The sequence below is a fragment of the Lemur catta genome, chromosome 2, assembly GCF_020740605.2.
Source record: "Lemur catta isolate mLemCat1 chromosome 2, mLemCat1.pri, whole genome shotgun sequence".
Taxonomy (NCBI): domain Eukaryota; kingdom Metazoa; phylum Chordata; class Mammalia; order Primates; family Lemuridae; genus Lemur; species Lemur catta.
In genome coordinates, this window is record NC_059129.1 from 51,962,273 (window position 1) to 52,528,739 (window position 566,467).

Sequence of the window (566,467 nt, forward strand, 5' to 3'; positions counted from 1 at the left end):
GATCAGCAATTTTACATTATCTTTGAGGCACAGGAGGGGGAATAGAATTCTGGGACAGAGATTAGAAAATATGAGGACTGAGTTCCCTGATTCCCAACAGCACCTTTAGCAAGAACCTGATTGTCCTAGATGAGCTTAGTTCCCAGAAGATCCTAGAGAAAGTCAACACAAGGGTATATAAAAAGCTTCACAACAGGAAGATGCCAATACCCGACCAGCTGCCTACTCACTACCTGTCCAGGTAGCGCTGGGGCATAGACTATATAATCTAACATTCTGGCATGAAGGAAGCAGCTCTAAACAAGTGAAGAAAGAATGGTTGGGGGTGTGGACAGACAATAAGGCAGCAGGGGTTAATTGTTCTAGTTTTCCTTTGGAGTTCAAATGTGTGTGGTTCCAAAACAAAAATCCAGAAAGAAACATGAGATTAATGCATTTATTCCAGGTAATTAACACATTAAAAATAAAGTTAAACTTGTCCAAGTCAACTCATAAATTCTTTAATCTTTTTAACAAAATGTACAACCCAAAACATCACACTGGTGGAAATAACTTGGGAAAGGAGGAGGTAGAGGAAAGGACACATATGGGTTTGTGGAGCAGGGAATGAGTCCGATCCCAAGACAAGTTTCAGATCTTCTACCTCTTCAGAACAGAAATAGCTGCTAAACAATTTAATACAATTTAATACAAAGTGTTACTGGATCACAATACAATGAACAAAGACCATTTCAAAAATAAAAGTGATCCCCAAAAGTGTATCTGCTCCTGGCACTGAGCCATGAATAAGCTCTCCTGGCACTGAGCCATGAATAAGCCTTACCGATCTGTTGTCTTCCAAAAGTGAGCCTGCCAGGTTTTCTTCCATGTTTACTAAGGCCATTTCCAAACAGGTCTGTGGATTAGCAAGACCATCTCAAAGACAACAGAGTAAGGGAAGTACAGGAGTTGACATGCTAATAAGGGAAGTAACCAGTAAACAAAAATACTAATGGTGCATTTCAAACAATGTTAAGGCATCCAAATGAAAGCCTAAAAGATGAACAATTCTTCCTCCAAGTTTTCCATTTCAGCAAGCTTTCTGGTGTTTCTCCCAGAGATCCATCAGCTGCCCAGGAAATTGGGTAGGAATACAACACAACAATTGGAGAAGTCAGCTCTGTCTTCCCTCCTCCCCCACATTCCAGAAATGGCAGAGTCAAAGCCAAAATACAATCAAAGCACACTATGAGGTGAGCCAGATAGACATTTGGTTTTAATGACAAGTAGGAGAAAATAAATTGGCCAAAAAACAAATTAACAGAAAATACTTTTTTACAGATATGTATAGAAGTTATGACTAATTTGTCTGGTATTTTAAAGGGAAAAAAAAAAGGAGGTAAATTTTTTAGCTTCCACAAACATTTACTGTAAGATGCTGATTGCATCTCTTGGTGTAGGTTCCAGATGAAATAGCAAACTAGTCCTGGATCTCTTCTGGGCATCTGATTTCTAGAAGCCAATTTGATTCATCCGCAAGTAGCTCTGGGTATTTATTCTTGGTTGTGAACACTGAATTCTCTGTGGTCCTGAATGGCATCAACTGTAGCTTCTTGTTCAAGCATTTCCTGAAGGACCATATTGCCTCCAACTACCTGCTCCCTTGAAGGGGACCGTGAAGCTGGAGTTTTTACCAAATTCAAAGGGTTGCCATTGTCCTTATCTACTTGAGGAATTGCTACCTCTGTGATTGATGCATTCGGTATTTCTAGCTGTAGTGGGCCCATCTCCAGGGAACTACATGTAGAAGGGTCACCTGGCTCAGGGAGTAGAGAACATGGTTTCTCTTTCTGAACTCCAGAAGTCCGTGTTACGAAGTCTACAAGGTCTGGAAGGCAAGGAGATGGCCCAAGGCCTGCAGGATTAATTGTTTCTGATTCCAATCTGAGTGACTCTTGTTTCTCTAATTGGCAAGTTTCTTCTACTTCCTCAGGCATCATTCCTCCTGCTAACAGGTCAAGGGCCTGGTGTGTTCCCTCCAGGCCTCCCAAGCCACGGTCAACATTTTCTACAGGAAATTCAGTTTTCAAAATGTTAGGAGAAGTGATCCTCACACTTATGGGATTAGGTGAGTTTTGTTTACTCTCTGTCTCAAAGTTAAGCACCAAAGTTTTGGGAGAATCTAACGGAAACCCAGAAAAAGATGGGATTGGTTCAAAGTCAGTGGGAGCGGGGGGGTTACACCCTAGAGGTGATATACAACTTTCTTCACATACTTTCTGAGACAGCATAGTTGGAGATCTACGTCCTGGGTCTACCCGAGTGTTGCAGAAATTAACCCGCATATCCCCCAGATTCCCCAGGGTAGCAAGCTCGTCTACCTTTAAGTCTGTAGCTTCAAAGTCTTCTAAGGTCTTGTTTTCTATTGTCACTGTTAATTCTGGATGGACATCTCGTAGCTCCAGAGCTTCCACTTCTGGTTTTTCCAGGCTTTCCCAGGTCTCTGGCTTCTTCTTGTTCTCATTCCAAACAGCCAGCTCATAGATCTTTTGACCTTGAAAGTCTTTTGAAAATTTTTCTCTCTTGAGTTGGAGGCTCCTGTACCTAGAAGTCCTGGATGCTGATTCTGGAGCTGAATTTTCCAGCCAATCCTCACTACCAGCTGAAACTCCTTGCTCCTGTGTACTATCTGTTAAACACATAGCTGATCTGACTGGGGTTTGAAGATGCAATTCCGGGGCAGAAATTTTCCCAGGTGTATCTTGTGGGTTCTGGAGTAAAGACCTGGCTTCTGCAGGAAATGAGTCTATTTTTGCCTTTGTGGAAGAGAGAGCCTGTGCACTCAATTCAATCACTACTTTACTGGGAGTTTCACTTCCTGCCATCGATTTCTTGGACTGTTCAGCCTCTTTGTCAATCATTAGCAACTTAGGCTGTTCTAATTCCCCCTCCCACATGAACCTGTTCCCATGATTTAAATTAGAATCTTCTATGCTGTGGGGCCCAATGTTGGGCCCTGCTCCCTCTTCAACTACCCCCTCAGAGAGCTTTGCTACCCTTCTTTTTAGTTCAGTGTTTGTCTCTACCTCACTTTCTCCACAATCCTCAGAATGGTGGAGCTCTTGACTTTCTTTATTCTGGTTACCAGATTCTATGAGGTGGATTTCTACCAACTTCTGAGATTCCTTGGTATAGCAGTGTATATCTAAGAGCTGAGGGGCTGGTTCTACACCAGGTGGCCCTGGCTCTCCCAGGTCAAGCTCAGTTTTCTCCTCTGGAGATATATCCCTATTAGTGTCATTCTGGAAAGAACTAGAAGTCCACATGGCCAAAGTGTCTGTCTTTGGGGTAAGAGTTTCATAAGGCCTGCTTTGACACAACCTTGCCAGAGGCTGTAAGAAGCCATAGCTGCTCCCTCTGCTTTTTGGATCTATGTGTTCTACAACTGACCACTTCCCTAAGGACACCAGAGTTTTTGCAATGGGGTTTTCAGAGTTGTTGACTACAGTATCTTGAGACTTCTCTTGGGATGCACTGTTGCTCAAAGTAGAAGTGGAAGAGGTGTCTGAACTTTCAGCTCTAGAGAGGTTGTTGCTATTTTCCCCATTGGCTAATGGACCCCCACTCAGCTTAGTCTCAGGGGCCCCCTTTCCACCACTACTGTAGAATATGTCATACAGGTCCTTAGCATTGGCTGTGGCTAAGCATGAATTTCGTTTCTCCAATTTTTTGGCTTGTTCACTGAACACACTTGAGAGGGGTGGTGGAGGACGTACTAACACAGAGAACAGGGTCTGGTCCCGGTCACTCTCACTCACCCCAGGAGCTGTCTCATCAGAAGGAATAGCACCTGGCTGTGCTGAGGCCACGATGGCTACAGGCAATACTGGGTTCAAAATGTTAGGACCCAGGAAGCCAGGGCTGAGAGTCTGAGATACAACTGGGTTTGACTTTACTGGAGCCAAGACAACATTTGCTTGCGCAGCGGACGGGGCAGCTGGATGAGGTATTGCTGGGGGTGGCGGAGGGGGTGGGGGTGGGGGTGGTGGAGGAGGTGGTAACATTTGCTCCGGTATATGGGATGGCTCATTCTTTTCAGTCAGCACCATTTTTTCCTCAGGAGACCCTTTTAGAATCACCTCTTCCCCTCCAAATGCTTTGGAGATGATGTCTGGAGGCAAGAGGAGATCAGCTGAAGACTCTTTAACCACTGGCAGAGGTTTAGCAGTGGTTCCAGAGGATTTGATGGACAGAAAGGTGTTAAGAGGAGCTGGTTTGCTCACTGTGGCTGAACCTGACTTGCGGAGTACTGTGGATGGAATAGGCAGATTGGGTCGGATCTTAGTTGGCGTTGAAGTTGTCACAACAGGCATCCAAGGGCTAGTATGTGCAACAACGGTTTTCCCAGAGAGCTTGATTTTGATGGGCTTTGCCTTTCCAGCGTCAGTTTTGCCATCCTCTTTGTCCTTACTGCTTTCCACGATTTCTTCTTTAGAGATACTTGGGGCAACCACTGAACTTTTTTCCTCCTCTTTTTCTGGCTTCTTCCAGCTGAATTTCCCAAAAGAAGATGATATTGGTGAATCCTTCTTTACCTCTTCTTTTAATTGGAGTTTGATGCTGGTGTTCCTTTTATTTTCAGCTTTTTCAAGGGAGTTCCTACCCTCAGAGAGTTGGTCTTCTAATTCCTCAGAGACTGTGTCATCATCCTTTACTTCTTTCATGATCTTTGCCTTTTTTTCTTTCTTCTCCTCCTTTGGTTTCTCACTAAGTTTGCGCTTTAGCTCACTCTGCCGTCGCCGTTCTGTCTCTAGGACCACAGCTAAGCCAGCTTGGCGGTCCAGATTCCGCCGCTCCTCATACAATGGGTTTTCGTCCACATATTTCTGGGAAGAGAAAAGATAAAGGTTCAACAACTGGTCAAAATACTACAAAAGAGAAAATCTTGGACCCACCACTATTAGAATTCATTTAGTAGAAATCCCTAGCATAATCTTCTTCAAGGACATAGATGGTTCTACCGGTTCAGCATCTCTCACTAGGATTGAGGAGAACTTCCTAGTGGTTATATGAAATTTGAAGTGCCAATGACTTTTTCTGGCTCTGAAGTTGTTTGATAAAGTGAAAAGGATTTACTAAAGAAAGTTGGAAACTCCATAGGCTACTACAAAGACCAACCTTGTACTTCTCATTATGTTGGTGACCCTTCACATGTTGCTCCCCAGAAATTGGATCCCCCAAAAATTCCTCACAGAGCTGGCAGTAAAATCCAGTGATGGGAATCAGAAACTCAGAGCCTAGAAGAAGTAAAAAAAAAAAAAAAAAGTCAAAAGAATAAGTTGTTTCCACCTATAATGACAGTAACCAAAGGAAATCCCATCACCCCGCTGCAGTAAAATGGTTATAGTATAGAGGACCTTACCTACTTTGAAGTCAGAAGTAGCATTTAGGTGAATCCCAATGGCATAGGCTTCCCAACCTAAGGCTTGAACTCTAAACCTCTATTCTTTCTACCTCTTGGGAATACTAACTGGTTAATTCAGGAGTTTTCTGTGTCACACCTATTCCTGTTGCTGATTCTCCTCAAACTCTAATTAGTACAAAGCATCTTAGGAGATTTAAAAATTATACTCCCAAACAGCCCACTACCATTTATATAAGGATCTCTCATATTGGTAATTAATTACTCAAGAACTCTATCTTCTATAGATCTAGAAGACATAGTAGCAGCACTGGCTACCTGTGAAGGTAAGAACTTGAAAAGTTTAAAGACAAAGAAACTTTCTACTTCTCAACTGTTTAAATGGAAATCACCCCTTAATAACAATGACTCAAAATATTTTATAGTTCTTAGTTGAAAAGGCAGTTAAATTACTGTATCTCTTAGTGTCTTTTTTTTACCTAGATTTCCAGTAAGAAAGATTTGGTGCTTAAGCCAATGATAATGACAGTTCTGCTATATTTTAAGTGTATATGTTTAATATCTGTTTTATTTTTAGCCATATGGGTAGAGATCATTGTCTTATAGATCTCTTTCTAGCTTCAGGACCCAGTATACTGTTTTGCACACAGAAGGCATTGTTATATCTTGGGTAAAAGGAATGGCTGTCTCATGCTATGCTGCTTCCTAGCACCTTAGTTCAGGGACACCTCTTCCTTGGCTGAACATAAGGAAATCACAAAGGAGGCAGAGAGGAAACATACCTTTTGCTGGAACAGTTATCTTGTCAGTGCGCTTTACAGCATCTTGCTTGGCCTCACTGTGGGTCTTTGAAGCCCAAGGTCTGTTGTAGGGATCCAGTGTCTATTTGTAAGAGGCAGAGGTGCTCACATAACAGCACTAAAAACTCAATGACCCATTTTTCTCTCTTTTCTTTCCCCCACACATAAGACCAGGGGACCAGAAGCCCCCCATTACCCACCCCCACCCCCTCTGCCAACTGTTTAAACGGAAATCACCTGTGGAAAAGGTAAACATATGTTAGAGCAAGTACTAGAAATAGATAAAATGAAACAAAAAATCAGGTACTCAAGGAATCAAAAGAGGCAGAAGCCTCACTTACACTTGTCATGGTGTTTAGTTACAGGCAGGTCCCCTGGACTGAGCCCTGGGGATGGTGTCTCCTTTGTTGGTATTTCTTGGCTCTTCAGATTGGGGCTCCTGCCCATATGAGAATATTTCATTTTCCAGCTTTGTAATGCAGATAGGGATATAGAGGTTTGTGGGAAGTGAGGGTAAGAGTGGAAATAACAGAGGGCAGGATACCTACCTGTGTGTGCTTCTTATTGTGCATATGGGTGAAGAAGTCAAACATGGTCCCACAGATGGTGTTGCAGTCTTTGCACCAGTGATTGCCAGCATCATAATACTCATAAACAGCAGTCAGCTGATCAGATTGCTTAGTAGCTGGCTGGGGGCTTTCGGCAGGCTTGGGGCTCTTAGTATGGGACTTCTCATTGTTTACCTTTGACTCCTAAAGGGGAAAAATCTGCACTTACAAGGAACTCAAGGCAATCTAGATCTGTCTTCTCTGAAAAAGAGTGGCCATAATAATAGAAATATGGCCACATGACCATATTTCCAAAGCCTAAAGCTGCACAAACTGGGGGAACCCCAAGAGAAACCTGTCTCTAAGGCTCAGACTCCATAGTGCCATCACATCATGGAGAGTAAGTCATAATGGCAAATATATTTACTTACATATCCTAAAATATCTCTGGAAGAATACCCAAGATTGTAGAAACACTGGCTTTCTCTGGAGAGGGGAAGTGAAGAATAAAAGGTGGACAGGAGTCTTTTCACTGTATACCCTCTGGTAGATGTTGAATGTGTTACCTACGCAACTAAAATATGTTAGTTACATTTGATCATAATGGCAACTAGGGAGGGAAGAAAAACCAAAACGGAAAAGATAACTGACAGGTTAAACAAAGCAAATGCAGAAAATAGGCTGACAGTGAATTCACTTATCACATGCATCCTGGTATGGAAAACTGGAAAGTAGAGTTGGTGTACATACAGATAAAGCAGACAGTCATCTATGTGGGATGACTTAAAAGAATCTGGGTAAAATATTCCTAACTGCCTAAAATATCACTGTTAAAATTTAATACCTTTGTGTTAATTTGAATCCTCTTTTAAAACATATCAACTCCCTAACATTAAATTATCAATAATAAATACTTTAATATGAATCAATTTGTTACCAAGCTGGGAACAAGCACTCAGGAAATGAGAATTTTGGTTAATGTTGGGGAGTAAGGCACAGAAAAAAAGATAATTTCGCAACACAGAGGGTTAAGTATGATTGAGGTTCTATAGTAGACAAGATGAGGGAACTGGGCACCTGGAACATTAGCTAGGTGGGAGAAGAAGATACGACAGAGAAGGGGAAACAATTAGGGCTTCAAAGATACTCTTTCCCTACCAAAGGCCTATTTAAGAGTCACTAAAAAGATCACACCCAACAGGTAGGGGATGGGAGAGTTCATATACTGCTGGTAGGAACATTAACTGGCACCATCTTCTGGAATATAATCTAGGAATACATATTACATATATCAAAATTTTGTATACCCTTTGACACAGCAATTCCACTCCTTGACTTTTATTCTAAGAAAATTATTATGTCAAACAACAGGTGGTTTGAATGGTTAAATAAATTTTGCTATCCATACAACAAAAACAACAAAAATCAAGGTGGTTAAAAATGATATTATACAAATATACTTACTGACATGGAAAGATGTTCATGATAGACTGAGAAAAGTAACAAAATATACTTGAATAATCAGTAAAGATATGTAAATAAAGGTAGAATGTTAAATGTCACTTTATCCAAAAGACCTTCCCTAACCACTTGATATCCCTTTTATCCTGTTTTCTTTTTTTAGGTACTCATCATTATCTAATATGTACTTATTTATTTACTGTCTGTCTTCTAGTCCATGAAAATATGAACCTTGTCTATACTGTTCCCTGGAATACTTCCCATATCTAGACTAGTACCTGATGCTTTCTTGGTGATCAATTAATATTTGTTAAATGAATTAATCAGTGTTTGAAATAATATACACCAAAGTATTAATAGTTATTTCTAGATAGATGGAATTGTGCATTTTGCATATTTTTCTGAAATGAATAGAGAGATAAAGAAAATGTCAAATCAACTATAAGTTGTAAAGAGAGGCAAAGAAAGAAGAAACACCAAGGACAGGTAGAAAAGAAGGGTTGTAGACACATCATTCACTACTGCTGAGATGAAAACCAAAGGCATATCCCTGGTTAGCTTCAGAGAACATGAAGACTCACCCCAATCAAGATTAGAGGTTATCATGGGGTGGGTATATAAACAGAACCCCAATGTATAAGTTGACTACAAAGGGCCAGAGCTTTTAAGCTCTTCTCCCATCAAAGGTGCTGGACTCAAGACCCAGGTATAAAAAGACTACAATCCTGCCTGGTTGAAAAAGAGCACTCTCCTAGGAAGACAAGGAGAAATTAGAGCTTGGGTGATAGATAATACAGAATACATCCTCTTAACTATCCTCCAACATTACCTGAACATGTACTATGAGACAGACATACTGCATGTCATGGAAAATACAAAGATAAATAAGCTATACTCTTTCATCCTTTAGAAGCTCTCATTTAGTGGAGGAGACAGACCTGAGAACAGTCTTTAAGTACAACAGAATGAAATAAATCTTACAAGCAAACAATACTATATTATGTGAGTGTTACAGAAGAGTGGAATTCTGGGAATTCTTCATGGAGGAGGCAGTATTCAATTTGGGCCTTCACGGATGAGTGGGGTTGAGAGAAAGATTATTCCAGGCTTAGAGGATTATTAATGCAAAATCAGAGAGGTATAATAGCATTTTGCATATCTGGAAAACTATAAGGATTTTGAGGTGGGAGGAGTATAATATGTAGTGTAATGTTTCTTGAGCAGTAGTTATTACTATGTGCCAGGCACTGAGCTACGTACCAGGAACTATTAATATATTGGAGAATAAGACAGATATGGCCCCTGACCTTTTGAACCTTAAAATCTAGGCCAGGCATGGTGGCTCATGCCTGTAATCCCAGCACTTTGGAAGGCCAAAGAAGAAGGATCACTTGAGGCCAAGAGTTTGGGACCAGCCTGAGCAACATAGTGAGACCCTGTTCCTACAAAAAGCCAGAAAAATCAGCTGGGCACAGCGGCACATTCCTATGGTCCCAGCTACTTGGGAGGCTGAGGTAGAAGATCACTTGAGCCCAGCCCAGGAATTTTAGGTTAGAGTGAGCTATGGGTGACACCAATGCACTCTAGCCTGGGCAACAGAGTGAGACCCTGTCTCAAAAAATAAAAAGAAATCTAATTGGGGGAACACATGTAATTATATAATTACAACTGTCATAATAAATGCTTAGAAGGAAAATTACAAGGGATCATGAAAGTGTACATCAGGCAAATATAACAGTCTGGGGAATCAGAAAAGAGAGTAAGGAAAGTCATTTAAACTGAGATCTGAAGGATGAATATGAGTTAGTTGGAAGAGGGGATAAGGAAAGAGTTGGGTTTGCCTAGTAAAGAAAGGGAACAGAGGGGATGACACATTTAAGGAATGAAAAGGCTAATAATGAAACTATAGTGGGCAAGGCAGAAAAAGAGATGTAAAATGAGGCTGAAGAGGTAGCGATAAGTATCAGTATCACTGGCTGTATATGGGGAAAGGATTAAAAATGTAGCAATACAAACAAGAATTGATGTGGCTTGGACTTGGATGGCAACAGAGATGGTAAACTGGATGGAATTTGGAGGGGGAGGTGACAGAATTTGTACCTGATTGGATGTGAAACACTTAAGAAGAGGCAAGCATTAAGAATGCTTTTTAGGGTTGGTCTGAGTGCAATGCTGTTTACAACTAATTGATCACAACCAGTTACAGTTTCCTTTGTTTGTTCACTCCCACTGCTTCACTTGACCAGCCTTAAAAAATAAATAACTAAATGAAAAAGAATGCTTTTAGATTATTGGCATGAAAACTGCTGGATAGTGGTACTATTCACTGAGAATGGGTAACACTAGAGGAAGAAAAAGTTGGAGGGAGGTTGAGCACAATCATTAATTTAGTTTAGGACACCATGAATTTGGAATGCCTATGAGACAATGAAGTGGAAATGGTAAGTAGGTTGTTAGACACTCACAAGATGCATTTTAGCTAGAATATACACTTGAAGTCATCACATGGTCTTTTAGAATAGAATGGGATAAAATGGCCTAGGGAGAAAGAGAATTCTGGCAAACTGGGCTAGGATTGAGCCCTAAGAAACTCAAATATTTAAAGATCATGTACCAGAGGATAAGACAGCAAAGGAGACTAAGCAGCAAGAGCCAGTATACCAAGAGGAAAAGAAATGTGACAGAAACCAAGGGAAGAAAGCATTTGTAGGAAAAAGTAGTTCTCTGCATCAAATGCTGCTGACTGAATTGTATCCATTGGCTTTAGCAACATGGTGGTGACCTAAACATGAACCTGGTTGCTAAACATGAAACCCTAAACTGGTATATACAAGTTGTGAGATGATTAGAAGCCAGACTGGAGTGGCCACACTAGAAAAAAAATTTTTTCTTTGGGGCCACAATGTTTTATTACAAAAATAGAATAAAAACTTTGAAAACAAAATGATCCTTTCTAGTTTAATGAAAAATTTGTTATTTTTTTTATCGTTTTGTGTGTCTGAGTTATATGCAACTTGAAAAATAGTGTACACAGCTCCCAAGGTAAAGAGACATGTGAGTTACATATGCTTCATGAGGCCTCGGGCTCAAAACTAGTGTGAGTTAAATACAACTCACATGGCAGTTAATGTGTTAAGGAGTAAATGCTAGAACAAGAACATGGAAGGCCCTGAATACTGAGGATTTTGGTTTCTACTTTGTGAGCAACAAGGAACTGCTGAAAGTCTGAAGGAGAGTACCATGATCCGATCTATACTTTAAGAAAATTACTAACAAGAGTAAGAACAGGTTGGAAAACTAACCTAAGAAAATGGCTGGAAAGCTTCTATAGGAGTCCATCGGGAGAAAGACATAAGATAATAGAAATGGAAAATTTGAGTTGTTACCTTGTTGTTGGAGGAGGAGTTTGAGGATGATGACACTTTTTCTGGGCTCCTAGATTTTTCTGCTTTCCCAGGCCTCTCTGTAGGCTCCTTACTATCATTTGAAGACTTCTGGGATTTATCAAAGATGTTAATTCCCAAGATCTGAGCCACTTTGTCCAGTTCGGATTGCTTCTTTTCTGCCTCTTCTGCCTCTTGTCGTAGCTCTGCAATGTCCTTCATAATGTTATCCTGAAGCCGACTCACCTCCACCAGGAGTGGGTCTTTGTGGCCATCCTTCTCCCTTCGTTTCTTGCGCAGCATTTCTCCTGATTAGTCAGATGTTGTCAAAAAGAAACACAGGGAAAATAAGATGAATCATTTTTCATTTATAAGTAGTAATCTATCAGGGCTTATGGTTACCAATTTTTTTCTCACCAAAATTTCTAAGAGCAAGTAAGACTCTTCTTTTGCATGGGCTGGTGTAGGTGATGAAGGTACAGAACGAGTGACTGTATTATCTTTTGCGTAAGGGTTGTTAGCTTAGGATCTATAGACAGGTTTCAGGGACTCCATGAACTTCCATAACAGTAAATACAAGTTTGTGTGTGTGTCCCCCAAAAAGTTAATTCATGCTATAACTATGAGTCCAGCAGCTATCTTCTTTTCAGAGAACCAAACAATTATTCAGAGGATAAAAACATTCAAAGTTACATATTTGACTTTATCTGATTTAAGCGCACTTTAACAATTTCTTCATTGAGTTTTAGGCTTTGCCTCAGGCTCACCCAATGTTACCTTCCATTCTAAACTGCAGGTCCTCATTTTAATTATCACAGGATAACTAACTAAATTTCTCATCTATAAACAGTCAAAATCCATATATTTTAACTAAATTTCTCATCCTTAAACTGTCCAAACCTAGACAGAAGCAATTATATCTTCTTCTACTCTCTGTTCTTTCATACTATCACCAAGCTACAGTATTTAGAAGCCTTGTCAGGTACTTTCCTGTGGACACGAATTCCTAAAAGCATAAATGTAGAGATGGAATAAAACGTGAGGCATCATAAAACATCTTTTTGTGCCAAAAAGTAGAGAGATACTAAAAAAAAAAAAATGATGGGGAAATATCAAAAGGACACAGGAGACTGGGCGTGGTGGCTCACGCCTGTAATCCTAGCGCTCTGGGAGGCTGAGGCGGGAGGATCGCTCGAGGTCAGGAGTTCGAGACCAGTCTGAGCAAGAATGAGACCCTGTCTCTACTAAAAAAATAGAAAGAAATTAGCTGGACAACTAAAAATATTAGCCAGGCATAGTGGCGCATGCCTGTAGTCCCAGCTACTTGGGAGGCTGAGGCCGAAGGATTGCGTGAGCCCGGGAGTTTGAGGTTGTTGTGAGCTAGGCTAACGCCATGGCACTCTAGCCTGGGCAACAGAGTGAGACTCTGTCTCCAAAAAAAAAAAACAAACAAAAAAGGACACAGGAGCCAACTCAAAGGGGCTCCTACTGGCCAAATTCGGAACAATTTGAGCATGAAATAAATAATGATAATAAAAAATTTTAACTTATTGAATGAGGAATTCATGAATTCACACTGATATAAATGAATAAACAAATGGGAGTAGGGGTTGGGAAGTTCCTCCTTACCACAGAAAGCCAACATTAGTAGAAGGAATGATGAAATTAGAAAATCACTATTCAATAACCATCATAATATTAACTGATTCAGGCCAGAATCACCAATGAATGCTAAAACTAGTGGGTGGAAGCTTGAGGAGAATTGAATATTTACATAGCCTCAAAGTATTCCCCCTGTAAGAAACTTACTAATTAAAAAGGATAAAATAGTTAAGTTTACAGTAGAGAAACCTGGCAGACACCATCTTAACAAAATGATTAAAGTTAACATCACCAGTAATGGGACAAATCAACATACGATATGAAGTCAGTATCACTTCTATAATATTCCTGCCAAAAATAAATAATCTGAATTCAATCATAAGGAAACATAAGACAAATCAAAATTAAGAGACACTACAAGATATGTGACCTCTTCTCTTCTAGAATGTCAATGTTATGAAATAAAAAGACTCAGGAACTGTTATAGATTAGAGAAGACTAAAAGAACATGACAGCTGAATGTGATGAATTACCTTGTACTTTCATTTGGTATAAAGAGCATTATTGGGACAACTAACTGGTAAAATAGGAATAAGATTGGTAGACTGGGTAATAGTATTACTTTTAATTTCCTAATGTTGATAAATGTATTACAGTTATGAATGTAGAATCTTTGTTAGGAAATACACCCTTAAGAATTCAGAAGTAAAAGAGCATATCTACAACTTTAAATCTAAAGGAGTTCAGGAAAAATCACACACACACACACACACACACACACACACACAAGATTGAGAGAGAGAAATAAAAGGATAGAGCAAATGTAGTAAAATGTTAGTAATCTGGGAGAAGAGTACCTGAGAATTCTTTGCACTATTATTGCAACCTTTCTGTAAGTCTAATATGTCAAAAAATTTTTTAAAAAGTGAGGCTTCAGGTCACTGAACCCATCTGAGAGTACCAAAACCTCTCCATTTGGGTCTCCTATTCCTGTTACTACAAAAAGGCAGTCATGCAAAGGAGCTGTCTGGTACCTTGTTGTTTATGAAGCCGCTCCAATTCGGTCCTGAGATAGTACATCTTCTTCTGGCGGGCTTCCCGGTCACTCTTTAGTTTTTCCCTCTCTTCAATAACCTGCAAAGTACAAAATGGCAAGAGAGTCCTTCATCCTCCAACATCCTCCCTTTTCTGTTTCTCTCTTCCAGAAACCCTTGTGCTAGACATTATCTGAATGTAGGGCTCCAAATACCTGCACACAGCAGCTCTGACTTTATAGTCAAAGTGATATTTCATTCCCATCTAAGTTCCAGAATACAATCATCTCTTATCTTTCTTTTCAGAATTACATTGCCCAGAAAGTACTGATTTCATGTAGGAAGCACCTAAGGCCACTAACAGCAACTATTAGACAGTGGTTCTGAGCCCCTAAGGGAATCATGGAGAAGGGAACTAATATGTGTTATGGGTGAGGCACAGTATTAGTTACATTTTATATTTCACATTATTTAATCCTACAACCTTTTCCCTATTTTACAGAGGGAAAACTGAAGTTGTACATGATTAAGTAACTCATCCAAAGTTACATCTACTCTTACCCAGATACCCAGGTGTATCTGCCCTAAAGCTCATGACCTTTCAATTATATTACTATCACCTAATGGAAAGAAGCAAATTTGACTTGTCTATAATAGCCAATGTATAATAACAGGTCTATGTATTATCAGCCCTGACATGGGTGTGCTAGGCTTTTAAAGGGAAAGTAAAGAGAAAGTCCTCAATCTCCGAACGCTGTCTCTGAGGTCTTAAGTTTTATCTTTATTGAACCTATTCTCCTTTTCCCCAAAAGATTTCAATAAAACTAAAGACAAGTTCAGGGAAACTGAATACCACAGAAAATTAAGAGGAAGTATTTTTTGTCTTTCCAAGGATTGGCTAAATTTTTTTTAACTGGGAAAAAATAAGATTGTCCTTCCAATTTTTCCTTTCCTTTTTTTTCTCCTCAGGTCTTAATTTTTTTACGAGCTAATCAAATTTATATACATTTTTACGTTCCTAAATAAAGTAACTTATTATCTAAAGACCTTTAATAACAGCATGCATTAATTTTTCCATTCAAAATTCTTCTATTCTGTATTCCTCATCCCTGTATAATTTTCACTTACTGCTCTAAATTACCAGAATTATTAAATATTAGGGAAACCGTTGCTCCCTTCCCACAGCCTGGAAACCCAAGGAACCTTAATATAAAAACTGCTTTTTTTTTTTTTTTGAGACAGAGTGTCACTTTGTTGCCCTGGCTAGAGTGAGTGCCGTGGCGTCAGCCTAGCTCACAGCAACCTCAAACTCCTGGGCTTAAGCAATCCTACTGCCTCAGCCTCCCGAGTAGCTGGGACTATAGGCATGTGCCCAGCCAATTTTTTCTCTATATATTTTTTAGTTGGCCAGCTAATTTGTTTCTATTTTTAGTAGAGACGGGGTCTCACTCTTGCTCAGGCTGGTCTCGAACTCCTGACCTCGAGCGATCCACCCGCCTTGGCCTCCCAGAGTGCTAGGATTACAAGCGTGAGCCACCGCGCCCAGCTAAAAACTGCTTTTTAAGAAGTGTCATAAAAATATGCTATTATTATTCCTGGCCTCTAAGATAAACCAGAACCAGCAAAATTTACTTCTTGATTTGCTTTACTTATCAAGCAACAAGTAATTTATTTGCTTTTAACTCCCATAATCATTACTGGAGAATGATCTAGAACTCACTGGGATAAAATGAGTTTACTGATTCTCCTTCATCCAACCCAATTTTGGTTCCCCACTCCACGAGGAGGTCATATTGAAGACCTGAAGCCTCCTAACTCCTACCCAGTGTTTTAAGACAATATGGATAGAGAAATAAACTAAAAAAAATCCCAGCAATCACAGTAGGACCTAGGGCCAGACTTTTGTTTAGTTCTACAGATAAAACATGTGAGAAGAACAGAAGAGCTATATACATTTCTTTGGGTGATGACAGCAGCCTCCAAAGTGAAAGGGCCTTACAAATTTCCAGCCCCTCCTAAAAGGCAAATACAAATTTATGGTAAAGTAGACAACTCAGGCACAGGATATGCAAAGCTAATACTCACCTTCTGCTTCTGGGAAGCACGGTTCTTCTCATCAGAGATTTTCTCTGGATTGTATCTTATGAGAGACGGGATGGAAACCTGGACAGGCACTTGGGCCACAGGAATTGGGCCTAGCACTGACTCCTCCTGCTTGGGCTCATCAGGAGTCACAGTAGGGATCACACGGAGATTAGGACGGCTACGAGTAGCTTGTTTGGTTACTGGCATTATCCTGTGTGGTTCCGGTAAAGAGTGGTTTGATGGTTGAGAGGTGGGGTACATAGGCCATCTTGAGGCTGCGTATGCCATGTAGTGCCTATAGGCATCAAAGGAGGCAGGTGGAATGGCAGGTCCCTGGTAGTTTGGAGGTATCCGAGCTGCAGCAAACTGAGAGGCCCTTGGCATATGAAACTGAGATAAAGAAGCAGAATGTGGAAGTCTAATTGGGGCAGATGGGGCTGATGGCAACATGCACCTGACCGCAACAGATGACTGAAACCCACTGCCAACCACCTCTGGTCCTGAAATATGACCCATTGGATGGTCAGATTTTAGGAATGGGGGGCTGTTTTTTGTGAGTAGGTAAGGATCCACAGGGGAGGCTGGGTGTGGATGGGACACCTCCGGGGAGAGAGTATTGCTATGGTGTGCATCCCTGCTCTCCAGTCTGTGGGGATCTGAGGAGCGTCGATCAGCTGAGAAATGGTGGTCAACTGAGGAACAACGGTCAGCTGAAAGATGCCGATCAACTGAGGAACAGCGGTCAGCTGAGGAGCGTGATGATGGCTTCTTGCCATGAAGTCGTTCCTGGGTGCGCGCAGCCAGTTTACTAATCTCTGCTACTCCAATATCCAGCCCTATGGTCTTGAGCAAGTCATGAATCTTGGCATATTCAGGATTGGTCTCTTCTAGAGATTCTAGCTTCACAGCTGGAGCTGAAGAGGGCAGGGAGCTTGCCTTTTGCCTCATAACTTCACTTTCAGAGCCCCCAAGGGGCTTTGGTAGGGATTCTGCCTTTGAGTCCTCTTCTTCATCCCCATAGAGAAATTTCTCCTCATCTTCAATGTCAGGGAAGCTACGTCGCCTTTTTTCCTGTGTATTGGTAGAATCAGCCAACATGCTCAGAATGCGGGAAAAACCACTGCCATCCTGGCTAGCTTTCTCATGGGGCAGTAAGAAGTCTGTGTTTCGCTCAGGTCCCTCAGCCTTCATATCCAACTTCTCCTTGCGGCACAGAAAACCTCCAAATTTTTCTCTGAGAGGACTATTGTCTTTGGGCATCCCAGGGAGGGGACCCCATTGGTAGAGGTTGCCCTGAGGTTCCTTCAGGGAAGTCTCTACCATAGTCCCCTTGTTTTCAATCTCTGAGGCAAAGGCAGCAATAGCACCACTTAGTGGAAGAGATGGGTGTCCAGAGTAGAGGGGGTGATCCTGGCTGGAGCTGGTACTGCTGGGAAAACTCTCCAGCTGCAAAGACAAAAACAACTGATTTAGCCCTTATGCAGAATCTTAGAACCCTAGTAATTGAGATAAATATTAATACTTAAATACTTTGTTTTTCCTCACTTAATAGGGGAGATATAAGTATGGATAAAAGAGAGGTAAAGTATCCCCAGCCAGGTTTAAGATATGGGTCCTCATGTCTCTAAATGTCTCTGCTATAGCAAGGAGAAATAGGAAAAGAGGCAGATTAAATGAAATCCTCACCTTTTCCAATTTGTTATAGACTTTATCAAAGAATCTGAATTCCAAAGGATTTTAAAGATCCCATAGCTTGTTTGTTTTCTTCTCTATGGATCCGGAAAAGAAAAAACACACAAAAGTGGAGCTGCTTTGGCTGAAGTGGAGACAGGAAACTCTGGAATCCTAACTGATCAGCCTTGCCTTGCTTCTCTACCTGCCCTTAGGCACTTCCTCAGAAGACTTAAGCTCTTGAGAGGACAGCTAAAAACTAGTGGTCTTGCCTAACCATACTTTCACAGGTGAGGGAAAAAATATCAAGGCCCAGAATGGTGAGGTGACTTGTCTAAAAATCACACAGTAAGTTGGTGGCAGAGGTGAGTCTAAAATCAGAATCACCTGATTTCTTATCTAGTGTCCTACAACTCATACATTTTGTCTTCTCTCTAAAGAGAGAGAAGGAAATTGAGATCACCTCCTCCCCTTGCCCTTCAAGTTTCCTTTTCAAGAAACCCATATTCAAAGATTCCTACAGGGCTGTCGATTTAAGGAAAAAACTTACAACGGTTACTCTCTAAAACATCTGTTTAGAAAGCCTATTATATGGTAACAGAAACTCTGTACTGATGCATAATGAGGCCTACAGTTTCATTGGAGAGTCCTGGAAAGTATAGCCCATAGGCATAACAACATTGGTCCAGCATATATTACAAACATACCCTTAGAGACACAGCCCCCAGAGAAGTAACCAGGCTTTAAGATAGCAGAGGGACTAACAAGAGACCCTAGAAGATATGCAGCAGAGACCTGCATGGAAGGCTCCATGTCCACCTCAATCCGCTTCTTCAGAATGGACTTCTTGGGCATCACAGATACTTCTTCAGGCCGATGCAAAGAATATCCTGGCTCCGATGCTGTTAGGACACCTGATAATCCAGGGATGGAACAACTACCGCCACCACCATCAACTTCCACCAGCTCCTGACTCAAGCTCCTACTTCGTTCTTCCTCTTCCTCTCGCTTTCGCCTGGCAAGATCCAGCTCTCGAAACTCAGGGTCTAGAAACCTAGGGCTTGGGCTTCGTCTACGCTGTCGATAGTTGCGAGTCCCTGATGTAAAACTTGGGTGATCCCCTCCCATGCTGTGTATCTTCTCTGTGTCATCATAACGGGGTCTTTTGGCTTCCCGACTCCTCTCCTCAAATCGTACAGAGTAGGAGCCTTTGAGTTTTTCTCTATTTCGTTCTGTTCCCCGCAACAGATCATCATGAACACTGATATGGGGACTATAATCAGATCGATGCAGGAAAGTTTCTCTTGCTCGGTAGTCCTCATCAAGTTGTCCCAAGAAGGGACTGAGAGGCTCCTCCTCCTGGGAAATATATCTCTCAAGACCCCGAGAGCATTGTTGGGAGCTTTGAGTGAAGACAGAGTCATCAGTCAGATCATCCCTGAAGAAAGAGACAAGCATCACTGAATATAATGGACTTGAAAACAGCAAGAGTAGACAAAGCTAAGAGACCACCATTTGGGCACGGAGGCTGTACAGTGCTTGGGGCAAAAGACTATAATCATGAAGTCCAAAAACAGATCTACGTATAGTATGTAGAACATTTCCTCTTCCTTTCCCCAGAGGTGCAAGCAGCTTCAGCCCCTAACCAATGGGTAATATTACCAATATATTTATTAGTAGATAGAACCTTTAAGCTAATTTCTTTGACTAGACTTTGGGGACGCAGAGTATTATGCACGTTACACAACTCCACCTTAGCTAAATTCTAGCTCTTTGCTGGTAAAAGTGTGGCATGGACCAGCAACATTAGCATTACCTGGGAACGTTTTAGAAATACAGATTCTTAGGCTCCATCCCAGGCCTACTGAACCAGACTCTGCATTGTAACAAGATCTCCAGGTATGTGTTTGCACTTAAAGTTTGAGAAACATTAGTCCAGATCGGTGGTTTTTAAGCTGTGTTCCACAGAGATTCTAGAGTTCTCAGGAGGTGTTAAAAGGAAGGAGGTGCTGGAAAAGCAGAACTGGCAGCACTCTGGCCCTTCTAATCTCATTTAAATCACACTGGCCCCAACCTTATATCTGCATAATATTTCATCTGGAAAAAAAGGTGTTTCACTGTGGGGAAAATCTTTTTTTAACAACTGATCTATCTAATTAGCATGATTTTTTCATACATTTTAGAAGGTTCTTCAATGCTTTGTCTTGCTGGCTCACATATTAAAACCACAAAACTCCCTCACAGCCTGTTTTGTCACCCTCTTTCCTTTCTTGCCTGGTTATTGACAAGCACTCTGCTAATCTTGGGCCCAGGAAAGAGTAAGCAATGGTTTACTTCACTACACAGTTTTATTTCATAGAAATAACAAAGGTCTTAGATCTTCATGGCATGAAGGGAAAAACACAGAATGGGACATCTGTCCTTTCAGCTCAGAGCTCTACACCATACACAACAGTACAAATCTTTGGGGGCACTATGGCCACAGAGCTTCTATAGTAGATAGTATTTTAGCAATGGAGTGACTCAACTCATGAACATTCCTAACTGGAAATAGGTATTGTTTTCAGCTAATATACAGATTAGAATTTTCTACTCCAGTTATGTTTGATTTTAGAAATCATCCTCGGTTTATTCCCCTATTCCTTCCTATTTCACACTACATTGAAATCTTAAAATTCCCCAGATTCTTGGGAAGGAGATGGGTAACAGGAACATGGATTCTCACAGGTGGGAAGATTCTGATTTAAATCATAGATAGAAATAAAGATCCTCTAGCACTTTAAGTATGTAATTTTAAAGTAATCTAAATGAAAAATAAAAGTGCTTACATGTCACTAACATTCCAAAGTGAATTATAATCTAGAGGATGGTAATTATTGGTGTTTTCTACAGTTTCTAGTAGCTTCTTTTGTTCTTTGTGAGTTTCTAGAAATGACTTTCCCTTGTTTTTTAATAGTTGCCTTCCTATCTCTGGGACTACATTAGCAGAACATCAAAAAGTAGCCTTTTCTCATTCACTAGCCCTGCCTCTGCTCAAAGTTGTATACCTGGACAACAGCTATAAATAAAGTGATGAAAGGCTATCAAGGATAAACTTTACCTAGCACTCTGGGAGGTTGAGCCAGGTGGATTGCTTGAGCTCAGGAGTTCGAGACCAGCCTAGGCAAGAGCAAGACCCTGTCTCTACTAAAAATAGAAAGAAATTATACGGACAACTAAACATATACAGAAAAAATTAGCCAGGCATGGTGGCGCATGCCTGTAGTCCCTGCTACTGGGGAGGCTGAGGCAGGAGGATTGCTTGAGCCCAGGAGTTTGAGGTCGTTGTGAGCTAGGCTGACACCATGGCACTCTAGCCTGGGCAACTGAGTGAGACTCTGTCTAAAAAAAAAAAAAAAAAAAAAAAAAAGATAAACTTTATCACATCCTCTATACCAAGAATGCCACATGTGGGAATCCAGGTTCCTATTACCATCCTCCTCCTCAAGAATCTGGGGAATTTTAAGATTTCAATGTAGTATGAAATAGGAAGGAATGGGAATAAACCAAAGGTGATTTTTGAAATCAAACACAACTGGAGTAAAAAATTCTCCTCTGTAGGTTAGCTGAAAATAACACCTATTTCCAGTGAGGAATGTTCATGAGTTGAGTCACTCCATTGATAAAACACTATCTACCAAAGTCTCTGATCATATTAGTGTAGGGGAAAAAAACACAGGCTCCATGGGTAGTGGCAAGTTCATCTACATTGCCATGTTCAGCTCCCTGCTAGAACCATCACATATCACAATCAAATGGCATACCAGCCCAAGATCTAACCCAGCACTAAATATTAAGAAGCTAGAAATAGGCCAGGCGTGGTGGCTCATGCCTATAATCCTGGCACTCTGGGAGGCCAAGGCAGGCAGATCGTTTGAGCTCAGGAGTTCGAGACCAGCCTGAGCAAAAGCGAGACCCCCGTTTCTACTAAAAAAAATAGAAAGAAATTAGCTGGACAACTAAAAATATATACAAAAAAAGTTAGCCAGGCATGGTGGCGCATGCCTGTAGTCCCAGCTACTGGGGAGGCTGAGGCAGTAGGATTGCTTGAGCCCTAGAGTTTGAGGTTGCTGTGAGCTAGGCTGATGCCACGGCACTCTAGCCTGGGCAACAGAGTGAGACTCTGTCTCAAAAAAAAAAAAAAAAAAAAGCTAGAAATAATAAGATGGCTCTCAGAAAGCCTGACTTGAAATCTCCAGCAAGAGGAGGCATAGAACGATGAAAGAAGGCATAAAAACATTTAAAAAAAAAAGAGCTATCATGTAAATATAGGCAAAAATTAGGTTGCTTATTAGAAGTTCATGTTCTCCTTCCCCTAGACTCCCAAAGAATAAGAGAGAGAACTGGCTGCAGTAAGAATGAGCCCTAAAAAGGGCCTCATCTCCCATAGTCTGAAATAGTCCAGTGATGGATACTCTCTGAAAGCCTTGGTTAAGTCCAACTATTTTCTAAAATAAGGTCTATTTAAAAAATTGTTGAATGTGGGTGATGGGTACATGGGAGTTCTCTCTACTTTTCTGTGTTTACAAATTTCCCTTAACAAGATAAAAAATATACATGTCCACATAAAAGCTTATACACAAATATTCACAGCCACATTACTCATAATAGCCAAAAAGTGAAAATAACCCAAATGTTATCCATTCATTCACCATTGAACAGACAAAACAAAATGTGGTATATCCAAACAATGAAATGTTATCAGCAATAAAAACGCTACAAGCATGGATGAACCTTAAAAACATTATGCTAAGTAAAAGAAGCCAGTCACAAAGGATATGATTCTATTTATATGAAATGTCCAAAATACGCAAATCTAGAGATAGAAAGTAGATTAGTGACTACCTAGGGCTGGGGATAGGAAGGAGGGAGTAATGGCTAAAAGGTACATGGTTTCTTTCTGGAGTAATAAAAATGTTCTAAAATTGATTGCAGGGTAAATGTACAACTCTGCGAATATACGGAAAGTCACTGAACTGTACACTTTCAATGGGTGAATTGTACTATATATGAATTATATTTCAATAAAGCTATTAAAAATTGTGTATGGGCTGGGCACAGCAGCTCAGGTCTGTAATCCCAGCACTTTGGGAGGCTGAGGCAGGAGGAACACTTGAGCTCAGGAGTTTGAAGCTGCAGTGAGCTATGATCATGCCACTGCACTCCAGCCTGGGCAACAGAGTGAGACCTTGTCTCTAAAAAAAAACACACGTATATGATTTTTTTTAAAAAGTCCTCCAGAGCCCAAACTCTCCATTCTTTTCCTTTGATGAATCCCCAAAATGCCCACAGAAAGGTGTTTGCTTCTGTCTAGTCCCCAAGGTAAATCAGAAGGGGGGAAAAAACTCCTACTCCTTCAACCTATGTCAGTTAGGGCATGGAGAAGGAATTAGGAGATAAGAATTCCATGCGTGGAACACTTAATGTGCAAAGTACTTTGATGAACAAGAGAAAAAGACCTCACATCCATAAGTCTTTAAAAGCTAAGTGTCTCATCAATATTTTTCACACAACCTGTTCAAGTTTTCCTTTCAGAATAAGTTACAATTCTACATACAGGGCTGCTCAATGAGGATACTAACAACCCTGGGAACTTGGCTGTCACCCAAGCCTGATATAAAACTTAACAGACTTAATAAAGGAAAAGAAAGAACAGCAGGGTCTCAGGAAAAAAAAATAAAACATTTACATACAGAGGATGTAAATGGCTTATTTCACTGGCTGAAGACTAGATTCACTGTGAGAAGTCATCCTGAGTATGCCAATGGTCCTGTGGATTGATTTTAGTGCACAATAATTATCCACACAAACCATACTGAATAAGAGGAAAGGAACACAAAGGTATAGGGAGCAAAAGTATAAACAATGACCTTGCACCTCCATCTAGAACCTTAATCTCACTTTTCCTAAAGTATACTTGTCTCTCTGAAATACATGACTCTACAAGATTACTGTCCCAAACTCTCTAAAATTTTAATTTTTATAATTTAAAAATACAATTGGTTATCTAAAGCACATAAGCACAAGAAAGTTTATGCGAAGAGGAGGTGACACTCTAGGCCTAACAAGAGGAAATGCTGAAGTTAACTCAAAACCTCAGCAAGTAAGGAAGACAATCATACCACACACCACCTACCCAGACTGCCTACTCAATCATCTCCCAAAATAGAAGTAGCCGGAAAGGCAAGAGCTATTGCCTCAATTAAGTGATATAGTCACATACATTGAAGCCCTATCCTCAGAAATTTCAGTGTTGTATGACCTAAGACTGTCCTGCCTTGTTACACTGCCTCCACAGCCACTGGAGCTTTGAAGTATATACTACCAATGGCAGCACTGGTCCTCAGACTTCCTGCCCAGCTGTCCCCCACCTGCCTGGCTATGCTCTGTGCACAGTCATTACACTGATTTACTGCTACTGCTAATCATTTATGAAAACTCCCAATGTGTGAGCAGAGACCTAACAGTCTCAACTCTGAGAAAGTGCTTTCCTGCATTCCCATCCTTTTTTACTTTTGTGAGGTGAAAAACACCCAGTGTGATTATTTACATCCTGTATATAGTTAAGTTCCTAGTAACTAAGGTCTATATGCAACACTCTGTGGGGTGTAGTTGCCCTTCCTCAGCACTTAATGTCATAAAGTAATAACATTTTTAAAGATCTCTAACTTTCTATTAATGTTTTATATACTTTATATACATACCTATATTAGACATGAATTTATTTTAACACTTTCTGAATTTATATTTCAGCCTGGACAAGCTAAAAAAAAGATTTCCTACTTTTTCCAGAACTTACCTTTAAACAAGGGACCCCCTCAAAGTTTCAGTATTTTAGAATCTACTCCATCTTAACTGTTTTTGATTTTGTTCTGATTATGTCTTCTCTGTCTCTTCTTTGTAGTCAGACTAGGATAACCTTTTTGTTTTTTCTTCTATACAATTCATTTAGCAAGAGTCTACATCAATAAACTCTCTCCACTCAGGGCCTTTTTCTAATGTCATACTTGATACTGGAAACATGGACACGGGAATAACTTTAGTGCCTGATACAATCCTTCAAATAGATCATTCAGAAAACAGCAACATTTTTGCCTTCAAGTACGAGTATAGTGCATCCTGCCTTAGCTAAAACCTACCTGTCCATGTCCTCCAGATTATCCACTGGTGATCCCAGTCGATCACTAAGCCGTCGCCGTTCTGGTGTGGTAACACAAAAGTGATCATTGCCAACAGTGATCCTTAAGCTCTGTTCCAAAGAAGAGTCAGAACGCAGACCAGGAGAGTGTCTCTGTAAAAGATAATATGGTTAGTCAATACGGCCAAGACATCCCTATCCCCAAAACATTCTCCTTCCTAGTCACAATGCTGACACTGTGGTCCAACAAGGTGAGAAACAGTTATGGTAAGATACTACTCCAAAAATAAAGTGCTTTTAAAAAAATTATCATTTGCTTAGAGAAAAAAGCCCATACTGCTAGTCCTCCCAAATAGTGACCTCTCATTCTTACTGGATGTGGGAACAGAGAAGTCAATAAAGTCCCTGATCTCAGAACCTATACATTTTAAGTGAAGGAGGCAAGCCAAAAATAGGTTTTAAAAAGTACTTCTGATAGCCATAAATGCTATACAGTCATTAAAACATGATAGCATGAATGAGACTGGGGAAGAGGAGTTACTGCAGATAGGATGGTTAGAAAAGGCTCTTCTGAGGTGAAAAGCTGAGGCCTGAATGATGAGATGTCAGCCTTGTAAAGAACAGGCAGAAGCATGTTTCAGGCAAAGGGAAGAATCACCTCAGTAATGAGCTTGGCATGTTTTAAGTAACAGAAAGACAACCAATGTGGCTGCAGCAAATGATGACAGAAGAGGAAAAGACAGGCAGAAATCAGTTAGGAAATCTGGAGTGTATTCTTAGTGTAATAAAAACCACAGGACAGTTTTAAGTAGGGGAGTGAGATCTGACTACGTTTTTCCTCCAGATGCTTGTATTGTTCACATCCTCACCTCCTGCAGGTCTTTATTTAAAAGTCATCTTCTCAGGAGGCCTTCCCTGGCTACCCTACCAAAAATTGTTGCACTCCTTTCTCTATTTCCTTCCTAATACTTATTCACCTTTAACATGCCATGGCATTTCTGACTTAACCAACTCTCTCTGCTGGAATAACTCTAGGCGGGTAGGAGTTTTTGTCTGGTTTGTTTACCGTTGTAGCCCCAGGTCCCAGAACAGTACCTACTACACAGACATTCAATAAATACTTGCCAAATGTATAAAGTATAGGTTTAAAAAATTATTTTGATTGCTATGTACAGAATAAACTAGAGCATAGCAAGAGCGGGGAGTAAAGGAGCCAAATGCAACAATCCAGGCAAGAGGTAATAGGATTTAGATCAGGCAGCAGTGATGGCAGGAGCACAGTTTGGAGTATGTATTTTGGAGGTAGAGGTAACAGGTTAGACAGATGAGGTTAATTTGACAGATTAGATGTTGGAAGAAGGAAAATGGTAACTGTTGCTGACTTAAGTAGTGGATGATGCCATTTACTGAGACAGAGAAGACTGGAGCAAATAAATTGTGCATTGGAGAAGAAAAGGGAAGTTGTGGAAACAAGCATTCTATTCTCCTTGCTTCCTCTGTAGTGCCTGACACTCACACTGACATTGCTCAGCTTTGAAAATCTTAACATAGGGACAATTCCATTCACCTAGGACCAGAGTGCCCAGAGTACTTGGATACATGTTAGAGAGCAACTCAGCAAAACACAAACTTTGTCACTAGGTTGAAAAACAGATTGATGAAATGCAAATAAAAACAAATTCCAAAACACCAAATCCTGCCCGGAAGCTCTACTAGAATGGTGATGTTGAGAGGTCAATGTTATCTCTAAGATAAACTTCTTAATCTCATGCTCTAGCAGTGAAATATAAGGTTAAAAATCATAGGTTTGGGGAATCAGATCTAAATTCAATCACAGCTCCACCACTTCTTAGCTGTGAAACCTTAAGTAGAGTTACACAGAACCTCTCCGGGTTGGTTCCTCAGCTGTACAACATGGCATAACATTGACTGCCTCACCTCAAAGGGTTGAGGGGGTTAAAAGACTGTGTAACGTGAAGGGCCAAGTATAATCCCGGCCATATAACTCAGTAAGTGGTAATGACTACTACAATGACTGTGGTTATGCACACTTCATTTCGGAGAAGCAGCTCCAACTCAGATAAGGTAAGTTTACACTTCAGACGCCTAGTCTAGTTAGCCGCACTAGGTTAGCTTCCCAAACTCGCCACAAAGACAGACATTTCAATTTCTTTTCTAGGATCCAGGGGGGGGGAAGCTCAGGCTTAAGGGAATAAACATCACGCAACCCTGAGGGAATGTCAACTCTTTAAAGTACCACATCCAGTGCGGCACCTCTTTAAAAAAAAAAAAAAAAAAGTACCAGACACACGGTATGGACGAAATTCCCCTCGCCCTGGCAAACTTTTCCACACCTCATCCAGAGTGGAAACATCCTGAGAAATGGAGCACGCACTCCCGACCTGGCGCGCCCAAGCGCCCGAGTCCGTTATTGTGTAAACGAAGCTCCCCGGGCCGGCAGGGAGGCTCCGGGCTCCGGCATCACTGCCGACGGGGCTGGGGGAAGGCTTCGAGTTTAAGACCCTGGCCTGGAGGCCTCAGGGCGGCTGAGTTACAAGCGTTTCTGGAAACGGCAATCGCGAGCGAAGGGGCTGGGGTATGGAGGGTCCTGGATGAGGGGTGGGATTACCCGGCTGCCGCTGTCGCCTGGATGATCTCCGCGGCCGTCCCGGGAGAAGTCGGCGCGGGACTCCCCCCGGCTGCTGCCTCGGAAGCCAGCGGGGCCCGGCGGGAAGAGTCGTCGGCCCCGCGGTGGCGACGGGGAGCCACGACGGGCCCGCGGCGGGGACGGAGAGCCGCGGCGACCCCGTGGCGGGGACGGCGAGGCCCGGCGGCCGCGGTGCCCTGAGGGCGAGCGGGGTCGCCGAGCCGGGGTCCGCGACGAAGAGGAACCGGAGGGCGGCGGCGAGGTGCGGCGAGCCGGGCCTGAGGAGGAGCCGGAGCTGCGGCCGGTGCGCGAGCCGCCACCGCCGCCGTCTTTAGGCCGGTGGGAAGAGACGGAGGAGCGGGCGCCGCTGCGGTACATGGTTCTGGAAGCAGCGGCCGCGGCTGCAGCTCCAACCCGGGGGCGCCCTAGACGCGGGCCCCGAGCGCGCCGCCGCAGCTGCAGCCGCCGCCACCACAGCCGTCGCACGCCACCAGAGCAGCCCCCTCCCCTCTGCCCAGCGCCACAGCCAGAGGTTCGGCCGAGCGCGTCCCCGCGGCCGCGGCCGGCGGTTGGAGGGCGCGAGCACGCGTCCGACACACCCCCCCGCCTCCGGGGCTCCCGGCTCCTCCACTCAGGGAGCGGCCACAGGAGCCAGGATGACTGGGGAGGAGCGCTGAAGCCGGCGCGAGGCTGACGAGGGGAGGGGAACGAAGCGCGCGCCCTGAGCTCGGCACGCTCCGCCTCCAAACCCTTAAGATGGCGGCCGCTGAGCCACCCATTCCCCCCCCCACGGCGGCCACGTGACCCTGAGGGCCTCTACGAGAGGTGGGCGGGGCGGAAGGGAGGGATTGGCGGGAGAAGAGTCTGGTCTTCCGGAGAAACCCGAGGCCTCTGGACTTGGCGGGTTTGGAGACCCGGGAGCAGCTTTGGCCTTTCCCTGTGCCCCGGAACGTAAATGACCCTTCAAAACGTCAGCTATGTCGGAGGTTATGCACCTTGGCAACAACGCCTGCCGACGTCCTGGCCCCCACGGAAGCAGCACGACAACTGGAAAGTCAGTTTACTTCGCAGTTTGATTTATAGGGGTTGAAATTGAAGATGGGAAAGTGCAAGTTAGGGGTGAGAATCAAACACAAAACAGACATCAGTAAGTTTTCGAGAGGTCTTTCTCTGACCAAGTATTTGTGGTCATGGTGAAGGTCACTCACTACCAGGGGTTGATATCATGACAAACAGGCGAGTTTTTTTGTGAGAGATTCTGATACCACCACCGTCCCCCAACCCTATGACTAGAATTTCCCTAGATCCCAGTTATAAAAGTCAAGAAGAAAAAGCAACACAAAAGAACACAATGGTCAAAACATGAAAAAAAAATGTGAACTGTAAACAATGGCTTAATATTTTTCATCTATCAACTAGAAGTATAATACAAAACCTGAAATTCGCTGAAAAAAAAAAAATCAGGGCCAGTCTTAGTGGCTCTGGCCTGTAATCCTAGCACTTTGGGAAGCTGAGGGGACCATGGCTTGAGATCAGGAGTTGGTGACCAACCTGAGCAACATTGGAATAACTGGTCTCTACAAAAAGTAGAAAAATTAGCTGGGGGCGTGGTGGTGCTTGCCTGTAGTTCCAGCCACTCGGGAAGCTGATGCAAGAGGATTGCTTGATCCCAGGAGTTTGAGATTTCAGTGGGCTATGTTGACCTTCACGGTACTCTAGCCCAAGCAACAGAGGGAGACCCTATCTCAAAAAAAATCAGGTTTCTGGCCAGGTGTGGTGGCTCACACCTGTAATCCTAACAGTCTTGGAGGCCAAGACAGGAAGATCACTTGAGGTCAGGAGTTTGAGACCAGCCTGACCAAGAGCAGAGCAGACCCCGACCATTGCATTCTACCTGGGCAACAGAGCGACACACTGTCTCAAAAAAAAAAAAAAAAAAAAAAAATCAGGTTTCTGATTTCAAAGCCAAGGCAGAACAAAGAAAAATTTAATTATAAAAGGTTTCCATTTTCTAATTTAAGTTTTGTGAGCTAAAATAAAATCTTAAGCCTCCCCTAACTGATTGAATAGACCCCCTCTCGGCCAAAGAAGACAGCCCCCCCAAAAAACCCTGTAACACTGAGTTGCCAGCCATGAGGAGAAGGGAGGTCAGACACCTAGCTATACCTTGTCTTTTTTGGAGTTATTTTTGTAACAATAATATACAAAATCATTAGCATCCCTAAGGTCATGTGAGACAAAACTTAAACCGCACCTAGAGGTCAATTTACTTAACAGATCACTTGAGTCTCAGTATATATCCAATATATGTCCAGTGACTTCCTGAACTTAAAATGTTCCAAGCCTTTGGACAAAACTTCATTTCTTTAACCAATGACAAATCAGAGAATCTTTAAACCCACCTATAACCTGTAAACCCCCACTTAGGAGATGTCCTGCCTTTTCGGGCAGACCAGTGTGCACCTTCCATGTATTGATTTTGACTTTATGTGTAATTCCTGTCTCCCTAAAATGTATAAAACCAAACTGTAACCCAACCATGGCAAGACCACTTGCTCAAGCCTTCTTGGAAGTGGCTCTCTGGGCCATACTTGTACATATTTGGCTCAAAATGAACCTCTTTAAATTATTTTACAGAATTTGGGTTTTTTTTCTATTGACAATTTTTGTATTAAATTTAAAATATATTCAATTCCACACGTTTGTATAATGGCATATGCTCACATCATAGCTCATTAAAAGTAAAGTATAAAATTTTTACAAGTTGATTTTTCTTACACTCAGCTTCCTTCACTCTTTATATAATTTATATAAAATAAAAATACATAAAAGTTATTTTAAAGAAAAAATAATAAAAATCTGCCAGAGGTGTATGCCCTGTCTTTATTAGCCTAGATACTGCTTTTGGTTTCCCACACTTTTGGTAAGATCTAAGTAAATGTGAAGAAAATGTGAATCAGTGTGTACAAACGCTTAAAGTCAATACATTTTAAATCAGGCTTCATTGCACTCTGTGTCAATTTTTCCTCCTCAATCCTTTTCTAATACTGAATAAGTATTTTTATCAAAGGAGCTGGCCTCCATGATATATAATCACAAAACTTTCCTGCTTCCTTTTCACACCTGCCGTATGTATAATTCTTTCTGTGTCCTACATGAAATTTTTGCAGATCCCTTCAGTTTTCAAGTATTTTTCAGTCACATGAGTAGCCTTATTGCAGTAGTGAAAATATTTAGTCCAAGCCAGGGGAATAATTAAAACTTTAACGCTTCAGGCTGGTGCAGTGGCTCACACCTGTAATCCCAGCACTTTTGGAGGCCAAGGCAGAAGGATCACTAGAGGCCAGAAGTTCGAGATCAGCCTGAGTAACATTGTGAGACCCCCTTCTCTACAAAAATAAAAAAATTAGTGGTCATAGTGGCATGCGCCTGTAGTCTCCAGGACTCAGGAGGCTGAGGAAAGAGGATCCCTGAGCCCAGGAGTTTGGGGTTACAGTGAGCTATGATCACACCGCTATGCTCCAGCCTGGGTGACAGAGTGAGATCTTGTTTCAAAACCAAAACAAAATAAAAGTTTAGGCTAAAGGTTCTCCCCTAACTCTTCCCTGCTTCAAATTTGAAGCTTGTTGTGGTGAAGGGAGGATGTGGTAGTCCTTTCCACATCCCTGCTTTTACTCCTCAGAGTTTACTCCTCCTTTCCCATTGGCTAGCTGCTATTTCTGACACCACCGCCTACCCCCATTTGGGGAAACAGGAGAAGGGATTAGAGGGAAAGAACATAGACTTTCCTGGTTGGTGCAGGAGGCTGCTATCTTTCAAAATGTGTTCCCTATGGGTATAGAGCACTCAAAAGTGTTGGCTCTTCTCTCTTATATCACCTTTGTGGGCTTTTCTAGGACTCTTGTGCTGGGAACTAGGTGATGCTCCTCCTCTGGTTGACTGTCTATGACTCTCCTCCCTCACCCCATGTAAAACTCACTCCCCTGGGAGTCCCTTTACTCTCTGGGCATCCCTCATGGGAAAGATCCTTTTTAAATGACTCCAAGCTTCTAGATATACTTGGCTCTGAGCAGCATAACTCATGCATCTTTCCCCCAATGGCGAGGGCAGTGAAGCTCACTCTGCATGCCACCACCTGATTTGCTATCCCAGCACAGTGAGTTAGCCAGTATCTTGCTTTTGGACTTCTCCCCAGGTAGGAATTAAGACATCAGTCCCTGTGGACCTCCAAACCCCAGGAGGCACAAGCCAAACATTCTAAGAGGTTCTAGTGAAAGCTTGTATCTCACATGGCCTCAGGCAAAGAGAAAGACCTCTCCCCCTTCCCCAGAGTGCCAGAAGAGGAAGTATTAATATAGAGCCCATACATCACTTTCTAACACAACCCTCATTCTCTTATATAGACTGAATGTTGATGATTAGTAATGCTGGCAGACTAGTTCACAATTCCTTAGCATCTCCCTATAAGACGTGGGAAGGGGAGTACCTGGCATCTACTGTGTTGCTTTCCAACTTTGAGGCCTTTGCTGAGACTCAAAAGACAATAGGCAGAATCTAATTAACATATTGTCACAACTATTGTCCCTCATCAATTCAAGAATTTTTTATTAGACTTGTGATGAAAATGGTGAAATGTGTTAAGGCTTTCACATACATATACACAAACACACACCCTTCTCATAGTAGACATATAGCAATGACAGATTAAACTTGAAATGACAAATGTAAAGAGATCTAGGCTCTATGTTATGGACTGAATTTTGTTCCCCTCAAAATTCATACATTAAAGCCTTAACCCCCAATGTGATGGTCTTTGGAGATGAGGCCTTTGGGAGATAGTTAGGGTTAGATGAGGTCTTGAGGGTGGGGCCCTCATGATGGGATTAGGCCCCTTATAAGGAAAGGAAAAGACACTAGAGCTTTCTCTCTCTGCTATGTGAGGATGCAGCTAGAAGGTAAGAAGGTGGTTCTGCAAGCCAGGAAAAGAGCCCCCAAGACTGAATTGACTGGCTGGCACCTTAGTCTTGGACATCCCAGCCTCTAGAATGATGAGAAATAAACATCTGTTGTTTAAGCCACCCAATCTATGGTATTTTGTTACAGCAGCCCAAGCAGACTGGTGCTGGGCTAAAGGTAGTGAGTTATCTCACTTGATTGTTTATTGTCAGTTATAGATTGAACTTTGTTCTACTACTTTCCCCCTTTCTTACTGCTACACTTGACTAGTCTTAAAAAAAAGAAGAAGAAAAGAAAAGAAATAAAAAGAAATTTAAAAAATACCCTCTAAAATGGGATAACCCCCCCTATGAATATGGTGAAGACACAGACCTCCTGGGCTTTGAAGTGAGTCTAGAAGCAAGGGTAAGAATCAGAGATTTGGCCCCTGTGAGGTAATGGAGATATATAAGTGCTTCCCAGGAGGAAGAGCCCAGGCCAGGTTTTTAGCTTACAGCCAAGGACACCCTTGCCCCTACATGCAAGCTGAACAAAACGATTGCCACCCTTCTTCTTGGGGCTACAGATGTATGGGAAGCTATGTGCCAACTGGATGGGCAGATAAAAACATTGACAGTCTTTAGATAAGAACTGAGCCTAGGCATTCCCTGCTTGGTGACTAATGGCAATACTCTGATATTACCAGTGTTCCTATACACCAGTAATAACCAGTTAGAAAATATGATTTTCTACCAGCAAAGTGGCATGTGCCTATAATCCCAGCTACTCAGGAGCCTGACGCTGGAGTGATTGTTTGAGCCCAGGCATTTGAGGCTAGTCTGGGCAAAACAGTGAGATCCCATCTCTGAAAAAAATAAAAAAGATTTTCTATAAACATGATGGATTCAGTCGCACATTTATCACTATTAAGTCACTAACCTCCACTAATATGACAGAGAGGAGTTTTGTTTGTCTGTTTTTTAAGTTATAAACTCATATATGCAACTTGGAAGTGGAAAGGAGATAATGTCCCATAGGACGGAATTTTGATCAATGAGAGGCAGAAGCCAATATGAATAATTTTCCCCCATTTCTTCCCCATCTCACTTGTCCCAGGATGGTCTTGAGATGCAGTTTGTCCATTGAGGGCACAGTTCCCAAATTGAACAATCAGTTTGATTTAGTGTGTCCAGGGCGATGAAACATCCTCATGTTGGCTCTCTTTGTCCCTCCCACCTGCTCCCTAGACTCCCTAATAGTAAAATCAGGCTCTGGTTTATGAGCAACCCAGGCTAACACAACTAACAAGGAAAAAAATTTATATATGTGACTTCATTAAAATTAAGAACCTCTGGCCAGGTGCAGTGGCTCATGCCTGTAATCCTAGCACTCTGGGAGGCCAAGGTGGGAGGATCGCTCGAGGTCAGGAGTTTGAGACCAGCCTGAGCAAGAGTGAGACCCCATCTCTACTAAAAATAGAAAGAAATGATGTGGACAGCTAAAAATATATATAGAAAAAATTAGCCGGGCATGATGGCACATACCTGTAGTCCCAACTACTCGGGAGGCTGAGGCAGAAGGATTGCTTGAGCCCAGGAGTTTGAGGTTGCTGTGAGCTAGGCTGATGTCACGGCACCCTAGTCCGGGCAACAGAGCGAGACTCTGTCTCAAAAAAAAAAAAAAAAAAAAAAATTAAGAACCTCTTTATCAAAAAACACCATTAAGCGATTGGAGTGGGGAAAGATATATGCCACACACAAAAGGACTCATATCACAATATACAAACAATAGCTATAAAACAATGAGAAAAAGACAGATACCTCCACAGAAATACAGACCAAATACTTGAGTAAGTGCTCAAAATAGGAAATTCAAATGGTTACTGAACATATTAAACCTCACAGGTGATCATGAAAATGCAAATTAAAACCATAGTGAAATACCACTGCACACTCATCAACATGGCTAAAATCCCAGCTGTTGGTGAGAATATAGAACAAGGGACATTCTCATACACTGTATGTGGGAGTATAAATCACTACCACCACTTTGGAAAACAGTTTGGCATTTCTACTAAAGTTGAAAATGACTACACAATTGTATTCCTAGGTATATATATCCTGCAGAAATGCACGCGCAGGTACACCAGGAAATAGGTACAAGAACGTTCACAGCAGCTTTATTTGTAATTGCCAAATATTGAAAACAGCCCCCATATTATTCAATAATAAAGTGAATAAATTTTGGTCTGTTTATACAATGGCATCTTAGACAGCATTGAACATTAACAAACCGCTTCACTCAATGTAAATGAATCTGAAGAACGTAATATTGAGTCAGAGAAAAGAGGCACAAAACAACACATACTGCATGATTCCCTTTATATAGGATGTTTAAATTGTCAAAACTAAACTACAGTGAATAGGAATGCATTCTTAGGTGGTAAACTACTTTAAGAAAATCACACTGAAAACCATAAAATCAGCACGCTTGCTCATCACCATGAAGATGGGAGGAAGGGAATTTGGACAGGAGAATGGGAGGGGCTTCTGGGGAATTGGCAGTGTTCTGTATCTTAACCTGGGTAATTGTTTTTTCACAGATACGAGGTTTTTAATAATTCAATAAGCTGCACATTTATGTTTTACACACTTTTATGGATATGTGTTATTTTTCACAATAAAAAGAGCTAAAGAGAGAAAGAAGACAAACCTGTATCCTAAGAAATTTTAAGCGTAAGTAGTAGTATTTGTGTGCTAACAAGCAATTTGTGTATCTAAGATTTGGTAGTCAGCCTCTAAGATGGCTTCCTGTGACCCTGTCTCCTAGCATTCACACTCTGGCACTGTCCCCTCCCATATTGTTCAAGGGTTGGTCTGTGTGACCAATGGAATATGACAGATGTGATGTTTATCAAGTCCAAGATTAGGTTATAAAAGCCATTGAGGCTTCTATTTTGAGCACATTTTCTCTCTTCTCCCTTCGATCATTTGCTTTCAGCTGCCACGTTGAGCAACCCTACGGAAGACCCATGTAATGAGAGACTGAGGTTTCCTGACAATAGCCAGCAAGGAATCGAGGCCTCCAGCCAATAGCCATGTGAGTGAGTCATCTTACAAGCAGATCCTCAAGCATATCAAACCTTCAGATGACTGCAGGCCCACTCAACATCTTGACGGCACCTTCATGAAAGACCCTGAGCCAGAACCACCTAGCAAGTCACTCCAATATTCCTGATCCTCAGAAATTGTCAGATAATAAATGCATGTTGTTTTATGCTGCCAACTTGGGTATAATTTGCTATGCAGTAATAGATAGCTCACATACCAGCATAGAGAATAGAATTTGTTTTTGGTATAGCTGTCTCCTCTTTATTCTAGAAGACACTAATAATCCCTTTTAACCTGCATTTAGAGAAACCCTGAAGGCAGGCAATTAATTCATATGTGGATGCTTCACATCCAAATATATACTCAATTTGGTAACGTGAATAATTATAAGCATATTCATCATAATCACACAAAACATAAATGTATAGTTTACTAAGTTGCTAAAAATGAATACTAACAATATTATTAGCTATGACAATATTTTTATTATGTTTAAGCATTTTGATAATCACTGTACATGAAATAACTAACATTTACAGCACTGTGCCCCAAAGTGTAATACACATACCTGGAGTAATTCTAGAGATTTACCAGAGATTTATGTAAAATAAATATGAAGTTTTATGCTTTAATGGTTACAAATTCTCTTAAATGTATAAAAAAAGACTTGCACAGCAAATTTATATTTTCACAAATATTGCTAAATTTGAGGTGAATTTTCAAAAGAATCTATTTGAAGTTGATTTTTTTTTTTTTTTTTTTTTTAGACAGAGTCTAGCTCTGTTGCCCTGGGTAGAGTGCAGTGGCATCATCATAGCTCACTGCAATCTCAAACTCCTGGGCTCAAGTGATCCTTCTGCCTCAGCCTCCCAAGTACTTTGGACTACAGGTACACACCATGATGCATGGCTAATTTTTCTATTTTTAGTAGAGACAGGGTCTCACTCTTGCTCAGGCTGGTCTTGAACTCCAGAGCTCAAGCAATCCTCCTACCTCAGCCTCCCAGAGTGCTAGGATTATAGGCGTGAGCCTCCGCACCCAGCCTGAGGTTGATTTTTAATATTAAGGAAACAATACTACTAGTGGTATTGTTATGGCAAAAATCATGAAGGTGGGATTCAAAAAAGTGAGGATTGGGAAACACCAATTTATAGTCATTGTGCTAGATTCAGGGAATAAAATGGTAAGCAAAAACTGTCATGGACAAAAACTTCAAAAGAGAAGAATATACAAAAAATTATTAGAATACATAAATGATTTTATCAAAGCCAATGAATATAAGATTAATCTACAAAAATCAATTTTATTTATACATATCTACAAAAAGAAAATGAAACTTGAAAAACAGGACCATTTATAATAACCTCAAAAAATATCAAATATCTCAGAAAAAATCTAATAAATGAAGTGCAAAATAGGTACACAGAAAATTATAAAATGTTAATAAAAAAATTAAAGAAGGTCTAAATAATTAGAGGAATATATCAGATATACCATATTATGAATAGACTTAATTTGAAAAATGTCAAGCCTCCCCAAGTTGATCTACAGATTAAATGTAATCTCAATAGATTTTTTTTTGGTAGGAATTGGCAAATTGTGTATAGAAACACAAAAGTCTAAGAATAGCAAAGGCAGGCTGGGTGTGGTGGCTCATGCCTGTAATCCCAGCACTTTGTGAGGCTAAGGAGGCAAGACTGCTTGAGGCCAAGAGTTCAAAACCAGCCTGGGCAACATAGCGAGACCCCATCTCTACAAAAAATTAAAAAATTAGCCAGACATGGTGGCATGCAGTCCTAGCTAAATTGAGAGGCTGAGGCAGGAGGATGACATGAGCCCAAGATTTCGAGGTTACAGTGTGTATGATCATGTCACTGTACTCCAGCCTGGGTGACAGTGAAACTCTGTCTTTTAAAAATAAAACCCCATGAGTTGAGCGCATAAATATTAAGAATTGTTAATTCTTCTTGTTGGATCTTCCCTTTCACCATTATATAGTGGCCATCTTTGTCCTTTCTTACTTTTGCTATTTTAAAGCTTATGTTATCCGAAATAAGTATAGCTACCCCTCCTTTCTTTTGACTTCCATTTGCCTGGAGGATTGTTTTCCATCCCTTGACCTTGAACCTGAAAGTGTCTTTGTGGGTTAGATGCATTTCCTGTAGACAGCACATAGTAGGCTTGTGGATTTTTATCCACTCTGCCAGTCCACATCTCTTCAGGGGGCAATTCAAGCCATTCACATTTATTGAGAGGATTGATATTTGAGGTAGATTTCCGTTCATATTGTTGGGTGAATTCCCACTGTTTTGTTTTATTCCTTGAGCCATCGTGGAGTCCAGGTTCTAGACTTTAACTCTTGAGTGATTTTACTTTGGAGAGTGTCTAATACAGTGTTCAGTGTGTAATGCAGGTCTGAGTACTTCCTGTAGGGCTAGTCTGGTCTTCCCAAATTCCATCAGTGATTGCTTGTCTGGGAAGGTCTTATTTCTCCCTCATAGATGAAGCTTAATTTTGCCAGGTAGAGAATTGTAGGTTGGCCATTATATAAAGCAAACCCTGTCTGATCTAAATAGCATGATAAACAATAATGCCAGGCCAGGCGCGGTGGCTCATGCCTGTAATCCTAGCACTCTGGGAAGCCAAGGCGGGTGGATTGCTCGAGGTCAGGAGTTCAAGACCAGCCTCAGCAAGAGCGAGACCCCGTCTCTACTAAAAATAGAAAGAAATTATCTGGCCAACTAAATATATATATAGAAAAAAAATTAGCTGGGCATGGTGGCGCATGCCTGTAATCCCAGCTACTGGGGAGGCTGAGGCAGTAGGATCACTTAAGCCCAGGAGTTTGAGGTTGCTGTGAGCTAGGCTGACGTCATGGCACTCACTCTAGCCCGGGCAACACAACGAAACTCTGTCTCAAAAAAAAAAAAAACAAACCAATAATGCCATAGTAGCCGGGGACTTCAACACCCCACTAAATGAACTGGACAGATCTTCCAAACAGAAAATAAGCAAAGAAATAATGGACTTAAACAGAGCTCTAGAACAAAAAAGTCTGACCTCTACAGAACATTCCACCCAAATAAAGCTGAATATACATTCTTTTCATCAGCTCATGGCACTTTCTCCAAAATTGATCACATACTAGGCCACAAATCAGACCTCAACAAGTTAAAAAAAATAGAAATTATACCATGTATTGTCTCAGATCATAGTGGTATAAAATTAGAGTTCAATTCCAACAGAAATACTCACCACTTCACAAAGTCATGGAAATTAAACAACCTATTGTTGAATAACTATTGGGTCAAGGAGAAAATACAGAGAGAAATCAAAACATTCTTCAAACTAAATGATAATGGGGACACAAGTTATCAAAATCTGTGGAATACAGCAAAAGCATTCCTGAGAGGAAAACTAATAGTATTAAATGCTCACATCCAAAAAACAGAAAGCTGAAAAATCAAGAATCTAATAAACAGTCTCAGGGAACTGGAAAAGGAAGAGCAAATTAATTCTAAAACTAGCAGAAGAAAAGAAATGACTAAGATCAAAGCAGAACTAAATGAAATTGAGAATAAAAGAACTATATAGAAGATCAACAAAACCAAAAGCTGGTTTTTCAAAAAGAAACAAAATTGACAGTCCTCTTGCCAGATTAACAAGAACTCAAAGGGAAAGAACTCTGATAAACTCAATTAGAAATGAAAAAGGAGAGGTCACAACAGACACCACGGAAATACAAAATATTATCTTTGAATACTATAATAACCTATATGCCCCAAAACTGCATAGTGTGGAGGAAATAGACAAATTCCTGGAAACAAACAACCTCCCTAAGTTCACCCAGGAGGAAATACAATTCCTGAACAGACCAATATCAAGCAAAGAAATTGGTTGGTTAAATTTGGAAGGTTAAAAACCTCCCAAAAAGGAAAAGTCCCAGACCAGATGGCTACACTTCTGAGTTCTACCAAACATACAAAGAAGAACTCATACCTATACTACAGAAATTATTCCACAACATTGAGGAAGATGGTATAGTCCCTAAATCATTCTATGAAGCCAATATCACCTTGATACCAAAGCCAGGAAAGGACACAACAAAAAAAGAAAACTATAGACCAATATCCCTCATGAATATAGATGCAAATATACTCAATAAAATTTTAGCAAATTGAATCAAACAGCATATCAAAAAATAATTCACCATGACCAGGTGAGCTTTATACCAGAGAGGCAATACTGGTTCAACATACACAAATCTATAAATGCAATTCACCTCATAAATAAAAGTAAGAACAAAGACCATATCATTCTCTCAATAGAAGCAGAAAAAGCATTTGACAAAGTCCAGCACACTTTTTTGATAAAAACTCTTAGCAAAATAAGCAAGGATGAGACATACTTTAAAATCATCAAGGCCATATACAATAAACCCACAGCCAATATCATACTGAATGGGGAAAAATTGAAACCATTCCTACTTAGAACTGGAACCAGACAAGGTTGCCCACTATCCCCACTTCTATTCAACATAGTACTGGAAGTCCTTGCTAGAGCAATTAGACAAGAGAGGGGAATTAAGGGCGTCCAAATGGGGACAGAAGAGATCAAATTCTCACTGTTTGTTGATGATATGATATTATATCTAGAAAACCCCAAAGATTCAACCAAGAGACTCCTGGAATTGATAAATGAATTCAGTAAAGTCTCAAAATACAAAATCAATACACACAAATCAGAGGCATTCTTATATGCCAATAAAAGTCAAGCCGAAATCCAAATAAAAAATGCAGTACCTTTTATAATAGCCTCAAAGAAAATTAAATATATAGGGATATATTTAATGAAAGAGGTGAGAGACATACACAGGAAGAACTATGAAACACTAAGAAAAGAAACTGTAGAAGATGTAAACAGATGGAAAAATCCACCTTGTTCATGGATTGGTAGAATCAACATTTTTTTTTTTTTTTGAGACAGAGTCTCACTCTGTTGCCTGAGCTAGAGTGCCCTGGCGTCTGCCTAGCTCACAGCAACCTCAAACTCCTGGGCTCAAGCGATCCTACTGCCTCAGCCTCCCAAGTAGCTGGGACTACAGGCATGCACCACCATGCCTGGCTAATTTTTTCTATATATATATATATTTTTTAGCTGTCCAAATCATTTCTTTCTATTTTTAGTAGAGACAGGGTCTCGCTCTTGCTCAGGCTGGTCTCAAACTCCTGACCTCGAACGATCCTTCTGCCTTGGCCTCCCAGAGTGCTAGGATTACAGGCGTGAGCCACCGTGCCCAGCCCTCAACATTATTAAAGTGTCCATACTACCTAAAGTGATCTACAGAATTAATGAAAGCCCTATCAAAGTACCATCATCATTCTTTATAGATCTAGAAAAAAATAATTCTACGCTTTGTATGGAGCAAGAGAAGACACTGTATAGCCAAAACAATCTTAAGCAAAAAGAACAAACTGAGAGGTTATCAGTCTACCAGACTTCAAGCTGTACTACAAGGCTATAGTAACTAAAACAGCATGGTACTGGCACAAGAATAGAGACATATGCCTTTGGAACAGGACTGAGAATCCAGAGATGAAACCATCCGCATATTGTCATCTAATCTTTGACAAAACAGACAAAAATATACACTGGGGAAAAGAATCTTTTTTCAATAAATGGTGCTGGGAAAACTGGATAACTACATGCAGAAGATTGAAACTGGATCCCCACCTCTCACCTCTTACAAAAACCAATTCACAATGGATCACAGACTTAAACCTAAGGCATGAAACCTTAAGAATTCTAGAAGAAGATGTTGGGAAGACCCTTTCAGACATCGGCCTAGGCAAAGAATTTATGAAGAAAACCCCCAAAGCAATCACAGCAGCGATAAAAATAAATCAATGGGACCTGATCAAATTAAAAAGCTTTTGCACGGCCAAGGAAATCTATCATTAGAGTGAACAGACAGCCTACAGAATGGGAGAAAATATTTGCTCTCTACACATTCAATAAAGGGCTGATAACAAGAATCTATCTAGAACTCAAAAAAATCAACAAGAAAAAAATCAAACAATCCCATCAATAAATGGGCAAAGGACATGAACAGAAACTTTTCAAAATAAGACAGAATAATGGCCAGGAAACATATAAAAAATGCTTAACATCTCTAATCATTAGGGAAATGCAAATCAAAACCACAATGAGATATCACCTAACCCCAGTGAGATTGGCCTTTATCGAAAAATCCCAAAGCAACAAATGCCGGTGAGGATGTGGAGAGATAGGAACACTCTTACACTGCTGGTGGGACTGCAAATTAGTGCAACCTCTGTGGAAAAGAATCTGTAGATATCTCAAAGAGCTAAAAATATAAATACCATTTGATCCAGCAATAGCACTATTAAGCATCTACCCAAAGGAACAAAAGTCATTCTACAATAAAGACATCTGCACTTGAATGTTTATGGTAGCACAATTCACTATTGCAAGGATGTGGGAACAACCCAAGTGCCCGTCAATCTATGAGTAGATTATTAAAATATGGTATATGTATACAATGGAATACTACTCAATTATAAAAAGGAACGGTGATCTAGCACTTCTTATATTTTCCTGGATAGAGCTTGAGCTCATCCTCCGAAGTGAGGTATCACAAGAATGGAAGAATAGGCGCTACACGTACTTGACATCAAACTGGCACTGACTGATCAACACTAAGGTGCTCACACAGTAGTAATATTTGGGGGGGGTTGTGGGATGGGGGGTGGGTAAACTCACAACTAATGGATGTGGTGAGCGTTGTGGGGGGAAAGGGCAAGCCTCAAATCATGGTTTGGGTGTGGCAAAGTCGTAACATGTAACCAAAATGTTTATACCCCCATAATATCCTGAAATAAAAAAAGATGTGATTATGAGCAAATAAAAATGTTTTAATTATAAAAAATAATAAATTAAAAAAATAAAAATAAAACCCCAAACAAGTAGTGCAAAGACAACAGCTGGCTGGTGAAGCAGTCAGAATGCACACAACATTTATTAAGTTCAATAAATGGGTGTGGTTTTGGAGCCTCAAAATAGTTACAATAGTAACATCAAAGACCACTGATCACAGGTCACCATAACAGATATAATGATAATGAAAAAACTGAAATATTGCAAAAATTACCAAAATGCAATGCAGAGACATGAAGTGAGCATACACTTTTGGAAAAATGGCAACAACAGACTTGCTCAAGGCAGGGATACTACAACTCTTCAATTCATAAAAAAATGCAGTATCTGTGAAGATCAATAAAGTGAAGCACAATAAAATGAAGTATGCCTGTAAATGTTATATATGTTTTATCACAATAAAAGAAGACGTACAAAAATATTCTTATGGCATTATATATCTAAGTCAAAATTTCAACTGTAGAATGAATATGCTGTAGTATATTCATACAATGGAATACAAGTAGCAATGAAAAAGACTAGAGTAGAGCTACATGCAATAACATATATGAATTTCAAAGATACAATATTGCACCAAAGAAGCCAGATGCAGAAAAATACAAGTTGTATGATTATATTGACAGCAAGTTCAAAAACATGGCTAATCCATGGTGTGTGGAGTCCAGACAGTGGTTACCTCTGGGCAGGAGGGGATGGTGGGGTGGGGGGCATCTGGGATCCTGGTAACGTTCTATTTCTTGATCTAGGCATGTACACTTTGTGATAATTCATCAAGCTACACTTTTCTTTCTTTTTTTTTTTTTTTTGAGACAGAGTGTCACTTTGTTGCCCGGGCTAGAGTGAGTGCCGTGGCATCAGCCTTGCTCACAGCAACCTCAAACTCCTGGGCTTAAGCGATCCTACTGCCTCAGCCTCCCGAGTAGCTGGGACTACAGGCATGTGCCACCATGCCTGGCTAATTTTTTCTATATATATTTTTAGTTATCCAGATAGTTTTTATTTCTATTTTTAGTAGAGACGGGGTCTCGCTCAGGCTGGTCTCGAACTCCTGACCTCGAGCGATCCACCCACCTCGGCCTCCCAGAGGGCTAGGATTACAGGCGTGAGCCACCGCGCCCGGCTACACTTTTCTATGTTAGGTTTCAATTTTAAAAGTTTGTAAAAATTAGGAGGAAGAGGAGATGACATAGTCTCTGCTCTCACAGAACTTAAGGTCAAGCTGAGGAAACGTAAATAAATGTAAAATTACAACTGTGATGAGTACTATGAAGGAAAGGTCCTGGCTGGTCTGAGACATATAGTAAGGAGGTCTGCAAAGAGGTTAAGGGAGGCTTCTCTGAGAAGTAACGTTTGAGCTGAGCTCTCAAGATGAGTAGGAGGTAGAGGTAGAAGGTATAGCCCTGGAGGCAGAGGCAACACCTTATCCAGTGCTTCTTAACAGTTACCTTTTTCACTGCCCTCAGCTCTGTTCACTCCAGCCACCTACCTAGCCCCTACCCATCCTCTCCCCAGAGTTGAGAGGAATCATTTCTTGACATACCTGTGACCCATTCCTGGTATAAGGTTTGGAAAGCTCAGCTGAATGCAAAGGCCCCATGGTAGGAGAAACCATGGTGATTGGGGGGACTGCACAGAAGGTCAATGTGAACATAGGGCAGACAGCCAGAAGGGGAATAGTGAGAAATGGAGCCAAAGAGGAAGGCAGAGGTTGACCATGTCCAGTATGTTATTAGTAAATATTTTTAGCATTAATCTGTGTTCATGCTTGTGTACATACTATACTTTATCAAATGGTTTAATTCTGTTATATATTTTTTAAGTCCAAGATTGATGAGGTGCAACTGGCTCAGATGATGTGATCACTGGTGCATATCCAAACAAATTTATATGTCCAATGACTCCAGCCTAGTGGACATAACATTTGGCCAGAAGAGGAACAGAGGAACAGAGTGCCCAATAAAATATTGCTTTTTTTTTTTTTTTTTTGGAGACAGAGTCTTGCTCTGTTGCCTGGGCTAAAGTGCAGTGGCATCATCATAGCTCACTGCAACCTCAAACTCCTGGGATCAAGCAATCCTCCTGTCTCAGCCTCCCAAGTGACTGGGACAACAGGTGCATGCCACCATGCCTGGCTAATTTTTCTATTTTTTGTAAATATGGGGGTCTCACTACATTGCTCAGGCAGGTCTCGAACTCCTGGACTCAAGTGATGCTCCCACGTTAGCCTCCCAAAGTCCTAGGCTTACAGGCGTGAGCCACCACGTCTAGCAAAAATACTGCATTTTTATTCAGTAAATCTAGCAAACCCACCCATTAGGACTTTGGAAACCTGCTCCTCTTCTGTCTACGAAATTATTACTGATCTATTTGCTGTGCTTCCTGCTTGTGCTGACATCCTCTGTATCCTTTAAATAAGTAAACTTCAGTTGGATTTACTAAGTAGTGATTGCATCTGCTTTTTTTAACAACACAAGCCTACTATTGCAGTGGTTATGTAAAAATCATTAATAAAATAAACTGATAGATCAAACAAGAAATGATAGTGAAAATTAATAACCACTTAGAACTGAATGATAATGCGTATACTATATATTGAAACTCACAGGATGACACAAACTCATCAATAATACATCATTAAATGTTCTATTGTGTATTGTGCAATATTTGTGTATTTTGGTATAGTTAAAATCTACCTTAAATATAACTATAAATATTGAAATCCAGGTAATGATATGCATGCTGAAGTGTTTAAGAGCTAAGTGTTCTGATGTCTGTAACTTCCTTTGAAATGCATAAAAAGTAAGGTGCTTGATGAATGAATAGAAAGAAAGATGGATAGACAGAAACTTACATGATAAAGCAAATACAGTAAAATCTTAACTGTAGAAATTAGGTGCCGGGCATATAAATGTCACTCCACAAGACTTTCAACTTTTATATGTAAATGTTTTCAGAATTTAAAAAATATACTTCATGAGATACAGATAAAGTGATTGATAAAGAGAAATATATAGTCAAATGCTTATATTAGAAAAGAAAAGTAAAAAATTAGTAAGCTAAGCTTCCAATTCAAAAACTTAGGAATAAAACTCAATATGATAACCTTAAGAAAAGAAAAAGAAGGGCAGTAATAAAAGATGACAGCAGAAATTAATTGAATATGAGACAAAGATACAATAGATGGTTGAAAGACTAAAGATGATCCTTTGAAATAAACTAATAGGCAAAACTTTGTCAATATTGATCGAGAAAAGAAGAGAGAGGCCCTAAATGAGCAATCTTAGAATGAAAAGGGGGATATGGATAAGTTATAGTCAGGCCACCGCTGGCCGTCACAGTGCCTTTGTGTGTTAGGAAAAGGTGCCCCCTTCAGGTGGTTGCAGCCCTAAGCCAGGCAGGGTTCATTACTAGGAAAACCGAGTACAAACTGCTCCCAATCATTCCTTGTTCAAATAAGCTTGTGTGGTAAACAACCTGCACAACTACATTAGCAACCCTGTAGCAGCATAGTTTAAAAAGTTATGAGTTACTATGAACAGCGTCGTACCCATTAATTTGAAAACTTCAACAAATGGTCAATTTACTTGAAAATTATAATTTACCCAACTATATGAAAGATTAATAGATGGCCTGAATAAATTGATAACCATTAAAGAAATCAAATCAGTAGTTATAAAAGCAGTTTATAAAAAGTGTGGAGTTTCTTAATTTTTCCCCCTGTGGTCTAGAGTGATTAAATACCGTTGGAATCATCTGTTTGCTAAAAGATAGACATTACACAGCTGCAAAACCATCTGGTTCTGGTGCCTTCTGAGAGGCTAAATCTATAATCATCTTCCTGATCCTTTTTGTAATAACTGGTCTTTTCAAGTTTTCTATTTCTTCGTAAGTCAATTTTGGTAATTTTTTTTCTTGGAGACCATCCATTTCCTCTAGTTTTTCAAATGTGTTGCAATAGAATTGTACGTAATTCTTTCAACCTCTTTTGTGTCTATAGATATATCTCCTTTCTCATTCCTAACCTTGATATTTTTGCTCACTTTTAACCTAACCAGGTTCATGAGATATTGATCTATTTTACCAGTCTCTATTGCTCTTTTTGAAGAATTAGCTTTTGATTTTATTTTTTTCTTTCTATTATTCTTTTTATTCTCTAATTCATTATTTTTAGTTTTTATCTATATCATTTCTCTCTAGTTTGGGTTTATTTTGTCATTCTTTTCCTAGTTTAAAATGGGCAATAAATTGTTTTTTGAAAAATTCTTCTTTCACAATAATAGCATTTAAGGCTACACAATACCTTTTGCTATATGCTTTAGGATTTTAAATACAATGCTTTCCTTTTTCATTGCTTTCTAGATAGCTTATCATCTCAGAGTTTTAAACTTTATGAATAAAATTATCATTAAATTAGAGAGAATCAAATATCTTAACTCTAAGTTATAAAACGGTCCTCAACCTTTTTGACACCAGGGACCAGTTTCATGGAAGACAATTTTTCCATGGATGTGGGGGTGGGCCATGGAGACTGGAGCTCAGGCGGTGATGCCAGCGATGAGGAGCGGGTGTAAACACTCTCACTCGCCCACAGCTCACCTCCTGCTGTGCACCCCCCCCTTCCCTAAGTTTTATGAAAGACAGTTTTTCCACGGACGAGGTGGTGGGAGGTTGAGTGGGGAGGGGTGGAGGAGCTCTGCTGCCAGGACATAGGGGGTCCACGGCCTGGGGGTTGGGGACCGCAGATTACACTCTAGACCTAATTTCATTTCAAAACAAGACAAACTGATCACTCATAATTTTAGAGCTTCCCCCAAAGTAATTAATTTGACTTACATATATACACATCTATAGACCTAAGTTTATCTTCTCAATAACACCTCAGACACCTTGATTTATTAGAAAATATAAGTGAAATAAGCCTGGCACAGAAAAATACGAAATGACCCCACTCATATGTAGAATCCAAAAAAGTTGTTCTCACAGAAGTAGAGAGTAGAATAGCGGTTGCCAGAGGCTGGGGAGGTGGGGTGAGGGGTTAATGGCGAGAGGTTGGTCAACAGGTATAAAATTATAGTTAGATAGGAAGAATAAGTTCTCATGTTCTATTACAGAGTAGGATGACTATAGCTAATAATAATGTATTTATATTTCAAGGTAACCAGAAAAGAGGATCTTGAATATTATTATGTCACCACAAAAAATGATGAATATTTGAGGTGATGGATATGCTGATTGCCCTGATTTGATCATTAGGAAATGTATACATATATTGAAACATCACACTATACCTCATAAACATGTGCAATTATGTGTCAATTATACACAAAATAAAACTTTAAAAGCACCATAAAAACAACTGTATAAATGGAGAAATGGGCCTCACAATAATAACAAAGAGTTTTCCCATAAAAATTCCAGTGTAAAAGTCAGGGTTGCAGTGGCACATGCCTGTAGTCCCAGCTACTTGGGAGCCTGAGGCAGAAGAATCACTTGAGCCTAGGCATTGAGACCAGCCTGGGCAACATACCCAGACCTAATCTCCAAAAAAAAAAAATCCAATAAAAATTTTCATTCTGTGATTTAAATAAATCTTATTTTAAAGCAATAAATTGTAAAGATTACTGAAGTAATCTTAGCACACTTGGTATCTAGCCTAATAATAGCGAGGTGTTGCCTAAGGCTAACCCTGTTTCCTATTAATCATCACTTCAATTCTGATTTTCTCTTGGTCCAAAGACAATTCAGGGCTACGCTCTTTTCATTTTTTCTTCTGTATGTTTGTTTTACATAGTTTTATTTTGAAAAGCTGCAAGTTGTATAAATTGTAGAACATTTTTTGTTGTTGTCGAAAGGTTTGAGAGTAAATTACTACCTTGCTCTGAGTATTTTAGTAGATATTTCTCAAAACAAGAACCTTCTGTTATATAACCCCAATATAACTCAAACTAACAGTGACACATAATTACCATTTAATACTCCATTCAAGAGTCTGCAGTTGTCCTTGGCTGGGCACGCTGGCTTACGCCTGTAATCCTAGCATTCTGGGAGATCGAGGTGGGCAGATCGTTTGAGCTCAGGAGTTCGAGACCAGCCTGAGCAAGAGCAAGACCCCATCTCTACTAAAAAAATAGAAAGAAATTAGCTGGACAACTAAAAATATATAGAAAAAAATTAGCTGGGCACGGTGCTACATGCCTGTAGTCCCAGCTACTCGGGAGGCTGAGGCAGAAGGATCACATGAGCCCAGGAGTTTGAGGTTGCTGTGAGCTAGGCTGATGCCACGGCATTCTAGCCTGGGCAAGAGAGTGAGACTCTGTCTCAAAAAAAAAAAAAAAAAAGAGTCTCCAGTTGTCTGATGTGGCAGATGTTGTTAGTTCCCACCTAATGTTTGTGCCTCCTTTATGGGTTGAATTGTGTCCCCAGAAAAAGCTATGCTGGAGTCCTAACCCCTAGTACCTCATAATGTGAGGCTTATGTGGAGATAGAAATTTACTAAATGCCACCAGGTGTTCACTTTAAAATGGTTAATTTTATTTTATACAAATCTTCCCTCAATTTAAAAAGAAAAAAAGACAAAAAGGGAATTTTAAAAGGCACAAATACACAGGAAAGATAAGAGCAAACAGGAGATGATGACAAAATGTTGGAAGCCAGAAAGTGGACAGTGATGGGTAACTGACTTGGCAAAGCAGCAAAAGTGGAAACTTAGGCATGGAGGCAGGCAGCCCGGAAAAAAACAAATATTTCATACACAGAACTCTGACCATCTTAGAGACTTCAGGGACCTTTGCAGGTGGAGTTGGGGGTGGTGCTGAAACAGAATTGGGTTGAAATTTGGCATAAAGAGCAGTTGGATCCCTCAATCTCTTTGTCTAACCCATGGAGTCAGATGACTGCCCCCTTTTTCCCCTGGTGGAAGAACAGATTTCACTTTTAATTTAAGCTAGCTCAACTCAGTAATGTTACTTGCAAAAAGAAAAAAAAAAACCTTAAATATCTCTGAATTGTTTAAAACCCTAATAATAATAGCTGCCAGGCACTCTGTTAGATTCCAGTCCATAAAGATGAGTAAAACATGGTCTCTATCTTTGAGAAGCTCACATGGTTTGGGGTTGTTTTGTTTTGTTTTTTCCTGTAGCAGTTCAAGACATCAATAAAAACAAAAACTATCTATCATGAGGCAGTGACTCATTATGTCCAATTGTTGTAGACTGGCGTTCTGTGTACAGAGACCTCTTTGAGGACTGGGGTGGCCAAAGAAGGCTACACTCCTTTGTCCTGAGGAAAGGTTGCATGACACTCTTGGTGATTCCCAAGGGAGTGAGGAGCCAATTTGGCTTGAATGCTAGCTTTGGGAAGGGAGTAGGCAAAGACACATTTGGAAAGGCAATTTGGCATCAGCCTGGTGAGAACCTTGGATGTCAGGGCGAGGAGTCTGGACTTTACTGTGCCATTAGTGGGAAAGCCTGTGGAGGCTGTTGCATGGGATGACACAATGAAGTGATCCACCCTTTCTGTGTTTTGCAATAGGAAGAAGAAACTGACAGGTGTGAAGAGAGACAGGAAAGGGTAAGACAGCCAGGGACCCTATATCAGTCAGGCTTTTTTGGCTGTAATCAAGAAAAATTGACTGTGGCTAATTTAAGCAGAAAATAAACAGATTGAAAGTAAATTATTCAGTTCACTGTATTGATGGGAAATCTAAAGAACAGGGCTCAGAAAGTTCCTCCTGCTACCTCTTATCCATATACATTCTTCTTCCCATACTTATTCTTCCAAAAAAAATTCTCCTATCCAACACACTTTAGACATCCCTTATATTAATAAAATGAAAACTACTCCCTGCCTCCCTCAAAATAAACAGCCTCAGATTTCGACAGTCGCTGCATCCTGCTCCAAGCCCAGAGGTTCCGTTTATGCCCACTCCTAGTCCTGCCTCGTCTTGTCTTGATATCTTTGTAAATGCTAGCTTGTAAAGTTATCAGTTGCCAACATATCTCTTATTTTTTAAAAAATGAGAAAGGAGGGAGGGAAAGTAGTTTAGACAGATGAATATATTTAGGAATAATCAGGGAAGGAAATATGCATACAGGCTGCAATGCTCATTTCCACAACTGACCATAAGGCTGAAGGTATTTATGTCTTCTGCCTGCTCTACCTGGCCCATGTGCTCTTTGCCTGTAGGCAGAACCTCAGCTGGTCAGCACTTTCCACTCAGTGTGTGACCCAAACTTCACTTCTTTTTTTTTTTTTTTTGAGACAGAGTTTTGCTTTGTTGCCCAGGCTAGAGTGAGTGCCGTGTAGTCAGCCTAGCTCACAGCAACCTCAAACTCCTGGGTTCAAGCAATTCTCCTGCCTCAGCCTCCCAAGTAGCTGGGACTACAGGCATGCGCCACCATGTCTGGCTAATATTTTCTATATATTTTAGTTGTTTGGCTAATTTCTTTCTATTTTTAGTAGAGACGGGGGTCTTGCTCTTGCTCAGGCTGGTCTCAAACTCCTGATCTTGAGCAATCCTCCCCCCATGGCCTCCCAGAGTGCTAGGATTACAGGTGTGAGCCATCACGCCCGGCCCCAAACCTCCCTTCTGAGAGATCCAAGCCTCTGGTGTTCCTGCCTCTACAAGGAGTTGAAGAAGTCTTTCATTAACTTTTATTATAATTCTGGACATGGGTGATAAGGATGCACTCCAGGGGGCCCCTTGTGTCCCAATATGCCTCTTGACCCCAGTGTGTAACCACAATCTTATTTCTCCTTGAAAATTAGGGTTAATAATGCTTGTCAATACCAGAGCTTCTTTTTTCCCTGTTGATCCATTGCAATGAGGAGCCCAAAATGGCCCAGTGGCCATCTTGTCCTAAATTGTTTTTCCTAGTGGTGGAATTTTTCCACTAGCAGAGCTCAGAGTTGATGGATGATACAGTGAGCATAATAATGGTCCCCAAAGATGTCCACATATTAATCCCTCAAACCTGTGAATATGTTACATGGCAAGAGGGAATTAAGGTTGCAGATGGCATTAAGATTGCTAATCAGCTGACCTGAAGATCGGAAAATTACAAGTGGGCCCGATGTAATCACAAGTGGTTACTTTATAAAAGAAAGAAAGAGGTGGGGCAGTCAGTATCAGAGTGATGCAGCATTAGAAAGATGCGATCAGCTATTGCTAGCTTTGAAAAGGGGGACACTAGCCAAGAAATGTGAGCAACCTCTAGAAGTTGGAAAAGGCAAGGGAACAGATTTGCCACTAGAGACTCCAGACATAACGTAGCCCTGATGACACCATGATTTTATCCCAGTTAGACCCATTTTGGACTTCTGACCTCCAGAACTGTAATATAATAAATATGCATTGTTTTAGCCACCAACTTTGTAGTAATTTATTACAGATACAAGTGTAATTTTAAGTGGTACCACCTCACTTATATTAATACATCTCACTCCTGGACTTGTGTATTTTTGGTATGAGAAAAATAGCTCCATATAGTTGGACACTGGTTCAGAGTATATGCCACATTCTGTAGGATACCATCTAATCTTACAAGATGTTGTCTCCAGTTGGCAAAATAACTAAGACCTCAATAGGGCTATTCTAAAGGCCAGCTGGAATACACAATAAAACTAGGGAATCCCATGAGGGTTGAATTGTGTATCCCAATTGCCTTACTTCTTTCACTGTAAAAGTATTCCCTTTGTCAAATGCATTGTTGCATGATCTATCATCTTGAATGCCTTATAAGGCATTCAGTAACTCTCTGAATGGTGGTGCTGGCAAAAATATGGCAAGCAGGAAAAATATTCAGAAATCTAAAATAAATTTCTTCTACAATGAGGACAAATTGCTGCCTCATCCTTGATGGAAGGAGTCCAAGACGGCAGTAGCCAGGTCACTCTCAGTGTGAGAAAGTCCATGTTGCAGGCCAGGTGTGGTGGCTCACGCCTGTAATCCTAGCACTCTGGGAGGCCGAGGCAGGAGGATTGCTTGAGGTCAGGAATTCAAGACCAGCCTGAGCAAGAGTGAGACCCTGTCTCTACTAAAAATAGAAAACATTAGCCGGGCATGATGGTGCATGCCTGTAGGCCCAGCTACTCGGGAGGCTGAGGCAGAAGGATCGCTTGAGCCCAGGACTTTGAGGTTGCTGTGAGCTAGGCTGATGCACTCTACTCTGGGCAAGAGAGAGAGAGATTCTGTCTCAAAAAAAAAAAAAAAAAAGAAAGTCCATGTTGTTGAGCCTGTGCATGGTTCAACATGCATCACCCCCATCAATGGCCCCATGGTCACTATGTTCATGAGCTCATGGAGCAAGCTCTGATGTAACTGGGGTAAAGGACTGACATCATCCACAGAGCAGGTCATCTTATCTATCTGATTGTTATGAGTCTCTTCTATTCTTGTGACAGAAATATTCTCAGTATAGTAGATTGGTTTACTCAACATATATTCTAAACTCTTTCTCGTGTGCCTTTGTATACTTTAGAGCCTAGAAAGATAAAAACTATGTGTTTCAGATCCTATTGCAGTTGTGGTTCCAGATGTCATTGAGATTTTGCCAATCAAGTGCTCTTACATGAGACTTGAATGTGAAACGGAATTAACTGAGTGAAGTGGACAGAGAGGCAGGATGTATTCACCGTATTGCTGTGGATTGTGACAGAGGATGTGTGGTTCTGTGGTTACCAGTTTGCTGATTTGCTGGTTTCCTGCAGTGGCAGCCAGAGCTTACCCAACCACAGCGGAATCAGTGAGATTCTGGGGGCAGAGAGTGCTCCTGCAAGCTCCACCTAAAGTTTCTTCCTTTAGCCCTTCCAAATATTGTATAAGCCACCTAACCCCTGGCAATAACTCCCTTTTCCCTTAAACTAGACAGACTGGTATCTGCAGTCTGCAACTGAATCATGACAGATATTGTCACATATGGGACCCATTTTGACCACATTATGCTTCTCCAAATTTCCTTTCAATTTTACTTCCAATTCCCTAATCATCTAGCCAAGTCATTAACCTCTGACTAAGAATCAGTGTAGATTCCTACCTCGGGCACTTTCTCCTTCTGAGAAACTACACAGTTAGATGTATTTCTTGAAGTCCTGCCTATTCCCAGTGTTCTCCAGGGTCACCCTTGATTGAGGGCCATAATATCACAGTGGTCCTTTCTTTGTCATGTCAGCATATCAGGTAAAGACAGCTGTAAACTAATCACGTCTCTTTTCCAGCACAGTCTGGTAACAGAGCTCATCTCTTCGGGCCACGGTGGTGGAAGAAATAGCAATGCAGCACAAGTAGAGTGTGGGTACTGGAGACACCATGTCTTCAGGATCTGCTCTAGCCTCATTTTGTATACATCATTTCTACTTGATAATGGATCCACATCTAGCTTCATACCTAGGAAGCCCAGATAATAGCCAGCTCACGAGAACAAATTGTGTTCCATGATCATGCTGTGTCTGGGCCCACAGCAAGCCAAAAGCTAATTCTCAAAGGGAGAATATTTATCTGCCAATGGCCATGGTCAAAAGGGCCACTGCTGTGATTCTCCTGTCAGGACTTACCTCAGTCTCTATAAAATATTTTAATCTGCCTCAAACACTTTGAACATCACAAGGATCATAAGCACTAGGTTGCACTGCAGACTGGGCCAGCTGGAGAACCTTCTCTTCCTCTGAATTTCACTCAAATGTGGCTTCATTTTAGGTAACCAGGTAAGGAGGTCAGAGGAGTAACCCAAGCATGGTAAAAACTGCCTCTAAACTGATATGACTTTTTTTTGTTCATTTAGGGGTAGGTAGCATAAGTAAAGCAACTTGTCCTTCATTTTGGAGGAGACACCTGTATGCAAGATCACTAAATACCAAAAAACATCAACGAGGTGAAAGGCCTTTGTACTTGGGTCTCCCTACCCTCTGGTATACATGTATTTCCTAAAGCATGTAAGGTACTTGTTGTTTTATACTGTACGTGTCCTATGAGCTCAATGTCATAAGTTCAGTGGACCAGCAAGATGTCTTACGGAATAGGTTACATCTCCAAGCTCCCTATGTACCGAATTGTGGCAGAGTCAGAAAATTCATGTAACCATGAGACAGTGTGTAGAGTAGGACTAAAACAATAGTTTAGTTTGTTTGATGGTGACTTGTTTTTTTTGCTCTTAGCTAACAGCCAAATTCCGCTTCTGTACACAAAGCTTGCTTGCTTATTGCTTGATTACGATAAAGAGCTAAAACCATGCTCAAATGCAGTTAAAAAGAAAAAAAAGAAAAAAACCGCACCGCAGGTGGCTTCCTGATAGGGAGGCGGCTGTGCAGGGCGAGTGTCCTTGGGGAGAGAATCTCCTGGGAGGGAATCTCTTGGGAAAGAGTCTCTTATCAGAAATAACTAGCAACAGACTCCAGCAAAAAAAAAAAAGTATAAAAGCTTTGTTTTTACCCCAGGGCGGGGTCCTGGTTCGTAAAGAGACCACTGCGTTGGTGCTCTGGGACCTGGACCCTAGCTCGAGCTAGTGAAAATAAAACTCCTTTGCCTTTGCAGCCTCAGTGACTCTGTCTTTCTGTTCCCGGGGCCGAGGGGAACCGGCTCTAACAAGTGTAATAAATGTATATTACTATATATTGTATCTGTTGTTTTCTACTAAGCTGAAGAAAAAGACTTCATGGGATCAAAGGCTTCTTTTTGTCCCTTCCTTTTAATAACAGTCCCTTAAAATAGATGTAATCACTGTCCTGACTTCTAATATCCTTGATTAGTTTTTCCTATTTTTGAACTTCATATAGCAGCAGTGTATGACATTAAAGTTGTTCCACATCCTTGCCAAATATTGGTATTGGTATCAGTTTCTTCTTTCTTTCTTTTTTTTTTTTTTTGAGACAGAGTTTCACTCTGTTGCCCGGGCTAGAGTGCCATGGCATCTGCCTAACTCACAGCAACCTCAAACTCCTGGGCTCAAGCAATCCTTCTGCCTCAGCCTCCGAGTGGCTGGGACTACAGCCATGCACCACCACGTCCAGCTAATTTTTTCTACATATATTTTTAGTTGTCCAGCTAATTTCTTTCTATTTCTTTAGTAGAGATGGGGTCTCGCTCTTGCTCAGGCTGGTCTCGAACTCCTGAGCTCAAATGATCTGCCCGCCTCGGCCTCCCAGAGTGCTAGATTAGGCATGAGCCACTACCTTTTTTTTATTTTTTTGAGACAAGTTCTCACTCTGTTGCCTGGGCTGGAGTGCAGTGGCACAATCATAGCTCACTGCAATCTCAAACTCCTAGGCTCAAGCAATCCTCTTGCCTCAGCCTCCCTAGTATCTGGGACAACAGCAAGTACCTTACATTCCCCTAATTTTTTTATTCATAGAGATGGGGTCTTGCTATGTTGCCTAGGGTGGTCTCGCACTTCTGGCCTCAAGCAATCCTCCCATCTCAGTCTCCCAAAGTGCTAGGATGACAGGCATGAACCACCACGCCCAGCTGGGGTTGTGTTTTTATAATAATTACAGAGACAAAGGGAAACATCTTTAATATTTGAGAGACAAATTTCTCCATGTCTTTACACTCATTTTCTCCATAATTCTCTATGATTGTCTTCTACCTCCACACTCAACTAAAATTGCTGTTAGTTAGGTGAGGGCACAGAGCACCCCTTTCTATCTCCAAATACAAAGACTACATCTACTCTCCCTAGAACTCTCCAAACCACTTCACACCTTACCTTTCCCTCCTCACACTTTCCTCCCAGGCTTCCTCGAGGTTCTTTCCACTACCCTAGACCACTCCTTGATCTCTCCAGTGACTCTTCCCTTCCTTTTTCTGTCCTCTAGCTTTGGCTAACTGTAGGTGGCCATTTCGTTTTTGCGAGGTGGCGGTGAAGGCTGCTCAGCACCTGAGAATTTCCTACTTTATGGATCTTATATGAAGCAGACCCCACTTCTCACCACAGAAGCTGTAAATGCCAGATACATGCTTTCCCAGCCTCCTTTGCAGCCAGATGCTGGCACTATCCTAGGCTGGGTCAATCAGATGCAGCTATCCCAGACTTTGGCTCTGGAGTTATTAATGGAAAGAAGCAGAGTCAAGCGAAGAGTGCTCCTGGTGGCAGCAACTTCTAGTTTCCATGCAGCTGTGGCAGTAGTGCCAAGCTCAGGGCCCTGGCCTGATGGCGACAGTGATATGAGACGTGGCATCTAGTGGACAGCAGTATCCTCTCACCAAGCACTGTTTATGGAGTGGTTTGGGCTATGGTTATAGCTGTTTAAGCTCTGAGCCTGGTTCTCCAGCTTTCTCAGAATTGAGAGCTACGCAATAGCTTAACTTACTCAGAATCTATTTCCATTGCTTGCAACTGGGAATTCTGACAAATATAGCATTTTAGAAAGCTGTCCTCAGTTCTCTCTTTCCCTATACCACCTAAGATTACACTAACCTCTATATTTTCTAAACTGCTATTGCATTATTAAAGAATCCATGCAATTTGGCACATTATTTACTATCTTATACTTTAATTTTTCATTTTCATATCTTTATTTATAGGCCCTGCTATGCCTGCAAATTATGCCTCTCCAACAATACCATGAATCATAAGAGCAATTAAAATGTCGTATCAAATACATACTTTGTGGTATCACGGTATTTAATATTTATTTTTTCCTTCATCAATTTATTCAGTATTTTGAATGCCCATTGAATGTCAAGCACTGCAAAAATGATGAGGATAGAGGTGAACAAGACATCTCTCTGATTTCTAGGAACTTTGCTCTGGAGGAGATGAACATGGACAGACACATCACTGAGCACCAGGAGCTGGGCACTTGGAGGAGGAACCAAAGTGCTGTGGGAACCCGCTGGAGATTTCTGGGTGTATCACTGTCAAGGGAAGCAAGTTTCAGCTTGGTCCTTCAGGACGAGCACTCAAGCATGGAAATGGCATGGGCCTAGGACAGGTGGTAGACCTGGGTTCAAATCCTGCCTCAACTACTTATTAGCTTTGTGACCATGAGAAAGTTACTCACTGAGGTTCTGAGTCCCAGTTTCCTCAACTGGGAAATGGAGATAATAACATCTACATACATCACTGGTTGTTGTGAATATTAAATAAGATGGGAGGATTTCTTGAGGCCAGGAGTTTGAGACCAGCCTGAGCAAGAGCAAGACCCTGCCTCTATAAAAAATAGAAAAATTAGCTGGGCATGGTGGTGCACACCTGTAGTCTCAGCTATTCGGGAGGCTGGGGCAGGAGGATCACTTGAGCCCAGGAGTTTGAGGTTGCAGTGAGCTACAATGACGCCACTGCACTCTAGCCCAGGCATTGGAGACCCTGTCTCAACAACAAAAAAACAAAAACCAAAAAAGTACTGTACTCCGGTGATGGATATTCTAAATACCCTGACTTCATCACAACACATTATATATATGTAATAAAATTTCTCATGTACTCCATAAATTTGTACAAATTTTTAAAAAAGAACCAGGCCTTCCATGAAGAGTAATTATTATTATTACCATCATCATCATTATTATTGTTACTACTATTATCGTTCCAGGTCCCATCCTCCAAGAAGCCTTTCCTGGCTGCCCTCCGTGATCTCTCCCTCCTCTGAATTCCAGTAAATGCGATTGTGCTACTCACTTGGCTTTATTACGTGCTGCTTTGCACTATTGATATTGTGGGCTTGAATCTCAATGCATAAACTTAGACATGCACCAAATAACTCATGTCTTCATATTCCATAAGTAAAATTAACTTCAACCTTTAGTCTCTATCCCACCAAAACAATCAATTCAAACTAGGGGAACTTCCCTGGATTAAGCCCATATTCTGAGACCCCTGTGGTGTTATGGCAGTAGGGGACCCTCCTGGTCTACTGTTCATCGAGGTTACCACTGAATACATCAGCCCTGGTCTCCTTGGTTCATGGCTCTGCTGCATCCCCTGCCATACCCAGGGAATCTTTGAGGCTGGGAGAACCAGGCCAAGGATACAGCATCTCTAGGGTCCTATGTAGCCATTCACCCTAGAGTCCAGCCATATCATCAGTGTACAATTAAAGAATAGAGAAGAGGGTCCAGGTCTCCATAGCTCTTAGCCCCCTGCAGATAGCCCTATCCTCCTTCCATTCTGAATCTCTTTCTAGCTTTATGATCTCTCTTTCTCCCCCTTTCTCTCTCTTTCTCTCTCTCTGTGTCTCTCTCTCTCCCTCCATACACTCTTCCATTTAAGGTGATGTTCACAAACATGGGCTCTCCTAATTCCTAAGCCACCTTGGTCTCAGCAAGGCCACATCCTGATCCGGAGGGAGAGAGCAGTAGCAGGATCTCAAGGCCCCCAGACATCTCTGTCTCAGGGATTTCTGCTCCTGGAAAGCCAGTCTCTGCACAGCGCAGTGTTATGGGCTGCTCAATCAATGTTTGTTGTTTGTGGCAACCATGTTTCCCAACTCTGCTGGAGTAAACATTTCTTATTGACTTCAAGGAAGAGCTAACAAGATGGAAAAAGCGTCTTCAAAGAAAGAACAAAGTTTTTCAGCAGAGGGGAAAATCATTATTAGACATTGTACAAAACATATGCTCTGAGGTCATGCTGAATCCTTGCTTAGTCCTTCATCAGATACCTGTGTGACTATGAACAAGTCATTTAACCTCTCTGCAAGTAGGTTTCTTCATCTGCAAAACTGCAGCATCTTGGAAATTCAAAGAAAAAAATGCATACAGTAAAAATAATAACTATTATTAAACAACTATTTTATCTCAGGCAGTTTGCTAGATGTTTTGCACACATTATTGTATTTAATCTTCCTACCAACTCTGTGAAAGAGACTCTATTATTAACCACATTTATAGATAAGCAAAATGAGACTCTTCAAGCTCAAAAAAATTGCTCAAGATCACATATTTAGGGAGTAGCAGATTCCAGTGCTTGTCTCAAAAACCTCCTTGGTTAACCATCATGCCCCATAGCCATTTTGCAAGGTGGTTCTAAAGATTAGAGATAATGGGTGAAAGTGCCAAGAATAGTATTGGGCACATAATGGGCACTCAATCAGGTGCAGATATTGTTGTTATTTTTCAAGAGTGATACTTCTTCTAGCTGCTGCTGTGGGCTTGCCCAGTTCCCCATGCTGCTGCTGTTGGGAGAGTAGGTGGGAGGAGGGAGGCCTTTTGTAGTTTGGCTCAGTTTTCCCTATTAATGAGTCCATTCATTTATTCACTCATTCATTCAGCAAATAATTTATTGAGTACTTCCCACATGTCAGGCACTGTTCTAAGCACTGGGCATATGGCATTGAGAAACAATAATAAAATCCCTACTCTTATGGAACATATAGCCTAGTGGAGGATGGGACAGAAAATAAACAAATAAAAACAAATAGACAATATCTTAAATTATAACATATATTTTGGAAAAATAGTTAAGGGGATAGATAGTGATAGATATAGATATTTCTCTAAGGAAGATATAAACAAATAGCTCATAAGTTCATGAAAAAATGCTAAACATCATTAGCCATCAGGGAAATGCAAATCAAAACCACAATGAGATGCCACTTCATATCCTAGGATGGCCAGAATAAAAAAGTCAAATAATAAGTGCTGACAAAGATGTGGAGACATTGGAACCCTCATACACTGCTGGTGGGAATGTAAAATGCTTTGGAAAACAGTCTGGCAGTTCCTAAAACAATTAAACATGGAGTTACCACACAATCTAACAATTCAACTCTTAGGAATATACCCAAGAAAACTGAAAACTACGTCCACACGAAGACTTGTACATGAGTGTTTATAACAGCATTATTCACAATAGCTAAAATATGGGAACAACTCAAATGTCCCTCAACGGAGGAATGGGTAAACTAAATGTTTATCCATCCATAACCATCCATAAACAAATGTTTGCCCATAAAATGGAATATTATTCAGCAAGAAAAAGGAAGGAAATTCTGACACATGCTACAACATGGATGAACACTGAGGACATTATGTTAATTGAAATAAGCCAGTCACAAAAGTACAAATATTCTGTGATTCTTCTTATATGCGGTACCTAAGTAGTCAAATTCAGAGACAGAAAGTGGAATAACAGTTGCCCAGAGCTGAAGAGAAGGCAAACAGGGGAGTTATCATTTAATGGGCACAGAGTTTGAGTTTGGAAAGACAAAAAAAGTACTGGAGATGGCTGACGGTAATGGCTGCACAACAATGTGAATGTACTTAGTGCTACAGAGCTGTACACTTAAATGGCTAAAATGGTAAATTTTATGTTAGGAATGCTTTACCACACACATGCAAAAGGAATGAAGTACTGATACATGCTACAAATTGGATTAACCTTGAAAACATGCTAAGTGAAAGAATACAGTCACAAAAGTCCACATATTACACGATTCCATTTACATGGAAATCTAGAATTAGGAAATCTATGAGACAGATAGTAGATTAGGGCAAGGGACAGGGTGGGGGGCGATGGGGGAAGAGGGGGCTGAGAACTAAAGGGTACAAAATTTCTTTTTGAGGTGATAAAAATGTCCTAAAATTGACTATGGTGAAAACCAAACATATCCATGAATATACTAAAAACTATTGAATTGTACACTTTAAATGGGAGAATTCTTTGGTAAATATATTTTATCTCAGTAGAACTGTTTTTGAAAAAAGGAACGAACTACTGATACATGCTACAACATTGGTGGACCTCAAAAACGGTGTGTTAAGTGAAGGAAGCCAAAGGCAAAGACGCCATATCGTATGACTCCATTGATATGAAATGTCATCTTAGGAAGGAGGAACACATGACATGTGATCTGGGCAGGCCTAGTTCCTGGTTCCCTTCCCAGCCTTAAGACTAGCATCATTCCAAGTGACCTCTCATATGGTGACCTGGCAGGAAGATGTGGGTGCAATGAACACTTGGGCCTGGCAGTGGATTTGTCCAGACTCAGCCCTAGCTACACTTGTCCCCTTGCGCTCCAGCAAATCAGCTTGCTGATAGCTATGGAGCAAAGTATAGGCAGAAAGGAGAAAGTCAGCCAAGAGGGGACCTGGAAGACAAAAGCTACTTCCTTGGAAAGCCATCGTGCTGAGAGAACTCTCCTTCATTCCTCAGAGGTACCTCTCCCTCCCTCCCTTTCCTCCCACCCACTCCTGGGCACGCCACCCTCTCTGTGGGCCTCTGGGCAGCCATGCTCAGTTCACATCAAATCTGGGTGTAATGAGTCTGAAGTCAGTTTTCAAAGTTGTAGAATCTTCCCTTGGCCATCCAGGTTTCAAAGAATTTGGCCATCCTTTCACTTTAGGGATTGTGAATTATCTAGTGACCAATGATTTCCTCCTCTCCTTTACCTTCTCTTCCCACCCAGCTATTACTCCACTTACCATCCATTCCCCAAAGTGGAAGGAGGGAGACAAACCCGTACCTTTGGCCTCATTTTTCAGAAACCATGGTGTAAAAGTCTCTGGGAAACTGGATGAAACTAAGGGGTCAAATGATACTGGGTGGAAGAATTATTTGTCTCAAATTATCTTTCCTCCTCTATGTCTTGGGAAAATACAAATTAGTTGGTTATTTGTGACCAGCAGAAAGGATCCTACTGATGGTATGACTCCTCTGCCAAACTTCTTATCAAAAATAAGAACACTGGGACGTTATGAAAATGAGGGGACCACATCCTCCACCACCTACTTCAGATGGTCAGAGGGAACCAGGGCCCTCCCAGAATGCCTGAGCACCACATTGGCCATGGGTTCGGATGGATGGCAGAAAGGGAGGAAGAGAAATCTTTAACAGAAGCATTATCTCCTTTCAGAAGTGGTGTCTCAGGTCCCCTTGTCCTCTGGCTCTTAGATCTCCCACACTTCACTTCACGTCATCCTGCTTGTATACCTGCAATGAAACACACTTTAGCACAGGCCTCTGTGTAGGATGGTATATTTGTGTGCAGTGGCTAATAGCTGCTTACCCAGTCAGCCAGGTAGTCATGATTTTTAATCACTAAGAAGAGAAATGTTAAGTTTTTCTTATTGTCTTGGGTTAAACTAGAGCTCTTAAAATTAACCTGCCTGCCTATGAACCTTTCCATGAGTGATTATATAACCTACAAGTCTTATGAAGGACCTGAAGTTCCCAACATGCTCTGAAGCCTGGAAAATTAGATGGTGGGGAGGGGGAAGATGGAACTTGACACAGAGAGAAAAAAGCTTTTAGCATGTGTGCTGGGCTCAAAAAAATATGAGTATGAATGTGAGACTGTGAGTTACATCAGGAGCACATCTGCATATATGCATTTGATGTCTGTGCAGTTGTAGTGGCCAAGTGGGTATCTCTGAGTGGGAAGACATGTCCAAAGATTTAGTGATAATAATAATAATGATTTTGGATCCAGCTGCCCTGCTCTCAGTGCCAGGAGGAATGGTAGGCACAGGACTCACTGTAGGGGCAGGTGGTGAAAGCAGTCAGAAAGTAACGGGTTGTCAGGAGCACCCTTGAATGTCTCCTCCACCAATTGCTTAAAATTTAGCAGTTGGCTAACTGTGCCTCCAGGGGGTTAAAATTTTTCTTTATACTTTTCTATATTTCCACATTTTCTACAGGGTATTACATTTATAATAAAAAGGTTATTAAAGTAAAAAAATCTATTTCAGTCTTTGACAACAGTTCAAATGTAAAGTCTTAAGGGAGGGAGGTTCCTGATCCAATTTGGACCGTGAGACCTTGCCTTAAGCGGTGTGATTCGGATATCACGATCCTGGTCTAGAGTATGGGCTGTGCTACGTACTAGTTCTATTATACAATCTTCAACGAGGCTCCTGACAGCTGCGGGGCTTGAACCTGCCCAACACAGACCATAGGCTCCTCTCCCAGACATTCTCATTTAGCAGGTCCAGAGTAGACCTTGGACTCTGCATTTTAATAAGCAATATTTCACAATATTTCAAACTTTTTCATTATCATATATTTGTTCTGGTGATCTGTCATCAGTGATCTTTGATGTTACTATTGTAATTGTTTTGAGGCACCAAAAACTACATCTGTAGTTAATCACACATTGTGTGTGTTCTGACTGCTCCATCAACCAGCTGTTCCCCTATCTCTCTCCCTCTCCTCAGGCCTCCCTATTCTGTGAGCCATGACAATATTGCAGTTAAGTCAATTAAAAACCCTACAATGTCCTCTAAGTGTTCAAGTTAAAGGAAGAGTCGCATGTCTCTCACTTTAAATCAAAAGCTAGAAATGATCACGTTGAGTGAGGAAGACATGTCGAAAGCTGAAATCGGCCAAATGGTAGGCCTCTTGCACCAGTTAGTCAAGTTGTGAATGCAAAGGAAAAGTTCTTGAAGGAAATTAAAAGTGTTACTCCAGTGAACACAAGAATGATAAGAAAGCAAAACAGCCTTATTGCTGATATGGGGAAAGATTTAGTGATTTGGATAGAAGATCAAACCAGCCATGACATTTGCTTAAGCCAAAACCTAATCCAGAGTAAGGGCCTAATTCTCATCAATTCTATGAAGGCTGAGAGAGGTAAGGAAGCTACAAATGAAAAGTTTGAAGCTAGCAGAGGTTGGCTCATGAGGTTTAAGAAAAGACGCCATCTCCACAACATAAAAATGTAAAGTGAAGCAGCAAGTGCTGATGGAGAAGCTGTAGTGAGTCATCTAGAAGATCTAGCTAAGATAATGGAACGAAGGTGGCTACACTAAACAACAGGTTTTCAATATAGACAAAAACAGTCTTCTATTGAAATATGTCATCTAGGAGTTTCATAGAGAGAAAGGAGAAGTCAATGCCTGGCTTCAAAGCTTCCAAGGACAGGATGACTCTCTTGTAAGGGGCTAATGCAGCTGGTGCCTTTAAGTTGAAGCCAGTGCTGACTTATCACTCTGAAAATCCTAGGGCCCTTAAGAATTAGGCTAAATCTATTCTGTCTGTGCTCTATCAATGGAATGCCAAAGCCTGGATGACAGCACATCTGTTTACAGCCTGGTTTACTGAGTATTTTAAGCCCACTGTTGAGACCTACTGCTCAGAAAAAAAATATTCCTTTCAAAATAATATTGCTCATTGACAATGCACCTGGTCAGCCAATGAAGATGTACAGGAGATGGATGTTGTTTTCATGCTTTCAAAATACATGTATTCCTTAGCCCATGGATCAAGGAGTAATTTCAAATTTCAAGTCTTATTATTTAAGAACTACATTTCAGGCTGGGCGCAGTGGCTCATGCATCTAATCCTAGCACTCTGGGAAGCTGAAGCGGGAGGATCGCTCAAGGTCAGGAGTTCGAGACCAGCCTGAGCAAGAGCGAGACCCCATCTCTACTAAAAATAGAAAGAAATTATTTGGACAGCTAAAAATATATATAGAAAAAAATTAGCTAGGCATGGTGGCACATGCCTGTAGTCCCAGCTACTTGGAAGGCTGAGGCAGAAGGACTGCTTAAGCCCAGGAGTTTGAGGTTGCTGTGAGCTAGGCTGACGCCATGGCACTCCAGCCCAAGCAACAGAGTGAGACTCTGTCTCACAAAAAAAATTAAAAAAAGGAAAAATAAAAAGAAAAAAGAACTACATTTCATAAGGCTATAGCTACCATAGATAGTGATTCCTCTAATTGATCTGGGCAAAGAAAATTAAAAACCTTCTGGAAAGGATTCACCATTCTAGATGCCAGTAAGAACATTTGTGATTCATGAGAGGAAGTCAAAATCTCCACATTAACAGGAGTTTGGAAGAAGTTGATTCCAACTCTCATGGATGACTTTGAGGGGTTCAAGACTTCAGTGAAGGAAGGAGCTGCAAATGTGGTGGAAATAGCAAAAGAACCATTAGAAGTGGAGCCTTCTTAAGATGTGACTGAATTGCTGCAATCTTACGATAAAACTTGAAAGGATGAGGAGTTGCTTCTTATAGATGAACAAAGAAAGTGGTTTCTTGAGATAGAATCGACTCCTGGTAAAGATGTTATGAACATTGTTGAAATGATGACAAAAGATTTGGAATATTACATAAACGTAGTTCATAAAGCAGTGGGAAGGTTTCAGAGGATTAACTCCAATTTCAAAAGACATTCTACTGTGTGTAAAATGCTATCAAACAGCATCTCATGCTATACAGAAATCTTTTGTGAAAGGAAGAATTGATGCAGCAAACCTTATTGTTAACTTATTTTAAAGAAATTGCCACAGCCACCCCAACCTTTAGCAAAAACCATCCTGTTCAGTCAGCACCATCAACATTGAGATAAGACCCTCCACCAGCAAACAGATAATGACTCGCTGAAGGCTCAGATGATTGTTAGGGTTTTTTAGCAATAAAGTATTTTTAAATTAAGGTATGTACTTTTTTTTAGACATAATGCTATTGCACACTTAATAGACTACAGTATAGTGTAAACATAACCTTTATATGCACTGGGAAACCAAAAATTCGTGTTACTCACTTTATTGCAATACTCACTTTCTTGTGGTGGTGAGTAACCAAAACCACAATATCTCTGAGGTATGCCTGTACAAAAGTAGAGAGAATAATATATTAATAATTTATTCCCATGTATCCATCACCCAACTTCAACAATCACCAACTGAGGCCACTCTTGTTTCAACTATATTCCCACTCACTTCCCCAATCCCAGATTATTTTGAAGCAAATCCCTGACATCATATAATTTTATCTATAAGCATTTCAATAAGTAGGTCAAAGGGATAAAGCCTTTAAAAAGTGAACAACCAGAATACCATTTTCACACTTAAAAATTTTAACGTTAAATCTTAAAATCATGCACTATCTAGAGTGTGTTAAAACATCTCTGATCATCTCATCACTTTTCAAAAATAATTTGTCCAAATCAGAGCACAAATAAGATCTATATATTACAATTGGTTAGCATGTCTTTTAAGCTACTTCTAATTTATAGGTTTCCCTCTCCATTTTTTTTTTCCATTTGTGTTTCTCTTGTTAAAGAAGTTGGGTCATTTGTTCTATACAGCTTTTCATAATCTGGATATTAGTAGCTGCATCCTTGTAATATTGTTTAACTGTTTCCTATAATATTCTTATATTCCTATAATAGATAATTAGATCTAATAGCTTGATCAGATTCAGGTTAAATTTTTTGGCAAGAATATTTTATTATTCATTAAGAGGGATGCACTGTCTGGTTGTGTCTTTTTGTAAGTTAGCAGTCACTGATGATTATTGCCTGGATGATTCATTAATTATTAAATTTTGTGAAATGCAAACCTACTTTTCTTAATTTTTAAAAGTAGGCAAATTAATTCCTGACATTGAGAGGTACCAAGCTTCTTACTGAGATTAAATGGGATAATCATAGTTGTCATTTGTTGAGCTTCTTTCCTTTAAGCGCTGTACACACTCAGGTAAAGCAGATACTAATATCATGCCTGACACACAGATAATAAAACTAAGATGCAGAAGTAACTTGACCAACTTCACACTGCATTCAAACCCAGGTCCATATACCTACAAAGCTTCTATTCTTCCCACTACTTCCTTAAAAGATTTATTTATTGGAGGACTACTCTAATCAAAGACTTCCCCTAGGAGTGGTAAATTATTAATTGCTAAAATAATTATTCAACTCTTTCAACAGTACTTTGGTATTGGTATTGTCCCCGTTGAACAGATAAAGAAACTGAGGCTCAAAGAGGTTAGGTAATTTCCCCAAGGTCATACAGCCCTAGAATAAGGAAGGAAATGGTTTGTAAGTGTCCGTAGTGGCATTATTTGTCCATGTAGCAGGTATGTCTGGCTTCCCAGCTCTTTAAGCGTTAAGAATTACAGCGTGCAATGTACGTGCCAACTGGTAAGCAGCAGATAGATGGGAGCGAATACTCCACATAGGAAGGTATAAATTATGTTGCACTAAAACGGCGGTATGCAAAGGAGATGACACAAGCGTGCCGTAACACAACGGCGCGACGACGGCAGCACGCCTGCGTACACAAGCCATCCGGAGCAGAGAGATGCGCACGCGCGAAGAAGCCCTGCGTACGGGGGTGGGGGCGGGGCGAACAGCGCCTGCTAGGTCTTCCAGCCTCTAGGCGGCGCCCGCCAAGACTAGCCCAGCCCCCGGGCTCCGCAGCACGTTCTTTTGCATCCACCAGTATTCAGGATACGAGAATCCGGCGCAGAGCAACTTCTTCAGGTTTGAGGTTCCGGATCCCTGGGGGCGGGGAAACGGGAAGGGAAAGAAAGCTGGTAGAGTGGCCAAGCAGAATCCAGAAACCCGCCATCTCCGGGGAGCGAAACCTCCTCCCTTTCTACCCTTGGAGCTACCGCGAGAATGGGCAGGGTCTGGCTTCGGGACGGAAGCGAGGGGAGGTCCCGGTTCGGGGGCGGGGCTAGAGGCGGGGCGACCCGGCTGGGACTCGCCGGCAAAGCCGGCTGACACTCTCCACTTCTTTCACCCGCGGCTTTCTGCTCAGGTGAGGCGTCCATGGAGCGGCTCCTGGCCCAGCTGTGCGGCACCAGCGCAGCGTGGCCTCTCCCGCTGTGGGAGGGAGGCACCACAGGCCATTGCTTCACCCAGCTGGTGCTCAGCGCCCTGCCCCACGCGGTCCTCGCCGTGCTCAGTGCTTGCCACTTGGGCACCCCGAGGTGGGTAGAGACGGGAGCAGGACTTCTGTCCGTGTGGGCCTGCAGACCTCACCCGCAACCAACATTTCCCCCTCAATGTCACCAGAATAGCGAGGTCTTGGAGTAGGGCAGAAGTGGAATAAAATCTGAGCATTACCACTTAGCAGCAGTGTGGCTGTTTGGGGGCAGGTTACCTACCTTCTCTGGGTCTCATAGCATTGTTGGAAGGTTTAAATGAGATAATGCATTTAAGCATATAGTGCAGTGCCTGACAGGTTTTTAAAGGCCCAATGCATGTTAGAAATCATCACTATTGTAGATTTTCAGATGCCCAAACACAGCTGTCATGAATTGCAGGCAAAATTGGATGAACAGTGTTTTTAGCCAAAAAGGATGACTTGTGTTTAAGTTATAGAGCCAGTTTTTCACCACATCCATGAAACCTCAATGTTCCTAGGTTAAGAAAAGCGTAGGTAGGTCGGGCGCGGTGGCTCACGCCTGTAATCTTAGCACTCCTGGAGGCCGAGGTGGGAGGATCCCGTGAGCTGAGTAATTGGAGTCCAGCCTGAGCAAGAGCGAGACCCTGTCTCTACAAAAAATAGAAAAAATTAGCCAGGCATGGTGGCACACCCCCGTAGTCCCAGCTATTTGGGAGGGTGAAGCAGGGGATTGCTTGAGCCCAGGAGTTTGAGGTTGCTGTGAGCTAGACTGACGCCATGGCACTCTACTCAGGGCAACAGAGAGAGACTCTGTCTCAAAAAAACAAAAACAAAACAAAAAGAGCATAGGTAGATTCAACTGGAGAGGAAGCAGTAGTTAGAAGAGAAGAGCAAACTTAAGCCTTCCTCAGTTTAGGGCTATAAGGTGTGGGTGCTAAAGTAACCTTGATTTTGTACTTAGTTCTTGAATGGCTGGAGATAATTAAAGTTAGTCTCATTCTGGCTGCTGAGAAGGCAAGAGGGTGATATGGTCTCTGCCTTTGAGAGTTCTTAGTCTTTTGGTGTAAAGTGTCCCTATTCAAGAGGAATTAGGGGGCTAATGAATCCCTTCCTTGTGTAGAAGCTGCAGATCTGCTTGGTCTGGGAGGAATGCTGGGTTGTCTCTTACATAGAATGAGACAAAAGTCTAGAAGGGGTCAGTCAGTTACCAATGACATCCAGAGCCTGCTCAGAGGAGTAGCTATTAAAAATTGGCACAGTCCTTTGGGAACTCAGGGTCTAATGAGAAGGCAAGAAAGACCATCATGTAATCAATAGAAATTGTGGCTATCTCACTTCACTTATCAGGCTTTTGTGTGTTGCTCATAAGGGTTAGAAGGATCCAGAATCTCAGACAGGAAAGGACCTGAGAGGTCTTTGGGTCTAGACTCTTCATTTCTCACTGTACTGTTGAGGAAAGTAAGATAGAGAAAGGGAAAGAGACTTGCTCAAGGTTATAAGCCTGGTTGATGGCTAACTTGGGGCCAGTACACCAGCCTCTGAGGGCCCAGTGTTCTTTCTTCTGTCCTTCTGTCCCCATATCTTAGAAAATAGAATTTTTTTTTTTTTTTTTTTTGTGACAGGATCTCACTCTGTCACCCAAGCTGGAGTGCAGTGGCGCTATCATAGCTCACTGCAGCCTCAAACTCCTGGGCTCACACAATCATCCCGCCTAAGCCTCCCAAGTAGCTAGGACTACAGGCATGCACCACCACACCCAGCTAATTTTTAAATTTTTTGTAGAGACTGGTCCTCACTATGTTGCCCAGGCTGGTCTTAAACTCCTGGCCTCAAGTGATCCTCCTGCCTCAGCCTCCCAAAGCATTGGGATTACAGGCATGAGCCACTACTCCTGGTCTGGAAATAGAATCCTTTAAGGTTGATTTTTATTCCAATCTAAACCCCTTCATATAATTGCCATCAGATTGACTTTTAAGAAAACTCAAAGAACTGTAGTTTACAACTAAACTTTTTCAGTAACCCATCCCTGCCAACAAAGGATGTAACAGATTTAGTCCTCTTTTTATGTGAACCTTCAAGGCATTCTGATATTCACTGTTGCAGATGAGTTTTCCCATATTTGATTCTTCATGCAGACAAATCACCTTTTGTTTTACTAAACACATTTTTTATATGCCAAGAAGATATAGACAAAAGGACAAAGATTTTTCTTCAGCTAAAGGAGTCACAAAAGTGATCCACACCACCTTCTACTATCAGTGGAAAGACAGAAAGAATATTCTGAGGCTTTATAAAATTTAGGCTATAGTATTAGAATATAGAAGCTGTATGTAAGTCAAATTTTTATTCATCTAATAGTACTTCAGGTGAATTAAGGGTAACCTTAGGTGGATCCTTTTATTAAAATTAATATGCATCCCTTAGAGTTTATATGTGTTAAGACTTTTGATTTTTTTTTCTAATTAGAGTTCATGTTAAGTACAACCTTAACTCAAAATTGTTAATGCCTATGGTGAAAGAATAAATCAGAAATGATATGTTGGCCGGGCATGGTGGCTCATGCCTATAATCCTAGCACTCTGGGAGGCCGAGGCAGAAGGATAGCTTGAGGTCAGGAGTTTGAGACCAGCCTGAGCTAGAGTGAGACCTGGTCTCTACTAAAAATAGAAAAAATTAGCCAGGCATGGTGGCACGCCCCTGTAGTTCCAGCTCCTCAGGAGGCTGAGGCAGGAGGATCGTTTGAGCCCAGGAGTTTGAGGTTGCTGTGAGCTAGGCTGATGCCGTGGCACTCTACCCTGGGCAACAGAGCGAGACTTTGTCTCAAAAAAAAAACCATCAAAAAGCAAAACAAACAAAAAAAAGAAATGGTGTGGGTAGGTTAGAAAATTGATTGGGTCAATATGGGAAGACTTCCTGGAAGAAAAGGACCTGGGTTCCAAGGTAAAGTGGGGGTAGGGATAGATGTGCAAGGCAGGAGGGGAGTTGATTCCTTAGGTAAGTGAATTGCTGAAGGTGAGGGGTATGTCTGGGCCCTGAGTCAGCCGTGATGTGCCTCCTTTTCTTTCTTCCCCCTTGTCCCCAGGAGTCCAGATAGCATCCTACTTTGCCGTCCTGGCTGGCGCCTCCGACTTGCAGCTTCCTTCCTGCTGTCCATCTTCCCGCTGCTAGACCTCCTTCCAGTTGCTGTACCACCAGGGGCAGGCCCAGGTCCTGTAGGGCTAGAGGTGCTGGCAGGGTGTGTGGCAGCTGTGGCCTGGATCACCCACGGCCTGGCCCTGTGGACGTTGGCCCATTCCCCTCATGGCCACTCCCGGGGGCCCTTGGCCTTGGCTCTGGCAGCCATCCTGCCAGCTCCAGCCCTAGTGCTAACGCTGTTATGGCATTGCCAGCAAGGCACACTTCTGCCCCCACTTCTCCCAGGGCCCCTAGTCCGCCTATGCCTTCTCATCCTGCAGCTGGCTGCACTGTTGGCTTATATACTAGGATGGGCAGCCCCTGGGGGGCCACGAGGACGCTGGGCTCCAGAGCCCCTCCTGCCTGAGGGTCAAGAACCCGAGGTGGCTGAGGATGGGGAGAGTTGGCTGTCACGCTTTTCCTATGCCTGGCTGGCACCCTTGCTGGCCCGTGGGGCCCGTGGAGAGCTTCGGCAGCCCCAGGACACTTGCCACCTCCCCCACAGGCTGCATCCAACCTACCTAGCCCGTGCCTTCCAGGCACATTGGCAGGAGGGGGCCCAGCTGTGGAGGGCCTTGTATGGGGCCTTTGGACGGTGCTATCTGGCACTTGGACTGCTGAAGCTGATGGGGACCATGCTGGGATTCTCAGGGCCTCTGCTGCTCTCCCTACTGGTGAGCTTCCTGGAGGAGGGACAGGAGCCACTAAGCCATGGCCTGCTCTATGCCCTTGGGCTAGCTGGCGGGGCTGTGCTGGGCGCTGTGCTGCAGAATCAGTATGGGTATGAGGTGCGTAAAGTGACACTTCAGGCACGAGGAGCCGTGCTAAACATCCTGTACCTCAAGGCTTTACAGCTGGGGCCCAGCCGCCCTCCTGCAGGGGAGGTCCTGAACCTACTAGGCACCGACTCTGAGCGGCTGCTTAACTTTGCTGGGAGCTTCCATGAGGCCTGGGGCCTGCCCCTGCAGCTGGCCATCACCCTCTACCTGCTGTACCAGCAGGTGGGTGTGGCCTTTGTGGGGGGGCTGATCTTGGCACTGCTGCTGGTTCCTGTCAACAAAGTGATCGCTACCCGCATCATGGCCAGCAACCAGGAGATGCTACAGCACAAGGATGCACGGGTTAAGGTAAGGGGCTACGTGGGGTCCATCAGCTATCTAGAGACCTCACCCAGCCAGGGTCCGTAGGTCCTCCCCTGCACTCTGCCTGAGGGACTGAGCATGAGTTAGAAGTTAAGAGCTCAGACTGGAGAAAAACAGACCTGGGTTCAAATCTACCCTTACTAACTAGTTCAGTCACCTCAGACAAGTCACTTAACCTCTTTGGGCCTCCACTTCCTCATGTGTAAACTGAGGATAATAATAGCTTGCCTCACAGGGTTGTGGTGAGGATCATATAAGATAATGCTTAGTGTAGTGCGTGTCATAAAGTGAGCTCTAAATAACTGTGGCCCTTTGGTAATATAGCAGCATTAGCTCATGTGGCCCTAGGCAGCATACCTAGGAGGTAGGAAGTAAGTAATCTCCCTGGGACCAAATGGGTTTTTAGTGACAGAGCTGGGACGCAAGTCTCCCACCTCCTTGTTGAGGGCACAGACCACCCCATGGCTGCATGGGGAGAGGCCTAGGAGAACCCCAGCTACCTCTTAGGAGTGGGCTGTGGAGGAGGAAATAGGTCACTCTCTTGCCTGTGCCAACTCTAGATATTGAGGGTCTGGCTGAATCAGTTCCGGGTTCTGCAGTGACTGTGGGTACCTTTACAAAGTGGGTAGCAGTCCTGGGGGTCCATACAACATAGCTATCAACCTTACTGGAACAGCTCAGTGCTAGTGGGGAGAAAAAGGGGTTGGTAGGAGGTTAAGGCCTGAGGCCTTTTCCCATACCTGTGACAACTACAGACTAGGTCTCTAAGGAGTTCCTGGCCCTTACCCATCTTGCCTGGGCTCATTGGTCTGTTTGACCCTGGCTGTGGTGTGGCCTCTTATGCCTGTGTACTCCTCTAGGAATACTTTCTCTATCACCCAAGCCATGGGCCAGAACTGGTGGCTGTCCCCCAAAGCCCACATCTTTTGGCTTTGGGAAATAATCCTCAGTCCCTCATCTGGTGGAAAAAGAAGTGCTTTTACTGCAGTGTGATGACTGCCTGCACCTTCCACCACTTCATCTCCCAGAAAGATGGGGAATTCTGGCTCCAACCTGTCCCCAGCTGGAGCAAATGGAGAAGTAAAAGAGACACTGGAAAGGGAAGCAACCCAGGGCTGAGAAGGATTTGAGGGGCAGGATTTCCAGAAAGGACTGAGGTGAGGAAGAAAACCAAAGCTAGGGAAGTACAGAGTATCTGGGAGCTCAGAGTACTTGACATTCTCTGCCAGGAGCCTGGGGAAGACTCCACCTCACACTGCTGTCTTGTCTCCATCCCTAGCTCATGGCGGAGCTGCTGAGTGGCATTCGGGTCATCAAGTTCTGCGGGTGGGAGCAAGCACTGGGGGCCCGGGTAGAGGCCTACCGGGCTCGAGAGCTGGGGCGACTCTGTGTCATCAAATACCTGGATGCAGCCTGTGTATACCTGTGGGCTGCCCTGCCGGTTGTCATCTCCATCATCATCTTCATCACTTATGTCCTCATGGGGCACCAGCTCACGGCCACCAAGGTGAGGACCAGGAAGGGAGGGCATAGCTCTAGGAAGGCATGAGAGGGTGCTAGCATCGAGGAGACTGCAGTGGAGTGGAGAGGTGCGCTCAGGCCCTCCGTGCTGGCTGGTGAGGAGGGAAGGATCCCTGACTGCCTCATCTTTTCCCAACCAAAGGGAAACTCTGAAGGGATCTTCTTCTGGGGCCTTGGATATATAACCCTCCTCTCTTAGGAGGAATTCCTTTCCTTCCTCTCCTCTTCCTTCCACTCCATCTTCCAGTCAGGTCCAGGCCTGGGATTAGGTCCCTTTTTCTTCATTAAGATGGCTTTGGGAAAAATCTGTGATCCAATGCCGGGTCTGGCCAAGGCCAGGTGATGTTGCTACTTAGAAATTCTGAGGAAGTCTCAAAATGAGCTAGGCCTATGTACTTATCAAGATGCAACCTTCATCCCTGGAGGAACATTGGGATTTCTAGGATTCTGGGAGTAGCCACCTCTGCCACCTCCAATCCCAGGATCGTCTGGCGGTCCCTCAGTTCTGCTGCTACCCTGTTCTTCCCTCCACAGACCTGTTCACAGGGCCACCTGTAGAGCAGGCCCTTGGATGGCTCTTCTACTCCACCCCTCTTCCACTCCACTTAGGTGTTCACGGCCCTGGCACTGGTACGCATGCTCATTCTCCCCCTCAACAACTTCCCTTGGGTGATCAATGGCCTCCTGGAAGCCAAAGTGTCCTTGGACCGGATCCAGCGTTTCCTTGATCTTCCAAACCACAACCCCCAGGCCTACTACAGCACAGGTAATGGGAAGCTAGAGGGCAGAACCTGGCACAGGGTGAGGAGGGGAATGTAGCCACTTGGCATTGTGGATACACACTGCCAAGAGGAGTCAGAGGCAGCAGCATGCAGGCAGAGCAGACCAAGACCGAGACTGAATTAGCCCTGGGCATGTAGATGTGGGGGAGGCAAGTGAACAACATGCCCTTGATTTACCCTCCCCAAGCAGGTTAGTGGTAGATTAGGAGCCCAAGCTCAGTGGCTTCTTCCCTGTTCAGATCCCCCCACAGAGCCATCTACAGTATTGGAGCTGCATGGAGCCCTGTTCTCCTGGGACCCAGTTGGAACCAGCCAAGAAACGTTCATCAGTCACCTCGAAGTGAAAAAGGTTTGTTGGACAGATACCCTGGGAGAGTCCCCAGACTAAAGAGAGAGATGGACACTCAGTGACAGATAAGCAAAGACTGAGCCAATCATAGCTGGGTGGCTCTGCAGCTCTAACTACTGAGGGGTACAGGGGAGGGGTTTGATGAGCAGGTTCCATTCTGATAGGAGACGATACCTCATATATGAATCTCATTCTGCCACACCCAGCTTTTTTAGAGTAGTCACACCTCTCCTTGGTCTTCAGGCAGCTCATATTCACCCAGTTCAGACCAACAGGTGTGTTTGTCTCTCCATGTTCCTCAGAGGCCACAGAGTTCAGAACAGGCTCCAGGGCTTATCCAGCATCTCCCCCAGGCTGGGGACTTAGGGGAGAGGCCCAGCAACCCCTTACGAGAAATATTTTGCGAATGGGATAGATGATCCTCTATTTAGCCTGGTGAAAAGCAGTCACACCCTCTGACTCACACTGCAGCATACACAGTCAAAGAACTTAAAACATGAACATTCCTGGCAGAGGGCGACTCCTGTTCACCCCCAGTCCTGAGTTTTCACTCTCTCCTGACCTTTGTCCAACCCCATGCCCCACAGTTCAACTCAGCATGCTCCGGTGGTGGCTGAATCGCCTCCACCACATTTGGCTCACGTTTCTGGCTTGGGCTGTATGTTTTGTTTTTCCTGTGAGTTCAGGCAAGACAAGGCTGGAATTTTTCAAAGGAATTTTGCTAATGTGTGTGTTAGGGCTTTTTTGGTTATGTCATAGAAACCCACTGGAGCTAGCTTAAGCAAACAAAAAGATATAATAGGGATATAGAGATAAATTGGAGAATCCAAAGGCAAAAATGCAACTGGATCTTAGAAACAGCCCAGAACCAGGCCTCAACTTGCACAGCTCTCTGCCTTCCGTGTGTTTCTCTGTCTTTATTTGCCAGGTTCTTCCCTCTCCGTGGACCCACTCTCCATTGAGCAAAAGGTGTGACTGCAGAGAGCTCTCCCATTTATAGCTGCAGCCAACAAGAGGGAGAAGCTCCCTCTGGGTCCTGATCCCACATTCCCAGGGAAAGGTCTCAGATTAGTCTGGTGCCCACCTGTAGATGGTTCAACCCTGGCTGGCAGGATGGGGGCATCACAAACAGCTTCTGAGCGCCCAGCCCCTTTCTAGAGAAGGAAATAGGAATCTGGTTTTTGTTTGTTTGTTTGTTTGTTTTTTGGAGCAGGAGATAGCTCCATGAACATAAGTTACAACTAAGAAACTAAGAACAGAAAGTTTTAAACTACAAATCACAGAAATGGACACCTGTGCAAAGCACTGAGATATCAGAAGTCTAGCCACAAGCTGACTTAGCCAGCCCAGCATTCAGGCCCCAAGGCCTGGAGTCCTTCCCTCCCCTCTCCCCATCCTGGGATGCATGTCTCAGAGCTTACCTTGGAAGTTCTTGGGCACTTTCCTCCCATCCCCTCTGACATGCTTCTTCCCTTCAGAGGCTCCTCACATACACAGTGAAACTGACAGCAACTCTGAGTGGAGAATAAAACACACTCCTTCCCTAGATCCAACAGATCAGCCTGTGAATTGGAGGATTCTTTCCCTACACACTAATTGGGGCCTAGAGAGAAGTCTCAGTGGGAGATTGACAGCCCAGTGCCTCAAGAGGGAGATAACTGCCCCCTCTGTCCCTTTCCCTGCAAAGAGCAGACGTGCTTGTGTGGTTTCCTTGCAGGGTATGCTGGTGGGCATCGTGGGGAAGGTGGGCTGTGGGAAGAGCTCACTGCTGGCCGCCATCGCTGGGGAGCTCCACAGGTAACCAACCTTCAGCACACCCCTGTTCTTGCTCAGCCCTTTAACAAACACTTACTGAGCCCCTGCTACCTTCCAGACAGCTTTATAGGGGCCAGAGTACCAAGAATAGGTCCCTTTACTGGGAGAGCTTGCAATCTGGAAAGGAGGAGGCAGTCAGGAAAATGAACCATCATAATCATTATGCCAGAGTGTTATAAGTGCTATAATAGTGAGTGAAGAAAAGAAATGGAAGCATCCAGTGTCAGCTGTTCTTTCAAAAATGTGGTTGTGCAGGGAAGGGATCCAGAGATGAACACAAGTTTGAGGGAAGGCCTCTTTGTTTTTAGGTGACAATGAGTAATGTGGTGGCCACACTCTCTACTGAGCTCCTGAGAACATCTAGATATGACAGCTGCTTGGCTGTAGCCAAAGAGCAGTTTTTTCTCTTCCCCATCTAGAATGAGCCCACAGCCTCATTGGGACCCCTTGACTCAGTGTCTGCCAAGGCAGAGAGTCATGTGACACGAAGGGTGACCCTGTGTAGAAGACAGTAGCGTGGGAAGGCTTCTGGGAGGCAGGGGCTGGACATGGAGGGACCCAGTGGGGAGCTGGTCCCCATGCTGCTGGCCTGGCTCTCTGCAGGCTGCGTGGGCAGGTGGCAGTGTGGGGGCTGTCCAAGGGCTTTGGCCTGGCCACCCAAGAACCCTGGATCCAATTTGCCACCATCCGAGACAACATCCTCTTTGGGAAGACATTTGACGCCCAGCTGTACAGGGAGGTGCTAGAGGCCTGCGCCCTCATCGACGACCTCAGCGTGAGTGCCTGGCCGTGAAACCTCTTGGCCGCCTGCTTCCTCGTGTATCCCTGACACCTCAGACTAGAGACTTGCTTCTCTGGAAAGGGCTTGCTTCTACTCGGGCATCTCTTTTTTTTTTTTTTTTTTTTGAGACAGAGTCTCACTCTGTTGCCCGGGCTAGACTGCTGTGGCGTCAGCCTTGCTCACAGCAACCTCAGACTCCTGGGCTCAGGCAATCCTCCTGCCTCAGCCTCCCGAGTAGCTGGGACTACAGGCATGAGCCACCATGCCTGGCTAATTTTTCTATATATATTTTTAGCTGTCCGTATAATTTCTTTCTATGTTTAGTAGAGACAGGGTCTCGCTCTTGCTCAGGCTGGTCTCGAACTCCCGAGCTCAAATGATCTGCCTGCCTCGGCCTCCCAGAGTGCTAGGATTACAGGCGTGAGCCACCGTGCCCAGCCTACTGGGGCATCTCTTATCTAGGACTGGCCATCATACTTCGGTCCTGTCAGAGCTGCTTGGTTCCCCCTTCCCCACAGGGCCTAGAGGGGTGATGGTCACTGGGTGTTCCACGTAGCCCCTGGGAGAGCCCTGAGGCCTCTGGGGCCAGGGAGGGTTCCCTGTGAGGCTTAGCTCTGTGTAAGTCTGGCTACTGGTTCTGACTCAGGAGGCCCTCCCCCACCTCCCTCTGAGAAGGCTTGGAAGAGTCAAGGTCTCGTTTGGTTGCAAGTTACCCTAGGGAAACCTGCCAAGCCCATCATATTTCCCATCGCCCCCAATTCAGAGTACTAAATTTACTGGAGAAAAGATTCCAGATTTCTCCCATGACTTCTCGCCCAACCCCAATGTCCCCTCCAGGACTGTCATCACCACTACCCTACCCAGGTAAATGTGGAACTTCCTATAAAGGAAGGCCTTTGACTTTGACATGGGGCATCCTGTGTCCATTTATCACTTGTTTCTGCATCAAGCTTTCCCCACACGTCTGCTAGGCCTGGATACTGTTCTAGGCACTAAGAAAATAGATGAATAAAAGGTTTTCCTAGGCTACGTACACGGGACTAGTTCCTTGTTCTTCCGCCTAGGGGAAAGTCCCCGGACCTCGGGCAGAGAGTGCCGCGTGCACGCGCACGTAGACATCCCTCCGCTTCCCACTGTAAAGTCCGTCAAGAAGCGAATCCCGCTGAGCCGCTTGGGGGGGCGTGGAGCGTCGACCGTGAGCTCCACTCGTTACGCAGGCAGTGCGTCTTCGCGCACCAACCACACGAGGCTCATTCTCAGCGCGGCTGCCTTAAAAAATGATAATAATAATTTAAAAAAATATAATGAAACAAAGGTTTTCCTTCAGTAAACTCAGCGTCTAGTGGATCACGGGTGCTTCCTCTGGGTTTGGGGACTTCTTAGCTTAGCAGACCATTCCTGAGGTCACCAGGAAGGCTCAGGGTACATTGCTTCTCTAAAAACCTGTGAAAACTTTCACATTAAATTTGCCCAGCGTCATTCTTTGCCTGTTAAAAAGGTGGGGTGGCGGCCGGGCATGGTAGCTCACGCCTGTAATCCTAGCACTCTGGGAGGCGAAGGTGGGAGGATTGCTTGAGGTCAGAAGTTTGAGACTAGCCTGAGCGAGAGTAAGACCCCATCTCTACTAAAAATAGAAAAATTAGCCAGGCGTGGTGGTGTGCGCCTGTAGTCCCAGCTACTCCGAGGCTGAGGCGGGAGGATTGCTTGAGCCCAGGAGTTTGAGGTTGCTGTGAGCTAGGGTGACGCCACGGCACTCTAGCCTGGGCAACAGAGCAAGACTCTGTCTCAAAAAAAAAAAGGCAGGGTGGCAAATGTGGCAGAGTGGTTAAGAATCTGAATTTGTGTCCTACCCCTTACTAGCTATGGGCAAGGTAGTTAATCTGTCTGAGCTTTGGTCTCACCTGTGAAAAGGAAATAATACCAGCTTTGTAAGGTTGTCATGGGATTCCCATGAGATAATGCCTGTAAAATGCTAAGCACATAGTAAGTGTTCAATAAGTGCTAGATGTTGTTGGAATTGTGTCTTGTCTCCTCTGACTAGCTCACCCCAAACTTAAGTCTAATCTCAAGCTGCCTACGTCTCTTGGTCCCCACCATCTATCTTCTGCAAAGGGATAGGAAATGAGCCAGAAGATATTGGGGAGCTCATTGACCCACTGTGGTACCTTTTCCATCAGATCCTGCCGGCTGGAGACCAGACAGAGGTGGGGGAAAAGGGTGTGACCCTCAGTGGGGGACAGCGGGCTCGGATCGCTCTTGCTCGTGCTGTCTACCAGGTAAGTTGGTGTGGGGGCAGCAAGGGTAATGAGATGGGGGGAGTCCAGACCCTTGGGAGCTTGGCTGAGTTGAGGGAATCGGGATATTTTCCTCAGCACATGGTTTCTTCCCTCCCCCATTCCATGTTCCTGAAGTGTTGGTCATCCTATCCCCCTTTTGCAGATTGAAGGCAGAAATAAAAGGCCCTTTAAAAAGCATTATATGGTCTGAGCACTGGCCATGGAATGCTGGCCTTGCCTGACTGGGGGGAAGTTCACCCTCAGGTCTCCCCGTCTCTACTGTTGTGGGGGTAACTCCCGTAGTTCTTCTCAGCTGTCTTCTCTGACTTCCTTGGGATATTTCAAGGAGAGGATCTGGGTTCTGGCCAGAAGACTGGGGCCCTGGTGCCTATGGTGCCTCCACTTCTCCTAGGAGAAGGAACTCTATCTCCTCGATGACCCTCTGGCTGCTGTGGATGCGGATGTGGCCACCCACCTGCTGCACAGGTGCATCCTGGGAGTGCTGAGCCACACCACTCGGCTGCTGTGCACCCACCGCACCGAGTACCTGGAGAGGGCTGATGTGGTGCTGCTGATGGAGGCCGGGCGCCTCATCCAGGCCGGTAATGTGGGGCAGGAGCCCGGCCGTGTGAGGGGACACCTGCCCAGGTGTGGCAGGGAAGAGAGACAGGCGGATTGTCAAGTGCAGATTCTGCCACCCCTCCATGTGTGGCCTCAGCATGGTCATCGCCTCCTCCTGCCTTCGTGGAACTGGTGTGAGGAAACCGGAGAACAGGAGGGAGCAGGCGCACAGCAGCCAGCATGTTTGGGACTCGTGGGCTTTGCGACTGAGTGTTCTTGGGAACTTAGAGGCCCAGGATCTCTGAGAACAATCTGATGTCCTCAGAGAAGAGAAAGCAGTGAGATTTAGAACAATCCTTTTGTAAAAAAACAAAAACTCTGAAGACAATTATAATGCAGAGGGACATGACCACCTGCTAGTTCGCTGGGAGAGAAATAGGAGGAAATGAGGCTCAACTAGATGTTAGGAAATGAGTGAAGCGTGAGAAAAAGCTCTGCAGTAATGACAGGTGACCCTGGACAGGTGCTCACTCATGGCTGTGGCTGTCCTCTTAGGGGTGGATGTTTGTCCTTCTCTGCTGCTTGAAATCCATGTGCAGAGGGATGGACTTTATGAGTCCTGCTCAGAGTCTGGGGGATCCAGGGCAGGACCCTACTAGGGTGGGTTTGAGAGGAGGGCCAGCGAGAATGGGGAGGTGGGATCTGCACACACATTTAGAAAGCCATGGTATAGATGCAGAACAGCCCCCTCCGAGTCCCCCCTCTACCTTCCAGGGCCTCCCTCTGAGATTCTGCCACTGGTACAAGCAGTCCCCAAAGCCTGGGCTGATGATGAACAAGAGTCTGACTCAGGTATGTCCCACAGTTGGGAAGAAAGGGCTTGCTTTTCATTGTCACACTATAAATGTTTTTTTTTTTTTTTAAACAAAGCTTGCCTGCTCCTCTGAAACTGATTCTTTTAACTGGCATCCTGCAAGCTAATTCCTCCATCCCCTCCCTGACTCTTACAGCCATAACCCAGTCAGTACAGAATCCAGAGAAAACAAAGGAGGGGTTCGAGGTGGAGCAGAGCACATCTGGTCGCCTGCTGCAGGAAGAAAGCAAGAAGGAGGGTGCCGTGAAATTGCACGTGTACCGAGCATACTGGAGGGCCGTGGGCCAGAGCCTGGCCCTAGCCATCCTCTTCTCTCTGCTCCTCATGCAAGGTAAGAATATACCCTGGAGTCCCTCAGGGTTGTCCAGGTGCCCATCACCTTGTACTAATCATTACAAAACCCAGAGACTCACCAAGTATGGGTAACAGCTGGGACAAAAGGCATGCCCCACACCCCCCGCCCCCAGCCCCATGGCCAGGTGCAGTGGCTCATGCCTGTAATCCTAGCATTCTGGGAGGTTGAGGTGGGAGGATCACTTGGGGTCAGGAGTTAGAGACCAGCCTCAGCAAGAGTGAGACCGCTGTCTCTACTAAAAATAGAAAGAAATTAGCCAGGCAACTAAAAATGGAAAAAATTAGCCGGGAATGGTGGCGCATGCCTGTAGGCCCAGCTACTTGGGAGGCTGAGGCAGGAGGATCGCTTGAGCCCAGGAGTTTGAGGTTGCTGTGAGCTAGACTGACCCCATGGCACTCTAGCCCAGGTAACAGAGCGAGACACTGTCTCAAAAAAAGAAAAATGAAAAAAGGCATGCCCCCAATTCTGAGAGAGGCCCAGGGGCGAGAGGGGTGCACTCTATAGGTATCTTCTGTTCTTCCCCTCAGGTTAGCTCTCATTCTGCAAAATTGAGGTCATGCTCTCCCCAGAGTCGAAGGGTGAGGGCCTAGGAAAGAAGTGCATGCTAGGGAGGATGTGGGATGGTGCACGGTGGGGAGGCCAGGAGGATGAAGAAAGGTAGGAACCAGAGTCAAGGGCAGAGAAAGGGTGTTTGAATAGAACAAAGGACAGTGTCTCACAGCTTTTTCCTTCCTGTCCATCCTCAGCCACGCGGAACGCTGCCGACTGGTGGCTCTCCCACTGGATCTCTGAGCTGAAGGCAGCCAAGAATAGCTCCCAGGAGGCCCCAGCCTCCACCAGCCCAGCTTCCACAGGGTTCTTCTCTCCACAGCTGCTCCTCTTCTCCCCTGGAAGCCTCTAGTGAGTGGCTGGGGCTGGGAGTAGGCCTAGTGCTCTGTGTGGTCACCAGGCAGGGAGTGAGGGTTGGGGCTGGTGTTCCAGGGGCTATGTCTCCTGGAGAGTGGGCAGAGGTGGAAGGGGGAGGAGAAGGGACTCCCCGAGTGGCTCTACTTTTGGTTACCCACAGCCCCCTCCCCACCACCCAGCGCCCCAGTGTTCCCACTGTCCAAAGCTGCCCCCAATGGCTCCTCAGACATCCATTTCTACCTCACCGTATATGCAACCATTGCTGGTGTCAACTCCCTCTGCACCCTACTCCGGGCAGTGCTCTTTGCAGCAGGTATCCTCCAAGCAGCCGCCAACCTGCATCGCCGCCTGCTGCATCGAGTTCTTACGGTGAGGGGATGGTGGGGTGGGGTGGGGTGGGGGAGCCCAACCCTAGCCCTGTGGAGTATCCTCCCAGTACATGGGCTCCTTTGGGGGTCCCATCCTACATCCCTCGTCCTCAGGATGGGTGCAGCACGTGACAACCTCTGAGAGCCCGAGTGGCTGCAGAGCAGAGTGGCTGCCTGGGTTCAAACCTGCTTACTTAAGCCTATAGTTTCCTCACCTGTAAAATGGGACAATAAGAGAATCTACCTCAAAGTTACTTCAGTTTTGAACTTCAGGTGCAGAAGATTGACCCCTTACTTCATACAAGTCCCCTTTTCTGTTTTATTTCTTTATCCATCCCCATTCATCTCCATACCCTATTTCCATTTCCCCATCCTTCCTTGATAAGCAACCATTCTAAGTGTGTTTAATATGTATCTTTTTGCAAAATGCCTATTTTTAATTTATGTAAATGATACTGTGCTAGATCTCACATTCTGTTTCTTGCAGTTTTTATTTAGGACTGTCCCTGTTGCTCTGTATATATGTAGTCTGTTGCTTGCCCCACATACTTATGAGGATTAAACTAATTAGCACATGGAAAGTGCTTAGGTTAGTGCCTGGCACACACTAAGTGCTCACTTAGCAATTGTTATTAATGTTGTTACTATTACAAAGCCTTTTTGTGTTGCTTTTCTTGTTAGGGCCTCACAATAACCCTGTGAGGTAGGTTCTGTTATCCCCACTTTACAGATGAGGAAACTGAGGTGCTGGAGGTGAAGTGACCCGGCCAAGGCTAGTTCTGTGGAGAGCCAGTCCGTGAACCCAGCACCATGTGGTTCTTTCCACTGCCTGTCAGGAGCAGCTGCCCACCATTCTGCCTCTCCTCCAGCAGCCAAGGAGGAGACATCTCCATGCTGTGAACGAATTAAATTTCTCATAAGCTGGCATTAGGAGCTGCTTCAGAAAGCCATTGGACCTAGTCCCCTGCTTGCTTACTTGGTTCTCAAAGTAAAGGTAGAGATGAAGGTCAGGGAAGCAGGAGAAGAGAAAGGGCCATCTTTGAGACTGTACCTCCAAATAGTAGTCCCAGTAGCTAGCAATTATTGAGCACTTACGTCATGCCAGGCAGACTCTGCTAAGCACTAGACTGCCATATATATGGCGTTTAATCCTACTAACAGCTCTGTGAGGTGCAGTTCCATTGTTGTCTCCATTTTCCAGATGAGAAACAGGGGACTTTGCCCCTTGCCTGGGGTCTCACATGCACTAAGTAGCAAAGCTGGAATTCAAATTGCAGTCTGACCCCAGAGCCTGAGCCCTTAACCATGAGATAATACTGACTTTGGCCGATAATGTTCCCCACTCTGTCCAGCCGCAATCAGAATGTTCCTCTTGACATCTAACTAAATCTCACTCACTGGCCAGAAGTCCCCATCTTCTGGAGAGAGATTAGCTCCCTGCCCTTGAAAGGGCAGTGGGCATGTCTAGCCCAGAGGGAGAGGGACGGCCGGCATAGCTTTTGGGGTTGCCACTGGCAAGAGGGATGAGAGAGTCTCTATAGACTTTTCCACCCTGGGATATTCTTCCTCCAAGCTCTGCCAGCCCCTTCTCTCTGCCCCAAAACTCTGGGGGTACTTTACTCCTTTCCTGTTTTCTACCTTGGGCTGCCCACCCCCCAGGGCTGCCCACCACCCCTTTTCTGCCAGACCCTGCCCTTGCCCAACCATCCCCTCCTCTCCCAGACACCAGTGACTTTCTTCGATGCCACACCCACGGGCCGGGTCCTAAACCGCTTCTCCTCTGACGTGGCCTGTGTGGATGACAGCCTGCCCTTCATCCTCAACATCCTCCTGGCCAACATGGCAGGCCTGCTGGGCCTCCTGGCTGTGCTGGGCTCTGGCCTGCCCTGGCTGCTGCTGTTGCTGCCGCCTTTGAGCATCATCTACTATCGCGTGCAGCGCCACTACAGGGCCTCCTCTCGGGAGCTGCGGCGCCTGAGCAGCCTCACCCTGTCTCCACTCTACACCCACTTGGCTGACACCCTGGCCGGCCTCCCTGTGCTCCGGGCCACTGGGGCCACCTACAGGTGTGTGAAGTCTGCCCCTCCCAACCAGAGCCCAGGGGGATGAGGTGCTGGCAGGAGCGGAGAAGAGGGCCCCCTGAGAAGAAGGGCATGTGGGGTACAGGGTTCAAGCCTCCAGGGGGAGAAGGGCAGAGTGGGTGAGGGCCCTAGGGGAAAGAGGAGAAAAACAGAAGAAAGAGATAGTGAGGCAGAGCAGACCCTCTTCGAAAGAGCACGCTGGCATCTCTGTATCCCTGAGTGAGGCCTGTGGGTGTATAGATCAGCTCCCAAGAAGGAGGCATTCTTTGGGGAAGGAGTCTGGGTGGAGCAGCCTCACCTCCCTCCTGGCCTCTCCCAGGTTTGAGGAAGAAAACCAGCGACTCCTGGGGCTAAACCAGAGGTGCCAGTTTGCTGCCAGTGCTGCAATACAGTGGCTGGACATTCGGCTACAGCTCATTGGGGCGGCAGTGGTCAGTGCCATTGCGGGCATCGCCCTGGTGCAGCACCAGCAGGGCCTCGCCAACCCAGGTGCCACCCCGGGACCCTTCACCCCTACCTCAGGAGCGAGTTATTACAACCCCTGCCCCCGACCTCTCCGTGTACTGTTTCCCCAACATTTCCACCTCCCACCCAGGTTCCCTCCGAGGATATATCATAATAACCGTCATCACCTTCAGTTTAGGGTGAGGGAGAGTCTCCAGGAGTGACTTGCCAGCTGGTGGTGGCTCTGGGACCAGAATGAGCCATCTGAGCTTCTGGTCTCAGTCCCTTCCCTGCTCCCACCACCCTGCCCGGACCCACCTCAGTCCTGCACCTGGCCTCCCTCCGAGCTTCTCCAGGCCCGCTCTACCGCCTTGCATCAGCCTCCTGCGCTCCTGGCCTAGGTCCTGTCACCTTCCTGCTTCTCCACTGCCTCCTTTAAACGCCCACAGTCCACAGCTTGGGACTTTCCTGTCCTGCCCCTACCTCCCACGCATGTCCCAGCATCCAGGCTCCCCCAACAGCTGGTGCTCCTCTCCCCAGGACTGGTGGGCCTGTCGCTGTCTTACGCCCTGTCCCTGACAGGCCTGCTCTCAGGCCTGGTGAGCAGCTTCACGCAGACGGAAGCCATGCTGGTGAGCGTTGAGCGGCTGGAGGAGTACTCCTGCGACCTGCCCCAGGAGCCCCGGGGCCAGCCGCTGCAGGTGGGCCTACACCCCGAGCCCGGGCCAGAACCCTGAAGGGCCCTCCTGAAGGCCCCAATCTCTCCCAGTTCCTTTCTTTTTGCTTCTCACTCATCTTTCTCAGCTCCTTTAGCCTCCCTGTATGGTCCCCACCATTCTGCACCGTGCCCCTTCCTCCCTGTCTCTCCTCATTCCCCCACCTTTCCTCCCACACTGTCCATTTCTCATTCTCCCCCGTCACCATCACTCCTCATCTCACTCATCTCCCTCTGTCTTCCATCCGTGGACCCCACCAGCTGGGCACTGGCTGGCTGACGCAGGGGAGCGTGGAGTTCCAGGACGTGGTGTTGGTATACCGGCCAGGCCTGCCCAATGCCCTGGACGGGGTGACCTTCCGCGTGCAGCCTGGAGAGAAGTTGGGTATCGTGGGCCGCACGGGTTCTGGCAAGTCTTCCCTGCTGTTGGTGCTCTTCCGGCTGCTGGAGCCCAGTTCGGGGCGAGTGCTGCTGGATGGCGTGGACACCAGCCAGCTGGAGCTGGCGGAGCTCAGGTCTGGGGGAAGAAGTTGGGGGTGAGGGAAGAGGGGAACCAGAACTACCCACACGTGGAGGAGGGGACAGCTAGGAGGCTTTATATAGACTCAGGGCAGCCAGGGCTGACCAGCAGCTGAGATGGGAGATAGGACGAGCAGGTGAGGACAGAAAACTCCTAGTGCTGAGGTCCAGGGTCTCAGCTGGTGATCTCAACGTCTTCCTCACCCTGACCCAGACCACCTTTCCGGCTTCATCTTGTACTTCCCGGTGTACACCCTCCACTCTAGAGCACTAGTCGCTGCCTTCCAAATCAGAGTCTCTCAGGTACTGTGCCTCTAGATACTGATCCCCTCAGCCCTCGGGCTCAGCAGGCAGTGCTGGGGATAGCTTGAGGCCAGGCCAGTTGCCCCTGGCCACAAGTGGCCTCATCTGGGGCTATACATCCCCCACTCCTACCCCCAGGTTACCCTAGTATCATTTTCTCTGAGTTCCGTGACATGGAAAAGGTAGGAAAGCTGTGTCCTAAAGCCCTGGGCACATGACTGACCCCAAGGCCTGACCCTGCCTCATCTGCCTTTTCTTCTAAGCTCTGGTGGCCTTACTTTACAGCTTGACCATATAGCTCCTCAGGACCCAATTCCAGGGCCATTCCAACCTTGAAGTGTCCCATACCCATTCAGCCATCCAGTCATTCCCTGCTCAGCCCCTGCTGTCCCTGGAGTCAGTGCCACACAGTTTAGCCCTTTTGTTTTTGCTGGTGTTTTGTACTTCAACAAGATGTAGGCTACTTAAGGATAGAGGTAGGCCCTTGGTTTCTTTGGTATTGCTCATAGCACCAGCCCAGTTCTAGGTACACAGATGACTGCTTGGTCATGTGGGGATGGGGTGGGGAGCAGAGGGGGTTATGTTCAGGTCTTACTCCTAGGCTGTCCTGGAGGTGCTAGTCCTATAGCTAAAAAAATGTACTAGGAGTAGAAGTGGCCACATCTCCGGCCTGAACCCCATGTCATTGTCCCCCAGATCCCAGCTGGCTATCATCCCCCAGGAGCCCTTCCTGTTCAGTGGGACTGTTCGGGAAAACCTGGACCCCCAGGGCCTACATGAGGACAGGGCCTTGTGGCAGGCCCTGGAGCAGTGCCACCTGAGTGAGGTGATTGTATCCATGGGTGAGTGCTGGGCCCTGACCCTAGAGCAGGGAGGGAGCAGGGAGAAGCCTGGACCGTGCAGTGAAGATGCTGTCCTTGCAGGTGGTCTGGATGCTGAGCTAGGCGAGGGGGGCCGGAGCTTGTCCCTGGGGCAGAGGCAGCTGCTGTGTCTGGCCAGGGCTCTCCTCACAGATGCCAAGGTGAGAAGAGAGGAAGGGACATTCAAGAGGGCTAGGAAGGAGGCAGGAGACCTGTCAGGATTAGACGGTGGGTTGGGAGAGGTTTCAGGGGACCAAGCTGGTTTTCCTTTGAAAGCTTGAGGTGGGGAGCTATAGGGGAGCCTGGTGTTTGGGCCCAGCCCGTCCTACAGCCTCTCCTTCTCACTCTTCCCCTACACCCTTCCCTCCTTCCAGATCCTGTGTATTGATGAGGCCACGGCAAGTGTGGACCAGAAGACAGACCAGCTGCTCCAGCAGACCATCTGCAAACGCTTTGCCAACAAGACAGTGCTGACCATTGCCCACAGGTGTGCAGGCCTCCAGAGTGACCGTCTAATGAGGGACTGTGATGGCATAGACCCAGAGCCTCAGTTCCTTTCAGGGACCTGGGGAGTCAGGGCCCTAGAGATCACCCCACAACAAACCTCAGCTCCTCCTCCCCCAGGCACCACCCTGGCCCTTTATAGCACATCGTCTGAGGGAAGCTGCACTCCTTCCCCCAGCCCGGAGCCAGGGGCTAAAGCCTGTGGGACAGACCTGTGCTGTCCTGGGGGGAGAGGAGGGAAAGCAGGTCAGCATTCTCCCTTAGGGCATTGTCCCCCATGCCCCCACACTGACCATCTTCTCCCACACAGGCTCAACACGATCCTGAACTCAGACCGTGTGCTGGTGCTGCAAATGGGGAGGGTGGTGGAGCTGGGCTCCCCTGCCGCGCTGTGCAACCAGCCCCACTCACTGTTCCAGCAGCTGCTGCAGAGCAGCCAGCAGGGAGCCCGCTCCTCGCCCTGAGGGCCTGAACCTGATCCCCCCCACCCTTGAGGGTCCCCTCCACCGCTGGCTGGGCAGAGGTGCTGGCTGCTCATGTACATTCTCTGTGGTTCTCCCTCACTTTCCTGGGTTACTCTTGGGAAACATCCTTGGTGGGCAGAGTCCCAAGGCTTCCGCAGAACAGGCCTCTGCTCGGGCCTTCTTGCAACTGGGACTCCAGGTGGGTTTTTCTGACATAGGAGCCCACTTGCATTTTTATAGTTTTATTTGATAAAATTCCCATCTTACATTCTGTATATTAAAAAAATAGTATTTCTGGCGTGAGGCTGAGGTCCCCTCAGTGTGTGTACCCAAGCTGAGGGGTGATAAGAAAGGACCACTCCAGTTTGAGGGGTGGGGAGGTGAGGAAGGGGGTGGGAAAGCCCCCACCTCCATCACAGTGCTGTGGTCTTCCCAGGCTCAGGTGGCAGGTCAGGTGGCAGGGGGAGCCCTGCTGGCAGCATGCTAACCTGACACTCCTGGTCCTGGCACGCCGGGGCATAGTGTGGGGCAGGGTAGCAACAGAGTCCAGGGGGGCAGACACCCCGGCGCCAGGCCCTCAGGGTCAGCAACATGGTGGCCAGGACCAGGGCAGCAGTGAGGGCCCCAAACACCACCAGGGCCACCAGGCTAGGCTCACCCAGCCCGGCTTCTTGCCTCCGCACCACCTCCTTCACTGAGATCCGCAGCAGACCAGCCCCTGCGCTGTGGGGGGCTGGCTTTGTGGCAGGTGCCACCACAGCTGAAGTGGGCCCTAAGGGGATGTTCAGTGTGGTGGCAGGATCTGGGACGGGTAAGACAAGCTCACAAGTCTTGCCACCATAGCCACTGGGGCAGAGACAGTCAAAGTCATGGACACGGTCCCGACAGCGGGCGCCTCTCTGGCATGGGCGGCTGGCACAGTCATCCAGGTTGATGGTGCAGAAGCGTCCAGCAAAGCCCTCCGGGCAGAGGCAGGAGAAGCGGTTTATGCCATCGAGGCAGGTGGCACCATTAGCGCAAGGCCGCATCAGGCAGTCATCTACATTCACCTGACAGCGGGCACCCACAAAGCCTGCCAGGCAGCGGCACGTGAAGTTGAGGGCAAAGCCCTGGTCATCCTGGCACTGCCCGCCATTCCGGCATGGGGAGCTGGGGTGGGGGCAGGAAAGGACATTGATACAAAGTTAATGACATCTGCAGGGTAGCCCAGGTCAGCATCCTGACCACTGCCCCTCTGCTCTTCTAGCTATGTCACCTTGGGCCACTGTCTGAGCCTCAAATACTTCATTTCAAAGATGAAAATAAAAATAGTACCCAGCTTCCCAAATTGTGTGGGTTAAATGAGATAATCCAATGTCAAGCAATTACACAGGGCCTGGCCCAAAGGCGGGCTCAGGATAAGTGTGCTATTATTATCCTCACAGGCCCGCAGGCCTGAAGCGGAAATGAGGACAAGTCCAGCCCTGCAGGGCCGTTTCCTCATCCATATCATGAGGCATAAGGCTTCTGTGTGGAACATCTTTAGGGGTCCATGCCAGTATTGGGGGGAGGATGAGGGGAGTCCTAGGCCCCTCAATCTCCTCACACCCACCCTCCCCAACCAGAGCAAACATTCGAGTAACTCCTATAGATTATTGTTGTTGAAGAAATGGTTCAGAAAGTACAAAAAAAGTTGAGAAACCGCAAACTAGGGTACCCCCACGTGGGTCTGACCGTCACTCCTCCCCCTTCTCAACAGTCCTGCCTCTCTCCTCATGCAGTCACTAGGTTCTGGTCTAGCCTCCCCTCACCCCACCGGCCCAGCACTCACCCCGCCTGTTCACAGGGCCCGGCCTTGCGCTCGCAGTCATGCCCGTGGAAGCCTGGTAGGCACACACAGTGGTACTCACCACCCCCATCATATATGCACTGGCCTCCATTCCGGCAGGGGGACTGCGTGGTACAGATGTGCTCATCTGGAGATAAGACAGGGAAAGCTCCCTCACATCTGGTCCCCAGACCTTCCAGACCCAAGGCTCTGTGGGTGTGGCTTGTACCACAAACACCGCGGGCTGGAATGGTTGGGGCACAGAAGACAACAACACTGAATTTGGAGTCAGGAGACTCCTGGCCCTGCCCCTGTCAGTCTATCTCAGACTGACTTTGGGCAAGTTGTAGCTCCTCTGTGGGACTCAGTTTCCTCATCCTTAAAATGAGTACAGTTTTTAGTAGCTGTCTTTCCTACCTCACGGGGTTATGTTAAGGCAGCGGTCCCCAACCTTTTTGGCATCAGGGACTGGTTTCATGGAAGACAATTTGTCCACAGGCCGGGGTAGGTGGAGCTCAGGCAGTGATGTGAACGATGGGGAACAGCTGTAAATACACCACTCACCCGCTCACCTCCTGCTGTGTGCCCTTGCCCCCACCCCAATGTTCCTAAGTTTCATAGAAGACAGTTTTTCTACAGATGGGGACTGGGGGGTGGCAGAGCTCTATGGCCCAGTCCATAACAGGCCACGGACGGATACTGGTCCAAGGCCCGGGGGTTGGGAACCGCAGTGTTAAGGATCAATTCAGACGACAGGTATAAAATCAAAAAGGAGGCCAGGCACAGTGGCTCATGCCTGTAATCCCAGCACTCTGGGAGGCTAAGGTAGAAGGATTGTTTGAGGCCAGGAGTTCAAGACCAGCCTGGACAACATAGTGAGACCCTATCTCTACAGAAAATTTTAAAAATTAGCCAAGTATAGTAGTGTGTGCCTGTAGTCTCAGTTGCTCGGGAGACTGAGGAGGGAAGATGGCTTGAGCCCAGGAGTTTGAGGCTGCAGTGAGCTATGATCATGTCACTGTACTCCAACCTGGGCAACAGAGCAAGACTCTATCTCTAAATGAAAATAAATTAAATAATAAATAATGATAAAACACCATGCATTTGAGGGTTTGACCCGGATACAATGGGCCCTCAATAAATACTGATGGATGGTCTCTCAAGATACATGGGGACCCCAGCCAACAGCTACCCCTTCTCCTCATTACCTTTGTCACAGAACTTTCCAGCCCAACCGCTGTGGCAGATGCACTGCCAGGGCTGGTGGCAGGTACCATGCTGGCAGCCAGGCATCCTCACACAGCGCTCACAGTGCAGGCCCTCCCAGCCTGGGTCACACCTGGTAGAAAGAAGCACAGGGTCAGGGCTCTGGGTAGGACAATGTGAGAAAATAGAGGCAGCAGGATCAGGGCTTCTAGAAACCAGGAGGACATATGACAGCCCCCAAGGGAAAACAGACCTGCCCTAGGTAGGTGTAGGGCTGTTCAGGGTCATAGGACACATAGATGGAATCAGACCATCAGACCCTATCCCTTGAGTCTTGGTTCTGTGCTTTGTCTAACCTTTCTGAGCCTCAAATTTCTCATCTGTAAATTGCCGATACCCCTCACAGGGGTGTGCTGAGGAGGAAATAAGATAATGTCTGCAAATGCCTCCAATACCACTCCTGGCATGTATGAGGTGCTCATAAACATTTTAAAAAGAATGACCTTGAAAGGTTATCAGGACTATTCCAGGGCAAACACCTGACCATTTTTTAAAAGCCCTCCAAGGTTACGTCAAAACAAAATTTTAAAGAGTGTAAAAGAGAAAAATAAAGCCTTCCAAGGATACAGAGTCTCAAAGACCCCCCAGCCAGTTGAGCAACCGGCCCTGTCAGCTCATTTCCTTATGTCCGGACACTTTGCTCCTGCTATAGAATTTGCCCAACCTCCACCCCAGTAAGTCAGTTACTCAAATTCATAAGAAAGATCCTCTTTCATCATGAGTGCTTCTCTCCAGCAACTTTCCCTGCAGCGTTTTTTCTCCAGGCTAAGCTAAACCATTTCTTTTCTTTATCTCCTTCCTTTCTCTCCCCCTTTCCTCAGGGTGCCCAATCTCCAAACTCTCAAGCTTTAGGTCTCTCCCCTGGTATCTGGAGGGGCTATCTCTCACAATCCCTGAATCAGACTTGGGAGAGTAAAGGAGTGGGGAGATATAAGCTAGAAGAAGCAAGAGGCCAGGTCAAGGGGAATGGGGGTTGGGGGGCATGCAGGGAGGTGGGGGAGGCTGGCCCATCTGCCATGGGGTGATAGAGCATGAACAGTAGGGTCTTAAGCCCCTGACACTCTGTTCTGGGGCTTGACCTGGTTGTGGGTGTGAAGGGCTGGGAAATGGGGAGCAAAGGGTTTGGGGGCACGTGGTCAGGATAGGTACCTGCAGGAGCCATCAGGTGCACAGCAGCCGTGGGCCAGGTCACAGTGGGAGCTGCAGTCATCGGCTGCAATAGATTGATGTGGGAGGGCTGAGTCTGGGTCAGGGTACGGCTCCCTGGGATGTGGGACTCGAGAGAGGACTGGGGTTCCAGTAATTGGGTGGACCCAGCTCTGAGGCAGGGCAAGATAGAACAGACACATCCCATTCCAAAGGGCGACCTGGGTCTTGCCAGCCCCGCGGTCGGAGCGACTGCAGTGCCGTCTCTGGCCGGCAGAGGTCAACGTGCAAGCGATGACTGCCGGACAGGGCCGCGACTGGAGCCCGGGGGCGCGCTCACCTCGGACACGCTGACCGGGTGCCCCCAGGATGCACAACAGGCACACGAGATGTAGGCAGCGGCAGCCGCTGGGCATGGTCAGCGCCGGCCCCAGGAGGGACGGACAGATGCACAGCCAGACGTGTGGGCACCTGTGGGACAGCACAGGCGGGGAGGCGGCCAGGAGCGGAGATAGCGGCACGGATATGGGTTCCAAATGACAGGAGCCGACGAGGGAGAGGGGCGCTGGGACGCAAGAAGCGGGTGGGGGCAGCGAGAGGGCAGGGGCGGGGAAGGGTAGAGCAAGCGGGGAGACTGCAGATAGGAACCGGGGAGCGGGGTCTGCGACAAGGGGGCGAAGGATGGGCAGAGGAAAGCGAGGCCAGGGCGCGGGAATGGCTGGGGTGGATCGCAGTCGGGACAGAGGGGTCAGCGGGGATGGGGACAGCGCAGAGAGGAGGCCTCGAGCACCGAGGGGACGCGGGGGCCGGAGGGAGGGACGGTTCCAGGCAGCGAGCAGTCTCCGCCCCCCACCTTCGACACCCCCCTCGCTCCCACGTCCCCTTTCTATCTCTGCCGCATTCAGCCCAGCGGCGGCACAGGGCCTGGAATCCCCACGGTGCCCCCAGCCCCCCGTGCCCCTGTCCTCCCGGTCCTCACCCCCGGCTGGGAGGCGGCGCGCCCGGGCGCGCAGAACGAGGCCGGATCCGACGGGCTCCGCCGAGGGGCCGGGCGGGGGCGCGGGGCCGCCCCTAGCTGGCCGCGGGGCTGGGCGCCGAGGCGGCTGCCATGCGAGCCGAGCGCTCGGGAATCTGGGGCTCCAGGCGACCCCGAGCGGCTGCGGCGGCTCCTCGCGCGCGTTCCGGCCCCCTGCCAGGGGCGGCGTGTGCGGGCGGAGCCCGCGCCTCCCCCCCCCCCCCGCCGCCGGCCCGCCCCCCGCCCGCCCGCGCCAGGCGCCCACCCCACCCCCTGCGACGCACGGCGCACACCTAGCGCCGTGGCACCTAACCTCCCGGGACCGAGCTTTCGTCAATGAAAGAAGGAAATTGTGGGAGTCTAAATGGGAGCAAACTACAAAGTGCCGGCCAAAGATGCTCGGTCCTGTTATTCTCCCAGCTCACATCCCGGCTTTCCGGACCCGAGCCCCTCGCCCCACGCTCCACCTCCGCTCTCACCAGTCCGCCGCCCATCACGCTTCTCATCTATATCCCTTGCACACTCAGGGCACACTTGCTCCCCGCCCTCCTCTTGTCACCAGCCCACGCCTACCCCGCTTGTAAAGCCTTCATCACCTGCTTCATTTGTCTGCTCTTCTCAGCCTCCTGGCCCTCCGCTTCTTTCTCTCCTCATCACCTGTATCTGCAGCCTTCCAGGATCGACCCCTCCCTATCCAAACGCCAACCCAGGCCACCCCCAATCCTTCCCTCTTTCTGGCCTCAGTCTTGGTGACCACTTCTGGGAGGTCTCCCTGGACTGGGAATGCCCCTGACTCTCCAAGGGTGCCCCCCAAGCTCCCTTCTCTGTACACCCTCACATCCGTTCTTGTCCTCAGGCTAATCTTCAACTGCCCAAACCCCGAGCTCAGATTGAGAGTTATATGGAGGGCTGAGGGGAGACTGCCCCTCTAAGCCACTTTGCTTTTCCTGGCTAATGGCTCAGAGACACTTGTGCAAGACAGGGACCTGAAACATAGTTTCTAGTTTTCGCAGGGCAAGAGGCCAGTGGTCAGGAACGCTAGTGCCCATCTCTAGTCCTTCAGATAAGATTTCACCATCTTTAAATTCAAAACATTGGAAAAAATCCCTAGTCCATGCAGAGCAGCTTCTCGCAGACACCTCCACAGGGACTGAGCCCCTGAACTAATTTCTCCGACAGTATCCATTGGGCATAACACCCACACCCACCCCAGCTCTCTAGCTGCCTTCCTCTCAACTCCGATCTTACCTGAAGAGCGTTCTGAATTTGAGTAATGACATGACTCTACCATTTATTTTGCTTAAAATTTTTTTGAGTGAAAAATTGCAAACAACCTATAATGTCAAAAATTACTGTAGGCAAATAGATTATGCTATGTCAACATTGTGTTAAAAGTCACTTTTTTGAAGTCTAAAGATGTCCAAAAAAAAGCTAAGAATATGTTAAGTAAAGGGAAAAAGCAAGAAACAAAGCAGAACCTACTTCAATATGGGCAATGGTTTTCTCTGGATAATGGAATCATAGGTTTTTTTTCCTTATTGATACTTTTCAGCATTTCCACTTTTTCCACAATAAACATGTACAACTTTTTAAAGAATAATGTAAAAAGAAAAAAATCACCCATGATCCCACTTGCTTGGTAAAACTACTCTTATTATTTTCGACCCCTTTTCCTATCCAGATATTTTTGCACAGGCATAATCATAATGTGCATACAATGTCGTTTCCTGCTTTTTTTATTCCATGTCGTATGTTGATAGTTCTCAAAAGCATAATTTTCAATGATTACGTGATATTCCATTAAATAGATATACTACAATTCATTTAACCTAGTCTTGATTATTGACTACTTAGGTTGTGTTTACTTTTTTTTTGTTTTGAGACAGAGTCTCGCTCTGTTCCCCAGGCTAGAGTGCCATGGCGTCAGCCCAGTTCATAGCAACCTCAAACTCCTGGGCTGAAGCAGTCCTTCTGCCTCAGCCTCCCCAGTAGTTGGGACTACAGGCATGCACGACCATGCCCGGCTAATTTTTTTATATATATTTTTAGCTGTGCAAATCATTTCTTTCTATTTTTTAGTAGAGATGGGGGTCTCACTCTTGCTCAGGCTGGTCTCGAACTCCTGACCTCAAGCGATCCTCCCACCTCGGCCTCCCAGAGTGCTAGGTGTTTACTTTTTGTCCTTATAAATTCATTCAACAAATATTTATCGAGCACGTATGTGCTACTACTAGATGCCAGACATCATCCTAGGCACTGGGGATATGACTCCCCGATAAATAGTAATGGCACAAATTTTCACACATTTAGTTTTTTCCATGTTTTAGGCTCCTTCCTTAGTATAGAGTCTGAACTGATGAGTGAGTGAGTCAAAGAAGCTGTGAAAAATGAAAAACTTTTTATTGATGAACTGTATTGAAATTCACTAATGAAACAGTAAAGATATTTGAAGCTTTTGAAATTGATAACATCAGATGATATCACTTATGACCTCCTCATGCTTTGAAGATTTTAGCATCTGGCTTGTCAATCTCTTCACTCCCACTTCTGTCAAATTCTTGGTGATTCTTGATGATTCAGTATGACATAGATAATTCTTCCAATAAACGTGATAGATTGCTTGCAAAGATGGCCACTACACTTCTTCCTGTCCCACATGACCCTTGGCAATAGTTTTGCTGTTCCTCTCAGCAAGAAGTAGAGTCTATTTCTCAATACCTTGTAACTGGGCTGGCCTTATGACTTGCTTTGACTAATAGAATGTGGTAGAAATGACATTGTGTGAACTCCTAGAGTCTAGGTCTCAAGGGACTTGCAGCTTGCTCCTTTGCCCTCTAAGAACACTTCAGACATCATGTAAAGAAGTCCAGTCTAGGCTGCTGGAAGATGAAAAGCCCCATGGAGGAAAACTAAGGCACTCTGGCTAACAACCACCAGACATGTCAAACTTCCAGATCACTGCAGCCACATGAATGAACCTAAGCAAGACTAACAGAAGAACTGCTCAGCAGAGCCCAGCCCATATTGCCAAACTATAACCAGATAAATGGTGGTTGTTTTAAGCCACAGAATTTTGGGATGGCTTATTAATATGGCAATAGATACCTGATAAAATCAGCTTCCTGCTTCCTTGATTTCTTCTTCTCCAATGAGAAGGACAGTCCCACCCTAGACCTTGTTGCTACCAATAGCTTCACATACTCTCTAATCTCAGTTTTAAGTATTGTACTTTTCTATTACCAACTCCTATCTTTTCAGCTATGCCCTCTAGTGACTTGGCGCAAACGATTCTACTACTCCACTGGGATCTCTCATAAGGGCCACATTACAACTTTCATGGACCCTAAACACTTCACTTTCACGGGCCTCTTCCTTTATAAGAGAACATTAAAAATTATATTGTATGACTCCATTGTCATAAAGACTAATATAATTCAGGCTGGATTCATTATTATATACTCATTTTTTCTTCTGATTATTTGTTTATTTACTTACTTACTTATTTTGAGACAGAGTCTCACTCTGTTGCCCGGGCTAGAGTGCCATGGCATCAGCCTAGCTCACACCAACCTCAAACTCCTGGGCTCAAGTGATTCTCCTGCCTCAGCCTCAGCCCAGCCAAGTAGCTGGGACTACAGGCATGCATCACCACATCCAGCTAATTTTTTCTATCTTTAGTAGAGGCAGGGTCTCACTCTTGCTCAGGCTGGTCTCAAACTCCCGACCTCAAGTGATCCTCCTGCCTCGGGTCCCCCTTTCTTCCTTATCTGGCTTTGATTCCATGATCCATCATTATAATCAGTCCCTTGCATATACATTGAACTCCCTGGCCCCTCTCTCCTATCATATTCATCTGGCAAAATCCCACTGCTATGACTTCTCCAGCCTTCACCCAAGCAGCTGAATATGGCTGGAGAAAACACACCTCCAGGCTGCCTGGTCTCACTTAAATTCATGACCCTCAAATGCTATTTGTGTTGGCCACCAATACTGTTGCATTTCCTTGGTTCTGTACACTGTCCCACCCACCCTGACAACTATTTTATTCTCTTCTCTCTTCCAACCTCCACCACCTCCTCCTTTTTTTGCTCATTCTGTTGATGGTCTTGCTTTCAACTTCATGGAGAAAATAGAAACAATTTGGGAGAATTTCCACATGCCTGCCCTGCCTACATACACGTGTCTCTATATATTCTTTCATGCCCCTGTTACTATAGATGAGCCTATGTTCTTCCCTAGGTGAACCCCTCCACCTGGGCACTAGTTCCACTAGTTCCCATCCCTTCTCACCTATGCAACTGCAGGGCTCTGCCAGTTCTCCCTGTCTCTTCTGCTTCATCAATTTGCTTGTCTCTATGGGATCATTGTCATCAACCTCTCTCCCATCTTAAAATAAAGAAATAACTTCTCTCAACCCCATATTCTCTTCTAACTACATTTTTCTTCTCCTCTTTGATGAAAACTCTTCAAAAATACTAGTCTATCCTTGATGTAATCTCCTCTCATTTTCTCTTGAACCCACTCTCACCCCAGCACTCCAGAATTACTCTTATAAACCTCACCAATGCCCTCACCATTGACAAATCCATCAATTAGTTCTCAGTCCTCATCCCGTTGGCTCTGCTAACTGACCTTTCCACAGTTCTTTACTGGGCTTCTGGGCTCACCCTCAGTGGCCTCTCTACCTACTGCAATGGCCACCCCTCTTCAGTCTCCTTTGCTTCCTCCTTGTCTTCCCAACTTCTTCCACCGTCCCAAGGCTCAATCCTCAGACCTCTTCTCTTTTCCACCTTCATTCACTTTCTTTGTGATCTCATCCAGCATAATGGCTTTGAATACTAGTTATAAGCTAATGACTCCCAAGTTTATATTTCCAACCAGCGCCAGGCTTTTTTCCTGAAATCCAGACTCATGTGTCTGAGGATGTACAATAGGCAACTCCAACTTAGCATGTCCACATGTAAACTCCTGATTTCCAGCCTCCCTTGCCAGTCCCACCCATCCCAGTCAATAGCTGTTCTGTCTGTCTAGTTGTTTAGGCCAAAATCCTTGGAGTCCTGCTTGACTCCTCTCCTTCTCTTACAATCCAACCCTACAAATGCTGTTAGCTCTGCCTTCAAATTCTTCCAGAATTTGACCACTTTTCACAATCTCACCTTTAACACCCTATCTAGTCCAAGCCACCACTATCTTTTGCCTGGACTACTGTGACAGCTTCCTAATTGGTCTTCTGTTATTACGCAGCAGCCAAGGTGATCCTGATAAAATAGAAGCCAGCTAAATGTGAAGTGCTATCTCAAATTGAATCCTGAAACAGAAAAACCCATTAGTGAAAAAACTGGCAAAGTCTGAATAAAGTCTTTAGTTTACACTAAGGTATAAGCATTGGTTTCTTAGTTTTGACCAAGGTACTATGATAATGAATAATGTTAACACTAAGGGAAATTGGGCAAATGTTATATGGGAACTCTCTTTACTACTTTTGCAACTTTTCAATAAATCCAAAATTATTCAAAAATAAAAAACTTTATTTAAAAAATTGAAGTCAGACTGTCATATCTCTTCCCCAAACCCTCTACTGGCTCCTACTTGACCTTCTCTCCTGCACTCTCCCACCTTGCTCCGGCCTCAGTGCTGATCCTTGAACACATAAGGATCATGTTCCCTGCCTCAGGACCTTTGCATTAGCTATTCCCTCTGCTTGAAATGCTCTAACCCAGATATGTTCATAGCTTACTCCCATATTTCATTAAGCTCTCTGTTCAGATTTCCTGTTAGTAAAGAGGCCATCACTGATCACCCTATATAATAACCCCACCTCCACTACTGGCACATTCCCTACCCTACTTTAATTTTCTCCACAGCACTTTTCATCAGCAGTGATATATATATTAAATATATATTCATACACACATAGTTTAGCATATTTATGTATTGACTGGCTACTACTAGATTATAAGCTTCCCTTACTAGATTATAAACTCCACGAGGGCAGGAACTTTGTTTTGTTTCCTTCTGTAACCCAGCTCTTTTTTCGCATCATATCCTTGTGCTGTTTAGCACTTAATTTGCTCCGTTATTTGTCTTAGTTTCTCTGTCTTTATTGAGACTTGGGTCTGTTTCATGAGCAGGGTGAGGGATTTAGGATGATGGATGATGTATTCACTGCTTTTTACAAACTGGAAGGGGAATAAAACTGATTTTTTTGTGGTCTGGGTCCTTCTACTTAACCCTCACCACAACCCTGCCAGACAGGCATTATTATGATTCCAGTTTTATAGATGAGGAAGGAGAGGATAACAGGAGTTAAGTGACTTTCCCAAGGTCACAGAGCTTGTGAATATCAAAGCCAGGGTTCAGATGGAGACTTGTCTTTCCCCTGGGAGTGCTATTGATCCAGGTAATTGTTCGAGGGTGTAGCAGATTATATTTTCCAAAAACGGCAGCCACAAAAATCTCCCATTCCACATGTTCCTCTTATAATGTGACTTTGACACATTGAGAGGTGGGGGTCTACATTCACTTCTCTTGACTTTAGGCAGCCTTGTGACTATAATGGAAGTGATGCTATGCAACTTCTGAGGGTAGATGACAAAAGATGATACAGGTTTCACGTTATTCTCTTGGGACACTTGCCTTTGGAGAGCTGAGCTGCCATATAATCAGTCTGATTGCCCTGAGGTCACCATGCTACGAGAAAGCCCAAACTATCCCCAGTCCAGAAGCCGCATGGAGAGGACCTGAGATTACAGGAATAAAGAGAATGCTTAGCTGGGCACAATGGCTCACGCCTGTAATCCTAGCACTCTGGGAGGCTGAGGCAGGTGGATTGCTTGAGCTCAGGAGTTCGAGACCAGCCTGAGCAAGAGCAAGACCCCATCTCTACTAAAAATAGAAAAAAATTAGCCGGGCAACTAAAAATAGAAACAAAAAATTAGCTGGGCATGGTGGCTCATGCCTGTAGTCCCAGCTACTCGAGAGGCTGAGGCAGGAGGATCGCTTGAGCCCAGGAGTTTGAGGTTGCTGTGAGCTAGACTGATGGCACGGCACCTGCCCAGGCAACAGAGTGAAACTCTGTCTCAAAAAAAAAAAAAAAAAGGAGAGAGATGCCCAGACAGTCCCCAGCTGCTCCAGCCCCTGCTGTTTCAGCTCCAGGTACTTACTGACTGCAGCTGCATGAAAGATAAAGTCAGAACTGCCCAACTGAGCCCTGCCTGAATCACTGACCCACAGATAATAAAATGATTGTTTTCTTAAGCCACTAAGTTTTGAGGTGATTTGTTATATGCAGCAACAGATAAGCAGAACAAAGGCAGTGGCATGATGTCAGTGGTATTCTGTGGGTCAAGTCCCTTCTTTATGGACCTAAGTTTCCCTTGCAAACAGAGGGAGTTAACTGAATGGTCTCTAAGGGTGTTCCAGCCTTGATGTTTGGTGCTTATCCATGATGTTGCTACATCCATCACTGTCTGTTTTCACTGCCTCCTTAATGCCCCATCATTATCCCACCATTCCATTACTCCCAAAGAGAAAACTAATGCCCTTGGACACCAAGGGATGTCTATGGATCCGCTGAGGAAAAGGAGGTAGGTGCTTCTCACTCCAATCTGCTTGAGCTCTCTTGAAGTGGAAATGTGGTATAATGAAGTAAAATGAATAGGGTTTGGAATCTGGTCACTGATTGGCATTGGCTGTGTGACCCTGAGAAGGTCTTGTAACTGTCTCAGGCCTCAGTTTCTCCATTTGTAAGATGGGGAGAAGAGCACCAGTCCGCAACAGGGTCACTGGGAGGATAGAATGAGAAAGTGAGGCGTGTGCATAGGAGGTGGGAGGGTGGGGCAGACATGGGTGGTTGCTGGGCACTGGGGGATCCCTGGTAAAGTCAGTTTCCTTCCCCACAGTAGGGGAGGGGTTGGCAATAGGAGCAATGATGGGAGGTTGGGCTGGGCTGTTCTGGGCTGTGCTGGGGCTTGCCTCTTAGCAACTGTGTCTGTTCCAGTATCTTTGGAAATCCATCCACTACTAGCCCCTTTACATAAAAGGCATCATTTAGTCCAGGCTTTTGTCTCTGCAAAAATTTTTCTAACACACTCCCCCCCCCATACAAAAATCAGGAATTAGAGCTTGTCTCACTGCTTGGATTTCAAAAAAACAAAACAAAACAAATAAGAACCCTCACAATCGCCTGTCTTTGGCAGAGGCCCCACTATTCTCTGGGTAACCAATGTCAATGGAAAAGAAGACAAATTCTGTAAAATAATTTAGGGAAGTTTATTCTGAGCCAAATTTGAGGACCACAGCCCAGAGTCATGCCCAAGAAGCCTTGAGCAAGTGGACTTGCTGTGGCTGGGTTACAGTTTGGTTTTATACATTTTGGGGAGACAGAAATTACAGTTAAAGTCATAAATTAATACATGGAAGGCATACATTGGTTTGGCCCAAAAAGGTGGGACACCTCAAAGCAGGGACTTACAAGTCATAGGTGGGTTTAGGGATTAAGGCAAGACAATTGGCTGAAAGAGTTAGGCTTTGTCCAAAAGAGGAGGACTCAGCAGAAAGGAATGCTTGAGTTAAGATAAGGGTCTGCTATCTTTTATGTGATGCTATACCAGAATCAGGTTGGGAAGTAAACCACATCATAAAAATGTGTTTACTGAGATTTTATCATTTGTAGGTGTGACTCACCAGGCCCCCTCAGAAAGGAATTTTTTGGGCAAAGGAAAAGATCAGAGTTCAGTCCTCACTGAGGCTTACAACCTTAAGGCCATCCTTGACTCCTCTATCTCCTCTATGCCCTTATTCCACCTGGCCACCAAATTTTGTGGGGTCCTCCGTCTCCCATGGCCCTGGGTCCGTTCTATCCCACTGCCTCAGCCCTTGTCAGCATTGGCCTCACCACACCAGACTCATGACAAGCATTTCTTACCTGTCTCCCTGCCTCCAGGCCCACCCCATTCCATCAGGCACCCATTCTGCAGTGTGCCTGGAGGTCGAACATTCTGGGACACCACTGTTACCATCTGACTCCCCAGATCAGCAGCCTTCAGGCTGTGTGATGTCAAGGCAAGAGCATTAGAAGCTGCTTCAAGTCCTGGCTCTATCGTCTGCAGCTGGATGATCTTCTGGAGTGAGCTCATGTCTCTGAGTCTCAAAGTCCTTGTTGGCAAAATAGATGTACATCCTATGTACTGGGCCCTGGCCTAAGCACTTACATCTGACCCTCAGGATGACCCTGTGAGGTAGGTGCTGTGCCTAACCCCTATTTACAGATGTGAAAACTGAGATACAGAGAATTTCAGTCATTTGCCCAGGTTCACACAGTTTGTGAAGTGACAGAGCTGGGATATGAACCCCGGCCTTCTGCTTCAGAGACCTCGCTCTTACCTGCTGTCCTATCCTGGGAAAAGTGATGGGCACAGTCCCTGGCTGATGCTCATCAACTCTTGGCTCCACTTTCAGCTTCACAGCATGCAACATAGTGGCTGTTCTTTGGAGGATTTTGGAACAGATTGAGCTGGCAGCCCGATGACTGTAGGACCTTCTTAAGCCTGCCTTAATAGTGGCCTCGTTTTTGGGGTGGTCACTAGGTCTCGAACTCCTGACCTCAAGCAATTCTCCTCCCTCAGCCTCCCAGAGTGCTAGGATTACAGGCATGTGAGCCACCGCACCTGGCCTTGTTTCTGGGTGGACCCCAGACCTGAACCATAACTGTACTGCTCTAGAACAACCCAATACCCTAACCCTCAGGATTCCCACTTTGCTGAGCATTTCCTTTCTGAGTACTTGTCGATAAACCCCTCCTCCAGGGCCCCCAGCTACACAGATTTGTCTCTCTTGTCCTCGGGACTCCTCACCTGGGGAGTGAATTCTTAAGTTCCCCTCCTCCCTCCTTAGCCCCCTTTTCACACTAAAAGCTTTGTGCATTACCTAATGAGGGCACAGAGACGAGTGAACAGGGAACAAGGGGAGCCATGCAGTCACTGACCCACCCACAGATATTTCTCCTCTGTTGTCAGAGCCTAGCATGACAGTGAGCACCGTGGGCAGGAGCAGGGAGGGGACCCCAGCTCAGTGCCAGACACTCAGTAAGTATTAGCTGAATAAGTGGATGAATTAATACGAATAAAAAAAGTGCTGGGCCCTGACCTCAAGCAGCTTACAGTCTAGTCGGGTGGACAGACCCACTCACCCCACATACACCCCAATAGACAGGGTCGGCAGACGCACCTGTGGGCCCTGGACCTGATGGAGACCTACGGACATGCAGACTTGGGCCTTGTCCTCAGCAGGTAAGGGGCAATCATCTGCCTGCTTGTGTTGGTCTGTTACTGCCTCTTCAGGCCAGTACGGCCAGTCCAACAAGTGAGGCCCCACTGTGGGAGCTGAGTGAGGCTTATCCAAGTAGTCTACCCTTTGTGGGGCCTTCTGCCAGCGCAGGGGCCTTTGTGTCCTGAAACAAATGTTCTCTCTCTGTGGTTGTTTCCATCCTCCACCCCCATCCCTACCTCACAGCAGGAGTGGGAGCCAGCTGCTCAAGGGCTGAAATCCAAATCCTGCCATTGTTCCCCACCTCTTGGCTACTTGACGCTGTGTGTGTATGTGTGTTGGCAGGACCTATTGTTCGCCTCAGGGGCTACTGTGCCAAGTCTCAGGCCCTGGATGCCATGCTTGGGTAGCTAGAAATACCTGCTCAGGGAAAGGGAGGAAGCTGGGCAGGGGCGGATACTGACTGTGGGCTTTGGGGTGAGTCGAGAGGGGGCAGAGGAGGAAGCTTTGCATGCTGAGTGTGCAGTCACACAGCTCCTGTCCAAAATGTCGAGAGAAGGAACATGTCCGCTATAACCATTAGAGTGTGCAGACACACGTACAGAGGCCTGGGACGACAAGAGGTTCATTCATACCCAGAAGCATGAGTGCAAAGCACAGAGGTACCATGTGCTCACACATGCGTGAGCCCCGCCCAGCCCAAACTACCCTGATGAGGTGGTGGGTGAGGCATCAAAATCAGATGGGCCATGTTCCAGCCCCTCTAGTTGCTAAAGAGTCATCCCTGGAGGTTTACTAGAAGTTTCTGGAACCTGGGCCTCCTCTTTTAGCCTTTCATGTATAGACAATTGCTTAGTCTATGGGACAGCGTATACTTTCAAGGCCAAGTTTCAGGTGTTGACCTCGGAGGGAGGGAAGACTTCCTAATTCAACAAAGAGACTGGAGACTGTAGAACTACCCAGCCCCCACCCAGTCAGGGCAAAGCAGGGCTGAACAAAAAGGCCCCAGTGCAGTCCGGAAGAGAGGGGTAAAGCCACCCCTTCTGCACTTTCTGAGCTTCTGTAGGACTCAAATCACAGGGGAGGCACAGGCTCTCGCCTCAGGGTGCCCAAACTCTGCCCTCAGAGAGTGGGACTTCACCAGAAGCCAGAAAACAAAACTTGGTATCATATAAACATGTATGGAATGTATATTTTAAGGATTTTTTTTTACTGGAAATATTTTTTATTGTGGTAAAATTCATATAACATGACATTTATCATTTTAATCATTTTTAAGTGTACAGTTCAGTGGCATTAAGTACATTTACATTGTTGTGCAACCATCACACTGTCTAGCTACAGAACTTTTTCATCTTCCCAGACAGAAATTCTGTGCCATTAAACACTAATTCCCTATTCTCTTCCTCCCAGGCCTTGGCAACCGCCCTTCTATTTTCTATCTCTGTGAATTTGACTACTCTTAATACCTAAAATAAGTGGACTCACGCAATATTTGTCTTTTTGTGACTGGCTTATTTCACTTTGTCCTTAGGGTTCCTCCATGTTGTAGCATGAACCAGAATTCTTTCTTTTTAAGCCTGAATAATATCCCATTGTATGTATATACTGCATTTTGCTTATCCATTCACCCATTGATGGACATTGGAGTTGTTTCCACCTTTTGGCTATTATAAAATAATGCTGCTATGAACACAGGTGTACAAATATTTATTTGAGTTCGTGCTCTCATTAAGTATCCTTTAAGAGATAAATGGTTCATGTTCTCACTTATAAGTGGGAGTTAAATGATGTGTCCACATGGAAGCAGAGTGTGGAATGATGGACAATGGAGACTTGGAAGGGTGTGGGGGTGGGAAGGGAGTGGATGGTGGGAGGTTGTGTAGTGGGAACCATGTGTGTTGTTGCTGCAGTGAGGAATGCACTGAAGGCCCTGACTTTACCACAATGTAATATATAAATGTAGTAACATAGCACTCGTGCCCCATAAATATACACAAATAAAATTGTTTTTAAAAAAGAGATAAATGGTTTTAAGAATATGAAAAAATGCAAGATCCCACCAAGTTTCATGGTCTTTAAAATTACATTTCTTAGGCTTCCATCAAATTTAACATCCCAAGTTAGGAAAAAGACATTACACATAATAAAAGCTTATCCATCAGGGTGGCAGCTGTGGACTTCTATTAACAGAAGAATTAGGAAATGTGTATAACTTAAATTTAGGGCAGTAGACTAAGTTATCACCTTTTGAAATTTTGAAATCATTGTTATAACAACCATGTATACAGGGTTCAGCATTTCCAATCAGGTCACAAATAAGAATATAGGCAGCCTCTTGTCTTCACACTATTAGTAGACAAAGTCATTTGCAACCAAAAGACTCTATATGGCCCAAGGCCCTTCTACCTGTCACAATGAACAGGTCCAAGGACGTGGGGGCTAGGCCCAGTATGGTTTCAACTCCTTTTCCCCAGCAGTTTCCTCCAATACTTGGAGCTCAAATTGCTATCTTTGTCTAAGACTCACTTCTATTCCAAGGCCGCTTTCTGCCTACATAGAGTCTGTCAGACCAAACACACCAAACACATCCACTCCAGTGGGGAGACTGGTCTACGTAAATGAAATCAGCAGAAAGAACTGCCTTGAACCTAGGTGGATTGTGCCTTGGGATATGCTTGACCCCACATGTGCAAGTGGGCCCGGCCTCACCTGCAGGCCTGTGGACTCCAAGGCACAACCATGTGAAAACCACCATCAAAAGAAAGTGAGCCTGACTCTTCTGCCAATTGGAGCTACTTCTTAAGACCCTGAAAGCTAGAAGAGATCCCTAATTTTCCCCACCTTCCTCATGGTTCTCTCACAGTGATAATGGACAATTATTTAATTGTGGCTTAATGAATATTTAGTTATACAAGTGCGTTTGTACATCCGCAAAGGAGGGAATGATGAGGTAAACCAGCTTCCCCATAGTGAAAAGAACTTTATCTCTCACATCTGAAAAGTTAAAAACTCTAGAGGACTGTGACTTTTTTCTTTTCAAAGATATGTTTATGTTTACTGATAATTCCCTTGCTTTCAAAACATCAACTTGAATCACTTTTCAAATTTATAAACCATAAGTTTGTTTACAAAGGCCGGGCATGGTGGCTCACACCTGTAATCCTAGCACTCCAGGAGTCTGAAGCAAGAGGATTGCTTGAGCTCAAGAGTTAGAGACCAGCCTGAGCAAGAGCAAGACTCCTATCTCTACTAAAAATAGAAAAATTAGCCAGGTGTCGTGGTGTGAGCCTGTAGTCCCAGGTACTTGGGAGGCTGAGGCAGGAGGATCGCTTGAGCCCAGGAATTTGAGGTTGCAGGGAGCTACAATGATGCCACTGCACTCTAGCCAGGGTGACAGAGCATGACTGTCTCAAACAAAAAAAAAAAAAAGAAAGTACAAAGGCCACTCTCCCCCCGTGGACGCCAAAACAATTTCTGGAAAGGTAGAGATGATATCTGGGGGTTGTACCTATTTAGAAAAGAAAACCAGCTTCCCATTTTTCTTCTTTCAGGCAGATTCCTTTAAGTAAACAGCAAAAGCCATTTTTCAAAAAATCTGAGTATGTGGTCTTATATCACAACAAATGTCATATTTTGAAAATGCCGTATGGGCAGTTTAAGAGGGACCATATGGAGATGTATAATGATTGCGAGCCTTTATTTTAAGCTCTGCAAATCCTGTATGATTGATTTATTTAGTACAATTTTATTAAGTTAATTTTTTAAAAAGACATATGGGATAGAAAAGCATAGAGGGGATGGGAAATAAAGATGGCTGACCCCTTTGTCTGGGGATCTGGGAACCTCTGCTGAGGTTTTATTTGTGTGTGTTGATGGGGATGGGTCCTTGAGACCAGTGTCACCAAGGGACAGAGCCAGCTCCCATCTCTAGGCCCAGGGAAATGTGATACCTCTGTGCTCTGAAATGTTGATGAGCTATGGAGGGGAGAGGGACAGGGGAGCAGATGGAATTCCTGGACAATTGTTCCGGCTGTCACCAGAGAGGACAGGCAGGAGGGAGCCCTGGATAATTTATGGAGAGACAGATGCTAAGTCTTCTCCGGAACCATCTGGCCAAGAGAGGCCTGGGCTCAGGGTGGATGTTGTCTTTAGGTCTGAGTAAACTCCTCCGCCTGCAGCCTGACCCATTTCCTCTGCCTGGCCTGCTTGCTATCCTGGGACTTTCCCAGGAGGGCTGTGCTCCCTGAGGACCCAGCTCCAGAATTCCACCTGGTTCTCATCTCACTGTATCCTCTGCTGAGTCTGGGCCTAGCTTTGCTACTATTCTTGATAAGGATAAGTGGGCTCCTGGGGGCATGTAACTTCTTTTTTTTTTTTTTTTTTGGAGACAGAGTCTCACTCTGTTGCCCAGGCTAGAGTGCTGTGGTGTCAGCCTAGCTCACAGCAACCTCAAACTTCTGGGCTAAAGCGATCCTTCTGCCTCAGCCTCCCAAGTAGCTGGGACTACAGGCACGTGCCACCACGCCTGGCTAGTTTTTTCTTTTTTAGTAGAGGCAGGGTCTCACTCTTGCTCAGGCTGGTCTCGAACTCCTGAGCTCAAGCGATTCTCCCACCTCAGCCTCCTGGAGTGCTAGGATTATAGGGGTGAGCCACTGCGCCTGGCCTAGATGGATGTAACCTTCATCTATGTATTTCCTTATTTTATAGTATTTTCAACCCTTCCTCCTCACCACTATATTCCATAATCTGTCATTCATCTCCATGCCATTTATTCATTCAGTAAATATTTATTGAGTATATTGAGTACCCACTATGTCAGACATTGTTTTAGACACCAGGGATACAGTGATGAATGAGAAAAAGTCCCAGACCTCTGGAGTTTGCATTGTGTGAGCAGATAGTCAATAAACAAACAAATATTCAATATTAATGTAATGTCAGATAATGATAAGTGCTATGAAAGAAAACATTAAAGCAGGGTAAGGAAGAATAACTGGGGATGCTGATTTAGATTAAGTGTCCAAGGGATGCTTCTCTGAGGTGGTGATATTTGAGCAGAGACACAAATGGGAGTGAATATCTAAAAAAAGAACAGGGAACAGCAAACGTAAAGACCCAGAGGTAGAAATATGTTTAGTGCATTGGAAGAAACCATGCTTATTAAGCATTTATTTTGTGCCAGGCACCTGCTGGGGAATAGGAAGATGCAATTAGACATAGTTTTTGCCCTGAAGGAGCAGCAGGGCAAAAGTGATACAACATGTAAATAATTTTGGCATGGGATAGCTACAATAACATTATGTGCAAGTTGCTAGAGATGCCCAACAAAAGGAGTACCAAAGGAAGGCTTTCCGGAGGAGATGCATTTGAACTGGGGGTTGAATGAAGGATGAGTAGGAATTGATCACGCAAGGGAGAAGAGAGGCTGGATATCTTAAGGCTGATGGCCTGAAAACACAGGACAATTTGGGAAACTGAAGTCCCAGGGAGGGGTGGAAAATGAGGCTACTGAAGGTGGAAGAGCCTAGGTCATGCGGATCTCCACGTCCCAAGCCGAAAAACTGATTTTATTCTTTGGAAGATAGGGAACCAGTAGCACAACCCTCTTTCCCACTATATTTTTCAGCTGTGTTCCTCTAATCTTGTTTTGTGTGTGTGTGTGTACAAGTCTTTTCCCCCTTCCCGCCATTGCCCTACCCTGACATCTCCCTCCTCCTCCTCCTGTGGCCAGGCCTTCAACCCCTTGCACTCGATAATCCCCATCTTTTCCCATCACCTGGTGCCCCGGTTTCCCAACTCGAGGCCCCGCCCTCGCGGCCCCGCCCCCGATGACGCGCGGCGCCGAGTGCGTGGGGATTCCCGCGGCCCGGGCCGCTACCCGGCCTGCCCCGCGGCAAGATGGCGGTCTGAAGGCGGCTGGCGGCGGCGGAAAGTTTGTTGTGGGATTGGAGTAGTCGGGCGGGAAGGCTAGAGTTGGGGAGAATCTCGGGGACCCTAGCATGCAGTAGGGACGGAGGGGAGACTAGCTCCGGGGTTGAGAAGAGGAGATGGAATGGAGGAAGGTCGGAGGCGGAGAGAAATAAAGGAGATGGGGCGGAGGGGAGGGGGCCTAGGATCCTGTGGCAATCCTAGGGGAGGGAATCTGGGGCGAGAGAACCCCCACGGAGGTGTTGTACAGGCCCTGGAGGAGCAGAGTCACGAATTGGAGGAGCATTTCTTAGCCGAGAGTAAAGAAGCCTGGAGCGTGGGACAGAGGCCTGACTGTACCAGGCCGGTGGGAGGGGAAAGGGATTTTTCTAGTACAGGGGGATCGTGAGAAAGGATGCTGGGCAGATCTACTAAGGTAGGAACTAAAGCCAGTCAAATGACCCTCTTCCAGGCTTAGATCAGGCTTTCCACAGCTCCTATAGCAGCATCTGCCCCAATTTCAGCTGAAGACTCAGGGGCCCCGGGGACTGGAAGAAATCACAGTGCCTACTTGGAAAGAAGAAGAGGTAGCGACTTGCCCCAGCCCACCCCAGAGCGGGTAAGGTGGCCTCCAATGACAGATTTCTGGCTGGCATGCTCCCTGAGAGCAGGATGCATGGGCTTAGAGTGATGCTGAGAATCATTTCATCTGAGAAGGGTGCTCTTGTATAGAGATTGTCTTTTGCCTGTGGTCCCTAAATTAGCGTTTTGCTTAGATTGCAGGCTGAGATTTGAGAACTGGTGTAGAATTGAGCCTGTGTGCCTTCACCTCTGCAAGCCAAATTGGACAAGGGCCTGGAGATTAGGCTGAAAGTATTTTAACGCATCCCTGTCACAAGCAGTTTCCTACGTGATCACTGTTTCTTCAATATCCTCGTCACATCTTCAGTTTGGCATTCTGCCTGGCAGTGGAGATTTGTGGGTGACAGATGTTGGAGAGTCATGAGAAAATAAGTTTCTGATGGTGTTCACTGACCATTTAGGTACCTGCTGCTACTAACTCCTGAATTCATTTTTGCTGCCTGTCTACTTTTGCTCTTTTGGTAAGAAGGGCTCATTAGTGTTCCTCTGGGGATGTGGATTTTGGGGCTTGGGGATATCAGAGGTAAGGGGTATCAAAGGCAGATTGGGATTAGGAAAAAGAAACCCAGATCAGGCTGGGCATGGTGGCTCATGCCTGTAATCCTAGCACTTTGGGAGGCTGAGGTGGGAGGATTGCTTGAGACCAACGTGCTCTAGAGACCCTGTCTCTATAAAAAAAAAAAAATTAGTCAGGTGTCATATCGCACGCCTGTAGTCCTAGCCACTTGGGAGGCTGAGGCAGGAGGATCCCTTTATCCCAGGAGTTTGAGGCTGCAGTGAGCTATGAAGGCACCACTGCACTCTAGCCTGGGCAACAGAGCAAGACTCTGTCTTAAAAAAGAAAAGACCAAGATCAGCTTATGGTAAGAAGTCAAGCTGACTGGTATAAAGCTCTGTGCATGTTTATTACCTCACTCCCTGTCCCTGAGAACCCTGATATTTGAGGGCTGCTTTACAGTTGGACTGTGTGGTGACGGAAGGAAAGGATTATGGGACTTGCCCTTTTATTTTCTGTAGCTTTCTTCCTTTGTATTCTCCTCACCAAAGCACTTAAAAAGAAATCAATTTCACTAGCCAAACTAAACTAAGCATGGCCTGAGTGGTAGTGGACTTGGTATTAGAGAGAAGGGAAGGGGACTGGAACCAGAGAGAACAGTGAATGTGGTCCTCACTTCCTTTAGTGCCCTGTGGTTATTATGCCCAAGCCAGAGTTGGGAGCAGGCTTCTTATTGAAGCCTGTTTCAGGACCAGCATCTGCTTCATGATTGGACTGGGAGGTCTGGTTGTTTGATCTAGAACTCATTAACTATCTGCTCCCTGCCTCCTCCCCACCCTCTAAAAGGCTTACTCCAGATAGAACAACCCAAATCACTGTTACTAGGCTAGCTTCATTACCTTCAGGCAGCTGAAGAACTGATGACATTTATTTAGTGGTGACTCCAATTCTAGAAGGTTGAGCACCTTTTTCTAAGGACAGTTTGTGCCTCCTTGGAAATTGTAATTATAATCACCCAAGGATAGTATGGTGAGCACACGTAGTGGTTAAGAGTACTAACTCTGAAACCAGGCTGCCTATTTCAAATCCTGACTTTGCCGTTTGTAGCTCTGTGACCTTTATTAATTGCATAGCTCTCTATGCCTCAGCTTTCTCATCGATCAAATGGGATGGTGAGAATACCTATTGCAAAGGGTTGTTGTGAGGCTAAATTAGTTAATACACTAATGTGGTTACTTAGTGCCTCACACTCAGTAAGTATCAGTTGTTACATTAATCAGATATCAGCACTAATTTCTGCTTTATAGTTGAACTTGCTGTCTTTTTATGGGGAATCTGTAGTGGTTTGGGCTGCTAGCCTGATGCTAGGAAGATGAAGCACACCCTTAGGATAGTATAGATTTTGTATATAGTGAGCATATCCTCATTAAGCTCTTTAAAGCCATATTAAAATACCAGTGACTTCCTATTTGAAGCTGTGAGGCTGTAGAATTATCTTCTCTGCAGTTGAGTGATGATGATAATAATAATGATGATGATGGTTATTGTGCACATTCTATGTGCCTGGCACTGTTGTAAGCGCTTTACAAATATTAAGTAATTTTTGTAACAGCCATATGAAATAGACACTGTTATTATCCCTATTTTACAGGTGAGAAAATGGAGGCAGAGTGGTTAAGTAATTTGCTAAAGGTCATTCCACTAGTAAATGGCAGAGCTGGGATTTGAACCCAGGCAATCTGGTTTTAGAGATTGAACTTTTTTTTTTTCCTTTTCTTTTTTTGGGATTGTTATGTAGTTAACTTTCAAATATGCCTAGTCCAGTTTGTATCTCTTATTTGTTTGTCATGATGGTTAGATATATACCCATATTATAGTAAATTTTTTTTTAGTTATTTTGAAAATTTTTCGGAGGCTGAGCTCTTTCTTCATCATAGTCTTCTCCTTCCTCTCAGAAATAGTAACTGGTGCAGAGACTGTGGAAAGGGAGCCTGTTGTGCCGTGTTAGGCAAATCTGGGCTTTCTTCGTGATTCAACTTGGTGACATGATTCAACCTTGGGCCTGGGTTGGGTGGACAGATTGACATTGGGATCCACTCTGAGCATACCTTAAAGGGGTGTGTGTGTGTTCTTTAATGTAGGTGTAAATATAAGGCTCATTTCTGACTTTGATCACTGACATGAGCTGTCGAGTAGTATTACATTCATAGACAAACTGGATGTAATCTTTTTAAAATAGCAAACAACACAGAAAAAAAAATAGGTGGCATTTAAAATAGCTCCCGCCCCTCAGCTTGAGGGGAAAATGGAAAACAAATGTGCTGCTAGAGCCTGTGTTGTCTGAAGAAGGCCCTGGCACTGTGCTCAGTTCTGTCTTTAGCCAAGGCAGGAGGCCCAGTGCAGCCTTGGGGCAGAGGTGTGCCCAGAGTTTGATTGACTGGCTTTCCTTTGCCCTGTATTTAAGACTCACTCTTCCCCTCCTTCTGAGTCATGTCCTGTCTATTTAACATACCCTCAGGGCCCATCTTTTTCTTCTGTAAATGACTCTCTACCTTGCCTTCAGTGTAGGCACACGCCTGTGTCTACTGAGATTTTCAGGGAGTTGGGGGCTCAAGACTTTGGGCTTTCCCTAGGAACTCTGACCTGGCCCTGTGATGAACCTTCCTATTTTTTATGGTTTTGAAAGGTAAACAGCATCTGTCAGTTACTCCCCTCCTCCATCAACTTAGGAGCTGTGTATCTCAGGATAGTGTACTTTGTCTTGGTTTGTGTTGCAGTCAGCATGCTAAAACGTGTTATCTCTGTAGAGTAAACCTTTGTGCTTTGGTAGAAGTCCTGAGATTTCTGGATTCAGGTCACATTTTAGGAAATGATTGAATTGCAAGGTGAAAACTGACAGATTTTGAACTAGTTCTTCTCCTTTACCTTTTTCTTTTTGTTGTTTAAATCAATTTCTCCTCATAATGCCCATTATTCAGGTATTATCTTTGAATTCAATCCCTTCACTTCCTTGTCACCACCATATTTAGGGTGCCAAGGACGTCTAGGTAAATGGAGCCTTCATTTCTCACCTGGATTAAGCCTCTTTTTTTTTTTTTTTTTTTTTTTTTGAGACAGAGTCTCGCTTTGTCTCCCTGGGTAGAGTGCAATGGTGTCTTCATAGCTCACTGCAACCTCAAACTCCTGGGCGCTGGGCTCAAGCCATCCTCCTGCCTTACCCTCTCAAGTAGCCGGGACTACAGGCATATGCCATGACACCTGGCTAATTTTTGTATTTTTAGTAGAGATGGGGGGTCCTGCTCTTGCTCAGGCTGGTCTCAAACTCCTGAGCTCAAGCAGTTCTCCCACCTCAGCCTCCCAGAGTGCTAGGATTACAGGGGTGAGCCACAGCGCTCAGCCTAGATTCAGTTTCTTAATAGTTCTCTGAATGTATTCTTTCTAGTCTCTGAGCCTTTGCCCACTTTGGTGCTACTGTCTGGAATGCATTTCCTGACCTTTCCTCCCTCCACTCTTTACCTTTTTGTCCTTCAGGTCTCAGTTTAAATGTCACTTCCTTTAGGACCCCACATTCCTTTAGTGCCCCCCTTCTGAGCATCTGTCTAACACTTATCATGTTGTATCATAATTGCCTATTTACTCATCTGACTCTCACAAGACTAAGGGCCCTGAGAACAGAAACTATGTCTTATATTCACTATTGTATTTCTAGAGTAGTGCTAGGTACACAACAGGTGCTTTATAATGCTGTGGTGCCCGCAGAATGAATGAAAGGTGGTGGACAGTTTCCCCCCACTCCAATCTGTCTCCCATACTGCTGTCAAAATTGTTTTCCCATGAAAGATTCTCCCCTTAGAAATGCCATGGGTTCTTCTTTATTTAAGTTAAAGTCTACACTCTAGCTTGGCATGCAAAAGGCTCCTTATACTGTGGCCCAAACCCAACCCTTTAGCCTGAGTTGTTGCCATTACACCTCATTGATCCGGTGCTTCATTGCTCCTAGATTTCCCACTGCTCCCAAACCTGTTACGGCTATCCACTTATTTTGTTTTTCTTTGCCTATGCACTTCACTTGGTCCATAATGCTCACCTCTGTCTCTGAAACTGCTTGTCCCCTAAGACCCAGCTCCTTTGTCACCTCCAGTGAGAAGCCTCCTCTGCTTTCCGTTCCTCCTCTTGGCCCCCACAGCACTTTGTTTGAACCTCTGTTCTGGCACTTGCCATGTAGTGTGGTGAGGTCTCTGTTTACTTGTCTCCTTTCACTGGGCTGCTGTCCTGTGGAGGAGGGACCCTCCCTGATCATGAGGTGGAGGGGTGTTGGTGGGGATGGTGGTGAGCAATGTGAAAAGAGTCTGATTTTGGAGCTAGGCAGAATTACTCTAAATCCTGACTCTGCCATTTACTACCTGTGCAATTTTGGGCAAGTTTCTTAACCGGTGGGATTCTTGATCTCATTCTCTCTAAAATGAGGGTGACGTTTTTTTTGCAGGAATATTGAGCATTAGTGATAATGAGTTCACAGCACGTAGCATAGTGCCTGCTATAAAGGACACTTGGCAAATATTTGTTGAATGAATGAATCCCGTTTTGGAAAACTCTGTGAATAAGAAAAGGCTTTGTTTTGTTCAGGCTAGAATACACCTTTTGATTTCTGCCAGGTAGCCAGGAGCATTTTTTTTTTTTTTGAGACAGAGTCTCACTTTGTTGCCCGGGCTAGAGTGCCGTGGCGTCAGCCTAGCTCACAGCAACCTCAAACTCCTGGGCTCAAGCAATCCTTCTGCCTCAGCCTCCCGAGCAGCTGGTACTACAGGCATGCACCACCATGCCTGGCTAATTTTTTTTTTCTACATATTTTTAGTTGTCCAGCTAATTTCTTTCTATTTTTTAGTAGAGACGGGGTCTCGCTCTTGCTCAGGCTGGTCTCCAACTCCTGAGCTCAAACCATCTCCCCCCCCCCCCCCCCCTGCCTCGGCCTCCCAGAGTGCTAGGATTACAGGCGTGAGCCACCACACCCGGTTGCCAGGAGCATTTTTGAGGTGGGAGTAAGATTGAGAGTCTCCTTTCTCATCATGAAGCAATAAAAAAGATGAGATTGGGAACATCAGTGAGCAACCTGTGTGCAAAGATTGTTGATGCTTCTCCCCATCTTTTGTGTTGTGGTGACTCCTTTGATGGATTATGATATGCTGGCCTTCTCTAGTCCTGATGAGGTTGGTGGTGACCTTGTGGATACAGTCAGGGGCGGCTAGATGGTGGCTTTGTAATATAATTAAAGCTGGGATAGACAGAAGGCTACATGCAGTGGATGACTGGATGGAGAGTTTCAGGATCTGTGTTCTCCAGTTTTTTAGGACTGAAAAATGTTGAGTGAAACTGATGGAACATCCAGGTATTGAGGAAGCCAGACTTCTTGGCCCGCATTTTCTTAGGGCTTTGATGGTCTTCTTGTGCCACAGAATAGTTTTAACTTGGATGTTCCCCAGAAATAGTGCTGGAAGCTGAGAGTCATGATCCATTCTTTACCTTTGTGTTTCTGGTGTAGTTGATGGGGGGTACTGGTCCTTAGGGTATCAGTTTCCAACAAACACCAAAGGAACTTCTTTCCAGAAGTTTAGACCTCGTAAGTGTATAATGCCAGGTGGTACTCCAGTGTGAACTTACGGTCAGATGAGGAAGATATGTCTGAGTTCTCTGGAGGGCAGCCTTGTCTGTTCCTTAAACCCTTGTCCCAGCCAGGTACCTTTCTGTGTCTCAGAGCACGCACCATGCTGTAGTTTAAGTGGCAGTTAACCTTACTAGGAGTTACTCCTTACTAGGAGTAAGATCTTCTATCTCTGAAGCTTCATAGGGGCAAGATCTTTTACTGAAGGGTAAACATTTAGGCCCTACATAGTAAGTGCTGAACAATCCTGGCTACTATGTGATCCATCCTGGTTCTTCCTCAGTGAGATTAAAGCACATGGAATCTATCTGGCAAAACCTTTTGAGCTCTTAGGAAGAAAGGTCCTGCATAAACAAAAGGTGCTAGTGTTAACAATAACATTACTAATTATTTTCTAGGGTTGAATTCATGTGGTTAAATGATCCTCCAGGTGCTTGGCTTCAGCTGTCTCCCTTTTAGCCTTTGTATATTTTAATAACACTTCCCTAAGCCAGCAGGAAGGGGTTAAAAGAGGAGGTAAAGTACACAACAGTAGCTTTTTTTGCTTAATTAGCATCTCCTAAAAAGTCTTTGGCTGCTGGGATCTTCTTTGTAATTCTTTAAGCTCCTTCCAATGCCCACTACAACCTGCTTGCTTTTCTGGTTATACTGCTAATCCCATCTAGGTGTGCTCTGTGCTCACAGCCAAGACTTACTACAACCTTGTTAATGCCCAGATAAATCAAAAGGATGAAACCAATAGCTAAACATGGAATGAAGGAGTTTTCCCTCGACTCTCCCCCTTATTCCATGGTGTGGGAGTGTGCATTGCATTGTGGCATATCTTTACCGATGGCATCTTGGTGGGAGTGATACACTGCATTGTATGTTAAGCAGGTTTGAGAACAGGTTGGGTGAGCCAGCTGGACTGGATTGTTTGTATACCTTAGCCTTCAAAGGGACTGAGTCTCCTGGACTGGCCATGAGTAGAAGGACGGGACCTCTTCTTTGTTAGTTGATATCTTGTAGGTGCCAACCAACGGTCTGGTAGGTGACAGAATCTATAAAGGGCTGGGTGTGGTGGCTCGTGCCTTCAATCTCAGCTACTCAGGAGGCTGAGGAAGAAGATCACTTGAGACCAGGCGTTTGAGACCAACCTGGGCAACAACATAGTGAGACCCCATCTCTAAAAATAAATGAAAGAAATTAGCCAGGTGTGGTGGTGCGCACCTGTAGTTCTGCTTGATCCCGGGAATTCAAGGCCACAGTGAGCTATGATCATGCCACTGCACTGCAGCGTGGGTGACAGAGCAAGATCCTGCCTCTAAAAAAAAAAAAAGAGAGAGAAAGAGAGTGAGAGAATCTATAAAGGACATGGCCCCCTCTTTGTGTAAGAAGCTTCTATGTGGTGGCAGGGAACTTCGCACCCTGAGGTGAGGGTCTACCTACTGGGAAGTCAGCCTAGACCCAAAAGCCCTGGACTTCCATTCAGCTAACTCATAGGATAGAACTCTGTGTTTATCATTTTGGGTACTGAGCAGTGGCCTCTTTACACCTTCACGGAGAAGCCAAGTAGGGAATTCAATCTCAGAAGTCTTTGAGGGTCTTGATGTCAGGGCAGAATTGTCCTGGTTTTCCTATGGCTCCCTGGAGAAGAGAGCTTTCCTAGCTTTGCAGCTGGGTTCTGTCCCAGTTCTGCCTGTGATCTTGAATAAGTCACTTGTCTTCTCTGAACCTCAGAATGGAAGAACTTCACCTGTTCTTTGTGCCTCACTAGAGTATATGGATCAAAGGAAATATAATGGAAGGGAAAGTGCTTCTAGAATGGTAAAACACAGTATAGATGGAGGGTTTTTGTCTATCTAGGAACTGTTGGTTTCATCATAAACGTAATGTATGTCCCTCGAATAAAATACCATCCATATAGAAAAGTATGCAAAATAAAAAGTGAAAAGATCCACCCTTTCTTCTCCCAGTGTTTCTCTCTAACCCCTTTCCTCAAAGATAGGGAACCACTGTTTATCGTGCACCTTTCTAATCATTTTTGTATACTTCAGGACATTCCTCAACATGTATCAATACTCAGTACTAATGTGTACTGTGCTTTAACTTGCTCTATTCACTTAACAAATTCCCGAGGAGTAGAATAGTCCCTGTTGGATCCTTCCCAGTGTACTGGTTCCTCTGGGGCTGGCTCCCAGGGAGGGATGGAGAAGCTTGACTAGAGGTCCTCGCCACGCAGGCACTCTACCTGTCTCTGCGGGCTTGTTATTTATTCTGAGATGAAATTGTCTGGCACAGTGTCCTTGAGTGGGAATCGGGATGGATACAAGAACCATGTGGGGGCATCAGCACTCCCATCTCATGTGTGTTTCTCCCCTTCACTGTTCTCTTCTTTGGCTGGGAAAAGAGATAAATGATCTGATTTCTCAATTTCCTATTTTAGTGCAGTGACTCCAGATTTCTGAAACCTTGAATTAGCCAGGTCACTTGGTGCTTCACCTTCTAAAAGCAAACCAGACCCAGACCCACTTGGGTTTTGTTTTTGTTTTTGTTTTTTTTTTTTTGAGACAGAGTCTCACTCTGTTGCCTAGGCTAAAGTGCTGTGGTGTCAGCCTAGCTCACAGCAACCTCAAACTCTTGGGCTCAAGCGATCTTCCTGTCTCAGCTTCCTAAGTGGCTGGGACTACAGGTGTGCGCCACCACGCCCCGCTAATTTTTTCTATTTTTTAGTTGCCCGGCAAATCTCTTTCTGTTTTTAGTAGAGACGGGGTCTCAATCTTGCTGAGGCTGGTCTCGAACTGCTGACCTCAAGCAATTCTTCTGCTGCAGTCTCCCAGAGTGCTAGGATTACAGGTGTGAGCCACCATGCCTAGCTGACTTGGTATTTTTTGAGTTTTCTTGTGGGTGAGGATTCTGAAGGTCACCTGTCAGTGGCTTTGTTTTCTTACCAGTCTAGAAAAGGGTCAGGGTCTATTGGAAGAATTGTCTTCTTTCTCTTTTAGACTATTGTCTCATCTTCTCCAGTCAGGCCTTGGTTTTTTTTGAGCTCTGGGGCTGTAGTCAGAGCAATGTGGGGAGCCCAGTGAGAGGCAGTTGGGAAGCCTATTGGAGGCTTTTTCTGTCTGCGTGAATCTTGACCCTAGGTTTGAGAGAAGGCCAGGCCCATATGTGGGGCTAGGGTGGTGACTGTTCTTCCCTTCCTACCTAGAATCATCACAGAGCCTGGGGCTTCCTAGAACAGGAGAGAGAGCCCCTCTGCTGTCTTTTCCCTGCCAACATCTTGCTCTCTGTTTAACATCAGTGGGTGTTTGCAGATATGTGTATTATAATCCTGTCCTGCAGCCTCAGGGGACACATCTTGTGGGGCAGCGGTACCCAACCTTTTTGGCACCAGGGATTGGTTTCATGGAAGACAGTTTTTCCAAGGACTGGGGGTGGAGGGGTTGGTTTTGGGATGATTCAAGTGCATCAGATTTATTGTGCAGTCAAACCTCTCTGCTAGTGATAATCTGTATTTGCCACCGCCCCCCCAGCACTAGCATCACTGCCCCAGCTCCACCTCAGATCATCAGGCATTAGATTCTCATAAGGAGCGCACAACCTAGATGTCTTGCATGCATAGTTCACAGTAGGGTTCAGGCTTCTTTGAGAATCTAATGAGCTGCTGATCTGACAGCAGGCGGAGCTCAGGCTGTGATGTGAGGGATGGGGAGCCACTGTAAATACAGACGAAGCTTCACTCACTTGCCTGCTGCTCACCTCCTGCTGTGTGGCCTGATTCCTAACAGGCCACGGACTGGTAATGGTCTGTGGCCTGGGAGTTGGGGACCACAGTTGTGGGGTGTCTGGGATTCCAGTGCTGTGGTCACATTTGCCTTGTGATCTCTGAGCTGGGAGGTGTCGCTTCCCCCAGGATGGTTCTGAAGGCTTCAGGAAAGAGTTATTTCTGCTGTTCCCTGCTTTGCTCTGATGGGGAAACTAGCCTTTTTCAGCCTTGCTCGTTCCGAGAGGGTGGATGGTCTGGGAAGCCTGGCTGTAGCCTTCATCCTTCAACCCTGCAGGTCCCTCTGGAGCTGACAGCCTGGGAAGTTCCATCCCCTGTCCCTTTCAGAAACTGTAAGGTGGCAGTGTGCCACCCCTACCCTTCACTGGCCTAGCTCTGAGCCGTGCCACACACTGCCCCATTGTACTGTGCTTTCTGATTCAGCTCTTGTCACAGCCTCTGATCCTGGGGCTGGTTCTCTCTCAGCCCCTTTCTTCAGAGCCTGTGGGAGGTGGTGTGATGGACTCCGCTGGTACAAGCATGGGATGGGTGACAGCCGCAGCTGTGGGTGGCTTTGTTCTTACAGCCCAACGTTCGGAGCCCTGGTGCAGACTGGCAGCAGTGTTTGGGAATAGGCAAGGTATGGGAGCTGTGCCCCCTTCCACAACAGCTGTCCTCCCTTTCTGTTGACCAGCCAGAGAGCCTTGTGGCCTGGGGTCAGCAGACTGGCCTTTCTGGTTGGCAGGGGGAGTGCTCCACCTCTACCTGGCATGATTTCTGGAGGGGAGAAAGCCCCCGAGGGTCTGGTGCTAAGTCTGGAGGCACTTGCCCTGTCAGGAGAGTGCAATGTGTCCTCTCAGGCACCATGCAGCTTGGCATTCCTCTGCTCTCTCTTTGCAGCTCCGGAGTTGGGCTGCTCACAAACCAAGCTGTCTGTTTATATGGAGTGCCTGAAGGGCGTCTGCCATGAGTCTGTCGCTAACCGCACTAACCAGGAGAGCTGGCTGGTTGGGGAGAAGACACTATCCCTGTGAGTCTGACCTTGGCCAGCTAACCTGCCCTAGGGTACCACCAGCAGAGCCTCTGTCCTCTGTTCCTCCCCTCAGCCTGGCTGCCTCTTCACCTTAGCTTACATCGTGCCATCTCCTCTGCTTTCTTGTCCTTACTACCGGGTCCCCTCCATTTTCCCAGTCTCCTTGCTGTGGATGGGATGTGCCCCCTTTATGGCCAGGATAGAGAGTTCCTTTGCACAGCTACCTGCCTGTCACCAGCCTGCTGCTGGGCTCCACCACCCCCTTCACCCTCCCCCCAGTCTGCACTGTGCTCCTCAGTTCGCCCTTAAAACGGAATTGGTTGGAGTTTCTGTTTAATCTGTGCTTTTAGTACCACAAAGTTTGAGAAAACCCTCGGTTACCATGCCACTTCTGCTTCTCATGCCTCAGAAGCAGATGGAACTAGAGTGGGAAGGGACTTTTCTTCTAGACCAGATAGTTTCCTCCCGTTATCAAGAGGGGAAGTCTGAATAGCATCGCCGTTACTCTCACCCTGGGATAAGAAGTAGGATCAGCTGCACAGTTCTCTTTGGGCTTTGCGAGGTTGAGGAGAACCTTGGCCCGGCTCTGGGGAGTTCCCTGGGCAAAGAGTGAAGCTACTTAAACTGAATGCTGGAGCCCAGAACCAGGTACCCACCTGAGATGTGCTCCCATTGGCGACCGTTGCCCTGGGAGGTGGATTGGGTGGAGTTTGGCCCCACACCCCCTTCCACGTCTGGAGCTTCAGGTGGACTTTAGCCGAGAAGAGCTGGGAAGGGCGCCTCAGCAAGAGAGGAGCAGGACCTGGCTTTGGATTCCATGTTTGGCCCAGAAAAGGTCCTGGCCTCATATTGGGAGACTGGTGAGTGCAGCTGGGGAATGGAGAAGCTCCCATCTGACTCCCTCCCACCAGGCTTGGAAGGAGAAGGAGGGTCTGGAAATAATGGGAAGGTTGGACGCCTGGTTCTTCCCTCTGTTGTTCACAGGTAACTCCAGACAGACTCTGTGTCTCCAGCCTCTGGAGGCAGTGCAGTCCTGGGTAGGCTAGACAGGGCGTACTTGAGACTGAAGGCCCTCTAAGTGGGTTCTGTTTTCCTTGGGCTGGGAGGGAGAAGACAGGGACCGCCTAACTAACAGCATGGGCTGGATATGTGTAAATGTGAGAGGGTGTAGGTGCCGTAGGGATATTTAAAGACCCTGAATAGGGAGTTAGCAAGCTGGAGGGCGTTTTGGCTTGGTTTGTCCAGGAAAGCAAAAGAAGCCTGGAGTTGAGGCCTAGTTTAGGGCCACTCCTTCACTTTGCCCTTCCTTAGGAGAGGGCATAGGGTCTAATGTGAAATGCAGGCCATGAACTTGGGGACTGTGTGGCGATCTCTCTGTTGAGGGGAAGGGTTGGTTGGCTTGGCTCATCATCACTAGTCTTCGGCCCCCTTGTTCCTGTCAAGTGTTTGCCTGGGTAAGAGGCCAGGTGGTTAGACTTGAGGTATTTACTCAGGTGGGGAGCCAGGTGAGCTCTCACAGGTCACCAGCACTAGTTCTGAGTCCTCATATTACTCTGAGGCAGAATAATTCCCACCCTTTTTGGCTTTCAAAACCCTGTCTATCTGTTCAGAGTAGGCAGGGGGCCAGGCCAGGGCTGCAGGCAGCTTGTCCCAAGAGGGTGAGGTTGTACTTGCCCAGAGGGGTAGCGGGCATAGCTGTTGGAGGGGCAGCAGGGCTGGCATGGGCACAGACTAGTCATCGGCTCATAGCAGAACCTCTGCCCAGGCCCCACTCCGTGAGCTGTTGGCTGCCTGCCTGCCACGCGCCCAAGATTGCTGAGGGCTTTGCTCATGTATCTCAGAAACAGCTGCATGCCGGAAGCTGGGGGCTGGTGACAAGTGGGAGGGGCACCTGGGGGATTGTGTGGGGGAGGCTGAACCCAGTTTTGGTAAGATCAGCTCGCTGTGCTGGGGGACTGTTCTGCTCACAGTTGCCCAAGCAGTCAAGGTAGAGAGGGGCTGCTGTATTGGTGCAGGGGGTTGGGACATTCATGGGCAGTCCCTAGGGCCACTGCTGGGTCACCTGGCCACAGGGCTGTTCCTTGCAGGGTGGTGGTATGTTTCTTGAACATAGTTGGAGGCAGAGACTGGATTTCAGAGCCTCGAGAGGCAGCCAGACTTGGGTTGCAGGGATGTAGCCGACCCCCAGTGGGGCGTAGCTGCCCACAGGCTTGTAGAGTTCAGAGACTCTATATCCAAGGCTTACATCTCAAGACAGTTGCTGATGGGGAGGCCCCAGTCCCTGTGTGATCAGACATTTGTGTTTTAGTGTTTTATTAGGGGCTACAGGAAGGGCCTGTATTTATTGTTATTATTTATTTATATCCTGCTGGCTTCCGAGGGAATTAAAGCAACATACAACACAGCTGGTATATTCTGAAACAGGACTGGGTTTTCCTTTCATTTTAAAAGCAGTAGTGATTACCAACTTCCATTTAACTGTCCTTGAGTGAGTTATAAAGAAGAGCTTTGATGATTTTTGTGGTGGTGTGTGGGCCCTCCCTGATTCAGAGGATTGAGCTAAAGGTCCTTTACTTGCTGGATTCATTGACAGCTGCGAGCAGAAAGGCTTATCAGTAGGTTCGGAAATGATCTGAGCCCAGATAAACTGTTGGGGCCGTATTTCCTTAAAAGGGGTGTTGGTGATGTGGGAGTAGGGAGACAGTTGGTCTCTAGGGCAGGGCAGCTGATCCCGGGTCTGGAGCTGTGTGTGGAGTGAGGTAGTGCAGAACTTGAGGAACTGAAAGGAGACATCTGGTAGGGGAAGGCTGAAGTTGGAAAAGCCGAAGAACCACATCCATTTTGGATTCATTCCTCCCTGTCCTGGGCTAGTGTTGAGGGGTGGCCTCTGAGCCCTCAGCAGGGAGAAAGCTAGATGCATATACTTCCTCTCCTGTTCCTTTGACTTTGCCTTGGCCTTGGACTGATGAGCAAAAAGGAAGGCAGAAAGAAGTGGGAGGGTATCCTCGGCTCTTGGCCTTGAGCCTTTTTGCTGTTGCCCCCCTGTGGGTGTTTCTGGAAGTAGTAGTAAGTATAATGGGTTGGAGAGAATTGGGATTCTGAAGAAGTTTCTCTCTTATCTCACTCTGTCTCCAGCATCAGCAATCTCTGACCATGGTGGAAGCCCCTGGTCAAAATACACATACCCACAAAAGGGAGCAGGTATGAGTCTCATCTGCTGGTTAAAGAGTGATGCTTGGCAATTTTTTTTGTCCTTTGATTAAAGGATACCACTCAGCCAGCTTCTGGTGTAGACTGTACCTTACATCTGTCTCTGTCTACGCTGTTCATTGGCTTCACAGTGCAGCTTCACTGTGAGTGCTGAGTGCCATTTCTAATGAAGGTAGACTTTGTTCTCTGAAGGCAGCTAATCGTGCCCCATGGGCTGTAATCAGGGAGAAGGTATTTAATACAGGGCAGGCGGCAACAGGCGGCCTGCACCGACTGGCAGATTGCAACATGGCAATTAGGAAGCTATCACCCCCTCTCCGCCCCATTAGATATGAAATAGTCTCTCCTCTGAACTGATTTTCAGTAAGTGAAGAATGAGTGCTGTGTAGAAGAGGAAGGGGGCACGGTTAGATGGGTGGGCAGGGTAGGGGTGGTGAGTGGGGAGGAGAGCCCCTTTCCCATTTCACTTCACCTTCATGGGATGGGGAAGGGGTTGCCGCTGCTCTTGGTTTCCCCCTCAGCGGTGCCTGCAGGTCCAGCCCAAGGAGTCCTAGGCCAGGCTGGGTCAGCCAGAGGTTTTAGCTTAGGCCTCAACCTTTCTCCCAGGGCACAGCTGTTCTTGTAGTCCAGACCCAGCACATGACCTGGTAGTCCTTCATCCTGAGTCATCTGCCCCAATTCCTTGAGTCCCGGTAGTTTGGGGTGGGGGCAGGGTGGATTCTTTCCTATTGATTTCCTTCTCCCTCCAGAAGACTATTTTTTTGGAGGTGCCCTGGAGCCAGCTCAGCATCCAGAAGCTAAGAGGCCCCAGAGGCTGTCCTTGGGTGCTGCTTGCTCGTCGTGGCCCATGTCCCATTCTGCATTGTCTAGCTGCCTTCCCTGGTGGCCTCAGCACGGGATTGGGAGTCCTCCTTGGGCTGAAACACTCCAAGGCAATTTGGGAAACCTTTGGGTGAGGGAGATGTGGCCAGGAGAGGCCACGTGCATAGCTGAGTGTTCCTAGAGGGACTGCTCTGGTGCCTTCCAACTCATCTCTTTTCTCTTCTCACAGCTTGTGGGCCCAACTGTCTAGTTGCTCTCGCTTTTTTGTCCACTGCACCTCGCATTGCTTTCCTCCCCGCGTCTGTTCTCACCTTCCCTGCGGTGCTTCTGGTCCTGACAGTGGGCTGCCAGGCCCATTGTGTCCCGGTTCAGTGCTGGAATTACAGGCCCCTCATTGGCTGGATCTGGAGCACTTAGCAGATTTCAGGAGTTAGAATAGGGCCTGGGTGTCCCAACACACCCTTGTGTGTATGGACGTGGGGCAGGGAGTGGCACAGCTGGTGTTGGGGAACACTGCAGGCTTCTCAGTGAATTGTGTCCCCAGTGGGCATTGCCTTCTGCTTCCTTAGTTGGGAGTCCTCTCCCCTCCCTCTGACACTGGTGTGTTTGAAAGAGTAGACTGGCTGAGGGAGAATAACCTCCACCACCCCCATGCCCAGAGAATCTGTGTCTGCATTTCCTACCCATCCCACTGCCAGCCACATCCGCAGTGTCCTCCCTGCTCTGCAAGCCAGGTTATCTCTGGCCTGGGAATAAATAGGTGTTTTAGGGCCATGGAGTGGGGACTTACGGTCAGGGCAAGGCAGGATAAGCAGGATGAGTGTGGCAACCAGAGCGAGGGCTGCGGGGCCTGGAGTGAGCAGCTCTCTTTACAGGTAGAATTACAGACACCTGAGCATGGTGGTGTCCTCCCTGCCTTTCCGCCACGAGTACACGTGTCCTGGTACCTAGAGGGCAGCATGGACCTCGGCAGGAACAGGGATAGGGAAGTAGAGGAGAGGCTGAGAATAGAGGAAGGGCCTGCAGAGAGAAAGGGTTGCTCAGCTGACTGGGGGCAGATGGGTGAAGGGAGTGAGGACCGGGCTTCTCTGTACAGAAGGCGAGAAGCCAGAGGCCAGCTCTCTAGAGCTGCCCCTTGATTTTGTGGAAGCTCTTGATTCCCTGTGTCTCTTACTTCTGTGTCTCTGGCCCTACCCTGTTTTCCAACTCCTGTGCACGCCGCCCCAACACACACCCTCTGAGCGTCAGAACCCAGGTACCCAGGCTGCTTTGGGACTTTCTGGTCCTCTCCCTCAGGCCATAGGAGCTCCCACCCTGGGGCCCTCTGGATGGGCAGCCCCAAGGAACCTGTGGGGTGACTTGTTTGCTCTCCCACACTCCAGGAATGTGCTGTCCTCTCAGCCCCGCCCGGATTCCTGTGCAGGGAGTCAGCCCCACAAAGCATGCTGCTCGTGCCCTGTGGGGACACGTTCTGCCTCCCGTCAAAGGGGCGGGGGCTGGAGGCTCGTGGCTCAAGGCTTATGCTTGTGCTGCCAACGCCCCAGCTTCCCCCAGAACCCTAAGCCACGGACCAGGCTGCCCAGACAGAGGAGGGAGACCACTCCTGCTTCCCCACCCTCCGTCTCCCCTCACCACTCTTCCTGCCCCAGGCCCTGTTGGAATGTGACAGGAGTCATGGCCAGGGCATGTCCCGACGGTAGGAACACATGCTTTAGCCCGCAAGGCTTCCCTCAGCCTCCAGCTCTGTGTAGGTAGATAGGGGCGGGAAGAGATTGTTTTTTTTATGCCCAGAAGGCCAACTGAGGTTTCTGCCTCCACTCATCACTGTGGTGACTGCTGCCCCCATGCTGCGGCCCAGCTTATTACAGGTGGGGCCGTCTGGGAACCCCAAGAACCTGGAGAGGACCTCCCAGGTCACTCAGTCCAGCCACCTCTGTGTAGATGAGGAACAGGCTTATCCAGTGAGGAAGGGAGTTACCAGGGCCCCAGCGTGTCAGAAGCAGCCTGGAACTGAGCCTGGGACCTGTCTCAACTCCCCAGGCTTGGGTTTTCCATACCAGTGTTTTTCAACCTTGGCACTATCGACATTTTGTGCTGGTAATTCTTTGTTGTGGGAGCTGTCCTGTGTGTTGTAGATGACTAACAGCATCCCTGGCCTCTACCCTCTAGATGCCAGTGGCACCTCTCCCCTCTAGGTTTTGACAACCAAATACGTCTCCAGGCCTTTGCTAGATGTCCCTGGGGGAATGAGGTGGGCAAAATTGCCCTGGTTGAGAACAATTGCTCTAAATTTCTGCCTTTTCAGATTTTCTCCCGGGACCTACTCCTGCTCATTGTGAAGTCTGTTGACTCCCATTGTACACAGTAGTCTTTGAGCTCCTTCTGGAAACATTGCTAGGAACTCTCTTTCCAGCATCTTCTCTTCCCATCTTGCATTTCTTCCAGGCTTTTTCCTGGTGTTCTCATTTGTAAACCACGTTCCCCAGATCTCTTGGTTGTTGCCAGACTCTGAAAGGTCTGGGAGATGAAGTGGGTAGGGACAGGACAGAACCAGACCTATTCTAGAATTGGGCATGTGGTAAGTTGAGACCATGAACACACACACAGACACACCCATGTCTCATCTGGGCCTGTGACAGTGCTGTCACCGAGAAAGGCAGGAACCCAGTGCTTTCGGTTGTCTCCTGCCTCCACCGCTTTCCCCTCAGGCCCCCTGCTCCTTGGCCTTCTTGCCTGGCTCTCCCTTGGGGGGACTTCCAGGTCCGAGACCGGGCAGGCAGGCCTGTGACACTGACAGACAGGCGGCTGACACCTGGTTTCCACTTTCTTCCCTTCTCTGGTTTCAGGAGCTGTTGGCTAGAGGAAGTGGAGGGGCCGTGGGATGCAGAGAGCCGAGGGCTAACTCCCGGACAGCGGAACGGAGAGAGCTGCCGACAAACAGACGGTATGTCCCTGCCGAGGCCTGTGCCCCCCGTTTGGCTCCCTTCCGGGGAGGCTACAGGTGAGGAGGCAGGCAAGTGTCCTCTGTTGGTGGGAGCCAGTGAAAAGGGAGTGGTGGAGGCTGGAGGGGCTTGGCCTTCGTGGCTGTGGCCAGACAGCTCTCTTGAGCTTAGAGACTCCCGCTGAGGAGCCTGGGTTAGGTGAATGTTCTCAAACCCTTATTTTTTGGTTATGATTTTTTTAAAGCTAACATTTATTGAACATTTCCTAAGTGCTTTACATAATCGTCACAACCTTGTGAAATTGGTGCTATTCTTATTCCCAATTTAGCGTTGAGAAAACTGATACATACAGAGCAGTTTTCCCTCTGAGGCTCTCGGAGGCCACAAAGGAGAGTGGCAGGCTGCTTTTACTCCCCACGCCACTCTCAGCGGGTCATACACCCCTTCCTGTGCCCAGGCCCTAGGCACTGCTGTTTCCACCTGTCTGTTCCCCGGTGGACCCGTGCCCCACCCTCCGTACTCCCCTGCCCCATGGGGACTGACACACCAAAGTCCAGCCCTTCTAATGACCCCAGCAATGGCCCAGGCCTGTCTGCCTGTGTGGTGGCTCTTACATATGTCCCCTTTTACCATTTTTTTCTCAGTCCAGAAGGCTCTGACCACATCTGAGCCTCTTCTTTCCTTGCTTCCCCTTGGCAGGTGGAGGAGCCCTCACCTCCCAGAATGACAAGTGCAGCCCCTGCTAAGAAACCCTACCGTAAGGCACCACCGGAACATCGGGAGCTGAGGCTGGAAATTTCTGGATCCCGGCTTGAGCAGGAGGTCAGCAAGACTGGTAGCCCTGCCCTGGCTGGCAGGGTCAGGCCCCTGTGGCTAGGTGTCTGCTGACTTCTCCTGCCTGAGCTTCTGGTCCTGAGTGAGAGTGAGAGTACAGCATTGCTGGGGTGGGCTGGGGTCCCATAGCTTCAGCAGTGCTGGTCGGGGCAATGTAGGCTCGTGGGGGACTATCTGTGAGTATATGTCCACACGTCAGGGAACCCCAGAGTCTTCGTAGCTTAGCAGGAGTGATCCTGTACAGTGTTCTCCCTGTGAGAGGCAGCCCCCCAGAGTGAGGGGTCCCAACCTGCTGGAGGCCGGACTCTGGTCCTCCGTAGTGGAGGAGAGTCATTTAACCTGTGGCCCCTCTGGGGGCTACTAGGAGGCAGTGCTCCAGCTGCTTCCCACCAGCCCAGCTGCTCTCCACTGTCCCACCCTTCCTCCAGCTTTGCTTTGTTTGGCTAACATTTGTTAAACACGCACTCGGCCAGGGACTCCAGGGACTGTTAGGTGCAGGCTGTGCTCTTGGGAGGCCTGCAGTCAGCTGCACAACAGACTCCACACTGGCTCTCCTCCCTCACTAAGCTCGCAGGAGGAAACGGGTGCTGCAGAGGTTTGCCCCCCTTGCTGCCGTGTCCCCACCCCGGCGCAGTGCATGGAGCAGATATAAAGAAGACAGTCGAGAGACAGTCAGCAGATATTGAGCATCAGGCACACCGTGGCCCACTTTGGTTAGATTCGGGGCAAAAATGCCATGACTTGCCTACTTCAGGGAACATTAAATAAAAATACCAGCTATTACCGTAGGTGCTACCCAGTGAGCATTTCCCCAGTTTTATAGATGAGAGAACTAAGGCTCAGCAAGGCTAAGGTCATGTAACCAGTATGTGGTAGAACAGGGTCAAATCCAGTTGTCAGTGGCTCCAAAGTCCATGATCTGATCTGGGCCACGTATCTCATTTTCCTGCCCATGACTGTAGTTCTGATGCAGTTAGCTCCATTTGGAGTAGGCCCTGATGCTTCCCGCTTGCCATACGTAGCATGTGCCTGCTCTTCCCTGTGATTGGCTGAGCTCTGACTCTTAGGTCATGAGCAACACAGGGGTTTGGGGAAGGTGGGGCAGGTTAAAAGCCAGATAAGGCACTTCACTCCCCTCGATCAGGATTAGCTCAGAGGCTCTCCTACTTGTTCCTCCTGAGCCTCCAGGAGATCCTGATTCTGCCTTTGTACTACCCCCACGGGGCTGAGAGGGCTTTGTCAGGACTCAGAACTCTTCTGTAGCCCAGCCTGGCTTCTTCACTTCTCTGGAAGATCTCTGCCATGGCTGTGTGGAGACAGCCCACGAGGAGCACAGTGAACAGCTGGGAGGCCCTTTTTATCCCTAGGGAGAGGTAGTACGGGTACCGGAACCCATTTGAAAATGGCTTTAGGATTAAGGGTAAAGCTTGCATGGGGTTCTTGAATCTTCTGGTTGACACAATCTAGGCTTGTCCAGGCATTGCTAGATTGCTTCAATCTTCAGAGGGCCCACAGCTCTCTTCTGCTGTGGGAGTCTTTGGGCTTCAGACCTGGGCCTTTGTATGGCTGGCTGGAGGGTGAGCCAGCCAAGAGGCCAGTGGTCCACAGCGGAGCCTCAAGCTTCTGTTCTTTTTTGTCTAGGAGCCCCTGACTGACACGGAAAGGATGAAGTGAGTATCTGCTGCCTGCCTTGGCTCTGTCCCTCTTAGCTCCAGGCTAGGCTGTTGGTACAGTTGGACTTTTTCTTGATTAGGTAGAAGTAACAGTTGGATGGGTTGTTTTAGGAACTCTAGGAGGAGGTTCCATGTTGTGGATGTTCTTTCTGGAAAAAGGAGTTTTGTTGTTTCATGGGCTCCGAGGGAGCCTGGAACCAGGAGGCGGATGGCACTGAGGGCCCTGCTCTTGCCAGGGAGCCCTTCCCTAGCTCCTGGCTCCAAAGAGAACAGAGTGGCCCTCCTGTGCCAGCTGTTTCCCTAAAGCTCTTTCTGTCAGAGGAGGGCAGTGTGGGCTGGATTTCCAAGGGATGAATAATGGAGAAGCCTGGTAGTGCAGGGGGAAACTGGAGCCAGGGGCTTGGTGGCCAGCTGGCTTGGCTGTAACCAGAGACAGGCTGGGAGCTGTATCCCCCAGTTCTGTCTTATCATTCTCAGTAGTGGGGGGAGGTCGACTGTCCTCCACCATCCCCTTTGCCTCCCCGCACCCTCCAACACAGGCTGTGTTCTCAGGGCCAGCAGTCCTGTGGAATACGCTGCCCTAAACTCAGGCTGCGTCTCCAGGAATCTCCCTGCACCCAGTTGCCTGCCTTCATGTCATCCTGGCTCTCTCCTTCCTGAGCCCAGCCTGGAGCTTCCGGGCTGGCCCTTCTCTTTCTGATGACCTTTTGCCCTTGACCCCCACCTCGCCAGGCTCTTGCAGCAGGAGAATGAAGAGCTTCGCCGGCGCCTGGCCTCCGCCACCAGACGCACTGAGGCCCTGGAGCGTGAGCTGGAAATCGGGCAGGACTGCCTGGAGCTGGAGCTGGGCCAGAGCCGCGAGGAGCTGGACAAGTTTAAGGACAAGTTCCGCAGGTGTGGGAATGTGGGACCAGACGCACACATGCATGCATCTCACCATTCATAGGTTAGCTGGAAGGGGCCTCAGAGGTCATCTGATTCTGATTAGAAAACTGAAGTCCTGGGAGGGGGGAGAACAACTTGCCCCAATATTGAGGAGGGGCTGAGTAGGGCCTGAAGAGGATCTTTGACCCTTTTATCCGTCTACAGGCTGCAGAACAGCTACACGGCTTCCCAGAGGACCAACCAGGAACTGGAAGACAAGCTGCACACACTGGTAATCTGTCCAGGAGGGCAGTTTGGCTGGTACTATGCTCACAGCATATCAGCAGGCTAGGTTTTGCCAGGGGAATGCCATTCTGCCCTGGGGCTTGGGGAGGAGACAGCGGGATGGGACAGTGGTGGGGAGGGGACCTCAGTGTGCTGTGCCAGTCAGAATTGTCTTAATGCTCACGCTGTTTCTCTTCTCTCCTCGTCTTCCCCTCATGCTGCCACCGTTGCTGCCGCACTCTCCTCTCAGGCCTCTCTTAGCCACAGCTGGATTTTTGCAGTTGCGTCTGAGTTTGTGTGTTTTCTCCCTTGCCCTGGCCTCCTCCTCAGCTGAGATATGGGATTGTTACTCCCCTCTGCCCTTTAAGCACACCTGAGTACACCCACTCCTTTCCTCTTCCCTGTGTGAGGCCCATTTAATAGTCAGTGCCTCCCTCCCAGGACAGAGCTGGGAGCTCTAGCAGAGGGACTGATTGATGTCACTACTGAACACTCACAGCTCTCAGCTGCAGTGGCAGCAAACCCCAGCTATGTGCGGGGAGGGGAGGCTGCAGATCCAGTTCCTGAGCTAAAGATCAAAAGGCTACTGTTGAACCTGTCTTCCCTCCCTGCTCAACTAGATAACCTCACAGGTGCCCCTTGCTGCCACCTAGCCTTGTTCCCTTCTCTGTCTTCCTAGCCTGATTCTAGAAACAGCTGCACACATAGGCTCCAGCCCCCTGGTTTGCAGTTACTGCCTCTGAGGTACCAGCTGCCTTGCCTGGTGCTTAGAGCCCCTGGAACCCCCGGAACCCCCCTGAAGGGATGGGCAGCTCCAATACTGCTTTTGTCCTGGGCCCAGATGGCAGGAGGTCACAGTCAGAAAACTCCCCCTCCCTCCTCAGCCAGCCCGGAGAGCAGAAGAGGTTCCTGGTCTCCTTCTGTCTGTCCGTCATTGTCTCTGGTCTGTCTGCCTTGGCTGCCCTAGCACCTGTGGCCTCCTGTGTCTCTGGGCTGGGAGGAGGCAGGGGAGGAAGGGCTGGTTGGGGTGTGGACTGGCTTTACCACAAGTCTGTGCCTCAGATCAAGAAGGCCGAGATGGATAGGAAGACACTGGACTGGGAGATCGTGGAGCTGACCAACAAGCTGCTGGATGCCAAGAACACCATCAACAAGCTGGAGGAGCTCAATGTACGTACACTTCGCCTGCCCGGGCCTTCCTTGCCTGTGGCTGGCTTTGTCCTGGCCCCACCCTGCTCCCTTGGGCAGGGCCAGGCCGAGCTCTGAACCAGGTCTGTATCTATAGGAGCGGTACCGACTGGACTGCAACCTGGCTGTGCAGCTCCTTAAGTGCAACAAGTCCCACTTCCGTAACCACAAGTTCGCTGATGTGAGTAGAACACCCCCCCCCACACTATTGCAGTGATTTTAGGACTCCTCTAACTCCAGTTTCTGCACCTCTCTCCATCCTCCTGCCTTTAACTCCCCCCTTTCCACTGTGCCTTCCTCTTGCCTCCATCTTGCCTCTTAGGCCAGTCAACTCTGCCACTGGTTGGTGTCCTGTATGCTGTGAAGGGCTCATTGCTAGTGCTAGGGGTAACCCATTGGTGTTTCTATAAGAGACAGGGAGAGAGGGACTCAGTTTTAGGATCCCATGCAGGAAGGTCCTGAAGAGGGAATGGCCAGAGCTATGAGCCACAGCATATTGCAAGAGGATTAGGCCCATCTGATGCTGTTCCCCCAAGGGGCACACTCTAGACCCCAGAGCCTCAGGCCCAAGGTTGATGCAGCTTGTAGAAATAAAGGTATTTCTAAGGCCGCTAGTCAGTACAGATTCTCCAAACTTAAGTCTGGTTTGGGTAGAAGCCACTGCTGAGGTGGAGGAAATAGAAGTTTGAGAGCACACAGGTCTCAGCAGCAGCAGCAGGTCTGGGTTCAAATCTTGCCTGTGTTAACCAAAAGCTTCAAGTTATTTTATCCCCACGGTGCCTGTTTATCTGTGAAATGAGGTTATGTATTGGCATGCACTGAGAACACAGTGGTACTTGAACATGGTAGCCATTATTTTTGCTGTGAGTCAAGCTGTCTCCAGCTGCGACCATTTATGTCTCTCCCCTTCTTCTGCTCCTTCACCTCAGCTGCCCTGTGAGCTACAGGACATGGTTCGGAAACATCTGCACAATGGTCAAGAGGCTGCCAGCCCAGGCCCTGCTCCCAGCTTGGCCCCAGGGTCTGTGGTGCCTACCTCAGTCATTGCCCGGGTGTTGGAGAAGCCAGAGTCTCTATTGCTCAATTCAGCACAGTCGGGCAGTGCTGGGCGCCCCTTGGCTGAGGATGTCTTTGTGCACGTGGACATGAGTGGGGGTGCCTCAGGTGATCCAGCCAGTCCCCCGGTCCCTGGCAGCCCCACCCCCCAACCCAATGGGGAGTGCCACTCTCTGGGTACTGCAGGGGGCTCCCCAGAGGAGGAGCTGCCCCTGCCGGCCTTTGAGAAGCTAAGCCCCTACCCCACCCCATCTCCACCGCACCCACTGTATCCTGGCCGCAGGGTAATAGAGTTCTCTGAGGATAAGGTTCGGATCCCCCGCAATAGTCCCCTGCCCAACTGCACTTACGCTACCCGCCAGGCCATTTCGCTGAGCCTGGTGGAGGAGGGGAGTGAGCGGGCCCGCCCCAGCCCAGGGCCCAGTGGCCCTGCCTCAGCCCAGACCTCACCCCACCACCAGCCCAGCCCAGCCCCTCCAACGCTCAGTGCCCCCGCCAGCTCCGCCAGCTCTGAAGAGGACCTGCTGGCCAGCTGGCAGCGAGCATTTGTGGACCGCACTCCGCCACCTGCCGCTGTGGCCCAGCGCACAGCCTTTGGATGTGATGCACTCCCGGAGCTGCAGCGCCACTTTGCTCTTAGCCCCACTGACAGAGATGAGGTGGTTCGGGCACCTTCTTCCGCAGCGGATGAGAGTGGGCTTTTGCTACCAACAGAACCTGACTCTGGCTTTCCCAGGGAGGAGGAGGAGGAGGAAGAGCTGAACCTGCCCGTCAGCCCTGAGGAAGAGCGCCAGAGCCTGCTACCCAGTGATAGTGGCCCAGAAGAGGGGCCTAGCACTTCCCACGCTGAGGGAAGGGCCTGGCCACTCCCCAGCTCCAGCCGCCCCCAGCGCAGCCCCAAGAGAATGGGGGTACACCACCTGCACCGCAAGGACAGCCTGACCCAGGCCCAGGAGCAGGGCAACCTGCTCAACTAGGGCCCCTGCTTGCCTTCCTGCCACTGCTGCACTGGGACTGCAAGGAGGCCCCACACCCTTGCAGCTCAGGGTCCCAGCCCTAGGACTCTTCTCTCTCCAGACTTGCACAGCCCTGTCCCTGTGTGGATTGGGTGAGGTGATGGGCCACGCCAGGCCTTTCAGCTGCGTTGACTGTGACTGGCAACAGTTTGCCTCATGGTTTTTCCCTTTCTTGGAATATTTATTCTCCAAAGGTAACATGCAGTTGGGTCTCAGGCCCTTTCCTCCAATCAGCCTTGCCCAGATTGGGCTGTTCTGGGGAGCTGAGGGGTTTATCAGTGTTCATCTTCCATCCTCCTTTCATAGTCATGAGTTTTGTTTATTTTGCCGGGGGTGGGGGGGTGGTCATTGGGGTCATTAACCTCTAATTCCTGTTTTCTGCCTGTTTCCCTCTCTCCCAACATCCTCTCCCTGAGCTGTTGCCCACAGGGGTGTGGTGCAGCTGGCCCTTGGGGATGAGGGAGAGGACTGACTCAGGGCTCCCTTCAGCTGTTTCCTCCCTCCCTCTGGAAGGGAGGGTGGGGTTTAGGGGCCTCAAGCTGGGCTCTAGGTGAGGCCTGGCTCCCCTCCCAACCTTGGCTCTAGACTGTTACTCCCAGCTTTGGGAAATTTTCACATTGATGACTATTTTAAAATTAAATAAAACTATTTTACTGGTATGGCCTAATGTGTCTTAATGACCTTCCCTCTCCCATACTTCTTCCCATTCTTGAGTATTCCCAGTCCTAGTTTTATCCTAGTCTGATAGTGACTCCCCCTTGCCCCACTCTGCCTGGGGCTTCCTTGGGCACAGAGCATCAGGTCGTGGGAGAGGGGGCACCTCAGTAACCTCAGCAGGGCCCCTGAATCTCGCTTTGGAGGGGGGGCCTGGTCCAGCCCAGCTCTGGAGGTGAACTCTTTAGTTATCTTTACAGGGCTTGTGGAAGGCGTTGCCCCAGACTGGGCCAGTCCTGTTCTGAGAAATTTTGGACCAGTTCACGTAGCCTGGAGCTTGGGCTATGCCTGGGATGGCACTGCCCCCTAGTGGTGTTTGACAGTTCCAATTCCTCCCCTACTGCCAGCCCCAGTGACTACAGCCACACACCAGGTTGTGGAATTCATAAAATCTCTTCCGAGCCAGCGGGTTGCAGCTAGAGCTGCCAACAAGTCCAGAGGCATTGCCCTGGGTTCAAGTGCCCCCCAAGGCTGTTGCCCAGTCACAGCGTCCAGAGCTTCTTTCCCATCAGGCTGCCAGGAGCTGCCAGAGCCCCAGGCAACCCCCACCCCCAACTCCCTCCCAAGGCCCAGGCCCTGATCCTGATATCTGGGGTGAGGTGCTGGAGACATAGACAAATGTAATGATGTGCAGAAGCCCAAGTGGAGAGTCACATCTCGGTCTCAGCCAACAGACTGTCCCCTAGTCCTGACGTCATTAGCACCATCTGAGAGCTGGGATCTGTGGAAGGGCAGAGGGATGTTCAGACCACCATTCATTCCTCCACTGGGGACCACAAATAGGTGAGAGATGGGCTAGGTTTCCATCACCCACTCGCCCTTGTCCCAAGCCTCTTCCAGACCTGGCTGTGATCAACCCTTTGGGTTCTTACCGCTGGGGCACATCCAGGAGGTACTGCCCCTCTGGTGGGCAGCAGGCTCCCGGCCTCTCTCCCATTCCTGGGTGTCGCCAGCCCCTCCTGTGACCTCTTCCTCTTCTTCCCCCTCAGAGAGGAGGTCACAGATCTGCTGCTGCAGCTCTGGGCTAATGCTGTTCTCAGCCAACACCAGGCTCCGCAAAGCTGTGGGATAATTTTCTACCATGTCCAGCAGGGTCTGGGGTGGGAAAGAGTATGGAAAAGGACGAACACCATTAAAGCAGGGTCTCAGACCCCAACCTGCCACCCGTTGGGTATGTCTACAGACACACAGGTTAACCTCCACCCCATCCCCTGGTTTGTCCCCAAACATGATGACTTCTCACCTGAGCTGACTGGTTGGTGAGCCCTGTGCCCTCCAAGTCTAGGACTTCTAAGGTACGGCTGGAGGCCACAGCTACAGCCAGCATCCCTGCCACATGGTCACCTGGAGAGAGAGCACGCACGCACACATTCACCTGTGTTCATAGAGGCCAGCTAACCCTTCCTCCGGAACAGCTTCCCCTTTACCCTAACAACCTTAGATCCCACCTCCCGGCGGGGAAACACTGACAATTGGTGGGTGGCCAGGAGTGGAGCATTGTGATTGGTGGGAGTGAATGGATGAAGCAAGTCAGGCCCAGGGGTGATGACTGGTGCTTTCATCTACCTTTTGGTCATCTGGTCCTTCACACAGGATGGCTCCTTTACCACCTCCTAGACCCCCTAGGAGCTTTCCTTCCTCTTCCCTTCCCCAGAATGGAGGTTACCATGGCAACTGAAGGTCCCAGGCTCTTGGATAGAGCATGGGGCGGTGAGAATCCAAGGGGCATTCTTGAGCCTCACCCAGGGGGTTGTAGTCCAGATTGAGGACGCGGACCTGGGAGCTGTGGGCCACAGCAATGGCAAGGCGGCTCCAGCCCTTAGGGGTGATGCCAGGGTTGGCACTGAGTGTTAGCTCCTTCAAGCCTGGGCAGCATCATAGAGAGAAGCCAGAATGGGGAGGGTTAGACCCTCCTTGAGCCCCTTCCCCACTGTCCCTTTGTCTCTGTGTGTCCCTAGTGGTTGGGAGTCACTCCATCCCCACCACAGAGCTCTGGAGCCACTAAGGACTCAAGCCTCCCCTGCCTGCCCCAGCCTGGATTCCTGAGTCTCCATCCTGCTCAGCCCACCCATCCTCCTTTCTGAGAGGAGTAAGACACATTCTCATCCACACCCTCAGAGCGCTCGGCTCTGGGCCACGCCCCCTTCCCTCTGCGCTTAACTTTTCATCAAGGCCACACCAGCCCATGCCCTCAGCAGGGCCCTGCTCACCAGACTTGGCCCCGTCTGGGGGGAGGAGGCCACAGATGAGGTTGATGGCTTCGTCACCCAGCATGCAGTCCCCCAGGTCCAGAGCCACAAGGGCAGGGTGGAGTGCCAGGGCTGGGTTCAGCAAGGCCAGCCCCGCATCCGTCAAGGGGCTCCCATGCAGGCTAGGGGGTGAGGCAAGAGAGCACAGTTATTGCAGTCATCACTCCTATGTATACAGGGAAGGGGAAGGGGCACCTTCACTTATGTAAGTCCTAGGGGCGGGGAGGGCACTCAGTCACAGCACTTGAGAGGCATGGCAAGGGAGAAAGAACATTCCAGATTCTAAGGGAATACAGGTAGAAGGGGAATTTGGTTTCTTTTCTGGGGCAGGGACTCAGATCCAGGACATTGCACAGGGAGGGGCAGATAATGGGTGTGTGGGTGGACTGGAATTCCGTGGGCAGAACGTAGGGACAGACCTACAGGGGTATTCCCTCTTGGGAACCGAGGAGCTGCTCCAGCGAAGTAAATGCGGGTGACTAGGCGGGGAGGCACGCCGTGCCAGGCCAGGAAGCGGGGTGGGGTCGCGCGCAGAAAGTCTGGAGATGAGGCACGTGTGTGGAGGGTGCTGTGGAGACCGGCCGAGGGATGAAGAGTGTGTGTAGGGCGTGCGGAGGTAGGCTGGTGGAAAGACAGTACCGGACGGTGTGTGGACCAAGAGGAGGTGGCAGGGGGACTGCGTGGAGGTGTGCAGCACCCGGGACCCCCTTGCGAGGGGGCGCACTCACAAGAGGGACTGGATGGAGCGGTTGGTCCGCAGCGCCTCCGCCAGCTGCTTGATGCGGCTGGGGCTGGACACGACGCCCAGGTTAAGGTTGAGCTGCGCCAGGGACGTGGCCCCGGCCAGGGCCCGGCAGATGCGGCCGAAGTCGCGGTCGCAGAGGCGGCAGCCGCGCAGCGAGAGCAGGCGCACGGCGTTGTCTCGCAGGCCGCGGCAGATGTCCCGCACCTCGGCGCCTGACAGCGGTTCTCCCGAAATCTGGATGGAGCTGGGCAGCATCGTGCCCACGGCTGGGCCTCCGGGCCCGGGGCCGGGGCGGAGGTTGGCGGGGCCTCAAGAAGGGCCGGGGTCGGGGTCCCCGCTGGGGTCGCAGACGGAGTGGGGGCGGAGGCTGAGGCAGAGGCTGCGGCGCCGGGGCGGGCCCAGGGTGCGGAGCTTAGAGGTCGCGGGCCGGGCTGAGACGAGCGGCGCTGGGGCGGCGGCGGACTGCGCTGTCCGTGTCCGGGAGGCGGGCTGGGCGCGCGATCTGGGTGTTGGGCCGGCGCTGCTCTGAGCTTGTCCTTGTTCCTCGCGGTTGCGGCGCCGGCGGCTGCTCGGGGTCTTCGGCTTAGGACGCGCGGGACCGGTCCCTGCTCCGGGGCTGCACCCGCCCCCTTCCTGTCTCCCGCTCGGCTCCCTCTGCCGCTAAGGGGGCCTGGCCGCACGGCTCGCCCGGAGAGCCCGAAGCGGGCTGCTGCACTGGCTTCGGCTACTGCGCCCGAGCCGGCGGTGGGTTCCCATGGCAACGGCCGCGTCACCGCCGCGCGCCCCGCCCCCTGCCCGGCCTAGGCCACGCTGGCCCACGAGGTTCGCGCACACGGGGTGGTTCCGGGCAAGGAGCTCGGAGCCGAGGACATTCAGCCCCCGGGTGTGGGGCCACGCAGCAGGCAGAGAGAAGGTAGCAGGGCTGAGGCCTAGGACGGGCGGGGGGTGGGGAGGGGTGATAGGGGGAGTGGAAGCACGTCACGCCGAGATGGCGTTTGACACTGTTACCGGTTCTTTTGCCCATTCTCCCGGCGTTCCCCATTCCTAAGGTCCAGACCCTGAGCGCCTTCGCCGGGCTCCCAGGCACTGCCCCTCCTGTTTGGAAGTCCCTAGGGCCCTGTAATCCGTGCCACGCCCCCGTGACGCGAGGTGCAGCGTGCGTGGGGATTCCGGCCCGCGAGGACTCCCTCCCCCTCCCTGCTAAGATGGCGACCTCACCAGGGTGCTCCAAGGGCGACGGCTGTGTCAAGCCAGCCTGAGGGGCTAGGGACAAGGGAACCCCAAAGGGGTCCCTAGGGCGTGTTAGCCCCAGGTGGATGCAGGGTCCTGCTGCTGTCCCTTCCCCAGATGCGCAGGGCACTGCTGACGCCCTGAGATGGTTCAGTGCCAGCGAGGCTGGGGTGGCCAATATAAAGGGGTGCCAGGATCAGTGGCCTGGGGGCCCGGTGAGGACAGCGTCGGCGGGAGCACACTGCACAGCACAGGCAGTGCTGTTAGAACTCTGTCCACTGGCTAGCGCGGTGCTGGCCTCACCTGCAGGGCACACTGCAAATGAATGGCACCTGTCAGTCCCTTTATTAGAAGGGACAGATGTTGCTGACCCAGATTTACTAAGGTAATGAGAGGATTAAAAAAATATACCAAGTGTAGTGAAGGGAGGTCAAAGGCCCTAAATCCCTCTATTAACCACCTGAATTAACTTGTAAGTGAAGTAGATTAAGGGGGGGGGTAAGGGTTGTTTTTAAGAGAAAACAGCACTCTTGAAGAGGAAGGGCAGAGAAAAACTGAAGGGACCTGGCCCCAGCACAACCAGGGCAAAGCTGTTTGGCTTCAAATGTGAGCCCCATAGGAAAACTATCCCCACCACGCACGGCCCAGGTGCAGAAGGTCCTTGTAACGACATGGGGTTTAAGTCTGGAAGTTTCTGTCCAATTGTCATTGTTCCATTGGCTTCCCAGGAGTGCAACTGAGCCCAGTCTCAAGCTGAGTACACTGTTCCAACAGGCTTATGGCTCCTGTGCTTGAGGCCTCCCTGCTCCTCCATGGGTCAGGTTCTCCTGCCCCCAGGGGCAGGTTCCACATTTAATCACTGCCCTCTATGTAGTCTGGCCTGTCCCATCTTCATCCTGCCTAAGTGAGGGGCTAAAAAGAAGGGAATATGTGACATTACCAAAGCTGACAGAGAACAGGAAAGTGGACAGGAAGGAGGGTGACAGGGAGGACCACTGGATCGGTAGCTGCAGTTCCAGACTTCCATCAACATTTTAATTACATGTCTGTATTTAGCAAGACAATGTGGGAGAGAAAGAGGAAGGAAGGGGTAGGTGGGTAAGGGGGCCTCAGAGGAGCTGACCCACTTTCTGCACTGGCTGCACAGCCTTGCAGTCCTGGCCAGGAGTTCCTGGCCTTGTGCCCTTCAGAAGGCCCGACACACATCAAGGAGGTTCTTAAGCAGCTACAGCTGAGTGGCCGCTGCAGACCCCATCAAAGAGACACATGTCATCAGTACTGTCCTTTAATCTTCCTCCACTCCACAGCTGGGGGAGAGCAGGCTGGCCAAGGATTTCAGATGGTGTCAGTGTGACTGCAAGGTCACCGCAACAGCCTTGGCTGTGGCATTGAGCATGGTGGAGGAAAGCCTAGCAGCAGGGAGCATGGCAGGGATGTCTCTGGGGACTCTCTGTATGGGTGGGATGTTGGGGCCCTCCAGCGTGTCCAAGATCCCTGGAAGAAGGAAGATGGAGGTGAGCAAGAGTTGGCTGGGCCCGACCCACAAGCCATCTCATCCAGCCCCCTGCCCTAGGCAGCTGTTCTCTCCCTCTCCCCAACTCAGCCTTCCTGCCACTTACCCTCTACCACCTTGTGGTAGGCAAAATGCAGATAGAGCAGGAAAAGCATGTGCAGGGCTGCCAGGGTGCCACAGAGGAGCAGCCGCTGTGTGGGGCCCACGGTCCGAGACACCAACACTGCCACCTAGGGCCACAGGAATACAGCTCAGAGGCCCTGGTTCCAAAGTGAGAAGTGGAGAGAAGACACTCCCACCCAGGACAGAACCATCTTTGGGCCCTTCCCTCCCATCTAGAGCCCTTTGGGGGGTGGACAGCTCCAGGCTGTCTTCCCCAATTCCCTGGGAGGACAGCCCACCCCTGGAAACCTCTTGTCCAGCTTACCATGCGCAGGGTGGACAGCCCACCCACCAGCAGCCAGAAGAGGTAGAAGAGGGCATGGAGGTGGATGTTATAGGTGATGAACAGGACAATGCAGTGCCCAAAGAGGCCATAGCCCTGGGAAGGAGGATGGTGGAGAGGAAAATCACTCAGGCTCTGGGCTGGCCTCTGGCCCCCCATGGGGACCCTGGGAATAAATGGTCCACTGGCCTGCTCCTCCCATACCAGGCTCTGGGGCCCTAGGACAGAGGAAGCCCAAGGACTGGCTTCTCTATTTAAGATCACTCTTGCCTACTACCGTGCCTGGCTCCTTACCAGCAGTGCCAACATCTGGAGCATGGTGATCTGGGCGTTGCACAGGTAGGCGAGGAAGTAAATGAAGGACGAGACGCCCAGCCAGTAGCCGAAGCAGGTGCCAATGGCTGTGCCCATCAGGGTGCCCTCCCGCTGTGGGGTGAAGGCTCTGACTTAGTCCTGGGAGGCCTGTGATCTCAGCCTCATCCAGGGCTTTCCCCAGAGGCTGCTCCTGCTTCACTCCACCACCATGTCCTTGGGCAGCTTTCGACCTAGTTCAGCCACCCCCCAAAGTCCTCTGTCCTGCTTACAATAATGGTGTCAGATGTCTTCATCCCATGGAGGAGGATGGCAACCAGGGTGAAGACCAGCATGAGAGGTCCGTAGAGTTCACCTGCGATTTTCTGTCAATATACCAACTCATTCAGGCTGGAGGGTACAATGGCTCTTCTGTCTATGCCTTCCCAGGCTGTGCCTGGTGGCCCCACCCTCTGCCCTGGTGCCTCCCCCAGCTCCAGCCATACCACCTCCTATTCACCTGGGGGAAGTTGACCATCTTGATAGGGATCATGGACTCCAGGAGCCTGGGAGAGGAGAGGAGAGATGAGAGCAGAGGCCACACTAGGCTACAAGGTACTAGAGGGCAAGGCCTGAATCTTACTCATCTCTCTAACTCTAGGGAATGGGGCCTGGCCCAGGGGACATGCTGGATGATAGCGGGAGAAAAGGGTAGTAAAGACAGATAGGGAATGAGGAAATACCTTCCTTACCCCTAAAATTACTTGCAGGAAAGACAACCCTCTGAAACTGAGCTGTCTGAAGCAACACCTATATGGAGCGAGAACTCAGAGAGTCAGGCTGGGCCTTGGGAGAGGGCCTGACCATTTACCTATTTGATCCACTCCCCTTTAAAAGACAGGCAAACCTCAGCAGAGAGTACCCGGAATTCAGGGCTGTGATGGGGAAACCCTGGGAAAGGTTCAGAAGGTGTTACTGAGGGAACTAGTGAATTTATCTCCTGCCTCTTCCCGCTTAACTGTTCCTCCAGGCACCACTGAGCATTTTCTTGAAAAAGATATTTGAAGTAATATGAAAATTCAGTTACTTAGCCGCTCTCTTAAGTGGTTAGCTCCTTGGATTTTAGCTAGATTTTACTTCCTCTGGGAAACCTGTCCTGTCCCACCCACCAACTTACTGTGGTTCAAGTGTCCTTCCTGTGTGCCCCATCATAGCATACGAGTACTATATCGTAACTGTACCCAAGGGCAAGACTCCCATTCACCTTCACCACTAATTAGACACAAATGGCACAGGGCCTGGCAAAGAACAAATGCTTGATAAACACTTGATGAGTAGTCCTGGGTATTTGATAAGCATTGATTAAGGGATGAACAAAAAACCAAGCCAGAATTAAATCCAGTTCTTGAAAAGTCACTCAACAACTATGGCCTGATACTCTGGTTCACACTGTTCTGGTGCTGGGAATGAAAAAATAAATAATAGAACCTGCTTTTGAGGAGCTGTTGGCCTCTGGGGGGACAGATCCAGGAATAAGGAGGTATAGCACTGCTGAAGTGCTATCTATTAGAGGAAAGTGCAGAGTTCTGTAGGAGCACCAGGAAAGAACAAACTGGGAATGGGGTAAAAGGGATATGGAACAAAGGAAGTGACATTTGAGCTAAGTTTTGAAGGAAAAGAGGAGCAAGGCGATGTGTTATCGCCATTTGTATTCAGTGACAGGTGCTGTGATGAGGGGTGATAAAATCATGAAGAAGGGGAGTCCAACAGAGCCCAAAGCTTGAAATCTGGGTGTAGTTTGGAGGAAGGACTAGGTGTTAGGAGGGAAACTTCTTCAGGAGAAGGATCCTCACCTGCTTCGCACCTGGGCAGGTTCCACATCAAAGTAGGGTCTCAGGATGTCGATGTTGGCGTACAAGCTGAAGGCCCTGGAAGCTTGTCTCTTCCCTGCCTGCCACATCTGAAGTAAGGAAGATGGGGATGGGTATTGCACGACTCTTGGCTCTAGACCCTGTTGCCTATTTTCTGTTGGATTTCTACATGGTTCTAACTGGACAATGTGGGGTGAACATCACCAACACCAACTCCATAACATGGGACATGCCTAGGATTACTTTTCCATCTGCTGGGGATTCAATCTTGCTTACCTGGTCAGCCACCTGCCGGCTCAGCTGTCCCTTAAAGCCCTTCATGCCCAGGAACTCCCCATCTTCTTCTTCAGCAGCCGCTGCATCAGCGTCTACTTCTTCCTCCCGCAGGCGCTGATGCAACTCACCCATATCCTCAAAGCTGGAGCCCGAGGTATCATCCATGTTCTCCATGTCAATCACAGCTGAGCCCCCACCCTGTGAAGACAATGGCTCCTAGAGTGCAGGACCTTTCTGTTCCATCCGTTAAGTCCTCCTCTGCTCTTCCCAGGGTTTGGGGCTTTGTTCTTCCACTGCTGAGGATATGGCTTGGAATCACTACAGATCATGCCACTCCATTATCCTTCATTTGTTCCCAGAACCCTCAGTTGCTAGCTTTGGCTGTCTTCTAGCCTTGGAAACCTACTAGTCTTCCATTCTTGTCTTTCTTCTACTTTCCCTATCAAAGCCTCAAAAGGCTGCAAAAGTGCCCCTTTCCTTTCTTTCCCAAGCCCCCCCAAAAACTATCTGCACAGCATACATTAGCAAGTGCAAGTGAATCCCAGCCCGTGTCTCACCATGCCTGACCCCGATCAACCTCCTAACTTGTTCGGAAAGCAAGAGCACGCTCTCCCTAACGCCTCGGGAGGGGCCAAGAAACCCAGACACTCAGGCTGAAGTACTAGTCTGGCTCTTTCAGGTCAGCACTAATCCCCCTGACTTTCGTGTGCACGATGACCCAAAGGAATGAAAGAATGTTGCAAATTAAGCAGATTTCCAAGCCCCGAGGGAGAAGCCCCACGACACTTCAAGACGGCCGCCGGCCTTGGGGTTGCTGGCATCCGGAGCCGTGGGGCTATTACCTGGATGTTTTCTTCGAACCCTCCCCATTCCGGACCAGCCCCGTTTCGGGCGGCGCCGGTCGGCGCAGCCGTAGTTGCCATGTCCCTCGAGGGCTCCCGTCGCTAAAGCCCGCGCTAGCCCCGCGCTCAAAGAAGTGGATGAAATGTGGGCCTCAGGGAGGGAGACGTCCCAGGTGAAGAAAGAGAGGTGGCACCAGCCGGAACATTAAAAAAAGAGAAACCCGGATGTTTGGCCCAAACCAACTTCCGGAAGCTGGGGACGTGACGGAGGCGGGGCAAAGCCCCGCGATATTTAAGATCACAGGAGGCGGTGCGTTGCCGTAGAGACGGAGGAAGGCTGCTAGAACGCACGCGCCAGTTTGAGGCCCTGGTCTCGTGGGCAAGTTGAAGATGGCGGCAGCTCAGGCGGTGGCGGAGATGCGGAATCGCGTGGTTCTAGGGGAATTCGGAGTTCGCAATGTAAGTAAGACTGTGACCTTGAGCTCAAGGGGAGTGAGAGGATGGGTTGGGATATGAATGGAGACTGTTTTGGGCTTGCTGCTGCTTCGTGGACAGACTCGTTTCTCTGCTCTAGGTTCATACCACTGACTTTCCTGGTAACTATTCCGGTTATGATGATGCCTGGGACCAGGACCGCTTCGAGAAGGTGGGTGGGGCTGGAGGTGTCCAGAGAGGGTATGAGGGCCAGACCGTGTGATCTGAGCAGCGTGGGACTCAGAATCTGCTCTTGGGGTTCCCTCCGTTCGTAAAAAGTTCATTGAGCAATGTGCTAGGCCAAGTTAGACACGATTTCTGACCTGTTCTGCGAACAAGATGTTCAGTCTTGCGGGGAGCGGGGAGGGTGGGGGTGGACTGGTACCTACTTGTCTGCTTGCCTTTCTAACTTCTCCTTTATTAAAAGAAAAAAAATATGTTCGGTCTTGTTGTTGAGGAAAACTGTGCATAAACAAGTATTCCCATATAATGTAGTAAAGGTGGTTGATGGCGATAAGGACGGCGGGGGCTGGCATGGGGGGCATCACGCTAAGACTAGGAAGTAGGGCAGAGAGATGTGTATGTAATGTTTCATAAGGAGATGACATCCGAATTGAGCCTTGAACAACAGTGAATGGTGAGGAGGGACTAAGAACAGCTTAATTATAAAGACTTGTGTGAAGCGTGCTCTGAGAATATCCGCACTGCAAGCATGTTAAGTTGGTCGGCACTAGTGGTAGGCAAGATTGGAGTGGGTTTTGGGCACTGCAGGTAATAGAGAGCTTTTGAAGCGTTTTAAACAGGCCGGGGCAGTGGCTCACACCTGTTATCCTAGGCACTGTGGGAGGCTGAGGCGAGAGAATTGCTTGCACTTCAGAGTTTGAGCCTAACTAGCCTGAGCAAGAGTGAGACCCAGTATCTACTAAAAAGAAAAAACCAGCGGGGCATTGTGGCAAACCCTGCAGTCCCAGCTACCCGGGAGGCTGAGGCAGAAGGATGGCTTAGAGCCAGGAGTTGAAGATTGCAGTGAGCTACAATGACGCCACTGCACTCTACTCAGGGCGCAGAGTGAGACTGTCTCAACAACAGCAAAATCCCAAGGAAACTGAAGAGCTCTTAAGCAGATCCGATCAGATTTTCAACCTTGATGGTTGGGAGAGAGTATTTGAGGAGGATCATATCAGGCAGGTAGATCTGTTAGATTGTATAAGTGACCTTATAAGTTCATGCCTTGTATAAGGTCTGAGGCATGAACTAAGACTATAATGGTAGAAATAGAGCAAAAGAGTAATAGAAGGTAAATTTGTGATTGCTTTGATAATGGCTGTGGGGGAGAGTGTAAAATGACCTTTTGGCTTGGGAAACTGCTTTGATGGATGGTGGTGTCATTCACTGATAAGGAGAAATGGGTCTGGGGAACAGGAATGATGATACATTCAGTTTCCTGCATGTGGAGAGATCTAGCAGACTAGTTAATTATATTTGAAATGAGATCAGAAGTGAGATAAAATTTTGGAATTTGTCAGTACAGGTAGTTGCTAAAACCATGAGTGTGGTTGAACTCACCTGGGAGAGAGACAAGAACCTGGCGAATAATAATTAGGGGGTGGGTAGAAGATGTGGAGGAATCATCAGAGAAGACTGGTGCTAAGAAAGCAAGGGAATAGCTTGAAAAGGAGGAATTTTTATCAACAATGCCAAGTATAACAGAGAAGTTTAGTAAGACAAAGATCGAGTATTGTCAACTGGACTAGGCAGTATGGAAGTTTGTTCTTTATAGAATAGCTTCTGTGGATGGTTAGAAGCCATATTGCATAGAGTTTTAATGAATGGAAGGCAAAAATGGAGATTTTTCAATAAACTAAAGAAATCACTGTGGGAAAACAAACATCTAATAGAGGGACTTCTGGGCAAAGGGAGGTTTCTGGGTGAGATTATGCTAATAGTTTAGGGAAATAACCAGTGGGGAAGTGTGAAGAGATATTTGTCACAGAGATTAGTCTTTACTTGATGTTTTTCTTGTCTTTCTAGAATTTTCGTGTGGATGTAGTACACATGGATGAAAACTCATTAGAGTTTGACATGGTGGGAATCGATGCAGCCATTGCCAATGCTTTCCGGAGGATTCTATTAGCTGAGGTATTGGCAGGCATGGTGGCAAGGCTGGAGTTGTGTGGGAAACTGCCTCACTTGTAGAATTAAGTGTCCCAGGCTGTCCTTCCTTATTTTTCCTGGAATTTTGCTGATCATGTCACCACCTCATTCTTTTGTAAACTTTTCATTAAACATTCTAAAAAGAGATAATTGCCCTATCTTGGGAGGTTGGTGGGGAACCTACTGAGTTTTTGTAGATGGGTGATTCTTTTTCCTTGGGCAGGTGCCAACTATGGCTGTGGAGAAGGTCCTGGTATACAACAACACATCCATCGTCCAGGATGAGATCCTTGCTCACCGCCTGGGGCTCATTCCCATTCACGCTGATCCCCGTCTATTTGAATATCGGAACCAAGGTGAGGGTCTAAGAAAATGAAATTTTGAAGGAAATGGACTGCCTGGGTTCAAATCCTGGATTGACTGTGTCCTTAGGCAAGTTACTCATCTTTTGGTACATCAGTGTTTTCATCTGTAAGAACATTAATCCTTGCCTTACGAAGTTTGTCAAGAGGATTAAATGAAAAATGTATGTAAAGCATTCAGCATCGTGCCCGGTGCACAAATGTTCACTCGTTTTAAGAGGTTCCTCCATTTGTGCAGGAGATGAAGAAGGCACAGAGATAGATACTTTGCAGTTTCGTCTGCAAGTCAGGTGTACTCGGAACCCCCACGCTGCTAAAGATTCCTCTGACCCCAATGAACTTTATGTGAACCACAAAGGTGAGTAGTGGTAGGATGAGGAAGAGGGCCAACCTACTGGTGGGTGCTAGTGTTATAGATGGAGGTCCTCTGACATGTTTTTCCTCCAGTGTACACCAGGCACATGACATGGGTCCCCCTGGGGAACCAGGCTGACCTCTTCCCAGAGGGCACTATCCGACCAGTGCACGATGATATCCTCATTGCTCAGCTGCGGCCTGGCCAGGAGATTGACCTGCTCATGCACTGTGTCAAGGGCATTGGTGAGAACCCTGTGGCCTGCCCTGGGCAGGGAGGTAGACTGCAGTGGGTAAGGTGTGACTAGAGAACTCAGTTGACAGGCAGAAAACCATCAGGCTTGTGCTTTTGCTGTTAGTGGCTTAGGAAGTGAAGGGTTTCCTACAGGCTGATAGCCCTTTTCCCTCCAGGCAAAGATCACGCCAAGTTTTCACCAGTGGCAACAGCCAGTTACAGGCTTCTGCCAGACATCACCCTGCTTAAGCCTGTGGAAGGGGAAGCAGCTGAGGAGTTAAGCCGGTGCTTCTCACCTGGTGTTATTGAGGTGCAAGAAATCCAAGGTATGGTATTTGGGATATTGTTCAGGTCAGGTTCTAAAGTATATTTTCTTTGAAGATGACAGAGAATATATAAAAACTCTGAGCTCCAAAAAAACCAAGTATGACATAATTTGTTTTCGTTAGGTAAAAAGGTGGCCAGAATTGCTAATCCCCGGCTAGATACCTTTAGCAGGGAAATTTTCCGGAATGAGAAGCTAAAGAAGGTTGTACAGCTTGCCCGGGTTCGGGATCATTATATCTGTGAGTATGAAGTGGCAGAGTCGGGGGTGAGGGGGTGGGTAGGTGCTCTGTGGTGCTGTGGCTTTCTCTCAGAGTCCACATGTGGAATATAGGGGTCATTTATAACAGAAGCCTTTTCAGTGTAAGCCCTGCCTAGGCTAAAAATGTCTCCTTGATCCCCAGTCTCTGTTGAGTCAACGGGTGTGTTGCCACCAGACGTGCTGGTTTGCGAAGCCATCAAAATACTGATGGGGAAGTGCCGACGGTTCTTGGATGAACTAGAAGCAGTTCAGATGGACTGAGGTTTGCACTGGAGTTATTTGATGGCTGGGCTTGGATGCTCCCGAGCCATGCTGAAGCTTTGGGTTCTGGTCTGCCCTATAGGACTGCTATAGAGAACCCATTGTGACTAGTGGTCCTGAGTTTCCTGGGACAATTCCAATTTTATTTTGAATCAATACATTTTGTTAAATGTGCCTAAAAATGACTCTTATGCCTTTTTGTAAGGCCTTTGATGTAAATAAATAAATTCACATCCTAATTTTTTTTTCAGAGACTTGAGTTTTGGTCTAAAAATAGGGGGCCTCACTTCAGAACCAGTTTGGCATTTAGCAGTTAAGAACACTGGGCTCAGGCCTGGCGTGGTGACGCGAGCCTGTAATCCTAGCACTTTGGGAGGCCGAGGCAGGAGGATCACTTGAGGCCAGGAGATTGAGACAAGCCTGAGCAAGAGCAAGACACTATCTCTATAAAAGTCAAAAAAATCAGCCGGGTATGGTGATGCACACCTATAGACCCAGCTACTGGGTAGTCTGAGGCAGGAGGATCACTTGAGCCCACGAGTTCACGGTTGCAATGAGCTGTGATTACACCACTGCACTGTAGCCTGGGCAGGTGATGGAGTGAGACCTTGCCTCAGATGTCACTGCCGGTTAGGGCCAAGCTAAAAAAATCTCCTGAGGAATGCCAAATTGAGGTGGTTTCTGGGGACATAGCAAACCCTAAAAAAACATCCAAGGTGCCAGAGTGAATGTGCCACTTTGCCCATCTCCTGGATTACCAGGGAAGTTCATGTTGCTATTGACAGCTTTGCAAAGAACAGCAGCAATTCCCTTTGCACATTCCATGGAAATCAGGCCCAGCAGCCACATACGCAAGACACTGAGAATGGCATGGGGTACCTAGTCTAGGGGGTCAGGCATAGAAATCTAACTGGCATACTATTTCAGGGAGCTTGACAGATGAGGTCCATCAGTCACAGTTCCTCCTGTCTAGGCCCCTTAGGATGCTCTTGAGGAAGTAATTCTTGAGTATGTTCCTGCTTTCAAGACTGATTTGAAAAAGGCAGATGGGATCCTTTGTGTATGAAATTGAGATTTTTACTGACATGCAGATGTGCTTTAGAGTTAATGTTTCTACAAAAAGTTTCTATAAACAATAGAAAATATCTAGCATGAAGTCACAGGATGTTAAAAATATTACAACACAATAAATATAACTATACCCTCCACAGCCCCAACCAGAGAGAAGAGTAGGCAGCTATCAAGTTTGGAGGGAAACACTCTTTGAGATCGCTTTCACAATCTACAGAAACCCAAAGCACCACACAGGAAGAGAGCAGGGGCAAGTCTGGGTAGCAGAGCTGCAACACGAGACTCCTAAGGTGTGCTTCCCCAGCTTTGCTTCCTTCGAGCCTTACCCTGCCTGTGGCCTGCACCAGCTAAAAGTTATAGCTTCAGTCCACTCTGGCTCTCACTGAAACCCTCTCGTCAGTGCATCAGAGGGATGACAGACGTGTCTGTGCAGAGTACATGGACATATGCTGTGTGGTCTCTGTATGGATTAATCCTGTCTTATAGCCACCAGTAATGATCTCAGGGCTAGGTCCCAATATCCATGTCCTCTCTGCTTACAGGGCCTTCCAGTGACCTCTAGAATGGACTCAGTACACGTTATGATGGGAAAGCATATTTTCTTTTCTTTTGGAAATGGCCCTTGAGAAAAGTAACCAGGGCCCATTTTGGAAGGCACCTGGACTCAGATAGTCCTAGGAAGAGACCAGTGGCTTTGCTAGCTACTTGTCACAGATACAGCCTAGCTGGTCTGGATTATTCTTTGATGACAATGCTGTCATATGACACTAGATAGGGTACTGTGGCTCTTGTGCCTGAGTGCACCCCAAGGTGGGGCAAATCAGAGAGGGGTCATTGATGGAAGGATAAGATGTGTGAGCTCTAAGGGGGATGTTAGCACTAAAGACTGCCCAGCCCTGGTCCCTGGAGATTCTACACTTGATACCGTGCCCAGAGTTTAGCAGTAGCCCGTACCATGGATCCCATCAGGTGACCAGATTCTTGCCCCAAAGTTGAGGGAACTGGCCAAATTTGCCCCTGGGGAGTGGGGATGGTTCCCTGTTAGCTCTGCAGCAAGGGGGCTCAGTGAGACTTGCAGTGGTTCAGGATGAAGTCTGGCACAAGTAAGTGGAGGCTGAGACCTTGCCACAAGCCCAGTTGTTGCAGTGTTGGGCACAGCACCCCTAGTTACCATTCTGCACAGGTGTGTGGCTGCATGGAGGTGGGAGGGCTTGGGGAGAAGGGTTGCTCTACTGTAGCTTTTTTTGGAAAAGCCAAATCTCCAGGTAGACTGGGAACTACTTGGGACATGAAGACAGAATGGTGTAAGCCCTAACTCCCTCTCTTGATACTTTAGTATTATTACTTCTGGCCCTGCACAGGCCCATTCTCTGCAGCTCCAGACCTGGATCTCTCCAGGCTGACAATGGTGGGAAGTGAGGTGGCAGTGTGAGAAGGGCCTAGAGATTAGCTATGGAGGGGAAGAAGAGATGACAATAAAGGCCGAGGAAGGATGCCCAAAAACTTGATTCAGGGTTCAAAGATGGTGGCCAGGCTGCCCCCGTCGTTGTCCAGCACCTCTGTCTCCAGCATTGGCTTTGTTTTTTTGAAAAGTGATGGAAGATTCTTAATGTGAACTTCTTTTCGGAACTGCTCTCCCAAGGGTTTCTGTAGAAAACAAATGAGAAAGAACTAATGCTGGACCTTGAGTAGTGGGTTAAAGATCATTCCACCATAATGCTCTGTTAACTACAGCTGGTTTCTGGTTTGCCCAAACACATGGGCTAAGAAGGGGTTAGGAGTACTAGTGAAAGTGCTTGACCTACCCCAATGCAACCAGCAATGAGGCGTTTGAATTGGTCCTTCCGGCGTTTGTCAGCCACTTTCTGCTGGGAGGGGTTCAAAAGCTTGCAGTCAAACTGGTCCAGAGAGTCTTTTTGTATTTCAGGAATTTGCTCCATAACGGCTCTTATCTCCAGGTACCTAGGGCGCTGATAAGTGAGGATAAACTTAGTTGATGTAGGTTTGGAAACTGCCATCCTCTCTTCACCCTCCCTATTCCCTGCCACACCCCACCCACCTCTCAGGGGCAGCACTAGCAAATTGGGCAGATGCCTACATCTAGGATAAGGCCCAAGAGACTGGGAGCAAGCGATGCACACTAAAGCCGCAGCCATCCTGCCCCCATGCTGTCCCCACTCACCAGTGCCTCATAGATCTGGAAAGCCAGGTGGACCAGAGAAGCCATGCACCCGTCGTGCTGCCCGTGCGTCTGTAAGCCTTTCAGCACACTGGTGAAAAGCCACGTAACCGCATCTGCGAGCAGTGTCCCTGACAGCACCTGGGGAGACAACTGTGCTCAGGGCCAAAGGGGGCCTCTCTGAAGGCCCCAGCACCCCAATTCTTCCAAATGATTCAGTTAATCTGCATGACCCAAACCTTCCATGAGGGGCGGGGAGAAGGGGTGAATAGCCATACTTGTTTGAGGAGAGGCCAGCAGAGCTGTGTGGTTGTCCTCTGACAGGACAGAGTATCCTTCCAGGCCAAGGAATTGAAGGCTGTAATTAATAGCGCTGTGCAAACATCCTAAACAGGAAAAGGTGAAGGATTACAATGGGAAAACAAACACAATTTTCTCCAACTATTCTTATACATAAGGAGCTGGAATTATAATAGGTAAGCAAGAAAATGATAAAAGCAGCTACTGAAAAGAAGTGAGTTTACTTCTTGTTTTTGCTTATCAGGAAGTCAAAAAGAAGAAAACAATATATAAGAGAAAACCTATGTGTAGACCAGAGACAAAGCTCAGGCCTCAGGGAGGTGCTAACACCGGGATTTGCATCAGTGCGCCCGTGTGTTTCTCTGAGAGCCTATGCCCATGCTGGCATGGGAGACACCATGGCTTTGCTCCTTTTTTTCCTTGTTTTTTTTCCTGGGGGCTTTAGGAACCAGGAACTTACATAAAGGAGTATTTCAAAAACTCTTTTTTTTTTTTTTTTTGAGACAGAGTCTTGCTCTGTTGCCTGGGCTAGAGTGAGTGCCGTGGCGTCAGCCTAGCTCACAGCAACCTCAAACTCCTGGGCTCAAGCAATCCTCCTGCCTCAGCCTCCCGAGTAGCTGGGACTACAGACATGTACCACCATGCCCGGCTAATTTTTTTTTTTCTATATATATTTTTTAGTTGGCCAGATAATTTCTTTCTATCTGTTTTAGTAGAGACGGGGTCTCACTCTTGCTGAGGCTGGTCTCGAACTCCTGACCTTGAGCGATCCACATGCCTCGGCCCCCCAGAGTGCTAGGATTACAGGCATGAGCCACCACACCCGGCCCTCAAAAACTCTTTTGATGATATCCTAGAGTGAGAAAAGTGGAAGCTGGTTCCCCAGCTGGGCAAGGAGAAAAGGCGTCACTTGCCCCCTACACCCACCTCATGTTTCATCAGACATTTGCCCAGATCTGTAAGCTCTGCCATGGCTGAGGGGGTTACCTCTGTGGCCATCATCTCTTCATCTGTAAGTAGAGAGCAGAACGTTAAACTCCATCCTTTCAGAACGGAGAATATCCTATTCTGACACAAGTCTAAAGAGCACAGCAAAGTCGAATATCCTAGGCTGACTGATGCCTGAATCAGTCAGGACATTCTCCCTGCTCACAAAAGGACGTACAGCCCATGCCCATGGCAGATCTGCTAGAGCTGCATCTAGCCACACGTGTGGGAAACAAGGGAGCTGCTGGGCAGTAACTTCAAAAGCTGCAAATGCTGAGGCTCTTTCACCACTGAACAAGTAAGTGAGCACCCACTGCAGCAGGCACTGATTTAGTAACGGGGGATATGAGCCCATTCCCCGATGGGAGCTTACATTCTAAGAGGGAAATAGGTAATGAATACATAAATAAAAACATAATGTCAGAAAGTGATAAGTGCTATGACAAAAAATAAAGCGGAGGAAGAATATATAGAGAGTAGCTGGAGTTGCTATTTTTGATAACTTGGTCATGGAAGACCTTGTAGGAGGTGACACCTGAGCAGAGACCTGAATGAAGCATGGGAACAGGACATGTATATAGTTGGGAGAGAATCATTGTAGATAGAGGAAACAGCAAGTGCAGAGGCTCTGAGGTAGGAGTATGATGGAGGAACACAGCAAGAAGGCCAGCACAGGTAAGACCTGGATGGAGGACATCTCATCAACACCAGACTACTAGGCAAACTGTTTCTATAGCAACTGACCTGGTTCAGAAGGAATAATATTTAGGAGCCTAAGGGTAGACCTCCAAGGGCCAGGCAACAGGCTCACTTACCATCTCCATCTGCAGGGGGAGCAGTACTGTGCTCAGCACCTCTCTTTGAAACACAGCAAACCGCTGAAGCAAGAAACCAGGGTTACTGGGTGAAGGAAGGGTTATATACTACCATGACAGCCACCTCAGGTGGACTCATCCCAAACCATCTCTGGCCAGGTGGGAGGAGGGGAAGGTGTACTGTCCAAGGCACAAAAATCTGCTTCACTAAAAGAAATAGAGGCATTTTGATGACATTGACCAAACTGTGTTTTGGTCTTTCTTCAAATACAATTAACTGGAGAGAAATTACAGAATTCTCTGAGAGTAAGTGACTAGAATGGATGCCTGATACACCCTTGGTCTACTTTGGGTCTCAAACAAATGAAATGACCCAGTACCATTTCCTTCAACATTTCCAAAAACAAAAAAGAAAATTAACCACCTCTATGTCCACAAATTTAAATTTTCCCTATTTTGACAAAACTAGGAAGTTATTCCTAACATGAATCTAAATTCCTCCTGCTATTTTAGACCATTTCTTCATGTTCTGGCCTTGGTAAAAGCTCACAATCCATAAAATGTCCTTAGGTTGACTGAAAGATTACCTAGCTTCTGCCTAGTTATTTCTTATCAATCTGTCAGTATTGCTGCAAACATGAATCTCTGCATCAATCTAACCTTCATGGGGTTGGCTGAATGATCAGCTCTTTTACCAGGAACACTCTTCTATACTACCCCTGGTTCCCACATGGCACTTACTGATTAGGTCCATGACTTCTCGGGTTAACATCCTCACCAGTTGTTCCTCCAGCATCTCTTGAGACTCTGGATTTTCATCTGTAGTCTCATCTTCTCCACTGCAGAACACCAGGGGACCAGGTTCCATGGGAGTGCAGAAAGGGAAGGACAAGGAAAGCAGTGACCCTAACCAGACCCTGTGTGCCAACTTTCTTCTCTGGGTCTGTGTTCCATGCAAAAGTTGGGAATAGACAGCAATGACCCACTGAAGGGCATTATTACTAGTGACTCTGTTCAGTTGGATAGAGTCAAAGTTGTCCAGCTCGATCTCAAAATCCTAAGATAAAGTAATGGTACCCCCTATGAAAGCTTGATTTCAGAGGCTGCCTACGGTCCCAGCCTGTCCAAACAAGCCATCTACCACCTAGACTGAGAATGACTATAACCCACTGCCATTCTAGTCTTGGGACAACAGAATCCCTTCTCCCTTCCCTTCCCCACCCCAGGCCTGCTACCAGCTCGTGCACCAAGGAGAGTGGATATTCCTTACCACAGCAGGCTCCTCTGGTTGATGAGTTGCCATTTCTGGGAAAGCCTCTGTGAAAACACAAAGGAAATAAATGCTAAAGTTGGGGAGAAGACTGGAACACAGGACATCTAAGGTCCACTTCATGATTAGCCAAGGATCATTCCAGGTAACAGCGATAGTAGCCTCAGTAGACCCCACACGTCTAAAAGCCAGATATGGTTTCTATAACCTCTCCCACATCCATGATGAGGGCAGCATATCAAACACCTTTGCTTGGAAAGGATTAACCTCATTTTTAGAATTCCTGGGTATCTACACACATCTGTTCTCTATCCAGTTGGTCCCTCTGCTTAATTCCAGAGTCAAGGAAGCAGACCCAGGGGAAGCATTCCCCTGATCACCTGTCCTCAGTTAACAGAGGTTAAAAGCAGAATCTGCACCTAAAGGTGCTTCATGGCAATCAAATCAGTTTAGTTCTCTGGGGACTGCTCAAATCCACTGCAGCAATGACAGTCTGCTGGAGTGGGAGCTCAGAGCAGCCAGCCTGGCAGGACTAGGGGAAAATACTTCCTGGCTTGCAAGGCTCAAAAATGGCCCCCCATCCCAAGAGTACTCTTCATTCCCCTTTCCTGACCTATCTCTTACCATGTGGAGGTAGGTGAAAAGAGGTCCAAGGATGGGAGATACCAGGGCTTCATAGTGCTCTGGGGGACAGAAGAGCACCAGAGGCTTCACAAAGACCCGTGCTGCGGCAAGTTAAGTAGTTTTAGCACATGAGCACATACCCCTCACCTGCCAGGTGGTGTGGGGCAGAGTCAACCCCTGGGCAGAGTCAACCCCTAAAAGACTTGCAAGAGGCCAAGAACATCCTGTGTTAATAGGGAAAAATCTTCACGTTCTTTTCCTAAAATCCTAAGCCACATCGATACCCTATTCCATTACATTTTTAGTTTAACTGTCCTTTCTACCAGGCTGCACATTTACGGTCACTGGGTTGCCTCAGAAGTAGGGAGGAAAAAAAATAGGAAGTAGGACACCCTTGTAATAAACTCTCCTTCAGCATTCTCCTTATAACTTCAGGGAAGAAGGAGACTCACAAAAACCTTAAGAAAGGGTCAGAATGAGAATGAAGTACAAAAGTATTTCTTCTAAAAGGAGGCACCTGACAAAATATATAAAAGGGATAAAAGCCTTATCTTTCATATTTCCAAGAAGTAGGAAGGTAAAGATTTACCCCTAAGGAAAAACTTACAGAAGCAAAAAGAGCTTTTAAGACCCCCCTGGACTGTCTTCGTGTTTTTCTTGCTATTTATTTCAATCTTCCTATCTTTTTAATGATATTATCATTCACTTAGATACATAATCTCATTTCTTCCTTGCAGGTCTGCCTCCCTCTAGTTCCCGTCTCAAATTTTCTGACCTTTTGGGTTATGTAGGGATTCTTTTTTTTAATTAAAAATTTGTTTGGCTGGGCACAGTGGTTCATGCCTGTAACCCTGGCACTTTGGGAGGCTGAGGCGGGAAGATCGCTTGAAGCCAGGAGGAGTTCAAGACCAGCCTGAGCAAGAGCAAGACCCCGTCTCTACAAAAAATAGAAAAATTAGCATGGTGGCGTGTGCCTATAGTCCTAAGCTACTCATTAGGCTGAGGTAGAAGGATCACTTGAGGCCAGAAGGATCACTTGAGGCCAGGAGTTTGATGTTTCAGTGAGCTATGATGATGACACTGCACTCTAGCCCGGGGACAGAGAGAGAGAGAGAGAGAGAGAGACCCTGTCTCAAAAAAAAAAAAAAAAAAAAAAAAAAAAGTCTTTTTTTTTTCAGCCAAACATTGTCAACCAAAAAATAAAATATGAGATGTGGCCTCGCTACATTGCCCAGGCTGGTCTCAAACTCCTGGGCTCAAGTGATCCTTCCACTTCTGCCTCCTGAGTAGCTGGGATTATAGGCACACACCATCACACTTGGCTATCTAGCGGCTTTTGAAAGGATATGAAGCATGGGTCTGAGTCGGTAGTCAGGAATATTGTTCAAGTTGATGAAGGCTGAGCTGAGCAGCTGGGTAGCAAGGTCCTCCACGGTATAGAAGTCTTGCTGCATGGAAGGGCCTGCCTTCCCTAGGATATGAAAACTGTAAGGGAAAAAAAATCATTGGTAACATCATCCAACATTTGTTATTGCCAGCCCTGACTACCCCAAGAATTTCATTTCTAGTCTACAATAAAATTTTTCAGTTAGAAAAGCAATTGTATTTACTCCTTAAAAAAACTTTTAAGATGTGGACTTAATCTTTTATCAAAACTGAAAATAAAATACTTCTCACCCACTCACTCTATAACTTTTTTTTTTTGTTGTTGTTGTTGTTGTCAGAGACAAGCTCTTGCTCTGTCGCCCAGAGTAGAGTGCAGTGCTGTCATCATAGTTCACTGCAACCTCAAACTCCTGGGCTCAAGCGATGCTCCTGCCGTAGCTTCCCGAGTAGCTGGGACTACAGGCACACACCACCACACCCAGATAATTTTTCTATTTTTTTTGTGGAGATAGGGTCTCACTCTTGCTCAGGCTGGTCTTGAACTCCTGGCCTCAGGTGATCCTCCCACCTTGGCCTCCCAAAGTGGTAGGATTATAGGCGTGAGCCACTGCGCCTGGCCCAAAACTTGATAGCAGATACAGCATCTTTTTAAAGATAGATGTTGGTAGTCAAGATCAATAGTAGCTTTCATTTTTATGTAATGTGGACTTAACGATGGAGGATCTCATTAGTTTGGCTGATCAGAGCACTGGGTTAGTAAGGCCAAAGCCCTGGGTGTTATGCACTAGGGCCAGTTACCTCCCCATCGCACAACCAGGACCTGAAGATAAAATCCTGGCCAGCGCCTCCCACAATCCCAGGAGAAGTAGGCTGCAAGTATTGAGGAGTCTGAGCAAATGCATCCTTACAACTCATCTTCTACTTGGGTCTCATCATTTTATGCACTAGAAACAGACAAGTTAGGCATGAAACATCAAGTCATGGGTAGGACTGTGAGGCTCATAGACCATTATAAAAAACCAAATGCAGGAAAGCATGCTGTTCATTTTGATTTGAATGATAGAATCATTCATTTCCTGTCAAATTCTTGCCTCACCTGCACACTAGAATTCTAGATCGAAAGTCCAACCCCTGGCCATTCCTATACAGTCCATATTTACAAAGGAAGCATGAAGAGGCAGCATTGGTTCCTTACCAGTTTTCATAGAGGGTGGAGAAAAAACGCTGCATTCTTTCCAAGACTGTTTTGTAGACAGGAGCATCATTGAGTTCCAAGAGAGGCTGAGGTAATCCTACAGAGAAATACGAGTCAGGAACATGCTGCTCCACTGTCAGGAGTCTCAACTAGCCATATTCCACAGCAGACGTGGTTTGGGGTCAAAGGTGTGTATGTGTGTGTGCTTTAATTGCAAAACAACTGGCCACGTCTTCTACCAGTTGGAGGCTCTAAGGGCTTTCCTAAAGGTGACTTGTTACACTCTCTCAGTAGGGAAAACTGAAAGCTACTTAAAAACGCAGGACTTCAGGCTGAACCTGAGTACTCCAACTTTTGGCTGGGTTTTTCCAGACAGGACAGGTACTAAAATAAACAGTGACAATTCAAAAGGATCTCTCCATTAAGCTCTGGGGATGACCTTTCCCAACTTAAGTCACGTGAACCTCTTTTTCACACAAAATCTTACATAAATGCCCAAGATGTATAGCAGATAAAATAAAACCCACTTACCTCAGTATTAACAACTGCCTTAAAAAATCTATACCTTTAAGTATAATTAGAGGTTTTATATTCCAAGTCTTACTGTCAGAAGCTGCCAGAGGGAACTGTTTGTCCATTCTAGTACGTCTAGTTGGCCGCTTACTTCTATAGCAGAAGTTCCTGGCTTAATCTGAATAATGGAATGGGGTGTGTGGTGAAGCCACATTAACTTTTTATATTAATGGCAATAGACAAACGGGTGTCTGCAACGCAGACCTTACGTGGATGGTGCCAAAGGAAAAGACCCAGGACCATCTAGGCTGAGACAGGCAGACATTTGGCAGAAAGGCAGATTAACACCTGTGCTTTGGTTAACTTCACAGCTGAGGAATGCTCACTGGATTGCTTGGCCATAGCCAGGCCTAGGCAGAGGGAACAGACAGACACTGTGGGGACTGTGATGGTGAGCCAGCCTGGAGCTTCAGGGCACGAGTTAAACAACTCTGATGTCCCTAAGCTCTAACTTCTAACCACACTCCCAGCCTGGCTCTCTGTGTTCCAGCCACATGAGTCGTCCCTCTTTATTTCTTGGACATACCATGAGCTCTTTCCTGCCTGCCTCATGATCCTGTACCTGCCATTCTGTCTGTCCAGAATGTCCAGCATCTCTTCTTGCTCCCTAGCCTAGCTAGTTCCTACTCATTCTTCTAGTCTTCATTGGGAGGCAAGCTTCTGATTTCTCTCTGAGACTGGGTTAGGTCTTCCAATAAACACTCTCACAGAGCCCTGCCACTTTCCTTCATAGCAAATATCACAATTATGACTGCATAGTTATTTTCATGCTTATTTTCAATGGGAAATGAGTTAAAGCAACATTCTAATCAAGGTAACAATTGGGAAACATGGCATAAAATTGAATCATTTAAAAACTTTTAAAAAGGCAGACAAGTATACCAATATCCTTCAGGTTAAAAGCCATGATGTATTTATAATCTAATGGCTCTCACACCCACCACCACCCGCTACCTAAACTAAGGGAGAGGTTAACAGGGTGTGGGAAGGGGGAAGAAACCACCTCTGAAGACCTTCTAAGGTAATAAGGTATGCACATTTGCTCCTGTAGAGCCTGTAGTAACTCCACAAATGCATTTTTCAACAAATAGGTGGTCAAGGTAGTGCTAGATGGGGAAGAGGCACAAGGTACACTGAGGCTGCAAGCAGCCCATCAGACATAAGGTGAACTTAGAGAAGAAAGGGTTAGATGCCTTACCTAATATAGCAGATTTTTCTGCTTCAAGCATATCCAGAGCTTTCGTGAAAGGCTCTGCCATTTTGCCTAGCATTTCTGGTGCGTATAAAGTATTGTGAGTTCTGAAAGAGACAAGGATGATATGTGAACTTCTCCTAGTCTGTTGCAGAAGCAAAGAGTGGGTTTCACCTTATAATTCAGTGATACTACACTTCCACACAGATCTGCCCATCAACACTACTCCTGGCAGGAGAAAGAAAAGAAGGTATAAGTATCTGAAATGTTCCCCGGAGAAGGGAACAGACTTGAAGCTATTAAGTACAGATATATGGTATATAACACCTAAGATGAATCAATACAAGAAATAAATCCTGCAATAGCAGGACACTATCAGGGCCTGCAGCTAGATGGCAGAATTCTTTAGAGCTGAGATAATGCCTTGGCCCACACAGGAGCTTTCTGACTACCAGTGATATAGGATGAAATGTTAGTGACACTGTGGACTCACAGGTAGGGACACAGAGCAGGTGGTAATATGCCTCATTTTTAAACATTTTGTCTCCATTCCAAGGGCATGGACCTTGCAACAGCTGTTTCAGCCTTCTGAAGGAACATAATTCTCAACCTGCCTGCCTACTTCCCACCAAAATGACTTACCTGAGCCGTTACAGGCTTTGTCTGCCTAAGGGCAAGGGGCTGTGGACCTGATCTACTGCTGTCCACAGCACTCACTCCTGCTCATAGCAATGGCTCCACTGAACAACTGATAGCCAGAGTGAGTGCAGAACTACCTGTGTTTCTTTTTAAAACAGACACTAGCTAACAGACACTAACTAGCAAGGTTAAATACTTTTAAGATTGCAGACTGAATAGATCTTTTAGATTATGTTTAAATCTCCATGGTTCTTTTTATGTCTTGTTTAAGAAGTCATTCACTAGCCTAATGCTGTAAATATGGTCTAGAAGTTTTACTTTTGGGGTTTTTATTTTTGTGTGTGATGACAGATAGGAATCTAAACGTTTTTCCCCACAGAAAGCCAACTGTCCTTGCACCATGCATTGAATAGCTTATCTTTTCCTCACTGAATTGTATTACTTCTGTCATAAATTGATCTATCACACATACCTGGGAGTTTTTCTAGGCACTTTTACTATTGTGTTGAACCATCATCACCTATGAAGGATTTCTGCTAAAAAACTGAACTGGTATCAGATCAATTTTTAGACCAGGGGTTGTACAGTAAATATTTTAAGCTTGACCAGCCATAATGTCTCTGACCTTGACTACTCAAATCTGCCACTGAAAGTCAATAGCAGCCATAGACAACAAGTAAATGAATAGGTATGGTGTGTTCCAAGAAAAATTTACTTACAAAATGTGGAGGCCTAGGAATTTGGTTCTTGGGCTGCAGATTGCCAACCCCTCCTCCAGACCTAATTATTTACTTATGAGACATATAAAGGAAAGTAGACTATGTCAAACAATACTACTATAGAGATGCAATAAGCAAAATTTAACCAGGGGAAACTCTGCAAGTACAAACTCAGGTTTTTCAACAAATAAAGTGAAAAGAGGGTAGGGAATTTATAAGTTTAGAGACTTAAGAGACACCTCAATCAAACACTGTATAAATCTTGTTTTAATCCTGAGTCAAGGCCGGGCGAGGTGGCTCACGCCTGTAATCCTAACACTCTGGGAGGCCGAGGCGGGCGGATTGTTTGAGCTCAGGAGTTCGAGACCAGCCTGAGCAAGAATGAGACCTCGTCTCTACTAAAAATAGAAAGAAATTATATGGACAGCTAAAAAAAAAAAAAAAAAAAAAAAGTATATATATATATATAAATTAGCCAGGCATGGTGGCACATGCCTGTAGTGCCAGCTACTTGGGAGGCTGAGGCAGGAGGATCGCTTAAGCCCAGGAGTTTGAGGTTGCTGTGAGCTAGGTTGATGCCACGGCACTCTAGCCCGGGGAACAGAGTGAGACTCTGTCTCAAAAATAAATAAATAAATAAATAAATAAATAATAATCCTGAGTCAAACAAAAGTAAAATATATTGAGGATATTTGAACACTGATTGGATATTTGATGATATTAAGGAATTACTGTTAATATTTTAAGATATAACAATGGAAATGTAGTTATGTTAAAAGACTTATTACTAAATCTATATTGCTAGCTTTTTATTTAGAATTTTTACATCTGTGTTTTAAGTAATTTAGGCCTGGAATTTTCCTCTTTGGTACTGTCAATGTCTGGTTTTGGTACTAAAATAAATAAGCATCATAAAATGATTTATAGAGCACTGCATTTTTCTATTTTCTGGAGCAGTTTGTCTAAGAGAGAAATTATTTGATCCTCAAAGATTACAGGCACGAGCCACTGTGCTCGCTTGTTTTTATTCCTTAATTAAATGTGATTGTGACTCCGAGAAATCATTTAAAAAACAAAAGGGTTAATACATCAATATGTCAAATGTCCTTGCTACTACAACAGAATCTGGCATTCCTTTTAGTCTCCTTCTTCCTCAAGGTGGCTGCACCTTTGCTCACAGGTAGTGGCAGGAGGCCTTAAAAGTGAATACTGCCCCAATATCTGGTTCCAGGTTAGGTTCATAAGCTGGGACATCTATAATCCCCAGCAGTATTCAGGCTGCTTAAATATCACCTTGCCTTACACACTTGTGAGTTACAGCTCTGGGCTTCCAAATTAAGAGGAACTAAGTATTGCTTGGCAAAGGAAAGGCAAATTGGGTAACTAAATTTTTAAGTTTGATTCACACCTATTTGAAATATATAGATAGTATCACTGTCTAAGAATATAATCACTAGACTAACAAGACTTTACACATATAAAGATTTCAATTAAACATATAGAAGATATATAGAAACAATGTAACAAAGCTGTTATTTTAAACAGATAATGACAATGAACCTTTTGAGAACCAGAGAGTTCTGCTCCCCACATCTGTCCTCCATCCAACCCACTAGCAACAATGCTATCCAGCAGAGACATAAGTTGAGCGTCATAAATCCAAAAATCCAAGAGTACAAAATCTGAAATGGTCCAAAATGCCAAACTTTTTGAGCACTGACATGATGCTCAAAGGAAATGATCATTGGAGCATTCTGGATTTTGAATTTTTAGATTAGGGGTACTCCAATAATTATTACTATTATTATTATGCAAATATTCTAGAACCCAAAACACTTCTGGTCCCAAGTATCTCAGAAAAGGGATACTCAACCTGTATAATGTAAACCATGTAAATCATTAAAAAATTTCTAGTAATGATGCCCAGTCTGAGCAAACCGAGACCCCATCTACACAAAAAGACACAAAAATTAGCTGGGCATGGTGGCTTGTGCCTGTAGTCCCAGCTACTTGGAAGGCCAAGGCAGGAGTATCGCTTGAGCCCAGGAGTTTGAGGTTGCAGTGAACTATGACGATGCCACTGCACTGTAGCCCAGGTGATAGAGAGAGACCCTGTCTCTAAAAAAAAAAAAATTCTAGTAACAAGATTTAAAAAGTAAATCAGGAGGCTGAGGTGGGAGGATCGTCTGAATCCAGGAGTTTGAGACTACCCTGGGCAACACAGCAAGAACCCATCTCTAAACAAATGAAAAATCCAGGTTAAATAAATAAATTATATTTCATTTAACCCAATGTATCAAAATATCATTTCAACATGTTATCAACATAAAAAATTATTAATGAGACATTTTACATTTTTTTGTACTAGGTTTCAGAAATCTGGTGTGTATTTTATCCTTCTCAGTTCAGACTAGCCACCTTGCAAGTGCTCAGTCACCACATGTGGCTAGTGGCTTCCATATTGGATGGCACAGCTTTAACATCTTCACCATCAGACTATCTGACACAGGAGGTACTATCAATATCAATACCATGCCACATCTTTAAAAAAACTAAACTCTGTTCTATTAAAAAATAGTAATTGAAAACTCAAAGCTCCAGTACATAACCAGGGGGAATACAGATTAGTACAACCACTTTAGAAAACTGGCTTTATCTATGAAAACTGAAAATATACCTAATCTTATAAACCAGGAATTCTACTCCTATGTATACCCAACAGAAATCAGGTACATATGTTCACCAAAAGACATAGACAAGAATGTTAACAGCAGCACTATTTTTAACATTAAAACATTGCCCCAAAGTCCATCAAGACTGAATAGTAAAGTTACAACATATCCACACACTGGAATTTCATACAAGCAATGAGAATGAACAAACTACAACTACGAACAATAACATGGACGAACCTCACAAACATAATATTGAGCAAAAGAAGCCAGACACCAAAAAGTGCACACTTTTAATTTCGTTTATATAAAGCTCAAAAAAACAGACAAAATGTTAAAAGTCAGAATAGCGGTTACCCCTTGACAGACAGGCAATGACTGAAAAGAGGTATTGTGTAAGGTTGTTTCTTGATCGGGGTGATGATTATATGTACTGAACATCAAGTAAAAACATCAAGATGACAACTATACCTGTTGTCTTACTGCCCCTTTACCCAATCAGGAATGATTGGGTCTGGGTTCTTGCTGCATGGATTCTGACCACAGGCCAAAAAAGGTATCTTGCCCTACGACTTCCATCATTGTCACATTTCCCTAGTTGCAGAAGAATCTTTAGATTTTAAAAATGTTAGTATGGAAATAAGCCTTTCCTTGACTAAGTATTTTACTACCCTCTCAACACATAGCCATACTGTTTTTTTTTTTTTTTTATGATCATAGCTCACTGCAGCCTCGAACTCCTGGATACAAGCAATCCTCCTGCCTCAGCCTCCCATGTAGCTGGACTACAGGCACACAACACCATGCACAGCTAATTTTTTAGAGTTGGGGTCTCGAACTCCTGGTTTCAAGCGATCCTCCTGCCTCAGCCTCCTGAGTCACTAAGATTATAGGCCTGAGGCACTGTGCCCAACTCCATACGTCTTTATTGCGATCTCTTTCCTCCCTTTGAAATCAGAACAAAGTACTTTCTATTTCCACAGACATGTCCACAATGACAACATTATCAGATACTCCAACCCTGCATTTTGGTCAACATTAACTTAAAACTTTTGACTCTTAGGTTTCTGGTCTTGGGTATCTGTTACCAGGAAGTTTCCCTGAGTCATGAGTAATTTGGCTTGCCCAGTTGAAATTCTGCTCTTACTCCCTGAGAAAGAGGCCGAAGATCACCAAAACAGAGCTCTAACCTGTATGTAACTTAGAAATACTATTATTCAAATATACTCAAATTCTGCTTTGGCCAATAAGAACTGAATTCTATCTTCTTTAAAGAGCATCCCTAAATCATCAAACAAACATCTAGTGACCAACAAGCCTACACTGACTGGCCTACTTCTACTTGAATATATTAGCTCATGTAATCCAGAACACTGATCTTTTTTTTTTTTTTTGAGACAGAGTCTCGCTCTGTTGCCCGGGCTAGAGTGAGTGCCGTGGCATCAGCCTAGTTCACAGCAACCTCAAACTCCTGGGCTTAAGCGATCCTACTGCCTCAGCCTCCTGAGAAGCTGGGACTACAGGCATGCACCACCATGCCCGGCTAATTTTTTCTATATATATTTTAGTTGGCCAGCTAATTTGTTTCTATTTTTAGTAGAGACGGGGGTCTCACTCTTGCTCAGGCTGGTCTCGAACTCCTGACCTCGAGCAATCTGCCTGCCTCGGCCTCCCAGAGTGCTAGGATTACAGGCGTGAGCCACTGTGCCCGGCCCTAGAACACTGATCTTGAATTTTTAATATGCACACAAACCACTTGGGGATCTTGTTAAAATGCAGATTCTGATTTAATATGTCTGGGGTATGGCCCAACTCTGCCTTTCAAACAAGCTGTCAGGTGACTGCTGATGCTGCTGATCTTAGGACTCAGCTTTGGAACCGAGGACCTGGCAAACTGAGATAAAAAATGTACCATTCTTTCCTTTGGCATGTTCGGCCAGTGGATGATTTTGGTCTATTTGAGCTCAGAATCATTACTGATAAATTCAATTTAACTCATACGAGTTAATCAGAATTTAACAGAGAAGCACCACTACAGAAAGTAACTGTCCTGCTCCCAATGAACAATTCCTAAACTGACCAAATAAAACTGAAAAGTAAAAAGTGGGAGAAGAACATGGAGGAGGCTCAAAATGAGAAAAGCTATTTTGGGATTAGCCCCATGGGTTCACATCGAATGCAAGACTTATGCAAGAGAGAGCTGATGTTAATTTAAAAAAGAGACCCTTCCCGAGCCCCCCCCACCAAAGAAACAAGACTTAATCCTTCATTATCACCATTATGATGTGAAGACATACAAACAGATTCAACTTTTGAAATTCTTAAGGTAAAAGGTAAAAAAACAACAGAGAAAAACCATTATTCTGACTCACCTTATAAGGGCAAGCAAATTGTCAAGAAGTTTCAAAATCTGCTCTGTGCAGGGGTTACGGAAGATTGGATTTCCACTGGGTGTATAACCCACCACAAATCCCCCAGCTTTGGCCTCCTCTAGGTCATTGGGCCAGCAAGTTCGTTTCACAACACCCAGAATGCTATACACACAAAAACTCATCTATAGAAAAACAAGAATGGAAGGTAAACATAAAAGTGGACGTAAAGACAAAAGTACTGTTAGACACATTCAAGGCTATGGCAAAAGTGATACAGAGGCCAGAAAGAATGAAAGAACCCTCTGCTCCCCCCTCATCCCCATGGGATCCCTGTCCCTTCCTTTAAGGTCAAGTCCAAGAGGGGTCCTCACACTGCCATTTTCAGGATCAGTGGTAGGCTCTACAAGCTTCCCTTTCATGAGGATATCTTTCCAGGGCCTGCAGTGACCCTCCCACAGAACCCTGATTAGAAGGTGGCTTAGATATGCTACAAAACAAAGTGTTTAAATTGCCATCATTTCATCTTTTTTTGAGTTGACCCTGTACCCTCCAGCTTGGGCCTTGACAGCTAGTGCCCTAGTGCCCCCTTCATGGTACTCTAAACCAATCTACTACTTGCTAGGTTAATTAATGTGACTTCTGCCATAATGGAGCCAGGAACAACGATGCGTATTTGAACAGCAAAACACTGAAAAACCTCAGGTTTGCAAGTCACATCATCACTTAGGACTTTACATGCCAGAGAGCAATGGCAGGGAGGACTCACCCTGCTGACCAAGTTCTGACCTACTTCCTCATTACACCTTCAGTCTTCAGAGCTATTTAGAGATCCTTAAAGCCAAAATAATGACTTCATAGAAAAGACCATCTGCTCTGCTGTGGGAACTAACTCAAGAATTCAAGACTAAAGAAGAAAAGAAAGGAGAAGCTTAGGGAAGTGGAGACTCCCAGGTTTCTCACCAGTATAGAAAAAACAAATTTATGAGAAACTTAACAAAAGATATCACCCTACTCCTACCCAAGGCCAATGCAACTTCCCATTCCCAGGAGAGTCTTACTCGTGCACGGTTTAAGCCACAGGGATCCTCCAGGCCTGGGTCACAGCTCTTCTGATCTGCACCCACATAGGCAATAAAAGCATCAACATCTGACAGCACTCTGAAGGTTGGAGGGGGAAAGACAAGCTAGATCCATAATTTTAAGCAAGGACAATTTCTTCCACAGGAGCTAATAGTCTATGATTATTTGGCCCCGAAGAGCAGTTTTTATGGTGAGAGTTTAATCACATTGTCAGCTCCCATTTGAAGGTTTAATCTTCCCTTTCCACTCCCAAATGTTATTAGCAGCACTTTAAGAATTAAAAAAGAATACAAGCTTGAAAGTACAAAGGAAACAATTTCTCTACTATGTAGGCACACGTGAGTATCTCTGTGTGGCTCCTACTTCATATGGCCCTTACTAGCTGTTCTCATTTCTCCAAATGTGCTGGTACTACAACTGAGAAACCATAGGAGCCTCACTCTGTGCCCTCACAACCCATACTAGCCATTTTCCTTCATTTCCTCTTCCCTCTACACCTCTGAACAGCAAAGTGGTATTTTCAGAGATTGGATTACAAAAGACTGCCTTAGAGAACTTCAGGTATCACCAATAGTGCCATCACACCTCAATGTCCTCAACCCCTGTCCCCACCCTGGGCATAGCTCTTGAAACAGAATGGTGCAGTGAGAGTCAAGGTCAAAGGCTCTCCTCTACCTATGCATGTCTTCAGAAAGCCAGATGCTGGCCACTGGTGCCATCAGCTCCTCTAGGAACACCTTCTGCCGCTCATAGTTCTTGAATTGGTTGCTAATGAGAACCAGGGCTTCCATGAGAGCACACTTTTCCATTTGTGTCAGGAGTAGCTCATTGGAGAGGAGTTGCTTCACATGGTTATAAAGCATGTCAAAATTAGGCTGCAGATCACAAAGGAAAAAAGTGAGAGAAAGTGAAAATCAAATCCCTTTGATTTTCAGGGAGAGGTCTGATTTTCTTCCTTTCACTCAAGGAATAAAGAGAACCAAAGCAGTTCCAGAAAGGTCAGGTCTATGAGGCTATCACATAGTAATTTTGTTATAATGTTCTTCTTTTGCCTGAATAAGCAAGGCAATTTAGGCAGAAAGTAGTTCTTTTCTTTTCTTTTCTTTTTTTTTTTTGACAAGTAGTCAGTATTGGAAGAAAATAGTTCTTGTTTTGAGTATTTGAATAACCACACCTTCCCATACTACAATTGTGAAAACAATTTCTTTTTTCTACATCAATTTCACAGGCAAAGATCAGTTTGTTATATATACAGGAAACACTGCTGTGTATTTAGAGAAGAAATTTCTGGGATCTGTAATGTGGAGTAACACTAAATTTCTTACAGAAACCACTCCAAAAAGGGTTGGGTTATGCAGCTGGCTTCTCTCAAGATTAGGCACATCATTTGGCAGTAGTAAGTAAGAAAACCATATAATACAGTAAAAGAGTTGTAGATTGGCAGGGGTAAACTTATCCTCATAGAAGAGAACTATTCATATTTTGAGGGAAGAACATATTTGCATTTCTAAATACATTACTAAGTAGTGAGAAGAAGAACACACCAACTTAAGAATGCTTATTCTATGCAAAGCTACAGTTCCTAGTTTTTCCTTTATGTGATGTAGAATGATAGCTGGATTTACAAAGAAATGTAATCAAACTCAACAGGCCTAAGCGGCTACTGAGCCAGAGTGTAGTGGCTTACCAGCACAAGCTGGGGGTAGTCACGACACATCTTGATGATAGAGGAACAAGCATGCCTCCTCACATTCCTCACTGCCCGGGTTCTGGGGGCCTGAAAAGTATACAACAAACTCAGAGCCGCTTTTAATATAATTTACAGATGCTGCATAGAATCATATAAATATCAAAGTCAGAGGCAAATTCACAATGAATTTCTACAAATGTAGGAGTGTAACAGAGTGACATTTATAGTCACCAAGAATCCACATGCTTATTGTTTGCCTTAGTGCCTCTAGGACAAAACACCATGTCATATAACAAACTACAGTCTTTACTAACCCCTCCCACTTATACAAAAGTCTAGATTAAGTATTATGTATTCACACTTTTGCTCTCAAGAAGTTAGAATCTGTTGGTTTAATTAATGGTCTTACCTTACTTTCTTCCACAGTTTCAAAAGTGACAGATGAAAATAGCTAAGGGAGGGGGAAAAAGAAGGTCACTCATGTATTTAATTGTTTATATTAGAGACAAAGTCTCGCTATTTTGCCCAGGCTGCATTTGAACTCCTAGGCTTAAGCGCTCCTGTCTCAGCCTTCCATGTAGCTGGGAATACAGGTTTGTGCCACCGTGCCTGGCTTACTCAGATTTTTAAACAATAGTTATCAGAAAATTTCCAACAAAAACCCAGAATTGTATTCTCAGTAATAATATGGCAACAAAACAGCTTTCAGTTGGTATTGCAAAGCTTTAGATAACCATTTTCTCAGATACCTTTAGAAGAAGCTTGAGATTCACAATTTTACCATCAAAACACTTTACAAAGTAAAAGATGATAGAATCCCAGAATGATCCATGCCACCACCCAACTGCTTAGCTATGCTAACACCTCTATCTTCTCTACTTTTTATCAAAAGTTGAGTATTTATCCTCCTTGATTCCATTTCATAGCTTCCCATTTATTCCTTAACCCAAGGCAATCTGGCTGCTTCCTTGGCCACTAAGATGGAATTATACTCTGACAAACCTACTCAAGAAACACACAGGACATTGTCCAACTCTTGGAGAATTTCTGTTGCAACAAATGAGTTCATTTTTCTGGACTTGTACTGGCCTTGTGATATAACATGTTCTTCATTTCTCTGGCTTTTTCCTTCTTTGGGGGCTTCTCATCCTCTGCTCTCCTCCTCCAATGATGGTGATCCACAGGATTCCTTGCTTGATTCACGTGTTTCCTAACTCTACGTACATATTTTTTCCCCCTAGAACTTCACCTCTAGTCTTGGGATTTCTGTGATAATGATGCTTTAATTTTATCTCATTACTTTCTGGAGTCTAGAACTTCAACCTCAAATGGCCAATTTATTGTGAAATGTCTACACCTAGATGTTCTACATATACTTTAAACATAGTATTCCAAAATACTCACCCCTTTCTTTTCCTTACTCCTGCTCTCCCTCCTAATCTGGTATTCTCACTCAGGTGGTAGCTCTATTACTTATATAGTCACCACAACTGCAAACCTGAAACTATCCATATTGTCCTTCCTCTCACAGATCCAATCCCAAAATGACAGCACACTCTGATACTCTCCTTTAGGTATTCTTTTCCATTTCTCAGTGTACAAGTCTATTAATTGCAATGTCATATAGGTACAATATCTGTTTATGTACCTTTAAAAAATTTTTTTTAGGCCGGGCGCCGTGGCTCACGCCTGTAATCCTAGCCCTCTGGGAGGCTCAGGCTGATGGATTGCTCGAGGTCAGGAGTTCGAGACCAGCCTTAGCGAGACCCTGTCTCTACTAAAAATAGAAATAAAAATTATCTGGACAACTAAATATATATATAGAAAAAATTAGCCGGGCATGGTGGCGTAGGCCTGTAGTCCCAGCTACTCGGGAGGCTGAGGCAGTAGGATCGCTTAAGCTCAGGAGTTTGAGGTTGCTGTGAGCTAGGCTAACGCCACGGCACTCACTCTAGCCCGGGGCAACAAAGTGAGACTCTGTCTCAAAAAAAAAAAAAAAAATTTAATTTTTAAATTTTTAATTATTATGGGTGCATAATAGTTGTATATCTTTATAGTGTACATATGGTGTTTTGATATAGGCATACAATGTGAATTAATCAATTCAGGGTAACTGGGGTATCCAGCACCTCGGGAATTTAACTTTTCTTTGTGTTAGGAACATCCCGGGTTCTGGGGGCCTGAGAAGTATGCAACAAACTCAGAACTGCTTTTAATATAATTTACAGATGCTGCATAGAATCATGTAAATATGTCAGTCAGAGGCAAATTCACAATGAACTTTCACAACTGTAGGAGTGTAACAGAGTGACATTTATAGTCACCAAGAATAACTCTTTTAGTTATTTTAAAGTATACCCTAACTTGTTGATTATAGTCACTTTGTTGTGCTACCAAATATTGTTCATTCTATCAAACTATATTTTTGTACCCATTAACCATCCCCACTCATTTATATGCCTTTCTTCCCAGTGTTCCTAAAGCATCAAGTGCTAATAACATGGTGCCTGATGTATAATTAGTACTGAGCAAATATTTAATAAATATCTATTTATTAGTTTGCCTCACATAATTTGAAAAAGTTATAAAAAATAATTAGTTTAGGCCAGGGACGGTGGCACATCCTGTAGTCCCAGCTACGTGGGACACTGAGGGAGGAGGATTGCTTGACCCCAGGAGTGTAACTCCAGCCTAGGCAACATAGTGAGACCCCTGCCCCTGTCTCTTAAACAAAAAAATTAGCTTAGAAATGTCAAAATAAAATTTAGAGATGGACTTTACCTTAGAGAAAACCTGGGGCAGGAACTCTGGTGTGTAGGTAACAAATGGAAAGAGTGCTGAGACGTTAGTGAGGACACACGACAGAATGAGGGGATCCTTGGTGTCAAAGTTTAGGACCATCTGCAACAACTCTATCCCATCATTAACAGGAATTTCCTGTAATACAGACATAAGGAAAACATTGACATGGCTGCCCCTACTCAGACATAACCACTTTTGCTAAATTTTCTTTAGACTCTAATTTATAAATACATAATATGGTTGCCACATATGATTTTATATATTGCTTTTTAACCTTAAAATTTCTAAGTATCACTCCATGTTATTAAAACTTTTCATATATGATACTGCCATGTGCCACATTAGAGATGTAGCATTTCCTACTACTAGAAATTGAGAATGTTTCTAGTTCTTCACTATTATAAGTACATCTTTGCAAAAAAAAAATATTTTGTCTACATTTTCAATTATTTCATTTGAGTAAGAGACTTCTGGGGATGGCTAGAATTATTGGGTCAAAAAGTGTAAACATTTTTCTTGCAAGAAGAGGGTCTCTGTTAAAAAAAAATGTATGAACATTTTTCTAAGTCAACTTGTTTTTCTTCTTTACAGGTTCTATCTATCAACTGGTTCTCTACCCAATGTGTCCTTCTTACCATGTTCTCAGCAGCAGTATTATTTCCCAAAACCTTTGCTTATTTATTAAGCAAAATAAAAGTTTACTTAAAATTGTATTTCTTTACTACTCATTAGCCACTTTAGTTTCTCCTCTATACATTATCTGATTTTATCTTTTGTGTATTTCTCTACTGGGTTCTAGTGTTTTTATTATCAATTTATTTAAAATTTTTATCGCGAAATATTCCAGACATATAAAAAGGTATAAATAACAATTTAGTAAACCCCACATGCTCACTTTAGGAAATAAAATGTTACTGATAGAGTTGATGCTCTGTGCATAACCTCCTTTCAGCCCTAGAGGTGGCCACTATTCTAGTGGATAGGGCTTATATTTCATAGTTTTAATTGTTTTATAGTTTCGTACATATTCCTAATTATACAGTATGGTATGTTTACTTCTGTAGTTTGCTGTTTTGGATCAACATTACTTTTATGAGACTCATCCTTATTCATAGTACAGCCCTATTTCATTTTCACTGTAAATAAATACATTATAATCTGTTCATCTGTTTTTCCATCAGTTGATACTAAGTTTTTTCCCTTTGGCTTAATATGAATATTGGTGTCTCTGTACACATGCAAGGTTTCTTTGTAGTATAGACCTAGGAGTGGAATTGCTGGTTTGAAACACTAAGTGTCTTCAGTAGATGCTGCCAAATTATTCTTCAAGGTCGTGATGCTAATTGTACTCTGCAAGCAATGTCTGAGAGATATGTGCTTCTGTTATATTAAGGATATCAATCCTACCTATATTTATTCCAATTATTACTCCAAGTTTGCCTTTTAAAGTTTGTTTTTTTTTTTTTTTTTTTTTTTTTTTTTGAGACAGAGTCTCACTTTGTTGCCCGGGCTAGAGTGAGTGCCGTGGCATCAGCCTAGCTCACAGCAACCTCAGACTCCTGGGCTTAAGCGATCCTACTGCCTCAGCCTCCCGAGTAGCTGGGACTACAGGCATGAGCCACCATGCCCGGCTAATTTTTTTTTTTTTGTATATATATTTTTAGTTGGCCAGATAATTTCTTTCTATTTTTAGTAGAGACGGGGTCTCACTCTTGCTCAGGCTGGTCTCGAACTCCTGACCTCGAGCGATCCACCCGCCTCGGCCTCCCAGAGCTAGGATTACAGGCGTGAGCCACCGCGCCCGGCCTAAAGTTTGTTTTTTAAGTTTAAAAATAGGCTGGGCATGGTGGCTCACGCCTATAATCCTAGCACTTTGGGCAGCGAGGCAGGATTGCTTGAGGCCAGGAGTTTGAGTTCAGTCTGAGCAAGAGAGGGAGCCCGTCTCTACAAAAAATTAGAAATATTAGCTGGTCATGGTGGCATGTGCCTGTAGTCCCAGTTACACAGGAGGCTGAGGCAGGAGGATCACTTGAGCCTAGGAGTTTGCCTGGGTGACACAGCAATACCCTGTCTCAAAATAAAAAGGGAGTTAAAGTCATTAAAAAAATTTTTTTTGGTGATTAGTTTTTTTCCCCCCAGCTTTGGACCTTTCCTAAAACACAAAACAGTTAATTTTCCCTAATGATATTTATTACAAAATCCAATCCTTCTTGATTTCTTCAGGATGCTTATATGTGTTTCAAGTTGTTTCTGGGTTATCACGTCTCAACAACCTGTGTCTAATGCCAGTATTATACTGGTTTTTTAAAATACTGTAGGTTTGATATTTTACTATCTGGAGAGGTAAATCAATCCTTATCTTCTTCAAAATGTGCTTTTTTTCCCCTAAAAAACTATTCCCTACATCAACCCATTGCTAAAGTTGCTAAAGCAAGGCTCTGTCCAATATTCTCTGATACATACCACTGGAAATACAAGCCCAGCTAACGCCACTAGGGACTAGATATATACCTTTCAATCGTGTTAGCCAAAGAACCTCTTTCATGGAAGTGTAAATCAGCATGATAAAAGCTAAGCTGCCATGATTGTCACTGGGTTGGGAAACTGAGGACAAGAAATGCATAGTTTGCAATCCAATGGAATAGGCAATGCTCTGCAAAGTCAGAAATTGATAACTACAAGTGGGAATGTAACAGGCTGAGATCCACTATGTGAATACTTCTGGGGACATAAAATTTGCTTCAGTAACAAATACATGAGTAACTTCATCATACATAATATTCACCAAACACACTCATCTCTCTTGATCAGAAATACTTCATTCTAGGCCGGGCGCGGTGGCTCACACCTGTAATCCTAGCTCTGGGAGGCCGAGGCGGGTGGATCGCTCGAGGTCAGGAGTTCGAGACCAGCCTGAGCAAGAGTGAGACCCTGTCTCTACTAAAAATAGAAAGAAATTATCTGGCAAACTAACAATATATATACAAAAAAAATTAGCCGGGCATGGTGGCTCATGCCTGTAGTCCCAGCTACTCGGGAGGCTGAGGCAGTAGGATCGCTTAAGCCCAGGAGTCTGAGGTTGCTGTGAGCCAGGCTGATGCCACGGCACTCACTCTAGCCCGGGCAACAGAGAGAGACTCTGTCTCAAAAAAAAAAAAAAAAAGAAATACTTCATTCTGACCCACTTCATTTTGGTGAAGAAAAAAAGAATAGGTTTTAGAGTTAAGAAATTTACTTTAAGTCATTAACAAGGCCAAATACTACCACCCAGAATTTTCCTAAGGAAAAAAGAATTTAGTTCTATTTGTTTTTCTCTCTGCCGCCTGTTCTGACTCCTACCAAATTTCTAAAACAATCTGTCACCTTATGCTTTGTTTGAAGCCCACATGTTTCTCCTACATACAGTCTAAACTTTTTTCAGGGGGTACATTTTGACCAACCAGTATCTGGTATTTTGACCAAATACCATTTCCTATTCAAAGATGTATTGTAAAATCTAGCCTACAACCAACTAGGCACCTTCCTCCCCCAAATACTGCCAGTCCTTTTGTAAATCTTAAAGACAAAACTTGACAAACTTTGACTATTTCCTTCTATTGCCTTCAAGCAGGATCATATCCACATGTTTGGATCCATTCAAACTGTCTAACTTAAACGCCAGAAAAGGAAACAGCAGGAGTGTTTCCCTTGATTTGAGAAGGGACTTTCCTGATTTGCCACACTTACTCTATTAGGTAAGAGCCATCTAAACCTGTAAAAGGGCTAACTTAGTAAAAAAATGCAGAATCCAAGTAAGGTTTCTCATCTAGAGTTGGGGAAAACTCAGAATACTATCATTTGTTTTTTTTTGTTATAGCACAACTTATATATTGCAAATGGACAAAAAATTAGCACCATTTATATTATCTTAAGATAAACTGCCCTTGAATGGATGCCTCCTTTTCATTACTTTGAGGTCTACAAGAAATATCTAGAAAATTTACTATTTTGGAAAGTGAAGAGTGCTTAAATCAAAGCGGGGGTAAGGAGAAGGGCTTGTGGTTTTGCTTTTTGATTAATTGGTTTAGCACTATTTTTCAGGAAGCTGAGGGAGTTTCATATTTTCTTTTTCTTTTGTGGGGGGAGACAGAGTCTTCCTCTGTCACCTGGGCTACAGTGCTGTGGCGTCATTATAACTCACTACAACCTCAAATTCCTGGGCTCAAATGATCCTCCTGCCTCAGCCTCCTGAGTAGCTGGGACTATAGCCGCAAACCACCACGCCCAGCTGATTTTTCTGGTTTTTGTACAGATGGGGGTCTCGCTCTTACTCAGGTTGGTCTCAAACTCCTGAGCTCAAGCAGTTCTCCCGCCTTGGTCTCTCAGAGTGCTAGTCATGAGTGGCATATTAACAAATTAGATCTTAGTGTCATTAACTACATCTGCTTTTGTACTGATTCACTTCAGATTGAAATGATAGCATTCTGGGCTGGCCTTTGAGTGACAGCAATGCAAAATGGCAGCCACCACAGGCTTGGATAATTCATGAAAACCAAATATATAGCCTTAAAATAGAATGGACCTAAATGCCCAGAAGCTCCCCCTTTCTATGCTTTGTAACAAAAATTAATATGAATGAAGTTAATAGTTCTAATGGAATGGTGGACCCAACAACCATATCAGTGCTAGCAAAATGGCAGCATTCATGTAGCATTAAAGTTGTCCTACAAGGGCTTCGGCACCTAATGATGTCTAAAGGAAATATGAAACTGGCTAGGCGAGATGGCTCATGCCTGTAATCCTCAAAACTCAATCCAGGAGTTAGAGTTTGCTGTGAGCTAGGCTGACGCCATGGCACTCTAGCCTGGGCAACAGAGTGAGACTCTGTCTCAATAAAAAAAAGCCTCTCATCAGAAAAAGCACTATATCTCACTTATCATCAAGGGACTTAGTGATTCTTTTCAAAACTAACCTAGAAAACACCAAGATGTAATCATCATAAAATCAGCTATGATCCAATCATTTTAATCTAATTGATGGGGTTAATAGGGTAAGTGCTGCTATTTAAGTAATTATAGCTATATGTAAGGTAATGTTCTAAGAGAAGGGTGATAGGTCATATGAAGTATAGAAAAATAAGACCTGTTTATTCAGCATTATTCAGGGGAGGGGACACTTATTAGCCAATACGAATATTCTGGTCCATCTGCCATAAACTGAAAAGGATGCTTAATGGCAAATATCTCTTAAGATTATCCAATTCAAAGTTGGATATCACTGTCCTCCTTGCAATAGCTATCCTACCTGTGGCTCTGTGGGTTATCAGGCTCATCTTATCATATCCTTAAAAATAAATGCTAAATGTTGTAGGTTTTGGTCCCAGCTCTGTCATTTACTAGCTACTTGAAAATGAGTATGTTATATAACCCCCTCTAAATCTTGGTTTCCTCTTACATGAGCTGCCCATCCACAGATTTTCCTGTCCCTCTCTTAGTTAAAAAGAGATCAAAACCATTATGCAGTCAGCATGGGAAATAGTTACTTACCTCTCTATCTAGTGTTCGAAACATCTGGTTGATCACACTTTCCAAGAAAAAGGTCATGGCTTCCCACTGCGCAAATGAAGGGGAGAAGATGGAGCAGAGGCTTCCTTCTCCAGTTCCAGTGGCAGGAGAACACACTTTTAAAATACACAAATGGTTATCAGCATTGAAGGATCACAGAAGACACAATGGGGCCTTACAGACTACCTGGTAATTTCGCAGTTGAAGGAACGGGGTAATCTAATCCCTCTCAGTCTGAGGAAAGAAAAGAACATGAGTGCTGAAAGCAGAGAGATAGGCTGGGGTTCCTACCCTACCCCTACCTCTTTTTTTTTTTTTTTTTTTTTGAGACAGAGTCTTGCTCTGTTGCCTGGGCTAGAGTGAGTGTCGTGGCGTCAGCCTAGCTCACAGCAACCTCAAACTCCTGGGCTTAAGCAATCCTACTGCCTCAGCCTCCCGAGTAGCTGGGACTACAGGCATGCGCCACCATGCCTGGCTAATTTTTTTCTATATATATTTTAGTTGGCCAGCTAATTTGTTTCTATTTTTAGTAGAGACAGGGTCTCACTCTTGCTCAGGCTGGTCTCGAACTCCTGACCTCGAGCAATCCACCCGCCTCAGCCTCCCAGAGTGCTATTATTACAGGCGTGAGCCACCGCGCCCGGCCCCTACCCCTACCCCTACCTCTTAACAATGACCTATGTGAACTAACTTCTTTGAGCTCTGTTATAAAAACTTTTTTTTTTTTTTTTTGAGACAGTCTTCCTCTGTCACCTGGGCTATAGAGTACCGTGGGCATCAGCCTAATTCACAGCAACCTCAAACTCCTGGGCGCAAGTGATCCTCCTGCTTCAGCCTCCCGAGTAGCTGGGACACACAACGCCTGGCTAATTCTTCTCTATTTTTAGTAGAGATGGGGTCTCACTCTTGCTCAGGCTAGTCTCAAACTCCTGAGCTCAAGCGATCCTCCGGCCTCAGCTTCTCAGAGTGCTAGGATTATAGGTGTGAGCCACCACGCCCAGCCCATAAAAACTAGAGTACTGTGTGAAAATATGCATGTAAGCATCAAAAACAGTGGCTGGCCCATTAGAGATACTTGATAAATATTAGTTTCTTCCCTCCTCCCACTTTATAATCTGTCAATGAGAATCTAAATAATTAAGATATTTAAGACCATAAAGAATCTTTCCAATAAAGAAATATCAGATACAAAAGACTGTTTTATATCCAATAGCCTCATGACAATCATAAGGGCTACATTTAGAGAACTTTGCCATCCTCCAACTTCACAAATTATCACCAAAGCAAATTACTCAAAGAGCAAGGCACAGGCAAAAAGATTTACGAATTGCTTTTCTTGCTTACATATAGTACTCCTTACTAACTTTATCTTGCTACAACATATTTGGGCCTCTTCAAACTTTCAATTTACCAGATGCCAGAGACACTCAGAGTTGATTAGGAATACTCACAACTGAATGTTAAATCCCATCAATGTGGAAATCAACCATTAGTACGGAGCTTTTTTAAAGTGGTGACTTGCACAAGTTAATTCACCCTTTCTTGCTTTATTAATCCTGTCACACACAGCATGACAGACAGACAGAAAATTCACTGGCTGATGCATTTGGGTAGGGGGGTTTATTTTGATTCTATATAAAGTGGAATTTCCCAAAGGCTTTGAGGTGGCTGAATGATATGAGAAGTCTCTGTAGTGTTCCCATTATGCCTGATAGGAGATAGTGCTATGTGATAACTTTGTTGAAAAGTTTTTAAAAGTTAGGTCTAAGCATGTGATTTGTTAAGATGGTGCCTGAAGTGAAGCAATAATATAAACAACTGGTTGATTTTGTCAGAAAAGAAAAACGGGCTGGGCGAGGTGGCTTACTATAATGCTAGCACTTGGGGAGGCCAAGGTGGGAGGATTGCTTGAGCCCAGGAGTTTGAAGTTGCAGTGAGCTATGAAAGCAAAACTTATAAGGATCTGGTTTTACCCTATTTTAAACAGATTTAAAATGTGGTATTACCTGCTTTGTGTGAGCCAATGAAAATGCTCACTCCCTAGGATGGAATTAGGCAGTGAGCAAAGCTATTTTTTTAACAGGATTAATACACTGTTCTGATATGCGGCTCAGGTTTATTTCCTATGTACAGTTTTGATACTGTTAACAATACTTCACTAATGTTTAATAATGAAAAAAACTTACAATTCAGGGATCCAGCACCAACAGAAGTTGTTAGCTGATACTTTAGCCATTCCCTAGCCATCTGGAAGCTAGTCTTGGGATCCAAACGACATGCCAACCTCATCACCTCTCCTTGTTGGGCCCGGGAGGCTGCCAAGGGAAAAACACCAAGGGAAGGACATGAATCAGTAACTAGCATAAAACAGATTATTCATTTACCATTCCAGGGGGAAAGTGTTCAAAGAAACTGTTTTACAGACTTGTGCTTTAAATATAATAATCACTCAATAAAACTTTGTTCAATAATAAATCCAGAAATTTTTAAAAATAAATGATCTGTGGAAGCTGTCTTACTAGCCAGGTCCTATAAGTGGCAAATTAAAATCAGTCTCCTATTTCTGTTGGAATTAAAAGGAAATCAGGTTACTGGGATGTAAAATGGTACAGCTGCTGTGGAAAATAATTTGGCAGTTCCTCAAAATATCAAACATGGAATTGTCATATTACCTAGCTACTCCAAGTTACATACCCAAAAGAAATAAAAATATATATCCACACAAAAGCTTATATGCAGATACTCACAGCAGCATTATTTGTAATAGTCAAAAAGTGGGAAGTAACTCAAATCATCATCAACTGATGAATAAATAAAATGTATCCACACAATGAAATATTATTATTGGCAATAAAAATAAATGAAGTACTGATATATGCTACAATAGGCATGAATCATAAAAACATTATACAAAGTGAAAGAAGGCAGTCACAACAGACCACGAATTGTATGACTGCATTTACATGAAATGTTCACAATAGGCAAAACAGAGAGACAGAAAGTAGATTACCAGTTGCCCAGGGCTGAGAGGGATGAGAAGATTGAGGGAAAATATTCTAAAATTGATTGCTGTGATGATTGCTCAATTCTGTACAAATGCTAAAAACCATTGAGTTGTATACTATAAATGGGTGAATTCTACAGTAAATGAATTTTATCTCAATAAAGCTGTTACTTAAAAAGAAAAAAAGCCAGGTGTGGTGGCTCATGCCTGTAATCCCAGCACCTTGGGAGGCCAAGGCAGGAGGATTGCTTGAGGCCAGGAGTTTGCAACCAGCCTGAGCAACATAGCAAGACCCCATCTCTTAAAAAAAAAGTATCAGAAGAGCATGGTGGTATGTGTCTTTAGTGCCAGCTACTCTGGAGTCTGAGAGGCGGGAGGATCACTTGAGCCCAGTTCAAGGTTGCAAGGAGCTTTGATCACCACTGCTCTCCAGCCTGGGCCACAAAGAAAACCCTGATCGATCTTTTGGGAAAGAAAGAACCACAAGGTAAGATGATATTTAATCCTAAGTATGAAAAAAATTCAAAAGTGTCTTAAGTATGGTTACCATGCCTAAACATCAATGTCCAAACACTGTGTGTTTGTGGTGTAGAACAAAGAATATGATGCCTGGAATGTAAGCCTTGCACCCTTCTGCAATGGGAAACTAGGGCTTATGCAGGCTGTCAGCCAGGTTTGAGGATCTTGATCTTTATTAAGAACCCCAAGCCACAGGCGCCATGATTCATAACTTTAGATGCCATTCTGAGACTGCTGGGAGAAATGTCAGGCCAGTATCACTTACAATTGAAGAAAGCATTGAAGTCCTCATCGCTATCAAAATCAAATCGAGAATATTCACAGCTAGGGCTGTCTGTTTTAGAAGGAAAGCCCATCTGGAAAGAGAAAGGTAATTGGGATAGGGAATGAAAATGGACCTAATAAAACAGTACTCAGGCTTCAGAAGCTCAAGCACTTCTTGATTTAAGAATTAAGGGTTTTGAGTGAGATTTTTATGATAAATAACTACTTTGGTTCTATCAGAAGTTGACAGTTTGCTCCCAGCTCCTGAGAGTGGTAGAAAACAGAACACTTTTAGTTGATACCTCCTTCCAAGTTCATTAGGGAGAATTAAATTCTGGAATTTGTTTAGGGTCTGTAAGTATGAATGTATCCCAAGACAAAGTGATAATTCAGCATGCAATAAGGAAGAAAGAATTGAGAACTACTTGCCCCATTAAATGCTGAACACTGAGAATAAACATGTACAACTTTAAGTGCTGAAGACCATGGCGAAGAATGTCCTAGGTAGATTCTCTGAGCAAATAAGGGGACCCTTGAATGGGACCCATTCTCTGACTTTACATATCAAGATTAAGAATCTGTCAGCTGCAAGAGCTCTTAGCAGATCTCAGGAAATTTAGGAACAACTCTTGGATGAGGTAGTGAGCAATCTTTGCTTCCACTCTCCCTCCATTCTCATTTGCCTTCCTGACTCTCACTTGGCCTTCAGAAACGACTCTCAGATGTGACCTCTGCTTGGAATCTTCCTAATTCCATCCTCCTATGTACTTGCAAAGAATTTTGCTTTTAACTCTCTGGCAATTATTGTATTAGGTATGGTCACTGCTCTTGTTCAAACACCTAGCCCAATGCTTGATATATAAGTGCTCCAAAATATGGAAAAGCAGTTATAATAACCAGTATGGACTGCTTTCTCCCTGAGAAATAAGAATAGGCCCAAGGAAGGGATCTTAGTGACTAACAAAGGGTTGTCAATAATGCCTCATTATTATGTGTATTCACCTACACTCCACATGTTTAGATTCCCATTATATACCTTGACCAAGTTAGTCATAGAAGCACGAAGATATTTTGGTATCATTGCTAACAGCAAAGGATCACGAGATAGGATCTCATGACGGAAAAGGGCTCCCCAAGTCATCTGAGTTGAAGAGCGCAAAAACTAAAGGGAAAAAAAGAAAAGAAAACCTCAGTTTAAGTATTTGAATTCTACAGAACCAAGATTATTACTTAACTTAGCAGTTACCAACTACATTTTTTCATAGAAATAAATCTCTACAATACTTTGAATGGTCTCTACTACAGTGCATCAGTAATGACCTGACTATAGAGGCTGTGGGTGGGTGTAATTCCTGGAGTGTGGGTTGAACCTTATCACTCTTCTGTGCAGGAAAGGATAATGGAGTCTCAGAGTGATATTAGAAGGAAAAGCTTGAACTGGATGAAATTAATTGTGTAATAACACAATTAATCAGACTTCTCTTTTTGTAACTTTCAGTTTTATAACTTTAGTACCAAATCACCCAGGACACACCTCACTTCTGACTTACCACAATCCAAAAATTACCTGCGGGAAAAAGCTGCTGATCTAGACAGTAAAATGCTTGGCTCGGGAAGAAGATCCAATAATTATCTTAATGAAATGACACTGTAAATGATTCCCTAGGGCCTGAAGAGTCAAATTTTACACCTGAGCTTCAACATTACTTCAGGCCATAGTGCTTAATTTTGGTTCACCTAACTAAAATTTTGAAAAGTTACCTCCATAAAATTTACCTGACTTGGGTGGGTTGTGAAAGCAAGAAAAGATTCCAGGTATTTCCCAAAGTTCGCTGGTGTTTCTACATCAGAATCTACACCCTGTAGGAGTAAAAGACAACTACATTAATGATGTTGATGGGGGATGAGGGGAGGAGCGAGGGAGTAATACAAATAGATGAATTAAACCCTCAAAAAAGTTTGTTCTGAAAGGACTTTGTACTTCTTTTGGCTAAAGAAAGGCATCACTTCAGGGGCTAATATATAGGAAAGCTACTTTACCCCCTCAGTCATCATAAAACTCATCCTGTGATCAAATAGTAAAATGAAAAAGAACATTCATTTCAGAAATTAGAGAAAGAAAAAAAATTCATACTACTTTTTCAGTTCCAGCCTACTCATATCTCTGTGACCCAAGCTCCATGGTATATGTCTTGTGTCTGAAACTATCCTCTCTAACCATTTAAACCACCACAAAAAGATATAACATCAATTGCAAATGTCTATCTTCCAACTTGTAAGACTGAGTATTAAATATTTCCCTAATATTTAATAAACCTAAAACAGACTTTTCTAGGTCAATCAGTCTAAAGTTTTCTTTCATGATCCAATATATTGTTTAGATTGGGAGAAGGGGTTCTTTATTCAAGTCCATGTTTCATGGGCTAATAGAACTTAAAAGGGTAATGCACTCAGCAGATTGATGTTCTACAAGTACCAAAATTCAAAAGAATAGTAATATTGACTTTATGAAATAATAGATGTAGACGTTTGCTGTTGATATTAATAATTCTATTTTTGTTTAAAGAAATTTATATCCTTCAAACATTACATTAAAATCACTCAATCTATGCAATCACATGAAATATGTAGGGCGATGCCCTGTCAGAATAAAATCAATGGCATCTGCAACCCCTTATGAAATATAACTTTCTAAATGCTCTCCCCAAATGGCCTTGAAGCTCTCCAGAAAACAAGCACTAGCTTACCAGCAATGCACACAGCTGATTGCCCAGTGCACTCAACACCTGACAGAGTCTCTTCAGAAAGACATAGTGTTTTTCTACTAAGCCTCCTCCGTCAGCAGTCCTGTAAGATGAGAGAATTCCTTATACCACTGATAAAATAAAAAGGACGGTAATAAAAACATGACTTTGTGTCTCACTTCTCCAATCACTTAGTTCAGGTTTATTATTCAAGAATCCAAATAGCTCTGCTAAATTAAAAAAAAAATTATTTGGTGGCAAAACCCGTCCTGAAATAATATAGGACTATTCATAGCAACAGCAATTAATAACGGCTAGTATGAACAGCAGCCATATGAGCTGCCTTCTGGAGGCAGAAGAGTATAATGTAAAAAGCAGGGGCCCTGGGGAAAATAAAGCCTAGGCTCTTGTGATGCAGAAGGGCGGTATGGTGTTAGTTTCCAGTGCAGGCTCTGCAGCCTGACTGCCTGGGTTTCAATCATAGCTTAACTAACCATGGGTAAGGTATGGTACCCATAGCACAAATGGAAATGGGACACCACAGTGTGAATGTCATGGTCTCTATGGAACTAAGAAATGGACCTGTAAGCAGTAACTACAGTGGCTACCTAAAAGGCATGTTATTCATTTAATTAACAGGACTCCTTAAAAACAGAGATGCAGTCCCCATAGGAAAGAAAGCCATGATAAACGCATATCAGAACGGATAGCAAGCGATTTTAAGTAATACGTATGTGTCTCACACCTTTACATTTCTCCATAGGACCAAGAATAAGTGAAGAGTATCAAAAAAAGCAACAGCTTTAACTATTTGTAATACATAGTTATACCTGACTTCCTAGTAAGAAACAAATATCAGGAAATGCTTTACTATTTTCCAGAGCAATTGGTAGAAAATAAGCAGAAGCCAATCCAACCATGCATTGCTTAACAACAGTGATAAACTTTGAGAAATGCATCATTAGGCAGTTTCGTTGTCATTGTACAAACATTATGGTTTACTTACACAAACCTAGACGGCATAGCCTACTACATGCCTAGGCTATATGGTATAGCCTATTGCTCCTAGGCTACAAACCTGTACAGCATGTTAGTGACTGAATACTGCAGGCAATTGTAATGTAACGGTTAAGTATTTGCATGTGTTTCTAAACATAAAAAAGGTACAACAAAGGCTGGGTACAGTGGCTCATGCCTGTAATCCCAGTGCTTTGGGAGGCTGTGGCAAGAGGATCACTTGAACCCAGGAGTTTGAGGCTGCAGTGAGCTATGATCCCATTATTGCACTCCAGCCTGGGCAACAGAGCAAGACCCTGTCTCTAAAAAAAAAAAAAAAAAAAAAAAAGAAGGTTGGTTTTGCTGGTCTGAGTGCAGTGGTTTTTACAACTAATTGATCACTACCAGTTACAGATTCCTTTGTTCCTTCCCCACTCCCACTGCTTCACTTGACTAGCCTTAATATAAATAAATAAAAAATTTAAAAAAAGAAAGAAAAAGAAAAACGTTGCAGTAAAAATACAGTATAAAAGATAAAAATTAGTATGCCTATATGGAGCATTTACCATGAATTGAGCTTGCAGGACTAGAAGTTGCTCTGAGGCACTCGGTGAGTAGTAAGTAAATGTGAAGGCCTAGGACATTACTGTACACTAACGCAGACTTTATAAACACTGTCCACTTAGGCTACTCTAAATTTATTTAAAAATTTTTCTTTCTTCCATAATCAATTAACCTTAGCTTACTGTAACTTTTTTACTTTATAAACTTAATATATTAAACTTTTTTGACTCTTCTGTAATAACACAAGCTTAAAGCATAAACACATTGTACAGCTATACAAAAATATTTTCTTTCTTTATATCCTATTCTATAAGCTTTTTGCTACTTTAAAATTTTTTTTAAACTCTTTAAACTTTTTTGTTAAAAACACAAACACACACATTAGCCTAGGCCTACACAAGGTCAGGATCATCAATATCACTGTCTTCCACCTCCACATCTTGTCCCACTGGAAGGTCTTCAGGGGCAATAACACGCATGGAACTGTTATCTCCTATGATAACAATGCCTTCTTCTGGAATACCTCCTGAAGGACCTGCCTGAGGATGTTTTATAGTTAACTTTCTTTTTAAATAAGTAGTATACTCTAAAATAATGATTAAAAATACAGTAATATATAAAACAGTGACATAGTCGCTTAATATCATTATCAAGTATATGTACCGTATACACAAATGTGCTACACTTTTATATGACTGGCAATGCAGTAGGCTTATTTACACCAGCATCACCACAAACACATGAGTAACGCAATGCACTGTGATGTTATGATGGCTATGATGTTACAAGGCAATAGGAATTTTCAGCTCCATTATAATTTTACGGGACCACCATTGTATCTGTGGTCCATCGTTGACTCAAATGTCATTATGTGGTGCATGACTGTATTTCAGTACATAAAATGTGTTTTATGCACACATCTCTCAGTTTATTCCTGCTGCTTCCAAGAGCCTCAGCACTTCAGGCATTGATTACTTTGAGGAGGAGAACAGGGAAGAGCATCTGGAGTTCTGCACTCAAGGCAGGCCCTAGGACAGACTCTGGCATAGCAGATCGGCAAAGTCTTAGGCCTAGACACCAAGGCTACTTGGAGGCCTATGGATCACAGGAAGCAGAAGAGAAAATCAAGGAGATAGCTGCCTGTGGAGAATTGTAAAAGTAAGTGGGTGGTGAGTCAATGGGCACAACTTATTTCCAGCATAAGGTCTTCAAAAAGGTTGAGCAGTCCTTTTAAGATTGCCTGATTTTCTTATCCAAAAACACTGTCAACTGACTGTTAGCATTTAGATAGGAGCTTCAGATATATCCAAATAAGATCTAAAAATGACAAAGAAATTACAAAACACATTGAAAAATAAAGAAAGCCAGGAGCAGTGGCATATGCCTGTAGTCCCAGCTATTGGAGGGGCTCGCTTGTGCCCAGGAGATTGAGGCCAGCCTGTGCAACACAGCGAGACCCTCATCTCTTAAAAAAAGAAAAGAAAACAACAGATACTCACTGTGCAGCAGAGAGTATGTAATGCATGGCAACATCTCCAAATAAGACCATCAAGGGCTTCCGGTCTTCCAACTTGCCCTAGACCCAATTTTAGGGAAACACGGTTACACAAACTATTATTATTATTATTATTTTTTTTGGAGACAGAGTTTCGCTCTGTTGCCCTGGCTAGAGTGCCGTGGCATCAGCCTAGCTCACAGCAACCTCAAACTCCTGGGCTTAAGCAATCCTTCTGCCTCAGCCTCCCGAGTAGCTGGGACTGTAGGCATGTGCCACCATGCCCGGCTAATTTTTTCTATATATTTTTAGTTGTCCAGCTAATTTCTTTCTATTCTTAGTAGAGACGGGTCTCACTCTTGCTCAGGCTGGTCTCGAACTCCTGACCTGGAGCGATCCTCCCGCCTCGGCCTCCCAGAGTGCTAGGATGATAGGTGTGAGCCACCACGCCCGGCCCAAACTATTATTATTAAAAGCCTCAAAGTACTGACATCTTATATACCTATATAATCAAATATACTGACTTCATAATTTACTATATACCCTGGGGCTTAATGAACACTGGAAAAAAGCCAACTCTTTAAAACCAAATCTGGATAAGACTTACATTTTAAATGTGTTGGGCAATAATACTGATAATGATAGCAAAGTAAATTATATCCATAGATAATATTCCTATAGAGAAAAAGTCATGGTCCCAATTATTAGCCAAGACAGATATAAAGCCAGTGTAGCTACTATCTGATTCCTAGAATACACTAAGTGAGCTTTAAACTTTAACATTAGTTTTATTTCTTAAGTATAAAGTGCCAAGAATCACAGCTGTTTCAAGGATCAAATATGCAACCCATGGAGGAGAAGGAGATAAATATAAGAAATAAAACAAAATAAGAATAAAGAATATAATTTTTTAAAAATCAAACAAACAAACAAACAAAAAGAATCAAGTAGCCTAACAAATCTCTGCCAATGGATCCCTAGAATACTGGCAAACTCCTATTCAAAGGGGGTGGAAGTAGGCCTCAAGGAAAAAAACTCCAAACTTTTACATGTCTTTCTGTGACAACTTGCAATTAAACACACACACACAGCCTACCTCAGAGACTCTAAGGATAAAAGTCAGTTTGAAGTAGTAACTTACTTTTCTGCTGACTGCAATGAGAAGACATTCAGCTGCTCCCAACTGAAGTTCCTGTTCATTCAGAAGCAGGCACAGTGTCTCCAGGAGTTTACAGTTTTCAGCAGTAATGTGACTCATAGACACCCAGTCAATATAGCCTGCCAGAGTATTCAATGCTGCAACTCCTACTCGACAGTTTGCTTGAGCCTGCATGAGTAGAAATAACTTTTGACCATGAAGTCCTCACTAACAGAAAAGGAAGCGGTAGTTATAACTGAATTTCTACTTTCTAATTCTGAAAAGAAAATCATTTTTTGAAAAATGTACTCATAGTGAGACTTTATCTCTATAAGAAATAAAAAATATTAGCCAGGCATGGTGGCTCATGCCTATAATCCCAGCTACTGAGGAGGCTGAGGTGGAGGATCACTTGAGCCCAGGAGTTTGAGGCTGCAGTGAATTATGATTACACCATTGCACTCCAGTGTGGGCAAGAGCAAGACTCTGTCTCAAAAAAAAAAAAAGTACTCATGTAATAGTCACTGATAGGGAACTCAATAGGTTTTCATCTGATACAGGCAGAAACATAATTAAATGAAGGTAATTTATGACCACATTTGTAATAAATTATAGGATGTGGGCATAATTATAGGAAAACCATGTATACAAAAATATTAGATGCTAAATGCATCAAAACAATGGCTGTTCAGTAAATGTATAATTACGGTTGATTTTTATCCTTCTATTTCTTTTCTTTTCTTTTTTTTTTTTTTTGAGACAAAGAGTCTCACTCTGTTGCCCAGGCTAGAGTGCCGTGGCATCAGCCTAGCTCACAGCAACCTCAGACTCCTGGGCTCAAGCAATCCTCCTGCCTCAGCCTTCCGAGTAGCTGGGACTACAGGCATGTGCCACCATGCCTGGCTAATTTTTTTTTTCTGTATATTTTTTCTATATTTGTAGTTGTCCGGTTAATTTCTATTTTTTAGTAGAGACGGGGTCTTGCTCTTGCTCAGGCTGGTCTCAAACTCCTGACCTTGAGCGATCCTCCCGCCTCAGCCTCCCAGAGTGCTAGGATTACAGGCGGGAGCCACTTCGCCCGGCTTATCCTTCTATTTCAAATTCAAACACTGGCATTCTCAACATCTATCAATAAGACCACACTGGCATGTATGGCCATTTCATCTTTTTCAATAAATCCTAAATATTATAATTTTACCTCCCACCACAGCTCAGTGATCAAAAACAAAGCAAAAACAAAACACAAGTAAAGCTAAGGTCACCCTGCACTAGGTATATATGTATCCCCTCACCTGTAAGCCTCAAAAAAGTCTCCTTTCAACCCCACAAAGAGGTCTTACCTTAGACTCCTGAGAAGTATCTGTCTTCTGAAAAAAAGGTATAAGGATTCAATGTTGTTAATGAGTAAAAGGCTACATAGTAACTTTCCACCCCTATAACCAAGGCCCTTGAATAATGATTCTTAAATAGAGTAAAATTTTTAATCTTACAAAAGAATACAACTTTACTTAGAACACATAACTGATATTACCCTAAGAACAGGTTAAAGCCAGAAACATAATTAAATGAATGTAATTTATGACCATGGATGTATGGGCATAACTATAGGAAAACCATGTATACAGAAATATCGCTAAATGCATCAAAATAATGGCTGTTCAATAAATGTACAAATATGGTTGATTTTTATCCTTCTATTTCAAATTCCATAAAATGTTACATAATGTTTATAATTTATAATCGTATAAAATAAATATTTTCCTAAGGGACTTCTGAAAATAAAATTAAGAATAACTCTTGAAGATGATTAAAGAAAGAATATAAGCAAGAATAGTAACTTCTGAAATACCTGGAAATCTATCACGACTGGTATCATAAAGGATTTGTTTTACAATTCCTTTTCTGAACTTTCAAATAATTTTTTAAATAAAGAACAATCATCAATCCCTCATGATCAGTCAAGCAGAGATGTTAACAGGGGCAGAGATGAGTAGAACTCTCTTACTAGCATCTACTGATGCTACCCCAGAAAGAAAAGGGATCCAACTGGTAACAGCCAAGTCCAGCCTCCACCCACCATGCCAACAAATCCTCCATGCCTCCTGGGAGCACTGCAGGAGCCAGGTGACGGGACAGAGAAAGAGAGCCCATTCATTCCATGTTTGTTTACCGTTCAATCTACACCCCAATTGGGAAGGTGAACAGACGGAAGTAGAGAAGGAACTAGAAATGAAGTGAGAAATTCAAGGTACAAAGATGGCTCTTGGTGTGCTCTGGTCCTGGGCAGAAGTAGAAGCCTGGCTTAACAGATGGAGAGACTGAAACAAGGCCAAGGAAGGAGACCACAGTAGATGTTTCTAACTTGTTCTAGGGCATCTAACTATTCATGATTTCAAAGTATTTGAAAACCAATGGACTTTACCAAATATTATAGCTGGGAACAGTTTTTCAATACTACAGAGTTATGATGTTTTTCTTATAAAATAAGTGGCCATTTATCTTTTTTTTTTTGAGACAGTCTCCCTCTCTTGCCCAGGCTAGAGCACCGTGGCATCAGCTTAGCTGACAGCAACTTCAAACTCCTGGGCTCAAGCGATCCTCCTGCCTCAACCTCTCGAGTACCAGGGACTATAAGCATGCACCACCACACCTGGCTAATTTTTTCTTTTTAGTATAGACGGGGGTCTCGCTCTTGTTCAGGCTGGTCTCAAACTTCTGAGCTCAAGAGAGCCTCCTGCCTCAGCCTCCCAGAGTGCTAGGAATATAGGCGTGAGCCACTGTGCTTGGCCTCCATTTATCTTTAAAATGCAAATAACTGAAGGCCGGCAGGGCCTGTAATCCTAGCACTCTGAGGGGCCAAGGTGGGAGGATCACTTGAGCTTAGGAGTTCGAGACCAGCCTGAACAAGAGCGAGACCTCCGTCTATACTAAAAATAGAAAAAAAAAAAAAAGAAAAATGCAAATAACTAACACTATTTTTTTTTTTTTTTTGAAACAGGGTCTCACTCTGTTGCCCGGGCTAGAGTGCCATGGCGTCAGCCTACCTCACAGCAACCTCAAACTCCTGGGCTCAAGCAATCCTGCTGCCTCAGCCTCCAGAGTAGCTGGGAATACAGGCATGCACCACCATGCCCGGCTAATTTTACGTATATATATTTTTAGTTGTCCATATAATTTCTTTCTATTTTTAGTAGAGAGGGGGTCTCGCTCTTGCTCAGGCTGGTCTTGAACTCCTGAGCTCAAACGATCCACCCGCCTCGGCCTCCCAGAGTGCTAGGATTACAGGTGTGAGCCACGGCGCCCGGCCAGTTAACACTATTTAAAGTGTAACTCTACCGGTCCTAACTTTCCCAATAAAGTTCCTTTGATATTCTACAAATATCATATCAGTATTCATAATTTCCCAAGAGTAATTTCTTAATTCATCTCATGTAGATGATAATCAGAGATGTGGCTATACTGCAGAGTTGAAATACCTTCTTTTTCTGTCAAATGCTAACATTTCCAATCAAAAGGGTTCTTCCCTAATAAAGAAAATAGTATTTACTGAGAGCCACTGCCACTATTCTACTGCTATTTCTTAAATTATAAAATACAACAGAGTCAGGAAAAATTGTCCTGTATCTTGTAGTCTAATGACTCAACTTAGGGATAAAACATATCTGAGCTTCTGCCCATTTCCCCAAGAAGTTGGCCCATGTTATAAAAAGTATGGGCAAGTTCTCGCTATATGACAATTGTTCCCTTTCTCCTAGGAGTTAAATTTCCTAGGGGAAAACAAAAACAATACTAACCCGACCCTTAGTAGACATAGGTTTTTAAATGCAAATATTTTCTGGATGTTATCTTTTGAAGAATCTTGGGGAAGCATTTTGGAGAAAGACTCTATTATAGTACAAAGATTGGTTATAAATTCCACTAACATCATTTATCAGAGAAAGGATCTTCAACATTACTCGCTAAACCTTTGGAGACAACACCTGACTTTAGGCTTGTTTTGAGGATTAAATAACATATAAAATGAAACAAGTGCAGTCAGGCCTCTCTATCCGTAGATTCAACCAACCTCAGATAAAAAATATTTGGAAAATAACAACAATAAAAATACAAATTAAAATAATATAGCATAACTAATTTACATAGCATTTATACCATATGAGGTATTATAAGTAATCTAGAGATGGCTTAAAGTATACAGAAATATGAGGAGGTTATATACAAATACTCAGCCATTTTGTATAAGAGACTTGAGCATCCAGGCATTTTGGTATTGGGGTGGGGGACTGGAACCAATCCCCTAAAGATTCCAAGGGATGACTGTATACAGCATATATTAGGCACTCTCTTGAGTTCCTTCCCATCCTAACAGTTCATAGTACGTTTTCCTCATCATACATTAGTATCTAATGCTTCTCTAAAAATAGACCCAATATAGCAGCCAGGGGCATAGAACAATTTTAATTAATCCTATTTTGTGAAATAAGTACTTATGAGAATTCTAGATCAGAGTTTTTCAACCTCAGTACTATTGACACTTTGGGTTGGATAATTCTTTGTTGTAGGGAGTTCTCCTGTGCATTACGGGATGTTTAGCAGCATCCCTGGCCTCTATCTTCTAGATGCCAGTAGCAACTCCTCAGTTATGACAACCAAAATGTGTCCAGATAGCTGCAAATGCCCTCCGAGGGGCAAAATCACCCCCTCCTCCTTTAGATTAACTTTCTTTTTTCTTTTTTTTTTCCTCACTCTCCCCCTAGATTAACTTTCAAACTGTCTTCCAAAGGACATCTGCTAAAAATGATGATGGTTGGAAAGATAGTGTCTGGCTCACCCTCTTCTGCAGAAGAAAAACCTCCTCAGGAAAAAATAAAATACCAGGGACTATACAGTGAAGATTAATAAACTTGGCAGCTAATCCACTGCAAAAGGGACCAGGACTACATAAAATGCCACAATTTAACAAGATACCGTCCGGACATAACAGAAATCCAGGTTTTCAAATATTTAGTATTAACCTTCACTTTTATACTGTTTCAAGAATTTTCTTATAATAAAGGAATTATTTTTTTCTAGTAGACATGGAAACTTACTGAATGGAATTTGTTAGAAAATTAGTTCTAGTTTTTCCTATCATTTCCCTTTTTTTTTTTTGCTTATAAAATGTCATTTTCCTTTGCTAAACCAGACACCTTAATTCCTTACTAAAAGTTTATTTTAACTAAAAACAAAAACAAAAATGCTCATACTAGAAAACAGGACTTTTGTTGGGTGGGGTAACCCTTACCACTTGCTGGTACTTGTTTACATTTTCTTGCAGTGTGTTAAGTAGAAAACTGAAGATCCTTTCCATGTTCTGTGTTAACGTTTGCTGGATATCCCTTCTTCTTTGAGGGGGAAGCGTCTGAAAGGTCACTACGTCCTCTGCCAGTCGCAAAAGGATGAACATCACTAATTCTGTCTGTGTTTCCTATACCAATAGAAATAGGCTAGTTCAATTAAACTAAAACATCTTTTGCATTACATATATGCCCAAAGGCTATTTTCTGTTGACAAAAAAACCCAAATACCAATAAAAAAACAAACCCTTAAGTTTGTTCCAAGAACAAGCATGCTGAATTGATAAAGCTGTATTTCATACCTCTTGTTTGGAAAGAGTGTCCAATTCTATTAACATGTCAGGCCAATGCTGTGGCCACTCTCGCTTGATCATTTCTACTACAATTCGAGATAGAACATCTTTAATATGGTTCTCCTCTTCCAAAATGTTTAATGTTCCCTGAAAAAGAATAAGAGATATTAAGAGGTCTGATAGGAAGAGAAAACTGGGCTTTAAAAGTGTACAAAACTCATTAGTAGACCTGCTTTTAAACTAAACAAAACAAACAAACCTGTTCTTCATGTCTGAGTCACTTGTCCTGCATTCTAACTATTCATTCTTCCCACTTAAAGCTTGAGTGAGGATTGCATCAGCTAATAAAATGGCTCACACAGAGCTAGGAAGACATCCTTGTTCTTTATAAACTGAAAAAATTCTCATATTGATTTTTTAAACATTTTTTGTAGCAATGGGATCTTGCTATGTTGCCCAAGCTGGTCTCCAACTCCTGGCCTCAAGTGATCCTCCTGCTTCAGCCTCCCAAAGTATTAGGATTACAGAGGTAAGCCACTGCATCCAGCCTCTCATACTGACTGGTTTAGTTTTTTAGTGGGTCAGGGTGGAAGACTATAAAAATAAAGAGTATAGTGAAAGGCTGGTAAAATGGGAGGGTTTGAAGGAGCAACTGAATACTTTACCAATAGTCCTAGTAATAAAAGACAAAGAAGTATTAGAAGATATAGATTGTACCTTTCACATCCTTTATTAAAAAAAAAGGCTATGGATTTTAGACATATCTAAAGTCATATTCTAGTCAAATTCATTCTGCATATTTTTCATTGTTAGCACCACACAGTAGTTGTCTGGAATAAAGGGAAACAAAGTGGACAGTGTTTCACCCTAATTTAGATCTAAAAAAATCTCACTCATTTGCTGAAAATGTTCAATCTCTGCTGCTCTGCCTTTATAATTTTAAAAATAGAAGTCAACACAAAAAGGTGATTAATTAAATCTAGTAAGAGACGTGATGAATTATGGTTTCTTGTGCTGTCTGACCTATTTAGAACCAATGAATCTTTACACTCCATATTGAAGAAGTCACATTTTATCTAAAGTCTTAAACTTCAGACTTTACTTAATTTTCTTAAAGACTAAACACAAGTCTTCCAACCACCCATTCCTTACATTTGCAATCAGCTCCATGACACTGTTCTTCAGATAGACTTTCTCCAATCGAGACATGCTGTTCCATCGAAACCTGGCCACCAAAATGCATAAAATCAACAGACTCAAATTAGAAGTCTTCTCTTCAGAAGAGCATAGCTTTGATTGCTGAATTAGATTACACTGGAGATTTCATTAAGAAATTATTCTTTTAATTTTGTACTCTTCAGAGAATGGACAAAAACAGTCCACATTTAACCAAAATACCAACAGAAAAATTCTTGGGAAAGGGTTTTATATATGCAGTGGTTTATTAATTGGAATCCACAAATCAAGCTTTTCCCCATGATTTTATTTTTAAGGTGAAAGCAAATATACATCTAGGACAACTGCAACAATGTAGTTGCTTTTCAGAAAATATAATCTTGATATTACTAACTTTCTTTCTGTGCTGGCTTACAAAATAATAGCACAATTCCAGAAAAACTGTGGCTAAGTCTTAAAGGCTGATTCTTCTGATAGGTGTTGAGAGTAGGAGACTCAAGTTAGAAGGGGTTTTCAGTTATTCTCACAAAATCCTTCTTTTAATGTGCCATTCAGAGAAGGTACACATGCAAACTTAAAAAAAATGTGCAGTACCTAAGCAGAGGTTTATTTAGCTATACACTGTATTACTCTAAAAAGGTTTTGAGGGCTGCTGGAATATAGTAGGAGCTCAGTAAGTGCTGGCTGAATGACTAGCAGCTATCAGCTACTATCTGTTGAATGCTTAATATGTACTACACACTTTTCATGGATGAAGAAACTGAAAAAGAGAAAAGTTAAGTCCTGAATGAGAGTTCCTGTGAGGTTCTAATAACATCTTAGGGATCAATCCTTCCTCCTTGGGGGCTGCTCTTTTCTATTCACTAAAAAGCATCTCTGTAGGTTATTTAAGAAATAAAGATTTGCTCTCTAACAGACTTCAGTGATAACGTCCAAGAGCTCCTTACTTGACAACGTGTTCCAGGATCTGAAGGCCAAAATGTCTGACGATGGCAATTTGTGTTTTTTCAGCCAACCTCAAGCCACAAGGGACACAGATAGGGCACTTTTCTTTAAACTCTTCACAAAACTGAAAGAAGAAAAGGTAGTGTTTCCTTTGGGAGCTAAGAGAGAGTGAGCACTAAAAAAATTTCACCTTAAGAAACTGTAACTTAAGCTATATTTTTAAGTTACAAAACCTAGCTCAATATTATATGAATAAAGAACTGATAAACATTCTTTCCAGTTTGATGGTTCTACATTTGCCACAATATAGCCAATAGTAGCCTTACTAATGTTGAAAAAAAATTGGACCTAAAGGAGTAAAAAATTATTTGTTAGAAACATACCCTGAAGTACACAGGGGTGAAACGACAATTTCTAGGATTTGTTTTAAAAACCTTTGCGGGAGAGTGTGGGAGGATAAAGCAAATGTGGCAAAATCTTTATAATTGCTGAATTCGTGTGACAGGTATACGCAGAATCATTATAGTATTCTACTTTTGTGTCTATTTTAAATATTTCATAACAAAAAGCAAACTAATAGAACCTAACTGCTTCTGATTCCTAACTCTGTGGCAAACATCTATATACTGTAAAGTTTCCTCCAAGTGGCGCTCACTCTCCTTTTTGAAGCTATACCATTTAAAAAATGTACAGCCACAAGTATTTTCTCCTGAACAGTTATTTCTCACAGTCCACATATATTGTTCGCAACGTATGAGTGGGTCTCAGGAGCACAGTATCCGGGACTTAAGAAAACTACTTTTAGGAAACCAAAATGCACCTGTTAAAATGCAAAGTAAGTGGTTGAAGTTCATCTTTGCGCAAAATAGCCTAAGAATATCACACACTAAAAAACATGGGAGGAGCGGGTGTGTGAGAATTAGCCCAGAAATGCCCAAAACATAGGTGAGGGTTAGCGAGAAGGATATAAGTAAAAGAACACTCGAGGAGCTGGAGCTGGGTTAGGACTGGTCAGGAGAGTGGGTCAGCCGGGAAACATTTCGGGCAGGGGACACTATAAAGAACGAAGCTGGTGTTGGGGCCGTTATCTGCACGTGCGCCTCAGGAAAGCAAGGGAATGTGGGGCTTAGGGGATGGCAACGGATGCAGCCGGCTGTGGAGGGGGTCGTGGAGCCAACAAGAGTGAGAAGAAGTGAGGAAAGAGGGAGGAGGAGGCAGTGGGAAGTGGAGGTGAGATGATAAGAGGCTAGGGACAGGAGTGTCCTAGGCGAAGGGCAGGAGCGGTGAGCAGAGAAGGGGGGGCGGGGAGAGGGAAGAGGCGCAGAGGGCCGCGAGAGGAAGATCCTCGGGGTTTGGAAAAGGAAGTCCAGGAGCCACGTGGGCGGGGAACGATCACCCGAATTAAGGGCGGCGCCGCGGCGCGGGCGGCTGGGTCTCCGGGCGGGCCCAGGGTGCCAGGACCCCAGCTACCTTCAGGGCTTCCAGCCGGTAGCGCTGGGTGGAGCTGGGGTCCATCATGACCGTCACCGCTTTCACCAGCTGCTCGCACAGCGCGTTCACTTGATCCATCGCCATGCCTAGAGCCAAGCGCCGCGAGCGCACACCGCCGCCGTCCCGGGAGCACGAGGCACGACAGCTCCCTTGGCGGGACCACGTTGGTACCGGGCCGCGGCGGGCTGAGGGGGTGGGGAGCGGGAGGAGGAGCGTGAGCAGCAGAAGCTGGAGCCGGGAAGGAGCAGCAGCTGCGCACGCGCCCGACCCGCCACTGCGCACGCGCCCGCGGAAGTCGTGACTCCCTTGTGACGGTCCCTCCTGGGTGGGCGGAGCGAGAGACGGAAGGGCCGCAGTGCGCAGGCGCGTCAACGGCTTTTCGCTGCGCGCGCGGTGTCTGACCTCAGTCCCGCGAGGTTGCTGCTGAGTGCTCTGTCTTTGCTGAACGCCGTCGCGCCCAGCGGACGGTGGTTCTGGCAGGATCCTTTACGACTCCTGTTGCGCTTTCTCCATCGTCACGGAGAATAACTCTCTCTCAGAACTCGCTGGCCATCTCCCAGAAAGGCGATAAGATATTCAAGATCTCTTCATTTTCTTCCGTTGGACACCGATCCCAGCATCTACGGCATCCGCTGTGGGCAGTTTTGCTGGGTGTTTGTTGCCTTGGTAAGAAAATTTAGAACCGTTCGATGTCATTGTTTTCGGACTTTCCATGTTACCTTTGCTATTGGTTTTATGGTATAGCGGTGACTGCTGACACACTGGGCCGAAATTATGTGAAATAGAAATCATGCTAACAGAGAGATAAGGTCCTGGTATTGTCCTCTAAGATTTTTGTTGTAGAAAAAGTACCTGCCCCTGTAGCTCTTAAACTTCTCTCTTCACTTGCACTTACTTTCCTGCATGTGTTGTTACCTGATCGGCACCAGACTTGTTTTGTGCAGATTGAGATAAATCGATATATTTAAAGATGAATAATTGCAACTAGTGAAGGTTTATGGAGTTTTGATAATTGGCCAAGTGCTATATATAAGTGGTATATACAAGTTGTGTAACCCTTATCCCAAAGAGTTCTGGAAGAAAATGGGCTTCACTTTCCATCTTTTGTAAAGCTGTTGCTTTCTCTGGTAAATACATAACCTGAAAACCTCAACAGTTTTATGATCTGTTAAAGTCTGCATATCTGTTTATGTGATTGTGTACTCAGCAAAATGTTTGCTGTACTTAAATTACTGCTTCCTATTCCTACTCCATTTCTGGTATTTGGATCTAATATGGTACTTACTCAGTATTTTTTGACTTTATCTGCTCCAGGACACAGAAAAGCCACTTCAAGGTAAAGGGATTTATGACAGGTTATGGTTTAAGTGTCACATTCCGCTGTTTTAGGTCAGTAGGCAATTGGAATTTATAAGGAATTAATGCTTTGACTATTCTGATTTTCTTAATTCTTTGTTTTTTTTTTCACTAATCTCCCTGCTTCGTAGTTGCATAATCTTTTTTTCAATTTGAAATATTAATATTTGAAAAACTTTTTTTAGAATATCAGTTGGGTGCTCACTCAACTGTATAACCTGTGTTTTTTGTATTTAAATCATCATTTACTGGTGTTTCCATAAGTATCTTATTTACTTCTTAGGTCAGTTGTTCCAAACTCAGCTGCATATTGGAATTGCCTGGAGAGCTTTTAAAAATCATGGTGTCCAGGTCACACGCATGCCAATTAAGTTAGATATCAATTTTTTTAAAGGTTCAGCAGGTGACTCCAATGTACAGCAAAGTTTGGGAGCCACTGCTTTATATTCCTTCTTCCAGATTGCTAACAATGTAATAACATTATTCAGCTTGAGGTTTAATCTTCCAATCTACCTTTATCTGTGTCTATCCATGTACAGTATATAATAGTGTTTCTTTTCTTTTTTTTCTTAATCCTTGCCCAGGGGCCATGCTAATCTTCTCTGTATTGTTACAATTTTAGTATATGTGTTACCTAAACAAGACAATAGGGTTTCTTTTGTGTTTAAAATTTACGTGAATGGGTAGAAAATCACTGTTAGAACAGTACAAAGGGCTGGGTGCAGTGGCTCAAGTTTATAATCCCAGCACTCTGGGAGGCTGAGGCCAGAGGATTGTTTGAGGCCAGGAGTTTAAGACTAGCCTGGGCAACATAGTGAGACTCTGTTTCTTCAAGAAAAAAAAAATAGAAAAATTAGTCAAGCGTGGTGACACACACCTGTAGTCCCAGATACTCAGGAGGCTCAGGCAGGAGGATCACTTGAGTCCAGGAGTTGGAGGCTGCAGTGAGCTATGATGGCATCACTGCACTCCAGCCTAGGCAACAGGGCGAGACCTTGTCTCTAAAAAAAGAAAAAAAAAAAACCACTACAAAGTAATTATTATAGGCAAGATCTACCGATGGATGCTTAGTGGTTTAAAGGTTGAAGAAAAACAGGATATCTGCATAGTCTCAAAGTAAACTTGATATTTATTAGTTACAAAAGAAAAAAAAATAACTTTACAGGCAGAAACCTGGCAAAACACCGTCTTAACTAACTGATCATGGTTAACATCAGTAGTAATTAGAGATATTGATGTTATATACTCCTCCCCCATGTGATACACTGAAAAGAGCACATCACTTCCATGATATTCTTGCCAAAAATTCATAACTTCAGTCGAATCATGAGAAAACATCAGACAAATCTAAATTTAGACACATTCTCAAAATTACTGACCAGTACTCTTCAAAAGTGTCAAGGTCGTGAAAAACAAGGAAAGACTCCAGTGTCACAGATTGGAGGAGACTAAGGAGACATCATGAATAAATGCGCTGTAGGATCATATATTGAATCATGGAACAGAAAAAGGACAGTAGTGGAAAAACTGGTGAAATCCAATTAAAGTATATAGTTGAGTTACTAATAACATACCAATGTTCACTGCTTAATTTTGATAATTGCACAATGTAAAATGTTAGCATTAGGGGAAACTAGGAGTAGGAAATAAGTCTGAAAGTATTTCAATATAAAAAGTTAAAAATTTTTTTATGAATGCTAGTGTTATATATCATTTTCTCCTTCTTTTCTCCCTGAATTTTATACTTGAGATCTGTTTATCAACTAACTAGCTCTCTTCCCCTAGTGATGTACATTGTGATTTTACTATGCATTTCCCCATGACTAATGATGTTGAGCCCATTTTCATGTGCCTATTGGCTATTTGTGTATCTTGTTTTCTGAAGTGTTCAGTTATTTTGAAAATGAATATTTTAAAGCTTTTAATACTTATTACCTTCATAAAATTGTACAGTTTATTCTTATGCTAGCAGTATAGGTTGAGTATCTGTAATATTATTGTACATGAATATTGGTTTTCGTCCATGATTTCTGGCTCATAACTCCCATAGCCTTTGTTACAATGTTGGGGCCCCGCAGACCTAATAAAACAGAATCTCTCTCTCTCTCTCTCTCTCTCTCTCTCTCTCTCTCTCACTTTGTCCTGCCTTCCTTTCACCTGCCCCGGGCAGGACTCTAATCTTCTCCTGCCTTTCTGATCATGGGTCATACGAAGGGGTCCTGCCCCATACCCTGGAGGAAGGAATGCTGCATAGGGAGGCCAAGAAGAATCTGAACAGATAGGCCTTGCTGGGTTTCCCCATTCAGTCTGTTAGTATTAGATCATACAATTTTTGTCCAGTCACATTTCTACATGGTTGTCAGTCATGCCTATCCAGTGAAGGCTCCATAAAAGGCCCAAGAGGACAGGGTTCTGAGAGCTTCTGGATAGCTGAACACGTGGATATTCCTGGAGGGCAGCTCACTAGGGGAGGGCATAGAAGCTCTGCATTCCTTCTCACATGCCTTGACATGCCTGGCCCTGTGCATCTCTTCATTTATATCCTTTGTAATACTGTTTATAATAAACTGGTTAATGTAAGTGATTCCCTGAGTTCTTTGAGCCTCTCTGGCAAATTGATCAAATCTAAGAAGGGTGTTGTGGGATCCCCGATTGATAGCTAGTTGGTCAAAAGCACAGGTAAAACAACCAAGGGCTTTCATTTGGCACCAGGAGTCGGGGGCAGTCTTGTGGGACTGAGCCCTTAACTGGTGGGATCTGATGCTATCTCCAGGTAGATCAAGTCAGAATGGAACTAGACAATACCCAGCTGGAGTCCACTGCAGAATTGATTGTTTGCTTGTTGGTGGGGAGAAATCCCCAGGTTTGGTCACAGAAGTCTTCTGTGTTGATTGTTGCTAAGTCAGAGACTAGAAAAACACACTTAGTGTTTTTTCCACTCAGAGTGTCTCTAATCCGAATATCTGAAATTTGAAATGCCCCAAAATCGGAAACGTTTTGTACACCACATGATGCTCCAAGGAAATGTTTGTTGGAGCACTTTGGATTTTAGATTTTTGGATTAGTGATGCTCAATCAGTAATTATGCAAATATTCCAAAATTCAAAAGAATCCAAAATCTCAAACACTTCTTGCCCCAAACATTTCAGATAAGGAATATTCAAGCTGTGTATGAAAATGCTTATTTCATGCTTGGTAGTTTCCATGCCCCTGTGCACTGGTAACTCATCAATGAAAGAATAGAAATATAGTTTTCCCTGGCATTTTGGATCTTTCTAACTGTCCATAAAACATTGTCTTACAGAAAAATGACTACTGGACAGGATCGCGTGGTTGCTCTTGTGGACATGGACTGTTTTTTTGTTCAAGTAGAGCAGCGGCAAAATCCCCATTTGAGAAATAAGCCTTGTGCAGTTGTACAGTACAAATCATGGAAGGGTGGTGGGTATGTATCACTGTTATTGTTATAACTATCAACTATTTTAATCTATGGGAATACAGTAGCACTGTACAGGTCCTATTTTTCAGATTTCTGAACTGCTGTGTTTGGGATAGAATGGTGGCATCTGTCAAAAAGTTTCTAATATTATATGTTTATAGCCTATCTGTGATAAATTTTAATAGTTATTGCTTGTGGTCACATAATATTTTTTCTATTCCCTCTTTTTTTCTACCCTTAGAATAATTGCAGTGAGTTATGAAGCTCGTGCATTTGGAGTCACTAGAAACATGTGGGCAGATGATGCTAAGAAGTTATGTCCAGATCTTTTACTGGCACAAGTTCGTGAGTCCCGTGGGAAAGCTAACCTCACCAAGTAAGAAAAAAAAGTTGTTCAAGGGTTCATAGAGGAGTTGAAAGTAATATAATCCGTGAGACTAAGAACTGGTATTTCAGATTTGTTTTGTATAAATAATATCTGAACAAGTTCCCTTTGATCAGCCATCTTGTCTCTGAAACGAAAACAGATTTTGATATTGTGTTTCAGGAACAATTTAGAACTGTTATAACCTATAAATAACAATTGCTGCTTTGGACACCCATTCAGTCTCTTAAATGTTTAAAAATTGGTTGTTGGCGGTGGCTTACGCCTGTAATCCTAGCCCTCTGGGAGGCCGAGGCGGGAGGATTGCCTGAGCTCAGGAGTTCAAGACCAGCCTGAGCAAGAGCGAGACCCCGCCTCTACTATAAATAGAAAGAAATTAGCCAAACAACTAAAAATAGAAAAAATTAGCTGGGCATGGTGGCGCATGCCTGTAGTCCCAGCTACCTGGGAGGCTGAGGTAGGAGGATCCCTTGAGCCCAGGAGTTTGAGGTTGCTGTGAGGTAGGCTGACGCCACGGCACTCTAGCCTGGGCAACAGAGTGAGACTCTGTCTCAAAAATCAAAAATAAATAAATAAAAATTAGTTGTTAAATTAAAACTTAATACCAATCCCTATGTTCTCAATTCAGAAGTCTAAAGTGTTTGAAGTAAATAATTAAATTTTTTTTTTTTTTTTTTTTTGAGACAGAGTCTCGCTTTGTTGCTTGGGCTAGAGTGAGTACCGTGGCGTCAGCCTTGCTCACAGCAACCTCAAAATCCTGGGCTTAAGCGATCCTACTGCCTCAGCCTCCCGGGTAGCTGGGACTATAGGCATGCACCGCCATGCCTGGCTAATTTTTTCTATATATATTTTTAGTTGGCCAGATAATTTCTTTCTATTTTTAGTAGAGACAGTGTCTCACTCTTGCTCAGGCTGCTCTCGAACCCCTGACCTTGAGCGATCCACTCGCCTCGGCCTCCCAGGGTGCCAGGATTATAGGCGTGAGCCACCACGCCTGGCCTGAATAATTAAACTGATCGTGAAGCTAAGGGTTTTTCTAGGAAAGTCTGAGTCAAATTGACATTCTAGTGCAATATCTAGAATTGTTTGCCAGAATTGAACAATCTCAAAGGAAATTGCTTTTTTTATTATTTATTTATTTTCATGATGAAAACTCTCAAACTATACTTTTGTTTTTAGATTAAGCTATCTCTCCCCAAATATTGGAAATTTAGCCTTGGAATGGGAGATGTGTATAGACATAGCCAAGTCAGAGGTAGGCACAAGCTCTAGCCATTAAAATAATCCTAATAGGTAATATGTGTTAAGCATGTATTACATGTTAGGCACTGTGTTAAGCTCTCTAAAGGCAATATCTTTTAAATCTTACACCATCAAGTTTAAAGAGGTTAAATAATTTCAGTTCACATAGCTAAATGAAAAACTGAGGAATCACATCTATTTTTTCAGATTCTGTTAGGTTATTAAAAGAGAAATGTCAGCGGAGTGCAGTGTCTTATACCTGTCAGTAATCCTAGCACTCTGGGAAGCTAAGGTGAGAGGATTGCCTGAGCTTAAGAGTTCGAAACCAGCCAAAGCAAGAGCAAGACCCCGTCTCTACTAAAAATAGAAAAATTAGCCAGGTGTGGTGGTGTGTGCCTGTAGTCCCAGCTACTCAGGAGGCTGAGGCAGGAGGATAGCTTGAGCCCAGGAGTTTGAGGTTGCAGTGAGCTATGATGATGCCACTGCACTCTAGCCAGGGCAACAGAGTGAGACTTTGTCTCAAAAAAGAAAATTATACAAATAAACATATTAAAATAAATATGAAATGTCTGATTTTGAATCAAAAGTTTAGTTTATTATATTAATATCTCAAACAAGAAGCAGTACAGTTGATCAAAGTATGTGCCTAAACTATCGACACAGTTTGGCCATCTTAAGGGTAGCTTGCATATGCCAGCAGCGAAGAAGCCTGGAGAGTGAGTGGTGATAAAATAGCGAAAGGCATTTTCCATAGCTTGTTGAGAATCGAATATTTTTGCTTGCAAGAAATGATCCAAAGCCTGGAAGAAGTGGTAGTCAGCTGGTGGCAAAGTCTGGTGAATACAGTGGATGACAGAGTTTTCCAAGTCCAGCTTCTGTAGTTTGAGCAGTATTGCTTTTTGCGGCATGTGGTCTTTTTTTTTTTTTTGAGACAGAGTCTTGCTCTGTCACCTGGGCTAGAGTGCTGTGGCATCAGCGTAGCTCACAGCAACCTCAAAGTCCTGGGTTCAAGTGATTCTCCTGCCTCAGCCTCCTGAGTAGCTGAGATTACAGGTGCATGCCAACACGGCCAGCTAATTTTTTCTACTTTAGTATAGAAGTGGTCTGGCTCTTGCTCAGGCTGGTCTTGAACGCCTAAGTTCAAGTGATCCTCCTGCCTCGGCCTCCCAGAGTGCTAGGAGACATGTGGTCTTGCAAGAAGATTAGCCTGTCCTATTGACCAGTCTTGGCTGCTTAATCCCAAGCATCCTCATCATTTTGTCCAGTTGGTTTCACTAGACATCTGCTGTAATTGATTGACTAGGTTTCATGAAGCTGTTGTGGATAATACCAATGCTGGACCACTGAACAGACACCATTAGCTTTTTTTGATGAATATTCACTTATGGACTATGTTTTGGCACTTCATTTTTATCCAACCATTGAGCCGAATGCTTGCAATTGTCAAAAAGAATCCATTTTTCATCACACATAACAATGTGCTGTAGAGGTAGTTTGCCTTTATGTCGTGACAGTAAAGAAAAGCAAGCTTCAAGACAATTTCTTTTCTGATGCTCATTTAATTCATGCGGTACCCATCTATCCAGCTTCTTTACCTTGCTCAGTTGTTTCAAATGGTCCAATATTGTCAGAATAGTAATGTCAAACCTTGCTGCTAATTCACGCACAGGTTAAGATGGATTTGCTTCCACCACAGCTTTCAGTTCATCATTATCCACCTTGGTCTCAGGTCACCCACATGGCTCATTTCCAAGCTTAAAATCACCGGAATGGAACTTCTCAAACCATTGGCATACTGTGCATTCATTAGCCACATCCTTTCCAAACACTTCATTGATATTTCAAGCTGTCTATGCTACTTTGGTTCGACAATGGAACTCCTACTCGAAAATAATATGAAGTTTTGACTTATCCATGGTTTCACCAAAATTGCTCTAAAAATTTTTTTTTGAAAAATAATCACAAGCCAAAACATGATTTTGAAAGAATGAGGATGTACTTCACAGTAAAAACAAAAACAAAAATAAATGTCAAAGTGAAATGTCAGAGATATCAGCTGTCAAACTTAGTACTTAAGGAAATCAGACATTCCATACTTAATAACCTTATAGTATTTACATTCTCAAAATACACTATCCTGTGTGGTGTGGTCTAGGAATCATTCTTTGACTTGGGATTTGAGATATTTCTGAATTCACCTAGGAATTAGAACTCTAAAGGTAGAGTGGCATAGCCAACCCCATATTGGAGTTGTTGCCAAAGAAGACAGATTTAACTGAAGATTAGTGGTTTGACCCTAAAGCAGAATTAATTCAGCTAATGTACATATGCTTCATTGCATTGAATAGAATTTTATGCTCGTGTAGACAATGTAACTTCCCTGAAATACATCATTGACTTCAAAGTGTGATTCAGAAAAGCCATACTTCAACTTTGAACTGGGTCATATACTTGGTTTTTTTTTAAATAGAGATGAGGTCTTGCTATGTTGTCCAGGCTGGTCTTGAACTCCTGGCCTCAAGCATTCCTCCCGCCTTGGCCTCCCAAAGTGCTAGGAATACAGGGGTGAGCCACCGCACCCGGCCATGGATCATATACTTTTAAAATCTTCATCAAATAATGAACAAAGGCAGTCTTAGAAAATTTAGGAGTAAGTGTATAGACCAGAGAGTTAATAAGCAATTTAAAGTTATTATTTTAATAATGAAATTGAGATACCAGGTTATAAAAAGTACTACTTGCAGAAATGTATATACACTAAGTACTTTATATAAAGTTTTTCAAATATTCTTAAAAATACCTTGGAGTGATTTGCTCAAGATGCGGTGAACCCAGCCTGAGCAAGAGTGAGACCCTGTCTCTACTAAAAATGGGAAAGAAAAAAAAAGTTTAGCTGGGTGTGGTGGTGCATGCCTGTAGTCCCAGCTACTCGGGAAGCTGAGCCAGGAGGATTGCTTGAGCCCAGGAGTTTGAGGTTGCTGTGAGCTAGGCTGATGCCACGGCACTCTAGCCCAGGCTACAGAGTCAGACTCGTCTCCAAAAAAAAAAAAAAAAAAAAAATGCTATGTATAAATACCAAGTACTATCATAGAAAATCTTTCTCTGTATATTACTCTCTTTTTTTTTATTTGAGGCCTGACTATCCTCTTCCTAACCCAAATATTGATTAAAAGAAAAAAAGCAATATTTATCTAATTCTGTCATTGAGAATGTTTTAGAGCAAAAATTATACCAGTTTTTATAGGTGTCTTGGTGAAGAGGTATAAGTATTTCCATTTTTATGGTAAATATAAGTTCAAGGCAGGGCGCGGTGGCTCACACCTGTAATCCTAGCACTCTGGGAGGCCGAGGCGGGTGGATCATTTGAGCTCAGCAGTTCGAGACCAGCCTGAGCAAGAGCGAGACCCCGTCTCTACTAAAAATAGAAAGAAATTATCTGGCCAACTAAAATATATATAGAAAAAATTAGCCGGGCATAGTCCCAGCTACTCGGGAGGCTGAGGCAAGTAGGATTGCTTAAGCCCAGGAGTTTGAGGTTGCTGTGAGCTAGGCTAACGCCATGGCACTCACTCTAGCCTGGGCAACAAAGTGAGACTCTGTCTCAAAAAAAAAAAAATATATATATATATAAGTTCAACAGGAACAAAGAACTTTAAATTACATATCAGGTCCAAACCAAAGCAAAGAAACTATCTGTATATTGTCATAGAAAACCAGCTATATGGCCAGAAGTGCTGGTTATTATGGTTTGAGTTGAAGGTATATGGTGAGACTGGTATCCAAGGTTGCCTGCCTGCCTGTACACATCACCGCATTCTAGGTGTTTATCTTCAACTTGATAATTGGAATGTTAGTGTATCCATAAATGATTGGTTGGGTTATGTATGTATGTGGCGATGATCAGTTCACACATTAACCAAATTCACCATTGACTGAGGTATAAAACCCATATGTTAGTTTATAGTGAGAAATACTAGCCTGAGGAAGACCAGATACACTGGTTTACTGATGAGTGCAGTGTTCCTTTAAGTTACCTCTTATTTAAAGATGGATTTAGAAGAAGACTGTGTTATGTGGTGGATATGTAGGGAAAAAACTCATAGTAAAATGTTTTCTACTTAAATTAGTTAGAGGCATTTCTTTCCTCTTTAGAGGAATTCTTGTCACATAGACATGTTCATGGGCTGGATGCTTTCTACTGTAGTAGTGCGAGCATTGTGCTAAAAGTGTTTGCCTCAGTGGTTCTTCCTTTTGCATGCCTCCATTATTGACCATCTGCCTGCCAATGGACCGCTTCAGTTGTTCCTATTATCTAGTCTCTTAAACCACTTGTATCTTGATTGCATATATTACTGTTCATAATGGAAGGGTGGGGATGAGACTGACGATCTCAAGATTACCTCTGTTTATTGCCTACATGTATGATCCTTACACTTAGGTACCGGGAAGCCAGTGTTGAAGTGATGGAGGTAATGTCTCATTTTGCTGTGATTGAACGTGCCAGCATCGATGAAGCTTATGTAGATCTGACCAGTGCTGTACAAGACAGACTACAAAAGCTACAGGGTCAGCCTATCTCAGCAGACTTGTTGCCAAGCACTTACATTGAAGGGTTGCCCAAAGACCCTACAACAGCAGAAGAGACTGTTCAGAAAGGTACTTCCATAGCATCATATTTCCTCTGCTTCCTGCCTTTGGAACCTGCTTGGCTTGGTCATGCTGGGTTTTGGAATGCTTGAAAGGAAACTTAAACTACAGCCTGAATGAATCACAAGGACTCACATGGAAGGATATACAAATTCTCTTATCTTTCCAGTTATATGAATGTTGAGAAGCTATGAACGCTATACTAAAGTAAATTTCTCTTTATATATAGCTAGGGCAGCTTAGTTTTATCAATAGAAGATAGAAGGCTGACTGGGGACTTCCATCATTTGTAGGTTACTTTATATTATTGTAACTTAATTTCTTGGTTTCTTCATCTGTAAGAAGGGTGAACTTTTATAAGTTATACAGTATTGCTTTGTGTATGTGCTTTTAAATTTGTGCTTTTTAACTACAAGATGACTTTGTGCCATTATAGATCTCATTCTTTTTCTTCATTTTCCTTCCATGGTCATTTTAGAGAACTATCCATGTGGCTGTATTTATAATAAATAACGGCTTTTATCTGCAGAAAAATCCATGGTCTAGATTGGACCATGTTTACAGATCATTCTCCCTAGTGATGAGTTCATTGGTTGTTTTTAACACACTGCTGTTTGTATGATAAATGTCCTTATTTATTCTCTTTTGAACCTATGCAAGGGTTTCTCTGGGAAATATTTTCAAGAGTGGACTACTAGGTCATAAGATATACATATATATTAATACTTAGTTTCACTAAGTACTGCCAAATTGCTGAAACAGTTTGTATTCTCTCTGGCAATCTGTTAGAGTTCCTGTTTTCTCCATGCTCTTAATAATAATTGGTATCATGTAATATTTGCCAATGTGATGACTATGAAGTGGTATTTTTGGGGTTTTTTTGTTTGTTTGTTTTCCTTTAATTTGCATTTCTCTGATCATTGAGATTGAGGATCTCTTCATGTACTTACTGGCCAACTGAGTTTCTGCTTCTGTGATTTGCTTATTAAAATCTTTGTCCATTTTTTCCATTGAAAAATCTATTTATATTTTGATTTTTAAGAGTTCCTTTGTATATCCTAGTTATTAATCCCTTGTATTTTTTTTAAATGGGATATGTTGCTTAGGCTAGAGAGTGCAGTGGCTATTCATAGGTGCAATTATAGCACACTGTAGTCTAATACTCCTGGGCTCAAGCAATCCTCCTGCCTTGGCCTCCTGGATAGTTGGGAGTACAGGGATGTGCTACCATGCCTGGTTCTCCCTTGTCTATTTTTGGCACTGTATATATATTCTCCAAAGTCTGTCATCTGTCTGTTAACTTTGTTTATGTTATACTTTGTTAAACAAAAATTCTTACTTTTTTAGTCTATCAATTTTTCACTTCATGGTTTCTGCATTTTGAATCTTGTTTAAGAAATCTATTTCTACCAGAAGTTCACAAAGACATTTTCCTACATTTTCTTCTATTTGCCTTATAGTTTATTTTTACATCATTCAGTGATACAGAGTTCACCTTTTTATTTGATTTAAGATAGGGAGCCACCTTAATTCTCTTTATAGTGAGCCAGTTTTCCCAACACTTATTTTACTAAATAGGTTATTCTTTCCTCACCTTCTCATGTATAAGTGAGCCTTATTCTGTAATATTCCATTAGCCTGTCTGCTCTGGCTCCAGGAACACATTTTTTTTCGTTCAGGAAACTGAGTCTGAACTTGTTTTTATTACTGCTGTTTGGAGTATGTCTTAATATTTGATAAGGAATTCCCTCTACTTTTGTTTTTCAAAATTGTCTTAGCTATTTATACACCTTTATTGTTCATTACTCATTTTGGAATACATTAGTTGACTTCCTCAAAAAAATCCTTACTGAATTTACATGTTTAGAGAGGATAGTTATCTTAATTTTAAATTATCTGATCCATAAATATGTCTCATCAATTTTTTAGGTCTTCATTTATATCCCTTTTAATGTTTTTTTTTTTTTTTTTTTTTTCTTGAAACTGAGTCTTGCTCTGTCCCCAGGCTGGAGTGCATGATGTCATCATAGCTCACTGTAACCTCCAACTCCTGGGCTCAAATGATCTTCCTGCCTCAGCCTCCTGGTTTGCTGGGAGTACAGGCATGTGACATCACGCCTGGGTAATTTTTTTCATGTTAGTAGAGATGGGGTCTCCCTCTTGCTCAGGGCTGGTCTTGACCTCCTGACCTCAAGTGATCTTCCTGCCTTGGCCTCCCAGAGTGCTAAGACTACAGGTGTGAGCCACCATGCTCTGCCACTTTTAAGGTTTTTTTTTAAAAACTAAGAATTTTATTTATGTCTTATAATGTTTTTGCTTCTGAGATCTGGAAGGTATGTTATTTTCATTTTTTCTTTCTCATGTAAACTTTTTTTTAAAATAATCTGTGGATTTTTAATTTATTTATTCATTCATTCATTTATTTGTTTTTGAGACAGGATTTTGCTCTGTCCCCCATGGTTAGAGTGAGTGCAGTGGTGTGATCATAGCTCACTGCAACCTCAAACTCCTGGGCTCTGGTGATCCTCTTGCCTCAGCCTCCCATGTAGCTGGGAATACAGGTATGCACCACCACACCTGGCTAATTTTTGTATTTTTTGTAGAGACAGGATGTCACTCTTGCTCAAGCTGGTCTCGAACTCCTGACCTCAAGCGATCCTCCTGCCTTGGCCTCCTAGATTGTTAGGATTACAGGCATGAGCCACGGCACCCAGCCAATTGTGCAATTGTGGCTTTCTATGAACAGAGGTTCTTAATTTTAATTTGGTCCAATTTATCTTTTTTTTTTCCCCCTTCATGGAGAGTACTATTTATGTCCTATTTAAGAAGTCTTCACATATCTGAAGGTCATGAAGATATTCTTCTGTTTTATACTGGAAGTATTATTGTTCTGGCGTTTTACATTTAGATCTACAATCCTGTGTGTGTTGTGTGAGTAAGGATCAATATTCCTTTTTTTTATTATGAGTATTCAATTGTTACATCTTTACTAAAGCTTTACTTTTCTCTATAAATATCTTGTGCATTCATTTGTTATATTAGTTCTTGGATGCTTTAAACTTTTGATTGGTATTATGATTTTATATACCTTTAAAACTTTGTACTTCGTTATTGACATGTAGGGGAATGACAAATGATTTTTAAATAAGTTCATCTTTATTTACTTGATCTACCAGACAAAAACTTATGATATAATCTGTATGAAGTGCTTTAATAAATAAAATGTACTTGAAGGCTAAAAATGTTTTCTTTAGACTACAATAAAGTTAGGGCAATAAACAACTTGCTTTTTTGGTAATATTATAATAGTTATGACAGATTTAGATTCCAGATCTAAGAATTTATATAAGAATAGGTCATTTTTAAAGTTGAATATTATGAAAGTAGTAGTCAGTTGTATCTCCCAGAGCAAAGAATTCTACACCTAGAGGCTTTTCAACAGAGTGTCTCCATCTTTTTCCTAGGCATTTCCTAGTGCTTTCCATAATTTAAAACAGTGTGTCTGTTATATTTAAAACAGGCTATATTTAAAACAGTGTATCTCTTCTTTTCATTTGTAACATATAATTTGGAACTATTATTTTGTAACATTATTCAGAAGAGCTCTTTCAATAAAAGCCTTTGAAGGTTGACCATTAACCCAAAGGAAACTGTGTGGACACAAATCTGTAACAAGTTAACTTCTTGGGGAAACTAATCTGCGTTGTTACTTATAGAAACAGTACAGATTTGTCCACAAAAAGCTCTAAGAGAATTTAAGCTTATTTCTAGTTACAGTGATGAATTTTCCATGGGTTCCATGTTTTAAAATAAGATGTAGGATGTAAAGTTTGCTTTTGCTGGAACAGTTATATATACACCTTTTTTTTTTTAATGAAGGGGTGGGAGGTTGTGAGGAGGGGGTGTTCAGTTGCCTGGTTTGTTTTTGTTGAGACAGTCTCAGTCTGCTGCCCTGGAGTACAGTGGCATCATTGTAGCTCACTGCAACCTCCAACTCCTGGGCTCTAAGTGATCCTCCTGCCTCAGCCTCCCAGGTAGCTGGGACTGCAGGTGCACACCACAATGCCCGGCTGTTTTTTTTTTTTTTTTTTTCCCTTTTTGGTAGAGACGGGGTCTCACTGTTGCTCAGGCTAGTCTCGAACTCCTGAGCTCAAGCAATTCTCCCACCTTGGCCTCCCAGAGTGCTAGAATTACAGGCGTGAGCCACCTCACCCAGTCTGTATATACCTTTAATGCCTTGTGCTGAAGGGTAGTAGTAGAACTGCCGGTAGGGGGGCGGGATTGGGACTTAGTAATTATTTTATTCTCTGATCCTGATAATACAGAGTTTGTCGAGCTGGAGGCTGTAGATCCTTTAGTTCTCTGGGGAAAATATAATGGACAGTAAAAATATGCCACTTATAAAGGAGGCAAAGTTATATCACATAGTGAAAATGTCAAGATTTTATTCTGGAATTAGAGTCAGAAGTTTAATTATAATAAGGAAAGTTTTCTTTGGTGTAGCTTTGTGTACCATATCTTATTGCATAGCTTTTTTTACATATTTGGAATTGTTTTTATAATGCTTTGAGTCTGTGGTTCTTTAAAGTTTTTTGAGGGTTATATATTCTTTTGAAAATATTAAAGCTGTAGTCCCTTGCTTGCCTCAGAAAAATACATGTCTACACATAAGACAGTTTTACGTGCAGTTTCCAGGAGATTTACCAACTCTCTGAAAGCCACATACCTCAAAATTAGAGCTAGTCTTATACATTATGTGGATTTCAGCTGCAAAGCATTGTTGAAGAGCTTTGATACATATATCTGGCTGAGCCGGACTTGGTGGCTGCACCTGTAGTCCCAGCTACTCCGGAGGCTGAGGTGGGGAGGATCACTTGAGCCCGGGAGTTCTGGGCTATAGTGTGCTCTGCCGATTGGGTGTCTGCATTAAGTTCGGCATCAATATGGTGACCTCCTGGGAGCAGGGGACCACCAGGTTGCCTAAGGGAGGGGTGAACCAGCCCAGGTCGGAAACAGAACAGGTCAAAACTCCTGTGCCGATTAGTAGTGGGATCAAACCTGTGAATAGCCACTGCACTCCAGCCTGGGCAACATAGTGAGACCCCATTTCTTGGGGGAAAAAAGATATCTCTGGCTGAAGATGATGGTATATACCTTCCTTGGCAGCCAAATGTTAATTCAGATGGACAGGCTCCTCTTTCTTCTACACCTACCTGTCTTAACTATGTACATTTTTATTAAAATATGCCTGTTTATAAAGAATTCTATTCCTGTGTGTATCTTATGTATCTGTTGCTTTAGTGTGTCCAACTTAAATATTAAGCTCTCAGATGCAGTGACATTATGTGTAGTGTTCAGAACAATGCAATGTCTAGGAAGTGGTTTATAATGATATTTCTTACCATATTCCTAAGTTTTTGTATGGTGTGTGCAACAATGCCAAAACTGATAACAGAAATTAGCTGGTCTAAATGGATATAACCTTCCAGAAATTATTTTCACGGATGTGACATATTTCAAATGTAGGAAGGGAGGCCATATATTTGTAATATTTTGATACTAGGGTTTCTGTTCCACTTTGCCATCTTCCTTCTTAATGGACTAAGAGCTGGCAGTCCAGCTTAGCCATCCTGCATTTGCAACTTTGTACTTTCTGTTCTGTAATAGTTATGTAAAGCTTGGCACAGTGGCTCACATCTGTAATCCCAGCACGAGGCTAGGAGTTTGAGGCTGTAGTGAGCTATGATGGCACCATTGTAGTCCAACCTGGGTGACAGAGTGAGACCCTGTCTCTCTAAAAACAAAAAAAAGTTATGTATGTGGAAAGTTTAAGTAGTAGGGTTTACTTAAAATAATTCTCAAAAATTTCCAGCATGGCCTGGCATGGTGGCTCATGCCTATAATCCGAGCACTCTAGGAGGCCGAGGCTGGAGAATCACTTGAGCTCAGAAGTTTGAGACCAGTTGAACTAGAGCAAGACTCCGTCTCTACCAAAAAGAAAGAAAAAAAATAAAATAAAAATAGAAAATTAGCCAGGCATTGTGGTGAGAGCCTGTACTCCCAGTTACTCAAGAGGCTGAGGCAGGGGGATCGCTTGAGCCCAGGAGTTTGAGGCTGCAGTGAGCTACGATAACCCCACTGCACTCTACCCAGGGCGACAGAGTGAGACTTTGTCTCAAAAAAAAAAAAAAAAAAGGCCGGGCACAGTGGCTCATGCCTGTAATCCTAGCACTCTGGGAGGCCGAGGCGGGTGGATCGCTCGAGGTCAGGAGTTTGAGACCAGCCTGAGCAAGAGCGAGACCCCGTCTCTACTAAAAATAGAAAGAAATTATCTGGCCAACTAAAAATATGTATAGAAAAAAAATTAGCCGGGCATGGTGGCGCATGCCTATAGTCCCAGCTACTCGGGAGGCTGAGGCAGGAGGATCGCTTAAGCCCAGGAGTTTGAGGTTGCTGTGAGCTAGGCTAATGCCATGGCACTCACTCTAGCCCGGGCAACAAAGCAAGACTCTATCTCAAAAAAAAAAAAAAAAGTATATAAAAAAAATTTCCAGCATGAAAATCTTCCCATTATTGCTATTTTATAACTAATTTGTTGGCTAAGAACTCAATTTGTTTTCTCTTCACTTTGCTTGCTCTTAATTGATTTCTTTCTAAGCACATATTGAACATCTTCTGAATGGATATTATATGCAACAGTTGTAAATAGTATAAGAAATTACAGATTAACTTTCAAAAAAAAGTAGGTTGTGCGAGTTGGAGAGACTCCTTGTTGGCTTTGAAGACATAGGCTGCCATGTTCTGAGAGTGCCTTTGGAGAAGGCCACATGGCTAGCCTCTGAGAGTTGTAACTCTGCTGTTAGCCAGTGAGAAAATGGGGACCTTAATCCTTTAGCCACAAGGAGGTAGATTCTGCCAACAACTAGAGGGAGCTTGGAAGGCACTAACCAGTTTGTAGCACAAACGTAGCACAGATGAGGGCATACCTTTTATTAGTACAGGGACTTCTCTTGTAGTTGTCAGAGTTGTGGAGTCCAGCTAGCTAGAGGTTTATCAGTTTAACCTCAAAGTTTGGGCACAAGTCATCAATGTTCACTCTCATGCCAGTTCTATTCAACATTGTATTGGAAGTTCAAGACAGTATAATCAAACAGAAGAGGAAATAAAAGGTACACAGATGTGAAGAAAGAACTATCTCTCTTTACAAGTGACATGACCATGTTTGTAGAAAATTCTAAGGAATCTACCCCACAGCAGAATAAGTGAGTTTTTAGCTAGGTTGCAAGGGTGAAGGTAAATATGGAATAATAGTAATTCTACATACTAAAATGAAAAATGGGAAATTGAAATTTAAAAATGAGTATTATTTATAATAGCATTAAAAATCATGAAGTAGGTCAGGCATGGTGACTCACGTCTGTAATCCTAGCACTTTGGGTGACGAAGGCAGAAGGATCACTTGAGCCCAAGAGTTCAAGACCAGCTTGGGCAACATATGGAGACCCTGTCTCTACCAAAATAAAAATAAGATTATCCAGTGTGGTGGCACATGCCTGTAGTCCTACCTACTCAGGAGGCTAAAGCTGAAGGATCACATGAGCCCAGGAGTTAGAGGTTACAGTGAGCTACCATCTTGCCACTGCACTCCGGCCTGGACTACAGAACAAGACCTTGTTTCTTAAAAAAAAAAAAAAAAGAAGAGGCACAGATTAATGGTATAGAATAGAAAGTATACAAGTAGATCCTTGCATTTTATTTTTGGCCAATTGGTTTCCACAACGGTGCCAAGATAATTCAACAGGAAAAGAAAAGTCTTTCTCAGCTTTCACAGGCATTTAACACCAAAACTATCTGATTAGGTTTGGGGGGGAGGGGTTGTGAGTTTTTTGGTGGTTTTTTTTTTTGTTGTTTGTTTGTTTGTTTGTTTTGAGACAAAGTCTCTCTCTGTTGCCTGGGCTACAGTGCCATGGCATCAGCATAGTTTACAGCAACCTCAGACTCCTGGGCTCAAGCAATCCTCCTGGCTCAGCCTCCCACGTAGCTGGTACTATAGGTGTGTGTCACCACACCCAGCTAATTTCTTTCTATTTTTTTAGTAGAGACGGGATCTCACTCTTGCTCAGGCTGGTCTCGAATTCTTGAACTCAAGTGATCCTCCTGCCTCAGCCTCCCAGAGTGCTAGGATTACAGGTGTGAGCCACCACACCAGGCCCCAAAACTATCTGAATTTTCTCCCTGTAGTCTACTTCAAAGTATTGAAGAAAAATCAAAATTTCACTGATCATTCTTATCAACTAGAAAAGAGGTATAAAAAACACTTTGGGAGGCTGAGGCGGGTAGATTGCTCGAGGTCAGGAGTTCAAGACCAGCCTCAGCAAGAGTGAGACCCCGTCTCTACTAAAAATAGAAAGAAATTATCTGGTCAACTAAAATACATATATAGAAAAAATTAGCCGGGCATGGTGGCGCATGCCTGTAGTCCCAGCTACTGGGGAGGCTGAGGCAGGAGGATCGCTTAAGTCCAGGAGTTTGAGGTTGCTGTGAGCTAGGCTGACGCCACGGCACTCACTCTAGCCTGGGCAACACAGCGAGACTCTGTCTCAAAAAAAAAAAAAAAGCATTGTAGGAAAACAAGGGAAAGCGCTTATCTTCTGTAGTCATGTTCACTTCATATGGATATAGGGTGACAGAGGAGTGCCACATTACTCAATCCAGGAGAGTAATGATGAAAAAAATCTAAAGCAGAGAAAATTTAGCTCTGTTTAAAAAGAGTCTTAGGCCAGGTGCAGTAGCTTATACCTATAATCCTAGCACTGTGGAAGGCAGAGGTGGGAGGATCACTTGAGCTCAGAAGTTCAAGACCAGCCTGAATAAGAGGGATACCCCGTCTCTACTAAAAATACAAAAATTAGCTGGGCGTTGTGGTGAGCGCCTCTAGTCCCAGCTACCCAGGAGGCTGAGGCAAGAGGATTGCTTGAACCCAGGAGTTTGAGGTTGTGGTGAGCTATGATGACACCACTGCACTCTATCCAGGGTGATAAAGCGAGTGAGACTGTCTTCAAAAAAAAAAAAAGAGTCTGGAAAAACCCACAATTACAAAAATTTATTAATATTTTTCTGTTTCCCAAACCCAACAAATACTAATAAATTGTTTAAATGATGGCTGTCATAATAGTATTTATTCTTAATATGTATAAGGCCAAGGAGCTTTATAAAGAGATTTATCTTTTAATCCTCACAGCAACCCTGTGAGTTGCAGTTTGAAGATAAGGAAACTGAAGCTTAAAGGATTATGTAACTTGTCCAGAGTCACATGGTTAGTAAGCTAAAGGACTTTAGTGGAGCACCCCAAATTAGCCAGAATAGTTGGAAGAGAGGATTTCATGATAGATGAGATTTGAGATAAGCCCTAAAGTATAGATAAGATATATTTAAGCAAAGGAGAGGAGAACAGAGGTAAGAAATAAGAGCAGGGAGGCAGAATAAGTGATGTCTTAAGGTAGAAACATGGTATGTTCAGGAAATTGTAATGGTAGTTTTGAACAGCAGATAAGATGGATAACATTGGTATTTAAAGATACTTAAGCTGAGGGTATTGTGTAAATTGCATTCAGGGAGAGAGGGTGGTTTAGGAGGTAAGGTGGTCTAGGCATGAATAAAAAGCCTTGGTCTTTTTCAAGGTTGTCATTAAAAAAAAGAATACAGAAAACGTAAATAAAATAGAGTGGGTTGCAATGGATATGTGAAATATTTTGAAGTAAGCTTTGTTGACTAAATGGCTACATAATGGGAAATGAAAGAAAAGAAGCCAATATTATTTGGATTTTAAACCTTTAATAGAAATAGGGAGTTGGTTGGGAGAGAGAACCTTTGAGGAGATGTAAGTTTGATTTTAGTTATGTTCAGCTTGAAACTATAATGAAAAATTTGAGAAGAGTTATTTTGTAGGGAGGTGGAGATAAGGGATTAGAGTTTAAGTAAGTTTGGGGGTAGAGAGAGAAATTTACATGTACTCAGCATAAGTAAAATATTTTCAAGGCCCAGAGTCCAAAGGTACATCTAACTTAAACAGCTTGTCACGAGAATAAATTTTATAGTGCCTCTGAATGGATTTTAAGCTACTCAACTGGAACTAGCCTCTAAAAGTACGTAAATGCTAATTTAAGTTTATATTGAAGCTTGAATTAATTATGAATAGTTTCTAATTGAATAACAATAGATTTCTTGGAGATGTCCAAGGGGAAGTACAAGGAAGAAAATGCAATAGAACTACGGAGAGAAAATGTATTTTTTAAATCACTGCTCATGAAAGATGACATTAATACAAAATATTTGTTACCTATTAGCACCATAAGGTTCAGCCTTATGTAGGCGTGGTGTGTGCCTGTAGTCCCAGCTACTCTGGAGGCTAAGGCAGGAGGATTGCTTGCACCCAGAAGTTTGAGTCAGTCTATCCTGGCAACCTAGCTAGATCCCATCTCTCTCTCTTTTTTTTTTTTTTTTTTTGAGTCAGGGTCTTACTCTGTTGCCTGGGCTAGAGAGCAGTGGTATCTTTGTAGCTCACAGCAACCTCAAATTCCTGGGGTCCAGCGATCCTCCTGCCTCAGCCTCCTGAGTAGCTGGGACTATAGGCACACACCGCCACACCTGGCTAATTTTTGTATTTTCTGTTGAGATGGGTCTTGCTCATGCTCAGGCTGGTCTTGAACTTCTGGCCTCAAGCGATCTTCCCACCTTGACCTCCCAAAGTGCTAGTATTGCCGGTGTGAGCCACTGAGCCTGGTCTGACCCCATCTCTTAAGAAAAAAGAAAATGTGCAAAAAGGGTTAGCATCTACTGAAGCTGAGGCTTCTGGAAGTGGTCTGAAGGAGAAACTGATCTTTCTTGCAAGCAATCTTCTAAACTGGCTGCCATGGAGTCTTCTAAACGTGCATATCTAAAATACCTGAAATCTAAGCATTTCTGCATTACATAGCACAATTAAATGATTTTTAAAAATGCCTAAATGTGACCTCAACTTTTTCAGAGAAGATGCGAAAAGAAGGTTTATTTCAATGGCTTCATTCTCTCCGGTTCGATGACATGCCCTCTCCAGACCTGAAGCTCACCGTGGGAGCAGTGATTGTGGAAGAAATGAGGGCAGCCATAGAGAAGCAGACTGGTTTTCAGTGTTCAGCTGGAATCTCACATAATAAGGTGAAGGCCAATAGTAGATTTCAAAGAGAAATAGCCATATCTTTACTTAAATACACTAAGGATAGCGGGACATTTAAATTATTACACATATACTTTTAAATGGGTTTCTGCTTAAAATTCATGTTGAGGCCCACATAAAAGCTTAAGTAATTCTTTAACATGGGAATTGACATTAAATATGTACTTTCCTAAAAAGCAGGCTAAAAAATTACAGAAAATGCTTATTTATATAGTTCCATTTAAAGTATAGTCAGCCCTCCATATCTGCAGGTTCTACATCTGTGGATTCAACTGACCACAGATTGCAAATATTTGGTGGAAAAAAACCCAATAAAACAATAACGAGAAATAATACAAATGAACAAACAGTACAGTATAACAACTATTTACATAGCATTTACATTGTACAGTATTGGGGATTATAAGTAATCTAGAGATGGTTTAAAGTATACAGGAGGATGTGCATAGATTATATGCAAATACTACACATTTTATATAACAGACTTGAGCAACCCTGGAGTTTGGATTGGGGGTAGATCCTGGACCCAAACCCCTGTGGATACTGAGGGATGACAGTATTTGCTTAATGATTGAACTACCTATAGAAAGGAGACTAGTTTTTCAAGTTTTATATATTAACCTATTTATTTTCACTTGGTGAATACTTTTGTATTATCTTGTTTTCTTATGTGAAGTTGCCTGGTTGTTTTTTGTGTTTTCCTATTCCCCTTTTCTAGTGAGAGCAATGAGAGAAATGGAATAGTAAACTCTTATTTATTTATTTATTTTTTGAGATAGAGTCTCACTGTGTTGCCCAGCTAGAGTGCCGTGGCGTCAGCCTAGCTCACAGCAACTTCAGACTCCTGGGCTCAAGCAATCCTCCTGCCTCAGCCTCCTGAGTAGCTGGGATTACAGCCATGCACCACCATGCCCAGCTAATTTTTTCTATTTTTAGTAGAGACAGGGTCTCACTCTTGCTCAGGCTGATCTTGAACTCCTGAGCTCAAATGATCTACCCGCCTTGGCCTCCCAGAGTGCTAGGATTGCAGGCGTGAGCCACCAAGCTCGGCCGTAAACTTTTATTAATTTGGACCATTATTTTCATTTAGAACACAAACAATTCTCAACAATTCAGAGGCAGAATAAATGGCTTTACGATTAATTATGAATAAAGTACAGTGAGGACCTGGGACCTTCATCCCTTTCTGACCAAGACTCAATATTTAGACAGATTATCTCTGGTGGCTACCTTCTCCCCTCCCTCCAGTAGGAGGAAAATTGCCAAACTTCCCAGCAAAATTTTTTGTTTTGTTTTCTGGTTGGATAGAGGGAGAGGAAACAATAGTCCCAGTGAAATTTAAACGAGATGAAATGTTGCCTAGTAGAAGTTCCAAAAGAATATCTCTATTCTCAGGTAAGAAGTAAAAAGAATCTCTCTAAGGAATTTAAAGAATGATTTTATATTTTTCCTATCAATTATAATTTGCAAAATGATAACACTGAAGTGGCTTTACTCTTTGTAAAGAGTTCTAGAGGCTGGTGCAGTGGCTCATGCCTGTAATCCTAGCACTTTGAGAGGCCAAGACAGGAGGATCACTTAGGGCCAGGAGTTCAAGACCAGCCTGGGCAATAAGGAGACCTTGTTGCTACAGAAAAATTAAAAAACAAAACAAAACAAAACAAAAAACAACTAGCCAGGCATGGTGACACATACCTTTAGTTTTAGCTACTCAGGAGGCTGAGGCAGGAGAATCACTTGAGCCCAGGAGTTTGAGGTTGCAGTGAGCTATAATGATGCCACTGCACAATAGCCCAGGCAACAGAGTGAGACATTGTCTCAAAAAAAAAAAAAAAAAAAGTTTTTCAGTGTTGTTTATATATAAGGTATTTGCTATTAGAGGATTATTTGGAGCCCAATCTGTGTAGCAGATACTAAAGTATGATAATCTGTATTAAATCGGGGTCTCAAAAATAGACTATATAAATCAAGAAATGTAAATAAATGGGATAGGGTAAAACAAGTTTGTTTCAGCATTTTTATATGGACACACTGAGAAATGCATCTTACTTGAGTTTCTTCTACACCTACTTTTTAAACCTCTTGAAGTGGGAGGAGCTCAGGGAATAGATGGAGGAGGAAAATGGCTAAAGGAAAACCAAGAATGGAAGAGATGTGGGAAGAACAATGAGGATAATGATAATGTGTCATGTTTTCCACTAAGAATGTTGTGAGACTCCAAGTTTTAGAGATGTCTTAAGTTTCTGGTTTTATTTGTATTTTTAGTGTGGAAACCATTATTTATAGCCCTTAAGCATTGTGTATGTGTTTCAACATTCACAAACTTGGGGGATTAATAGTAATGAGAGTTTTACACTTTTCCTGCTTCCAGGTCCTGGCAAAACTGGCTTGTGGACTAAACAAGCCGAACCGTCAGACCCTTGTCTCACATGGGTCAGTCCCACAGCTCTTTAGCCAAATGCCCATTCGCAAAATGTAAGTATTCAGGGAGCACCTTCAATTTCACTCATATCCATGTAAAGACACTCTGGTTGTAGTTTCCTCTGTTCCTTATGAAGGATTGGAGCTAGGAAAAATAGGTACCAGGCAGTTAGAAGGGCGGCAACACAGAAAATTTTGTAAAACTGAGACTTTTTCTTCCCTCTTTTTTAAATCACTGCCTGCTATGTGATGAGAGACTTTTTTCTTAATGAACCTTCAGTTCTGTATTATCGGTGGCAAGTACTGTATCCTGAATTTTAAAATATGAACCAAGTTTTAGCTGTATGTTTAACTTCCCTCTAGACTTTCTATTCAAGTCTGTTATTAAATAACAAATAAATAGCAATTTTACTTCTTTTCTTTCCTCTAATTTCAAATCAAGAGGTTCATGGCTGCTGAATTGCTCCTGAAGTAGGCAATAGAGAGAAGCCAAATCAAATGTATAACAAGGTTGTGCCTACCAATTGTGTGTCCTTCACAAGGGCTTATAATATTGTTTTTCATTAGTTTTGTTTTGGGTTGTTGGTTGGTTGGTTTGTTTGTTTTGAGGTAGAGTCTCGCTCTGTTGCCCTGGGTAGAGTGCAGTGGCGTCATCATAGGTCACTGCAACCTCAAATTCCTGGGCTTAAGCGATCCTTCTGCCTCAGCCTCTTGAGTAGCTGGGACTATAGGTGCACACCATGGCTCTAATTTTTTCTATTTTTAGAATAGAAAAAATAGGCCAGCTCAGGCTGGTCTTGAACTGAGTTCAAGCAGTCCTCCTGCCTCAGCCTCCCAGTGTGCTGGGATTACAGGCGTGAGCCACTGTGCCTCGCCACTTAGAATATTGTTCAAGGGACAAGATATAATGGTTCAAAGCAACAATAAAAGTGCTATCACAAGACTGCATATGAGTAATTGCTAAATGAAGTGTGCAGGTAGTTACCAAAGTTCACAAAGGAAGAGAGTAATGTGAGAATTTATAAAATAGGCATGGGATTTTGTTTTGAGGTTTGACACAATTTGGAGAGTCAGACAAGAATTGTAAAACAATACTGATTTGGAGAATGTTTTAGCACAAAGAGGGGAAAGTATATGGTGTTTTCAGTGAATTGGGACATACAGTAGTTTAGCTGGACCATATTGAGAAGGTAAGTAACGGAAATAGACTAAAAAGATGGGTTAGGGACAGATTATAAGGAGCCTGAAAGGCCAGGCTAAAGAATTTTGAGCATATTCTTAAGTATAGGTTTATATTTATAGTTTACTTTTTTTTTTCTTTTTTGAGACAAGGTCTTGCTCTATTGCTCAGGCTAGAGTGCAGTGGCATCATTGTAGCTCACTGCAACCTCAAACTCCTGGGCTCAAGCAATCCTCCTCCCTTAGCCTCCCTAGCAGCTGGGACTATAGGTGTGCACAACCATGCCTGGCTAATTTTTCTATTTTTTGTAGATGGGGTCTCGCTATGTTTCTCAGGCTGCTCTTGAACTCCTGGGCTCAAGCAATCCTCCCGCTTCAGCCTCCCAAAGTGCTACGATTATAGGTGTCCCCTACTGCACCCAGCCTATGTTACATATTCTTAAGTAAAGTTTTAGCCATGAAAGGGAATTTTTTGGGTTTGGAATTTTAATCCCCAAATGTGACAATAGGTCTTGTACAATTGAAACTTTTATAAGCTGTTGACTGGACAGCTAATTAATAACTTTTTTTGTTTATGTCATTAATCTTCTTCTCAGGTCCTAACTCCCAGAGTATTTGAATTCCCAGATAATCTTAAGCTGAAAAATTAAGAGTCTACAGGGTTAATACATGCTCTCATTTTTCCTGAGTCTTTTGGAGAGCTGCTTACAAAAGCAGAATGTCTTATGTTTGCTGCCAACTAGATATTTATGATGTGATCTGTCAATTCTTTTTCTCCTTTGTTATCAGCCGTAGTCTTGGAGGAAAGCTAGGGGCCTCTGTCATTGAAATCCTAGGGGTAGAATACATGGGTGAGCTGACCCAGTTCACTGAATCTCAACTCCAGAGTCATTTTGGGGAGAAGAATGGGTAAGTGATTTATCTATTTTCAATCATAACCTTGATGGAGTTGCTAGGTTCAAATATAGACAAAAGCATCTAGTAAAATCCAGACCTATCTTTAGGTTAACATTTGTTTTTTGAGGCAATTTCACGGGTCCTTCTTACTTTAAAATATTAGATCACTGTGGCCTATTAGTCTAGAGTAGTTATTTCACATACCTGGGTGGTTGATAGATAGCAATTGTTACTTTGATGCCTGGGTATATACTACTAAGTCCATCATTCACGTGTGCTAAGATGTTATGTTCGCTTAAACTCCTTGTGTTTAAGGGCCTAGTAAGCACAAAAAAACTTGGGGACATGAATCGATGGCTTGCTTGGCCCTTTTCAAAAAATACAAATGATGACCTGGCTTTAGAAAGCAGAACCACTTGTTCTGTTTGCCAATATATCGCACTGGAATTCATTGAGAAGGGCAGGGGTTTCTGTCAGAGGTCAGATTTGGACAGATTTTTCCCTTTTCATGGAAACGATAAAAGGGTAATATGATATAGGTGTTTTGTTTTGTTTTCACAGATTAATCATTTACTTCCACCTTAAAGTTGTTTGCTGGTTTTATTAGGTCTTGGCTATATGCCATGTGCCGAGGGATTGAACATGATCCAGTTAAACCCAGGCAACTACCCAAAACCATTGGCTGTAGCAAGAACTTCCCAGGAAAAACAGCTCTGTCTACTCGGGAACAGGTAAGCCGGTATTCTTAACAGAACACTGCCTCTTTTAAAGGGTTAGATTTTGGTAGCTGTGGATGATTTAATAGATTAGATGAGACCTTTATAAAGTATGAAGAGAACAGAGGTTCCTTTCTTGTATTGAAAATTGACTAGTTTAACTTGTGATCTATCACTTTTTTTTTCCTTCTTCCATCTAAAAAGAAATAAAATGGAACTGACTGAAGTTAAAAATGGAATTTCTCAGTTTTTTAGTAGGTGGAAACTTGGAAAGCGTAGGGTATTGTGCCTCAAGTTTGGGTCTTTTCTTTTTCTCAGAGCTAGAACATGCCTGAAATTCACCTGATGGCATGCCAGCAGGAAAAGAAAGTGAAAATCTTGAGGTAGGCAGGACAGAGAACTGAGAAGATTTCTGTGCTCTGGTGATCCCCTGGTTATGGGGGAAACTTTGATGCACAGTTCTGTTTGGGAGAGAACTGAACAAATCCACTCTCTAGTCCTATAATAGACCTAGAGTACTTAAATGAAGATTAAAGTCTCAATACTTTTTTTAGGTACAATGGTGGCTTTTGCAGTTAGCCCAGGAACTAGAGGAAAGACTGAAAAAAGACCGAAATGATGTAAGATTTTCTTTCTTTATTCCTGGGGTGGGCTTTGGGATTTAAATATCAGCGCTCTTTATGGAGTAGGAGGAACAAAGATAGAAAAAGGTATCAGCCTAGGAAATTTTTTTTTCATTTCAGCATATTATGGGGGTACAAATGTTTAAGTTACATATATTGCCCTCGCCCTGCCTGAGTCGGAGCTACAAGCGTGTCCATTCCCCAGATGGTGCACACCGCACCCATTAGGCGTGAGCCTAGGAAATTTTAAGAAATCTTTGGCCGGGCATGGTGGCTCATGCCTGTAATCCTAGCACTCTGGGAGGCCGAGGTGGGTGGATTGTTTGAGCTCAGGAGTTCGAGACCAGCCTGAGCAAGAGTGAGACCCCGTCTCTACTAAAAATAGAAATTATATGGACAGCTAAAAATATATATAGAAAAATTAGCCGGGCATGGTGGCGCATGCCTGTAGTCCCAGGTACTCGGGAGACTGAGGCAGTTGGATTGCTTGAGCCCAGGAGTTTGAGGTTGCTGTGAGCTAGGCTGACGCCACGGCACTCACTCTAGCCCGGGCAACAGAGTGAGACTCTGTCTCAAAAAAAAAAAAAAGAAAGAAAGAAATCTTTTCTCTTCTTTCAAGATAGGCCCATAAAACTCAATATAATCTTCGAAAGCTTGGATCTACAAACATAAGACCTAACTCTACCCGTCTCTCTCATTACCATTTGCCTCTTATGTTGTGGATTTTCTTATCTAACTCCTCTTGCAACCCTGGTTATACAGTGGCCTCCACCATGAGGAGGACACTGAGAGACTGGACTGTAAATTATTAGGCTTAATGTTTAGTCCATGTGACAGAGGAATGGCAGTTTAAAATACATTTTATTGTGTATATTTGAAGTTTACAACATGATATTGTGGGATACTTATAGATAGTAAAATGGTTACTACAGTACAGCAAAGTAACATGTCTCATCTCACATAGTTACTTTCTTTTGTGAAAAGAGCAGCTAAAATTGGTTTCTTTAATAAAAATCTCTAATACAATCATGTTGTATATCAGATCTCTAGTCTTGTTCATCCTACACATCTGGTACTTTGTATCCTTTGACTACATCTCCCCATTTTCTTCCCCCCACCCTATCCCTGGCAACCAGTTTTATTCTTTATGTGTTGAACCTTTTTTTTTTTTTTTTTTTAATTTTCTGACCATGTTACTTTTTTTTTTCCTAATGTTACTGGCTTCTTTAGTCTAGAAGTAGTGGCTGTTTTAAAGACAGAATATTAAGTCAAACATTAGATATCTGATGATTAGTTTCTTTCTCCTCTCCAACAACTTTATTGATATACACTTTATATGCCATAAAATTCACCCACTTAAAGCATACAGTCCTGTGGTTTTAGGATATTCCAGAGTTCTACAACTATTCTATAATCAATTTTAGAACATTTTTATCACCCCAAAACGAAATCCTGTACCTGTTAGCAGTCACTCCCCATTTCTCTTCCAGCCACCCCCAGCTATAGGGACCCACTGATCTGCTTTCCGCTTTTATGTACTTAATATTCTGGACATTTCCTGTAAATGGAATCGAATCATATAATATGTAGCCTTTTGTGACTGGCTTGAAACCTTTCACTTAGCATAATGTTTTCAAGGTTCACCCATATTGTAGCATGTATCAGTACTTCATTCCTTTTTATGACTGAAATTATTCTACTGTATGGATACAACACATTTTGTTTATCCATTCATCGGTAAATAGACATTTGAGTTGTTTCCATTTTTTGGCTATTATGAACATTGCTGCTATGAACATTCATGTACAAGTTTTTGTGTAGACATATGTTTTCATTTCTCTTCAGTATATACCTAAGAGTATGACTGCTGGGTCACATGGCTAACTGTTTAGCATTTTGAGGAACTGCCAGACTGCTTTCCACAATGGCTACACCATTTTACATCCCTATCATCATGTAAGAGAGTTCTACTTTTTTCACATCCTTGTTACTGTCTTTTTAAGTTTTAGCCATTCTAGTGGGTGTGAAGTGGTATTTTCATGGTTTGATTTACCTTTTCTGAAAGCTAATCATCTTTTTATGTGCGTATTGGCTATTTGTTTATCTTCTTTGGAGAAATGTTTGTTGAGACCTTTTCCTTTTTTTAAATTGGCTTGTCTCTTTATTATTGATTTTTTTTTTTTTTTTTTTTTGAGCCAGAGTCTCGCTCTGTTGCCTAGGCTAGAGTGCTGTGGCATCAGCCTAGCTCACAGCAACCTCAAACTCCTGGGCTTAAGCAATCCTTCTGCCTCAGCCTCCCAAGTAGCTGGGACTACAGGCATGTGCCACCATGCCTGGCTAATTTTTTTCTGTATATATTTTTAGCTGTCCAAATCATTTCTTTCTATTTTTAGTAGAGATGGGGTCTTGCTCTTGCTCAGGCTGGTCTCGAACTCCTGACCTCAAGCGATCCTCCTGCCTCGGCCTCCCAGCGTGCTAGGATTACAGGCATGAGCCACCGCACCCAGCCTATTATTGAGTTTTAAGTGTTCTTTCTATAATATGAATACAAGTCCCTTATCAGATAAATGATTTGGAAATATTTTCTTCCATTCTATGGGTTTTCTTTTCACTTTCCTAATGGTATTATTTGATGGATCCTCTCCTTTTGAAACGTCTTGGCATTCTGCACATCAACTCTATACTGTCAAGAATAGTCCAATACTGCTCGTTTGCCCTTTTTTAGCTGGAATTGGTGGTGAATGTTTATTCCTTTGGTTGGCAACACAGAGAGGGATTTGACCCCAGTTGTGTTGTCAGCCTACCCAACTTTGCCCACTAGGTGGCGCCTGGTTCTCATCTCTCTATAAGCCTGTGTGACTTTTCCTCCCACCTTATATCCAGTGCAACATAGTGGCGATCTCTGAAAATTAATCTTGTCTTTAAGCTTCAAGGGACTTTATGGCCAAAAAGAATTCGGGACATAGCAGATCCTGTCACTTCAATGTTTAAAACATTCCAGTCAGTGCCTTCCTTCACATTTAAGGCTTTTTTTTCCTTTTTTTAATTCTATAAAGCCAAATATGATCTGGTCTCTGGCTACTTCTCTGACCTTATCTCCTATCTTTTCCCCCACTTATTCTACTCTAGTCTCTGCTCCATTGGCCTCATTCCCTTTTATCTCACACACCCAGTAAGCTGTCACCTTAGCACCTTTGCACTCGCTGTTCCTTTGCCCTGGAGACTCTTTGCTCATATATTAAAATTTGCTTCCTCGCTTTATTCAAATCTCACCTTCTCCAGGAGGCCTCCCCCAGTCAGCCTATCACACCAGCAGCTTCCATCACTGTTTGCCTCACTCTGCTTTTATTCATACCACTCATCTGTGTAGTCATTTCTGTTACATGCCTATCTATTTATTAGCTCTAGCTCCTACTACAACATAAGATCCCTGAGGGCCTGGACTTTATGCCATTCTCTTTCATCTCTAGGCACTGTCTAGACATACACTGTAGGCAGTTATAGCTGAATGATTTTAGTCAACAAGGACTCCTTTGTAATTCCAATTTTTATTCTCCCAAGGTAAATCAATCTGCACAACTGTATTTTTACCCCCAGAATAATTTGTGCTCTCAGCTCATTTGCCGTAGGGGTATTTCTTCTCACTAACATCATTTGATTTTTGAGGGGTCCCTATGCCTTGACGTTTATTTCTCAGTTTGCTGAGCAACAACACCATTCAGATGCTTAGACTTCACTGAAGTGAGTCAGTGATCTTGCTTTCTACAGGCAGCCTCACTATACTGTATCTTCTCTAGATGGGTTGTAAGAAGTGAAAACGTATGCTGTTACTAAGCATCAGAGCATCAGGGCAGAAAAAAGACTGGATTGAAGACTAGAACCACCATGCAATCTTGACATCCTAGCTTTCAGACAATTACTTGCCTGAATCCTTCCTTCATTCACAAAACAGAATATAGTATTACAGGTATTTGTTATAATCTTCCTGCTTAGACACCATTAAAAACATTCAAGGGAGTTCCATTTTCATTTATTCTGTTCCCATCACCTGTCAAAATATGTTAGATATTCTAATATCCCATCACCCAAATTATTTCTGATTACTTTTTTTTCTCATTTTTCACTTTATAATTTTAGTTGTCCAGATAATTTCTTTCTATTATTTAGTAGAGATGGGGTCTTTCTCTTGCTCAGGCTGGTCTCGAACTCCTGACCTCAAGCGATCCTCCCGCCTCGGCCTCCCAGAGTGCTAGGATTACAGGCGTGAGCCACTGCACCCGGCTTCTGATTACTTTTTACACCCAGAAATAACAAACTTTTTGTGGAACCATGTGATCAGATTTTTATTCAGAAAATGTGATTCTGCAGTGTAGTACACTATTAGCATCCCTCAGAGTACCTAATCCAGTGTCCTGTGCATAAGAGGTACTCAGTATACATTTGTAGCTTATAGGAATTAGATGCTGGAATAAACAGCCTCGTTTGGTTACTGACACTATATTCTTGAATTTTAAGCTTAGTGTTTCCAAACTATTGTCACCCTGATTCTTTTAATCTCCTCTCATACATTTCCATATATAGAATTCAGATGCTCCTGGAACTTTATTTCTGGTCTCAATCTTTTTCCACTCACCAGAATGACAGGGTGGCTACTCAACTGGCTGTGAGCATTCGTGTGCAAGGAGACAAACGTCTCAGCAGCCTACGCCGCTGCTGTGCCCTTACCCGCTATGATGCTTACAAGATGAGCCATGATGCATTTGCTGTTATCAAGAACTGTAATACTTCTGGAATCCAAACTGAATGGTGAGTTTTCTTCTAGCTCATCTTAGAAAAGACTTGTGTCCTGTCCTAGCTCTAAAATTAGTGGGTATCCAAGCTATTCCATCAGGGTTAGGCACTTTGTGACTCAGACTAGCAGCACCTATTACAGAGGGGAATGGTTATGCACTAAGTGAGAGAAAACAGCAGCAACCTCAGGAACAAGGCAGCCCAGCTACAGGTTCTTTGCCTACATTTGATATATTACAGTTCCCAAGGGTGGTTAGAAGGCAAAGGAACCAATACTACCTCTGCCTGTATCAGCTTGCTTTAGTTGGGGAAATGACCAGTTGCACTTGGAGAACAGAGCTCGGGTTTCAAGAATGCATTCGGGTACTTCTCTTTCAACTACTTGACTGTTCTATCTTAAAAGCATCCTTCTTGATTATGAAAGTGACCTATATTTGTTGATAATTTCTATCTAACATCCCAACTCAGTTACAAGCCCCAATGGTATTATACCAAATGTCATACTCATTAATAAACTTCATTTCTGTTGGTCATGAAATATAAGCCTCTTTTTGTTGGAGCACGTTCATTTTCTGTTCAGATATTAATGATTTCCTGGATTGGAATCCTTTAATTATTTATTTAACAGCCTACTGCTACATAAAAAAAAGTATTCCAAATTCACAATGGAAATATAATTATGAGAGAAAGATAAATTGGTTGCTCACTTACAGATGTATATTGAAGATTATTTTTAAAAATCAAAATTTAATGCCCTAAGTTATTACTTATCTAAATATATTGGCACTACTATTATATGAACAGACCTATAATAGAATGAGGTCTCCAAAGTTGGAGTCTTTGTTCTTTACTTGGAATAATTTACTTAAGTTTTATTTCTTGATAATATTTATTTTCAAATATTGAACAGTTTTTTTGTTTGTTTTTTTTTTGAGACAGAGTCTCACTCTGTTGCCCGGGCTAGAGTGCTGTGGCATCAGCCTAGCTCACAGCAACCTCAACTCCTGGGCTCAAGTGATCTTCCTGCCTCAGCCTCCCGAGTAGCTGGGACTACAGGCATGCACCACCATGCCCGGCTAATTTTTTTCTCTATATATTTTTAGCTGTCCAAATCATTTCTTTCTATTTTTAGCAGAGACGGGGTTTCGCTCTTGCTTAGGCTGGTCTCGAACTCCTGAGCTCAAACGATCCACCTGCCTCAGCCTCCCAGAGTGCTAGGATTACAGGCATGAGCCATGCACCCGGCCGTAATATTGAACAGTTTTATAGAACCAAATGACAATTGTGATACTATGGTCATATGAAATTTGAAAACTTATAAATTGACACTATAACAAACACTACTCACCGATATGTGACATTTATTGGCAGGGAGGCATCAAAATTAGCTAATTATAAGAATGTTCCAAAGGATGAAATCTGAGGATAGTGGAATACTTTCATAATTACTTTAAAATAGCATTTACCCTTACCTCATTGAGAAACCTGTATCTAAAAGCATGTTTCATCTTTTGAAATTCAGCTTGTGAAAATTTGGGTGATTAGACATAATAAGGAACTTTATGACAGGAATTTCTACAAGTGTTTCTAAGACTGGGATTGGTAACCAAAAGCAGTTGTGGAATTTCATTCTCCAGAAATTCCAGAATGGAAAGTCTGTCACAGTTAGGGTGAGGTAGTGCCCCTGTTTAAAAACAAGAGAATAGCTTAAGAGGGATTTTTCAAGTCTTTCCCATCTAAATGTTCTAAAGCTTTTCTGTTGCCCTGAATAAAATCTCTTCCCCCAACCCTGAATTACAGCAGCTCTGCAGTGGTATCTTATAAAAACACTAGCTGTCAGAAGGTGGGAGGTCATTCAAGTTAGTGGTTCTCAAGATGCAACATCAATTGTTAGAAACTGAAATTCTCTGTTCATCCCAGGTCTACTAATTTGATACATGTTAAATTTTGAGAACCACTGCAGTAAGGAATGATTTCTTCTTGTGGCAGAATCAGAATCCCAGTCATTTATTAATTGAATCTTTCCTAAGCTCTGAAATAGTGACCTATTGCTAATCTTCTTGTTCTTTTACTTTCTATACAGGTCCCCTCCCCTCACAATGCTTTTCCTCTGTGCTACCAAATTCGCTGCCTCTGCCCCTTCACCTTGCACAGACATCACCGTCTTCTTGAGCAGTGACCCAAGTTCTCTGCCAAAGGTGCCAGTCACCAGTTCAGAAGCTAACACCCAGGGAAGTGACCCAGCGGTGACAGCAACTAAGAAAGCAACCACCTCTCTGGAATCATTCTTCCAAAAAGCTGCAGAAAAACAGAAGGTCAAAGAAGCTTCGCTTTCATCTTTTACTGTTACCACTCAGGCCCCCACGAGCAATTCACCATCCAAGTCATTACCTTTCCAAACCAGTCGAACAACAGGAACGGAACCCTTCTTTAAGCAGAAAAGTCTGCTTCAAAACCTGAAGCAGCTTAATAATTCTTCAGTTCCTTTCCCTCCACAAAATCTACAGTCCAACTCTAAAGGGTTACCAAATCATTTTCCAACAGAGTATACAGATTGTGCCCCTGTTTGTGAAGGGGCGTTGAAGCTAGAATCCTCTAAAGCAACTCCTGCAGAGATGGATTTTACCCAGAACAGCCCAAGCATGCTTGCTTTTTCAGCTTCCAAGTCTGCTCCAGGGGTGGCTCACAAGGTAACTACCACCCCAAGTCTTCTAGCCGCTGAGGACCAACTGCCCTGTGAGAAATGTGGCTCCCTGTTACCAGTATGGGACATGCCAGAACACATGGACTATCATTTTGCACTGGAGTTGCAGAAATCCTTCCTGCAGCCCTCAAACCCCCAGGTTGTTCCTGCCTTGTCTCCTCAAGGCAAAAGAAATCCCAAGAGCCCTTTGGCCTCCAGTAATAAACGGCCTAGGTCTGAGGGCATGCAGACATTGGAATCATTTTTTAAGCCATTAACACATTAGTGCTGCCCTCAGGCTTGCTATAGGATTTTAATATTTTATCTGTAACCTGGGACATGGAAATATGTTCCCTTCTCAGGGAAATCCATAACTTTATGAAAATTTTAATACAAAATAATCCAGTTAGGTGCCAGATTAAGGTTCCCATCTCTTCACAGACATAGATTCTAATCCCATTGCTGACAGAGATGTAAAAATTCATCCTCTCATTGAGTTTTTAATCTGTAGTTTTTAGGGAGGCAGTGTCATATTGTAAAAAGTATGTGGGCCTTGAAGCCTAAAAGAGACTGGTTTCAAACCTAGCCCTCTCCGCCTCTTATTGCAGTGACTTTGAGCAAGTCACTTTCTTTACTTCCTCATCTGTAAAACTGATATAATACCTTACAGATTATTTTAATCTTCAACTTAGAGTTGGCACAGAAAATGAACTAAGTAAAAAACAAGAAGTTTAAAAAAAACAACAACTTCTCCCCAGTTTGGTGACAGGGGCAATTTCAGATAATGCCTTGACGAGAATTCCGTATTTTCCGTTGGAAAATGTGAGGTGAAGAATCCCTAAAAGCGCTGTAGTAACTAGAGCAGGGCAGGTTCTGTAAAAGCTACTCAATAAATGCTGAATCTCATACAGGTAAACCCTATTATAGCCTCAGTTCTAGCCACTGGTTAGCCATTCTACTTCTGCATTTTATTCTAATGTAGAACGAGACTGCCACTGGCCAGTTCGGGAACTCTGTTTAGATTTGGTAAATCATAGTCAAAACTAGATCATCTCTAGAACCTTGCTACTCTGAGTGTGATCTGAGGAACAGCAGCATCGGGATCACCTAGGAACTTGTTAGCAATCGTCTTAGCCTCACCACTACTACTGCATCCAAATCCGCATATTAACGAGACTCCCAGTGTGTATCTTAAAGTTTGGAAATACTGATCTAGAAGATACCAACAGCCAGGTTTGTAGAGAACAATAACATTTCCTTAAACTCACCTTAAGAGGTGAGTGCTTGGACCTTTGGGGTTACTGGCATGTTCATCTCTTCCTTACTGAAGTATAAATATTTAGCTTAGGGTTTTAAATTGATTATTGTAGCTTTTGGCACTTGTCCATGTTTAGAGTACTGTATTTTTAATCTCCGTTCTTATGTGTGAGAAGTCAGCTTTTTTGGCTTGAATTACACAGGGAACTCAACTGAAGATGAACTGAGTTGGTGGTGGTAGGTAGAGAGAATAGTGTACATCTCCCTCCTTCCATACATATACACAAACCAATGTTTAGCTTATTTATAAATGGGTGAGGAGTCTGTATTTAGTTTGAAGAACAGGGGAAGGTTTGAAAACCATTGGATCTAACATTATTTTTTCCTCCAAAAATATTTTCTACTTTTATGGCACTTGAATATCCAATAAAGAACTGTATTCACTATGTACATGGCCTTTTCCTACTAGATCTGTAGCTTCTTAAAGGCAAGAATTCTTCACAGTGCCTTACAAATAACAGGTGCTTGACATTCATTGGGTGAATGTATATTGTGAAAAACTTTAGATGTGATTACCAGAACTGGGGACAGTAAGAATATATCGTCCAGGTGTGGAGGCTCACACCTATAATCCTAGCACTTTGGGAGGCTGAGGTGGGAGGACTGTTTGAGGTCAGTTCAAGACCAGCCCAGGCAACACTCTGAGACCCCATCTCTATGACAAATAGGAAAAATAGCCGAGCATGGTAGTGTGCACCTGTAGTCCCAGCTACTCAGGAGGATGGCTTAAGCCCAGGATTTTGAGGTTGCAGTGAGCTATGATGCCACTGCACTCCATCCAGCAAAGTACAAATTCCTTGGCGACCTGCCTTATACACATTTTTATCCCCCTAAATGTTCCATTAATGTAGCAGAGTGGCTCAGTAATTCCTGGAGATGTCGCATTAAACGCTGGGATGTGATTTTCCAAAATTTCCTTTCTTAGTCCAGGATAAGTTAACAAACTGGATGAAGCATCTATTTCTTTTGGAAGCTATACAGATCAAGTTGCATAAATTTTTAACAGTTGGGTGGACTGGCATGAAGGAGTCATACAGAAAATATAATGTGGTAGAAACTTAGGTTTCACTGGACTTCTAGAGGCCCAAACTGGTAGAGTTTGGGAGTGGGGTGGGAGGAGTAGTGGATGGCCAATAAAGACAGTATCAGCCACATACCTTCTGTTTTCTTGGGAATACCAGCCCTGCCCCAACATACTGGCAATGAGTCTGTGGAGGCAACAGCAGACAGACACGCAAAGGTCAGTGCTGGGTGAAAGCTACAGTATCTTTCTGCCAAATATAACCTTTCCTTCCTCACAGCTGTTTATCAACAACTATACAGAAGGAAGTAAACAGCTCTTAGCTCCTGATATAGGTGGAAGTTCTTCAACCACAGGCTTCTTAGTAGCAAGTTAAACCAGTATATTTTAAAAAGCTGAGGCTGAATGGTAGGGGAGCTATCACTTTAATACTCTAGAGGCAGAATGTCACACAAGACCTTGGGCCACATTTATCACATTTCTTTTGCCAGATCAATGTTCAAAATGCAGTCCCTGTTTTGCTGTTGACTTTATCCTTGGGCCCTACTTTCTCTGTCCATAAGGTATGTTAACAAGGAGTCTGAACGTGGAAACAGCAAGAGGGACTAAGGTTTGGCCAGGTGGCCCTCATGGCTCCAAAAATCTAATTCAGATTATATAAACCTGAAAAGTTTGAGGACCAGATTACCATTTGTCTCTAAATTCTCTTTAAGTAGTTAGCACTCTAGTCTCCAAATCTCTGACAGGGCACAGAAGTGGGCTCCTTACCATTATGACACTAGGAAGTGACTAACTCCTCAAATAGAGGGTAGCTACTTATTTCAGCTGAAAAGCCCTCAGTTTCACCTTCTACTCTGCCCAGAGAATTTACAGGCAGGATACTTTGTTACAATAATGGACCATTGATCCTGTGAGAGGAAGAGGAAAAGAAAAATGACGGATGAGATACCAGATGGGTTCTTTCCACATTCAGGGCTCAGCAATGTTGGGGTTTTTCTTCTCTTATCTTGGAGAGGCATCTCGCCCTGGAAGGAAGCTGAGCCTGTGTCTTAAGCATAAGCACAGTGTATTCAATAAAACACTTTTATTCTGTACAATATATATGTGTATTTAAATATATATATACATATATATATATGCAGAGAAACCTCAACCAACAAATCCCTGAGTCCATGGGAACCCAGGACACTAACAAAGGGAAAGGAGGGAGGCCATGCCTAAAGAGTAGGAAATATGGCAACATTGTTCCCTTTCCTCCTGGTTCCCTGCAACAGAGGGAAGGGATGGTCACTACAAATTACTAAAACAAGAGAGGGCTTAGGTTGGAACAGAAAGGCGGGTGAGAGTCGCAGAATGGGGAACTGTGGTTCTGGGAAAGTAAAACGTACTATTTGATCCAGCATGAAAGCCAACAGATGACTGCAGAGGAGAGGACGACACTGATTGACATGCAGCTGACCTTTGGTACGCCAAGCCATAGCCTGGCAGCCCCACGCCTGGCCAGCACAAATAGCACCTGTGGGGCCTGTGAGAGGAGGAACTGGGAAAATGGCCCTTGAGTAAAGAAGGGAAGGGAGATAAAGCTGAGGAAGAGGCCTCAGGCCTCAGCACAGGGTGGGAGCACTGCCATTCACTGTCCCTGTGTGATTTCTTCAGACCCTGGGCCACCACATGGCCAGGAGCAGATAGCTTTTGTCCACAGTCAGGTAGAGATGGGCAATTACATGGCCTTGAAAAGAGGTATAGAAAAAGGAGTGCTTTTGAGGGCCGTCCCCAGTGGTGACAATTCCTGAAGTGCAGGGACCACACCAACAAATTACGCCCAGTCCTGAAAGTGGGCCGAGGAATTGACAGTGGATGCAGTCAGCTCCGTAGACAAGCCACAGTGTTGCCAGGGTTGATAAGCCAACCAGGTGGGCACACAGCTTCTCAGCACTGCCCTGAATTCTGTCTTCTCCCTCAGGACTGCCCCTCCCTGGCCACACCAAGCTTGGCACCTCTCCAGAAAGGTGACGGGAGCAAGTGGCAGACAGCACCCCTCTCTCCTTAGCCTACTAACACACAGAGCCGCCAGTGGGGTGGGGGCAGCATGGCCGGAAGTCACCTTATATATTGTAGGGACAGCAACAGAGCTGTCCAAGCCTGGAGGACTCAGAAGCCCATGTTGGCTTGAGCTTCTCCTGCTGTAATGGCTTGCACATCAGTGACATGGCCGATGCCCTTGGTGACACCCTCCCGGAACAGCAGTTTGGCGCCCACCTTCAGGTACTCTGGGTGTTTCAAGAAGCGGAAACGTACCACTGCCTTCTCCCCTGTCCGCAGCTTGTCCTGCAGCAGATAAGTGGTCACTGCCCTGGCCAGTGCCTCCCATCCCATTCTCTACCAGCCTTGGCTCTCCACCCTCTAGGGTGCAACCCACCCTAAGTGGGGCTTTGTTCCCATTGTGGGATCAGGGAAATCTCTCCAAGTCTGGGGCCAGGCCTCCCTCCTTTCTGGAGACAGGAGAATTCTGATTTTTCTCTGGAGAGATGGGGCAGGGCTGGGTCTCTCTCACCTTCGCATGTATCTTCTCCACCACTGCTGTCTGACGTACGTTGCCCACGTGTACAGTCACCTGGAATCCTCGTCGGAAGGTGGTGGCATGGAACAGCAGGACTATCTCTGCCTCGAACACTGAGCAGATGGTAGGATTCATCTCGGGGCTCACCATCACCATGCCCTGGGGAGGCACAGCCCCCAGGCCCAGGAAGGGCAGGCCTAGCATTAGACTCTCCCTCCCCAGCCACGCCCACGCCCTCTTACAGCTCCTGAATTTCCTCTTCCTCTACACTACAAACACAAAGACCACAGAAGTCAATACTCAAAACTCCCTCTTAAAAGGAACCCTTCTTTACCCACCTCCCATGTCCTCTCACCCTTCTAATGCTTCGTATTTTTAAGAGTCCTGGACACTCGTGTTGCTCAACAGTGATTCATATCTAGTGATATGTGCGTCATATTACTCTGAACCATTTTTATACACAGTCTGTGTAACTAGACCATAAGCTTCTTGGTTTCCTTTGAGTTTCTCTGAAGCACCTTAGATGGGTGCTGCTCATTGAGTAGCGGGTGTGCTGTGTTCCCTCTTCAACCCACCCACCCACCTCACCTTGCGAAGCAGAGCACGGTCAAAATCCCCGAGGGCCAACGTAGCAGCCTGACCAGCTCGCAGCACACGGCAGGCAGAACGGTTGCGCTGGATGCTGCACACTCTCAGCTCCAGGAAGCAGCCATCATCCGTGGGGCCCACCACCAGCTGGTCCCCCTCACGGCAAATCCCACTGCAGCCCAGAGGGCAGGTGGCACAGTGTCAGCCTAGGTCCCTCTACCCACTACTCTGCTGGGGTCACTCACTGCATTCCTTCCCTTCTGGGATTGAGTCCCTCAAGTGGGGAAAGGGAACCCTAAACTCAGACTTGTAGCGGGGAAGACTGCCATAGTTCAGAGTCAGAAGGCTAATACCAGAAAAGGCCAGTGGCGATGGCTGCCAGAGAGGCACCTGCTGGTTTGACAACACTGAACACCTGAGTCCTGAAGGGGCAGGTTTATCCCCTTGGGTTCCAGCCCCTGCTTTGGAAAGAGTCTTAAGTGACCTCTCATTTCCCTACTTTGAGATAAAGTCAGCTGAATACACTCTGGTTTTCTTCCTGGGGCCCAACACCCACACCTCTCCCTCAGGGGCCTGGAGATTCCCAGCAAGCAGCAATACTGTTTCTTCCCTCAAAACCCAACAGACTAGCCCTCTGCAGCTCATCTTGTGTTTTTTTTTTTTTTTTTTTTAGACAGAGTATCACCGGGGCTAGAGTGCCATGGTGTCCAGCCTAGCTCACAGCAACCTCAAACTCCTGGGCTCAAGTGATCCTCCCGCCTCGGCCTCCCAGACTGCTAGGATCACAGGCATGAGCCACCACACCCAGCCTCTCCAGCTCTTTTGATAGTGAAAGCCTAGTCTGCAAAGAAGCACATCCTTTATATGGGCTCTGTTCAACTCCAGGGTCTCCTCCTTTGGGCCAGATGTGTCTGAGTGTATGGGTGAGGGCTGAGTGGAGTGGGTAGCAAGCAAGGCAATTCACCTGGAAAGTGTCCCTCCAACAACAGTCCCCACCTCTGGTACTGTATAGATTTCATCCACCTAAAGCCAAAGAAAACTGTATCAAAGGTCTGCCAAGTAGGGCCGGCAGGTCCAAAGTCTCTAAACAGACTCTGGGCTCAGTCAGAATCAGCCCTCTCTGGTTCCCCAGCCTACTGGCTGTTTGGGTGGCCAAATACCTGGAACTCCGTCAGCTGCTGCATGAGTTCTTCCTGCTCTTTGCTGTTGGTGAGTGGTGGCAGGATGTTCAGAAAGACTTTGAGGAGGTCCAGACTCTCTCCAGACACACTAGACAGTGTGAAGATGGGGGTGACACTGTAGAGGGAGGCATGGAGTGGACAGATGAAGAAAGTCCTAACAGGAGGCAGCGGCCAGGACCCCATAGGGGAACTTTGCTCTGGGCAGCTGGGGGCCTCTATCTCCTGCCTGCTAATGGTTCGGGAACGCTGGGTCCTCTGTAAGCCCTGCCAAGGAACATGGCACATGAAGCCCATCCCAAAGCTCAAGGGAGACAGCAAATGCCTGTATAGCACTTCATCCCCAGGTCCCAGGCATCAGCAAAGACTCCCTCCCATAATCCCAAGCTGAAAAACCCACAGAACTGAATCAGAACTGGTCTGGCTCTGGTAGATGGGACACCTATACTCTTGGGTCTTGGGCCCTGGGCCCTGTGGCAGCCTTCCTAGTGGATCAGGGTTTTAGGGTGAGGCAGGCTTACTTGGGTGACTGGGCAAACTGCTGGGCAGCAGTGACAGCATCATCCTCAGAGGTGACCAGCATGGGGACCTTGTGGCAGCCAGGCTGCTTGAGGACCCGCTCCAGCTGGCGTACTGTCCTCTCTACTGTGGTCTTGGCACACAGGTCCACCTTGCTGACCACGATGAAAAAGGGCACTTTCAGGGCCAAGGCCAGCCCCAGATGTTCCCTTGTGGTGCCAGCTGCCTCAGAGAAGGCAGGCAGGTGGCAGGAGAGAAGTGTGAGAAGGCAGAAGGGAGGAGAGGGAAGAAGAGGGTTAGTATGGCTCCCGGGTTTGAGGAGACCCAGGGCAGGAGAGAGTCAGCACCCCCCTTCAGCCCTGTCTCTGCCCCAATGCCTCATACCAATCCCAGTGTTGGCACTGACGAGGAGCAGGGCGCAGTCAGGGCAGTAGGAGGTGAGGCCAAAGATGGTGGTGTGCAGGTACTTGTGGTGGCCTGCCAGGTCGATGAAGGTGATCATCTTGGAGCTGCTCTCACAGATCTCTTCTGCTGTCCGTGAGTCGCTGTAATTCACCACCTGGTCCAGAACCCAGGGCTCTCAGTGCCCCCTGCCAACCTCCCCAACCCTTTAAGAGTCACCAGGACCTAACCCAGTCCGCAGGTGACCCTGCCTCTTAACCCTGAGCCCTGTTTTTTATTTAATTCAGTTGATTCCCCATTTGTTTTCTAAGAGGGACAGAGCTTGTTCACAGTCCCCTCAGAGCCTTCATCTATACTATTCCAAAGTGTCCACACTCTGCCCCCATCCTATGTCCTTCATCACTACTATCCCATCCTCAGAGTCTGGCCCCACTGGGTCCCGTTGATCCCATGCACCTCTCCCTTGCTGTTAAAGCCCAGGATCTCGAAGCTGATGCTGGATGTTCGGCCAGACTGAATCTCATGCAGGTGGCGGAAAAGGTTGAGCCGAGCCCGGCCCCGCCCATTGTCCAGCTCTCCCTGGGTCAGGACTCCAAGCAGAGTTGACTTCCCGGAGTCCACATTCCCCAGGACGGCCACACGGAGGTCTAGGAACTGTGGATGAATTGCTAGAGGTAAGGTCTCCAATCTCTCACCTCTCTCACTGAAGACTGGGTCAAGGGCAGTGAGGTGCTTTAGGGAGCAAGTGATGAACTGGAAGCCCCCAGGATCCTGGGCCAGGGACAGCCTGCCACCACAGGGCCCACCCAAGGAGTGTGGACATGGGGGGAAGGAAGGGTGTGAGTTCACCTGTTGGTTGTCAGGGACCTTTCGTACTAACACCTCAGTGATCTTCCGGGGCATGTCGCTATCATAATCCACTTCTCGCTCTCGGAGAACGGTGATGTCTGCTCCAACCCTGTCATAGCAAGGCCACAGCTGCCATATCTCACCTGTACTCCCCCTATTCCAGCCTGGCTCTGGACCAATGGCTTTCCTGTACCTCCCGCAGAGCTCCCAACACCTTACTGCACTTCCCACCACCCTCCAATCTATCCCTCATCCACAGCTCCCTTTAAAACACACACACACACACATCTTGAGGAGCAAAAAAGCCCAAGTCCAATGAGGAGGGGACCAGAACATGAGCCCTCCCACTTCAGCCCTTTGTCGTGAGAAGGCAGCAGAAGGAAAGTCCCACCTTGGCCCCTCAGGCCCTAGGTGACTGGGTCTGCGTGGGCCTCCCGAGTGAGGTAAAAGAGAATCGCGGGGGAAGGGGAAGCATACTTCTCTGCCATTCGGTGCAGGGTCTTGAGGGAGGCCCGCATCTCCTCCTCAGCCAGCCCCACCAGCAGCCCATTGTCCTCTACCCCAATCTGGTAGACAGCCTCACCGCGTCCCTCCTGGAGCCGCCACTTCATTTGTGTCACCAAGTGCTCAAAGCGGTACTGGGATGGATTCACCAGCTTCAGCTTAGGGCAGGTGGGGTATCACGAGGTGAAATTAGAGGTGTTCCTCCCAAACCCATATGGGCCCCACCTGTTCTGCTGCAAGGCCAGGGCTGTCCCTCTCCACTTAAACCTTTCATCCCTAAGCCCCCTAACAGTGAGTCCCCCTTCAACAAAACGAGGTACAAAGCCCTTACCCTGAACCACAGCTCTAAACTGCTATAAATATGAAGTTGGAAGGATCTCAGAGAAATCACCCCACGCTGGCAAGGACAACCTACCCCATTCCCTGCTCCTCCCCACCCTAAGACTCACTTTATATTCGATGTTTCCATCTTCAGCCTGAAAAGAAACAGGGGGCAGTTACCACACACCATCCAGACCCAATCCCTACTTCCCCTTGATTCTCACTGGGGCCCAGACTGCTAACTTAAGAGAGAAGGAAGCCCCAATGGCACCTGCTTAGGCAAGTGGCTACCAAAGGTCAGTGGCAGACAAGACCCTCTACTTAGCCCCAACGTGGCCTCCCTGAAGGCAAGGCCTATAAGCACACAAGGAGTCACCCATTTAAGCCAGGAACGGAATCCTGAGTCTCTCTTTTCTTTGATCAGGCACAGTACATTCTTCCTAGATGCAAGATCACCCCTTCCTTCTCCCTCGGGCCTCAGACTGCTGTTGCCAGAAGTCTATGTCTCCTCTGTGTCCAGGCTATTGAGGCCTTTCTTTGCCACTGGTCTGGGAGACACCATTTCCTTCCTGCCCACCCCTCTCAGCTGATGTCATCAAGAGTAAGAGGCTGCAAGAGGTTCTGGACCAGAGCCAAAGGGTGAGCTCAGCACTGGTCACTACAAGTCTGATGACAGAGGAGCCCCAGGTGAGAGAGCAGCAGAGCTCCAAAGCTGGGGCTGACATGAACAGAAGAAACTCGGAAAATGGAATGAAGGAGACAGACTCCATAAACAGACTCACTATGGCCTTTACCTTCTGTCTCCTAACCTTCATGCCTCGGTTGAGGTGAAATCCTGAGTCCGCCCCATAATCTATTCTACTTCCTCCAGGTGGTAGCACAGCATAGACATACTCTGTTGCCTGAGCCTTCCCCTTTTGGGAACAAAGGGATATGGGATTTGCCTGTTCTGCCATTCTGCATTTCCATACTCCTCTCTGGCCATTTTATTTTTCCTCTTCCCTTCCTGTCGTCATTCCATCCCTTCAAGGCCCTCTGGCTTCCAGGCCCTAACAGGTATTTACCCATAATCTCCACCTCATTGTGGGTAAGGAAGATCTTTCCCTATCAACAAAGAACTTCCAGCAACCTTTTTATCATTCTGCTGAGGATGGGGAATTGGGATGGTTGGCTTCAGAAATATGGTATGAGGATGACAGTTTAGGCCAATGGTTGTCAAAGGATGGTCCCAAGACCAGCAGCATTAGCCTCACATGGGAACTTGTAAGAAATGCAAATTCTCAGGCTCACCCCTCTCTTACTGAATCAGAAATTCTAAGGGTGGGGCTGGCAATCCAGGTGATTCTGATACATGCTAAAGTTTGATAACCAATGGTTTAGGCTCTTCCCCTAGGTCCTCCTTTCCTAAAAGAGACAAAGTAGCAGTCATTCTCTGCCTTAAGGATAGACAGAACAGGTATGTGGAAGCTCTTCTCCACACACCTGTTCTTGCCCCTCAAAAGAAAGGCAAAGGGACAGAGGACTAAGCCTCACTGTTCTCTGGGTGTGTGTGTGCGTGAACTGAAGGGCAGGGAGGGAACATATTGCTGTTTTCCCGGGTACTCCCCTCTTCCCTGTGGAACAAGTTTAGAAAAAGTGGTGGTTACTCTGCCTGCCTCCTCAACCGAGAATGCAGTCTCCCTTCCCCTGTGGCAGCACAGGCAGGGGTCGGGGTGTTCTACTCTGCTTTTCCCAAGGGTATGGAATCCCCTTTCCTCACTTCTCTTCCTGGGGTAATCTAGATCAGAAGACGGGTCCTCCCTCTTCATACTTCCTCCCTGAGGTCCTGACACCGGAGGGGAGGTTCAGTCTCTCTGCCCCTTCTCCTGGGTGTCCCGGGACCGGAAGGAGGGGTTCACCTCCCGCACCACTCCTCCCTGGGGTCTTGACACCGGAAGGGGGGATTAATTCTGTCTGTCCCGCCTCCCTGGAGTCCCAGGACCGGAAGGAGTGGTTTCTTCTTGCCCCGCCACTTCTCAGGTGCTCACCTCGGGGGGCAGGTACGGGGGGTTGTTGGCTTTGCCCCCTCTGTTCCTTCCGTTCTTCTTCTTCCCTTTCGGGCCCCCGCAGCCGCTGCTGCCGCCGGCCCCCCTAGCCTTGAGGGTTCCGCCTACGGCCGGGCCCCCTCCAGGCCGGCAACAGCCGCCGAACAGCTCCGATACCCGCGAGTCCATCCGCCGCTGCCGCCAGCCCCCCGCCCGACCCCTCCCCCCCGCCACCGCTGCCGCCTCCGCCGCCGGCCCTGCTGCCACTGCCGCGTCGAGCCAGCGGGAGGAGAGCGGGGTGGGGCCCTGTGCAAGCCACGCCCCCATCTCCCCTGGCCTCCGGGTCGCGTCAGAAACAGCCGCGGGGCACCACGGGATATAGAGTCCTCAAGCCTGAGAGCTTGCTCAAAAGAGCTAGTCGCCGCCCTACAACTCCCAGGAGGCATCGCGGCGCGAGGGGCTGCGGCTGGCTTCGGGGGCGTAGGCAAGGAGCGCGCCTTTGCGCGCAAAGGCCTGAGGTAGCTGTAGTCTGGTTTCCAGTCCCCGCGCTCTGAGCGGGTCTTTTTCTGTGGCCTGGCAGGGAATGTTAGAGCCCCGCGGCTTGCGGTGGGGATGGTCACCGGCGGCGAAGGGCTTACTTCAGAATCGATCTTTGTGGACGCTCCTGGGTTTGGCCCCTTAACGCGTATCCTAGACAACAGGTTTTGGACCTGGAGAGCTGCAGAATTCAGGGCTGCTGGTCCTTCCAGCCTGCTGGCTCCGCCTCTGCCTCAGTTTCTTCCCCAGTGGCCCGCGTGCCATAGGGGTGAGTCAGGGCAAACGCCAGGGCGAAGGCGGATGGTGGTTAGCCTAATTACAGCTGTTATTGTTGCGATGATTATGCCACCTTTGCACAGTAGTTGATGCTTTATTACCAGGCTGGCACCGTCCGGGGGCTGGTTTTAGCAGCCGGAGGCATCTCTGTGGCCCAGACTGCAAGGATGAGGGCTGCAAGGATGCCCAAAGCCAGTATTCCCACTCCCTTTTGTTTTGAAGCAGAACCAACCTGGGAGAACCGAGTTTGATTTTTTAAACAGCCAGAACTGTAGGAGGGGTCTGGCCCCACTTGGGGCGGGGCTGGGGCTCCAGTTACATCAACCACCGCGATGACTGGGGAAGTGGCCAGGAATAGAAACTTGGCCTAGGGCCTTAGGGGATTGTTGACTTTTGACTTTCTTGCCAAGCCATCTCTTCTGCTCTTTAGGGCTCTTGCAGTCAGCAAAGAGTAAATACACTCAGCGGCATAAACCAGTACACAAAAACACCAGAAAGGCAGGGTGGAGAAGTGGTTAGCATTGCTGGTCTGGGAGTCAGGACGCCAGGGTTCAATTCACAGCCCCATGGCTGTCTCGTGACTCACTACTCACAGTGTGTCCACCTCCCCTCTTCACAAACAGCTAAGAGCTCATACACTGCCAAGAAATTAAACAGCTCTTCCCTCCAGACCTCAGTTTTCCTTGGAAAACAAGAAACAGCAACAATGGCTTACCTCTGGTGATCCCTTCAGGGGTTCAGACTTGGTGGAGTCCATAGTTTCCTCACAGGGCCCACAAGGAGGGAGGCAGATCCGCTGATCCTGTAGTTGCTGTCCACGCGGCGTAACTTTCCAAAATAGTGAAAGCAGGACCCAAATCTGCAAAAGAGCCTAGCAGACCCTAGGCCAATTATGAGGGTCTTCAGTGGTTGAAAGCACGTATGACTTTTCTTAGTCGTGCTGTCGAGGGAAAGTTTATGCTGCAGAGGTCAACTCCTAGCCAGGGCCCCAGGCCTGCAGGGAAACCAGGGAAACTGCTGCTCAGAAACTGAGACTAGAGAACTCAATGAGAGATTCAAGAAGGATGGGGACTGGAAGCAAGAGATAAAACCATTACCCCAACATGCTCACCATGACCAGCTCTGGCCCTCTTGATAACCAGTGCCTACTGCACTTGACTGATAACACTTGTCCTTTCATCTACATGGATCTTTCAACAACCAACCTCAACACACACAACTTCACTTCATCCATCCCAGTCCCCTTGTCTCCTAAGCGTAGAACTTCTTTTAAGAGATGAGAGGGGATAACCCATTCTGATATCCCATTCTTTTTTTTTTTTTTTTTGAGACAGTCTCGCTCTGTTGCCCGGGCTAGAGTGAGTGCCGTTGTGTCAGTCTAGCTCACAACAACCTCAAACTCCTGGGCTTAAGCAATCCTCCTTCCTCAGCCTCCTGAGAAGCTGGGACTACAGGCATGCACCACCATGCCCAGCTAATTTTTTCTATATATATTTTTAGTTGGCCAGATAATTTCTTTCTATTTTTTTAGTAGAGACAGGGTCTCGCTCTTGCTCAGGCTAGTCTCGAACTCCTGACCTCAAGCAATCCACCCACCTCGGCCTCCCAGGGTGCTAGGATTACAGGCTGATATCCCATTCATGAACAACCTGGCCTACCACAGACAGGAGTGAAAGCTAGCAGAGGAGCAGGTTGAACAGGGATGTCTGTCCAGGAGATCAGTGTCCTGGGGAATTGAAGGTGGTATATGTGTTGAGTTTCCTGGAGTTGTTTATCAGGTACCTACAAGGTAGTTGGCTGTGGGATATATATATCATGGATGCAAACACACATGCCACATGCAAACATTTTTCCTAGTATGTAATTAGTCATTTATTTTTATGTATAGTACTTTTGCATAAGTTTTAAACTCAGACTTAATCTTTCCCTATGTGCTTTCTTGGTTTTGTGTCATGCCTAAACCAACTCCACTCCTAGGTTATGAATTCTCTAATATTTTATTCTAGGAGTTTTGAGGTCTATTTTTATATTTAGATCTTTAATACACACCCTCCCTGGGAGATCTTAGCCACTCCCATGCTGATGACTCTCAAACACATATCCCTATTCCAACTGACATTCCTAAATTCACTGTCCTGTGGAGACATCAAACTTAATCTATGAAAAACTGAACTCTTCTCTTCTCCTTACCCCCAATAAACTTGGTCCTCTTTTAGCATTCCCTCCTTCATTGAATGGCACAATAGGTCATACAGTTACTGAAGTCAGAAACCTACTTGCTTTCTTGGCAGTCTCTTTCTATTTTCCTCCTTAGATCAACCCCCACATTATGCTCACTGGATCTCCTAAATATCTCTAGGATTCACCCAATTCTTTTCAGCTCACTGTGACTACCCTACTTTAGGCCTCTTTCACCATGCACTCAGGTAATTGCAGTTGCTACGTCTAACTGGTATCCCTGCCTACTCCCTTATCCTTTCTGTAATCCAATCTCTACACTACAGCCAGTGTAGAGATTAAATTTATAAGATGTAAATTTAATCATGTCACCCCACCCCCCTTTTAAGCCTTTCAAAGCTTCCCCATGCCCCTGCAGGATCAAGTTCAAACTCTAACATGGCCTATACGGTGCTGCCATGATCTGGCACCTCTTTGTCCACTACAAACTTAACTCTTTACCATATGAACTCTTTTCATTCCTTGAACAGAGGAAGCTCTTGTCTCAAGGTCTCCAGGAGCACTAGGCCTTCCTTTTCATCTTGCTGACTTATCCTACAGGTCACAGCTTCACATGTTTCTTCTGGGACCACCCCTTCCCATCTCTAACCTCTCTGGGTTGGGTGCTCCTGCTCTTTCCTTCCACAGCCCGTGCACCATCCCACTGTAATTCATCACATGGTATTTTATCTATAGGCAGTGAACCCCTTGAGGACAGGGCCCACGCCTGGCTTGTTCACCACTGAGTCTCCAGCACCTAGGACAGGGCCTGGCACTAAGTAGGTGCACAGTGAGCAGTGAATGTTGGAGTGAATGGATGCGTGACGGCGGGTGTTTTCTGGAAGGCAGCGCTCAGTGACTGAGAACGTCTGGGTTCCCTGAGGAGTAAGGGCTAGCGTAACTCCCCGCCCCCCAGAGTGTTAAGGAAGGAACCAACGCTAAACTCAAATCCCAACTCTGCCCAGCCTCCACCGCACTGCGGCGGCACCCCGCCCACTTCCGCCCCAGCTGAGCCGGAAGTGGAGGAGCGGGCTTCCCATGGTGCCCCGCGGAGAGTTTATTCTAACCGCACGCAGAAGAGGAGCGGGTCGTGATGGCTACACCGGAGCCGGAAATGTTGCCTCCGGCCGCAGTCCCGGGTGAGGCCTGGGGCCCAGAATTTGGGGAGACCAAGGGACCTGTTTCTTCCCTATTGCCGCTCCCTTCAGTCATTTAGCCCTCGGCTCTCTTTCAAGCCCGTCTTCCCTGTCTCCCGCCCCTTTCTGGCTCAGCCCATGACTCCATTGCCGTGGGTCGAGTGGGTTCACTCTCTGTCAACCTTTCGGCGTTCTGGATCCCTCTTGACTACAATTTCGACTCATTTCCCCTGATCAGAGCTCGTCGCTTTCTGAGCGGAGCCTTAGTCACCGCCTCCGAAATCCTACCACTATCTTTTTTGGGGGGTTGTGGGTTTTTTTTGAAACGGGATCTTGCTCTGTCGCCCTGGCTAGAGTGCAAAGGCACGATCATGGCTCACTGCAACCTCAAACTCCTGGGCTCAAGCGATCTTACTACTTCAGCCTCCCGAGTAGCTGGGACTACAGGCGTGCTGCACCACGCCTGGCTTATTTTTTTCTATTTTTTGTAGAGACGGGGTCTCGCTCTTGCTCAGCCTGGTCTCGAACTCTTGAGCTCAAGCATTCCTCCCGCCTCGGCCCCCCAGAGTGCTAGGATTACATGCGCGATCCTCCGCGCCTGTCCCCTACCCGCACTATCTTGCCGTCACTTAAATTACCCTAGGCAACAGGGAACAGGAACGTCTTCCTGGCTTGGCCCACGCAGGAGGTTGCAGAAGATACATGCGTGTGACAGGATATCCCCTTCGCAGTGGTAGCTGCCGTGGTGGCCACAGGGAATGAGAAGACTGACTTTGGTCTTTAGGTTTTTCATTTTTCTCTCTCGTCCTCTGTTCACCTACCAGATTTGGAGTGGTATGAGAAGTCAGAAGAAACTGACGCCCCTCAGATAGAACTACTTGAGAATACCTCTACCCAGGAACCTCTCAACCCTTCGGAACCCTTTTGCCCAAGAGACTCCATGGTACCAGTGGTGTTTCCTGGGCCTGTGAGCCAGGAGGGCTGCTGTCGGTTTACTTGCGAACTTCTAAAGCACATCATGTACCAGCGCCAGCAACTCCCTCTGCCCTATGAACAGCTTAAGCACTTCTATCGAAAAGCTTCTCCCCAGGTAGGCAAAGGCTTTGGGAGAGAGTTAGTGGAAAGACTTTGTGGCTCTTAGGTGGTAGGCAAATAGAAAAGGGGTCTAAGACATCTTCAGGGCCTGTCAGCCTAAGTGGCTGCAGTCATGTTCTCCCCACTCTAATCTTTGCTAGTCTGACCCTCCCAGCTTTCTCTCTTGTTCCTTCTTTCTGAAACTCCTATTGTGTGTTGCATTTGCACTTTAAGAGCTGGCTCTTTAACTTTTAGTTTCTTTTCTGTCCAGATTTTCATCCTTGGTTTTTCTACTTTCTAGGGGACTTCCTTGACTTTATTTTAATACTTCTGTTAAATTTTTCTTTTTTGACAACCATATTCTTAAGAACACTTTCTCAAGAATGCATTCTTTTTTAATAGCATCCTGTTGTTTCATGTCTGTATGAACTTCTCTTACCTGAGGATATTAATTATTGTATTTTTGAACTTTCTTTTGTTCTTTTCAGTGTCTCAGTTTCTTCTAGAATTGTTTTCCCATTTGTTTTGGTCTCTGACTTTAAGGTTTATCATGTCTCTGGTGAACATTTAAGAATAAATCACTGCAAGCTCTGTGTGCATGCCTGGGTCTTATGGGCTGATAGATGTCACCATGTGGAGGCTGGATGGGAACCCACTGGTCTCTTTGGGGAGAACTGATCAAACATAGTATTGGAAGGTCTTCCTCTGGGTTGGTAAGGAATTTGGCAGATGGTCTAAGCATTGTCACACAGGTTTTCATTCATTTCCTCCCGTGTTCACTCTTGCCTTCTGCAGGGCCTATATCACCAATTACTAAACTTTTCTGGGGTTCTGTCATGTGAATTGGTTTGCTTCTCATGGGGGGGTCCCCTATGTCATCACTTGGTATTCAGCTCTCTTAAGCTCTCTTAAATTCTTAACTCTTCCATCTGGTTTTTTTTTTTTTTTTGAGACAGAGTCTCACTTTGTTGCCCGGGCTAGAGTGCCGTGGCGTCTGCCTAGCTCACAGCAACCTCAAACTCCTGGGCTTAAGCGATCCTCCTGCCTCAGCCTCCTGAGTAGCTGGGACTACAGGCATGCGCCACCATGCCTGGCTAATTTTTTCTATATATATTTTTAGTTGGCCAGATAATTTATTTCTATTTTTAGTAGTGACGGAGTCTCGCTCAGGCTGGTCTCGAACTCCTGACCTTGAGCAATCCACCCACCTCGGCCTCTCGGAGGGCTAGGATTACAGGCGTGAGCCACCGCGCCCGGCCTTCCATCTGGTTTTATCTGTCTTCCAGAACTTTGTGGTTGCCTTTTGCCAGTATTGTCTATTCCATAGTTCTCTTTCCTCTTGGGAGTTTTCTTTCTCTCCCTTTCCTCTTCCTTTCTTTCTTTTTTAATTTCTTTGATGTAGTAATATGTGAGATGGAAGCACAAATAAGCATGTGTTCAACTTGCTGTGTTTAACTGGAAGAACAACTGCAGAATCTTTTTTTTTTTTCGAGACAGGGTCTCACTCTCACCCAGGCTGGAGTACAGTGGCCCAATCATGGCTCACTGTAACCTCTGATTCCTGGGCTCGAGCTATCCTCCTGCCTCAGCTTCCCAAGTAGCTAGGACTACAGGTGCTTGCGTGCCACCATGTCCAGCTAATTTTTAAATTTTTACTATGTTACCCAGGCTGGTTTCAAACTCCCAGGCTCAAGCGATACTCCTACCTTGACCTCCTGAAGTGTTGTGATTACAGGAGTGAGCCACCACGGCTGGCCCAGAATCATCTTTATTAGAACAAATAATCTTCATTCCTCTTATCACTCCCTGTACAGTAAAAACGTGTCACCTTCTGCCATGCCTCCCAATCTCATTGACTACTTTAGTTGCTTATATCTGGATGCCCTCCAGCTTCAGAACACTGTCTTTGCTGTTTTAAATGTAGGAAAATTATGGTTTTGTATAATACAAAGAATATATTTTCCTTTTCAATATAAATAATGTCCTCTGATAAAACACAGAATCTTGGCTATGGCAATTCCTTGAGCTAGAAATCCACTCCTGTAAGTCTGTCTGTACATCCCAGCAGAATTCTTCAAAGGGCATTAGCTTCCCCCTACCTTGTCCTCCTCTCCTACCATTTTTTGTCCTCACAGGCAGAGGAGGTGGTGAGGAAGAAACCTTGGGCTGAGGTGAGCAGCAGGAAATGCCAACAAGCCCTGGCAGAACTAGAGAGTGTCCTCAGCCACCTAGAGGGCCTCTTTGCACGCACACTAGTACCACGAGTGCTGATCCTCCTCGGGGGCAGTGCCCTATGCCCCAAGGAATTCTATGAACTGGACTTGTCCCGGCTGGCCCCCAACAGTGTGGACCAGAGCCTGAGCACAGCAGCTTGTTTGCGCCGTCTCTTCCGAGCCATTTTCATGGCTGATGCCTTTAGTGAGCTGCAGGCTCCTCCACTCATGGGCACCATCGTCATGGCACAGGGACACCGTGACTGCGGGGAAGATTGGTTTCGACCCAAGCTCAACTATCGAGTGCCTAGCCGGGGCCACAAACTGACGGTGACCCTGTCCTGTGGCAGACCTTCCATCCAGTCGACAGCCTGGGAGGATTACATTTGGTTCCAGGCACCAGTGACTCTTAAAGGCTTCCATGAGTGAACAAGGGTGCTGCTTAATCCTGGAAACACGATGGCTGAATTATCTTTCTCCCTGTGGCACGGAGTTACCCACCTCTTGCTTGGAGCTAGAGTTGCTTCCTGGTGAGAGAGGAGGGTTCTATCCTTCTGGCTGTCTGCCTCCCCTCCTCAGACTTTCTGGTGGGCTAATGGTGTGTGACTGTAATAATCATTGTTGAACAGCATCTCTGAATCAAAGGTTGATTTTCCCAGAGGGTGCTGGGTCAGGTGTTTCTGTTAGGAGTTGGAAAGCGAAGATGGGTCCATTGACGTTCCTATGGAGGTGGCCCTTTTCTGCTTTTTGCCGTGCCTTTCAGGATTTTTACCAGTGTCATAATGTGGGTATGACTCATGAACTTAAATATAAAATAAATTCATATTAAATTTTAATGAAAATTCTTATCACCAGGAAATAGAGGCAAATGATTTTAAATTAAATAAATTTTAAACAAGAAAAACAAAAATATTTCCTGAAATTCTTTTGACTTAAAGAGACGTTTTAGGCTTGCAGCTTGGGTATTTTTTCTTTCTCCCTGGCCTCTTCTGCTTTAGAGTTTCTATGATTTTTTACTAAGGGTTTTTCTCTTCATCAGCCCCAAGCCAGTCTGGGAAATTAAGTGACTTGGCCACGGTAATATGTAGTTTGGTAGCAGATTTGGGACTAGAGTCCTCATCGGTGAACTTCTAGCGCAGCGTTCTTTCCTTACCACATCACTGATCTTTGTGGCCCTTAAATTCCATGTCCCCCAAAGCAAAAGTCACCTTTGATGTGGGCAAAATTCTGGCAAGGAACTTATCTTACCGGGCCACTCAATGAGAGCCCAGTGATTTAGGGGAACAGTCTAGCCCTGTGCTTGTTCTGTAGTAAACTCTGAGCAGGTGTGCTGAAAGAATGGCAAGAGAGGAGCTCCTCGTAAGACTTTTCACCCTCAGAGAGAGAACAGGCTACAGCCTGTTCAGCAAATGGTCACTTGTAGCTTTGAGTGTCATAGGTGCTGCTGGTGGTCAGTCAGGACAGGAGAAAGCTGCAGTGTATCAGTCTTAATTAAAATGATTGTTGATTAAACTAAACTCATGCCACATGTCAGGCTTGGGGAGCTGAGGCCTGGAATGAGGTCCTGCAGCCCCCGCCAGCCTTTCTGGGGCCTAAATGGTCCTGGCCTGTTCTGCCCTTCAGAGCTGAGAAGCAAATGTCAGGGGAAGGGGGCTGAGAAAAGCAAACAGAGTCTTTGCAAAACCTGATTGAACGATAGGCAGAAGCCCCTAGGATTGTACTGGGATCCTGTGGGATTCCTTTCCTGAGGCCAGATGTTCCTTCTGGAGTTCTGCCCAGCCTGTCTCTACTACAGCTGTTTGATGGCTGCTGGCAGTTACTGTTGGCAAAATTGTCCTTAGGCAAAACCCTGCCCTGCTGCCTGTGGCTTGACACTGTCCTGACAACCAAGTGTTGATGCTCTTTGTCCCTGGGGAAAGAGGACACCTGCTCATTTTATGGAAGCAAATTGGAGAATCCTCACCTTGCTGGTATTGGACATAGGTGTGTGCATTTATGTATATATAAGTGGGGACAGTAGTACATATATTGCAAGGTTGTTATATTAATGTATGTAAAGTGCTTGAACCATAAAATATATACTTTTTTAGTATATAACTTATATACTGTATTTTAAGCACTTAATACATTATCTAATCCTAACCTTGCAATGTATGTATTATTGTCCCTATTTTGTAGATAAGGCTTGGGGAGACTGAGTAACTTGCCTAAGTGGTGAAACTTGGATTTGACTCTGGTCTGCCTAGCTCCAGAGGCTGAGTGCTCCACACTGCTGCAAATCCTGTGTGGTTTTACTCTAAAATACCTAGCCAAGGTGTATTCTGCCAAAGGTGTTATTAGCATTAGGAAGCTGCATGATCCTCTTCTCTGGCTTCAGATTCTGGTTCCCAACATGGAGACTGCCATTAATAAGTGGTGAATAAATACAGAATCAATGAAGACCGTGGGCTCTTTTTTGTGCTATGACCACTTGAAATATATTCTACCAGCCAGAATATTGATTGGTTTTCTGTCTGATGCTATACCTTACAGAAGAGGAACTGGGCCATATCTCTTACTTAAGGAAAGGAAAGGCTGAGGGGTCTACCTAAAGGGAGTGGGGGAGTTGTGAATAAGGAGGTTATAAATTGTTTTGAGATGACACATTAAGCCAAGTCAACTCCCTGAAATACTAATTTTAAAAGCCTTCATAAACAGGACCTAGACGATAAAAATAAATTAGTCATCAGGGTAATTTGGACACTTCTCTATTGGCTTGGCATTGGGGCCCAGATCATTCTGATTTCATGAGTCCTCTTCAAAGAAATCCAGAGATGAAAAGATCAATTATTATAATAATATTAACAATAAAGCCTATCTCCTTCCCTGGCAACAGGCTTGCTGAGAAACCTACTTGTGTTTGTCTTTGGCTGGGGCCTTAAGAGGTGAAGAAGTAGTCTAGCCCAGGGAGTGAAGAGCCCCAGCTGCAGTGGGGTTTTGGCCTTTTATCTGTTGTTACCATTTGGGTCAAATAGCAACAGTTGTGGGGGGGTCGTTGATGGGAACATGTAGTCTGTAAATGTCATCTTTTGTACCCCTCTCCACGCCCTCCTTTTCCAAGGTGTCCTATACCTTGCCCCATTGCCTAGATCTTCATTTGTCACTTGGAATGTTCTATGGAAGGGGTTGATTAAAAAAAAGACATCTGGTGAAGACCGAAGAGAATCGAATGGATGGACCTCATTCTGTAAGATCTGGCTTGGTGTGGGGGACTGGTAAAGATTGTCAGAATCTTAGACTTTTAGAGCCGGGAGGAATCTCAAATTCTTCACATAATTCCGAGGCCAAGAAGTGCCGTCACGGGTGAAATAATACAATGTCGTTGTCGGGGTTTTGTATTGTTTTTTTTCCAAGCCCTCACTGCATACAGTGAGGACTCAATAAATGTCGACTACGTGAAAGGGCTCAAGGAGGAACCAAATGTCCATGGAGTTGGGCTGGGTTGGGACCTCCAACTCCACACTGTGGCCTACCTATAGTAGCAGAAGCCAGGCCGACCCACATTCCGGAAAGGAAGAGGGAGCGGCCTAGTGTATGCCCTGGCTTTAGGAAGGGCTCTGTGGAAGGAGAGCCGGACGGTTGGATGGGTGGAACCCTGCTTCCTGCCAGACGGAAGGGCGGGGCTTGGGTCTCCATGGAGACGGCTTCGCCTAGCAACCCAGTGGGCGTTGAGCAGAGCCGCTGGCCTGATGGACACCGAGGGCCTCCTGCTGTCGCTGGAGCTGGCGTCGGGCAGTGGGCAAGGCCTCGGCCCGGACCGTCGGGCCTCGCTGCTCACTTCCCTTATGCTGGTTAAGCGCGACTACCGCTATGATCGGGTCCTTTTCTGGGGCCGCATCCTCGGCCTCGTCTCCGATTACTACATCGCACAAGGGCTGAGCGAGGATCAGCTCGCACCGCGCAAGACACTGTACAGGTGGAGGCGGCACCCGGGATGGGGCGACACCGCCCGGGGCTAGGAGGGGCGGCCACCGGAGGCAGGGGCCGGCTGGGCGGCTCGTAGGACTCTAAAGGGGCGGGGCTTGTGGGGTCCAGGAGGCGGGTGGGCGGGATCTGAGGCGGATGGAATGGGGTGGGTCTGAGGGGCGGGGCCTGGGGCGGAAACCAGAAGGTTGCAGAAAGGGGCGGGACTGGGACGTCTGAACTCGAGGCTAGAGCGGAGCCCGAATGGGCGGGGAAGCGAATGGGCGCGGTCCGAGCGGGCAGGGGCCTGGGAGGGCGCGTTGTCGGCCTGGGGTGCCAAGAGAAACTTAGATGCCGCCAGCTTCATAACAGAGGCAGGGCCAAGAGGGAAAGTGGAGCTAGGGGAAAGTTTCTGGAGAAGAAGCCAGATGCCAGCCAGGTGCCGGGTCTGGCATTCCGAAGGGCTTAGTTTGGAGAAGGGTCAGACGCCTGGAGGTGGAGTGATGCTGTTAGGAAGCAGGTCCTGAAGCATCTCTGATGGAGGTGTCGGCTATGGAAGTAGAGACCGAATGCGGAATGGGGAAAGAGGGGGTGTAGAACTGGGGAGAATTCCCCGGACACTAACATACAGAACTATCCAGCCTCTTTTTGACTACTGGCGATGAGGGGGAGCTTACGATCTTATAAAGCAGTCCATTCAGGCTACAGGTAGTTGGAGACTTCATTTATCTGTCCATACATCAATCCAACATTCACTGGATGCATCCTGTGGTAGACTTGGGGTTACAAAGATGGCTAAGAGCACCTCTGTCTCTGAGTTATTCACATTCTAGGGAGAAAGACATATGTGTCACTCAGCAATTACAGCACAATGCAGTAAAACTAGAACAGAGGTGTACACAATGAGGGACCAAGGTTGACATTCTTCTAGAGAACAACTGAGTAAGATCACTAGGGGAGTAACTTGCATTGAGTTCTGAAAGATGAGCAGGAGTTGTCCAGGCAGGCATTGGGAAAGGCATGCAAGTTAGAGGGAACAGTTCTACAAACTCTTGGTGCCTGGAGAAGGCTTGGAGTGTTGGGAGAAGAGCAGTAGGTAACGTGACAGTGGCAGTGGCAGTGGCAGTGGCAGTGTAGGGTGTTGTATAGGACTGACTGGGGAGGCCGAGGGGTTTGAACTTTGTCCAAAGGCCATGGGGAGCTACTGAGGGGATTTAAACAAGAAGAGCCTGCTCAGATCTGAGTGGGCAGAATGGCTTGGAAGTGCGGTGAGCATTTAGGAGTCCCTTGTGTCCAGATGAAGGGGCCTGAAAGGAAGAGGTAGCTGAGGAAATGGAGAGGAGGGGATGGGTTGAAAGGATTTAAGTGGTAGAATTGGCAGGCCTTGTGATTGATTGAATGAGGGTGGTGGTAAAGGAGAGGTCAAGGCTGACCCCTCCTTCCAGCTTAGGCGGCTGAGTAACTGCTGCCACTACTCACTGGGAGACACTTCAGGGAGCAGGGCTAGGGCAAACATGGTGAATTTGGGGTGAAGTGCCTGGGGGCAAGGTGTTAAGAAGGTGTATTAAAGTACAGATCTGGAGTCCAGAAGAAAAATTTGGACTGAAGATAGAGATTTGGGATTCATTTCATTTTGTAAGTATTTGCTGAGCACCTGCTATATGCTACTGTGTACTAAGCATTGATTTGGGCACCAGGAATTCAGTGGTAAATGAAGTCCTTGTCTTCATGGAGCTTACACTGTAGTGTGTGTTGGGGAGCAGGGAAGGAGAGACATAGACAAACATACACATTTATTATGTGTCAGATGTGTTAAGTGCTAAGGGAGATACAGAATACAGAGAGGAGTACTATTTTAATAGGGTGCTCAGGGGTGGCCTCTCTGATAAGGTAACATTTGAGAAGACACCTGAAGTGACTGAGGGAGTGAGCTATGTGGATATCTGAATTCCAGACAAGTGCAAAGGCCCTGAGGCAGGTGTGTGCTTAGTGTGTTTGTGGAACCTCATAGAGACTAGTGTGGCTAGAGAAGAATGAGTGAGGGGCAGCATTGTAGGACATGAGGTCAGAGAGGTAAAGGGTGGGAAACAATCTGCCTTGTGGGGTGTTACAAGACTTGGCTGAATGGCAAGCCATTGGGAGTTTCTGCACAGAGGACTGGCATGATCTGGCTTAGGTCTGAACAGTTGGGTGGAGACTAGTCTGAAGGGGAAGTAGATGTGGCAGCAGGAAGACCAATGGGGCATCTACTACAGTATCTAGGCAAGAGGGAATGGTGGCTTGGGCCAAGGTGGAAGCACTGGCAGTGGTGAGAAGTGGTTGGATTCTGGGTACCGATGGCAGTGGCTGGGGCTCTAGAAGGCAGGTGGATAAGACTGCAGAGAGGAAAGAGGGGTGAGCAGAGTCGCTGGAAATACTGAAGGCACTGGAGGAGGAAGAAGGGAGATATCAGAGGAAATAGAAATGGAGATGCATCTGTTGGCTGATAGGTGTCCTCGATGGCCTTCTCCTGAGCAGTTTCTTGGTGTGGTGGGGTCAGAAATCATGGTGCAGAGGGCTGAAGAGTGAAAGGGAGAGGGACGAAGGGCCTCTGCAGGGGAAATTGTTCTGAGATTATTGTTCAGAGCTGGGGAAGAGAGAGGGAAGGACAGGAAAAGCATTTTCTAGAGGGACTTGGATTTGAGGGCTGTAGTTTTAGCAGGCTGAGCAGTTTTTATGTTGTGATTGAACCGGTGGAGAGTAAAGGGCAGGAAGATGGGTAGAGACCAGGCTGGGGACTCAGGCCTGGCAGGTATTAGAGAAGAGTGGGAGGACTCCTCTCCTGGTGGGAAATGAGAAAGAAGGGACCAGAAGGGCTTGGTGAATGCCCCTGAAGACCTCAGCGGAGGAGAGATCCTTGAGCCCAGGCTGGGCTTCCTGAGAAACAGAAGGAAATGGCTGTGCTGTTGGCTCCGTAGGCAGGCTGAGCATGAATTTAGAGGCCACCAAACCAGGGGTGCTCACAATTGAGCAAAGTTCAGCTTTCAGAAACTCATGCAGAATTTCACAGTCCAGATATTTAGGAAGAGGCTCATTTAATTTCAGCATATATGAAACTTTGTAACCTTTAAAGAAATAAAATTGAATTTCCATCATGTATGAGGGTGGGGTGCATCATGGGCACTTAGGGATCCTAAGGGTCTTGAAACAGTGTTGGGAGGAAAGGTGGGAACTCCAACAGCTTTACTTGGGCCTAACCTACTAGGGGGAGGGGAAGGTGGCAGGAAGAATTGGGTAGCTGGGGGAGCTGGAATCCAGGCACAGTGTGGATGTCGTTGGCAGCCTGAACTGCATGGAGTGGAGCCTCTTGCCCCCTGCCACAGAGGAGATGGTGGCGCAGACATCTGTGGTGAAGGGCCGCTTCATGGGGGACCCCTCACATGAGTATGAACACACTGAGCTGCAGAAGGTGAACGACGGTGAAAAGGTCTTTGAAGAAGAAGTAGTGGTGAGTGACTAGGAGGAGAGGGAGGAGGGCCTGGGACGTACAAAACTCAGCCCAGTAGAAATGATGGCAGTGGCTACTATTATAGTTACCTTTGCTACTGCCAAGCTGGGTATTGAGTACCTGGGTGTGCCAGGCACTGTGCTACTGTGCCTGTATCATCTCTTTGAGTCTGTACAACTCTGTGAAGTTGGGACATTACTTTCCAGGTGGTAGGAGGACACTGAGGTTTAGGGAGGTTAAGTGACTTGCCCAGGCGCACATGGCTCCTGAGCAACGTAGTGAAGAGAGTGGAGGGGCAGCTCTTGTGGAAGCCTGGCTCTGGGTTGGGGGCGGGAAGAGTGAGGTTTGTGCTGCACTCTGGGGCCAGGGAATGTGCACAGGCTCTTATAATGTAGTATCAGTGTTCATTTCAGTAGACAATACACCCCCATGGTTCAAAACTCAAAGGTTAAAAAAAGGGATATAGTAAATTTTCCTCCCATCTCTGTCCACCAGTTGCACAAGTCCTCTTTCTGGGGGACATTAATGTAACTATTTTGCATGTGTGAGTGTGTATGTGTGTGTGCGCACGCACATATGCATGTGTGTCCAAATCTTTCTACTCAAAGGGCAGTCTGGATCAGAAGCATCACCACGTCCTAGGAGTTAGAAATGTAGAATCTTGGGCCCCAGTGTCAGAAATCTGCACTTTAACAATTATATGTAGGAGTGTGAATTCACATTGAAAGGTGAGACATTCTATGCAAGTACAAACCTCGGTAAATACCTTACCTATACATAGTCTCTTTTATTTTTATTTTTTATCATTATTTTTTATCATTTTTCTTTCTTTATACTTACACACACTGTGACAGAACAGTCTCTTTTTACCTTAAAAACAAACAAAACGAATGGCAGAGGGGGGTGCAGTGGCTCCTGCCTGTAATCCTAGCACTCTATTTTTTTTTTTTCTTTATTTTTGAGACAGAGTCTCACTCTGTTGCCCAGGCTAGAGTGCCGTGGCGTCAGCCTCGCTCACAGCAACCTCAAACTCCTGGGCTTGAGCGATCCCCCTGCCTCAACCTCCTGAGTAGCTGGGACTACAGGCATGTGCCACCATGCCCGGCTAATTTTTTCTATATATTGTTAGTTGGCCTGCTAATTTCTTTCTATTTTTAGTAGAGACGGGGTCTTGCTCTTGCTCAGGCTGGTATCAAACTCCTGACCTCGAGTGATCCACCAGCCTTGGCCTCCCAGAGTGCTAGGATTACAGGCGAGAATCACCATGCCCGGCCTAATCCTAGCACTCTGGGAGGCTGAAGCAGGAGGATTGCTTGAGCTTAGGAGTTTTGAGACCAGCCTGAGCAAGAACAAGACCCCATCTCTACTAAAAATAGAAAAAATTATCTGGGCGTGGTGGTGTGCGCCTGTAGCCCCAGCTACTCGGGAGGCTGAGGCAGGAGGATCAGTTGAGCCCAGGAGTTGGAGGTTGCTGTGAGCTAGGCTGATGCCACGGCATTCTACTCAGGGCAATGGAGTGAGACTCTGTCTCAAAACAAAACAAAACAAAACAAAACAACTGGCAGCATGTTATACATACAGTTCTACACCTTGCTTTTTTAACTTAACAATGTATTTTGGAGATCTTTCTATATCCGTGCCTTAAAGAGCCTTCCCACCCTTTTTACCATTGTGGGAGTATACCACAGTAACCAGTGTCTTATTCATGGAAATAATAGGTTTCCAAGTTTTAGCTCTGACAAAGAGTGCCATAATGAATGACCTCCTACAGATGTCATTTTCAGTGTGTGCACTTTTTCAAAAAGATCAATGCCTAGAAATGGAGTTACTAAGGCAACAAGGAGCCCAAGTTTTGAAGCTAGACAAGCCCAGAATTTGAAACCCAACCTCTGCACTTGAACCCAGATAGTGCCAAAAGTCTGGGTCTGTCTGTGAGGCTCGGCTGCAACCCCTATCCCCTCCCACCTGATAAACTTCATCTCCTGAGTTTTATTTTCTGTAAAACTGAGATATTTACTTTGCAGGCTTGTGCAGAATACATGAGGTAACATATTCAAAGCTCCTGGCCTAGGCACTTATTATAGCTTAGTTTCCATCTCTCCTTTGTAAAACCATTCAGTTTGGCAGCCCAGGGGAAGTAGGTGGCTGAGTGATTCTGTGGAAGCCTCTGTTGATATGTTTTCCTTGCCACGTGCTGCTTTTCCCCAGACACCTCTATGAAGTCATTTTGTTCAAGGTTGTCCTTAACATTAATTGTTTTTTTTTCTTTAAAATAGAGACAGGGTCTCGAACTCCTGAGCTCAAGCAATTCTCTTGCCTCAGCCTCCCGAGTAGCTGGGACTACAGACATGTGCCACCATGCCCGGCTAATTTTTTCTATATATTGTTAGTTGGCCTGCTAATTTCTTTCTATTTTTAGTAGAGACAGCGTCTTGCTCTTGCTGAGGCTGGTCTTGAACTCCTGAGGTCAAGCTGTCCTCTCACCTCGGCCTCCCAGAGTGCTAGGATTACAGGTGTGAGCCACGGCGCCTGGCCCTGTAACATTAATTGTAGCCAAATTTTATCTGTGTAAAAAGGTTACAATATGGGGAAGTGCCTGGGAAATAATGTTACGCCAAAGAGCAGGATATGAAACAATGTAAACTGTGACTTTAATTTTGTTTTAAATATAGGCATAGAAAAAGAGAGTAGAAGGAAATGTATCAACATGTTACCAGTGATTATCCTTAGGAGGTGGGATTATGAGTGGTTTTAATTCTCCTAGGTGTGTCTTTCTATATTATCCAACTATTTGACAGCGAGCAGGATTGCTTTTTATTTTAAAAGGGTAAAATAAGCATCATTTAAACGTGATGACAGGATGGCACACTTCTGGAAGAGAACGTAAGAAACTGTTAATGGTGGTTACCCCCAGTGAGGGCAACTAGGGGGTTGGGGACTAGGGTGAGAGAAGGACTGATTTTTTTTATAGTTTTGAATATCATACCACCTGCATTTATCACCAATTAAAAAATAAATAAATAGGGCCAGGCGCAGTGGCTCATGCCTGTAATCCTAGCACTCTGGGAGGCCGAGGCGGGTGGATCACTTGAGGTCAGGAGTTCGAGACCAGCCTGAGCAAGAACGAGACCCCACCTCTACTAAAAATAGAAAGAAATTATCTGGACAACTAAAAATATATAAAGAAAAAGTTAGCCGGGCATGGTGGCACATGCCTGTAATCCCAGCTACTAGGGAGGCTGAGGCAGGAGGATTGCTTGAGCCCAGGAGTTTGAGGTTGCAGTGAGCTAGGCTGACGCCACGGCACTCACTCTAGCCCGGGCAACAAAGTGAGACTCTGTCTCAAAAATAAATAAATAAATAAATAAAAATAATAATAAATAAATAAAAAGAAAAAAGAAAGAAAATCTTGATAGGAAGGGCTTGCCCAGTGTGGTCTTTGTGGCCCTGGTGTCTACACCATGGTGACTTGGGTGAGATGGGCTGATGGGCACAGTGACCTGGCTGGATGGCTCCTCTCCTGTTCCCTCAGGTCCAGATCAAGGAAGAGACCCGCTTGGTGTCCACCATTGACCAGATTGACAAGGCTGTGTCCATCATGCCCCGAGGTGCCCTCTTCAAGACTCCTTTTGGACCCACCCATGTCAATCGGACCTTTGAAGGTGAGTTCTCCGGAGCCCCTCTCAAGGGCAGGAAGGTGTCTCTTCCCAAGTGTAGTCGGACATATGTCTGGGAGTTTGAAGGAACCTGCCCACTTCCTTGCAGGAGTAGCTGTGGCCAGATCATCTGGGAGAACGTGCCTGATGACGTGGAACTAGTGAGTCACTGGACTCTGACTCTCTTCTGCCTGAGGGGATGGGAGAGCACATGGTTGCTTGGTTCCTATGGCTTTACATGGGTCTAGGCCACCTGGCTTTTCCCACCTTCCTTCTCCTTGGACTTTTTTTTTTTTTAAGAGATGAGGTTTTGCTATGTTGTCTAGGCTGGTCTCAAACTCCTGGGCTCAGGTGATCCTCCTGCCTCAGCCTCCCAAGTAGCTGGAACTATAAGCACATGCCACCTCACCTGGCTTCCTTAGACTCTTTATTGCAGGATCCGGGCCAAGTTTGGACTGAGGAAACACTAATCCCTCTCCTCCCTTCCGTTCTCTGTCAGTAGTTGACTGGGTCCTTTGCAAGCCCCTCCATGTGGTTCCAATGCAGAGAGAAAGGGGCCTGTGGGGTTTGGGGCTGACCATTTTCTTCCTACCGCCCCTTTCTAGGACTGTCCTTGTCTGACGCCAAGAAGCTCAGTTCCTACTTCCACTTCAGAGAGGCTATTGAGCTGAAGAATAAGCCCTTGCTTGAGAAGGCTGACCTGGACCCCTCCCTGGATTTCATGGACTCCTTGGAGCATGACATCCCCAAAGGTAATAGTCTATTAACTCGAGGACATGGATCTGCCCCCAGGTCAGAGCAGTGGGCCATGCCACCTGCCATTCTCCTCTGAGACTGGAACCAAGGGCCTGGGTGAGAATTGGTGGTTCCCCGTGGGTTCTTGAGGGTGGGGCTTCCCCAAGGCCCAGCCCATAGTAGACACTCAGTTAATATTTTCAAATGGCAAAAGGTAGGATTGTTTTCCATATGTATCCACAGAAAGGAAATACCTCAATATCTCTTGATTTTCATAGCAATCTTGAATGGAGGCAGATTGGGAATCTTTCCCCCAAACATCCCTGAAAATACCAGCTGCATATATATCTCAACTCTTAGTTTTGGGGTTCTATCCGATGCTTGGCACATGCATGGTATTCAATAAGTGGGTACTGGTTGTCTGAATAGCAAGGCACCTGCTCAGGAAATGAGTTCTGTACATTTGCTTTCTGTTATGTCTGGTACTTTTTAATCTTAAAACACAGCTTCTTGGGACTTCTTGTGCTGCAGGGTCCACCTGGCCCAGGCACAAACCCAGAAGTTGTTGGCAGGGCCACCAAGACCTCATTTCCTTCTCTTGAGCTTTGCCAGTAGAGAAGAATGTGTCATAGGATGCTAACCCAAGACAGGTGCCAGGTTCTAGGTGATTGGGGCTCAAGCCCAAGGCATGGACTCAGTACCCCTCTTCTTTCCCTCCCATGTGGGGTGTTTCTGAGAATGAGAGGGATCTGATGACAATGGCAACGATAATGACAATAATAATAACTAACTCATAAAAGCAGTGACACTACACTGCTTATTGTGTGGCAGGCACTGTACTCAGCCCTTGCTATGCCTTATCTCATTTTAATCTTCACAACTAGCCTATGAGGTGGATGCTATTATTGTTCTCATTTTGCAGAAGAAGAAACAAAGGTTCAGAGAGTTAAACTCCAGGACACAGTAAGTGTTAGAGTGTTAGACTCCAGGACTATGGCATTAACTGTGGTGTCAGGTAGATGGTGTTTCCTTTTAAACACCAATAGGAGTGACAGGACCACAGTCACCCCTGCCACTAGGGGAAACACTCCTGAGGAGCGCGGAGCAACCCAGCTGGGTTGGAACTCAGGATGGGGGTGGGCTGGCAAGGGCTCTGGAATCAGGCCGCCTGGGCTGGAATCCCAAATCGGCCACTCACTAGCTGCGTGACTTTGGGCAAGTCCCTCAATTTCCTGGTGCCTCAGTTTCCTTGTTTCTAAAAGCGGGAGATTGGTATTTTTTTATCTCATTAGGGTTGTTATGAGAATTAAATGAGTTAATTCATATACATATACAAAATGCTAGCAACAGTGCCTAATACACAGTAAGGACTGGAATAAATCTGAATATAGGCATACCTTGGAGCTATCATGGGTTTGTTCCTGACCACTGCAATAAAGTGAATACCACAACGAAGTGAGTCGTACACATTTTTTTGGTTCCCCAGTGCATATAAAATTATGTTTATACTATTCTGTAGTCTATTAAATATGAAATAGCATCATGTCTAAAAAAACTATGTGCATACCTTAATGAAAATATACTTCATTGCTAAAAATGCTAACGATCTTCTGAGCCTTCAGCGAGTCATAATCTTTTTGCTAGTATAGGGTCTTGCCTCAGTGTTGATGGCTGCTGACTGGTCAGGGTAGCAGATGCTGAAAGTTGGGGTGGCATTGCAATTCTTAAAATAGCACAACAGTGAAGTTTGCCACGTCAACGGACTCTTCCTTTCATGAAAGATTTCTCTATAGCATGAGATGCTGTTTGATAGCGTTTTACCCACATTAGAACTTCTTTCAAAATTGGAGTCAATCCTCTCAAACCCTGCCGCTATTTTTATCGACTATGTTTAGGTAATATTCTAAGTCTTTTGTTGTCATTTCAACAATGTTCACAGCATCTTCACCTCGAGAAACCACTTTCTTTGCTTATCCATAAGAAGTAACATTTCAACCTTTAAGTTTTATCATGAGATTGCAGCAATTCAGTCACATCTTCAGGCTCCACCTCTAATTCTGGTTCTCTTGCTGTTTCCACCACATCTGCAGCTCCTTCTTCCACTGAAGTCTTGCACCCCTCAAAGTCATTTATGAGGGTTAGAATCAACTTCTTCCAAACTCCTGTTAATGTCTATATTTTGACCTCACCCCATGAATCACAAATGTTCTTAATGGTATCTAGAATGGTGAATCCTTTCCAGGTGGTTTTCAATTCACTTTGCCCAGATCCATCAGAGGAATCACTGTCTATCGCAACTATAGCCTTACAAAATGTTATCTCTTAAATGATAAGACTTGGAAGTTGAAGTTACTCTTTGATCCATGAGCTACAGAATGGATGTTGTGTTAGCAGTCATGAAAATAACATTTATCTCCTTATACACCTCCATAAGAGCTCTTGGGGGACTAGATGCATTGTCAGTGAGCAGCAGTATTTTGAAAGGAATCTTTTTTTTCTGTAGGTTTTTTCTGTAGGTCTCAACAGTGGGCTTAAAATATTCAGTAAACCATGCTCTAAACACATGTGCTGTGATCCAGGCTTTGCTGTTTCATTTATAAAGCACGGGCAGAGTTGAATTAGCATAATTCTTAAGGACCCTAGGATTTTCATAATGGTAAATGAGCATTGGCTTCAACTTAAAGTCACAAACTGTATTAGCACTTAACAAGAGAGTCATCCTCTCCTTTGAAGTTTTGAAACCAGGCATTGATTTCTCCTCTGGAGCTATGAAAGTCCTAGATGGCATTTTCTTCCAATAGAAGGCTGTTGGTCTACATTGAAAATCTGTTGTTTAGTGTGGCCACCTTCATCAGTGATCTTACCTAGATCTTCTGGATAACCTGCTGAAGCTTCTACATCAGCACTTGCTGCTTCACCTTGTACTTTTATGTTATGGAGATGGCTTTGTTCTTTAAACCTCATGAACTAACCTCTCTTAGCTTCAGACTTTTCTTTCACAGCTTCCTCACCTCTCTCAGCCTTCATGGGATTGAAGGACCTTGCTCTGGATTAGGCTTTGGCTTAAGGGAATGTTGGGACTGGTTTGATCTTCTATCCAGACCACTCAAACTTTCTCTATATCAGCAATCAGGCTGTTTTGCTTTCTTATCATTCATGCGTTCACTGGAGTAGCACTTCTAATTTCCTTCAAGAACTTTTCCTTTGCATTCACAACTTGGCTTTTGGTGCAAGAGGCCTAGCTTTCAGCCCATCTCAGCTTTTGACATGACTTCTTCACTAAGCTTAATCATTTCTAGCTTTTAATTTAAAGTGAGAAATGTGTGACTCTTCCTTTCACTTGAACACTTAGAGGCCACTTTAAGGTTGTGAATTGGCCTAATTTCAATTTTGTTGTGTTTCAGGACATAGAGAGGCCCGGGGAGAGGGAGATGGGGAAACAGCTGGTCAGCGGAGCAGTCAGAACACACACAACACTTACTGAATAAGTTTGCTGCCTTATAAGGGTGCAGTTCGCAGCACCCCGAAACAATTACAGTAGTGACATCAATGATCACTGATTACTGATTGCCGTAACAGATATAATAATGAAAAAGTTTGAAATACTGTGAGGATTACCAAAGACTGACACAGACACAGTGAGCACGTGCTGTCAGATGGCACTGGCAGACTGGCGTGATGCAGGACTGCCCCAAACCTGCAACCTGTAAAACACGCAGTTCTGCAAAGCACGGTAAAATGAGGTATGCCTGTAATTATTATTTTTAGGGGCAGAAAGTGCTTAGAGATGAGCTGGGACAAGCCTAGGAGGGCCTGGAAGGCAGGGCAGTGTGAGCTGCGGGGCTCATGGGCAGGTCTGTGATAACGAGGCAGCAGCGCACAAGGGGGCGGAGACGGGGGCCGGCAAGCCAGGGATCAGGAGGCCATTTCAGGGCTACTGCGGTACCCCAGGTGCCAGGCGATGGTCCTGAGTGGGTAGGAGCTGCCACCAAGTAGTGGCTGTTCTGGCCTCCACCACACAGGGACATCTGAGTCAAGCCACCTTGAGCAGGGCCAGTCCTGCAGTGACAGATAGGAGGGGCTTCTGGACCAGTGAGGCGTTTATATGGGTTTATACGGGTTGGGACATTTCTCACCCATCAGACACAATTCTCAGACTCCCCTTATCTCCTCCAACTCTGTTCCCAGCCTTGCCAGGAGCCAGAGGGGGCTGCATATCCCCATTGATAAAGGGAGCTAGGGATGTGGTGGTGGTGGTGGTGGTGGGACCCCAGTGCCAGGGCCTGAGGAGTTGGCCTACAGAAGTCTCCTTAATGCCCCCAATGAGGGGCCACCAGCCTCATGCCCTGACTCGGGGTGTGTCTGGGAAGCCCTTCACAGCCCTCTCACGTGCAGCTGGATGCTCCAGGGCTGGAGGATGAGCTCTTCCTCATGTTGGGTGATACGGGCTGGCCCAGCATCTTCTCCTCCCTGACGAAGCCTCATCCTCTGTGCTGTGAGAGGGCAAAGAGGGTCTTCTACAGTCAAGACCAAAGCCAGCTAGATGGGGCGGGGCCCAGGGCAGTCTTCCTAAAGGAATACCATCGGCCCTGTCTGCCTGCCATCTGGGATAAAGGGGACTCAGAGGACAGCTATCTCTCCTTGCAGCAGGGGAAGGAAGATGTGGAGCTTTGGGGGTCTTCCTAAGGGCTGCTGGGGCCACCCTGATGCGTCCAGTCAGTTTGTGAATTCATTAGGCCTCTGGGAGGAATGGGATCTGGGCCTGGGAGATGGCGAGTTGCAGTGGCCTGGGACGTTAGGCATGCTGCCCTAATGGTGGGTCTCAGGGCCGCAGGATCAAGAGCTGGGTGCCCTTCCCAGCCCACTCCAGCATGGGGCTTTGTCCTGGCTGCTGGAGCCTGGAAGCTGAGCACTCCTGGCATTTCCTATGGGCCTGGGCCCGAGGGGAGGGAGCCTCCTGGTCTGACCTCCAGATCCTTCCTTCAGAGCCCACCAGAGCCAGTCCAGAAAGCCTTCCAGACCCAGCTTTCTCCTATGAGGGTTTGGTGGGGGCCATGGTGTCGGGGTGGAAGTGTGGATGGTCAGGGGAGAGCAGACAGCCCTGATTTTTCTCCCAGACTTCCTTTCTCATCAGCCAGGGAAAGAGCAGGACGTGCTGCTGGGAGGCTGCCCTGCCAGGCAGACAGTGACCAGGCTGGGCTGGGCTGCTAAGTGGGGCCAAAACCTCAAGGAAGAGTTCCCTGGGACACCAGGACTGGCGAGAGGGATGGGACTTGGCAGCTGTTTTCTGCCCAGGTAGGATCATTGTTTCACTTTTGGACCTGAGGCAATTGTTCAAAGTGACTTCGTGTCACCTCTGAGCAGGTAAGGTGTGATTAGGTTGGTGCAGTCCCTGGGATCCTGCCCTCTGTGCCCATGGAGGAGGCCGGAGCTCAGCAGCATGTCCCTGGGCCAGCCTAAAGAGAGGAGAGGGAGGGATTTTGCTCAGGGCCATTAATGTCCTCATGAGCTGGCATGCTATGCCCTAGGATCTGTAGAGTTTTGTGGGAGTGGGTAGCTTTGGGAGCCACAACCTAGTTTTAGGGTGGCAGGACCATCCTCCTGGTGGATACAGGGCAACAGCTAAGAGCTCTGCAACCTTGGGCTACAGGCAGGTGACACAGATGGGACCTTAGGTCAGGAGGCCAGATTTCTAGGTAGTATTTCGCCATGCAATACTTCTCAACTGTTCGATCCATCGTGAATACCCCCTGAGCAGCTACGACAGCAGGCGCTTGCGATGCCCTCGAAACAGGATAGACGCCTCCCTTGCCTTACAGGAGCGCAAAGGTTTGGGAAGATCAAATGAAACAGAGAATGGGAAGGGGAAATATGAACTAGAAGGTGCCTTACACTTGGGGTCTTTGGTGTCCTGGGAAGCTGAGCGAGAGGACAGGAGGGGAGAGCTCCTCTCCTTGCTGCACTTTGGACTGGAGCAGAGGAACTGCCAGGTGCAGACTGGGGCTCGGTCTCAACCAAGTTCCCAGCAGCAATGCTCAGTTCAGGCAGCAGAGGGCAGCAAGGGGCCCACCTGCCTGGAAAGGGCCTCTGGAAGCTGGTGGTGGTTGTGGTTGAGGAGAGAGGAGGGGGTGGAGGGGCGAGCGAGACAGGAGCATTGAGAGGGCTGGGGAACATGGTGCCCAGGGGCAGCCTTCCTTAGGGGTGTGTGCAGGTGGCTCTTCCTGCCCCAGTCCCTTGGGAGCCTGGCCCTGGTGCCCATCCATCAATTTGGTAGGGGTGGCATCAGGGGTGCTTCACTCTTCTGCCTCTATTCCCAGGCCTCTGGGGGGTTTAATGCTACCTTGTGGCCCTGGCAGGGAATGGGGGTGGATCCCCCCACTGGGAACCCACAGCCATTTTCTTTTGTGACAAAATTTTCTTTTGTGCCAGTCTGAGAGGGTTTGAGCCACTTTTTGCCCCTGGACAGCCGAGATCCCCAGCCTGGCCCGCTCTCTCCCTCAGTTTTAATCTCAGAGCTTTGCTGCCTTTCCTCCTGGATGGCAGCAGAATTAATTAGAAGTACACCCTAGCCTGACATTTACACACTAGCAAGGTGGGTGAGACCCCTGGGGCCCAGGAAATCCAGGACTTTCTGCTGATTGCAAGAGGCCTCTCTCCCGATTACCAGCTTGTGCCCTGCACTCTCAAAACACAGATTATCTGCAGAACAGTGGCTGCCAGGGGCAGGAAGGGAGGTTTGGGGAGACTTGGGAGAGAGCTGGAACACCAGAGCTGCAGGAGGCTTTTCTCCTGAATCCTAGGGGAGGTGACGGCACCTGGCTGGGCTCAGCCTTTCCAACAGTCACAATAAGAAACAGGGTGAAGGTGACAGCAAGTGCCAGGCTCCTCAGGTAGATGCTACGTGACTCATGGCATGTTCAGAATCTGTTTCCCAGGTGACCAGCTGAGCCAGGGACTGGAGTGTGACAGGAACACGGGGGAGGGAAGGGGGACCCAGTGCTGTCTGCTGGCTGGCCCCTTACGTGCCGCTGATGTACCCTGCCAGCACCCTTCAGCCTGTTTGGCTGCACTGGTGGGGGCACTGTCTCTCTAGCACCCCTGCCAGTCACTCCTTGCTCTCTGTGGGGGAGCTCCTGCTGATGGGCCTGGGCCATTGTCCAAGACCCCACCCCCTTATCTACAGGAGGTAAGAGGTGGCCAAACCACAGAGAAAGCAGGCTGGCGTGAGGGCAGGTCAGGCCCCTGTCCTTGCTCAGGTGACTCAACATGTTGGCGACAGTGGACTGATGAGAAGGGTCTGGCTGGGCGGGTGGCCTCCAGGATTCCATTTTGTCCAGGGTGGCATTTGGCCCAGGCAGGCTGCAAGACACCCTACCTGGGTGGGCAGAGAGGAATGAGGCAGAACCTGGCCTTTCTTAGTTCAAGGGGCTGTGATCGTGGGCTCCAAGGGCAGGGAGGGACTGTGTCTCTGTGGAAGCTGGCCCTAGATGCTGCTCTGGGCACTGGTGAGGTGACTAAGGGAGGGAATACCTTCCTGGGCCCGTGCTTCTTGCCAAGGGCTGAAAGCAGCATAGTAGGAACACTTTGTCAGACCCCCACCCTCCTCACCCTCAGGCAATCTGTTTTCTGGAGACCTGTGACCAGAAAAGCAAAAGGCCAAGGCTTCCTGAACTCTGAGAAGGGCAGGTCTGAGAGGTAGAGAGCCTCAGATATCCAAAGAGAAAAGCTCTAAGAGCCAAGGGAAATACTTTCCTTTCCTGGGGGCAGTGCTCCAGCCCCTGGTCACACAGGGACTCTACTTGATGCTGTCCGGCAGGCAGTGTGGGCTGCGGGAGCTGACACAGGTCCATACTGTGGCTTTCATTTAATCATCCCATGCATACATGGTGGCATTTAGTGCTGGCCACTGCACAGGGCTAAGGTGAGCTCTGAGATGGCTTCTCCCTGGGCCGGGATAGAGGCAGCCGACCTACATGTTGCCAGAAACTCTGATTTTGACCTGGGCAGGTGACTATACCCTGAGCAGGGCTGAGCTGCTATGAGGGTCAGGGGTTCCTGGCAGTCAGGTTTCTTGGACGCAGGGTGGCCCCCAGTGGGTGAGGACTGAGCTGTGAGGCAGCTGGGTGTGGACTGACCAGGGTGGGCCATGTTTGGAGGTGGCCTGCGGGAAGCTGGGGCAGTGGGAGCCAAGTAGCAGGGCTGAGCTGGCAGCCGATGAAGGCCTCGGAGCAGCACTCAGTGCATGGCTGGCTGGTCCAACACCAAAACCTTCAAAGCATTTGCCTTTCTGGCTGGGCCGGGAGAGGCCTCAGTGCGCAGGGGAATAGAAGCCCCAGATCTGCATCCAGAGGCGATTTTCCCAGGCTCCTTCCTCCCACACAGTGGCTCCCTCCCTTGGTTCTGGAGCTGGATCAGGCCCTTTCAGCCAAGTCCTCATGGCTGCACAACTCAGCCCCAGGCTGGGCTGCTCCTGTCTGGGAGAGCAAAATCCAGGGCAGAACCCAGGACAGACAAAGTCTCATTAGCGGCAGCCCAAGTCCCCTCCCGCTTAGGATGGCCCCCAGTCTACCAGCAGCCAAAAAGGGCCATTGACTGGGAGGCCTGAATCCGCCAAACTTCTATTTGAACCCCCGGTCGAGTATAATCCATCTCAGAGCAGAGGCTTCTGGGACTGAGGAAGAGAGAGCAAAATGGCAAGTAGGGGCAAACCACACTAGGACTAAACATCACTGGCGGTGACCCCTGGTACCGGGTGAGGGGAGCCTAGAGAGTCCCCCATAGCCCAGCCTAACTCCCCTCTGCCTGTGGCTTCAGCCTCTTCTGCCACTCAACCTTTAGCTAGACTTGCTGTCAGGAACAAAACTGACTGGTTTGAGTTTTACCTCTTTTCATTTCCTTTTCATTTCATTTCCATGTCCTCAGGACATGGTTTTTAATGAGCACTGAAATAGCTAAAAGGCAATCAGGAGTAATTAAATTGTCTGCCCTTCCCCAGTGAAGCCCTAGCACTCAGGCCTGGCTGCCCAAGGATCCAGTGGCCTCTGCACAGCTGGCATAGCTTGGGCTCCAGCAGCACCCAGGCCTCACCTCCGGCCCACCTTGTCCTCAGGGTCCTGGAGCATCCAGATGGAGAGAGGCAACGCGTTGGTGGTGCTGCGCAGCCTGCTGTGGCCTGGCCTCACCTTCTACCACGCTCCCCGCACCAAGAACTACGGCTACATCTACATGGGCACTGGTGAGAAGAACATAGACTTGCCCTTCATGCTGTAGGACAGGGGCCAGCCTAGATATTTTTGTTTTCATAAATTTCAGTAAAGTTGGCCTGTTTGTTCTGTCCTGCCTCCCCTCATCTCCACATCCATCTGGTTCCAGGCTCTGAAGAGAGGCCCACTGAGCCAGAAAACCCATCTCTAAAGCAACTGGAAGAGGGTTGGAATGTGCTAACAAAAGAGATACTAGGGCCAGGCGTGGTGGCTCACATGTGTAATCCCAGCACTCTGGGAGAATCGCTTGAGCCCAGGAGTTCAAGACCAGCCTGGGGAACATAGTGAGACCCCATCTCTACAAAATATAAAAAAAATTAGCTGGGTGTGGTGCCGTGCACCTGTAGTCCTAGCTACTCAGGAGGCTGAGGCAAGAGGACCTGCTTGAGCCCAGGAGGTTTGAGAGCTCAAGTGATCCCTTTGCACTATGATAACGCTACTACACTCTAGCCCAGGTAACAAAGCAGTCCCCATTTCAAAAAAAAAAGAGAAAGAAAGAAAAATACTAGATAATGATGAGTGGAAATGGCTGGGGGAGAAGGGTCCTTTGAGGAAGGCAGTTTCTTGGATTCACACAAGAGCTGCATGTGGGCCAGGGAGACCAACTCACCCCCTTGCAGCTCCCCTAGACTAGAAAGCTCCCAACTGTCAATAAAAAAGATGGGTACCTGTCCAGCCCACAAATTCCCTCCAGTTGCAATCATGTCGCCCACCATAAAAGATCAGTGCCTCAGTGCTCAGCAATCATCCAGAAACGTGCCCAGGCCCCCTGACTTCCCAAGCAGTGAGCACACACCCAGTAGGTAAGCCCATAAGCCTAGTTTATGACACTCCTTTGGGCAAAACTCCTGTCCCCCAGCACTGAGCTCAGCCCAAGCCCCATAGCAGCTGCTAAGGTACCTAACTGCCCTTGATCCCAGCACTGTTCCTGGGCAGGACAATGGTGAAGTTAGTTCTGCTGTCCCTTGTCCATTCACGTTGAAGGGGCCAGGCCATCCTGGTGGGATAGGGCAGGAGTGCAGTGTGGCTTGGGGCTCATGAGTGGGCCTCCTACTCCACAGTGGAGGTGCAGGAGGAGCTCCAGCCAGGTTTTCTAGAAGCCCTGCTCTCCATCAATGATAATACTTCAAAGGCTTTGGTGAGTAGCAGATGTTGTCCTTCAGGAGAGGTGACCCCACGGGCATGCCCACCTTGTTCCAGCGGTGGCCTTTATTGTAGATGGGCTTGACAGAACGGGGAGACCAGCGGGTCAGGTACCTAAGGAGGGAGGACAAGCAGGTGAGGATTGAGGTCCCATGCTGGAACTGGGAGAATAGGGCACTGCCTCCTTGGGCCAAGCAAACCCTTTCACCAGTTTTCCTGTCTCGAAGGGCAAAGATTTTCCTGGGAGTAGCAGCTAAGTGTCCTGTAAACAGATGGGCTGGGCTCTTGCTGCTGCAAGGGTGTGGCCAGGGCCATGAGCTCCCTTGATCTTTATGAGTTGTCAGTGTGTGTGTGTTTGCTGGGGAGAAGGCGGAGAAAGATGCTGCTTGGGGAGCAGATCGTTCCTCTCTTGGCCTCAGCCATGGGGAGAAGAGAGCTGATATAAGGGCTTGGAGGAACCCTTCACTCTTCCCCACTTGACTCACCCAGCCACCCTAGCCTTCAGGGAAGCCCCCAGGGCATCATATCTGGTGTAGGACCCCTGCCCCTCACCCAACCCGTGACAGGAGTCAAGCGGTGAACGCCCATGGGTGCAGCCCTGGCCCAGGAAGGTTCCTGTAAGTAGGACAGGGGTGGTGAAAAATGGCTGCCACCCATGTCCTTTGGCCTCCTTTGGGGATGGCCAGGGCCCTGATAGTTCCCAGAAAAGTGGCTCATGCCGGCTGGGACCAGGGTTTACTCTGTCCAGAATGAAACTTGGATTCCATCCAGAAAGGCCCATCCTTCACCCTGAAAGCTCAGCCATGAAAAAGGCCAGGAATCCTCCCCTGCCTCCATTCTAGGTTGAGGCTCAATCCAGCTACCCTGAGAGACCCTCAAACAAGCTTTTTAATAATAATAATAATAATAATAATAATGATAAAAAAATTAGTAACCTTGGGCAAAAACTGTTAGACTAAAAAAAGTGAAAAAATGATTGCTGATTTATGCATTTCAACTGAGCTCCGCTGGACCTTGGTCTTCTGCTGTCAGCCCCGTGCAGAGGGGAGGCCGTGGGAGGTGCTGGCCTGCACTCCAGGTGTGCACAGGGCAGGGAGGGGAGGGCCTTCCCCGCGTATCCCGCCAGAGAGATGATGGTGGAGGGGCTGGCTCGAGGACTGCTTTTCCTGTGGTCGAAGGTACTGGGACGATGGAAGAGTAAGGTAAAGGGAGGGAACACGAAAGGCCCCTTTGCTGGACTCTCCCAGTCTTTGGGGTGGGGTGGGATGAAAAGATGGGATATGGGAGCACGCTCAGTGGGATTCAAGGACTCCAGAGGATGCCAAGGCTGACCAGCTTCCCCAGATCTACTGCCCTAAAGCTGTTCTTTCCCCCATGGGTTGGAGAGATCTGAGGGAAGTTGGGCTTTAGCTAGCCTTGGGCCTAATGTCTGTGCCACATGGCACAGTCAGCTGGCAGTGGGTGGGCTGGGTGGCCTCTAGTCAGCTCTCTGGGAACACCCCAGCTCTCAGAAGAACCAAGGCTCTTTCCTAAACCAGCCCCTACCTACCTCTCCTGAATGGGTGTGTTGGGGGGAGCTATGCAACAAAAGAAAAAGCATGGCCCCCGCAGAGCCTGGGCCAACGCATGGCAGCTCAAGAACCCCTAGATGGAATCGCAGAGTCCTTTGCAAGGGAATCAATTTCCTTCGCCGGCTGAACTCCCTCCTCCCCCCCAGGGTGGCCTTTTGCAACCCAAAAGCCCCCACACATCATCAATCCTGTGACACCTTAAAGGACAACGGATGTATGGGAGGGAGCCTGGCCTAGCTTCAAAGGCCTGAGGGCAAGATGGATTGTGTCCTCAGGCCTGCTGCTGTTTCTTAAAAAGCAGAGGCGGGTGGGCTCAATCCCCAAATGGTCCAAAGCACAGTTGGGAGACACAGGAAGAGATTAACATGTCCTGCTCCCCCAGGGCTGCTGGCAGGTGGCCCAGCTAGCAATGTGGGAGGTGCAGGTAGAGATGGGCACAGGGCCAGGGTGCTGGCAATGCGCTGGTGAAAGTCCAGCTCTGACCCAGCCTCCAGGGATGGGGGAGGCAAAGTACTAGGAAGCAACCCTGCACCCCCACATCCTGTACCCTATGATCAGCAATCCAGTCTCATACTCTCCATGCCTGGGTTCTGTTGGGGATCAGCCTAGGAGGTTTGCTGGGGCCTGAGGTGTCTTGTTTTGCTTCAGTCATCTTTGGTACTCTACAGAGAGCAGTTCTATCTTCTCACTCCAGTCTGAGAACCACCAGTGGCAGGTAGACAGGAGCAAGGTAGGAGAGAACAAGAAGAACCCCCCAGATCAATCTTACAGAACTGGCTCTATTCTCAACAATGAGATAATATAAACCTAAGAGTATATGAGTGTGGTTATGTCAGAGATGGGAAAGGAAGAGGAACTTGTAATAGGATAGTTGCTTGAGTGTTAGATGAGAATCTGCTCCTACTTTAGAGGGGTTACCTTGCTTAGGCTGGAGGGCAGACTGATTGATTCCAGCGTCTGGGGGCCTTCCTCTCTTCCTCTATAAAACCTCAGGACCTCCCAGGCTCCTACGAGCAGCTGTGTTCGTTGTTAACTGTACAACTCCAGAGAGCACTGTTTGTGATCTAGGCCACAAGGATTCCGCCCTGAAGTTGTGCAGTGCACGACTTGTACAGCTGTATACAGTGGCCCTACCCCAGACGGCCCTCCCATTTCTAAAACCTCATTCTGCCCTCTAATAACCCCAGTGCTGGAGAAAGCTAGGAATACTGAAAGTTTGCAGAAGTGCTCTGACATCCCCATAGCAACCCAGTGTGATGTCATAAACAGGGGATTAGCACATTCTAATGCCCAATCAGCAGGCCTTGTTACCCTCCTTGCCCCAGTGCTAAGGGCCCTAAAGGGGAGGAAAGAGGAAAGAGGCTGAGGCCGGCAAGGGAGGCAACAGAAGTGGCACAGACTGCAGCAGAGGTGGGACAGACGGGGGTGGGGTGCTTGAGCTGGAAGGGGGTGGACCGGACAGCCAAGGCGCACCCTAGCTTTCCTGAGCTGTGGGATGAGCTCCAGCAAACGGTTTCCCCCGTGGGATGCAGTGAGAGCTGAGGGCCCACAGAACACTTAGGTTACTGACACCCAGGTTTGCTTACCGGTTGAGTTGGGGTTTGCTCTTTGGAACAAATCCTTCAGGAAGCCGAGGCCTGTGATTTGGGAGCAGACCTGAGTGGAGGGAAAGGAGATGGTCTCTGCAGCTCCCTCTGCAACTTTGAGGGGGCCAGAGGGAAAGCCAAAAAGGAGGGGCGGGTCAGTATTGGGGGTGAGTATAATTAACACTCTGGATATCCACTTCTCTTCTAGGAGCGGCTGGAACATGGGGTAGCTGGGTGGGGAGAGATGGCCTGTCACCCTCTTAGTCCTGAGGGGCCCTCTACCTGCTCGGTGGGCCATCTTCACACACTCCTCAATCTTTCGGTGTTCCTCCTGGCACAGGCCTGTGATCTTTCGGGGCAGCATGCCTCCGTGAGGCCGGATGAACTGACTTAGCAGCAAAACATCCTAGTGGAAACCGAAAACAGGAGATGTGGGCCAGCTGGGCTTGCTGTTGATGCTGGGGAACCAGGGCCGCGTGGTCTAGAGGGAGGCTGTAGACCCAGCACTCCAAGAGGTCGGTGTTTCTAGAGAACCCACCTAAGACCAAATCCTCCACACAAAGCTTTGCACTCTACTCTGCTACCTTCACCCTAACAAAGCTTATCCCAACTTAGTAAGATCTTCTGTACCCCATTACCAACCCAAGAGCTCTCAGCAACTCCATGAGATAGACTAGGTTAGAGAATATAAACTCTTAAAGAAATGTTAACAATCTTGTATGCCCCTGAAGTATCTTTCCTGGCTGACAAAAGGTCTGTTAGGTTATTCTCCTCAGGTGGGGTAGGAGACATGCTATGTATTTCCACACAAGCGGGAAAACCTGTACCATTTTAGCCCCCAAAGCCTACATGTCACAGGCCGGAGTATATGCAAACAGCCCCTTCACCTTCTGCCATTCCCTCTGAAGTACTAGGCAGACGTAAAAGCTGAGAGGAAGGGACCAGGGTTAGGAAGTTTAATCTCACATATTCTAAGCCACCCGTGACCAGATGTGACAGGATTCTTGTGCTTCCTTCAGACCAGCATGTGCCCACCAGGCTGCTTGGGACAGGTCAAAGAAACAAGGATAAACAAAGCCAGAATCAAACAAAGGACTACCTCGCCCAACTCCAACTCTTGTGGAATGGCTGAAGGGGTTAATTAAAACTCACCGTCCCCTCCCCTCAGGGCCCTGGCATGCCAGTCTTAGCAGTCATGCTCCACAAACCAACTTGCTTCCCTGGCAGGCGCCTCGCTGTATAACCGCAGATTTGTTTTAATCACTGGACAGTTCCTGGGGGACCTAGGCCTCCAATTCCCACCCTATACTCTTCAGAATCTGCTGAAAAGTACTTGGATTGGATTAATCTGGGGCTAATAAAGTAGGCTCAAGGGCCCAGCCCCCCACCGTAGGCTGCCAAACAAGCTGACAGCTTTGTGCAGCTCAGGCTAACGGTGCTCTGAGCAGAAAGGGGTAAAAGGAAAAACAACTTTAGCCTCTACCTCGGAGGAGATTAAATTTCTTCTGCTGGATAAACAGAGCCAAGTACATTTCCTGGAAAAGGCTGGTAGGAAAAGTGCCCCACAGTGGCTGAGCAGGTATGGGGTTCGCTTTCCTGGGAGCCGCTGAGATTCCAAGTATGCCCACAACCCCACTAACTTCCACATGGCGAAAAGCTCTGAACACTGTCCTCATGCCTGTGTGCTTGCTTTCTATTACTGCAGACAGCCATCAGCAGAAGGCTGGGCATAGCGAAAGAGCTCCCCCCAGGTGGCCTGAAGCCAAGGCTTCCAGCCCAGGAGATTAGTTGGGTCATTCTGTTCAGATCTCATGGGCATGTGGCCTTTCCTGCTCTTATCACCTGACAAGGATCTCTGCCCTTAGTCATCCCATTCCACATAGGGGCACAGGAACAACCTGCAGGTCAAACTGGCCTAGAGCCTGAATCACCTGAAACCCAAAAATAGGGTGCTAATGTCACTAGGGAGAGCTCTGAAGAACAAGTATGGATTTCTCCAGGGCTGTGTCCTTCCCCGCCAGCCCTCCCCATCTCTAGAGAGCATGTAGTTAGGAACATGGGCTCTGCCCCAGCTTTGTACCCTTGGAGTTTGTATCCCAGCTCTGATACTTACTAGCTGGGTGATCTGAGGCAAGTTCATTAACTTCTTCATGACTTAAATTTCCTCATTTGTAAAATGAGGATGAAAAAAGTACCTACTTCAGAGAGTTACTGTGAAAACTAAGTGAATTGAAACATGTAAGCACTCATAACAGGGCCTGACACAAAGTATGCACTCTATACATTATCTATTATTTTTCACTATCTTCTTCTTTCCCTGGAAGCAACTGCACTAGAAGAGCTAGAGCAATCAGGTATCTTTATAACTCCCATATGGAAAGAGTAATGTGTTCCCAGATCACGGTGAGAACCAAGAGCCTGTTCAATTCACCTGCATTACAAAAGGAGGAAAGCCAAACCCAGATCGTGACTCCATCCCAAGAGTACAACCCCTGCAAGCTGGGTTAGGGGCCCTGGTGGCTGAAGCCCAACCGGACCATGAACTCACCTGGTGGCTCTTAACCCTGGCTGCACATGAGAGTCACAGGAGAGCTTTAAAAAAAATGCTCAGGCCCCACCCTCAGAGATTGATTCTGCTGGTCTGGGTTGGAGGCTGGGCATCATTATTTTTTAAATAGAATTTTTTTATTAGAATAACCTGGGGAGCAGCCAGGGTTGAGGGCCACTGGACAAAATGCTGCTGGAGTCTCTGGTGACTCCAGGAGATGCAGCAGTGGCTGCAGGGGGAGCTCCAGTTAACTAGAGAATCTGATCTCTGTGACACGCAGACCTGAGTGTCTCTGCACAAAGACTCACCACATAGTTGTACTTGTGCTTCAGGTTCCAGCGGCAGATGGGGCACTGGCCAGACGGGTTAGGAGGATTTGGACTCTCCTTGGGAGTCCCTGTGATGCGGCCTTCAATCTAGGAGGCAGAGAAAGCAAGCCAGTATGACAGACAGGGCCAGTGTGGAGCCACTATCTTTGAGCAAACCCCAAAATGATGGGAATGCTGGTGAAAGTTTATCTTGGGGAGTCTTGTGGGAGTAGCTAACAGGTCTCTCTGCCTGAACTGTGGTGTTTGTTCTGTAGTTGCTGTATGCTGAACCTTGGGGTGGCCACAGGGATGTGGTCTGGTAACTTTCAGGGGTAATAGAAACCATATGAACTTAATACTGGTGACAAGAGGAAGGGAGGGGTTTGCTGTATCAACTGAATGCTACCTTTCCTTCCTCAAAACAAAACAAACAAAACAAAAACACCAGAAGAACACTGTGCTTTCTTTTCCCCCTCTTTGGGAAAAGTAATGCATGCACATGGTAAAAAGTTCCAAATGGCACAGGAATATAGAGTCCAAAGGAAGTCTCCTCTCCCTCCCATCCCACATGTCCTCCTCAGACGGAAGTGCAGTTTCTAGCTTTATCTTACAGAGCTAAGTCTACGCCAGTGGGTGATTTTGCTCCCCAGGGGACACCTGGCAATGTCTGGAGACATTTTTGATTGTCACAACAGGGGGAAGGGCTACTGGCATCTAGCAGGGATGCTCTACCATCCTACATTGCACAGGGCAGCCCCCACAACAAAGAATTATCCATACCAAAATCCCAATAATGCCAAGGCAGAGAAACCCTGGGCTGTGCTATACAAGCAGATATCTGTATGCACTCCTTTTTAAGTAAAAAAACAAAAAACAAAAAAACAAACTAACACACAGATGAGAGGATACATTCCCCCGTCCTGCTCCCTGCTTTTATCATTGGGATATGGCCTTTCAAACCCTGCCTCGGCCACATGTGAAATGACCTCCTTATTGCTGCCATATTCTGTGACACAGCCTTGGAATTACAAGGCATAATAAACCAACGATCTCGGAATTAGCTCCAATTGCAAGGGGGGGAGTTTAGAAAGCTTTGCGGACTGAGGCCGTGGATTATGAGAATGAGGCTGGGACAGGTCTGGGAGGCTTTGGGAATGTTGCAACACTGACTGCTGGGGGAGGACTGACAAAAGGGAAAGGAGGCTGGAAGTACCGCCTGGCTGTGCGGGGCACTGCTACCCACCTTTCTGCCACAGCAACCACAGCTACACCAGAAAAGGACATGTGGGAGTGAGAGAAAATTTGCAGGTACACAGTAGACCTTGGGCTGGGGGAGGTGGTAAGTACGGTGGGCTGGAGGGGAGACAGCTGACATTTATTCATTCCTCATTATGTGCCTAGCTCTGTGCTAAGAATGGTTCACATATTTCATTTAACCCCCACAACCTAGTGAGGTAGGTGTCAGATCTTATTTCATAGAGGAGAGAGTAATACCCAAGTCAGCCATGGCAGCGCCTCTCTAGGCATGGATGGGCTCTGCCCTCTCTAGAGGGCTCTCACAGGCCACAATGTCTCGTGTGCACTCTACAAATAGCAGATTCATGCCCCACACGAAAAATGCTCTTTACGCTCAAAAGTCGGATGTATTCCTCTCCTCCAGCATGGGGTTTATAGGGTGAATGTTGTTTTGGCTTTGAATCAGGGAACTTAAAAAGTCGCCCCAAGGGGATGGGGGGGGTCCCTTAAAAAGACAGAACTGTTTTGTGGCTATGCAGTGGAAAGGCTGAGGGATTCCTCTAGGGGAAGACCCAAAAGACTCATCCTGGTGATAAGACTGCCTTGCGGAGGACTGAGCTTGGCTGGCTGCCTAAAGGGTTAAATCCCTGGTTAACATGGAAGTTACAGAGGGTTCTGGGAATTCTTCAGAGTGGCTGAGGATTTCTTGGAGGCATGGAAGGCCACGTGAAAACAACGTTGTCTTTTAAGGATTATAGGATAATCTAGGCCCCATGACTCCCCAAGGAAGGGAGGTGAGATGGGTCCAATGAGGGAAACAGGGGACTGGGTGGATGAAGCTTTCTTACCAACAGACAAGCTAGGGCGCCAGCTAGTGAGGCCAGGGCCCAGAGAATGTCACCTTTTAAATGCATCATTTAAGGAGGAGCTTAGTCATTCCAGGCAGAAAAGAAAGAAACTGAGGTCCAGGCTCCTGGCCCTGGGTCAACTAACTCTGGCTCTCTAAGCCTGTAAAAGTGCCTTAGTTTCCCCTTTGGGAAACTGATTTATCATCTGCCAGAGAACATATCAGCAAAGGCCTCTGAGACCTTCTCATACAAAAGGTCACTTTAATCAAGTAACAGATACCCCAGCCCAAGCATAGCGACTGTTCCTGATTAGCCACACTACAGCACACAGCTTGAAAAATCGTAGACTGTGTGGGATTTATGGTCACAGAGGGAACAATCCTGGAGCCAGGAGAGTCCACTTTGGGCCTCCCTCCCTTCCCAAGAGGAGTGGCCAGGCAGCTCCAAGTGTTAAAGAGGTTATAAGTGGCCAACTCGATGATACTTACTATAGTTGTCTTCCCTTCTTGGATCTCCACCACTACAGAGATAAAGGGGAAAAATGAGGTCAGCCATTTAATAAGGAACAGGGAGTTTCAAATAACTGCTCAAATTCTACACATGCAGAAAAAAGGAGCCTTCAGTCTGCACTCTCCCACGATCCCCACCTGGAACAGAAAGTGTGCAGGGTTCACCCTCAAGTGCCAAGGCCCTATGCCCTTGAGCCTTGGTGAGGGCAAGCCCAGGATGCTCAGAGTATCATCTCTCTGGGGTTAAGGATTTCCGCACTGTTTTTGTCTTTCTAAGCCAAGATTCATCTTGGTTCTACCCAAGGGGATCAGCAAGATCCTGTCCTGCTGTGGCCAGCAATAAGAGATGGTAGGGCAGTGGCATTTAAAAGACCTTCAAAAGTACCCTCGAGGCCGGGCGCGGTGGCTCATGCCTGTAATTCTAGCCCTCTGTGGGGAGGCCGAAGCGGTGGATCGCTCGAGGTCAGGAGTTCGAGACCAGCCTGAGCGAGACCCCGTCTCTACTAAAAAAATGGAAAGAAATTATCTGGCCAACTAAAAAAATATATATAGAAAAAAATTAGCCGGGCATGGTGGCGCATGCCTGTAGTCCCAGCTACTGGGGAGGCTGAGGCAGTAGGATCGCTTAAGCCTGGGAGTTTGAGGTTGCTGTGAACTAGGCTGACGCCAGGGCACTCACTCTAGCCCAGGAAACAAAGTGAGACTCTGTCTCAAAAAAAAAAAAAAACAAACTACCCTCGAGTGTGTCCTATCACAAAGAGAACAGAAAAAATGGTTTTTGCCTTTGAAGAGTTTGTGATAAGCTACAGCACTGTTCCAGTGGCTCCACGGTGGATAAGCAATAAGACAAGTCCACCCCTAAAACATGTCTGTATGGAGCACTTGGAACGATAGCAGAATTTATAATTTGATGTACTAATAAAATAGTCTGGGCCAGGTGTGGTGGCTCATGCCTGTAATCCCAGCACTTTGGGAGGCTGAGGTGGGAAGACAGCCTGAGATGAGCAGTTGGAAACCAGCCTGGACAATACAGCAAGACCCCATCTCTACAAAAAACAGAAATATTAGCTGGGTCCCAGCTACTTGGGAGGCTGAGGCAGGAGGATTGCTTATGCTCGGAAGTTTGAGGTTGCTGTGAGCTATGATGACACCACTGCAGTCTAGCCTTGGCAAAAGAGTGAGAACCTGTCTCAGAAAAAAAAAAAAAGTCCATATATTACTGCAAGAAAAATAATCTGTATGAAGATAGCTGTGAGTTAAATCCTGTCCTCCTCTCCTCTCCCTGCAAGGGTGTTTTATTTTCTACACTGGAGGGGGGTGATGGGATAAGGTGGGATAAGAAGCCTGCAGATACCGGGTCTAGGCAGAATTTCAAGGAGGGTACTCCTATTCCAAACTAGAGGGACTGACTCCCTCTGCTCCTTGCCTATTTGGGTCTGAGGCAGTCAGAAGAGAACCTGAGGGCCAATGAGTCCCACACGGAGGCCATATACATTTCCTATCTTACTTAATCAGGATGCAGAATGACAACTCCAACAATCCAAGGAAAAACCAAGCTAATAGCCCACATTTGGCAAATACAATCAAATAGTTCTTGGAAATTCTCCCTTGTTCTTCCAGTTTATTTAGAACCCACAGCTGTCAGCATAGGAACTGGCACATGGCAAATGCTCAATAAAGGCCATTATTTTTAGGGAGCAAAATACTTCTCACAGTCAGTCCCCTTCTGACTGATAATTACTATAACAGAAAAATTGGGTCCATATAGCTAGGTTGCAAACTGTCTCCCAAAATACTAAAAACATAAGCAGCTTGGCTACCACAATTTAGTTTTACTCAGCTCTGGCCGGCCAAAGCAAGAAGTAGTACAGATCAGAAAGAGCCTAAGGTTCTTAACTTTGAGAACCCAGTGAAAGCCACAGACTTCTCCTTAGGAACGTCTCCATAGCATACACACTATCAGACATGGGTTTCAGAAGGCTTACAGTCCCCTGAAGCTATATACCTAAACAGTAATCCTGGTTATTGCTTAGTGGTGGCAGTAGGTGTTTTTAGTTTCTTCTTTTTGCCTCTCTCTATTTTCTAAAATAAACAAGTGCTTTTGCAATAAAAAGTAAACAATAAAGAGAAGGGAATGTCTAAGGAAAAACGGCAATTCTAACCCAACCAGAGAGGCCCATGCAGCTGTGACCGACACCTAATTGGATACAGACTGCCTGGAATTGTTCCTCGTTTGTTTTCTGAGCAGGCCATTCATAAAGACTCATTACTCCAAAACAATCAACCTGAGAGCCCCTCAAAGTCAATTTCAGACATACAAAGGAATAACAATGGCTAGAAAAGCCCTGAGGCTTTCTCCACAGAACACTGTCGTCACCAATGAATTCAAAGACAAACTAGGTTTCTCCACGTAAAAGAAAATGCGTCACCCCACATACGGATCTACTTGTACAGAACAGAGATCAACCCAAGAACAGGAGTGAGTGAGACTCAACCCGGTCCTCAGTCTGGAAGCCAGCACAGCTACAGAGGGAAGGGCACTGCAAGGTGTCAATCTGCAGACACAACCTACAAATGGAGGGTAGCAGGAGGTGGGGGGAGGTAGAGAAGGGCATATACCCAGCTCAGTGGGGGTTCCAGGCACCCCAGAAACTTTGCAAATTTGCAAAAACCAAGTTGGGAGATGGCCTGAGGGCAACCAAATGTGAACAACAGGTGTGTGTGTGGGGGGTGGGGGGTTAGTTTCTGAGAACTCCCATAGGAAACAAAAGGAGAGACAGTCTGGTACCACTAGAGTCAGCAGTCAGAGTGATGCCCTGAAACACAAACTGGATAAACATGTGGTTCCCTTCTTCGGTGGAGGCACTTGGGTCCTAACCATGAGGTAAACAAGTCTAACAAAACACATCACTCCCGGCAAAGAACCAAACCCTGAAGTCATCCCACTGGCCCCTGGAAAAGAGATCAAAGCCCATGACAAGCTCCACTGTTCGCAAGCTCTCTGCACAGCAACCCTTGAACCAGTGAATCATCTTACTAGAAGCCAGTGGGTAAAACAATAGGCAGATGCTTATCTAAGACACAATTTGTTAAACCAGAAGGAATGACCTGAGAACTCACAAGAGACTGAGACTGATCAGGGTGGTGTCTTAGTGCTGGGGCAGAAGGCCTGGCTGGAGCCGGGAGAGGCCCTTAATAGATTTTAAGCCTTTGGAAAGAGGAGATAGGAATCAGAATAGTATTGATTTTCAGTATGCATACAAAAACATGTCAAAACCAAACAAAACCTGAGATCTATTTTGTCCCTGGCCAACTCTCCAAAGAGGAGTGGGGCTGGGCTAACAAAAGCTGGACTAATCAGAAGCTAAACTACTCATCAAAAAAAAAAAAAAAAAAGATTAAGATTTGGGGACTAACAGAAAACTTGTTTTAGAAAAAGATGGACTCACCCTTGTGCTCTGAGACATGGCAGAATCAAGTAAACTAGGGAAAGAGATGAAACAGTTTTCTAAACAAGAACTAAAGGGCCAAAATCTTTCAAGATCAGCACTTCTCATACATATGAAGTAATCTGTCCCAAATGAGGCAACACATTTGCTGAACACCCATGGACTGCACGGCCTTGCTCTACTTACTGTGGAGAGTTACAGTAGAATAGGAAGGCACAGTCTTTGCCCTAGAGGGGGAAAGAGAACTAAACCAAGCATGGGAACTCCACGATAATAAAGTCCACGCCTCATAAAGAGGTCCTTTGAGTACTTCAGTGAATACTCATCTAGGATGAAGTCCAAGATAACTGAATTATAATAGTCTGGAGCAAACAGCATTGTGGTGAGACTGCAGTAAACGCAAAAGACTTTAATGGCCACATAAACACAGACATGCAGCCATATAAAGATCTGACTGCTTAGTAAAGGAGGAAGTTAGGAAAGATGAATGAGGAGGAATGCAGGGCACTGCTGCAGGAAGTGTCCAGAGACCAAGGTCCCTCTTGGAAAGGATGTGTGGTAACGAAGTCCCAAGCAGAGTAGGAAGGAATGGAATAAGTGATAGCTAGAAGGTGGCCCTAACGGTCTTATCTAGGGTAAGAGAGAGGTGTGCCATGTTTGCGATGTGTGCCTGCACTTCTGGCCATTAACTACTTTTCTTAACACCTTCTCTGCCTCAAGCACCACTTCCTCCAGTTCATCTTTAATTCTACCATTAAAGTTTTCTGGTTTCGGCCAGGCGCAGTGGCTCATGCCTGTAATCCTAGCACTCTGGGAGGCCGAGGCAGGTGGATCATTTGAGCTCAGGAGTTTGAGACCAGCCTGAGCAAGAGTGAGACCCCGTCTCCACTAAAAAAATGGAAAGAAATTAGCTGGACAACCAAAAATACATAGAAAAAATTAGCCGAGCATGGTGGTGCATGGCTGTAGTCCCAGCTACTTGGGAGGCTGAGGCAGAAGGATTACTTGAGCCCAGGAGTTTGAGGTTGCTGTGAGCTAGGCTGACACCAACGGCACTCTAGCCTGGGCAACAGAGTGAGACTCTGTCTCAAAAAAAAAAAAAAAAGTTTTCTGGTTTCCTCATTGCCTTCCCTCTTCTTTTCCCTTGGACCCCTGCGGGAATGTCTCTCTGCTCCATGCTTCAGAATGAGGAGTCTTCCTGCCACACAAAAATCTCTTTCCATTAGCAGGTTACTCTGGACTATGTTCCTTGAATTCTTGGAAATCCCCAACTCACTCACTCACTCCTCTCTCAAAGCTTTTAGGCATAGGACTGCCCACTCTGCCAGGCACATCCTTGTGTGAGATGCTCAGTCCTCCAGAAAGCCCTCTTGGCTAACTTAAAGAGATGAAGCAAATTCCCTATGGCTTTTACTCATTTCAATACACTCTGTTAAAGTGTCTGACTGTTAATTCGTATAATCATATGTGTTTATTTTTTCTAGTTTTAAATAATTTCCTTCACAAGGGCTTTAAGAATGATAAGGCAGGAATGAGGTCTAACACAATCTTTGCTAAATCTGTCAGTGCCAACCAATAAAGAAAGGCACTAAATGGTCTTTGGTAAGAGCTTGTGGGGACTGTCAGTGGTGGAAAGGGAAGAGTGCTAGTTCTACTTCCAACTCCATCACTTACTAGCTCTGTGATGTTAGGCATGCTACTGAACACCTTGGGACCAGATTTCCTTATTTAAAAAATGAGGACAGTTAATACCCACCTTTAAGGTATTGTTGAGAAGAATGAATAAATATATGTGGAAAACATACAGTACTTGCAGCAGGCGCTTAGAAATACCAATTTCCATTTTTGTCCTCCTTCAATCTTGCTTCTTCCATAATAATCTTTTGGTTTTGTGTGTCCCTCTTATCAAACTTTAGACCAGGCTTTCTTAACAGCAGCAGGACTAACATTTTGTGTCAGATATTTCTTTGTTGTGAGGAGCTGTCCTGTGCATTGTAAGATGTTTAGCAGCATCCCTGGCCTCTACCCATCGGGTGCCAGTAGTACCACTTGTGACAACCAAAAATATCTCTAGATACTGCCAAATCCCAGTTGAAAATCACTGCTTTAGACTGAAAGTCTTCACAGGCAGGAACACTGGTGCTCAGTCCTCATGAACTCTAAAATTATGTAGTATTCTCTGATACTTTGAAAAGTAGGCTGATTATTTTCAGCACGAGACCCAGCTTCCTGTCCACAAATTTAAATTCTATGTATACAATATTATTTGGATGTCAAATATACCAAGTGGGACCAGTCACAATTAGATACATGTACAATACTTTACGCCTTACAAACAATGTATAGGATAGCAAAAGAAAGTTTTTTCACTTAAAAGCTTTGGAGATAGGTGAGTCTCAAGAAGAATATGGAATGTGGTAGTGGCTTCATGTAAGATTACATCAATTCAAGCTAACATTTAGCTTTTAGGTCTGACAGTGAGCAACCGTAGTAACAGAAGAACTACCAACCTAAACATTTATGAAGGACTTCAGAGACCCACTTGATTATACAGTCCATCATTTCACAAACTTTCCAACTGAAAATATTATTTAAGTCTAACCTCAAATATTCCTGTTGTTAACAAAAATCAAAACAAACTAAAACCAAACAAAACTATTCTTGCCTTTTTTCTGGGAGCATAGCAAGAAACTGCTTCAACTTTGAATTTCATTAAAAAAATGCAAATTGAAGGTATTACTCTTTGATACTTGGTAAACACCCTCAAAAATTTTATGAACATATGCCTATTTTGCAGCATGGGAATAGATGAAACACCTTTTCCAAGTCCTTTCTATCATCAGCATGATCTCTTTGGTGTGTTTATTAATGGATTAGTCTACTTAATGTTAACCTGGCAGTAGCCAGATTTTTTTTTTCCTAACAAATGTTGCATCTTCCCTTCATAGTTACATTCTTCAAACATACCTGCTATTTCTGTTTCTTCAGCTACCTCTTTCATTTCTCCAAATTGGCTTGCTTGTCTGCTACTCTACTGAAATTGCTGTTTGAAAGCTAAAAAGAGAAACCTCTTCTAAGACAAATCCAATGGCCCTTCATTGGGCTCTTTTTTTGGACTTTTCTCTCCCTCTGACAATGATCACTCTTCCACTGGATACTTCTCAGCTTTAGAGGATATGCTGGCTGGCCAATACCATGCCAGAACCTTAAAAAAACCACATCACTTCTTCTGCACATCACTCATCCTTTCCTGTTTCCAGCAGTACACAAAGGAACGCTATGTCCTGAAAGACCTTTTCACTCTCCACCAGGTTCCACTCTTTTATAAACTAGTTAAAGACACATCCCTTTTATGAAAACTTCTAACTGGGTTTGCTGTTTCCAGTAACAGAATTTCTCTGTATATTTGGCACATAAATGCTAACTTGCATTTATTGGAGTGTATACATATCATCTCATTATAATCTAAGCTTTTTAGGAAAAGGGCTGCATTTTCTCTTTCTCCAGAATTCCTTCACAGCTTGAAGCACAGTACGTGGCCTTCAGTAAGCTCTCAGTTGATGCTAGAACCAGGCTGCTTTTCCAGACTTAAGATTAATGAGAAGTAAAACTACCATCCAGCATTTGCCTCTGTCTCACCTATTCGATGGCCTTTCCACCTTGGCCTCCCCCTCTCAGGGAGTCTAGCGGCATGGGCAGAAAAAGTTGCCATCAGATCACAGCATTTTCAGAAGAGAAACTGGAAAGAGAGGCCGTGGGGTCAGATGTCCTTCCTTCATGGCCCAGAGATTCTTTAATGAAGGAGACGGCGGTTCGGACAACATGGAAAGGAGAATTAACATGCAAACCCTTACCGAAAACTTTTCTGAACCCTGGGACAGGTTTCTCTTCTGCTCCTGCTAAATAACCAGGCCTTTCTCTCGATCCTTCCCCGCATCATGAGGACACTCAAAAAGGACGGGAAATCAAGATAACAGTACCAGGGTCTCGAAAGGGCTTTTAAGCAACCAGGGGGGTGCCAACCTCTCATGTTTCAAAATCGAGCAAAGGAGAAAGGGAGGGAGGGACGCACCGGGGCTCGCGGAAGCAATCTCCGCTGCTCTTCTCAATTTCGGGGGGTGTCTGGGACCTGGGACTCACCTTCCCTGAATCCGCGAGCTGGCAGCCGAGCCCAGTTGGCTGTGGCTGGGCCCGCCAGGAGCCTTCGGAAAAGCCAGCCACAGCCGGACGCCAGCACCTTGAGGGCCGCCATCTTGAAAACCAACCTTGACCTGTGTGCATTTCCGCTTCCGGAACGGCGCGCACGCAGCCGCAGTGGTGGGGCGCGAACTGTGCTTCGGCAGTGTTTTTCGCTCCGTTGCACCTGTTACTTCCATTTCCCTCAGCGGTTGGCTTTGGGCTAAGTGGAGAGGCCTGTGTGTCAAGCCTACGTTTCGTTCTAAGGATCTAAGGGAGGTCTTCCAGCTCCTGTTTGCCAGTCCCTTCAGTGTCCAAGGTTCCATTTGTTCCCTGGAAGGCTCCCTTGGCGAAATCACACGCACCACCCCTACCTATGTCTTTAAATCTTTTTTCTGAAAGTTAGCAGTGAATTTTCAGCTTCTGTGACTGGGGCTGTACAGGAGAGGTTGAAATGATTAGAGTTCTGGCTCTGGCGTGTCAGGTATCAGGCAGGCCTGGGATAGAATTAATACTTCCTTCTTCCCCGACCCCCTCTGCCACACTGATCTTTGATTTACATATACTTGGACTCCTCCCCAGCCCCCCAGGTCACTAGATATTTACTCCCTCTGCTCTTTAGCTACTTGGTTAATTTCCATGTATTTCTTAGAGCCCACTTCAAACTTGATTTCCACAGTGAAGTCTTCCTTGACCAACCTTACTGGTTTTCAGCACCAGATACCTCTCCATCTTAGTACTTGGCACAATAGCAGTTTTACATTTCTTTGCACAGTGCCTGACACACAATAAGAGTATAATATATACTTGTTGAACCCTATTTTATAGGACTGTTGTAAAGGTTAGGTGGGATAAAACATAAGTACTCAATAAACATAAGCTAGTTACCAGGGCAATTAAGGAGATGGCTTTTCACAAGTTGGATGTACTTGCCTTATAAGGAATCATATGGTACCAAAAAGAAAATACAACTGCCCAGTTTTCCCTCTTTTAGATTTGCAGGACATATAGTATGTTCTCCAGGAACTACATCAGAAAGAGAAATCATTTACAGCTCAATTCTTCCACTTGGTGGGGGATATTCTTTCCCACCTTCCATAATAAACCTGTGGGGGATTTTCTAATTATCCTACTCTGATTCATAGATGAGAATATCAGGCTCATTAAATGGCACAGCATGTTCTCTAGTGAGGGGGAGGGAAGGAGCCCATCATCCAGTTGGGACTGCCACCCTGGTGGGCCAGGAGGATGCAGAGCAGCTGCAACATGGGGAGTTTGGGTGGCATCTCTGTAGACAGGGAGAGCATGAGAAATGTGGCAATGGGGTACCTTCAAACACCACGTTCAGCAAAGACAGATCCAGTGAAAGGGAGACTTGAAAGAAAGGTCAATCAGGGTGGGAGAGACTGACACATGGATTAGGAGTGGAGCAGAGGATCTTAGTGGGGTGTAGGTCTAGGTGTCCTGGCCAGAATCCAGAAAGGTTTGACTCTCCCTGTAGCTTCCACTTTTCTTCAGTATAGATAACCTTGAGCTACATCCAGTGTTTGTACCACATCCCCATTTCCAACTTCTGGAAATCCAGTAGAGACCAAGGCAGTAATAGAGCCCCACACAGGGCTTGTTTTGGACATAGTGAGCTAAAGCCTTTGAGTGCCAACCCTCTCCTCATTATCTTATCCTAACTTATCATAATCAAATTTTATTTTAAAAAGCAACTACTTGCATTTTCTTTTCTTTCTTTCTTTCTTTCTTTCTTTCTTTCTTTCTTTCTTTCTTTCTTTCTTTCTTTCTTTCTTCTTTCTTTCTTTCTTTCTTTCTTTCTTTCTTTCTTTCTTTCTTTCTTTCTTTCTTTCTTTCTTTCTTTCTTTCTTTCTTTCTTTCTTTCTTTCTTTCTTTCTTTCTTTCTTTCTTTCTTTCTTTCTTTCTTTTCCTTTCTTTCTTTCTTTTCCTTTCTTTCTTTCTTTCGACAGAGTCTCGCTCTGTTGCCCAGACTAGAGTGCCATGGCGTCAGCCTAGCTCACAGCATTCTCAAGCTCCTGGGCTCAAGCAATCCTCCTGCCTCAGCCTCCCGAGTAGCTGGGACTACAGGCATGTGCCACCATGCCCGGCTAATTTTCTTCTATATATATTTTTAGTTGTCCAGATAATTTCTTTCTATTTTTAGTAGAGACAGGGTCTCCCTCTTGCTCAGGCTGGTCTCGAACTCCTGAGCTCAAGGGAGCCTCCTACCTCAGGCTCCCAGAGTGCTAGGATTACAGGCGTGAGCCACCACACCCGGCCACCACACCCGGCCGCAACTTGCATTTTCTACAACAGGTAATGTGATTATTGTAGAAAAGTGAAACAATAGATGAAGTAAAAAAAAAAAATCATCCATAATCCAGAGATAAGCATTATTTACATTCAGCAAAATGAAATAATACTGTACATATTCTTTGTTTTGTAATATCTTATTTTTCTGAATCCATTTATTATTAGTCTATACATGAAAAAACAATTCTGTGAGACCAAATTTTGCTCAGGAGACCAGCCTTGAAAAAACAAACAAACAAAAAAATACCTCAAAATCATAGCTCACTGCAACCTCAAATCAAAGTATTACTTATGTTTAAAAAGTACACAAATCATCAATGTACAGCTTGATGAATTTTCAAAAGGAAACATGCTACTATAACAAGATTAGAATATAACCAGCACTCTGGAACACCTCCCTTGTGACCCTTTCTAGCTACTACCCCCCAAGGATAATCATTATCCTGACTTTTAGCACCATAAATTACATTTTCCTGCATTTGAACTTTATATAATACTCTACTGTGAATATACCACAATTTTAAAAATATTTTCTTCTGTTGATAGAATTTGGATATTTTCTATTGGGGACCATTACAAATTGTGCTGCAATGAACATTCATCTCTGTGACTCTTGATGAATACCAGAACAGACTTCTTTTGGGCATATATCTAAGTAGTAGAACTGTTAGGTCGTAGGGTATGCATATGCTCAGCTTTAGTAGATACTGCCAAAGTTTTCCATAGTGATTGTACCAGTTTGCCCTGGTATCAGTTATGTAGGGGAGTTCCAGTTGCTCTACATCCTTATCAATATTTGATATTTTTTGTGCTTTTCATCTTGCCATTCTGGTTGGTATATGGTAGGGTCTCATTGTGTATTTATTTTACATTTCTCTGATGCCTATTGAAGATGAATAACTTTTCATATGTTTACAGGCCAGTTAGACATCCTCTTTTGTAAAATGTTCAAGACTTTGGCCTATGTTATATTGGGTTGCCTGTCTTTTTCTTATTGATTTGGAGTTCTTTATATAATCTGGATACTTGCCCATTGTTGGATATTTGTATTCCAAATGTCATCTCCTTCTCTGTGAGTTGCCTTTTTGTTCTCCTGAAATATGTTTTTGTTGATGAGCAGTAGTTTAAAATTTTTAATATAGTGCAATTCATCAGTTTTGTCTTTTATGGTTGATGCTTTTTTTTTCCTATGTTTTTTTTCCTCTTCAGGGTCATGAAGATGTTCTCCTATGTTTTTGTTCAAAAACTTTATTGTTTTATCTTTCACATTTAGATCTTCGTCTGGAATTGTTTTATTATGTGATCTGAGATTGGGATTAAGATTCATTTTTTTCCCCTATAGCAATATCTAACTGACCCAGCACCATTTACTAAAAGTATCATACTTTCCCCACTGCATTTTATCTGGTCTGTTTTCTGGAATCTCTATTTGGTTCCATTGGTCTCCTTTTCTGTCCTTTGGCACCATTTTTAATGGCTGTATACTATTTCATTATCTGCAAATGCCATAACTTAACCAATCCCCAATTACTAGGCTTTTAGCTTGCTTTCATTTATTTTTCTAGCCCCGCCCCCAAACTTTCAATTCAAATGTATTTTCTAAGACCTATCTTTCTACTCCTAAAATAACATTTTCTGTTTCATCAGTGAATCTTTTATAGCCCTCTCCCCAATTGTGTATGCTATAGATTCTTTTTTTTTTTTTTAAGTACAACTGTGCTATGGAATAAAAGGAAGTAAAGGCCCTTGTCTGGGGGCTGCACAATGGTAGCTGCCACCCAAAGGAAGGGTCTTTTACTGAGCCCAAGTCTCTAGGGCTGTTGGCAGAGTCACTGTCATGCATGGGAAGAACTATTTCCAGCTGCAGTAGCAATCCTGGAAAATCCTGGAACTTTTTTTTTTTTTTTTTTTAAGGGAGAGACAGGGTCTCGCCCTGTCACCCAGGATGGAGTGCAGTGGTACAATCATAGCTCACAGCAACCTCAAACTCCTGGGCTCAAGTGATCCTCCTGCCTCAGCCTCCCAAGTAGCTGGGATTACAGGGGTGCCCAACTACGCGTGGTTAATTAAAATTTTTTTTTTTGTAGAGACGAGGTCTCACGATGTTACCCAGACTAGTCTTGAATGCCTGGTCTCAAGCTCTCTTCCTGCCTTGGCCTCCTCCCAAAGTGCTGGGATTACAGGGCAATCCTGGAACTCTAAGAGCAGCAATGGCACTGTATGGACATGTATGCCAGTAAGGAGGCTGAAGAATCTCTCCTTACTCTCACACAATCTTTTACCACCTCCTTTTCTGAGAAGCCCACCCCCCTAGGTTTCACCTCATTTCCCAAGGAGACCTTCCTTTTTTCCTCCACACCTTATCCTGAACTTCATCTCTTAATTCTGAAGATAACTTAAGTCCCACATAAAATTTCTCAATGAAGATGTTCAGGGAAACACCCACAGGAGATGAACCTAGAAATGTTCATCTTGCCAAGGAAAACTTAAACTTGCAGCAGAGATGATCTGCTCTAGTGACGTGTTGCGGTCCAACAGGACAGCAGGCTGGGGCCAGAGCAAAGTCCTGTCCATGGCTTCAAGGCTAGGGAGGTTCTGTTCCCAACTGTGGAAGGATGTGCTCTCCTAGCCTTTCTCCCACCTCGCCCAGGAAGAGGGGTCAGAGCCAAGAGCGTGCAGATGTGAGCTGTGCAGGAGCAGAGGCAATGGAAAGGGCAGGAAGGTGGAGAGAGCTGATCTGGTAGAGACCAAGAGGCGGGGTTGCTGTAAGGGCTATCAGAGGAGGGGGCTGGCAGACTGGAGTGACAGTAATGTTTGCTTTCTCCTAATTAATGCGGTTTCCTTACAAACCCCCTGCTGATTCCCAGCTGGTTGACTCAACCATAACAACACGTGGCTTGCCCTGCCTGGGCAGGGAACTGAGGCTGCGAACCTCCCAAGAAGGGTCTGGTTTCATTTGCAGCCACTGCCTCTCCTCCCGCTCAGTGGCTTTGAGCAGATGAGGAAAGGGACAGCACCTCAAGCTGTGGTGAGAACTGGGGTGGGATGACAGCCAGGGACTGGCTGCTCTGGGCTCGCCTGGCTGCATACCTTGGTTTTCCATGACCTTTTAAAAAGGGCAGTTCCCTCCTGTTTGGGCTGCTGTCTCCCCAACAGGTATGAATAGGGGTGGGGTGGGGAGACCTTGGACAAAGAACCCCTTGCTTGGTGGTGGCCTCTCTACAGGGGTGGCCTCTCTACAGGTTTGTCCTGCTTGACGCAATGGGCTGGAAACAATTGGGGCGTGTCTTAGTCTTTGCTAATTTGACATTTTCCATTGGTTTTTCAGTGTTGTTTCTCTTCCTCACCAGGACGCTTCTTACTCTGCCCAGGTTATTCGTTTTATCTACTCATTTGTTCATTAATTCATTTCACCAGTGGGTATCACTGTTGAGCAGCTACTACATGCCTTTTGTAAAGGTGTGATGACAGGCACCAGGTGAACATTCTGCAGGGGTGAAAGCTTTTGTCTGGCAAAGAAACATTTTACAAACTTGATGATTGCCCTGGAATTTACTTGCTTTCTCTCCCTTTTTTTTTATTTTAAAAATTTTAGCCATTTTAGTCGTGAAATAAGGTACACATTCAAAAAAAGTACGTAAAACTTAAATGTACCAGATAACAAATTAATTATAAAGCAAAACTAATTCATTTCTTTGCTGGATCATGAAGCCATGCTGCTGCCCTAAAAGGGATAAAGAGGGAAAATACAAAAAGAAGTTGAGAGGTAGCTTTAGAGGCCTTCAGAATCCCGAAGCCTTCTGGGAAGGTGAGGCTGGAGAGGGAGGCCCCAAACAAAACTGCCTGCTGAAGGGGAGAAGGCCTGCCATTGCCTCTGGGCGCACTCCCAGGCCCTGGCCACATTCCAGTCCAAGTGAGAGGTTCAGCCTGTGGTTGGGGCCAGCGAGGCTCACTCAGCTCACTTTCCTCTTGGTCTGAGCAAGCCCTGGCTACGGCTGGGCATTTCTGCAGAGGGCTGGATGCCCTTTCAGAAAAGGCTTCGATGTCCCTGTCAGGCTGAGAGACACATCAGATTCCTCTCACCTGGTGCCCAAATGTAGTTCTTACGTAAGGAAAAGGTTTTATTTAACCTTTTAGGACACTTTGGAACTATTCATACAATTTTGCTAACTATTGGTGCCCTGGGCAGATGCTGTCCCCTGTATGCACATGAAGCAATACACAAAAACAGTAGGAAAGAGCTGCAGACTGAGAATCAGGCTCTGCCCTAACCAACTGGCAACATGCAGCCGGATATTTGTGCTCTCTGTGCCTCAGTTTCTCCATCTGTAAAGAGTCCCATCTGGTTCTAGGATTCTGATTCCATGCACAGTCCCACCTTTGGAACCCAGAGTGTAGGAGTTCAGTCTTTAGCCTCCTCCTCCCTGCTCTGTTGCCTTCAGAGTTCTCACCCACTTCTGCTCCTCAATTCTCCCCTGGACGCTGACAAGCCCCAAATCCATGGCAATGCACTTTTGAGCTCCAGCCTTCAGTTTGCAATTGCCTGCAGAAGTTTCTGTTTGCTTCCTCTGAAGGAGCTTAAGTGCACGGTGTCTAAGTAAGGTGGTCACCACCTTCCTAATAAATGCTGTCAGTGCTGTCCTGGTCACTCACAGAGTCACCATCAACTGCCTCTGACCCCAATTTCCACGGTTTTCATAAATATCATAAATTTCAAAGTTACTTCTTAATTTCTCCCTCTCCCTTACCATTTCAATTTCCACCACCTTCCAAAACCTCAATATTCCCCTTGCCTTCAGTTTCCCCACCTCCAATCTACTCTACTCCCTACTGTCTAGTTTTTCCAGACACCCTTGGTCACTTTCCTGCTGGATGGCAGCTCACCGTCTACCATTGGCTTTTATAAAGTATAGTTCGGGTACAATCTTGGGCCTCTCTCACACCTAATGAATTGGAGCCTCTCACTGGGGAGCTCTGAATTTATATTTTTTAGCAAACTCCTAGAAGACTAAAGTCTGAGACCTGCTAACCAAAGGGTCTGAAGTCCCAACTCCTGAGCTTGGCATGTAGGGCCTTCCATGACATTGCATCCCCTTCCTTTCCCACCTTTTCTTCCTTCCTTTCCCACATAGACTTACAGAAACCACCCCATTCTTATTTTCCTTCCCTCTTTTATTACCTCATCTCCTGATCAAAGCCCTCCCTTCCTTCAAGGCCTGGCCTGAGTCTCACCTCCTTCACCAGGAATTCCTTCATCTGATCTCCCCACATCCTCTGTCTTTCTTCTTGTCACCCAGAGCTGGTCTGCTCCTACCTGTGGCTACTTCATTACATGCTGTCCCACACTGGCCAGGACTCTCAGAAGGATATTTATGACTTCTTATAACCAGCTCAGGGTGGCAGGGTTTAGTTGGGCCTCTGGGCAACTGGAACCAGAGACTCAAACACCTTGAGGCTCTTCCTCATCTTCTCTTGTCTCTTTTTCTCTTTGTACTTTGACTTTATTCACTCACCGTTCTCTCCCTTGAGGCTGCCAGCAGCTCCTGGCCTTGACACAGAGGCTGAGACATGAGGACTGTAGTTCCCAGTGCATCTATGTGGAGCAGGCGCAGGGAAGGCAAAAGAAGGGGAGTTTCCCCAAGGAAGGAGGAAAAGGGAAAGTGCTGGGCGGAAAAACTAATAGACATTCACCATTGTGTTAGTTAGAAGTTGGATCGGCTACGCAGGACAGAAAATCCAGTGGCTTAAATAGATGGCAAAAGACTCCGGAAGTAGTCAGAGACCCAGCCTCCCTCTAGCTGTGGCTTTGCCACCTCATAGTCCCAAGTGGTTGTTTGGGCTCCAGCCATCATGCCTATATATTCCAGGAAGCAGAAAAGAGAAATAAATGAGGAGCAGCCTAACCCGCCATCCTTCAAAGACGCCTCCGAGAAGCTGTGCACACTTGAGCTTGAGACCCCACTTGCCAGGGCTCAGCCACACAGCTGGACCCAGCTGCCAGCTTCTGGGAAATGCCTTTATCCTGGGCAGGCACAAGTGGAAGGCCTGGAGGCTCTGGAGTTGCCACTGGCCATCTGGGTCAGCCTGGGACAGTCCATTCCTCTCACTGAGCCTCAGTTTCTCCTCTTGTAAGAAATGATGCTGGGGAGTCCCCAGGTGGGATGGACTGAGAGTGGGCCCTGATCTGGCAGTGGGATTTGGCACAATCTCTGCTAAAAGGTGGATTTGAATCCAGAAGTGATTCCCAGGGCCTCCCATAAATCTGGGGGTTACAGAGGGCCAGGAGATCACCTGGTCACAGGCCAGGGAGGGCATCCAGATGAGAGGGGGCCACCTTAGGAACCAGCTGGCATGGGCCCCCGGAGAGTGCTGCTGTTTGGAATGGTTCTCCACAGAATCCTGGGAAGGCCTGGTGGGAGACAGGAGCCACCGAGTGGCGTCAGGAGAGGGAGGAAGCAAACAGCTGAAGAAGGCCTGGGAGTCACCGCTGATGAGCGAGTAGGAGACCTGCTTCTCAGTGCTGGGTGTGCCTCTGACTGGCTGGGGGACCTGGGGCTCCCTGCCAGGCTGCTCTGGACTCTGGTGACCTCTACAGCTGAGCAGGAAAGGCCGGGCAAGGGAGGCTCTGAGGTGGCCTTTAACTTTATGATTCTATCGCTTGAGAGCTAAGTACTTCCTTTGTACTTCATCAGGGGCTGGGCAGGCACAGAGCAGGGAGGCAGGGAGCCAGGGCTCTGCCCTTCCTTCTCCGTGCTCACTGTGCCCCTGGGGCACTCCAGGAAGACAGTGCTGAGGGAGGCCAGAGGGTGGCGGGGCAGTGAGAAGACTGCTGGGCCAGGACAGGGATCGCAGCACCCCCTCAGTGCCACCCGAGGCTCGTGGAAACCTCGGAGTGAGCTTTGCATCTTGACAGCAAATTTATTAAAGTTGAGGGTAATAATAATAAAATAATGTCAACTAGATTTTGCCTGGGACACAGGTACTCACGCCCACACGTTATGTGCTCCACGCACAGCTCATGGGTGTATGCATGCGTGTGTGTGTGTGTGTGTGTGTGTGTGTGTGTGTGTGTGTGTGTGAGGGGGAGAAACAGGCAGACAGGCAAAGAGACAGAGGCAGAGAGGTAGTTGTCATAAATCAATGTTTGGAAAAATGCCACCTTTCCCCTTTGCTCACTGTTTCCTTTTGACCCCAGAGAAGATTTTCTAATGCATTTGTCGCTAAGAGCTGCCAGGCAGTGGAACGGTGGAACGGAACGTGAGAACCCAGGGGAGGAAGTGGAGTCAGGTCCCTTCGCATTCCCAATGGGTAAATGGAAGGCACCTGGCCAGAGTGGAGGAGGAGGGAGAATGCCGTCTTTCTCGCTTTTAGCCCATCTGGCCTTTCAAAGAGACCTATGCCCTGGTACCCTCCTCTCTGAGAAAATGCATGCAGGCTTCCATGGAGGTAAGGGATAGATGGGGCGACCCTTAGAGGGGCAGCTAGCTCACTGCTTCCAGGCTAGGTTGGTCCTTGGATCTCCGTAGGGGTCCCGGGCCCAGGCCATTCCACAGCCTCAGCTGCTGACCCTGTCTCTGAAGGCTGGTGTGTTTCATCTGTTAATACCTCAGGCCTCCAAGTCACCAAGATCTGAGGGTCTCTGACAGTTGGAATCACTTCTCATTGTCATACTAGTCCTGGATGGCAGGAAAGGGCAAGCGGAGGAGGTTCCTCTTTCCAGAGAGGACAAATGACTTGCCCAAGGTGACCCAGCAAGTCAGAGACACAGTCCTAGTCAGTCAAATGACCTGACTTCTAGAAATAGAGGGATTGAATTTACTCTCTGGTTGGGAGGTGGGAGGGGCTGGAAAGATTTTTTCCCCCTGGGGGGTCAGGTCATCTGCAGAGGAGAAGTTCCTGGGGGCAGCATCTTCCTTGGTGTCCTATGCATGGTCACCTGCTGAGGCTGAGAAGAGCCTGCTCCCCCAACCCTGGTCTGCCCAGGGAGCTGATGGGGGAGGGAGCAGAGCAGGGAAGGAGGACGGGAGAGGCCAGGATGGGGAAGATGGAAAGGGAGGAAAGGGCCTGGGGACTGGAGAGGGAAGGGAGCTGGAGAACCAGCAAACAGTCTCCTGGAAGACAACTGGTTTCCCCTTTCCAGCCTCCCCGCCCGCGGTCCTCACTGGAGACAGTCATTTAGAATAACGAGTCAAAATTTGATTACATTCCCTTCCAGCCTCACAGGGTAACCAAGGATCTCCCCTGGAAGGAAGGAACCGGGTGGCCCAGGCTCCTGGCACACTCTCCTGGGCCTAAACAAGGGTTTCCCCCTCCCGTAGTTGTCCCTCGCTTGAAACACAGGTTTGGCTGGCTCCAACCCCCATTTTCTACTAAGGTTTACATTCTCCTTGTGTCTCCTGCCCGCTGCTCCTCCTCCTCTTCCTCTCTGCCCTCCCCCGTAATGTCCTCACCCTGAAGCCTGCATACGGTATAAATATTTAAGCACATCTATTATTTCCTGTTTATTATCAGTGTAAATCCTGAGTTCATTCATTGTGCATCTGTCCCCTGTATCTGTCAGGAGGGGGCCCGAGGGCAGGGCCACGTGTCCATGATTCTCTAGGAGCACAGCAGTGCCCAGGGCAGCTGCATCGCTAATTCCGGCTTTTATTTATTCATTTATTTCTGCAATTAAAAAAATTAGGCATAACATAAAATTTACCATTTTAAAGTTAAGTTATGGTTCCAGTGGTATTGAATACATTCACATTGTTGTGCAGCCGTCACCACCATCCTGTCTCCAGAACTCTTTTCATCTTGCAAAACTGAAACTCTGCACCCCTTCAACACTAAGTCCCCATTCCCTCTTCCTCCCCCTCCTCCCTGCAACCACCATTCTACTTTCTGTCTCTATGAATTTGACTATTCTATTCTGGGTACTGCATATAACTGGAATTGTACAGTATTTGTCTTTTTGTCATTGGCTTATTTTGCTTAGCATAATGTCCTCTGGGTTTATCTGTGTTGCAGCATGTGTCGGAAGTTCCTTCTTTTTTAAGGCTGAATACTACTCCATTATGTCTGTGTACCACACTCTGCTTATCCATTCATACGTGGATGGATGGGTACTTGGGTTGCTTCCACCTTGTAGCTGACGTGAGTAATGAATGATGCTGCTGTGAACATAGGTGTACACATTGGCTTTCATTTTTTATGATAAAAGGCTGTCTCTTATTGATGGCTTACTACATACTCAGAACTGTGTAGACTTAATCACTTCATTATCACAAGTACCTCCTAGGCGGCAAGTATTCTGTTTTATGTGTGAAGACATTGAGACTCTGAGAAGCCAAGGAATTTGTCCAAGGTGAGGAAGGGGGAGGGCGAGAATGAGAACCTGTCCCTGCTCTTTAACTACGGCCTTTTACTGCATCCTGTTGACAATGGACGTGAAGATGGAGTCTCCAGTCTGAGAGGATCTATCCTTCTGTCTGGATGGTTCCATCAGGCGAGGGTTCTCATTCTGGCCTGCATGTGAGCCTGGGAACTATAAAAGAAGACGACGCCCCAGCCTCTCCCCAGAGTTAAACAGAACAGCTAAATAGAACTCCCTCGGGTCTGGAGCCCAGCTCCCAGCATTTTTTGAAAACTCTCCAGGTGACTGTATGTGCAGCCAGGGTTGAGAACCCCTGGGTTAGAAGATAGGAGAGGAATAGGGCAGAAGAATTGATTCCCCTGTTCAGCCTCTTTATCTTTCCCTGTGAACTGTGTCCCCCCCACCCAAGGGTGGCATCTGGCCATGAATGCTCTGAATCCAATGACTCAGAACCCCCGGGATGCCTGCCTCCTCCTCTTCCTTCAGCGGTTCTGTTTAGTGGTTCTGTTTAGAGTGCGTGTCCTCTCAGACAGGACAGAGGCCCCTGCGAGGCCCTGGAGGGACCTATTAAGACCAGCCAGACCCCAGAATGACAACAAGCTGCTGACGGCCCTCAGGCAGCCAGAACTGGATTGCCTTCATCTCCCCCTCAGGGGAGAGGGAAGTGGGGTGGAAGGCAGGGGTCAGAGCGTCATCAGAGGGTGGGAGAGAAGGAGGGGGAGTGGGGGGCCCTACAGGGTGGGGCCAGGGAAATCAGTCTCCACGGCTGCCCTAGCTCTTTTGCCTGTGGCTGTAGCACAACTCCAGTGGTGTCGTGCCCCCAACCCCACCCTTCCCTGAGTCTCCCTGAGCTCCTCTTATATCCAGGGTGGTGTTCAAGACTGGAGAATTTCCAGGGTGGGCCAAGAACTCCAAGATTCACGTGGGACCAGCAGTCTGCCAGCTCAGTGCCCACAGCAACATGGAGGACGGGGTGGGGGTGCAACAGGAGGAGGCCAGCCTTGGGCACGGGGGAACCTGGCTTCCGCCACTGCCCTGCTGTGTGACCCTGAGCAATTGCTTCTCCCTGGGCCTCCGCATCTCCACCTGCGTTATAAAGGGTTTGGCATAGATCCTGGTTCCCAAGCTCAGCAGCACATTGGAATCCTTTGGGGAGCTTTAAAAACTACCCATGACTGGATCTCATCCTCAAGAGATGATGCTTTAATTGGCAATGGGTTGTGGCCTGAGCATCAGGATTTTAAGGAGATCCCCACGTGATTTTAATTTAAGGCCAAGTGTGAGAACTGCTCTTCTAGGTGACTGCTTCCTAACCATCAGTCACATCATGGCACCCATAGGACGTGAGAGTGTTCGAACAACACACTGTTTCTTAATCGCTCTGTGCCTCAGTTTCCTCATCTGTACAATGGGGATAATAATAGAACCCACTGGGTAGGGTTGTTGTGAAGATTAAATGAACTAATGCACGAAAGCATTTAGAGGAGCACCTGGCAAGTAGTAAAATGCTTAATAAATGTGAGCTAAATATAAATGTTATTATGAATATCATCCTCCTGCTCAGCTCCAGATCTGCCCCCACTTCCGCCCGCGGCCTTATCCCTCCATGTTCACACACTTACCTCACCGAACCAACTCAGCCTGATAAACATTTACTAGGGGTTTTCTCTGTAACTGTGTGTGCCAGGTATTGAAGGAGGGAGACGCGAACAAGTTGGAGCCTCTGCCCTTAGGGTGCTGAGTCCCCTGGGAGGCGGACACGGTGTGTATGGAGATACCTCTGAGGCTGGACACACAGAGGTGAATGAGACAGGTTTCGGCTTTCAGGTGGCCCACGGTGCAAGCTCGACAGGCGTGGAAACAGACCTGGCAGGAAGATGAAAGGGCTGTTTGCTACAAAACCTGCTGCCACCCTTTTTGCTTTCTGTGGATGTAGCATGGTTCAGCTTGGGGAAGTGATTCTTTCATGGGGAAATCACAGCAATGGGCCCCTTGGGTGAAAAAGGCATGGCCTAAATGGGTGAAAACAAAGTCAAGAGAGAGTGAAAGTTTTGCATGATATATGATGTGAAGAAACTGGCATCTCTGAGAAGACAACTAGCCAGACAGGAGCACTGATGGGGCCCTCGAAAGAAGGCCAGTGGGTGAGGGACATCGAAGGAATCCCCAGGCAGAATTAAGTCTCATCTTGATTTTTAACAAATGTCATTTCTTGGCCAGGTGCTGTGGCTCATGCCCCCCTGTAATCCCAGTACTTTAGGAGGCTGAGGCAGGAGGATCATTTGAGCCCAGGAGTTTGAGGTTGCTGTGAGCTATGATGACACCACTGCACTGCAGCCTGGGCAACAGAAAGAGACTGTCTCAAAAAAAAAGTATTTTTCTTAGTAGGTGATTTATTTGCATTTTTCAAAATTTTAAGAGTATGAAGCCATATAAAATGAAAAGTCTTCCTCCATCCCTGCCCCCAGCTGCTAAGATTACCACCAGTTTCTTAGGTGGCTTCCCAGAGATATTCTAGGTCTATGCAGCGAATGAATACAAACATACTTTCCCTTTCTGTACTCCCATCCTTACCTCTCCCCCTTTCTTTGGCAAATATATCATTCACAGTATCCTGCACCTAGCTCTGTATTTACTTAGTATTTGCTTAACTTTGTATTTACTCAGCGAGCATACCAGGAGCAGCAAGAGCTTCCTCGTATTTTTTTTTTTTTTTTTTGCAGCTGCAGTGTTCCACTGTGTGTATGTACCAGGGTTTATTTACCCAGACTCCTGTTGTTTCACCTTGATGTTGAAGCTGCTTCCTGCTCTGTGCTATAATTTCCCACCATATACCTGAAAGTTCAGGAAAGTCTGCTGCACAGATGTGGGCTCAGGAGCAGATCACCCCAGGGCAGAGGGCTTCAGTGAGGAAAGGTTCGGGAGAGCCCCCACCCAGCCCTCAGAGACGCTGGGAAGGGCTTTGCATTTTCCATAGCGTGTGACTTGGGGCACAAGCCGTCCCACTGGATGTCATAGGAAAGAGTATGTCAAGGAGGCCCAAGGTCAAGAAGTCATCCAGATTTGAGATACCCGGGTTACTCAAATAATGGCAACATGTGGTGCATAATTAGAAATTCAGACAGATGGGGTAGTGCAGGCAGAGTCCCAAGGTCATAGACTGCCAGAGCTGGGAAGGGGCCTCAGAGACCACCGAGTGCTCCTCTCTCACAGTCACAGTGGTACAAACAGTTTGGAATGTACTGAGCCCTTGCTCCGTGCCATGCGGCATTGCCTGTGCTGTACATCCATGAATCCATTTAAACCTCACACTGATTGAAGAAACTGAGGCACAAAGAAGACACGTAACATGCCCGAGTTCACAAAGCTAGTAAGTGAAGAGCTGGGACTCCAACCCCGAGTCTGCCTGAGCCCGTGCTCTTAACTTCACACATTCTGCTTCTGTACGGTGAGGAGACTGAGCCCAGGGGGATGTCACTCAGCACCTTGGTGGCAGAGCCAGGGCCAGAACCTAGGAACCCTTTAGGACCTCCTTCCAGCACACTGCCTCAGTTTGCCTGGTGAGCTTAGAGGGGGTGGGGTGGGGCAGGCGGAGGAGTCAGCAGGGCCGTGGGTCTGTGGGGTGAAGGGAAAGGCTGTGATTCCTTCCGGGTGGTGGTGGGCGCAGCCTGGTGCCTGTGGCCATGCTGACCTCTGACGTGACTGGTTGGCCTGGGATGTGTCCCGCAGACCCTGGCTGTTGACTAACGAGATACACCTGGATCACAATGCTCTGTCCAGCTGTGTTTCTCCTGTTGTTGGCTTTTCTGTGGCCTGAGCTGGCTCCTTGCCCTTGCCCCAAGCCCACCAGGTCTCTCTCTACTCACCCGTAATTGGCAGCACTACTTTACCATAGAAGCAGGACCCACAGTGTTTTAGGGGCAGCAGGGATTGGGGGGCGGTAGGATTTACTCAAGAAAGCAAAGCAACCGCATGCAGCGTAGAACTGTGTACACAGTGAGGGCTTCATAAATGCTCTCAGGGGTCTCCTGTTGAGGTCTAATGGGAGTGACTAGGGGGTTATGGCTTCAGGACCCTCTTTCTGACCTCTTTTAGGATGGGCCACTTTCAAACACTGTCCTAATGTGGCGATGGAGCTCCCCACATGGCTGCCCCCCAGCCCCCAGTCACAGCTCAAGCTTCTGTGCACTGTACGTCTGAGCCCCGCTGCAGGTCTGTCCCAGATTGGGAGGCCACCCCACTGCACAGGTGAATAGCACGGGATGGAGCAGGTGGCCAGCCCCTCTGCTCCTGCTGGGCTGTGGCTCTCGCCACACAGGCTTCCCTCCCATAGTTCTGCTCATGTCGGGCCCCTCCAGGGCATCTCAGTCTCCCTGGCACAGCGGCTGATACATCTGTAGGCACTCATTCAGGCCTGCAGGACCAGCGAGTGCGGCCAGCAGCCTGCACTTCCCCATCTTGGACCAATGCTCTGTCTTCCTCGGCTCTCTAGTCTGGCCCTCGTCTGAGTCCTCCTCCTTCCTGACTCCCAAAGGAGCTCGCGGTTCTGTCCAGCCTGTCTTTTGTCTTTTTCTTTTTTAACCAGCTTTATTGAGATACAGTTTATATACCATTCAACTCACCCACTTAAAACGTACAATTCAACGGCTTTAGTATGTCACAGTGTTGCGCAACTGCCCCACAATCAGTTTCAGCACATTTCCCTCGCCAGCTGTCTTTTGGCAGCACCCTCCCTCCTCAGCTTTCAAACACCCATAGGTCTCCTCAACTTAGAAAAAGCCTCCTCTGACCCTTCTCTGCACTCTCTGGACATTGTGCAACACACTTCCCTCCTTCCGTGACTAAACCGCTTGAATGAGTGGTTCACACCCACGGCCTTCATTTTCTCAGATTCAGTAAACATTTTAAAAAGTGTCTGTGAGGTGTGATGCCAGAGGTTTTCATATACATCATCTCATTTAATCCTCACAAACACTCTGTGAGCTGGGGATTATTTTCTCTATTTTATTTTATTTTTTATTATTCTTTTATTTTTTTTGAGACAGAGTCTCGCTCTGTCACCCTAGGTAGAGTGCGGTGGCATCAGCCTAACTCACAGCAACTTCCAGCTCCTGGGCTCCAGTGATCCTCCTGCCTCAGCTTCCTGAGTAGCTGGGGCTACAGGTGTGCGCCACCACACCCAATTAATTTTTTCCATTTTAGAAGAGATGGGATCTCCCTCTTGCTTAGGCTGGTCTCAACTCCTGAGCTCAAGTGATCCTCCCACCTCGGCCTCCCAGGGTACTAGGATTATAGGTGTTGAGCCACTGCACCTGGCCCATTTTCTCTATTTTAGAGGTGAGAAATCCAAGGCTAAGAGAAAGTACCTTGCCCAAAATGCTTGGTCAGGATTTGAACCCAGGTCTGTGTGAGTCCAGAGTTGGTGCTTTGCTATACTGCCTTGTCCCTGTGGCCAATTCAGCTGCAAAGTCCAGCTGCTGAACTTCTCACTCATTTGTGGGAGCTCCTTGTCTCCCACCACCCATCAATGACCTTCCTGTTCCAACCAGAGTGATGCTCCTCATGCTGGTTTGTTCTCTCCAAGACTTTGTTCAAACCATTCCTTCCACCTGGCATCCTTTTCCTTCTTCCTTTCTACTTTGGAATACCTGAAAATCCCATTTTTTAACAACAACAAAAAAAGATCTTGGCCAGGCATGGTGGCTCATGCCTGTCATCCTAACATTTTCAGATGCTGAGGTGGAAAGATCACTTGAGATCTGGGCAACATAGTGAGACCTTGTCTCTACAAAAAAATGAAAAAAATTTTAGCTCGGTGTGGTGGCGCATGCCTGTAGTCCCAGCTTTATTTTATTTCATTTTTTTACTTTATTTATTTATTCTTTTTTTGAGACAGAGTCTCACTCTCTTGCCCAGGCTAGAGTGCCGTGGCGTCAGCCTAGCTCACAGCAACCTCAATCTCCTGGGCTCAAGCAATCCTTCTGCCTCAGCCTCCCAAATAGCTGGGACTACAGGCATGTGCCACCATGCCCGGCTAATTTTTTGTATATATATTTTTAGTTGTCCATATAATTTCTTTCTATTTTTTTAGTAGAGACGGGGTCTCGCTTTTGCTCAGGCTGGTCTCGAACTCCTGACTCAAACGATCCACCGGCCTCGGCCTCCCAGAGTGCTAGGATTACAGACGTGAGCCACAAAGCCTGGCCCAGCTTTAATACTTGGGAGGCTAAAGTTGGAGGATCATTTGAGCCCAGGAAGCAGTGAGCTGTGATCGTGCCGCTGTGCTCTAGCCTGGGTGACAGAGCGAGATCCTGTCTCAAAAACAAAAAACCAGAAAAACTTAAAGGAAGTGAGGAGCACATGAGGATATTTGGAGGAAGAACCTCTGAGGCAAAGAAAACAGCGGGAGCTGAGGCCCTCAGGCAGGAGTGTGCCTTGAGTGTTTGAGGCCAGTGTGGCTGGAACACAGGCTGCAGGGAGAGTAGGGGCAGGAGGGGGAGGGGGCTGAGGTCAGGGCATGTGGTTCCGGAGGCCACTGCGAAGGCCTGGCTTTCACCCTGAGTGGGAAGGGAGTCACTGGAGTGTGCTGAGCAGAGGAGGATGTCGTTGGCTTAACTCTGGTTACTAAGTGGAGAGAAGACAGTAGGGTCCAAGGGCAGAAGGGAAGCCTGTAAGGAGGCCGTGAAGCAGTCCAGGAGAGGGGATGGTAGCTTGGTGCAAGCAGTGGGTGTGGTTGGGAGTGATGGGTTCTCAATACATCTTGAAGGTTGAGCCCACAAGATTTCCTGACGACTGAAGGTGTGGGGGAGAGATGTTAAAGGCAGATCCTAGATTTCTGATCTGAGCTGTTGGAAGGATGGAGTTGTCATTAGCTGAGATGAGGAGGCTGTGGGTGACGTGCGTTTAGAGGGAAAGATCAGCGGTTTGGTTCCAGACGTGTTGCGTTTGAGATGGGCCGGTGGGCACCAGGTGGGGCTGATGCAGAGGCGGGTGAAATCCTTTGATCTGGGGGAACTTGAGCGTCTGGTACTCTGCAGCTGGGCGGCTGCTGGGCCCTTCCCGAGGCCAGCCGGTGCTGTTCCTGCAGACTAGAGCTGTGCAGTGTGTGGGGCGGGCCTGCTCCTGAGGCTTGGTGTTCTCATTTGTAAAACTGATATAAAAATACTTATTCTGGGGGATTGCCGTGTATGTGTGTGTGTGTCGGGGGTGCTGAATGGGATAGCACACATAAAGCACTTAGCACAGTACCTGGCACAAAAGCAGCGCTAGATGAATGGTAGTTAAAAAATAGCAAAGAGCTAACTTGAATTGGCTCCTGCAGCCCAGTCATCAAACGGGTTAAGGGGGTGTGGATTAGGGAGGCGTGAGAGGAAGGGCGAAGCATGGAGGCCGGGAGCCTGTGGGATGTGATTTCATTGTTCCAGGGGGACTGGAGCTTATCAGGCAACAGGAAGGGGAACGGCTTGTGAAAGTGGGTGTAGGGGCCACCCAATTGCAGGTGATGGAGCAGCTCGCTGGGTTAGGGTTGAGCGGCTGTTCTCTGAGTGTCCCCCCGCCAGGAGGGTGAGGAGAGGCTGTCTGGCTGCCTGGGGACGCAGCCCCTTTGCAGTAGTACCTGTAGGAGATAGTAACCAGTTCTTCATTTTTTAAGGCGCATGTCTTCTAGAGGGAGAATCCAGGATTCCCTTGGCTTTTTTCTTAGGCCTAGCACATGGTGTGGTGTACAGTAAGACTTCAGTGAATGTTAGCATCTGTCCTTCCCTCTGTATCTATAAAATAGTGGCTAAACCTTTTTTTCCAGAATTGCTATGAAGATAATACATGATAACATATAAGGAGGCATCTTTGCAGCAGTAATGATATTTTTTTCTTTTTCAAAGTATTTTTTCTTTCTTTTTTTTTTTTTTGTTTTTCTATTTGATTTTAACTTTTTTAGTTTTTTCTTTGCCTGCTTCATTTTTCCTTCATAACGGCAGTGATGACATTTAATCCCCAGGATAATTGAGTTCAGAGATGTCCAATAACCTCCCTAAGGCCACGGGTACTAAGGGGTGGAGGGGGATCTGGGACAATCGGAGCCAGCCGGGAGCCATCCGTGCTGGCGGTGGGGGTCTTCGGTAAGTTTAGAGAGCCAGGAGGGCAGAGCCTGGGGGAGAGGAGGGCAAGTCAGGCTCTAAGCAGGGCATGGCTTTGAGAGCAGGTCCCGGAGTGAGATGGGTGTGCTGGATGCAGGAACTAGATGGTGAGACCCCAGAAAGTGGGCAGGGAGGGGAGTTGGGGAAGACGTCTCTCGCAGCTTCCTGCTGCTCTTAGAGCTGAGGAGCGAATGTTTTGGGCATGGACCAGGCCAGATCTCCCGGAACCCTCCTGGCAGCCTTGCCAGAGAGGTGCTGTCCTCCCATTGCATAGATGAGGCCGCTTAGGCCTGGAGAGGGTAAGGACCTTGCTCTAAGTTGCACAGACCAACAGAGATGGAGTCGGGATTGTGACTCAGCTCTGTTCAACTACAAAGGCTGCCCTCTTCCCAGTACACCAAGCGGTCGTCGTGACCCCAGGCAAGAGGGAGATGGACAATATCAGATGACCTTTTGAAGATCTTTTCCCGCAGAAACATTCTCTCAATCTCTGCTCCTTGGTCTCCCTCCACACTCGACTCACCCCTGCCTCCTCCCTTTCTCTTCCCTCCTCAACCAGTAGTAACCCCACTGGCTGTCTGCAGGGCTGCTGGAGGAGGAGACCAGCAGCTGTGGTTACTCAGATTAACCCTCTACTGCCTGCCCACCGCCCTCCCACCCCCTGATGTGGTGGTGAGGAACCCCTCCCCCACCTCCTGCAGTCAGCCGCTGAGGCATATTTCCCAGAATTAGAGCCACCCGAACAGCTGGCTCAGGAAGGGGGGGGGCAGAAGAGGCTAACAGCTTCCAGATGTGCCAAGGCCTCAGTTTCAGTGGTCTCCTCCTGTGGCTGGGAGGCTGAGACGCGCTGGCCCTCACATCCAGGACTGCAGAATTGCCAAGGCAGCCAGGCAGATCCCTTCTTGCAAGCTGTGTGCAAATCTACATGTTCAGGGACAGGGAGACCTCCATGCTGCACCTGCAGGGGCTTCTGGGAAGACCCCTGCAGCCCAGCTGCTCTCTGTGGCCTGGGCTCAGCCCAAGCAGTCCCTATCAATATTAATATGGATACTAGTAATACTTAATATTAACGTTACTAACAATACTATCTACCCTGCCTATACTGCTAGTGGTGGTGGCCCCAGAGCGTGGTGGTTTCAAGTGCAGGGGCTGGATTCACAGTGCTTGGAATCAAATCCAAACTCAGCTACTTACCAGCTCTGGGATCTGAGGCAAACTGCTCATCTCCCTTAGCCATGAAATGGTTTCCATTTCATAAAGTCATTATTAGGATTAAATGAGATAATCTATGTGGAGTGCTTGCTACAGTGCCTGGCATGTAGTGAGTTACTATCATTCAGAGAGTACCCGCCTTCTTTCAGAGGCCGTATCCTTGCAGCCCTGGAAGTTGGCTATGAGCATTGCCATTTTTATGGGAATATATTGAGGCTCAGAGAGGCTCAGTTACTTGTTCGGGGTCACACAGTGTTAAGGGCAGGGCTGCACCTTAAACCCTGGCCCAATGAACTTTAAAGCCCAGGCTGATTATATTGTGCCCTCCCCTTTCCTTATCATTTTCCCATCAATGGGAAGAGGTTATAGGACCTGTTGGGGGCTGAGGACATCGTTTTATGTCCTGCTTCTCTGAAGAGAGGCCTGACTCAGAAAGATGGGCAACAGCTTGGGGGTTCAGAGGGGCCCTGGAAGCAGAAGGCAGGTACCCTAGAGGGGACACTAGGGACAGGAGATTCAGGAGCATGCAAGCAGCAGGGGCAGGGTATCCAGAGGTTGGAGGGAGTCCAGGCTGTCCTAGGGTGCCCTCACAGAGTATGCAGAGCCCCCAGGAGCAGATCCCCAGGGGCTGCTGACTGGGCTTTCTCTGTGTGTGTTTCTGGCTTTGCCAGTGGCTGCTCCCCTTCCGCACGTCTTCTCCTCTGCTGGGGCGGGGTGGTGGAGGGTCTCCAGAATTCCCCTTTGTGGGATGGGGAGGACAGGAGACCAGGGAGGAGGAGAACCCAGAGCGAGGGGGCCGGAGCCAGCCAGCAGGGAGGCCCGCCATTGGCCCATGTCCCAGGGCCTGGGCCTGAGGGGGGCTGCCTGCCCCTCACCACTCCCTCCCTCTGCCCCCTCAGTATGCCTTGGCTACTGAGCCTGCCAGCTGGGCCCCCGCCAAGCCAAACAGCTGCCAGGGGGAGAGGAAGAAGCATTTCCGAGCAGAGAGGCCCCTGTGGGCTCCTGCTGAAGCCTAGAATCCCCCTTTCTTACCGCCAAGAGAAGAGAGATCCGTGCACATGCACACAGGCATGCACGCATGGCACCGGGGAGCCCAGGCTTGGGGGCAGAGGGCTTGGGACGATGCAGGGTCGGGGTGAGGGTGGCGGTCTGGCTTGGACGTGGCCATGGCTGCGCCAGGTAGTAGGTTTGGGGAATTAGGTTTGGCTCACTCAGAAGTTGAGGGGGATGTAGTAGGTTGAATAGTGCCCCCCCCCCAAAAATGTATGTCCACCTGGGACCTGAAAATGTGACCTTTTCTGGAAATAGGGTCTTTGCAGGTATAATTAAGGGAAAGACTGAGATGAGATCATACTGGATTGGGGTGTGCTCTAAATGCAGTGAAGAGTGTCCTTCTAAGAAACAGAAAGGAACACCAAGACACAGGGGAGAAGGCCATGTGAAGGCCATGTGAACACAGAGGCAGAGATTGGAGCGCCGAGGAACGCCTCGAGCCACCAGAAGCTGGAAGAGAACTTGGCCTTCCTGACACCTTAATTTCAGACTTCTGGCCTCCACAACTGTGAGAAAATAAATTTCTGTCATTTTAAGCCACCAAGTTTGTGGTAATTTGTCACGGCAGCTCTAGAAAATGAATACAGGGGGGCGCATGGCAAAAGGGGTGGGGTGGGGAGCAGGTAGGTGGGGGCCTGACGAGAAAGCCTTGGAAAACAGAATTTAAAACACTGGTCATTTGTCATGTTATGACTCTGTGCCGGGCACTTTTAAAGATACTTATCTCGATCCTCACAATGACCCTGCCAGTGAGAATTATGGCTTCCATTTTACAATGAGGTTCAGAAACACGTTCGCTCCATTTAGTTGGAATTCCGATATAGGGTCCTGCCCCTATGCCTGGCTTCTGCCACCTCCGTTCAAGGGAAACCTCAGCAGATTCCAGGTCAGATGGCGCCTGCTCTGAGTTGGAGGGAAGGTCCCCAGAAGTCCGAGAGGGGAACACATTGTGCCTCGCTGGGGAACGGGGGCAGAGGCGGTTACCCACTTGTTCCGAAGGCCTTGTTCTGTGCTGGGTGTCCTGGACAGTCTCTACTCAGCACGATGTTCTCGTGGTCCTCAGGGACACGGCTGATGGTCTCTTCATGCTCCTGAGCTTGGAGATGCAGGTGAGACGTCCCTACTCACCTCATTCCCACTGCTCCAACCGCCGTCACTCCCTCCACGACCATCGTCATCTCATCAACACCACCACCTCTGCCATCGCCACCAACAAGGCCCCCAGCACCACCCTCACCACCTCTGCCATCGCCACCAACAAGGCCCCTGCACCACCCGCACCACCTCTGCCATCACCACCAACACGGCCCCCAGCACCACCCTCACCACCTCTGCCATCACCACCAACACGGCCCCCAGCACCACCCTCACCACCTCTGCCATCACCACCAACACTGCCCCCAGCACCACCCTCACCACCTCTGCCATCACCACCAACACGGCCCCCAGCACCACCCGCACCACCTCTACCACATTCTCCATAATCAGCTTCATCTTTACCACCACCACCACCACCGCTGAAACTGTTAGAGTGACTGTCACAGCCAGCACTTCCACGTCCGTGTAACCACGTCCAGCACAAACCCTCTATCCTTCCATCACTGCTACAATCACCGTGACATGATGGCGAGGGGAGAGGCAGGGCATTACTCGGGGAAGATTCTCTGTGACAGGACAGCTGAGCAGAATTTAGCAGCGGGTGGGAGGTGTCGGGATGTGTCTGGCTCACCGTCAAACGCTGCCCTAGGTTCGGCCTTGTTGAGAGGGAGGTGAGTCTGCCAGGCTGGAGTAAACACTTAGTGGGACAAGCTGTCTTCACGGGCGTGGGTTTGGGTGGGTGGAGGTTATTCTAGCAACACATTTTGGCCATGCCTGGCTCATTATGGTCTCTGGGGGATGTGAATTTTGGCGGGTCCCTGGCTCCTGGCCACCTGCCTGGCCTGGCCATGGCAGTGAGGTCATGAGAGTGGCTGTACTGGGAATACTGGGGGGTGGGGAGGTGAGAGGGGCCCACCCTGGCTGGGAGAGGAGCAAGGCCTCTCTCCGCTGGCTGACTTTATCGAAAGCGGTGAGGTAAGCATGAGCCTCCCCACTCCATTTCTCCAGACACCCCTTCCTCTGCCTGCTTGTCACGGGCACTGGCTCCGGTGTGTCCTGTAGGCTCTCTCTGCCAAGGGTTCTGGGTTCCTCTTTCCTGGGAGACACCTTGCTGGTCAGATCAGCCAACTGAGGGAATACGGGCACCACAGGCTCTGATCTGGGGATCGGGAGAGAATTGACTATCAGAGAGGGATGTCCTATTTCCCCACTTTCCCTTCAAGTTAGGCCAAATGTGTGTGTGGGGGTGTGTGTGTGGGGGGGGGGGGGTGAGGGTGGCAGAATGTTCTAGAAGCTCATATCACAGCCGCTCTCCTCACCCCTTCCCTGCAAACCCAGCCACCTCTGCTGCCTTTAAGGACTGGGGACTAGCTGTGGGAATAGCCGACTCATCCTTCTAAACCCCTCAACTGTCCGAATGGTGGGCTAATCCCCTCCTGCAGGAACGCCCTTGAGAGCTGTGGGAAGTGGGAAACAATACTATCGTGGGATGTGCTTATCTCTGCATCAGGCGTGAGAGCTGGGCAGACAGGCTGGCGACTGGAGCGGCTGGGGGCCACTGAGTCCAGGGGACAAGAGATTGGAGGGTGGGGTCGGTGAGAACACTGGGGAGGGGCCTGGGCCTCCACCCACACCCTGGGAAATGAGTGGCTGGGCCACCTCCCATCTGCCGCTGCAAACACTCCTCAGGGAAGGCCTTTGCTGGCTTAGGAAAGACTCCAGCAGGACGTGGAGACCTTTTGAGGACCATAAGATAGTGACAGCTGGTGTTTATCCAGAGCTTTCTACATATCAGGCCCTTTCCAAGCACTTTGTATGTGTCCACTCATTTAATCTTTCCAATACCACTATAAGGTTAGTCCGATTACTGTTATCTGTATTTTACAGTCGAGGGAACTGAGGCACAGATAAGTGAAGGCATTTGCTGAAGGTTATGCTGTTGATGGGAGGTGGAGATAGGGTTCGTGTCCAGCCCGTCTGGCTCCAGAGTGTGTGCCAGGGTGGAATGGGGTGGATTTCCTCCTCTGAAGATGTGAGTCACCACAACAAACCTGCAGACCCTTCTACTCCCCCAGGGTCCCTACCTGGTGTGGCAGACAGCACAGAAATGGGAGCCAGGAGCCTTGGGGTCTTGTGCCCTAGCTTGCTCTGGACTGAGGGCGAATCCTGCTCTCTCTGGCTTCGATTTCCTCATATGCCCCATGTGCATTGGACCAAGTCAGCGATCACTGAGGGCCCTTCCAGCCCGGCAGCTAAAGTTGGCACCCCAGCTTGGAGTACTCCTGCTTGTTGGGCCTCCCTGGGATCAGCCTGGGCCCTGGGAATGGTTGAGGGGTGGGGGTGGGAGGGTAGAAGACAATGGCCAGGAAGACCCCTGTGTGTCTGGACAGCTCTTGTGTGGCCCTGTAGCGGCCACCTTTTTGACCGTGCTCTGTCAAGAGGAGCAGCAGCAGCACAGATCAGAGATGATAGGCCCCACCTGTGTGTGGGGATGGGGCGGGTAGAGGGTCTGGCTGGGATCCGGTTCCCGCCAACCCTGGACTCCCCTTGGCCTCTCCTGACTGGGCCCCTCCTCCCTCAAAGGTGGTGGTCCGACTAGGCAGACCCTTACCCCCCCCCCCACCCTCCTGACAGAGCACCCAGTGGCCAGCAAACATCTCAAATTATCCTTCTCACCTCACCAATCCCCTTCTTCCTCTCCAAACTACACTTTGGTTTTTGCCAGCAGGCATCACTGAGTACTTACTGTGTGCTGGACACCGTGTCAGGTGCAGGAAGACAGGGATGGGTCAAGCTTGATTCCTGCCTTAAGGAGCTCACAGACTGGTGAGGATTAACCCCGACCAGTCCCTTAGTCCTCACCCTCCATGCTCCATGGCTTTGGAGGATTACCAGAGGTGGAGGACAGAGGTGCGGGAGGGATTCTCTAGGGTCTAGACGTCAGAGAAGGGCACCAGAGTGGGCCGCAAGGGTGGCAGCTGGAGACAGCAGGTTCCCAGCTCTGGGTGGGGTACACCTGGTCCTGGGACCCCTTTCTCCTGACAGCTGCCCAGGCTGCCCGAGAAGAGGATGGGGGTACCATCTTCCTCCTTGCTGGAGGTGACTTCTGTCAGGGCAATAGCCTGTTTGCTGAGCTGGAACCTGGGGCGTGTTAAGGTCAGCTTGGATGTGGTAAGGAGAGGATCCCAGAATCTTAAGAAAGAGGAGCACAGAGCCACAGAGGCTGAGATGGAGGGAGAGGAGGGCAAGTTTCTATGTGGGAGAGTGACAATTAGAGAAGCTGGTGTCTGAGGTGGTAGGTCTGGGTGGGTTCATCTGTTATGGAAAGCAACTGCAGGGACTTGACCTGGGAAATGAGGAATAATCTCATCTAAAATATTAAGGTCATTCATTCATTCATTGCCAAGGTTTACTGAGTGACTACTATATTCCAGGCACTGGGGGCTTCAGTGGTAAAAAGACAGCTTCAGTTCTTGCCCTCATGGAAATTGTGTTCAATTAGAGAGAAAGATAATAAGCCAATTTTTACACAAAAAACTGATTTCAACATAAATTTGAAAGGCACTGGAGAGAAGTACAGGATGCTATGCTATGAGAGTTTGTTGCAACTGGACCTGCCTGAGTCTGTGTGATCTGGGAAGACTTCCCTGAGGAAGTGACATTTAAGAGAAAGTTTAAAGGATGAGAGCAGTGTGTTAAGATTAGGTTCAGCTGTCAGTGACAGAACACCCCCAGATAACAGTGGTTTAAACAAGACAGAAGTTTATTTTTCTCACGTAAGTGAGGTCCAGAGCTGGGCAGTCAGGGCTGACAGAACATGTCCTTGGCCATCAGGAGACCCAGGGTCCCTCTGTCTCATGGTGTTGCCCCACCGTTCTCACATACTCAGCTTCCACCTCATAGCCCCAAATGGCTTTTCCAGCCCCAGCCATCATGCCCACAGTCAAGTCAGCAGGAAGGAAAAATGGGAGAGAGATGGGAAGGGTATGCCCCTTCCCGTAAGGAAACATTTTAAAGGATGGAGCATACCATCATTTCTACTTACATATCACTGGCCAGAGCTTGGTCACATGACTTTGCCTAGCTGCAGGGGTTGCTGGGAATTCAGCTTTATTCTGGGTAGCCACAGGCCTATTACTAAAGAAGAAGGGGAGATGGCTAGAAGTCTCTGCCACAGGAAGTAGCCAGGTGGAGATGGGGGCGATAGAGATGAGAATGCCAGCACGTACGGAGGCCCTCAGGCAGGTAGGATGTTGAGAATGACTCAAAGATTCCCAGGTTCTGCTGTGATCAGCTAAGTGGTTGGTGGTCACATTTGCTGAGCTAAGGGACCACAAAGAAGGAGTGGGTTTGGTGACAAGTTCAGTTCGGACCCATTGCATTGAAGGGCCTGTGAGCCACCCATGTAGAGAGGCCAAATCTGCATCCTAGCTTGCCAGGAGGAAGGGCACAATGGCTAGGTTTGGATATAGGGCCATGGCCACAGGATGGGGAGCAAGGCCCACTGAGTCTTGCTTCCCCAGAACAGCGGGCATTGGGTAGACAAACCTACCCTCCACAGGTGGACTTGGTGGGCACAGGTGAGAGCAGCAAAGCAGCATAGCGAATGCAACGGTGGGCTCTGAAGTCAGAGACCCGGATTTGAATCCGACCGAGCTTTGCCATTTACTAACATTTTTACTTCTGAGCCTTGGTTTCTCATCTGAAAACTGGGTTAATACAGGAATAGTGCCCACCTCTTAGAATTCTTGTGAGAATTAAATGGAATAATCTACATAAAGGGTTTAGTCCTGTTCCTGGAAAAAGCCAATGAATGTTTGCTATTTTTATAGTGGTCTTGAACTTCCATGTGGTGACCATGCCCTTGATAAGGTATCAGGCAGTCCTTGGAACCCCCCTTCCTCATGTCATCAGGGTCTCTTCAGCACTGGCCCCAGAACTCACTAACATGTTGCTGAGTCAAAGCCTGGCCAGATTCCAACCCCAGGGATGGAGGAAAGAGTGGGAGACCTGGTGGTAGGCTGTGGTCAGGGTGGCTCCTGATAGGGCTGGGTTAGGCTAATGGGGAAGAGGCTGGAGGGCCAGGGATTGGCAAGAAGGATGGTGAGGACTAAAGGGAGGGGTGATTTTGGCCAGAGCCAGCAGGGGTCACTGCAGATCTAAGTAACTTCAGGGAGGCAGCAGGGCCACCCACGGGCCCTCCCATGTTTCCTACCTGCCTTCATATCCAGGATGCAGGTCTTGGACCAGTTCTGGGCAGAGGGATTAGGGCTGGACTCACACAGGTGTAGGTGGATGCCTAGGGCATCTGCCCTTGGTGCCCTCCCGGGCCTGGGTCATCGCTCCTTTAGGGAGCTGTTCACAGCTGGGCGTGTGCCTGGAGTTCCACTGGTCCCTGGCTTTCTCACCGGACCCTGAGTTCCAGCAGTGCCTAGAAAGTCTCTCTTGAGATGCTCCCCTATAAAGGGGTCCGAGAACAAATGCGTTTCCTTTTCTCCTCCCTCCTGTTGGAGGGTTGTGCCCAGATTATCAGGTCGGAGGCTCAGACAGCAAGATACCCTGTTAGACTTTGTTTAACCTGGGTTTCCTGTGCTTATTTGAGCCCTTTTGCCACAACACACTTAGAGAAACATCGGTTTCAGGACCACTGGTTTAAGGCACTGTCCTAGTCTGAGAGCAAATGTCATGCGTCAGGCTCGCCCTTCCCCCACCCGTTGTATGGAGTCTGCAAAGCGTGTCTATTGTAGAAAAACGGGGGAGGGGGGGGGGGAAAGGCGCCACAAAGAAAGTTGCCTCCCCCTCCTCCTGCTCCTCCCCCACCTCAAGAGAGCTCTGGCCTCTGGCCTCCCTCTTCCTAAAGAGGGGAGACCATGGGGTTCCCATGAGGCATACCCGCTTCTGTTGGGGGAAGCCTCATCAGAAAAGGGCCCTTTTACTCACCCAACCCTCTGTGTCAACGCTACTCTGATATTCCTGCCCCCCTCTCTCTTGTCGGCTTTCCCAGGGGAAAGGAGGATGGTGGTGGTGGTTTGGAGGGAGCCGAGGGGCATGGAGGGTGACAGGTGTGCACATCGTCCGGGTAGAAGGTGAGGTTCCTTCCTACGTGGGGAAACGGGCTCAGAGAGGGGCCGTGATTGACTGGGCTTTCACAATGAGCCGGTGGCAGGGCCCGCAGACCCTGGCCCCTGGCCAGGCATCCTCCCCGCTCCCAGCTCTGATGCCAAGAGGCTGGAGAGGGCCCTGTGCCCTCTGAGCAAGGCTGCGGGTTCTTCTGTGGGACTGTCGGGCCACCCGGGTTGTGTGGGTGCCGTGAGCGTGCACTGCAGTTGTGTAACAGGCTCGGGGCCCGTGCACGCCCTCAGTAACCTGATGCAACCGGGAAGTTGTGGTCCCGTGAGCTGGGGTGTGGGCGCTTGGCTGGTGCCCAAACCACAGAGAGTATTTGGCTTGTGGCTATGGAGGCCGGGCACGGGGGTCGTGGAGCTGTCTACGTCACGGCTTGTCTATCCCTGGTTGCCCACATCCTGGTCCCTGTGGGCGCAGGGCTGGGAATGGGGCTGCCTGGCCAGGTGATGCCGAGTGGGGGCTGGTACGGAGCAAGGGGCCTTGCTCCATGCTCATCCTGTTTGCCAGGGTGCCTATTGTGAGGAGGGTGGGGACAGGCGGGGCTTCCTCCCTGTGGTTCCATCTCTTCCATCTCTTCCTGGCTGTAACCACCACCCAGCGCCCTCCCAGTCCCGCAACCCCCTCTCTCCAACGGTCCTGGAGCCTTCACCTCAGATCCAGGTCATTTTGCACAGCAACGTCTGTCTCTCACTCCCCCCATGGCCCTGCCCTCCCTGCCTGCAATTCTTTCCCGCATACCCCTCATTGGGGAGAAGCAGAATGAGGGAGGATGAACTGAGCAGCTGCTTTGCAGCCAGCCCAGATTCCAACCATCTGCTGCCATTTCTGAACTGAGTGACTGAGAATGATCTGTGTCCTTTCTCGGTCTCTGTGTGCTCCTCTGAGAGGTGTGGGCAGTGATATCCCCCCATAGCATTGTCGAAAGGTAGTGTGTGTTCAGAGCCCTGAACTCTAGGATCTAGGAAGAGATCCCATGAATGGGAGTTGCCCTTTCATTCTGCTACTGTATGGACTGAGTGTCTGGGCATCCCTGCCCCCGCCCCAGCATTTCCATCACCAGATGGGACAGTGGGCACTTGGAGAGCCAGGGGCCTGGTTCGAAGTGGCCAGTGAAAGAATGAGAAAGCAGGCACTATCCTGCCTGCCCTGTGCCTGGTGAGGGTGACTCTGTGGCCATCTGTGTACCCTCCCTCCTCTCTTGTCCTGCAAGGAGGCAAGGCACATGCGATTCTTCTGCTCCTCCCAGCCTACTCTAGCCCCTCAGAGAGGCAACATCCTTGGGCGTGGCCAGTGGGTGTCAGGGCTGCAGGGCTACATGAGGAAGGGCATCTGTGTGGCCTCACCTGCTCCCTGGCTGGGCTGTGCCTGTCACCTTGGGGCTCCTCTCCAGTGCTGCCAGAATGCCTTGGATCTGTATCCCTGTATCCTGCACTAACCACCTCGTACACCTCGTATTTTGATGATCTGTTTATGCATCTATTTAAAAATAATAATAACTAGCCAGGCACAGTGGCTCACACCTGTAATCCTAGCACTCTCGGAGGCTGAGGCGAGAGGATCGCTTGAGCTCAGGAGTTCAAAACCAGCCTGAGCAAGAGTGAGACCCCATCTCTACTAAAAATAGAAAAACACAGCCAGGTGTGGTGGTGCATGCCTGTAGTCCCAGCTACTCGGGAGGCTGAGGCAGGAGGATCGCTTGAGCCCAGGAGTTTGAGGTTGCTGTGAGCTATGATTGTGCCATTGCACTCTAGCCAGGCCGACAGAGCAAGATTTTGTCTCAGATAATAATAATAATAATAATAATAATAATAATAATAATAATAACTGATGACACAGCGCTCACTATGTGCCAGGCTTCATGTATATTAACTCATTTTCTCCTCACAGCAGAGGTAGATATGACTGTTATCTGTGAGGACACTGAAGCCCAGAGAAGGGAGGTGCCCTGCTCAGATTCAAATAACTATATTGTTTAACCTGCATCACTGTTCTAGTGCCCTGTTTTATTTTCTTCAGAGCTTTGATTATAAAAACTATTATTTATTCATGTGTTTGCTTGCCCCTGTCTGGCTCACAGATGGCATGAGACATTGCCTCCTAGACAGCAGTCTCCATGAGGGCAGGGCTTCAGCTTTCTTATTCACATTCTGAGAGCCTTGACTGGGGCTTTATAGATGCTCAATCCGTATTTGTGGAAAGAATGAGCCACTGACACACTCAACAGAGACTCCTTGAGGGTGCACCCTGTGATTGCTCGTTTCTGTTACCCCCACTCTGTCTCGCACAGGGCCTGGCCCAGAGACAGTGCTCAGTAAACTGTTTGTTGAGTGAATAAATGAATGAAGGAATGGAAGAAAATCCAGAGGACTCAGTTGCTGTTTCTCACCCCTCACCTTTGGGAAGCAGTGGAAGGTCTTCAGCCATGGAAGATACGGAGGAGAAATGTTCCTCCTGGATCTCTATTTTGGTTTCTCTGTGTGATTTTGTATGTGGGCACGCAGTAGGTACGCAGGGGAAAAGTGTGAGACAAATATTGGAAACTAAACAACCCCTGGAAAATGACTCCATGAATAATTGCTTCATGTCCAAAGGCAGGAAGAGATAGAAACAGAGTGTACGTGTGTGGCCTGGAGGAGGCTCTTAGTAGGTGTTTGATGAACTAACAAATGAGTGAGTGAGTGAATTGAATCAACTATACTGTGGGGTCCCTGAAGGCAGGCCCAGGATGTGATTTTCTTTGTAGTTCCAGACCCCAGTATGGTCCCAGACCAGGACTTAACACAGTGTGCTGAATGAATGATGCATACATGAAAGAACAAATTAGTGACAAGGAGCATGGAAATGGGTAGAAAGGGCTGGTGCTGCAAAGGCCCCAGACCCCTGGTGAACCAGACCGGGGACACAGATTCCAGCCTTGGTTCTTTACCCACAAGTCAGGGTCCTAAAGTAAGGAAGGGGCCTGTGAATGCCAAGAGCCTGGTTTCCCCATCATTCTTTCCAGATGGCCTGTGCGGGGTCCTGTGCAGATACTAATAATAATTATAAAAAGTAATAAGAGCTCATATTTATTGAGCACTTACTATGTGCTAGGTTCTTTACATGTGTTAAGTCAAGCTCTTTACATGTGTTAAGTCACATTATCCTTTTAGCAACCATATGAGGTAAGTATACTATTTTTCCCAATTTGTAGAAGAGGACCTGGGGCACAGAGAGATCGTGTTAACTGCCCAAGGTCACTCAGCCAGAAAGTGAACACACAGTCATTGCTTGGGTTGTGCTAGGGCTGGCTACGGCTGCCCACCTACGTGCCTAGGAAGTGATGCTCTTTGTTTGGGTCTTGCTCTGGTTACATCAGCTCTCCAGGCCTCAGATCTTCATTTGCGGAATGTGAACATACATTTTGATGTGCTGGAAGACGGAAGTCAGAGGGCTCTGTAAGCTGTAAAGGGCTTCAGGGCTCTTTTAATGGGATTTTCCTCCTCCTCATCATGAGTCACCATCATCTTTGTCATGATCATGATCACGATCATCTCCAGACCTGGCCTCCTGCCATTAATGTGCCAGGCTGGGCTGCAGCCCTGGAGACCCTAGTGAGACACACAAACCCACTTCCCATTCAGGGCTAAGTGTTGTCTGATCTGGCCTCCACTTATCTCTTATTTCCATTTTTCTTCTCTACCCTGTAAGCCTTGACTCAGATTCAGCCCAACTTTTCTTTCCTCAATTATTGCAACAGCCTCTCCCACTATTGACCTCCTAGCCTCTGGGCTTCTCCCCACCCTCATGAACTAATTTGCTGAATATATAAATCAAAACTTGTAATTCTCCTGCCCTCGTGCCAAGAAACAACTCTAAACTATTTTTATGAAATGAAAGATAATGTGATCTGGGTCATGTGGCCCTTGGAAACAACTCTTTCCAGCCACCCCCAATGCCCTCCGGCCACGCAATGTGGCTGGCAATTGCTGTGATAGGGCACGGTTTTCATTCCTCTTTGTCTTTGCTTGTGCTGTTCCCTCCATCTAGCAGATCCTTCCTGACTTTGTCTCCACAGTGAATGCCGAATCATTCTTTTTACCCTTCAGAACAAACACTGCATTGTTTCTTTTCCCAGTTATAAAAGGGATGAGTACTCACTGTAAATAATTCAAACAATATAGAATAAATTTGAAAAAAAAAAAAAAAAAAAAAAAAAAAGGGAAATGTTTCCTCTCCCCATAGTTCCAACAATTGGAGATAACCACCGTTAAAGTACTATGGTAATAATCATGACTGTTTTTCTATGCATATATACACAGATACACATACACTTTTAAAATATGTATAAATATACACGTTTGCAAAAATGAGATCATTCTTGCTATTTGGTAACCTACTTTTTGCCCCAAATGAAATGTTTTGGAGATCTTTTCCTGTGAATAAGGAGTTTTACATGGTAATTTTTTGTTCTTCAAAACTTAATTCTAATTCTAATGTTTACTGTCCCAGAATGCTTTCCTGGTTCCCCCCTCAGCCCCCCCCCCCCAGTCTCCACTTACAGTGTCTCTCCTCTGAGGACTCACTGTACCTTTTACCTCTTTCCTTTGAAACCTTTCCCACTTAAAAGGTCATTATTTGATTTAAAAGGCAAATACATAAAATGATAATTATAAATCTATGTTAGTGAGCACACAATGTATAAAGATGTAATCTGTAACAATAACAGTGCAAAGGGAGAGAAAAAGTTATGTAAAGGAGCAGAGCATTCGTATACTATTGAAACTAAATTGGTATTATTAAAAGCAAGTTGTTACATTTAAGATGTTAATTATAATCCCAAGGTAACCACTAAGAAAATAACTTTAAAAATATATAAGAAAGGAAAGAAGTGAATCAAAATGGTATGCTAGAAAAATATCTACTAAATACCAAAAAGGCAGTAATGGAGGAATTGGGGAACCAAAATATGTAAGCATACAGAAAAACAGATAAGTAAGTGGAAGATGTAAATCATGCTTCATCAGTAATCACATTAAATGTAAATGAATTAAACTCTCTTATTAAAGGCATAGATTGACAGATTGAATTTAAAAAAATGATATGTTGTCTACAAGAGACTCACTTTAGATATAAAGGCATAGATATTGAAAGTAAAAGAATGGAAAAAGATATCCACTGTAAATAGAAACCAATAGAGAGGTAGGATAGCTATATTATTATCATATAAAATAGACATTAAGTGAAAAAAGTTTATAAGACACAAAGAAGGACATTATATATTTATAAGAGGTTTAATTCAGCAAGAAAATATAACAATTATAAACATGTATGCACCTAAACAAGGTGCAAAATATATGAAGCAGAAATGGGCATAGTTGAAGGGAGAAATAGACAGTTCTACAATAATAGTTGGAGACTTCAGTACCTCGCTTTCAATAATGGATGGAACAAACAGATAGAAAATCAAGAAGGAAATAGAAGACTTGACCAATACTATGAACCAATTAGACCTAACAGACATATATAGAGCACACCACTCAACAACAGCAGAATACACATTCTCCTCAAGTGTTCATGGAACATTCTCCAGGATGGACCATATGTTAGACCACAAGACTAATCTTAAGTTTAAAAAGATTGAAATATAAAGCAAGAAAGCTCCCTCCAAAACAAAAAAATAAACAAAATAAATAAATAAAAAGATTGAAATAATGTATTTTCCAATTACAATGGGATAAACTAGAAGTCAACAACAGAGGGAAAACTGAATAATTTACAAATATGTGGAATTCAAACAACACACTCTTAAGCAACCAATGGATCAAAGAAGAAATCACATGGAAAACTAGAATATACCTTGAGGAAAAGTGAAATGAAAAAACAATATACTAAAACTAGTGAAGTACACCAAAAGCAGTGCTCAGAGAGAAATTTATGGCTGTACATGCCTACACTAAAAAAGAAGGAACATCTCAAATCAATAACCTAACTGTATACTTTAAGGAACTAGAAAAAGGAAAGCAAAAACTAACCCTGAAACTAGCAGAAAGAAGGAAATAACAAAGATTACAGTGGAGATAAATGAAATAGACAATAGAAAAATAATAGTGAAAATAAATAAAACTAAAAGTTGGTTCTTTGAAAAGGTCAACAGAATTGACAAATCTTTAGCTAGATTAACTAAGAAAAAGAGAGATGACTCAAATTACTAAAATCAGACATGAAAGTAGAGGCACTACTATTGATTTTCTATAAATAAAAAGGATTATATGAAAACACTATGAACAATTATATGCCAACCAACTGTATAACCTTGATGAAATGGACAAATTCCTAGAAACACACAAACTACCAAAACCAACTTAAAAAAAATAAAAAATCTGAATAGGCCTATAATAAGTAAAGAGATTGAATCAGTAATCAAAAATCTCCCGACAAAGAAAAGTCCAGGACCAGGTGGCTTCACTGGTGAATTCTACCAAACTTGTAAAGAATTGACACAAATCCTTCTCAAACTCTTTCAAAACATTGAAGAGGAGGGACCATTTCCAACTCATTCTATGACGCCAGCATTATCCTGATACCAAAGCCAGACAAACTACAGGCCAATATGCTGTCTACATATAGGTGCAAAATCCTCAACAACAATCGGGCAAACCAAATTTAGCAGCATGTTAGAGGGATTATACACCATGACCAGGTGGGATTTATCCCTGGAATATAAGGATGGTTTAACATACAAAAACCAGTCCATGTAATACACTGCATTGGTAGAATGAAGGAAAACCCCATATGATTATCTCAGTTGATGCAGAAAAAGCATTTGATAAAATTTGAAAAATTTTGTGGTTAAAAACACTCAATAGACTAGGAAGAGAAGGCAATTTCCTTAATATGACAAAGGTTATGTGTGAAAAACTCATAGCTAACATCATATTCAATGATGAAAGACTGAAAGCTTTTCCCCCACAATCAGAAATAAGAGAAGGATGGCTGCTTTTGTCATTCTGTTCAACATAGTATTTAATAATAGAAGTTCTAGCCAGAACAATTAGGCAAGAAAAAGAAATAAAAGGCATCCTAATTGGGAAGAAAGAAATAAAATGTTCTCTGTTTGTAGATGACATGATCTTACCTTACCTTATCCTATACATAAAAATGACCTCAAAATGGGTCAAAGACTTAAATTTAAGAGCTAAAACTTTAACTCTTAGAAGAAAATGAGAAATTCTTCAAGACCTTGGATCTGGCAATGGTTTCTTTAGTGTGACACCAAAAACACAGGCAACAAAAGAAAAAAATAGATAAATTGGATTTCGTCAAAATTAAAACTGCCACTGAATTGTACACTTATAATGGTTGAAATGGTAAATTTTATGTTATGCATATTTTACCACCATAAAAAAGGTCAAAAATGAAACCAAACGACCTAAACTAGGAAAAACTCCACAAACCCCTCAATTCCAATTTAAATGTTTATTGTTCTGGAAGATTCTCCTGCTTCTCCCTCCCCACTCTCCACCCCCCCAGCTTCAACCCCTGTGCCCCTCCTCCCAGGACCTGACTTGTTGTAACTTTACATATCTCTGTTTGAAAGCTTTCCTACTTGTAAGGTCACTATTGGTTTACAAATTGGTTCCAAGCTGGCCCTGTCTCCCTCAGCCCGTGATGAGTTCCTTGTGGGCAGTACAGCACAGTAGCTAAGACCTCAGGCTCTGGAGACTGGGTTCACATCTCCACTCTGCTTCTGACCACTGTGTGACTAATGGCAAGTTCCTTAACCACTCTGGGGTCCCTATGTCCTCATCTATAAAATGGGGGAGATGATACCAACTACCTCATAGGATTGTGGTAAGGAGGCAATGAGTTTCATGCACCTAAAGGTCTTAGAAGGCTGCCTGGCACACAGGACATACTAAAAAAATGTGAGCTATTATTATGTGGGCCTGGTAAAAAGCAGATGGTTAGGAAGTTTGTAAAATGAATGTTCAACAGCACTCCCTGCTTTCCCCGCTGCCCCCCACCCCAATCCCTTGGGCTGTACATCTTCCTCTGTGTGTATACATTTGTATGTCCAAGCATGTGCACACACATCCCCCGGGTGGGGAGAGGAGAGAGCAAGGCATTTGCACCTCTTCCCTGGCCCTGTTGTCTAAGCCTAGCTTAGTTCACTTCCCTCCATGCTGCAAGTTGGCCTGGGTCCCTGCTGGGCTCAAGTAGTGAAGATTAGACAAGCCCCCTCCACCCTGTCCTTGGGAATTGTCCTAAGTAGCAGCAGAAGCTCCACTCTTCCCCCTTCTCCCTGGCTTTTGCCCGTCCCTAAAAGTGGGCCCCTGGGCGTGCCCAGGTTGGGGAGGATGGGAAGAACTTGGGTTTGGGAGTTAGAGTCAGTCACTGCTGTATATCAATCAGGGAGGGCCCTTTCATCAGCCGGAAACAGCTGCACCTGGCTGCCCCAACAAGCCCAGACTGGGGTTCCCTGCCCCTCCCCAGCCTACCCCTCTTGCTCCCCTTCCTCAGCTGACAGTCACTCTCACCCTTCCCCGGATGCAGGGGACAGGCTGGGGCAAGCCAGGGACACACTCAGTTTCCCTTCCCTGCTGCCCCTCCCTGGAGTGACACCCCCTTCCCTCCCCCCTCCGCATCCCAGCCCCATCTGCCATATGTCCCCAGGACCTGGCTAAGGCAGCGGCCTGGAGGGGAAATCAGGAGTCGACAGGACGCAGACTCCTGGGCCTGAGCTCCTTGGGGAAGATGCTTCAACTAGAACCTTGAAACAGCAAGACTGAGAGGGACCCCAGAGCAGAGAGGGAAAGGCACTTCCCAGGGTCACACAGTATTTAGCCAAGACTAGAACCCAGAGCGTTGGATGCCTGCTTTTCTTTCCCTTATCTCACAGCCTTAGTTTCCCTGTCTGTCTATTGCCTGGGAGGTCTCTAGACTTCCTTGGAGCTCTGATATTGCGGGCCTGCTTGGAGCCTTTCTCTCCTCTCCTCTCCTCTCCTTGTTTCTCCTTGCTGAAGTGTCCAGGTTGACTGTGGGGGTAGCTGGGGGTGGGGTGAGGGAAGGGGGCCCTTCTAGCAGGTTCAGGGAACCTCTGTTTATAACAATATAACCTACACTGTCGACTGAGACCAGAGGCTATTCTGCGTGGAGTGTCCAGGGTGGGCCGTGGCCAGATTGTTTCTGTTTGGTTCTGCTCAGTGCTCTGCCTGCTGGGCCGCCCTGCCTGGAGACTGAGATGCCTGGTGTTCGACTTTTGCCAGCACCTGATTATTCAAGGCAAACCCAGCTGTGGGAAGGGTGTGTAAAGATATGGACGTAACAACCTGGGCAGGACCCCTGGGATCGGAAGTCAGGGTCCCAAATGAGCTGGGGTGGGTGAGGGGAGAAGGCCTGCTGAGCTGTACTCAGAACCCGACCGTCTAGGGCTCCAGACTGTGGCGTGCCTTGCCCTGGGCCCCTGCAAGGGTCAGGACTTAGACTGTGTTGTAGAGGGGTCCTGGAGGCCAGAGAAATACTTCTCTTCCCCCCTCACTTCTGACTGCTCTGCTTGAAAGAGTAAAAGAGCCTCACTGAGGTGATAGTCCCAGTGTCTTCCCTCTCGGCCGACCAGTTCTATGGACTGAATTGTGTCCCTTCAAATTCATATGTTGGAGCTCTAACTCCTAACGTGATGATATTTGGAGATGGGGTCTTTGGGAGGTAATTAGGTTTAGATGAGGTTCTGAGGGTTGGGTCCCCATGGTGGGATTGTAAGAGTCCTTATAAGAAGATGCCAGAAGCTTGCTATGTCTCTCTCTCTTCCTCTGCCTCTCTCCACGTGCACGCAGCAGGGAAAAGCCTTGCGTGCACACAGGGAGAAGGCAGCTGTCTCCATGCCAGGAAGAGAAGAGAATGCTCACCAGGAATGGAACTGGCCAGCACCTTGATCTTGGGCTTCCGAGCCCCCAGGACTGTGAGAAAAATGTGTGCTGTTACAGCCATCCTGTCTGTAGTATTTTGTTATAACAGCCCGAGCTGCCTAAAACAGCCAGCAGCATGGGACAAGGCTGTGGGTGGTGGAGCGAGGGAGGCTGGGTGAGCCCTGGAGTGTGCTCTGGAGCCCTGGGCTCTGCTCCGGCTCCCCCCCTCCCACATGATTTCAGGTGAGTCACTGGGACTTGGCCTGTCTGTCTGGACAATGGCTAACCGCCCTGCCCTCTCTCTACTGCAGGTAGGTGTGGGAATCTCCAGGAAAGAGAGGGTGGGTCTCTGGGACAAGGTGGTCCTTTAGCATCTACTCACCTTTCACCCCAAGGCCTGAGGCAGCTGCTGCCAAAAAGAAAATTGTCAGCCAATCCTGAGTCAAAACACCTCCATCTTCTGAGACATCTAACATAGGGGCAGGCAGGCTGTGGCCCTGCCCTTGGGGAGCTTCCTGTCACAGCCAGCCAGCCCACAGTTAGGGCGGACAGAGGCCCAATTTAAACCGAAGAGGAAAAGAAGAAGCCCCCACAGCCATACCCTAGAAACAATGCTTGGCCAGGTACACCTGCGTTATAAAACCATGGAAGGACCTCCTTGGCTAGTCCAACGGCAGCTATGGCCCTTTGTCCTGCTCTCATCTCTCTCCGCAACTCCGTCACCGGCGAGTGAACGTCCTCTGTCTTCCACCAGGCTGTGAGCACCCTGGGGGCCTTGGCCACTGCTGTCCTGGGGCCTAGCACAGTGTCTGCACATGAGAGGTGCTCATTTGGTGAAGGAAGAAATGGCTGATGGAACCCAGTTCTTGCCTGCTTCTCTGTTCCCTGGATAAAGCCCCTCGCTTGGGCTTGAATACTTAAGAGATGGGAAATATTACAAGGTCATGGGCAAGTGTGTGTTGGGAGGGATATGGGGTCTAAAAGAAGAGAAGGGAAGAAACACTTCCAACCAGAGGGACATCTGAGTAGAGGAAACTCAAGAGGGTGGAACACAGGGATGTCTAAGAGGTCCCCTGGAGCTGTGACCCCCTCCTCCCAACAGCCTTCTAGCTTGAAGCTAGATGCTGTGGGGGTGGGGTGTCCTTAGACACAATCACTCCCAGAAAACTCCCCCATCACATCCTTGCTGGCTCCTGTCTGGCATGGGGTTCCAGGATCTCTGTTTTGGATAGAGTCTGGTGCCTGGGGACTTAGAAGATCTGAGAGAGGCCTTGAGGTCAAAGGCCTTGTATGGGGACACCGTGGGGGGTGGGCAGGGGAAGGGCTTGGGCAATGGGTGTGTCTGGGTGGTGGAGGGTATTCCCGGTCTCCTCCCCACCCCCACAGAAGGTTGTCAGATAAAACACAGGATTCTCAGTTAAAATTGAATTTCAGTGTCTTCCACTCTGGAACTCCCTTCTGCGTAGAGACAATAAGCAACAAATAATTTTTTAGTATGTCTCAAGCATTGTATGGGACCATGGGTGTCCTATGTTTTTATTTGCTAAACTTGGCAACCCTACTCCTGTATCCACCTTGGCCTTCATCAGGGACCCCTTTCTCCCTCTAGGGTGCCTGGACGTGAGGCAGGCCCAGGTTTGGGTGGGCCAGCCGCCCCGCCAGGTTCAGCCAGGAAGGCCCTGGGAGTGCTGGCTGCGCCACTGTTCCCCAGGCACAGACAGTGGCAGCAGCAGGCAGTGAGGCAGGGTGTGTGTGTGTTTAATGGGGGAGGGAGCTGGGCAGTGGCAGAGCCAGAGAGACAAGGGAAAATTTTTTTGTGGGTTCCTGTCTTGTCCCCTCCCCAGACTCACCGCCACTGTGGGCCTGAGTCACTGGGGGAAGGGGCCGGGACAGACCAAATTTTTCCACTCAGCCCCCAGCCGGGTAACCTGGCTCACCTGATCGACCCGCCCACTCAGAGGGAAATTCCAGCCCTAAATCCTGTCCGGAATTCTCACTCCGGCCAGCCAGCCAGCCAGCCAGCCACACTGGGGGTTGGGGAGCTCCTGGGGCCAGGGACACCTCTGGGCAAGGGAACTGGCTCTGGGACTCCCTTCTGCATAAAGAAGAGGGAGAGGGAAAACCAAAGGGCACACTGAGGGAGGGCTGATGTGGCCACAGCTGGGCCCACTGTGGGCCGGGCATGGGACAGCAGGGATGTGAGATCGGAGGCTATGGCTGTGACAATGTGTGTCAAGATTTCTCTTGAGGCCCTCAGGGTTCAGTGGACACCCATTTAGACTGTCCCCAGCCCCAGTGTATGTGCGTCCTCCTCACCTAACTGCTGGTGGTAGAGGGGCTGCAAGGACAGAGCTATGGCCTACACAAAGCCCACATTCTTCAGCCCCATGTTCAATGACCTTCATGTTCAGACCTCAAGGTACCTTCCCGTGGTATCCGCTGCCTTTCCCTTTGGTGCCCTGGGCTCTCCTCCAGGTCCTCAAACTTAAATGTCTACAGGGGCCAGACAGGTAACTGGGGACAAGGGAAGTGGACTGGGGCAGGGCGGGGAGGTGTGCTACTCAACTTCACAATGGTTGTTGCATTTCTGGAATTTAAGACTCTAAAGCCCATTCCCCCTCCCCCCAGCCTCATTGTTTACCTTCTGGCTGTGGTGATGGGCTGCACCTTTTTCAAGGACACTGTGCAGGCCGGTGCAAGCAGGCCAGACAAAACACGTCTGAGGACCGGATGTGGGCCACGGTGTGCCAGGTTGCAACTTCCTCATCTAGCCAAATTGCACCTTTTGCTGTTCCTTGTATAGGACCCTCCCATCCCTGCCTCTTTGCCAGAACTGAGCTCAAATTATGGCTCTGCTCATTTATTATAGCTGTGTCACTTTGGGAGAGTTACTTTGAGCCTCAGTTTCACCACCTGTAAAATGGGTATATTAATAGTACCTAAATTGGATATATTCAGCATACCTATGTCTGGTGGTAATATGAAAAATAAATATGTTAATACATACAAAGCACTGACAAGCATGCCAGACATCTGGTAAGTGTAAGCCCTCCTCGTCATGACTATTATCACATAGTTCAAATGCCGCCTCTTGCATGAAGCCTTCCCCAGTCCCATAGTTGGAATTAATCTCTCCCTCCATTGAGTTTCTATTGTGTTTTGTCTGCCTTGTGGTAAAATTAGTGTCTACATAACTGACTCACCTATTGCATTATCACCTCTTGGAGGCCTGATGGATCCTGATGTTTCCCAATCATTCATTCAGCAGTTACTGAGTGTCTTTGATAGCCATGCACTGTGTCGGGGGCTGGAGATATGATGGTGAAAAGATACAGCCTGGTGCTGTGCCTAGGTGGGTATTTGCAGAGTGACTCTGGGCTTGTGGAGTCACCTCTTTCCTGCTGCCTGGCATCTCTTTGTATCACTGGGGCACAGGCTAGAATGGGGTAGAGGAGTCTGGGCCCAGCAGCACTCAGGCAGCTACAACCCCAAGGGCAGCGCTGCCCACAATGTGGCCAGAGCAGGCAGGGCCGAGCAGGCACTTGGCAAACAGTGAGCAGATGGGACACAGGTACACCAGGTCTCCTGCCTACCTTGTGTTCTCCAGTGGGAATCAGGATGGCCCTGGCAGGGTAGGGACCCTCGACTCTGGAGTCAACCTCCAGCTCCTGTACCACTGCACCCCGAGAGACACTCAGTCAGCTCCCAGCTCAGGATTCAGGCCTCGTATGCAAGATGTGACCTGGATAGACACCTGAACCAGGTGTTTGCAGGCTCTAGAGCCAGACTCCCTGGGTGTGACTCTTAGCAAGTTACTTGACCTCTCTGGGCCTCAGTTTCCTCATAAGAGGAATTATGTGAGTTAATACCTAGACAGGTCTTAGCATCATTAAGGGTATTTTCACTAGGCTGGGAGTTAGTTAGGAGCCTCAGGTTGACTCCTGGCCTATTCCTAACTCCATGTGGCAAGGAGAGAAGGGAAGGCATCTCTGAAATACGCTGGCAGGGGCATGTGGTATTAAGACAGGCAGGAGGGGTTGGCCTTGTCTTCCAGGCCCACAGCTGTCAGTGGGGATTCTGAGAGTATATGGCTCTGGCAGGCCCTGGCTGCAGAGTCCCAGTGGGCCATGGACAGGGGGCACAGCTATTATTTTGGCCTCCCACCTGTGCACCAGTAGGATCCATCAGTGGGTCTCCAAAGGCAGGGGGTGGGGAGGAGGTGCTGAAAGAGTGGGCTTGGGAAACCCAGCATGGGACCCTGGCTCCCCTCCCCTACCCAGGATGAAAGCTCCCTTTCCTTACCACTTAACTCCCGGCCCTGACCCTCATTAGATACCCTAATCCTCCAGCCCCCACTGCAGATGCAGAGGCCCCCACTCCCAGGTCCAGCTAGGAGGGGACAAGTGATGGTCTCTCTGTCTCTCCGCCACAAACCAGGCCGGGCTTGAGTACCTGAGGTAGTGTCAGTGGACATCTAGGGCCCACTGGGACCCTAAGACAGAGCTGCTGGGAAGTGGAGGATGGACAGGAGTCCCGGGAAAAGGGGGATCAGAGGAGGAGGTAGGAGCAATTTTCTGACCATTGGGAGAGTCCCTGGCAAGAGACACTTCTCCCTTCCTCTTGCCCCTTGCCACCCCGGAAATCCCCTGCTGAGGGGTCCCTGGGGGCAGGCGAGGCCCCCAGCTCAAACACCTCTGCTGGAGTGGAGCAGTGAGAGTGCAGGATCAAGGCCAGGGGCCCTTGGGGCCTCAGTTTCCTCAGCTCACTAATAGGGCAAATCACTTCCTCACTTGCTCCTGCGTCCCCTCCTGGGGCCAGCTTGAGGGCAGAGGGGAAGGAAGACCAAGGAGAATGCAAGTTTTGGCAGGTAAGCACAGCACGTGCTGGAGGAGGCTGGGCCAGGGTTTGCTACGGTTGGCAATTTGGCCTTGAGCTGGCCTGTAGCCCGCGTTGTTTCCATTGGCCCAGGGACATTGGCCCAGGGCCTCTTGGGGAAGTATGGAGCAATCCCCTGCCTTCCCTTTTACCTCCATTCCTCCCTGAGGCTGCCGAGGGCAGCTTCTCTAAACCCTTTCCTTCTGTGCTGCGTAAAAAGGGCTTTGTCGGGAAGCCCAAGGTTTTCTGCGTCCACCTCTGTCCCCCATGTCTTCCAGGCCTCCTGAGCTGGGGGAGCCAGGCAGTGGGAAACTCTGGGGAGGGGAGACAGCCCTATCCTCAGGCAGCCCCCAGGCTGATGGGCTGAGACACAGTCTCCACCTCTAGAAAACACACCTGGAGTCAAAGAAACACACACCGTGTATCAGCCACTGTTGGCTGAAAGGGGCAGGGGGTCAGTTACACAGACCATGTACATAATCAACTGTATTTCATCAAAGGCAAGACACACCATCGGATTACGTACCACCGAGAAGAAAGAATGCTGTTAATTAAACTATGACACAGTGCCTTTTGTTATTGATCGCAAGGCACATCCTGATTTCAGAGATGTTAAAATGTGAAAAATGTGTGTCAGAGAACCACAATAAAGTAAAAAACATTTCTAACAACATTTCTCTTGGACGCACATTTTTTTCCTTCATCTAATAATGTTTACTTAGAAGTGTTTACTGAGGTTTCTAAGATGAGACATAAACGTATGATGTAAAAGATGATGCAAAGTGATCGGCACAGTGGCTAGTACCTAGTAAATGATCATTACATATTAACTATTATTGCTGCTGCTACTATATGCACACAAAAGTCCCTTTGCTCTCTAATCTGGTATTGTTCTAGAGGGTAAGGTCCCTGAGAACACAGTGAGCCAGGGAGGCAGCCTGGAGGAGGCACTAACCCATGTGTGAAATCTGCAGTACCCTTTGCAGGCATCAGAAGGGGGCTGAGCCCAAAGTCTCCCAGAAAAGCGAGGCCCCTGACTTATTATTCCTATTAGTCAGTCAATCACTCATTCAACAATCCATTCATTAAGACATTTACTGGGCACCTGCACCATGAGAGTCACTGTGCTAAGTCCCTCCTCCATCATCCCCAACTTGGCCCCTGCCCGGCCCCTGCCCGGCCCCTGCCTGTTAGACGCATTCAGGCTCAGCCATTCGAACTGGCACATCAAAGGGGGACTGGGCCTGACCCCTCATCAGGGGCTGCTTTCTAGGGATCAGCCTGAAGCAATGGCGGCTCCTCCCCTCTCTCACCATCACCAATCTCACCCCCACTAGGGGAGGGGAATCTTCATTTCTCAGGCACTCCTAGGCCTTGACAGAGCCTTTCCTCTCTGCCAGGACACCCTCAGTCCTGCTCTGTGCCAAGCCCCTCTCCTTCCCTTCCTTTAAGAAGAGGTTTCAAGCCCCTTCTCCGGAAAGCTTCCTCTGAGGACGCCTACCCCGGCTCAGCTTCCAGGCCCTATTTCTTAGTGTACTCAGAACAGAGTCTACACCCTGCAGTCGGGACCCTCCTGTGGTCTGGCCTCTTTTCTTGCCCCGGTGTCCTATCTCAGATGGCCAGCTACTACTGTGAAAGGACAGGTGACCTGGCACTAGGATACTACTGCCCCTGACTTTAATTCCAAATGTCTCACCTCCCACATAGCGTGCTAATGGGGACCGAGGTACTGTGACTGGCGTGGGGGCAGCCCTGCCCCAGAGCCTCTCAGCCTGCTGCGCCATTGCATCCTCCCTGCCACATCACATTCCTCTGGTCCCAAATCCCAGGCTCCCTTAGTGGGGACCGATTGCGTGCCCCTCATCAGATTGTGGTATTCTCCCTGAGAGGGAACATTATGTGGTAAGATCCTGGGGAGCCCTTGCCTCCCCCAGATGCAGAGCACTGGCATTCCTGTCCTCACTCCCCCTCCGACCCAAGGAGGCCCACGTTTGTTTATTGTTCAAGTGCAGACCCTGGGGGCCGGGGCCTCTCCAACAACCAGGACTGAGCTGTCCCGTCCCCAGCTTTCCAAGAACAGGCTCCGTGGAGCACACATGGTTGTGAAACGATCCTGCTGGGCTCTCCAAGGGATGAGGCCATTCGTGGGCCGAGTGGGCTGCTATGGGCTGCCAAGGGTCAGGCTGGGGGCCTGTGTGCACTGGGAGGAGGCTCCTGGTCAGCTGGCTGGCCGCAGCCTCAGGGAAGGCGGTCTCCTCCCCTCCACAGCATCCAGGAGCAGGGAGCTCAGGGCCGGGGCTGGGGGGTGGGAAGGGCCTGAGAGTGGGAGGCAAGCTGAGGCCTTCTCTCACTCCACTGATTTCCTCCCATTAGGGTTTCTTCACGGCAGAAGACACAGGGAGGAAAATAGACCTTCCAAGCTGGGGAGCAGGATAGGCTGCATAATTTGGGGGCCCAATGCAGAATGAAATGTGGGTCTCTTGTTTAACAGCAGAGCATGAAACCAAGCATGGAAATCCTTCCACTATGGGCCCTGTGCCATTGCATAGGTCACACACCCTGCTGGAAGACACCCTAGGAGTCTCATGGCCAAACCCAGTGGGCAGGAATGGCGCCTGGCACTCCTCCCCCAGTGCAGCGCTCATTCCCGGCCCGGCTGTGCCAGGAAGGCTTTGTCTTGGTCTTGGGCCTTCCCACTTGCCGTTCCCTCCTTGCTCACCCTTGAGCCTCCCGAGAGGCGCCCTGCCCCCCAGGCTCTCCACCTCCAGGAAGCCTTCCTTTCCCGTTTGGGCCAGTGTCACCTGCAGGCCATTCCCATGCTTCTTCCCACTTCCAGGCTCGTGCATAGTTTTGCCCTTGAATGTCTGAGTCTTTGTTTACTTTATATGTTAGTGTATGATCGTGAGAGAGAGCAGCCTCCTTCCTCCCTTGCCCACCGCTCTTTGGGGGTCTCCCTCATCAGACTAGGCACCCCCGAGCACTGGGGGTCCTTGGGGTTGGAAGCCTTTCTTGGGGCTCCCCTCTAGGCTTCCCTCTGCAGGCCCAAGGCTCCCCAGACCTCACACTGAAGGGGTGACTGTGCCCCTGTGTGGTGCCCAGGGGGTGGCGTGTGTATTGGGGGGATCTGCTCCCTATTCCCCACCGCCTTCCCTGTCCTTTCCCGGTTGGTGGCAGCAGACTGTGAGTGAGGTTGGCTTGGGGAGCTGCAGCTGGAATGCAGGAGGCAAATGGGGGCCTCAGGAGGCAGGGTGGCACCCATCCCTACTCCCAGCAGGGCCCCAAAGGAGGGTGGGCAGTGTCACCTCCTTCCTGAGGCCTCCCCCTCGGGCTGTGAGGGAGGAGGGCTGGTCTTGGGCTGGGGTCAGGGTGGGGGGAGTGGCCACTCAGAAGCAGGGTTGGTGGCATTTGGGCCGGCAGAGGAGAAGGGAGAGAATGTGAGGAATATCCTGACTCAGCAGTCGCCCCCCTCCCAGCCTGGGGATAGGCGCTGGGGGAGGACTGATTGCTGAGAACACGCAGATGGCGGTGGCCCGTCTGTCCCCACCCCTCCCCCATCCCCACGCTCAGTTCCTCTGGGTTGTGTTTGGGGAGGAAGGCTGGGAACAGGTAGAAGTCAGAAGCACTGGAGTCCCTGCAGAGATAATGGGGAGGCATGGAAGGGAGCTGGGGGAGGGGGGTGACTTTCGACATCATCAGCAATGCCTGGAACAGGAGGAAGATTACTCCTTTGTGGAAAGAAGCTGGGGACAGTATGAGGGGAGGGCTTGGCTAGGGGGCAATGGGGCCTGTGGGGGAAGGGGAGCGGAGTCCAGATTGAGCAAACAGCGGCCTGAACCCCAGGCCCGGCCGAGAGGCAGGGAGATGGGAGCCTGCTCTGGTGGAATGTACAGCTCGTTTCCACAACTTGATCATAAGCTTCGTTAAGGCAGGGACCGTCTCATAACATCTCTTAATTATCTGACAACTCCTCCACAGGGCTGGGTACATATAGGTATTTTGCCCAAGCTTAAATAATTTTATAAAGCAGTCTTGCAATATCAGGTACCCCAAATTAAACTCACACCCATAATCCCGGCTATTTACATTTCTTCTTGTACCTTCCTGAGTCTTTATAGGTATGCACTTATGTAAGGCTGACTTAGGCAAACGTAGCCTGAGTCAGGCTTTTTCAGCAGCCTCGGTGGGCGCTGGCTGATGGGTGTAAACGCGTCTCCGGCCCTTCGCTCTGAAGCAACCCCGGCTTGCAGGCAAGGAGCGCTGGCGGCACGCTCACCCGCCATCTCCGCGCTCTTCCCTCTGTTGACATTGCTGCCAAGTAGGTCCCTGCTTCATTTATCTTCTGATTTGAAAGCATTCTGACTCATGTAAGAATGGACTTACATAACATTTGCCGGAACAGAATACGAACATGATTTGGGGACTGTGTGTGCGCAGCAACGGTTGGTTGATTTGAGGCAGTGATTCCCAGTCATTTTGAGCCGGAAAACCCCATTTTAACACTAAAACTTCAGGGAACTCCAAAAGACTGTTTGTATGGGACAGGCATCCATCATCTGAGAAAAATCTGTGAAGGCAGCAAGCTATGGTGAAGATAGGAATAATGTGAAATGAAGTCACATGTTAATCTCCATAGTCTCTATATAGGTTTGAAAGAACAATAGCAAATGCACTCAGGAGTGTTATTCACTTGACTGTGTGAGCAAAGATGTTCATTGCAGCGTTTATAATTTAAAGTGAAACAAGACCCTGTTTCTACAAAAAATAGAAAAAATTAGCCAGATGTGGTGGCACGCACCTGTAGTCCCAGCTACTCGGGAGGCTGAGGCAGGAGGATCGCTTGAGCCCAGGAGTCTGAGGTTGCAGTAAGCTATGATCACGCCACTGCTCTCTAGCCCAGATGACAGAGCAAGAGCATGTGTCCAAAAAAAAAAAAAGTAAAAGAACTAAAGTTTGTTGGGGTCGATCTTCCAGGAAGGTGGGTGATGGGGAGGAGCTATGCTGATGGTCTGAAATCTGTAGGTGCTGGGAAGTCCATTCTGGGAGCAAACTTAGTGTCTGGCCTTGATTTTTGGGGTGGGGGTGAGGAGAGGAGGCCAAAGAGGCAGGCAGGGGCCAGAGCACACAGACTCCTGTGCGTGATGCCAAGCAAAGGCTCCTCTCTGGGTGTGGTGTGAGAGACAGACAGGAAGTTCCTCCCTGTGCTAACTGAGATCTTTCTTGCTGTGATTTTTGACCCATCCCCTCTCCATTTTGCACCATTTTACATAATTGCTCACTGGGCCCAGGGCAGCTGAGTGTAAATTTTCAAGCTGCAGTTCCAGGAACCTTATTTCCCCAACCCCAAATCTGGGCCTGAGGTCTGACAAGTCCCAGAAGAGCTGTAGAGATTGTGAGGCAGGATATGTAAAATCAGGGCCTGACAGTAGCAGGGGTGGAGAAGCTGGGGCCCAGTGGCCGACTCCCCTGCACCAGGCCTCCTGCCTCTGTCCTTGAGGGACTGGGAGCAGTGGGCTCCAGGCGTCCCCACGTCTCTGTCTCCACAGCATCTTCTGCCTGGTGCTCCTCCAAGAGCAACGTGCTGAGAGAGCACTTGTGAGCCATGAGGGCAGGAGTGGGGGCAGGGGTCAGGGTGCTTTTTTAATTTCTCGTTAACGATGACAGCAGTAGAACTCAAGCAATTAAGGAGGAAGACTCCCCCAGGATGCCAGAGGGTCAGCCCCACTAGCTGCGCACAACTTCCTCCCTCCCCCCGCCACCCTCACCCCAGGCTTCCCCTCCCTGGGCCCAGAAGGCTGTGGGCTGCAGTTATGGGGAGGAAAGGGGTGCAAAGTGTCCCCTCCCTAGGGATTTAGTAGGGACAACGGAACCGTGGGAGGGGGGAGAGGCTGCTGGGTCTGGAAGCTGCCTGCCTTTCCCTATTATCCACTCCTGGGGTGGGCTGGACTTGTGGAAAGGGGGTCCTCTCTCTTCAGGGTTGGCACTGAGGATGGGGGCATAAAAATGGCCACGGGAACAACAACTTTCTCTGTGCTTCTAGACTGAGTGACCTCCCAACCCAGCCTGACCCTTGGAGGTGTGGGAGAAGGGTCTCAGGTAGGGAGGACAGGGAGGAGCTTTTCCTTTTTTCTGGTAGGATCTCCAGGGCATTCAACATCTCTTGAATTTCTTCTCCAGCATCTGAACGGGGACTCCTTTCAGCAGCCTACCCTGGGTCCTGCCCACTGTGACTGGGTGGACTCTCATTCCGTCCCCAGCCGTAGGGGGACGGTGCATGTGCTTAATGCTTTTCTTTTATTAACATCAGTCCAGCCGCATAGGTTGGGATGTGTTTTGCGGTGTAGGAGCAAAGCTCTACATCCCTGTCCAAACATCTCATTTCACCCGCCAGCTGATACTTGAAACTCTACCATTAATGTTCGCTTCCTTTAAGGCTGTCTCCTTGTGAAATTACAAAACCCCTGGGAAGGAAGCCCCTTCAGTGAGAACAGAAGATATGACAGCTGCTACTGATAAAGGAATAACTGGGGTCGGGGGCCTGGTGGCCAAGATTCCCAGCGTGGGGAGGAGTCGGGGGCAGTGGGTTTATAGTGTATTCACTCTTCACAGCTTTCTCCTGCTGATCGAGTCTTTAGAGCCTGGGAGATTGACATCCAGCCTGGTCTTCTCTGATCTAAAGGAGAGAAGGCCTTCTCATTGTCATGGTTGCGACCATTATCATCAACAGACTCACGAGGATACAGAACACCAGTGATGCCACAAAGACACTCAACGTGTGGCGCTTGCTCTCAAGATGCCCACAGCCCAGGCTGGGCACCAGCTCCCCTGAGTGAACAATGAGGAGCCTATGGAAGTTTTAGAGAAAGGGTTTACTTGTACCAAGTGTTATCTTAGGAAGATTAGCCAGGTGGTGGTGACCAAGGGGGACTGGGATCAGAGGAAAAAAGAAGGTGAAACTCTTTGGGAGCCCTTTGCCATCAGGCAGGTGACAGCTGAAGTGGCCTCAGTGAGGCTGATAGCAGTGGGAACACAGAGGCTAGAATTCATGGAGAGAGATTTTGGAAAATCAATCTCCAGGACTCTCTGACTATGGGGAGGAACTGAGTATCAGCCCAAGGTTCAGAACTTAAGTGCCTGAGAGATGGTGGCAGCAGAAGAGAATGTCTGTTGGAGCTGTGTTTGAATGAAAGGTGAGTCTGTTTCAACATGTTGCATTTGAAGGGAAGTCATTCTGCACTCCTCCACCCCGGAAGGAAGGCAAGCTGTGCATATACTGAATACAATTTCTCTTTCTGTCTTTTTTTTTTTTTTTTTTTTTTTGAGACAAGGTCTTGCTCTGTCTCCCAGGCTAGAGTGCAGTGGTGTCATCATAGCTCACAGCAACCTCGAACTCCGGAATTCAAGTGATCTTCCTGCTTCAGCCTCCGGAGTAGCTGGGACTACGGGTGTGCGCCACCACACCTGGCTAGTTTTTCAATTTTTTGTAGAGACAAGGGTCTCTTGCTCAGGCTGGTCTCAAGCACCTGGCCTCAAACAGTCCTCCCACCACGATCTCCCAAAGGGTTAGGATTATAGGTATGAGCCACCGCGCCTGGCCAGAATACAATTTATACAGATACGAGCAATCTTTCAAAACAGTCTGTACAAGAGGCTACAGAATTTTTCTCAATAGTTTGCTTTTGATCAAAACTTTTCACCCATTTATGGGATATTTCCTGGGTGTCCACCAGGTGCCTGGTGTGGTCTAGTGTAGGAGACATGTAGACTGTTTATGCCTTCAGGGAGCTTACCATCTAATTCGGGTGACATTAAAGTAAAACTCATTAAAAAAAGGTTCTATGTATCTATGGCTTCCCATAATACTGAGTATATTAGTTTTTTGTGTGTAACAAATGACCACAAAATTAACACATCCAAATATTAATAATACCTATTGATTAGTCCACTATTCTGTAGGTCAGAGATCTGGCATGGTGTGACTGGGTTTTCTGCTTGGGGCATCACAAGGCTGAAATCAAGGTGTCAGTTGAACTGAATTCTCGTCTGGAGGCTCTGGGGAAAAAAATCTACTTCCAAGCTCGTTCTTACTTACTGTTTGCAGAATTCAGTGCTTTGTGACCTTAGGGCTGAAGTCCTGTTTCCTTGCTGGCTGTCAGCTAAGGCTGCTCGCAGCTCCTAAAGGTTGCCTGTCCCCTTTGCTACATGGCCCCGTCTGTACTGAAGCCAGCAAGGGTATTTCACATCCTCCTCATGCTTCAAATATTTTCCTCTTCTTTGACCAACCAAAGAAAAGTCTACTTTTAAAGGGCTCATGTGATTAGGCCAGGCCCATTGGGGTAATCTCTCATTTTAGAGTCAACTGTGCCATCTAACATAACCTAATCACAAGAGTGAAACCTATCATATTCATGGCCCCGGGATTATACATGAGGGTACACTCAGGGGTGGGACATTTTGGGGGGCCATCTTAGAATTCTCTCTATCACATTTTGAATTACATATGAAATTTTTACAGTGGCCTATATGACTTTACATGTTCTGGTCCCTAGCTACCTCTCTCCCTAGTCATTTTGGCATTCTTACTTTTCCTCAAAAAGACAAGCATGTTCTGGCTTCAGGGAATTTGCCCCTGCTGCCGTCCCAGCCTGGAATGCTGATATTTTCATGATGTTTTCCCTCATTTCCTTCAGGTTTCTCTTCAGAGAGAGCCCTTTGTTGGCCTCATCTGAAATAGAAACAGAACCTCCCCGGCCACCTGGCAACCTGCTTAGTCTCTCCTCTCACCTTGCTTTATTTTTCTGCAAGGCATTTATCAGCACCGTAGTACATATCTGTCTGTCTATTTCTTTACTGCCTGTGTCCTCCATTTAGAACATAAGCTCTGTGAGGGCATGAACTTTTGTTTTATTCACTATTCTACCTCTGGTGTCTAGAAGCACATAGTAGGTACTCAATAAATATTTAATGAATGAATGATTGGACGTGTTTTCAGACTTTCAGAAATTTTGAAATGGAAAGTTTATTTTAGAGCATAAACTAGATGAAAAAATTATTTCTGTATTGTTTTTGTTTTATAGTTTAAAATTCTTAATGAGTTTAAAAACCTTTGACTAGAGCAAATTAAATACAAAGCAGAAGAAATGAAATAATAAAGAGCAGAGAAAAACAGAAGTCAAAAAAAAAAAAAATGAAGTCGAAAACAGAACATTAGAGAAAATCAATGAAACCAAAAGCTGTTTTTCAAGAAAATCAACAAAATTGATAAATCTTTAGCCAGATTGATCAGGAAAAAAAGAGAGAAGACACAAATTGTCAATATCAAGAATGAAAGTGGTGACTTGACTATAGATTGTACAGACATTAAGAAGATGATAAGGGGCTGGATGAGTGGCTCACACCTGTAATCCCAGCACTGGGGTAGGCCGAGGCAGGAGGATCGCTCAAGGCCCGGAGTTTGACACCAGCCTGAGCAACATAGTGAGACCCCGTCTCTACAAAAAATATAAAAATTAGCCGTGCATGGTAGCATGTGTCTGTGGCTGAGGCAGGAGGATTGACTGAGCCCAGGAGTTGGAGGTTGCGGTGAGCTTTGATGACACCACTGCACTGTAGCCCGGGGAACAGAGTGAGACCCTGTCTCAAAAAAAAAAAAAAAATAACGAAATATTATGTACAATTTACTTCAATAAATTCTATAACTTAGATGAAGTAAACTAATTCCTTGAAAGACACAAACTGTGCAAGTTTACTCAAGAAGAAATAGACAACCTAAATGGACCTATATCTATTTTTTAAAAATTGAGTTTGGAACTTCCACAATCTGATAATGAGCCTCTCCCAAAAAACTACAATGGTGAAAGATTGAATATTTTCACTCTAATATCAGAAATAAGACAAGGATGTCCACTCTGACTGTTTTTATTCAACATTGGACCAGAGGTTCTAACTAGTGTGATAAGACAAGAAAAATACAAGGCATTTAGATAGGACAGGAAGAAGTAAAATAAAATTGTCATTATTTGCAGATGATATGATCAACTATGTAGAAAGTCTGATGGAATCTACAAAGAACCTACCAGAACTAGTAAATGAATTTAGTAAGGTTGCAAGACACAATCTTACACAAAAATCAATTGTATTCCTATATATGAGCAATGAACAATTGGAAATTAAAAATTTAAAAATAATACTTTAAAAATATTATCCATTGCACTAGGCTCTCAGGGATTCCTCAGTTCTGGGAAATTTTCTTAGATTATATCATTGATGGTGTCATTCCCTTAGTTTCTCTGTTTCTGTTATTATTTGAATGTTCTATTGCCTGGACTGGTCCTCTAATTTTATTATATGGTCATTCATAATTTTCCATCTTTTTGTTATTTTCCATGTATTTTGTGGACATTTCCTCAGCTTTATCTTCCAAACTTCTACTGAATTTTTAATTTTTGGTATCACATTTGATTTTTCAAGACCTCTTTCTTGTTCTCTGTTTTTTTAAAAACACTATTCTGTTTTTGTTTCATCTTTGCAATATTTTTTCTTATTCTCAGGATATGATGATAACATTGTTATTCTTAAGCTTTCTTATTGCTATGTAGACTCAGCTTCCTCCAAGTCAGTTTTTTGTGTTTGTTTTGGCCTCTGTCTTTTGTGTTAGAAGCTTTCCTCAGATGCCTCATAATCCTCAGTTGTTTGCTTATTTTTAGGTGTGGAGATATGAAAAGCTGGTTGGAAGCTGTCTGTGTGTGTATGTATGTATGTGTGTGTATATGTATGTGTGTGTGTGTTTGTGTGTGTGTGGCTTGTAATCTGTGAGCCTCACACTAGGGTGACCTGTCCAGGACATTTAATTGTGAAGCCTCTTCCTATGTTAGTGTCTTTGGGTCTTTTTATCATTTCAAGTTGGTGAGATTACAAAGGCCAGTGTTCTGGGATTCCAGGGAGAAAAAGGCTGGGGTCTCAGCATCTACCAGGTGAACATTTTCAGTAATGTCTTCCCCTCACCAGGGAATAAACCTCTAGTCTTTGGCCTGGCTGTGTGGGGTAGGGGAGGGATCTGAAGCTCTGACTGCTTTTTTTTTTTTTTTTTTTTTTTTAAGACAGAGTCTTGCTCTATTGCAGGGCTAGAGTGCCATGGCATGATCACAGTTCACTGCAACTTCAAACTCCTGGGCTCAAGCGATCCTCCTGCCTCAGCCTCCTGAGTAGCTGGGACTACAAGCATGAGCCACCATGCCCCACTAATTTTTCTATTTTTTGTAGAGATGGGGTCTCGCTATGTTATTTAGGCTGGTCTCAAATTCCTAGCCTCAGGTGATTCTCTTGCCTTGGCCTCCCAAAGTGCTAGGATTATAGGTATGAACCACCACAACTGGCCTAAAGGCTTTTTTAAATTTAAATTTTTAATTTTTTAGAGATGGGAGTCTCTCTATGTTGCCCAGGCTGGAGTGCGATAGCTAGCCACAGGTGTGATCATAGCTCACTGCAGCCTCAAACTCCTAGGCCCAAGGGATCCTCCTGCTTCAGTCTCCTGAGTAGCTGGGATGGCAGGTGTGTGTCACCGTGCCTGGCTACCGGAGGCTTTTATTATTACGAATTCCATGTGATCACACTAAAAGAATAGACTAGGTATTCTCTGGTTTACTGTGCTATTTCCATCCCCCAGCACAGGGCGTGGTATGTAAAGAAGTATCAACAAATATTTACTAAATTTATGAATCAACAAATGAACACATGAGCTACCTTCAGAGCCTTTATCACGTCAAATAACATTTCTCAATGGTGTCAAGACTTCATCTTTTGGAACTAAACAGTATGTGGAAAAAACCAAAGTTGTTTAGTGCCCAAATGTGTGACCTAGGAGAGTGAGCAAACTAAGTAGGTAATAATGGAACCTTTTTTTTTTTTTGTCCCAAACAAGGTGTGGCACAAAATTCAGAGATTGATATCCTTCTTTGGTGTATAATGAAGTCTGAGGTCAATTCATAAAAAGAAGTAGGGTCCAAAAATGTTTTGAGCAAATTTGGTTTTGTTGGCCTAGGTGTATAGGGTCTACTTTTCAAATGTATAGGATTTTGCAGGTAATTTGGAAGCAAACGGTGTGTGATTTGGGGAAAGTCATTTACATTACAGATTTTTGCAACTTCCCTCTCAGAAAAAATAAAGTTGAACTGGATGAGCTCTCATTACCATCTTAGCCAGGGGGTTTGATGATTCTAAGTCTCTGGGGGGCCAGGGTGTGACTAAGAGGGACAGGGACAGGCATCCTGGGAGACAGGAGGGAAGAGGCGCTGGGAGAAGCAGCTTTCCTGCAGCCAGAGTGGGGTCAGGCATCAGGGCCTGTCTACCAGGCTTAAAATGACAGCATCCACAGCCCCAAATGTTCCTTATGCTCTCGCCCCTTGTCAGTCACTGTGCTTTACACGTGGCCTAGTTAGGCCCTTACTGCTGAAAACACCTTCTTCACAAATCAATAATGGGGCACAAGGCAAGAACTGTGGTAAGGGCGTAGCTAAAAATGATGGTAATAATTAGTGACTGTCCCCCATTTGCTTCCCTATAATTACCACTCCGAAGCCATGCAGCCGGTGGTCATAAAGATCCTTACCTTCTCCCCATAGCTGGTGTCCATAAAGATTCTTAACTTTCTCCATAGATAACATCACCTTTTGAAACCTAAAGGTAGTTTTTAACATATCTTGCAGGCCCCTCATTCCAGTGCATTGGTTGACCTACCCAATGGGCCATCGGCCCATTCCAAGAAACCTACTCAACTGAAGTTGTGACCCCAGGGACTGGAACAGTGCAAGAAGATGATTTCTACACCCCTATAATTTTGCCCCAAATAACAAACCTAATTGCCTAATCCCTTGCCTGCCAAACTATCCTTAAAGAGCCTGTCCCCCAAAATCTCGGGGAGGGAGATTTGAGAAATTTCTCCCATCTCCCCGCTTAGCGCTATGCAGAATAAAGCTCTTTCTCGGCCTTGTAAACCCTGCTGTCTCAGCGCATTGCCTTCCTCTTGGGCAGTGGGCATATGGACCTGGTTGGGCGGCAATACCATGACCCTATGGGTTTGGTGGTCTTGTTATTCTCATTTTCTAGGTAAAGACATTGCATCACAGAGAGAGGAATGCAATGTGGCTATTCCAAGTCAGCTTAGTCATAGAGTGGAAAAGGATGATGACAAAGGAGAATGGAGGCCCGAAAGGGATGCATTCCCCATGACAAACTTTCATGATAGCAGCTGGGGACTGGCAGGGTTATATGTGAAAATCAGTGAGTGGTTTTCTGGTAGTTACTCCATGTAATATTGCTAACTGACCAACGCTGTCCATTTAGTTATCACAAAGTTGCTAAATTGTTGATCAACAAATGGAGATCCTATAGACAGTTAAAATAGAACTAGGATCAATAGGAACATTCTGGGAATTGAGCAAGTTAAGTGATTTTTCTGACTCACTCTGAGATGAGTACTTTTTTAATCCTGTTTTTTTTTTTTTTCAAACATACGTTATGACCTTCAATCAACTCTGTTTTTTGAAAATGTTTCAAAACTCCAGTGAGTCAGGCAAGGCCATGGGGGTGTCTCTTCCTGCAATGACCAAGGCTCTGGCCTCATTCAGAGCAGTGTGCGATGGGACCTGAACCCCAACAGTGTATGGTGGGACTTGAACCCCTGATTCGAAACCTTGAAAGCATTTTTTTTTTTTTTTTTGAGACAGAGTCTTGCTCTGTTGCCCTGGCTAGAGTGCCGTGGCGTCAAGCTCACAACAACCTCAAACTCCTGGGCTTAAGCAATCCTTCTGCCTCAGCCTCCTGAATAGCTGGGACTACAGGCATGTGCCACCATGCCCAGCTCATTTTTCTATATATATATTTTTAGCTGTCCATATAATTTCTTTCTGTTTTTAGTAGAGACAGCGGTCTCACTCTTGCTCAGGCTGGTCTCGAACTCCTGACCTCGAGCAATCCTCCCACTTTGGCCTCTCAGAGTGCTAGGATTACAGGCATGAGCCACCACGCCTGGCCCCTTGAAAGCATCTGAGTGAAGTTCTGATAGCCGCTTGCTTTATTGTTATTTCCTTCTTTGAGCCCAGAAAGGAAATTCTGGTTTGTCGATGGTTCATTCTTTTATTCAAGCCGTAGTGGGTTAGAGTGTCGATTTTGGAGCCAGATAGACTTGAATTTAAATCCCAGCTCTGTTGCTTACTTGCTGTATGACTTTGGGCAAGTTACCTAACCTCCCCCCCCGACCCTCCACCGCAAGCCTTAGGTTTACACTTATAACCTACTTCACAGGGTTATTTTGGGGATTAATAAGATAATATGAGGCACACAGTGGGGATGTGATCAAAAGCAGTATTTACCATTATCACTGTTATTCATGAAGAGTCCACATGTGGACGTTTATACCTGCAGGCCTGTGTTAGTCCTTAGTGGGGGGCTGGAGATATAGATCATTGAAAAACAGAGTCCCTCCCCTGTGACTGTGCTTGGAGAGATAAAGCCAGCACACACAGTCCTCCACAAGGTTAAGTACATCAGACAACAATTTGAGGCTGGCTTGAGAGGTACAGATAACTCATGGTGTAGGAGTTTTGGGGATACTGCTGAGAAGAGGTCCAAAGGGCTTCATGTTTTGAGAGGTGAATCTTCATGGCTGTCAGTGCATAGACCAGGAGGAAGAAATGAGCAACATGTGTTTGGGGCTGTCAGAAGACCTGTCTGGCTGCAGTGGGATGGATGTGTAGGGAGGCAGGAAAAAATAAGGCTGCAAGGTCAGGTGGGGCCCCACATCATAATATTATTAATAATAATGGGAATAGCAACCCCTATTTATTTGGCTCCTATTGTGTGCAGCCCAGGTGCTTATGCTACACCCTTTCTCTATATTATCTCATTCAATCCTCACAATGACCCTGTGGTATAAGTATTATTACATTTTTTCCAGGTAATTGAGGCTCAGAGAGGTTGGGTATCTTGCCCAAGGACACACAGCTGGAAATGCACAGCTCCACAATTTGAATGCACAAATAGGCTCACACTGACACAGACAGACATGCACACGCAGGGGCCCAGTCTCAGGGGCCCAGTCTCTCTCTCCTCATCATTTCTCCCCTCCTCTCTAGTTGAGTTAGGTGGTAGTTCTTTCCTTCCAGGGACCAAAGTGAAAAAGTGACCCCACTCCTCACACTGACTCTGTGGCTTTAGTCCCTAGGACAGGCTCCCAGAGGGCAGGGCCCTGGTGCAGTGTTTAAGGAGGGCACCCAGAGGCAGCCCTGCACTTGCACGACCCTAGAAGAGTGAGCATTCCTCACTCCTTAAACTTTGTGCTCCCTTAGCTGTCTCACCTGCCTCTCTCTAGTTCTGAGCTGCATTGCGGTGGGGGTGGGGTGCTTTGCACCTTTGCTGTGGGGGCCAAGAAGGCTCTTCCTCTTCAAAGATCAGGCAGACATTCCTGGGGCTCAAGCCACTGCTCTCCTTTCTGTCCCCAAATGAACAGTGAGGCAAGGCCCAGTCTCAGATGATCTTTCTACCTGCTCAAAACCACCCTTCTTCAGGGTCCCCACAGTCCAGCCTCCCTCTCTGTCCCTGCATCCTCCAAGCAGCCCCTGTCCCAGCCCTGGAGCATACCCCAGACTTTCCTGCCCCTAGAGAGCAAGTCTGGCTGGAAAACCTCCAGCATGGTGGCCCCCTCCCAGGGGCCAGGGGCCTGTGCAGAGCCACCTGGGTGTGCCCCAGGGGCCTGGAAGTCCAGCGCTGCTCTCCCACACCCTCTAGAGGCTTGGGGTGGCACTGGGTGAGCGCCTGGGAGGGGTTCTGACTGGGGAGGGGGCTCTGGCTTCCAGAGGATGTCCAGACGATGTCTACGGTTAGGAATCAGCTGCACCTGAAGCCTGCTGCTGGAAGGTGCCCAGCAAGGTTGTTCTGTTTGCTCAGATGAAAGGGGGTTTGAGGCCCCCACCCCTGTCTGGGTGTGGAGAGTCTTACCTCCTGTGGGCCAGAGAAGGAGCTCCCCAGCCTGCACCCCGCCAGGCTAGCAGGACAGCCCCTCTCCACTTCTTACCTTCCTCTTGGGCAGCTTCGAGGAGGCTGGAGGCTGCCCCTGCCAGCCCTGGGGGAGTGAGTACAACTGTGGCCCTGTCCTCAGAAAGCCAGAATCCCAGAGGAGCTATAGGGCAGCAGGGGAGGAGGTGTGAGGAGTGTGCCCCAGGGTGGCTTGGGGTTGGTGTGGCAGAACCTAGGAGACGGTGAGAGAAATCATCGGATTCTGGTTGGGGAGGACAGATGGGAAAAGGGGAGTTGGCAGTGTGAAGAAAGCCTGGGCAATGGGGGACAGTGGACAGAGGCTGTGGAATTGCTTAATAAAGCTTTCCCGGCTGGAAGGTGGGGTGCGGAGACCCGGGCCTCAGAGGGAAGTGGGAAGGGCAGACCCAGCTTCTTCATAATTTATACGCATAAGCTCATTTGCACAACGCCACACATCTGCTCACCTGGCCCCCACCAAGGCTATGGGCCTCACCTCAACTTGTCCCATTATTCCACTGAACTGTGGGGGAGGGGGCCTGGCCTCATTGTCTTGCTCATCTTTTTTTTTTTTTGAGACAGAGTCTCACTCTGTTGCCCAGGCTAGAGTGCCGTGGCGTCAGCCTAGCTCACAGCAACCTCAAACTCCTGGGCTTAAGCAATCCTCCTTCCTCAGCCTCCCGAGTAGCTGGGACTACAAGCATGCGCCACCATGCCCGGCTAATTTTTTCTATATATTTTTAGTTGTCCAGCTAATTTCTTTCCATTTTTTTAGTAGAGACGGGGTCTCACTCTTGCTCAGGCTGGTCTCAAACTTCTGAGCTCAAACGATCTGCCCGCTTCAGCCTCCCAGAGTGCTAGGATTACAGGCATGAGCCATTGCACCTGGCCTCTTGCTCATCTTTCTCCTTACCCGGTCCTCATGGCAGCAAAAAGGAAGATGGATAGAGAAGACGGACTTCCTTCCTGAGTGGATTTGCAGCCTCAGTTACCTTAGGACAGCAGTCCCCAACCGTTCTGGCACCAGGGACCGTTTTCATGGGAGACAGTTCTTCCACGGACTGGGGAGGTGGGGATGGTTTCAGGATGATTCAAACGCATTACATTTATTGTGCACTTTATTTCTATTATTATTACATTGTAATATACAATGAAATAATTATCTACTCATCAGAGGTTGGGGACACCTGCGGAAACCCAAAGATTCCTGAGTTTGAGGCAGAGAAGGAGCAACTATGGAATGAATCACAGAATTATTTCACCTGCCCAGGGGCCAGGCCAGGAGTGGTGCATGGGCCCCTGGAGCCTTACCAGCTGCCCCAGCACAGGGCTGGGGGGTCCACCCAGGGGAGAAGCAGCAGTGGCCTGGGCGGCCCAGCAGCCTGGGGGAAGGAAGCTCCCTGCTCCCCAGTATCTCTGCCCTGCAGACACCTCCACCTTATCCTCCCCAGTGCCTGGAGCCCAGGCTAGGTACATGTCTTTCTTTCTTTCTCAAACAGTGGCTTTGGGCTCCCCTGCCCAAGCTGATGTCACAGAGGCCCTAGGCCCTGTCCAAAGGAGGTTCTATAGTCCTCGGGGCTGGGGGTACCCAGAGCAGAGAGCTCTGGGCTGAGGTTCCCTCTCACCCCCTCCTACCAGGAAAGGGTCTTTCTTGGCGTTTCCCACAAACACTTGCTGTGCCACTTGACAGCCTTCTCATTCCATTCTCTGTGCCCCGCTCTCTGCCCCACCACACCCCTGCTGCATTCTTTCCCCCACTTCAGCTCCCAGCTCAGAGGCAGGGCACCTGCCTGCAACCTCTCCCAAAGGGAGGGCCAGGAGCTGCCATGCTGTCTCGCCTTCTCCTTTTTCTCTTTTTCCTTTCTCCTACTCCCTGGCATTTCATTCAGGCCAGGAATGGGCCTGAAAGCCTCTAGATAAGCATCCTGCTGCTATCATCTCTCAAATCTTCTAGAAAAGATGAGTTTGCTGGGCCTCTGCTTATCTGACTTAAATTCTTCTTGCTGCAATCCCAGCTGTTGCGGTTGGTGTCAACAGGCAAACTCAGACTCGGTCAGACAATGGTCTGTAGAGCTTGCTTTTCTGTGCTTTCCCCGACCCGTACCCAAGTAATCTTTATGACATCTCTTTATGACATCTCTGGAAGATGGTGCTGAGACTGTGCTCCCTTGCCTTCTCTCCGTCTCTTGCTGTCAGCCAGGCCACGGGCTGGAGCGCCCACAGCTCTCGCCTTACGGCTTCTTCCCCATCCCCTACAGCCATGCACTGGGGGCTCTAACGGGGCTTTTGCAATCAGCGCAGCCCTTTACTCCATAGGGGTGGACGTAGAGGCAGGGATGGGCAGTACCTCGCTCCCTCCAGGTCACACAGCAAGGCAGTGACAGTGCCCACTTTTGAACCCGAGTGTCCTGACCCCTAGCCACAGCCCTGCACATGGCTGTATGAGGAACTGCTCAGGAAGTAGCAGTGCTTAATGGCAGGACTTTAGAAACACTGTTTGTCTGAGGGGCTCTCAAGGTAACTCCAGTGGTGGTATCAGGAGAGGATGCTCAGGGGACACCTAGCCTCTCTGCAACCTTGGTGGAGAGGCCACTGTGACCCAGGTCAGCTTGCCTGGGACAGCTGGATTTCTGGGAACACTCTTCTTTTCTGTGGGGCCCTGTCGTGGGTGGCGGTGGTAGAGATGGGGCTAATTTGTTTGTACATGTGTGTATACATGTGGTTTATTAGTCCCTGAGCCTTCAGCCTAGAGAGCTGAAGAGACGCGGAGAGGCAGGAGATCAGAGGCTGAGTGCTGGGGAGGGCTAGGCAGAGGGGAGGGGCAGCACCCCCTCCCCGCCCCCGGCTATGGTCAGAGGTGGTGAAGGGCAGGCTCACTGTGCCCACCTCTGTCCTCTTGAAAGCGTCAAGTCACATCAGGGGCCTGGGGAGGGGCCTTGGTGCCCTCATTGTACTTGCTGCTCTCTCTAGAGTCGCCCTGTGACTCCCCTGGCACCCAGAGGGCAGGAGTGTGTCCCATGTCTTCAGAAAGTTCCCTTCTGAAAGTTTTCCTTTAGTTCCTGGAGGGCTAGTGGGAAATGGAGAGGTGTGAAGAATATCTCTTCTCCTAGCTTGCTGCCCCTCCCCAGGCTTGCTCCCCAACAGCGAATGGGAAGTGGGGAGCAGTCACCTTCCCAGGGGCTTTGGGAAGCTGAGGCTTCTGCCAGGCACAGAGGAACACTTAGTCGATAGGACTGGCCCAGGAGGCCCCCTGGGACAATGGGGCCCAGCAGAAAGGAGGGAGAGAGCAGGAAGCGAGGAGGGATGAAGGATTCCAAGGAAAGAGAGAGAACGAAGGGAAAGGAGAGTGTTCTGATTACTCATAACTGTCCATGATCTGGGAACTTGGGGCTGGGATTTCAGCCCAGGGCTGGGGCTGGCCTGTTCTGCCACATTTTCAACAGTGGCTGGAGCCCCTGAGTTCACCACCCCAGGCCTTGCCCACAGGATTGAGGGCCTGCTGAGGTACCTGCTATGTTGGGTAAGCTACACTTTTGTATGGAGAGTAGAGGGGAGTCCTGGCCTCATCTTTGCAAGAGCGGAGGAGATACGGAGGCTTGCAGACCGGGGCCCCAGACAGGCCTCACTCTGGGCTGGGAGCTGCACATTCCAGCCTAGAGTTGAGAGTGGACCGGGGCAGGGCGGACATTCAGCCGGTATGCCCTGGAATGGCCACCTGATTGGTAAATAGCGCTGGTCCAGCCCCTGAGTATCCCCTCAGTAGACTGGGCAGGCCTCTCTGGCCATCCCAGTCCCTTCCTTGGTCCCCTGGACCTTCCCGCAATCCAGAAATGAAGAGGTTTATGCCACCAGCTCTATGTGAACTGTGCCCGAGCCATAACAGGTGTTAAAGGTTTTGGCCATCAGCCTTGGCCCAGTGGGGGGCTGGTACCCCACAGTTGGAGCTGCCCAGCACCAGGTCCTGGGACTTAGGGGAGCTGGCAGCAGGCACAGCAGCTTTGAGTGTGCCCTGCCTCTCTTCTCCTGATGCTTCCAGCTGTGTTTTAGAAGGAGCTGGGTCTGTGTGAGTGGGCTAGCATGCAGAGAGATGTAGGCAGGGCCGTCTCTCCAGGGGACCCCAGTAGGGCATGGTTCACACCAGCTGTCCCCTCTGCAGGGCAATGCCTGGAGTGAGGGGTTGCTGAGTCCTTGTAGGTGGGAAGGAGGGGCAACAACAGATCCCTGAGCCCAGCTGCTGACATGCTCCAATGCACAGGGCACCTAGTTCCAGCAGCCCCTCCCTGGCACTGCCTAGCTCCCCAGACAGCCAGTCAGCTCTTGGGGGCAGAAGCCCTATATATCCCAAAGGTGCCTGGTTCAGTGCTGGGCCCCAATTAAGGGACTGAGTGGCCCTTGGAGAGGTAGAAATAGCACCAGGCTGTGAGTTGAGAGATTTGAGTTTGGGTCTGGCCTCCATGCATGGCTTTAGACAACTCTGGGCCTGGTCCTTCTCCTCTGGCCAGGGAAGGGGTTTTCAAACTTCTTCTTTAACAGTGGAACCTTTTCATTGAATGACATTCCAAGTGAAACACTAATAAACGAAGCAGATAAAACCGGGTATGCTGTTTGCTCACTCCCACACCCTCCTTCCACCTACCCTATCTCCGAGGACCCTCAATCCTCCCAGGAACACAGTCTAATGTCCTCCTGACACAGACATCCTTTGACTAATTGTCTGCTTCACCAATTATCCAAAGGGTATTAGGCCAGGATGATCCTGGAAGCTGAGAAGCAGTGTCCCCACTCCCCATGCCCTGCCATGCACGTCTGGGTCTGGGAAGGCAAGCAGCATGGTGGTGTGGGTGACCCCTCTCAGGGGGCCAATCATTAACTGGCTTTATCTTTGTGAACCATCCTGGGGGACCCAGGTCATGGCCCAGGCTTCCGGCCCAGTCCCAGGGGGCCACTGGGGGAAGGGGCCCTTCTTGCTGGGAGGTGGGGGCACCTTGGGTCCCTGCCTCTTTTTTTTCTGGGACTTCCCCGAAGGAACCCACATTGCAGCCAACTCAGTGACAGCCTGGTGACATAGTTGCTCCAAAGAAAAGCTAAAGCAGGAACAAAGCCAACATATCCCCCCACCCCTAGTCATCTTTGGCATGTGTTGTGTGATTTCTTTCTCTCTTTTTCTTTTTTTCTTTTTTACTGGGTGGGTGGGGTAAACCCATTTCCCTATTCCTTTCTGTTTGACTTTAGCGAGATGACAGTGGGTTTGCATTCTCTAAGAGTTGGCTCACTAGGGGGGTAGGAACAAGGGAAAGGGAAGGGAAGTAATATTTATGTGGTAGCTACTCTAGGCCAGAAGCTTAACTTATATTTGCTGTCTCCACATAGTTCCCTGCAACCCTGAGAGGTAAGAACCACAGGACACATTTTACAGATGAGGAAACTGAGGCTCAGGTAGATGAAGTGACTTGTCCACAGTCTCACAGTGTGGAATTGGAGAACCCAGCCCATCTGGCTTTTTCCACTATGCCTGTGCTGGTGGAGGGAAGGGTGGAAGGAGTAGGTGGAGGCTGAGGCTTTCCGTCATGAGGGCTCCCTAAGCCAGTGTCTTTCCAAAAAGGACGGAGATTCTGGCCTCCCAGGTAACAAAGGAAGCAGTTCCGTACCTGACGGGATTGAGGGGTTCCCGGGAACTGCGTGTCCGCTCCATCCACATGGTTATGGGCCCTGGATTTCACCACTAATGTTGGATTTCTTTGAGTTAAGCCTTGCCCCCTCCAGGAGCCCTTGCAAATACACAGCCCCCTGGAAGATGTGACATTTGGTACCAGTGATCTCATTTGGAGTGTTTGATGGAGCTGTTACAGCCTCATAGAGCCTCAGAGCTTAGGGAGTGTAACCTCATGCCTTACCTAGAGGCCTGAGGTCCAGAGAAAGGGACAGCCTTGGCCAAAGTCACACAGCATGCAGCAGACTCCGGACTGTTTTGCCCAGTGCTGTTTCCAGGTCTCTGCAAGTCTGTGACAGGCAGACAGGAGGGCTCTGGGTACCTGGTGGGAACAGGAGGGAGTAAAGCTGGAGAAAATATCTTTCTGCTTTCTGCCCTGTCCCAGCTGAGTGGCCCTGTGCTTGTCATGGGCTGGTGTCCTCTGTCCTCTTCCCCTTTCCCCTGGGACAAACAACAGTGGTGCTCAATGTATGAGCTGGACCTACCTCTAGTGTCTGCTTGTTTGTTTAAATTCTCTGGCAGACATACTGTCCCAGAGGGCGGGGGAAAGCAGTGTGGAGCGCCCCCCCCCAAGGGATCAGCATTGTCCCTATGGGCTTTGGCAGGGAATGTTTCCAAAGAAGCTCTAATCCCTGCCCTGCCTAGTCTCAAAGTCTCTATCACTCTGAGGAGCACTGAGAAGGCTCAGTGTGATCCATCAGAGCCCTCCAGGCCACCTTCCCCTGCCTGTCTATCCCCACTCTACTTAGTTGGCTAAACTCATGCTCTTCCATCAAGACCCAACTCAAGTGTCACCTCCTCCAGGAAGCCTTCCCTACTCCAGCAACTATGTGCGCCTCTCGAGAATTCCTATTTTCGGTTTGCTCTTCTGGTTCCTCTCCAGATAGGAAGTCCCTTCCATATTGTCGTAACCACAGGGCCACCCCAAAGCAGGGCTCATGCTGGGTTTAATAATTGCTTACAGAATAAATATCCCATGCCACCTCCTGCAGGGAGCCCTTCCTGATGCCCATTCCAGCTAGTTTGGCTGCTTTGCTTCTGTACCTTTGTTACACTTTGTGCCAATCCCAGGGCCTCTTTCTCATCTTGCCTTCTAGGGCAAAAGCTGTATGCACATTTTTTCTGCGTTAAGCAACTCTCCAAGGCAGGTATTTTCACTCCTATTTTGTGGAAGAGGGGAGCTGAGGCTCGGGGGGCCGAGTAACCTGCCTAAGGTTACATAGTTAAAGAGTGGCAGAGCCAGGAGTGCAATTTGGGTCCATTTGGATCCAAAGGCCCTACTTAGGTGTCCCTGTATCTCCTGTAAAATCAGCATAGAGCCTGGTGCCTGGAAGATCTTGGAAAATATTCACAAAGTGGAACAAAGATCAGCTCTCCGGCAGGGCCCAGGTCAGGAAATAACTTTGGGCCCTTAGCTGCTACCACTTCTTCCCAGTAGAGGGACTCCCTCTAAGACTGGGCTGGGGTGAGGGATGCGCACAGGGCAGCAGTGGGCATGATGGGGGTCAGACTTTGAGGGGTAGCAAAGATTGGGGTGTCAGGAAGTGGGCATGCCTAGGGCTGCTGGGAGACAGCCTAGGGGATTAAATCCCTAGGTTAGGGGATTAAACTGCGGCCCGTAAAGTAGAGGCAGAGACATAGCTGATGGGGCCTGGTGTAGGGTAGGTGTGCTTCCCCAGACAGTGACTCTGCCGTGCCCTCTCTCCTGCCGGCTCCTCTTCCCTTTCCCTGACTGCATCCTCTGGGTGAGGCAGCCTCCCTGGCTTTCTCTGCCCCAATCTCTTTATCAATTGACTGTCATTCCCTACCATGACCCCAAGTCAAACCTCCAGATCCACCTGGGGCTATGATATTGGCACTGGAAAAAAGAGGCCCTCCTTGCTTTCTCTTTCTCTTTTTGTTGCTTTGATGCAAACACCTAGCAATAGAGAAACACCTAGCCATAGGGAGAGGAAAGAGAAAGACAGAGATTGATTGATACCCAGAGCCAGAGCCAGGGAATTGAGGGAACCAACCCAATTCTCTCCTTCGATTCAACAAGGTTGCATCCCTGCCCTTCCTGCGGATCAGAGCCCCGCTAGGCACTGGGGTTCGGGGTGGAGCGAAGGAGCAGACTCCCCTCCATCGCAGTGAAACCACTTGGAGAAACGTGTGGACAACAGCAGGACCCCACAAGCCTCTCCTCACCCCGTTCCCTCCTCAGGGGCATTCTGCCTCTTCATCCATGGGCCTACAGATTAACTGTCCTCACCCACACAGGTGAGAGCTTCCCTGAACATTGGAGGCAACAGGGGAGGTGACAGGATGTCGGGATAAAGTACAACTATTGTGCCGTGGGTCGATCACTACTTCCTTTGTTTGGGGCCTCTGCTGGCTCCTGGCTGCCTTTCACACTCTTCCCCACCCCTACCCTGTCCTTTGCTCCCCTTCCCCCTCACCTGAAACACCTTCCTCTTCCTCCTTGGCTCCTTCTGAACTTCTATCAGAGCCACAGGCTGTGGCCACTGCAGTCCCAGGGGCCGGGGGTGCCCTCCAAGTGGGGCTGAGGTTGCCCCTCAACTGGGAGCCAGCATGGTCTCTGCTACACCCCCCACCAATTTGCTGGGTGATGTTGGACCCCTATGTGCCCTCTCTGGGCCTGTGGAGGAGTCTCTGAGGAGACAGTCTGCTCTCACATCCCCTGCCTTGCATCCACCTGAGGAGGGAGGATAAGGGGAATCAGTTTGTCCAAGGGGATTAAGCCTATGGGAAGGGAAGGTGCTACAGAGACACAATGTGGTCTTACTATTGTTGTTTCATGTTTCTTTTTTCCCTTTGTTGAAGACCCCAGTGACTTGAACTTTTAATTTGCTGACAATATGGACATTGGCTGGGTCCAAGGAATGTACAGTTGTGAAAGCTAGTGGCACCACACTGGGGGACGCAATCCAGAGTTAAACCCCTAATCTGAGTTACCGCCAGGTTGTATCTTCAAAATGGAGGGTGGAGGTGGGACTACCCCCACCCTAGTGAAGGTTGCTCAAAACCCCCTCAGGCCAGGTTGCAACCCTAACCCTACAGAAAGGGAATTCTGTGCCTTCATTCCCCTGGGCAAAGCTCGCAGGGGGAAACTCAAATAGGTTATTATAACATACCTTGCTGTGTACCACCATGTGGGATGGTTGGCTTGGGGGAAGCCTGGGGCCATGAAGTGACATTTGATGGCTGTCCTTCCTTGGAACCCCTCCAGCTTCCTCCTAACTTCAAGGTTTTTACTAAGACATGATTTTCAGGTTTATTGTCTCTTTGGGGGCTGAAGAAGGTTGGGAAGCACAGGGATGCAGGGGAGGGGCCAGAGTGAACCCTTGGTGCCTGCAGCCTCTGTCCTGCCCCAGGGTAGGGATGAGGGAGGGGGTCCCTGACAAGGTCCCCACAGCGTGTGCTCCTGGGGTGCTAGACATATACAAGGAGGCAGTTTAATGACTTCCCTTCCGTACTTCACTCAGCAGCTTGGAGAATGGAGCCCAGGTGAAGAGGCCTGGGAGAGGGCTCTGAGCTAGCAAATAAACATTCACTAACTGTAAAAACACCTTGTCCATGCTTCTGTGGAGCCTGCCAGGTGGTGGAGAGAGGACAGTAGCGTGAAGATGGAAAGGGTGGGATGGGGTGGGTGGGAGCCAGCCCCTGTCCTCACAGGGGCCTCAGGATACCACCCTAATGGAATTGGACAGCACTATGTGCGGAGGCAGGGGACTGGCTTAGTAATCCTCTTCGAGTGTTTTGGTCAAATTGGGGGAAATTTCTGGGTTCCCATTCTCAGCCCAGGCCTTCAGAGAGGCTATCCCAGCACCAGGCCATGCCCTGGCCAGATCTGGCCAGATAATGAGACCGATTGGTCTCTCTCTTCCCATAGGTATCAGAGCCCCCCTTTGTTGCCTGGGGGAGCCTGGGAACAGCTGAGCCAGAGCCTAGCCAGGAATTTTTCCAGGCTGGTTCCTATATACAAGGGTGGGATGGGATGGGGGGCTTTGAGGAGCACTTAGGGAAGACACGGGGAGTTGGAGGAAAAGGGGGCTTTGCGGGAAGGGAAGGGAAGGGAAGGGACTTGGGGAGAGGGGAAAGGCTGCAAGCCTGGAGAAGTAGCCAAGGGACCCTGAGGGAAAGGGGGCACTGAGGAGAACCCCCCCAATTCTGTACAGAAGATGAGTTATGAGCCCGGGTTGGGGCTGAAAGAAGCCTTGGCCCCCAGCCTGGTGGGAGCTCTGGGCAGCTGGCCTACAGATTTTCCTTAGTGCTGGTGGGTAGGTTTGAATCATCACCCAGGCTCTGGTCTTCATCCACCCCCACCATCCCCCTGGCCTCAGTTCCCTGGCAACATCTGGGGGGGAGGGCCCCAGGAACAAGGGCCTCTGTCTGCCCAGCTGCCTCCCCCTTTGGGTTCTGCCAGACTCCACAGTGCATACGTGGGCTCCAACAGGTCCTCTTTCCTCTCGGTCACTGAATAACCCCAGAACTACACGTCTTCCCTTTCTCAGCTCCACAAACTTGATGCCAAATTCCTCTTGACAGGGAAGCCTCCCTGGACATTTCCCAAGGGACCCCAGTCACTCCAGCCTGTTTGCTGCAGCTCACTTTGATGTCTGCAAACCAGATGAGGGTTCCAGAAAGACACATTGCCCAGATGGACACATTGTCCCCCCTGTGCCCAGCCCAAGGCTCTCTGCACATGGGGCCATTCCAGTCCCAAACATGCAACTGTTTGGGAGGTCAGAAATGGGGGGTTCAAGAGCACCCCCCGCTTTCCAAGGTCCGATCCTTCTAGAGTCAGAGCCGGGGTGTGCAGACAGTAGTCACTAGGGGGCGCTCGGCCACCACAGGGAAGCTGGGTGAACTTGCGAGAGCAGCGTGTGCGAGAGTGAGGACGTGTGTCAGTGTGTGTGCGTGCATGCGTGTGTGTCGGGGTTGAGGGCGTTGGAGGGATGGAAGGGCAGGGGCCACTCCGGGATTCCACTAGATCTGTGCGTCCCCCTCCCCAGTCGCCCCTGTCCTGCTACCCGCCCTGCCCCCGGCCCTCCAGTATCCCCAGCAAAGAGGGAATAGCTCTCAGACCCTGTCCGCACATAACCTCACTTTCCTGCTCCCTCCTCCCTCAATACCCCGCGGGCGTATGTGTCTCTGGGCAGAGTTTCAGGGGGCGATGGGTAATTTTCAGGCCGTGGACGTTGGTGGGGGTCGAGCTTTCCTCGGTTGTGGGGGGCTGGGGGGGCCCAGGCCTCACCGGGTGTACCCAGGCGAAGGCAGCGCCCGCAGCCCGGATCGCCCGCACACGGCCGGAGGCGAGGGGCAGCGGCTCGGCCCCTGGCCCCGCCCAGGGGGCGGGCCGGGGGCGGGGTCCCGGCGGGGCGGGGCCAGGCCTTTTTTTTTTTCTAGTCGGCTGGTGTCGGTGGAGATCGCCGAGCCGTGGGGCAGCCGGGCTGTGCGGAGGCCGCGGCGCAGGGGCAAGCGGAGCCGGCGGCAGCGGCGCTCTGTCGCGAGACGCAGCGGCGAGGCGGACCGTCCTGCGGACTCACCCGCCAGGGGTCTCGCGCTGGAATTTGATATTCATTTATCCGGGGTTTATTCCCCTCCTTTTTTTCTTCAACATTTTTTAAAAACTGTATTGCTTCCCGTTTTAATTTATTTTTGCTTCCTATTCCCCACTTAAATCGGGCCGACCGTTTGGGGAAGATTGCTCCTTTACTCCCCCAGATCACTTTGGATTTCGGAAACCAGCAGAGGGAGGCAAGAGGTAGCAAGAGCTCCAGAGAGAAGTCGAGGAAGAGAGAGAGACGGGGTCAGAGAGAGCGCACGGGAGAACGAGCAGCGAGAGGGACGGGGCAAAGTGAGTGACCTGCTTTTGGGGGTGACCGCCGGAGCGCAGCGTGAGCCCTCCCCCTCGGGATCCCGCAAGCGACCAGCGGCGCTGACGGACAGACAGACAGACACCGCCCCCAGCCCCAGCGCCCACCTCCTCCCCGGCCGGCGGCCGACGGTGGACGCGGCAGCGAGCCGCGGGCAGGAGCCGGAGCCCGCGCCCGGAGGCGGCGTGGAGGGGGTCGGGGCTCGCGGCGTTGCACTGAAACTTTTCGTCCAACTTCTGGGCTGTTCTCGCTCCGGAGCAGACGTGGTCCGCGCCAGGGGAGCCGAGCTGAGCGGAGCGGAGAGAAGTGCTAGCTCGGGCCGGGAGGAACCGCAGTCGGAGGAGGGGGAGGAGGAAGAAGAGAAGGAAGAGGAGAGGGGCCCGCGGTGGCGACTCGGCGCTCGGAAGCCGGGCTCATGGACCGGTGAGGCGGCGGTGTGCGCAGACAGTGCTCCAGCCGCGCGCGCGCCCCAGGCCCTGGCCCGGGCCTCGGCTCCCGGAGGAAGAGGAGCCCGCCAACGCGCTGAGGAGAGCGGGCCGTCCCGCAGCCCGAGCCGGAGAGGGAGCGCAAGCCGCGCCGGCCCGAGTCCGGCCTCCGAAACCATGAACTTTTTCCTCTCTTGGGTGCATTGGAGCCTTGCCTTGCTGCTCTACCTCCACCATGCCAAGGTAAGCGGCAGTGCCCGCCTGGGGCCGCGGGCCGCTGCGAGCGCCTCTCCCGGCTGGGGACGTGCGTGCGAGCGCGCGCGTGGGGGCTCCGTGCCCCACGCGGGTCCATGGGCACCGGGCGCGCTGCATCCCCCTCTGTCGTCGTACGTGTAGGGGGAGGGGGCGCGCGCTAGGTGGGAGGGCACCAGGATAGAGTCTCACCGCCCACGCGGGCCCTGCCCACCCACCAGAGTCACCGCACGTACGATCTGGGCCGACCAGCGGAGGGCGGGAGCCGGAGGAGGAGGCCGAGGGGGCTGGGCTTGCGCTGAGGCTGGAGGCTGAAGTTTGCTCCCTGCCGCTGGTCCCCAACGAACTGGAAGTCGGGGCAGCGGGGGCGGGAGCCAGAGCCCCGCGGCCAGCGGGGTGCTCGGACCTTGGACCACGGGAGGGCGGAGAGCATGGAGGGGGGCAGGGAGCAGGCAAGAGAGGGGGCTTGCTGTCACTGCCACTCGGTCTCTTCGGCCTTAGCCGCGAGTTTGGGAAAAGTTTTGGGGTGGATCGCTGCGGGGACCCCCCTCCCTGCCGGGCCACCTGCGCCGCACCACCCCCGCCCGTCCCCGCTCGCGTCCCGCTTGGTGCCCGCCCTCCCCCGCCCGGCCGGGCGCGCGCGGCGCGGAGCCGATTACATCAGCTCGGGCCTGGCCGGCCGCGTGTTCCCGGAGCCGCGGCTGCCGGAGCCCAGAGCCCAGTGCTACGAGCGGCGCCCCTCCCCCCGCCGGCCCTTCGCGGGAAGGTGACCTCTCGAGGTAGCCCCAGCCCGGGGACCCGGCGGAGAACCATCCCTACCCCTTCCCACCTTCCCCAGCCCTTACCCTTGCTCTGTGCTAGGAGGAATTTCCTAACCCTCCTTCCCTTTCCCCATTTCTTCCCTAGCATGGAGAGAAGCCCCTGCTACCCCTTTATTTTTTACTCCTCTCTGCGGAGAAGATCTATCTAACCCCTCCCCAGCCCCAGAATCTAGGGAAAAGATGATCGCTGTCAGAAGTCGGGGCCCACCCTGGTGCTTTGTTGAGACTACCGAAAGTCCCGACTTGGGGACAGTGTGCTTCCCTCCCCTCCCTAAGAGTTCCCAGTGAGCTGTGCTGTGGCTTTTATGGGGGTGAGTGAAGGCAGGGTTTAAAGAGTGTCATTAGCCCACTTTACCCTTTTGGAGAAATGGTTTGAAATTTGCTGTGACATGGGCAGCATGGGAATAGCCCTTCCTGAATCTTTGGAAGGAGCTCCTGCCAGCCTCGCACACACTTTGTCCTGGTGAAATGGGGCGTTGGAGCAGGTGGTTTTTGGAACTCCAAACTTGCCCACTCAACTTGCTTCTCAAAGCCACCTAAAGGGTCCTTTTCTGCTCCCCCTTACACCTTCCCTCAGCCAGAGTCCCCTTTGGAGAGGAGATAGAAGGAAGGACATGGACAGGGGTCCCTGCTACCACCAGGAGTTCCTCAGACCCTGGCACAAAGGCCTTGGCTTCAGGCCTCCAAGAAGGGAGGAGGGGGAGGAGTGGCTGCCTGGCCACAGTGTGACCTTCAGAGGCCCCCAGAGAAGGGCACCTGGCCCCTCCCTGCCTAGAACCACCCCTCCTGTGCCCCCTGGCCTTGGAGGGGATATGAAGTTTCTGTCCCCTTTTCTTGTTGGGGCCCAGGAGGATTGGAGGGTGCAGGGAGAATGTTGGTAGGGGGAAATCAGGGGGCGTTGTGGGAATGGGTGAGGGGCTGAGGTGTAGAACCAGGGGGTCCCTCAGGGAGCTGCAGTGGGAGGCTGTCCAGCTGGGAGCCTGGGCTCTGTTGTCTTCCCTTGAGAGGGGCTTCCTCTGACCTTGGCTCTGGGGGCAAGGCTGGAGGACCTGGGTGGGGTGCATTTTGGTGTGTGGGAAGGAGAGAGAGAGAGACAGTGGGACTCCCTCCCAGTGGGTCCTGGGGTTCTCTGGGCTCTGCACGAAAGAGGAGCGGGTGGGGTGGGGTGGGGAGTCGGTGGGAACCAGAAACCCTGAGGACAGGCTAGGAGAAGCTTTGCCAGCTTGGTGCTGTCAGGTCCACATGGCTGCGAGTGTTGACCTTCAGGGCTTCTGGGGAGGGGAGGAACGATCTGTGGGGGTAGGGAGGGTTGGGGGAGGCTTCAGACCTAGGGTAGTACAGGGGGCCCCCTAGAGGCTGGGCATTGCTAAGACATAAAGAGCTTCTCTGGTGGCATTTGAGGAAGGTGCCCAGGTGAGAGGAGCTTGGGACCTCCTCATTCTGGAAGGGAGAATAAACCAGGGGAAAAGGTGGGCGTGGGAAGCTGGTGAGGCTTTGGAAATCTATTCAGGCTCTAGGGAGATTTGTGCAGGGAGGGAAATGGGGCTCTCTCCTGCCCTGGGGTTTCCTCCTGTGTTTTTCCCCTCTAAGCAACCTGTGGGTATGCTGGATATTCCTGAGGACTGGGAGAGTTTGGATGGGGGAGGGTGGTTGGCACCCTTTGGTCCTCTGCACCCCCTCCCTCTCCAACACCAGCTCACCCTGGTATTTGTCATGTCAGCAGGAGAAGGTCACCATGTTGTTTTTCTCGCCCCCAGTCCTTCCTTCCTGCCCCAGTCCAAATTTGTCCTCCTATTTGACCTTAATACTTACCCATGGCTTTGGACCAGGAAATCAAGGGGGCAGTGAGAGCAAGGAGAGGGAAACATGGGGACGGGACAGGGGACCTGGACAGTGCAGCATTCCGGTGTTTTCCTCCTGCATTTTGAGCCTCCACCTCCCAACATCTGGTTAGTCTTTAACTTCCTAGGGTTCAGAATTGGAGTGGTCCAGGAGTGGTGGGCATGCTCTGTGCCCATGGGGACTCCTGGCTGTGCCCTCTTCGAAACTCAGAAGCCTTGGAGAAGCCAGAGGCTGTGGGCTGGGAGGGAAGCAAGGAGGGAGGAGGGGCTGGGTGGCTGGGCCTTTGTGCCCCTGCCCCTGCCCACACCTTGCTCTTTGTTCTGTCCTCAGTGGTCCCAGGCTGCGCCCACGACAGAAGGAGAGCACACTACCCGTGACGGTGAGTCTCCCTGGTTTTTGGATGGGGGGCCCTGCCCCCTCAGGGGATGGGTGGGAGGCCCTATTCCTTTTCCACACCTGTGGGGAGGGGGGAAGGGGAAAGGGGTACAGCTATATGAAGACCAAGAAAGAGGTGGGTACCATGAGGTTAACCTTTCAGTTTCTTGATGACTCTCTTCTCTGTTTGGGTTTCTGCTAGAAACAAAACTTGTCTTTTTCTTCTCCTCTTTTCAGTAAAATTTTATTGGAGGGGGAATCTTGACCACAGAGAGGAAGACAGTGTTCAGGGATCCCAGATGTTGGGGGAGGTGTCCCTTGTCCACCCCTGCTTTTGGGGAGGATGGATGTTCAGTGTCAATTCCTACATAGCCATATCCCACCTGTGGGGGCTGTGACCCTTCCTGTGTGAGCTGGAGGTGCAGAGGGGCCGGCCTAATGGGATCTCCCCTCCCTGTCCCAGTTTGCATTCCTCTGGGGGTGGAGAAAGCCCTAGTGGACTGGGTTTGGGTGCTGTGAACTTCCCTCCCAGGCCAGCAGAGGGCTGGTTGTAGCTCCCAGGCGCCCCGCCCCCTGCCCAACCCGGAGTCTGCCTGCCTTTTGTTCCGCTGTGGTTTGGAGCAGGGATCCTCCCATTTCTCTGGGGACGCTCTGGCTCTCCCCACCACTGAATGTGGCCTATGCTCCAGTCCGATGCCACACCCCCAGCTCGCCACCTCTGAGGAGGGAAGGCCCCGGGGTCTTCCTCCAGGCTAGTTTCCTTGACCTAAATCCCATGTGTGGCCGTGGCGGGTAGCAGCCAGGGGTAGTGATGCCCGGCCGGTTCTGCCTCCTCCTTCCCCACCCCAGGAGCTCTTTCCTTGGCCCAGGGCCTGGCTTTCCAGCCACTGACAGGCCCCTTGCTCCCAGTGTGCCACCCACCCCCTTTGGCCTCCCAGTGGTCTCTGTGGTCTGGGAGAGGCAAGACAAATGGTCTTTGTTTGCTGGAAAAAAGGTTGTCTGCGATAAATAAGGAAAACCACGAAAGCCTGATGTTAGAGTGTATGTGTGCGTCCTGCTTGTGCAACAGGAGGCCAGCTCTCCGCGGAGGCAGTGGCTGGGACATGAGGGGTGCGGGCGAAGTTGCCCCTTCTCCCTCCCACAGGCCTTGGGGATTCCAGGGGGAAGCTTTTCAAAGAAATTCCCAACCCAAGTCTTTTTATCCTCAGCTACCAACTCCTTGCCCAGGACAGACCTTTCTGCTATCCCCTCCTGGGTGGGGCCACAAGCTTGGGCCACCTCTGTTCCAACACGATGAAGGGTCAGTTCAAAAATTCTTGATTAGTCGTCTAAAGTGTAGACCTGCCTTAAAAATCGATTTTTTTCAGACTTCCTGGTCTCATTTACTCTTTTTGACAATGTTTTACCTTTGCCCTCTGGGGTTAGAGAAGAATTCTGTCCCGTCTGTTGTCTGGTTAGAAGTAGAGACCTTGGGGAAGGTGAGGGGTTGGCCTGGCTGACCCTACTGTTCTTTATGTTGTCACACCTGTGGCCTTCTCCCCCCCAACCTATTGTATACATACCCCGACTCATCTTCCTTTACCCTTTTGGAAACAAAGTCTGGGGGCAGGAGTGATGGGGAGGCTCAGCTACGGTCTACAGGGCATACGCTTAAGATGCGTTGGTGAAGTTCCAAACTTTGTATTACCCGGGCTGAGAAAAGGGCAGTTGTTCTCAGGGCTGGGAATGGAAGACAAAACCCCACATTTCAGCCTCCGTTTCAGTGCCCTTAGAGATGAGCCCAGCCCACTTATACAGATGAGCTGAGTCGGAGGCCCCAGAGAGGGGAGGGACTGGCCCAAGGTCACACTGAGTTATGGCCACAGCCTGCGCTTCCTCGCTGGCTGAGTGTGATTTCTTCCCTCTGTGTAGGGGAACCCATTTCAGGGGCAGGATTGCTATGTGGTGGTAGCGGGGTATGATGGGGAGTGGCAGGCTGGGCCACAATTTGGAGGAGTCACACTGGAGTCCTGCATTTATTTATTCTCAAGGGCCCCGCCCCTATGGCCCAGAATTACCCCTTCATGCTCCGATGCACCCCAGGCTTCACAGCCAGCCTGGGAAGCTGTCTTTACCCTGCTCTCCCTCCAGATCAGCTTCTAGAAATGCTTTGTGGCTGCAGTGGCAGCACTGTTTTTTCCATGATGCAAGCAGTTTGCCCTCTTGGGCGGGGTTATCGGTGGCTGGCAGGGCCGGCAAAACGTGCCCGCCCACTGCCACCTGCGGGTTCCTGGCGGACCCAGCCCCTGTGCAGATGCCCACCACCTCCTCAGCTCGTGTCTTGGGAGGAAGGCGGGCAGGTGGCAAGGTGCCTCCTGAAGCTTCTCTGTTTTTGCATGACATAGGTTTGGGAAGGCTTTCGTGTCAGAGCTGATTCTAACTCTACCACTTAACTAGCTGTGTGGCCTTGGGGCAAGTCACTTAGCCTATCTGAGCCTCCAGGTCCCCTTCTGCAAAATGTTAGTCTCTAACAGTACCATGTGGGGAATATTGTGTGAGATGATAACTGTGGACTACTGACTGTACACAGTGCCAGCATGTAGTAAGTGCTCAAGAAATGTTGGTATGGCTGATGTTATGGCTGGCTGTGGGGAGGCTGTAGGAAAATAGAGACTAGCTTGGCAAAGCTGGCTGTTCCTCCTTTCAGGGGAAGCTTAGAGCACCCTCAACATGTGTACCCATGCTCAGACTATCCTCTGGCACCAAGGTTGAGCCAGGAATTGGCTCAGCTGTCACAGTGAGGCTGAGGGATCAGATGTTGGAGGCCATCTCCCTTGGAACTTGACAGCATCGTGTAATCTTTGAAATAAAAACAGACCTTCATCAGTGTTGATGTTGGAAAGCTTAGGGAAGTACTTCTAACACAGCAGAAGGGACTTAAGTTAGATTTTTAGAAGGACTTGCCTGATAGTCGGTACTTCTCATGGAAGCCCTGAGGAGTGGCTTTACAGAGCTGGGTAGAGATAGGGGCTAGCCAGCTATCTTTTGTATTCCCCACTGGGCTCATGTCACCCCTTCCCATGCAGTAGTGAAGTTCATGGACGTCTACAAGCGCAGCTACTGCCATCCGATTGAGATCCTGGTGGACATCTACCAGGAGTACCCTGAAGAGATCGAGTTCATCTTCAAGCCGTCCTGTGTACCCGTGATTCGATGCGGGGGTTGCTGTAACGATGAGGGCCTGGAGTGTGTGCCCACTGAGGAGTTCAACATCACTATGCAGGTGGGCACCTGTGGGGAGTGGGGGCAGGGGGGAATAGGAAGGGGCATAAGATTTTGGGAACCAGTGGTTCTGGGTCATTTCTTGGGAAGCTCTTTCCAGGAGGAGCTAGACTTGCCTTGTCCGGCTTCTGCCTCTGAGTTGGACAGGAAGAGGTATGGTGGGGTCTTGCCTTCTATGGAGAAGATGTTTGCATTTCCTGGGACGCCGAGGTTCCCAGCAAGCCCTGACCACCTGCTCCTCCTCCTTGACCTTTGCCTCCTGGGCTTAGGAGCGGGCTGTTGTCTGTGAGCCCCTCTCCTCTCTTAGAGAGAGCTCTGAGGGCTCTCTCTCCGTGGGAGCTCTGTTTGGGAAGCTGGATCAGAAAAAGCCAGTCTTTTGGTGCTACCTAGTGATGGGGCACATCTCAGCCGAGATAGGGCAGGAGGGAGCTGTGAGACACGGGGAGGGGGTGGCTGTCTGGTAGCTACTAGGGATCATGGTGAGGTCTAGAAGGGATGAAAGAAGGGGAGGGGATGGGGAGTGGTAAGAACCCAGGATTTGAATTCCCAGCCTGGCCAACCCTTGCAGCCATGTCTGCCCTCAAGTGGAGCAGGGGCTCCTTGAGGCCAGCAGGGTTGGGGGAATTGGGGTGGTCCCAAGGCTCTTTCCTGCTAGAGCTCCTGGTCCACCCCAACTCCATTACCCACCCCTGCTCTGTAGAACCCCTGGGTGCCGAGTGGCAGGAGCCCCGGGGGTGTCCCATCTGGGTATGGCTGGCTGGGTCACTAACCTCTGATCTGCTTCCTTCCCCTCTAGATTATGCGAATCAAACCTCACCAAGGCCAGCACATAGGAGAGATGAGCTTCCTACAGCACAACAAATGTGAATGCAGGTGAGGATGGAGTCATGGATTTAGTCAGCAAATGGCTGCAGGCCCTGAGCTGTTCCAGGGCGAAGCATGTTGCCCTTGTTAGCCCATGTCCACCTTCCAACTCTGTGGCCTTGGGCATTTTATAGCAATGTGCCTCAGTTTCCACATCTGTAAAATGGGCACAATGTTAGTAGGTACTTCATAGCATTGTTATAAGGATTAAGCGAGTTATTGTTTATAAAGGCATTAAAACAGTGTTGCTACATCATAAATACTATGTTGAGTTTTTCCTACTGTTACTATTATCGCTAGCATTATCATCGCCATTTTAACTCTGTTTTTTTCTCTTCTCTCTCCCTACCCATTGCAGACCAAAGAAAGATAGAGCAAAGCAAGAAAAGTAAGTGGCCCTGACTTTAGCACTTCCTTCTCTCCTTGGCCGGTTGTCTTGGTTTGGGGCTCTTGGCTTCCTCTGTTGGGGGACTGGATGGACTCACCAGGTCAGGGAGTTGGTCTTGTGGAGAACTTGTGGCACCAGTCGTGGAATGGAGCCAACTCCAGGATTCTGGCTCGAGGGTTAGTGAGAATACCTAGCTGGGAGCCTCGCAGTTCCTTTGGAAGAAGCAATGCTTCCCAGGTCTCCAGATCATTCCCTACCAGGACTTGCTGTTTTGTTGTGTCAGGGAGCAATGTGGACACTGGCTCCCTGGCTTGCTCTAGGGCACCCACAGTGGGGAGAGGAGGTGGGTGGCAGAGAGGCCAGCTTTTGTGCGTCAGAGAAAACGGCCTCTTTTGATGGCTATTGTGGTACTGCGATTGGATTGGGGGCCAGCTGAGGGTTTTCTTGGTGCATGCCCCTCAGGAGGAGTAGGGCAGGCGGTAGACACACAACCCTCTTGGCCAGGGAGAACAAGTTGAATGTTGGCCATTTTCAGAGGCTTCCAGTTGCTCAGCATGGAGGGTCGGGGCAGGATGGGGGTGAGGGCAAGGTCTGGGGGCAGCAAGCCTTCAAGACAAGGTGAGCAGCTGGCACTGGGGACAGGCCTACGGGGAAAGAGACTGAGAGAGAGCACCTGTGTCCTACCCTCCCATCCTGTCTGGCCCCACTGCCCTGGGGACACTGAAGTCCCCTAGGCCTCAACCCCTGTGCCTCTTTCCTAAGTCCACAGCTTCTAGAGTGTGAGTATGCGAAGACCCTCCTCCTTCCATCCTTTGGCCACCTTTACCTGAGGAAGAGCAGACTTGTCCTCTCTGGTCCCTTCTCCTCTTCCTTTCTTCCCTGTGACAGACATTCCGAGTTGTGTTCTCTTGGGCCTGGCAGGCATGGAAAGTGCTGGTTCCCTTGAGGGGGACAGGCTACGGCCTGCCCCCCTTGCCTGGTTCTCCAAATGCCTGCTTTGCCCACGGGGAGAGCTGGGGGCTCGCCTGGGCTCGGAAGAGAGCCTGGTGAGATGGCGTAGCAGGCTCTGACAAGCCAAGCACCCGCCCAGGCCCCTCCTCCCCAACCCTCCCTAAGTCCCACCCCACCCCACTGCCTTCCAGGGGCTCCAGGACATCTCAGCCCAGGTGATGGCTGGGCGGGCTGGTACCTTTCTTGTGCTACTCTTGGTTTTGTGCCAGATCTCAAGGTAGCTGCTCCTCCACACTGGGATTTCCAGAGGCAGGGCCTTGAAGGACCCCTGTTACTGCACTTGGAAATGGAGGCAGAAGGTGCCTAAAGCACCGCCTGCCATCTCCCATCAGGTGGGATCTCTGACCTTTTCCCCAATGTCTGGCCTACTTTTTATTGCCCCTGACCTTCAAGGTCAGACTTGTACAGAATTGCTGGGCAAAGAGCCTGCCTCAGGGCTTTGCCCCCACCTGGGACCAGGAGCTGCTGTGAGCATGGAGGCTCTTTGGTCCTGTGTCCTCCACCCAGTCTCTGCTTCCCACCGAAAGCCTTGCCCAGGGCTGAGTTTGCCACCCCGGGATGGGCACAGTAGGAGAAGGAGCCACCTGGTGCGTGCTGCCCAGGCTCACCTGTGGTGCTGTGTGCCCGCCTTCCCAGAGACCACCCGTCTCCCTCCACGCCTTGCTGCAGGGAGCAGGCCCCTGCGCCGCTCTGTTGCGGTTGTTCGCACCCCTGCCCTCCTCACTGCTTCTTTTGCTGTCCCCTTCCCCCTCCCTCGTTCTCTCTCTCTCTGTCTCTGTTTTTTTATTTTCCAGAAAATCAGTTCGAGGAAAGGGAAAGGGGCAAAAACGAAAGCGCAAGAAATCCCGGTATAAATCCTGGAGCGTGTACGTTGGTGCCCGCTGCTAACTCCCTGGAGCCTCCCTGGCCCCATATCAAAGTCCTGCCTGCAGTACCCCATAACGCTGCCTCCCTCCCCCGACCCCTCCTGGCTCTCTCCTTCCCTTCTGGCCTGTGTCTCTCTCTCACTCTCACTCCACTAATTGGCACCAGTGGGTACATTTGGTGGTGGTGTTGCTGGTCCAGGGTTGAGGTTGGGTGGGGGGCCCTAGCCGGCCTGGAGGATTCAGGGAGGGGACTCTGGCTTGGCTGGGCACCGACTTTCTCTCACCCACTGGGCACTGGTGGCGGGCCCATGTTGGCATGGGTGCCAAGCAATGGTGCTTGCTCACCCAACAGTTTCCACTGTTCTAGGCTTCTACACTTGTCTGGAAGCTGAGGGTGGTGGGGAGGGCAGGCATGGCACGAGGAAGGGCTATGAATGACTGGAGGGAGCTTGTTGTCAGCTGAAGGAGGAGCTTGGGTGTGGTCAAGCACCGTGTAACGGGCCCTCTTCATCTCGTGGAAGTGCCTTGGCTCCTCGTGGACTTGGGCCTCTGGAGAGGAACCCCGTATTCCAGGCCCACTAGGGCACCCATAGAAGCCTCCCTGTAGGGAGGCCTCTTCCTCTGGGTTGCGGAGGCTGTGGCTGCCCTGAGCCCCTTGGCCACCAGTGGCCTGGCCTGTGGACACCGCCTCTGGGCTTGGCCTACCATCACACCCCACTTTAGCCTACATTTGGTGAGGGGGCCTGGGCCTGAGCCCTTGCCCAGGGAGGAGGTGGCCCCTGGCGATCTCAGTGGCCCCCGAATGTCGTCCCCGAAGGTGAAGAGTCAAGGTGTGCTCATCCGGGGGCAGCAGCAGTTGGGGCCCTGCGGCCTGAGACTCATCCTTGTCTCCTTGGGACACAGCACTGCCCCTTATGGCAGCCTCTTCCTGCACTCTCTGCCTGTCTGTGCCTGCCTCTTCCTGTGGGCAGGCGTCTAGCCAGTGCCGCCTCTTTCCGCCACTCTCTCCTGCTGTAGTGCTTCGACCCTTCCAGGGCTTGGAAGGACCTGGGGGCTGAGGAGCCGGGTGGGGATGCAGCTGTGGATGTGTTAGGGGGTGTTGCATGGGTGTTTTTTCTCTCTCTCTGCTGATGCTCTAGCTTAGATGTCTTTCCTTTTGCCTTTTTGCAGTCCCTGTGGGCCTTGCTCAGAGCGGAGAAAGCATTTGTTTGTACAAGATCCGCAGACGTGTAAATGTTCCTGCAAAAACACAGACTCGCGTTGCAAGGCGAGGCAGCTTGAGTTAAACGAACGTACTTGCAGGTTGGTTCCCAGAGGGCGAGCGAGTCAGAGAGGGGCATCACACAGAGATGGAGAGAGAGAGAAAGAGAGAGAGAGAGAGAAAGAGAGAGAGAGAGAGCGCGCGCGCCTGAGAGGGGCCAGCTGCTTGCTTGGCTTCTAGCTGCCTGCCTGGTGACTGCTACTTTCTTTGCTTGTGAGGCCCCTGAGGTGGGCTGTGGGCGCTGGTCCAGCCTGGCGGGGCCTGTTCAGAGGTTGCTCTGGTTGCCTGAGTGGGTAGGCTGGTGTGGCTTAATGTGGTGGTGTGGACGCAAGCTGTGTGTTGTGTCCTGTGGTCCTGCTGCTCGTAGTGGCTGTTGGTACTGATGTTGTTACGACCTCTGGTGCTCGTGCCGAGAAACTGAGAGCCCTTCCGGGTGTGGAACGATGTCTGCCGAGCGCAGCATTCTCGGCGGGCCTTGCCACCGCTCTCCCGAGTCGGCACTTCAGAGACTTCTCTTCCCCTCAGGGTTTCTTCATGGGGGCAGGGATGAGTCTCCCCCACTCAGTCTGGGGCTCCCTGAGGACAGGGATGAGTCTCCCCTCAGACTGGGGCTCCCCGAGGACAGGGCCGTGTCCCCCCTCAGACTGGGGCTCCCCGAGGACAGGGCCGTGTCCCCCCTCAGACTGGGGCTCCCCGAGGACAGGGCCGTGTCCCCCCTCAGACTGGGGCTCCCTGAGGACCAGGGCTCTGGCTGTTGGTTCAGGACAGGGTAATTCTTCCTGCACATTGAAGGAGGTGTAGCATCTGAGAACCTTTAAGCCTCCACCGGTCAGAGTGACAACCTGAGGTAGCCCGCACATTTCCAAATGCCCCCAGGATGGGCGGAGGGAGGAGGCTGAGCTCACTCCTTGAACCTGGGCTCTAACCTCCATTTACCGTGTGAGCCCCAGGCATCTGTACCTCTGTTCCTTGTCCATGTGGGGACCAAGGAAGTGTCAAGTGCATGCGTGAATACACGACTGAGTTCAGGGGAGCACAGGGCCGTGACAAATGGCAGGCAATCTTTGGGTGCCTCCACCGGCATTCTTTATACCCCTGGCCTGTGCTCAAAGTGCGGGGCCCTCTGGACCAGGGTGAACTCCACCCAGGGAGGAGGGGCTTTCATGGGGATTCCTCAGGCAGGGCCAAGGCACCTCCCAGTTAGTAGACACTCCACCAACAAAGTCCTGGGAGTGTCCCCTCCGGCCCCCGCCAATGTTCCTGTGGCTTGTGAGTGCTCAGGGGACACCGGAACCGGGCCCTGAGTTGTGGGCTCTGTCTGTCTTGGCACTATGTGAAGACAGGAAGTGTATATTAGTGTTGAGGGGTGGAGTCTCTGCCTCACTCCGGGGCTGGATGAGGGGGTCTCAATTTCCCAGGGGGCCTTGGGGCTGATGAGAGACTTGCCCTTTTAGGGTGTCTGTGGTGCCTATTCTGCAGGGAGACTGTCTGGGATGGGAGTGGGGTGAAGCGACCTGGGAGCTAAATGAAGTTACTTTAACCTCCAAAGACCGCGTCTAACCCCCAACCTGGCTGTATCTGGGAATTTTAGTTTCCAAGATCGGAGTCTTAGGACCCCCATTCCCAGGCTCTCAGAGGGGCCAGGCCTTTTCTGCCTCATCTCGGTGCAGAGGATAAAAGACAACCAGCCCCGGGGCAGGAGCGTGAGGAGAAAGTTCTGGGAGGTCCCCTTTGCTTCAACAGGAATAGTGAAACCACCAAATTAAACAGCGTATTAGAAAGGAAAGGCGGCCTAGGACCTGGGCCTGCAGCTGCCGGCCATGTCGAGAGAGATGAGGCCCACAGTCAAGGCCGGGAGGTGGGCCTGTCCGTCACCTCCCCGGGGCCCAGGCCCTCTGGCTGCACTGTGGCGGGAGCCTCACGCAACTTGCCCTGGCGCAGGGTGCCCTCCCGGAGGCCCTGCCCGTCCTCTTCCTCATACCAGCCCCGTGGAGAGCTGAGCAACCTCCTCTGCAGGAGCCTCTTCTGATTAACTTCACCCAACTCTGGCCGCCCATCAGCTCTTAAAATGTCAAGTAGGGACTGTTCTTTGGTACTTGTTCACTTGTCGCTTTGTAAAGTGTTCCCACGTCTCTGTCTTGTCTCCAGTAGATTATTGCAAGCTCCAGAGGGCAGACTGGGAGCCCCCGAGCATGCATAGCCGCTGCTCGGACGGGGGCCAGGGGCTGGGGCTCCCCCTCACACTGTGGCTTTCTGTCGCAGGACGGCACCTTTCCTGGCCTCTCTGCTCTCGTGGGGCGGCTGCCTGCCTCGTGGCTCGGCCTTCCCACTTGGCCCTAACCGCAGCCCTGGTTTTCCCTCTCCCTCAGATGTGACAAGCCGAGGCGGTGAGCCGTGCAGGAGAAAGGAGCCTCCCTCAGGGTTTCGGGAACCAGACCTCTCACCAGGAAAGACCGATACAGAATGACTGACACAGAAGCCACGCTGCCGCCACCACACCACCGTCACTATCGACAGAACAGTCCTTAGACCAGAAACCTGAAATGAAGGAAGAGGAGACTCTGCGCAGAGCACTTTGGGTCCGGAGGGCGAGACTCCGGCAGAAGCATTCCCGGGCGGGTGACCAAGCACGGTCCCTCTTGGAATTGGATTCGCCATTTTATTTTTCTTGCTGCTAAATCACCGAGCCCGGAAGATTAGAGAGTTTTATTTCTGGGATTCCTGTAGACACACCCACCCACATACATACGTTTATATATATATATAATATATATAAAAATAAATATATATATTTTATATATATAAAATATATATATTCTTTTTTTAAATTAACAGTGCTAATGTTATTGGTGTCTTCACTGGATGTATTTGACTGCTGTGGACTTGAGTTTGAGGAGAATGTCACCACCCAGATCCTGACAGGGAAGAGGATGGGATGAAAGACTCTGGCATAAATTTTTTTGTCCCTTTTCGGGGGCCAGGGTCCTCTCCCCTGCCTGGGAATGTGCAAGGCCAGGGCATGGGGGCAAATATGACCCACCCTTGGGAACACCGACAAACCCAGCCCTGGCCCCAAGCCTTTACCCTGAGTCAAATGGACAGAAATATGTATGACAGGTACAGTGAAAAGGATGCTGGCTCCAACTAGGAGTTTGTGGAGCTTCGGGACATTGCTGTGCTTTGGGGATCCTCTCCACGTGCTACATGGGCATCTTGCCCCCGGGGCACTGCCTGGAAGATTCAGGAGCCTGGGCGGCCCTCCTCTGCTCTCACCCGCTTCCTAGTTGCCCAGGGGGCCACCGACAGAGGTCCCAGCCAAGAGAAGAGACATTGGTGGAAGCAGCAGCCTGGAGACAGCTTCTCCTCCTGGGACCCACCCTGGTCCTCTTCCTGCCACCCCATCCTGGGGTGCAGCCCAGGGGGACCTAATGTCCTCAGACCATTGAAACCACTAGTTCTGTCCCCCCAGGAGACCTGGCTGTGCGTGAGTGGTTAACCCTCCTCCACCCCCCGACCCTTTCCTTCCCGAGGCACAGAGAGACAGGGCAGGATCCACGTGCCCACTGTGGAGGCAGAGAAAAGAGAAAATGTTTTATATACGGTACTTATTTAATATCCCTTTTTAATTAGAAATTAAAACAGTTAATTTAATTAAAGACTAGGTTTTTTTCAGTATTCTTGGTTAATATTTAATTTCAACTATTTATGAGATGTATCTCTTGTTCTCTCTTGCTCTATCTTATTTGTACTGGTTTTTATGTATAAAATCCGTGGTTCCAATCTCTTTTTCCCTGATCGGTGACAGTCACTAGCTTGTCCTGAACAGATATTTAATTTTGCTAACACTCAGCTCTGCCCTCCCCTTTACCTTGGCTCCCTACCACACATTCCTTTGAAATGAGGTTTCAATATACATCTACATACTATATATATATTTGGCAACTTGTGTTTGTGTGTATATATATATATATATGTTTATGTATATATGTGATTCTGATAAAATAGACATTGCTATTCTGTTTTTTATATGTAAAAACAAAACAAGAAAAAATAGAGAATTCTACATACTAAATCTCTCTCCTTTTTTAATTTTAATATTTGTTATCATTTATTTATTGGTGCTACTGTTTATCCGTAATAATTGTGGGGGGAAAAAGATATTAACATCACGTCTTTGTCTCTAGTGCAGTTTTTCGAGATATTCCGTAGTACATATTTATTTTTAAACAACGACAAAGAAATACAGATATATCTTAAAAAAGGCATTTTGTATTAAAGAATTTAATTCTGATCTCAAAGTTCCTTTTGGTTTCTCCTTCTCCATTTAATCCTTGTTCCAGACTTCCTCTGGCCCCCTTTCCCTCCTCTCTTGGGGAACATGGCATTTGTCTTAGGTCTGGGAAAGGGGTGTCTGATGTATAGGATATGGGGTGACCCACCTCGTTGTACTGGGCAACATTCTTCCATTCTGTCTGGGCTGGTCCTGGGGGAGCCCTGGGAATGGGGGGAGGGGAGACAGTGCCTTAGGAGCCGAGGGCCCTTGCAAGGGGGAATGCTGCCTTCAGGAATTAGGTGATCCAGGCCACTGTCCCTCGGTCAAGGAAGGACTGGCCATGTCTCCAAGCTTGCTGCCCAGGAGATAGGAGAGGGCTGTGTTTTGCTGTGGGGTCTTGGTTACACTACAGGCTGGGAGCGGGAAGGGGGTGTTGCTGGGAGGCTGTGACCCCAGGGTATAATTTAGTGAGTCCCTGCGCCTCTGAAAGACAGACCCACAGGTCTGATTGCCACTGATGGGACTTCCTGCCCCACCTTGCTGCATGTGCCTTCTCTCCTGTCCTGGTCCTGGGGAAGGTGGAACCTGTCTGGGTCTTTGACATTGAAGAGCAATGCTTCCTAATCCACTTCCTCTAACCATAAATATGGTTTGAATAAATATTGGGCCAGCTATTGTGCTGTGGCATAGGATGCTGTTATAAGACACAACTCTACCCCTCAAGGATCTGGTGAGGGTGAGTGGGTGGGGAGACGCAGAACTATAAATCTGTGAATAGAAAGTGGATAAAATGTGCTGGGGGCATCTGATCTAGCTTGAGGGCGGGAGTTGTATTGGGGGTGGTGGCTGCGGGGGGAGGTCTTCCCATGATATATCTAGGCTGCCCCTCAAAGGATGGGTAGAAGACAGGTGGAACAGGGCAGGGGGAGGGTGAAAAGGTGGAGGGCATCCCAGGCAGAAGGGAGAGTGTGCGAGCACAGGCAGGGAGTGGGTGAGGGGGTTGAGGCTGGAGAGGGGTGGAGGTTAGCTGGAGGGGCGTCTGCGGCTCAGTGCCAGGAACTTGAGATCTGGCCGGGATGGGCAACAGCTGAGGAGCTTAGCCACAAACAGGGAGTGGCCTGGTCAGACACGCTTTTCCATGGTGCCTGGCAATAGCGCGAGCGGCAGAGAGGCCAGTAGGAGGCTACTGCGTTCCTTTAGGGGGAGATGCCCCCAGGGTGGGAGGACGCCCTGGGTGACCGGCACTGTAGGCTTCTTTGGGCCCTTCGTCTACGCTGTGTGGAGGACAGGGGGCAAGGTCTCTGCCTTCAGGGAGCTTTTGCTCTAGTAAGTGCTCCTTTCCCAATCATCTAACACATGTCAGCATCCACTCTGGTTAACACTGAATCTGCACAACAGCCCTGGGAGGTAGGTGCTATTGTCATCCCACCTGGACTTTTGCCAGAGCCTCTAAACTGGCCTCCTGGAATCTCCTCTGGCCTCCCTTTTAGTTGATTCTCACACAACAGCTGGAGTGAGCCTGTTCAAATGGGAGCCAAATCATGCCAACTTTTGGCTCAAAACCCTTCAGAGTCTCTGTTTTACTCAGAGATAAAGCCAAATGGCCTTAAAAGGCCTGCACCACCCTCCCTGATTACTCAGTGACTTCTGACCCGCCCACCTTGGTCACTCAGTTCCAGCCACACTGGCTTCATTGTTCCTCAAATGTAGTGGGCATGCTCCTGCTCCAAGGCCTTTGCACAGGCTGCCTTTTCTTCTGGAGCACTCTTCCTCACACTCGGCAGTGTGGCTGGCTCCCTCACCTTCAAGTCTTGCTGCCTTCTCAGTGAGGTTTACCTCGACCGCTGCATTTACATGGATCCCCCTTCCCAGTCTGCACTCGAGCTCCTTCTTTTCATGATCCCCTCATTTTTCCTATAGTACCTGTCACCTCCTAATAAACTCTAGAACAGCACTGTCCAAAAGAAATATACTGTGAGCCATATATGTATTTTTTTTTTTTTTTGAGACAGAGTCTCGCTCTGTTGCCCAAGCTACAGTGCAGTGGCATCATTATAGCTCACTGCAACCTCCAACTTCTGGGCTCAAGTGATCCTCCTCCCTCAGCCTCCCAAGTAGTTGGGACTACAGGCGTGCGCCACACCCAACTAATTTTTCTATTTTTAGTAGAGACGAGGTCTTGCTCTTGCTCAGGCTGGTCTTGAACTCCTGAGCTCAAGCGATCCTCCCGCCTCAGCCTCCTAGAGTGCTACGATTACAGGTGTGAGCCACTGCTTCTGGCCCACATATGTAATTTAAAATTTTCTGGGAGCCATATTTCCAAAGGTAAAAAGAAACAAGTGAAATTAATTTTAATAATATATTTTATTTAACCCCGACATATCTAAAATATTTCAATATCTAATCAATATAATATTAATGAGAGATTTTACATTTTTTTGGTACTAAGTCTTTGAATCTGGTGTGTACTTTATACTTGTTGCATACCTCGATTCTCTGTAGCCACATATCAAGTGCTCAATGTATACATGTGAATAGTGGCTACCATTTTGGACACTGTCACTCTAAAATTGACTTCCCTTTTTTTCTCTCTCTCCCCACTAGAATGCAAACTCCATGAGGGCAGAGATTTTGTCTGTTTTGTTCATTGCATCTCTAGCTCCTGGAATGGTGCCTGGAACATAGTACGTGCTCAATAAACATTTGTTAAATGACTGATGTTGAAACAGGCCTGGAGACTGAGAATTTCACACCAAGACTATGGAGATAGGTACAGGGTTTCTATAAAGATGTCAGGAATGGTTAGTGGAGGGCTTGCTGGGCAAGTGGGGACTAGAGCAGGACTTGGCTAGAAGTGAACTCAGAGTCAGCCAGTAGGGATTAGAAGCAAAGGCCTCTTCATCAGTGACAGTATTGTTTCCTCCTTTTAGCCTTCCTGGAGATGGGGCTCATTATTCTTGCTTAAAAAATGAGAAGCAGGAGGCTCAGAAAGGGTAAATAACTTGCCCAGATTTACACACAACCAGTAAATGGCCAAGCCAGAATTTAAACCAGCTTTCCTGACTCCAACTCTAGTGCTCTTTCCACCACACCACAGCTGCCCCAGGCTAGGGCAGGACATCAACAAGTAAAAATGAGTCGTCTAGACTGAATACAAACAGGCAGAAGAAAAGTGGGACACGGGGAGGATATAACGGTGGCCAAACCCAGGGCTGAAATCCAGACTTCCCCAAGTGTGGTAAGGCAAGGCAAGGCAAGGCAAGAGATGTCTCCAGGGGCTGGGGCTCGTCAGTGGAAGGCAGAAACCTAAGCACGCAAGCGATTGCAACACGCAGCCTTGGATAACAGAAACAATCTTGAAATAGACCAGGGAGAAAAGAAGGAGAAAATGAAAATGCCACATCCCCCAGTTGTATAAGACCTGCTCAGACACTCCCCTTGAGCCTTTCCCAAGGTTCTCTCAGGACCCAGAGAAGACCTAATGAAGTCCTCAGACCTGCCCTGCCTTCCCAGCTCATCTCCCCTCTGTGGGACTCACACCCGCTGTGGGACTCACACCCTGCGATCTGGCCATTGTTTTCCCTGGAGCTTCTCTGTTCTGCCTGGCCTGAGACCCTTTCCCTTCCCCCAAAGCAGCTACCTACCCTGGTCAGAGCCCTCAAAGGCCTTTAGAGCCCCCGCTTCTCCAGGGAAACTGCCAGCCCACTCTCCTCCCTCCAACAGCACTGCCTGCAAGGAGGGTGTGTGGATCCACACAGGACTTGGTGACTCTGGATCAGTTTCGAGTGTTAGGATCATTGTAGCGGCCTGTGTGCAAATAGTTCTTCCCATCCCTGTGTGCACGTGCTCTCTTCCCAGCAAGAAGTAGGATCTATTTATTTTTCCTCCTTTTGAATTTGGGCTGGCTTTATGACCAGCTTTGACTAAGAGTGTGGCAGAAGAGATAGTCTGGAACTTTTAGGCGTAGGCTTTAAGAGGCATTGTAAGTTCCATTGTCGTCCTCTTGGGAGGCAGCTGCCATGCTGTAAGGAAGTCCAACTACCCTGCTGGAGAGAGGGGCCGTGGAGGCAGGCAGAGGAGGGGAGGGAGGCAGAGGGCTTCAGCCAGTCCCCAGCTGTTTCAGCCACCTCAAGCTGAGGCACCAAACGTGAGTGAGGTCATTTTGGATTCTTTAGTGCCAGGTGAGTCACTCTAGCCAACAACACATAAAGTAGAGAAAAGACATCCCCTGTCCAAATTTACCGAGCTGTAAGCAAATGTATGGGCTGTTGTTTAAAGCTACTAAGTTTTGGGGTGGTTGTTACCCAACAGTAATAACAAAACCATCCAACTAAACGGTCACTTCCTTGGGATTAGGACCTTCGTCCCTTCCTATCCACAAGGTTTTACTGGTATGCATGAAGGTCTCAGTGGGTGGAGGGAGGTCCAAGGAAGGAAGGAAGGACATGTTTATAAGACAATCAGACCCCAGGGGTCTGTCCTTGTGCTAAGTGTGGTGGGAAGACTCAGGGCAAGGGCTGACCCAGGCAGGACAAAGTATCATCCTAATTTCTGGAGTGAGGAGAGGGACTCAGTTCTATTAAGTCTCACCAAGAGAAAGCAGGCCTCATGGACACAGGACGCATAGGATGGTCTCTCATCGACTAGGAGTGGCTTTAGCATAAGCCAGATGACACTTGGGAAGCCCCACCAAGTTGGCCTCAGAGTTGCTGGGGGAGATAATTCAGCTGCATCCATGGGACATTATCCATCAGGACATGGGGAAGAGGGGAGGGCAGGGAAGGAATCAGTAAATATTTATAATCAGCCTGGAAAAGGAAAATACAAGGCAAAGACAGGGCCTGGCCGAGCATCTGCTGAGGACAGGATGGAAGGGGTGACTCAGAAAGGGGAAGAGCTGGGACAGAGGGACAGCGATTCAAAAGAAGGGGCACATCAGGCACAGGTGCCTGTGGGAGCAAGGCTGGGCCCTGGGCTCCCCAGGACAAGAGAGGGCTGGGATCTGGAAAAGATTTGCAAAGGCTGCATTTGCCTTTGGGGAATTATTTTCTTCGCAAGGGAAATATAAGTTCTGCCCTCAGGGAGTGCCCAGTCTCAGGGTGACATTGCCCTCGCCCTCAGCATGCTCCCTGCCCTCCAAGAGTTTCCAGTCTGAGGGAGGAGACAGAACCCCCTCCATCGGACACTTCTTGGTTGATTAAGGTGGAAACCAGTCTCGGGAAGGCACCACCTTGCCTTCATTTAGCTGTTGAAGCTGTGCAGAGTCGCCGGATGCTGGTGCCAGACGAGCCCTTTCCAGGCTTCTGACCCCATCCTTCCCTCTGCCCTCCACGTGCATTCACAGTCCCAAAGGGCTTCTCCATTTGTCACAGCCGTGCATGGCTCCCCAGCCCGAGCCCTGATGTTTCCCCACACATCCCTGATGGTCCCTGGATCTGGTTCCAAGTGGGGCAGCTGCCAACACACACCCCTTTCCAGGGGCTCCTCCTGTCCCCTCTGCTGCAGAGGGCTGAGAACCCCATTTGTCACCTGCTCAGACTTCCTGCAGGAAAACTATGCTCCCACTCCTTGTTTGTAGCCGGTCCAACCATCCTGGGACTGGAAGTCCTTTAGGAGATGGGGTGATGCCCTGTGAGGACATCCGTAGGGACCTCTCCTTAGATGCCCTGCCTGGTGCTTCTGCAGAACCCTATCTGGGCTGCCCAGAGTCCCACCAAGACTTCTGGCAGACCTAGATTGGATTCCTGGTTCTGCCACTGGACAAATTATTTCCCTGGGCCTCAACCTTCTCATCTATCGAATGGGCACAATAACACTTACATGGTGGAGTTTGAGGGTATGAAGTGATGTGGACATGTGAAAGTACCTTGTGCATGGACTGGTTTGCAGGGTGTGCTCAAAAATGGTCATTATAATTACGTTATTATTCTAGTCTCCTCACCAATGCTTTTTTGTCTCTGAGCTCCCCCTTTAGTACATTTTAGCTTTTTTTTGAGACAGAGTCTTACTCTGTCGCTCCAGCTAGAGTGCAGTGGCGTCATCATAGCTCACTGTAACCTCAAATTCTTGGGGTCAAGCCATTCTCCTGCCTCAGCCTCCTGAATAGCTGGAACTACAGGCGTGCACCACCATGCCTGGCTAATTTTTCTATTTTTAGTAGAGACTGGATCTCTCTCTTACTCAGGCTGGTCTCGAACTCCTGACCTCAAGCGATCCTCCTGCCTCGGCCTCCCCAGAGAGCTAGGATTACAGGCATGAGCCACTGGGCCCTGCCTGTTTTTTTTTTTTTTTTCCTCCGTACTTAAAAAATCCTGAAGCACTCTGTCTGGGTTTTGGCCCCATCTTTGCCAGCATACATCCTTATTCTCCTGCTGACGAGTGGGGCCAGCCAGAGCTGGCTCAGCCCTGGAGCCCAGGAGGGAGAAAAAGGGTGGGCTGAAGGGCAGGGAGCGTGTGGAGAGAGCCCTCCTGCAGGGGCAACAGCCTACGGCTCTGAACCCAGGGCCAGGCACAAGGTGGGCTTGCACGAGTATTTGTGGAATTAGTGGACAAACAAACAGGCCCAGAACACAGACCAATCTTCTATGTCCCCCTAAACACAGCAGGAGTCTGCAGGCTGGTGGAGGAGGCTTGATGTCCACCCTTGTACGTACAGCTGTGCTCCGGGCAATAAACGCTGAGGCCTGGGCCAGGCGGCCTGGGCCAGCTGTCATTTAAGGGACAGTGGAGGCCCCCAGGGCTGACCTCAGAAGCTCCCTCAGGAGGAAAACCTGCTTGTTCTGGGATCTTTGAGCAAAAGGGTTGGGGTGGGGCTCTGGGACTAGGGCGGGGGAGAAGAAGGTTGTCCCTGGGACTCTGAGAGCTGGGATCCCGTCTCCTGGAGAGGCAGCAGAAGGATGTCTTCCGGGAGATATTCAGGAAAAGCGTTTGCTTAGCTGTTTGCTTTTGGCTTCCAAAGGCATTTCCATTCCCACCCGAGGGCTCCCCTACTTCCCTCCCCAGCTGCTCTCCCACCAGCTTGAGAAAGAGACAGGATAGTGGGGCTGGAGGCCGGGCATCGTGGGGGCAGCTCTGCCCCCAGCAGCCCTCCCGAGGCATCCTCCCCCTCCCATCCCCCCGGGAGCAAGACGCCTGGTTCTTACAGAGCCTCTTCTGCACGAGCACATCCACACGGGCTTGCACACACACAAGTGTGACAGGGGTCACCATTCCTAGTCACGGGGCGGCCGCCTGGTTGGCTAAGGGCTCCCAGGGGGCGGGTGAAGCCCAGCTAGGGAGTCAGCTTCTCAGGACGAGCCCCCCGGGGCTGGGGGGTGGGCGGCTGACCTGGCTGCGGTCCCGTGACCCCGAGCGGCTCTCTGGGAACTGCTGACTGTGCAGCAATAAACACCTCAGGGCTATTAATAACCTTCTATCTGGCTATCAGAATTGGTAACACTGGGTCACTGCTGGTCTGGCCTGGCCTGATGGCCTGGGTTCCAATCCCAGCTGCTAATTTTTTTTTTTTTAAATATGGAACACTTCACAAATGTGTGTGTCGTCCTGGCACAGGGGCCATGCTAATCTCTGTATTGTTCCAATTTTGGTACATATGCTGCCCCAGTGAGCACCCGGCTGCTAATTCTAAGCCCTGAGGTCCAAAACCCAAACCCAAAAGACAGCCTCAACCCTGACAGCTTCTAAATGATGTCTTAGGACAAAATCACCTTTCTGAATCCCGGCTGTCATCTGTAAACAGGCACCATGACACCCATTTCACAGTGTTTGGTATACTAACATCACATCACCCTTTCAACACCAGACGTAGGCAGTAATGTCCCCGTCCTAGAGATGAGACACTGACGTTCAGGGAAATGTGGACGGGCCTAGGGTGGTGACTGGCATGCTGTGAGTACCCAGGAAAGGCTGGCTGTTGTCATTGTGGTTGGGCATGGGTGGTAGGAAGAGAGGATTTGCAAGTGGACAGAGCTGAGCTCTACTTTTGACATCAGTAGAGTTTTCTGGCTCTGTGACCTTCAGCAAGTTTCTCAACCTCTCTGGGCCTCCTTGTCTTGCTCTGTAACATGGGCACAGAAACACCTACCTCTCAAGTGTTGATCGGATTAAGTTAAATAATGAACGTAAAGTGATCGCTACTTAAGAGGGGCTCAATATAGTACTTATTGGATGAATGAATGAACGTTAGTTGCCTCACTCTGACGGGGTCCCCAAGGGCGGGCTCCGATTCTCTCTCATCAGCCTGCATGCTCTCTGCAGGTGGGGTACAGCTTTGGACTTGCTCGTCAGGGCTGATCTACAGAATCGCCCCCCAACCCCCAAAAAGCTCAGCATTTCAGATGGTTATTCCCTTTGTGTGGAAATAGCCAGTGTAGAAACCCACAAGGAAAACTAGAAACAACTTTGCTTTCCTTTTAGTAATGAGGTACAGGCAGGGCCCTGAGGCACAGAGTCCCAGCCCTAATTAGTCCCCACCAGGATGTGGCCCCGGGCTCGGCTCCTGGCTGCATCCCTGTTGCTCTGTGCCCCACTTCCCTAGTCCAGTCCTAGCACTTCAGCCCTGCTCCTGGGACTGGGGAAGGGGACATTTTGCCCAGAAAGGCTATGAGAGATCAGGGAATTCCTTTTTGTTAAAGCCATTGGGGCTTGTCCCTTTTCCTTCTGGCTGGGGTCAGCCCCCATCAGTCCCTCGGCACTGCCTGACTCTGGCAGTCTCATTAAAAACCCAAACGTGGTGTGTTTGGGGCGTGTGGTGGTGGGTTCAGAGAGGAAGGAGGGCAGAAGAGACATGGGGGTGAGGGGAAGAGCTCGGCTCGATGCTGGTTAAACCCTCGCCCAGGCCTCGTGACTTCGGGGAAACTGCCCCTCTCCCAGCGAGGCCCCCAGATGCCAGTGGTGTGCCAGCCGCCGGCCGTTGGCGTTTGCCTAACAGGAAGTTTCCCCGACGACTGGCTAATCTCGAAAGGCCTGGTGTGGCTGCCGGGAAGGGGCGAAGGAAGCCATCACTCCCTCTCCCACCATCACATGCCCATTCCAAAGGCCGCTCTCGAGATCCCCGGCCCAGACCATACTTTCTCCCTCCCTGGAGGCGGTGGGGGGAGAGGGGGCAGCTGCTTGCGCTAGGGGTATCTGTGGTCTGAGGACTGTCTCTGTGGCACTGGAGGGGTTCCAGAGACCCTCATTTCTGTCCCATCCCCACTCGGGATCAATACCAGGTACTGGGACAGCAAGCTCTTCCTCAGCTCTGTCTTGAGTTTCTCCTGCTGCCTGTTAGTCCTATGTGGGCCTCGGGCCTCCCTGGTCAGCTGTCAGTTGCCCCTTCTGGGTTTCTAGATAAAGCAATAAAAATACAGGGTACTTGGTTAAATTTTCATTGTTTATCTGAAATGCTCAAATGTAGCTGAGCCTCCTGTACCTTACCTGGCAACCCTGCCTGGAGCTGGACTGGCGAATTCTCAGGTGCTTGGATGCTCCCATCCCTCCTTCCTCCCCACTCTTGTCCCTGGATCCAGTGTAGACTTTGCATGTAGGCCCCTGTCTGGATGTGTCCTCAATTTCTGCCTGCATAGATCTGAAACAAATCAGGAGCTCTCTGAGGGCAGAGGCAGGGCCTCCCCCCACCTCAGCCTGGGAGCCCCCTTTAGCCTGGGTCTGTGTCACCCCTCAGCCTGACAGCTTCCCTTTCCCCGTGCGTCATACTGGGGAGGACCTGAACGGGGACCCTCCAGACTGGCCTTTTCCGTAGGCTCAACGTGGCTTTCAGCGCTGTGACCTGCAGAAGCCCCAGGGAGCCTGCGGGCCCACAGACATCCATCTCACCTTTCCGCCAGTGGCAATTCTGTCCCCCAGCCCTTGTTCTGCAAGCAGCTGTGCCAAGAAGACCCTCAGGCTCTGGAAACTTACAGTGGAAATATTTCCCCTGTGCTCTGTCTGGGTCCCTGTCACTGACCAGCCCTGTGACCTGGCAGCTCTCGGTTCCTCCCTGGGCCTCAGGGTCCACACCTGTGCAGTGGCAATTTATCTAGCCTGCTGCGCATAGTGTTTTCCAAACTGCACATTGTGATCTATCGGTGGGTCATGAAGTCAGTTTAGCAGTTTGTGACCAGCATTATTCTTTTTCTTAAATGTGGAGGAGAATAGGGATTGGGTGCGGTGGCTCACGCCTGTAATCTTAGCACTCTGGGAGGCCAAGGCAGGAGGATAGCTTGAGCTCAGGAGTTCAAGGCCAGCCTGAGCAAGAGCAAGACCCCATCTCTACAAAAAAAAAAAAAAGAAAGAAAAATTAGCTGGGCGTGGTGGCATGCACTTGTAGTCCCAGCTACTTGGGAGGCTGAGGCAGTAGGATTGCTTGAGCCCAGGAGTTTGAGGTTGCAGTGAGCTATGATGACGCCACTGCACTCTACCCAGGGTGACAGAGTAAGACTTTGTCTCAAAAAAAAAAAAAAAAAAAAAAAAAATGGAGGAGACTAGGGTAGAAAATATTCAGTCTCTCATTGTAGAGTTTTTTGAAACGTTTGTCGGGGGTGTGTGTACATGTGTTCTGGGTCATAATGTAGGATGTATCTTTCATGTGGATTATAGTAAAATAAAATAGTAAGGAAGACAACATCTTGGAAGCTGTGACAGGAGGGTGACAGTGGCAACCTGAAGGGGTCTCTGCTACTTCTCCATGTCACGGATGACAAGCCCCTCTCAGCCCGCTCATGGGGCTCCTGCATGCTCTCCTAAGCAGTGGCCTGTCTTCCTGCCCCTCTCCCCAGAGGCCAGGCCCCTCCTGGTTGAGAGCCCCCAGGAGCTAGCAGGGTTCCCTGGGCCACCCCAACTGCAGAAGAAGTTTCTGGGATCCACAGCCTGGTGGTGCCCAGTGGCCCAGCTGCCTCTAGCTGGGTTCTGTCCCACAGAAGTAATACTGGGTTGGGAAACCGAAGCTCGGGCCAAGTGGAAGAGCACGACTCCCTTCCAGCTTTCCCAACTGCTCTCCTCCGTGTGAGGACTGATGCTCCTTAACTCCTTCCTGGGGGGCAGGGGAGGCCAACCCGCCAGGCCGGCTGGGGTCCGGGTGGTGGAAAAGGATGGATAAGGGTGAAGGGCTGATGACCCTCAGTTTTGTGGTTTCTGCCGGATCTCTGATTTCTGGACCACACTGTCCTGTCTCTCCACTGAGGAATCAGGTGTGTGACCCTCACTGCTCAGGATTATTTGAGGCTGAAACAGGCAGAGGATGGGATTATTTCAGCAGTACCTGCCTCCCTCTGTGGGTGCGGTCGTCCTGGGGTCCAAGTTGCAGAGGGTAGAACAGGCTGCAAGGGGAACAGGCCCTGGAGTTGGGTCACGCTCACTCAAGAGAGGGGAAGGCGGGGGAGAAAAGGTGGGATTAAAAACTCTTGAGCTGTGGGAGAATCTGAGTAAAAGAATAGCCTTGTCCTCGGGGAGCCCCAGTCTCAGGGGAGACACGGCCCTGTCCTTGGGGAACCCCAGTCTGAGGGGAGACACAGCCCTGTCCTCGGGGAGCCCCAGTCTCAGGGGAGACATGGCCCTGTCCTCGGGGAACCCCAGTCTGAGGGGAGACACAGCCCTGTCCTTGGGGAGCCTCAGTCTCAGGGGAGACACGGCCCTGTCCTCGGGGAACCCCTGTCTCAGGGGAGACACGGCCCTGTCCTCGGGGAACTTCAGGCTAAGGGAGAGCCCTGTGGAAGTTCACCTTCTTGGCTTTTCCCCTAAACCACTGGCTTCAGCGGAGGCTTGGAGGCACAGAGTTAACTGGTTTGAGGACATCTTTCGGGACATTATCATCCCTCTTTTTGAAGTGCCTGCCTGTAGCCTGGGGCGTTGTGCCATCTGAAGGGCGCCAGGCAGATGTCTTCCTTTCTGCTCCACTGTGCCCACTGTCACCCTCCTGCCTCGTTCCCTTCATTCACTGGCCAGAGATCTGTCAGCACCTTAATAAAGTTCCTCCTTAGATTAAGATCTAGAAAGGATCTTGTAGACTTGTGAGTCCTAGATCAGAGGAGGAAACTGAGGCCTGGAAAAGGAAGGGGGTTGGATCTCATGTGAGTTCACATAGGGAGTTAACAGCAGAGCCTAAATCTCAGAGGGGTGCTCTGGGCTCACGGAGACTCGGGGGGTGTGGGGCCACCCAGCACACATGTGAGTGGGGGGCCCCATGTCAGAGAAAGAGAGAGAGAAAGTGTGTGTGTGTGTGTGTGTGTGTGGCTGGGTGTGGGCTGGGGATCTGGTACAAGCCTCCCTGTGTCCTCTGTGAGCAGATCTGTGTTCACGTGGGTGTCCTCTCCAAGGTGTCTGGCTATGCCTATGTGTCAGTGTGGGGCGGAGGGGGAGGGACAGGCCTGTACCAGGGACATCAGACAGGCCTGTATCAGGGACATCAGACTAGGTCTTGTCCTATCCCAGAGCCAAGTCCGCCCAATCTAGCCTTCCTTGGACCAAGGTCAGAGGGTGATGAGTCACAGATGACTCAGGTGCTGGAGGCCACAGCCACACATGGCACATGACAGCTAAGGAGAGCCAGGTCTGTTTCTGTACAGGCAGGTGACCTAGGAGGCTGACACTGAAATCTCCTTTCTTAGAGCACAGGAGGGATTCCATTTATGGGCTCGGATTCCTCTGGTGGGGTAGGGCTGACAAGGTGGCACATGGGCTTGCCTGTTCCCGGAGCGTTTGATCCGTTAGCTGGCTGAGCAGTTCCTCCAGTGGGTGGGGCTGTCCCGAGCCACCTCCACTCTCCCAGAGGGGTGAGGTTAGGGTCACTCTCAACTGGGAAAGTGCTTTCCCCAGCCCCTTGGAAGCCAGCATCCAGCCGTGCCCTGCCCCTATAACACTGCCTCTGAGCACAGACAGCCTTTTCCTCTTTGCCTGAGGCAGAGAGAGCCCATATCTTGACCTGCCGCTTGACCCCCCGGGCCTGGTGGGAAGATGAGGCAGTCTGGGGCATGGCCAGCATCCTGGGTTCAAATCTCACTGCAGGACCTGTGACTGCAGTGTTTCCTCTTGGGGCCTCAGTCTGCATCACGGGGGGTTGTGTTTGAAGGTTCGGGGGTCCCCTCTAGCTCTTCCCTCATCAGGCCTTGAAGGCTGGGCCGAGGGCAAGGCCTCAGAGACGCCCCCTTTCTCTCCCCTGTGTTCGAAGTGGGGGGCGGTGGAGGGCCTGGCAGGGGGCATGTCCCGGGGTCCCTGTCCACCTGAAACATGGTGATGATGACAGGGTGAGTCGCCAGGACTGGACACTGTAATCCGCTGCCCTGGCTCCTGCGGAGGGCCTGCTGTAGCACTTCCTTCTGCTTTTCCCAACTGTTTTCTAAGAACCCCAGGAAGGCAGAGGCCTCCTATCTGTGGGGTGAGGCTGACGGCAAAAGCACAGGGGAGGGAAAGGAGGGAGGGAGGGAGGGCGACAGGGGCACTGGGGTGCACGTCAGAAGCTTTTCCCTGGTTAACAGATTGAGAAAGAGGAGGGCAAGGAAGAAGTGGTGGGTCCATTTTCTGCCCCTCAGCCCCCAGCTTAGATGCTCCTTCTCGGAGAGACCTCCCTGACCTCATTGCCTAAAGTAACAACTCCTCCCCACCCCTGTCACTTTCTATCAATCACTACGTTTAATGAGGAAGGGCTGAGTCAGATTGCATCACTTGCCAGCTCAAATCCCTTCAGTGGCTCTAGGTTTTCTCGGAGTAAAAGCCACAGTCCTTACGGTGGCCCTCAAGTTCCTACATGATCCGTTTCCAAGAACACAAAGTGTGTTCTTCAAACACATCCAGCATGCTCCTGCCCCAGGGCCTTTGCACAACTTTCCACCTCTGCCTGGAATGTTCTTTCTCCAGAAATCTGCAGGACTCACTCCCTCACCTTCTTCAAGTCTTTGCTCAAACATCACTCCTCAGTGAAGCCTCCCCTGTGCATCGGATTTAAAATGGTCATATTCTCCCCAAACTCGCCACCCCTGTTAACCTATACTATTTTATCTTTTTTCCTAAGTGCTTATCACTTTCTAATGTTTTCACATTGTAAAATTCATTTATTTATTACGTGCATGGTGTATTGTCTGTCTCACTTCACTAGAATTTGAATTCCACAGGAGCAGGTATCTTTGTCTGTTTTATTCACTGATGTATCGTCAGTCCCTGGAACAGCACCCAACACATAGTAGGCACTCGATTTGTTGAGTGAGTAAATGACACCTGTCACCGTGGCTGACGATCTTCTCTCTCTCTCTGCTTCTATTTCGTACACACTCGCCACTCACCCATCGACTTCCCTGTTTGTGAGGTGACCCCTGCCCGGAATAACAGTCCCATGACAGTCAGGGCTGTGCCTGTCTTGTTCACTGTGTGCCTCCAGCACGTGTCTGGCACACAGTGGGCACTCGTAAATATTTGTTGCCTGGAATTGGAGGGACCTGAAGCAGAGGTCAGGGAGAGTGGGAAGACAGGACAGTGACCAGGAGCAGCCCCATCGAGGGGACTCCTGAGGAAGAGAATGGAAAGGTGTTCACTGGTCACTCTGAGGCCCCTTAAGATCCTCCAGTGTGAAGAGGAGATGTGCTCCTTCAGGTCTATCACGTGTGTACATGCGCACACACACACACACACACACACACACACACACACACACACAGACAATCCAGAGTGATCACATGCCAGTGTATAGAGCAGAGAGGGACAGGGGATTGGACAGTGTTGCCAGGCATCAGGCTTAGCTACAGGGAGCCTCCTGGAGGAGGTGGCCTACTGCTAGACCAGCACAGGAGCAAAAAGCTCAGGACATCTCCTGTCAGAAGTTCAGAAGAACCAAACGGAGGGACTGCGCTGGGGGGAGAAGGAGGGAGGATCTGGCAGGACTCAGGGGAGGCCCAGGAGAGAGGCAGGGCTGAGGCTGGAGCTGAGACTGGAGCTGGCCAAGGCCCAAAGTCTTGGGTTTGGAGTCCAGTGGGACACCATAGGGTATAGAGTTGGAGGAAGAGGCTGGGTTTTCCCGACCGGGATCCCCAGCAGAAGGAATTTGCCATGTCCTCCTCTGGGGTTTGCATCGACAGGCACAGGGCAGACGGTCAGTGCTGTCCTCTAATCAGAGGCGCCCAGTGGGGGCTCCAGCCACAGGATCTAATGGCCGCGTTTCCCACAGAAGGTGGGAATGTGGTTTAGTATATGATTCCAGCTGGTACTTTATTCCAATAAAAAGAAACTCTTGTAAAAAGAACCATGCCAAAATCCAATGCCCACAGTTTGCATAACATGCAAATGGCATGAGAATGAGCGCTAGAGTTAAAGAACTGTAAACACGGGGCCCGAGGTGCCCCTGCCAGCCCTCTCTCCCTGACCACACGGCCCCTCGTCTGGCTGGAGGGAGAGGCCTGGCCCTCTGCCGCAAGGTATGGAAAAACCACAAGGAAAGCAGTTTTGAAATTTTACTTGTGATTGATACATACGCTTCTGAGGCCATTTTTAGACCCTGGCTCCCCCATCCTCTGTCACAGCCTCCTTTGAACTCTTTAAATGGCTATATCTTTTGTTGTCATGTGTCCAACTGTTTTATAGTACATTCAGACAGAACAGGTTTTGTGAGCAAAGGATATTGAGCTTCTTTGCTGATATGTGAATTGTAAGCCTTGGTTCCCCTCGAAAGCCTGGTACTTTCCTGTACCTGTAGAGGCACCAGCAGCCACACAGGTGCTCAAGTCCAAGCCTGGCTTCCATATTTGATCACCGCTTTGCTTTAACCCCCACACCCGGAGTCATTAGCAGTCCCACGGCCTGTTCTGCTTCAAAAATATTTCTATCTCTTGTTCTCTCCTCCCACTGTCTAGCCTGGGATGGTGCTGCCTGTCTGCCTGCCCTCCTCACCTGCCCTCCAAGGCAGGCCTGCTGTGCCTCCCCACCACCTCTTCGGCCTCCCCAAGGACCCCCTCAACCCCTGCACACATTAATCTCTCCATTCCTTGAACATACCAGTTTCACGTCTGCCTTAGGGGCTTTGCACTTGCCGTGTTCTCCTGCGGCAATATGCTGCCTCCACACTTGTGCATGGATGCTCCTCCTCACCTCTCCGGACTCAGTTCAAATGTCACCTCCTCCAAGAGGCCTTCCTTGAACCCCTTCCTCCCACCAGTGTAAATGATATCACCAGGTTTCTCACATCTCACCCTTTTTATTTTCTTTATGGTATGTATCTCTAGCTAAATTTTATTTATTTGTTTAGAGACTGTCTTTCTCCCTCTCTAGGATTTCAGGAGAGCAGGAACCTTGTCTGGGTGGTTATCTTGATTGTTTGCCCATGTGTAGTGCTTGGGTTCGATACATGTTTGTTAAATGAATGAGTGCTCTAACTCTGCCTTTGCTGAACCTCTAGAGATTTTGCAACCTCTCTTACACAATCAGGAGCATGGTAACCCTGTTTGCACTCTCATTCCAAGGATTTTGGACTTGCTTGGCCAATCAGGTTACAGCTCATCAATTCTTGGCGGTCCCAACCCCTCCCAGCAGGGCACAGAAAGCACAGTAGGTCCTCAGTGCACCCGCGTGGCACTGAGTTGGTTAACACAGCCTGACTTCTGTTCTGATTATCTGGGTGACTTCAGCAAGTCAGTACACCTTTTGTTGTTTACAGTTCTCATCTGGAAAGATAAACATGTTTGTGTAGATGGTCTCGAAGATTCTGTTTGACTTTCAAAGACCGGCATGGAACTAACCAGTTCAGGAGAAGAGCCGTGGGCAGGGAGTTTTAGCTGGATAGAGTGAGGAGAGGTGGGGGTAGGGAGAGGGTAGAGAGGAGTTTGGAGGGAGATCAAACAGGGCTTTCTTTCCAGGGCCTTGGGGATTGGGCTTCGGGTGAGGTTTGCTCCCCAAAGTTCAGGCTTTGTTCCTTGTCATTTCTTGCTTCCCTGGGGCTGTGACAGTGGGAAGTGTGACCTGAGAACTGTGACAGTCTGTCTCTTCTTCTGTTCTGTAACAGAGCAAAGGTACCCAACCTGGGGCACACGAACCCCCTGAAATTACCCGCACCGTCTTGGAAGTGTGTGAATAAGTGTATTTTAGGGAAAGTCCTTGACTTTCATCAGGTTCTCCAAGGGATCTGTGTCCCCCAAAGTTTAGAAACCCATGTTTAGAAGGCCAGGCTGAACTAAGAAGATGAATTATAGGGGGGAGGAAGAGGAAGAAGAGGACAGAGAGTACCCAATCCCCCAGTGTTTTCATGTCTTTTCTAGACTATCATTTCCTCATCAGTAAGATTGGAAGTTTGGGTGATTTCTAGTAACATCCATCATTGAGAATAATAATGCCTAATTTCACTTCCTGTGCATTATCTCATTTGCTCCTTTCAAAAGCCCTGTGAAAGTGTTCCTTGCTGACACCCTCATTTTTCAGGTGAAAAAAAAACCAAGGTTTGGTGACTCGCTCAAGGTCATACAGCCTGCGGGTGGCAGAGAGAGCCAGGAGCCTGGCTGCTGGCTGAGAAATTTCAGGGCTTCTCCTGGTAGTGCCCAGCAGGATTGCAGCACGGCAAGGCCTCTTCAAAAAGAGAGGGGGCTTCTCCTAATGGTTGGTTGTTAATGATACTGGAGAAGAGGAGTAGGTGGTGGGAGGAAAAGGTCATGCCCAGGTGGAAATCCTCGGCTCCTCCTAGCCAAGCCAGAGGCCTCCTGGACCAGGGGGCACTTGGGGAACTGGGGAGCTGGGCTTTGGAGTGGGGCAAGGCAGGCATTCCTGGGCAGGTGCAAGCAGCATCCTTTCTGGTGGGTAATTGGGGATTTATGGCCTGTTCAATGACTGGAATGCAGGTGTGTGTTCCCTATCGGACTTTGGGCTCTGCTGCAGGCCTCAGGCTGGGGAGACATTTTGGAATGTGTCCCTTGCCTTCTAGGGCCACCTTTGACCTCACCTGCTGTTTACCCTCTTCTTCCTCCCCCTCTTCCCCGCTTGGCAGCCTGAGCCAGTGCCAGGAAATTGTTGGTCAAAGGTGAGATCACCAAGAACCTGGAAAAACAACAGGTCTCCATTAGCTTTGTTTACCTGCCAGGTACCTGTCGCTTTACAAAGGTTCCTCCCATCTCTCCTCTCATTGTCTGCATCTCCTGCTCCCTTCAAGGCGCAGATCCACTGGGCAGATTTTGGTGGTGGTGGTGGCAGTGGTGGGGTCCTTCAAGATTGACCCTCCTGAGATGCTGTCCCCTGCACCAGTTTCCGGCATGTGGTCTATGTACCTATCAGGCCACACCTCCGATGGTGTGGGAACCTGAGTTTAGGTGCTGTCTACCCACTGAGGCTGTAAGCAACTGGAGGGAAGGATTGTGTTTGTTTATCATCATATTCTCAGGGCCTGGCTGTTTTTTTTTTTTTTTTTTATTGAGACAAGGTCTGGCTCTGTTGCTCAGACTGGATGCAGTGGCACGATCATAGCTCACTGTAGCCTCAAACTCCTGGGCTCAAGTGATCCTCCTGCCTCAGCCTCCCGAGTAGCTGGGACTACAGGTGTGAGCCACCTCAGGGCCTGGCTTTTAATAATGTCTGTTTCAATGGACGAATAAGTGAATGAACGAATGGGACTAATGTCCTGGGTCTACAGTTCAGAACTCACCTCCTCTAGAAGCCTCCTGGGATTGTGTCTCCCCTGTTCTTTGTGTCTTCCCATTCCCGCCTTTGGTCTGCTTTTCCTGTCTGGATTTTTCCCTGCTGTTGCTCCTGGATTCTTCCATATTGGCATATTCAACCACAACCAAAGGCACAGACAGTGTCTTCTAACTGTCCTGTGTGGCCCTGTGACGGCCTCTCCAGTGTCCTGCACCCAGCAGCCTCCTAAATGACGCTCACCAGCTAGCTAGCCTAGGGGATCTGAGCCGAAGCGGGCCCAGGGAGGTCAGATGGTTTCTCAAGGTTGTCCAGCTTTTTTGGGGAAAGAGCTTGGACCCATCAGTGGCCAAACCTACACATAGTGACTCAGACCTGGGACTTCCTTACGTGTGCAAGGCTGATGTTTGAAAACCATTGACGCTCATTCATTGGTTCTCTCATAGATGCCGTGGGCTTTTGATGTGCCAAGCACTGTGCTTGCTGGGGCTCTGAGCTGGAGGTGATACGCTTCCTTTGCCTGAAGGAGGTCACAAACCAATCAAGGAGTTGAGACAGTTACCAGAGCAGCCCTCAGCGCTGGAGCCACAGGGCAGGATGGTCAGCTCCCCAGAGGCAGCGGCCCTGAGGCCCTTGAAAGATTCCTATTCAATCACTTGTTTGGTGTGAGCCATTTAAAAGACCTTTTGTCCGTCTCAGTTAGCCCCAAGCTATGCCTGTGACCTGCCTGTGGTCCTGGGTCGCAGGGAAGAGGGAGAGTGGAGGCCATGCCCTGTGTCACACCCCTTGTTGCATCACTGCCACTCAAGGGCTGCAGGGCCACAGACACCAGCTGGCAATGAGAAGGCCCATTGTCCCCACGCACACACTGGGCTCAGAGATGGGCCGGGACACTTTGGAAGCCCTGCAGGGACTCGGGGCACAGCTGAGTCCAGAACCCAGGGGTCCTGACTGCCACCTCTGTGCTCTCATAGATCCGCCACCTCACGGCGCCTTTGCTGGGCCAGTGCCTTCTCGGGGTCAGTACCTCGGGCTCTGGGCAGGGTGCCGGGCACAGCTGTGGCGGTCCTTACCAGGGTCCCCCTCCTCACACAATGACAGGTGGGCATTGCAAGGATGGCCCAGCCTGAGACACTCGTTGGAAGAAGGTATAGGCTCTCAACTCAAGCCTCAGGATCTCATCAGAGAAGACGTCCATGTGAGAGTGTCACTCTCGTGCCGTCACTCGCATGTAGGGCAAGCCTACCAGAGGGAGGGGGAGGGAAAAGGGCCGACAGGATCTTCTCTCCGGGCTGGGCTGCCCACTGTGGGCCTGCCTGGCCAGACTCTTGCACTCAGCTCCCAGGCCTTGTTTTCCCCAACAGCTTCAGGGTGCGAAGTCCATGGGGTGATTTTGTCATCTCTTCCCAGGGCAGCCTTAAAGGGCCAGGGTTAATGATTATCTATTGGGTCACCAAGAGACCCAGATGTTGGTGTGTGTGAACATGAGGGGTGGATGGGTGGGAGGTGGTGACAGACGGTGGCCCAGCCCGAGGAGGAGGCTGGAGGCTTCCTTTGAACACATCCTTGCAGATGCTGCCTCCCCGCTGGAACTCTCCTGGCTGGCCTTGGGCCATGAGGAGGGACCTGTGTCTGCAATGGCTAGCAGCTCAGGGTACTTGTGAGCCCAAAATGGAGAGTAAAGGGTGGGGTGCTTCCCCCCAGCTCTGACAGGAGAGCACTTTGGGAGAAGAAAGAATATGCCAGGCTTAGGATTCCTGCAGCAGGGGAATGGGGGCTCTCATAGCCAAACGGGACGTGGGGGCATGTCCTGGACCTCAGGAGGTCAGGGCTTGGCTAGGGCAGGCCCTGGGACCCCTCACTGCCCGCACCCTCCACACTCATGTCCCACCAGACTCAGAAGGTGCCTGAGTGTCACCCTGTCTCAACCTGCCAACACCCACAATCTTTCTTCCACCCTCCATCTCTGTCGCCCCTCCCGGCCTTGGAAAGCAGCGCGCTGAGCACTGCTAGTACCAAAGCCACCTTTGCTGGGCCCTGGGCGTAGCATATAGACCCCTGTGACCCTTACAACAGCCCCATGAAGAGGGTACACACTTCATCCCCATTTTTACCAGAGTAGGAAGGAAGCTCAGAGAGCTTATGTTACTGCTCCAAGGTCACACGGAGCAGAGGCAGAGGGGGACTTGACCCTGATGCGTGTCACATCAAAGTTTATGCTTCTTGCCATTGTGGGTGATGGCTGCGTTTCTGCCACTTCTCACCACAGTGGCTCAGCCAGGCCTCCAGAAAGCTTTTGAGGTTTACCCCATCCAGCCAACGTCCCCCCTTCTGTTCCTGCCCCAGTGAAACTCTGGTGGCCCTGAGCTCAGCCAGGCCGGACTCCTCCACCACTGCCTTGGGCTCTGAGTCTGCAAGTGGCTGTGGCCTCGCTGCAGTCCGGGGGCTCCCTGGGGCAGGCCAGGGGCTGTGATGGCCGGAGGAGGCAGAGGGACAAACAGGATGACCCTGCTGTGGGGAGGGGGCCGCTCCTCCTGGGGAGGCTTTATCCCAAGCTTGTGCTCTTTTCCTACTTCTGATTCACAGAGCTCTTCATGAACGTCTGAATGCTTTTGTCTTTGTTTCAGGTGTTCACATCTGAAGACTTCCACCAGATTTCCGACTGTGGCTTTTTAACTGTCACCGGCTGTCTCATAGCATCGCACACTCGCAGCTTATCCTTTTCTAAGCTCTGTAGACAGGGTTTCTTACGGGTTTGGGAGAGCAGGTTCTATGAATCCCACCAGACAGATGAGGAAACCGAGCACTTGAGCGGGGAAGTGACACAGGCAGGACACAGCCAGGCTTGGTGGCCGAGGCCAGCTCTGCCCTGCACACGCTCAGCCCGCCCCTGCCGCTGATTCCTTCGTTGCTTCTGTTGTCTCTGCGCCAAGGAGACTTTCTCCTCTGAGGTTGGCTGGTTTTGGAGTTACACTTTGCCCCTGGTTTCTTTTTTAAAGAAAAATTTTTTTTATCAAGGTAAAAATACACAAAACAATTTACTATCAATATCTTAACCATTTTTTAAATGTACGGTTCCGTGATATTAAATACATTCACGTTGTTGTGCAGCCATCAGCACCATCCATCTCCAGAGCTATTTTCATCTTGCAAAACTGAGACTCTACCCATTAAACACCGACTCCCGTTCCCCTCCCCAACCCCGGCAGCCACCATTCTGCTTGTCTCTGTGAATCTGACTGTTCCGTGCACCTCAAGTGGAATCATACAGTATTTACCTTTTTGTGACTGGCATAGTCCACTGAGCGTCATGTCCTCAAGGTTCGTCTGTGTCGTAGCCTGTGTCAGAATTCCTTCCTCTTTAAAGCCAAATAATATCCCACTGTGTTTATGTACACATTTTGCTTATTCATTCATTCGTTGACGGACATCTGCTTACTTTCCACCTTTTGGCTATTGTGAACAATGCTGCTATGAACATGGGTGTACACATTTCTCTTTGAGACCCTGCTTTCAGTTCTTTTGGGTATATGTATACGCCCAGAAATGGGATTGCTGGATCACATGGTAATTCTATTTTTAATTTTTTGAGGAACGACCATACTGTTTTCCACAGTAGCTGTGCCATTTTGCATTCCTACCAACAATGCACAAAACTTCCAATTTCTCCATATCCTCAACAACCCTTGTTATTTTCTGATTTTTGGGTAGTAGCCATCCTAATGGGTATGAAGTGGTATTTCACTGTGGTTTTGATTTACATTTCCCTGCTAATTAGTGTTGTTGAGCATCTTTTCATGTGCTTATTGGTTACTTGGATATCTTCTTTGGAGAAATGTCTACTCAAGTCCATTTCTGAATCAGGTTTTTTGCTGTTGTTGTTGAGTTTTAGGAGTCCCCTATATATTCTGAATGTCAATCTCTTATAAGATATATGATTTACAAATATTTTCTCTCATTCTGTGGGTTGCCTTTTTACTCTGATGGTATCTTTTGATGCACAAAAATTTGTAAGTTTCATAAATGGCCCTATTTCTTGATGGCATCCATATGGCTCCTTCACCTGGGGTTCCAGAGTGTCTCGTGCCCACAACACCTCTAGACCTGTCTCTCTGTGTTTTCCTGGGTGACATCACCCACCAGGCAGAAAGCACCCTAAGGGCCAGGACTCAGCATTTCCAGTACCAGCACAGGGCCTGGCAGGTCATAGGTGCTCAACGTGTGTTTGGTGAATGGGTGAATTCAACCTAAGTGTGATGACAGATGATTTAAGCAGGGTGGATGGGTGGGTGTGAGAGGTAAGGGGTCCCAGAACGAGGAGAATGGGCACGTGATGCCTGCTGCTGCCGTGCAGGAGGAGGAGCTCAACATGGCCAGAGCGTGGACTCTGGAGCCAGAGCACCAAGTTCCAAACCTCACTCTCTGGCTGTGCAGCCCTGGGCAGGTTACTCAACCCTTCTATGCTTCACTGTCTTTGCCATCTTTGAAATGGGAATAATAATACTAAGCTTAAAGTGCTGTTGAGAGTATCCGATGACTTGTAAAGCACTGAGAACAGGGCTTAGCACATCACAATGGTGGTGGCTGCTGTTATTATGACATTATTATAATCTCAGCTCTTTGGGGGCAGAGAACACATGTTCCACATCTCTGTGGCCCCAGCACCCAGCAGAAAGCCTGATACAGAGCTGACACTCAGTCGGTATTTGTTAGTTGAATTAAATCGTCTTTTGTCAAGCAGGCAGTCCTTCCTCACTCCTACCTTAGTTTCTCGTGTTGCAGCTCTGAGCCCTATTCTCTAGCATCCTGCTGCACAGCTTGGTCTTTGTCTCTGCTGCCCTGCAAAGGGCCTCTAGGAAGGCAAACTGCTGCTTTTCAGCCTTCATAAGGAGATTCTGGGACTGGGCTGGGACGGGGACTGGGTGAGCTGCGGTGGCAGGTTTGTAACCTAAGGTCTGGCCACACCTTGTCCATGTGAACAGTCATCTCCCCAGGTATGGACTCAGGTGGAGGTGGCGAGTTGGGGGGGGAGGGGCTGGAGGAGGGCTGCTGTGCTCCCCTTTCTTTCTCCTTGTGTCCCCTGCCCCAAGTCACAGAATCATGGCATCTCAGGGCCATCATTCGACTCCCACCGAGGGGCCCAGACCACTCTGTGTCTGTTCTCCTTAGAGCTTGCTGGCTGCCTGGTTTGCTCTCGGTACGAGGGGATCGGAGAGAAGAGAAGAGGCATTCTGAAGGGGTGCTGGCCTTGTCTTCCCTCAGAGACTCTCTGATATGACTCTTGATTGGGTCCTTGGCATCGCTGTCACTCTCAGAGGCACCCAGCAGCCAAGCCCTGGAGCTTCTTCCCCGTGTCCAGAGGCAATGGGGCAGACTCCTGCGGCTGCCCCACTGCCCTCCGTTCCCTGGTCGCTGCTGCCATGGCCAGCTGTGCCCCAGGGGGGCCAGGGCCACACAGACCCAGGCAGTCAGCTGTGCCCTCTGCCCAGGGTTCAGCCTTTTCTTAGTTCCTGATGTCCTGAGTTCCCTGACGTCACCTCAGGTCCTGTGACTTGCCCCGCCCCACTCATGAGGGACCTTGTCCTCGAAGACTTTGGCCTTTCCTGGGATATGCCCGGGCAGTGTGGCAGGTGGTGTCAGGTGGCAGTGGGTGATGGGGAAGCGTGGAGGCTGGCTTGGGGCTGAGGTACCGCTTTGCCCTGCACGGCTGGCTCTGGGTGTAGGTGCAGTGAGTCACCCCTTTCAGGTAGTGGTGAGGAGAGAGGGCAGGGCATGGACAGGGTGTGGGTGTGGAGGGGGTGGGGAATCGGGGTTCACACCCCAGATGTTCCCACCCCAGATGTTCCCATCTTCCGAGAAGTCTAGTGGCTGGCCTGCATCTGCACGCATTGTGGGATGGGCTTGTGTAAGAGTGTGTGGTTTGTGGGTGCGAGTGTAGGGATGTGAGGATGGGGATTACGTGTGGTGTGGGTAAAATGTATACTCGTGAGTGGGTGTGAATTTCCAGTAAGTTTGTCCGTGTTAGATCAATGGGATCTGTGTCTGTGGAGCCCATGGGAGCGTGTGCAGTGTGTGAGTTGGGGGTGCGTGAGTTGGTCTGTGTCGGTGGTGGGACGGGTATGGAGTGTGATACTGGGCTCGGGGCTTGGGGAGTGAGTAGAGGTCAGAGTAGAGAATGGCCACAAAATTACAATGTACCTTGATCTCTCTTTATTTTAATTTAACCTCAGCCTCTGCCAGGGCTCAGGTTGCTGGGTAACTGCCGGGAGTGGGGGCAGAATTTAGGGCCTCCTGTCACCACCCCAGCTGCTGATTGTCATCTGAATGATGCCATCTTAGGAAGAGGGACACTTGCCACCCTCAGCAAACCATACCTCCAGCAGACAGGGCCAGGTTTTGGCAGGTGGGGGTTTGGGGAGTATGAGGTGGGGTGAACGGGGGGGGTGGTTATCTCTGTGTGTTTATGACTGAGTGTGTGTGTGTGTGTGTGTGTGTGTGTGTGTGATGTTTTGAGTCTGGTGTATTTTTGTGCATACACAGGTGTGAGCCTGTGACTTGCTATACATGTCAGTTTTGAGGTATGTGCGTTCGTACACATGTATGTTTGTCGTGAGCCATGCCACTGTATTCTATTTTATTTTTTGATTGGGGGAACGTGCCAGAGTCACATTTTCAAAATTATACAAACAGAAACAATATTCTAGAACTAAATTTCAGCAGTCACTGGCATGAATAAATGCCTTTGATATATATTGTTGCAACCTAATTCTCTTAAACAATTAAAAATACAAATTATTTTTGGTAATAATTGACTTCTAATACTAAGCAAATAAATCATTTTGATCACATGCTGTTATTACCACTATCTGAAAATAGTATTTATTTACTTGTTTATTATCTTTCTTATCCACTAGAATATAATCTTTATGAGGGCAGGGATCTTTGTCTTGTTCCCTGTTACTCAGTGCTCAGCACTCAGAGCAATGCCTGGTGTTAGAAGGCACTGAATAAATACTTTTTGTGTAAGTGAAAGGGAAAGCATTTCTGAGAAAATGGCGTCTAAGTAGAGGCCTGAAAGATGAGTAGGCAACAACCGGGTCAAGAACGGGTGAGGACTGCTCTGAGCGGCAGGAACAGTGTGTACAAAGGTCCTGAGGCAGGCAGGGGCAGAGTGCATTCTGATGAGCTGACAGGTGGCTGGTGCATCTGGAATGCTGTGTGTGTGTGTGTGTGTGTGTGTGTGTGTGTGTGTGTGTGTGTGTGTGTAGGGCTTTCTCAGGTACGTGAAGGAGTTTTGAAGGTTGTTAAAGAGTTTTAAGTGGAGCGACATGATTAGATTCATGTTTTATAACCATCCCTCCCGCTGCAGGAGGAGGCTGGACTCTGGGCTGGGCTGAGAAAGCAGCAGGGTCAGGCAGGGACCTCAGGTGGGAGAGGTGGTGGCTCAGTCCAGGGCGGCTGCTGTGGGGAGGAAGCTCCAAGGACAGTTGCCGGAGATTTTTCAGCAGTAGACTTGGCAGGATTTCAGTGATAGGTCAGGTAAGAGTTGGGAAGAGAGGGAGAGGGCAGTGCTAGGGATGATGCCGTGATTTCGGGCTTGCTCGGTTGGTCGGAGGGTGATGCCATTTGTGGAAATGGAGGATTGGTGCCTACCAGTGCTAGGCCCTTTGCTAACCACTTCCCTCTTCCAGGTAGTCTTCGTGGCCCTGGGAGGTGGGGCAGATGATAAAGCACAAGGAAGCAGAGGCTGCCAGTGATAAAACTTTTGCTGCAGGGCTTGCAATTGGTGCAGTAAAGACTTCCTATCCACTACCATCAAGGCTTATGGTTGGTTGGTTAGAATAGAGGTCATAACAATAAAAACCTATGCAGTGTAAATATTTCATTTTTAACTGGAGATCTATGGATGTGCTAACATTTGCCAGCCTTTTTTTTTTTTTTTTTTTTGAGACAGGGTCTCGCTCTGGTGCCCAGGCTAGAGTGCAGTGGTGTCATTACAGCTCACTGCAACCTCAAACTCCTGGGCTGAAGTGATCCTCTTGCTTCAGCCTCCTGAGTAGCTGGGACCACAGGTATGTGCCACCATGCCTCGCTAATTTCTCTATTTTTTTGTAGAGACGGGCGTCTTGCTATGTTACTTAGGCTGATCTTGAACTTCTAGGCTCAAGTGATCCTCCTGCCTCAGCCTCCCAAAGTGCTAGTGAGCCACTGTGCAGGGCCTCACCAGCCGTCTGATGTATTGCTGAAGGTTTCCCTTGGGTGCAGGCCCTCCCATACCCTGAATGGTCGTTTTGCACAAACCAGCCCTTGACAACTGACTTCTTTGGGTTCCAGTTTTGGTTTATTTAACGAGGAGTGAGAACTTCACAGCTCTTAAGAACCAATCAAGGACAGGATCATGTCCTGCCCACCAGCACCGCTGTTTGCAATCTGTCCCTTCTACGCCTAACTCAATGGCGGTTTTTTCAGCAGTTTCCTGCTACCGAACTTTTCCAAAGTATTCAACTTGGACTTTTAAGGAAAAAAGGAAACTATTTCTTTTCACAGTCATATTTCATTATTTTGTGTCACATTTTATTACATTATACCATTACACTAATGATAAGCACAACTGGCAAAGAGGTTTGGGGACAGACACAGTGGCTCTTGGGACACACTTAGTTCGGCACGTTGGCGAGCACCCAGCTTGAGCCCTCTACAAGGTGGGCTTTGGTCTGTAGGCTTCACGGAGGGATTGAAGGGTTATGGGGTGAGTCTCTAGGTGAAGCCCGTTACCACGTGGTAACGTGGCACTGTGGAGAGCTATCCCTGGGTGATACTTTCTGTTTGAGTTTTCTGAGATGAGTTCTGCATTCAGTATTTAGCACACATATTTGGAGCCCTCAGTAATCAATATGAAATGCCATCAGTGTTTAAGTGCTCAGTATTGATTAGGTTTAAAAAGCATACTTTGTAGCTTAAGTAATTAGATCTACTATTTCGTGAGCAGGACTAGGGCACAAGGGTGGTGGTTTGTTCTGGAACTTCAAATTTTCGCAAGCCAAGCCCTGGAAAGGCAGTAGGTAGGGCAGGTGGGAGTGGCTGACCCAGATACCTTCTTTGTTAAGTAGGTGTCTGCACTTGGCTAGGGCTGTTCTGAAGGCCAAGGTTTTGCCTTCAAGGAACTTCTCTTCCTAAAGAGAGTGAAGGTGAGATTCCCTGGGGCAGTAGAAATCTGGATCCAGATGTTGGCAAGGAGGGACCTTCTGTCAGTGCTACCAGCCTGTGTCCTGCCACCTCTCTGCTGGGACAGTCCTGCCACCTCTCAGGAGGACATGACTGTGCTTTCCCTGTGCACAGTGCCTCCCTGGCCCAGGGCCACACGGCAGGTGGGGACCTCATCTGTGAGGACTAGACAGGGCAGAGCATCCAACCGGTTCTCAACTGGAATTAGGGACCATTTCATCTCTCCGAGGTGGTAGAAGTGAATGGAGGAAGGAGGGATTGGCTGGCAGGGTGGCAGTGACAGGGGAAACCTGGGGCAAAAAGGTGATTCCCTTGAATTGTCATTTATGGAGTCACTGTGTTAGGCTCTGGGAACGCTAACAGGCATGCGACCATGCCCACCGACAAGGAGTCAATCATCTGGTTGTGGAGACAGATTCTAAGATCATTTTCGTACGACAGACTATCGGTTGGGATTGCATTTGGTCTCAAGTAACAGGACACCCAACAGACAGTGGCTTGTGCAATGAAGACATTTATCAATGTCATGCAGCAGGAAGTCTGGAGGGAGGTGGTGACAGCTTGGGTGAAAGGATAACATCAATGATGTTACCAAAACTCAGGCTTTTTCTATCTTCCTGCTCTGCCACCCTCAGCAAGCTAACTTTGTCTGTGTGCTTGTTGCCTCATGGTCACAAGATGGCTTCTGTGATGCCGCCTACAATTAGATTCAAGGCAGGAAAAGAAAAAGGCCAAGGAAAAAATGGGGCTATGTTTTTATCAGGGAAGAAAAGTGTTTCCCAGAAGCCCCCCTCAGAAAACAACCTCTCGTGTCTCACTGGCCTGAACTGAGAGGGACGCTGCAGGGAGGCGGGAAACTGAGGGACTACCACATGGGGACAGGATTTCACCATAGCTCAGATGAAGCTTGATTCATCCCCGGGCCTGGATACATTGTCACTCGAAAAGGGAGGGGTGCCGGGGCCGGGAGGAAGGGGTGGGATGGAATGGCTGTTAGGTAGAATGAGCAGTGTTTGCCACGAGTGGTAAGAGCCAGGATAGGACCAGCATGCGGAGAGAACCCAGAGGAGCAGAGTTAGCCTGACTTGGGGGCATCAGGAAAGGTTTCCTGGAAAAGGCGGCCCCTGAACATGGTCTTGAGCAGCCCTATCAAGAACACGAGCATAGGCCAGGGACGGTGGCTCACGCCTGTAATCCCAGAGCTTTGGGAGGCTGAGTTGGAAAGATTGCTTGAGGCCAGGAGTTCAAGACCAGCTTGGGCAACATAGGAAGACCCTATCTCTTATTTTAAAAAAAAGAACAGGAGCAAAAGCACAGAGATATGAAATAATATGGTGTGTCCAGGGAAGTGGGCACAATTAGGTATCAGTTAGGTACTTAGCTAAGGATGGAGAGAGAGAGAGAGAGGATAAGAACGTAGGTGGAGAGGTGGGAAGAACCCAGCCCATGGTGGCCTTTGGAAGTTGTGCTATAAGTCTGCAAAGTTTAGAAAGTTTACTCAATGCTCGTGCCAAGAATCGGTGGGAGAGGCCATGAGAAGCTCAGACAGGAGGAGGGAGACCGGCGGGGAGGTTCTTGCAGCCACCCAGATGACAGCTGCTGGAGCTCTTGCCAAATTGCTGCATTAAGAAGGCTCGACAGAGAGGGAAGGACAGATACGAGACAGGGCTACAGGTGTGTAAAGAGGGTGTCTGGCAGACAGGAATAGGCAGAGGTGTGTGAAAGGTGCTAGAGGCAGCCCAGGCCTTTTTGAGCTATGATCAGGGCCGGTCAAGGTCAAGGGAGGAGGAGGCTGTGCCTGGGCCTCATGGCACAAGGTGTGTGGAGTGAAGACAGAGTGGAGCCCTTTGGGGCCCCTCTGCCGGGACAGGGCCTTCAGACCCAGAGGGCTTCTGCAGAGGAAAGAGTGACCCTGGGATCCCTGGAGGTGGGATGAGCCCCACTAGCTGCTCCTGGGGTGTCCAAGGGGTCTCTCCCCATAAAACGGCCTTTCAGGCACAGAGGAAACTTGCGAACAAGACTGCTGGGACCACGGGTCCCCTCTGAGAAGCTCAGAGCGCAGGGCCTGGAAAAGGGCAAATGTGGCTCTGAGTGAGGGCAAGGATCCCTGTGGATTATGGAAGGACTGGTTAGTGAGCACTTAGAGAAGGAAGGAGGGGCACCAGGAGCCGGAATGGGCTCATCAGGACTGGTTGTGTCAGGCCAGCTGAAAGGCAAGGCCACTGGTGTTGCCATTTCTTATGCACGTCGTCTTCCTGTCTATACTCTTTCCATCTAACCTACCTATCTACATACCCCCATCCTTTTAAAAAGGCCAGCTGTAGAATATTTTACTTGCCATCTTTTATCTCGGTTTCTTTTCCTCTAGCAATGGGTCTTAGAGATGTTTACACAGCAGTGCACCTGGAGCTGCCTCATCCTTTCAATGCCTGCGGAGTCCCGGGTACAGCTGCCCCATCATTTATCCAGCCGGTCCCGACCGTCTCCAGCCCTTCTCTCTTATCAAGATCTCCACAATGAATAACCCAGTCTGGATGTCACTTCCCACATGCTTGATGTATGTGGTATGTATGCGTTTCCACAGAATAAATACTCGGAGGTGGAATTATTGAGCCAAAGAATATGTGTGCGTTTAATTTCAATAGATATTGTCAAATTGTCAAATTCCATAGAAGTTGTAGCCATTTTTGTTCCCATGTTGGATGTCTCAGGGAGTCTGTTTCCCTGTAGTTTTGCTCATGGTGTGTTTTCACCAAGCGAGTGAGTGAAGGAAGAGAAGGGGTCCAAGGACTAGCCATGCAGCGTCCCAACGTTGAAAGAATTGGGGAGCTGAGAAGGAGTGGCCGGGGGGTAGGAGGAAAACAAAGAGAGTGTGATGACCTGAAAATCAAGTGAAAAAATATTTCAGTAAGAGGAAGTGGTGGACCAATGGAGCTGAGAGGCCAAGTAGGGTGAGGACTGAGGATTGGCCATAGGACTGGGACCCTGACCAGAGCACTTCGCAAGAGTGGCGGGGCTGAGAGCCTGACCCACCACTAGCTAATGAGGGCCTAGATATTATGCTGATGCCCCTGGGAGGAAAAGTAAATTGCCAGTGAGAGCATCTGGACCCAGAGGAACCATTGCAGGTGGCCATGATGGATACTGTGGTACAAAGTGGCATTTTCCAGGCCCTGCATAAGTGGAAGGGAGTAGAGGTACTCAGTACAGGAAACCTGGAGACTTGTTGACAACTCCCTGTGTGTCAGCAGTGATGTGTAGTAATCCAAAGAGCAGGACAATTATAGGCTGGGTTAATGGACATATCATATCTGAATGAGGGAGGTGATTCACCTGCCGGGTTCAGCAGCAGCAAGTCCACACGAGGGGAACTGAGTTCAGCTGGGAGAGGGGAAGGTGGGAGTCACAGCAGCCATTGAAGGAGCACACAGGGCAGTAGAAAGGAGGAAAGAACCAGAATGTTGAGTTTAGAAATGAATGGACTTGGGGGATCTTCCACTGTAAGAAGAACTTTCCTAGGGAAGAAGGGCCAGTGTGGTTGGTGTGTCTAAAAACAGTGGAACGAGGTGGAGTGAGTGGAAGGTAGAAGGAGACAGATTTTGTGCCATGACTTTTCCTGCATTTACTTGTGGATTTCCCGAGAAATTTAGTAATTTGTGAGTATTGCAAGCCATTTCTGACCCAGTGTGTTCCACACCTTGCTGAATGCCTGAATCTTAAGTCTTGGGGCAATGATGCTTCCTCTTAAGGCCACCTGAATGAAATGAGCAACTTGTCTTTTGATCATCAATCAACACAGAGGTTTATAACGGGCCACAGCACAGTGGGCTTGGCCTTCCCTGGGCTACCCTGTCACTGGCCTGGCAGAGGGTGTGGATGGCCTGCTCCTCACATTGCCACCTCTCCCCCCCTCCCAAGTGTCTGGACACTCCAGGAAAATTAGGGGAGAGAGGAGACCTGGCCCCTGTTCTCCAGGGTTCTCAGCCTGATGGCAGGAGGTGGCGCAGGCTCTAGGGGCTGGAGCAGGTACTGTAACTGTATTCTGGGTCAGGCAGAAGGACAAGGGTACGGCCTCCAAGATGTATTTGCTGTAACAATCTGGGTCAGTGCCGTCCAGGAGAACTATAATGCGAGCCACGTCTGTATGTTTAAATTTTCTAGGAGCCATATTAAAAAAGTAAAATGAACAGGTGAAGTTAACTTTAATATTTTATATACTTATATATTTATTTAACCTAATAGATCCAAAATATTATTTCAACAGGTAATCAATACGTGACAACTTGCTGAGCCAATGTACATTATTTTTCATGCTAAGGCTGCACCATCTGATGTGCGCTCCACACTTAGAGCGCGTCTCCATTTGGACCGGCCACATTTCAAGGGGGTTGGACAGGGAGGTCTTGGTTGGTTATGTCTCCCTGTCCCGCCTTGCACTTGAAGGAGCCAGAGCTGCCAGTGGGTGTGCGGGGACTTGATGCCATCCCTCCGTGCCACCAGGGCCCGAGGACGGGGACGCACGGAGGTGAGCTGCCGCGCGCACGTTTCCGTGGGGAAGGTGGCCATGCCGTGTGCCCCTGTGCGTCGCTGCTCTCCAGCTGCGGTAAACATTAACGAAGCAGTAGGAGCCAGGCCCTCCGGGAGGCCTGGCCCCCCCAGCGGGGAGGAATGGAGATAATGCTGTGTACCTTAGATAGGGCTTTAAACCGGCCTCCGAGGCCGCAGGGGCTGAGCCGCCGGGGGAACACCGGCACGACTTCAGTTCCCAGGACCGGGATGCCTCGCCAGGAGATTCTCAGAACCCACAGACCTCAGAAGTGCCACTTGCCTCCACATTTGCCATGGCCTCACCCCACTCCTCGGAGTCCCCTCCTCACAACCCACTCTCTTCACCTGAAGAGCTCTTCTCTCCAAATCCACTCGTCCAGAAGCGCAGCTCAGCCAAATTTAAGGGCATAGCGGGCAGATTGAGTTCAGACAGTCTCTTCTTTTTTTTTTTTTGAGACAGAGTGTCGCTTTGTTGCCCAGGCTAGAGTGAGTGCCGTGGCATCAGCCTAGCTCATAGCAACCTCAGAATCCTGGGCTTAAGCGATCCTACTGCCTCAGCTTCCCGAGTAGCTGGGACTACAGGCATGCACCACCACGCCCGGCTAATTTTTTCTATATGTATTTTAATTGGCCAGATAATTTCTTTCTATTTTTTTAGTAGAGACGGGGTCTCGCTCTTGCTCAGGCTGGTCTCGAACTCCTGACCTCGAGCGATCCACCCGCCTCGGCCTACCAGAGTGCTAGGATTACGGGCGTGAGCCACTGCGCCCGGCCCAGATGGTCTCTTCTTTAAACCCCAACCAATAAGCACATATTGAGGCCTTGCTGGTGCCTTCCTCAGGGCACGCAGGGCTGCGGTTGTCACCCCCAGCCAGGAGGTGGCCGTGAGGTCAAAGGGGTCAGCATCCCAACTCAGGTACACACCTGGGCTCTCGTTGGGACGCGTTCTAGCTGTCAGAGAGGTCCCGCCGCCAGGGGAAGGTAAGAATGTTCATTTGCATTTGCACAAACCCTGGAAAGATACATAAGAAACTAATGTAGCTGATTACACATGAGGGAGGGGATGGAGAAGTGTTGGGGAAATTCTCAAGGTCTATTACCTTGACATTTGAACCATGTGGATACATTATCTAATTGTAAAAACAAGTGAGATGAAAGTTTGTTCATTTTTTCCCCTAGTAACTAAAGATGTTTCTCAGAGTAAATGAACTGGAATTTTATTTGATATCCAGAATGTGGAGGGGGGGGCTTTATTTTCCATAAAGATAATCAATTTAAATGACAGAAATGTGTAGGGCTTGGGATTGGTCTTTAACCTCTACCCTTGGCTCGCAGGTTCCATTCTGATGAGGAACAAACTTTATTCTATCAGTCCGCCCCCAGCATGAAGGGAGGCACAGCCCTGTCCCCAGAGGCTCCCCAAGCCCAGCGTCTGCGCCAGGTGGAGCTGATGGCGGGACGGCCTCTGCGCTCTGGAGCACCCACCTCCTCCCTGGGCCTGGCTCCCCCTTCCCGCCCCAGGAAACCTCCTGGGTTCTCAGCCTGTCCACTGTGCCAACACCGGATTACCTCCCCTGAGTGCTTGCCCCTGGTCCCCAGGTGTCTGTGTGTCCTTCCTTGCCTCCAGCTTCCTCTGAAGCCAGGAAATGCACACCCTGAGGGCGTGGGGGAGACCCTACTTCCTTGATACCCCCAGGACACTCTGGACCTGCCACTCTGACTGAGGCCTGGGCTGCCCTGCCCTTTGCCTGAGTAGCGCGTGCACAGTGAGGCTGACAGAGAGTCCCGAGGCTTCTCCCTGCTTTGGGACGGTGTTCCAGGGGTCTGCCTGGAGACAGGGAGAGGGATGAGTGTGAAGCGTCCTATCCTTCTTGGTGTTCCCAAGGTCATTGACCTAGGAAGGCAGGGGCTTGCCGGGGTGGGGCAGGCCGGGCACACTCGCTGCGTCTCCCTCTGAGCAGAGGGTGCTGCTCTTGGCAGAGATGGAGGGGCCACACCCGGCCCCAGCTGGGCTCCTCAGCACCCTTGAGGGGAAGCCAGGGGGCTGCATGTGCCCCCTCCCAGGGAAGGGTTGTTCCTGCCATGTTCCTGTCCCCAACTTGCATTCTCTTTTTTTATCCCACTGGCAGAGGAGGGATCCTAGGGGTCCGGACCAGGCCTTGGAGGCTGGAGCACTGTGTGGGATAGAGTGACGAAACCTGGTTAGGAGACCGGGGGGGTGGCAATGGAGGGAACCCCTTCTTGGATCACCCCTTCACGCTCCTCCACCCTTTGGTCTTCTTGTCTCCATTCTTGACCCCCCCCCACCTGTCTGTGGAGGTGAGAGGGAGACCCTGGCTGCGGGTGGTCTCCTAGCAGGGCCAGGTGGAGACACTCGGCCACGCTAGACAGAGCACAGAAATAGAACCTGAGACTCCCAGCACCCCAGAGCTAGCCAGGGTGGGATCTTGGGGATCACTCAGTCCAATGCCCTCCTCAGCCAAGCGGGGTCGCTGAGGCCCATAGAGGTTTTTCCAAACATACTGGAGAAACCACAGGGGAGGGCCCAGGGATGGGACCTGGAATTACCGTTGCAGGAAAATGCCAGATTAGGGAGAGTGATGCGGGAGAGGAGAAAGGTATCCACCGAGCTGGGGCAGAGGCTGGCTGGGGCTGTTTGCCCAGAGCAGCAGGCCTGCAGGAAAAGAAAACAGAGCATTTCGGATTCTTGCAGGACAAGACCTCAGGCAACCCGGAGGGTAGCTCCTTAGGAATGCCAGCCAGTGAGCGGCACCTCTGACGCAGACCTTTGTCTCGCACCCTTGCTCGGAGCCTGGAGTGACCTTGCGAAAGTCGTCGGCAGGGGCTCTGTCTCCCTGGCTGCCACAGGAGGCGGCACCCAGACTCCTCCAAAACCTGCCATCTCCACATTTCTGTGTCCACAGGCTGAATGACACAATAGATTTGAAATACTTTTCCCTATTTGGTGTTTCTTGCTCTCTCTGCGCCTCGGTTTTCCCACTTGTAAAATGGGGATACCAATAATACCTAGCTCCTAAGGTGGTTGTGAGAATTGAACGAGTAAATACATGTATAGCACCCAACACACAGAAGGCTCTTAATAAATGTTACTTATCATTATGATTTTTGGTAATTAAGAAGGCAGTTCATTGCTATGCAGTTGTTGATGGCCTTTTGCGGGTTTCCTTTGTGATGAAAATGCCTCCATGGGGCATTTTAAGGGCAGCCTGGCTCCAGGAAGGTCCGCATCATATCCCAGGTGCCACCCACACCCGGGCTGGAGAGCCCAGAGAACAGTGAGACCCCCCAGGCTTCAAGGACCTCCAGGAGCCCCAAGACCTCCACAGTGTCCCCTGCCCAGGGTCTCTGGGCCTGGGTTTTGGCCTTGGACCCTAGAGGGAGAGTCAGCAGCGCCCAGCCCCTCCCCCCCACCCAGCTGGAGGCACCCCACCATGAGGGTGGCTGGAGATAGGGGAACAGCGAGAGGCATTCTGTGGAGGGTTTTCAAGAGGCTGCCCCGATGAGGGTCAATATTTGCCCAGCTCTTGGGCTGGCGCGGTCCATCTCTGCCTCTGGCCCCTTACATTCCGGCCATCGCACCCCTATCTCAGGAACGTGCTCACATCGACTTAGCGGACCACGCCCAACACTGGCAGAGGTCTGCCCTCGTCTGCCACCACCCCCACCCACCTCCAATCCCAGGCAGGAAACTGGATCCCTCAGGAGGGATGAGGATGTGTACCCAGGTGGGTGCCTGGAGGATGCGGGCCAGGCCTGGGTGCTGAGCCCTGCCCCACCTGCTCCCCCAGGATGAAGGCCCTGCCTCCTTGCCAGCGGCGGTCAGCGGGGTAGGGGACAGGACCTCACCAGCTTCCCTCCTAGATTCCTACTTAAATAGGTAATTATTCCAGCAAACATTTCCTAAGTACCTACTGTGTTCCCAAGAGGATACAAAAAGAAAAATAAGACTCTTCTCAGGCCCTGGAGAAACTTGTAATCAAATAGATTTATCTCGACTGTGAATAATGTCTAGGACCTCAATTAAAGGGAAAATAAAATCCTCAGGGGACCCCAGTATTACCTTAAAATTAAATTTATTTAGATATATGCAAACATATAATACAACTAAGGTACAAAATACTTCATTTTCAGCTTATGCACAACTCGAAAATGAAAATCAATCAACAATACAAGAAAACAAACAACACACTTCAAACGGAGGGCACACACTGTAGTTTGATGATTCTTGCTGAAACCAAATCATTACTCACAGTGTGAACAGTGTACTGACCACCACAGTGCAGGCTTCTTTTCCCCTTTGAAGGGGGACTTGGAGTCATTTGCTCTTACCTGACCGATGTTTCATTTACATATTAAGCTCCATCCCTGCTCTTTTCTCATTGGCCTGGGGAGGTTTGCTTAAACTCATTTCCTGAGCTTAGTGTGGAAGTGAGAAAACCCTAGGGGATGAGGGCGAAGGTCCAGGTCCCGGGACAGAATTGGTTCCAGAGAGGGTCTAGCAACACCTTCCCCTGTCCCTGATAGGCTCGAGAGCACTTGACTTTCCCCCATTACCTCATTTGCTCATTCAAAGCTGGAGAAGTGGGCAGGGCAAGTTCCTCCCAGGGCTCTTGAGGGAAGAACTTTAAATTTCTATTTTTATAAGAAAAAATATATATATTCTTATTTCCCCCTTGTTCTCCACAAAAGGTAGTATAGTTCTACTTTGGGCACGTGTTTATGTGCACCCTAGCTAGATACCCTATACATAAATGCATGTCCAAAGTAGAACTATACTAAGATACAACAAAGTATGCTACCCAAAGTACACCCTCTTCACACGTGGTTCCATATCTTGCCTCTTCGGCCTGGTCTGTGTCTTGGAGGACCTTCGCTAATGGCACAAAAAGAATGTCCCGATCCTTTTTTACAGCTGCATAGTATTCCACTGTATGGCAGCTCTGTCATTTATTAAACCAGGCCTCTCTTGAGTTAGGTCATTTCCATCTTTAGCCTTTACAAACAATGCTGCAGTAACCCATGTTGTACGTGCGTCACTTCTCACGTACTAGGTGTATCTGTAGCACCAATTCCCAGACCTGGGATTGTTCGCATTGCCAGATAGTTCCCCACCGAGATTTTAACAATTAAACTTCCACCAGCAATGCACAAGGGTGATTATTTCCCCACAGCCTGGCCAACAAAGTATGCTATCAATTTTTTTTTTGGATTTTTGCCAATCTGATAGGTAAGAAATTGCATCTTAGTATAGTTCTAATTTGGACGTGCATTTATATATGGGGTATCTGACTAGGGTGTGGGAAATGCAGCGTTCTGCTGGGGAATGAAGGATTTCTTAAAGCTGAATTGTCAGGGAAGGGCACATGCTTGTGACCTTATTTGACTCAATCCATGGACGACTGGCCAGAGAGAGACTCTAATTGTGGCAACCATTCAAGTCATCTCCAAATCCAAAGCCACACTGGCTTCTCCTTGCCTGTGGATGGGTGGGGTCTGTGCATCAGCTTAGCGTGATCTGCTGGGACATTGCCAGGTCCCTGTGGTCTCACACCAGTGGGGAAGTTTCCCCTGAGATCTAACTTCCTCCACCAAAACCCATGCTGGTCCCCTGTGGCATGGAAGAATTACAGGAGGGGACGCCCCTTTTGGTCTCACTGGAATCACAGCATCCATGGTGTCCCTCAGGACCAGAGACCCCACTGAAGGAGACAAGAAGGTTAATGTAACACGATCTGTTCTATGTGTACCATTCTTGCTCCATGCAATCCCCGCTCTCTTTCCGAGACTCATTTCTCTGAGGAGAGCCCAGAGGCAGTGTGACCCTAAACATGTGGGCCCGGCATTGCTGAGGCCAGCGAGGCCCAGCATAGGGGCTTCTCCCCTGGAAACCTGCCCGTGTGTTTAAATGCTGGATCTCCTTCCCTGCGAACTGTCACAGTCTTTACAATTTGTTGTAGGCATGGTAATATTCAAGTGTGTGTGCTTGTGTGTGTGTGTGCACACGTGCGTGTGCATATTGAGGACTCTGAGGCCTAGGGTCAGTCTCCAGCCTGAAGACAACTGCACCCTGGCCCCAGCCTGGGACCCCAGAGCTTAGTTTGAGACTTGTGGTCAGCATGCCAGACTCTCTGCAGAAAGCAGCTTCTCAGACTTGGAACATAAAATGCCAGAGCTGAAGGAACTTTAGACAGTATCTGGTTCATTCATTGTACATCTGGGGAAACTGAGTCACGGGTAAGGTCTCCCAAGGTCTCCCAACTAGCAGATGACAGAGCCGGGCTGGGCACATGGTATCTGGACTCCTGGGCCAGCCCTCTGTGAGCTCTCTGCCAGTAGTCCTCTTCCAGTTGAGTAATAAGGGATGAGGGCTTGGCCTGCAGCCCCAGAACAGGGCCACACGCCCTCTCTGGCTGAGCATGAGTGCCCAGGACAGATGTTGCTGCTGCTGCCACTGCAGCCTGGGTGGCTGCCAGCTCAGGCAGGACTCCAGAGGCAAGGGTGGACGAGGGGATGGCAGTGCCCACTCCTTGGCAGGCCTAGATTTGTCCCCTGACTGCTTTCGACTGCACCTAAGGATCCACAGAGGAACCGAGTGAATCCCTGGCTCCTTCCTTCCGCCTCCCTCCCTTCTCTAGTCGGGAGGATGGGGCAGGTGGAGGCATGGCCTTACCAGAAGTCAGCCTAACCCTTTGCCTATCTCGGGAAAGATCTTGATGAGGATTGCTCCAAGGGGCGGGACATAGAAACCTTTCTCCCAAAGTGTCAAACTTCAAGTCTAGCTGCCAGGACTTGAAACTCAGGGAAAGAGGAACCAGGGGAACTAGGCATGGAAAAGGGAAAACCCTTCCAGGCAGGATAAGACCAGTCACTCAGTGCTTCCTTATTGCCCTCTGGATAAGGTGCCTTCATTTCGGCCTCCCCAGCTGTGCTCAAGTCCTTCCTTCTGCTGGGAATTCCATCGCCACTCCTGTCTGCCCACCCCAGTCCTGCCCAGCCCGCGTGGCCCAGCTCAATCCACCTCCTCAGGAACCACCTGCTGCTGCTCCAGCCTAGTGAGCTGTCCCGGCCTGGAACCCTCAGTGACTGGGGTAGATGTTGCTCACTAGATCCTCATGAATTCGAATATATTGAGCACTTGCTATGTGTCAGTGTCTTGGGCTCGTTTCCCCTGAAATAAAGACTTGAGCTTTAGCAGTTGATTTGGGAGGTGATCCCATGACACACCAGTAAAGGAGTGGGGAAGTGAGGCAGGGCAGGGAAGGATGCCGGGACCACATAATACTGCTGAGCAGGCGACTGCTGTGGGCTCAGTCACACTGGGGACCCCCACGGGACTACGTAGACCACCTGCCCCAAAGTTACCCACCCAGGGGACAAGGGAGCTGGGATATTAGCCACCAAATCCTGTAGTCAGTGGCTGGGGAATCCTAGGGAAGGGGTGTCAACTCCCTGGCACTTCTGACCTGCCCCATACACAAACCCAAGTGGCCTCAAGGTGTCAGAATGGCGAGTGCTAAGAGGATGAGGCTGGGTATGTCCGTGTCTGCACATGCTGGTAGCTGGGGACACAATGCCCTACCCTACAGGAGTTCTACAGTCTAGTGACGAGGCGGAGGGTTAAACACATTGTCACAGTGCAGCACAGTAAATGCCAGAATGGAGGTGCAGTAAGTCCTCACTGAATGTCATCGATAGGTTATGGGAAACTTTGACTTTAGTACTGCAGGTCTTTGAATAACATCATTGTTGTGGTATAACGAAAACAGGAAAAAAAGTGGTTTTGTTATATGTCATTTCCCTCAAAGTCGCAGTAAGCGAGGACTTACTGTACACATACTGGGTTGTGGGAATTTAGAGGTGGGACACTTGGCCAGCCTGGAATTTAGGGAAGAAATCCTGGAGAATAGCAGAGTTTCCAAGGGGAATCATTGCCAGCATGCAGGGTGGCCGTGGGGCACTCCACTTAGAGGGAACAGCATGGGCAAAGTCACCGTGCGGGGTAGGGGTGCGTGGAGCCTGTGGTCAGCTGACGTGGCCAGCTCCACCACCATCTCCATCCCAGCTTACGGGTCAGCTCAAGTTCAAAGTAATTTTGAGATAGCAACTAATCTTAATGTTAACCAGAAGGACTAGCTGGTGTTGAATTTGCAAACACAGGAAGATTTGCTCATTTAATAAGCTTAGAAATGTGTCACCCATACTCTTTAAGTAAATCAGCGATCTCCAAGACTGGTAGGCAAGACTGGCCCATGAGTATTTGGGGAGGCATTAGAATCTTCTATTTGTTTTCTTTCATCCTCTAAAAATGCCAAGTTTTCTTTATTTGTTTAAATAGGGGAGAGTGCAAGTGCAGTCCCCCACTACCACCAATTATGCAGTTGGGTTTCCCCAAACTGCAAACCGCGGAGGCTGGCACACCCAGACTGCAATGCATGAGCCTCACCCTGGGAAAACCACCTTAGTGATCAGGATGTTTCCCCTGCCAGATAAGTATTATTTTTCTGTATTTTTAATAATGTACACAATTTATTAGTATGATAGTACATATAAATTACTTATAAATAAATATACATCTATTGGGGCATATGTCACAGATTTTCTGTGAACAGAGGTATACGATTAAAAGCACTGGGAGCCTACTGAAGCATAACAGATGATGGCTGGGGTCAGCTTGGGATATGCCACAGGAGGGGCTCTAAACCTGCTCCCCCTGTCACCCCCAGTGGCAAGAGATTCAGGCTGAGCTCTGTCTCTGTTGGCAGCCCCTCTTACGTGTCACATCCCTGTGAACATGGGCCATTTGAGGGCCAGGCTTGGGCTGGGGAGGGGTCCCCATATGCAGCTGCAGAATAGGCCTCTCCCTTCTCAGGCCTGTTGGCCCACCCATGGGCCTATGTCCTTGTTGGTAGAGGCGGCCTGGGTTTGGATCTGTTTCCACAGTTACGAGGCTGAAGCCATCACTTGCTCTCTCTGTCCCTTGCCTCTACTCTGATGGGTCTGCTCCAGGCCCCCTCCTCTCTGGCCAGAGGTCTCCAGGCCTGGTGCAGGCCCCACGTGCACACTTGCTGGATGACTCACAGCCTCTCCAGCCACACTCCAGCCCCTGCCACCTCCTCCTGGCCCGGCCCCTCTGTCAGAGCTATGGTCAGTCACTAATGACCTTAGTCATCTTTCCATCCATGCTTGTTGGGCTAATGGGGAAGGCAAACAGAAATCTCAGCAAATGTGGAAAATTCCTGCTGACGAGGCAAGAGGCCGTGGCCCAGGTTTGGGGGGATTAGAGCTTCCCCAGTGAGGCTGCAAAGATGGCCCCCCAATATTGGGAGGTGGTGGGCAGCTTTCCTGTTCAGTTCGCTGCCTACTGGTTGGAAGTCCATCTTATTAAACGTGGAGCAGGGTTTTGGCTCAGGGTGGGGGCATGACGGGAGGGTCGGCACAGCGGGTCTCAGTGGTGTCACTCCTCAGGCCTGGGGCTGTCACCAGGTGGGACTCTTGGCCCTGGGTTCCCCCAGGAGGCCCAGCTGGCCCAGCAGGCTGAAAGGCAGGGTGGGGCCCAGGCTGCCTGCTCCCTCACACCTGAGGCCTGTTAATAATTACCCCTGGGGAGGGCAAGGCCCCAGCAGACATCACTAATGAGCCTGCTAAGTGACAGCTGGACCCTTTCCCCCTCACCTGCTCAGGAAAACAAGATCTGGCCAAAGAATTATTTAACCCTCTTTGGCCTAGGAGCTCCCTGAGGACAGGGTTGTGTCTTCCCCTCAGACGGGGGCTGCCTGAGTCCTGGAGCCTTCTCCGTTGTCAACACAAGACTTCTATTTCTGTCGTCAATGCTTGCATTTCTGCCCTGACTGGGTGGCCTTACTGACGAAGGCTGCTCTGTTTAGCATCGGCTATAAGCAACGCTGTCCGCTAGAACGTTCTGTGACGGTGGAAATGTTCTAGGGCTGCACTGTGGAAAACAGTAGCCACTAGTGTGTACTGAGCAAGTAAACTAATTCATCCAAGTTACTGGAGTTTTAAAACCTGATTTTAATTAATTTAGATTTAAAATAGCCACATGTGGCTAGTGGCTACCATACTCCACGGTGTGGTCTATGATGTTTTGGAAGGGGGGCCTTGAACAGGTGGTGAACAAATTTGCACAAAACAGCCTCCACGCTGCCATGCTGGTGGTGAGTCAGAGCCCCGTTCCTTGCCCTCGCAGGCCGGAAGGGGCCCAAGGCCGTTTTCCTCGGAGATGGCTCCCGCAAGGCTGGGGTGGGCTCCCTCACTCTGCCCCCAGCCCCCACCCCAAAGCCCTCAGGTGGCTGAGGGGCCCAGAGGAGCAGGGAGCCGGCCAGAAAGCACCTGTTCTTAACGAGGGTCCCCAGGATCCGAGCAGCCCTCCCTCCACAGGGCACGGGGCTGTCGCTGCCTGAATGAGGGAGATTTATGGAAAATCCCCTCGCACAACAGGCGGATTTTCCAAGCCTCATTGGCTGCTCTGGTCTGAGCCTTCATTAAGGGGAAGAGGGGACAAAGGAGGAGGTGGGGGTGAGGCCCTGCGCCTATTCAGCGCTCTATCATTCGGCACTGGGGACTCCATCAACGTCCCCCACCCCTTCCTGGCTCAGGAGAGGTCACACGCTCTCTCCTGGTAACAAGAATAAAAGGCCCCTAACACCCAGCAAAGTCAGACTCGGCCTTTGAGGAATATCTTTCTTGCGCTTTAAAGATTTCCAGAGGAGACATTCTGTGGTTTTGCTTCACAATTCCCCATGCCTTGTAATACACAGTCTTGGAAGTTCCACCTTACAGCTAACCTAATTTTGTCGCACTTTAGGCCCGGCTCAGTAAGACTTCTCTTCCCCCTTAAAGTTACGGCAACATTTCAAAGCAGCAAGGTCAGCTGTGCGATTTCCCAATAAAAAAACCTTGATTGGAAGGAGAAACCACTGGCTCTGGGAGCTGGAGGGACCTAGAGGTTTGCAGTCCCATCCCTCATCGTGCATTCAGAGGGGGCTTGGACCTCCCAAGCAGGTGGTGCTACGCTGAGAGCCAGACGTCATGCTCCAGGGTGGTACCTGCCTGTGGACCACGTGCCTCTGCTGTGGCACAGCCACATAAGCACCCGGGGACCCAGTGAGAAAATCCTTCCTGATGAGACAGCAATGCCTAACCCAGAGGACTGGATTTTTAAGAGTGAAATATTAGGTCTTATCCCAAAGCTTTTTGGTTTTTTTTGGTTCTAAAAACCCCTTCCAGAAAGTACTCAGTATGCAGTACGGAGATCAGTGGGAGTATCTTAGAGAAGGGGAGACCAAAAGGGGGGCTTTCAGGGTGGTGAGCTTGGGGTGGCAGAGGAGAAGGGCGAGGCCTTCCCAGGAGCAATACCAGCTGGGGCGAAGGCTCGGGAGAACCACAGGCAGGGGCCAGGGCCCTTCTCCTGTGTTGGGGACAGGAGGCTAGCGTCGTTCGCCGAGTAGAAAGCAGATGAGTACAGCCAGTTCCCTGTAATGGTGGGGTGTCCAAGTCCTGGGAGGTGACTCGCCTCGTGGAGGGAAACTGGCCGGAGCAGAAGGTGTTTATGGTTTTCCCTCTCCTGGGGGCAGCGGCGCGAGCCAAGTTTACAGTTGCCCAGAACTCTATAAACACGCTTGGTGAGTGTGTGCGTACGTGAGTGCGTGTGTGTGTGAGCGTCCCCCGCCATCCAGCCGTCGCCCCCCACGATGTGCTGGCCTTCCTAACCTGGTGAGACAGGAGAGAAGATGCTGGGCTGGGTGGCTGCTTGCTCTCTGGGGCCTGGTGACACTTAGCAGAGGGGGTTGGTAAGCATGGACAATGTGACACGCTGGGGCCTGCTGACTTCCTGGGGACAGTGCCCTTGGGGGGGTCCTGGAGAGAGGGTGCGGGGAGGAGGAAGGGCACTCCAGCCCGGGGACGGCAGGAGCGAGGAGGAGTGTGCGTGACTGCGGCAGGAAAGGGTGAGCAGAGAAGGTGGGAGCTGGGAGGACCGGCTGGAGCTCTTCCAGCTTTGGGGAGGCCTTTGGCCCTGACCTGACAGTTTATAGAGAGTTACTGGAAATCCTTTTAAGAAATCATGAAGATAAAAACACCAGCCTCCTGTCTGGCACACAGGCCCCAAATGTTGATTGTCGTTAGTGCTTATGACAGGACGCAGAGTCATTCACCTCCACATTCTGACCAGCGCTGAACATGTCTGGCATTAGGGACAGACCGTGATCTCAATTAGGGGTCAAGCGGTGGCCAGGGTAGAGCAGGCTTGTGGGCGAGTCATGGTTATGACTGGACATCAGTCAGTGGCCGGGGCTGGAGGTCAGATACTGACCAGGAACTGTTGTCTCTACGTGAAACTAACTGTCCTGGAAGAAGCCGACCTGGTCTCAGAGGCACAGGAGAGAAGACACAGGAGCATTTGCTTGAGAGCTAAAAAGACTTGGGTGTGGGTCCTGGTTCTGCTAGGTTATTGGCTGGGCGACTCTGGTCCAGTGGCCTCACTTCTCTGCCCATCAGTCTTCCCTTTGTGGAAAGTAATAACGCCCGCCTGCCTTATAGTGTGTCAGGTATTTGTTACCGGGTATCCTATTATTGAAATATGAGCTAAACAATTATTAATAGCACCACGGCCTTTCCGTTCTCACCCTGACAGTTCTGTAGGTAAATCCTCAGTGTTGGCTGGGGGTCGGTGGGGAGGGGTTAAAGGGTACGTCCCAAACTTGGCCGCTCATGGGAATCACTTGGACATCTTCAAAAACATACTGATGGCAACTCTCACTTCACCCCTCCCACATTCTGAATTAATTGGTATAGGGGGTGACCCAGGCATCAGAATTTTAAAAAACTCCTCAGATGATTCTAATGGGCAACCAAGTTTAAAAATCATTGTGCAGGCCGGGCGCGGTGGCTCACACCTGTAATCCTAGCCCTCTGGGAGGCCGAGGCGGGTGGATCGTTTGAGGTCAGGAGTTTGAGACCAGCCTGAGCAAGAGCGAGACCCCATCTCTACTAAAAATAGAAAGAAATTATGGGGCCAACTAAAAAATATATATATTAAAAAAAAAATTAGCCGGACATGGTGGCACATGCCTGTAGTCCCAGCTACTCGGGAGGCTGAGGCAGTAGGATCGCTTAAGTCCAGGAGTCTGAGGTTGCTGTGAGCTAGGCTGATGCCATGGCACTCTAGCCCGGGCAACAGAGTGAGACTCTGTCTCAAAAAAAAAAAAAATCATTGTATAAAAGCCAGTAGGAATGAGCTAAAGAGAATGAGTCTTTACTCAGCCCCCGGAACTGCAGATAAACCCGCCAGCTGACTCCAGGCTCCACACCTGTGGGCGTCCAAGGGAGATGAGATGGGGCAGCAGCGAGAGACTCAAGGAAGAACTTTCTTAAACTTCTCCATTCCTCTGTTTTTCCGTCTGTAAAATGGGGCTATAATTCTACTTACCTCACAGAGGTTGTTGGGGGACTGGAGTGGAATAAAACACATTGTAAGTTGTGATAATCAGCACCAGCTGGCTAAGAGGTGTTGAGAAGGGCGGGGTCCCTGGGCCTCTCCCCAGCATTCCCCTCACCTGCACTCCTGAGGAGAGTCTGAAGCAGGGGGATGGACAAAGTAGTCCCTGGTGAACCCGGAATCTCTTGGCCCTGAGGAGATTCTTTGGTGTATATGTCCCCGGTTTCAAACATTTTCCCCCCAAGATGTGCTCACAATAGTTTGATCACGTTTCGCTTTTTGTTTCAGAAAATGCTACCCACACAGTAACCTGCAGGGTGGGTGGGGGAGGGGGAGACGGGGTTCTGCCCCTTCTGGCTCTTTGCAGGGGTGGGGTGGGATGCTTTATGGAAGCGTCAGCTCAGGGTTGGAGGCAGCTTCTGTCCAGGTTTCCAGAATCTTGGTCCTCCAGGGAAAGTGAAGTTTTTTCTTGTGGCCTGTGTGTCTTTAAGATGCGGAGAAGGATGGGGGGACCTGACTGGGGAAAATTCCAACCAGTGGGTTCTTTTGAAATGGAAGTGACATCTAGTGGTCTGAAAAAGAACTGTCAAGTTGGCCCCCCCAGCCCGAGGCTGCCCCTGGGGTCCCTTCTGTGGCCCTGGGTTCCTCTCCTGCTGGGCCACAACTCTGCTTCAGGGGGTCTAAAGCCCAACAGTGGGCTCTTCATGGCAGGGTGAGTGCCGCGCCAGGCTGGAACCCAGGCCCAGCCACCTGCACCCAGGTCCAGACATGAAGAGAGGCCAGGCCCGGGCAGCCAGGAAAGGCCCCAGTACTGTGTCCCCTCCCCAGTGTGTCAGGGCTGCAGCGTAGCGTCCCAGGGTGAGGTGGGATCCTCGGGCCTCCAGTCCCTCGATTCTGAGGAGCCTTGTCCTAGTCCAGCCCCACAGAGGCTGGAGTGCTGTGCAGGCCACAGTGCTGAATCATCAGAAACCTGCGGCCAGGTTGCTGTTATGCAATGACCCTGCCACAGGCTGCTGATGTCAGCGGCAGGCCTTCAGCCTCCCGTCCAAGCAAGCAAAGGGCCTCAGACTCGGGGTGTGTGAAATGGGGGCCTGCACAGAGCCTTGGCCTTTGAATCAAAACAGAGGGTGGGAGGAGACTGCAATGCCCAACCTATTGCTCTGCAAGGCTCCTGACTTGAGGAGCCCAGTCTGAGGGGAGACACGGCCGTGTCCTCGGGGAGCCCCAGTCTGAGGGGAGACACGGCCCTGTCCTCGGGGAGCCCCAGTCTGAGGGGGGACACGGCCCTGTCCTCAGGGAGGTCCAGTCTGAGGGGAGACACAGCCCTGTCCTCAGGCACCAAGCTCAGTGGCACCAAGGCCTGAGCAGGTGCTAAAAGGGACTAGGCAGGACTGGCAGGGCTTGCTGGCATTGTGTGGACACTGGCTCACCTCTCTTTCCTCCCTACCTGCTGTGGTCGTCACCCTCAGCAGAGTGGAGGGAATCTGCTCCGGAGGCAGGAGCCCCATGGCCAGTCAGCTCTGTCCCTGCCCTACCCTGACCCTGAGCCAGGCACAGCTGCTTCTGGCCTTACTCTGTGGTTCTGGAAGCTTCCTTAGGCCTCTTCTCTCAGACCCTTGGCTCAGGCACGTCCTTCTGGGTGAAGAAGCATCTGTTCCAGAGGATATGAGTGTTTCAAGATAGACTTCATGAAAAAGGTATGCAGTCGCTTGCTTCTGAGAGATTTGAACAGCTAGCATCTTAACATCTCTAGAATTTCTGAGGTAGAAAATACTTATTCAACTCTGTCTTGTTAATTTTTTATGTTAAAGAGATACTATATTGGGCATAGTAAAAAAAATGCAAGCACAATAAAAATGAGTGAATCTAGGTGAAGGGTATTGGTAGTTCTGTCTTATTCTTGTGACTTTTCTGTAGGTTTGAAATTACCTCACAATGAAACAAAAGGTTTTTTAAAAAATTCAGGCAGAAATGTAAGTCTCTCTTCCGTCCTTTCCTCCAGCTACTTACTCAGTCCCTTTCTTGGAGGCCCCTGAGTTACCGGTTTCCTGTGTATCCTTCTAAAGATAGTCTAAAATATATATATTTATAAACTTTTTTCTCCCACACAAATGGTGACTTTTCTCCACACTGTTCCGTACCTTTCCTCTTTCACTTTACAACAATCTGGAGACCATCCGACGGGAGTACACGCAGAGCTGCCTCATTCTTCCCTGTGGCTCCAGTGTATTCCATCGAACAGATGGTTCGAATGTTTATTTGGGAGATATTGTATAATGGGGTGATTAAGAGCATAGAGTTTGGAGGCAGGATGCAATGCTAGAGTTTGGATCCTTGCTCTGCTTCGAACCAGTTGTTTAATGTTGAGCCTGTTACTTAATGTGTTAGTGACTCAGTTTCCTCATTTGTAGACCAGAGATAATAGCATCTACCTCTAAGCATTTTGTGAGTATTCAATGAGATAACACTTGTAAAGGGCTTAGAACAGTGCCTGGTGTGCAGTAAGCACTAAATAAATGTTAGCTACTGCTCCCAAGATTATTTTGCCAGACCCCTTTTTGAGAGAGTTGGGCTGTTTCTAGGCTTTTATTATTATAAACAGTTCTACAAACAAATATCCTTGTCCACACGTCATTTGGTACTTGTGGGAGTGTATCAGTAGGAAACATTCCAGGGAGTAGAATTGCTGGGTCAAAGGCCATGTGCATTTTTAATTTTGAAAGATACTGTCAGGTTGTCCCTCCATAGGGGTGGTCCCAGTCCCACTGCCAGCAGCTGCGTTTGAGCCCGTTTGCTCATAGCCTTACCGTCACAGCCTGTGTTTTACTCTAACGTAGCATTTCTCAAATTTATCTGGGCATAGAGGCCTGTAATAGAGTTTCTCGGGGGATCACTTGGCCTTCAAGCTCCTCTCCCTCATATCCACCTGAGTATCTCAGGGTGTTTGCTGGGAGAAGCCAGCCCACTATGCGGGCTAGAGTGCTCTACAGCTGGCAAAAGTCTCCTGAAAGTTGGCTTTGCTAAGGTCCACTGCACATTCATTCATTCTACAAATGTTTATTCAATATTATGGAGCTCACAAGTTTTTTTTTTTTTTTTTTTTTTTTTGAGACAGAATCTTGTTCTCTGTTGCCCAGTGTAGGGTGCAGTGGCGTCATCATAGCTCACAGCTACCTCAAACTCCTGGGTTCGAGCAATCCTCCTGTCTAAGCCTCCTGAATAGCTGGGACTACAGGCATGCACCACCACGCCCAGCTAAGTTTTCTCTTTTCTGTAGAGATGGGGGTCTCGCTCTTGCTCAGGCTGGTCTCGAATGCCTGACCTCAAGCAATCCTCCCTCCTCGGCCTCCCAGAGCGCTAGGATTATGAGCCACAATGCCTGGCCTCAAACAACAAGGTTATACATTGTTTGTGGCTGTCTTTTCTGGGGCCTGTTAACACATCAAAACTGTTGGTTAAACCTGATAATACTTTAGGTTGCGCTTGTTGTCACCATTTCATTCCTGAGCCAGAGGCTTGCAATTTCTAATCACATTTTTAACATTTTCTCACCCCGTGAAGGCGCACAGACAATGCCAGTACTCAATGGGTTGTTATCATGGAAAGCCTGACTGTTTTACCTGGAATTAGACTTCCTGCTATGGATAACCTATAAACCAGCCTCCCTCCCTTCCTTTCTTGGAAAGTTTGTGTTGATTATAAAGGAGAAAAAAGATAGACTCTGCATTGAGAGGCCCTGTCATCTGAAAATGGAAACCTCACCAACACAAAATATATCAAAAGAGTGAGTATTCCTTTTACAAAAGGAGTTCCTACTGAGTTCATCTTAGTAGATTTTTTTAGAGCCCTTTTAGACAACTATAACAACACGGGATTGTTTGGAGGCGGCAGCTTTGAGCAGGAGAGCAGGCCCGATGTGTCTCTCACCAGCTCTTAACTTCTGTTCACCGCAGCTCGCTCACCCCTGATCTCGTGCAGGCCCGGGCTGGAATGCTCCTTTATGATTCACTCTGATTTAGGGTGGCATGCCAAACTTTCTAGGACTTTTGCAGGTTTCCCCCGCTAGCTTGCCATCCAATCCTCCAATGCCTCTTCCCTCTCCTATGACCTTGCGGATCTGATAAATGCCAAGGACTTTGCCTGCGCTAGATCTGGTCCGGAGACCGTCCCAGGCTGCTCAGAGTGGCAGAAGCAAGTTTGCCACATGTCCAGAAGCCCCTCAGAGGTCAGGTTTAAGGTGAGGACATCCTTGAGTAAAGGTCAAATGGGTTTCTTTTTTCCCAATTGTTTAGTAAACTTTTTTTCTCTAATTAAAAAATAAATGCAGAAAAGTACACAGATCATAAGGACATGACTCAGTGATATTTTACATGCAACTCATCATCCAGATCAAGAAATAGAGCACTGTCAGCTTCCCATGCTTGCCCCGTGTCCCCTCCCCGTTGTCACTCCCACCAAAAGCAGGCACTCTTCTGCCCTCCAATCCTGACAGTCAGTATTGCCTGACTTCAGAATATTATAAAAACGGAATCTCATAGCATGAATGTGATTGTGTCCGGTTTCTTTTGCTCAACATTTTGAAATTCACCCATGTCGTGTGTGTGTGTGTGTGTGTGTGTGTGTGTGTGTGTGTGTGTGTGTGTGTGTGTGGTTCATTTATTCTCATTGTTGTATAGCATCCCATAGTATGAACATGCAATTTTTAATCCATTCTGCTAATAATCATTGGGTTGTTCCCAATTTAGGGCTATGGTGGATAAGGCTGCTGTCACATTCTTATCTTTGCCTTGCGGTGTGCAAGTGTACACATTTCTATTAAATAACGAGGAGTGGAATTGCTGTGTCATGGGGTAGATACTGCCAGCTTCCAAAGTGGTTGTATCAAGTTATGCTCCTAGCAGTCGTGTGTGAGAGTCCCTGTTTCTTCACGTCCTCACCAACACCATTGTCAGTGTTTTCACTTCAACATTTCAGTGGCCAAAATCCTAAATCCTAAATCCTTTTATTACTTTCCTGCTTCCAGCTTCCTAAAATTTCCCCAACATTCTATCATGAACACTTTCAAACATACAGAAAAGTTGAAAAAAATGTGCAGTGATCACCCATGTCAACATTAATCATACAAGCTAATCGCATGATCAACATTTTATTAGATCCTTTTATCACATGTCTAACTGCATGTCCATTCATCTATCGTCTCTTTTTTTAATTGTCATGATTCTCTCTGGAGTAAAACTGACATGTCATAACATTTCCTCTTTGTTTTTTTTTTTTGAGACAGAGACTCACTCTGTTGCCCGGGCTAGAGTGCCGTGGCGTCAGCCTAGCTCACAGCAACCTCAAACTCCTGGGCTCAAGCAATCCTCCTGCCTCAGCCTCCCCAGTAGTTGGGACTACAGGCATGTGCCACCATGCCCAGCTAATTTTTCTATATATTTTTAGTTGTCTGGTTAATTTCTTTCTATTTTTAGTAGAGACGGGGTCTTGCTCTTGCTCAGGCTGGTCTCAAACTCCTCATCTCGAGCGATCCTCCCGCCTCGGCCTCCCAGAGTGCTAGAATTACAGGCATGAGCCACCGTGCCTGGCCTCATTCCCTCATTTTAAGGATACACTGAACAATTTAAGTAAATTTATACAGTTGTGCAACCAGCAGAAGAATCTAGTTTTGGAACACTTGTTACCCCCCAATCTTCTCCTTGTGCTATTCAATCCCTACTTCAGCTTCCATCCTCAGACTACTAGCAATCTATCTGCCTTTTTTTTCTATGTAGTTTTACCTTTTCCAGAAATTTTATATAAATAGAATCATATGATGCATAGTCTCTTCTGTCTGGCCTCTTTCATTTAGCGTGATATAACAGTAGGTGGTTCTCTTTATTGATGACTAGTATTCCCACGGATGATACGCAATAACTTGTTTATCCATTTTCCTGTTAATTATTCCAATATGGTTTTAATGACAGGCTCATAGTTTGGCATAAGGAAAGGTTGCCTATTTACGGAGTGGCTTATCGTATGGGACGAAGAAAGGAGTGGGGGGAGACAAAGAGAGGCAGAGACAGAAAGAGAGAAGATGATCTTGTTGCCTCCACATTCTGTCTCCAAATCAGCAATGGGCTTCTTTCCCTTTGGGAAACTTCTCGACTGCTCTGCTCTCAACTGCCTTCCTTTCCCAGCTCTGGCACGCCTAGTCAATTAAACTCGTCCTGTGTTCACAGTTCACTACCCTGGGTTCATATCTGTTTCATGGGTGGCTGTCTCATTAAATCCTATAATGTCTGGCACATGGTTTAGGACTTGGGAACTAGCGGCCTTCGATATTCACTTCCACAACAGGTTGCTGGGCTCTCTGAGGGCAAGTATTATGGATTCTGTGTCCCTTCCCTGTGGCTCCAAGTCCTGGTACAGCACCAGGCATGTGGGGAGGGGGCAGGGAGAACAGGGGACAGGGTAGTGGGTCAGGCCTTTATACAGTTAAGACCTGAGTGCCCCAAACTCAGGCCCTCTGCTTAGGTCCCTATTAGGGAAATGGCCCTGGGCTGGGTCTAGGGGATCACCAGTGCTTGGTGCCAAACCACAGCTAGGAATGCCAGCATCACTAACAAGTTCAGCATGGGCCTGGGGAATGAGGAGGCTCCTGCCAGCAGGGGCCAGGGCAGCTGTGGGGGGCTGCTGGGATACCCTGCCAGCGGGCGGGCCTGAGCAGCAGCCAGGCACGTTGCCCCCTCCCGGCCTCCTTCCCAGCCCCATAACCGCCAAGATTCCTAATGTTTCTCCGGACTGCTCTCCACACGCTTCCAGGAGTGCTGAGGTGGGGCGCCCAGTCCTGTGCCAACGATGCCCTCTGTCCTTTCCACACTAAAATGACTTCCTCGGACCCGGATGGGCCTCAATGCTCCACTGTCCCGCATGTTATGGTCAAGGGTTTCTGTTCTCTAATGCAGTGGATCTCAAACTTGGGTGATGTACACTCAAGTGCAGAAACCAGAGTTTTGATTCTGCAGATGTGGGGTGGGGCCTGAGAATCTGCACGTCTGACATGTTCCCAGGTGACGCTCACACTGCAGGTGTGGGGACCACTCTTAGAGAACCACCGAAAGCTTTGATGTGTCCTCCCAGGGCTCAGCCTGAGTCTTCTCTTCTATCTGATGGGGGCAGGCGGGGGGGGGGGCAGGGAGGGCGGCAGAGAGGGCAGGGGGCATCTGCTTCCTTCTCTGCACAAGCCCCAAGAAACATTTAGATTGTAGTGGTCAATGGTGACAATAGGAAGTCCGTACTGGAGTTGCGTTTGGCCAAGGGGCATAGCAAGACTTACATAGGGAAGAGCAGGTACAATGTCCTGTCTCCAGCACATGGTAAAGATAAAAACAGATCAAAGCTGGAGAGGGTGTCCGAGTAGTCCTGTGTCACTTAATGAGGGGGATATATTCTGAGAAATGCACTGTTAGGCTATTTTGTCATCGTGAGAACATCATACAGTGCACTTGCACAAACCTAGATGGTGTAGCTACTAAAAACTCAGGCTATATGCTGTAGCTTATTGCCGCTAGGCTATCAACCTGACAGCGTGTTGCTGTACTGAATACTGCAGGCAAGTGTAACACTATGGTAAGTATCTAAACATATCTAAACACAGAAAAGGTACAGTAAAACTATGATATAAAATTGCCTGTAAACCCAGCACTTTGGAAGGCTGAGGTGGGAGGATTGCCTGAGGCCAGGAGTTCAAGACCAGCCTGGCAACATGGCGAGAACTGGTCTTTATAGAAAAATTAGCCGGGCATGGTGGCACATACCTTTATTCCCAGCTACTCGGGAGGCTGAGGCAGGAGGATTGCTTGAGCCCAGGAGTTTGAGGTTTCTGTGAGCTGTGACGATGCCTCTGCATTCTAGCCCAGGCAACAGAGTGAGACCCTGTCTCCAAAAGAAGAAAAAAAAAGAAAGTACACGTATAGAGGGTAGGGACTGTGAGTAGAGCTTGCAATTGGAAATTGCTCCGGGTGACTCAGTGAGTGGCGAGCGGTGAGTGAATGTGAAGGCCTAGGACATTACTGCACACTACTGCAGACTTTATAAGCATAGTACACTTAGGCTACATTACATTTATTTAAAAAAATTTCTTTCTTCAATAATAAATTAACCTTAGCTTACTGCAACTTTTTTCCTTCATAAACTTGTTTTTTTTTCAACTTTCTGACTCTTTTGTAATAACACAGCTTAAAATACAAACACATTGTACAGCTGTACAAAAATATTTTCTTTTTTAACCTTATTTTATAATCTTTTTTCTATTTTTAGATTTTTTTTTTTTAGTTTTTAAGCTTTTTTGTTAAAAACTGAGACACGAACATGCACGTTAGCCTAGGCCTCCGCAGGGTCAGGATCGTCAATGTCACTGTCTTCCACCGCCACGTCTATGTCACCGGCAGGTCTTCAATGGCAATAACACACACCGGGCTGTCATCTCCTGTGTGAACAGTGCCTTCCTCTGGAACACCTCCCGAAGGACCTGCCCGAGGCTGTTTTACAGTTAAAAAACAGGAATAGAAGGAGTATATTCTAAAATAACAACAAAAGCAGAGTAAAATACGTAAACATTGTTTATCATTGTTACCAAGTATTATGTACCATACATAATTGTATGTGCTAGGCTTTTACAGGACTGGCCGCACAGTTTGTTTACGCAGGCATGGCCACAAACAGGTGAGTAATGTGTCGCGCTATGGCGTCACTAGGCCATAGGGATCTTTCCAGCCCCATCACAGTCTTGCAAGACCACAGTTGCATATGTGGTCCGTCACTGACTGACACGTTGTTGACTGCACAAACATAAGCAAGTAGTTTCATGAAAGAAGTCATCAGGAGTCACTATCCCCGTTTTAACTGCAGTGTCAGTGATAAACTTGATTTTGGAAGTGACCCACGTAAAAAGAACTCTGCAAATTACATGGGTCAGACCAGCTAGGAAGAGCAGATGTCCTGACAGTGTTCTAGAATGATTATTCAGATCCAGCTCAATCTTGTGGTCAAGCTGAGACTGACAACAGGTCCGTAAGAGTTCCTTCACACACTCTGCCCTCGAGCCAGTCCTGGGAGGCAGGTATTCCCATGCCTATTTGACAGATGAGGAAACCGAGGCTCAGCGGTTAAATGGCAGATCCAAGATTCCAACACGAGTCTTTTGACTCCAGCTCAGACTTTGGAAACTGAAGTGAGGTCTTGTTTCTTCTTTTCTAACACGACACCACAGCTAAATGTTAATTAAGAGTCTCCTGAACAATTTCTAGCCAACTTGCAGACACATCAGGCTGTGTGAAGGCTGAGGCAAGCTCCTCTTCTATTACCTGGGGTGTGAACTCCACTGACCCCAGCTGGCTCTGCAAGGGGAAAGCCAGCATATCTACTGTCAGAAATGACAGATCTGGAAACAGATTCCTCTACACACTTATCTGAGCTTAAGACAGGTAAGATTGATCAGGGAGGCTGAGCCACTGTGATCACTTTTAATTGTTCTTTAGCACCTGGCAAAGTGTGTGTTTAAACAAGCCAGGTACGTTGCTTAGCGCTTGCACAGAGAGACTAGCCATGGTGCTGCATCCAGCTGGGTCACCTTTAGCCCACCCTGGGACAGATGGCTATTAAGTAAGGGACGTGTCCACATCATTCGAATAGGCCCTGTTGGAAGGGAAACCAGTTGAACCGCAGACAGTATGCTGTGGCCTCCTGGAACTATCGCTGGATTCTGGATTTATGGTCTGGTATCATTCCAGCCAAGATTTATCACTTTGTAAAGAATTTAGGCAGGGAATGAGATCGATTATTGATTAGACAGTAGTAACCTTTTGGGTTGGGAAGGATGAGTGCTGCTGCTGGTGAGGGTGACGATGAAGATGGAGGACGAAGGTGGGTCTGATGGGGTTTTGATGATTTTGGAGATGACAGAGAATAGTGACACAGTGGCGGGCATGGTGGTGCAGGAGATGGACAGGAGAGGAAAGATGGTTATTGGGATGATGGGCTGAGTAGCTCAGGGAACCAGTTGGAAGGTCCAAAGCTGGGGATGGGAATATGATCTTCGGAGTGGCTGGGGAAAGCGGAGGGTTTCCCTGGGGCAGGCATTGTTTTCTAATCACCCGTTCCTGCTTCCAAAGCTGCCTGTTGAGGGTATTTACCAAACCTGCCCCAACAGCCCAGCTGGGAGGCCCTTCTTTGCTGAGATTTAGCAAACCTGTTTCTCTACCCACCACAGATGGGTGCTGATGTCAGCAGCAGGCAAAGCTGTAAGTCAGCACTAATGGGGGTGGCACTTGGGGGCCAATGGGAGAAAGAGCCCTGGCGGGCATGGCCTCCTTTGAGCCTCATCCCAACGGGAAGCCAAGGCAAGAGGCCCATGGAGTAGGTGGCAGATTCATGGCAGGTGACCTTGAGCTTAAGCTTGGTATCCCTGGGACATGGGAATTGTTTTTTTTTTGTTGTTGTTGTTGTCTATACAGAGTCTTGCTCTGTTTCCTGGGCTAGAGTGTCGTGGCATCAGCCTAGCTCACAGCAACCTCAAACTCCTGGGCTCAAGCAATCTTTCTGCCTCAGCCTCCCGAGTAGCTGGGACTATAGGTGCATGCCACCACACCCAGCCAATTTTTCTATTTTTAGTAGAGATGGGATCGCGCTTTTGCTCAGGCTGGTCTCGAACTCCTGACCTCAAGCAATCCTCTCACATTGGCCTCCCAGAGTCCTAGGATTAAAGGCGTGAGCCACTGTGCCTGGCCTTGGGACATGAGAATTGTCAGCTCTCCTCATTGGTCATCTGATTTAATCCTACACAGAGAAAAGAGAAGTAGTATGATTCCTATTTCTCAGATGAGAAAACTGAGGCCTTGGGAGGGGAAGAGTTGTACCCAGGGTCACCTGGAGAGGTCGTGGCAGAATCAGGCTCAGAACTTCTTCTCTAAGAGTGCCTACATTTGTGCATATGTGTGGGAGTGCAGGGCAGTGGGCTCACAGGGACAGGAAGTACGCAGATCCAGGCAAGACTTCTGGGTCTGCCATTCACTTGGGGGTGGGTATGACTTGGAGCCTCTGTTTCTTGTTCTGTGAAATGGGAGTGCTCAAAAATCACTAGGGTGTGGGGAGGATTAGAGGAGATGGATATAAGGAAGGCACCCTATGAACATTAATTTTCTTCCCCCCACGAATCATTAGTCCCAAGTGGGAGTCTTCCATGTACCTCAATGGATGCTGTGTGTGCATGAATGAGTGCACTGTGCGTGTGAGTGTGTGATTTGCAAATCCTGACCAGGCAACCGTGCTGAAGGGAAGCTGCAGTGCTTACAGATCTTAGGAGGTGTTAGGTGTTGGGGGCTCTAGGATTGGCCTGGTGTGGGCTGCGGTGGGGGACTGGAGGGAGGGGCTCCGGAAATTTCCAGGCTGCTGCAAACCCTGAAGGCTGCTGCCCCAGATGCCAACAGGGCAAGGCAGGGGCAGGCAGCTCCTATTAGGGACTTAGGTAAATTTGCTGAGTGACTCAAGGGTTGGTCCTTAGGAGGTGCCCTGGGCATTTGTAGGGCAGCCCAGCAGGGGTGTCTGTGCAGGGGTCAGGGAGTGGGCCGGAGGGCACCAGGGGGCAGAGGTGGCAGGGCCCCCTCCCCTCTTCAGGGCAAAGAATTCTGCCTCTGCTGTAGCCGGAGGTGACCCTGCTTTCCTTTCCTTATTCTGGGAAGAAGCCAGAATACAAGTCAAATCATTTGTGCTAATTGTTGACATTTGCATGACATGCCATCCCTGGGAGTTAGGGGGCCTAGTATGCAAATCTATGCAGATTATCAGACATCAACAGAAAAACTAGAACCTCGGGGCATTTTTGGGGCAGAGAGAGTCTCCTTCAGAGCTGCTTCTCGGCTGCCTGTAATCTCCCCCGTTGGATTCACAGAGGCATAACACGCTGGAGTCCTTGGAAGTGAAATCTGAGGCCAGATCACAATGGCCTTTGAGTCCACTGTCTCACTTCACAGGTGAGGAAACTGAGGCCCAGAGAGAAGGTGACTGACTCTAGGTTACAGTCAATGGCAGTGCTAGGGTCAGAACCGGGCCCAGCACCTTCCAGATTCATTCTTTGACTTAATATGCGCACAAGTACCCTCTGGGTGAATGTCCTCCACACACACACATACACATTCGTGCACAGACGCACATGCAGCCGACCCCTCCTAAGGTGCCCCCAGCTTTATTTGCTTCAGAGCAGTGCCCGACGTTGTATATTCACACTCGTGTATCTTCCACCCCTCCCTGACTACAGTGAGGCTCCGTGGGGATGAGACGGCTTTTTTTCCCATTTTATTCATTATTACACTGTCAGCATCTAGAACACAGAACTGTGGGATTCATTCATTCATTTGTTCATTCATTTACGAGTCACCTCTCTGAGGCACTCTCTCCATCCTAGACCCTGGTGACCCAGAGAGGTGTCAGACCTGGTGCCGTCCCACAGATCGGGTGGATTCAGGCCCTTTCTTCTAGGCCCCAGCTGCCTGCAGATGGGAGGGTTCACCTCACCTGGGTACCACTGGCCCTGACTCCCAAAGGTCACCCCCAGGCAGGAAGGAGCTGGGGCTACGGGGTCACGAGAAACTTGGTCACATCCCAGAGCAGGGTCAAGGAAGCTTCTGTGGCACAGAGGAGACTGGAGGTGTGAACACAGGTAGTTTGTGACCAGAGAGGGGAGGGGAGGAAGGTAGAAACCCCCATTTGGGGGGCAGGGGGTGGGGTCATTGAGGGGAATCCTGGGAGGAGACGGTGAATGGGGACGGCGGAGGGTCTGGGCACTGGGTGTCCAGGGCAGGCTGTGCAGGTGGGGGTGAGAGAGGAAGGACAATGACATTTGTTGACATTTGGGGTGGGCTTGAGAGTGGGGGTTAGCGTGGAGGGGCAGAAGGGTGGGCTCCAGCCCCTGAAAGGCAGATGGTCAGAGTGGGGAGGTGTTACACATGCCCCAAGAAGAGCTTTGGTTGGAGACTCAGTTTTCTCATCTGCAAAATGGGGATGATAACATGAACCTGGGGGTGGGGGGCTGGTGTCGGGAGGGAGATGAGCCTAACTTGAGGTAACCTGTCTGAACCCTCAGTCCCCTGCTGGACCTCCAAACACACGCTGGCCTGTTCTTTCAGACCTTTCTTCCTTTTCCCTGAGCATGGCCTCTGGGAAGTGGGGCTCTGTGGCTGCTGCCCTGAGCGATGGGACAGTCCTCACCCTCTCTATTCCCCATCCCCTGTATGGCTGGTCTCCCAGTTTCCTCTACCCCAGTTGGCCAGAACCCTCTGGACTCTGTGGGTGCTATGAGTTTGCTGGCCCGGGCCCAGGCCTCTGCCTTGCTGGGGGCTGTGAGCAAGAGGGCAGCAGACCAGATTTTGCAAGCCTGAAATAGTTTATGGCCAGGCTGAGGCAGGGAGGAAGGAGGGCATGGCCCCAGGAATGCGGGAGGAATGCCTGGGAGGCTCGTTCTGCCCCCCACCCTTCTTCAACTCTCCAGGGGGAAGGAGCACAGGCCTCAGGCTGCCAGGCGCTGGGCAGCAGAGAGCAAAATTCATTTGGCCCCGAACTTTCCCGGAGCTGAGGTGGTCACAGAGCCAGTGGGCAGATGTGTATGTGGGATTCATCTTCCTCCAGATGTGGGGATCATCTCCTCCAAGGAGACCGCCTGGATTAGACCTGTCTACTCCAGTCTTTCCTGCTGACTTCCCAGTAGCACATGGCTACGTATCTGTATCACTCTGCCTGTGTGTTTGGGAGGGACAGTGGTCATTTTTGGCTGCTGCAGGGTCTCTGTGTCTCTACCATCAAACTCGGAGCTCCCTGGAGTTAGGCTTTATGTTATTTTCCCCTCAGATTGGGAATTCCTTAAGCAATGAGGTTGCGAATCTCCCATCAGATGGAGGCCTGCAGGTGCTCCCCTCCGCCAGAACCGGGAGGCTGCTGAAACTGGAACTGCAAGATGCAGTCTCCACTCCCACTTTTCAGATCAAAGATGGAATCTCCTTCAAGCCTGGCTGGAAGGTGGGTAACCTTCAGAGGGCCAGCTGGGTCTTGTGGACCAGACAGCAGCCTACTAACAGCCTTGGCCCTCCTGCCCCTGTTCATGGAAGACCTGAGGACCCTACCTGCGTGCAGGCAGGGAGAAGCCGGGTCCCAGTCACCCGTCTGGACAGTCCACTTGGCCCTGCTGGCACTGTACCCTGGGCTTGCCTCCCTCTGTGAGTGGCCTGGGGTGTACCCCAGCAAGGGCTGGGCAGCAAGCAGTTGGGAGTGAGTGGACAGGCCACAGCGTGCCAGGCCTGTGTCTGTTAATGATACCTGCACATTCCTGGGCCCTGCAGCAGGACCCGTCATCGCTTTCGTGTTTGGCTCTGTCTCCGTGAGTCAGCAGGTGGGTTGGGGGTCAGGTGGGGGCCCCAAGGCAGGGGTAGGCAGACAGGCACAGGAGGCAGAGGACTGGTGCCTGGCCAAGGTCACAAGGTTCCGGTACCCTCAATTCTCACCAAGGTCCCAGCTCTGGTATGGAAGACACATGTTGCCAGAACTCTGGCTGGTCAGACCCCATCCCTCTTTTGTGGACATGGTTCTCTGGTCTCCGCTGGCAGGACATCTATTTCCAACTCCCCCCACCCCACTTCTAGTAAGCCCCAGGGGATCAGTCTGTGGTCAGGGTTATGGACACTCTATTCAGAGTTGGGCCAGTCTGTGGCTAGGATTAGAGGGGCTAAGATCAGGGTTTAGGATCAGGCTCTGACCAGGGGGTTATGAGTCAGCCTGTTTTCTGGGTTAGGGGAATTAGACTTTGGCTAGGTAGGATTAAGGGTCAGGCTGTACTCAGGACCAGGGGTAAGTCTATACCCAGAAGTAGAGGGTCAGTCTGTGTCCAGGCTTAGGAGTCAGTCTGTCCCCAGGACCAGGGGTCAGCCAGTACCTAGGATTAGGAATCAGTCTATACCTAAGATTAAGAGTCAGTCTGGATCCAGGATCAAGGATCAGGCTATATACAGGAATAGTCTACATCCAGAATTAGAGGTCAGCGGGCCCTGAGGGGTAGGTGTGTGTTTTATACTGAAACTGCACCTCTGACTAGGCTACAGAAGGTGACCCTAGCTCAGCTGGTCAGAGGAGGCGGAGACTATAGTTTTCAATTTGGAAGGGAAAGATCCCCAGGCCACCCCATGCTGGGGACCACTTGCAGGGGTTACTTGGGGCAGAGTGAGGCACTTCATCACTCACAGACCCAGCTTCAGTTGAGGAGTCAGAAGGAAGACCAGCTGGGCTCCATGGGGGTGGAGCACGGTGCCCAGGCAAGGGCCGGCGAGTGGCTCAGAGGCAACATTGTCCAGTGCTGTGGCCAGAAAGAACATCGAGCAACTGCAAGGCTGCTGCTTCTGTTTACACTGTACCTCCTGAAACTGATTCACCAACAGCTCATTCTGCAAACATTTCCAGAATACTTGCCATGCTTTAGGCCAGAGGTTCTCAAACCTGAGTGCACAGAAGAATCAACCAGGAAGCTTGGGCAAAAGGCCAACTTCTGGGCCCCACCCCCAGGTATTCCAGGGCAGAAAGGTACTGGGAACTACCCAGGAATCTGCACTTTCAATAAAGTCTCCTGGTGATTCTGCTGTGGGGTTTTTAGGACCATACTTTTGGGATCAGTCCTCAAAAGGCTCAGCAGGTTAAAAAAGAATTGCAGAAAACACCCGTAATGCTGTCTGGTAAGTTCAGTGAGCAGGGTGAGTGTGAAGGGCTTCTGGAATAAACGGGTGTGCATGAACATTTGCAGAGAAGACCTTGTGAGGAGTGAGTTGTAAGAATTGCATGTAACTTACCTAACCACCCCAAGGCCTTTTCGTGTGATTGGCCAGGTAGAATTCAAGCAAGCACACAAAGATCAGTTCTGAGAATACAGGTGTAGAGCAAAGCATAATTAATGCATTAAATGAGGCAAGGGAAAAGAATGCATCTAAAAATCCTGTCTTGGTGAGATGGTAAGGAAGGGAACGATGCATGACAGCCATTATTATTAATAACTTACCAATTGTCTACAAATTGTTTTCAGTGTCCTGGAAAACACTGCTCAAGCAATGCAGTCAGCTTTGTTCAGACCATGGTCCTGTGCTCTGTCCCACTCTCCCCTGCACAGTGTCACCAGCCAAGAACTGTGTCTGCAGTTGGTATATGGTACCAACGGGGTGTGTGTGTTTTCATTTCCCAAATATTATTAATACAATATTGATTTCGCTTTTGAGGATAGCATATTTCTCCCTCCCCTTCCTGCCCCTTGGTTAAGAATCCTGGTACTGAAGTGCTTAGTCTTCTTGAGGACCTCACTGAAGGCAGGAGGCTGTAAAGCACAACTCCACCCACCCCATCCCCTGGCCCTCACTGCCATGTGCCATGCTTCTAGAAGGTTCCATAAACCTTTCCTTATTTAATGTTTCCATTCTTCCCTCCCAGAGTGAGTGGATTCTGGGCCTGCCCGTGGGGCAGGAGCTTGAGCTGCTGTGCTGTTCAGAGGTAGAGACAGGACGAGACCCTGTCGCTGGAGCTTCTGGAAGCCATACCCGGCCTGGCTGGTCCTGAGGTTCCAGACCCTTGTGCAGGGAGTGCTGGAGGTGACCCCCCGTTTCTCTAGGCTGGGCTGTGGGCCACCTGGCCACAAACTCCTGAGATGCCGCCAGGAAGTTTTTACATTTATCCCAGTTCAATTTCACCTTGTTGGTTTCAGGCCAGAGTTTCCAGGGAGGTGTGGGATTTCCTGGGCTTCCCTAGTCAGCCAGGGACTTGCCCAGCTCCCCTGGACACTCCCGCCCCTTCAGAGGCTCGCTCCCAAGGACATCTCTTCATTTCATTCATTCATTCATTCATTCAACAAACGTTCATTGAACACCCACTGGGCACCTAGTACAATGGCTGGCACTGGGAGCCAGGGGTGGAAGACATGATTCCTGGGGTGGAGAGGGGACAGGCACAGAAGCAGATACTTTTTCTCCAGGGTGGTCTATGTGTGCCAAAGGATTAGGGGAAGAGGAGGGGGACCTGATTCAGTCTTAGAGGGGCTATAGAAGGCAGGGAAGTCTTCATGAGGGAAGTAATACTTTACCTGAGTTTTAAATTGGAGAAGAGGGAAGCGGGCAGCAGGGTGTCCAGGAAGAGAGAAGAACCTGAACATGAGCCCGGAGGCTGGGGACAGCAAGGGCTGCTCTGGAAGCCATCTGCTAGGGGCAGCTCCTGAGGCTCAGGGCAGAGACAGTGTGGGGCTGAGGCCTGAGAGGCCTGCAGGGGTGCAGCCACAGGAGCCACAAGCTCTGGGGAGCCATAGGAGGTTTCAGCGGGAAGGGAACGACCCGGTCAGGTCTGTTGACTTGATGTGGTCCAGTAACATCGGCGCCTGGAGTATCATTCCCATGGCTGAGGGTTCTGTGCCTCTTTTTTAACAAAGAGCTCGGGGAAGACAGGCTGCCGTGAGAACTGGGCAGCGTCATGAGCCACTCAGCTATAAAATTTGCAGAAGGGAGAATTTTAAGACAGACAGACGTGTGGATTTGGATTTCTCACTGTTTGAGTGCTGGCAGGGCAGTGAAGCTGCCTGAGCCTCAGTTGCCTTATCTGTAGAATGGGAGCAATCTAATAGTGCAGGCCAAGTGGTGGTGACAGAGTGAGAGAGCCTGCATTAGACACTGCCAGGATGTGCAGCCCAGCAGCAGGCAGAGGCTGGAGTTCATTCCAAGGATGCAATTGGGGGGCCAGAGCCTGGTCTTCCTGGCCGGGCCCCCTTCCTAGCCACCATCCCCACTGCCGCCTGAGCTGCTGTTTATGACGTCCTTCCTGGCGTGAGGTCTGATAACAGAGCCTGGGGAGCTATCCCCACCATAAACAGTCTGGTCCTGGCTTTCTCCCACCGACCTGGTGCCTCGGCCCCGTGTGCCCTGTGGCTGGCCAGCCCTCTGGCCTCAGAGCAGGGGTGGAGAAGAGAGGGGCCTGCCCAGCTTCCTACAGACTTCACAGTTGTGCAAGACCATCTCATTCCAAACAAACCGTAAAGCTACCGCCTCCCTGGCAATTCCAAGCATTCTGGCCAGCAGGTGGCCAGGCTGCCACTGCCTGGGACAGCCAGGGTCCAGGTCCTAGGCCAGGCCTGCCTGACCAGTGGGGAACCTAGACTCCTGTCTGGGCCTTGTGGTATGGAAAGAGCTCTGACCAGAGAGTTGGGGACCCTGGGTTCTAGTCTTACTTCCCCTACCAACTCACTGTGTGACTTAAGGCAGGTCCCTTCTCTTCTCCGGGCCTTAGTCACCCCCGCTGAGCCTGAGGATTTCGGTTATGATGGTGCAGGGTACCTTCTATCTTGTGTTCTAGGAGTCTGAGCTGCTGTCACCTAGAGACCTGGGAGAGGTTGTGCAGCCCCTCCCTGGCCTCCGGACAAGGGGCATGTCAACCCCTCCTCTGCATTTCTGCAGCACCAGCTCCAGCTGCAAAGAGCAAACAAGCAAGAGAACAACTGTTCGGGTAAACATGACCTATGTAAGAGTAAGGAGGATCTTCTTGGATTTGACTTAGAAGCTTCCAGTTGCTGCTTCATTCATTCATTCATTCATTCAATAAAATGGAAGAATGAATTCAATTTGTTCATTTGCTTCATAAACACTGCGGGGCACCTATAAGCCAGACACTGTGCTGGGACCTGGGATTTGATGTGAACCAGGTGGGTGGGGTCCTAGTCCTTACTGGAGCATACGGGCTGGCCCGCTCCATTTTCCCCAGGAAGCTGGAATACAGCTGGCCCAGGAGTAGTAGCGATAACGAGTCCCAAGGCCCAGTGGGACCCTGTCCACCTAACTATGTAGAGCCCTGTCATACTAAAGGGAAAGTAGAGGAGAGGGCAAATGTGTCCCTGCCCCCAGGAAGCTCCCATGCTGTGCAGATACCCAGCTGCCTCCTCAGAGGCCATAGGAAGCAGGTGTCCGTAAGCACAAAGCCTGGATGGCTCTGAGGGAGGACAGCCAGCAGCTCAAGGAGCAGGCACTATTTCCTCTGAGTCCTCTTCCCTGACTTTTGGGCTAACACAGTGTTCAGTGAGAAGAGGGTATAGATCAGGGGTTGGGAGAGTGGAGGCTGGACATGAAACCACAGCCCTTTGGGCCTGGGGTACAGTCTGGGTAAGTGGTCGTGCCTGGGAAGGTTCTGGGTGCTTTCAGAGCCTGGGAAGGTGGAAGGGACAGCCCTGGCCCACATGAGCAGTTGACCCCTGATGTTCCCACAAGCAGGACCCCACCCCTACATCTAGCAGAGGCAAGGATGGTAGTAGAGCACTGTCCTGTCTGGACGGGGTTTGGGGGGATTGGCCCACAATGGGGTGCCTTCACAGGGGGAATGGGATCTGGATCCTGCCTGCCCTTCGTCTGTGCCTATGGCCAACTCAACTGCCCGCCCTCCCCGCCTGGCCTTTTGAGCTCCCAGGGAAGGGGTGTAGAGGCCCAGGACAAACACCTTTCTTCTGCTTTCCCCAAGCTCCTTAAACCAGGCTCTTCCAAGAGTCCAAATGGTCAAACACTGATGGACTCCTTTCCTTTTTTTGGCGTGCCCCCCCCTCCTGTCACTTATCTCCATTTTACTTAGGGCCCTGTTGAGCTTAGCTTTGGGGGCAGTTTCAGATAGTATGTTTAGTCTCCTGTCTATGTTAGTCGAACTGATGTACTTTGGAGAAACTGAGGTCCAGAGGGAGGACAAGGACTTGCCAACACTCACTCATCCAGCCAGGGCTGAGCTGGGACTGGAACCCAGGTTCCCATGGGTTCCAGCTGGGTTCTGCCTCCTGGGCCTGCCCCCAAACTCTAGGCAGGACCAGTTGCAAAATTCAGAGGGCCCACTAGAAAATGAAAATGCCAGGACACTTGTTCAAAAATGATTAAGAATTTCAAGATGGTGACAGTAGAGCATTAAACCAAGTGTGGGGACCTTCTGAACACGAGCCCTGTGTGACATACAAGTCGAATGTCCATGAAGTGGCCCTTACCTAGGAGTAGGGAAGGAGGAGAGGGAGACCCCCTGCCAGATGCTCCTGGCAGTCAGAGGACCTGGGCCTCCCCACTGGAAGGTTCTCTGAGACAGCCAAGTCCTTCCTATTTTCAAGATGAGTAAAAGCCACAGTTTAGGATCCGTCCTGCACAGAGGGTCATTGGGGTGTGACACCAGGCCTCTGGAAGGTAGGGGAAGCCAGATCTGGGGGGTGTCTATTAGCAGCTAGCTGCCTTAAACATCCCCCACTGGAAAGTTCTTGGGGGCCCAGGAGGGGCTAGAGGTGCAGCCGCAGCCACCAGCGAGGCTCCTGTCTGAGTGAGGAGGGAGGTGCCGTGGGGGTAGGGGAGGAGGCCGCAGCAGCTCCTACCACCTTATGCAAGAGGGAGAACAAAGGGGCTTTGCTGGGAGGTATTATAAGATTAAGTGGCTGGGTCCAGGACAAACTCAGCAAGCCCCTTGGGACCTGAATTAGCAATAGCAACTGAAAGGGGGGAATTAAAGCTCCTAGCCTCCTCACAGAGGCCCCCACCCCCTGCAGTCCCTGCCTGGGCCTCCTCAAGAAGCTAATCTGCTGCCTTGCCTGAGTTCCCGCCTGGGGCCTGTGTGAGGGGCCGTCCCCTCCACCCAGAGGCAACTGGAGCCTTCCTGGGGAAGGAGCTGCCTGACCCCTGACCCTTGACCCCTGGGGGCACAGGCTCTGAGCAGGCTGGGTGGCCCAATTTGGTCTCAGGGCCGAGTCCAGCCTCTCAACTCGACACTTGGCTGACTGCTCCTCTCTGGGCCTTTCCTTCCTGCTAACATGGTGGGTATTTGGGCTGTGGACCCAGTGGCCCCCGCAACGGGTCCTTGAGCTGATTCCACCAGGCGTCGGGGAAGCCTCCGCTCAGCCACATGATGCCTGGTGGACGGGAGTGTCCCCCTAACAGCTGGGACTTTGGAATCTCAAGCTGATGGGTGTCTGATCAGTTAAAAAAAGAGAGAGAGAGAGAGAGAGAGAAAGTGTTCACGTTTCCACGATCTGGTCCCCACTGACCTTCCCAGTGTCATTTTTTACTGTTTCCCGTGTTACAGTTCCTGCTGCAGCAACAGCAAGCTGGGCTCTCACTGCCATCGCCTCCTTCCAACCTTTGTTCCTGCTCTTCTGGAATTCCCTTCTCAGCTCACCTTGGAAGCCCTCCTTGTGCCCCTCCTCATTTCTATCAGTGCATTCACGAATTTAGCAGTATGCCCTGTGTCTGTGTCTCTCTCCTGAGAGACTGCAAACTTCTTGACAACTGGGCCCTTGAACTGCCAGGACCCAACACGACTGCTGGTGCACAGCAGGTGCCTAGGTGGCCGGGCCTGCAGGCCACACTGGCAACAGCAATCACAGCCTCAGGGGAGACGAGGATGGGTGGGCAACACAATTATTGAATTGCCTGTGTTGAGGGCAGAGGAGGGAATGATTACAGGGCCACATGAAAACGTAAGCTGGGGGCAGAGGGAGCGTCTATAGTAAAGGCTTCCTGAAAGGGAGACCTGACTGGAGGATGGCAAAGAATATTCCAGGCGGAAGGAACTGAAGGTGTGTGTGGTGGCAGCAGGGTGGCCTCGGGGTGCCAGGGAGGAGCCGAGGGTGGGAGCTGCGGCTGGGGTGGGCAGGCCGGCTCCCAGAGGCAGTGGAAGGGATTTTCGACCTTATCCCGAGAGCAATGCAAAGCTAGCTATTAAAGGGTTTTAAGCAGGCGAGGGAGCGAGGTGATGAGATTTGCATTTCTAAAAGATCACTTTCACTGCTGTGTGGAGAGTGGATTAGGAGGGACAAGAGGCTATCGCTGTTAGGAGAGGAGACAGGGAAAGGAATGGACAAATTGAGAGATTTAGGGTCAGAGCTGACAGAACCCGGAGATTGACCGGATTTGTAGGGAGAGGGAAAAGGAAGTGAGGCTCCCTGGTTTGCAGCTTGCCCAAGGGTGGCGCTGGTCAGGCTGCACTCGTGTGTGTTGTGCATCGAGGACCCATGTGAGCCGCAGCAGGGGCAGGCCTGGGTGTGGAGCCAGCCTCCACCATCTCAGAGTGTCCTCTTCACTGAGCCCCAGGAGAGGGGAGTGTGAGGCAAGGCTGCCGTTGCCCGCTGTTCTCCACTGTCACTGTACCAGTAACCCCGCAGGTATGGGCGGGAGGACACAGAAATCCGCATGGCGCGGATACTACATGTAGGTACACGTGCCTTTAGGCTCAGATACATTCACACACTGGCTCAGATATAGACATGGGCCACGTGCACATGCGCACACGTACCCAGACGTCTAGATTTACATAGCGCATGCCTCAGGCACGCACATGTTTACACGTGGTGTACACAGATCTATAAATGATAATAACCAACATTTATTGGGTGCTTGATATGTGCCAGGAATTATTTAAACACTATTAAATTATTTAAACATTATCATTTAAACACTACTATTAAACAACCACCATATGGGATATACAAATCACTGTTTCCGTTTTAGAGACGAAGAAGCCACGGCCCAGGGAAGTCGCATATCTTACTCAAGGTCATGTGCACGGCAAGTAAGTGGCGAAAGTGGGATCTGAACCCACATAGTCTGGCTACAGAGCCTAAGCTCCTTGGTACTACGCCATTTAGTGTATTTACCTCTGATGCTCAGCTGCCAGATAGTGGACAATCCCACAGAGATGCACAAATAATGACAGCATGCACTGATAGCATGTATGTGTGTGTATCATGCATGTACTCACATGTGTGTATGACATGTGCATGCAAGCACCTAAATATTATACAGTGCATACTTTGATATAAATGCACATACATTTATGATAAAGGCACAAATTACTGCAGAGATTTTTTTAAGTACACACATGCACATTCATATATATATGCAGTATACATGTTTAGCTCACACATGTACACACATACACACATGCATACATATACAATGCACATATATGCAATAACATACATACAAAGCAGTACAGTACACACTCATGCACACATACACAGCACATGAACACACGCACACACTGCATAGATGCAGAATGCATGCAGTAGACATACTTGCACACTAGCACATGCACATGCAGCCCACTCTAGTCCACTTGTACGCACATGCAGTAACATGCACACATAGCTAACATGCATTATGCACACTTCCTCTTTTGTGTAATATAGACATGCACAGACATGCAACATGCAGGTGGTACACACTTGCACATGATGCACACACATATGCAGCACACGCAAGTATAAACTTGCTCACCCTTTCTCACACAAGGCAATTTATGACCATCCAGGCTCATGTCCGGACTTCCCATTAACATTAATGAGGTGATGTCGCCAGGGTATTTGGAAACCCTTGTCCTGCAGGGGCGGGGTGGAGGGTGGCAGTGAAGCGGAGAGGACAGGCAGGCCATGGCCACAGAGGAACAGCTAATTATCCGGCTGACCAAGGTTTGATTGTTTTTCCCATGGCTTCCCCCAGTGTCCCCAACCCAAGGCCAGGTTCTGGCTGCATCAGAGGGTGTTGGGGGCAGGGAGCAGGACTAGGGCAGGGGAGGAGAAGAGGGGGGCAGGGGAAAATGATGAGGGGAGGCTGTAACTGACCCGAATTTCAGTGTCATCCCCTCCCCCATCCTCTTTGCCTAGAGCTGTCTGAATTGTCTCCTGAAATGGTTCAAAATTCCTAAGGGTTTGTGTCTCTGTGGCCCTTTCCTCCCCACAATCTTTGGCAAGAACCTTATATCAGAGTAAAATTTGACATCTACATTTTAGGAGCTTTTATTTGCTGATGGAGGGGTCACAAAAGGGGTCCTGCGCACGTATTACCACCTCAGCATGTAGCACAGTACACAGCGGTCATTCCTTCCTTTCTCCCTTTGTTCCCTTAAATAACGCTGTTTTTTTGCTTTTTTCAAGATGGGGGGGGGGTCTCCCAGTGTTGCCCAGGCTGGTCTCGAACTCCTGGACTCAAGTAATCTTCCCGCCTTGGCCTCCCGAGTAGCTGGCACTACAGGTGTACGCTGTTGCACCTGACTTTTAGCCAACATTTATTGACCATGAGACACTGTTCTAAGCAGCTCATCAACTTCCTATGATCTCAATCTATGTAAAATCTTTTCCAAGTAGCAGTGAGTGTGGGCTTCCCATGAACGCCTCACTCAGCGAAATGCCCCCCAAACCTTTTGGGCATTAAAATGACAATGGTAAATTATAATAAGTGCAATAAAAGCAAACTGCCTTTGCACACCCCTTCCCTGCTTGCAGAAGTGTCTTTCACATGCTTGATTCATTTGAACTCACAACAGTCCTGTGAGGTTGGCAGGTCAAGTCTAACCATTCCCATTTCATGGATGGGGAAACTGAGGCTGAGAGAGAAGAGGTTTGTCCATGGTCATGTGACTAGGGAGGACCAAAGTCAAGACACAAATCTTTCAAGCCGCTTCTCTGTGAATCACCACATGTTCTTCATTTATTTGTAGGGCTTTTCCCCAAAATATAAAATGAATTAGACTTCATGTGCTTCTGGGGAATGTTTTGTTAAATCTCTTGAGAAGCCTGGAGAAGTCCTAGGGGGGATGGTGGAGGCCATGGTCCCCAGTCACAGATCAGGGATGTGGAGGAACCTGGGTGGCCATCTTGTCACCCATGTCATTGCATAGATGGGGACATTGAGGCTATCTTGAGCTCTGATGACACCAGGATGACTGGGAGGCTGAGACCAAAGATCTGAGGGCCGGAAGGGGCCTCCACAGAGCCCAGATGGAGATGCTCTGTTTTCCAGACAAGGGAAACTGGAGCCCTCAAAGTCAGTGGGGTAACAGTATTTACTGAACACCTGTATCAATACTATATTATTAAATCCTGAGTTTGTCACTAGACATGGTGGGGGACTAAATGGGCACAACTCTCAAGGACTTAGAGTCTGGTGGGGAAGAAAGAGTTCCAGACATGGTGTTGTAGAACCCAGGCCTGAGTTCTGCGACTCATTCATTTTGTATGACCTTGAGGGAAAGTCATCTTAACTTCACGAAGCCTCAGTGGTCTAACATCCAGAACGGGGATGCTCCTACCTTCCTTCAAGGCTGTGGCTACAGTTAGACATACGAGATGCCGGTCCCAAGGCCCCTCACAGACATGGCACTCAACTCATGTGTTCCTTCCCTCTTGACGTCTTGCCAGATTCTTCAGATCAGCAAGCCCCACCTAGAATGTCCTATGAGGGGGTGGCTTAAAGGCCTGCCCTCCAGGGGACATTTGCTCCACTCTCAGCTCTGCAGTTCAGCCCTCTTAGGTGAGGATGGGGGTAGGCAGCTGTGACAAGGAGACTCTTTCTGGCTGAACAGAAAGTGACCCGGATGAGGCCGGTGGGGTCAAGGTCTGCCTGTCAAGCCTCAAGAACCTGGACAGACTGCCCCTCTCTGTCCAGGCCGAGGGGTGAGCACACACATGGAGATGAGGACTTCTGGGTACCTGCCCCTGCTGGGCCACTGCGTCCAGCTGACCTCGCATCAGCCTACTCCACCTGGAATGTTATGGGCAGCTCATGAGATTACGAAGGAGGAAGACTTCAAATGCCTACAGCACCATTCAGAAGGAACTGGGTCCACATGGGGGCTTGGATGGGCTTTGGGGTTCAGGCTGGGTCACAGTGTGTTCCTGGTGGGCAGAAGGGCTGCCAATGCCAAGCGGCCATGCTTCACTGCCCTGCCCCTCCTGCGGGCTTTAAGCTATAAAAATGCCAACTAAATGGAGCCAAAGATACCTCAGAATTCTCTGTGGGGGCAGCGTGGGGCAGCAGCTTCTACCAATGCCAACATGAAGAGCTGCTTCCCGCGGCCTGGGTATGCTGGTCTGGCCCCCCGGGCTCAGCAGTTCCCTTGGGAAGGTGGCCTGGTGGGAATCTCAGCGTTCCAGGTTCAGGACCGGGCTTGGCCAGGGGCACCCTGGGGGCGGGTGAGCGGGGGGTGCCTGGAGACAGGCGGTTGGGAGGGGACCAGCCAGGAATGCGAGCAGGGCCAGCAGAGTGTGGGAGCAAACAGGGGCCGGCCCTCAGGAGCTGGGACGTGGGTGAGGAGGTGGGAGGGGTGGGCACTGGCTGGGGATGAATGGCGGTGAGGGCTGGGGCTGCCCCTCTGCTTCCCGGGGCAGATTCCCACACCGGGCTGTGGACCTGTCCCCCAGCACACAGGCTGCCTTTGCCAGCATTTCCCCCGCACAGGGCACGGGATAGGGTTAGCAGGGGCATGGGGCATGGCACTGGGTCCCTCTGGCCCTGCACCAGGCCACTGTGCTTTCTTAAGAGTCTCACCTTAATGGCCTGAGATCTTAGCAGGGAGAGCTGAACCCTTTACACCTGAAGCTAACAAGCTCTTCCCAAACAACTACCTGAAGTGGTTACATGGGCAATTGTACTTGGAAAATCAGGGGCGCGGGGGCACGAGGTCAGGAAGCCTGTTCGTTCCATTTTGCCTCCTTGCTGTATGATTGAAGGCAAATTGCCTCTGCTCTCTGAGACCTCAGGTCTCCTCTGTGCAGTGGGGACAAAATAACCTCTGCAAGGGCCGAGGGGCCAGGGGAACTGGTGTGGGTCTCTGAAAGAAACTGACAGGGACCCAGAGGTGGTCTCTGTGGGTGGGTGGGGCGCTTTGGTGGGACGTGGAGAGGAGGGGAAGGGGCGTGGAGCCGGTCAGCACCTCCTCCGCCCAGCTCACTGAACAATAAGCACATGATTTAATACAGTCAGTAAATCCTTTTCCGCCTCGGCTTCTCAGCTACCGCACGACAGGCTCGTAATTCAGTTTTAAACAAGTCCGGGATTAGGGCTGCAGCTGCGGGGTGCAGGGGTGTCCGTGTGTGTAGGCGGCGTGTCTGGCCCGGGGGTGACCACACCGCCTCCCGTGCAGGGGCAGAGGCTGGGGGCGGGCTGGGGTCCCTGGCACCGGGAAGGAAGGAGGCCTGGCAGCTCTCTCAAGCGGAGAGCTTGTGGCCTCGGGGAGGGGAGCTGTTGTGACCACAGAATCTCCGGGCCGGAAGGGACCCTAGGCTTCATCACACGGGGAAGCCCTGGCAACTTTGGAAAGGGGAGGAGAGAGGAAGCCCTCACTTTGGTCTCAGTTTTCACATATTGAATTTATTTGGAGCAGGGCCTGCTCCGAAATTCCCACGGGGCCTTTTCTTCTGTTTCAGGTTTTTCAGAACCTGAGGGTTGGGAAACAGGGATGAAAAGGGAGCCTGATACCCCAGCTCAAGGATGAGGGCGAGAGGAGGTGGGAGCTGCAGGAACAGTCTTCAAACCCAGGACAGGCAGCCCGTGGAGCTGGGGTTGGTGCGGGGCCACCCCCGAGGGAAGGGTTAGTACCGATGGGAGGACAGCTAAGACGAGGCGACCTCGAGCCCCCAGCTTTGTAGCAGAGAAACAGCTGCCCTGGGAAGCAAGGAAGGGAGCCCCCCATCCGGAAGGAGAGCTAGCAAGGTGAGTATGACCAGCCCGCTGCCGTAGAGACGACTGAGCATCACTGGGAGGGCAGCCCTGGTTCAAATCCCGGCCTCACTGGTTACCAGCTATGGGGGAAGTCCCTTCATCTCTCGCTCACATTTAATATGAGGATTAAATAAAATAATAGCTCAATGACTGTCCCATTCCCCAAAAAGGTCTCTGTGATTCTCTATTCCATAGAAACGAGTCCCTCACATGCATTCCATGAATATGTATAATTATTATTTGTCAATTAAAAAAATTAAATCGAAAAAAATAGAGCCTTTCCCAGTGGACTGGCTTGCCCAGGGCGTGGTGGGACGTCTGTCCTGCAGGCTGGCTCGGCTCCTCCGTACACTGGCCAGATCCGGGCTGCCGGGACACCCACGCTTTCTGGTTTCATTACACTTCTTTGCCCTTTGCTTCTGCCTACTCTGGGGAGGGGAGACCCGGGATCTCACCCACTTCTCTGGCTCCTGCCACCAGCTTTGCCTTGAGCACACCCTGCAGCCCTGTCTCCTGCACCCCTGCCTCCCCTAGTTGTCCCCCTCTCTCCCCAGCCAACCTGTGCCTCCATGAAGTCAGACCCGCCATGACTCCAGAGCTCTGTTACCAGACAGCTGTTACCTACAGGTCCCCAGCCCTGCCTTCCAAACCTCCCCTGAGCCCTCCCAAGCTGTCTTTTCCTTTGCACAGCTGCTGCTCCTAGCAGACTCCTAGCAGGTCCTCTTGCTTCTAAGGTCTCCCCGCCCCCAGTCTACCCCCAACAGGCCACCAGTGAGGTGCTGCAAATGCACGTTGTGTTGTGCTTTCACAGCCCTGCGGTGCCCTCACTCCTAGGATAAAGAGCAGACTTCCCTGCACACAGCGAGGCTTGTCCCTCTGCCTCCCCTTCTCCCGTGCCCAGTGCCCTCTGCCCTGCACCCTAAACTCCACGGCCCTGTCCGCTGTGCCTGTCACATTTCCCTACCTCTGTGCCTTGGCCGAAGCTTTCCCCTCTGCCTGGAACATCCTTCCTCTGCGGCTCCGGCCCACAAAGTGCAGCCTCGGTGGAACCTCCATCGCTTCCTCAGACTCTTTCTCGGTCTTAAAACCCTCCAGTGCCCCTCCAGGCTCTCCAGAATAAAGTCCCTGGGTCAAGGTCCCAACAGAGCCTCCCTTAAAGGGCAACTGGAGAGAGTTGAGTGCAGGGCTAGGTACAGGGTGTGAGTAGAGTGAAGGGAACCGACCTGGGGTGGAGCAGCGCAGGCGAGAGCAAGGGCCGGGGCCACCTCCAGGCCTGCAGGGGCCAGGGAGGTAGCTGTTACTGGAGCCTAGCGAAGGCTGTACTGCAGGAGAGGGGTCACCTGCCAGGAGCCATGGCCACAGACAGAGGGATACACCCACTGCCAAGCTGTGGTCCAGCAAGGTTGCCAGACGTGCCCCTTCCTCCTCCCATCCTCAGATCAGCTGCTGGTGCCTCTCATTGGCTGAATTCAGCCAGAAGGCAGAGGGCAGGGGGCCAGCCCCCCATGACAGAGAGGGGTGGAGAGTAGACCTGGGGAGCACACCAGCTTCGGGTGTGGCTGCCTGGGTGTTCTGGCCTGAGCCCACCTCCCCAGCAACACACCCCCTACCCCAAGCATGACCCTGAGCCTGCACTGCCCCAACGTGCCAAGTCTGTACCTTTGCGATGCTGTTCCCTGCACCTGGATACCCTTTCCCCAACTTCTTGTCTTTCATCGTTGGACCCTCAGCTAAGGTAGTGTCTCTGTCCCCAGGCCCTGAGTCTGCATTCCCAAAGCCCCCTGGGCCTGTCTCTATCGGGCACTTAGCTCTCCTCATGTCCCAGTCTCTTCATGTACCCTAATGGTCTAGCAGAGTGGCCAGCACAAAGTAGGTGTTCATTTAAATGCTTCTTTGAATTGATTTCAATACTACGCCACTGTAGAAGAGTGATTTGCCATCAGCTTGAGAGTAGGAGTCATGTCTAACTCTGCTCAGTGTCCCCCTAGCACCTGCCACGGTGTCATTTAAGTCACGTTTGTTGATTGTTGGCATGAATAAGTGAATGCGCGGGAGGAAAGCAGACAGAAACAGTGGGGCATATAAATGACGTGCTCTGAGAGCTCAGAAGGAGACATTGCTTCTGGCTAGGGAGAGTGGGAGAAGGCCTTACAGAGGGGCTGACTTGGGACTTGGGAGCGGCCTCAAAGGACGGATGGGTTGAGAAGAGCACTTCTGGTGGGGGCGGGAGGGGAGGGGGGGAAGGTCATGAGCAAAGGCGGGCGTGGGGGGGTCCGGAGGTTAGTGGAAGACAGGCGGAAGTGCTCTTGCTGCCTCCCCGCTGCCATCCCGTCCTCTGTGTGCAGTCTCTCCCGCTCACTCCCCCACCTCCCTGCTCCTTCCTTTGCATTCCCGGCCACTGTGGCTCAGCACAGTCTCCCGACTGAGCCACACCCAGGAGCCCTGAGCAGGCCTCAGAGGCCTCCTGTGCTCTCCCACCTCCCTCCTTTTGGGCCCTGGCTCAGGGCCTCTGGGAGCTTGAGCTGGGAGTTCAAGTTTGGACAGGAGTCTCCTTACCCCCCAGTGACATGCTGGGGCCATCTGGGCCTCAGGGAGCCAGACATGAAAACCGCCAGTCAGTGGAGCAGGGTGGCTGGCCGCAGTGCGCCAGCCTGCGTGTCCGCCCTGTCTCCCTGCCCCCCCTTCTCTGAGGGATGTCCCCAGTGGACTGGCTCGTGGCCCATGCCTCCGAGGGGAACATGCTTTCTGCAGGCTGTGGCTGAGGAAGGATGTCCTGCCAGCTCTGTGTGGGGAAGAGGGAGGTGACCCCAGCCAGCCAGCGCTCCACAGCATGCCAGCTACAGGCAGAGTGGCCGAGGCTCCGGCCTCTGTCCCCTACTCCATTGGTCATTTTCCTCTTGAGGCCTTTGACAGAGCAGTCAGAGCTTCCCGTACTGGCTGGGGCTGGGGTAACCCCCAGGAGAATGTTTGTGGACATAGGTTCCGGGCTTGGGAAAAGCCAGGCTGACGGGGATCCAGGGTCCCCTGACTTTGTGGGCATAGAGTAGCCGGCTCAGGGGGAAACAGGGTTTGTTCTTCCCGGCTGGCTCTCTGTGGCGGGGTACGGGGAAGGAGCTCTTGCCTTGGTCCTGGTGCTTAGGCCCTCCCGGGCCCCACTGGGGCTGAAAGCTGGGCAGAGCTTGCCGCCATTCCTCAGCCACCTACCAAGTACCTGCCATGTGCCAGGTGCCCTCTGGCCCTCAGAGGACATGGGGAAGAAGAGGCCAGAAAGGCCCCCTCAGATCCTCCCAGCCCTCCCCCAGCCCTCCCCCAGCCCTCCCAGGCCTGGAAGGCAAGGCACCCATGGAGAAGGGGCACTCAGGCCCGCTCCAGTGACGCAGAGAGGGGCCCCGCTGAGAGGGCCAGGCATGGAGGAGTGGGCCCCAGGGGGTGAGGCTGCACTAGTGGGTGAGCCGTGTGAACAGGGCTCCCTCCCCAAACAAAACATGGGGCTCACTCTTACTCTTCCCTGCAGGGGATCCCTCGGCCCCCTGCAGGGAGGGGTCTGCTGGCTGTTGGTTTTCTCCCAGAGTAATAAAGAGAATTGGGACAAGGTTCCTTTTTCCTTCAGACTCGCTTGCTGATTCAAACCCTCCTGCCCTCCTTCCCTCAGAGCTTGCCCTGTTTCTTCATTCCTTTCTTAGTTCATTCATTCATTTAACAAACCCCTCTAAGTCCCTAACAGGTACTTGGCTTTTTGCTGGGATCTGGAAATCTAAGGAAGTGGGAGATGAGGGTTCTTAGCCTTTTTGGGAGTAAAAGTCGTGATAAGTGACGAACAGTATCCACCCCCTCTCCCACAAAACTGCCTATGTCACCAACCCAGGTTAGAAATTCTGGGATGCTGTTAGCCTAGTGGGGGAGGCAGACATGAAACCCAGAGCTAAACACAGTATGATAAATGCTAAGTGGGTTTGATTTCTGGCTGAGTCTCTTACTAATTCTCTTGCCTCTCTGAACTACAGTTTCTTCGCCTTTAAAAAGAAGATAATTATATCACCTCCTAGTGTTGTGGAGAATAAATGAGATAAACTGTAGAAAGTACCAAGCAGCTCCTGGTGTATATTAGGTGCTCATGTATGTGAAGTCTCTTTTCCTTCCCTGCTTTGCATACTTGAGGGATGAAAAATCCTATGAGAACCCTAAACAGGGAGAACAAACACTACTAGCAAGAGTCTGAAGGAGAGGGTCATGTTTGAATGGGTTCTGAAGGATGAGTAGGAGTTTGCGATAATGTCCTTTTTTTTAACGTAAAAGTTCTGGGTCCATATCACCAGGGCCAGACATGGTGCTGACAGCCCTGTTCACCAATAGTGTTAACGCTTGTCTAGTGCTTCCTCCATGCCCTGCACTGGTCTAGGCATCTTCCATTCATCAACTCACTCAAGGATTATCCCATAGTCTTAGGAGATTGGTACTATCGTTACTCCATTTTGCAGAAAACAACTGGGGCACAGAGAGGTGAAACAGTGTCACAAAGCTGATGTCTAGTAGAGCTGGGATCTAAACTCATGTGGTCTGGCTCCAGAGTCCTTGGTCTTAACCATTAACCTATTATGTTGCCTTTCCAGACTGGCTCTGTTTTCTCGCTGAGGTCTGAACCTCTGACTCCTACTCATCCTCTTTCAGATCACTGCTGTTGGAACAGAGGACGCAGGAGAGAAAATGGAAGTCCTAGAGAAGATCTACTGCCTCTCCTGAAAATACAAGTTCAAATCTGAGCACAGAAGCAAGGCAGAAGGACGTCTCCAGAGCAACTACTCTGAGGAATGGTGACAACATTGGCCTGGAGCCCCGAGTGTTAGGTTTGGGTTTTGGTTCCGTCATTTATAAACCAACCTCTCCAGGCCTCAGTTTTCTCGTTTGTAAATGGCCATGTCAGTTCTGGTGTCACAGCACTGGGGTAAGGTCTATATAAAAGTTCTTTGAGGCAGATGCCCTATATGCCTCCTATGGCCTTACCAAGGGCCATCCCTGTACCAGGGCCTCACATCTGCCCCCAGGGCATAGACAGGTGACCTGAGAGGGGCCAGGTCACTTCAGTTGCACACAAAGAACCTGCCAAAGCTCTTCTATTACTACTTCGCCCTCCCCGCACAGTTTCCCAGAGACCTGCTCAGGAATGCAGGAGCGGGTGTGCGAGCACCCAGATCTGGGAACCAGCCGTCTATAGGAATTTCATTTGGTAAATTGCATCCTATATCCTCAGCTATGAGGTCAGGTTACTGGCTATGCAAAGAGATCTGTGGCAAATCCCTTTGTAAAGTGAAGAGTTCCCTGAGGGAGGCCTTTGTACAAATCCGAGTTTGCTTAAAGGGAAGCAAAAGCTTGCCCTGGGCTCCCATTTTACAGACCAGGAAACCAAGGTCCAGAGAGTCCAAGTGCTTTTCTCAGGACCCAGCTGCCTGGGGTAGAATCTGAGCAGAGAGGAGCTGGGGAGGAGGTGGACTCTGTGCACCCCGGCGGGAGAGAGCCAGGAACGGCAGTGGGGGCCCGTGCTGCCACGTGGAAGTGCCAACAGGACGAGCCACGGGAGTCTGGTATGTGACAGTCCAGTCTGGGCTGGTGGGCCTCTTCCGCTTGTCAGGCGTCCCCTGCACACCAGGGCCTGCAGTGCCCAGCATGGTGCTGGCACAGAATGGGGGCTCGGCCAGGCACTGCTGGATGATCACCCCACATGTCTGGAACGGAGTCCCCCTCTCAGTGGCTGGCGGACTCCCAGTGGGGAGTAACTCGAGCATTCAAAGCCTTATGCTTCCCTCGGCTTTTCTCGGCCACCTCCGTGCGCTTAGGACAATGCTTGAAGCTGCTAGGGAAAGGGGTCCTGGGTGGGCATGCGGGTAGGTAGTGGAATAAACAGGAACTAGTCAGTCCCCACACTGAGGGGTCCCTGTCTGCAGGAGCAGGCAGACATAGCCTGTGCCCACAACGAGAATTTGAGGGTAGAGGGCGCGAAGGCTGGAAACAGCAGAGTGCATAGCAGTCATTCATTCTCTGCAGCTCTAGAGTCATTCATTCTTTAATCCATTTGTTCAACAACTATTTATTAAGTATCTACTATGTACCAGGTACCATTCTAGCCTCTGGGGATGTGACAATGAACAAAACAGTTAAAAACCTTGCCTTCATGGAGCTCACGTTCTGGTGGGTAGAGACAATAAAAAACCAGATAAACACGCAAATACACTTCTCAGTAGCCACAATCGTGCTGAAGAAACATAAAGCAGGGGAAGGGGTAGAGAGTAGACAGGAGATGGCAGTCTGTTCTGTCCAGGAGGGTCAGGGAAGGACTTTCTGAAGAGGTGACATTTTGAGCAGAGACCTGAGGGACCCAATAGTGTGGATCTACGGGGAGGAGACTTTTAGGCAGCAGGAGCAGTAAGTGCAAAGGCCCCGAGGCAGGTGGATGCTTGTTGCGTTGAAGGAACAAGGAGCAAGGCCAGTATGTGTGGAGCAGAATGAGGGAGCAAGTGGAGGAACTGAGGTCAGGGAGGTAACAGAGCAGATCGCGTGGGGCATAGTACACCCATCAACAAGGTGAGCAGAGGAGGGAACTGACCCGAATTACACTTTAACAGGCTTGCTGGTTGATGTGTGGAGAATTCCCTGTAGGGGACAAGGCAAGGGTGAAAGCAGGAGACCAGCGAGAGGCCCCATAGCAGTCCAGGGAGAGAAGGGGGTGGTTTGGATAGGGTTGTAGCAGAGGCCACGTGAGAAGTAGGGGACAGAAAGTATTCAGCTCCCAGCTCTGCCACTCTTTAGCTGTGTGCCCTGGGCGAGTTTCTTAACCTCTCTGAGCCTCTTTTTCTGCATCTGGAAAACAAGGTTGATAATAATATCTACTGACCTGGTGGTGTTTTGTGATGCTTACATGAGACATAAGCACCATGCCTGGCACACCTTTGTGCTCACTCAGTGACAACTCTTAGCCGTCACTGATACCCAGGAACCCATTGCACTGGGACCACATATTCAAGGCGGAATAAACTAAGCCAGAAAAACTGAGGTGTCAGCTGGCTCAAGAGGGGGAGAGGTTTGAATGTGTTGAAATCCCCCAGTGTCTTGGGGCTCAGCTGGGCACTGGCCCCCACTGCCTGCCTCCTGCCCCCCTCCCCTGGGCAGAGGTGTCCTTTGGCCTCCTATTTATTTATTTGCCTTCTACCTGCGTTGAAGCTTCAGCTGAGAAACCGGCCCCACCAGTCCCTGGGCCCAGCACTGTGGGCCCAGCTGCTCCTGCAAAGTCAACAGTGTCCAGAAACAATGAAGGAGGAGGGGACAGCAGGGGGAGGCCCACAGCTGATATGCTCCCCGGCAGGCATGTGACCCTCAGGGATGACTGTCAGAGGTAATGATGGGGAACAAGCCTTATCGGGAGGGAGGAGGGCTAAGGAGGAAGCCGTAGTCTCAGGCGGTTGCTGGTGGCTGCAGTGCCTGCAGGACTGGCCCTTCTGGCTATGGACAGGCTGTGGCTATCCTAGAGACAAGGGGATAGCTCTGGGGGCAGCTGGGGACATTTGCCTTCCCTGGGGGGCATCAGCCTAGAAGCCCAAAGTGACAGGCCCTGAAAGGGCTTGGTCCAGCCCTGCTGCATCCAAGCATTGACTCACTCTTCCATCTAATTATTCAAAATACTGAGGCTTGTTGGGCACCAGACCCTGGGGTTAAAAATGTTTCTCCCATAAAGAGCATTTGTTAGACAAAGTGAGAGCCACAGAGAGGAAGTGACTTTCGCAAGGTCACACAATGAGTTGCTGCAAAGCCTGCCCAGGACTCCTGACTCCCTGTCCAGTGCTCTGACCAGCAAGGGCTCTGGGCTGCTCCAGCCACCTCTTGGTGGCTTTGGAGAGGCATCTACTAGGTGCATCTGTGTCTGCTTGGTTACCTGCTGAGGGCTATGACCAGCTTAGGGCCACGGGAGCTACAGAGGAGCTGGGCCTGTGTCTAGGCTGGCTGGGCTGCAGGGAGCCCCGGGCCAGCGTGGGGAGGTGCCTCTGGCATGCTATGTGGCTTTGTCCCCTCAGGGTCATCTCTCACCTTTTACATGCGAAGGAGTTGTGGAGCTGTCTGCCAACCTGCCAAGGTTGTTGTGGGGAATATGAACTTGCTTTTCTTTTTTTTTTTTTTTTTTGTGGGAACAGGGTCTCGCTCTGTTACCCCAGCTAGAGTGCAGTGGCATCATAGCGCACTGCAACCTTGACCTCCAGGGCTCAAGAGATCCTCCCTCCTCAGCCTCCCGAGTAGCTTGGACTACAGGTGCATGCCACCATGCCTGGCTAATTTTTTCAATTTTTTGTAGCGATGGGGTCTCACTATGTTGCCCAGGCTGGTTTCTAATTCCTGGCCTCAAGTGATCCTCCTGCCTCAGCCTCCCAGAGTGCTAGGCAGACAGGCGTGAGCCACCGTGCCCATCCCTCAACATACTTTTCTAAATTCCCTACCATGGAGCCTGACTCGAGCAAGGCAAGGTCGCGTGGTGGCATGAGCAGGGCTGGAGCAGCGAGGTGAGTCCCAGGTTCCCCAGGGTGGGGCCTCCACTCTGCGCAGGCTGCAGCTGGGGGTACCCTGCCCTCAGGGAGTCTGATGGGGGGAGCTCAACTACTGTCTCTAGGGACTCTCCAGACTTACAAACCCAGGGGCTTCAATTTTGAATATTTCATCCAGTGGTCCTGCAGACCCCCCCGGACCCCACAGCGCTCCAGCAGGGGTTGGTGTGTGAGCTGGGTGCCCACCCTGATCTCCAGTTCAAAGGGCAGGAGGCCTCTGCCCTCAAGCCGTGGAGGATGACCCCACTTGCGGTCTCCCAGCAGCCCTGCTCAGGACCGGCCACCCCCAGTGTGAGCAGCCCCTGCCTGTGCCTCCCCGCTCTGGCCCCCGCGCAGCTACGTGTTCGGTCAGTCAGGTCCCCATGCCCTAAGCCCCTATTCTGTCATGGGTCGGTGACGGGCAGGGTGGGAACCAGCCATGAGTCGCCTGAGGCTGCCACCCTCAGGGAGTGCACTACCAGATGGCCCTGTGCACAGCCACTGCTCCCACACTCCATGCGGCTCTGTCACAGTCCCCATGCGGCTCTGTCACAGTCCCCGTGGGCCTGCCACACTCAGAGTCATGGTCCAGCCACATGAAACCATGTACTGACTGATGCCACCTGGCTGGGTTAGTTGTCCAGCTGGGGCAGCCTGGTCCCTCCTCGTCTGTCCAGCACCTGCCCCCCTGCTAGGCCTCAGGTACCCCCCAGAAGGCTCTTCTCCCTGTCTGTAGTGTCTGGGGCCGCTAACCCAGCCCCGAGATGTGCCTCCTATGTGGCCTGTCCTCCTGGGGAGCCTGTGGATGGGCGGGCAACGGGGAGGGCGGTGGGAACGGCGCCGAAGGTCGGGCTGGGGCCGGCAGGGCCTGGGAAACTGCGGGGTCCGCCGTGGGTCAGAGGGCCCAGCTCCTGTCTGTTGGCCCCGAGCTGTGGACACAGGCGGGAACATCAGTCACCTCCCTTCCCGAGTCTCTTCCCTTCCTGGTCCTCTGTGGTCCCCGGCCTGCCTCCACCCAACTACTCCAGGCTTCCCCCCCGTCTTGGCCACCCCTGGTTCCCGGCCACCCCACTTTACGGCCACTCCAAGTGGGGCTTACGCGTAAAAATAGCCCGGCTTTTTTAAAGCTTGTTATCTGCTATTTTTGTCGGATGGTCCAGGCAAAGCATGGCCGAGAAAAGGGAAAATCACACAGCTCTGTTTGCCAGGCTCGGTAGGAATAGCAACGGGTGGGGTTATTTTTAACAAGATGAATACCCCTGTCCTCTGAGGTCTCCCCTGGCCCCGTCCCAGCCTCCTTTGTCTCTCTGCCTGGACAGCAGATTTTAAAATACACCCAGAGTTGCCAAACCACTAAATGCACCCAAGACAGCGATTGAGGCCGTCGGAGCCAAGGAGGACCGTGGGGGGTGTTTTCTCTTTTCCTTTTCCTTCCCTCCCCCGAAGGAAATCACACTCTTTTGTTTGAAAAACCTTCCAGGTTGGTTTTCGAGGCCTTCTCCTGGTTGTCCCACTCCCACGGGAACAGCAGAGGTTACTCTGAAACATGCAGTGGTTTGGACAGAGTGACCCCAGAGGCCTGGTGTGGCCCGTGGTGGCCCGTGGTGACTGCTGTGCCTGGCTGGGGCAGAGCAGCAACACAGAATGAGACTGCAGAAGCCAGGGCGGGGGGTGGGGGGTGGGGGGAGACTTGTGGGGGAGGGATGCGAGGTGGAGGCACCAAGGGGGTCTTCGCTCAGCCGTTGTCCATGCAGGTAGAGGGGCTGTCCTAGCTGGGTCACGGCAAAGCCTTACTCTGCCAAGGGTCTGAGGGCCCTCAGAGTTGCAGCTGGCACAGGACAGACTCCTGGGGCACTCGACACCGCCTGTCACGGTGGAGCAGAGCACTGGGGCGAACCCAGCCCAGGCGTTGGGAGACTCAGGGGAAGAGTCCCTGCTCCTCTTCAGGCTCCAGTGGGCCCCTCATGAGGGGCCCGTACTAGCCTGGGCTCCCTGGTGTGCGTGAGGGTAGATAACCACTTTGGAAGCAGTTTTCTTTGTAGTCAGAAAGGGAAAGAAAAGAGAAACAAAAGGTAGCATTAATTGAATCCTTACTAGTGGGAAGCATTGAGTGAAACAATTTACCTCACATATATATGATCTCACTTAATTTTCATCGTGACCCTATTACTTTCCTGAGGTTTGCAGAGCAGCTCTCTTCCCTAATGGCCATATACAAAGTCTGGGAAGGCCCGTGATCGGCAGGTCTGGGATCACACGCCCACCCTGGAACCAATCTTTCCGGCCAGGGAATGGGACTCTGGGATGGGCCATCTCTGAGCCCAGGCCCTCCCTGTGGCTGGAACCACCAATGTGGGGGCTGGGCTGTTCCCACAAGATGCTGCTGGGGAGGGGGACGAGATGCTGGCGGAGGAAGTTGCAGGGTCCCCTACAGGTGGTGGAGCCCGGCACAGACTCGACACCCCCATCCTACCTTCTACTGACCCTGATGGCACGGATTCTGCTACAAGTCAGGCAGAGGGAGGGAGAAGGGGGTCTCGGGGGGAGGAGGGGAAGAGGCCCTCAGTGTAACTTCACTGCACCCACACTGGGCCCCGGGCTGAGCCTCCCTCACCCTGCGCTGCCCCGTGCCGCACTCTGGCTCGTCTCTAGGCCTTCGCACATGCTGTTCCCTCTCATGACAGTGCGCCCACCACCTTCCCCATTTGGTAACCCCCCACCATTTTTCAAGACTCATGTCAATAGCCTTTGCTCAGGGAAGCGTTGTTCCCGTCCCAGGCAGGACAGGGACTGTGAAGGCCCTGTTCACACTTCTCCCTGGGACCATCCTGCATATGGTGACTGTCTGCCACTTACTTACGTGGGAGCAGGGACACGTCTTATTGGTTCTGTTCTCCCAGGGCCCGGCACAGTGAATGAGCACAGAAAACGTTAAATGGGTGGAAGGGAGGAGAAGCAGAAGTAGGGAATGGGAAAGAGACTGAGGCGGAAAGAGCAGGGATGGAGGAGGGGGCAGGGAGAGCAACCACAGGCCGGGGCCAGCGGTGGGGTGGCCGGCAGGGGCCATGTCAGGAGGGGTAAGGAATCCCGCTGCAGGCTGGGGCCAGGAGCACAGGATTCCCCAATCCTGGAGGCTCTGGCCCCAGTGCTCTGCTGGGGGGGCCAATGTCCTAAGTGGGGAGAGGCCACCTGCCCCGTTTATTCAGTAGCATCCGTGAGCGGCCCGCAGTGTGCCTAGCACGTGCTGGGCAGAGGGCTCCTCATCTCTGCCAGCTGCCCTCGCGGCCGGGGTTGGAGTGATGGGCAGCAAGACCCTCCCAGTTGTCCGCAGCCCGAGGACAGGGCCCTGCCCACGTCTGGACAGTGGGTGACCACCCAGGATCTCTGCCCGTGGCCTTGGCCAGCACACGTCTCAGAGGGCATTGCGTGGCAGGGACACCACTTGAAGCTGCAAAGCCCTGTCAGTCTTGCCTTGCTTGATTCCCAGCCCCCCAGGAAGCTCTGAGAGGAGGATGGGGGCTCCTCTTGGCCCCTTTCCGGCTCCCATCGAGGCCGGCTCCCCACACAGTACCCCCGCCCCAGGGGAGAGGAGGGTGTCAGCCAGCCCACTGCTGCCCGGCCTGGTGACGCAGCTTCCCTAAGTTTGCCGCCCATCTGAAAAGCTCACTTCTGAAAGGGGCTTGTGACAAAAGGGATGTTGACATCCTCCACCAAAAAGGGCCACCCGCATACGCAGGGGATGGCCCTTTGGGAGACGGTGGGGGGCAGCAACAGGGATCCCGCATTCTCTCACTGGCTCTGCCTGGTGGGCCTGGCTGGGTCTGCCTCCTCCTGATCCTGGGGCTGGGAGTCCTCAGGCCTGGGTGTCTGAGGTGACAGAAGCTCTCCCTGGGAGCAGCTATGGCCCCCAGTGACCAGATGAGTTGGGGCAGGGCTGGGGATCAGGGCTTGGGGTGGCGAGCGGAGCAGAGCTGGCTCACACAGGGCACGTTGCTGTCAGTTGAGGGCTTCACACGCGGCCTGCCTTGCTGGACTCCCCTTCTCCTGGGTCCTGACGGCCAGGACGCTCCCCAGGCCCCCTCAAGCCCCCAGCCCGGATAGACTGTGCCTCTCTGGAGGTCAAGGTCTCCGTCCTGCATGCCGGGGGTTCCCTGTGGCATCTGGCAGAGTGAGTGGCCCAGGGGGGGAGCCCTACTGCTCAATCCCAGTTCTGGATTTGATTACGATTTTGTTTGTTGAGAAGTTGCTGGGAACAGTATTCTTTGTTGATTCAATGTGACGTGCATGTGGATGTGCATAATTGGCTTTCTCCACCAACAATCTGGCTCCTTGTAGCCTGACGCACTTGCAGCTCTTCCTTCAGGCCTGAAGTAATTCACGTATTTATTCAGCAGACTTTTTATGAGTGCGAGATGTGCCACACAACAGCCTAGCACCTGCAGACCCAAGGGCTGCCCTCGCTCACTGGGCCACCCTGTGCCCAGTCCCCTTGAATTTGAGAGAGGGATTGGACAAGAAATATCCCTGGCGTTGACATTAACTTGATGAACCCATAGGGACAAGCAAATCGTGACTTGGAGGGGTGGCCTGCCATGGCTCTGCAGTCATGCCATTTCATGGGACACTCTCCACATTTTTGCCTGGGACACAGTGTCTGCTGCAGCTTGGCCCATAAGCCCTGCAGGCCACATCATCAAAATGTGTGTGTGTGTGTGTGTGTGTGCACGCACATGTTCCTGATTGTTTATGTGTGTGCACATGTGCATGATTATGTGTGTGTGTGTGTGTGTGCGCGCGCACTGCCTTTGGAGAGGGATACCAAGTGAGAATCCTGACGCTTCCACTTACCTGTATGAGGATAACGATAGTATCTCTGTGGCAACTGACTTATCCTCCCCAGACCTCTGGTTCTTCATCTGTGAAATGGGGATAACGGGAGTAACTGCTTCACTGGTTGTTGTGACAATTAAGCAAGTGAATACGGTAAAACACTTAAGACAGTATTTTGCAAATAGTAGTCACTCAATAACTATTAGGTATTATTATTACTATTGCTACTAGTATTATCACCTCAGGTGATAATAGGTTGAGATCCCCAGAAGCAGATCCTGAGATGAGGATTCACAGCTATGTGATTTGGGGGTGCTCCCTAAGTGACTTGGGAGTGCTCCTGGGGAAACTGGAGAGGGATTGGGGGAAACAGGATGGAAAAGGAAGAGGCCAAAAAGGGTGCAATTTCAGATAAAGTTGATGGCTTCAGCTTGGGGAGGACTTAGAGTATAATTTATACCTCAGGGTTGTCCTCACCCCAGGCAAGAGCTGTGACCTCACTCTCCTGCACCCCAGTCATTGGCTAAGGGCCACCTTGGGAGGATAGACTTCCAGGCACTTCCAGCTCTGCAGCCAAGCAGCTCCTGGAGCCTGAGGGCAGTCACCCAAGGAAGATTGAACAGAAGGGAAGCCACAGAAGGTGGGCAGGGTGTCCGGGACTGATGAAGAGCTCTGCAGCAGCACCAACCATATCCTCTGTAAACGGCTATTGTGAGGGACCAACGAGCAACACCCTGCCCAGGGCCTAGTACACAGTAGTCCTACTCTCTCCTCCTTGCCAGGCACAGGCCACGGTCACTGTGTGGTCTGGGAGGTCCCAGCCAGGCACAGGACCTCATATATTTGCATAAGACAGTGCTATGTGGTTTGAATGTATCCCCCCAAATTCTTGTGTTGTAAACTTAATCCCCAATGCAACAGTGTTGGGAGATGTGGCCCAATGGGAAATGTTTACGTCGTGAGGTCTCTGCCCTCATGAATGGATTGATGTCATTATCATGAAAGCAGGTTCATTATTGTGGGAGTGGGCTTGTTGTAAAAGCAACTTCAGCCCCCTCTTGCTTCCTCTTGCTCTCGCCTTCTCTTGCTCTTCTGCCTTCTGCCATGGGATGACACAGTAAGAAAGCCCTCGCCAGATGCCAGCGCCATGCCCTTGGACTTCCCAGCCTCCAGAACCATGAACCAATAAATGTCTGCTCTTTACAAACCACCCAGTCTCAGGTATCCTGTCATAGCAGCATAAAAGGACTAAGACAGACAATGACTCCTGCCGTGATCTAAGGAAACAGTGAGAAGAGCCTGCTTGCTCAGGCTACCTGAAGCACAGAGGTAGACAGGTGGCAGTTCCAGCCAGCACAGTCTTCCATGGATCTGCCCAAGGACACTAGTGTTGAGAAAGAGAGAGAAGCTGTGACAATGTGACATCCTCATGCACCCCAGCCCACTCCCCGTAGACACTGTGCACCTGCCACCTCTTCCCTGCCCCCATGAGTAGCTCTGCTGTCCACCCCACTCTGTAAGGGAAGTACTTCCCTGGGCCATCTGTGGGCCCCCACAGCCTGGGGTCAGCCTCTGACCAGGGCCTTAAATAGGGACAAGCGGCCTGGCAGCAGTTGCCTGGGTCAGTGGCAAACCTTAGTCATGGCCCTGGGATGCCCCTCTGCTGTTCTTCAAACATCTCACACTTGCTCCTGCCTCAGGGCCCTCGTGTTGGCTGTTCCCTCTGCTTGGAAGGCTCTTCCCCAGACACCTGTGGCTCCCCCCTTACTTGCTTCAAGTCTCTGTCCCAGTGTCATCTCCTGCGCCACCCAGCATTCTCTGTTCTCTTTATCCCATTTATTATTTGTGTGTGTGTGTGCATGTTGCCTGTCTGTTCACTAAGCCCCACCAGGGCAGCCACTTTGCTTCTTGTTCACTGCTAGATCAGGTCCCAGATCAGTGTGACATGCAGCTGGCACTCAATAAATATGTGCTGAATGATCGAGCAGTGCCAAGACTTGAGCTCAACAGCTCTGACCAGCAGGCATGCTAGGGCTGGGAGAGGGTGGCTGGCAAGGTCCTGCCCAGCCCGGTGTGCGGTTGTGTGCACACAGCCATCTTCAGGACAGTTTGGTCCCAGGCACCGGCTCATGTGTCTATTCAGGTCAGCGTGGCCATGAGAGGCTGCCTCGGGCTCTCAGCGCAGCCTCGCTCTTCGGGCTGCTCCTCCATGGCCAGCTCCCCCTCTCTTCCTTCCTCCCGACTCTGAAGCCTGGGGGAAACAATGCCCTTTTCTCTTGGCCTGAGTCTCACGTCCAGGGAAACTTGGCAGACTCCGGACTCTGTGCCTGCAGAGTTTTCTCCGAAAGGCCTCCCGGATCCTCCAAACTCTTGCTCACTGAAAATAATACTTAGGGAGCATCTGTTATGTCCCGGGGACACAGAGGATGGGAACAGGGACACAATTTCCAGCTCTCTGTGCCACAACCGACCCAGCCTGGCTCAGGAGGCCGTACAATGGATATTGAAGGCCAGAGGGGCATGGGGTGCTGAGGCAGGGCTCTGGCCTCCCTTCCCCTCACCCCACTCTCCTTCTGAAAATGTGTGAGCAGGAGAGGAAGCCCCAAGAGCACCCCACCCTACTCCCTTGGGGGAGAGAGGCAATTTCTGGGGTCAACAGGGTGGAGAGCCAGCCTCGGGGAGGAGGGAGAGTGAGCTGGGTGTTTGGTTTGAGGGACACCGGCCAGGTTGCATCCTCTTCCTTAAACCCGGTTCTGAGAAGGCCTCCCTGCCCTCTGTGCTCAGCGGCTCACGCCTGCTTACCCGCCATACCCAGTGCCTGCCCAGGGCCCTCATCTGGAATGTCCCGGGGCCATGGCAGGGGGCTGGTTCTCCCCAACCTGCTCATGGCTCCCCAGGGTGGGCAACCTTCTCTGTGCTCTCAGAACCAGGCTACAAGCTGTCACCTGCCCTTGTTCCACACATATACAGTCTTCCTCATTCCAAGAACTCAGAGACATTAGACGGCTGTCCAAGTTTTTCTACGTCTTCATTGGCAACGCATCTTGGAAGGAGAAGAGAAGTGAAGGCCTTTACCAGGCCAGCAAACCAGTGTTCATGAGCGTCCTGAAGAGAGTCCCTGAGGGCAGGGCAGTTACCAGGAACAGGCAAACACAAATAGACTCCCAAGTCTGCTGGGGTCTGTATGGCAGGAGACGGTATCTGAGCCTGGTAATATCTCAAAAAGACATCAGCAGTTGACCATGAACTTCTTCTCTGGACCTAAGAATCCTGGAAGGGCCCCTGAGTGGGTGGCAGCAGGGTGGAGCTCTGAGGACTCATCTCTCTGGCATTCCGTATGTACTTCTTGCTGGCCCTGGGGACCGCAAGGGGCCTGGAGGCAGCAACAGAGGTCTCACTTTTGAGGAGCTGAACTGGCCATTCAGCAGGTCAGCCCTGATGGGGCCTCCCGGATCCCCTTGCTCTTCTGGGCTCTGCAGGACGATTACTTTCAAGTTCCACGTGGCAGATGCCCCAGCCCTGCCTGATGCCTTCAGCAATGCACCTTGAGCTGCCACTGTCTTCTCCTTGGATGTTGGGGCTCCCCCACACCAAGATGACCTCAAGGGCAAAACCCAGAGTGACTGGTCTCTGTCCCCCAGGCCCGGGAGAGGGAGGCACACTCAGCAGTCAGGGCCTGAGTTCAAGTCTAACCCGTATCATTTTCTAACTGTGTGGCCTCAGTCGTGTGACTTTGTCCCTCTATGCCTCGATTTCCTTCTCTGTAAAATGGACAGAAAATTATAGGCCAATTTCATAAAACTGTGGTGAACTTAACTGGGATGATGCAGGGAAGGTAAAGCACTCAGAACTGGGCCAGGCACCTAATAGGTGCTCAGTAAACATCACCTGTTGTGTGTATTCCTGTCACCTCCCAGTGTTCCTTCCTGAGCCACCAAGGATTCTGGGATTGGGGCCCGCTGGGCTCTCTCCCCAAGAAGGCCAGATCCTTTAGGAGATGTGAGAGGAGAAGGGGGCCCTCAAGTTTTCTCCAAGCCCCTGGGGGTTGTGGCCAGTCTGGAAAGCCCCGACTCACCACACTGTTTGGATTGGGTTTCTATTCCCAACACCGGTGAGAGACCTGCTATTTATGGGCCCCCATCCCACCCCCTGGGCGGCCAGACAGTGCGTGGGCTGGGGACCACATGGCTGCCAGCCCGCTGCCCCCACCCCACCCGGGCGCGGTGACCGGGGCACGTTTCACACGTTGGTTATCCCGCCGGCCCGGCAGTGGCTTTCCCGGCTCTGCCTGGCTGCCCCGGGAGAAGCAGAGATGGAGACGGCATGAGGGGTTGTGGCCTCTTCATCCTGCCTTCGGGCTGCTACCAGAGTGTCTTTGAGGACAGGTGGGTTCTTGGGGGCACTGGGGATGACAATGCCACCCTTTTCTATTTTCACCCTGATGATGACACATACGTCATGTGGTGTCTGGTGTGGTCAAAACCCTGGAGCCAGACTGCCTGGGTTCAAGTCCCACCTCAGCTGCTCATTAGGTGTGATCTTGAGCAAGTGCCCAAACCTCTTTGGGCCTCAGTTTCCTCAGGTGTAAGACAGAGCTAGTACTAGTACCTGCCTCACATGGTCGTCCCAGGAGTTAGAAGAATCGATACAGGTGAGTGCTCAGCCCCGACCCGGGCCGTAGAAAACACTCAACCTCGAGCCGATGCAGGACGGTGGCCCTGGCATTCTTGCCACAGCTCCTGTTCTCTGGTTACGCAAGACTGCTGTCCCCACTGTGCCGATGGAGAAGTTGAGTCCTAAAGGTGGGGGAAGTGACCTCTCCAAAGTTGCCCGGTGGGGGATGGTGGAACCCAGGCCTTCTGCCTCCCAGCTCAGGGCTCTTCCCAGCCCTGCCGCTGCCTCTTGGTCACTGGCCGCTGGAGTCCTCTCCCCACTCCCCCACCAACTATTAATAGGTACGAAGTCCCCTGGCCAATCCAGCGATGGAGGAGAGGACCCCGGCAGGTGTCTGTGCAGCAGGAGCCAGGCTGAGCCTAAACCCGGGGCAGCCTGCCCTTGGCCTGTTGCTTCCAGTCAGCCCACTCAGGACAGGGACTATTTTTAGTGTGTGGTGTTTGCCCAGTGGCGGGGGATATTTGTGAAGGGTCAGGCTGTTGGTGTCCCTTGGCTTCCAGCTGGAAACTGCTCTCCGCCATGCGACTGATTGGCTGAGAGCACAAGGCTTTGGCAAGCCTTTCCCCTTCTTTACAAAATGTGGCCATTTCTCCTTCCCGTCCGCCCTCTTGCCAAGCCCACAGCTTCTGATCCGGGCTCCCCGCCGCCAAGACGGTGACAGCCTTCCCAGGTCTGGCGGGATGAGCAAATTGGGCAAAGTGTGGTTTCCTGGCCCTGGCCCGGCAACTTCCCTCCACTAATAAACCTGTGGCTAACCATCCGTGGCCTTGTGCTCCGTGGTTAGAGCACCACGCCAGCGAGGCCAAGGTCAGGATCCACCCCAGCTGGGCCAGCTTCACTCTGAGGTGTGCTCTGTCCCACGGCCTCAGCCTGCAGCCGTGCAGCCTGGGCTGGGGGTGCTCAGGCCTGGGGAGGGCCGAGAACCAGTGAGTGTGGACATGTCCACTCTCTCCCGGGGATAGGGGCTAGCTGAGCTGGTCCACCTGCCTGGCTCTGGGCAGGGCACGGGCTGGACACTTCCCTGCGTGAAGGCTGGCACATACCCGAGTGGGGAACCACTACAGACCAAGAAGGTACCAGCCAGGCAAGCACAAGGCCACTGCGTCAGCTTCTAAATCACTCGGGGAAGCCCCTGGAGAGGCAGCAGAGCATGATGGTTAAGAGAACAGTGAGGTTCAAATCCCTGACAGGACACTTAGTAGCAATGTGCTTATGTGACCACTCTGTGCCTCAGTGTCCCCACCTGTAAGATGGGGATGATCATAGGCCTCTCCTGAAGATGAAGTAAGCTAAGGCCTGAAAGCACTTAGAATGGTAACCGCTATACAGGTGTTAGCTCTTGTCGCCACTGTGGTATCTCAGTCCCCAACACCAGTTGCATGGACTCTGTACCCCTTGAACCCGTGCCTGGCCCTACGTCCCCTCACCCCCACCGTCCCTCCTCCTTGAAGACACCTTCCGTCACACCAAGTGCAGCTCCACTGGGCCCAAAGCCCTTGTGTAGTTGAAGCCTGGCTCACGCGGAGGGTCCCCACCTCGCCCTGCTGGGAGGCCAGGTGCTGGGGGTGGCCAGGCCTCAGGAGGGGCCTTGCCCCAACCCCTGCCAGAAAGAAGCCAGTGTCCTCAGAACAGGCGACACAGGGCAGGTGCCCGGCTCTGCTCCTGTGGCTCCTGCCCAGGAGGGCGCGGCTGCGGAGCTCGGGTCTATAAATAAGGTATCTGGGAGGAAGGGCTTTAATTTGCACTTTACCTATTGGTGTTTACTTTGCTATTTCCAATATGGTAATTTAATTCTGCAGGGTGCCTGGCTGTGGGGGGCACCTGGGGCGTGCGGTTACCTGACTGGACCAGGAGTGACTCCTGTGTCACCGTGCAGTTCTCACAGAGATGCCACGGGGACAGTGATGGGCTGTGGAGGCTGCAGGTGTGAGTGAGCATGGCAGAGAGGGACTGGGCTGGACGTTGAGACCCCTCCGTGCCCAGACCCGCAATCCTCTCCTCTTCATTTGACTCCGTCTGCTGTCAGCAGTGCCAACATCCTCCTTCTCCCCTGCACGTCTCCACGTCTCTCCCTGCCCTCGGCCAGGGGCGCCATCTTCGCTCCCTCTCACCTCTAGCGACCTGGGCTTTTCTGTTGGTCACACGGCTATTCACAAGACAGCTGTTGGCATCGCCCCACCCACCAGTTCCTTGCTCTGTTTTAGTTTTTGTATTTTGTCTTTTCTATGAGGTGTGGGCTCCCAGAAGCAGGGCTGTGTCTCCCCTCACAGTGGGGGTCCCCGAGGATGGGACCGTGTCTCCCCTCAGACCGGGGCTCACTGATGGAAATAATGTGCTCCTCCCTCAGATTAGGGGTCTCCACAGTATGGGCCTACTCAAGGGCTTGGGCTGAATATCCTATTGTTTCTCTTTGATTTCATCTCCCCTCTCTCTTTCCCACCATTCCCCAGGCCACATCCCATGTTGGCTCTGTTCCCCTCTGGTCAGGACTATGTCTCCTAAGGCCACCAACAGTGCATTTGTCCTGCTCCTCACTGACCAGCAGACGTGGCCGACAGGGTCACATTAGGACGGCAGTGGGCCATGGGCCTTGTTACTGTCACGGACCCTTCCTCCATAAAAAAGGTCAAAAACTACATTTCACAGCTGTGTTGGGATGTAGAGAAATATATTCATATTTTATATGGAAACATTTTCTTTGAAAAGATCATTTCTTCCTTCTGATTTTAAAATAAATCAGAACATTTCCCGGGCCTCTAAAAGTATCACGGGCTGGTGCTATGCCCGCTGCACCTAGTGCAGAAGCCGCCCCGATGGCAGGGCCCTGGCTCGGCCTGGACAAGCCCGAACATCGCTGGTGGGGACGCCTTTCCCATCCTGTACCTTTTATCAGCCTCACCACGTCCCCGTGAGTCAGGCAGGGCCAGCGTTCTTACCCGTCACCAGCCGTCAGCTGCTGCTACCGCCACTGGCCGCAGCTAGGACGAGGACCACCTCAGCCGCTCCCTTCCTCGGTGCCAGGTGCTGTGCTGGGCACACGGTCACCTTTATGTTATTTAATCCTCACAGCCAGCCTCTGAGGCAGGCCCTGTGCTGATTTCCCGCTTCACAGACAAGGAAAATGAGGCTCAGAGGGAAGAAGTCACAGGCTCACGGTCACCCAGCCAGATGGTGACAGGGTAGGAACAGAGGACCTGGGGGTCCTGGCTTCAGAAAGTCTAGGTCCTTCCACTCTGGAGATGGTGAAGGGCCAGGCCATGTGTAGGTGGCGGTCAGCAGGAGAGACTGGCCGTGGTGTCTCAGGACATGGGGGAAGGAAGGTGGCAAGGCCTAGGGAACTTTCCCCGGAAGTACCTGTCTTCCTGCCCCACCTCCCCCCTGATTCCCAGCCCAGGGGGCTCTCAGCGCTGGGTGGGGGTCACAGACATCACTCCACTGTGAGGGGCTGTGCAGGGATTTCTGATCGGGCTGCCCCTGACCCTTCCCTCCTCCAGGTCTGCCAGCTCCAGCCCTCGTCCCTCCCTCTCCAACTGCTTTGTCCCAGAGGCTGTCGGGGAGTCTCACCTGGGTTGGGAGCCCTGGGGGCCCAGAGGGGCAGGAGAGACACTTGGTGGTGGGATCAGGGAGTCAGGGGTGTGGGCTGGCCGATGGCGGGGTGGGCACGCTCAGGCCCCACCCAGGGCCCCGCTTCCTGTGCGCACCAAGCTCTGGGGGCCTCACTGCTGCTCCTGCCGCCATCTCTATGTGTCTACAGCAGCTCCCCTTCTTCCCCGTCTTGCTCTTCCCTCTTCATTCCTGGCCTGTCTTTTAAAAAATCCATCCCTTTCATGCCTCATCCACCTGTCTTCGCCTGCTCGTCTGTGCCGTTCCTCTCTCTGCTTCTCTGCTCTCCGTCTCGGTTTTTTCCCTTCTGCGTCTCTGTGGCCTGTGGGGTTCCCGCTGTCTGCTTTTCCTCCCGCCTCTGTCCACTTGCTCTGTCTGCCGCGCTTCTCCCCCTCACGTGCTGTCTGTCTCTCTGCCATCCTCTCCCCGTCTCTCTTTGTCTTTCTCCCTCTCTCATCATTCGGAGACTTAACAGTGCCTGACCCAGCGGGGACAGCGGATTTCACAGACAAATTACCCAACAGGAGCGGAGAGGACCGTGCCTGGGGGGCGGGAGGAGCAGGGGAGGGGCTCGCGGGAAAGGCCTTTTGTGCAGACCGGGCTCTGGGTGGCTTCAAGCCGCACGCACGTCTTTCTTCCGAAGCCAACCCTTTGATCCTGGGAGACATAAAAGGGCCATCTGCATGTGCGTGTCATCCAGGTAGAGCGGGGGAGGGATGGGGACAGAGAGGGGGACGGCCATAGACATCTGGGGGATGCTGGCAGGGTCCACATGTGGTCTCGAGCCCGCATCGGAGGGGAAAGCCCCATGTTTGAGACCCGCCTCTGCACCATTTTTGCTGGGGGACCTCTCTGCCCATGGGCACGTGCAGTCACTGACTGACTGGGCTGTCTTCAAGGTCAAGTAAGAGGATGTGCGGTAACAGAAAAGCTCTGCACAGGGACTTGGGGGGGGTTGGTGTGGGCCAGGAGCAGTTCATGGACTCTCTAGGAGACTCCAGGGCTTACTTTAAAAGCCTCATTTCCTCCTGGTGATTCGCCTCCTCCAGAAAGCCTCCCAGAGTAGCCCTGGTCACTGCGGTCCTTCAGCTCTGAGGGGCTCAGCTCTCCCTTCACGTCAGGATGGGTGCCCGACACTTCCATCTCCCCAACGGAGCAGCGGGCTAGGAAGGACCACATCTTTGTTTGCTCTTGTGGCCCTGGGACCTGGCCCAGGCGGGGTGCACTGTCGTTCTTTGGGCATAGTAATGCTCTCCTGTGGTCGTAAGGAGCCTCTGATTTTCAAAGCGCTTTGGCAGCCACCATAGCATTTGATCCTCACCCTGTCCCGTGAGGAAGGCAGGGCATGGATTAGCACCAGAGATCGAGTAACTTGCCCAAGGCCGGTTAGCAAGTGGGACGAGTAAGAAATCCAGGAGCCTGTCTCCAATTCCCATTTTACAGTCGGGGAAATTAAGGTGCAGAGCAATGGAAATGGAGCTTATTAGAGACAAGGTCCATATTAACACCTAAGTTTCCAGAGTTTTTCTTCTAAACCATAATGACTGGACCGCCCTCCCAACCTTCAAATGGTAGACACATATTTGGGGGACACTTGGCTTTCAGAAAGGGCTCAGGAGTCCTGGGGCTCTGCCAGGGGGCCTGCCAGGCCATTTTCTGGGTTAGAGCCCATGGTATGGGGATCCCATGTGTACTCTCATGGCCCTCCCAGCAGACAGGCCATTGATCCTGCCCACAGGGGACATGAGACAGAGAGATGGGCTGGATGAGGAAGTCCCTGTCCATTTCGCTCCCTCCCTTTCATGCCAGGCTGAGTGCATGGCTCTGCCTTTGGCTTTCAGGAAACAGGGAGCAGCAAAAGACAAAGACAGCAGGCTGGTCCCATGGGAGCGCCTCACAGGCCACCAGGCCCAGCTCCACTCTTGCTTCAGATAATGAGTGTCTGGTGTAATCTGAGGACTCATGGCATTGTGCAGACCTCTCTCCAGCCACCTCAGCTTTCAAGACCTTTGAATTCTGACTCAGAATCTTCCAGAGTCCTTGATCTGGGGCCTCTATTCCCCTTCGCCCCAGGACTTCCAGGATTACTGTCCCTGCCTGAGTTCCATATTTTGTCTCCCAAATACACTGTGTTTATTAAGCACTGATCCATTTCCCCATTTTATTAATGAAGCATGCCTATTTTTGACATAATCAGTGTTTCCAGTGTAATTGCCCTGAGGACGTGCTAGCTAAGGGCAGAGATTTGACATTTGAGTTAGAAGCTGCAACAAAATGAGGGAACAGGTAGGATTTCCAGGTAAATGTTTGAACTATTGGAAAGAGCTCAGGGGCCATCTTTACTATCATCACAGACTTTTAAGAGTTTGTGCTCCATGCTGGGGACATTTACAGTGGTCATGGGACTCGTCTGTGGAACAAATGGGCTCCAGACACACACATACACACACACATGCATGCACATGCACACACATTAACATACACGCTCTAGAAGACCCAGAGGCTGGGCCCAGGGGGAAGTCCTTCTTTTTTTCTTTTTTTTTTGAGACAGAGTCTCGCTTTGTTGCCCAGGCTAGAGTGAGTGCCGTGGCGTCAGCCTGGCTCACAGCAACCTCAAACTCCTGGGCTTAAGCGATCCTACTGCCTCAGCCTCCCGAGTAGCTGGGACTACAGGCATGCGCCACCATGCCCGGCTAATTTTTTCTATATATATTTTTTAGTTGGCCAGATAATTTCTTTCTATTTTTTAGTAGAGACGAGGTCTCACTCTTGCTCAGGCTGGTCTCGAACTCCTGACCTCGAGTGATCCACCCGCCTCGGCCTCCCAGAGTGCTAGGATTACAGGCGTGAGCCACCGCGCCCGGCTGGAAGTCCTTCTTTTGGCTCCAGGAATTGCAGTTTCTCACCTGAGGTTGTTCACTTTAAGCCCTTCTATATGAGCTGTGCACTGGGCGAGATGCAGGCTCTTACAACTGAGTCAGGAGACAAGACCTGTGGAATGAGATCACTGGCCCAGGGTTGTGCATGACAACGTGCTGTGGGCAGGTGTATGGGCTATGCCCAGGAGGGGAACAGAATTGGGGGCCACATGGATGGTATGTAAACTTTGCACAGTCTCTGTCGCACTGCGTACCTTCAGGTTCTTTCTTGCCAGGATAACTCTCTATAGGCTCTGTAGGTGTGGCAGGGAATACCAACCTTCTAGCAGCCGAGTGTCTTCAAGTTTCAAGTATTTTGCCTTAAACTACACCTGTAGGATTTATTTTTGCTGGCAGATTTACCTCCCTAATTAGATTTGGTTTCAGCTAGTGTTAAAATTAGTGTTTATTCCTTAAGAAGGTACCTCAACAGGTGGAGGGGTCTCAAATGCACACCAGGAGCTGGAGGAAGCTCGTCTGAGAGGCAGTGTCAGCCACAGATAACCCTTGAGGTGGGCCATCCACCTGGGTAACTGTGAATTCACAGGTCCTGGAAGGTTCCTGGGAAGGCAGCAGGACTGATGTGGTAGATAAAGGTGAAAAAAGCTGGCAGGTCTGGCTGCTAGCCCAGGATGGAGGGCACAGCTCATCGATTGAAGAAGTCATCGGAGCTGGCCTTGTCCAGCTCCTTCATCTTACAGACATAGAAACTGCAGTTCAGGGTGGAAAGTGACCTGCCCCCAGGCCCACAGCTGACAAACTATAGAGCCCAAGAGTCAAATGCACATCTCATGATTTCCAGTGCAGTGTCCTTATCCCACCCGCACGCTGACGTCCTGCGGCTGCCACCTGGACTTCTTCCCTGCTGAGTGAGAGCGGTGATGGGGCAGGGGCAGGGGTGAGTGGGGCTGGAAAGGAGTGTGGGTGAGGATGAGACTACTTTGGCCACCTACTTCCTGGCGTGTTGCTTCTGCCTAGGTCTCAGTTTCCTTATCCACAAAATGGAGAGCTTAGTTCCCATGAGCTCCAAGTCTCCAGGATGTATCAGACCAGAGCATTCCTCCCTGGCCACTGAGGCCTCAGAGATGGGATAGAGCCAGAGTCGAGCAGCGGAAAGCTGCGGCTCCAAGACCAGGAGGCGCCAGGGTCTGGGGGGCGGGGGGGCAGAAGGCAGCAAAGTTAGTGCTGTGCCCTCCACCCCAGCTATTTTTACCCTAGAACACTGGATTGCAAGAGGCCTGGCTAAAAATACCAGCAGCCCAAGTCCTGAGCATCCTCTCCCCAGAGAGGCAGGGTGGGGGCTGGCAAGGAGGGGGTGTGGGGACGAGGAGTCTGAGGGGCACACATCCTTCTCCTTTCTGGAGCTGGGGTGCTTCAGGGGTACGTGGGAAGGGGACCCTTTTCCTCTAGAGAGCCTGGTAGAGAAGATAGCCCAAGAATAAGCTTGTTTTAGTCATCTTTGGCAATCCCAGCCAGTCCTGTTCCCCCCCGACACACACACATTTATTTTGCCCAAAGCAATAGAGTCTGTTACAATTTTGTGTTCTGCTCTATTTCACTTATTATATCATAAACATTTTTTGTTGCTACAAGGTTTTCATATTTGTCATTCTTAATGGCTGCATAGTATTCCCTCCAAGACTCTTTTCTATTCCCTGACTGTTGGGCATTTGATGGGTTCCAGTTTGCCATGATTATTATATAAATAAGCCTGCCATGGACGTCCTTGTGCATGTGGCTTTTTCCTTCTTATTAATTATTTCTGTAAGATAAGTGCCCAGGTCAGCGGGTAAGGCTGCTTTTGTGCCGTTTGATGTGGCTTGCCAAACTGCTTTCCAAAAGTAAATGAAGGAGGGTTAATGTAAGGATACATCCCGCACTGGGAGCCAAGTACAGTCAGGCTTCAGGGAAACCGGAGCTGAGAGCCAACAGCAGCTGAAACAGCTGCCTCCAGCTTCTCTGCTCTCTGCTCCAGCTCTCTCTTTCCCTGTCTTATTTATTTATTTATTTATTTATTTATTTTTTTGACCTAGCAAAGACCTGAGCTCTGAGAATACATTTTCTAACAATAACTGCTCACATTTTCAAAGGGCTTACTTTGTCCCAGGCACCATGCCAATTGCCTGTATTGATTATCTTAATTTTCACAGCCACCCTCTGGGGCAGGAATTATAATTACCCCCATGTTACAGGTGAAGAAACCGAGGCATGGAAAGACTAAGTACTCGTTCAAAAATGTACAGTCAGTAAACGGTGGGAGCAGGTCCCATCTGACTGGCCTACCTCACTTCAAACATGCATTCATGACCTATATCAGTTTCCTGGGGAACACAGAAGTGTCAAATCCACCAGGAGGCCAGTTCATCATTTCTGCATCTCTGAGTTCAAACTCTGCAAAGGGAGAATCTGATTGGCTCAGCCCAGCCAATGGTTTGGAAACCCTATATGTCCAGGCCCAATGAGCTCTGATGGCGCGGGGTCAGGCAGAGGAAGTCAAAAGCGGACACTGAGCCATGAGGGCAGGTGGACGAATTAACCGGATGTCCGGCATTGGACTTGGCTGGAAAATATTAAAAAGTAATGTAACTGGTGTGAATGCTAACATTTGCGTTTAATTGCTTGGCCTTTTGGCTAAGAGCAAGTGTAACTTATTTTCAATCGTAAGGCTGAATGTGTTTCCGTATGTTTCTCTCTTTCTGTGTGCATTGTCCACATCTTCTGCCCATCTTGGTCATGCTTGATATCTACAGATACTAGTGACGCACAGAAGCGTGGGCTGCTGAGAGGGCTTGCAGACAGGGCGAGGGTGATGTTTCACTAAACGGCTTTTGTTTTGTCCTGAGGGCCTGGCAGGCTTGGAAGGGCTTCCTAACCAGTGTTTCTGAGAACCCGGTTCTCCCTCACAACAGGCTTGTTACCTGGACTTGACAATCTTTAAAGGGGACCTCTTTAGCCAGGAGAATCTCTGAGTTTTCCCTCTAGCTCCTTCTTTTGAATGTATCAACCTACAGAAGTTTTGGGGGCTCCGATTCGCTGCTCATTTGTGGGACTCGCCCTTGCGCTGCATCCCACGTCTGCTCTTGGTTGGTCTGAGGCTGTCATCTTTCCCCAGTTCTGGGCTGACTGTGTGTGCATCTTTGCTTGCAAGCCCCCAGGGACAGAACTGCTATGTCTCACTTCTCTGTGAACATGTGTCATCTTTCTTATAAGGAGGTAAGGATCCTCTCCCACCCTCTATCCCCAGACCCTACAGGTAACAGAGTGCCCACTACTTTGGCACTGATGCTCAGAGCCTTCAATCAAGGAGGGTGAAGCCTGGGAGGTGACATGCTACAAAGTGCTCTGCAGCTGACAGAGACTGTGAAGGCTCCAGGCCCAGGGAAAGACATATGTCTAGGGCAGCCAGCACTGAAGCAGAAGAAGCCTCTATGGGAGGGAGGGTAGGCAACTCTCGGGTCTGCCTTTATTCTGCAGCCAGATGGCTTCTCACTGAGCCATCCACTCCCACAGCTAGCTGTTCCCAGCTATGGGGCTTGGGGAGAGAGGGATGGCAAGAGGTGCTCTCTGAAGCCAGGGATTCAGGTTTACCTGTGGAGTCCCACCCATGACCTTGGCCTCTGCAGTCCAGAGCTCATCCTAGTCCCTAGGAGCCAGCACACACCCAGAGCTTTGGGCTGTGATGGTTGGTTCATGGACTCCTCTTTGGAACTCTGGGTGGTGTCTAAGGGAACACTTCTCCACCAGGCCCTGGGGATGCCCAGGGGCTTCCCATGGACAATGAAGCTGATAGAACCAGTAGGAAATGGTGCTTCTCTCTGCTGGGTGCCTAGGGAGTCGGCTAGCTCCTGCCTGCGCAAAGCCCGGGCTGCTATTACTCACTGGGGCCCATCTCCTTACATCATGAGCCACGGTTCAGGACTGCTTTTCAAATCTCTGCTCCTCATGTGAGAAATATGGTCCCTCCTAACTCTCAAGATTGGCAGACAAAGTGTCCTGGGGCTGGTCATTTATTTCCTGTGGCTGAGACCCACCAGTTGTTCCTTTGTATCTGTTCTCTTTCTCTTCTGTGGTAATGACGGTTTTAGTCGGGTACAAAGCTCTCCACCAAGTACTATATTTTCCTGCTTCCCTTGCAGTTAGATTAGCTTGTGACTAGGTCCTGGCCAATGGGATGGCAAGGAGGAAACAGTCCCTTTCATCTTTCCCTCTTCCCACTGGCTAAAATGCAAACATGATGGCAGGAGCTACAGCAGTCACTTTGGATCCATGATGAAAGCTACACATTAAGGGAGGCAGAGCAACAAGATTGAAGGAACCTGGATCCCTGACACCATTAAGCCACCACAGCATCCCTGGACTACCTACTTGAATGTTTATGTGTGAGAGAGATCAGTTATTATCCTGTTTAAGCATCTGTATTTTGGAGTTTATTTGTCCCAGGAGCTGAATCTGTATACTCACTATTGCATGACTCTCAATGGAATGACCACATCTGGGCCTACGTGGATATGTCTGGTTACTGCTAGGTCTGGGACCCCATGTTTTGGTAGACTTTGGTGGTCCCCAATAGATCATCCCTAGGTTATCCATCCCAGTATTCACACCCTTGTGTGCTTTCCTCCCACAGTATCTCTGAACTTGGCCATGCAACTTGCTTTGGCCAATGGGACATTAGGAAGCAAGATATAAGCAGAAACTTGGTAAGCTCTTGCATGGTGGGGCTTGTCCTCCTGGAATGCTCACTTTGGGGACATTCCTTCTCCAAACTCAACTGTCAATCTTGAGAAGCCCAACTTAGCCATACGGAGAGGCCACAGGGAGGAGAACCGAGGCCCTGCTTTCAGCTCCAGCCAAGAACCAGCACGTGAATGAAGTCATTTTGGAAGTGGATCCTCCAGTCTGAGGCCTCGTGGAACAGAGACAAGCTGTCCTTGCCACACTCTGTCCAAATTACAGAATCATGATCAAATAAACAATTGTTGTTGTTTTAAGCCACTAACTTTTGGGGTGGCTTGTTACGCAGCACTAGATAACTGAAACACATGTGGATGGCCCAGGGCCCTTCACATGGTCTGAAAAACCCTAAGTCCATTGTGCCTTTTTCTATACCAGAATGGCAAATGTGTCTTACTCATGCCTTGACATCAGAACACTACATGGGATGGGAACTTGCTGATGCTCTGGAAATTCCTAAGGAGTGGCTTCCCCTCCCTCCAAAACACATTGTTTCTCTCTCAAGCCCTGCCAGGTGGTCGTAGCTTGGCCTACTGCTCTGACTTGTACCCCAGGAACGGCTATGGGTTCCACAGACCACACCTGCTCTCTTACAAAGCTGCCAAGGTGCCATTTCCCTTAGATAAGGGTATGAGGGCAGTATCTGGAGGGCAAGGGCTGACTGTGCCGATGATGGTGTGCAGGACGGCCTGGAGGAACGGTCACATGAATGAATGAATGGTGAGTGAGAAGTATGTCATCTGGGAGAGAGCAGGAGGTCATGGCAAGAGGGGTGTGGGAGGGTCTCCAAGGAGGGTAGGGTCAGCAGAAAGTCTCAGATCTAACGAAAGATTGCTTTGGAAATATTTCTAACCCCTTTAAACTATAATTATAGTAGCTAACATTTATTGAGTTCTTACTATATGCCAGGTACTGTATGAAATGCTTTATGTAAACTATTGCATTAATCATCTCAACAACTCCAGCAGGTAGGTATTATAACTTTCATCCCATTTTATAGATGAGGAAATAGAGGCCCAGAAAGGTTAGGTAAGTTGCCTGAGAGGGAATGGTAAGATTTGAACTCAGACAGTCTGGCGCCAGCACCCAAGGGCATAGCTCCCACACTCTGGCAAACAACAGGGGTCCCATTTTCCAACCTTAGAAAAAGCAAGGGCCTGGCATGCTTTAGGGAACAGGCACCAAGTCTGAGTCTACCAAGTGCTCCTGGGGACTGGGAAAGCCCAGGTCAGAAGAGGAGAGGGGGATGGGGGGTAAGTCTGGGGTCCTTGTGCCAGGCAGCAGGGGCATTAGCATTAGGGTTCAGAGATGGTGCTGTCCGCCTGCCTGAGCACCCTCACTGGCCACTCCCACTCACTCCGCAGAAATGAGCCTGGCCCGTTCACACGTGTCCCTAATGCCAGGTTCCAAGAAAGCCACCTAAATACCTGGTATTTGAGATGTAAAGAGACCGGCTCCCTGTACTTAGCGCTATGCTAGCTTTTCCAATTATAGCGCCCTATTTTCCAAAGTCTAAAATGGACATATGTTATAACTGTCTTGGGCCCCAAGGTTTCAGAAACACCCTTAAGGTTCCTGAAATACAATTGCATATTTCAGACTAATTCCTAAAGGACTGAGAGGGGTTATCTTTAACATCTGCCAGCTCTGACACAGATCTGGTCTTCATTTGCAAATGAGCCTAGAGCCTGGGCACAAGGGAACTTTTGGTGGGACGAGCTCTGTGCTGGGCTGGGTGGGAAGACCTGAAGAAACCTGAAGAAGGACGATCCCAGGCTGGAGTGGGTGTTGGGGGAGACATGGTCCTGTCCTCAGGGAGCCCCAGGCTCGGTGGAGGAAGTAGGACCCATACAGAAACCCAGCAGAGGACCTTGGGGCATTTATGGAGGGTTTAATGCCTGTTGGCTGTGCTGTCACACGGTGGGCAGGTGGCAGAGGGAGGCAGGTGGGAAGGCTCCTGCCCATTTGCGTGCCTGGAGGCAGGCGGTGTAGGTAGGAGGGGGCAATGGAGCTGAACTTTAAACGCTGGAGCCAGTGTGGCTTCAGGCCCGCCAGCAGGGGCATTTTCTGGTCAAACCCTACTGTCGTTTTTAAACATTTATTATGCAAGGGAGATGTGCTTTTCTGGTCCCAGCGTTTGGCCAGCAGACTTGGTGAGTAAATGGACTAGAACTAATCCTGTAGCTAAACAGCAAGGGCTTCAAAAAGTAAACGCCTCACTTGCCTAATAGCTCCCAGGGAGGGGCAAGATATAAAGTATCAGCCCTTAAACTGCCCTTTTTCCTGAGATGGGGAAGCAGCGGCTTGGCAGCCAGGCCTCCTGAAACTGCTATGAACAAACAGGGCACACAGCTGACTGTGGAGCTTGTTAGAAGATCAAGTGCCTTAAGTTTGAGGATGTCCCATGCGGGGGACGGACTCCTGGCCAAGCATCGGGCGAGCTGGGTTCCTGTAGCTCAGAACTTCATTGGCTGGCCATCGCTGCAGAAACTGGGCAGAATGTCTCTTCTCCCCAGAGGCCAGAGAAGTGGACAAAGCTCAGGAACTGAGGAGACAGGGCTCCCAAACGGGCTGAGTCTGTAGGAAAGAGGCTCCCCCTTATTCACCTGCCCAGTTAATTACCAGCTAAGGCCAAGGGTGCCTGGGTAGCCACCTGGAGGGAGCCACTCTGGGCCTGGACAGATACCAGGGAGCCAGGAGTGTTCTCCAGCTCCTGGAACCTCTTGCCCGGGAGCGCCAGCCCCTCACTCCATGTCAGTCTGTCAGGCACCCAGACTGGGTCCCCAAAGGGTCAGTGAAGTGTGACCTGTAGGACTAGCCAGGCTATTCTTTCCTGGGGCCAGGAAGCAACCTAACCTGACTCTTTCTGCAGAGAAGGACTAGCCAAAGGCGTGTTTGGGTCTGGATAAGTTTCCTTCTCAGACTGGGGCTTTGGTGCTAGGACGATTCACTAGGATGATCATTCCATGAGGACAGGGATTCTGGTCTGCCCTGTTACGCTGCTTCCATCCCTGGGGCCTAATATACAATGCCTGGCACATAGTAGGTGCTCAACAAAAAGTCGCTGAATTAATTAGAGTTCATTTTCCTTTTCAACACCAATTCAAAACTCATCTCCTACCTAAAGGTCTCCTTGATAAAGCTTTCCTACTTCAGTGACAGCTACTCAAAGGCGGTAAATATAAAATTAATTTGCAAATATAATCCATTGAATCCCAACAACTGGCTATTCTGAAGGAAAAAAATGACAAATTTGGGTGATTATTGTTATGTAGCAAGCCCTATGATAGTTTCTTAACAGACACCATATGGCTTAATCCTTTAAGGAAGGCCCTGTTTTACAAACAAGAAAACTAAGGCCTGGGAAAATTACATAGTTCCCCTGAAGTTGCACCTCTAGGAAATTGCAGAGGTGAGATTTGAACCCATTTCTGACTCAACCCCTCCCCTGACTCTTCTTTTGAATTTCGTGGAATTATTTTTTCCCAACTAGTTTTGTGATTCAAAAGGTAATTCCGCAAAGATCTGTTTAGCTCCTGTGTGTGCCTAAGGCCGGACAAGGTGTACGAGAAGCCCCAGTCCCAATCAGTCAGGAGCCACCAGCCTGAGGGACAATAGAGTGCCGGGCCAGCTCGTTCAGCACTCATGACAGTTGCCCTAGTCTGCCCAGGGCTGCAGTTCACAGCCAACACTGGCCCTGCTAGTCCTCGACTTAGTGACACCTGCTGTCCAGACCAACAAGGGATTATCCCACAAAGAGAGTGCACCACAGATTGTCAGTTCCACCCGGAAAGTGATCTCTCAGCGTGCTGCGTCTACAGCCATGCATGAGTTCCCAGAGCTGGAAAGTGCCTGGAAGGCACCTCATCTGGCCCATCGTCTCTCTGCTGCGGAATCCCTGGTAGAGGATCCTCGAGTGTCCCTTACAACTGTGGGGATGGGGGCTCACAGCCCACAGGGGCAGCTCCTTCTGTCTTGTTCCTTTGCACAGTCTTCCTCCCGAACTGAAAGGATTCAGCCTACAGCACTGCCCGTCTTGGAACCTTGTGTATTTGCTGAAACACTCTTCGTGGTGGTTCTCATGTTACCGCACAGCGTGTACATGTATCAGCCCCCATTAGTATTACCCCCTAGTATGCACCAGGCGCTGGCCAGAAATTATTTCTAGTCTACGCTTGAACACCGCCATTGTGACATCCCTTCTATGCATTGGGAAGCTAACGCTTGGAGCTTGGAGGGGTCGTGAATCTTGCCCAACTTCATTAAACTCATAAGCGTAAGAGCCAAGATTTGAATGTAGGGCTGTCAGCCCCAAAGAAGTTTAATTAGCCAGTCTTTCCTAAAACTAGCTGTTTATCCAAATTTGCTGAGAAGCTTTTAAAAAATACATTTTGTTTACAACAAAGCCATGAGAAAGGGCGAGGAAGCTCTGTCTGTATTGATATGGCGTATGTATGTGTCCAGGACATCTCCAGGAAGAAGGTGAGTGGCGGCCGCTGGCCCCAGGGGATGGTCTCCATGGGGACACAGGAGTTGGAGGGAGACTTGCTTTTCACTGTATTCTCTTCAGTACTGGCTTCCTTCCTTCCTTCCTTTGTTTTTTTCCTCTTTTTTTTTCACCTTTTCAAAAATATATGAAAATTATTATTTGTTTTTGAGATGGAGTCTTGCTCTTTCACCTGGGCTAGAGTGCTGTGGCATCAGCCTAGCTCACTGCAACCTCAAACTCCTGGGCTCAAGTGAGCCTCCTGCCTCAGCCTCCCAAGTAGCTGGGATTACAGGTGTGCACCACCATGCCCGGCTAATTTTTCTATTTTTAATAGAGACAGGTCTCACTCTTGCTCAGGCTGGTTCTCGAACTCCTGACCTTGAGCGATCCTCCTGCCTCAGCCTCCCAGAGGGCTAGGATTACAGGCGTGAGCCACTGCGCCTGACCTGAAAATAAATTTTAAATCAAACAAAAATATATTAATAGGCTCCAGGACCCCATTGTCAGACTGCCTATGAATCTGGGTCTCCAGGCTGGGACTTGGGAAGCTGTATTTTAACCAGAACTCTAGGCAGGCACTGGAGCCCTCTGATCCCAGACTCCTAGGGGCCAGGACCCAGCCTTGTCTCACCTGGCATTTCCCCTCTTCCCCTGGCCCTGGGGCTGGTCCAGAGCTCTGTGCTGCCAGCTCCAGGAGGGACGAAAATCTTAGACAGCTTTGGGGCAATGCCTCCCCAGGGACTTTTTCTGCTCAGATGGTTTGAGCCCCAGCCCTGCGAAGACTCTGTGTCCTGTGGGCTTGCTACCACTCAGAGGTCACGTCCACACTCAGGCCTTGCCACCACACGCGCCTGGCCTGCTGCTCCTCAGCCTCCCACCCTCATGCCGCAGAGCCCGCAGCCTGCAGGTTTACATGATTATTGTTCCGTTATGTCAGTGGCGGCCTCCTGACCACACTGCTCTGCTCCTTGGCTTTTTCACTTCGTAATACAGCTTGGAGCTCTGTTATGATCCCACGCCTGTGCATGAAGAGCGGCAGAGCTGTCAAGATGTTAGCGACTACCTGGGAGTCAGTAGAGCGGTGGCGACCATGAGAAATTCTAGAGCCTGGCTGTGCTATGCTTAGCTGTGTGACCTGGGCGAGTTTTTGATCTCTGTGATGTGAGGATGGAGTTGGGACACGTAGAGCTCTTTGAGTGATGCCTGGCACACAGGACACGTGCAGTGAATGCGATGATCGTAGCGATCGTTAGAATCTCTGCGGGAAAGGAAGGGGGGAATAAAGGAATATAAATGTATTTATTACCACTGATCTGTACACTTAAAAATGGTAAAGATGGTAAATTACATATGTATATTTTACTTCAATAAAAAAATTGAAAAACAAAAGAATCTCAGCAGGAAGACTAGCAAGGGGTGGTAATCATCGTCCTGGGCTCTGGAGTTGCACAGCTGGCTTCCCATCCCCATTCTGTGTCTCTCTAGCTCTCTTACTAACTAACCTCTAACACCTCAGTTTCCCCATCTGTCAGACGAGGAAGACTCCTACCTCACAGGATGGCCGAGGACGGTGTCTGGTACCAAACAGGTGCCACAGCAGGAACACCCACAGCAGGAACAATGGCATGAGGGTGGGGCAGAGGAGACCTGGCGGGTGGAGCACGGGACGCCTCCATTTCTTTGCCTCGTTGCTGCTAAGGATGTGGCAGTATTGGGGGGTGGAGGGAGCGGGTAGTGCCGGGGGGAATGCAGCCTGAGGGAGACCCCAGACTGCCCAGGTATTCATTCATTATGAGGGAGAGAGCGGCCTGCCACCCAGGCCAGGCATGTGCCCGTCAAGACTCTCAGGCACACCCTCTGCCTGCTGAGAATTGGGACCACAGGCAGCCAGCCACCATCAGAAGGGAGAAAACTTCACCTCAAGGCTAGAAAACCTCCTTGGCCATGCAGTGGGCAAGGGCTTTCACTGCAGCTGGATGGGAGAATGTCTAGGCCAGGGGTGGGGAACCTTTTCAGGTTGGAAGGCCGCATTAATTTAGCTGTAAACAAATAAGGCTGCATTCAAGAAAGTTCAATTAGGCATACTTAAAAATGTACATTATTTTGTAAAAATCTGACTACTATGTGCTTAATAACTTCAAAAACGAAAACTATGTTAATTTTAGAGTTAACTAACCTTTCAATGACTTTGTTGTGTCTGCTTTTTGTTGGAAGGCATTTGAATATTTGGTTGCAGCAGGGAGGTCGGCAGTTTCGGTTGATCCTCTAGATGGGTATCAGTCATCTGTGACCTTAAGGGCGTCTTGATTTGGATTAGGTAGGAGAATGTAGATTCACAGCAATAAATAACTGGTTGAAAAGCAAGAAAGCATTTTTGGGGCATGATGCTGAGGGTGTGGGTATTCTACTACATTTTTCCAAATTTCAATTGAATCTTTCTTAGCAGCAAACGATTACTTTAGCATGTCATCTGCTGAGAGCTCAATCAATTCCATCTGTAGTTCTTTAAGTGCCTTGGTGATATCACCTAGGTGAGGCTGAAATGCTAATCTGAGTATGATGCCATGATTCTCAAAGTCAGTGAAACTTTCATTGTATTCTCCGATTAATAGGTCTATAACAGCTGTGTATTCTTCAAATGATTTGCATATGTCATCCTGCTCATTAGAGACCTTTGCTAACTGGGGAAAATGTTTGTCCGAAATTTCCTTTTGAAAAACCATAGCCTTTTTCGAAATGCTTGGATTTTTTTTGCCACATATCATGTATAAGCTTAGTTTTACCTTGCAAAGAAATATTCAAGTTGTTTTGATTTGACATGCTATCACACAGAAATGCGTCCCTATAGAAATCTTCTTTCAATAATTCACATTGCTGATTCTGTTCGTCATCAAATTTAACTATCTGTTCTTGCAGAGATAAAATTCTGGCTAACACCTGTCCCTGAGATAGCCAACACATTTTAGAATGATACAGCAAATCCACACTGAATACCTCATTGTTTAACTTTAGCATGTTACAAAACTGACAATGCTGTGTTGCATTTGCATGAATACACTTAACAATACTTATAACTTTTTGCAAAGTGTCACTTAAAATAGTAGCTTTAGCAGAGATTTTGTCGATGCAAGAGACAATGAAAATAAATGAGAGCATCTGAATCTGTTAATACTTTTTTTATCTGTGCAATAAACCCTTCATGTTTTCCTGTCACAGAGGTGCACCATCTGTACATACACTCACTAAATTTACGAAATTTCAGTCCACCTTCACATCATTTATCTTGAAAGTTGTTCAAGATATCTATTCCCCATGTTCTGTTCACAAGAGTGCCCAAACCAAGTAACTCTTTGTAGCAAAAAAAAAAAAAAAAAAAAAATCTTCTGTTATGACCCAAATGAAGTATAAAACTTGCACCAAGTGTAGTATCACTTGATTCATCCAAAGCGATTGAATAATACATATCTTCCTTTTGAAGTATTGCATGAAGTTGTTCTGTTAATGTGAAGGCTAATTCATGCTGCTGATCAGTTATGGTTCTCCTTAAAAGAGGCAGTTGTTTGTACTTTGAAATGTATTGGGGTCTAAGCATCCTACAACTTTGACAATGCATTCTTTCACAATTTCCACATCACTGAATGGCTTCCCTTTCTTCCTGAGTATATAAGCGACTTTATAAGTTGCTTCAGTGGCAATATTTCCAGGTCTTATTGCTGCTTGAAAGAATTGTCTTTGCTTTTGCTTTTCATCTTTTAATTTCTGCAATACAACCTTTCATGCCTCTCCCCCTAATTTAAAATATTTGTGGTCCTTATGAGTGTTATAATACTGATGAGCATTGAATTTCTTTAATGTTGATATTGCAGTATCACAAAGCAGGCAAATCATCTTATCTTTAGCAGAAATAAGATAATATTGCAATTCCCAATCCTCATTAAAAATCTGTTTTCTTTCTTCAGCATTCTTTTGGTCTTCTTTGACATGAAGGCATGTTAAACAGACAGAATTTAAAAAATACTGTTGAGCTGTGCAACTATTCACAGATCCCACTTCAAACAGAAACACAGTGCACCGCAGTCAAAAGCTGGTAACAGACTGGCATGCTCGACCCCCGTAAACTCTCGCCAACCAGCCTCATGCAGTAGTGGCGCCAGCCAGTGGCGGAGGGTGGGGGGGGGTGGGCGGAGTTAGAACCAAATCGTGAACGTAGCAGCGGCCAATTTAGCCCTCAGGGCTTACTAATGTTCTAATTGTGCTGGTCAATCTGGGAGGATTGTTTTGTTGAAACTTATTTTATTCTTTGGTATTTTAAATATGTTCATTTTAAAAGTAAAATGTAACCGATGAACAAAAATGTATTAATAAAAATTAAAAGATTTGTTTTGTAAAATTTGGATTCAGTCAAAAGGCTACAATTAAGGACCTAAAAGGCCACATGTGGCCTTAAGGCCGCAGGTTCCCAACCACTGGTCTAGACTCAGGGACAGCAGAGCAAGCAGAAAAATAGCACGTGTGTTGTGTCCATGGGCCTGGGCTCCAGCAAGCCCCACTCGCCAGTCTTGGAGGAGCCACCAGCCATACCTCCGTGGTGCCTCCATCTGTGGCTGAATGAGCCCCCTTCTGACACTCCAACCTTTCTTTAGGGGGATCATGCTTTGCTCTCCCTGCTCAAAGCAGGAAAAATGGCTCTCCCCAGCCCATCACCAATGGGCTTGTTTTCCGTAGGACCAGAGAGTGTCAGGCCCTCCACTGTACGGTATAATTAACTTGGCTGTGTCTTAGATTAGTAGTAATTTATCCATCTAAGCTCCCCTTAATAAACTGAAAATCCCACGAGGGTTGAGAGACAAGCTCCTATTCCTCTTATTATCATTGCTAGAGATTAGGTCAGTGAAGCTCAGTGCAGTGCTGTTATTACTGGTATCTACAAAAATACTAACAGCGGGACACAACAGTAGCCAGATTACTGAGCACACCCAACAGACCAGGCACTGTGCTAAGCTCTTCAGGGGTATTCACTGATTTCATCCTCACAACCACCTTATGAGATCCATGCTCTTATAATCTTCATTTATAGAGAGGAACTGAGGCACAGAGCGGTTGGGTAACTCATGCAAGGTCACAGCTAGGAGGTGACAGGATTCAAACCCTAGCATTCTGGATCCAGAATCCACTTTCTACCACACCTCGAGCACTCAGTGAGTGTTTGTGGAGTGACTGAGTGACCAAGGGGAAGTGCGGGCAGGCAGGTACACAGTGGGGAGGGCCGAGCCCCTGACTTGGCAATGGGGACCAGGTCTGGGTTCCTGGACTGATTTGGGGGCTGAAGTCAGCAGCCTGGCATCTGAAGGCCTCTAGGCCCTGGCTCTGCCGTGCTCTACCAACCACCTGGCCCTGCACTGGCTGCCCAAACAGGACTCAGTTGCTAGGGCCCTGGCAGAGATGCCTGACCTGATAATCCCTGTCTCCCGTGGGGACCCGCCCCTCCCTGGCCACGTCCATCAGGGTCATCTAGTGTGGCCTGGCTGCTTCCCCTCTACCCTCTCCTTCCTTATACCCCTCACTGAGGCGGGCCAGCCCACCTCTCTTCCCCCACCCTGCTTCTTCAGGCCTTCTTGAATAATTAGTGGTTAATTACTAGTAGTCTAGGCTCAGACTGCCTGAGTCCCAGCCCTGGCTCTGCTATGTGGCCTTGGGCATGATACTTGACCTCTCTGGGCCTCATTTCTCCATCTGTAATATGGAAATCAAAACAGACTGTTATAAGGATTGGTGTGAGGATTAAATGAGTTAAAACATGTAAAAAGCCCCAGAAGAGCTGTACATATCAAACGGCATATATGTTTCAGTTAATATTATTATATTTTTTTCTTACTCACTTGTTTAAATTGATGACAATGCAGCCAGGGCAGGGGGAGGGGAGAGCCCCAGGACAGTTAAAGTAACATCCCTAGTCTGGCTTCTTTGAAATGCCGGAGCCAAGCTGCCTGGACCCTCCCTTGTGCTCCCTTAAAGTCCTTCCTGGGTTAGGGTGGGGTAGGGAGACGACCCCCTCCCCAGGCACTCAGTCCAGGAGGCCATGTGTGGCCACTGTCCCCTCTGCTGAGACAGATCCCAAGGTCGCCATCCAACGCTTAAAGCTCGGCTACTCATGACCACAAGGCACGGTTTTCTACTTGATTATTTAAATGGATTTAGTTTTGTATTTTGTAGTCTTTATCATAGTTGTTTATGCACATGAAGAGTCACACAGCCGTGTCACTGAACAGAAGTGACCACGTTCACTTGTGGTGACAGAGTCTTCTAGGGTTGGCTCTCTCCCATGCTGTCCCTGCCCACAACTCAGTGCACCCCACCCCCCACCCATAAGCCCTATGTCATTCTGGGCAGATGGGAACAGAACATGACCTTGTAAAAGCATTGACATCCAGGGTTGAGCCATTTAGTAAACTGCGATTGGTTTTTTTTTTTTCCCTTTGCACAACTTTTTATCCTTCCTGGAATTTACGATGGCCCTTTTTGTTGTTGTTTATTGGGTTTTCTATGTACTTAGAACTAATTCAGTGGCTTCTCACTCTCTGCTAATAATAACACCAGACTCCTGTGGGCCACTTTTGGATGCCAGCCACTGTTCTAAGTACTTGCCATGTGGTAACACATTTTAGTCCTTGTAATAGCCCCCTGAAGGGTACACTATTGTGATCCCAATGTACAGATGGATAAATTTAGGCACAGAGAGGTTAAGTGACTTGCCTGCAATCCCAGAGCAAGTATATGGCAGAGCTGGGGTTTGAACCCAGGCTCTTCCCACTGAGGGGGCCCGTGCCTACCTGGCCTCTCCTGGCCTCTGGGAGCACATCTTCGTACCAATCTCCAGGCCCTTCCTCATCCTCCCACTGTTTTCTGGTTCAGTCTTGTCTCTGCACCTCAGTTGTAAGCTCAGAGTGGGCCAGCCCCACGTCCTGATGCTCTGCAGGCCTGGTCACAGGGCTGGACCCAGCAGGCCCTGTCGTGCTACCGCATTGGTCCTGCCTGGGCTGCCTGCTTGTTCTCATGCTCTTCTTCCCCGGCCTATGGGCAGGAGGCAGGGCAGGGAGCACAGCTGGGCCTACAAAGGCTCAGAAAGGCCAACTCAGTGCCATAAGGCCTCACGGGGGGACTGGGGTTTGAAACCCCTCCTTTAGCCGCAAGTTCAGGGATGTTCCTAATGTGCTGGGCTGCCTCCTACAGGCACACATACACCATGTATGTTACACACACAAACATACAAACATATACACACATTATTCATATATGCTTGTGCACACACATTTCCACATGGGCATATTATATACACATATGTATAGACACAAGTGCATTTTACATACACACACACAGACACACAGTCACATAATACACATACATGCCACTTATACACAGATGCATTAAACCCACAAACACATATTACCACACAGAAACACATCATACAAACACATACATACCTTATTTACAAACACAAAACCATGTCAACTATAGATTCGCATGGACACAAACACACAGCATGTACACAGATTGTACAGACAAAAGCATGCACACAAATATGTGAATATAGACCTATACACACATAAATATACTGGTCACATATGCACGATATATACAAACACAGTCATGCAAACACACGCACATATTTTTCACATATGAAAGCGTATGAACACATTTGCACAAAACACGCAAAATGTGCAAATAAACACATACATACACAAAAACATGCACATCCACAGATGCAAACACTTGAATAAACACACTCACATCATATGCATAAGATGCATACACACGTGCACGTGTGTGCACACACTCGCGTACGCCTGCCTGGCCTGGTTTATAGCGGGAGTGATGGGAGAAGGCCAATGTGACCAGATCTTACAGGTGTCTGATTACTTGGGGTGAGCATGTTTCTTGACTCCCCACTTGGGGTTGCATCATAAAGCGCCTTCCTTGAACAGAGCTGGGACAGGGCTGAGTCAGCCCTGCCTCATGACATCAGCAGGGTGGGCCAAGGGGTGTTGTCTGAAAATTCAAGTATGCATTCCCCTGCCCTTGGAGACTTGTGAGTCCTCCAGACCCCTGCCTTGCTCTGGGGCCCCACCCAAGGTTAGCACTGGCCACACTCCCAGGGAGGCCCAAGAAGCTGCGAGATGAGAAAATGGCTTGGCCAAGCAAGTTAAATGTTCTGAATGTCAGTTTAAGGAGAGAGGGGATTTGAATCTGGTCTATTAGACTTCAAAGCCACCACACCATGCTGATCCACCCCTCTGAGAGTCTAGGATTCTCAGCCTGGGGTGGTGCACACAGTAGGTGCTATGTCGTTGTGGACAAATTCATTACTTTGGAGGACAGCAGCACTCTAGAGGCTGGAGCCTGACGAGTGCTGGGGGTACCGGGAGCCAGACCTAGAGCTCTGAGGCAATGCAGACACCCTCTTCGTGTTTGGAGATCTTGCCTTTATCAACCCTGGCCCAGAGGCTCCCAACCTCATTGTCTGCTGGGGGGTGAGGGACCACCAGCCCAGGAAGGCCCCCCAGAGGCCCCAGGCTTGTCTCTCCCTCTTCTCCTTGGCCTCCTCCCCAGCCTGTTCTCCCCGCCACCCCCGCACCCCCCAGATGCATTCCTGTCCCGCACACGTTTGTTTCAAGGGCTGGGCGATTTCTTTGCAGGATTTGATTTGCCGCTCAGGCATTTCCTCGAGTGGCCCCTCAGTGTTTGCCATGCTCCAGATGGCATCCAGATGCAAACATCTCCCTCCCCGGCTCCGGCTCCGCAGCGAGGGGAATTGAATCCTGACCCCCACCTCACGCCCACCTCCCTGCGCCATCGGCTTTGTTTCTTGGGTCTGAGGTCAGGGCACGGACCAACGCCTCTGCCTGGGCTCCTTCAAAGCAGGGGTTCGGCCTCCCTCCTTGGCCTTTGTTCAATTCAACAGGTAATTGCTCGGGAGCCAAAGCAAATGTCAGCACGATAGTGAGGGAGATAGGACGCAGGTCCGGCTGCGGGGAGTGGGAGAGCCGGTGTGTGACCGTGTTGAGAGAGCGGGCACTGAGAGCCCCCACCTCCGGCTGAGGTCCTTAGAGATGACCAAATCCAGGCGAGGAAACCGAGGTCAACAGATGCTGACAGGGACCGGTGTCTATGTGCTACAACAATGTAAAGACCAGCTCACTTAGTCCTGTGAGCTGGGAATGATTATCCCCATTTTACAGAGGAGAAAACTAGAGTGACCATTTGTAAAACAATTTGGGTGCCAGGCACCACATGAAGAACAGCTGACTTAATCTTTGGGACACCCTGAGAGCTGGACATCATTATCCGCATTTTATAGACAAGCTAACTGAGGCTCAGGGAGGTGTAGTAACTCATACAAGGCCATGTGGCTTCCTAAATGTCACAACATAGCTCCCAACCAAAGGCTTCCAAAGCCCCTGGGGCCTCCGGGGCCTCCTGTGTGCCCTGACTGCCTCAGTAGCAGGGCCAGACCTTCAGGAACTGTCCCCAGAGCCCTGTCCTGGCACAGTGACCACCAGCCTGGTGGGAAACATCTTGAGGAGTCCTGGGTAGGAATTCCTGCCCTGGGGAGCCGCACTGTTTCTCTGGGGCCAGGCTCTCGGCCTCCCCGCTCTCTGTTGGTGCTGGACTCTTGACCCGGCGGCAGGACTAGCTCTTGGCCACCCAAGAGAGGTGGGTGACCTCTTCTCAAACCCGCTGCTTCACCTTAAAAGTTAATATTTACACACTTGCTGCCATGCCCCTTTGATGCTGCCATGTAATCAAAGTGCTCCCTGGCCCCAGAGACAGCCTGGGGACCCCCAAATCCCTGTCGGACTCCAGGTGGGGCCCCTTGACCCTCAAGCCAGCGGGAGTGACAGGCTGTGCCCAGGCGATGTGCTCTTCCCTGTGCACAGTGAAGCTTCCTTGACAGAACGTGGGGCATTTGGCGCAGGCTCAAGGCTGCCGTGCAGGCGTTTCCTAGAACCGCTGGGCATTGGACCCCACAGGTTTGTGATGAGCCAGGGCCAAGGGTCAGGCTCTCCCAGCCCTGTGCTTCAGGCAGCTGTGGGGATGGCCATAGTAGCACCTGCCTCGTAGTACATACTGGGCCTGAGGTGTGTGGGTGAAGCCATCTGGGTCCACAGGAGGAACACCCACCTGTCTGGCCTCCCCAGCCCCAGAAAACAACAGAGCCGGGCATGCAGGGCAAGTTAAGGATGGGCCTGGGACTTCCACCTGCCTGCCTCTCCCCAGCGCCTCCTGCCAGGTGCCTCCCAGCGCGCTGGGGGGTGGATGCCAGCGCTGGCCAGACTCCATCCTCTCCCACTCCCTTCCCTCTGCCTGTCTTCCTTCCTTCCCTCTGGGCTCTAAGCGAGCCCAGCTTTGCAGTAGAAGGGAAAGACCTGCAGGGAAGACCCCAGGCTGAGCCGAGGGAGGCGCATCCCTGCAGCCAGCAGTCTGGAGGGGCTGGCCAGACGCGTGTCCTCGGGCTGGGGTCCTCAGGTGGGTGCTTCCTTGCTTTCTGAAGGATTCCTGCTGAAAGCACTTGGGTAAGTGTCTGAGAATTTTATTGGTGGCCGGAGGGAGAGGACACCATCACCAGCTGCGTGTTGGTGGCCAGGTAGCCTGGGAAGGGACACTGTGGCCAGCATGCCAGGCAGGTTAATGTTTGACCTGGAGCCACGTGTTTTCCACTGGGTATTTTTATCCTCTGTACCTGGCCGTGGGCAGCTGTGGGTGGAGGAGGGGAGGAGGAGGCGCCCAGCTGGGGTCCCGCTGGGCAAGGCGGTGCTGCAGAGGCCAGAGGGGCTGGCTGGGGGGTGAGGAGCAGGGGGGGAAAGAGTGAGCAGGGACCCTGGAGCAGCTGCTTTCCACCCCCAGCCACAGCCCTGCCCTACCCTGGGGCCGTCCCTGGCTCCCTTCTCTCCCCCAGGCCTGGCAGAGGTGAGGGCAAGAAAAAGATGGGGAGGAAGACACTTCTAGGGGTCCACAGCTTCTCAGCTTAAAATGCCCCCTTATGCCCCTGGATTATCCTCAGTGGTAATGAGCCCCTCTCAGGTCCTGGACCCCGTAAGTTAGAGATTTCTCCCTTCTGGAGACTCCGTGGACTCATTCTGGTGGTGGGAGTTAGTCATAGCAGACTGAGACACCCCCTACCTGCACTCCCCCATGGCCATCCTGAAACCCCCCAGTCTAGGGGGGTAGGGGCCGTGTCTCAGCTCATCACAAGAGCTTTGTCTGTCTGCGAACAGGAGGCCTAAAACTGAATTTAAAACACCCACTGGGTCTGTAGAGCTCTGGGCTTCCCAAGCCCTCACCATCTCTCTCCGTTTTCCTCCTTGGCAGTGGGGAGTCCGGCCTCAGCTGACTCTGCAAGGCTGTTTACAGCCCGGTGGCCAGAGTCCTTCTCACTCATGGTGAGGGCACAGGGGAGGGAGGCCCACGAAGGCCACGCAGCCCGGGGCCTGCCAATGCCATGGTGCCAGCGAAGCAAAGCCAGCTTCCTTCCTGTCCCCTCCACAAGGTCCAGATGGGCTTTGAAGGTGTGGAAGTGGGCCCATGGGGACACCAGCTGACACCCCCAGATCACCATTGGCTTCCTGGCCCCGACGCTCACCAGAGTGGGCCTGAAGCGGGCGTGGCAGGCTGGCCCCAAGCCCAGGGTCCTCCTAGGGGCTCCCTGAGGGTGTTGCAGGGGAGGATCGAGGCTGTCTGGGGATTGAGAGTCGCCAGGTTAGCAGGGCTGGGGTCTGCCAGAAGAGCACAGATCTCCAGGGAGGGGTCCCAGTTCTCTCTCAGCCTCCCAGGATTGCCTTGAAAGTGGGTGCAGGAGGAGGGCTGGGGAGTGGAGTGGGGTGCACCTCTTGGTCTGGACTAGAGCCCAGGCCGTCTCCAGCTGTGCTGACCAGTCTCCACTGGGAGACTGAGCTCCCCACTCCCAGCCTACCTTCCCACACGTCTTTGCTCCTGCTGCACCCTAAACCCTGGCCTGCTCAACCTGCTCACCCTGTCCTTGGCCACCTCTCCATTCCCTAGAATGGGCCAGGCACTGGGCTAGGGCCGTTCACCCACACGGCCTCCCTCACTCCTCAGAACAGCCTGGATGGTGAACCTCTTCATCCCCATTTTACAGATAACAAAACTGAATAGAAGCATCATGAACCATTAACCCAAGGTCACACAGCCTGTCAGTGCCCTGGCTGGGATTAAACCTAAATCAGTCTGACTCCAAATCCAGCCAAGAAGACATGTCAGCCACGTATGCTGTGTGTCCTAAATTCCATGCTTCACGTCACCGCACTCTACCCCATCAGCCTGATCAGAGGGTTGAACGTAATCAGCTCCTACAACCCACCGCCTCATATTTCTCACCCTCAGGAAGTCCTTCCTGGAATCTAACCTCATGCCTCCTGCTGTCTCTTACCCTGAAATCAGGGAAGGTAGAGCAGAGATGGTCCCCCACCCCTGCCCCATGCCCTGTTTTTGTGTCCCATGGGACTGTGGCATTTCTCTGTGACTCTGGAGGGTGGGTTGCTCCTGGCTGCAGAACTGGGGGAGGAGGGGACCCTGGCCCCGTGCTGGGAGATGCAGGTGTTCTCTCGGGCCACCTCAGAGAGGAGACTTGGGTCCTGCCTTCAGACCCTACCGTTTCCTACTGAGTCCAGGACAGGTGAGGAGTGAGCCAAAATGAAAGTGGGGACTTTGGAGACCCTCAGAAGGTTCTTGACTTCTGATGCTGTTGGATTCTTTGGGACAATTTGAGGCTGTGCCCCTGGGGACACCCAGAAGTCCTGGGGGCTGGACATCCCCACACGGCCCCCACACACCTACTGCCCTCGGGCCTTTATCTGTGGAAGGAGCCGAGGGGAAAGGACACAGGCTTGCACTGATTCCCTGAAATCGAGTTCAGTTTCTCATCCGGGTGACAAGGAAGGGGAGTTCCAAAGACCCAGCTCAGGGCCCTGGCTTCGCTCAGATCTTCCATTTCTTAGAAGCCTGCTGCTTCTGGTGGAGCCCTCCTGACTTCTGGTCTCATGGCTGAGGTTGGCAGATGGGGCGATTGAACCCCGGTGTTTGGAGAGGGGGGTGAGGAGACACCTACAGCTCCTACAGCTCCCCGGCCCAGGAGATTGGAATGGAGGAAGGTCCTTGACTCTGGACCATCAAAGCCACTCTCTCGGGTTGCCTTGCCTTGCCTCTCACAGCCCACCCCTTCTCGAGAAGAGTGACAGTCCCACCACCACCGTGGGGAGAGAAGCAGCTTGGGATGGGCTGTCAACTGGGGCATCTCCCGTCCTTGTCCTCCTCCAGGCGTTCCCAGTCTCCTGCACTCCAGTGTCAACGAATGCTGGCTTTCTCCATCCCGGGCTGGGGCCATGGAGAGATTCAGAACAGAAGCCGACTGAGGCCCTGCCCTCAAGACGCTGCTGTCCAGCGGGAGACACAGTCACGCCGTGGGTTACAGCCAGCATCGGTGCTAAGGAGAGCGATAATGACAGCTCGGGGGCCTGAGCGCTTCCAAAATGGGGCACTTCATGTATATTAACACATTTAATCTCGTAAACACTCTAGGAAATTGGTACTGTCATACCTACATTCTACAGATGAGGAAGTTGAGATCCAGAGCAGCTGAGTAACTGGCCCAAGGCCTTCCAGGTAGGAAGTAGCAGAAGCAGGATCGGAACCCAGGTGGTCTGTCCCAGAGCCTGTGCTCTTACCCTCTACTCCTGTGCCGCCCAATACAGTGGCCTCTAAAAAAACCATGTGGCTATTTAACTCTGAGTTCATTAAAATTAACTGCAATAGCAGTTCCGTCCCTCAGTTGCGATAGCCGCCTTTAAGTGCTCAGTAGCCACAGGTAGCTAGTGGCGGTCGCCTTGGCCCCTTCAGATATTAAACATTTCCATCATTGTGGAAACTTCTACTGGACAGCGCTGGTCTCCAGTCTATTGCCTCCGATGGACTGACGGAAAATCATTCTTCAGTTGGTAGACTAAAATAATAACTAGCAATGACGATAACAACAGCTAGAGTTTACCGAGAGCTTCCTCCGTGCCAGGCGCAGTGCCAGACCCATAATCCTTACCCAATCCTGGGCTCAGGGAGGTAACTCAGGGTCACAGTAGCCAGGAAGTGAATCCAGGTCTGCCTGGCCCCAGAGTCCAGGCCACTCTCCAGTCCTCTCCAGCCCCACGCCCCGGCCAGAGTTTATAGTCCCTGGGGGAAGGAGGGGAAGGCAAGTGCATGACATTTCACAAGACCAAGGATTAAATAAATCAGCACATAATTAACATCATCACATTTCCCCAAGCCCGCTGACCAGAACACTGTGTTAATGAGGTCAAGGTCTTGATTTTGAGCCTGTGAGCGTCACATCACTTCACTTCATGGGAGAAAGCCTCGATCCCTGCCCTGAGAGGAGCCCCCCGGGATTGGGATTAGGAGGCAGGAAGAGTGTGGATGTTGCAGCACAGCCTGTGGCCCCGCTAGCAGAGGCTCAGCGCAGGGCTGGGCTGGCGGCCAAGAAGAGTCCTATTAAATGCTCGTGGGTATGTGTCTTCTGCACAACTAGGGATCTAGAAAGGAGGATGGAGTTAGCAGACAGCAAAGCCCGAGTTTGAAGAAAAGATGCAGCAGAAGATAGAACAGAGCTTCTGAGACTTTCTTCCTCTTCGTAGGGTGAAACTTTTCAGGGGACATTGTGGAGACATACGGGGGTTTTTGAAGGCTTGGCTTGGGTGCTGAGATCTGCCTTTAGTATCATGTAAGGACTGCTCTATGGTTGGGAAAGTTAGACCAGTTATATGTCAACCCCTACATGGTGTGTGTGGAGACAAGGCCCAGGGAGTGGCAGAGCAGATGGCTCAGCGGAGAGCAGGACCTCCTACGGGACAGGCCTGAGGGATACGTGAGATAATGTAGGTGCAGAGCCTAGCCTGGGGCCAGGCACATGGTAGGGCTCAGTAAACATCAGTTCATGAAATTATCTCCCTCCTTGAAGCAGCTTTTTTCTGGGCCAGCATACCACCAGGTTTGGGGGACTTTGATACGGAAACGTTATGCCACAGGTGTGACATGCCACAAGTGTGACAGTGGCTGGCTGTGTCAGTCAGGATAGACCATGCTGTGCTGCAGTGACAAATGAACCCCAAAAATCCCAGGGGACTAACACCACGAAGGTTCATTTCTTGCTCACACTATTTGGCCAAGGCAGATTGGCAGGGGCTCTGCTCCACATAGCTTTTTAGGGACCCTGGATGTTGGGTATACCAAATTTCAACAAATGTCTTCTGTGGCTGCCGCTGCAGGGGCCGAAAGAGCAGGAGGGCTACGCACTGGCTCTTAAACATGTTGGCCCAGAAGCGCCAGACGGCATTTCCACTCACAGCCATCACCAGTCCTGTGGCCCCACCCCATGGCGAGGGGCCGGGGAAGCAGTGGGGAGCATGTGGGTATTTGGTGAATACTAAATGTCTCTCCCACGTCCCCTCTCAAAACCCCCTTTTCTTCTCCCATAAAAGGACTATTAGAATGGTTAAAATAAAAAAAATTGAAAATATCAATTCCTGCTGAGGATACAGAGCAAAAGGAACTCTCATTCACTGTTGGCAGCAATGAACTCATTCACTGCAAAATGGTATGGCCACTTTGGAAGACAGTCTGGCAGTTTCTTACAAAACTAAATACAGTCTTCCCATAGGATCCAACAATTGCACTCCTAGGTTATTTACTCAACTGATTTTAAGACTTATGTCCACACTAAAACCAGCTTATGCATATTTATAAAAACAATTTATTCAGAATTGCCAAAAGTAACCAAGACGTACTTTAAAAGGTGAATGGATAAACAAACATGGTTCATTCACATAATGTAATAATACTATTTAGCAATAAAAAGGAATGAGCTATCAAGCCACACAAAAACATGGGTAAACCTTAAATGTGTATTGCTAAGTGAAAGAAGCTGGTCTGAAAATGTTACATGCTATATGGTTCCATTTATATAATATTCTGAAAAGGTAAAACTATAGAGACAGTAAACAGATCGGTGGTTGCTAGAGGTTTGAGAAGGTAGAAATTGAATCAGTGAAGGATAGTGAACTTTTTAGGGTGGTGAAACTGTTCTATATGATGCCATAATGGTGAATACGTGATGCTGCAATTGTCAAACCCATAAATGTTAGGACACAAAGAGACGACCTTAATATAGGCAGATTTTAAAAAGTCATTCAGGAGGTTGGGAGATGGCAAGATGGAATGTAGAATGTGACAAAAGAACCCAGATATATTATAAAAGTATAGAACAACCTCACTGAAGGGGGGCTGGGAAGGACAGGTGCTGATGTGAGCAGTTTTGGAAATGAGTAAAGTCTGTAAGACTAAGGGCAACTGGAACTGCACCTAAGCACTGTACTCTAGTTGATAAAGTAATTTCCCATTTTTTAAAGTTATTAATATTTGAAATCAAGTTGAATAAATAATGTATAACCGACCAAATTTGGTTAAAAAAGTTTTATTCTGATATGATGAGTTTAATTGATTTTAAAAGTGCTTGTGACTAAAACTCCAAAAACAGCAGGGCAAGAACGTTCCGGCAAATGAATGCTTATGGAGATGGAATACTTTAGGGCAGGTCCACCATGGCAGAAGCTGCTGGAAGGAAGGGAACAGTGGGATTGGGATAGTGCAGGGATGAAGATTTGTTTTTTTGCCTTTTCCATTTTGCACTTGTTGACATAAATAAATTAAATTTAAAAAAAATAAGAATATAGGATGGTTCAGGTGATGTTTAAAAAAAATGAACAAAAATTCATTGAATAAAGCAGCATGATTAGAATAACCCTCTCAGGTGACCTCTTTGAATGATAACCTCACTCATGTGCATAAGGTCTGGTGTTCTCTATTAAAAAATCCCACAAAACCACCTGATCCCTTTCTGACCCCACCTAATAGAGGATATGTTGCTCCTTGTACCTTGGTGTGTGCAGCCGAGCAGGCAAGGTGGTGCAGTGGACAGAACGTGCATGTCAGAATCCCCACCCGAGTCACCAGCTATGTGACCCTGGGAGATAACCCAGCCTCTCTCGGCTTTAGTTTCCTTGTCGCTCTAACAAGCCCAAAATTCCCACTTACCACGTGGTGGTGGGACACTGGAGAGAATGTATCTGGGCTAACAAGCCCAGAGTCAGGTGTGGCGAAGGCCTTCCATTAATGGTGGTGACCATTAGCTGAGGAGCTGGGACGCAAGCAGGTCCCTCAGGATGGCCTGAATCGGTCTGTGAGGGCAACGGGACAGAGGAGGCCTTGCTGGCTGAGCTGCTTAGGAAGGCCTGCCCTGCAGGTGCTGGTGCATGGCTGGTAAAGAAAGGGCGAGGGGTCACTCCAGGTGCAGGAATTGTTGGAGCAAGCACGGGGGACGGGGGTGGGAGGTGGAGCAACATGTAGGGGGCTGGAGGGGAGGCCCTGGGAGCAGGGGAGGAGAGAGACGCCTGGAGGGGGCCGAGAGAAGATATGGAGGTGGGCAGGGCCTTCATGCCCTGACTGTAAATCCTAGTGTTTGTCAGCCTCTGTGACCTTTTTGGGACCCCGGTACTCTTTAAAAATTAAACGGTAGGTGATGGCACTTCTGGAGGAAGAAAATAGACCAAAGATCAAACCTGTACCAGGGCAGAAAAGGGCCCTGCACTGACATGAGTCCAGGTGGGCACACTATTGCTTTGGGGGGCCTGAGTAGCCATGGCCACCCTAGGGTCTTCGCCCTCCTGGAGTCTACTTGAGGCTTTGACCTTCAGGTGGTCCAGTCCACCCTCACAAAGGGGCAGGGCTCCCGGGACTCAGAGACGGTTCCTCCAATCCTGGACTGGGCAGGAGAGGGCAGGAGAGCTGGGGCCAGAAGCTGTGTTCATCCTCAGACCTAAGGCTCCTGAGGCATCACCTGGGGGCTCCTCGGGGCAGGGTTGAGTCTTCTGCCTCCGTTTCGTACTCAGGGTCCCACGCGGAGTTCTGCCCCAGGGCACCCTTGGGATATGGGGGCAACAGCTCCCCCTTGTTTAAAAAAGTGTCCTCTGCAAACTGTGCCAAAGAACAGGGCCAAAATAAAAACAAGGAGGGGATTTTGTTGTTCTACTTGACATAATTTCAAAACACATTTTTCTGGCCTGCGAGAAGATGCTTCCTCTGGGCCAACACTGGGCCCTTGGGTTGGGTGGCAGCAGGAAGGTGCCAAGGACCTGGCTCTTGCCAAACTAAATCCGTCTCCTAACCCTTGCGGCCAGCAGAGCTGAGGCGGGCCCACCACCCCCACATGGCAGGGTTTTCCTGGGGCCGCCGGGCTGCGGCCATCGTAAATAGTTTAACTGTGTTTATGTAGCAGTAACATGCGTGTTACCTTTCGCAGCGACCGCATTCCAGAGGGCAATCTCGGGTGATTTACCTCGCCCCGCGTGGCGGCCAGTCCCTGCAGTGGGTGGGTGGCCTCTGGGGCCCAACTCTGCTGTCCCAGGAGGACTGTTTTTAAAAAGCTGCCTGGCACTAGAGACGTTACACCCCACCTTGCCTCTATGTGTGTGTTCCGAAGCCGGGCCTGCCTCAGCAGACTCCTCGGGGCCCTCTGAGGAGGCTGAAGGGAGCTGTTGGGGTCAGGGTGCCCCCACCCAGCCCTTCTCGCCTCCCCAGCCTGCGGTGTCCGTGTTTGCAACTTGCCCATCATGTTTTCGGTGACGGCTGGACGCTCTCAGTACTGGCCCTTGTGTCCGTGGCGGCAGCAGCCCCCGGCCACGATAAAATAACAGCCACGCTTTGCGGAGCTCTGACTAGGCAGTGGGCACGAGGCACCATTTTTTGAGCTTTATAAAGGAAGTACTGTCATGAGCCCCTTTCACAGACAACAAAACTGAGGCATGGTGAGTCCACACAAGTTGCCCAAGGACACATTGCGAGTGAGGGGCAGGCCCAGACTTACCCAGCAGCCTGCACGCCCTGCCCCACAGCTCTGGCCCCTGGAGGGGGCAGGACAAGCAGCTGGGAGGTAGAGTCAGGAAGCAGAAGATTGCTGGCATCTGGGGCACACCCCCACATACGTGTGCCCCTGTGCATGCAGGCTCACCATACACACACATGAGCACATGCATATGTGTATATGTACACCCCCATCCACAAGTCCAACCTATACGTGTACATTCCCCATACATGCATTGCCGTACTGACACACGCACGGAGACACGCACACCAAAACTCTTGTGTGGACGGAGCACGTCCCACCACTTTGCTAACCAGGAGCACACTGCATTTCCTTTCCTTGGCCCCCAGGCTAGGTGTCAGCCCTGGGACAAGCAGGGCAGAAGGGATGTTCTCTCATTATTACACGTGTTCACTCAACCAAGATTTCCCGAGTGCCCGCTGTGTGCAGGGCCTTATGCTGGGTACTGCCATGGGAGACTCAAACTGTGGCTCTACCCAGCCCCTCGGGTGCACCACGTGCAGGGCAGAGGAGGGCGTGAGCCGGTCAGCACAGTCATCCCACTGCCAGGAGTCAGCCTGGGGACGCAGGCTCCCAGCTCCTCTCTGTGGGCGCACCTGCCTCTGGAGGCCACGTTCTGGGTACCTGCGGAACCCAGGCTCTCCCACAGGTTTGAGGTCTGGGGGTGGTCCAGCAGGGATTCTGCACGCCCTTGGCAGGGGCCCGGCCCCTTCCCCAACATATTCATGGTGGGAGCAGCAGCACAGTGTCCCTGGACAGCCAGGCAGCCATGAGTCACTAGGCAGGCCCAGCCCCAAATGCCTGCCCACCTGTGGTCACAGCAGTGTGCTGGCCTGGCTTGGGCCACACCGCCTCCAAAAAGGTCTGACTCTTCCACAGTATGAACCTTCCTGATGTCCAGTCCCTCTGCCAGCCCTGCCAGGCCCCTTGCCATGGGTTACACGGACCTTACCTAGGCAATGAGGGGCCAGGCATTTTACATGGTGGCATCTACTACCCAAGTGCTGTGCCAAGAACCCCTAAGCTGGGAGCTGGGGCTAAGGACCCACTGGCCAGAACCAGCTTCGTGGACACGAAACACGAAGGGCCCACGCTATGTTTGGTTTGATACTCTGCTGTTGAAATTCTTAACAGTTTTTGAACAAGGGCCCCGCAAATTATGTAGCTGGTTCCATCACTGGCTGAGGCTTTCCGTGGGTGAGATCGGCACAACCCTCCCCCACCCCACTTCCTGCTGCTCCTGCACACCCCTCGCTGCCCTGCCGCTGCCAGCTGGGCCTCCTGCCCCGGGCTGGCCCAGGCCGCTGAGATGTGGGCGGCTGTGGTTTCTCGGCGCCCACAGCGTAGCCGCAGTGTTTGAAGATGCACTTCAGTGGTGTCCGTAGACTGTGTTCCTTCTGTCGCCAAGGCTGCGGTCCCCTGCCTGCTATTGCCAGGGCACAGGCAGCCCGGGAAGAGGGGCCCTCAACCCACACTCAGCTTCGGGTTTAGAGCCCACATATAGACTGCTCTTCCCAGCCCCACCCTGATGCACACCGGCCCTAAGTTCTCCAAGCCTCAGTTATCTCAGCTGTAAAATGGGGATTAAGAAATCCTTCCTGCAGCATTGGTGGGAGGATTCCTGGTAAGATATAGGAAGCACTTGGTAATAAGCCAGAGCCAAGTTGGGAAACGATAGTGCCTACTGAGGCCGCTCACAGTCTCAGTGGGGGCAGGAGGGGGTAGCTACGGCAGACGTGTAAGAAGCTTGACTAGAATGCAGATAGAATGTTGGAGAAAATGCCCAAATGGGGAGACCGACCCAGGGAGCGGACGTGACTTGCCTACATTAGCACTCAGGAGTCTTGTTCCTCTGCTCACCAGACACGCCCCACACAAGCGCCGCCCGATCCTCGGTTGTGCAGAAGGGCCGCCCGTTCTGCCACTCGGCACCGTGTGCTGTGTTAACCGGTCCAGGCTCAGTCTTCATGGCATGAGTTGGGGTCTTACTGATAGGCTATGATAACCGCTATTTGGACATCATGCAGGCTTCTTCCCATCCCTTCAATCACTGTGTACTTACTAAGCACCTCCTGTGTACACAGCACCTGCAAATCCTCAGTGACCTTCCTTGGGACACACCACGGCAGCCCCTAGGGAACAATCCCAGGACAGCTGCCTGCCCTTTGCCTCCCTAGAACAGTGACAAAGAGGCCAGTGTCACTCCACTTTCAAGCCCGATGGTCCTGGGCACCGCTGAGCAGGTCTGAGAAAAAGGACAACGGCTGCAGGCCCTCCCTGCTTGTCACTCCTTCCATTTCTCAGACCCTCCTCTGCCCAACTCTTGGGCCACTTGTCCTCCAGGGGCCCAGCCCACTCTGAACAAGTGCTGGTGAGGACAGGCAGAACATGGGAATGGGCGAAGGGAAAGCAGAAAGTTGAAACGAGGGCCCAATGCTAGAGTGAGGTCTTGGGCAGCCACTATGGGAGTTTGAGCAGGGCAGGGGCATGGACAGCTCCATCTTTCAAAGCTCACTTGGCTGTGGCGTGGAGAAGGGGTTGCGGGGACAGTGGTGGGCACAGGAAGGGCTGATAAGAAGCAACTGCAGTAGCCCAGACACCTGCCTCCAGGAGCCCGGACACTGCGGATGCGGGGGGAGGACTCAGAGGTTTGGAGACAGAGCTGCTGCCCTCCGCCTGCCGTGCCCCCCCACCCCAGCCTGGGAGCATCCGTCCTCCCCTCGGTCGATTCCTTGTGCAGCCTGTGGTCCTGGGACTCGGATTTATTCAGCCTGGGAACCAGTCAGTGAGTCTCATGTCTGCCCCAGGCCGCAAAATAGATTATTTTTTTTTATTAGCTGTCCCTTGTTAACTCATAATTGCAATCATGTAACATTTAATAGAGGCACAAAGCGATCCCCATCACTGCTCCACAATTCATTCATTAGCTAACAAGACTGCGCGGCTCATAAAAAAAGGGCCATTAAAAAAATTCTGGGGAAATGGAAAGCAGGAGGTGATGCAAGCCCTGGTTAACAAAGGCGCGGGCTGGGGGAGGCGTGAGCGGGTGTGAGCGGAATAACCCAGCCCTGATAAGCCACAAAGCAGCACCCGCTGCTCCCTCCTCCCTCTGCCGCCTGAGTCAGAGGAGCCGGGATGTGTTCAAAATCGAGCAATGTAATTAGCAGGTTGCATCATGCCCCTCGATTATAAATTACAATGGCCACAAAGAGGGTGGATGGAGGAGCAGGGATTAGGTGGGGTAACCGGATCCCAATGCCGGGAAGGGGGACAGAGAGCCCAGAAGCTGCCACCCGCCACTCAGGGACCCTAGTAGCTTCTGCCTGGAGCAGCGACAAGACCTGCTCAATACCTGCTTTGTGCTGCCTGGGATAATGATTTACAAACTCCAGGAATCAGGAGGTGTGAAAAGAAGATGGCCCCCTTAACCCAGCCATTGTCTCCTCGGGCTGGAATGCCCCGCAGCTCCACCCCCCTGGTGCACCTGTGCACACGGATGCTTTGAGGATGGTGGGGTGAGGATCCCTCATGGGGGGCCCGACTGATAAGATCTGAAGAGGCTGAGGCGGGTGTGGAGACGCAGTCAGGGGTGATTGAGACTCAGCAAACAGGGATGGACCCGAGTGAGGCACCGTGACTTCTCTCTGAGGCAGAGTGGGGGTAGGGAGGACGCAGCTCAGGGCTGAAGACAGAGGAGCTCTCTCCCGGGGTGCAGGACCTGAATCCATCCCAGACTTTGCCACCAGGAGGCTGTAGGAGCCCGGGCAAGCCATTTCTCTCTCTGGGCCTCAGTTTCCCATTATAACCCACCATCAGGCTACATGACCAGGGCAAGTCATTTTCCATCCCTGTGCCTCAATTTCCCCACCAGGCCTTGCCACAACTGGCTATGTGACCCAAGACAAGCTACCCACCATCCTCCCTACCCCCAGTTTCTCCAGTGACAAGGAGAGAAGTGACGTAGACAATCTTTAAAGTCCAGCTTGGACCTTCTCTGGGTCTAAGGTGAGCTGTATTTGTCCAAAAACTAACCATGTAACCAGCTAACCTGGTACCTTGGAGACCAGGGAAATGGGCCTGGCAGCCCTGTCGTCTGGCCACCTGCGTGAACCAGAGCCCAGGGAGGCAGGAGGAGATCAGTCTCGGCAAATCGAGGTGCTGGTGGCACCACTCCCCCTGAGCCCACAGAGACACACCCTTCACTTCTTCCTGGTGGAAGATTTGGCCTTTCAGACTGGCCTTTGCAAACAGCCTTCACACCACAATATTTTCTTAGCAGCCCTATTCTTGTGCACAGGAAATAATCCCATTAATGTTATTATCTCTACAGAGGAAGTACAAGGATATAGATTTGCCTTTAAGTTCAATGAACTCGGCTCTCTTGAAAGGAAAACCCCAGAGTTGAGGCAACTGCCTTGTAGGAAACTTTCTCTGGACGAGACTTGGTCTCAGCTGAGTTTCATTCTCAGTGTGGGAGACACTGCAGCTTCCCCCGCCCCACCGAACTGTGGCCCTCAGCCACTCTGGGGCCTCCACATCTTCTCTCTGGGCCTCAGTTTTCTCAAACTAAGGAAACTAAACTGATGGAGGGCAATAGGTATTTGCAATATGCAAGACTGGGACGGGACCCCCAAGCAGTGTCACCTTTGCTCAGACCCCAGCCTCACCCGCTTAGATGGCTGGAGAGGCCTCCAGTCTCGGCCCCTCAGATCCCTTTGCTGCTCTGCAGCCACAGGACCTTGTTAAAATTGCGACTGATCACACGCTTCCCCAGCTTAAGGCCCTCTGAAGACGCCTCTCCCCACAGTCCTAGGCCTCTCAGCTTCCACAGGCTGCCCAAGCGTGGGCCCCGGCTTCTTCCGCAGCCACTTCCCTCTCTGTGTAGCCCAGGTTAGCCTGAATCGTCGGTCCCAGCACACCCCAGGCTATTTCATACCTCCGTGCCTTTGCACAAGCCAGTCCCTTTGCCTGCATTGCCCTTCCCCTTCTTCAACTGGCCGATTTAGATTCAGCCTTAGGGAGCTCACATTAGTGCCACCTCCTCCTGGAAGCCCTCTTCCAGGTGCCCCTTCCGTGCTCCCCCATCTGAGCAACCTCCACCTCAGAAAGCCTTTGTGTGCTGTGTCCGCAGAGCCCATGAGCTCCCTGGGGAGGAGGCGAGAACTGGGTATCCCATACCCAGGGCTGTATCTGCATACAGTCGGCACCCACAGATGTCTCACAGAACTGCTGCCTTTTCCCACAGTGAGGAAGAGGCAGATGTATCCTGAGGCCTGAGGCTGGGGGGGAAGTCTGGAAGACTTGCTCATTCATTCATTCCTCTGTGTAATCTGAATACATGTAGGGAGGGGGAGGGGGAGGGGAGAGGAGGGGAGGGGAGGGGAGGGGGGAGGAGAGGGGAGGGGAGGGGAGGGGAGGGGAGGGGGGGAGGGGGGAGGGAGGGAGGGGGGAGGGGGGGAGGGGGGGGAGGGGGAGGGGGGAGGGGGAGGGGGGGGAGGCCGGGGAGAGGTACCAGACCCATCAGCTGTGGAGACTTCCTTGAAGGCACAGGCTCCCCAGAAGTCCCTAGCCCTGGTGTGAGGTTGGGAGAATGTTCTAGAAGCCACCCCTGTGCCAGCTGACCTCCAGGGTAGGAGGTCCCCCGGTGCTGACAGTGGCACCGGGGGCGCCCTGTGTGTCCCCCCAGCAGGGCCAACACCTTATCGGCAGCCATCTCCGGCTCCCTCAGCCAACAGACGCCACGTGTGTGGAGGTGGTGACGGGGAGGGAGGCATCTGGAGGCGTCTTCTCACCTGTCAGGGGCTCTCAGCACGTCCTCCTGTGGGTGAGGCAGCGTCCTTGTGTCCCCATCACCAAGGCAGGTGACCACTCTGCTCCTGTGTCAGGGTGACATTAGATCCCTAAGTCGTGACCTCACTCAGGCATCTGTCCTTGGGTCCCGTCTGCTTCTGAGCTGGGAGCCAAAATAACAGCAAAGATGTGGCTGCCTGGAGACCCTTCGTGGCAGTGGCAAACTGCAGAACAGTGAGGGTAGTCCCAGTTAATGGCACGGAAAACCGGGGCTCAGAGACATGGACACACCTGCCGAGGTCACACAGCTCATCGGGGCCTGCTGCAGCCTGTGAGAGGCACCTGTCCTTCCTCCGCCCTTGGGGGCTGGCCTTGTCCAGTGCAGGTGCAAATGTGGACGGAAATAATAGCCATGTATATTGGACACCTACTTTGTAGCTGGCAGAGTTTTAAGAACTTCATTTTCATTCACTCAGTCAGTATTTACTGAGTTCCAGGCACTGTTCTAGGTATGGGGACATGGCAGCAAGCAAGGCAAAGTCCCCGCCCTCGGGGCGCTCATGTTCTAGGGAGAGACAGAAAATAAACCAAGAAGTGAGTAAACAGAAAACAGACAAGGTAATGAAAAGTAAATGAGAAGGAGGCTGCTGGTTCGGTGACATTTGAGAAGTCACCTGAAAGCTGTGAGAGGGTGGGACTATTTGGGGGTTGAAAGTGTTAGGCAGAGGGAACAACAAGTGCAAAGGCCCTGGGGCAGGAACACGCATTGTGTGTTCGAGAAACACCAGGAAGCTGCAGAGGCTGGAGCGCAGTGAGGGAAGAGTGGGGGGCAGAGTGCAGAAGAGGAGGTGTTGTGTTAGTTGTGTTAGGTGTTCTGTTAGCATTTGACATTACAGCAATGCTGAGTACCACGTGCTATTGTTATTCCTTTCGCTGATAAGAAATGAGGTACAGAGAAGAAAAGTAATCTGCTCAAAGTCACACACCAGCCATGTGGCTCTGTGCTGGTGATTTGTGGGTATGCCTCATGGCCCAGAGCACTGGTTCTCAGTTCTAGGTATAGATTAGAATCACCCAGGGAATTTACCAAAAAAACTCAGATTACTAGGTTCCTAATTTTAACACGATGCCTAGGTGATTCTGACAGAATCTTCGTGACTCCAGCTTTGGCGAGCCATTGGGGGATGGCTGTGGGCAAGCTGGATGGGAGAAGCAAGAACTTGGCCTGGAGCAGAACTCCAACTTTTGTTTGATCTCCAAGTGGCTGCAGTCACTAGTCCTCTCTAAACCTCAGTTTCGTCATCTGTGAAATGAGAGCGTTGGACTCCATCAATGAATCCCCCGCTTGCTTTTTAGCAGTAGAATTCTTCATTCAATCAGGTCTTAGGTGGAGCTCAAAATATGAAACAGGTCAAAGCAGCTTTATTTCGGGGGAGGGGTGGGGTTCAGGCCATTATCCCCTTGGCAACCTCTGAAGCATAACATACCAATTCCCTGGAGCTCCAGTTTCTGGAGAGCACAGGCCCCGACCTTTGCTTTGAGCTCTAGACATCCATATTGGGTCTTTTCTTTCCAAAGCAATGTCTCCTGGAGTGGCCCAAAGTCTACAGGCCCAAAGTGTGGGTCCTGTAAATGCTATTTTGGGAGCAATTCAAGGAGCCTGCCCCAAACCCGAGCTCTGAGTTCTGGGGAGGCCCAAGTGCCTGGGTACCAATGACGAGGCAGGAGGCTAGGGCTGGGCACACAGCAAGCCTACATCAGCTTGCCAGTGTCTTCCACCTGCTTGCTGTCCTGGCCAGGTGGGAGGAAATAGTATGGCCCCAAGCACTGGGATGATCCTTGGACAGTTGTTGGGGTCCAGTGTAGTGGGTAGCAGCCACCCAGCTGGTGGGGGCAGGAATTCGCCTCCACGTGAGCAGGGCCCCTGACGTCTTGGTTTTAGCCTCCTTCCTATCCTTGGAATAAAGAGTAAGAATCCCTCTGCCCGAGCAGGCCCCTGGAACTGGCGGTCTCGGCACAGCCATCCTTCCTGAGACTCCCCCCCACCCCCCGGTGGGGCAGAAATCACCATGGCCATTTCACAGACAGGAAAATGAGGCTTAGCGAGATAAAGCGACCCGCCTGGGGTCACGGGCAAAAACCTGGTGAGACCAGTCCTCGAACTCCAAATCCAGGGCGTCGCCTGCTGGCTCTGGGGTCCTCTTGGACAAGGGGAGACACAACCTGCAAAAGACAGACAGACACATCCCTGCCCTAACAGAGCCCACGTTCTAGGGTAGTAACCTTAGGACAAAGTCAGACTCCTTCTGTGTGTTCCTCCAACATCCAGTACAATCCCCAGCGTACAGCAGGTGCTATATTATTGTGATAATCATGTTTTGGAGTTAGAAGTGAAATAACTTTATGATCTGAGATGCCTTGGACTCCACTTGGAGTTTCATTTCCTCATCTGTAAAATGGGGATAATAGAGGCTGAGGCAGGAGGATCACTTGAGCCCAGGAGTTTGAAGCTGCAGTGAGCTATGATGACGCCACTGCACTCTAGCCTGGGTGGCAGAGCCAGACATTATCTCAAAAAAAAAAATTTTTTTTAATGAGATAATAATGCTTATCTCCCTGGCCTGGTTGTGACTAGGAAAAGGGCATTGCAAATGGGCAAACCTGACATGAGCACCTACTGCGGACCGTGCTCTGCCCCCAGGCCTACGACGATACCACACGATGGAAGTGATTCTCCCCATTGCATGGATGAGGAACCTGAAGGTTGGAGAGTCAAACCCAGGTCAGTCGCTAAAACTCCTGCTCCTTCCACTGCATTCTGCTGCTTCCTTGTATCGTCTCTGTACCCAGTGTGGATTTTTTGTTTTTGTTTGAATTCTAAGCCCCCAAGTGTGACAAGGCAAGACTGAAATGAAGCCACAGGGCCCTCCCCTCCAGGTAGGAGTAGCCAGGGGCCCTGGGAGGAGAGGACAGGGTTTGTACTCTGGACACAGGGATCCCCTTCTCTGGGCAGCACACAGAGAGGACACGAAGTCTGAAAGCCTATCTCCTGCCCAACACGGGCATGCGGGTGTTTGGCCACCCACGGCAAGGCTGTGGCCTCGGACAGAGGGAAGTCCGGGAGTCAAGAGGCTGGGCCTGACCCAGGGGACAGCTGGCTTCCGCAGGGAGACCTTCTCTGGCCCCCAGGGGGAGCCGGCTCAGGCCTGGCGGGGGAAGTGGCCCAGGGGTAGGCCCGGGCCTTGGGTCCCCTGATGTCTGCAGCTGCTCCCGGGACCACCCCGTGAGACAGAGGCTACTGAGCCCCTGAGAGAGCTGTGGGGCCGAGGGGGGGGTGGTATTTTCTCAGCAGGATTTATGTGTATGTGCGTGTATGTGAGTGAGTGTTTAACAAGGAGTGGGGCCTGCTTGACTTCTGAGCCTGGAATTTATACAGCCCCTCGTTGGCGGCTGCAGTTTATCTTGAGCAAAAGAATAATAAACTCGGTTGACAGGATGATGTATTCAAAGCATCTTCCCGTCACAGCGCAGAGCCCAGCGCTGAGCCCTGCCCGCTGTTAGGACGTCTGGCATGGTGGGGACCATGTTATCGAGTGTTTAGCCCCCGCGGATTGTCAACAACGCATTGTTTGCAGGCTTGGGGCAAGGCGGAGATGGGGCGGGCTGGGGTGAGAACGGGGAGGGGGTCTGGCCACACGGGGTGGGGGGGAAGGACTGCCGGCCAGATGGGGTCAAAGAGGCGTCTGCCATGCCTGCCTTTGATGGAAGCCCGGGCTGGATGTGAGGCCCAGCCCCCTCTTGCCGCCCTCATCCTCCCTTTCCCTGCTTGGGACAGAATCCTCTCCACTGGCCCCCAAGCTGGTCCAAGCCCAGCACCGGAGGAGGTAAAGGGACAGAGTCAGCGTCAACGCACTCCACAGTATGGGGACAATCTCCCCCACTCTCCACTTCCTATTTTCTCCTTAACCAAGCAAAGAAATCAGCATCGAACCTTAGCTTCCAAAACTATGTGGTCTCGCTGAACCTTGGGCGGGTGAGGGAGAGAAAGCCGATAACCCAAAAACCCGGTCCCCTTCACAAGCGAGCTCCAGCCCCAGGCCCCAGCGCGTCAGGGAACCTTCTTCCCTCCCCGGGGAGGCGGGGAGGAGGGAGGCCCGGTGCTCGCCTGCCTGTTTGATAAGCTGCGCCGTTGCCACACGTTCAGGGCTTGTTATGGGAGTGAAATAACACGAGGATCAGGCAAACACTTTGAGAACTTCAGAAAATAAATTCAAATTTATGTTTCTTCTCAAAGCCCCCACGTCTGTCTGGGCCACTGTGCTTCTCCCTCTGCCTCCGGTACTTGGAGTCCTCCTCTCGCCTCTCCCCAAGCTCTCGCGTTTGGGTTTTAGTGGTTCCTTTAGAATGAACGCTTTATGCATACGTTCCAGTCCGATTCTCTCTGTGTGTCGCCTCTTCTCTGGCTTAATGGTGCCAATGCCTTCCGGCTCCCAGGCTGGGGCCTCCGGCCAGCCCAGCTCCAGCACCCCCACTTCCTAAAGGAAAGAGCCCTCCAGTCCTGCTCCAGGAAGCAGGGTGCTCTCCGGGGCCCCACAGACTGAAGCCCGGTGGGGGTGCAGGAGCAGTGGCAGGGACAGGAAGGGAGGGAAGCCCCATGCATGAGTACTGACCAAGCAGCTGGCACCGTTCCAGGAGTCAATTTGGAACCTCATTTCATCCTCGCAATAGCCACTATTATCCCCATTTTACCGATTTGGAAACTGAGGCTAGAGAAGATTCAGTCTCTTGCCCTCTGGCAGGTGGTGGCAGGAACTCAAGCCCAGACGGTCTGGCTGGCTCCAGGCTGTACTTGATCGCCATTCTCAAAGGAAGGCAGGAAAAGACCTGCCCTGAGGCTGTGGGGCTCTGAGACAAACAGCTGGAGTCAAGGTCACCTGGAGCACAAGGGGAGTCCGGGCTGGGGGCGGTGGGAGTGAGGAGGGGCGAGGGACCAAAGGCCTAGATGCGGGAGCCAGCCCCAGGGCAGACGTTGGGAGAAGGGCTCAGATCTGAGCACAGCATGTGTGTGTGTTGGGCTACCCAGGCTGGGGACAGTGATGCCATAAGGCAGGAAACAGTCTCTTTAGATCCCTGATGGGACTCAGACTTTTGTTCACTCACTCATTTATTCACTTGGTCGCCCCTTCATTCCATCCTTATTTGCCCGGGAGTCAAGCCCCGCAGAGTCGGATGGGAAAGGCAAACCTATCAGCAGGTCAGGGCTACCCGCAGTCCCCATTCACCCATCCGTCACCGTGTATTAAGTGCCCACTGTGTGCAAGCCCTGAGCTCCAGAGATGAGTGAGCCTGTCCTCATCCTCCAGGTACTCTTGGTCCACCGAGGAAGAAAGATTAGTAGACGGGCACCTATAAGCCACATGCTTGTGTGTCCACTGAGTCAACCAACATAGCCCTCCATGGACAGTGCTGGGACCAGGGAGAGGAAGGGGACATAGTCCTGCTTGCGGTGAGCTCAGGCTGGTTGAGCTCATGTAGAAGGAGCACAATACTCCAGCTCCCATGCACAGACAGCTGTGAAAAATGGTGAAGGGACGTGCTGATGGCCCCCAAAGGGAAATGGCCATGCCTTTGAATTTGCGTTTATTCATTCATTTATTCCTCAGCTCATCTGTTTCTGAGCATCTTTTGTGTGCTGGGCGTTGCTGAAGACAACGGGAGGGCCCATGGGAGAGGAAGTCTTAACAATGGGCAGACCCTCTTGGCCCCCTTTGGGGGACAGGCCAAGCTTGGAGTAGAGACTCTAGTCATGGGGGACCAGGAGCCACAGACCCTTCCCAAACATTCAAAGGCGGGGCCGCGTTAGGTGCTGGGGGAGTTTAGGGGTGCAGCCTGGGTGGGTGAGGGAAGCTGGCCCTATGGGAGGCTGCATGTGAGCTACACTGTGCTCTGGCCGCAGCCCCAGGGTCAGACCACAGGAGCAAGCAGAGGGAGGCCGGCAGGGGCAAGGGAGGAGATAGACCGGGAGGGCCGGGTCTCTGGTATGGTGGGAAGACCCAAGCTCTGTCCAAGGACATACTTCAGGGATTCCGGATCCTGTTCGTTAGATCGGGGGCCTCATCGTCAGGACTTTCTGGGGCCTTGCTTTGCACGTCCTCTCCTCCCTGGGGTAGATCTGCGTGCCTGTTTGCATATGTTCGCAGGAAGCTCCTATCTGGATTCATTTCAGGGCTTTTGATTTATTTCGTTGCTCCCCTCCCTGAAGCTCGCTGTCACCATGCCTTTGCTCCCCCTCCTGGAAGGGAAGGCAGGTCAGGCAGGGACCATGCCCATCTGCAGAAAATCCCAGTGTTTCTTTGTGGCGTTTCCTGGTGAAGGCTGAACGTGGTTTCCCTGAGAGCTAATCTGCCTGCCTGACCAGAATGTGCTCTGGCTAAAACTGCTGTGAGCTCGGCGGTCCCCGAAGACTTGCGTAAATGGAGCTGTGTCTTGAACGCTCTGGCTGGGCCTGGGGAGCGCCAGCCGGAATGAGAACCGCCTGTGGACTGTCCGTGGGAGAGCAGCTAACAGGGCGATGAGTGAGCGTCGCCGGGAAGTCTGAGGGCCATCCCATGTGAGGGTCTCAGCTGCCCAGGGCACTGGGGGCCTGAACAGGGCTGGGTGTGGGACTCCTTCCCGGGCCTGGCCACAGCCGCCAGGCCTGCGGGACACGCCCTGTGAGCACACATGCACTGGTACAAGTGTATGCAGAGTGGAAGTTTGACTTTTGTGGATCTTGCACAGCCTGGAGCGGAGGAGAGAGTTGGGAAGTCTCAGTGCTGTGTGACCCTAGGCAAGTCCCTTCCCCTCCTTGTGCCACGAGAGTCTTCCCAGCGTTGGTGTTTGCAAATGCCTGCAGACAGCCTAAGCTCATCCTCTGGGCCCCAGAGGAGGTGCCCCCGTTTTGGAAAGACCACAGCCAACTCCACACCCTGAGGCTCACACTCCTCTCCCGGCAGCCTCCCGATTGTCTGCAGGTCGTGCATACTGCAAGGAGCATCAGGGATGTGCCTGCTGCCAGCCTGCATGTGCTGATTATGACAGACAGGGGAAGGGGCAGAGACGCTGCTGGAAATCTAGATACCTTCCGCCATCCCATCCTCACCATCTTTGTCTTCACGAGGCCCCCTTGGAGAGGCTCCTGTGTCAGGGAATGGGAATGTCTCTGCCTAGATAGGGACAGAGGGAGGAGCTGGGGGCTGCATCTCAAGGCTGCTTGCCCCACCAGCCCTGACCTCTGGCTGAGAGCTCCTGAATCGTGCCCACTCCCCCACCTCCCCACCGCACACATGCCCTGGCCGTACAAGGCTCAGCTTGTCACCAACAGGCTCAAATGAGGTGGCGTGAATGCCCCTTATCACAGACGGCTTATCTCCTGTGGTCACTCACCCGACAGACTCCAGAGAGCCACTCAGCCAGGCCTCTCCCAGCCTCTGCTTCTTCAACCCAGACTCTCCCTTGCCCTACGGGGACACTGGATTCCGGTGACCCTCCCTGATGGTCAGAGTCAGGCTGTGGGAGAGAAAGAGAGAAGGGGTGGAGGGTTCCTGGGAACTAAACAGGTTTGTTTATGGGGACTCTGGGGTGTCAGCTTTTCCCACTGTCCCTTAACCTGACAGTTTCCCACATGTTCTTACTCATTCCCTGTGCAATACAGATTCTGGGGGCCCACCCCACACCCCGACACCCCTGCCCCCAAATGAAGAAATAGGCTGTTATCTGTGGTGCATTGATCTACCTACTCCTGCAGACTGGGGCTCCCCGAGGACAGGGCCATGTCCCCCCTCAGACTGGGGGTCCCCGAGGACAGGGCAGTTTCACTTTGAGGAAGAGGAGTGGACAGATGACCCTTGAGGACCTCTGAGTCAACAAGACTTTCTATAGAGCCTCATAGTCAGCCCAGGATGTCACCTTGATGGTTGGTATTTTTTTTTGCTGCTGCTGTTTTTAAAATCTGGGGTGGGTTGTTTATAAAGACAGAATGAAAACAGGAAGGAAAGAAGGAGGAAGAACAGAAGTGAGAGAGCAACAGAAGGAAGGAAGGGAATGAGTTGGAGGAAGAGACGAAAGAAAGGAAGGAAGAGAAAGAGAAAGAGAGGGGAAGGAGAAAGCTCACAATCTTTTCCTCTTTTAAGTCTCCTGCAGGGGAGTTTATTTGTCTAAAATCCTCTTATCTCTGACACTTGTTTCCCCACTGGCTGCAGCTCTGTGGAGCGAGGCTGGTTTTTCTCCCAGGGACGACAGAGTGGCAGGCCCCATAAACGCCAGGGCGCCTGGGTGGAGGAGGAAGAGAGGTTTAAGCCGAAGGGCTGGGCTGCCCTCCCCGCAGCTGTCCCCTCAGCCCTCACCTCAGCGGTGGTCCTGGTCTGGCCAGACCCCCGTGCCCCAGAACAGAGCCCTGGGCCGTCCGGCTTCCACGGGAGGCTCCGGCCAGCTCACCCTCCCTCCGGCCGCCCTCTCCCACCCTGACCCTGCCGCAGACCCGGCGTGGCCCCTCCACTCCAGAGCCCCCCGACAGCCCGGGTGGACACCAGCCCTGACTTCGGCTCCCCTCCCCTCCGCCGTGGGGCCTCCCCAAGGGCTGCCTCTTCCCAGAGCTCCTGATGCCCTGCCCGCCCCAGCTCTCGCGTTCACGTGCTCATCCTTTCAGCAGGTATTTTGGAGTCCCTGAGATGTGCCAGGCATAAGAGATAAAAGGTCTGGGAGTTCAGTGTCCAGTGGAGGAAACCAAATGTCAACAGTCAATTAAAGCCTTTTCGGGTGGGTTTCATCTTACCCCAAGCCTATAAGGATAACATCCACCATCAACCGGGGGCTTACTGTGTGCCGGGCACTATTCCGAGTGTTTCACGTGGAGTAACATTTCATTCTGGAAACAACTCTCCCAGGCAGGGCTATTGTCCTCCCTGCAGAGATGTTATATAAGTTGCCTGAGGTCTCAGCTTCTGAGGGTCAGACCTGAATACAAAGCCAGGCAGTCTGGGCCACGGCCGATGGCTGCTCACCGCACAGTCTGGTGACTGGGGTGCTTCTCTGCCCACTCCCAGGCCCGTCCTCCGCCCCTCACCCCACCAGGAGGACCCTGGGACAGTCCTGCGTACACTGGCTCCTTACCCAGGGCTGACCAGCCATCTTCGAGAGGAGTGACTTGGATTCCGGCCCCGCCTGCCCTGGCCCGGCCTGCTGCCTGCTGCCTGCTGCCTGTGGCCCGTCTCTCTGCGGAGAGTGGGCATCTCCCAGGCCAGGCTGTTAGACTCTGGCAGGCAGGGCCCGAAATCTCCTCAGCCCCGAATGGGCCGGAACAGGACTCCTGGAGCTGGCAGCCCTCAGACCAGGAGGAGGGGTGGGTGCTGAGGGCCGTCAGGGGGCCAACATCAGGGGTGGCCAGGGCAGGGGCTCTGACTACAGTGACCATGAACCAGGGGGAGCTGCCAATCCCCCAGTGGCCTCCCCAGCCCCCTCTGAGGAAGTTTGTGTCCAGCGAAGCAAATATCCCACCGGGCAGCCTTAAGCCTCAGTTTCCTTGAGCCCCAAAGAAACAGCCCTCATCTCAGATACTGTTTGGGGATTTGGCCGTAGAAGCTCAAGTTAGGCCCCTCTCTGAGGGTCCTAAGCAGGGCTCAGCAGTGTTGGGGGATGTCCTAGGTCTGAGACATAAGAAAGGGGGAAGAAACGGAATATATAGAAAGAAAGGAATTAGGAACAAAAGTGGTGTATTTGCACACTCGGTGTGTATTGAGCACCTATTATGTGCCCAGCACTGTGCTGGCCCTGGCTGTGCAACGTCAGATATAACATGGCCCCAGCCTTCCAGGAGCTCCCAATGATGGCTGTAACCCATGTGCCCCAAAATCCAAGTGGGAAAGGGGAAGCAAGGGTGGGATGACCTGTCCCGGGTCAGCCCAGGTCACCCCCAATAGGGGCAGGGCCAGCTGACCAGGTCTGTGTTCAAGGCCTCAGGCCCTGATGCCCTCATTCCTGGCCCAGGGCGCCAGGACGCAGCCCCTAGTCCCTAGCAAAGCCTGAGTTACAGCCACTGATACGGGAGCCAGCCCTAAAGTTAACCAGGAAGGGAGGCATCTCTTGGGGACTGTTCAGGTCTGATGTTCAGGTCTGAGGTTGACAGGTCTGACCTGTGCCTGCCTGACCCCACCCAGCAAGAACCAGTGTTGGCAAGATAAGTGCTCCTTGGGCACCAGTCCCAGTCCTCACTGTGTAGGGACAATGATTGAGGGTCTTGTGGGACAGAGGACAGAGAGGGCTTCATCATGGAGGTTCCTCACACCTCATGAGCCTTCCCCCAATGGCCTAAATGCCCTTCTAGGGCAGCTGGGAAAGGGAGAAACTTCCAGAGCTGGTGGCAGAGCTGATGGCCTCCCCTGTCCTGGGGCCAAACAGCCTGAAGAGGAAGTGACAGAGCTGGAGAAGCTGGGACCAGCCAGGGTGAGGCCTTCTCGGATCAAGTCCTCCCATCTCTCTGGTTGCCAAGGTCTAAGAGGCCACGCCTGAGCCTGGGGCTCCCTCTTGGGCCTGCAGCCTTGACCTCACAGAGTGTGTGCAAGTGAGTGCTTGTCTGCATAAACGTGTACCTGCCTATTCCTGTGTGTACGCGCACCTGCGTGCGTGTGTGTGTGTGTGTGTGTGTGTGTGTGTGTGTGTGTGCGCACGCGCTTGTGTGCATATGCCTGTGCAGGCTTACGAGTGTGAGACCCAGGGAACTCGAGGACTTGGCCTCCTCTTCCTTCCAAAACCACAAGGCTGCTGGCCGGCCCCAAGCCTCGGTTTCCTCAAGGCCCAAAGGGGCTAATGAGAAACAGACCCGAGTGAGCTGCCCGTGAGCATGGGTGGCCCAGATGCAGAAACCTGTTGGCCTGAGGGCCCTTCTCCTGGGACCTGGGTGGCCTCACACCAGCCGAGGTCTTCCCTGTCATGGATGCGGAGAAGAAACCAGTGAGGCCAGGGCTGCCAGGCTGCCCCGAGGTGACGCTGGTGAGCCCAGCAGCCGGGAGCGCTGCCCGCCCCACCCAGCCATCGCGGTGCCTGTGCAGGGACAGCCTCGTAGTTTTCCTCAGTGGGCGAAAGGGGCAAGTGGCTGAGAGGAACTGCCCCCTACTCCCTCCACAAAGGAGTCAGAGTCCCCGGCCCAGGTGGCTTAGAGGAAGCAGAGTGGGGAAGGAGGTGACAGTGCTCTCTCCACGCCTCCCCGCCCCAGTCAGATCTCCTGCAGCACGGCCAGCTGGGATGGGGCGGGGGTGGGGTCATTAAGAATGCAGATTCCTGGGACCCCACCTTCCCCAGAAATCCTGACTAAGCAGGCCTGGGGTGAGTTAGGGAATCTGCATTTTTAACAAGTGCCCCAGATGGCCCAGAGTGGCACAAACACAGCAAAGTGCAATATTTGAACGTGATCAGGCTTTGGAGGCCTGGCTTTGAATCTCTGCTCAATTTCTTTCCATCCTTAAAATGGGGTTAATTGTATGACCTCACAGAGATAATGTCACTCCACAGATGCTCAATGCACGGTAGAAACAGTAACAGCCATAATAACCGAGCAGCGGCCTAGTGCCAAGCCCGCTCTGTCTTTGCAGGACACACGCCGGGAGGCCAGGCTGAGGTACTCTGTACAGGGCCCCAGCCCTGCTCTCCCCTCCCCTGTAAATAGCAGACAGGAAGGGCCCCTCCTCTGGTTGTGGCCTCGCAGCTGCCCCTATTCACCTAGACCAGCAGTCCCAGAAGCCTCTGCTCTCTCGGGAGATGCAGCCCAGAGCCCCCAGGAGCCAGACCTGGTTTCCTCCCGGGCTAATTGGCTAATCGTCTGCCGCCTTGATAGCTGGAGGTCTGGACTCACTGGCCGGGGGCAGGGCCCTCACCCTGCCCATCTCCCTGGCCAGCTCTGAGCCAGGAAGGATTAACATGCAGGCTGGATTCGCTCACCTAAGTCCTTATCGAGGCCCTGTCCTCCGACAAGGGAGGGCAGACAATTTCTGTCTACAGGCAAAGACCCTGGGAGGCTCGGGCCAGCAGGAGGGAGAGGGTCGATGGCAGTGAGTGGAGGGAGAGGAGGTGGCTCTCCCTCCAACCTCGCCTGCCTGGTTTCACCCACCCCCTCCCTTCCCCAGGAGTGTAGCCACAGACTCCAACCATCTCAGCTCCCCCTGGAGCCCCCTGTGAAAGTGGACCCTCAAAGAGCTTTGCTTTACAGACAGAAAACCCCAGTGAGGGCTGGAGGCTGCCCTAACTGTTAAGTGCGATGGAGCCAGGCCTCAAACCCAGGGCTCCAGACGCTTGGCTCTGCAGCGTTGACACCTTATCACTTGCCCATGGAGCAACGGCAGAAAAAGAGCTCCCTGGGGGTCCCAGGCTGGGGTCCCACCGGCAGAGCAGTCAGGGAGCACAGGCTGCATTAGGCCCCGCAGGGGAGAGGAGGTGGGAGGGGGACACAGGTGAGGAGGAGCTGGGCCCACACGGGGAGTTAACTCTGATGAGGCAGGATGGTTTGGGCCACAGGGGACGTCAGAGACACCAGCACTAGGCCAAGAAGGGCTCTGAGGAAAGATGGGAAAGACGAGGCCTCAGCCCAGAGAAGAGGAGCTGTAGGTGGGGGGTGCAGGCGCCGTGCTGAGTACGCAACATGCATTGCTTCTCTAGTGAAATGTAATTATGTCTACAACCTCATAACCTTGCTATTATTATTCCCATTTTACAGATGACAACACTGAGGCCTAGAGGGTCTCTGGAACTTGCCCAAGTTCACACAGCTAGTAATGGACACAGCAGTCAACAGCCTGCCCTGCACCCAGCCCTGCCACTCCTAACCCCAACCGGCTGCTTGCAGGAGTCAGCTAAGAATCCCAAGTCTCAGCCCCCATCCCCCACCAGCCCTGGCCTCCCACGCTGCCCATCCCCACGCCAGGAGCTGCTCAGTCTGCACCCCCTTCCTGGCCATCCCAGACCAATACGCAGGCCGGAGGGTCCTGGTCTACTTGAGCAGCTGCATGGAGCAGGGCTTAGAGTGGGCTCTGGGCTCACATGGCCCTGGCTTTGAAACCTAGCTCTCAGCTGTGCCTTGTTGGATCATTGGGGCCTCAGTTTCCTCATCTGTAAAATGGGACTAATAATGGCACCTACTTCAAAGGACAGTAAAGATTCAAAGGATTTACCCAGAGAGGTTAAAATGAGGCTCCAAAAAGGAGTGCCTTCCCCAGCATCACAGAGCACGCTAGCAGCAGTCAGCACCAGTACCTTCTAGCTGGGAATAAGACCCACATGAGAGGCTGCCCCAGGTCTCTGGACCCCCTAGTCCCATTCTCCTGTCCTCCTGCCATGAAATCACAGGGTCCCCATGGTTGTGAACGCTCTGAATCAGGCACCAGGAGGGCCGGAGAGTGACAGCTTTCAGGGCAGGCGCTCCTGCCCACCCTTCCGGCCCCCACGCTCCCTCAGGAGCTGCCTCAGCCTGACCCCAGTGGTCCGTCTGGGACGTGGGGCTGTTTGCAACAGGCGCCTATTGTCTGCTGGCCTGAGTGCACCTGTAGTGCCTTGTCCCAGCCCGGTGAGTCAGCTCTTGGCAGGCTGTGGGGCGGCCACTCCACATCATCTCAAGCCTGAAAGAGGACCTTTCTTTTCGCTTTTCTCCTCCTTCCTCTCTCTGCTCTCCACGAAGTGGTCATCTCCGCAGGGCAGCAGGGAACATCATCCTCTGCCAGGATTTCTTGAGTCTCCTTGGCCAGGAGACAGGGTGGGGCCTGGGAAACAAAGAGAGGACAGCCCAGGGCTGGCCAAAGCCCCTGGGCTACTTTAGGGCAACACTTGTGCCCTCAACCCCTCAGCTTCCAGCGGGGCACGTACGTCAGAATAAATGCAGCGACATCTCGGTCGTCCAGAGCCACGCACCTGACAACCTCCACCATCCAGACTCAGACCTGAGATCACAGGACTTCTGAGTAGACTAAAGATGCCCCTGACAAGTGTTTGCTGAGAGTCTAACAATTAAACATTAGAGCTTCACTCACTGATTTTTCCCCTACCGGAATCAGAGCCTATCTACTCTTACCTTCTATGCCATTCTAGCAGGCTTGGCTATATAATTCGCAAAAGTACTAAAAGAATAAAATCAGAATGGGATAAAAGTTATTAAGGATATTCTCATTGACAGCAATGAGGTTGACAGGAATCAGGTGGCAAAGACACAAATGATAAAAAATAGACCCAAGAACTAAAAAATTAAACAATCTTGAGTTATTCAGGGTAGAAGCAAAACAAATGACATACCCCAGCTCTTAGTTTCAATTACAGTAAGGGATAGTCTTAATGGGGACCCTGAGTGTTCAACGGAAAATTGGATTATGATCAATTTCTGTTTAAGAAGGTTTGAGAACATATGATACATATTTTAAAGGACTTTCATCCAAGAACATAATTTTATTTTTCTGTGTTTTTTGAACGTTTAAAGAATTAAGTACATAAGAGTTAGTAATGGCAGACTAAGTGATTTAGACCCATACTCCCTCTGAGAACAACTAGAACAGTTGAACAAAACATTCTAAAAGTCTACTGGAAGGCATCAGAGAGCTAATAAGGTAGTGGAAAATTTCTGGGCCATGACTAAGACCTAGAGAGGTAAGAGTGGCATTTGAGGCCATTTTTCCCCTGAGGATGTTTACCCATTCAGGAGGAGTCAGCTGAGAGCCCAAGAAGCTGAACAACACTTTTGACAGCCTTGTTGTGCTGACAGGACATGGACTGGAGTTCCAGGGTTGCCAAGGAGTGGAAATTAGTAACTCCTTCTCTTTCAGCAGGGACCCTAAAAGAGCTACACCCTAGAAGTTAAGGGTGAACTAGAAGTAGACAGCTCAGTTTCCAATCATTCAATCCTTAAAATTGAAGTAAGAGATGCTATATCATTAGTGCCCTGGGCACCTGGCAGACACAAATGTGAATCCTCCCCGAAGGAAGGGAACTTCATTCTAGTCTTCAATTTATTTCTACGAACAATTGTAGGCTGCAGGGAGCTTTGATCATATCACTGCACTCTAGCCTGGGTGACAGAGCCAGATCCTATCTCTAAAAAGAAGAAAAGAAAAGAAAAGAAAAAGGGAAATTCCAGTGGATTGACAATCTCTTCTGAACAATGAGATATTCTATACTTTATCCAAAGGTGTTCTATACTTTATCCAAACAACTGTAGAAATACAATGTCCAATACACAGCAAAAATAGCCATACACATAAGGAGTCAGATAACACAATATTATTATAAAAACATCAGAAATAATAGACAATAGAAACAGACCCATAGAAGGTACATGTATTAGGATAATCAGCAAAGATTTAAAGTGACTATGCTTACTATGTTTGAGGAGATTGTTGTGTTTACTATTTCTGCATAACAAATTACCCCAGAACTTAGGAGTATAAACAGCAACAGGTTTATTGTCTCATAATTTTGTGGGTCAGGACTTCAGGAAGGTCTTGACAGGGTAGTTCTCACTCAGAGTCTCTCATGCAGCTGCTGTCAGATGTCAGCTAGGGCTGGATATCCGAGAGAGCTCCCTCGCAGGCCTAGCAGTTGGTGCTGATTGCGGGCTGGGAGCTCTGCTGGTGTTGTTGACCGGAGCACCTATACATGGCCTCTCTGGCACAGCAGTCTCAACTTGGACGTCTTACGTGGCAGCTGGCTTCTCTCAGAGCGAGTGAACCAAAACAGTCAGGAAGAAGATGCATGGCCTTTTCTGGCCTAGCCTCAGAAGTCGCACAGCGGTGGTTTCTGCGGAGTTCTTTTGCACACAGGAAGTGACTAAAGCCAGTCCAGATTGAAGGGGAAGGGTCAGAGACCCCACAACCTCTCAACGGGAGGAATACTGAAAAATTTGCAGCCAAATTTTAAAACTTCCACAGAGATAAGAGTTGAGCTTCCACGAGTTAAGAAAATTCCATCCAGTTATGGTGGCTCACTCCTGTAATCCCAGTACTTTGGTAGGCCCAGGTGGAAGGATCACTTGAGCTCAGGAGTTCAAGATCAGCCTGGACAACATAGCAAGACCCTGTCTCTAAAAAAAAAAAAAAATTTTTTTTTTTAATTAGCCAGGTATGCTGGCATGTACCTGTAGTCCCAGCTACTCAGGAGGGTGAGGCAGGAGGATCGCTTGAGCCCTGGAGTTCAAGACTGCAGTGAGCTACGATCACATCACTGCACTCTGACCTGGGTGACAGAACAATACCCCATCTCTAAAAAAAGAAAAGAAAAGAAAAAGAGAATTTCAGTAGATTGACGATCTCTTCTGAACAATGAGATGTTCTATACTTTATCCAAATGAGCAGCTGATCACTGCTCCACCTCGGGAGGATCTCATAGCCTGGCTGGGTCAGGTCACGTAAACATCTCCACAACACAGTGCTCTGCTGGAGACGGTCACAGAGCAGACACGCCCAGCTCCACGTCCACATTCACAGTGATCCCCGACCCGACCCTCGCCCCTCCCGAGGTCTCTGCTTTCCCCGCAGAGGTGGCAAGGAAACTCTTCACAAAGCCCAAGAATCTTAAAAGCATGAAGCAGCAGAAGTAGAAATGATCTCGGGGCATACATCTGCCCTCGCGCCTGCCAAAGCTGACCGATCCTTCGCATACCTACTGAAATGGGAGATTCTCAGACCGGGAGAAAATACTCGCAACTTCAAAACCTGGCAGGGATTAATATCTAAAATAGTCAAGGAACTCCTGTCAATGAACAAGACAAAGACAGGAAACCCAATAGGAAAAAAAACGGGCAAAAGGAAAATATGAATAAGTAGTCATGAAGTGCAACGCCTGGCAAGTGTATGGAGAGCTGTGCAAACTACTAGTCATCAGAGAGATGCATCTTCAAACAGCAACATGCCCCACGCCTAACTGAATGCACAAATTAGAAAGGTGGGTCATGCCCAACATGGGGAGATGGGCCTCTCGTGTCCTACAGGTGAGAGAGTACACTAGTATAGCCATTCTGAGAGCAACGTGGCTGCATTTAGTGAAACTACATATGTATGTGCCCTGCATGCACATGGAATCTCACAAATGGGTGCAGAGCCTGGAAGAGTGATCATGCAGGAATGAAAGAGCACTTGTGCAGGGCGCTCACGGCAGCAAAACGTGGGGTAGTAGGAAGTTGGAGGTAATTCAAATGTCTATCCCTGGGGGAGTGGATAAGTAAGATGGGTGGCTCCCTTCCAAGTGGCAGTTAGAAACAAGCCAGATGTACATACGTAGATCTTAATAGCAATGTTAACAAAAAAAGGAAGGAACAGAGAGTTACAGCATAACACCATTTATATAAATTATAAAACATCCAGAAAACACCACCAACCAGTATCCAGAGAAGATGCTTATTTCAAGACCTATATCAAACACACAGAATGAAGGTCTGGGTCTGGTTAGAGGTGAGAGAATGAGAGTGGAGATGAGGGTGAAAGAGAAAAAAATAAAATGAAAAGTAATGAGGGCTTTGAGTAGATCCATCATGATCGTATGCTGGGAACCAAAGAGTACAATTAATTCGATTATCTGCATCTGAGGCAAAAATAAATCAATAAAGCAGATTTCCAGGTTTCAACTACAGAGATTCAGCTTCAGTAGGCCTGCAGTGAGCCCAAGAACATGGCTCTCAGTGACTCTGTTAATGTCTCCTCCAACATCCTAGATGGACGATCATCAGTGGCTGCTTGAATACATGCAGTGATGGGGAGCTCATTCCTGTACTATAGGGCCATTCTGTTAAATAGGACTTCCTGAGGTCAACATTTATCTCCCTGTACCTTCCAAACCATAGATCCAAGTTCTTTTCTGTGGAGCAAATAAAATAATCAAGTCCCTCCTGCTTCTGTATGCCAGCCCTTCAGTGAACCAGAGAGAGCTGGCATATTCCTCTTCCATCCCATCAGCCACAGGCACCTTGTCTTGTCCAGACTCACCGGTCTCCATTCCTCCAGTGCCCCTGCGCTGCCAAGGTTCTCTCCCCCATCCCACCTCCACCCCAGCCAAGCTGTCTGCCTATGTCCATTCTAGCTACCGGTGTTTCTCCTCAAACATGGCTCCCTCAGAGAGACCTGCAGTCTGGGTACAGCCTGACCAGCTTAGGGTACACCAGGACATACACCTTCTTCAGTCAGGGCTCTATGCTCCTGTTAGTATAACCTCTCATTATAGTCAGTTTCTTTTTTTTAAATCAACTCTCAGTGCCTTTATGGTCATCCAAACTCCCAGGTCTCTTTCACTAAAATTGCTAGGAGGCCTGCTCCACACACACACACACACACACACACACACACACACACACACACACAGACATGCATATGGCACAAAATAAAGACACAAAAAACATACAGTGTAAAGCAAGACCCAGCCAACCACTTGGTTTCATATGTACCTGTTTGGAGATGCTCGGTACATATATAAATAGAGACACATATTCCCAATCACACAAGGAGAAGCATAGTCTACACTGTCAGTGTACTTTTTCACTTAACCAGGTATCTTGCAGAACTTTCCTTACCAGTATATAACTCCTTCCTTGCTCACTCTTTGTGTTGGCCCCATAGCCTACGTTGTGTGGATCTACCCAAAGTTTCTTTTTTTTGAGACAGAGTCTCGCTCTGTTGCCTGGCCTAGAGTGCTGTGACATCAGCCTAGCTCACAGCAACCCCAAACTCCTGTGCTCAAGCGATTCTCCTGCCTCAGCCTCCCGAGTAGCTGGGACTACAAGCACACACCACTGTGCCCTGCTAATTTTTTCTATTTTTAGTAGAGATGGGGTCTTGCTCTTGCTCAGGCTGTTCTGGAACTCCTGACCTCAAGCGATCCTCCCGCCTCAGCTTCCCAGAGTGCTAGGATTATAGGTGTGAGCCACAGTGCCGGGTTCTACCTAAAGTATTTAACCAATCCCCTACTGGTGGACATTTAGGTTGTTTCCAGTCATTTGCAACTTTCAACGCAATACTGCCATGACTCCTTTTGCACATAAATCAGCATTTCTTTTTTCTTTTCTTTTTCTGGAGATGAGGTCTCACTCTGTCTCCCAGGCTGGAGTGCAGTGGGGCAATCATAGCTTGCTGCAGCCTCGAACTCCTGGGCAAACCAGCATTCTGCAGGATCAATACCCATGTGCCTTGTGGCTTCGATTTTTTTCACCCTAGAGCTGGACTTGCCATTATGCCTACTGTTTCTCTCTCTTGTTGGTTTTGGTCATTGTCCCAGGCACAGGCAGACTGGTTTTGTGCTGTAGTGCCTGTCCCTCTCTGCCATGGGTCACCTGTGAACAGGAGGAGGGAGCCTCTCAGGCCTTCATTCAGCCATTGATAAAAATGTCAGGGGGATGGGGCCAAGGATGAGGGCCCTGCGGCAAGCCCTAGAGAATTCCAGGTGTCCATTCACCACTTGTCACCATGGGCATGTCCCCCCTGTTGTCATGGGAACAAGCCTCACTAGAATATCCTCACAGGCTTTTGTCACCCTCCTGGCCAAGATCCAGCATTCTCATGAGAAAGACAGCTGAGGCTGGTTGACGTGGCACCGTGTGCTCCTAGCAGAACCAGCTGGAGGGGCTGGGGAGGAAACCCCTGACCTCGGAGTCAGCAGAGCTGGGAGCCCCTCCTGCCCGTCTCTAGCTACATGATTTGGGGCAAATTACTTAACCTCCAAAAGCCTCAGTTTCCTCACTTGCCAGCTGGTGGTAACAAAAGCTACCTCTCCGTGTTTAGAGCAGATATGAAATGACATGTCTGCAGCAGGGTCCCACTGCTGTTTGTCTGACTGTCCATCTGTCTTCTTTATCTATTAATTCACATGCCAAGTCATCAGTTCCCAAGTATTGGGACGAGGGGGACTGACTTCAAGCTCAGAAGTCTATCATAGCCCAGATAGACTCTACCCACTTCTGAACATCAGAGCGTGGTGGTCCCAGCTCTGGGTTTCTGCCGTCCATCCGTAGCTGAGATCTCTATGCTCATGAGCAAGAGGTCTTTCAGCTCTGGAAATGAAACTTCCTCTGGCCTCAGACTTAAGCCCCATGAAGGTGGCCTGTTCGATCCTAACGTCTCCTCTTGTCTTTTCTGGAACTGGCTTATTGGACCCACTCTTCCCTGCCTTTGGTTTGTCCTCTTTGAGGGGAGAGTTAGACCTATTTTTTGCTCCAACAGAGCTGAAAGAAAGAATGCAGCTTGAGGTTTTTATCCCTGAGATCTTAGCTCCTCCCTCTCTGCAGGTGAGCCATGCACTGGTATTTGGCCTACAGTCCGTTTGGCCAGATTTTGAACACAGATTTTCAACATGGAGTTTGTTTCAGCCGCCCGGTGCCACCTGCAGTGCACTCTCCTCCCTCCACCTGGCCGGGCCACAAAGGGTTGGGCAGAAAGGGCTCCATTTCCCAGGCTCGCAAGCCTCCAGGCTCCTGATGCCTTCCAAGGTGTAAAGCCATGAGGTCCTTCCTCTCCCCTGGTACTACTGCTTCCCAGCAAACTGCTTTCCTGGAGTCAAGATGCCCCTCACCTTGAACTCACCGCTGAGCATTCACAATGATAAGGCCACTGTCATTTCCAGCTGATGCTCCCATGGGCAAGGACCCAATTCAATTTGGCCTCATTTGTTCAACAATCAAGTGTTATGGGCACATTCTGGGCCAGACCCTGCATTAGGCACTGGGACCACAAAGAGAACTGTGACCCGGCTCTTGCCCTGGCGGAGATGCATGAAGGCCTGGCCAGCATTAGCCGCCATGATGGGCTGCACGTGCCCCGACCACGAGGCTGGCTGCGTCTGCAAGTTTTCTCTCAGTTGATTTCATGACCTCCATCAGGTCTCCGGCTCCCCTCCTGCCAGCTCCGGGCTCTGAGATGAGTAGAACCTTCGTCTGATGGGGTAGCCTGAGCCTGTGCCTCCAAAGGCATCACTTCTATTCTCAAATGTTTAAACAGGAGGGGCAGGGGGATAGGAGCCGTTAGGAAGAGCTAGGACACAAACCCAGGTGTGTGACTCCCAGCCCGGGTTCTTTCTACTGTTCCACACACACCCCGCCTCCCCAGGCTTCCTCCCCAGTCCCCACTCACTTCCGTCCTGTTTTCTAGGAGACGTGGTGGGAAGAACTAGCTCTGTATCAAGCCCTGTGCTGAGTGGACTCAGACCCAAGTCCTGCCTTCCCAGGCGTGTCTCCACCCCTGGGAGTCAGATGTGTGCGTGAAAGACTGAGGTCACGGGGAAGGTGCACTGTGCCCGTGGGAGAGGTATGGTTCCCATGCCCCCAGGCTCAGAGGCGAGTGGCTGCCGTCCAGCTGGGGGGTGCCAGGGGGTGCCATGGGCATGCATAGTGAGGAGACTGCAGAGAAGCCCCAGGTTGCAGACCACTTTGCAGCTCTCCTGCAACTTGTCCTCTTGCCTCCCACGAGCTGGGCAGGCAGGGAGGCAGCTCCACCAGCACGGGAGAACTGAGGCCCGGAGTGAGCGGACTGTGCAGCAAGCAGGGCCCGGCTGTCCAGCAGCCTCCCCTAGGGCAGAAGGCATGGGCTCTGGAAGTCTCAAAGTCTTCCTCTGTGCCCACGGGTCCCCCAGATCTGTCCTCTGCAGGCAGGAGCTATGTTCTCAGCCTGGGTGGGGAGGCTGGGCCCGTCCTTGCTCACAGCACCTCTCCCGGCGGGCCCAGCCAGCCCAGAGGTGAAGGGTGAGCAGACCGGCGGCTGCAGCGGACGGAGGAGCAGCAGCACACCCTGGGGGCGGCCCGAGCCCTGGCAGCTAATTCCGCTGTCCCCACAGTGCAGCCAGGGCCAGGAGGGGGCTGCTCAGTCTCCCATCTCATGTCTCCCTCAACCCCAGGACCCCAATCTCCCACTGAAATGGGGGGAGCTGGAGTTTGACATACACAGCTCAGGTCTCACACTAGATGGGGGCGCTCTGGGCTGAACCCCTCTACTTCCTGCTCCAGGATGGCTGCGAGGCAGCAGGGAGGGTCAGCTCTGGGCCAGGGCCCTGCCAGGCCTTCCAGCCACACTCAGGGAGGGGCCCTGGAAGTGCCCCCAGAGACAAGTCTCTTGACCTCTCGGAGCCCCAGTTCTCTCAGCTGGCTCACGGAGGCCTCTTGGGACTAAATGACATAACGCGATGGCACATGGGCAGTGCTTGATGAATGTCAGTTGCCACTGTTGTGGTTGTCATGAGTATTATTGCTCCATTCTCGGTCACTCCCACAAGTGCCTGGAGCAGCTCTGGTCTGACGCTGACTGAGGTTGGGGACAATTGGTTGAGGTTCACAGGGCTGCCACTCTGTGTGGGGGTATGGGGTTCCCCACAAGGAGGTGGCCCCTGCTGATGTGACTCAGGGAGGGACAAGAAGGGCCTTGGACAAGATGCTGGATTTCAGGAGGTGGAATCCTGACGCAGCTGCAACCTCTGAGGCGCTGGTGTTTGGGGGGTGTGTTGGGGGAGGGCGGCAACAGGCTTTGCCACAGAAACGCCACCCAAGAGCCTGCAGAGGCACCACCTAGGGGGCCCCAAGTGGAAAGAGCGTGGGCTTAGGCGATGCCTTGTCAGCCACCCGGTTTCAGAGGCCTAGTCTCTCTGTCTATTGCTCTTGGCTTCAAACCCTCCAGCCTGGCTCTGGCGCTGAAGGGGACTGAAGGACAGTGTCCCTCATTCCTCCATTTGCTCCTTCCTTCCCCGAGTGCCTGTAGGTCATGGTGCTGAGGACGCAGGGCCAGCAAGACACCCCCACCTTCAGGTTGCCCTCAACATTCCCCTGAGCAGCCCCCACCTCTGCCCCCAAGACCACTGTGAGACAGCCACAGACTCTGGTGAGAGACCCCCACGTGGCAGATCCTTATGGACCAAGCTGCCCCTCCCAGTCAGGAAGGCTTTGCAGTGCCAATCCTGGAAGTCCTGGGCTCATCTTTGTGGAAGCAGGTGGCATTTCCATACTGTCCCATTGCCCACTGGGGCAATGGAAGGTTCCCCTTCCTTCTCTGTGTCCATGTTTGCTCTGTGGCCCAAGTCCTAATGGCCTACCAGCCCCTACAGGATGTGGTCCCTCCTCCTTCCCTGACCTCATCTCTCACTACTCTCCCTCTCACTCATTCCACACTGGTCTCCTTGCTGTTCCTCAAAAAACTGTTCTGCTGCCGCCCCAGGGCCTTTGCACGTGCTGCTCCCGCTGCATGGTATGCTCTTCCCCAGCCGTGCACATGCTCCCCACTTCACGTTTTTACTAAAGTGTTACCTTCTCAATGTGGCCTTCCTTGACCTCCTTATTTAAGATTGTATCACTCTCTCCACTCCCCACTTGTGTCCCCCATCCCTTTTTTCTCCAGAGCACTTAACACCCTCTAACAGACGTCTTTTGTTTAATGTTCGTCACCTTCCACTAGAAAGCCAGCTCCATGAAGTCAGGGACTTTTGTCAGTTTTGCTCACTGCCATTCTAGTGCCTAGAACGGGGCCTGACCTACAGAAAGTTCTTAATAAATATGTCGAATAGGAAAGGGAGGGAATACCCAGAGTCCACAAGCCCGAAGGAGATCTCAGCACTGATGTGGGTGGCAGGAGACCAGTAAGTCTTGCTGGGGGCTGGCCTACACCCAGGGCCATGTGAGTGGAAGAGCCAGTGGGATCATGTCCCCTGTCCCCTAAGTGCCACCTCATTCTGGCTGCAGCTTCTGTGTCCATGTCAGTGGCTCAAATCCCACCTCCCCCTGAGGCCTTCCCTGGTTGATGCTGCCTGGCCCCTGGTTGCCTTCCACTCCAGCAAGTTTCTCCCCACCCCAGGAGACGCCCCGAGTGAGGCCAGGAGGAATGGAGTGGGGAGAAGGGCAGTTACACTAACTGGGCACCTGCTGTGTACCAGGCACATTTCATGCACTTCCCCTTCACGGCAGCCCATTTTACAGATGAAGAAACTGAAACCCAGAGAGGTTACTTAACTTGGCTACAGTCACAGAGCTAGTAAGAGAGGGAGCAGAATCCATGCCAGGTCTCTGATCCTTTCACTACTGCCTACTCCAGGGGTGGTGGGAAGGACTCTCAAGGCCCAGCTGGAAGAATACAGGACTTGTGGTCCTGCAGAGCAGTCTCCAGGGACAGCGCTGGGTGTTGGGGTGGGCTACGGCAGCCTGGGCCCCCGCGTATGCTGGTGGGCACTTCGGCTCCAGCTATAGGGTGAATCTCCCAGCCTGGGGGCATGGTGGGAGCTCCTCGAGGCCATTGAAGGGGTCAGGGATGGCTTGACTCAGCTCCTGCTGGCTGGCAGCTCCCTCTGCTGGACCCAGCCCTGAGGACGAGCTCAGACACAGGGACGCCACTGTCTGTCTGCACTTGGCCTCTGGCAGTCCCTCCACATTGTATGTGGGCAGTCACATGCGGGGCACCTGCCAGGTCCTCAAAGAGTCAGAGGGAGGGATCCTCCAGAGGACCTATTCTGGGTGACCCGGGAGCCTTACCCAGGGGAGAGAACAGGAGGGAACTCAACTGTTGCCACCGCTGCGCTCAGCTCAGACACAGCCGCTGTGACTGCGGACAGGGGTTGAGTCTCCTCCACTGGGCAGGAATCTCCTTGAGAGCAAGGACTGTCTCTCCCATCAGACTGGAAACTCCCTGAGGGCAAGGACTCTGTCCTGCCCTTCAGACTGGGAGCTCCTGCACAGGTGCTCCTGCTCACCTGTGATGCGAGCCCGGCCTAGCCCCCCAGGCCGGGCCAGCCCCCAGGCATCCTGGGACACCTTCTCAGCAGGCTGGCCACTCCCCGCCCCCAGACACCTGTCTCTGCCACTCTACCTACTGCCCAGGCTCCTCCTCCCCATCGTCAGGGCAGCGCTGCCACTGGGCAGTGCTCGTCAGTGTCACCCTGACCCCGGCAGCCCCAGAGGTGGCGCAGTGAGTAGCTGAAGAGCCGTGCCAGGGATGGGACGTGACTGCCCCCCCCCCCCCCCGCCCCCGAACTCGGCTGCAGGCTTGGCCATGAGGAAAGCGATACCTCAGGGAGGCGGAGTGACCAGTGACATCAGCGTACGTGACTGTCAGCCCAGCTCTCCCCTCTGCCCTCCACCCTCCCCACCCCACAGTGCCTGCTGAGTACACTGACCTTCAGCTCACGGGCGCAGGCCTCTCTGTGTGCCCACTCCAAGGACAGGGGTTGTACTCAGGGGGAGGGGGCTGCTCTCTGACTCCTTGTCTTCTAAGTGAGCACCCAGGATGGAGGGGGCCCCAGGCCCAGCCCTCCCCAGCCTGAACTTCTGGGTCGGGAGCCAGCTGCTTACTGGGTGACCCCCCTGCTGGCAGCACTGCCCTGAGGGAATTGGTCATTCTCTTGGCTCTGCTCGCCCTTCCTCCTGAGTGCCTGGCAGGCTTCCGGTGACTGCAAGCCAGTGTAGAGGGCACCTGGCTCCCCACGCCAAGCCTGCTGACAGAGCTGCCAGGCCTGCATCCCTGGGGGCAGAGGCCCAGCCCAGACGGGCAGGGCTGGATGGCCCAGGGAGGCAAGTTCAGCCACCTTGCATGACCACCATTTGCCCCGGGGGTACCTTCTGGAGACTCCTGTTGCTGCAACAGCACTTCTCAAGTGTCCCCCTGGACCCCACCCGAGGAGTGCCAGGTCCAGCATTCAGACATAGCTTCCAGGCCAGGGCAGACCAGTCAGAGACACCAGAAACTAGAGTGGCAGTTGCCACATTTGTTCCATCATGGACTCCTATCAGTAAATAGGATTTGAGCGTGCATCTTAGTATATTTCTTTACTTAAAAATTATGTATGTGAGCACCAACATTGCAGCTAGGCCGAGGTATAATACTAGTGGGGGTGAACAAAAATCATCAAACAGCAGGACACTGAGCAGGGATATCCAGGAACAAGAAAGGCACGGTGAGGCTTGATAAGCTCCCACATCTTCCTGGGGTTGTGGAAGGCTGCACGTACACACAGGGGAGGCGGGAAAGGCCTTGACCATCTGTGCTTCCCTGGCTGAGCACACAAAGAATAAAATTTGGAGAAGACTTGTAGTTTGAATGTGCTCCCCAACCCACACACAAATCCATTGGTGGAGGGTAGAAGCCTTACGGAATCAAAGTATTTCAGCACAATCTCTGACCGATCGTTGGCTGACCACTGAACTATGCTGACTCAGGGGCAATTCCTAGGAAGCCAGGCTGAAAAATTTAAAAAAAATAATCTAAAAAAAAGAAACTGTGCATAGATATCAGCAGCCTCACACTGTAAGGAAGAAAAACTCCATAGAATTAGTTTAGGCAAGTCACTAGACAACAGCCAACCAAAAATAAATGAAAAAACTCAGCAAATGACAACCCTAGTAGTGGTGGTAGTGATGGCAGCAGTGAATCAGAATTCAGAATTGCTACAAAGTCCAGTTTTCAACAAGAAGCTATAAGACATGTAAATAAACAGGGAAATGTGATCCATTCAGAGAAAAAAACAGTCAGTAGAAACCCTCTGCAAGGTGCCCAGATGTTGCATTTAGCAAACAAAGACTTCAAAGTAGCTATTATAAATGTGTTAAGAGAACTGACAGGAACTATGTGTAAAGAATTAGGGAAATGCTCATCAAATGATTCACCAAATACAGAATATCAATAAAGAGGTAGAAATTATATTTTTTAAAAAAAGATCTGAAAATTCTGGAGTTAAAAAGTACAATAACTGCACTAAAAAATTCACTAAAGGGGTTCACAGCAGCTGTGAGCTGGAATAATAAAGAATCAGCAAACATAAGCATAGATCAATGGAGATTATCCAACATGAAGAACAGGAAAAAAAGAAAAAAAAAAAAAAGAAAAAGAACAGGCTGTGCATGGTGGCTCATGCCTGTAATCCTAGCACTTTGGGAGGCCAAGGTGGGAGGACCACTTGAGCTTAGAAGTTCAAGACCAGCCTGGGCAACTGTGAGACCCCAGAAGTTCAAGACCAGCTTGGGCAACAGTTAGACCCCAGCTCTACAAAATTTTTTTTTAATTAGTCAGGTGTGGTGGAACATGCCTGTAGTCCTAGCTTCTTGGGAGGCTGAGGCAGGAGAATCACTTGAGCCTAGGAGTTTGAGGTTGCAATGAGCTATGATGATGCCATTGCACTCTAACCTGGGCAGTGGAGCAAGACCTTGTCTCAATAAAAGAAGAAGGAGAAGGAGAAGAAGAAAGAAAAAGAAAGAAGAAAGAAAGAAAGAGAGAGAGAGAGAGAGGAACGAAGGAAGGAAGGAAGGAAGGGGGAGGGAGGAAGGGAGGAAGGAAGGAAGGAAGGAAGGAAGGAAGGAAGGAAGGAAGGAAGGAAGGAAGGAAGGAAAGAAGGAAGGAAGGAAGGAAGGAAGGGAAGAAAAATGAGCCTCAGAGCCCTGTGGGACATCATCAAACATACAAATACACACTTAGAGGGAGTTCCAGAAGAATAGAAAAGAGATAAAGGGGAAGAATAAATATTTGAAGAAATAATAGCCAGAAACTCCCCAAATTTGATGAAAAACATAAATTTATACTTCTATACAAAGTCCAAGTAGGATAAACACAAAAAATCCATAGACATCATAGTAAAACTGTTGAAAAACAGAAACAGAGAAAATCTTGAAAGCAGCAAGAAAAAAATGATGCATTACATGCAAGGGAACTACAACATAACAGCTGATTTCACATCAGAAACAATGGAGGCTAGAAGGAAGTGGGATGGCATATTCAAAGTGCTGAAAGAAAAAAAAACTGTCAATCAAGTAGTCCATATCCAATACAAGTATCCTTCAAAAATGAAGCTTAAATAAACATATTCCCAGCTAAACGAAGAGTGAGAATTTATTGTTAGCATGCATGCCTTACAAGAAATACTAAAGGAAGTCCTTCAGGCTGAAAGGAAATCACACCAGATAGTGACATGAGTCCACTTGAAAAAATAAAGAGCAACAAAAAATGTAATTACATAGGTAAATACAAAAGACACTATAAATATATTTTCTCTTTTCTTCTCTCAACTAATTTAAAAGACAGTTGCATAACATAATAATTATAAAACTACATTTGACCCTTGAACAACATGGGTTAGAACTGCATGGATACATTTCTACACAGATTTTTTTTTTTTTTTTGAGACAGAATCTCGTTTTGTTGCCCATGCTAGAGTGAGTGCCGTGGCATCAACCTAGCTCACAGCAATCTCAAATTCCTGGGCTTAAGCGATCCTACTGCCTCAGCCTCCCCAGTAGCTGGGACTACAAGCATGCGCCACCATGCCCAGCTAATTTTTTTCTATATATATTTTTAGTTGGCCAGATAATTTCTTTCTATTTTTAGTAGAGACGAGGTCTCCCTCTTGCTCAGGCTGGTCTCGAACTCCTGACCTCGTGCGATCCACCCACCTCGGCCTCCCAGAGTGCTAGGATTACAGGCGTGAGCCACCGCGCCCGGCCTCTACACAGATTTTTTAAAAATAAATGTATTGGAAAATGTTTTGGAGATTTGCAACAATTTGAAAGAACTTGCAGAAGATAAACTACATAGCCTAGAAATATCAAAAAAATTAAGAAAAAGTTAGGTATGTCATGAATGCATAAAATACGTGTACATATGTCTATTTTATTATTTACTATCATAAAATATATACAAATCTAATATAAAAAGTTAAAAGTTATGAGAACTTATGCACACAAACACAGACCATACTTGGCACCATTCATAGTCAAGAAAAATATAAACAAACATAAAGATGCAGCATGAAATCATACCTACATAAGATCAACTAGAATACACACTGTACCATCTCCTGTTGCCATTGCAGTGAGCTCCAGGGTTGTGAGTATTCACTTAAAATGATGTGTGACACTAATCATCTCTGTGTGAACACTTCCTCTCTCCAGTAAATTACATGTCACAGTAAAAAGTGATCTCCTGTGGTTCTCATGTATTTTTCATTGTATTTAGTGTAATACTGGGAACTTTGAATAACATCATGAGGTCTATACAAAGTGCCACTAGTGATGCTGGAAGGGCTCCCAAGAAGCAGAGAAAAGTCATGACATTACAAGGAAAAGTTGACTTGCTTGATGTTGACCATAGATTGAGGTCAGCAGCCGTGGCTGCCCACCATTTCAAGATAAATGAATCCAGTGTAAGAACCACTGTGATAAAAAGAAAAGGAAATTTGTGAAGCCATCACTACAGCTATGCCAGCAGGCACAAAAAACTTACACTTTTTTCAAAATACGTTTCCTTTTTATTTTGTATTGAAAGTGCAGCTTTTATGTGAGTGCAGGATTGTTATAAAAAGGGCATAGTTATAGATTCTAATATGATTCAAGAAAAAGCAAGGCCATTATATGACAACTTAAAGCAAAAGGAAGGTGAAGAATCTAAAGCTGGATAATTTAATGCCAGCAAAGGATGGTTTGGTAATTTTAGGAAGAGGTTTGGCTTTAAAAATGTCAAGATAATAGGAGAAGCAGCTTCTGCCAACCAAGAGGCAGAAGATGAGTTCCCAGACACTGTTAAGAAAATAACTGAAGAGAAATTATATCTGCCTGAATAGGTTTTTAATGTAGAGGAAAGTGTCTTATTCTAGGGGGAAAATGCTACAAAGTACATTTATTAGTAAGGAAGAAAAGTGAGCACCAGGACCAAAGGCAGGAAGGGATAGGACAATGCTACTGTTTTGTGCAAATGCAGTGGGTTTATGATCAGATCTGTCCTTATCCAGAAAGCTGCCAACCCCTGAGCCTTGAAGGGAAGAGAGAACACCAGCTGCCAGTCTTTTGGTTGCACGACAAGAAGGTCTGCACAATGAGAACACTTTTTCTGGATTGGTTGCATTGATGCTTTGCCCCCGAAGTCAGGAAATACTTTGACAGTTAAGGACTGCCTTTTAAAGTTCCTTTGATATTGGCCAATGCCCTTGGTCACCCAGAACCCCGGGAGTTCAACACTGAAGGTGTCAAGTGGTCTATTTTCCCTCAAACACAACATCTCTAATTCAGCCTCTAGATCAGGGGGTCATAAGGACCTTTAAGGCTCATTACATACGGTGCTCTAAAGAAAGGATTGTCAACGCTATGGAAGAGAACCCGATAGACAGAACATCATGAAAGGCTGGAAGAACTACACCATTGAAGATGCCATCATTGTTATAGAAAAAGCTGTGAAAGCCATCAAGCCCAATACAATAAATTCCTCTCGAAGAAAACTGTGTCCAGATGCTGTATATGACTTCACAGGATTTACGACAGAGCCAGTCACGGAAATCATAAAAGAGACTGTGGATATGGCAACAAAAAATGGGGGGTTGGGAGAGTGAAGAGTTTCAATATATGGATCTTGGAGAAATTCAAGAGCTAATAGACACCACACCAGAGGGATTAACAGAAGACAACCTGGTGGAGACGAGTGCTTCCAAACCACTGCCAGCTTATGAGGACGAAGACGTAGAAGACACGGTGCCACAAAACCAATCGACAAGAAATAATCTGGCAGAAGTGTTCCGATCATTCAAGACTGTTTTTGCCTTATTTTATTTTATTTATTTTTATTCCAGACTATTACGGGGGTACGGATGCTTTGGTTACATAAATTGCCTTTGCACCTCCCAGAGCTACAAGCATGCCCATCCCCCAGACAGTGCATGCAGCACAAGTTAGGTGTGAATTTACCCATCCCCTCCTCCCCCTCCCACCTGCCCGGCACCCGATGAATGTTACTTCCGTATGTGCACATGAGTGTTGATCAATTAGTACCAATTTGATGGTGAGTACATGTGGTGTTTGTTTTTCCATTCTTGTGATACTTCACTTAGAAGAATAGGCTCCAGCTCCATCCAGGATAATACAAGAGGTAGTTCACCATTTTTTATGGCTGAGTAGTACTCCACGGTATACATATACCACAAGGATTCTTCTGTGATATGAGCACAGAAACTAAAGCAAGCAGTGGAAGAAGAATTGGTACCATATAGAAACATTTTTAGAGAAATGAAAAAGCAAAAGAGTCAGACAGAAATTACAATGTATTTCTGTAAAGTTACACCAAGTATGCCTACCTGTCCTGCCTCCCTTTCTACCTCCTCCACATCTTCCACCTCTGTAAGACTAACTCCTCCCCTTCCTCCTCATCCTCAGCCTACTCAATGTGAAGATGATGAGGATGAAGACCTTTATGATTATCTACTTCCACTTAATGAATAGTATATATACTTTCTCTTCCTTATGATTTTCTTAATAACATTTTCTTTTCTCTACCTTGCTTGGTTGTAAGAATACAGCATATAATACATATAACATGTGCTATATAAAACATATAATATGTGCTAATCGACTGTTTATGTTATCAATAAGCATTCTGGTCAACAGTAGGCTATTAGTGGTTAAGTTTTGGAGGAGTCAAAAGTTACCTGTGAATTTTCAACTGGGTGGAGGGTCAGCACCCCAACTCTTACATTGTTCAAGGGTCAACTATAAATTGTTGGGCTTATAACACATAAAGATGCAATATATATGATAATAGCACAGCGGGGTGTGCACCTGTAGTCCCAGCTACTCGGGAGGCTGAGGCAGGAGGATCACTTGAACTCAGGAGTTTGACCTTGCAGTGAGCTATGATGATGCCATGGCACTCTACCTGGGGTGACAGAGCAAGACTCTGTCTCAAAAAAACTAATAAGACAAAAGAAGAAATAGAGAATTTAATAATAATAGCTGGAGATTTCCTTGCTCCATTCTTGACAATGTATAGGACAACTAGACAGAAAGCTAGCAAGAATATTCAAGACTGGAAGAACACTACCAACCAACTTAATCTGCCATCTACGGAACACTCCTCCCCCAAACAGCAGGAATATACATTCTTTCCAAGTGCACAAAGAATGTGCACCCGAATAGATCATATGGTTGGCCATAAAATAAGTCTCAGTAAATTGAAAAGGATTAAAATCATACAAAGTATGTTCTCCAACCACAAAAGAATTAAATTAGAAATCAACTGCAGAAGAAAATTTGGGAAATGCAGAAATATTTGGAAGTTAACACATTTCTAAATAACTCATGGGTCAAAAAAGAAATCACTAGGGAAATTTTAAAGTATTTTGAACTGAATGAACATAAAGATACAATGTATCAAAATATATAGAATTCAATTAAGGCAGTGCTTAATAGTAAATTTATAGCTTTAAAAACATATATTAGACGCTAGACACAGTGGTGCATCCTTATAGTTCCAGCTACTCAGGAACTATAGGTGGAGGCCGGAGAATCACTTGACCCCCGGAGTTCAAATCCAGCCTGGGCAACATAGTGAGACCCCATTTCTTAAAAAATTTTAAAGGTCTAATAAAAACTTATATTAGAAAAAGAAGAAAGATACCAAATAAATAACCTAAACTTCCACTGTAAGAAATTAGAAAAAGAAGAACAAACTAAACCCAAAGCAATCCAAAGTAGGGAAATAATAAAGATTAGAGCAGAAGTCAATGAAATAGAAAATAGAAAACAGAGAAAAATCAATGAAACCAAACTGTAAAGGTCAATACAATTGATGAATCTTTAGCTAGACTGACCAAGAAAAAAAGAAAAAGACACGAATTGCTAAAATCAAAACTGAAGGAGGAACCATCGCTACTAACCTCCCAGAAGTTAAAAGAATAAAAGAACACTGCCAATAACTTTCTGCCAACAAACTAGGCAACTTAGATGCTTAAAATCACTAATCATCAGAGAAATGCAAATTACAACCACAACGAGATACCACTTCACACCTGCTAGCGTGACTAAAGACAAAAAGACAACAAAATGATAACAAGTGTTGGTCTGGATGAGGATGGAGAGAAATGGGAACCCTCACACCCTACTGGTGGGAATGTAAAATGGTGGGGCCACTTTGGAAGATATTTTGGCAGTTTTTTTAAAAAGTTAAACATAAATTACCACATGATGTAGCAATTATACTGCTAGGTATGTAACCAAGATAAATGAAATCATATGTCCACACAAAACCCGCAAATGTTCATGGCAGCATTATTCATAACAGACAAAAAGTGGAAACCACTCAAATGACCATCAGCTGGTGAATGGATCAAGAAAGTGTGGTATATCCATATAACAATGCTATTCGGGCATAAAAAAGGAACCAAATACTGATACATATTATAACATGGGCGAACCTCAAAGACATTACTCTAAGTTAAAGAAACCAGACACAAATGCCACTATTGCATGATTCCACTTATATGAAATGTCCAGGAGAGGCAAATCTATAGAGACAGAAAAGTAGATTAGCGGTGACCTGGGGATCAGGGTAGGAACCAGGACTGACTGCAAATGGGCAGGAGGAATTTCTTCTGGGGTGACGGAAATGTTCTAAAATTGTATTGCAGTGATAGTAGCACGACAGATCATTGAATTGTACCCTTAAAATGGGTGAATTTTATGGTATACAAGTCATACTCAGTAAGGTTCTTTTAAAAATTATATACTTGTATTACATATGAAATATACATTTATGAAAAAAGTAGAAATGTTATAAGATGAGATAAAATAAATATAACTTAATTTCTTTCTGAACCTTTCCCACTTTGGAAAACACTGAATTCAACTACAAGGAAGGGTATGCAGTCCAGAGGTTAAGGATGTGGTCCCTAGAGCCAGGCTGCCTGGGTTCAAATCTCAGCTCTGCCATATGCTAGCTGAGTACCTTTGGGCATGCAATGTAACCTCTCCAGGGCTGTCTCTCATTTGCAAATTGGGATGATGAGAATAATAATAATCAAACTCCTGGGAAGGGGCAAATGGTCAGGGCCACTCCCAACCCATCCCTCGGGTGACTGCTGGACGCAGGTCCATTGCTCCTTAGGAGCCTTCCACATCCCCAACTCCTGGGCAAGGCAGGCTCACAAACCAATCCATAAAGTGCCTACTGTGTGCTCAGCACCACGCAGGCAGATGAAGGGTGATGCTCCCCCACGCCAGACGCACACAGTGTGCAGACTGCTTCATGAGAATCATCTCCATTGCGCAGGACAGGGAAACTGAGGGCCAGAGAGAGGACACTGGCTCTTCAGAATATACGCAGGGCTTGCGCTTCCCATGGCCAGAAAGCACTGCGAAAAAGAAACGTCAAAAGTGCAATGGCAATTCTGAGCAGAGAAGGAAGAAGAGAGGGCGCGAGGGGGCTTGAGAAGGGATGGATGTGCACGAGGAGCAGGGTGCGGATTCTGGGGTGCGGAGCTGCAGGCTGGGGCGCTGTGAGGAGCTGCCAGCGAGCACCAGCCTCTGCAGAGCAGAGAACGGCGGCGAGTCCGCCAGAACCCCCCGCGGGGCACGGGTTGGGGGGCCCCGCCGCTCTCCCGCCCCAGCCAAGCCGCATCCCCACGCCCATCCGCACGGCCTACCCTGTCCAATCCGCGCTGGGCTCGAGGATGTTGCCAAACACGAGGTCATTGACCCCAGGTCGGAAGTGGGCACGGCGGGGGACTGCGGGGACGAGAGAGAGGAGGGGCGACTGGGTCAGCTGGAGCAGCTTGGAGCTCAGCTGGCCCGACTGCTCCCAGGTCGATGCAGAGCCGTCGGCCACGGAATCACCTGCCTTGCAAACCTGGACTCTGGCCTGGCACCCCCATCCTGCTGCGGTACTGGGGGGCTTCCGGGGGCCTGACCTTTGCCCCCCCAACTTTCAGCGCCCTCTCCAGGGAACGTTCGCAGCATTAAGCTCATGACTGCCTTTTAAAAATTGGTTTCACCCCAAACTGACTTCTAGAGGCCACCTCAACCTCCCCGCTCCGCATCAGGGTTTCCAACCAGAGAATTTCAGACGATGCCCCCCCAGCCTCCCCGCTGCTTCTAACTTCCTCCTTCCTCCCAGCTGGCCCATCCTCCCCTCCTCCTCCCCTCCTGACTCTCCCCCATCTCCCTCCCTCCGGCCGGCCTGATGTGGTTTGAGTTCCCAGTTCTGCCCCTTATTGCTGTGAGATCTTGGGCAAGTTATTTTACCTCTCTGAGCCTTAGTTTTTTCATCTTGGAAGTCGAAATGATAATAGTACCAATCTCTTAGGGTCACTGGGAAGACTCTGAGTGGGGGTGGCCATTACTATTTACTTCTGAGCATCCCCCCTTCCTTCTGCCCCCTCCCGACCAGCCCTGCCTTCTCCACCAGCAGGAATCAGGAATTACTAGAGGGGTGAGACCACACACGAATAACACTTCATCACAACTCCTGCCTTTCTGAGACCTGCGGGGTAGCGGTGTGTTAGAGCCGGCTTGCTCCAGCCTAGACTACTGTGAACATTCCTTCCCAGCTGCTCGTTCACTGACTTTGGGTTGGCAGCCTGAGGTCAGTCATGGTGGGACTATTTACACTATGGAAACTGGCAGATGCTACACATGAAGACTTATCCCCCCAGAGAGCTGGTCTTGAAACAATAGCAGCCACTGCCTGGAGGTCAGGGTACCCAGAACCTTAGTCACAGGGGTAAGCCCCTGGGAAAGGGCCAGAGGAACCCTGGGTGGGGCTGTTCGGAGAACTAGTCTGCCCCGTTTCCTTCTCCCTCCCCTCCAGCCCCACTGCAGCCCTGTGCCCGGACCACTGAGGTCGCCTCCTGACTGGGGTCCCTGCACCCACTCAACCCCCTCCAGTCTCCTCTCCACTATCCCTGAGTACAAACCAGCCTCTTAGGACGAGGCCAGGCCCCCCAGGTCCTGCAGGCTCTGGCCCCTTTCCTCCTGCTTCTCATCTGAGTACTTCCAGCCTATTTACACTGCTTGTATCTGCCTCAGGGCCTTTGCACATATTGTTCCTTCTGCCTAGACTGCTCTTCCCCTGCCTCTACACCCACTTGCCAGAGCTAATCTGCCTTCAGACCTCAATGTTCTTCCCTGATCCCCCACACACCCCACCCCAGGAACAATGTTTGTCACAGTTTTTATCATTGTTATATGTGCTATTATTTCAAGTTTTTCTCACCCAAAAAGATGGTAAGCTTCAGGAAGGGGCCAGTTTCTGGCTTGTTCAGCACTAAACTCCCACACAGGGTGTAGAACTTAGTAGGTGCCTGATAAATATATATCAAATAGATGAATGAATGAGCAATCTGGTTGGCACGCTGATGTCAAAGAGTAAGGCCATGCTTTTAGATCCAGTATGGAGGACTATGCTTAGTGTCAGGGCCTGAGTGAGTGCAGGACTAAGTCCCTGCTCATCTTTACCCATTTCCTCTTCTGTAGGTCGGGGTAATAATGACAGTCATATGCTTGGCTTAACCCCAAGGTTACTGTGCCATCAAATGCAACAATGGACAGGAACAACTTCTATGAACGAGTTTGCAAAGAGTTGACAATGAGCTTGGATTCAGATCCCAGCACTGCTGCTTAGTAGCTGGGTCAGCTTGGAGCAGTTACTCAGTCTCTTTGAGTATCAATCAGTCTCCTCAGCTATGCAGGGCAGTCCCTGCCTCATGGGGTCGGGGGCAGCTGAGACAGTGTGTCTCAATCACCCAACCCCAAGTCTAGCCTGGAGTAAGCCTGAAGCTCAGCGGGCAGCCACTGGGGCTATTACTTTCAGCTCCAAACACATGCAAGAGCTATGTAGAATTGTTTATTCAGAAACCAAAGACTGATATTATAGTAGACGCCTTTATAGGACGTCTAGGGCAGAAGGTGGGTCAGAGTTTGGGGAGAGGCCACCCTGAGCATGTTTTCTGTGCCAGGCACTGGGCTACTCACCTGCAGGGAGCAGCCAGCCATCTGGGTCTGCCCCTAAGTGGCTCCTTCCACAGGAGCGGCTCTGGAAGAAGGTGAGGCCAGCCACGGTGGGAGCACCTGGGGCAGACCCTGGCCACAGGCAGGACCCTGGGAAAATCAGGTGGTAGGACATTCTCACAGTATGGGTGAACGGGAACAGGGCAGTGGCTTCTCCGAGCTCAGCTTCAGATCACAGGGACATGGGGCTTCCCACAGGGCCGGCATGGGTTTGGGGTGGAGGCCACAGCCATGTGGGTAGGCCGTGCTGAGCACTTGATTGGGGGTTTAAGGAAGCGACGTACTACATGCTGAGCATCTTCTATTTGGCAGGCTCTGACCTGGGCACTTTACACAGCATCAAAACCATCCTACCAGGAAGGTGCTATTAGCCCACTTTTTAAAGGAGGAAACTACGGCTCAGAGAAGTGAGGCGGCTTGTCCAAGGTCACATAGACAAAATGCGCTGAACCAGAATTCTAACCCTGAGCAGGCAGCTTCCCACTGCCCCATCCCGCCTCCCCACGCAAGGAGCCTGGCCCCGAGGGGACCTGCCCTGGCTGCTTCCAAGTGAGGAAAGGAAGCAACAGGGCCCAGGGACCTGGACCTCCCCCCACCCCCCCGCCAAGTATCTCCGACTTCCGAGTATTGGCAGAGACCTCTGTGTGCCTCTAGCAGAATAATATTATTAAGAATGTTATTAGCTATAATTTAATGAGATGATCATGTACCAGTGAGCCTCATTAATTCATTTAATCATCACAACAACCCGGTAGCTGGGTCCCATGGTTGTCCCCATGTACAGATGAGAAACAGAAGTCCAGAAAAGATAGCATTGACTCCTCGGGCACCTCTCCTACTTTCTTAGAAAAGAAAGATGGATTATCACAACACTTTGGAACATCAACCCAGAATCGCATAACCAGAAGAGAGGAATGAGTCAGTAGGGAAGTCCTCTCTCATGTCTACTCCAAGTTCCCCAGGCTGCAGTGAGAGTTTGGCATTCCACAGCCACCCCCCACCACACGGCCTTGGCCCCTCCTCTGTTGGGGGCGCGGAGGGGGTGTTTTTCCTTTGTTCCCCAGGCCTGGGGGGAGTGTCCTTACCCCAGAGAGGCCAGCTGAGGTCATGGGTCTGTGCCCCCTTCCCAGGCCAGCCTGGCCATGCTGGCTGCCCCGTCAATCAGGTGCAGCCGGCTCAGCAGCCAGCCTTTTATTTCCTAAATTAAAAGGGCTTGTGATTCCTGATTGAATTAAAGGCGGGAAGGTCAGCTCTGAGACCAGCAGGGAGATTTCAATCACAAGAGACCGGAGGCAGCCAGGGTAGGCAGGGGGGCAAGGCTGAGAGCAGACAAGGCTGGGGGTGAGGGTGGGGACCAGGGCGCCACTGCTTCTCTCTCAGGCTAGACCTAGTCCAAGTATGGTACCAGGGTGGCTAGTCCCACCCCCACCCCCCACAGAATGTTGATTTGAATTAAAGAAATTTCATCCTCCCCCTTGTGCCTTGTATAGTAGACAACCTGCACCACTGGACTAGGCAGCCAGCCTTGCTTGCCTATCTATTGGTTAAACTACCCACAGAAAAGTGAATTCCACAGTGCTTCTCACTTCCTACCAGCAGCAAGTTCTTTTCTAACTTCTCTTTTTAACTTCATGTTGGACCTAGAGGAGACAAGAAGGGTGAAGGTACTTGCTTTGAAGTCATACAAGACAGTTAATCAACCTGCTTTTCCTCCACCGAGGGCTGGGGCTCGGGCTCAGGGATGCTGCAGCCCCCCAGTGCCATCCTAGAGATTTGAATAGACTGGAGAGAGGATTGCAACGAACACCAGAGGACCCAGTCTTCCCTGGCTGTGTGCTTGGGGGAAAGCCCATTTTTTTTTGCCCCGGGACTCAGTTTACCTATCTGTACCATGGGCAACATAGCCCTTACAGGGTTTGCTGGAGTCCTGGCTTTCCCTGGATGGCCGTGGTTGGGTGTGCCTTCTTGCCTGGGCTGGCACTGAGCCCACCTTGTGTAACCATGGGGCTCCCCGCCAAGTGACACATCAGGAATTATGAGGACTTGAGTCCTGTCTCTACAGGGTGGACATGGAAGTAAATGCCGGTGTCTCCTGAGGACAGGCAAGAAGAAATAAGCTTTACTCATGGCAGGTGGGACTGAGGTTAGACATCGGGATGAACTGACTTCCTTCTGAGAGTGGCTTCTGGAAAAAGATCATACAAAAGCCCTCCCCGCTCTCCTTACCCTTCAGCCCCCCAGCCCCTGTGGCACCTCCATGAGGGCAGCCTTAGATATAGGGGTTGCCCTGCAGCAGCTGGTGAGGCTGAGATTAGATGTGGGAAAGGACTTCCTAGTTGTGGGAGAGATAAGACGTGGCGTACATCATCAAAGCAGGGGCACCCTGGGGCATGTTTAAGGAAATAGGGCATCACAGGCCCCACCTAGGTTGGTGGAGGTGAGCTCTGGGCCTGGAGCCAGAGATCTGGGTTCTCTTCTCACACCTTGCTGGTCTTGAGTAGCAGGTCCTTTGCCTCTTCTGCAGAAGGGAGGTGTTGATGCTATTCCGGCAAACCAGGCAGGCACGGGTTTCCAATGGCAGGATGACACGCGTGACTGAGAGACAGCTTTGCAGGGTGGCTTTTCCCTGTGTATCTGAAATTTGCATACCCTTCAAAAAAGTCAATAATGTCTTATTTTAATGCCTGGCGTAGGCTGTGCCTTTCTCTACCGGAAGACTCACAAGACCTTTTCCATACACCAGGCACTGTTTTAAGTACCTTACATGTACTTAACTCATTTAACCTTCTCAATAATTGTTGTGATCCTCATTTAGAGATAGGGAAACTGAGGCACTGAGAGGTCCAGTAACTTGCCCAAGCTTAGCGATAGCAGAGCAATGATTTGTATCGGGGCAGCCAGGCCCTAGAGCAATGCTGACCCCTGAGCTGGATCTCTGTGGTGATGGCAGTGTTCTGTATCTGCGCTGTCCAGTGTGGCAGCCACCAGCCCCATGTGGCTTTCAAGCACTTGCCATAAGACTGTGTGACCAAGTAACTGGATTTTACACTGTTACTTCATTGTAATTTAGATAGCCACATGGGCTAGTGGCTGCTGTATTGGACAGTGCAGCTCTAGAGACTCTAAGGAACCACCAGGCAGGACAAGGTCATTGCCGAGGGTCATCACATTTGTCCCTCTCATCCTCCACCTGCCCTCCTCTGGGCCACTCTGAGCCACTCTGAGCCTAGACTCCCAGGAAAGCTCTGTCTTTCTCCCACAGTCCCCTGTGAGGGCTTCCTTGTCCATCATTGTAAGGTCCATCTGCCTCCATGTTCTCCACCTGCCCTGAAGGTGCCTTGGAGGCCAGGACAGCCTCATGCAGGGGCCAGGTCTGGTTCCTGGTGTCCTGGTGAGTTCCCCGTAGGGCCTGGCCTGTTAGTGCTCATGGTGTCTCTTGACACCGGGAGAGAGCACTTCTCTCCCACAGAGGGGACCCAATGCTTGGGGAGACGTGAGTGAACAGCCCTCCCACACCAGGGCCTCAGCCCTCCTGGGTCACACCCTCCCCTGGTGCCTGGGGTCCCTGAGACTGATGGGATTTCTGACAGACCTCCTGGTCTGCCCTGCAGGGCTTTGGCTCCCATATTGTGCCAGATGCTAGAGGCACAGGAAGGAGTCAGGCACAAGCCAGGGAGGGAGCTCAGGGCGGACGGGCGATCCCATTCCCACCAGGGTAAGCCCTGGGGGATGCATCTAGGCCATTAGCTCAGTGCAGTTATGGAGGGCTGCCGAGGAGAGGTGGAAATCGTATTGGGCCTTAAAGTAGGAAAAGTTGTTGGTGAGGTGGGCAGGAAGGAGGAAGGCATGTCCTGCAGAAAGAAAAGCAAAGCTGGAGGTGTAGAGGCCTAAAAGTTTGGCTGCATTGCCACGTGGGGAAGAGGCAGGAGCTGAAGCTGCCGAGAGCTTGGGGAGAAGAGGCAGCTAGTAACACTCTTGCCCGTGTGTCCTGAGCGACCCAGCAGGCCAGCACAATACTGTCTCACGCGGTTCTCAGAGCTGCGCTGGGGGCAGATGGACCTTACAATGAGGAAAGGGAGGCTCAGAGAGGGGAGAGCCTCCTGCCAAGATCACGCAGCCAGTATGATGTGCTCCCAGAAGCCTGGTTTCACCTACCTGGCGTCCTTCCTAAGACGCTTGGACTTTTTCTGCAAGCAACAGATTTTCAGGAGGGTCTAGCCAGGTTTGTGCTTTTGAAAGCCCCCTGGGGCTGCCGAGCAGAGGATGAATGGGGATGGGAAAGGCAGGAGGCAGGAGCTGGGCAGGAAGCGGTGGCATAATTGACAGAAAGAAGGCCTGGCCTGCCGTGTTTAGGAAGCCAAGTCCGGGAGATGGAGAAGCTGCAGATTGCGATGTAGAACCGTGGGCACTGCTCACTCGGGGGTGGCGGGGGCAGAGGAGGAAGGTTGGAGAAGGTGAGGGTTGAGTTTAGATCACGTTATAGCTGAGGGGTGCATGAGAACTGCAGGGGTCTGGAGCTCAGGAAGAAAAGGCTGAATGAGAAGAAGGCAGTTGGAGAAGGCCAAGGCTGATGGTTGAGGTCCTGAGCGAGTTCAGGGAGAAGAGAAACCACCCCAACTTTACACTGAGGACTTCCAACTTCCCGGGGACCAGCAGAGGGTGGGGAGCCCTTGGAGCAGATGGACAAAGAGACCCAGGAGAACAGAGTGCCCTGGGAAAGTGGGAGGTCGGCGTGGGGAGCTCTGAGCAGGCCAGGAAGATGAGACTCAACCACGCACCAGACTTGGTGTTTAGGAGGTCCTGGCAGGGACAGCAGAGGGCAGAGACCAGGGCGGGTTCCTGGGGTAAGGAGAGCGTGGAAGGCAGGCCATGGGGAGGGGCCAGTTCTCCTGGAAGAGGAAGAGGATGGGGTGTGGCTACAGGGGAGGTGGGAGAGCACCTCTGGGGGACCCCAGGTACCCACCACCATGGGGGTAGTCCCTGGGCTTCAGGTCTGCCTGCCCAGGTTCCCCTGTGCCAAGTGCGGCTTCTCTGACTTCCTCCCCCACACCCTCCCCAAAGCGCTCCGAAAAGTGCTGAGGCCACTGCAGGCCCGGGAAGGGTTGCTGATTCACTAAGGTGGAGAGCCTGGCAGCCCGAAGATGGCAGAGTCTGCCCTGCCCCGGGGAGGGGAAGCAGGCCGGAGGACGCAGGAGAGGCAGCAGCACACCCACCATTCTGCTCACACGCGTCCTGTGCAGGGCCAGAGGTGGGCAAGGGCTGGCCCCGAGACCAGGGAGGGACCCGTACCCACAGATGGCCATCCTCTGGGACCTCTGGGAGGGAGAGAGAGGTCCAGGAAATAGTTCTCTGCCAGCTGGGGAATCAAGGAGGGCTCCTTGGGGGAGGTGGCATGAGTGCTGGGCCCAGAGGATGGGTTCAGATTTGCCCGGTGGAGATGGAAAGGGAAAGGACATGCCCGACAGCAAGCACGCAAGCAGGAAATCGAGAGGCCTTGTCAGCGCCTGGCACGGAGCCTGGGCTGGCCAGCGCCTCGGGCCGAGGTGTGGAGAGACCGGCGGAAGGGAAGCTGGGTTCTGGGTCAGGGAGAGCTCTGAACATGCAAGTAGGAGTCTGAGCTTTACCTGGTAGGCAATGGTGAGCTCTTGCAGATTTTGCATCAGCAGAGGCCCCTAGGGTGTCTCCCCCAACTGGGCTGGCTGCGGGAAGGCCAGTTGGTCCTTGATGGGAGAGGGAGGGAAGGGAATGTCCATCAGGGTCTCGCACTGGCTGAAACCTCAGCCCCACAATCCAGCTCTCCCATAAGCCAGGCTGGTAAAAATAGCTGGGAATACCACTGGGATAAAAATAGCTGTGGGCCGGGGAACTCACCTGCACCGAGAGGTAGGATAAGTAGGTCATGACTGTGGGGCACCTGGGAGGTGAGCAGGAGGGGGCGGAGCTCCATTCAGAGCCTGCCACTTCCTCCTTCTCCTATGAAGACCTAGCCCCCTGGGCACCTCTGGGCAGAGTCTGACAACGGAGGAGGGTCTGGAGTCAGCCCTCTACGCTCACGGGCCACTGTTGTCTCCCACTCTGGGGGCATGCCCACCTCCCAAGCTGGCTATGGACATCTTCTGGCACCCTGCCTTGACTTCGAGAATCTGCTTCCGAGAAGAGTCTAGTGCTTGGTTTCTTGGCAACATCACTTGCTAGATTGCCAGTACCATACTGTCTTGATTGCTGAGTTCATATGCACTTATCTCACTACTGCTACTGTTTATTTATCGAACATTTCAGCTCTATGCACTGTGCTAACTTCTCCACAGTACCTTTCTGAAATATGAGTCTGTTCTCCGAGAGCTAAGCACTTCTCTCTTACAGCCCTTGCCCATACTGATGGGCTTTTAAAAGCTATCATACAGTAAAATTTACTTTTTTTTCTTCTGATGTACTGTTCTATGAATTTTAACACGTGTAGATTTGAGTAACCACGACGACTATGAGGACACAGAACAGTTTCATCATCCCTAAGAACTCCCTCAGGCTGTCTCTTTATAGTTATACCCTCAACTCACCCATAACCCTGGCAACAACTAATGTTTTCCATCATTAGAGTTTTGTTTTTTCAGGACTGTCAAATGGGCTGGGCGTAGTGGCTCAGGCCTATAATCACAGCACTTTGGGAGGCTGAGGAATGAGGATTACTTGAGTTCAGGAGTGGAGGTTGCAGTGAGTTATGATCACACCACTGCACTCCAGCCTGGGCTGCAGAGCAAGACCTTATCTCCAAAAAAAAGACTATCAAATAAATGAAATTATACAGTGTGTAACCTTTTGGCTGGCTTCTCTTATTTAGTATAAAAATGTTTTATATTCATCCAAGTTGTTGCATGTATCGATACCGTTCCTTTTTACTGTTCAACAGTATTTGTATTCCATTGTTTGGATGTTTGTTTAACCACTAACCCACTGAAGGACATTTGGGTTGTTCTTAGCTTCTGGCTACTACAAAAAAAGTTGCTATGAACGTTCATGTCCAGATTTTCACGTGAAGAGAAGTTTTCATTGCTCTGGGGTAAATACATAGGAGTAGGATTGCTGAATCATATGGTAAGTCTATGTTTAACTTTATGAGAGACTGGGGAAACATTTTTCAACGTGTCTGCACCATTTTACATCCTCACCAGCAATGTATGAGGGTCCCAATTCTGCTGCATTCTCATCAGCACTTGGTTTTGTCAGTATTTTTTTTTTTTTTTTTTTTTGAGACAGAGTCTCTCTTTGTTGCCCGGGCTAGAGTGCCGTGGTGTCAGCCTAGCTCACAGCAACCTCAAACTCCTGGGCTCAAGTGATCCTTCTGCCTCAACCTCCCAAGTAGCTGGGACTACAGGTATGTGCCACCATGCCCACCTAATTTTTTCTATATATATTTTTAGTTGTCCAGATAATTTCTTTCTATTTTTAGTAGAGACAGGATCTTGCTCTTGCTCAGGCTGGTGTCAGTATTTTTTATTACAGCTATTCCAATAGGCTTGTAGTGGTATCTCATCATAGATTCAATTTGCATTTTCCTGATGGTTAATGATGTTAAATATCTTTTCATTTGTTCATTTGTCATCCTTAGATCCTCTTTGACACAGTGTCTGTACAAGTCCTTTGCCCATTTTTTAATTGGGTGGCTTTTGTTCTTGCTGTTGAGTTTTCACAGTTCTTTACATATTGTGGATACAGTTCTTTGTCAGATATGTGGCCTGCAAATATAACATTTTTTCCCAGTCTGTACTTTGTCTTTTCGTTCTCTTGTCAGTATCTTTCTTTGGCAGAGCAAAAGGTTTTAGTTTTGATGAAGTTCAGTTTATCAATTTTTTCTTTCAGGGATCATGTTCTTGATATTATTTACGAAGCCCTTCACCCAAATCTCAGGTCATGAAGATTTTCACACATGTTGTCTGTTAACAGTTATAGCTTTACATTTTGATCTATGATCCATTTTGGGTTAATCTTTTATTTGGGTTAAAGTTTATGATTTTGCTTATGGATGACCAGTTGTTCCAACATCATTTGTTGAAGAGACTATCCTTTCTCCATTGAATTGTCTTTGCATTTTTGTACATATTAATCATATTCGTATGAATCAATTTATGAACATTCCACTCTGTTTTATTGATCTGTGTCCATGCCCATCTTTTTGCCAATAGCACATTGTCTTGATTGCTACTATAGTTTTATACAAATCTTAAAATTGGGTAATATGATTCTTTCCACTTTATTCTCTTTTTTTTTTTCAAAATTGTTCTAGCTATTCTTTTGTGTTTCTATAAAATTTTGCAATCTGCTCGTTAATATCTACCTAAAAAAATCCTGATGTGATTTTTATTGGTATTGTGTTAAACCTATAGTTCATTTTGGGAAAACTGGTATCTTTACTATATTGATCCACAATCCATGAATATGGTATATCTTTCCATTTATTTAAGTCTTTACTGATTTCTTGCAACAGAATTTTGTAGTTTTCAGCATACAAATCCTACACATCACACTTGCCTCCTCCACTAGACCATCACCCCCATGAGGTCAGGAACCAGGTCCATATTATATATCACTGTGTTCACTGAGCTCCCAAACGGGCTGCCTGCCATGCAGTAGGTCCTTACTAAATATCTCTGAATTTATTACAGTTCTTCCACTTTCATCATTTTGTTTAATCTACCTACAATCCCTACAGGGTAGAGATTATACTCCTTACTTCATGGAGGAGAAAACCGAGGCTTAGAAAAGAGGGCATCATTCTAAGATGGCCCTCAAAATTCCCACCCCCTGGTGTACAAACCCAATAAAATTCTCTCCCCTTGAGTGTGGGAGGGACTTACGAGTATGATGAGATATCATTCCTGTGATTAGATCACATTATACAGCAAAGGTGGAGGGATTTTGCAGATGTAATTAAGGTCCCTACTCAGTAGACTCTGAGTTAATCACAAAGGAGATTTTCCTGGGTGGACCTGACCTAATCAGGTGCACCTTTTAAATGCAAGTCTAGAGGACACAGGTGTAAGAAGATAGATTCAAAGCAGCAGATATGCTCTTCTATTGGCCTTGAAGAAGCAAACTTCCATTTGTGGAGAGGATCATGTGGCAGGGAACAGCAGTAGCAGTGGTCTCTAGAAATTGAGGCCCTCAGTCCCACAACTGCAAGGAACTTGGAGGAGGACCCCAAGCCTCAAGTGAGATCACAGTCCAGATAATGCCTTGATTTAAGCCTGCTGAGACCCTGAGCAGCGAACACAGCTCTGCTGTGTCTAGACTTTCTGACCTAAAGAAACTGTGAGATAACAGATGGGTGTGGTTTTAAGCTGCTAAATTTGTGGTCATTTGTTACGCAGCAATAGAAAACTAATATGGGGGCCTTTCTCAGTGACCCAGAGTTGAGACCCACAGAACCTCTCGCTGCCAAGCTCTTGCTGTCACCATTTGTGTAAGCCCTGATGCCTTCTCCTCTGCGGCGGGGGGGGGGCCGCGGGGAGGAGGATGAGCCTTTCCAGTTCACACCTTTTGTTTTGTTTTATTTTTGTTTGGATCTCAAGTTTACAGAATCCTTTGTCCATGACAGTCTTATTAATGGTTCATACACAGCCCACTTTTATTTATGTTGGTTAGTTGGTTTTGCTAATGCAATAAGCATCCATAAACCCTATTAGTCCTTGCTAATAACCCCCATCTAACCACTGCCTCCCATCCTTCTCTCGTCCCCTCTTCTGTGGCAACTGTCCTCTGAATCCTACATGCATCATTCCTTTGCTTAATGATTTATGTAGTTTAATGGCATCCATATGGATTCCATAAAATTATATTTTAAATGTTTACCGGTTTCTAGCTTTATAAAAAGGGTGTCATGCAGTACATAATCTCTTGGGACCTTTTCATCTCAACTTTACGTTGCCCGTGTCCATCCATATTGCTCCGTGTTCAAGCAGGTCCTTCATTCTGACCGTGGTGTAACAGTCACCGCGTGGCCACACCGCACAGTTCCGCCGGTGATGGGCATTTGGGCGGTTCCCAGGTTTTTGCTGTCGTGAATGCTGCTGCTCGGAATGTTCTTGTACAAGTCTCCTGGTACGGTAGTTTACATCTCAAATTCCACCTAAATAAACTAAAGGACTTTCTTTCTTTGACACAGGGGAAACAGAAGGCTAACAAAACTCCTTGCGAGGGGCCTGCCCTTGACTGCACTGAACTCAAACTGCTGCTCCCGACAGACCCATCCAAAAGCCACCCGCTACAGACACCCGAACCTGGGGCCACGAGCCCCAGCCACCCACCAGGGAGCACTGAGCGCACGCACGCAGCTCCTCCTCCACCCAAGTGTCGACATCGAAAACCAGCCCTGAGGAAGCCTGCTGACCGCAGGATCAGCTCACTCATGGCTGCGGGTGGGACTTTGGCCCCAAATATGTCTCTCTGTGCACTTGGAATGTGGTGGCCCAGAAAGCCACCTGGCCTAGACCACAGCAGAGCATGCAATGACAGCGAGTGTGGTGACAAGTTGGCAGAGTGAGAAGTGAGATGCAGCGCCAGGCTCGTCCCTGCCCTGCCAGGCTTCGCAGGAGACCCTGGTTGAGGCACTGACCTCTCTTGGGCCGAATTGTCCTGCACGGCCCAGGGGAGATGCACACGCGGTGAGATAGGTTCGACATCTGGTTAGAGGGTGGAGAGAGCCAACAGCACGGCCAAGAAGAGCACTGGCCAGGGCTGAACGGAAGAGCCACTCCTGCCCAGGGCCCCCAGGACCCCTAAATGCACTGTCACCATCAAATTGGAGAGGACAACAGCCCCCTTTCCAGGTTGCGATCCTGTCTCAGTGTCCGCCACCTGCCCTCTCAGCAGGAGCAGGCCACGCCCGCATGAGTAGGGTGGGCACGGTCCAGCCTTTGCAGACAGAACCAAGCCAACGCCCCAGTCCCTGCCCTTGCCAGCCATTTGCCTGGGCAGCTTGCTTACCGTCTTCAATTCTGCTTCCTCCTCTGTGAAAGGAGAATGATAAAATGCACCATAATGTGGTGATGAGTGTGGGCTTCAATCTTGGCCCCGCCACTTACTAGCTATGTGACCTTGGACAAGTTACTTAACCTTGCTGTGCTTCAGTGTCCTCAACCGTAGAATGGGGTTGAAAGTGCCTCCCACCTCACAGGGTTGTTATGAAGATGAAATGATTTGGTGTTTGTAAAGAGTTTACCTGGTGCATAATAAGCGCTCAGTAATGACAATCAGAGCGAAGGGCAACATCTTCCATTCATTCATTCAAGTAGCTCTAGGGGGGACAGTGGGCAGTAAGGGAGGCGCCAGCTATGCACTGGGCACTGTGTCTAGAGCCACGGGGAAGAACAGAGGAGAAAGATAGCCCTTGGCATTCAAGAACTTACCCCGTGGTAGGAGGAAAAGGCAAGCGCCCCCATAACTCTGACACAGGACCCGGGCACTGCGGAGAGGGGCAGAGTTGGGGCTGGGGCTGCCTGTGCACTGGGCGCCCTGCCGGGGAGAGGTCAGGGAGGCTTCATGCGGGAGGTGGTGGTTGGGGGACCAGACCTTTAGGAGAGTGGGGGTTTATATAGAGGACAAAGTGGGCAGAGGCACATTATCCAGACATGTTAGTCCCCGACAGAATGCAGGAAGGACCCGAGGGTGCAGCTAATGTGACTTTTTCACTGTTCAGAGGAGAAACCACGGCCCAGAGAGGGGAGCTGTGTGCCTGCAGTCATGCGAGGGTGAGTTAGGGCCGGAGATGTTGGGGCTCCAGGCTGGTGCTCTTCCCACACCCCCACAAATGAAGCTTCCATCACCCTGCCTGGGTATCCACGTGAGTAGGGTGGGCACCACAAAAGGGATCACCCCAAAACGGAGTGGCTACAACAACAGCCATTTATATCCGCTCGTGTATCTGTGGGGTGGGGAGCTGGGGCGGCCTCGGCCCGAGGTCTTGCCCGGGTTCTCTCTTGGAGGTTTCCGTCAGACAGTGGCAGGGGCTGGGGCTGGAGCAGTAGGCGCTGTCTGGGCAATGCTTCCTCTTCCGGGCATGGTTGCAGGGCCTCCCCGCACAGTCTCTGTGCACTGGGAAGCTAGTCTGGGCTTCCTCACAGCATGGCAGCCCTGGGCTCTAGCAGGAACGTTCCAGCCGACAAGGGAAGTTTTGTCCTCTCTTCTGATCTAGACTTCAGAGTCAAGCAGTGTCCCTTCTGCTGCATTCGACTCGTTACAAGCAAGTCACAAGCCCACGAGGTTCAAAGGGAGGGAAATTAGACTCCACCTCTTGAAAGGAGCGTGGCAAGGTTCTAGAAGGTCATGTAGGGCAGATTTTGGTCATGGATATTTTTGGAAAATAACATTGCCCCGGCCCTGCTGTCCCCACCGGGAGGGAGTGGGGGGAGCAGAGGGCGGACCAAGGCCGTGGGGTGAAGAGGAGCCTGTGGACTCCTGCAGAGAGAGGCAATGCTGAGCCTGTGAAATCTCGGGATTGAGAGAACAGATAGCGGAGAAGAGATGGCTGAGGGGAGGGAGGGCAGGGCAGGCAAGTTCAGCCCATTCCTCTCCACCTTGGAGCTACTGGACAAGCAGAGACCCCAGCCCGGGAAGTAGAGAGGACATTTCTAACCCCAGAGCTACCCCAAGCTCAGGCAGGTGTCAGGTCCTAAAGTGTGCAAACCTGGGCTTCCCCTTCCTCCCAGAAAAAGGAAGCATTCCAAACATTCTTTCGGTCAGCTGATGGGCTGAAGATAAACTGAGGCCAGACTCGGGAAGAGCAGCCTTCATGGCCGTGAAGCAGCTGCACACAGTCGCCATCCCTCTAGCAGTGCGCACAGACGGTGCACCGCTGCATGCCAGGGCTGAGGGAGGCAAGAAGACCGGCCTTCGCCCCGGAGGCAGACGTCAGAGAGGCCCACTCCCCCCGAGCCTCACAGGGTAGCCTGGGCCTGACCAGTGGTAGTCGGAGGGCCCATCCTGAAGTTTCCTCAAGTGGCCCCTCCTCCCACCTTGCTCTTGTGAGCCCGTTAGAGGTGGACAGCAGCAGCCCGACTTCCTGCCCACACCTCTCTCTGGGGCAGGAGACCACCTGGTCTCCAGACTGAGCATGGGCTGGGACCTGGGCCGGAGGGATGAGCAAGGTCATAGCCCCTCTGTATCCAGCAAGTATCATACTCCGAAAAGACACTGGTCCCTTGGAGCGCACCCCAGGGAGGAGGTTGGGACGAGAAGCCTGGCACCCACCAGCCAGGGAGGGAAGGGCAGGGCCGGCGTGGGGGCCTTTGTGCTCACTGCCTTGGTTACACTTCACACCAGCCTTAGTGGGGGTCTCATTACCTGCCCATTTCACAGTTGAGGAAACAGGCTCAGAGGCCACACAGCCAGTAAGTGGTAAAGCTAGATTCAAATCTGTGCCCTACAAGCTCTTGGCACAAACTCCATAGTTTCCTTAGTTTAAAGCAAGGAAAACTTGGAGTCACCATTTGTATTAGTCAGAGGTCTCCAGAGAGACAGAATCAATAAGATATAGATATATATATGTGTGTGTGTATGTATATTTGTGTATGTGTGTGTGTGTGTGTGTGTGTGTGTGTGTGTGTGTGTGTGTGTGTGTGTGTGTGGTGGGGGGAAGTCCCACGACATGCTGTCTGCAAGCTGCAGACCCTGGGAAGCTGGTAGCCTGGCTCAGTCCAGGTCTGAAGGCCTGAGAACCAAAGGGAGCCCTGGGTGTGAGTCCTGGAGCCCAAAGGCTGGGGAATCTGGAGTTGCTGTCCAGGGACAGGAGAGGAAGAGTGTGTCCCAGCTGCAACAGGTAGAGCCACACATTTCTCTGTGGTTGTTCTCTCCAGGCCCCCGGCAGGCAGGATGGTGCCCACCACAGGGAGGACGGATCTCCCCCACCTGGTCCACTCAGACTCACGTGCTGATCGCCTCTGGAAACACCCTCACAGACAAACCCAACAATAATGCTTTCTGAGGTTGCTAGGTATTCCTTAATCCAGTCAGGATGACACCTACAATTACCCATCACACCATAGACGCTGTCTTCTAAACCCCCGGGGTCAGTCGTTGTCCCTGTGATGTCCAGAAGCACTGTGGGAGGGGACTCCCAGGGAGACAGACCTGGGGTGTTTCCAAGGGCCCCCCTCACTCCCAGCTCCTGCAAATGGAGGCAGTGCCTGGCGAGGGACACAAGTGGGCCTCACGGCAGCCGGGAGGGCTCAGCCCATTCGTCTCTGAGGTCCTGGCGTCTGTGGCTCTACCGAAGGTTTTAGCCCAGATCTGCCCCCTGCCCACACACACGCATATCTCCCAGGCAGGGCTTCCCCCACTCCCTGTCCTCTCTTTCCTCCCCTGTCATTCACTCCACACACCTTGAGCAATGCGGGGCAAGGGGCGGGGGTGTAGGGCAAGTTACACAGACGGTGAGAGGACTTCAGGGTGGAGATGGGGGAGCCGGGGGTGAAATCTTCCCCTCAGGCTCCCGCCAGAGGCTGGTGCACAGGAGGCGCAGGCTTCCGGGAAAGGGGGTGGGGCAGTGCTTCCTCACACCCCCCAGGTCAGAAGGGTGAATGGCTAGCCCTGCAGGGGGTCCAGGACCAGGACCCCACCCATCCAGCTTCCCACGCTGTGCCCCCAGGTCCTGGCTGTGCCCCGACTAGGCCTGGGTTCTCCACTCACCCCCCTGCTGCCACCTCCGGGATCAGAAGAGGGAAGCAGGACTGACTGCCTCATGTCAACCCAAATGAACCACTGAGGCAAAAATCTCAATCAATCGAGGCTTATTGAGCCAAGATTTTGAGGATGCGCCTGGGGAAAAACACGAATCGCAGACAAGCTGTGGCTTTTTCCAGCGGGGAGGTTGGAAGCTTGAGCAAGTTAAAGGCATACAGAGAGAAGGAAAAAGGCAGGGGGTAGAGGGGGCTGATGGGGTGGTGGCTTCATTGTTGTGAGCCCCAAGAAATCTACATTTTGTATAAAATAAGGGAGTAAAGGAAGTATCCATTTTGTAGATGTCCCTGCGTAGGTGGAAGAATGCCCGATTCCATCTTTTCTGCAGTTGTGTCACCTGTAAAGACAAAGTAATTCATTATTAGTGTGAGATCGGACAGGCTTGAGTTTTAGGTGCTAGACATAGGTACAATATGCATGTCCTTGCTTATGCAAGGTTTGCAAGAAATTTCCTTAATAAATGATCTGTGGGGCCAGCTCTTCACAGGGGCCTGAGCCCGTGATTTTCCTTTCCCAGATCCCCCCCACCCTGCATTTTCGGTGGGCTCTCCACTCCTGCATGAGCCTGGACCAAGACCGTCTCTGGGCTTGTGCTGCCCGCAGGAGAAATGGGGTGGAGGCCGGTCCCTGCCTCCTGGAGTCATGCACCCGGGGCCAAGCAAGGCCAGGCAGGGCTCCCAGGAGAGGACATGTGCTTGCATTAGCTGCTGGTGTAAAATGTGCTAATTATGTGTAGCACCAGCCTTGAGGTACAACCCCCAGCGTCAGGGTCTGGGGAGGTGCTCACACAAATATCAGAGCATCGTTATTGTGGGTTTCTGTGCAGGGAGGGGGCCAGCCTAGGGCTGTGCTTTAAAATAATACTCTTATACCAGTCTGAGCAACATCATGAGACCTCATCTCTACTAAAAAAGTAAAAATAAAAAATTAGACAGGCATGGTGGTGCACACCTGTAGTCCCAGCTACTTGGGAGGCTGAGGCAGGAGGATTGCTCGAGCCTAGGAGTTTGAGGCTGCAATAAGCTATGATGACCCCACTGCACTCCAGCCCAGGCAACAGAGCAGGACCTTGCCAAAAAAAAAGAAAAAAGAAACACTACCACGACCAACAAAAGCTACTCATGGGAGAAGGATGGAAGGGCTTCCTTCCATAAGCCCAGGGAGGTCCTACTGACCTCCCACCCTAGCACCCAAGAACTGAACTCTTTCGGGCCAGGGGGCTCTGTCTTAGCCTGGTTTCCCTCTAAGTGGAGCCTGAATGGGCGTTGGTCTCGGGTGCAGGTAGCTGATTTGGGAAGCGATCCCAGGAACAGGAGCAAGGGATCAGGGTGGGGGAAGGAGGGGGTTGACTAATAATACAAGGATGTTATTGAATTGGCCACCCCTGGAGGTGACTGCTGTATTTAAGAGCCTGTGAAATGTGTCTCAAAACTATCTTCCCAGGAGAGCAAAAATGTACCAATTTGCTTCTGTACCTCTCACGGGCCTCACTTCTGGCGTGCGCACACCTGAGCACTAAGCGGTTCCACAGGTGTCCACCCACAGGACATCAGAAAAGTCTCCGGCAGGAAGTAGGAGGTTCTAGGCCAAGGCAAGTGGCCACCCGGTTGCACCTTTGCAGAGCCCAGAAAGCCTGCATGGCGCTGGCTGCCGAAGCAGGGGCTGCAGGAGGCGGTGGGCACAGAGGAGTCTGGACCAGTGTCCGGTACAGGCCCCACCTTTGTGCCTTCACCAGGCCACGAGCGGCATCGGTAGCATCTTGCAGGGCCAGCTTTTCAGGGTAGGAAACGTATGTTCCCAGAGTCAGAGAAATCTGAGGTGGGACGTCACTGGATGTGGGCACGTTCTGAGTGCACAGTGAGGTCTCAGAGCTCCGCTCAGCTTTGCCGGGCTCCAGGGCCAGTCTGGCTTCTCTCCCTAAGTGCTTCCCCAGCTGAGGGCTGGTTCCGGAAGGAAGCAAAGCCCATTCTGCCTGGAACCGCAGCCAGACCCCTTCTGAAGAGCCCCTGCTCCCAGCGCAGGGCACCGAGGCCGCGCTCAGCACGCGTTTCCGCCGCCAGCCTCACTTCACTTCTCAAGCAGCTCGTTGGGGCTCCTCTGCTTCCCCCCTGCTCAACGTCTCTACTTTCTTCCTGGGCCGCACCCCAGCGCCCTCCTGCCTGCCCACCCACCCCCAGATATTGGCACTGGCCTCCCGGGCCTCCTGTCGCTCAGCCTTTTCCAAGGCTGTTTGGGACCCAGCCCAGATCAGCAATTACAAGTAGCCACTTTTCCTTCCCTCTCACACAAGGTAGCCATTGTCCACCGCACAAGGGAGGACCGTCCATGCTCCCGCTGCGGCGGAGAAAGGATGTTTACCCAGGGTCGTCGGCACCACCTTCGTGCTGCGTCCAGCCCCTGCATGTCGCATGCAGGCCGGACACACCGCTCCCATGGGCCCACACGGTAGGTGCAGGGAACAGGCATGCAAGGCACAGAATGGGCACACAGGCACAGGACGGGCACGGGACGGGCACAGGCAGCCGCCACTTGAGGCCTTGGCAGGTATGGCCCTTCCTCAGCTGTGGGCTCCTTCTGCTCAGGCCCTGAGGTGCTCCCTCCGTCCCTCCTTCCCACCCCTCACTGATCTTGCCCTCCCAGGTGGGTGCTATGATTTCCATTTGACAGAAAGGACACAGAGGCTCAGAAAGTTTCCTTAACTTACTCCAGGGAGGGAGGAACCTGCAGAGAACTCCAGGCTGACAGAGCGGGGACAGCCACACCTGGGGAAGTGGGAGGGGGTAGTGACGTAGTCCTGGTCACACAGAGAATTCCCACTGAGCTGGCTTGGGGATTTGGACCTAGGCAGGCTGGGGCCAGCCTGAGGGATGGGCCAGAGGGTGCGCGAGGGGCAGATCCTGACCGGGGAAACACCCTCCCTCTGCAGGAAAGAAAGGAGATTCCCAGCCAGGGCACACCTGCCTTGGAGGCGAGAAGATGTGTAAGGCACCTCTCAGGGCCACCGCTGTCCCTGCCTGCCTTCCCCACAGCCATGATGCCCAGGTGGGCTCCCGGGCGGGGAAGGGAGTGAGGGGGGATCCCCTGTCGGGGGGGTCAGAGCTATCTTCTGACAATGACAGCAGTGTCCCAAGACCCCGGAACCCCCAGAAGGAGCCAAGGGGACTTTGTCTCCAGAGGCCAAGTGTAACTCAGGCAGCCTAGGGGCCTCTGCAGCCCCCAGAGCTCCTACCCACGGGCAGGACAGGCACTGTGGTTCTTGGGAAACACTGT

General features: G+C 48.6%; 14 protein-coding genes, 1 long non-coding RNA gene, 2 other non-coding genes and 1 pseudogene across 36 annotated transcripts; 8 read left to right on the forward strand and 10 right to left on the reverse strand.

Annotated features, from left to right (window-relative positions):
* Window positions 1-422: 422 nt before the first annotated feature.
* Window positions 423-28,304, reverse strand: ZNF318 (zinc finger protein 318). The gene is made up of 10 exons (XM_045542015.1): window positions 27,792-28,304; window positions 25,164-25,315; window positions 18,781-19,423; window positions 16,315-17,760; window positions 14,230-14,329; window positions 11,597-11,901; window positions 6,750-6,953; window positions 6,184-6,283; window positions 5,158-5,276; window positions 423-4,865 (listed from the first exon to the last, which is right to left on the reverse strand). Exons 1-10 carry the CDS (start codon window positions 28,185-28,187, stop codon window positions 1,533-1,535), a joined length of 6,798 nt encoding a protein of 2,265 aa, XP_045397971.1. The 5' UTR covers window positions 28,188-28,304; the 3' UTR covers window positions 423-1,532.
* Window positions 28,305-67,851: 39,547 nt separating this feature from the next.
* Window positions 67,852-89,413, forward strand: ABCC10 (ATP binding cassette subfamily C member 10). 4 transcript variants are annotated; one of them, XM_045542017.1, is made up of 22 exons: window positions 67,852-67,951; window positions 68,232-68,403; window positions 71,404-72,622; window positions 73,917-74,144; window positions 74,768-74,924; window positions 75,180-75,289; window positions 77,007-77,086; window positions 77,708-77,879; window positions 80,063-80,161; window positions 80,574-80,763; window positions 81,497-81,574; window positions 81,733-81,927; window positions 82,698-82,851; window positions 83,037-83,226; window positions 84,948-85,291; window positions 85,626-85,795; window positions 86,291-86,451; window positions 86,727-86,980; window positions 87,984-88,129; window positions 88,211-88,308; window positions 88,522-88,634; window positions 88,962-89,413. In XM_045542017.1, exons 2-22 carry the CDS (start codon window positions 68,243-68,245, stop codon window positions 89,113-89,115), a joined length of 4,473 nt encoding a protein of 1,490 aa, XP_045397973.1. In that variant the 5' UTR covers window positions 67,852-67,951; window positions 68,232-68,242; the 3' UTR covers window positions 89,116-89,413. The 4 variants fall into 4 exon arrangements, with proteins under 4 accessions (XP_045397973.1, XP_045397972.1, XP_045397975.1 ...); XM_045542016.1 differs by lacking the exon at window positions 67,852-67,951 and adding an exon at window positions 67,967-68,098; XM_045542019.1 differs by lacking the exons at window positions 67,852-67,951; window positions 84,948-85,291; window positions 85,626-85,795 and adding an exon at window positions 67,967-68,098 and having other exon boundaries at window positions 83,018-83,226.
* Window positions 89,342-94,160, reverse strand: DLK2 (delta like non-canonical Notch ligand 2). The gene is made up of 5 exons (XM_045542021.1): window positions 93,675-94,160; window positions 93,338-93,401; window positions 92,131-92,261; window positions 90,926-91,070; window positions 89,342-90,264 (listed from the first exon to the last, which is right to left on the reverse strand). The coding sequence occupies exons 1-5, from the start codon at window positions 93,748-93,750 to the stop codon at window positions 89,529-89,531; spliced, it is 1,152 nt and encodes a 383-aa protein (XP_045397977.1). The 5' UTR covers window positions 93,751-94,160; the 3' UTR covers window positions 89,342-89,528.
* Window positions 94,161-110,463: 16,303 nt separating this feature from the next.
* On the forward strand, window positions 110,464-136,649 carry TJAP1 (tight junction associated protein 1). Of its 4 annotated transcripts, XM_045542025.1 has the most exons (11): window positions 110,496-110,550; window positions 110,998-111,144; window positions 128,979-129,076; window positions 129,774-129,896; window positions 131,550-131,578; window positions 132,314-132,475; window positions 132,671-132,737; window positions 132,981-133,010; window positions 133,793-133,900; window positions 134,016-134,099; window positions 134,848-136,649. In XM_045542025.1, the coding sequence occupies exons 4-11, from the start codon at window positions 129,798-129,800 to the stop codon at window positions 135,949-135,951; spliced, it is 1,683 nt and encodes a 560-aa protein (XP_045397981.1). In that variant the 5' UTR covers window positions 110,496-110,550; window positions 110,998-111,144; window positions 128,979-129,076; window positions 129,774-129,797; the 3' UTR covers window positions 135,952-136,649. The 4 variants fall into 4 exon arrangements, with proteins under 4 accessions (XP_045397978.1, XP_045397979.1, XP_045397981.1 ...); XM_045542022.1 differs by lacking the exon at window positions 132,981-133,010 and having other exon boundaries at window positions 110,464-110,550; XM_045542023.1 differs by lacking the exons at window positions 110,998-111,144; window positions 132,981-133,010 and having other exon boundaries at window positions 110,471-110,550.
* Window positions 136,650-137,081: 432 nt separating this feature from the next.
* On the reverse strand, window positions 137,082-140,442 carry LRRC73 (leucine rich repeat containing 73). 2 transcript variants are annotated; one of them, XM_045542029.1, is made up of 6 exons: window positions 139,682-140,442; window positions 138,915-139,075; window positions 138,447-138,569; window positions 137,948-138,048; window positions 137,577-137,799; window positions 137,082-137,425 (listed from the first exon to the last, which is right to left on the reverse strand). In XM_045542029.1, the coding sequence occupies exons 1-6, from the start codon at window positions 139,951-139,953 to the stop codon at window positions 137,355-137,357; spliced, it is 951 nt and encodes a 316-aa protein (XP_045397985.1). In that variant the 5' UTR covers window positions 139,954-140,442; the 3' UTR covers window positions 137,082-137,354. The 2 variants fall into 2 exon arrangements, with proteins under 2 accessions (XP_045397985.1, XP_045397986.1); XM_045542030.1 differs by lacking the exon at window positions 139,682-140,442 and adding an exon at window positions 139,377-139,395.
* Window positions 140,443-141,941: 1,499 nt separating this feature from the next.
* YIPF3 (Yip1 domain family member 3) lies at window positions 141,942-146,437 on the reverse strand. The gene is made up of 9 exons (XM_045542026.1): window positions 146,167-146,437; window positions 145,325-145,522; window positions 145,031-145,137; window positions 143,698-143,743; window positions 143,471-143,563; window positions 143,181-143,312; window positions 142,869-142,982; window positions 142,548-142,671; window positions 141,942-142,422 (listed from the first exon to the last, which is right to left on the reverse strand). Exons 1-9 carry the CDS (start codon window positions 146,245-146,247, stop codon window positions 142,274-142,276), a joined length of 1,044 nt encoding a protein of 347 aa, XP_045397982.1. The 5' UTR covers window positions 146,248-146,437; the 3' UTR covers window positions 141,942-142,273.
* On the forward strand, window positions 144,233-150,842 carry POLR1C (RNA polymerase I and III subunit C). Its single transcript, XM_045542028.1, has 9 exons — window positions 144,233-146,625; window positions 146,741-146,812; window positions 148,672-148,779; window positions 149,018-149,150; window positions 149,395-149,514; window positions 149,604-149,756; window positions 149,922-150,071; window positions 150,195-150,311; window positions 150,474-150,842. The coding sequence occupies exons 1-9, from the start codon at window positions 146,557-146,559 to the stop codon at window positions 150,590-150,592; spliced, it is 1,041 nt and encodes a 346-aa protein (XP_045397984.1). The 5' UTR covers window positions 144,233-146,556; the 3' UTR covers window positions 150,593-150,842.
* Window positions 150,843-153,151: 2,309 nt separating this feature from the next.
* Window positions 153,152-199,956, reverse strand: XPO5 (exportin 5). 2 transcript variants are annotated; one of them, XM_045542031.1, is made up of 32 exons: window positions 199,646-199,956; window positions 198,178-198,299; window positions 197,207-197,279; window positions 196,064-196,201; window positions 195,710-195,892; window positions 191,766-191,792; window positions 190,429-190,614; window positions 189,292-189,368; window positions 186,236-186,335; window positions 185,265-185,348; window positions 184,525-184,650; window positions 183,490-183,580; window positions 181,888-182,016; window positions 179,684-179,817; window positions 174,138-174,293; window positions 171,766-171,807; window positions 171,354-171,443; window positions 170,342-170,541; window positions 169,645-169,744; window positions 168,587-168,768; window positions 162,191-162,291; window positions 160,420-160,516; window positions 159,187-159,323; window positions 157,839-157,936; window positions 157,215-157,261; window positions 156,686-156,783; window positions 155,945-156,007; window positions 155,070-155,152; window positions 154,121-154,228; window positions 153,846-153,983; window positions 153,469-153,633; window positions 153,152-153,310 (listed from the first exon to the last, which is right to left on the reverse strand). In XM_045542031.1, the coding sequence occupies exons 1-32, from the start codon at window positions 199,748-199,750 to the stop codon at window positions 153,173-153,175; spliced, it is 3,618 nt and encodes a 1,205-aa protein (XP_045397987.1). In that variant the 5' UTR covers window positions 199,751-199,956; the 3' UTR covers window positions 153,152-153,172. The 2 variants fall into 2 exon arrangements, with proteins under 2 accessions (XP_045397987.1, XP_045397988.1); XM_045542032.1 differs by lacking the exon at window positions 174,138-174,293 and having other exon boundaries at window positions 199,646-199,927.
* POLH (DNA polymerase eta) lies at window positions 199,800-236,967 on the forward strand. Of its 4 annotated transcripts, XM_045542033.1 has the most exons (11): window positions 199,801-200,332; window positions 204,327-204,467; window positions 204,703-204,837; window positions 210,527-210,744; window positions 221,762-221,931; window positions 224,322-224,425; window positions 226,340-226,459; window positions 227,055-227,178; window positions 227,718-227,783; window positions 232,423-232,592; window positions 234,661-236,967. In XM_045542033.1, the coding sequence occupies exons 2-11, from the start codon at window positions 204,331-204,333 to the stop codon at window positions 235,544-235,546; spliced, it is 2,130 nt and encodes a 709-aa protein (XP_045397989.1). In that variant the 5' UTR covers window positions 199,801-200,332; window positions 204,327-204,330; the 3' UTR covers window positions 235,547-236,967. The 4 variants fall into 4 exon arrangements, with proteins under 4 accessions (XP_045397990.1, XP_045397989.1, XP_045397991.1 ...); XM_045542034.1 differs by lacking the exon at window positions 227,718-227,783 and having other exon boundaries at window positions 199,800-200,332; XM_045542035.1 differs by lacking the exons at window positions 204,327-204,467; window positions 210,527-210,744.
* Window positions 201,565-201,664, reverse strand: LOC123633682 (annotated as a pseudogene).
* On the reverse strand, window positions 223,862-246,837 carry GTPBP2 (GTP binding protein 2). 7 transcript variants are annotated; one of them, XR_006733255.1, is made up of 14 exons: window positions 246,547-246,743; window positions 244,648-244,674; window positions 244,172-244,356; window positions 243,695-243,803; window positions 243,302-243,499; window positions 242,828-243,002; window positions 242,446-242,665; window positions 241,907-242,042; window positions 241,711-241,769; window positions 240,747-240,918; window positions 240,153-240,317; window positions 238,548-238,646; window positions 237,735-237,785; window positions 223,862-224,516 (listed from the first exon to the last, which is right to left on the reverse strand). XR_006733255.1 is itself a non-coding variant. In XM_045542039.1 (12 exons), exons 1-12 carry the CDS (start codon window positions 246,730-246,732, stop codon window positions 238,575-238,577), a joined length of 1,704 nt encoding a protein of 567 aa, XP_045397995.1. In that variant the 5' UTR covers window positions 246,733-246,743; the 3' UTR covers window positions 237,913-238,574. The 7 variants fall into 7 exon arrangements, 5 of the variants coding, with proteins under 5 accessions (XP_045397995.1, XP_045397993.1, XP_045397994.1 ...); XR_006733256.1 differs by lacking the exon at window positions 223,862-224,516 and adding an exon at window positions 233,748-234,875; XM_045542039.1 differs by lacking the exons at window positions 223,862-224,516; window positions 237,735-237,785 and having other exon boundaries at window positions 237,913-238,646.
* Window positions 246,838-250,602: 3,765 nt separating this feature from the next.
* Window positions 250,603-254,832, forward strand: LOC123631924 (MAD2L1 binding protein). The gene is made up of 3 exons (XM_045542042.1): window positions 250,603-250,712; window positions 251,534-251,799; window positions 253,919-254,832. Exons 1-3 carry the CDS (start codon window positions 250,667-250,669, stop codon window positions 254,423-254,425), a joined length of 819 nt encoding a protein of 272 aa, XP_045397998.1. The 5' UTR covers window positions 250,603-250,666; the 3' UTR covers window positions 254,426-254,832.
* Window positions 254,833-257,675: 2,843 nt separating this feature from the next.
* On the forward strand, window positions 257,676-349,331 carry RSPH9 (radial spoke head component 9). 2 transcript variants are annotated; one of them, XM_045542043.1, is made up of 5 exons: window positions 257,676-257,951; window positions 261,260-261,425; window positions 264,958-265,087; window positions 265,687-265,833; window positions 274,926-275,148. In XM_045542043.1, exons 1-5 carry the CDS (start codon window positions 257,725-257,727, stop codon window positions 275,084-275,086), a joined length of 831 nt encoding a protein of 276 aa, XP_045397999.1. In that variant the 5' UTR covers window positions 257,676-257,724; the 3' UTR covers window positions 275,087-275,148. The 2 variants fall into 2 exon arrangements, with proteins under 2 accessions (XP_045397999.1, XP_045398000.1); XM_045542044.1 differs by lacking the exon at window positions 274,926-275,148 and adding an exon at window positions 349,209-349,331 and having other exon boundaries at window positions 257,678-257,951.
* On the reverse strand, window positions 275,884-292,676 carry MRPS18A (mitochondrial ribosomal protein S18A). The gene is made up of 6 exons (XM_045542045.1): window positions 292,418-292,676; window positions 284,808-284,839; window positions 282,236-282,343; window positions 279,662-279,785; window positions 279,380-279,449; window positions 275,884-276,336 (listed from the first exon to the last, which is right to left on the reverse strand). Exons 1-6 carry the CDS (start codon window positions 292,527-292,529, stop codon window positions 276,192-276,194), a joined length of 591 nt encoding a protein of 196 aa, XP_045398001.1. The 5' UTR covers window positions 292,530-292,676; the 3' UTR covers window positions 275,884-276,191.
* A 14,331-nt stretch (window positions 349,332-363,662) lies between the features above and the next one.
* Window positions 363,663-379,786, forward strand: VEGFA (vascular endothelial growth factor A). The gene is made up of 8 exons (XM_045542046.1): window positions 363,663-364,790; window positions 367,793-367,841; window positions 370,903-371,099; window positions 371,895-371,971; window positions 372,321-372,350; window positions 374,156-374,227; window positions 375,398-375,529; window positions 377,858-379,786. The coding sequence occupies exons 1-8, from the start codon at window positions 364,725-364,727 to the stop codon at window positions 377,877-377,879; spliced, it is 645 nt and encodes a 214-aa protein (XP_045398002.1). The 5' UTR covers window positions 363,663-364,724; the 3' UTR covers window positions 377,880-379,786.
* A 7,481-nt stretch (window positions 379,787-387,267) lies between these two features.
* On the reverse strand, window positions 387,268-387,371 carry LOC123633686. Its single transcript, XR_006733710.1, has one exon. It is a non-coding gene; the product is annotated as a U6 spliceosomal RNA (small nuclear RNA).
* Window positions 387,372-420,459: 33,088 nt separating this feature from the next.
* LOC123633575 lies at window positions 420,460-420,619 on the reverse strand. Its single transcript, XR_006733623.1, has one exon. It is a non-coding gene; the product is annotated as a U1 spliceosomal RNA (small nuclear RNA).
* A 31,602-nt stretch (window positions 420,620-452,221) lies between these two features.
* Window positions 452,222-482,473, forward strand: LOC123631929. Of its 2 annotated transcripts, XR_006733259.1 has the most exons (4): window positions 452,222-453,105; window positions 457,783-457,958; window positions 460,327-460,498; window positions 482,328-482,473. It is a non-coding gene; the product is annotated as an uncharacterized LOC123631929 (long non-coding RNA). The 2 variants fall into 2 exon arrangements; XR_006733258.1 differs by lacking the exons at window positions 460,327-460,498; window positions 482,328-482,473 and having other exon boundaries at window positions 457,783-458,002.
* The last annotated feature ends 83,994 nt before the right edge of the window (window positions 482,474-566,467 follow it).

Bases quoted from the DNA above. Each gene is read 5' to 3' on its own strand.
- ZNF318 (XM_045542015.1), bottom strand. From the start codon at position 28,187: ATGTACCGCAGCGGCGCCCGCTCCTCCGTCTCTTCCCACCGGCCTAAA. The intron at 6,284-6,749 runs GTAGGTATCCTG...TCTTACAAATAG, and splicing joins ACAATAAGAAGCACACACAG to ACACTGGATCCCTACAACAG. The intron at 5,277-6,183 runs GTATGTTTCCTC...TACTTCTTCTAG, and splicing joins GATAACTGTTCCAGCAAAAG to GCTCTGAGTTTCTGATTCCC.
- ABCC10 (XM_045542017.1), top strand. From the start codon at position 68,243: ATGGAGCGGCTCCTGGCCCAGCTGTGCGGCACCAGCGCAGCGTGGCCT. The intron at 85,796-86,290 runs GTGCCACCCCGG...TCCTCTCCCCAG, and splicing joins GCAGGGCCTCGCCAACCCAG to GACTGGTGGGCCTGTCGCTG. The intron at 88,635-88,961 runs GTGTGCAGGCCT...TCTCCCACACAG, and splicing joins GTGCTGACCATTGCCCACAG to GCTCAACACGATCCTGAACT.
- DLK2 (XM_045542021.1), bottom strand. From the start codon at position 93,750: ATGCCCAGCGGCTGCCGCTGCCTACATCTCGTGTGCCTGTTGTGCATC. The intron at 92,262-93,337 runs GTACCTATCCTG...TCTTTCTACCAG, and splicing joins GCACCTGATGGCTCCTGCAG to GTGTGACCCAGGCTGGGAGG. The intron at 90,265-90,925 runs GTGAGTGCTGGG...CCCCCACCCCAG, and splicing joins GGGCCCTGTGAACAGGCGGG to CTCCCCATGCCGGAATGGCG.
- TJAP1 (XM_045542025.1), top strand. From the start codon at position 129,798: ATGACAAGTGCAGCCCCTGCTAAGAAACCCTACCGTAAGGCACCACCG. The intron at 133,901-134,015 runs GTACGTACACTT...CTGTATCTATAG, and splicing joins ACAAGCTGGAGGAGCTCAAT to GAGCGGTACCGACTGGACTG. The intron at 134,100-134,847 runs GTGAGTAGAACA...CCTTCACCTCAG, and splicing joins GTAACCACAAGTTCGCTGAT to CTGCCCTGTGAGCTACAGGA.
- LRRC73 (XM_045542029.1), bottom strand. From the start codon at position 139,953: ATGCTGCCCAGCTCCATCCAGATTTCGGGAGAACCGCTGTCAGGCGCC. The intron at 138,049-138,446 runs GTGAGGCTCAAG...CTCTCTCTCCAG, and splicing joins TCTGGACTACAACCCCCTGG to GTGACCATGTGGCAGGGATG. The intron at 137,800-137,947 runs GTGAGAAGTCAT...TTCCCACCCCAG, and splicing joins TCACCAACCAGTCAGCTCAG to ACCCTGCTGGACATGGTAGA.
- YIPF3 (XM_045542026.1), bottom strand. From the start codon at position 146,247: ATGGCAACTACGGCTGCGCCGACCGGCGCCGCCCGAAACGGGGCTGGT. The intron at 145,138-145,324 runs GTAAGCAAGATT...TCCTTACTTCAG, and splicing joins GCCGGCAGGTGGCTGACCAG to ATGTGGCAGGCAGGGAAGAG. The intron at 142,983-143,180 runs GTAAGGAGCCAG...CCTCCTTCCCAG, and splicing joins TCCAGATGTTGGCACTGCTG to GGCTATGGCCTCTTTGGGCA.
- POLR1C (XM_045542028.1), top strand. From the start codon at position 146,557: ATGGCGGCAGCTCAGGCGGTGGCGGAGATGCGGAATCGCGTGGTTCTA. The intron at 149,757-149,921 runs GTGAGAACCCTG...TTTTCCCTCCAG, and splicing joins GCACTGTGTCAAGGGCATTG to GCAAAGATCACGCCAAGTTT. The intron at 150,072-150,194 runs GTATGGTATTTG...TGTTTTCGTTAG, and splicing joins TGAGGTGCAAGAAATCCAAG to GTAAAAAGGTGGCCAGAATT.
- XPO5 (XM_045542031.1), bottom strand. From the start codon at position 199,750: ATGGCGATGGATCAAGTGAACGCGCTGTGCGAGCAGCTGGTGAAAGCG. The intron at 190,615-191,765 runs GTAAGACCTCTT...CTACTCATGCAG, and splicing joins ATACTTCTCAGGAGTCTAAG to GCTCAAGCAAACTGTCGAGT. The intron at 170,542-171,353 runs GTAAGCCACTAC...TGTGATCTGCAG, and splicing joins ACTACCCCCAGCTTGTGCTG to CCTAATTTTGACATGCTTTA.
- POLH (XM_045542033.1), top strand. From the start codon at position 204,331: ATGACTACTGGACAGGATCGCGTGGTTGCTCTTGTGGACATGGACTGT. The intron at 227,784-232,422 runs GTAAGATTTTCT...TCCACTCACCAG, and splicing joins TGAAAAAAGACCGAAATGAT to AATGACAGGGTGGCTACTCA. The intron at 232,593-234,660 runs GTGAGTTTTCTT...CTTTCTATACAG, and splicing joins TCTGGAATCCAAACTGAATG to GTCCCCTCCCCTCACAATGC.
- GTPBP2 (XM_045542037.1), bottom strand. From the start codon at position 246,732: ATGGACTCGCGGGTATCGGAGCTGTTCGGCGGCTGTTGCCGGCCTGGA. The intron at 244,357-244,647 runs GTGAGTCTTAGG...ACCTGCCCTAAG, and splicing joins ATGGAAACATCGAATATAAA to CTGAAGCTGGTGAATCCATC. The intron at 243,003-243,301 runs GTGCATGGGATC...GTTCTGGACCAG, and splicing joins GCTTTAACAGCAAGGGAGAG to GTGGTGAATTACAGCGACTC.
- LOC123631924 (XM_045542042.1), top strand. From the start codon at position 250,667: ATGGCTACACCGGAGCCGGAAATGTTGCCTCCGGCCGCAGTCCCGG. The intron at 250,713-251,533 runs GTGAGGCCTGGG...TTCACCTACCAG, and splicing joins GCCTCCGGCCGCAGTCCCGG to ATTTGGAGTGGTATGAGAAG. The intron at 251,800-253,918 runs GTAGGCAAAGGC...TTGTCCTCACAG, and splicing joins ATCGAAAAGCTTCTCCCCAG to GCAGAGGAGGTGGTGAGGAA.
- RSPH9 (XM_045542043.1), top strand. From the start codon at position 257,725: ATGGACACCGAGGGCCTCCTGCTGTCGCTGGAGCTGGCGTCGGGCAGT. The intron at 257,952-261,259 runs GTGGAGGCGGCA...TGTCGTTGGCAG, and splicing joins CCGCGCAAGACACTGTACAG to CCTGAACTGCATGGAGTGGA. The intron at 265,088-265,686 runs GTGAGTTCTCCG...GCCCCTTTCTAG, and splicing joins TGTCAATCGGACCTTTGAAG to GACTGTCCTTGTCTGACGCC.
- MRPS18A (XM_045542045.1), bottom strand. From the start codon at position 292,529: ATGGCGGCCCTCAAGGTGCTGGCGTCCGGCTGTGGCTGGCTTTTCCGA. The intron at 284,840-292,417 runs GTGAGTCCCAGG...TTATCTCTGTAG, and splicing joins AGCTCGCGGATTCAGGGAAG to TGGTGGAGATCCAAGAAGGG. The intron at 279,786-282,235 runs GTGAGTCTTTGT...GGTTTCCACTAG, and splicing joins AGCACAAGTACAACTATGTG to GATGTTTTGCTGCTAAGTCA.
- VEGFA (XM_045542046.1), top strand. From the start codon at position 364,725: ATGAACTTTTTCCTCTCTTGGGTGCATTGGAGCCTTGCCTTGCTGCTC. The intron at 364,791-367,792 runs GTAAGCGGCAGT...TTCTGTCCTCAG, and splicing joins TCTACCTCCACCATGCCAAG to TGGTCCCAGGCTGCGCCCAC. The intron at 374,228-375,397 runs GTACGTTGGTGC...GCCTTTTTGCAG, and splicing joins CGGTATAAATCCTGGAGCGT to TCCCTGTGGGCCTTGCTCAG.